The sequence below is a fragment of the Arvicola amphibius genome, chromosome 3, assembly GCF_903992535.2.
Source record: "Arvicola amphibius chromosome 3, mArvAmp1.2, whole genome shotgun sequence".
Lineage (NCBI taxonomy): Eukaryota > Metazoa > Chordata > Mammalia > Rodentia > Cricetidae > Arvicola > Arvicola amphibius.
Genome location: NC_052049.1, coordinates 13,612,164 through 14,188,879, shown reverse-complemented (window position 1 = coordinate 14,188,879; position 576,716 = coordinate 13,612,164). Strand labels below are relative to the sequence as shown.

Genomic DNA, 576,716 nt, shown 5'->3' with positions numbered 1-576,716 from the left:
CTAGTAATTGTTGCCTAAATAAGACCTAAACAATGACAATGTCAATACATATGTAAACAAAGAAGCAGGGGACTATATACAGCCATACCCATAGATAAAGAACTATAGGAAAATAATTACTTTTGAGAGAAAGGTTGGCCTTTCCCAGGGTAAATCAAACCAAAGAAAGGTTACAAAAATTAAGATCCCTTTTTGTTTTCTAAATTTTTAGGCATTTAGTGCCGCATACATAGTAGATTCACTATTTAACCTTGCCAAACTTACAGAAATATCTGTCTCCCATTCATAGCTCTTGGAACTGTCCCCATATTTCTCAAGAAATGTGTGTTTCATCATGTGAAGATTACGATTATTATTTAATATCTTATGTGTATCTACTTAGTGTTGCCCACTAGAGTAGGAGAATCTACAAAGGCACTCAAGTCTGGAGAACACCCTACTGCCACAGCAACTAGCCATTAATGGCTTGAAGCTCATCATCCAGTTGGTCTGGTGAGATTTCCCTCATCCACACTGGCATGGCAACTGGCCTCATCACTAATTACATTTTGTCTAGACAGCTGTATTTTTGAGTTTCCATAGATGCAGCTTTCCTGTCATATATAAAATATATTCTCTCCCAGCAAACATTTTGGTCCCTGGTTTTTTCAATCTTTCTAACCTTTCTTCTTTACTGTTGCTAATTCCTCAGGTATAGAGATTCTGTTGTAGAACTATGAGTTGGAGTTGGGCACAACACAGTCAACTATTTTCTTCACTTGGAATAATCTTAAACACATGCATACTTAAGCAATACTAAATCGATTCAAAAGGCTGTTTTGAAAACACAAATATTTGCCTGTTTTTTGTATAACTGCAATACTTAAAGAAGAGATCAATAATTGGAGAGGGATTAAAGGGGGTGTAGAAGGAATGAAAATGGTGAGAATAACGGTTGGCAATAATATAAATATAATAAAATAATCATATTTTTAAATTAAATATGAATTTGAAATATAACTAGTCTTAGTCTCATTTAATATTAGTCTCACTCTCTTCAACACTGCTAAGTGAGTTAGAACAGTTTTCATGAACATCATTTTCAGAAATCTAGAAAATTGCTGCAAGTTTCTTTATACTTAGCAGGTGCTTTGCAGATGTTGATGACTGCCTCTGCTACTGTTAACATTATATGTTTTCCATTTAAATATTTGCTAAAATGCAGATTTCCTTTGCAAATGCATGCATCCAACATCTCTTTGTAATTACCTCCTACTCACCAGAGTTATATTCCATGTAACTCTCTGTTTAAATTTAAACCATCCCGGCTAGTCCTGGAGCACATGCCAGCTACATGTCTTGTCCATTCTGTTTTTGAGGACAATCAATTTCTTCCTGAAAGATTTCATTAGCACAGAACCATGTCCAAACATAGCCATGGAATTACAAAATTGGCCTAGTCATTTGCCGAAACCCTGGTTGAAATTTTCATTCTGACACTTACTTTGTCTCTGCAATGTATTGTCTCATCTGTGAAGGGTGACGGTGTCTGCTTTGCCAGCCCTCTAGTTATGCTGTGACTCAAATCCATATAGAAATGCTTTGGCAATGGGACTCACAATGCAGAGGAAGGCATTATTATTGCCTGCACACCCTGCTGTTACAAATTTCCCAGGAGCCATTTGCCACCTGCTGTGCAAGCAAAGCAGGACACTTACTACTTTAGAAGAAACTGGAGGTAGTCTATTCACACTAATTATTGAAAAAAGGTTTTGTCTCACACCTGCTCTAGGTATTTAAATGTTTTTTTTTTCTGGCTGCTTTTATTGGAATTTATAAAGACCTAGTTAGTTTATCTGCAATCAGATATTAGAGGAAAGGGAAATAACACCAAGGATACAAGGCATGGAGAATTAGTGTTGACTCTCAGAAACAGATGAAAGAGTCTGGAGAGACTAATTGGGATCTTTTGGTGGTTTGAAAGAAAATCACCGCCAAAAGGGACAGGACTATTAGGAGGTGTGGCTTTGTTGGTATGGATATGATACACTTGTAGGTATGTTTTTGTTGGAGGAAATATGTCAATGTGGAGACAGGCTTTGAAGGTTCATATATGCTCAAGCTACACACAGTGAGATAGTACACTTCCTGTTGCCTGCAAGACATATAGCACTTTCATTTCCAGCACTATGTCTGCCTGCATGCTACCATGTTCCCCACCATGGTAATGGATTGAACATCTGAATTGTAAACTTCCACTCAGTTAAATGTTTTTCCTTTACAAAGTTGCTCTGGTTATGGTGTCCCTTCACAGCAGTAGAAACCCTAGCTAACACAGATGTTTGTGATTCTGCCTGATGAGAAATACCGAGATCTGCTGCTGACAAGTCAGAAGGATGGGAAACCTATAGCATAAATTCCTTTCTGAAATACAGCAGGATTTTAGCCACAGAGAGCTTTGTTTAGGTTTCATGACCAAGGAAAAAAGGGAAATTGCATCTAACTTAACTTTCTGAACTGGGAAAGTTTACTTACTGTAAGAGGTCAGACACTTCACTTCAGTTGTTTCTCCCATTACACTTTTGGAAGTATCTATATAGAGTTTGTGAGAAACTCGTGTATTTTACAGCACCTTTGAATCCCCAAGAAAAATAAGAAAGGAGTATTTTTTAAATAAAAAAGGAATTATCTATAAAATTTCTGTAGTAAAAACAGTACCTAATGACATATTTCTTCCATTAAATTATACTAGCAATTTCTTACTACCAAGAATGACCAAAAGCCGGGTGGTGGTGGTGCACGCCTTTAATCCCAGCACTCGGGAGGCAGAGGCAGGCGGATCTCTGTGAGTTCGAGGCCAGCCTGGTCTACAAGAGCTAGTTCCAGGCCAGGCTCTAAAAAAAAAAAAAAAAAAAAAGCTGCAGAGAAACCCTGTCTCGAAAAACCAAAAAAAAAAAAAAAAAAAGAATACTTTTTATTGTGAATTAGTGACAGAATTCCTTATGCTGCTTTCTGTTAGCCATTCTGCGCAGTGCCACATTGTTTTGTTGTAGCACTGGAGCATATTCTTTCATATTTTTCTTTACTCTTCTCCTATAATATAGCCTTTCTCCTTTTTCTCCTACTACCCTTCCTCTTTTCCTCTTGCATTTTCTTCTCTTCCTCATTCCCCTCTTTCTCTGTTTCTCCATTTTCTCTACCATTTATGTTTCTATTCCTTTAAATTATTATTTCATCCTTCTCATATCATGACCAAATCCATCTCGGGAGTCAGAGGTGTGTGGATCTTGGAGTTCAATGTCAGCCTATTCTATAGAGCAAGTTTCAGGACAGTCACAGATACACAAGGAAACTTTGTCTTGGAAAAAGAGATCATTGTTTAGATGGGAGGAAAAAAATTCACTGCGAACTGAAAGCTTCATGACTTGCAAAATCTTGAAAAGTCTAGTTTGTTTTATTCATGAGGCATGACTATTCCAAAATTTCATCACTAACATACAAAATATATTTGAGCACCTTTCTTAAGTATAAGCTCAGTAATTAAATTCAAAACTCAGATTTCTATTTAACAGTTTTGTTAATTTCTTTTTGTATCATCATCATATGTTCTTTGTTATTTAATAAATAGCGTTACCAATTTTCTAAAGAGATTATTAATTATCTTTAAAATTAACTGTTTATAATTTCTTTAAGACTCGTTTACTGTGTCAACATCTATGATACATAAACAGAATAAATGATTTAACTATATTCCTTTATTTACTGTAAGATTTGTATCCCTCTTGGAACTTGAAACATCTTTGAGTGTACCTTGCTAGATTTTATTTTTAGAATACTTTAAATATTATTTGCAGAACTACTTCTGGAATATTTTATTGTTAGTGTTATTATTTGTTTGCAGATACTCTTATTTAAGAAGAACAGTTTGGAAGACAGGAAAAACAAACTAGATAGTAAACAGAATAACATCCCCACAATGCTAGGAAACAAATCACATTCTTCAAACATAAAATGTAAATGAACTAGTTAAACATTAATATCAAAACTATTGTTAAATAAAGCTATGTGGTGATCCTGAGAAGCAGAACACCGAGAGCCAGCATTTTGTGTTCAGTGGTAAAACTCATCAACCAGCCTGACGATGACTCTGAAATTGGCCATCATGGGAGTTAGTTGAAATTAAAGATGCCAATTATCAAATATGTAGAACAGGATACAGGAAGGTCAACAGCGCTTAATCTGTCCAAGTTTCTGGGTTATGAACCCTGGAGACTCATAAACCAACTTGCACTCCCAAGTCAAAAGCATGAGGAGACTATCAATGAGTTGGGTAGGATAATGAGAAAATATGACAGGAACAGCAGACAGATGTGAACCTCTGAAAGCTGGATCCTACTGTTTTAATGTGGATTAAAACAAACCAACAAAAAAAAAGAGAAAATTCCTGTAAAATGAGTCAGGGAAAGCTACTGTGATTTACCTTTGAAATCATATAAAATAAAGGGTATATAATCTGTAAATTGTAATATCCCCACAGTTGAAGAAGAATATTAGACATCCATATCTACCAAACAATAAAAAAGATGAACTAAAAAATGTTAAAATGAGCTAAAAGAAATAAGGAAAATGACAAAAGACATGTAAAAACATCACAAATCTAAATTACAAAAGTTAAAATTAAATTATTGAAGAAAATTAAAATAAAAAACATTATAAAAATAAATTTCAGATTATGTATAATGTTTAGATAAAGAAAATTATAAAGGTTCTGTAGAATGAATGAACACTGTAATATTAAAATCCAAATGAATTTATGTAAAAAAAAAAACATATCAGGCATACCCTTCAAACCACGTTTGAAAAAAGAACATGTGTGCTCTTCACAAGTGAAGATAGTTTACAATAATTAATTTGCAGTAAAATAAGCTGATTTAAAGTCAATGAAAATTTCTTATAAACCAGCATAATGTATGTATTAGTTCTACATGTAATTTGAACTAAATCTTTTAAACTGTGAGACTAAAGGTGTAGTCATGTTTCCTTCAGAGAAGTAGCACTAAGCAGATGGTGTGTACTGTGAAGTTTTGCAGTGATCCAGGCTCAGCTCAGGGTTACAAAGGCATTTAAAGCACAAATAAATTCCATTTCAAAATAACCTGAAGTTATGTGAAGAATGAATATCTGTAAGTGATCTCCTCAAAGTTAACTCAAGTGGAGATGACCAGAGAGTGGATATGTGAATAAAGTAAGATTTTTCTGGCAATGATTATTAAAGAAGATTAATGATAAATTAAATTTACAGACTTCATTTTTACTTGTGAAACTCTTGTTTCATATTTTTCTTCAAAATGATTTCCATTTTATATAACTTAATTTATTGTCTCCAATGAGTGAATGTATTTTTCCATTTGTCACACTTCTTTTTCTGTCTAAGCAAATTTCTAGGGATAGTCTAACTTTCATTTCTCTTCTCATGGAAAATATTAACACCTTTGCAAACTCTTCAAAACAGTGAAGGCATGAATGCACACAACAACATTTTATTTTGGGGAATATGCGGAATGCTTATTGTTATGTGATTTAAGTTTTAGAAACATGGGGATTGTTGGTGTAAACACAATGTTATGAATTTAGTTATTCTTGTTTTTCCAGACCCTTGTCTGAGTTGATATATGATATATTTTGATCCCATTCCTTCCCCTCTCCCAATTTCTGCAGATCCTCTACCCCTTTCTTCATATTCAACTTCACCCTATCTCTTTCTTTAAAAACAAAACAAAATCAAAAATCAAAACAAATAAACAAGTGAAAACAAATAAGACAAAAATAAAACAAAAAACTAGAAAAAATGTAGATTCTATTTTGTACTGGCAAAATACTCTTGGGCTTGGGGATCTTACCTCATTTAGACCTCACCAAAGAAGCTGCTATTACCCTAGATGGGAATTCACAGTGAGAACCACAACTGGACAGTATATAGAAAGTGAATGTATTTGGAGCACTGAGCCTCAACTCTAACCAAAACACAAACAAGCAAACAAAAACCAACAATAACAAACCCAAAACTGTTTGTACTTGATACCTGCTGGCAAGTGAAAGATCAACTTTCTTCAATTTAATGTAACTGAGTAGAACAACCATAATTCATGGTAGATCTCATTCCCTGAAGTAAGTAGTTGATAGCGCTCTCTCTCTCTCTCTCTCTCTCTCTCTCTCTCTCTCTCTCTCTCTCTCTCTCTCTCTCTCTCTCTCTTTCTCTCTCTCTCTCTCCACCTGTTTCTCTCTGTGTGTCTGTCTCTGTCTCTACCTCTGTCTCTGTCTCTCTCTCTCTCTGTTTCTCTCTCTCTAAGATGAAGTCTCTTCTCTTTTCTAGGAATAAAATATACAAATTTGGTAATGATGGGAAGATCCAGGGACACCCACCTCCTTATTTGCTTGCTTTATGGGCAGAAGTCCTTAAAATCAATCTTCTATAATCTTCATACTACTTGCATCCTCATTACACAGTGTCCTTGTCCTATACTCTAGAACTCTAGCCTCCATTATTCTTGCTTAGCTTTCAACCTTTTTCACATGACAAATCCCACAAGCCTTTCAAAATAAACCCAAGGGTGCTACCAGAACATAAACAAATTGCAACTTTTTGAAAAAAAAAAAAAGGCTTCAGTGCTTAAGCTTAGCAGTAAAAGTTCATCCAAGTAATTCTGAATTAGAGAAAAATCACAAAAATTATTTTATTTATATTCATTAAAATGTCTCTGACTTAATCAAATCTATCATAAGATTAATGAAGGCTTCAGTTGTGAGTTTCTTATACTTTCAGTGTTGTCTGAACTTTCTGTCCCGCCCGGTCCCCTAGCTGTTTAGTCCCAAAGAAATCACACAGAGGTCTACATTAATCATAAACTGATTGGCCCATTAGCTCAGGCTTCTTATTAACTTTTATAACCTAAATTAACCCATAATTCTTATCTATGTTAGCCACATGGCTCAGTACCTTTTTCAGCAAGGCAGTCACATCTTGCTTCTTCTGTGGCTGGTCAGGACTGCCGAGGAATAAGCTTTTTCTTCCCAGAATTCTCCTGTTCTCCTTGACCCACCTCTACTTCCTGTATGGTTGTCTGGCCTATACTTCCTGCCTGACTACTGGCCAATCAGAGTTTATTTAAAATATAATTGAAAGAATATAGACATTTGTCCCACACTATTTCAGGTTGCCATATTTCAGAGAAAAAGGTTAAGAGAAGTGCTGCTTTTTTTTCATCAGAGAATTGCAAATCTAAACAACTCTGAGATTCTGTCTTACACTGGTAAGAATGGCCAAGATCAAAAACACTGATGACAACTTATGCTAGAGAGGTTGTGTGGTAAAGGGAACACTTCTGCATTGCTGGTGGGAGTATAATCTGGTATATCCACTTTAGATATCAGTATGGTGTTTCTCAGAAAATTAAAAAACAACCTCTTAAGGCCCAGCAATACTACTTTTGGGTATATATCCAAAGGATGCTCAATTGTACCACAAGGACAAGTGTTCAACCATGTTTATGGCAGCATTGTTTGTCATATCCAGAACCTGAAACAACCTAAATGCCCCTCCACTGAAGAATAGATAAGGAAAATGTGGTAAATTTATACAATGGAGTACTACACAACAAAGAAAAATAATGACATCTTGAAATTTGCAAACAAATGGATGAAGCTAGAAAAAAAAATTGAGTGAGGTAACCCAGACACAGAAAGACAGTTATCATATATACTCACTCATAAGTGGTTTTTAAATATAAAGCAAAGAAAACCAGCCTACAAATCACAATCTCAGAAAACTTAGAGAACAATAAAGAACACAAGAGAGACACACATTAATCTAATCTACATGGAAGTAGAAATGACAAGATCTCCTGAGTAAATTGGAATCATGGGGACCATAGGAGAGGGTTGAAAAGGAGGTGAGAGGCAGGGATGGGAGCAGAGAAAAAAATGTAGAGCTCAAAATTATCAATTTAAAAAAAGCACTTTTTTCTCTCATTTTTTATTAAAAATTTCCATCTCCTCCCCTACTCCTCCCCCTTCCCTCCTTTCCCTTCCACCCATACCCCAACTCCTTCTCTCTCCAGGTCAAAGAGCCATCAGGGTTCCCTTCACTATGTTAAGTCCAAGGTCCTCCCAACTCCCCCTAAGTCCAGGAAGGTGAGCAACCAAACTGACAAGGCTCACAGTGAGCCCATCCATGCTGTAGAGTCCAAGCCCATTGCCGTTGTCCTTGGTTTCTCAGTCCTCCTCCACCGTCAGCCACATTCAGAGAGTCCGGTTTGGTCGCCTGTTCCATCAGTCCCATTCCAACTGGACTTGGTGGTCTCCCGTTAGATCTGTCCCATCGTCTCAAAGGGTAAACGCACTCCTCATGGTCCTGACTTCCTTGCTCATGATCTCCCTCCTTTTGCTCCTCAACGGGACCTTGGTAGCTCAGTCCGGTGCTCCTATGTGGGGCTCTGTCATTTTCTCCATCCAATGCCAGGTGAAGCTCTCCCATCCTCCACTTCAAACTTTTCTTTCCCCATCCCCCTATCTCCCCATCCCACCCCAGTTATCCTCCTGGATATTGGAAGTAGACAAGATTGCCGGACAAAAATAAAAAGGCACTTTTTATTCTGACTATTCCACCTACCTTTGCTTGACCCTACTCCCTGACAATGACCACATTTTTAAGGGACAATCTTCTTCCTACTCTACTTTGTATGTGACATTTCTTTCTTTTCCTCTGCACCCCTAACAGCATTATTCACCACTGTGGTTACAGGAAAGCAAGAACTGTAATAAGCTCCACTTAAGAGTCAGTCATGTTAATTAAGAAGACTGCAAGACTGTTTAGAAAACAAAACATAGAAACATTGCAATATTGTAACCTACAGACACCATGGTTAAAAATATCCCCTGCTGTCCCAAAGAAGTTTAGCATTTCAGGGAAAAATAAGAATATTGTAGAAGGGAAATGTAAAATAATGTTTACTACAAAGAATGTCAATGAATGCCTCCTAAAATATCAAAGATTTAGAAATGTTAATCTGTGCTGTTTGGATCAAAGTGTTTAGCATAAACTCACTGGTATTTTCCAGAAAGAACACGTCATAGTGTAGTGGTTATCTGTTTTGCTAATATACCGTGGTTAACGAAGACTTCTGCTCTATGGATACAATAAACTCAGTTGATTTTTCTAGAAACAATGTAATAAACGCAAATTTTTCTTGAAAAGCTGAGCTATTCCAAATTCTCAATAATATTCTTGCCAAAAAAGTACCACTAAAATGCAATTTAAGAAAATAATTGAATTTTAATTAATTATTAGAAGCTGACATTATTAGATCCATTTAAAAAGATGATTGATTATAAAGGGACATATGTTAGCATATAATTTAAATTTCAAGTAATATTATAATAATATTGAGAAAAATAAGTAAATTTAATATGAGCACCTCTCCTTCAATGCTTCTCGATTTTAAAATACTGATTTATCTTGTACTCTATGTACTTTCTACAATTAAAAATGTAATAAATCTGAAATTAGTCTTCTTAAGAATAAGGATAGATGGTGTTACCTCACTTGTTTGTATAATATTTAGTATTGCATAAAACTGATTTTGTAAATGCAAGAGGCAAGTAAGTTTTAAGACTATCCAAGATTTAAATTAGTCCAAAATAATTTTCATGCATAAAGTATCACTTAGCTCCATTTTGTTTACATGGTTCAATGTAGAAAGTAGCATCAAGGTGAATCAGAAAGATGGTGATTATCACTGCCACTTGAGAAGCTATTTTATTGATGAAAATGCAGGTTATGTAAATTATGATCAAATACCAGAATATTATCCCAATTAAAGTTTATTTGGGAATATTTACTGGACACCCCAATAGTCTTTCATGTTATTTAATATCTCCATCATTTAAAACTGACATCTAAAACAACTTTCTACTTGTAAATGCTCTAGTAAAATCATGTACCAATGTTAATTATTGAAGTTTAATTGTGCATAAAGTACTGCTTTGCACTTAATTCTAGATCTTATAACTGACTATTTTGCAGATATTTGATTTATTCACTTGGAAGTGTTATTACATCTGCCTCTTACAGAAATGGTACCATGTATATGAAATCATTCTTTACTTAAGTAAATAATTACATCCTGTTAAATTGTGGATTCAGTTTTCAACATCACACACACACACACACACACACACACACACACACCTGCGTGTGTGCTTATTTCATTTCTTCCTTCATTTTAAGCTTTGATCAGAGAGTAAATAGAATATTTATTTTAAAATGTACTAGAGATATTAAAATTAGGCAAGTTGAAGCACTATTGACAGGCCTAATTGGAATAAGTTCCATAATATTTATATGTATGTAAAAACGCATCACTGAGTTCTAATTTTAAGCATCCTAACTTCATTGACAAATACCACTGAAAATAATATCCTTATAGCAATTTAATGGTAACAGTTCTTGGAGAGTGAAGCAATCTAAGGATCATTATTTAAAATGGAATTTGGCTGACTTCACTAGCAAGTAAAAAGAACACACAAGAAAATATATAATGGTTTATATCTATATCTATAGCTATCTATCTATATCTAGATCTATATCTATCTCTCTATCTCTATCTCTATCATCTATATCTATATCTATCTATCTATCTATCTATCTATCTATATATATATATATATATATAGAGAGAGAGAGAGAGAGAGAGATTCTTTTAAGGAGATCTGTTATGAAGCTACTCATTTACTCATCATGCCTTCATTCCTTCTTTTGAAAAATCTTTCTTCAGTCAAGTTTTATTCTTGGTCCTTGCATATTTACACTACACTGTCTTAAATTTAGCAGTCTAATCTACAGAACTAAACTATTTGTACATTATTTCCTTAGTGTGCATTTTTTGGGCTAACACAATTGGTGCTCTGGCCAGAGATAATCTAACAATGCAGTAAAATAAGATCAGTATCTTCTGTAACAGCCTCATGGTTGTCCTTTGATGTGGTGTCCTTTGAAGTGTCCCTTTCTACTCAAAGGAATGTCTTATTATCACTTCCTTATCTTCCATTCTTGGCCATAGCAGTTGTAACAGTTCAATGCTGCTTACCCAGACATACCTGTAACAAAATAAATTTCCTTAGTAAATTCCTTCCTTGTGTTTACTAGATGTAGAATTCCATAGGCACGAATCTCTAGGTATATCTGGAAGGTCTGCCTAGGAAGATTTAACTGAAGAGTAAAGGTAGTCCTTTAATTTGGAATTCCTCATTTCATTGCCTTCAAGAGCATTAAGAGCAAAAAGCAAGTGTAGCATTGTCTGAACCAGTAGCCATCCATCCAGACTTCCTCATTGTTGGAACATATGTCCAGTTCCCTTTTGCTTTTGGTGCCAAGTATTTTCTTGAAGTATACGACAAAATACATATTTCTTCGGGCTTCTACTTGTTGGATATCATGTCATATTTTCTCAATGAGAAAACCAATGAGAAAATTAAATAATACATTTTTTATAATTTCACTATTTTAATTCTTTGATATTTTCCTAATACAATTTCTTCTACTCAAAATTCCTATCTAATTATAGACTTAAACTATCTGAAAAAAACTCCTAATTTTTCAAATTACAATTGATTTACGACCTATAGATCAAGGTAATTTATAAATGAAGTAGTCACTGTGCTAATTTTTCAATAAATGCTCAGTGATGTGTAGAGTGAAGCAGAGTGAGGCCTGTGGATTTTATGTTGTATCCTTGAAGCTAAAAACAAAATTAGATTATGGAAATATTATTCTGATATATTAGTTCAACCTTGAGCAAATCATATTTTTATGAAATAGGTAAATCATTTGAGTTTGTCTGGTTCTGAAATAATTGTTCTTAAATATATTGGAAAATCATGTTAGGAATATAGTGTAAATTTTTGCTGTATTCTTTAAGAATTACTCTGTTATTATTCAAATTACTCAATCAACTCTAATTAGGTTTTTCCACTAGACATGAAGCATACTGAAAGGGAAAATTGTGAAAGTTATGATGTTAGTAAACATTGGAGGAATAGTGTATCATTCAAAAACACATTTTCAAAATCTTACTCTTTTCAACTAAAATGCACATCTTTTCACCTTCTCAAACAATAGACTTCTAAGTCCTGTAGCACCACCAAGTACCTGTACAGCCCATTGAAATTCCTCAATGTTTAAGATCTCAATAGAAATTCAACATATTGGTCTATTGATTTACGTGTGTGAATATCTTCCTTGAATTCAATAAACGATAGCATAGGGCAGGCATGATGACGAATAATTGTAGTCCAACACTGCAGGGCTGGAAGGGATGGTGTCCTTAGTTTAATGTCTAACTAGGGTATCTAGAAATGAATGTATTGTAAATAAATCAATTACAATAAATAAGAACTTGGGACCATGAGTGAATGTACTTTGTATACTGTACACATTTTATAAATAAATTAAAACTAATAGATTGCCACTACTGTTATCTGACAGATACACAGTTTGGTAAGCTTCACACATTAGCATAAAACTTTACATTATAAACTAGATTGATGTCTGATATGGGAAAATACAAGTTCTGGATTTGTGTCTTCTTATTTTTCATATTTGCAAAGTAATATATTTAGAAAATTTCAGACACTGATTTGTTTTTGTTTTCTTAATTTCTTTGTTCTATTTGATAATGTACCTTTCAGTCACGTACTTTGCTTTTTCTCATTCTTTGCTCACTAGTAATTTTTTTCACCAGAATGACATTTCATCATCTCAGGACCACACTAGCAAAGAAGAGAATCATCCAAGGATGGCACTGAATATTCATTTTGTTAGCCTTTATATTAGCTGACATAAACACGAGTAGTTATGCCTAAAATATTTGGACAATAATTGTAAACTTTCCATAGAAAATATCACATATTATTTAACAAGAATATTGACTAAAGCCAGTTTTAGATTAAAATGACTCTAGAGACATAGCATATATTTATATAGATATGGGCACTAATTTGAATAAGCACTGAATTAAAATATCATTTATAGATCCCAAAGAAATTTTTGCATGAATACGATACTATACAATATTAGATACTTTTAATATTTGTAGGAATGGTAAGTCAATTATAGCAATGGAAGACTATCTCCATAGTTTCAATGTTTACAAATGTGTAGTATAAAACAAAGGTGAACTTAGATATTGTTATTTAAATACAAAAATGATGTGATAAAACAATGGAATAAAATATCCTCATAATAATTAGATCTATACTTGGATGGATTATCTGTCTTTAATGTGCTTATAATCATTTAAAAATTGAAAAAAAAATATTTGAGGAACTTCTCAAATGATGAAGTAATCTGTCTGGTTCTAGCATGATGATGAACTATACCGAATTATCAACTTCCTGCTAAAAGCTGCTAAAGTACTTTAAAAATTAGACAAAGAAAACTGTCACTATGATTGCATCAATGACTTCTCATGAAAATAGGGAATTATGAGGAAAAAATAATTTAAGGCCAGAAAGAAGAATAGTAATGGCAGTCAAGCATATCCAGCATTTTGTCTTGTGGGTATTGTAAAGTCTGACATGTGCAAATTGACTTTGATTTTTATAACCTTGCGGTACTTCTTCTAGATGTGAAACCTTATGGTGGAATTTCTAAATACTTTTGATATGCCCAATGACCGTAACTTCAATATAAGAAGACATTAAATGAAAGGCTAATTTCTGTCATCCTGTTCTGGTCTAAGGAAAGTCATCTTACCTAATATAAAGAATTAGATATAAAGGAAAAAAAATCTTTCAAATTAACATGTGAATTGTACTTTAATATATTTTCATCTCTGTGCCCTGATGATGTATTGCTTCAGAATATTCTAAAATTGAGAGCTGAAAGTTCTCTGTACTCTTGGCAGAAGTGAATACAGAGGTAACGATGAAATAACTACATGCTTAAAAAATGCATATGAATATATTCCATAGAAAACTGGTTACCAGAAAATAAATACATAAAAATAGTTCTCACACAAAGAAAACATGTACATAGATAAAAGAGATTAACTAAGACACACAAGACAACTTTAAATTTTTTTAAAACTTAATAAAATTAACTACTTCGTCTTTTTCATTTGTAAGGCAGACAAAGGAATAATTACAACAGAAAACAAATTACTCTGAATGCTGTAAACTCACACACTAGTCCTACTTATCCGCAAACCTGACCCTCTCGTCTCACATCAAAAAAGCATGTCTCTTATATCTGTCCTTTGTCCAGTTTCCTTATGCAGCCTGATATTGTTGTGTGCTCCATATCTGACGACCATGTACAGATGCGTGATTATCCTGCAGGAATGTGGTCTTTGAAAATGAGTTTCTATGTGAAAAATGACTGTGCAAGGCCATGGGATTATGAGAAGTAGCACGCAAAGAATCAATGGAGTGTACACATCATCCTTTCCGACAAGCAGTTACTGGATGCACACACTCAGAAAGTCCACTCAGAAGTGAGTCTAATCAACCCATGGCATCACAGACATTGACAGTGACATTTTAAACAATAATATGATTTTTTAACTGATACTTATTGAGCTCTACATTTTTTCTCTGCTCCCCTCCCTGCTTTCCCCCTCCTCCTCCCGCCTTCAGTCTTCCCCCAAGGTCTCCGTGCTCCCAATTTACTCGGGAGATCTTGTATTTTTCTACTTTCTACTTCCCATGTAGATTAGATCTATGTAAGTCTCTCTTAGTGTCTGCATTGTTGTCTAAATTCTCTGGGATTGTGGTTTGTAGCCTGGCTTTCTTTGCTTTTTGTTTAAAAACCACCTATTAGTTATGTACATGTGATATTTGTGCTTCTGTGTCTGGGTTACCTCACTCAAAATAATGTTTTCAAGCTCCATCAATTTTCCTGCAAAATTCAAGATGTCATTACTTTTTTCTTCTGTGTAGTACTTCATGGTGTAAATGTACCACATTTTCCTTCTCCATTATTTGGTTGAGGAGCATTTAGGTTGTTTCAAGGTTCTGGCTATGACAAACAATGCTGCTATGAACATAGTTGAGCACATGTCCTGGTGGCATGATTGAGCATCCTTTGGATATATACCCAAAAGTGGTATTACTCAGTCTTGAGGATTTTTTTAATAAATATTTATTTTTGTGTTTCAAAAACATTCAAAAGTATTCAATGCTTTAATAAGGTTAAAGTAACCATACTTGTTTCAAAATAGTCAAGATTCTTTCCATAAAAATTATCAATGGAAACTGAAATGTGAACTAAAAAACCAGCTTGCATCACAGAAAATCTTTTTGTTGATAAATATTTAACAACATAGGTGTTACTCCTAGCTGAAAATAATAGCAAAAAGTGTTGTGATGACTAATTTGTCCAACAAGGTGTATATTCTAGTCACTATTGTAAGACATTAAATTTGTATAATGTTGTTACCTTTCAATAAATAAATGAAATAAAAATGTGAATGGGATACTTGTTGTTATTTAAGAGCCCTGTTTTCAAAGACCAGACCATTAATCCTTTCCTTCGTTCTCACTTATATCTGTGCAGTCTTTTCATTTGCCATGTAGTTCATGAATCTATTCTTAAAATAAAAATGTAATGATACTGTGTTCAACAACATTATCAAAGGAACATGATTCCCTATACAATGGTTGTAAGATATACTCCCTTATAAATGTGAATCATTGTATGCATATTTATAGGCTGAGATGTGATATGTTTTTAAGATAATACATAATCTAGTCAGATAAATAAGAAAAAATAAGTAGTTTTGTAATTAGGTATGATGAATTCTGTTACCTTTTTTTTAAGAAATCAGATTGAACCCAATTATTGATCACAGCTGATAAATGTTAACTATTGGTCCAAACATGTTTTAGCTCACTGTAGACCCACGTAAATTGCAGGGTATGAATATTTGAGACGGTATCTAGAGTTAATTTGCCAATGATGTTGATGTATATGTATCATTTTTTTTTCTTTTTTATCACAAAATCAGAAATTGATGCACAGCTTCTATGACCTTTGCTATTGTTTCCAATGCCCGTTGTGTTCAGCTCTCTACAATCTGTGATCAGAAAATCCCAGGCCTAATGGTTAACTACAAGATTAAACTTCACCACTACTTCCTCATCCACTCTGTTATTAGGACTCTTATTGGGAGGTTGGGGATCTGTCATTCCCTAATACCGCATTTACCTAGCTCTAAAGGCACTATGTAGAGTATTCAAATGTACAAAGCAAAACAAATGAAAACAATAAGAACAAAAACAGAAATTAAATTGAGAGAGAGAGAAGAAAGATCCAAAATAGAATATAGTTTTTGAGTTTGGAGGTTTTTGAATAAAGGAGAACACATTTGTCATGTGAAGGAAATCTTTGTGTTATTGGTTTTTTTTTTGTTTTTTTTTTTTTTGACTGACTTAATTTATTTATTTTTTTTTTTTAGTTTTCTTTCCAGAACTCTCCTGTTGGTTATAATTTTTTTCCAGTTTATTTATTTTTTATTAAAAATTGCCATCTCCTCCCCTCCTCCTCCCCCTTCCCTCCCCTCCTCCTCCCCCTTCCCTCTCCTCCCCTCCACCCATACCCCCACTCCCTCCCTCTCCAGGCCAAAGAGCCATCAGGGTTCTCTACACTATGTTGAGTCCAAGGTCCTCCCAACTCCCTCCAGGTCCAGGAAGGTGAGCAATCAAACTGACAAGGCTCACACAGAGCCCGTCCATGTCGTAGAGACCAAGCCCATCGCCATTGTCCTTGGCTCCTTGGTCAGCCTCCACCATCAGCCACTTTTAATTAAAAATTTCCATCTCCTCCCGTCCTCCTCCCCCTTCCCTCCCCTCCCCTCCACCCATACCCCCACTCCACCCCTCTCCAAGACAAAGAGCCATCAGGGTTCCCTTCACTATGTTAAGTCCAAGGTCCTCCCAGCTCCCCCTAAGTCCAGGTGAGCAACCAAACTGACAAGGCTCACAGTGAGCCCGTCCATGCTGTAGAGTTCATGCTCATTGCTGTTGTCCTTGGTTTCTCAGTCCTCCTCCACCTTCAGCCACATTCAGAGAGTCCGGTTTGGTCCCCTGTTCCATCAGTCCCATTCCAACTGGACTTGGATTGCCAGACAAAAAATGGGAATATGGGGGTGGGGTGGGATGGGGGGATGGGGAGAGAAAAGTGTGAAGTGGAGGATGGGAAGAGCTTGGGGGAATAGGATGGTTGGGATATAGGAAGGGTGGATATGGGTACAAGGAATTATATATCTTAGTTAAGGGAACCATTCTAGGGTTGGCAGAGACTTGACTCTAGAGGGGTTCCCAGGTGTCCAGGAAGACGCCCCCAGCTAGTCCTTGGGCAGCTGAGGAGAGGGTGCCAGAAATGTCCAGATCCTATTGCCATACTCATGAATATCTTGCATATCACCATAGAATCTTCACCTGGCATTGGATGAAGAAAATGACAGAGCCCCACATAGGAGCACCAGACTGAGCTCCCAAGGTCCCGATGAGGAGCAAAAGGAGCGAGATCATGAGCAAGGAAGTCAGGACTGTGTTATTGTTTTGTATATTCATCCTCCACTTCAGATGTGTAAGATATTTAACTTAGAAACTTCTTATGTTTTGCAGTTGTCACTGTCCATCAGAGTTACTTGTTCTTAGTCCTGACCATCTCCAATATGTTCTTGATATATTAATCAATATTGATCAATATTGATGGGAAGCCCTTGGGCTACATCTTCTTCAAGTTTCTTAGAGACAAAATTTCAAACTCAGTAGAAAACTCTCCTATTGTGAGCAAGAAAGAGAACTGATATTTTCATAAGAGTTCTTCGTATCACAGAGTGATCCCAGGAGTTATGCACTGAGGTGAACCTTCACAAATCATGATGAGATTGGCAAAAAGTTCATCTATGGCAATGGTTTTCTACTTTTGTGATGATTTGACTGTATTCATCACAATCAGCAGACAACTCTGTAGCTTCTCTCATCTGTTCGATCATGAGAGCTAATGAACTCATTCCTCACTGGAATGCCTTGTTTTCTTCTTATTCTTTTCTTTAAATCTATCTGCATTAATTTAACATGAGTTAAGTTCATGATTGTAAAAAAAATGAAGAAAAAGAATTACTTCTATTTAATTTATAATTGTGTGATAGAAACTTTCAGTAAAGGGGCAGAAACAAGCCTAAGATTGGAGAATTAGAAGTAGGAGAAAGGTTTGCTTTCATAACTAACCTAGCTTTCAACCTAAGATTCTCTTAAATATATATATATATATATATATATATATATATATATATATATATATATATATGATAGTCTTCCTAAGAAACCCAGGGAACGCTTATCAATGTGTAGATGTTCTACTTTTTCTATTTACACATCATCATCTTTTATTAAAACTCATTCAACTGTTAAAGCCCAAAGACCTGAAATAAAATAATTCAAAATGATAATCCACCAGTCTGGATGCCTTTGCCATTGATCTCCAAAAAATGTTTGTGGTTTCTCAGTAGCTCTTCATTTATGTTAGAATTAATAGAAGTGTGCTGTCTCTATAAATGAAAAAAATATATATATATATATAAGAAAAAAGAAAATAAAACCACAAAAATTCACAGGTGATCTAATTATTATTATTATTTTGTAAAATATTAGTTGTTTTTGTAGTTCTCATTGACTACATTTCTCAGAGCACTTTTATTAGAACCTTAAGTAACAAAAAAACCAAAGAAGGAAATTATATATATATATATGTGTGTGTGTGTGTGTGTGTGTGTGTGTGTGTGTGTGTGTGTATGTAATTTTAATTACATAATATGAGTAAATTAGTTATTCAGAGAATCAAAGAATTACAGAACACGTCTTGACATCTAAATCCTGAAATAACTTGAACATACCTGTCTATAAACACCTGTTTAAGACATTTTAACTCCTGTTTTCAATAAAAGACTCATACATAACATGTGCACATAACTGTTGGCTCCTTAGAAGTTGGTGAAAATGAAACTTTTCTCTAAGCAAAATTAATGAGCCCTGAGGGAGCTACAACTGCATACAATCTTAACCTTGAAAGCAGAGATCTTCAACTGAGCTAACAGAGACATCCTTGAGTCCCAGTTCAGTATAATCTACAAAACTGTCTTGTCTGTATTAAGCACATTTTTACATTCGATTTAATTTATAAGAAAATTTCACTGGTGTAATTTTTCAGAGACTAAGAACTATCCTTCTGTGAGGAGATAATGTCTTATCTTCTTTTAACAAGCTTTTTAATTTTTGTGGGAATTGTGATTGGGTAATAGATTATGGGGCTTAACCAGCTGCAAAAGCAATACTCACTCTGTGTCCATGAGAGAGAAATTTAATCTTTATGTCTACAAAGAAAGTGTTTCAAAACTCCAAGCAATTTAATTTATTTCCAATATTAGACTCTGTAAACATATGCAATATAACAGACAATAGAGTGGTCATATGATGCCAATATTGAGAATATGATGTCCAAGTGAGGCTTATCTTATGTCTTCCTAGTGTCCTAATTAGAAACCTTTCTTATGTGTAAGATTTCTTACTTATTCCAGAGTTCTTTTCCATTAAGGTGTATTTGATTCTAATATTCAATAGACAGTAGCATAGTTGTAGTAAGAATTATTTGTATATTTTAATGACATATCATAGCACACTTACTAGGCTGTGTATAGACTGAATTGCTATTAAACAAGTTGCTAATAATTGATACACAGAACTATTAATTATTGACAGTAAGGTTATGTGATCCATTGTATTTAAAGGGGTGTTTCTTTTTGAAGCATTTAACAGTATAATTATTATATTATTATTTGTTACAGAATACTACATTTCAAAAGTTGTGAAAATATATGGAGACATATTTCATACTTACATGCAGAACCTGTTCACTTCAAGTTAGGAAAGGATCACAAAAAAGACAAATTGTAAGGACATAAAACATAGGAAATCATTCCACTATCAAAATTCAAAGCACGACCAAATTAAAATTGCATTTCAGGATTCAATGTAGTTGAAAGTCAGATGCTTGTTAGTTTCTATAGAAATTTTTGATGCTATATGTAAGTGTATTTTTCTTTGTAAAGAAAGATACTTACAACCGTGGTTGAACATATGAATTCTTAGAGGGAAAGGAACTATTTATGTTACTCTTGTGTGCATAATCCAGAAAATGAAAACAACAACAACAGTCTGTATTTCATAATGAGTTTCATCTGCCCAATGATGGCTCCCCTATTCCCTTCTAGCGGAGATATTCATTTGATGGTTTATCCTTTCTTGTGCTTCTTTGAGACCTTCATACTATTTATCATTGTAAAGCTATTTTATTTTTAAGTGGCAAGTTTCCTGTTTTAAGTATATATTACTTTTTATAATAACTTCAAATTAACCTTATTATGATGATGATTTGTTACAATATCAGGTAAGATGCATCCATATTAGTATGCTCCTTTGATGAAGAATATGAAGTAATACAATGACCCTTTTCTATGCACTTTGCATGTAATTACTTTAACCCAGTTCTTATAAAAGTCAGCCAAAATTATATTGAAAACATAGATATAGTCCTGATTAAAAGAGCACACTCAGATTTTAACACGAAACTACCACATTAAAAATTGTGAAATGTTTAGGATAAAACCACCCCATTTATCTAGTTTCTCAAGCAATTATAATTACTTGTCTAAAATTCCATGGGTGTAAAATGTAAGTTTTACATAAACGTAATAGGAATGAAAATAAAATGTGTTTAAACAAAAGCCTGCAGTTTTTTCATCTTATATCTATTTTCTTAATGTTCTTTATTCTTCTCTTCCTTGAATAAATTTTTATTGTATCTGGAGACAAAAATTCCCACAAACCAAAAAATTGTTACTTAAGGAAATGTGGATGATATTCATAGTGTTGTCATGGCCAATGTTGCACAGATTCCTTCTTAAATCCCTCGAAATTTCCCAACCATTGCAGAATAACTAAAAAAAAATGTGTCCTTATGACTGAAAATTAAAAGGAACTGAAGGATGGCATGGGCAAAGCAGTATATGCTGTGTAGACTTGACACTAACCGTCCATCACTTTACATTCATATAAATCATATATCTTATAATGAAAGTGTACAAAAGTTGCCACTCATCATACAATTTCCTCTACCCACTTTCTTATCCTTCATAACATCTCAAGAATGACCAAATAAAATAAAAAGCCAACAGATAATAATGTCAAGCAAGTTCAGCCTTGGAATGTTTATGCCACAAACAGATTTCCAGATGCTCCTGAAAAATCAAGTAAAACAGGGCATTTTAAAAATCACTTAAATGGTGTCATAGTTTTACTCTGTTGTTGAGATACAGCACTCTGCCATAAATAAATTTAGTTGACTTATAACTTCCAAGTTACAGTCCATCATTGGGAGCAGGCTTGGCAGGAAATACAGTATAAATTGGAAGCAGAAAGTGCATGGGGAAATTTGCTATTGTCTTGCTCTCCAGGTCATGATCTTCGTGCTTTCTCATAAAGTTCAGGAACAATTAATAATGCAATGATGTCAGCAACTGTGGGATACAAGCTTCAATTCCCAACTGTCAAGGTAATACAGCATTAAGAATATTTTCCAGATGAATATAGGGTGTATTTAATTGACAGTTAACAACAGCTAGGAAGCTTCCTTTCTTGCCTCACTTCATCCAGCACAGTCCTCCAAAGCATAGAGCTTGTCTTGTAATCTCAGAAAAGTTCCACTTTATATTTATTGCTCTCTCAGACAGAATATCTCCCATATCCTGGGGAGATCCACTGCAAATGAGACTTCATTCTCAATGGCTACTCAAGAATTTTCGTCAGGAAGTCTCTGAGACTGTCACAAAGAGGCCAACCTAAGGGAAACTCCAGAATCCCCTCAATTGTACAAATCAACACCATGTGGATGATTTTTAGATAAGAATAGCCAAGCTTTGTTGAGAGCTTAAAAGGCAAATTTGGCTGCCTTAGGCTACAGCCTTTATGTGCTAGTCCTAAGTAATTACTTATTTATAGTTCCAATGAGGCAATGAAGATATCATCCCCTTAGCTGATCTCTTATTAATCACAGCTGTATCTTCAACCCCATCTAATCAGCACACACAGATCTTTAGCCATCATAATCATAAATACATAAATACAAGTTGTTATTTTATTTACTGGTACTTGTACGTACAGAATTTCAGGGATGTTATTAGATGATCTGTTTTTAGATAGTCAGTTATAGGGATCTTGCTCTATGAAATTCTTCCACTCTCGGCATTTTTTAGTTTTCTATAACTATTTGCCTAGGCAAGGAGACTTGCAAATTTTTTCCTTTCCATTTTACCATGTCTATTGGAGACATTCACGTTCAGGTCATGTTTGGGCAACCATGTTATTGAGGAATCATGGGTGAAGCTTCATTTTCATTTCCAGGAGATACACTATTATAGCAGGGTTACTGGTCTTCTGTCTTACAATCTTTCCACCTGAGCTTTAGGGCCAGGAGTTGCATTGTAAATGTTACACTATAGCTGAGCATCCCACAAAGAGTTAACTATGCTATGAGTCTTTAAGAGTCTCCATATATTTCATGAATAAGATTCTTTCAGAATAAGTGAGAGCATGCAATTGGGAATTATGCTGACTTAGAAAAGTGGATGGACAGACTAAGATTCATGACTTCATTAGCCCTCGTAATTTGGCTAGGTTTCTAGTAAACAACCACTGTTTTTCTTTTATTGCCTTAAGGACTATTAGAGAGCTGTTGCCACTACTGTACTCACAAAGTTACCTCCCAGCGCTGGTCATTGTTGTAGTTAATGAGCATCACAGCTGGGTAAGGCTGTTGGTTGTTTTTCTTTGGAAGAGTGCATAGCAACTTCAAGCTAGTCCTCATGCTTTTGGGTCTGATCCAACCTGGAACCTCTGAGTCCTGTGTGCAAATGTGGACTTTAGTTCTATAGCTGGGAGGTAACCAAGGGCAACAGCAATAGCCAGTATTGTTTTTAGTCTATTGAACTCCCTTAAGTAACAACGTGAAAGTGAGCTTCTGATAGCTAGTAGGATTTTGTTAGAGGTTCTGTTACCAGCCATTCTTAATTAAGGCCTTGCTTCCCCTGTAACCTCACAAGACATGCCTTCAAAGTCTGCATTCCTCTAAGAACTACTGTATTCCGTGTTCTCACAAGAATGGCTCATTAAGCTGCTGATTACTCAGTGACTTTTCTAGCTCAAAGTTTCAAACGAATTCACAATCTTCCCACAAAATAGTTCCAAACCCTACAAAGTCACAGAGTCAGGTTAATCTCAGCAAAACCGCACTTTCTGTTCTAATTTCATCATTGATGTTGTGATAAAGTTCTTTGACTGAAAGTGACTAAGGAGTTTTCTATCATTGAAGCAATCAAGGTAGTACTGCATCCTATTTGACTAACTATTCCCTTACCTCTTCACTACCAAGAAGTAATCATTTGCAGGTTTGAAAGCTCATACTTACATAGTTTCCTTACATATTATAGAGCACCTTCACAGGGAGTGGGGCTCTGTCTTTTATACACTGACAACCTTGGCAATCCCTTATTGCATGGCCATATGCCAAAGGGATCTATGAACTATCATACTTCATTGAGATTGTGTCCACTGGTGCCTGACTCTATGATGTATCTCGTTAACAGTTAAGAATAACAAGGACAAATAGATCCATTAATCATTCCTTATTTCCAGTAGGAAGTGAATGATCTGCATTGAAAAAATTGATATAAGTGCAAGGTGAGTTTATACTGAGAATTTTTAAATTTTATCCAAGTTTGCCTCAAGAAATGAAGGGGTATATATCATTGCAAGACAAGGATGCACATGACCCAGTTATAGTGACTCCTTGGCATATACCCAAAGGACTTGATATCTTAAAATTGACATTCTTGTTTTTTTTTGGGGGGGGGGGGGGGTTGAGATAGGTTTTCTCTGTAGCTTTGGAGCCTGTCCTGGAACTAGCTCTTGTAGACCAGGCTAGCCACAAACTCATATAGATCTGTCTGCCTTTGCCTCCCAAGTGCTGGGATTAAAGGCATGTGCCACCACCGCCTGGCTACATTCTTGAAATTCTTGCATATTCATATTTATGGCTGTTTTATTCACAATAGCAAGGGAATTGAACCAGCATAGATATCCATCAACAGATGAACAATGAAATTGTAGCATACAAGCCCAGTTGAGTTTTATTCAGCTTACAGAGGCAGGAAACCATGAAGTCTTCAGGAAAATGAATGTTTCTGGAGAGTTACACAATAAACAAAGCAAATAAGACTGAGAAAGTCAAAACTCCAAGTGAGAAGATCCAAGTCTTCAGTGTATTTGTTTATAAGCATAAGAGGGGGTTACACATGGGAATGGGCCATCAAAGTAGAAATGAGGCCACCACAGGGGAAAGATATTTTGAGTACAAATATCTTTTATTTATATGGAATAGGAATCAAGAAGTGAAACTATGTTGGAGAGAGGTAGAAAGGCACAAAAAGAGATTCCAAGGATGGTGAAGAATATGGAAGAGGAGAACCATAGAAAGAAATTTTGTTTGGAATATGCATATTGAAGTCAGTAAGTAATGAAACATGGTTAAAAATTGTAGTGCTTTAGTCTCCTCATTGTTAAATTAGCCCAATGAAAAATTTGTATTCCTCTTCAGAGTTTCATAGGTAATATCATATAGAAAAGAGTCTCTGGAGCATATGAGAAACATTAAAATGATAGTGTCTGGGAGGATGAAGAAATGTTTGTTGAAATTGGGATAAAACTGGAAAGAATAAGCAATAATTCAGATAGACATTTGATTTAGGAAGAGAAAATAAACAAATGTTTTTCCCAATTAAGATATAGTTACTATCATTATTATTATTACTTTAAATAACACAGGTGCATGTGTGTGAGTGTGTATATGTATAAGAATGTCTGTTTGTGTGTATGCATGTGATTAAATAATAGAATCATTAGAGAACTTTAAAAATCAAATTGAAGAAATTATGAATTCATAGCTAGAATGGAGGATATCCTTAAATTCCTTATGAGATGCCAGAAGTAGTCAGTTTTCAACTACAGTGCTGATTTCCTGTCTCACTTCATAACTGATGTCTGTCAGTATAGCCACAGTGAGAGAGGTCAATTAGATTCAAAAATTTAGTCTGGGTGATCTAAATATGCTTCCGTGTGTTTGAAACAAATTATTGGGAAAGATGTGAGCTTTGTTTATTTAACAGAGTTGTTTTTTATGATAAACTCATTTTTAAACAGAGCATAAAAACCAACTAGATTATAGGGCAATACTTGGTTTATTGGTTTGAGGAGTAAAATAATTTCTCTTTCAATATCTAAGATATTAGAGTGAGTTACTAAAGGTTTGCTTAAATTCACCAGTTTGGGTGACATATAAAAATGTTAATCATCTCCTTAGAGCAGAGGTCCTCAACCTGCGGGTTGCAATTCCTTTGTGGGGTCAAATGACGTTTTCACAAGGATCACCTAAGATCATCGGAAAACACAGATATTTGTTTTGATTCATAACGGTAGCAAAATTACAGACATGAAGTAGCAACGAAAGTAATTCTGTGGCTGGGGGTCACCACACAGGATGAACTGTATGAATGGGTCGCAGAGTAGGAAGATTGAGAACCATTGGCTCAGAAAGTGAAAGAAGGTAAAGAAGTCTGGAGAGGGAGACAAGAAACTGGGCTACATGCTGCTCAGTGATTTGCAGCTTTCTCTTCCTTTGCACCATAACCTCCGTGTGCTTTTGGATTCTTTGTTCACTTACTGCATTTCCTATAAAAACACAAGAAATTTGATTGGACAACAATGAGAAGATAGGGCTATAATTTACTACGTGATTCTGATCATGTCCATCATGGAGTGGGTGACAAAGACTTCCCAAACCCTTCGGAAGTTATGGTTGCTCTTGGTCACCCACAATAATTTGACAGCGAGATTCTTTTGCTAAAATCACCAAGTATTGCTACATGATACCTATTATGTATTTTTCTTGAATGTATCTTCCTGGTCTTTATCTCATCAGAATACAAATTCTCCTAACAAATTACCGAAACATGTTCGAGGAGCAGCAAGGAGATTCAGTGGATAAGGGTGATATCAACAAAGGTCTGAGGAGCTGAATTAGCTTCCGCCACCCACATGAACACTGAAGGAGGAGGGAATGGACTCTGCAGCATTGTATTCTGACTTCCACACACATGATATGGCACATGTGTGACAGCATTCTCACACCTGAAACACATCACCCACACACTAGAATAAATGAAGTTTTTAGAAAGCAGGTTCTTTTCTGGGACTAGCTTCAAAAAAATACTACATGGATAAATGTTGAAGGAACAAGAAACTAAAAGGCAGAAAGAAGTTTAACAAATGTTCAATTTTTATGTTAAATAAAAATATATATGGTTTTTATTAAGTGAGGGGTATCCTCATAGTCACTATATGATCAATTTTTTTTAAATTTCTGAATTTTAAAATAGCTACAAGTGCATATTAAAAGTCCATATTATACTTGCATCATTGTTTGTATTTTTTTTTTTACTTAGTTTTGTATTTTTTTATTGTTAATAGCAATCTAATCACAATTTTTGAAGAGCTGTAGGGCACAAATGCAATCAGGCGTCTGCTTCAGAACTATGTGAAGCCTTTGTGTAAGTGATAATTTTATTCATTTGTATGCATACACCAAACATTCAAAGCAGAAACTAAGGAACTGCTGTAATACCACATCCCTAAGTATTTTTCAAAAAGACTTTATTAAATATGCAACATATGGAAATTGAACTCACATGATAAATTTTGCAAACATATTGTAACCAGATCTCTTAAAATTGAAAATGAATGAGTAGAATTCGCCCTTTGGCAGTGTTCTCAAAATTATGTTTTTCTTTAGCTAGACAAATCTTAAACATTATCATAAACTCTATTACAATAGTTTTTCAGACATATGTTCCATAAAAATGGATTCATTCTTTTAGAAATTAAAAACATAAACACTAATTTTAATTTTTAGCATTTTCTCAAAAAAGTAATTAAAATAATTGGAAATCTAAGATATAGAAGTGTATCTATATGAAAATCTTGGAAAATATTTTTCTTGACTACATTATTTTCAAAAGGAATATTATTCTCACTCATCTAAAGTATATTATCAAAAGGAAAATATTTGAAGTTAAAATTGTATTATTCAACAATCCCAAGGAATGCTTTAGAAAAAGTTCCAATTAATTATTTATTCGTTGCTTTATATATTCATTTGACTACTATAAACATGCCTAACTAGCTACACTTTGCTCAAAATTGTTATTTGTATTTGTAATCTATTAAGTATTAATAAGTCTTGTTGATGGAGTAAACATTTATTAGAAAAGTTGTCTTCAGGAAGCTTCAGTTTTAGTGGTATGTGTTAAAATGACAGATAGCAAAATAATAAAAAAATATAATAACTTCCAAATGAGCAAGTGTGGAGTGACTGCATTTGGGAACTGGAGTTTTTTTGTCCAGTGAATGACAACAGAAAAGAATCATCATTAAGCAAAATGCTAATGAGAGACACTCAGAAGTCTAGACAATGAGCAATAGCCCTGGGTAAAACGCAGCTTACCATCATCCACATTCCTTAAGCGCCACCTCAGCTGTAAAGTGGTGGCATGCGAGGATCTCTGTGGGTTCGAGGCCAGCAAGGTCTACAAGAGCTAGTTCCAGGACAGGTACCAAAAAGCTACACAAGAAACGAGAAACTTTGTCTCGTAAAACAAACAAACAAGCAAAGAAATCATTTTATATGTGACATTTGAATGAAAAATGGTCACAAAGAATTTGGAAACTCAGTGTGGGACTTCCACCTTGTAACACTCATTTTTTCATCTGGTGTGTCAGATGCCTGTTAGAAATGCAAACAAAGATGTTAGCTAGCATATCAGGTTTGCACATCTAAAGTGTGTAGGACTCAGTTCTAGGAAGAAAGATTTGAGACCATCAGGTTGAGGGGGTTCTCAGGGTGGGGAACTTCTCGGGGATCACCCAAAGAAAATTGCTGGAAGAACTGGCTGAGTCCCGACATGAAAACAAGAACAAAGGCCGGGCGGAGCAGGACAGGCTCCAAAGCTATAGAGAAACCCTGCCTCGGAAAAAAAAAAAAAGAAAGAAAGAAAGAAAAAAAAATGAAAACAAGAACAAAGGAAACTGGTGGGTACAAAGAGGGCGCAGCAGTGAGGTGTTGTAGACTACTGGCCCAAATCAAAATGGAAAGAGGGAAATTACATACGGCAAAACAAAGGAGACTGTTCTCTGGACAGAACTCTGTAGAAAAGAACCTTTAGAAGAAGTGACCAAGATGGCTCCTCAATGCAAAGCCCCAGGGAAGCCTTGTAAGCAGCGGTGGTGAGCAAAGGTTTCATATATGGGCACGTTCCTATCAGTGACCCTTTCATACACCTCATCTTAAAAAATTGTCATTGGCTTCTTCAAGCAGCTGTAATATTAAAAGTCAGAACGAGTCTAAAATAGACACAGTCAACATTGACACATTTCTTCCTTTTTAAAAGAACTAGAGAGAAATGTGGAGTAAAGAATCATAAGATCTTTTATATTAAAGAGCATTGCATTAACTTACTTTGACTGTTTCACTTTATAAAAATCGTCTGCTGCTTGACAGTTTACATCTCCTTTTATAGGTATGACTAAGGGGAAGCTTAGTTTTCCTTTCTGTTGAGTACATAGTAGAAAAATGCCATAATATTGTAAAAAGTCAGTAACAGGGGGTCACTACCTACGACAATGACTTCATACAAGAGTGAGGGAAAACCCACATACGAATGTTGAGATAACATCATCACAGTTGTGGAGTGGGGACAAAACAATTCCTTTACAACCTTAAAATAAAACGAGAGAAGTATTTTAGGGTTTGATCAATCTCAACTTTGTGTAAATTTAATATCAATGATTTCACAGAAGTCATATGGAATTATTTTTCAATTTATTTTAAAAAACAATTTATTTGGAACTACAAGAGCTCTGACTCTGATTGACAGTTGAAGTTTACTCAGAGATGTATGTCCTTTGGTTTTTTTTTTTACCATTTATTTTACATACAAAGGTAAAATCATGCATGGGAAGGAGATCTAATCAGTAATCCAACTGATGCAGACAGTGTAGTTAATCCTGGGATAAGAGAGAGATTAGGTACTCAGAGAAGGTACTCAGAAAGTGAGGGGAGAAGAAAAGCCGGGAACAAATATGTCCTTCTGGATGAAAGGGAAGAAATGAAATGACTCTATATGAGAACTGTAGGAACCGAGCAATCCAGTTTAAAGAGAGTAAGAAACTCAGCCTGTAAGCATCAGCGTATGTTGAGCTTGGGCCTGGTGAGATTTTATTATTCACTGAATAAGCGGTGCATTTAGCCAAAATCTAATGCATCTTTTGAGGCAGATGTGATTGAAACCTGGTGTCCAATGTCCTCCCAGCTTACAATTTCCAGGGGCGTCACTGGGTCTCTATTTGTTTGATTTTAATTTTCCTGCAATAACAATCGATTCTCTTTCAGAAGACATATGTAAACATCAGGTGTATGCCAACGAATAAAATCCTATTTTGGTATTCAATTTACTGATCTCCTTTGTGGTATTATTTTATTTCAATTCTAGTAGTACTGCCGAATCAATTTAATCAGCTGTCACTGGCAATTATTAAAATGTCTGTTGGATACACAGATATGATTTTCTGTTTTCAAGGAGCAAGTCCTATTTAGGAGACTTGTGCATAAAAATAGGTCTAATGTTACTCACGAGCGCTGAACACTATGCACATCGAGATTAGCTTTCACGCAATTCAATATTTCTTCCCGGAAATTCAGAGTAAATTGCACGGTGCAGCTGCAAATGGAAGCTGAGTGGGAGTTTGGCTGCAAGAGAAAACGTGGCAAGCGCAGAAAAATGTCTGGTGACACTGATCTGTGGCATCCAAGTACATGGAAATTCAGCGAGTGGCAGGAAGTTGTCACGGCTCAAAAGGGAAAAGAAAGCCTGCATTAGATAAGATCTCCAGCTTTCTGAAAGTTTGGTAGAAAGGCATTTTAGAACTCCGAGCCACGAGCAGACTGAACACTGAAGGTAATATAGTTAACTTAATGCATTCCCACAAGGTTATTTTCGGTTTCAACTCTGACACGCCAAGAAGTTGCAAGCCATCAGTCATATATACACAGCAGAAATAGCTGAACACACTGAAAATTAATAACTGGGCAGATCCGTCAGGAAATTGAGGTCAGAGAACATTTATGTTCAGAGATGCACAGCTGAAAGCTGCTTCTGTGGAAATGGCTCTGACGCAGCCTTACACTCGCAGAACTACGTCAGTGCTGCAGTAGTATCTTGGATTGCTGGTGTCTATATCTAGCGAGGCATACTCATGATAGTACCCTAGGGCTAAAGATAAAAGGATCACATTATTCCTGAGTTTTATTCTAAGGAACTTCATGTTTTCTTAGTCTAGATAGAGGATAAATCCCTGGTGCATTCGGTGGGGAAGGAAATACTATCATTCCGAATTGTACAAAAAAATGTTCTGTATCCAAAGCACACTTACTATCTAATCAGAACAAAATCCGTGTAAGGGTGCAATTTTTGTGTTTGTATGCTTAAATTATTACCATTCTATTTCAACATATTACCTACACATGGGTGAATGCAAGCCCAGTTAACTGGGTTGAAAGGAAAGAGACCACTGATGTCAGCAGGCAAAGAAAGGGACACAAGACATGGGAGAACATTGGTCCAGTAGTGCAAGGCACAGCCCTAAAGCGTATCTCCACTAATAGACTGAAAACGCTCTGGGAGATAATAAACACATTTGCATAGATCTAGTACACATGAATTGTGTATGAGTTTTGCAAGACACAGATTCTCTACAGAGGAGCATATCAGAAATCATGAAATAAAATAGGGAATAAAAACTACAAGGGAAAAAGGTTACAAAGCTCCTAGTGTCAAGTTCTAAAAGAGTAGTGTAAAAGTTTTCAGACAGTTATATAAAATATCCATGATTAACACGCCGAATTGTGACAAAGAGACTTATTTTTAGTTATGAATGCCTGGACTTAGTTTATGCTTGTTTCTGGCTAGCTATTTTTCCTTAATATAATTATTTTTCTTCATCTACATTTTGCCTCATAGCTTTTTACCTTTTTGTCATTCTGTATGTCCTACTCCAAATCTGTCTGTCTGGCAGCTGCCTTCCTAGCCCTGGGTGACTCCCTCTATCTTCCTAGTATTCTCCTCTTATTCTCTCCACTCCTCATAAGACTACTTTCCTCCTCCAATTTATTCTTTCTGCTTGCCAGCCCTTCCTATCTCTCTATTGCCTATCTATTGGGCATTCAACATTTTATTGGACCAATCGGGTGCCTTAGGTAGGCCGGATGAAACAGCAACACATATTTACATAATTATACAAATGCAGCATAAACAAATGTAACACACCTTTATATAGTTAAAGTGATATTTTGCGACATAAACAAATGTAGCACAACTTCAAACGATTAAAGTAATATTTCACAACAACATTGAATGGTGGTAAACACAGATACGTCTTAAGAAGAATGCATAGATTGAGAGAAAGAATCTTATAGAACGGGTGAAAGGGATGATTAGTGCAGGCTTGTTTTCAGACAAGAGTGAAGTTCACAAACACTTAAACTGAAATACCCATGGCAATAACAAATAATTCTTTGTGTCGTGAAAATGTCCTCTGAAAAAGCAATGTCAAAAAGGAAAGGAATTGTGATTCAGTATAATAATATATTAACAGAAATAGAAAATTCACAAGATAGGAAATAACACAGATATAAGAAGTGAATGTAGGGAATGTAAATATTAAAAAGAAAAACAAAAATAAGGAAGGGAATGCAACATTTTAATCCTAAATCTGAATTTTGTAGCAATGTGGGCATATGTTTGCATGGAATAAAGCAGCAGGCAGCAACATCATGAGAGAAGCAGATAGCAGAGTAGTGGTTATGGACAGAACAACTTAGAGGAAGGAAGAATAAAGAGGAGGCTAGCAGGTGGATTTCCCAGCCATAGGGTAGGAACTAGTGGTCTCACCCCAAAAGCAAACACTGTTGAGAGTGTCTGATGGCGTAGTTCAACACACTTAATGAGCGGTTTTCAAAAACTATCTTCAACAAAGAATGATTTATGTTTGAGATATTTCAAATATGAGGGGAATTTGAAACTGTTATGGATTTTATTAATGATAGAATTTCAGCTCTAACTGATGGTGGCAGGAGATCTGTGATAGTTATAAAAATAATGCCCATGGTAGGAGAAAGCGGTGCCTGTGGGCACTGCCCGTACTCTTTCATAATTTCATAGCGAGTTAAATATAGTGTGAGATAAAACTATTAAGAAATATGAAAATGCAAGGTGTGCAATAGTAATGGTTATAAAAGAAAATTGAATTTTTGTAAATTTTATCACCTTACTTGAATACAGATATTAATCAACACTGTGCTTGCTATGCTTTTGCCCTCAACCTAGGCATTTGGAATTAAGTTTTTCCTGAAACTTATAATCACATAAACAGTATATCTCTCTCCATTTCCTTCTTTTTTCCTTTCCTTCACTCATTCCTGTTTCTCACCTTTATCTCTACCCCATAAGATCTACTATAAAGTCTTCTGATTCATAAGTCACATAATAAAAATGCTTGAAACAATCCTTGTTACATATACCTTCAGCTCTACAGACTTTGTCAAACTTGAGGACTGAAATATTATTATTTAAGCTTTTCTCAAGAGTCTACTTACAGCTAATGAACTTGGGGTAGGTGTCTGTTGTTATAGTCATAATCGACCAGAGAAGATAGAGTGAAGATTTAATGATTTAGATATCCTGGAAATTTTCCATCATATTTTTATTGACATGTGGACTGGGAACAAAGCTCTCATGTAGCAAATAGATCTTTTAAGTAGCCACAACATCTATTTTTCTAAGATGCGATATTTCCTCAAAATGCCTTGATGTGACTCTATTAATATAAGAACAATTACTAATAAGCTTAGTAATAGAATTTCTGATTAATCATCTTTTTTTTCTCCTGATATTTTGGTCTTACAAGTTAGTAAAATGTTAAGCTGAAAACTGACCTATTCCCGGAAGGAAAATATTTGGATTTGTGTTGGACATGTAGACAAGTGTGGGTGATGAAATTAAGTATGTGAAGGATCTGAATCATCAGTATGTGGTGATTGGTCAACTTACTCATACCACGGAACTCATGAGAATACTTCTGCACCGTACAAACAAGCCTGGTCACTGTGCACCAAGTCTGGTTGCCTGTTGGTGGCTGACAGCAGGGCATTTTACATACCGCCGTCAATCTAGACTTAAGTTTCTGCAATTGTTCTTTCTTGATGCAATTCCTTTATCGTTTAGAAGTATTTTAGCCAATTTTACCTAAGAGCAATTGTATCATGTGTTTGTATAATATTTCAAAGATATTGTTCCATATCACCTTTTATTTGTACTCTTAGAATATGTTTATGTGATGGAAAAGAGGGTTTTTTGTCACTAAGAATTGAAGAATATTGAGGCAAAGATTAATGATACAGTCTAAAGGCACAGATTGAGGAGCGCCTTGTCTCAAAAGTGACCTTTTCAGTAGTAGATGGAATGTTGTTGGATTTTCCTTCTTGGAATTTGCTTTAAAGAAAAAAAAATTACACTGATATGATCAAGTAGTGGCTGAAGGGGACAGTGATGGACCGAGTGAGGGAAAAGCAATACTTCTTCCCAGGGAGAGGTTAAACTTCCATAAATCACTGCTCTTTAGCTCGTGTCAAGGTTCTTTTTATCCAGGTAGTACACACACTTGTTTAAAAAAAAAGAGTTCTATGATGAATGCTGCTTATTCTTTGATAATGAAGCATATAAACATCCATACAATGTGACAAGTGGCTTCCTGAACATTTCAAGCGCATAATGGAGCAGCTTCATAATTTTCATACCAACTTTTCTCTAGGGTATTAGCAACTACTATATTTGTGTCCCTGTGGTTGTACTGCTTTAGATACCCCATACAGCTGTTGGCTTTAGCCAGTCTTTTCTCACTGATATATAGCCTACAATCTAATAAATCTAAATATATCTATAGGAAAACTCCATAGTTATTAAGTTTTTAATTGTTAGTAATTCTGTCTAAATCCCAAGACATCATGCATCAGTCCTAGGACTCCAATATTATTTTGCACATTACAGCCATGATGCCCCCCCTTTCTCATTCACTAGTCAGTTCCAGTTCCAGTTTTGACAGATCCATTGTGTGATCACAATTCTTGTGTTGAAGTGGATGTCATGTGATCCCTATAACACACCACTGCATCATTCCCTGAACCTCATCATGATGAAGCTGTATCACATAATGTCATTACAAGCAGAGGAAGTAAGTATAGCTCAATTAGAGACAGGACTTACAGACTGACAAATTCATATCCATATTCATAGATGTTTAACGTCCCCTGACACCATTTATTAATGAGTCTAGCCTTTAATTTCTTCACAGAATGAACATATTGTCAAAAATAAGATGACAATTTAAGTTCCTGAGAAGTCTTTCACTTATTTTATGAAATTTTGCCATTGCATCAATAACATACTTCTTAATTACTGAAACTTTATAGGTTGTCCTAATATCAGAAAGAGAGGTATGTTTTGTGTATTTCTTGTCTTCATTTTCAAGAACACTTTGCTTATTTGGAGTGTGTATGGCTCTACATTAAGTTTGGAAATCCCTTTTTTGTTTCCATAGAGTGTCCAAAGAGACTTTAAAGGACTTTGGGAGAACTTTGAAGGCATCTGGGGGGTGTGGTTACTTCAAAAGGCATTCTCTAGATGTAGAAGCATGGTGTGACTAGGACACGAAGAGTGAGCTCTGAGAACCTCGAGATGCAAAGAAAATCATCAGTGAGAATCATTTTTCTTCAGTGAAATATATAAGTGGCAAAAGTTTCTACCAAGTGAAAATGAAATAAATTTTCAATAGCTGATTAAACATTCATATATACATATTCATATATATTCATATATACATATTCATATATGTGTGTGTGTGATCATATATAAATGATTGAGATGTACAGCAGCCTCTGTCACTTAAAACCTTTAAAGTGGACATTTTGAATGAAAACTCTTTAAATAGAGAATGAGAAATAGACACCATAGAATATGATTTTCTTTAGGATGATTTATTTTTCAAAGTTTAACAACTTATTTATTTTCCCTAACGAAATACAAACATTTAAATTGCATATTCTGGAAAAACTAACTAAATCCATGCTTGTAGATTTACAGATTGTAGAATACAGATTGTAGAATACAGAGAAGATGAAAATATTACAGAATAGGAAATTTTGTCATTATTGCAAACATAATGAAGAACTTGCAAAATAACACAGAAAATTTCTTTCCTCTGTAATTCACAACAACACACACCAGAGAGAGAGAGAGAGAGAGGAGGTGATTATCCACATTTTTATTTATTTTCAGAGTTTTCTTGAGTCACAATTGCCCCCTTTGTTTTAAGTACACTTGTGTGGTAGGGAGAACACTTATTTATTTACATCATTTTCAAATTTAATATGATTTTCATTAACTGAATTTCTGACAACTTTTTAAAGGGGCCACAATTAGAAAAACCAGCATTGAAGTACACATCATTGTTTTTTGTGTGACAATTTAGTCTCTAACAAAAATTTTATGTTGCAAAAGTAAGCAGGGCACAACTATGAACACTGGACAGGAGAAATTTACCCGGGGACCACTACACATCAAACCCTTTGCTTAGTGTTTTATTTCAACATAATCTAATTTCTTCCCAGTGTTCTCTACCAGATATTACTAGGAAAAATTAATTCATTAATCAATATATTTTTTGCCCTGAAGACATCTTGTTGTTTATTTGTTTGTTCATTTTCTTTCCCCAAATTCAACACACAGGCATCAAACACCTTCTCAGATAGGACTTTTCTTAGTTTACATAAAAAATAATAAACAATGTGAACAGTGCCACAGATTCCTCTCGAACATTCATTCCAATAGACTTTCACTGCAAAGAAATTGAATTTGTTTCTTCTTTTCCCTGAAGGACCTACTTTCTACAATCTCCTCGTAAAGCTTGGTTGGGCAAAAGCTACTTCAGTAAAGAAAACAGTATATTAATCTATCTAGATATTTAAACATCCTGATGGTTTAAATTTTTTCCTGCATCTGATCCTTTTTAATCCTCACAGCATCATGTTTCTCGGTGAGGAGATTGGTACTCACGGTGATTGCACAGCTTGCTCTTGATGTAATGGAGACACAACCTCCGTTTTTTTCTTTTTAAATCTACCTTTCTCCGATGGAAAGTCATGCTGTGTATGTTTGTAGCACAATTATTTTCTTTAGAACACAAATAAGCCCCTTAAAGATATTGATCTACTTTTGGGCAGCATTGTAAAACACTCTGTCTTCTACATTACCTCTGGGAAATGTAACAAAATCATAAACATCACAGTGCTTCCTCCCCAAGAATAAAAATTCCTCATCTTGACTTGTTTCTTCCCCTCAGTTCATGTTTTCTTTCCTTTCTTGCTGTAGATCAGTTTAGGTTTTCTCTAGCGGTCTCTTTACTGCAAAACCTCAATGTCTCATGTCAGCAGAGGTGTAACATCCATGTTTTAAGACTCACATAAAAACTCAGTAAATTAGAGTGTGTTATATTCACATTTCTGTCTCATTTAATAGTTACTACTAACATATTATTAAAGGTGATATGGTGTTTGTATTCACCATTGATTTGTAATTGATTCTCACTTGCATACATCTGTGTTTGTGGGATTTCAGAACATGGGAAAGTCACCAGTCTAGAAATGACACTAAAATTTAATTGAAGAAAAAGAGTCCTTAGGCTATCAATGGCTAAATTGTATCTCTACTTGGAGTTCTGAGTGGTGCATGCTTAGACTGACATAGGATCAACAACATAACTTCTTTTCCTTTTTACTGCCACAAGTCTACTCTATGTTTAACAACTTTTTAATAATATATTAGCCTGGTACGTCTATATATGTTGTAAAATAAAAAAATTAAAATTGTATAAGTACATAATATTGGCTTTATATTCTATAAAATACTGTTTATGTACTTAAGTACATAAATATCGATACAGATTTTACAAACATTAACTGGGTTTAAATTTCAGGGATTGTGGCAAAGAAGAGCACAAAATATTCATTATGATGAGTATATAATACAAGCAATGTGTTTCGTAATTAAGTGCCACGTGAAAATGTATTTCTTTCAGACAGATTAGAGTAAACAAACACCTTCTATTTATATAAGATTATGAATTTGAAATAGCCAACACTGGCAGGCAGTGCTCATCCTCACAGCTACCATTTGCTTTTTCATTGGCGTCCTCTAGGGCAGCAGAAACAGAATAACCACAAAGTCTCAATAGCTGCTAATTAAAGAAAAATTTACGTAACTGCTATTTATAAAATGCAAATTCAGTATTAATCACCCATAGATAGGAAAAGAAATATGTGACAGTCCTGTACTTTTCAACTCAAAACTTCTCAAAATGTTCAGATTTTTCTAAAAGATTTGATATTTTGTTGATGCTTTATTGTCCATTAAGAAGAAATAACGATCGTCATAAAGTGGCGTTCACATATTATCCACCAAAATTTTGCAAAAGGCCACATAGAAACGAGTAGATAGGCCAAATAAAAATGGTTTCTTTTTTTTTTGATTTTTCGAGACAGGGTTTCTCTGTGGCTTTGCCCAGCCTGTCCTGGAACTAGCTCTTGTAGTCCAGGCTGGCCTCGAACTCACAGAGATCCGCCTGCCTCTGCCTCCCGAGTGCTGGGATTAAAGGCGTGTGCCACCACCGCCCGGCTTAAAAATGGTTTCTTTCACACACACAGGTAGGCGCGCACAGTCTAAGGTTGCAGAGTATAGGTGTAGAATATGACAGAGACAGCTCTGTGTATTTATGGACTGTGTCAATGAAGCTATAAACCAGGAGCATGCGAAGCAAAGAACTGCGGGCTTCTTACAGCAATATACACAGAAGTGCTAAGCCTTACTTTTCCACTTTATCCTTCCATTTTTTTTCTAATAAAATCTATTTTCTAGGTGTTTCTATGAGAGAAGGGAAGAGGCTGAGCTGTGCTGTTAGTAAGTGGTAAGATCTGCAATCAGGGAAGCTCCAGCAATGACTATGATGCTTGCTTGGTGTAGACAGAGGGTCTGTAAAATACACTTTACAGTACAATAATACGATATTAGCAAAGCATATTTGATTCTTCATTCTTATTGTCTTATCTCTGATGGTTAAGCCCATATCACTTTCTAGAGAGCATTTGGCTTCAGCTTGTGAGCAAGATACTGCGGGAAATTTGGCCTCCTTTTCAGCACAGACACAGTAATGCTCCTGTTTTCTGTAAGATCGTCAGAGTTTGTCTTGCAGAGCAGCAGACCTGCTGAGATGTGAATGGAAGTGCGGGAGTACATTATCAGGCTTGTGGATCGGGAAGAGAAAGCTGTGCCATTTCATGTTTACAAAGCCTTTGCTTCTATGGCACTGATTGCCAGCTCCCAGGTAGGAAGAGCCATCTGCTGGTATTTGCACCTTCTCGAGGCTCCTACTTTCCCTGTTCCTCTTAGAAGTGGTTATGATCTACTCCGATTAATAACACAAATAGTAACAAACAGCGTAGAAACACCTATTTTTCAACAAAACCAAGTTTTAATTAAATGCAGCCGAAGCCGTGAATCTATGTCTTTTTCTCTGAAATACAAAACAAATATGAAGAATGCAGAGATTTAAATTTACTTAATTCTTCCAGAAACATCAGTGAATGGGGACCTCTTGAAATTTATTTTTTATAAAAAACTTAGAAATTGTATCAGTTGTGATAAAAAGTTCTTGCAAATCACTGCCTTTGGAAGTATTATAGAAATATGGGAGGAAATCATAAAGCATTCTGATGAAAAGTAGTGTTTCCTTCTGTGCACTCAGTGTTATTGGTAAAAGTAAAAGATAAAAATAAATATAATTGACATCAGATTTTTGACTTCTTCAAAAGATTAATATAGTAAAAAAGGATTTTGAGATATTAACCAATGAGACACTTCAATAATCTGTAATGCATCTCAACTGACTTCTTTACTTACAAGAAATGATTGAAATCTGAGCCGGGCGGTGGTGGCGCATGCCTTTAATCCCAGCACTCGGGAGGCAGAGGCAGATGGATCTCTGAGTTCGAGACCAGCCTGGTCTACAAGAGCTAGTTCCAGGACAGGCTCTGGAAACTACAGGGAAACCCTGTCTCGAAAAACAAAACAAAACAAAACAACAACAAAAAAAAAGAAATGATTCAAATCTGATTAACACATGTGTCATTTTATGGATAACATTCTAATAACAGGCAATGAATTGCAATTCTGTAACATACCCAAAACAGTGGGTAGCTTCTAGACTAGATTAAAGTTGAAATCTATTGAGTTGAAGTCAGTATTGGGATGAATTTCATTAACTGAAAGGTGTTATGTATAAATGAATCCAACTCAAAAGATTTAGGAAGATAATTAAAGACTCACAGCATAAGCACCCAAGTTAAGATAGCATTCAAGCAACAGCCCAGGATGTTAGCTTTTGCCTGCAATTCCAGTGCTTGGGAGGTGGCAACAGCAGGACACCTATCTTCTTTGTTAGTAAGCTAGTTAGCCCAATTAAAAAAATAAGTTTAAGAATTGTTTATGGATGAGAGTGATCCCTGGTCCTCATATGCATGCACACACATTTACTGCCACATACATGTCAACACATTCGGAAATATTTAAACTCACAGAAATATAGTCACATGAATGAAGAAAATGTGTGTAATTCAATTTCATTATATTTTCTCTATCTATAAAATAAAAGTCATACTATGTTTTCAATAGTTTTTCTTCTTAAGTGTTTTCATTCATCTAAATTTCTTAAAACTGAGCCTGGTAAATAAAGATTTAGTCTCTCACTGTTATGTATTTTTGGGGAGGAGCTGATATCACGGTTAACCGTTGACACTATAGGCCGAAATAATTCTCTTCACCAGTCAACCTGTCGTAATCAATTCCTATTCACAGCCAATAATTTAGCACATAATCACATTACTACTTGTTTTTCTCTATCTAATTCAATTCTACGTTAAGAAGAAAAAAGAACAGTACATGTAGGGAATGTGAGATGTTTCTTGTCCCTCTCGGTTCATATCATGTGTACTGATCCCTGTATATTAACACTAATAATCATTTATCTTAAGTAAACTGTGGTACAGTGTTGAAGACCAGAAACACATCATTGAAGAAATTTTGCTGTTCATGGTGATGAAATTTAGATTTATTTGTATTTTAATACTTTCTACATAAAATATATCTCTTAATATAAGTTTTAATAAAATATTATGATTACTTGGTGTGTTACTGTGATGAAATGAAAACTAAAATAAAACTCATATGTACAATGAAAAATATAAAACTCAATATATTCTTGGAGCATGCATCATTTGACTCAGATTCATTTTCTCCCTTTACATGAGCTTCTGACTCTGCATGGTCTCCAGCACTGATTGGTATGAGATAGAGTAGTACCCACAGAGTGTATAACGGCAAAGTGTCGTGTGTGTGTTTAAAGTGAACATTGCTGGTGATAATAAATTAACCTGACTTCATAGATAAATTTTATATTGAAGGATAGACCATTGGGTTGTATGAGCCACAGACCTAATAGAATGGGGAAAGTGTATTTCTGGGAGGGTGAATGAGTGCTTACAGAGTGGCACAGGAATGTTTCTGGTTTAGCATTTTAAACCGCACTTAGTAAATGTTGCCATACTAGTTGTATCACATAGGTTATGTGACTTTTCTTAAAGAGATCTACAGTGTCATCCACGGGCACCAGATAGATCACAAAGAGACCTAAGAGAAGATTGCGTGTCTTGCTGAAGAACCTCTTAGTTTATTGGGATTATCTACGGTTGTCTGTGTGATTCTGACTACTGTCCTACTAAAAATTCATATTTCAAACTAACTTTTGAAATTATATATAGCCTATTGACCCCTCATACACACACACACACACGCACACACACACACATGCACACACACAGCTACTAGCTATTGATGAAGCAAGAAGTAGTGACTTTATCTCATATGTTGATCTTTTAAACTCCCCTGACTACAAAAGGGATGCAGAGTTTCACTGTCATGTCTAAATTTAGCTCCCGTGTCTTTCTAGTTTTGTTGATTGACTGCTGGGCTGGGTCCTCTGTGTGTCAGCTTAAGAACTCTACTTCCTGAAGTAGTGATAAAGTCATGCTCACAGGAAATTTAAATAACACAGATACAAGCCTAGAGAAACACAGACAGATTAACAGACATGTTATTTCTGCATACAATAATTAACATGGAGTAACTTTAGCTTTCCAAATATTGTTATATTATTATAAGATGCACACATAGTAAATACTTCTAATACATTGCTTTTACGACTATTGTAATGATTAATTGTAATCTGCAAATATTTTGCTTGATTTAATAATTGATGAGACATTCAGATAAGTTTATTGAAAAGTAATGACTACAAACAGACCCTTGCATAAACTGGATTTAAACAGTTAATATTTTAATGTACTTGAAGAAAATATTATCCGTATGATACATAGACTGTTAGGAACTCACCATTTTCCAAAAATTAGTTAAAATAAAAAACCATTTATGAAGTTTTTCTATGAGTCGGCCTTTAGCATAGAAAATATTTTTCACTTTTATTACACAATACCTCACTCCAAAGGAGTTCACCTTTAAAGAGTTGATCCTTCCTGGTATTATTTGTTTGTGAATTCCGAAAGAGTTAGCAGCTATTTCATTATCATATTGCAATCCTTCTTGGCCCTCATATGCCACAGGTCCTGTGCCCTAACAGTAAGCATCAAAGTAATTTATTTCCTTCATTAGCTCTGACAGCAAATTAGTAACCAAAAGAAACAGGGAAAGTGTGATATATCCAACTATTCCTTCAAGAAATTGGAATACCTTGATTTCTATGTTCTTCATTATTGGTCTATAATTATTTACACATTATATGAAGTGCAGTAAAATTATCCTTGAATTACTGCTGCAAAGCACAGTCACTATTCATTGTAAAGAAATGAGAAATATTTAGAAAATCTTAACGACATGACACATTGGGATAAAGATGACTGATGAATTACTAAAATCTCCGTTATTTCAATTTGCAGTTACTTCTAGGTCAACTTGTTTTTATATTGAGGTAAATGTTGTCTGTAACCCAGAGGTGACTGTAAATACATTGTACTTATTACTTAATAGATCTTCAGTTTAAAATCAGTGCACTCAATTTATCTCAGTGAGATTTAAACAAATACTGTATTAGAAAGGGCAGATTTGATTGCCACATATAAACAAGTAATCCCAGTAAAATCTCATTAAGGCCAAGTGTGTTTTGCTCCTTCTGTTTCTACGACAAGTTGCATTTTAAAAATAATTGCTGAGAAATTAGTCAGAATTCATTGGACTACACGTACTTTATCAGAACAAACTATAGTTTAGAATAAGGTTGAATTAAATTACTGTGTTTTCCTTGATGTACAGTATACAAACACAGTTTTTGTACTTCTAACTTGCAAGGCTTTTCTGAAAAATTATTAAATGATGGCCTTAAATATTTATATAAAATTGTAACTACTTGTGCTTAAGTTTAATGGATACAAAATTTAATATGAAACATATTTTATGAATGATAAAGTTGAAAATATTCTAAGCTTTCTTAAACCTACAAAACAAAAAATTAACTACTAAAAATTAATTACTATAAATAGGTGTAGTGTATACAATGTATAAATGCCAATATATGTATATAATGTGTGAGATATGAACCTAATAAAATCTAGATTTTATTTTTAAGTGTGATGTAAGGGAGTAATATGTCCTCATAGTTTTATTTCTATGATATTTTGCCCTTTCATTGCCTAGCATATGTGTGTGTATTTGTACATTTGTGTGCATATTTGTATATATATATGTGTGTGTGTACAAATATTTGCATAGATAATATATATTAGAATTTTCTAGCCTATGTTTATCATTTCCTCTGGTTACTTTGATTTTACAATTGCAATGCTTGTTAAACAAGAGGCATCATTTTGCCCTCTTCTTTATGCATCATGAGATGCTGATTGAATACTTTGTAGTTCTATACCCAGTGCTAAATATCTTGCAATAATGAATTTCATAGGATAAAAAACAATTTTAGTAAAAATAAAAAGGACAAAACATTTAATTAAACATATATTAGCAAAATATAACATGGTTTTGATACTTTAAATTTTATAATAAAAATTCCATTTAAGTTAGGCATTTTTTTTTTTTCTGGAAAAAAGCGTAGATGAGGCTGTTGACCTCAGCAGCCCCAGGGCAATAAAATCAATTGGGAAATTTGATGCACAAATTAGAAACAGTAGATTTTACCACAATACTAAGACCCACTGCAAAGTTAAAATAAGCCTGTAGGTGTCTTTGAAGCATATACAATATGAATTATAGTGGGGGAAATAAGGGAGGAAGACTGATTGCATTTTGCAAGACTTGCGGGCTTGGGGAGTGTGCTGTTAATAGTCTCATAGTAAATCTACAGGGATTCTCAGTCATGATTGGAACAGTTTTCTATTTATTATGCACGAAAACATTTTTCTTCCTTGGTCCAAAACGATAATCAGCAAAGCTTTCTAAGAATGAAGTTGGGTGGATATATTTGCATATTGCACAGAATGTGTCAGAAGGACATATTGGCTCTTTACTTTTTCCAGCATTCCTGTGAACTAATGCCTTTCTGAAATTTCCACTGGGAAAATTTGTCCCTCATTGTGGAGATGGTATAACAGCTCTATGAGGAGTCATTAGTTGCAGATGATGTCATGGGAAGTTAGAGTCCAGGATGACATTTGTGTCCTTGTAAGTTTAGAAAGCAATTAGAGATCTCTCCCTCACTCTATATCAAGTGAATATTCATTCAAAAGGCAAGAATCTAAAAAACCAGGAGGTAACCTCTGGCCTGGATCTTTGTTACTAGTAATTTGATCTGGCATAGTCCTGCCTAGAACTATATACAGAAAATTACTCTTGTTTAGAATACCTGGGCTCAGGGACAGCTGCAAAACAAACAACAAACAAACAAACAAACATTCCTTGCCATCCTCATGCTGTAATAGTAAAACTGAGTAGGACCCACTCACAGTATTTTTCTCTCAATAGACAAGACACAAACTCCTTTCTCTTCTAAGAATTTGTTTCTCAAAACACACACAAAAAATTAAATTATCTTACTCCTAGTTTCCTTTACAAGTTAAGATTAAAAAAAAAAACTAATGTTCTCTACAATGAGAGTGTACCAGAGATAACTGTGGAAGAGTGTGAGTTCTGTTCTCATTTTCAGTTATGACTATTGCTTTCCTCCTGAAATATATCCAAGATGACACAGCTTGCCATCTGGAATGAGAATCTGCCTTTGATAATCTTAGAATGTACTTGCATATGAGAGAGTATATTCCACTTGCTAGCATCTTTTCTCTACCCTTAGCAAATTTATCCATGGCCCTAAGTGTCTTTATATTCCTGAAAAGGTATATTAGTTGCTTGCTTCTTCTCAGGTGTCGCTGTGCTTCCACAAAACAACTGCCTTTTTCTCTCCCTGTTTCACAAGTCTCAATCAACTTTGTGGTAATTTTTTAGTACTTTTGATGAGTGCTTTGAGTATTTCACAAAAGAACATTTAGTCATAATCACCTCCATTTCCAGCTCCTTCCAGATCTTCCCCATTATCCTGATATCCCAACTTTTTGTCATCTATTGTTTTTATTCTATTGAGTACAATTTGTGCTCCTCATATAGTACTGGATATGTAGCCTTCCATGGAGCATGAGCAGCTTGCCAATGACCACACCCTTAAAAGTAATCCCTGTCCCACTTTCTTTTCCTGTCTTCCCACATTGTCTCTCTTCCTCCCCCTCCTACTCCCTTCCCTTCCCTCTCAGTGCAGAGATAACTTCTAGAACACAGCCATGGCTTTTTTTTTTCCTAATGATCATTAAAAACAATCTGAGGCTGGATTCATGATCCTGAGATCAGAGGATTTTCTTCCGGTACTCAGTTTTACCAAGGTCTCCCATATGTACCCTCTGCTTCGACCTCCCTGCTGTGTGTCCTTACATCAAATGAAGCCCTTGCTGTCATTTCTCTGTTTGATAACACTAGAATATAACGCTTTCTTCATCTCAGTGCCTGTGTTCCATGTCACACAAATCATCCTTTACACCCTCAGCATTGTCTAGTCAATGTGCTTTCTTCTGTGCACTTACTCGAAACTAGAAGAAACGTTCCATGGGTAAATCAATTTCTCAGATTTGTCCTCTGCTCAGATGCACACAGACTCTGGGGAGAGAGAAAGAGATTGGAGGGACTGCGAGGAGTGAAGGAAAGAAAAGCTATGGTCAAAGTCGTGATGTAATATGAAAGAATAATAAATAAATAAATAAATACAATAAAACAGCAGGCAGTGGTGGGTCATACTTTTAAACCAAGAACTCAGGAGGCAGAGTTAAGCGAATCAATTCCAGGTGAGCCTTGTCTACAGACAGAGTTCCAGGACGGCCAGGGCTACACAGAGATAGGGCTACACAGAGATAGGGCTACACAGAGATAGGGCTACACAGAGATAGAGCTACACAGAGATAGGGCTACACAGAGATAGGGCTACACAGAGATAGGGCTACACAGAGATAGGGCTACACAGAGATAGGGCTACACAGAGATAGGGCTACACAGAGATAGGGCTACACAGAGAAGCGGTGTCTCACAAACAAGACAAAATCACAACAACAACAAAAAAAATCTTTAAGAAACGTATCTACTTGATTAATGTTAAATCTATAGACCATTTTGAATTTATGGTTCATTTTGAGTGAAGAACTTCTCTGCATAAACACAAACAAATAAAACAAATGCCTCTAAATGAAATTAGCAACAACAATTTTCCAAGAATAACAGAGATACAGAAAATATTGTCATAATGTCAATATTTAAACTGATTATTGAGAGAAATGAAGCTGGATTGAATACATACCAAAGAGCACAGAGTCTATTTTTTATGGTTCTTTTCCTCAGTCCAGTACCAAAGGCTACCTCCCAGTCAGCCCATCACTGTGTATGGTCACAACTTCTCTCTGGATTTGCTAAGTTAACCTCTTCTTCCATCAATATTTTCATTGGAAATTATAGTTAGTGAACTTGGACTTTCTATCTTGAACGTATAATTGAGCTCTTTTACTGACAAACTATTATGTTTTCCACTTTTGATTTTCTAGTTGACTCATGAGGCTGCCTTTGTTAATAAGGATTTTGAAATATTTGATATTGGAATACCTTGGCAATAAGTTACATAAGAACTAAGTTTTTCATGGCTCTATTGTCATTCCTTATGTGTCATTTCTAAATCAGTTCCCTGGCATTAGAACATAATCAATATGTAAGAAGCAGAAATAATAGTGACTTGCTAATTTTTATTTTTTAGGAGTTAAATATTACACAAATTAAGTATGGTGTTGAGTAAAATTTACATTAAAAGAGTCCCTTTCTAAACAGAGCACAACAAAGACTTAAGTCTAATTTACTATCTGATGATTATTGAGGCCAAGTTTGGAAAGGTTGTTTATGATTATTTTTCTGATAAATTAGAAGGCAGTGGTGTGAAATAGCTGGGAATCACGTATCAGCAGTTTATCAGGTGAAAACTACAATATGGAAAATTAAAAAGAAATAAAATGTTTAAAAATATTACAATTTAGAACGTAAAATCAAGAACTCCTTAAGATATCATTAGCTTGTTTGAAACATTTGACTTTACTTCTTTTACCAGAAAAAAAAAATAAAAACTGTTTGCCGTGGAGAGAGAAGGAAGTATCAAACTGCTTGATGCTGGATTTTTGAAAGGCCACCTTCTTATTTATATTTTTATGTGAATTTTATACCAAATTGAGCTTTCAGTTTTGGAGTATAATTTCAAATTTTTCAAAAAATATTTTTAGTGCCTATTCAAAAATTCAGTGTGAAGTTTTTCCACAACTGCAATTTAAAAATCAAAACTTCAGCCAAAAAGGGAGAAACTATGAATGTATATTGAGAAATATAGAATATGAATAATTTATGAAGAACCACTATGTTGGTCTCTTAATATTCACTGATAACAATGTAAATTGGATGCACTTATTTAACAATTTACCATGGTTGTACTTGGCAGTTAGATAACAATCTCTAATTGTATAGTCATTTAATTCTATAGCAATATTTGGAAATATTGAATCTGACAATCTTTTTAAAGTAGTTTACATTTTAATAAAAGGTCATACAAAATTCATGGTAAAAATGATTTTCTATATATCTCATAGTTTTGATCATGTTTTATGCAAATCTTCTTTGTTGGCTCACAAAAGAGGCTTTGGTGGATACATTACTCCCTAACTATTTTACAATGATTTCTTTAGCAGTTCATGGTGGTACATGCTTTTAACTCAAGACACAGTCTGCAGTGGATGGAAGAGCTCTGTGAGTTCAAGACCTGCCAGGTCTTCGTAGTGAAATCAGATTAAAATGATAAAGTCAGCTTTTGAATTTTTTTCAATGCAATTGTACCCATTATGAATATTAGCATAAGATATTCATGTATGTGAAATTCTTAGATCCTTTCAGAAAGGATTTAATGGCAGTGAGTCATACAAAGCTGGAAGTAAAGACAGTGGACCAGCTACCTGAATTGTAATCATGGGCATTTGGACTGAATATTTTAATTTCCTTAATGTCATAAAAAGTGGAGTTATCCTATTTGGTTTCATGGTCAGTTTTAGAAAAGCCAATTGGAAAAGCTTTCCATGATAGGTAACTTCCTTAGTCCATAGAAGGAGGCCAGGAACATTTCGTCACCTTTCCTGAATCACTCTGCTCCAGCTGTTTTCTCGCTGGTTGTCCTGTCTCTGTCTCCCTCCCCATGCTAGCAGTGCACACACAAGCTACAAGCTAGCCTACCTTGTGGACAGAAGCCACACGTTAGAAATCAATAGGAACAATGGCTTTTTCCCACGTTGCAAGCAGTAAAAAATAAAAATACAGTATGCCTGTGTTCTCTGTAAAAATAAGACTCGTTTTCTCAGAATGATCTAGCCAAAATGTCCCTGATGACTTTGAACTAGAACTATATTATTCTGTGAGCATTCCAGAAACAATTGTTTTTATGGACAGAATGTAAATAAAACCACCAGACCTGTCTCTCCATTGCTCAACCAAACAATAAGTAACTAAATATCTACTGATACATATATCTATAGCGGATGATCGTCTCATTAATTTAGGCTTAGGTAAAATAACGTTTGTAAACTGTCAAGTGTAATGCGTGTCACAATAGGAAATTCATGCACATGGTGTGTGGCAAGAAGTGGGACTCAGAATTATGGGGATGGCCTAGTTTAGTCCCATGCAGGTTCCCCCGCTGTCAGTACAGAGTCAGTGAGCACCCACTAATCTCAGGTCAGCTGTCTCTGTGGGTTTCCCCATCATGATCCTGATCCCTTTGCTAATAATATTATCACTCCTTTGTCTTTTCAACTGGACTCTGGGAGTTCAGCCCACTGCCAAGTGCATGAACTGGCTTTCTTGAGCCCAGTCCCAATGAAGAAATATCTTGCTCAGTCTAGATACAGGGGGCAAGCGTTGGTCCTGCTTCAACCTGATCTGTCAGACTTTGTTGACTCTCCAAGGGAGGCCTCACTCTCTCTGAGCTATGGATGTGGGGTGGGCTGGGGTGGAATGGGGAGAAGGGAGGGGACAGGAAGAAGGGGAAGGATGGGGAATTGGGGGTGTTATATAAAATTTTAAAAGATTTTTTAAAATAGAAAGTAAATTAATAAAAATATTTTGCTGTTATGCACGCCTTTAATCCCAGCACTTGGGAGGCAGAGGCAGGCAGATCTCTGCGAGTTTGAGGCCAGCCTGGTCTACAAGAGCTAGTTCCAGGACAGGCTCTAAAGCTGCAGAGAAACCCTGTCTCGAAAAACCAAAAAAAAAAAAAATTGCTATTAATACCCTCTTCTTTCATCTGTAATTTTATCATCAGTTTGTTAGTAAACCTTCCTATATTTTAGCTATACATATCCATGTCCTTAGCAATATGCTATTAGAACAAGCTGACTTTGATGATCAGTAACCTTGCCAAATGCACAAAATCCATTGAATTCTTATGTCAGATTTTGGACTTTTTCTCTCTTTATAATTCTGTTCATGATATTTTGACTCTGAGGTTTAGTGAAGTGAATCACTATCTACTAATTGGAGACCATTCTTGATTCTAAGGTATCCACTTCTTAGACAGCCTCTGCTTCTAATTTGACTATAATTCTCCTGTCAATTTTCGTTTAGCCACTTTAAAAATCTATTCCTTATGTTAAAACTGTTTTCACAACCAAGAAACTCTATATCCAAATGAAAACATATTCTGTGGAATTGGAAATAGATTTTAACATATTTTTTTTTTAAAGAAACAAAACCCTGCTTCTGAAGATAACCCCACGTACATGACTATATGAGAAATACTAATTGAACTCAGTGGATTTTTTTTCTAAAGCTCAGAAAATGGAGTAAAATTGGGAGGTATACACACGGGAAGAGATAATCAGAGAGAGAGATGGGTAATGGATATAACTGAGACCACAATGCATAGACGCATTTCCAAATTTCAAATTAAAATTTCCAAAATAAAAATTCAATGCAATATAGCTTAAGACTCATTCAAAGTGTCAATATTTATTATAAAAGTGCACACAATAATAAAAAAACTAAATGTAATGAAATAATCCCTCACTATCTTCTGTTTTGAGAGATGAACTCCCATTGACTCCTACTGAATATATAGTTTACATTTTGTGCTAGGCTGACTGGACACTGGAATTCAGGGCTAAGCCTCTCTCTGCCTCCCAGTCCCTTGGATTACAAGTGTGGGCAACCATACAGGCTTCTTGCATGTTTGCTAAGCATCTGCACTCAGCTGGCTTCCTTGTGTGGAGAGTACTTTACTAAATGAGTCATATCAACCGGCTCCTATTCTTTTTAAGATTATTTATTTTTGTTTTATGCCTGTGTGTGATTAGCCTACAAGTAAAGTTTGGGAAAATGTACATTCAGCATTACAGAGGCAGGAAGAGAATATTTGATCCCCTGTAATTGAAGTCAAAGATAATTATGAGTCACCATGTGTTGGGAGAGTCATAAGTACTCTTAACTGTTTTGAGTCATTAACCTAGTTCTTCTCTTTATTCTTTTGAATTCTTATTTATCTTGCACTATCTAGTCTCCTGTCTTTTCTTACTATTCTTTTAAATATGCATAATATTAAAAAGTTTTATTTCAAAGTTCAAAAAAAAATACTGATGAAGTAGTCAAAGATGCACCTAAAATAATTAGATATGTATTATTCTTTATCACATCGAAACTCTGTTTCAACACTATATGGCTCCCATACCAGTTTAAGGATACTGTGATCTACATTCTTGCCTCTACAGAGGATTCCTATATATTGCTGTTCTACTCTTCAGCTCAGTTGTCAGCTTTTTCCTTTGCCAAAGGCTACGCTAGTGCTTAATTCCTAATGAGTTATCTTAATTGGATCCTATACACTACACTAAATTATAATGTCTTTATTAATCAAAGGGTGCTTTCATTGCTCAACGGGGAAAAAAAAAGATTTTAATGTAGACTTGGGACTTAACTGTTTTAAGAAAATTCAAAGTCATAACAGCATAAAAATGTTGTCTAATATGAAAAAAAACATTGGTTTTCTTAGCTTTAAAGAAATAAAAATTGCAGGCCTTGATTTATGATTCAATTAAAGGTGATATATGTACATATATATGATTATCTTATTCATATATATATCATTTGTTCCTCCAATGTGTGTGTCTTTCCAAAATTTACAAAGTTAAGACTAACTCCCCAGTGTGATGGATTTTAGGAATTACTGTCTGGGGTCATTAGTCGCAAGGTGTTGACATGTAAAATTGGATTAGTTCTTTCATGTGGACAGGTACAGTGGTAGTCTATTCTCAATGTCCTCCAACCAATGGAAAAAGAAAAACAAGACGCATGGCTAGACATAAAAGGATGATGGTCTAGAGAAATATTTCAGTGGTTAAGAACATGTCTGTTTTTAGAGAGGACCAGAGTGCTATTCCCAGCACCCTCATCAAGCAGTTTGAAACTGCTTGTAGCTCCAGCTCCAAGGGATGCCCCTAACCTCAGATACATGCATATATACGGTATGGGAGGTCCTTCTGTCTATGTGTTGTTTTATTGGTTAATGAATAAAGAAACTGGCTTGGCCTATAGCAAGGTATAACTTAGTTAGGTGGGGAAAGCTAGGCTGAACACTGGGAGAAACAGGGCAGAGTCAGTGAGAAGCCATGGAGCCGCTGCTGGAGACAGACATGCTGGAACCTTGCCCGTAGGTCATGAGCCTCATGATAAAATATAAAATAATGGAAATGTGTTAAATTAAGATGTAAAAACTATCCAATAAGGAGTTAGAACTTCTAGGTCAAGCAGTGATTTAATTAATACAGTTTCTGTGTGGTTATTTTGGGAGTTTGGGTGGCTGGGAAATGATCAAGCGGCTTCTTCCAAGACATATACTGACAGGTATTCAAATATTTTTTTTTAAAAAGAAATGAGAAGTGTGCCTTCATCAATAAAATAATTTCTTGTACCTTCATCATGGACTTTGCAGTCCCCCAAACCATGGAAAATCAAGAAGTGTTATTTAAGTAGTTCAGGATTATGGTAATCAGCTAGCTATAACACTCAAAATTAAGGTAGTGTTCTTAACTGCTTGTTGGACTAGAACATTAAAAGCAGTGAATGCTCCCTTTTCCACCACGACAAGCTCATTTCTGCTGGTAGGTTCTTCATATGGAAATATATGCAGGAAGAGGAGACTGCATTCTGACCATATTATGTTTCAAATATGCAATAAAACTTGTCGATGCCTCCCTGCTTCATGACCTGCATTCACATCTTCCTCAGCAAAGAAGTGAAGATGATTGGGAAGCAGTAAGAACAGACTATGTCAGTTATTTTTGGCTCTTAAATGTCTGACCAAACACAAAGTGGCAGCTTTTAAACTTTATATCCCTAGCAACAACAACCACCACCACAACAAATCAATGTAACATTTTCTTAATGTGTGATAGCCTGGCCATGATGGTGAATGTAACTAAAACATAAGGAAAACATTCTCTCAGACAAAGTAGATGCCAACACACTTAAAATCAATTTAAAAATCAGGCAGTTGTAAGAGAATTACATAGTGGATGTTTTGTAGAATAATTTGAAAGAACCATTTTTTTCTTCCTAAAAGATAACCGAATGTCACGACCGCTGGGGTGATAAGATGCCATATTCTCAAACTCGATATTTTTAATCACATCAAAACCTAGGAAAACACAGTAAAACCATGTCCATTTAGCATATTTTGTACATATATGTGTGCAGAGCTGCCTACGTAAGCTTGGAAAACCTGTGGAAGTTAATTCCCGGCAGAAATAGATTTTTTTTTCTCTCTTTACAGCCATCCACCGCCATTTGGGGGTGGTACCATGTGAAATTTTCCATGACCACATTGGCATGTCAATGTGTGCCAGTTTTGTTTAGGCAGATGTACTGTTTATATTTGATGGATTTTTCCCCGTCTAAGGAACACTATCTACTAACAGATGTCTTGAGCCTCTAATTCTTACAACTGGTGATTTTTTTCCTACTTCTTCTGAGCTGTACACATACATGCATGCATATAGATGCATGCACACACACACACACTCACACACACACACACACACACACATGGAAAATAATAAAAGGTGAGGGATTTGGGAGGGTGACTGAGTAAATGACAAGAGTTGAATGAGGAAGGAAGGGATGTGAGTGAGGTAAATACCATGGTTGTGTATGCAGTTAGCAAAAAGAATTATTAAATAAATTAAAATGTTCTGGAGAGGGGAATTTGCAGTTAAGAAGTACATTGAATGCTCTTGAAAAGGATATGGGTTTGACTCCACAAACCTAAGCTTGCAACAATCTATATTTCCAATTCCAGGTGATCTGATGTAATTCCTCATTGTCTATGAGCACAGAGCATGTACTTGGTGTGCAGATACACATTCAGATAAATGCACAACACACACACATATTACTTAAAATGTCTTAGTACATTTCCATTTAAGTAGAGCACTTTTGATTATTATTTATCTTTTCCTTACTGAGCAAGCATCCCTGTTCCTTATTTTTCTTCTGATTTTCATTTTATGTGTAGGAGTGCCTTGCATGCTTGTATGCATGTGTACTATATGCGTTGCTCATGTTCATCGGGGACAGAAAGAAGAAGAGGGCATCTGGTCACCTGGATCTATGCCACTCTTTGTGCTGGAATCTGAATTTAGGTCTTCTGAAATAATGGCGTGTTCTTTAGTGACTTTGCCATCCCTCCAACCCCTTCTCCTGGAGGATTTTTCTAAATAGAAACAGTCTATTATGTACTTTTGGTTTGTTCATGGGTGTAGGGCCATGTACAGGGAGGGTAGCCTCCCAGAGGGCTGCATTCCCCAAAGAAATCTGACTCTTCCTCCAGAACTACCCTTAATTGCCAATCTCCCCTCGAAAATTTGTACCCATCTCTGTTCCTACCAACACACAGCCTCATGAACTATATTCAGAAGAAAAGGTTTATTGCTCCATTTCCTAAAGATACTCTTTCATGTTGGAGTTGTATTTTTGGCATTTCACAGCCTGTAAATCAACATCCTTCAGGGACTTCTGCCATCCCAACCCACGGTCGTGATTTGGAGCGCTGAGGAGTTCACCGCAGGGGTGTACTCTCTTAAGCTTTGCAGCTGCAGTTTGCTGTGTCATCAATCTTGTTCAGCTGCGCGGCACGACAATTTATCTGGACAACACTACAGAAGGGATAGCAAAAGGTTATTGTTAGGTTATGAAGTTTTCTGACAATGACAATATGCCTAGGCTTAGATGAGTGGAAAACACACTTAAACAGGGGAACAGCTGTGTAAAGGAGTCAGAGAATTTTGACTCCTGAGTTTGGACATCTCTATTCTTGGGATACATTCTGACGTATAACCAGTCCATATATAAGTGATTTTATAAAAGCCTCCACACATAATTATTTGGCAGTGTGTGTTGCAAAGACAAGATAATGCTCATCCTCATGCCAAATCTATAGGAGCATTGCCTCGCTATTCTTAGAAATAAATACTTAGCAAAACTCAGTCCAGTTGGAAGTAGATATATTGGGCATTCTTTCCACAGTGTAGGAAATTAACTTTTAAAAGAATGCATAACCCAATATTTGTGAATTAATGGAATCACTTTTAAAAAGGAAATGGTAATCATGGTAGTTGCATCTGGTGGCTGTATGTAAAATCATTTTCTCATTTCTTGTACAACAACAGCAACCTGAGTTTAAAGCACAAATTTCAAGGGAGAAAAAGAAGAGTACATTCAAGAATTGTTCTCTATCGTCACATTCATGTGGACAATTATACTAATATACAGTCATCTCTCTCCTCTTTCTCTCTCTCCCAGTTCCACCAAATAAATAGAAATAAATCAATAAAAACAAAAACACATACCTATGATACCCTCCCTTATTATTTTTATTACCTCATGTTATTGTCTGGGAAATATTGATAATTACAAAATAAATTGATATCATATGCTTGATAAATTATTCTCTTCTACCTTATATTAGCTTCAATTATAGCTCTTTCTTCAATAGTGTATCTCTTTCATAAAGTTCGTGTAGAATGAAATGGACTGTTTGTAAATTTCAGTAGACAATAAAATACTTGTGCTTGAAATTGCAGAAGCCTTAACCCTCTCAAAAATGTCCTTATGACTGTCCTGTCTTTCTTCGTGATGTTTGCTGTACTTGAATTGAGAAATTGGTCTTGTTCATTTCTTTTGGAACACATTTTAATAACTCATTTGTCTGATGCCCATTGATAAATTTTATTACAAATTAAAGATAAAGGATATAAGAGTGTTTCTTCTCATGATATTTCTATTTATTTTTGTTTAATTTATCATTATCTCAGCTATTCATACATACTCATAAAAACTTCTATCATATTTTTTTCTAGTTTCTGATTTTAACAACTCAAAACAATATCAATTTCTGAAAAATATAATAAGTTAGCTATATCTGCTCATACAAATTAGAAATTCTTTAGTAAGTTCTGACATGAAAAAACAAATGTATGTATTATATAATATGGTGTATATAAATTTTCTTTGTTAATAACATTTATATAAAATTTAATATTTATCAAAAGATGAATAAGATACTGAGTCTCTGGTAACAGAGCCTGTTTTATTTTGTTTTATTTTATTTATTTTTTAACTTTGAGACACACAGAGAGATTGAGAGAGAGCATATGTGTGTGTGTGTGTGTTGACTATACATGTCTATAGCAACATCACCTTTGCATGTATACATGCAAACTTGTGTTCATTCTTAAATAGAATTGATAGGCTCATGTTGACTGTCTTCCATATCTCTCTGCCACAATTTCTGAGACACCCTTTCTCTTTTTGAACCTGGGGCTTACTGATATACTAAGCCAGCTCCATTTATGTGTCTATCTCTGCTTCCCCAGCAATGTGAGTACAAATGACAAGAAATCACATTTTTGCAGAAACACAAGCTTCTTCATGCTTGCTTAGCAAGGCACTTTGCCATCCAAACTTAGTTATTATTATATTTATCTGTTATTTGTACAATATAATGTTTTCTGCCATATTTTCTCACATTTATTTAATGTATTTGTACTTTGGTTATAATAATTCCTCCTTTCTATTTTGCCTTTTTTCCTCCTACCTTCTCTACAGAATGCTTATTATTTCACTAGGGAACAAGGAACAAATAGTTTCTGATTGTGGTTGTACATATTTTTAATTCTACTGCTGCATGGGCTGAGAAACAAAGGTAATGTTTTCAAGGATGGAAATAGGTTCATAACATGATCTTTCTCAAAACAAAAAGACATAACAGGGGCTGGAGAGATGGCTCAGAGGTTAAAAGCATTGCCTGCTCTTCCAAAGGTCCTGAGTTCAATTCCCAGCAACCACATGGTGGCTCACAACCATCTGTAATGGGATGTGGTGCCCTCTTCTGGCCTGCAGCCATACATGGAAGGAATGCTGTATACATAATAAATAAATAAATATTTTTTTAAAAAAAGACATAACATACTCTAAAAACACAGAAAAATATAAAAACCAATAAAATACAAATACACTGTTTTAAAAAGTCTTTTATCATTTTCATCTTTTCTAGTGGCATAATGAAATCTCAAAAATTTAAATACAAATCTTGTAAATACTAAAGATATGATTCAGTGGTTAGTTCCATGTATTGTTTGCTGTTCTTTCAGAGGACCCAGGTTTGGTTCCTAGTACCTCACATTGTGGGTCATCACTACATATAAGCCCAGTTCAAAGGAATCGGATGCCTTTTTCTGGCCTCTCTCTGAACTATGTGTGCATGAACATGACAACATGTCCATTTAGAAAATACTAAAACATAACAAAATAAAATAAATACTTTTTAAAACCATCTCGATAAACAGTTTTCCTGCTGAGTGCCCTACTAAGTTGCTATTTAAACAAAAGTGCTTCACTGAACAATGGACTTGAAACTCAGAATCAGGGCTGTTATGTTTCTTAGCAGCTGCCAAGAATATCGATGAGCTCATTCACTCTTCATATATGACTTACAGAGGATTTAGAACTCTACAGTTCCTTGTATTATCTTTATTGACCTAAAGTTCCCGAAGTCTCCCTTTGTTGTCATAAAGCTCTCCATGATCAGCACATCCATTCAGGGTCAAGGGAAGTCTGCACACAAGAACTGACTTCCCTCTGACCACAAGGCTTGATCAAGAAAGGCCAACAGAAGCCGGGCGGTGGTGGCGCACGCCTTTAATCCCAGCACTCGGGAGGCAGAGGCAGGCGGATCTCTGAGTTCGAGACCAGCCTGGTCTACAAGAGCAAGTTCCAGGACAGGCTCCAAAGCTACAGAGAAACCCTGTCTCGAAAAACAAACAAAACAAAACAAAACAAAAAAAAAGAAAGGCCAAAAGATCTTGAAAGCTTAGGCAGGTACTGATGAATTTTTCCTCCCATACTACGTCCCATGCATGTGTGACTGTATAAACTGCTTCACTAACAATGTAAATAAATAGATGATGACATGTGCTCTTCATTTTACCTAAGATAGCTGATTTATATAGTAAATTACATGAAGTAATACTGTTCTAAGTAAGGAATTTGCCTTTACACTGGGAATGGCACTTCAGTTACAAGTGTTCACCACATTTGCCTTTAGGGTTTTACACTGTAGAATTTACATATAAACGTATCAAGCTGCTAATGGAAAATTGTTGTATCAAAGTCTTCATGTGTACCCATATGTTGGTTTATATTGCCTCTTATGACTGTATGGTCATTGCCATTTCTATGTAATCGTAAAAGTAGAAAAGTGTGGATAATGATGATATTCTCAAAGTCGTGAATGAAGGTCAGCACTTTTACGGTATTTCTTCTGCTGTGTTCTCCTGTCATTTAAGGTCCATTGGAAATGCTAATATGCCACTTTGTACTTTTTAATTTAGGAAGACACTTCAGCATCTGACTTACTTCAGTTACTGTTCAGACATTTCATTTAGCTACTTTGTATCAAAAGCCCAAAGCGATTATTACTAAATCTGTATGCAAGGCATTTTCTTTCAAGAAGTTGTCAATAGTGGGTCAATCATCAGTTTTATAACTGTACTGTGGATATGTGTCACATATGAGCTATTTCCAAACAAGTAAGAGTGCTCAAAGTTAATCATAAGAGGCAAGATATGGTCATCATCTGCATACAGGAATTTAAGGTATAGCACAAAATATTGAAATGTGTGGCCATGGCCCCAGTTGTAGATATGTGAATGTCTGACAGTTTTATTTCTCTATTTTATCCATGATGAAAGGAGCTGATCCGATAGACCTACAGTTAGGATAAATGACCATCTTAACATAATTTCTTGGAATCAGTAAAAATCACCTCTATTATATGAAGCGTGGTTCATTTGACATTTCTAATTTTTAAAAGTCATGTCAACCCAACATCAATAATCACTTCAGAAAATAGGACCCTCAGAATGATGTGTCAGCTATGGAGTGAGAATGGAGTGGTGCCGTCAGAATCTGAGGGCCCTTAGTTTTGACTTTTAGACAAGCTGAGATGTTGGAATGTTCAGAGCGCTGTCCCTTCTCTCTGACAGTTTTTTCTGTTGCCTCCCCTCCCCATTTTCCTGTAAACCTTTGGAGTTTTTCTAACTGGTGGCTCATATGATTGCAAGAGATATTCTATTCAAGAAGGGAAGCTAGCCTGGTGTCCTATTTCTTTTTGTATTGATGTCATAGAATGCCAAAGACTGAATAATTTCAAATGAACAGCATTTTTTTTCTCACTTAACTGCTTTTTGGGAAGTTGAAGATTGAGGTCTTGTTATATGTTACTGTTTTCCTTGCTTCTTCATCAGTGATAAAACCCGAGATCAGGAAGAGGTTGACACACTCTCTGTGTTGTATGAAAAATTACTATTGTTAACGAATATAAGTAGATAAAGAAATATGGCTGAATATGCATTAGAGGCAGAGGTTGAGACCTTTTTATTATCTCATGGGGAACATTTATACTAAACTGCAATCTTAAATAGCAGCTTTGAGATTTTGTCATTTAAATTCCAGCCTAATCCTGGGCGAAGGTATAACTGTTCAAGAACAGAGAATCCCTCTCCCATGCAACTCCTAATTAGAGACTCCACTTTCTAATGCAGCCATTATGTCCAGAGGCGGTTCTTATATTTGTTCCCTTAAGGAAGTTTAATCACTGTGAGGTCATTATTGTGCATTATTACATAAATTAAGGTGATATCAGATGGTAAAACAATCTTATGGGATTTCTATCATATGTATAATCCAGTTCTGACAGATCTGCCAAGTAGGAGTATCCAAACTGTTGCTATGACAGCCAATTACACCAGAAATCTTAAAAGTTTGCACTTGAAACAGTGTGTGGCACGATACTCATAATTTTGTGCTAAAAAAGTAGCTTCTCTAAGAGTCTAAAGAAGTGGCTCTCAGTTTCAGATGGTGCCTGCAAACACATTCTGCTAATGCCAGATTTATTTCTTCATGAACATTCTTTTCATATGTGGTCCATCATTTTGATGAATTTATTTTCTGAATTGATTATTGATGTAGGTTTGTCTTCACCTTTGAAAATTCAGAAGTATCATATATACACACACCCTGATTCAAATAATACAGTCATTTTCTTCTGATTTCAGGAATTTATAAGCTAACAAAGGATTATATATTAATTTTATCATCTTCTTCTGGATTTCCCCATTACATTTTATAAAGGAAAATCAAACACTCCATTGCCAAGCAAAAATTTATTAGCCCAACAATAATAAATCTCATGTACATCTCAAAATACACTATATTACAGAAAACTATAGAACAACTTTGCATGTGGCTTCCTGAAGCATAATTTCCAGTGGGGGGAAACAGTCTACTATAAGGCTGGCTGTAACTTCATGACTATAGAGAACTAGAATCTTGCAGATACAGAGCCAAATGGTCTAGAACTATCCTTAGTTTCCTTAGTAACTACCCATTGTCCAGCAGAACTTGCATCGCTTCAACTACCAGATAAAGCCCTGGGCATGTATTAACATGCCAGCAGCTTCCATAAATACAAAAGCTGAAAAAGTTAGCACAGACAGCATTTGAAATCTGTGGCCGTTTCCATTTTTTTCCATAAACAACCAACCTAATGTGTTTGCTTAAGACTTCAGTAAATGCCTTATGACTTATGACTTGTGTGTTACCATGAAAATTTCATGTTTAAGCTTCCAAAATGGAGCCTTTATATTTGGACAACAAGAAGTCATATTCTGGGGACACAACAATATGTATAAGACTGAAATTAAACCCTCACTTTCCTCTGGAAAGAGCTGTGTTTTACAAATGGTTTGGATAATTCTCAGAAGAGATGAACGTAAAGCAAAACGTAATTTGGGGGAGGTTGTTTTACATGCTTAGCAAGATAAGATGTACCACTGCACTCTCCTTAGAAACAAACAAGGCCAATGAGAAGTAAGTAACAATTTTTCAGAGAAACAAAAAATAGCAAACAGCATATCCAGCAAACACACACACACACACACACACACACACACACACACACACACACACACACCACACCATTTTGTGCAATTAGCAAAATTTGAAAAGGATACTCGATCCTGAATGTTTCCAGCATTATTGCTTATGAACACACAAGCTGTGTTCCTCTGGAACTACACAGACACATATGACAACCAAAGACCATGTACCTCAGCATTCCGGAAACCCTCTTTAAAGGGTTGCTGATAGCTCTGAATGGCCCTAGGCTTTTGCCCATGTCTGTTCACTGATTAAGTTTCTTTTTATTCTTTCTGTGTGTGTTTGTGTGTGTGCGCGCGTCCTTGTCAGGAGGGTACAGGGACCAGAATGCAGGTGCATGAGGAGGTCATAGGGTTCAGATCATTCGGAGCTGAAGCTGCAGGTGATTCTGTGAGCCTGCTCCACGATCTTACCTCCCTAATCTTGCTAGCCATTGTAATCCCCTCCGGACCACTTGTTGCTGGGAACTGGTCTCGGGTCCTCTGCAAGAGTAATAAGCAGCTATCAGCTATCTCTCTTTCTGCAGCCCCTTATCTTGATCTAAACAAATCACAAACTTAACAGTTGTTCTTCTTGTAGATTATTGCTGAGATAGACGACTACTGATTGTACAGTACATTTTCTAATCTAATTTACTCAACGATGTGGAAACCCTGAACTATATGCTCTACAGTAATGATTTCACTCCTGTCATTTTCATGCAAACAAAATATAAATATATTTGCAACATGTAAAACCTACAGCTAGAGCATTCCTAACCGGTATTTCATCATATCACTATAGTAAAAGCATATTAAATCTGTCCACTAATATTTCACACAAGTGTTCGCTCAAACACTAAATCAAATGAAGTCACAGTCGTTGGAGATTAATTTGTTAAAATACTTGCAGCACAATGTGAGGCCACTGACGTGTGAAAAGCAAAGGGACAACAGGCACTTGACCTCTGTGGTCCTTCAGGTCTCTCTGCCACTTTTGTGGACAGTTAGAACAAATTCCAAGTAGAATTTATGGGGAGACATACTTGTCTAATGGTGACTAACGTGGTGAGTGCATATACCCCTGTGCTGGGCCTTTTCTCAAGAAGCTCCTCAGTTTTCTGTATTCTTGGTAACTACAGTTCAGTTGTCACTAGCATTGAAGTTGAGTCTCTCTTTAGGATTGTTTCATGGATGTGACCATTCTTCTACTTAAAGTTTTTTTGCAGTTATTTCTTCCAGCACCTTCAATGCAGCTAGATTTATGGAATAACTTTACTCTCAAAAACACAATATAGTGGAAACCTGTCCCTTATTTGAGCAGTAAAAGCTCAGGGACAGAGATTCTTGGCATTGGTTCCTTAGCATAGCTGGAACTTATGCTGATGTTTTTGGTTTTGGATTGGGAGAATTTGTTAGTTTGTTTTTTTGTTCATGTAGCTGAGGATGAACCATTAATTCCTTAGCCTCTCAATGTCACTTCAAGAGTGCTTTGTTTAAAGAAAATGTGTGTCACAACCCATGGCTTAACAGTTCCTTTTCTTCAAATATTACATTCTGAATAAAGTTTTGATTACTGCATTTCCATCAACTATAGTCTCTTTACTTCCTAGATCTGGTAATTCATTTTGGGAGTTGTGGTGGAACATAGCACTTGTAGATGTCAGAGAAAATAAACCCTGTCTCAGAAAACATGTATATGTATGTATGTATGTGTGTGTGTGTGTGTGTGTGTGTGTGTGTGTAGTATAAAAAAACAGAGAGAATATTTTAAGCTATTTTTAAATTAAGTATATTCTTTTCATCAGAAATAACAAATTTATGAAGAAAGATCAAATTATCCAGGAATTTACTTTAAGATATCATCAACAAAATATCAATCTTCAAGTGAGGAAATGACAATTCTTTAGATTATAATGAAAAAATATATAAACATCAATAGAAAGTAAATTATAGACATGAGTTATTATGGAATGTTGTCTCCATATTTGTAAAGGAAGCATGTAATTGCCAATGTTAATATCTATATAAAAATTTTCAAAATTCTGGATATGATTTGTAAAATCAGTTAGCATATCTAAAACTTGGCTGTAATCAATTATAGATAACTGAAACTCCCAAGTACCAGTGATAACAGGTTTCTTTTTTCTTGTGTTATTATTTTTTTTATTTGTGTCACTGGCATCTTGTTCTCTTTATAACTTGCAGTGACAGTGACAGTCCTATTCCCAGCTCATCTCTTGTAAGGAAGAACCTAGCATCGCATTTCTCATAATTTTTTGTGGGGGTGTTTATGACATGACTTCACTGGCATAACAACAGCAAAAAGTGTAAACACAGTTCTGAAATGTGCAATTGTGATATTGAATTGTCTTCTTCTTCTTCTTCTTTTTCTTCTTGTTGTTGTTGTTGTTCTTCTTCTTCCTCTTCTTCTTCTTCCCCTCCTCCCCCTCCTCCTCCTCCTCTTCCCCCTCTTTCCTTTCTTTCACTGGAGAATGTTCTATAAATGTGTGTATTCACTTTTTCTCAATTACCTTGTTTTTTCTTTGCTTTGTTTTTTATTATTCTATCTGTTTTATACTTTAAACAAAATAAAAACATATGTAATTTATTAATCCTTCATTTTAGTAGGTTTCTATCAAGGATCATTTAATTGCTTTTTAAAATTTACAGTTTGAAAATTACATGCATGTATACAATGTATTATGAACATATCATCCCCCATAACTTCCCATATCCCTCCTACTACTGAGAACCCACTTTTATACCCAAGCATTCTCCCTCCTAATCTCATATCTTATTTTGTGTGCATGTCTTGCACAAGAAACCATAGCTTTGTGTGTTGAAGTCTACATCACCCATGCTATTTCTAGAACACAGTATGTCACAGGACTACTGTCCGTACACTAGCTTTGGTATTTGTTGGGTCTTGGAGGAGGTGGTGTAGATTCTATTTTAGAACTATGCTCAAACAACATGTATTTAACCTACATAAACCTAAGCAACATAAAACATGATACACAGAAGTCAATTATTTAGTAAGAAAGAGCTATATGAAGTTGCTAATGATATTGAGAAACTTTTGCTTTATATTATATTTATATAGTATAAAGGAAAGGGACAGTGTGAAATAAGGATCAATGACATACATGATAGTAAGCTAGAGAAAATGTAGACACTCTGCCACTTCAGTATTAATGTGTTACCTAAACATTCATTACCACAGTGTTGGCCAGAGACTCTCTGTGCAGTAAGTGATAAAGTACAGAAATCTTTCTTGATATTTGTTTTGTTCTGTTTGTTTCTTAGCAGATCTCTTCATTGGCTGTGGGCATCCCATTAACTAGGCTCATTATCTCCAAACCCCAGGGTTCTCCTGTCAAAGAAAACAAAACTGCTGCTCTCACTGCTTTGCCACCATCTACTGTTATTATAATGTGTTGATTCTCTCTCTCTCTCTCTCTCGCTCTCGCTCTCTCGCTCTCATCTATCATCTATCTATCACCTATCTATCTATCTATCTATCTATCTATCTATCTATCTATCTATCATCTATCTCTTTCTCCTTATTTTCTTGATTGATTTCTTGTTTTCTATCTATCTTTCTGTCTTTTAAGAAAAGAGTTGTGGAACTTGAACTCAGGGTTTTGTGACTGAACAGCTAGAACTCTGCTGATTCAGCTATTTCCTAGTTCCCATTTTCATTCCCAAAGGTTTAGCCTCATCTGCTATATTCAGATATATGAGATAAGTATTTTGTATGTTAACATCAAATATCAGTTGCACTTCAGATGTACTAACTTTACCTGGATAAATTGTTGTGTCTTTGTTTCCTATGCTTATCAGTTTGACCACATTCATTAAATTTACCTGAAAATTTAGAGTAGAGAGAAATCATGAGATAGTATGTGAGATTTTTATTAGAAAACACTATTTCTTTTTCTTTTTCTTTTTTTGGTTTTTCGAGACAGGGTTTCTCTGTGGCTTTGGAGCCTGTCCTGGAACTAGCTCTGTAGACCAGGCTGGTCTCGAACTCACAGAGATCCGCCTGTCTCTGCCTCCCGAGTGCTGGGATTAAAGGCGTGCGCCACCATCGCCCGGCCACTAATTCTTTCTAAACTGATGACAGAAGAATATTTTCAGTTAAGATGTAATTGGTTCTTATCATAAATTGTCATTTTAATCTCATCTTCAATATGGAATATTATAGTATCCTTATTTAAAGTAAATCAAAGCATAATACTCAGATAGCCCTATCTTTTAATATTTGCATGCTTTCATGTTTATTCTACAAAGTATTTATTCTTTTAAATTACTGCATATTTTGCTTGGTTGATAGCTTTATTTTAACTGAATATCAAAGATATGGTCTCTGGTGTGCTAAGCATGTGCTGGACCCCTGAGCTTTGCCCTGACTCCCTTTGTTATCTTTGTTCCCAGAATATTTAAACACCTGGCATCAAACTTTGGGATCATATCTGGTGTTTCCTCTCCTTTAGTTTGAATTAACTGAAGATCACACCTTGACAATTGCTTACTGTGTCCTCAGCCGTCATTTCTGGCTGTGTGCATAATGGAATAAAGGCTTCTCTGCTGTTGAATGTGAACCATGTCAAGATGATTGTTTGCATAACCTCTAGAATCAGAAAATTTCAAAATCATTAAACCTGTTCTGACTGAAAGAATAAAGATTCCCTTTTATGCTGGCACACAGCATTTGTCAAGTGTGTGAGTTCAGGAGATTCAAGTTTAAATGAGCTTCAACAGACACTTTAATCAGTTTGATAAAATTATTTCAGTGAATTTGGATATATTTCCTCACTACTGTAATGAAGCAGTAAGCTATCAATCAAATCAGTGAACTACTATTCTTAAAGGCTTATTAAAATGACAAAAACAATCCATTTGTGCCTGGATATTTTGACTGTTTTAATTATGATCTCTATCAAATCTTCACTGATTTAAAAAATTATTTGGCATGTTACAACTTGATGAAGACAACACGGTGATTTCTGCAGCAAACATCACCTTTCGCAGTTGGTACATGCAGTTTGTTGAGTCTCTTTTTCCATGTGTGTTTGTTTCTTATGTATAAATTATACTAATTATATGTCAATAATATAATCACTGACTCTAACTATATGGCAATAATATAATCAATGACCAACTATCAATTCTTAGAAAATGAAGGTATTAGGAATTTTCCATTTTCCTCTTAAACTTAGCTGTTGTTTTGGGTGGATCACCAGTATCCTAAGGTGTTACTGATTTTTCATAAACACAATGACTTCTACTACATACCCATATCTACTCACTTCTCTCACACACTCCTCATTTCTTATTTCTTCTTTCATATCACCTGTATACTGGTATTTTTTTCCCCACCATCCCTCCCATGATCCCTTGTTATGGTCTTGATTTCTACAATTACTTTACGTTTCATAATCACAGAAAAATTGGAGCTTGGTAAATAGAATGAGAGAAAATGTGGGTCACTTGCTTTTTCTGAGCCTTGATTACCTCATTCAATTTAATACTTTCTAGTTCCATCAATTTACCTTCATTTATTTATCAGTATAGTTGAATAGTATTCTGTTTTGTTCACACCATATACCATATGTGTGTTTGTATGTGTATGTGTGTGTGTGAAGTTTGCTATTTCATCTTTTTTTCTCCAACAGAATCTTCAAAGAATCTTTTATTTAAAATCTGCATTCTTGTTTATAAAAGTTATAATCCAAGGCTCAGTCTTTCAGAAAAATTGACAATGTCTCTAAAAGCAACGTTTAATGGCACTGAGAATCACCCATACAATATCACAAATACTTTCTTATTTTGCTTTGATTTATTAAGAAATTTACAATTAGATGAGACTTTGTGCAGCAGAGATATGAATATGATAATAAAAGTTAGTTAAAACAGATAAGACAAAGAGAAGATAAAACTTCTGTTCTTTCAATAAAAATTTATTTCTAGATAAAACCTACAGTATTTGTGTGAGGAGTGGCGCTGTGTTGGTAAGAAGACATAACAAATTATGCAATTACCAAAAAGGTAAAAGACTTACCAGAATAATGTCTAACATGCTATTTCAACTTTTTTATTTCCTTTTGAGAAAAGAAATGATGCATAAGTATCTATCTGAACATATATTCACATATAGAATAATGAATTGCATAATATTCATCATTAATGAATAACCTTTCCTTAATTTATTGCTCAGTTAAAAATTAATTAGCCGTTAATCACTAGAAGACTTTCACTTAATTACAATGAACCAAAGGCCTGAGTAGCTGTAGTATAGCAAAATATTGTACATGGATGAAATTAGATAACTCACACTTTCATTACGAATTTTTTTATTTATACTGGTAATATTTTATAATATTTATTTCTTTATGTGTGGAGTGGTGTGGAGAGCACAAGGTTGAGGTCAGAAGGTGATATTTTGGAACCATTTCCTCACCATGAGCGTTTCCAGGATCTAGCAAAGTTCATCAGACATAGTAGCTGTTTTCTTTATGCATCTAGCCATTCCTATTACTATTTTATTTTTAATGAATTAAAATCATACTTTACTTCCTTCTCATTACTTACCCCAAACATATCTATGCCTCCCCCCTACAACAGTGACCTGTAATTCTTTGCACATAGGGCCCCATGAGATTTCCTTCTTCCATGTCAGCATGTTGTCATCATTGTTGCTACACTGTTGAAGTATCATGGGTGTATCTTCCCTGTCATTTCTTGAAGAAAAAAATCTCAAAAGACTTCCCAATCATCGGTCTCTTGCACTCTTTCTGCTCCATCTCCCATGATGTTCCATAAACTTTTTGTGTCATAGATATACGTACTGCAAAACAAGATCAGTTCATCTCTGCATTTTGTACATTTATGGTTTTCAGTGGTGCTCGGTTAGCTTCACAAAGACACTTCCTGGTGAGACACAGAAGTAGATCTTATCTCTAGATGTAAGAATATGTTATAGAGTGCAGTTAGGATTCATGGTGTTCTAGTGTATTATTGATTCTAGCGTATCCTCTATACTCCATGACCTCACAAACACTCAATGGTTGATTAGATTTTTAGTATCAGGTATGATTTTTCTCATATTGAGTGGGCCTTCAATTCATGTAAACAGCTGTTAGTTAACACCAGATGTGCATGCCACCGTATGTCGTTAGGTATGTCTTACCAAACTAGTATTTATTGTTCTTTATAAGCATCGCAGTTGAGTAGGATTATTGATTTCTTCCCTCTCCTGGCCACATTCATTGATCTATTATTATGAAAGTCACACCCCACAAAAGAGGCTTTCAGTTTAATTTCATCCCTAACGTGTAAGTCCTGTGTCTGAAATTTATGACAATTTAGTCAAAGGAACTTAACTTCAATCTTTTTTTTTTTTTTTTTTTTTTTTTTGGTTTTTCGAGACAGGGTTTCCCTGTAGTTTCTAGAGCCTATCCTGGAACTAGCTCTTGTAGACCAGGCTGGCCTCGAACTCAGAGATCCGACTGCCTCTGCCTCCCGAGTGCTGGGATTAAAGGCGTGTGCCACCACCGCCCGGCTCTTAACTTCAATCTTTGAGAGGCAACCATGGGTAACAATAGCCTATACCATTTCGGGAGTCACTTTGAAGATCTTGATTAAAGGTTTGAAATGTTGTTTCTTATACCTCTAACTGGGATTTTTTTTTTCCTCATTTTTTTTATTAAAGATTTCTATCTCCTTCCCTCCTCCTTCCCCTTCCCTCCCCTCCCTTCCACCCATACCCCCACTCCACCCCTCTCCAAGACAAAGAGCCATCAGGGTTCCCTTCACTATGTTAAGTCCAAGGTCCTCCCAGCTCCCCCTAAGTCCAGGAAGGTGAGCAACCAAACTGACAAGGCTCACAGTGAGCCCGTCCACGCTGTAGAGTTCATGTTCATTGCCGTTGTCCTTGGTTTCTCAGTCCTCCTCCACCGTCAGCCACATTCAGAGAGTCCGGTTTGGTCCCCTGTTCCATCAGTCCCATTCCAACTGGACTTGGTGTTCTCCCGTTAGATCTGTCCCACCGTCTCAATGGGTAAACGTACTCCTCACGGACTGGGATTTTTGTCATGTAGTCTATGGATCCTGACAGATCAAATGGAATAATTTCATTTAGGGTAATTACATACTTTTATGTATGTTATTCCTAAATTGTTATTTATTCCTTCTCCTCCTCCTTATCTACTCACTTCTCTCACACACTCCCCATTTCTTATTTCTCCTTTCATATCACCTGCATTCTGGTATTTTGTTCTCCAGCATCCCTCCCATGATCCCTTGTTATGGTCTTGATTTCTACAATTACTTTAGGTTTCATAATCACAGAAAAATTGGAGCTTGGTAAATAGAATGAGAGAAAATGTGGGTCACTTGCTTTTTCTGAGTCTTGATTACCTCATTCAATTTAATACTTTCCAGTTCAATCAATTTACCTTCATTTATTTATCAGTATAGTTGAATAGTATTCTGTTTTTGTACACACCATATACCATTATCTGTTCATAACTTAAAAATCATTCAGGTTGTTTCCAATGTGAGGAGAGTGTCTGTGAATATGGCTGAGCAAAATCTGTAGAGTAGGATGCCAAGTCCTTTGGGCATAAACCAAGGTGGTATAACCTGGTCACATAGTAGAATTATTTTTGTCCACTTGAAAAGTTTTCAACATTAATATTCATTATTGTTAATAAATTTTCATAAGCTTATATCCTGCAGGTGTAGGCTTCAAAAATTCCAATACCTATGGAATCCAGATTGCCTACAAGCGTGTAGTAGTCAATGAGATATTACAGTAATATCACAGAGCTCTCAGAAGTTACATAATTATTTATTTTGCTGCTGGAATTTCAATGCAAGTTTCAAAATACATAAAAAAACAAAAACTTGAATATACTAATACAAAAGCATATAATTTTTTTCTGGCCAATATGGGTATAGCTTATTATTTAAAATCATATTTATTATTGAGAATGTCAGAATAATGCTAGTATCTTATGGACCTGGAAAAATCAAGCCCTTTTGTTTAGCATCTGAAATTTTGCTGTTCAGTTAACATTTTTTAATTTTTTTAAATTTTCTAATAAAATGTGAGGATATAATTTTATCATCAAGCATGGCTCACTGTACAAACTTTCCATAAAAAGAAATAATTCATGTTAATTTAAGTTTAAATACTACAAAGGATTCTTTTTTGTTGCTTATTTTTTTAATGTATACTGTTTTTCTCAAATTTCACAATAAGAATTCCTAAGAGTAGCCTCAGATAATTAGATGTATTTGTTTTTGGTTTGTTCCTCCTCAAGTTCATAACGAGAGAGCAATTCTAAGGGAGGAGTGAAAATTCAGCTTTTTACAAAGTAAGTAAAAACAGTTGAAGTCACGTGTAAATGATATTTAACCAGGCGAAGGGTAATGATTTCTCAAGTAATATATTAAGTAATGCAGTGCACAGTAGATGAGAGAGAGGGAGAGAGAGAGATCAGCTAACGAAATCACATCCTCTGCTTCATTGGAGCCTTTTCATATACTATTGAGTACTCATAGTAGACTTATCTTAACTTTCATTGTGGTAACTTTCCTAAATAAAATCATTACTATTGTATGCTTATGATAAAAATCTGTGAATCTATTTTGAAAGTATTTATTAAAAAATTATATCTTAAAATTGGCTCTCTTGCTATTTGTTATAAAATATACATATTGAAAAGTAAATAAGGGATGTTTATGGTACTATATAGACAGATATTAATCTATAAAGTTTCAGGAAAATTGTTATGGTATTCTAATCAGTTTCTCACACACTTTATTTTTTAGTCTACCAAATGTGTAAACTACTGTGCAAACATTTGAATAATCATGGCATATTTTAAGGAAATTATTGGAAGAAACTTCTTAATTTTATAATTAAATCAATTACAGTCTTAACAATTCTCTTTGCTTTCAAATTCTATTCAAGAGTAACTTTCCTTCTTGCACATAAATTGCATGTCATAATATAGGTGACACACTTAATGAATAACAAAATAAAGTTAAATACAAACATCTCAAACTCAACACATAATTAGTACTAAACAAATATATCAATTAAAACTGTGAAAGCATGATCTTAATTTTGTACAGTACCCTTATAAAATTTATGGACCGAGAAGAATAGTTAACTCATAACTGCTACCTATGTCACTGCCTTGGCACTCCTTAGGGGCAGAAAAAAGGTATGGAAATTTGAAGAGGGACATAATGAAGAAAAGTGGGTTCATATAGGAGAGCAAAGTATGTCCCTAGTTTAGTGGGAATTAACATTTCAAGCCTTTAGGGAACACCAAGGATAAATAAAGAACATATTAAAAAATTACAAAAATTGTGTCTGTGTATAGATTATATATTCCACCCTACCTACTTAAGTATGTAATATAAAATATTACTTTTTTTCATAAGTTTGAGGATGTTAATTGAGTTTTAGGTATTAATATTAAGATATATTTCATGAGAAATACTTAAGTTTACTTTCGTTACAGAATACTCAATGTCTCAATTCATGTAGAATTTCTGCAAAAACTAGGGATCAGAATTTAATTAATTAACAGCATGCCACTTGTTCGTTAGCCTTCATGTCATCAGAGGAATCAAGGCTGTCAGTCAATCACTCTGTGACTTATAATATATGACAAGTTAAGCAATATGACACATAAATGTAAAACATCTCAATCAAGTAAATTCTGTAAATTTATACATGAAATAACCCAGACTTTAAAAGGACTCTAATATTTATTTCTTTGTCATACTTGATGAAAGTGTTTCTTGTCATCCTAAGCAATGCATAGGTCATAAACACCTTCTGAACAACAGCTCTCTATTAATTTCAAGAAGCAAGAATCCGGGTATATAGATGTGGATAGATGTTTTATTTGTCAGTATTTCTTGATAAAGGGATTTCATCTAAGGCTCTTCAGCCTGTTCATGAAATCGTAAGAAATGTCATCAAGCTTTTATGTGACATTGTATATTCAATTGGTAAGTTCTAAATATGCTGATTCCAAATCCAGAGTCTCATATTTGTCGCTACCAGCCGTGCAGCGTGGCTGCGGAGATTTCACACAATATTGTCTCTGTTGACAAATAGTGTTGGCTTTCAAGAGAACACATTGAAAACTTGTTTAAGTTGTAAATGTTGAGTATATAAATGTTATAAATATTAATACCTTCTGACATTTGATATGGTTTTGAAATGTGATATTTTTTATAACTTAAGAAGTGACTTAAAATACATCTGTTTTTTAAAGAAACTTCTAAATCACGATTCTCTGTCTTAGAATTTGAGCATGACACTTTAAAATTTTATTATTCATGAGGACCATGCAGTTTGATTATAAAATGGATACAAGTTTGTAGTCAATATGTCTTCAGTGTTTCTTAAGAAACAGCACCCTTCCTAGTAGTGATATATTTATAACTGAAGATACTAGGGGATCGAATGCAGGTGCTTTAAAAATGCAGATTTAGTATTTTGGTTTGATATATATAGTATCAAAACAAGAATTCACACAATGAGTTCAATCAATGGAATTTAGTTATTATTAAAAAACCTTGCAGCTGGGCGGTGGTGGCACACGCCTTTAATCCCAGCACTCGGGAGGCACAGGCAGGCGGATCTCTGAGTTCCAGGCCAGCCTGGTCTACAAGAGTTAGATACAGGACAGGCTCTAGAAACTACAGGGAAACCCTGTCTCGAAAAACAAAACAAAACAAACAAACAAACAAAAAACCTTTGCCTTACATAGAAAGAACAACCAGAGTGACTACACTATGCTGTTGATTAAACTTTCCGTGGTTGATGGTTCATTAGCAAAATGTGGATTTGTCAATGCCCTATGGTTCCATCAAGATTCTTTGTGAAAGTACATTAGATTTTTGATTATTTATGATACCTATAATCATGTGTTGTTTGGGCGAGTCAATGCAGATACAGTCAATTGACACGTGCCCGGGGAAGGTCTGTTTCAGCTTTCCCAGCTCCGCCTGTAGAATTTAATGGTTTCTCGAGCGATAAAAATTTTTAAACAAATATTTTTTTAACTGTTTTTGAAATTAAAAAAATCCTATATATTATGAAGCATGGAGACTTCTGATTTTATTTTATTGGTGCTCGATTATGAAAATAGTATTGATTCTGATACAACTGGGTGAAGTCTTCATCCAAAAATTCACATAGAGTGAGGGTACTTTACAGAAAAATTTACAAATGAAAAGGTGGTTTAAAGGAAAATAACAATACAAGCAACATTTGCTAAATACATCAACTACTAATTTAAAGCTTTTAATGAAACACAATATTTTCTTACTGTGAAAATTTGAACCAAATTCTATGTATATAATGCAAAGCAAATATAAATTATTTGTCATATTATAGCATCCAGAAATTCAGAGGTCCAAGCAAGAAACGCTCCAAGCAGCAACGCAGTTTGAAGAGCCCCACCTGGGGATTTTGTCTGTTTTTCGCTGTGTTTGATTTTGTCAAAAATCAGGGACCTTTATCTGTGTGGAGTTATATCTAGGCCTTCATTTCTATCCTGTTGTCAGACATGTTTGTTTTTATGCCAAGGCCATGCATGCTGTTTTTAACTATGTTTTGGCAGTTCCACTTAAAATCTGGGATAGTGATACCTCCTGTAGTTTTTTTATTATTCCAAATTGTATAAGCTACCCTGGAGGATTCCTGCTTGCATAGTAAGTTGATAATTCTTCTCTCTTTTTTTCAACTTTTGCAAAGAATTACGTTGGAATTTTGATGAAGATTGCATTGAATTTATAGAGTGATTTTTGGCAGAATAATTATTTTTACAATATTAATCTCACAGTTATGAACATGGGAGATCATTCTATTTTCTAATGTTTGCTTCAATTTCTTTCTTCTGTGTCTTAAAATTTGTTTTATACAGATCATTCACTTGCTTGAATAGAATTATCCCAAAATATTTTTGACTCTGTTTTAAAAGGCATTGCTCCCAAGGCTTCTTTTTCAGTAATCGAATGTTATTCGGTGTGTTTGCCATTTGTATGGGAAGAAAACTGTTTCCTTTGTTGTTTGTTTTGCTCTTTGTGTGTGTGTGTGTGTGTGTGTCTGTGTGTGTTATTCACATCCTATACTTGCTGAAAATGTTTATCAGCTGTGGAAATTTCTTGGTGCAGTCTTGAGGGTCTTTTATTTCTAACCAATTCTGTACAGATGTAGCAACTTTGATTACATCCTTTCCTGTTAGTATCACCTGAATCTCTTTCACTTGTCTTATTGGTTCAGGGACGACATCAAGTACTGAATTAAACAGGTACACACAGAGTGGCCATTTCTGAGTTTAGCGAAAATGCACTGAGTTTCTTTTCATGTATAATTATATTATGCTTGGTTCCATGTTGAGGTATATTTCTATATTTCCAGTCTCTGTGGTACTTTTATCATGAAGGAATGTTGGATTTTGTCAATAAACTGGAAATTCATCTGCAAAAAAAATCCAGCTATACCACTCTTGGACATAAGTATTGCTAGACTGAAAGAGCCTAGATGTCCGCCATCTGGTAAGAGGATACTGAGAATGTGGGTACATTTACACAGTGGAATATTATTCAATTGCTATAAAATTAAATTCAAGCTTTTCAGGTAAATGGATGAAGCTATAAAAATCATCCCAATGAAGTAGCGCAGAACCCCAAAGACAAATATTTCAAGTTTCCTTTTACATGTGGATATTAACTGTTAGGGTTTAGGTGTGTGTGCTTCAAAACAAGTATCTACAGAGATCTGGTAGAGAAAGAGTCAAGGGAAGAAGAACATCTTCCAAAGAAGGGGATGTAGAATATAGTGTTATAAGGAGATACTAGAATAAGAGGATTAAGTAGGGTAAGATGGGAGTGTAGTGTAGAGGGAATATGGAAACACAGACACCTAATACTAAAGGCTTTTGAAAAGTACATATGGAAACCTAATACTGTAGAAACTTCCCAAAATATATAAATATAAAAAATGAAATTAAATAGAGTTACCATATAATAGGGGAAACAATACCCCATCTGGGTTGCATTTTGGTTAGATGTTGGCTAAAGTCTTCTGATAGACCCCATTAAATACCACAGCTTAGTATCAAAGCTAGTAGTTACTCTCTCTAACCTGAAAGTCAGGCCATATTTCTGAAAACACAACTTACTTATATTATCAAAGTGAGGGAATAGAGCTGGTTACCTGCTAGAAGCTTCACCACTAGTGATCATGGTGTTAGAAGACACTTTGCACTCTGCTGGAGGATAAAGGTAGCTATTAAATTCACCCAGATATAAGTCCTATGGCCCTAAAGCAGCAATGCATTTGGAAGAGTGATTGTAATTCATACACATGTAGAAGGGTTTACTTCATTATTGCCTTTTTACCTAATCAAGGTACCTCCCACATGTTTTTTTTTTTTTTTTTTTTTTTTTTTTTTTTTTTTGTAGCTCACAGCAAATACAGGAAGGAATGAAGGTATGCTGTATTTGACAATGTGCCTTCATGAACTGCATATTCACTACAGACATTTTATGGATATCTGTGAACCATAAACTGCTATAACTCATGTCCTAACCACCTCCATATAATAACTCATATCCTGAAAGAGCTGACAGAAAAGCATAGGAATAAACTTTATCTTACAGGCACAAGTAAGGACTTTCTGAACAAGATCCTGGTAGCACACAGATTAAGACCAGAGATTGACAAATGAGACCCTGAAACTAAAAACCTTCTGCATAGCAATGGAAACTGTCCGTCTACCGAATAAACAGTCTATAAAGTGAGGCAAAATATTAGCTAGTTATCTTACTGAGAAAAAAAATGTCTAAAATGTGTAATGAATGGAAAACAGTAACTTAAATATCAAAAATAAAATGTCTAGGTAGAATGTGACCAATGGAAACAATCAGAAGAAACACAAAAGTTTAGAAAACACTTTTTAAAAAGTGCTAGCATGAGTATGGAGAAAAGCTAACTTTATACCCGATTGCAGAGATGACAAACTAATACAGAGACTGTCATAAAAAGCCTGAAGTTCTCACAAAACATAAAGAATAGACTTCTCATTGGCTCATCTATACAACTACCAGGGAAACACCCTAAAGACTATATGTCCTACTATCTAGACACATGTACAACCATGATCACTAGTGTTCCAATCACATGTCAGGGACCAGCCTCGACAAAAATACCTCTTGCCGAGGTAGGGGTGTGGGGATCAGAAAAGTAAATAAAGAGTATGAAGATGCGAATAAAATGATAAGACAGAAACAGGATGGTATCGGGAGGAAGTTCCGGTGAATACTGAAAATCCTCTCATTTAACTTTCCATGAGCTTTTATATCCCAGTACAAAAGGCAACAAAAGACTTCTTTACCATGAAACAAAGGACAACTCAAAGAGTTAATTGCTTCAAGACTGTGAGACATCACAGCATTAGCATTCTGTTGTTTAGGCATCAAACTCACACTGGACCAAGAACTCTGAAAGCAGTCACTCACCAGGTCACTTCCTATTACAAAAGAAGTATGCTTGTACATCCTGACCATTTGTCAGGATGGAGTGGATCTACCTGTATGAGCCATCTTAATGTCAAAAGAACCAAGTGACCACATCCTGGATCAGAATGTGTAGCCCTGGTTGTTGTCAACAATTTTTAGCAACCTCCAAATGCACCATCAGACAAGGTGGATATAGGCTCATATTTTTGGGCCTCCACAACAATAACTACAAAATAGAATAAACCAAATGTGCATTAACCAAAAAATGGTTAGGTAATTCATGATATATAAGCAGTATAATATTCTTTAACTGTAATAAGAAGTGAAATAAAAAATATGGTTAAGCATATATTCCTGCAATGTATTAGTTTTAAAGTTTAATAATTATAGGGCTGAGTTCATAGCTGTCATCAAACTAGCCCGACCACTGTGGTAGATGTGTCAGGAAAGTCCTTGAAGCTGCCAGGAGGAAGCAATCACCCACATAGTAAATATCACCAGAGATCCTAGATATCAGAGGACTTATACAAAATATGCAAGGCTTATTTTCATAAGTTATGAAACTTTTACAAATGTGATCTTATTTTCCATTTCAAAGCAGCTTTTTTACATTGCAATTCTAGAACAAATTTATCTTTAGAAAAATGAATCTCACTCACACAAAAAAAAGAAGCACAAATCTTTAAAGTGCTGAACTGTTTTCTTTCAAAACCAGTTGTCATGCATTTCAAAATAAGCACTGAGTAAATCTTGGATTGCTTGCTCTAAAGAAAACTGATCAAACTAAATGCCCTCCTCTGAGTGATTCACGTTTAATTAATCAGATTAAGCAGATTAACGTGTTTTTCCTTTACACCAAAAAGATACCTTTTTTTTTTGTTAGAGGTATGCTGTTTTCATTTTTAAACAATTTTATTTTAATAAATGATGACATTTATCGCATGAATATTTATATTTTCATAAATTCACAGTATGAAAAACACACGATATGCCAGATTGGTGCATGTAAGTGGTTACTTAAATGAGAACTGATGTCATTGTTTACATAATTTTCTGTGTGATTTTCACGTCTTGAGTCATAACTTACTAACTCACAGTTAGTAGTCAACTTAGCAGTCACGGCATCTATAGGTGCTATTTCAGGCCATGCTTGGTAATGGAAATGGAAACCAACTATGTACTTTTCATTTAATGTAAATAGTGTTGGCACACTGATAAAAGCTTGCAAGATTAAAAACTTCAAATAATTAATATTTACATGCCTAAGATTTATTTTTTCAATTCCTTATAATCTATACTTAATAACTATGTTTTAATTTTTCTTATTTTTTGTTTGTTATTTAGTGGATTATTTGATTGAACTGTACAGTCTGAATGTGCAACTAGGGAATGACGCTACTGTGCAGGAAATAAACCACCTCTTCAATGTATATAGCCCAAGTGTCTAAATTATACCAAATAAGCCACAACAATATCTTTACCTAAGAGGAAAATGAACTTTTCTTTATCATAAAAGACTCATGTAAATCTACATACTGAAGATATTTATTTCATGCTGATAGAAATAAAATTTAATAATGGTAAGCATTAATATTTGAAAAATATCCTTTTAGTTTCTGTCAACTTTAGAGAAGTATAGACATTTAGGAAAAGAGAAGCCCAATGGAGTAAAGGCCTCAGTCATATTGGCCTATAGGCATGCTTGTGAGGCATTTTATTTCATATACATATAAAATGTTCTCTATATAATGTTTCATATACATAAAACAAAACTATATACACTGTGGTATGTGTGTGTGTGTGTGTGTGTGTGTGTGAAGGATATCAAAAGAGTTTGAGGGGAGAGAGTAAGTCCAATTTATTTAAAACACAGTGTATATGAAATTCTTAAATAAAATATATGCTACCAAAAAGAAATAAATGCAATGCAAGATTTGAAAAGTAGTATTGATAATAAAAATCTTGTCAATTACTTATTATACCTTAAATAGACCTTTTTCTAATCAAATGTGTGTTTGTTAAGACAATGATATTCTAAAAGTACTTTACATGTTGGCATATCCTACCATATTAAAAAGAGAGAGAGAAGTCTTTTTCTCTTCTCTGAAGGACAGAGATCAATTAGCTTGATCTGTTGAGGAGTGTCTGGTAAAGGGACCAGGACTTATCCCATGTGTATGACCTGGTTTTTTGGAGTCTATTCCGCATGGTGGGATAAATTGCTTAGCCTTGATACAGGGTGGAGGGGTTTGGTCCTGCCTCAGCTTGGTATGCCAGACTTTGTTGACTTTCCAAGAAAGGCCTTTACCTCCTCTGTGAGTGGGTGGGAGTGGTGTGAGGGAGAGGAGGGTGTGGGAGCAGGACAAGGAGGGAGGGGGAACTGAGGTTGTTATATAAAAAGAAAAAAAAATAATAAAAAAAGAATTATAGAAATCATTTGAGAAGTACACCTACCTTTCTTTTTGCTTTGAATATATGGACTTCCACATTTCTTTCCATTCTCCTAATTTGTCTCAGCAGTTCTGAGTTGAAGGATTTTTCCTTGCTATCTTCAGATAGTAGTGAGGACAAGTTGATATATGTTCTTAAAATCTGGTGCCATCTTTACTTGAACAAAATGAGCTGGGGCATACCTCCCTCCACTTGAAAATTTGTATTGAAGGCTGAGAAAATTTACTCTAAATAAGTATCTTGCCCACTCTTACATATGAAAATGCATTTTGTAAATTTACAACATATCATATATTTTAGACTCTAACTTAGAAATGAAATAAAACTTTTAAGAGGCATTCCCTATTTAATACTGAAGGGGGAAACGCCATTTTTTTTCTTCCATAGAAAGAAAGAGTTGTTTCTCATACAGATCTCAGGAGCAGGTGCTTATGTATTCCTGTCATCTATATAAAGGACCTTCCATTTCAGGCCAGGTAACAAAATGAAAGTGTAAATGTCTACTTCAGTGCCTCTGGCATGCTTCAAAAAGAAGAACCTGTGTGTTAACTCAGTGGGGGGTGCTTCTCTCCAACACTTCCGTTTCTTTCATTCAGAAGAAGCACCTTTTGGAATCAATGGCTGCTGAGAGAAAGCGGGCTCTCCTGAAAACCTATTGTGAGCTGAGTTTATTTACTTACTTTATAAATCCACATTTAGCCTGGCTCTCTGAGCATGGGTGCAGAATACAAATACAGAAGCTATATTTACCGCCTGCTTTCCCGCAATGGATACAGTCCAAGTATCTTTGAAGAACTTATCTCACTGGCTTATGAAAAACAACAAGAAAAGCATCCTTCCTGGACACACGCTCGACTTGGCTTGCAGATATAAGATGACTCCACAATTTAAAAATATGTATTCAATTCAAAGAAAAGGTGGTTTAGAATTCAGGATTTGAGAACTGAGAGCTTGTCTTGTTTGACTGCCAAATTTGAACATGAGAACACTTCACAACTAAAGAGGCTTACTTTTTTTTTTTCAATGCTTAAACTATTGTGATAAGAATTATACAATCCCATTCATTAATAATAAGTCAGAAGTGCTTCTTAGTGGTAATCAGATGTATCTAAAATGATTACTCCTTAACATGTTTTTCACAATCGAAAATATAATAAAAATAATACTTTGTTAAAATTCCCAGGAACAACAAAAATTGATTTTCTTTTGTTGACCGCCATTCCTAGAAGCAGGAAGAGTTGTGTTGACGGGGGCGGGCATCGTTATCCATCCCTGCTGCCAGGACTTCTGCATCTTCATCCTTCCACCAGGAATCTAACTCTACCTTGTGCCATGACAGAGACTGTAAAACCTTCAAAGTCATAGACGGTCAAATTTTAACAGGAGTTAGCTCCTCCTGGTAGCAGTTGAAGAGCTGGCATTTTGTTCCTCTAGGATAACTAATAACATATTGAAACTTAAGAATGTATATTTATTTTCCCATATGGCTTGAGTAACTTGGGAGTCTGGAAGCTCCTAACCATTCTTCATACCAGCTGCTATTTCCGAGAGGAGACATAGGAGTCTGGGCACATGGTAAGATAACATAGAGCTAGATAAAGTAAAGCAGAGGTATGGGAACAAAAACATGGGTTGGCAAAGGGGATGATGGACAAGGGAGAGAAGGGATAATCAAACTGAAGAAGGAAGGAACTAAATCTAGAGATCTATAACCTCCAATGCTGAAAATTGTTCACAAAGGGATAGAATTTTTCAGATCTCAGGAACTTCCACGCTGTGCAGCCTTCTTTAGCATCTTACCGATGTGATTATCGTATTTTTAATGTAAATAAGCACTAAAAGTTATGGGGAAATAGAGCATTGCTGTAGTACAATTCTGTTCACTATCATTTTCAATCAAATACCTAAATCCTTATGTATACAATCCTTTTGGCAAACTTGCTCATCCTTCCCTTTGCCACATAATTCATGCATTCTCGCCTCACATAATAGTTTTAAGCACTACACATTTTTATGCATTACACATTTTGTAATGTAATATGTCACTTTTATGAAATAGATTTCTAAAGGAAAACAATGTCACTAAGAAATTTATGAGGAAATATATATTGTGGTTTCCATTTTCAGTGAAGGAGACAATATAAAAAAGTCATTATGTTGCAATAGGGGAATTAGCAATTTTGCTCTAAGAACTGTTTTAGTAATGATTTAAATGTAATTTTGACAATTCCATAGAAGTATATGCTGCGTCCTCACTACATTTATACATCCTCTCCTCCTTTCTCCCCATATGTACCCTTCCCACCCATCTCTGGTTACACCCATTCTGCTCTGAGCAATAGAAGCACATTTCCCTCTCATTTTCACTTATTTGTTTTCATTTTGTTTTTGTTCTCTTTCCTACTGAGTGCAACCAGTGCTGCCAGCATGAACATGGGTGTGTGGCTATCTGTTGAAGCATGGGGAAGTCATGATGGATACAGGGCTGAAGACAACGACTCTAGTTTTACAAGATGCCATCAGCTTCCACAGTGTGTTGCAGTTTTAATGCAGGTCTCAACAAGACTTGATTGCAATGTCCCCTATGCCATGATGCAAGGTTATAAGGTTTTGCTGCCCTCTGATGTAACCAATCCATAGATCATGTATTTCTTCTACCTGGAGAGCTTGTCACAAATATGAACATCTGTCTCAACCTAAAAACTATCCCCAATGAGGTCTCAGAAAATGAATATTAACACCCACATTCCATGAGCTGGAAGAAGGAATCTAGCAGCCAGACATAGATACTACATCCTAGAGTCCTTTTTTCTGTCTTGCGTTATGTCACAAACTATGGAAAATAGATGATTAAGGTGAGGCAAATGTGATATTCAGAGACTGCTTGGAATCTACCTGTATAAAACAAAAGAGATGATATTTAGGCAAAGCACTGAGGGAGATCATTAGGTGAATAGTTGATAAAAGGTCTCAGAGTTGTTGAAAATTGTGTGTGGCATCCAAAAAAGTATTAGTTTCAGATTGAACTATTTACATTTATTTGGGATTTGTTTATATTTATGTATAATGTTGTTTAATTATTTTATAGTGTGTATGAGAAAAAATTAGGGAGTCCTTAAGTTCCATAACCAATTAGGCAGATGGCCTCAGCTTTAGAAACATGTTTTTATCATGCCTAAAACAATCAGACAGACTTTTATTTTATTTTTTTAAGAGAAAACAATCTTTTTTCTTTTACATAGCAATCCCAGTTCCCATTCCTTCCCCTTCCTTCATTGCCTCCACCTGGCCTCCAATCTCACTCCCATCCACTCCTCAGCTAGGGGAAGTCACATTGCTTTGGGGAAGGTCCAAGGCTCTCCCTACTTTATCTAGGCTGGGCAAGGTATCCATCCAAAGAGAATAGGTTTCAAAAAAGCCAGTACAGACAGTAGGGATAAATCCTGGTGCCACTGACAGTGGCCCCGCAGTCTGTCCCAGCCATGCAACTGTCACTCACATCCAGAGGGACTAGTTTGGTCCTATGCTGTTTCCTTCCCTGTTCGGCTGGAGTTGGTGAGCTCCCATTAGCTCAGGTAAACTATTTCAGTGGGTGTACCCATCATGATCTTGATTTTGCTTATATTCTCACTCCTCCCACTCTTTCAACTGGGCTTTAGAAGCTCAGTCCACTGCTCTGATTCAGGTCTCTGCCTCTGTTTCCATCAGTTGCTGGATGATGTTTCTATGGAGATATTTAAGACATTCATCAGTCTGACTACAGGGCAAGGCCAGTTCTGGCCCCCTCTCCTCTATTGCTTAGGGCCTTAACTGAAGTCATCCTTGTGGATTCCTTGGAATTTCTCTAGTGCCAGGTTTCATGCCAGGCCCATAATGACTTCCTCAAGCAAAATACCAGTTTCCTTGCTCTGTCTCTGTCCTTTCTCCATCTTGACTATCCTATTCCCTCAAGTTCTCCTACACCCTCCCCTTCTTCCCTCCTCTGCCCCTTTCACCCTCTCTACTACCGCCACCCCCATGCTCCCAATTTTGTCAGGCGATTTTGTCTATTTCCCCTTTCCAGGTGGATCTATATATGTTTTTCTTAGGGTTCACCTTGTTACTTAACTTCTCTAGGATCATGAACTATCAACTCACAATCCCTTTCTTTACAGCTAGTACCTCTTATGACTGAGTACATACCATGTTCATCTTTCTGAGTCTGGGTTACCTCACTCAGGATGTTTTTTCTAGGTCAATCCACTTGAATGCAAATTTCAAGATGTCATTGTTTATTTTTACCACTGAGTACTCTAATGTGAAATGTGTCACATTTTCTTTATCCATTCTTCAGTTAGAGGGCATCTAGGTTGTTCCCAGCTTCTAGCTATTACAAATAATGCTGCTATGAACATAGTTGAACAATTGTCCTTGATATATGATTGAGCATCTTTTGGGTAAATGCCCAAGAGTGGTATTTCTGGGTCCTGAGGTAGGTTGATACTCAATTTTCTGAGAAACTGCAATACTGATTTCCAAAGTGGTTATACAAGTTTGCATTCCCACCCCAATGGGGACTTGTTCCCTTACTCCGCATCCTCTCCACCACAAGCTATCATTGGCGCTTTTGATTTTAGTCATTCTTAAAGTGTAAGATTAGGTATCTCAGAGTAATTTTGATTTGCGTTACCCTGATGGCTAAGGGTGTTGAACATTTCCTTAGGTGTCTTTTAGCCATTTGAGATTCTTCTGTTGAGAATTCTATTTAGTTCTTTACCCCATTTTTAATGGGGTTATTTGGAATTTTGATACCTAATTTCTTGAGTTCTTTATATAGTTTAGAGATCAGTTCTCTATCTGATGTGGGGTTGGTGAAGATCTTTTCCCATTCAGTAGGTTGCCTTTTTGTCTTGTTGACTGTGTCCTTTACTTTACAGAAGCGTTCAGTTTCAGGAGATCCCATTTATTTATTGTTGCTCTCAGTGTCTGCGCTACTGGCATTATATTTAGGACGTGTTCTCCTGTGCCCATTCACTGAAGACTACTTCCCACTTTCTCTTCGATCAGGTTCAGTGTGTTCAAGTTTATATTGAACTGTTGGGAGCAGTGAGACCCCAGATCCTGACTTTCTTGTTTTCCCCTGATCTGAGTGCCTACAGCTGCTCTGAGCACGAGACCTTCAGGAGTTCCTGATGGCAGAGTGGTTTCTGGTGGGTTTGGCTGGGGCATGGCTATGTCTATATAACCTGCCCCTGAACACAATAAAGGGGGCATTCTTGGGGAATTCAAGGATGGCCCGTGTCGCTGTCTCTCTGTGTGTGTCTCTGTATTTTAACCTCCAGCCCCCTTGCCCGAAGCTCGGTAACTGGGTAATAGCGCACAGAGTGCAGACACGGGGACGCCGTGCCGTGGCATTGAACAGTCTGGATTTTAAAACAAAACTAATATATGTTAAATAGAGATTAATAAAATCTTATTTAAAAGAATAGATTATTTATCTTACTTTGATGAAGAACAAAATTGCTAGTATTATGGTTGTCCATCTTGGGATTGGAAAAAGATAAATTCATATCTAATAATAGCAGATTATGAGTATTTTAAAAATTGATGCATTTATCTGTCTACTGTCTAGTAATTTTATATGTCTTAAATGAGTTTATGTGCACCACACATGTACAGCATCCAGCAAAGGCCAGAAAAGGGTGTTAGAGCCCCTGGATCTATAGTTACAAGTAATTGTGAGCATTCCTGTGGGTGCTGCAAACTGAACAGGGTTTTTACAAAAGCATTAAGTATGCTGACCTCTGACCATCTTACCAGTACCCACCTGACACTCTCACCAACTGAGGCTTTCCCACTATTTATTAGATTTCTGCTATTGAAATAAGAATTTACCATATACTCTCTCTTTAATAGTTCTTGTCATATTTTTAATCATTATCCTTACTTCTTACTTTTCTCATCATAGTTCCATCTCTAGTAAGCATAATTAAGTTTTTCTTATTTCTAGTTTGTTGAAGCTCTGCTTACTTTCCTCTTGTAATCTGAGCATGTCAGTACTTACGGCGTTCTGTTGGGATTGCTTGCCTGCTAATTTTTAGTAATCTTGCAAGATTTGCTTTTCTTTTTCAGGGTTGATTCTCTCCTTACCTAGAATATCATGCATGCATTATAGAGGTATAACTAAATTCATGGCAAAACTTTTATGACTCTGAGTACATCATTGTCCTGCAAATGAGTATATTTAAAAATATATCCATATGTATGTATGTATATATATACACATATATGTATATATGCCAGTAAACAACCATTGAAAAATAAAAAGGCCATGAATTTGAAAAAGATCAAGAAGGGTGACATAGGATGACTTGGAGGAAGTAATTGGGAAGGATATGTAATCTAATTATATAAATATAGCTTAATTGTTGTTAAATTTTTCCAGCCTGAGAGGCCTCTCTGCTGACACAGTAATCCAGAATAAACCAAATCAAACCAAATTAGAAAAGGTTTAGGTTTAATGGATCCCAGAACTCCTGGGAGACCCTCCAGGAAACCACAGAGAAGGAAAAAACTGGAGAGATCACGTTTGTTCTCTGGTGGGAAGTTTAAATAGCTCGTGGGAGCGGTCTTCCCCTCTATGCAGAGGGGTCACCATTTGATGGGCTTTCTTGGAGGTGGAGTCTGGACTGTAGTAACTCCCAGGGGAGGGGTCTTGAAATGGACCTTTCCACTCAACATTTCTAAATGGATGCCAGGAGCTGGGGTGAAGCCCCATCCCAAAATTCCAGACTCTTTCGATAAGGATGTTAGGGGCTGAGGTGATGCTTCCAACCAAACATTCTAGACTTCTTGTATAAAGGGGTGCCAGGGAGCTGAGGTGACACTTCCAACCAGATAATTATATTAACCAAAAATAAAGTAAATTAAAAATAATATATTTATGTTCAGCATGGTCTACATTCTGTAATTCTTCTCTCGGCATACATTCACAGTATATATTGTGTATAAATCATTTATTCGCGTGCATTATTTTTGTAATTTTCACAAAATCTTATAATCTCTATAGAATTATTTAATTCTAGACAATTTCAAATATCTATTTGCTCTCCAAGGCTTTGAGCTCCAGAATCTCCTCCTGGATTTTTTTTCTCCATTGTCTTTGTAAATTCCTATCAGAAGCATCTCTTGTTTATTTTTGTTTTATTAATAAAATAAATAATATACCACATCTGCTTCTGACCCTTTACTTGTCACTCAAACTATAGATGCTTGTGGATCACTATTAGATTATATTGCTACAAACAATACAGTAAATATTTGGTGTAATACCGTAAGTATTGCATGGCTTAGAAGGTTTGAAACAATTCACATTCGACATTCTTTAAGCCAATATAAATTTACTGCTTTGAGAAAAGGCACATTTATTGAAAACATTATGTAATAACCAGTTCAATTATAAAATCTTCTATTGGCATCCATACTATATTTTTAAAAAGTTGGAAATAGAGGAATCAAAATGTATAAAACAATAATATAATAATGTTCCAGATAGAAAATGCCTAATGTATAGAAGAGTTACTAAGCATTTTATGATAGGTTAGGATTGTTTAATTTTTATAGGAAAAAACAACAGGTCCGGTGAATTTTATAAATGGTGTATCCACTATAGAAAATTTGCCATGGAATACCTACAGAGAAATGAGCCATTGATTTTTAAACCATATGATATCATTTAATTTGGCTAGGTTATTCTTCCAGATTTACTTAAATAACTCTTTGAGACTCTAGTTTCATTCCCTAGAAGAGGGTATCAATGCCTCTCTCCTTTGTTTGTTAAGATCTTCATAGGTCACAGGTGTATACAGTTAAAGAGAAGGGACATATTAGCAGCAACTCAACCTGGGTAATTGATAGAGAGGAGAGTGCTGATTTTAATTCACCAAATGTTTTTCCCAAGCAGTCCCTTTCTATAAAGCTTTATTCCTCTGGCTGGTTAATAATACATTAAGTCATTTGAAGGTACTTGGAGCACATTAGGAAGGAGGCACTAGTTAATGTGATTGGCTCATTCTATGCAAGCATGGAGTAAGAATACAGTGCAGCTACAAAAAAAATGAAGTAATAGATAGGGTTTTCCAAGTTCTGATTTTCATTCACCATTTTTAGCTTCTTCACTCAATTAAAAAAATCAAGAAAACATTTAATAAAATTTAGATTAGGGTTGATTGGTAATGATAGGGAAGACAATACAATGGTGGCACAAATGGAGTTATGCAACTCTAAATCCAAAGCATCCACCTTTTGGGAATGTTCCTTTAATAATGCATTGAAATCACTTACTACTTTGAAAGGGACCCCAAACAACACCTCACTATACATTCTGTTAATTTTAGACAATTACTGCATTCCAATGAGTTCAATGATTTTTAAAGTTTTCCAAGATAATCTGATGTTGGCATTTGTAGAAAAGAATCCAAGATTCACAAGAATACTTAGAAAGCAGTTTAAATCCAATTATAACTATATAGAAATGGGAGTTCTCACATCTGTAAGGTGGACAGTAAATATTTATTTCTGAGTTATACTTGCTAATACTCAGTTTCCTAATTGTTTCTCTGTATTGGGTAACAGCCTAAAAATCATTTTGATGTGATTGCATGTTTCAAACTTTAATAATAGATTATCTGAAAGCAAATGTTTGCTCTATTAAGTGTTCCAGATCCTTGTAAATTGCTTTGAATTTTTTTTTCAATAAGACTGCAAGCTTTGCTTCTAGTTAACTGGTATTCATGATACTTCTTTATATATCAATCAGCTTACATTGCCAACATGTATCTTATGTGAACAGGTATCTTGAACATTTCCATCCTAATTATGTGTTAAAATTTTACCATTTAATAAAGAAGATGGAGGTCTATAGCTTACAGGTTATTTATTGTTACTCTTCTCCTGTCTGATCTTAGGGATGAAACCCATAATTCCCAGGGAGGGACATGATGGGTCATCAATGAGAAGTAGTGAATAGCTCAAGAATCATAACTGGATGTTCTATAACATTCTTGACATCCCTAAAGTTCAACCCTTTAATAAAGTTTCTCATTTTGTAATGAACAACAACCATAAAATTATCTCATTGCTACTTCATAAGTCTAAGTTTGCTACTGCTATCAATTGCCATATAAATATCTCATCTGCAGGATATTTCATATGTGACCCCAAATGGGTCATAACCAACAGCTTAAGAATCACTGTTCTATAAAACCTGTAGTGCCTACACTTTATGACAGACATATCTGAGCACTCTTGAGTTTCAGAAAAAAATTATTTTAAGCCTTTCTTAAAATTTTGGCTGCATTATATCACATGAACATTACTTAACTAGAAAAATATCACATTGAAAAAAGATGGGGATAAAATGGACAATCCTCACTGCAGCGATCTTCTAGCAGCTGCTATGCATTTATGTCACAATGCCCAAATAAAATGCACTTTGAGTAAGGGAAAGAATAATTATGCCCATTATAATTAAGCAAATACTATACAGACCATATTATAATTAGAATGGAGGCCATTAGTAAGATGAATGATGTGGAGAAGGAGGAAGAGAGCGAAGAGGAAAGAGAACTGAAGACTGAAATTATAAGGATCACAGGATGCCATGGTTGGCTTCATAAGTGCCTCTGCTTTATAGCTGCTAAAATTGTTTCCATTTTCAAAAACAATTTTTCTTCTAAAAAACATGTATTCCCAGAAATAGTGGCACAATTCTTTAATCCCAGCATTCTGGAGGAAGAGGCAGGCGGATCTCTGAGTTTGGGACAAGGCTGGGCTACACAACAAACCGTGTCTAGAGAACACAAACACACAAAGAGTAAGTATAATAACTTTTTCCAATTGTTATTGTAGCACGGATGAATTACAAAATAGTAATGATAGCAGAGGGAAAGGTGAAGCAAACTGATGAGGATTTTGTAGCATCATTCTAAAGTGCCTACTAAAACACATGACCATTTATCTTAAAGGCAAAGATTGGTTTGCTTGTGTTGAAGGATCTATGAGTAAAAGAACTGAGTTATCTAGCTCAGAAACTTTTTAATTGGTATGTATTATTAACTGGTATGCTTGAAGAGTTTGATAATTTTAAGAGTATATTTAAGATCAACTCCCTGAGTTAATGAACAGGGATATCCTTATATCATTCAGAGCTTGCCCTGTCATCAGTCCGCTTCCTCTCTCTGTGGCTGTCTTCATGGTCTTAAGCTAAAGATAAGTCCTAGAATTTGCTTTGCAGAACCCATATTTCTACCTAAAAAAAAAAAAAATAATAACAAGACTTGCTCAGTCTAGATAAGGAAGGAGGGTTTTGGTCCTGCATTGAGCGATTTAACAGTCTTTGTTGACTCCCCATGGGAGGTCTCACCCTCTCTGAGGAGTGGATAGGGAGTAAGGTGGAAGAAGTTGGGGAGAGTGGTAGGAGGGGACAGAGAAGGAACTGGGATTGAAATTTAAAATAAAGATTGTTTTAAAAAATAAAATTAAAAAAATGTCCGGAGCTGTAGAGGAAGTAAAAAAATAGAAATCAGTTAACAGCAGCAAAAGCTCATATCGAATGAAGGGCAACTTCAAGCTTTAGAAAACATCTAATCTCTCATGCATGCAATGTTTATGAATCTGAGAAAAGTGTTTTGTATATTTATGGTGGAAGCTTTAACAAGCTAAGGGTATTAACTTTTGGGCTGTCTGGGCATTTACATGTACTGCTAATATACTACAATTTTGAAATTATGTGCACATGAATTAATAAAAAATACTTCCTGTTAAAAATAACAAGAACAGTACTTATTCTAAATATACCTGTACATGTACAGCAACCTATACAATGAACTGTAATACATTTTTCACATTGAACTGGTTAGTGTTCTTCAGCATGGAACTTGTATGGCAGGACCAGGTACACCGTAGGACTATGTTTCTATTTTCAGAACATGACTTCTGAACATGGGCCAAATCAAAGTAATGGACGAATAGCAATTATTTGTGTTCTAGCACTTATGTCTGCACAAGTAGTTTAGGTCAGGGCTGCTCTTACTGTTAAGAACATGCAAAAATGGCCTATATTAATGTATTAACATATGAAGAAAGGTAGGAGGCAAAGAAGTATTAGAAGAAGGGAAATAATGAGAAAATGAAATAAAAGGAAAGGCAAATTAAAAAGAAAATGGAAGGACAGAAGACATACCAAAGATGCTGAGGAAAACTCAGCAACCTCACAGTCTTTACCATGCCCATCATTTTTTAATGAGAAAATAAACCTAGCAGCATGAATGGTGTTTCTTTGGGAAACTAAAATCCAACGATTGGTTGAGTTAAACCTGCTTCTAAATTTGTGAGAGTAGAATGACTTTAGTCCTATTACAATTACCCTCTGTCAAAATGTGTGGAAAGAAGAGAGAGACATTATTCTTTTCCTGAGCTACTGTGGTGGAACTGTAACCCTCAACACAGTATTCTCTTCAGCCTGTCATAAGAACTTCCAGGAAAGATATAATAGTACATCTTCACCACAATAATTCTAAGAATTTTGTTTTATGTAAATGGCTAACATGTAAATGTAATACCTTCTTTATTTCTTTTTCATTAAATTAATCTCAGTACATTTGTAGAGCTATGAGGGGATGGGAGGGAAGGGGGAGGAGGAGGGGAGGAGATGGCAATTTTTAATAAAAAATAAATAAACTGGAAAAAAAGATAGAGGTAAATGCATGAGAGAACAGACCATAATTAGGTAGTGACAGTTAGCATCCCTATGGGAGGGAAAATATGTATAGCTTCTTTAGGGTGTGCCATGAGAAGCCTACCCAATAACCTTACCTCATTACTATAGCTAATATTTCCCTAAATTTCAAAGGTTCTTTTTCCCCTCAAGTCATGAAACATTTCTCCATTACCATGTAGCGTTAGAATAACTGAATGATTGGCATGTTTTGAAAAGACAGTTAATATCTGTTTTTTAAATCAAAAACATGGAGGTGAAATTGAGAGTTACAGAAAATACTTCTAAAAGAAAATGGTGGTGAAAAGACTCAAAATTGAAATGTACTTATTGTTGTATTTGGTAAACACCTTAGGCAGTGACTGTATTCCACCTCTTTACTCTGTACTAGAAGGTTATCTCACAGCATTTCTCAAGAAAAATGGTTTCCTTATGTTAAAAATGACAATGATATAATTTGTATGTATGTGTGCATGTGTGTATGTGTGATTCATGCACTGATTAATGAAGGTATTCATACATTTTTGCGCAGGTGCCAGAAGTAGACATCGGGTGTCAGTCCTCAAAGCCCCATTCCCTTTATCCTTTGAGACAAAGACTCACAGTTAAGCAGAAGTTAATCATGTTTGATAGGCGGAATGGCTAATAAACTTAGGATGTGGCCTGTCTCTCTAGCACTTTCAACCAGTGCTTGAATTATGGGCACATGTGTGGGAATGTTTACTTGATTGCTGGGGTTATGAACTCAAGTACTCATGCTTGACACAAGGAATTTTGCAGACTGAACCATCTCCCAAGCTTCAGTTACATAAGTTAGAATTATCTGAAAAAAAGTTTTGGGGATAAAATTTATATGATGAATAATGATATGAAATCATTTTGGCTTAATTTATTTGCCGAGGGGAATCAAGAAAGAAAGAAAGAAAGAAAGAAAGAAAGAAAGAAAGAAAGAAAGAAAGAAAGAAGAAAGGAAGGAAGGAAGAAGAAAGGAAGGAAGGAGGGAGGGAAGGAAGGAAGGTAGAAGGAAGGAAGGAAGGAAGGAAGGAAGGAAGGAAGGAAGGAAGGAAGAAAGAAAGGAAGGATAATGAAAATTCAGGTATCTTCTTTGCTCTATTTCTTTTAAAGTGGAACTCCTATTACCAGACTTCAAAACCCAAGGGATTACAATTATAGACTTGAACTGATTAAATAGGTCAATGGACTTTTGAAGACTAGTCTGGGAATACTCCCTATTATCATGTCACTATGGTTACATTAATTTCCAAGTACAAGACATCCAATTACTTGGGTCAGTTTTCAATAGTATAAAGAGAACACCTTAGAAAGCATGAAAGCTCTCATACTTCATGAGATTGGCTTGAAAGGGATGATCCATTGAAGATATCCAGACCCTATTATGATTCTCAGCTTTTATACCCTGATATAAGACCACAGCAGCAAAATGCAGAGGAGTTAACCTTTAAAACCATGAATAGATAATCACATTAAGCAATATCAACAAAGGCATGTGCTTAGCTTATTACCGAGGCAAATGTTCTAACAGCAAATGCTAACAGAAATATAGTCGGAAGATAATCCTGTCATGAGAAAAGCAGATAAAGATTGTAGCCCATTTATGTGAGTTATTCCTAGGTATGAACTTTCATCAAACAAATTTTCTATTCAAAATATGAGCTTGAAAAGTCATAGCCCAAATGGTACAGTGGTTAATGAGGTAGACTGGCAGAAAAGAATGATTTGGTAACAAAGGTTGTCACTCAGATCAAACATCATGCCTGCTGAGGATATTTCTTGGTAAATATTCTGCTAATTTAGACACCTTTATACAGTACTGAACAAAATGAAAGTTAAACATCTTTCTGCACAATAAAGAAATTCTATATTCCCAGAATTTCTCCCATTCCAAATCCCTTTTAATTTTTTTCTTTTTTTTTTTTATTAAAGATTTCCATCTCCTCCCCCTTCCCTCCCCTCCCTTCCACCCATACCCCCACCACTCCACCCCTCTCCAAGACAAAGAGCCATCAGGGTTCCCTTCACTATGTTAAGTCCAAGGTCCTCCCAGCTCCCCCTAAGTCCAGGAAGGTGAGCAACCAAACTGACAAGGCTCACAGTGAGCCCGTCCATGCTGTAGAGGTCATATTCATTGCTGTTGTCCTTGGTTTCTCAGTCCTCCTCCGCCGTCAGCCACATTCAGAGAGTCCGGTTTGGTCCCCTGTTCCATCAGTCCCATTCCAACTGGACTTGGTGGTCTCCCGTTAGATCTGTCCTACCGTCTCAATGGGTAAACGCACTCCTCACGGTCCTGACTTCCTTGCTCATGATCTCCCTCCTTTTGCTCCTCATGGGGACCTTGGGAGCTCAGTCCAGTGCTCCTATGTGGGGCTCTGTCATTTTCTCCATCCAATGCCAGGTGAAGGCTCTATGGTGATATGCAAGATATTCATGAGTATGGCAATAGGATCTGTATATTTCTGGCACCCTCTCATCAGCTGCCCAAGGACCTAGCTGGGGGCGTCTTCCTGGACACCTGGGAACCCCTCTAGAGTCAAGTCTCTGCCAATCCTAGAATGGCTCCCTTAATTAAGATATATAATTCCTTGTTCCCATATCCACTTTTCCTATATCCCAACCATCCTATTCCCCCAAGATCTTCCCATCCTCCACTTCACACTTTTCTCTCCCTATTCCCCCCTCCCCCATCCCACCTCACCCCCATGTTCCCATTTTTTGTCCGGCAATCTTGTCTACTTCCAGTATCCAGGAGGATAACTATATGTTTTTCTTTGGGTTCACCTTCTTATATAGCTTCTCCAGGATTTTTACGAATTATAGGCTCGATGTCCTTTATTTATGGCTAGAAACCAATTATGAGTGAGTACATCCCATGTTCATCTTTTTGGGCCTGGGTTACCTCACTCAGGATGGTGTTTTCTATTTGCATCCATTTGCATGCAAAATTCAAGATGTCATTGTTTTTTACCGCCGAGTAGTACTCTAATATGTATATATTCCACACTTTCTTCATCCATTCTTCCACTGAAGGGCATCTAGGTTGTTTCCAGGTTCTGGCTATTACAAATAATGCTGATATAAACATAGTTGAACAAATGCTTTTGTAATATGATTGGGCATCTCTTGGGTAAATTCCCAAGAGTGGGATTGCTGGGTCCTGGGGTAGGTTGATCCCAAATTTCCTGAGAAACCTCCACACTGCTTTCCAAAGCGGTTGCACAAGTTTGCATTCCCACCAGCAATGGATGAGTGTACCCCTTACTCCACATCCTCTCCAGCAAAGGCTATCATTGGTGTTTTTGATTTTAGCCATTCTGACAGGTATAAGATGGTATCTCAACGTTGTTTTGATTTGCATTTCCCTGATTGCTAAGGAGGTTGAGCATGCCCTTAAGTGTCTTTTGGCCATTCGAACTTCGTCTGTTGAGAGGCAATCTATAGATTTAATGCAATCCCCTTAAAGATCCCATCAAAATTCTTTACAGATCTTGAGAGGACAGTAATCAACTTTACATGGAAGAACAAGAAACCCAGGATAGCCAAAACAATCTTATACAATAAAGGAACTTCTGGAGGCATTACCATCCCTGACTTCAAACTCTATTACAGAGCTACAGTATTGAAAACAGCTTGGTATTGGCATAAAAATAGAGAAGTCGACCAATGGAATCGAATAGAAAACCCAGATCTTAACCCACAAACCTATGAACACCTGATTTTTGATAAAGGAGCTAAAAGCACACAATGGAAGAAAGAAAGCATCTTCAACAAATGGTGCTGGCATAACTGGATGTCAACCTGTAGAAGAATGAAAGTAGATCCGTGTCTATCACCATGCACAAAACTCAAGTCCAAATGGATTAAAGACCTCAATATCATTCTGAACACACTGAACCTGTTAGAGGAGAAAGTGGGAAGTACTCTACAACATTTGGGCGCAGGAGACTGCTTCCTACGTATAGCCCCAGCAGCACAGACATTAAGGGAATCATTGAATAAATGGGACCTCCTGAAGCTGAGCAGCTTCTGTAAAGCAAAGGACACTGTGACTAAGACAAAAAGGCAGCCTACTGACTGGGAAAAGATCTTCACCAACCCTGCAACAGACAAAGGTCTGATCTCTAAAATATATAAGGAACTCAAGAGACTAGACTTTAAAATGTTAATGAACCCTTTTAATTTTTCAAAACCCTACAGATACTGTTTGATTTGAGTTAAAAACATATACCAAAAGCCTGAAGGTAAAATCAGGGAAACCAAAAGAGTACAATGTAAAGAACGTTCCATTGATGTTGCTGGTTTTCTTTTGTTTTGTTGTTCATTTAACTCATAGAGACATGATCTGGCTTCAATGCCCAGGCAGGACTTGAACTTGTGCTCAATCTTCATTACCCTCTTGAGAGCTATGACCACAAGTGCGTAATATGTCCATTTTGTAATCTCAATTACTTATCCAAATTAGTCACTGAAAGACGTATGTGAAAAATACATTTAATTGTTTCAACTTTTTCCAAAAATTTTTTTATCTATACTATGAGGATATTTCTCATTCCCTATCATTGGACTGAAATGATAAGATTGTCTTCAAAATGACACTTAATTTTAGTACCCAGAGATATGAGAACTACCATGCCTAGAGCTATGACAATATGACTCATATCTGTGGTCACATGTTACAGAAGATGTTGTATTTATATGTATTCCTATTACTTATAAATAGTATGAGCAATTTTCTTACAAAAGTAATATTGCTTTCTTAGTTCTATGCAACACTACAATTATCCTTTTATTTTTCTTCTTAAAAGTAATGTTTAATGTTCTGTCATGACAATGCTGACTCACCAGAAAAACATGACAGCGTTATGAGAGCATGAGAAAAAAAATTGCTCTTTAAAACAAAATAATGGATTTTCCTAAATTTAAACAATAGAAAAATGAACAAGAAAATCACACAAGCTGTTTATTTAGTCACCACCTTCATTGTCCCATCCCCTTCTGTGTAACCATTGTCTATATTGTTTCATGACATTAGTCAGTAGACGGAATTTTCTCAGGAAGAAGCTAGAAAATCACCTACTGAAGTGCACAGTCATTTCAAAAATAAAATTCTATAATACTGACTCATCTCCCCGGGCAGTTATCATGAGATGTTAACAATCTGCTAATGACAACATTTAAAATGCCGTGTTCTAAACCCTATTGGGTTTGTAAATGCAGCTTTGGATCTTCATCTCAGAAGGCAAAAGAAATGACAAACAATGATTTAAACTCAACAAACCCGATGGAGGAGGGTCATCTGTCTGTGTGTTACATTCATTGGTTAATAAAGAAACTGCCTTGGCCCTTTAATAGGACAGAAAATTAGGTAGGCGGAGTAGACAGAACAGAATGCTGGGTAGAAGGCAGTGAGGCAGACGCTTCAGGCAGTGGCCATAGTCAGATGCCATGCCTCTCCTCTCCCAGACAGATGCATGTTAAGATCTATCCTTGTAAGCGACCACCTCGTGGTGCTACACAGATTACTAAATATGGGTTAAAGCAAGATGTGAGAATTTGCCAATAAGAGGCTGAAACTAATGGGCCAAGCAGTGTTTAAAAGAATACAGTTTCTGTGTAATTATTTCAGGTGTAAAGCTAGCTGGGTGGCAGGACACAGCCCTGCTGCTCTACTTCTACACTGACACCTAGAAAGCAGCCCAGAGATAGAATGGAAAACTGAAAAGATTGTGTTTTTAAACTAAAGAGGGAACATAATTGAGAGTCGCAATCCTAGAGTTAATTTGTGAGCATCCGTGCAACATTTTTACCATTTTACTATATGTATCCGTTGTCATGCTGTTTAACTTATTCTTAATTACATAAAACAACACAATATATTTCTTGTCATTCAAGATCGATATATAATCTCATTCAAAGAGCCTTGATTATAGATACTGGATAGATTTATGAGTAGATTTAAATGGAGAAATATATATTATTCCATGCTTTGAAGGGAATATAAAAAGTAACTAGACTCAAAACACACATTTCTATTGAGTAACTCTCCTCTCCTCACCACCCTTGTGGTGCTGCAAGAGGGCAGAGAGTCACTTGAACTGGCATCTATGAGGAAGGTTTTATGGTAAGAATATATTTTTCATGGGGACTCTTTCAGAGAATCTATTTAGAGATTGTGGACAGATAAACAGTGTTTTCTGGGAAGTAAGGCTCTTGTTACTCTCCAGTTTTATGTGCCTTGTAATGTATTCTACAAAATTCTTTAAGAAAATAAAAGAAAAAACTTTTCCTTTCAATAAGGAATAAACACTGATCCATGAGGAGGTTTAGCTTGTTGCAAGTAGGAACAGAAGCTTCCTCATGAGGCAGCCTGCAAATGGAGCACACGTTCACATCCAATCAGCAGCCTCTTTTTTACTTGCAATAAATCATCTCTGGTTTATGTACAGTTCATTAAATGTTAGTTTCATTCCAGTTCTAAGCCCTCTGAAAGTCTTGTTCCTCCTACTTAACACAATATTCTATTTGTTTTCTCAGAAGCCCTGTGGTGGAGCTTGGCCCATCCCTTAGCTGGAAAGGTCTATCTGTAAATCAGAAGCCTAACACCAATACAATACTTCTGTTTCTCCATTTCTTTTTTGCCAGCTTCTTTTTGGGAACATATCTCTAGATTGATACCCAATATTCATTTCTAAAGAAATACAAAAGAAAATACTGCTTATAAATATATTTATATATCATCCAAAAATAAGGCCAGACACCTTTAAATTCTAATCTTGCCATTTAATAGCTTAAATTATGGCAAGGTTCAGATGCAGAACTGCAGCTAATATTACTTCTTGTTCTTTCCTTCTGTCTTTTTTTCTCTACATGCTGTCATGCTTATTTTCTCTTCTATATATCTACCATATCTGTTTATGTTGGGGACACATCAGGCTAAGTAATGTAACTATGCCACCCTAATGAGTATCAGTAGGAAAGACAGTCATAATTTCTCTGTTGTAAATAGAGAAACTGATGAACTGAGCACTGGCCACTAGCCCATGTCTAAGCCTGCTTACCAGATACTAAAGCTGGTCAACTCTTCTGGTTGAGTGTGGTGGGTAAGCCATCCTGCAGTGTGTCTTTTATAAATATCCATAATCCCTTTTTAATACTTTGGTACATATATCTTACTAAACTTAAAATGATTTTATGAATAGCTATCAATTGTGCATCTATTTCCAAACAGTATGTTTGAAGAAACAAGCTTATGTAAATATTGTTTGCCTCTCAAAATTCCAAAAAGAACCTTGAAATTCCAAGAATGAAAAAAATATATAAAACCATCAATCTCTGTTATGTAAAATGGAATAATAAAATGAAATCAGAGTCAAAAGTAAAATCACCAAATGTAAATGGTAGAAGGGCATTGGAATGACTCTTGGCTTCCTGCTTTGGAAGGTTTCTTAATGTGTTCAAGACATAGTTTCTATTTTGATATATTTATTTTAATATCTGCAACATTTCTAGAAATTCACTATCTGGCCCAATACTATTCTCACAAACAATAGTAAAATCCAGGAATTATCCCACTGCATGAGAAGTCAGTGCTGAAACAATTAATACTGGCTACACTATAAAGTGGAAAACCTCCAAATGTTAGAAGTTCATGTCTGACCAATTTAAATACTTAATAATGTGACAAGCTACTGGGTATAAACACTGAAGTGCCCAGAATGGCATAGGTTCTTCCAAGGGCCTCAGTATTGCTTCCTGAAAATAAAAGTGGGGCACGTGTTTAATTATATAATAGACCTTTATACTTTAATGCAGAAGCAATCAGCATGTGATAATTAGTGCCTGTGATAATTAGTGCCAAGTGTACATTGCTTACCCTTACCACAAAGTCCTCTGAAAGAAGAGCACATGCAAGATGATTCGCTGGAGCCTCCCCTTTGGTTTTCAGAATTGAAGTGATTGAGAGTGTGTGTGCCTGTGTGTACACCAACATATATATATATATTATATATATATATATATATATATATATATATATATATAGAGAGAGAGAGAGAGAGAGAGAGAGAGAGAGAGAGAGAGAGAAAAGAAGGAAAGATACATGGAGATTTATTTTGGGGATATGATTCTCACAGCTGTCGAGACTAGAAAACTGAGACCCAGAAAACCAAATGAAGCAGATGTTATATTTTCAATAAATGAAAATCTAAAAGAACAAGTAATCAGATTATACAGTTTAAGATAAAGGATGAATCTTGGAGCAAATGTAGAAGAATTCTGAAGACACAAAACAGTGAAAATCAAGTAGGGAAGGAAATGAACATAGCTAAGCAAGTGTCTTTGTTATAGGATGGAGTGACCATGGAGTATGTGCCCAAGAGTGGTAAGCTGTGAGGTAGATAGATTCCCAGTGTTTTGATAAACCACCATGTTGATTTACATCGTGGCTGTATAAGTTAGTACTCCCATCAGCAACGAAAGAGTTTTTGTCTTGTTGCACATCTTCACCATCATGAACTGTCATGTGTATTGTTGACCTTAACCATTTTGACAAGTATAAGATGAAATATCAGTTGAATTTTGATGTGCATTTCCATGATGGCTAAAGATGTCGAACATTTCTTTAAACATTTCTCAGTCATTTGAGATTCCTCTCTTCAGAATTTGCTGTTTAAATCGGTACCCTGCTTTCAAAGTGGATTATTTGATTTTTTACCATATAATTCTTAAATTCTCTATGTTTATTAATCCTCTATCAGATATGGAGTTGCTAAAAATATTTTCCCACTCTGTAAGTTGCTGCTTTGTCTGGTTGATGGTGTCCTTCACCTAGAAGAGATTTTCAGCTTCATGGGGTTCCATTTATTAATATTTGTTTTTATTGACTCCACTTCCATTGTTCTGTTGAGAAAGTTGTCTCCTGTGACAATTGAATTCAAGGCTATTCCCTGCTTTCTCTTCTATCAAGTTTAAGGAAGAATTCAAATTGTCATTACTTGCAGATGATATTGTAGAATAAATTAGTGACCCTAAAAATTACACCAGGGAACTCCTACTACTAGTTAACACTTTCATCAAAGTGGCTGGATATAAGATTAACTAAAAAACAAAGAAAAGATCATTATTCTTATAAACAATAACAAAGGGACTGAGACAGAGATAAAAAATATCCTTCATGATAGTCTCAAATAATGCAACATATCTTAGAATAATTCTAAGTAAGCAAGTACAAGTCTGTATGAGAAAAATTTCAAATTTTTGAAGAAAAAATTAAAGAAAAACATCAGAAGATAGAAGGATTACCCATGTTCATAGATAAGTTGGATTAATATAGTAAAAAAAAAATCTACAGATTCAATGCAATCCCCAGGAAAATTCCAAAATAATTCTTTACAGAGCTTGAAAAGACAATAACAACTTCATATGGGAACTAGAATAGCTCAAACAAACCTGGACAATCAAAGAACTTCCAGAGTAGTTCTCTTTTTCTCTGATTCTAAGTTGTAGTACAGAACTAAAGCAATAGAAACTAGCTGGAATTGGCATAAAAACAGAGACTGATCAATGGAATAGAATTGATGAACCAGACATAAATGCACACACTTACAAACCTCAAATTTAAAATAAAGAATCCAGAAACAAATACTGGAAAAAAAGAAAGCATCTTTAACAAATGGTTTTGGTCAAACTGTATATCTCTATACAGAGGCATATAAATAGATTCATATCACCATGCACAAAACTCAAGTCTAAGTGGATCGAAGACATCAACATATAACCAGACAAACTGAACCTCATAGAACAGAAATTAGTGAACAGTCTAGAATTTATCGGCACAGGAGACAACTTTCTGAACTGATCACTGATAGTGCAGGCACTAAGAAAATCATTTTTTCAAACTTTTATTCTGTTTATATATCCAATGTTATTATGTGACCTACCATCTATAGAAAAGGATGGCTTCTATACTAATTCCAGAAGCATCTTCTAAGAAATATGCTTCTAAAAGCATATTAATGCTTGCACATAAATATGATATTTAATAATATAAAATATAAATATTTGAAATATGTATACATATATAATGTAATATATAATATTCTAGGATATTCAAGTGCACAAATAACACTTTAAAAACCAACACTCTAAAATTTAATAAATTTGGTGATATTAAAAAGTAAATCTAATCATGAAATGATGTCTAATAAGCAAGAAAAAAATGAGTAGAGTTGGTTCTTTCATCTGTCTTTGGACCACAGCTCCTTCATTTGATTGATGGGAAATTACATGACAGATAATACATGTCTGTCCTTCATGTGTAGCTTCATGACCCAAAATCTGAAGCTCTATCAGTTTCTCACTTTTATGAATAATTGGATTTTTCTGCCTTCCACACGCCATATTCCCATGCACATGTGTGTATGTGTATGGCACTGCAGCAGGGATGGTGTGCAGCTGCTTCCAGTACCATCAGTTTTTTTTCTAAGTCAATCCTCTTTCAGTTTCTTGATTTCTTGATTCCTGAGAACTGTTCCATTCTTATGTGATGTGCTTCTTCTCTGTAAGCTGTGCTATGTCAGGATCAGTGATTGTCATAAAAATATAAATTTAAAATATAGCACAAGTCTATATTCTATTTTCATAACATTAATGTTTATCATCCAGAAGATATAGGAATTACATGAAAGTTCACTAATGGAAATGCATAAAAATATACTCGGACATTGAGGTACTATGAATGTACCTCATTGTATAATTATTTAATGTGAATGGAATATATTGCTGTACACCTTAAAGAGTATGTGTGTATATTGTCTGCTAAAAGCACACCAGAATATAAAAGAATTTGTTGCCATGGGAAACAGACAGATTGTTTTGTGATGTAAGATTTGGTTCCACCATTTCAAAAATCAAGACTTTACATTTTAAAACTAGCCAGACAGAAGAAAGATTACAGCCTCGTTAAGCATGCATAAGTCTAGTGTTTAGTTTTCTGGCCTTATGGGTTTAGAAGTGTGGAACACAGACTCCAGCTTCCAGATGTTCTGTTCCCTTATGGTGAGCTATTCATTTCATTTAATGTGCTATCCTACATCTGTTTGCAGTGATCTGAGTGCTTTCATATAGCAGCAGACAAAGGCTGGGGACCAGTCTGTCTGACAAGAGACATGCCTTAGTTTTATTATCTTTGATATTTTGATCCAGAGTACAAGGGTGTTTATTTTGTTGTCTTTTTTTTTTCTTTTAATAGTAAAGAGGTATTAGGGATTGTCTCTCTAAGCCTTTTTATTTTGTAGAGGATTTTTTTTAAAGAGCAGATTAGGTCCAAATTCACTCTTTAATATAATGCCCATTGTGATGGGGTAAGATGCTGTATACCTCATTGTAATTTTAATACTCACTTGTTCCATTGGGTAATAATATATAAGGTCTTCATACGTCATCATTTATGCCCTGGCAACACTTAGGCATGCATGGGTTGCTCATTTTTGGCTGTTTTCCATTAGTTTCTATCATGGGTAGTCATAAATGTTTGAGCTACATTCATTCCCAAGGTTCCACAGTCTTCCTTAATGGCCTCTACCAAGTGTTTTTCGGACCTTCGCGTTGACTATGCTGTCTTCGAGCATCTGCTGTCATTTATTCTCATGGCAGAAGTATGTCAAGTGCTGTCATAGTATCTTGTAGCTTACTTCCTCCTGTGGATGGCGATGCTTCCTAATGTCACTGTTGCAAGCCTATCTTTTTATATGATGGCTAGAATCCTACTGAGACATGCCATCTCCAACACATTCAGCTGCTGTTCTGATGAACATTTATTGTCCAGTTTTCGTAGTTGCAAAGAAAGCAGCTTGAGAAATGTGTCTCATATATTGTAATTTTCTTTTGTTATTGTATCACTTGCTGGCCAAAACTTTCTAGTGCCTGGAATGCAGCCGCTGCTGTTCCCATCCACCCTCTTGACATTTGAAATATTTCCCTCCTTTGATCTGAGGTTTCTTCCCAGATAGACAAAGTTATACATACTGACTGGCATTTAACCCTTTATTCCTTCATTCTTTCCTGCTTCTCTCTCTCTCTCTCTCTCTCTCTCTCTCTCTCTCTCTCTCTCTCTCTCTCTCTCTCTCTCTCTGTCTTTGTCATCTTTTTGTCTGTCTGTCTGTCTATCTGTCTGCCTGCCTGCCTTCCCTTTTCCTTCCTTCCTCCCTTCCTTTTTTCTTCCTTCCTTCCTTCTTCTTCTTCTTCTTCTTCTTCTTCTTCTTCTTCTTCTTCTTCTTCTTTCTTTCTTTCTTTCTTTTTTTCTTTCTCTACCCTTATATTTCTTCATATAGGAAGCACATGGCAATTAGATTATTAAAATCAATATTTGCCTGTATTTTCATACTTATCTGGATACTAGGAAGGGAAAAGGTTTTGGTTAGTGCTGACAAGAATGTAAATTAGTAGAGGTGTTATAGGAAACAGCATGGAATCTCCTCAATTAAACTAAAATTAGATCAATCATATTATCCAACTGTCCCAATTATGGATTTATATTTAAATACATGAAATTAACATATCAAAGAGATGACTAACTCCCCATATTTCTTGCAGTAATGTTTATTTCATTATTCTAGATATGGAATCATGTTAGATACCCATATATAGGTAAGTAGATAAAGAAAATGTGATATGATGGGAGATTATTTAACCTAAAATTATATTAAGTACATAAAATCAATGGAAATACAGGCACCGTATTTATTTTAAAAGTGAGTTACATAAACAAGTCATGTGTTCTCTGTCAGATCCGAAGGATAGAAGGATGTTGGTGTACATATAGTGGTGTTTTTCTTAGGGTATAATAGAAGTCATAGGATAGAAAAAGGTTAGGTTACTGTCTTAGACAGGGCTACTATTGCTACGCTAAAGCACAGTAACAAAAGGCCAGTGTGGGAGAAGATTTATTTGGCTTACATTCCTCATTGTAGTCCATCCTCAAAGGAAATCAAGGCAGAAACTCAAAGAGCACAAGAACTGGATGCAGGACCTGATGCAGAGGCCATGGAGGGTTGGTTTGTCTTGTCTATATTGATTGCCCAGCCTTCTTTCTTTTAGAATCTGGAGCTGTCAACCCAGGGTTAGTACCACTCATAATAGGCTGGTCCCTCCCACTTCAATTACTAATTAAGAGAATGCCTTACAGGCTTGTACAGTAGGAGACAGCTTGTTTGTTTTCCGGCAGCCCAGACTCCCAAAATAATCACACAGAAACCATATTATTTAAATCACTGCTTGACACATTAGCTCTAACTTCTTATTGGCTAGCTCTGACATATTAATTTAACCCATTTCCATTGTTTTATACTTTACAATGAAGCTCGTGGACTACCAACAACCTTCCAGCATGTCTTTTTCTGGCAGCGGCTCCATGGCTTCTCCCCTGACTCTGCCTTCTTTCTCCCAGTTTAGTTTTCTCCACCTAGTTCTGATCTACTCTCTCAGGCCAAACCAGTTTTTTATTACCTAATGGTATTCACAGCATGCAGAGGGACATTCCATGGGGCTTGCCTATGACCTGATCTTGTAGTGACACTTCCTGAGTAGTTGCTTCCTCTTCTTAGTGACTCCAACTGACATAAAGTTGACAAAAATTTAACCATCACAGTCACACAAAACAAAACATTATGTCATGGTTCTCATGTTCTGTTCACAGCATAGCGTATTATAGTTCAAAATAACACACCTTAAATATTAGTTGAAAAAAGTGAGATAAATGTCTCCAAGCATACATAAATGATAGGAATATAGAAACACAAATTAGCCTGTTTTAACTTTATATATTGTATTCATGTATTGAAAACCACAATGTTCCTCCTGAATTATGTACAATTATTACACATTAATCAAAATTCTAAAAATGTTTAAGCAGAATGTATTGAAAGTACATTGACTTGGTTATTGTGTATTTTACTCATACCAAAAAACTCATAATTTTGGCACATGTTTTATTCAAAGAAAACAATAATTATAGAAAGGGAAGACAGCTCAGTGAGCAAAGTGCTTCTCATGCAAGTGTGAGGATGCTCATTTCCTGCAACGCACGTAAACCTGGACATGGTGAAATGTAATCCCAGGATAACTCCTCTAAGAAGGGTGATAAGGTCAGAAGAATCTATGGAAGCTCAGATTCCAGCTTACCTGGTGCGCCTAGTAACAAGCAACAAAGAGACTCTATCTCAAACAAGATCGACAGCAACAAACAACACATAGAATTGTCTTCTTACTGTTACACATGTTCCATGGCCTGTGTGCACTTGCAGTCATACGTATATACAAAGAGGCTTCATGATCAAACAATACAGGTTAATGAAATACTAGTGGGTTTTTATAAGAAAAAAATCACTTATTGTCACTACCTAGAAAAGTGTTAATTCTTCCTTTTTCTAGTCTACTTATATATGTATTATATGCTTTATGACGATATTTCAAAGCATCAGCACCAGATTTGTTCTCTACAGTAGTAAATAAGGTAAATACAGGGGCGGTACTGCACATTACTCTCTCCAAGATCTCAGAGTATTGACCCTCACAGAACAAAGGGACAGCCAAAATACTTTATAATGCCCTGGATTCAACAGGCATATTACCTGGAGAAGGGGTTCTCAACCTGTGGGTCAATACCCCTTCGCAAACCACTCTCTCCAAGGATATATATATATATATATATATATATATATATATATATATTCATAACATTAGCAAAATTGGTGCTACGAAGTAGTTATGAAATATTTTTAGGGTGGAGGGTCACCACAACCTAAAGAACTGTATGAAAGGGTTACAGGATTAGGGATGTTGAGAACCTCTACTAAGAGGATAATTTTCCCCTAGGCGGGGGTAGAGTTATCAGTACTCAACTAAGAACAGAATCTGGCTTGCCTTGTTCTGGATTTATTTTTATAGTAGATACTGGCGATTTCATCGTCTGTGAAAACTGAGAAATCTTTCCTATCAGCAGACATTTGGGGAAACGGTGTTTCATGAGGTCTGCAGCAAAGCCACTGTTGAGTCAGCCTCTCAGTACTTCTTTCCCTTCAAATTTATTTCATCACATATAAACCCATTTTCAGTTATAAGATGATTAATTGTAGCTATCATTATTATTCTTATTTTATTACTAATACCACAACTAGTTTGGCAATGACGTGAACAGAGTACGGACCTCATGCATGCTAAGCAGTCTTTTATCAATGCACTATATCATAGATCTGATCATATTATTTATTTCAGGAAAGAATTATATTTTTTCCTGAAAGATCCAAACAGTATTCTATAAAATAATCCTGGGAAAAAAATTTGTATTTCTCAGTTCCCATTCAGAGAAATGTTTGGGGAAGTGTGATCAGAAGGCGAGCATTCCCCGCTACTCTGGCTCCCGGTCTCTGCAGCCAGTCTCCAGGCTGTACTCTTCCTTTTCCCACACATTGGGCACTGCGCAGTCTTCATCACAATAACCGTAACTTTCTACTTTTATCAAAGTATTATCTACTCCATTTCCCACTGAAAGTTTCCAATACTGCATTCTCAAAATTGACCTTGGCTACTGTGCAGAGATGTGCACGAATCGTGAATTCTGAGATATTTTCTGCCTTGATCACCTCACTATTACTTCTATGGAGATATTGAGTAAGGATTAAAGACCACTGTAGAATTTCCTTTTAAGCTTTCTATTTACTTGTTGTTTGCTTGTTTGAACACAGAGTACTTTAGTAACAAGTATCTCAAATTCTATCGACAATCAATTTCACTATCCAATTCTCCTCTTAAAGAATAAACAGATACCTGGACACCAGCATGCATGGAATTAAGGTCTCAATATATGAGGTACAAGAGAAGCAGTTATGTAGTTCCCACATGCTCTCAGAAATTGAAAGCTCACACTAAGGGAAGTTTGGACACTTGTAGGCAGAGACTGTTCATTTGTTATCCAGCTGTGCACACCTGAAATAATGATACAGAAACTACATTTAATCACAACACAGATCTGCCTATTAGCTTAGGATTCTTACTAACTAATTTTTACATCTTAAATTAACCCATTTCTATTATTTTATATTTTACCACATGTAGTGAGGAGCTGTGGGCCGTATTCCCGGCCGCCCTACTCCCAAATGCTTAGCTTTACACCCGAAATAACATCACACAACCTGTATTCTTTTAAACACTGCCTGGCCCATTATTTTCAGCCTCTTACTCACATCTTGATTAACCCATATCTAATAATCTGTGTAGCACCACGATTGGTGTCTTACCAGGAAAGATTCAGCACGTCTGACCTGGCTTCTAGCTTCATCGCGTCTGGTTGTAGAGGCAGGGCAATTGTCTGAGCCATCTACCTCACTTCCTTCTTCCTGTTCTGTCTACTCCACCCACCTATTTTCTAACCTACTAGGCCAAGCAGTTTTCTTTATTAATTAACCAATGAAATCAACAGATTGATAGAAGACCCGCCTCCACCAACCACAAGGCCCGTGGTTTACCGATAAGTTTCCAGTGTCTGTCTCCTTCAGAATCTACAAGGCATCTCCCTGACTCCACCTTCTTTCCTCCTCTATCTTCTTGATATTCTCACCTTACTATATTCTTCTCTGCCATAGGTCAAAGCAGCTTTATTCATTAACCAATAAAAGCAAAACATATATAGAAGGACTTCCTTCTTCCATTTCCCTTTTTATGTCCAAATAAAAGAAAAGGTTTTTACTTTAACATAATAAAATTACATAAAACAAAACAGTTATTGAGCAAGAATTACGGTTACAATATTTATATCTACTTTATCTTTTGTAATAACTAAGGAAAACTGTAATTACAATTATCTATTCTTCAACTCCATGAAAGACTCCAGAAGGATATAATATTACCTAAGTTAACAGGAAGTAGTTGTAAGCAACTTCTAAAAGTCTAGAATCACAGAGACATCTTGCTACCTCAGCAGTCACCCAAAGTTCTTCTGTAACCGTGGGTCATCCTCTTCAGCCAACAGGCCCGTAGTATCAGGCAGACTTTTCCATGAAGCAAAAAATTTCGGAGAGAGTTGTGCCTGTAGTGGCAGTTTGTCAGTCACTTTCTTCTGAGTCCTGGGAATGTCTGGTAGACTCTTGCATGAAGCTGAAGCAGGAGCCCTGAAAGGCTGTCTCACCTTCTTTAGGCAGTTTCAGTAGTCATCTTTCTCTGGGTCCTGCACGTGCAGTTCACACAGCACACCATCAAACAGTCCAGGCAAGCGCAGTTTCTTGCCCAGTTGGTTAACAAACTCCATAAGAAGCCACTTCGATACCCATCATCCTCATGAGTAGATTGGTGCTGCCAGGAGCAAATGTGTCTCATTGTCATGAAAAATCCTAAGTTCTTAAAACATTTTGAATGCCATATTCTGTGTGTGTGTGTGTGTGTGTGTGTGTGTGTGTATACGCGCCTGTGTGCGTGCACTTGCACGCACATGAACGGTGTGTTTAAGTAACAAAATAATATCCCCATAAGGCTTATTAATGATATCTGTGTTTTTAGTTCTCCCTCCCACTTCCTCAACATTCCATCCTTATCCCAAAACCATATTTTCTGAATTTTCTTTTTTCATTGTACCTGTGTCCTACTATTCTATCCATTTAACTCCAAATTTGGGGGTTTAATTTTTCTATATGACTGAATACTATCCTACCTACATCTTAATATCCATTCATTGTTTGATTGGATATTTGGGATCAAAATAATCTTCTCATAGTACTTCAAAGTGTTCAGTTTGCCATTGTCATCCAGATAAATTAGAGTTGAATAAAACAATCTAAGTTTTTTCATATCTAAGCAGTACTTGGCATATGCTGGCCAATATATCCCTGGGCTTAAATTTCTCTCTCTTTGTGCAGCTTCTGTTTGGCACATTTCTATATTCTGTTTCTAGACAATAGATTGCACCTGAGTTACAAAACACAACATTTATCTATATGCTTGGTTTGTCTAACTGATCAAGAAGTTTTTGAACACCCATAATACTGCTAAAAACAGGATCCCTGTCTGACTAATAATCTATATTTTGATACACTTCTTTATACACTTAATAGCTGCTTGATATTTAGATTGATTCTGCATCTTGGTTCTGTGACCATTGCTACAATAAATACAGAATTGTAGAAATCTAACCGCAGGCAGAATGAAGCTGACTGCAAACTTTTACCCAAACATTCATATGAGATCTGAGAATAACAGAAGCCTTAGGTTCTACTTTATGAGCAGAAATCTCAGATGCTCTGACTTCTTTTTATTACATAGCTGCATTGACATGCTTAAGTTGGTGTATTTGCTAGACAGCAATTTAAACTAATGCTGTTATAATCATTCATGTCTAGACGTAATATGATTAAAATAACATACCCTTTTTGAAAACACCCAAAAATAAACAGTTTAAATTCACTACTGTGTTTTATATGAAACTCATTTTAAAAATTAGTCATTAATCTTTTTTCAATAAATAATGCTTGCAAATAATCTTATAAAAACAAGGAGATATTAAAGTAAGCATCAAGTAGAACTTCAATAATTTTAAAATAAATGTAAGCTTTAAAGGTTGAACATACCTTAAATTTACAAATAGAATAACTCGTTCAGAGAGTCCGGTTTGATCCCATGCTTTTTCAGTCCCAGTCCAGCTGACCTTGGTGAGCTTCCATTAGATCAGCCCCACCGTCTCAGTGGGTGGGCGCACCCCTCGCAGTCCTGACTTCCTTGTTCATGTTCTCCCTCCTTCTGATCCTCATTTGGACCTTAGGAGCTCAGTCCAGTGCTCCAGTGTGGGTCTCTGTCTCTATCTTCATCCATCGCCAGATGAAGCTTCTACAGTGATATGCAAGATATTCATCAGTATGGCTATAGGAAAGGGCCATTTCAGGCTCCCTCTCCTCAGATGCCCAAGGAACTAGCTGGGGACATCTCCATGGATACCTGGGAACCCCTCTAGAGTGAAGTCTCTTGCTAACCCTAAAATGGCTCCCTCAATTAAGATATCTTCTTCCCTGCTCCTCTATCCATCCTTCCTCCATCCCAACCATCCCATTCCCCTAGGGTCTGCCCATCTTCCCCTCCTCACATTTCTCTCCCCATCTCCCCATCTCTCCTTACCCCCACCCTACCCCCACTCCCAAGATCCCAATTTTTGCCTGGCAATCTAGTCTACTTCCAATATCCAGGAGGATAACTATATGTTTTTCTTTGGGTTCACCTTCTTATTTAGCTTCTTTAGGATCATGAATAATATAGGCTCACTGACCTTTATTTATGTCTAAAATCCACTTCTGAGTGAATATAGAGCAAATTCATCTTTTTGGGTCTGGTTTACCTCACTCAGGATAGTGTTTTCTATTTCCATCCATTTGCATGCAAAGTTCAAGATGTCATTTTTTTACCGCTGAGTAGTACTCTAATGTGTATATATATATTCCACACTTTCTTTATCCATTCTTCCATTGAAGGGCATCTAGGTTATTTCCAGGTTCTGGCTATTACAAATAATGCTGCTATGAACATAGCTGAACAAATGCTTTTGTAGTATGATAGGGCATCTCTTGGGTATATTCCCAAGAATGGTATTGCTGTATCAATCAACCTGGGGTAGGTTGATTCCAAATTTCCTGAGATACCACCACACTGATTTCCAAAGTGGTTGCACAAGTTTGCATTCCCACCAACAATGGATGTGAGGGCTGACTGAGAAGCCAAGGACAATGGCACTGGGTTTTGATCTGACTGCATGTACTGGCTTTGGGGGAGCCTAGTCTGTTTAGATGCACATTTTCCTGGACCTGGATGAAGCTGGGAGAACCTTGGACTTCCCGCAGGGCAGGGAAGCCTGACTGCTCTTTGGACTAGAGAGGGAGAGGGAGGTGAGTGGGGGGAGGGGGAAGGAAATGGGAAGTGGGGAGGAGGCAGAAATTTTAAATAATAAAAAAGAAAAAAAAAACAAATAGAATTGATGTGGGAGAGTCTTCTGTTTGAGTTGATTTCATTGGCTAATAAAGAAACTGCCTGGCCCATTTGATAGACCGCCCCTTAGGTGGGTGGAGTAGACAGAACAGGAAGAGGAAGTGAGGTAGAAGGATCAGTAAGATGCCACGCCTCTCCTAAGTTAGGCAGACTCCCGTGCCTCTCCTCAGAGAGATGCCAGATGCGATGAAGCTCCAGCCCAAGATGGATGCACACTAGAATCTACCTGGTAAGGCACCACTTTGTGGTGCTACACAGATTATTAGATATGGGTTAGTCAAGATGTGAGTAAGAGGCAGAAAATAATGGGCCAGGCAGTATTTAAAAGAATACAATTTGTGTGTCATTATTTTGGGGCACAAGCTAGCCCGGCGATCAGGAGCAGGGCTGCAGGAAAACCGCCCGCAGCCCCTCACTACATAGAATAACTCTGCTGGGAAGGCCAGGCATTTTATATGGCTTAATGAACATATGAGGAAGAAAGGATATTTATCTGTTGAGATATAAATGATATCTCAGTATTCAACCCATCATAGGGTATTGGTACAGCAACTGTGGTCCTGTTCAGTCTGCCCCTGAGCAGCTCTTTGAGCATCCTAACACGTTTCCTACCAGTTCTATTACTTACTGATAGTGCTGTCAAACATATACATGTTTGTGTGGGGGTGGGGTGGGGTGGAGTATTTTCCATAGACAACACACACTATAGTAACAAAATATTTAAACATTGAAGATAAGAGGTTTGGAATTTCCATCTTACTTTTACAATAATATGTTACTAACACAAAAGAACAATTCCTTTGGTTTCAAAGAAGATATTTAATTGGCTGTAACAGAAATCAGAGCTTCATTTTATTTGGACCTTGTATTGTTTCCTCACTTTCAGATTCAAAGAAATTAGCATTTCTCCACCCTGAAGCGGCCACTGAGACACTAAGTGTAAAGATGTTGGATTCTGTCTTGTTGTTAGGCAACAGATATGTATTTCATCCCCCCCCCCCCCGGGTAGGATTCAAGGTGAAGTACACTCTCTCCACTAGCTCATGTGCATTAGAAAACAGGAAGGAGTTAGAAACAAGTCAGCAGAACATTTAACAGACAGAGGGAATTAATGCCCCTAATTAAGAGACAAATAATATTTTTGGGGAATTTTATGATTAATGTTTAACAAGTAAAGTTTACAGATTTATATATACAAAGTATGTCATTGAAGTGAAGAAATTATACAATATCTTAGAATATCTTTAAATATGTCAGTAAATCATTTATGTTTATAATGGGTACTCATTAACTATGCGTCTATTTGATATAATATGTCCTATAATTTATTGTTAAAAAACAGCCATATGAATAAAATATGCCAGAAACAGAGGTTATCAGTGAATTATATTAGTTTACTCTTTGGTAATGGTCAATGTTTTGCCTTTTGATGTCAGACTATAAAAGATACAAAGAAAATTTTAAGTAATGGATATAAAACTGCACCTGTACCTCAGGACTAAGTGAGCTCTATGAGGACTTGAGATGGAGGATCATCACTCCCCACACCTTAACAGAGACAAATCAGTTTGCACAGGTGCCTTTCTCTCATGGACAAGTCAAGTTTTGCTTTCCTCATTGGTATGGCAAGGATTAAATATATTGGTGCAGATGAAACCCCATGCAGGGCATTCTGTATTATACAATCCTGGTGTTCTAGAGCATCCCTCCTTACCTTCATAAGATGGACTCTTTTTATGATATGATAAGTATATATAATAGTTATCAAATTGGAAAAACATCTTACCTAGCATATGTCTGTCTGTTATATTTTATGTAAACTTATTAATCATACCCTATCTCTCACTAGTCTAAATATAAACACATATATGGTAGGTACATTTTAGAGTACCCATGTATATGTGTTATACATACTTAATATATATGTATGTATACATACATTATATTATATAATATAATTATAATATAATAAATGCTTTTATTACACATAAAATGTTGAGATATTTATTAAACATACTTGAGGTGTCTAACATTGTTTTATAAAAGGATATTTTGTCTAATGTATTTTAATTGTAATGTACAACTTTTAAATCTTCCTGCTTTCCAATAGATTACAATAGTCTTATTACTATAGTGCTAAAGTACTATGTAACACTATAAAGTAATTGTAATCATGTATAACATGGATAAATATCAGAAATTTTCCAAGCACTAAAGTTAATATTTGTTTTATATTTTTTTCCTGTGGTAGAAATTTTAATACCATTATACTATTGCTTCCATAGACATATATAAGAAGGTAATCTAAGTTTTATGTTCAATCAATAACCTCGGGTTAATTAAACTTTGTATTCTTATATAGGTTGTTACTTAACTTTACAAATTTTCAATGAGAATCATATAATCTGTTTTTCTCCATTTCAGAAAATATGAAAGACAAAGAGAATTTCTTCAGTGTCTATATATTAACCAATTCATGATTTCCCTGCACAGTCTACCCAACCACATACTCCTCACATTTCTCATCCAACAGGTCATTCATTGTGTTCTTCTGAGAAAGAAAAGCAGGCTGTTCTTACTGTATTTTCTAAGAAAACTCTCAAGTTAATTTTCTAACATCAAAATACAAATATTACTTTTGAATGAACAATATCACATACATTTATGTGAAAGTCTATAAGGGATAAGCTGTCATATTTTAGAAGATGGATTGTTAGGTTTTTAAGGGTAGTTGCAGAGTCAATAAAAATATATAATATTAAAATTTCTAACCACAAAAAGAAGAAAACGTGACAAATATGTAGAGACAAAAGGAGTTGTTGAAATAGGGCTGTAAAGAACTAGCTGGGTAGCTAGCCCGGGAAACAGGCTGGGGCTGTGTTGTTTTGAATTGGTCCTGACAATGGGGGAAAGTCTGAACTGATTGAAAGAGAATGAGGCTGCAAACAAGAGCCCTGATTATGAGCAAATGACAGCAGTTAAATGTGACCCGGGCCTTCACTACACATTATCTTATTGAAAGGAGCGAAAAGCATATTTTACAACACAAACTGGTAAAATTTGAAATGAAAATAATTTGAATAAGAACACCGATTTTCACATGTTAATTAACCCAATGATTAACTTGTGGATATTTTCACATTAACTTCTGTAAAAAGTATATGAATTGAGTTTGTAGTTTTCAGGCAATGTTCCATACTTTGACAGAAATATGATGAATTACATATCAGAGATCGAAACACTGGGAATGTTCTAACTTAGCCTCACATTTCCTGAAGCCTCTCTTGCATCTGAGTAAAAATGTTTGGCTTAACTCATATTTATAAGACTTTCTACATATTCAGAGCTAAAATAAAGTCTCTATCTTTTAACAAATCACAGTCACACATAAAATTATTTTTTACAGTACTTAAAGGTTTGTATTTTACTTAGAAAGGAAAGGTGAATAGTTCACATAGTAAGAGAGGTTGTCTATCTTGCTTCAGAGAGCAAAGATGCATAAAGCAGAGGCTTTCTGAATGTATGTGGTGGAGAAACTGAGACAAACTCTCAGTGGCTGGTATTTACAGAGAGAACAGAAAGTGAGAAGTCATGAAGGAAATGGCATGACCTGAGCAAGAATTCTAACTCAGTCACCAGGGTGCACTGGGGGACATTTCTGAAGGTTCAGGCACCTTTGCAAAGACCATGTAAGTCAGATCGTGAAACAATTACACCTTCATTCACTACAACATGTTTGCTCCTTTTAAAGCTTCCATCCAACTCCAGAAAGGAGATCCAATTTTAGGGTAGTTGTTTCCATGTGTCCTGTATGGTATGAGAGCCATCATTTTGCTGCTCAACAATCCCCTCGGAAAAACAGATGTTTTTGTCTTTATTTAAAAATCTGACAATAATTCTTAAGTATTTGTAGACTTCAGTTGGGACACTTGATAAAGCAAATGGCAATTTTCATTGTCCCATAAATTCATAAAATGAACATTAAATAGAAAAGCATTTCAAATGATATACTATTTATTTACAAACTTATACTAGTGGCTGGCTGCTTTTTATTAAGACCAAATAGAATTTGTGTTACACATATATTGATGCTTATATATGATTACACAGAATGTGGTGCTGGCATTACTGAATATCAACATGTAGAAGAATGCAAATAGATCCACATCTACATTTTCATAATTAAAATATATTTTACTTTTTGAATATCATGCATAAATTGCAGGTCATTCTTGGAGAAACAAAGGATAAAAACATGCCAATGAAGGTTAGCATTTTTTACCTTACACAATGATTAAGACATTTTGACAGAAGAATAGTTGTTGCATTGTGTTTTTTATAAAAATGACTTTAATTCAAATATGTGATACTTGTGAATTTATTTTTGCAAAACTCATTCTAAAAAAATAGCTTCTTTAATTGCGTTGGTTGGAAACCCAAAGAGTGAGCTTCTGATTCTCTACAAAAGCATGAGTTGTAGATGGAATATAAGCTTCTCTAATTAATGCACAAAGTGTGAACAACTGAGTGTTTTTTCAGGTGACATTTTGTTTGTAATAGCTCTCAGATAATGTGATTTCCGAGCACCACTTGGGATTGTGATTGAAGTATCTCATGCAGTGGCCCTAATCCTCTGGTATAAATTCCTCTAATGTTATGGTGCCATTGAAGATTCTGTGATTCATATGTGTCATGTAATAATTCCTTTCTTAACTACTCTAATTGGATGTGTTTCTTCTCTAAGTGAGCTAACACAAAGTTCAAACAGTGAAATGATAGGAGAAGCGAAATCAGACATCAGACATACATGTAATTTGAGATAATTTCTGGCTGCAGGTCCCCTAGCTTGCTTTCTTTTGCTGTGATAAACTCCAGGACAAGAATAACTTGGGATGAAAGGGTTTATTGCATCTTGCACTGTTTAGTCATAATGCATTCTGGAAATGGCTCTAGACAGAAATTCAAGGCAGGAGTTTAAGGCAAAAACCATAGAGGAATTCTCCTTGTTTCCTAGAGTTGCCTGGCTCATGCTCAGTTAGAATTCCTGTATGTATACTGTCCCTCTGCTTCCATGTGGTGCCTTTTGCAGCGGGCCAAGTCATCACACAATATTTTTTTCGTGGACATGAACTCTGGACAACTTGATAGACAGCATTTTTCAATTGTGTTTCATTCTTCCCAAGTGACTCCAGTCTGTGTCAAGCTGGTAATGGAAACTGACAAAAAGAATAAGAAAAGCTGCAAAACTGAAAAATTCAAACACGGACATTGATTTGAAAGGTAGAATCCGAACAATGGTAGAGTTTGAATTTTAATATGAAAGAGGAGATATAAAAATGTAATATTAAAAGTCATCACTTTAGAGGAAAAACACACAATTCAGCTTTGTATGCTTTAGTACAATGAATTCAGAGAGTCATCAAGAAGACATGTCATGCAAATGAACACGTAGGCATTTCTACAGAGTTTGAAATGCATTCTTCAATGACTAGTTGCATAGTTATCAACTATAATTATTCCAGCCATGTATTTTATAGGAAAGTTGATGGTGAACTGACTTACATTAATTAATAAAAGGCTACTTATTCATTTAGCACATATATTCCCATAACTCATCTTACATGATGGGAGACTTCTGAACACAGGCCATAAGCATTGTAGAGACTAATAACCCTGATCAGTATGGTTTCTATTAAAAAAATTTGATGTTTCAGAATTCTGTTCTATTGCAGTGTTCTATTTTGATATATCCTTCAGGTGAAACTCACTTCTTTTCTTGTCTCAGGTACCAATAAAGACGTGACCATAATCTCCTGCCTGCAATCATCCACTCACTAAATATATCACTCTATGCGATAAAGTAATTTTTATTGAGGGAATAATTTATTTATTTTTTATATGACTTTTGCCAATTTTTTTTTTGTTTTTGTGACTATTATTTCCTTCTAATCAATGAAGTTTTAATGATTTGAAGTGATTTGCTCACACTTGGTTAGAACATTATATATGAAAATAACATTTTTAACCTCAATAGTAAAAGGACCTAAGAGAATAGATTCATCCAAAAATAATGAACCTGATATTTCTGTTTGAAGGGAAAAGTCATTAGAAGTTGAATTTGAATGTTCCTCTATTTTCCCATCATATTGACAACAGAACTTGACTTTAAGAAAATGAAAATCTCTTCTATCTATTCTGTGCCAAAGTTTTAAAGCAAGTACTTCTTTAAATATTTGAGCATTTTTCAATATGTATTCAGTCCTTCACAACTAAAGGTATTGGCTGAAACATATATTGAATGTTTTGAAATAATTTTACATTAACATGAAAAATGCATATATGAGTTTCTCTAAGACATTTTAAAAATATATCTGGAAAATTCTTATATAATCTCACATTGATAGTTATATTTATTTGAATTTTAAAAGAACTATGAAACATATGAAAATTAGATGGAGTTAAAGTATTATTTAAATGTTTGTTTATAATAGTTATACCAATTAATTGCTGCTTTCTTTATTATTTGGCAATGCTAATGACTTGAAAACTTCAAATAATTGACCTATGAGCCAATGTTTTAGGTAAAAACCATAAAGAGGCAACATGAGACCTTATAATTTAAAATTGAAGCCTAAAACCAATATTAAATTGTGTTTTCAAAGTTGAAGGTAAGAAAAATTCTCGAATTCTTTAAAAAACAATTGAACAATAATACAAAATACAGATGGTTGTCATGCCCCCTTACATGGCACAATATTTGCCAGTACTCAGAAAGCTGATTTCTTCTTCCTTCTCATAGGCATGTGTCTATTCACACATACGCACAAACACATGCACATGTGCACACACACTCAGATAACTCACCCTGGGGCTTCCTTCATAATTGGACAATTCAAATTCTGCCCTACTGTTTTTCTCTTTGGTTAGTCTCATAACACCCACACCATGACCATATCATGTTGAAACTTTCTTGAGGAGATGAACTGTGTCTTCCCAACACTTTCTGCTGACATGACAGGTCCTTTTCAGTTTCTCCTCCAAACACTATTAGATTTACCACTGTATCTTCCTTCTCATAAGTCTAAATCACTTGTTTAGAAAATTTTATCTACACTTCAGTTCTATAAAAAAATTCACTCTTCCCCCCACTTACTTAGTTTACTTTTTTTGCTGACTTTTACATTATCAAAGCCAAAGTCAACCAACCAAACAAACAGAAACCTGCTCAAAGAAGCTATTCATTTTTACTCAAACTGTCCCTAATTTCTGCTAGTTCAAATACAAGTGTCTTATCAGTCCACCATTCTAGAAATGGCCAGTAATCTCTAGGAACCTTTGGTGATTAAATCTTTCAATTATCTCATTACCAGAATTTTCTTTACCCTGTTCACTATAACTAAGTAGTAGCTGGTGTGTCCGGACCCTCAAATTTAACTGTGCAACAATGAATATTCATATATTAGTTAAAATCATAGTAATATCTTTAAGCCAAAACCGTGTTTTTCTTATTCATGAATATATCCATATTGATGTTTACTTCTTGTCTTTTATCCAATGTCATTATAAATCAAGCTTTCTCTCTTGGTTTTGTGATGTTCCAAAATATTGCTGTTCTATATTCACTCATGTCTGTCAGACTTTTGATGTGTAGTCTGGGCTCACTCACTCAGAATTTGGGAAATATTCCAGATCTGTTTCTCTTACTTGTCTAGTTATAGGTACATAATAAATATTTTATCACTTTCAAATAAATTTAGACCTATAAGAAACTTTATCTAGACATGCTAGTTCATTTTTTTCAGAGCTAAAATTGTCCCATCATTATTTCTGACCAAGAATTTGTATTAACATGACATGTAAATTAATCTTGCACAAAAATATGTGACAGACCCATTATAACTTGGTTCATTCCATTTTTTATTTCAGCTTTTCTAATTTTTCTCGGGTATTGTCATTTTCATGGTTGTCTTTTGTTGTTGACTTTGATCAATGTAAATTCTTTCTTTACTTCAACAGTATTAGAAAGTTCAGAAGATGTTCATCTCATTCTAGAGCAGTGGTTCTCAACCTTCTTGATGCTGTGATCCTTTAATACAGTTTCTCATGTTGGGATAATCCGAATATAAAATTATTTTTGTTGCTTCTACATGACTGTAATTTTGCTACGGGTATATATAGTAATGTAAGTCGTATCTATATGTTCTAATGATCTGAAGTGACCCTTGCCGAAAGGTCATTCAGCAAACCCGAAGGGTAATGCAGCCCACAGGTTGAGAACCACTGCTCTAGAGGATTGTGTATCTTCTGAGCTGTTGAGGTAGAGACTTTGGGTGGAAAGACACCACCAATATTTGGAAGATAATTTGTAGGTCAGCCAAATGATATATTTGTTTGTTTAGTAGTGAATGAACATTTCTCCAGTTGGAGATAATAAACCAGAAAATGTAACTGCTTAAACCTCTCCTCCAGGTTCTTTAAAACTGCTTTTGAAAGGTGCTTTCTCAAACAAGTTCACTCTTCGGATTTATACTATTTCTGTTCTACATCCCTGCTCATAATATTTGATACTTCTGATATAAGGATAAAATAATTTTATAAGATGATAGTTGAAGCCGGGCGGTGGTGGCGCACGCCTTTAATCCCAGCACTCGGGAGGCAGAGGCAGGCGGATCTCTGTGAGTTCGAGACCAGCCTGGTCTACAAGAGCTAGATCCAGGACAGGCTCCAAAGCCGCAGGCGCACGCCTTTAATCCCAGCACTCGGGAGGCAGAGGCAGGCAGATCTCTGAGTTCGAGACCAGCCTGGTCTACAAGAGCTAGTTCCAGGACAGGCTCTAGAAACTACAGGGAAACCCTGTCTCGAAAAAAAAAAAAAGATGATAGTTGAATCTTATGATATGTATGTATGTGCATATATATATATATATATGTGTGTGTGTGTATATATATATGTACATACTCATTTATATACACATATATATTTCCATTACAAAGATGGAAACTTGGCTATGTTCCCTTGCTTCAGTCAGTCCTGGTCTTCCATTTGTGATCACGTCATATCATTGTTTGCAATCACATTTGTACATTTTCCTTGAAAAATTCCAGCTTCTTTGATTAGATTATATAGAATTTTGGGAAAGTTCTCATTTGTGTATTACTTGACCATAACAGTGTTCTTTACATTATGGATTTTAAACTTCTGTTTTTCTTTCTTGTCCATTAAAATTTTGTCTATTACTTTGAAGACACATCAAAACCATTTATTTGGAGGTTGGCTTACAATTTGGGAGGGTTTTCTGTGATCATCATGGTGGAAATTATTGTGGCAGACATGCATGCACAGTGTTGGAGAATTTGCCCAAAACTTACATCCTATTTATAAGAAGGGCACAGAAAGAGTGAGAATGGGCCTGATATTGACTTTTGAAACCTTAAACCCAAGCCCAGTAATAAACCTTCTCCAAGGTCAAACATCATAATCCTTTCTAAACCACCAGCAGCTGGGAACCAGCCATTCAAATGTAAGTGCCTCTGGGGGCCTGTCTCATTCAAACCACCACAACAGAGAATATTTTACAAGCAATGACTGGAATAGTTTCTCTGGATTCTAAAAGTGTGAACAGTAACCATCACAGAACCATCTATTGGGAAGTGCTTTGACATGCAGGTCAGTGTTCCCCCCTGGCCTTGGCTAACACAGCATCTGAAGGACAGTACCTGCATGCCCCTGTGGCATACCTAGTGAGCCCCTAACTCACTTTATATAAGTTCAGAGAAATGTAATTATTTTGCCATTGGTATTTTTGTATAACCACAGTGGTGTAGATTCTTTGCAATGGTATATTAAGCAGCAGGGTATCTATTAACTTACATAACCAATCTTAAAATGTTTTAGATCTCACCATAAACAATTTTCCTTGCTGCTAATAGCATTTGGAAAAGCATATAAAAATACAGTTGACTCTGTAAAACAAAGTGGTATTCTAATTTTGGTTCTGCAAAAACAGTTAAAACACCGAATTTACAAAGGTGCTGTTTGTCTCCCCTGAGGTTTGCTACCTAAAAATCATTTGGCAGATTTGAAATTGAGATTTATGTGTTATTTTATGCATATGAGTGTTTCCTGCATCTATTTATGTCCATCACATGCATGGCTGGTACCTATAGTGTTAGAAGAAGCTGTTGTGTATCCCCGGAACAGAAGTTACAGAAGTTCATGAGCTATTAGGTAGATGTTGAGAGCTGAATTCTGGTTCTCTTAAAAAAAAAAAAAAAAGTATTTGTAACCACTGAGCAATCTCTTCAGCCCCACTAGCCAAAGGCAGCTTGGGGCAGGAAAGGGTTTATTTGGCTTACAAATTACAATCCATCAACAAAGAAAGGCATGTTAGGAATTGAAGTGAAGATAGGGGAGAAAGGCAGTGGTTCGATGGATGCCAGGCTTAAGATCAGTTACTCCCATCAGCATCACTTGCCTGGGGATGATACCACCTACATACCTGCCTGCCTGAATGCACAGTTCAGAAAATCCCTCAGACGTGGTCACATAACAACCTGGTGGAAGCAGTTTAATTGATTTCTTCCCAGGTGTTTCAGGTTGAAGACAAAACTGATCAGGGCACCGGGCAGTCCCGTAACTGAAAAATAAAATAAAAACAACAATGATAATTATGATATTTGATTAGGGAAACCACACCGTAGCATCTCAACATGAAAAAAAAAAAAAAAAAAACAAAGACAAAATAAAGCATGACTCGAGTAAAGCTGAAAATCTATGTTGAAGTAGCTTTTAGTTTTTCTAAATAATTGTGACCGACTGCTCAAAAATCAAATTACAACAGATATACTTAAATAAAAACCACTAAAACTTTCAAAGTTTTAGAAGTAACAGCCTATAACTTGAGTTATTTCTTCATTAACATAGATAATATGCGTACAGTGGTTTTACATAATATATGTTCTTCGAATGGGAGACTATTTCTTAAACTTACCTAAACTTTAGGCATTTGACATTCTGTCCAGCATTTATACTAGTACCTCATCCATTTTAATGAGCATTGGTAGATATTCTTACATGTCCACACATGTATTGGAACTCCAAAATCAATTTTACTCTCAGCAGGATGCCACTTGATATGTCTTCCAAGGATGAAAGTAAAGTGAACTCTCTTTTCATTTTACCCCTTCCTTGAGGGTCTAAATCGTGGGCCTCGGAGGTGTTTGTAATATCATTATAGAACGGTAAGAAAATTGCTCTGAGCAAATACTCTGGTGGCAAGCACAAACACTACAAATGTGGCTCTTCCAGCTTCATGCCCAGTGCTGTCCTCTCTCCCACTCAACATAAAACCATGACATAGTGTGAACTGTGCACTCTCTGCATATTTCTCTCTTTTGGAGAAGGATAGTCTTCTATTTCTCTTCATGATAACTCCTCATTTATCCTTCCCATGTCAACTTTTGCTTGAAGCAATTTTGGATTCCATGATGCTGCACTAACTACCTCTTTCTATGTAGCGGCAGAGATACTGCTGAAGAGCTCATCCACTCAGACATATTTTAATGTTCACTGAACAATGATAAATATTTATGAAACTCTTAACCATCTTAAGCCCAGGCTAGATATTTAGAAAAGAAGAACTAAATACAGATTTTTCACTTGTGTGTCAAAATAACAACTCCCCTCTGTCCTATAAAATAAATAGAGTCATTTTCACAATGCTAATGAGGCAGCAAGGAAGGATCCATTCTGTGTTTAAAGACAGCTCTGGTGTGATGTGTGGAATGATTGGATAGAGATATCAACGTATGTAGAGAGACTAAGAAATGCGTTCTTGTGTGTTAAGAGAAAGATGATAATAAACTGGATAAGAATATGTCAATTGAAGTAGGAGGAAGTAGATGGAATTGAAAAGGCTATTTGGGTTGTCAAACGACAGTGTAATGAACACTAGATGAGAGTGTGGGAGGTGTAAGCCTGGAGAGATCCCTGATGCCTGAACTGGGTGACTGCATTGGTATTTCTATTGGTCATTAAGACAGGACTAATGGATAAAGATCTGTATTTGGGGAATACATAATGATAATTTCTATTTTTCTAATGCTAGATTTATGATGTGGAAAAGAAATGGGGATATTTAAATAGGCAGTTAGATATATAGTCATAGGAGAGTTAATTGATGAATGATGTAGATGTGGGAGACAGGACACATGGAATTTCTTGAAGCATCTGAAAATATTGCCTGTGTTTGACTACTGTAACACATACTATAAGAGAGGGGATGGTATTGGAAAGACATGACCAGAGAAACGGTGATAAAAGTCAAACTTTTCTGTGTATTTAAACTTAAAATATGCCTAAGATGGATTAATGAAGGAATTTTAATAAAACCTCCTGTTAAAATGAAAGATATAAAGTCAAGTTAGAAAGGACAAAATAATAGAAAGTTAAATGTCTATGCACAAATCTGCCAATATCTGGTGTTGTAAAGAAAGAGATACAGTCGTATTTGTGTAAACATTCTGTTTCTGCTAGTTAAGATACCAACAAAAAGAAAAAAAAGTTCTACTTCCATAGTTAAAAAAATAACCAGCATAACCAAAATTTAGGAGAACAAACTAAATAGAATAACTCTATAAAACAAAATATAATTGTGAGTATATTATATTTATTAAAGATCTACCTTTAACATTTAAAAAATGTGTGAGTGTGTGTGAGAGTGTGTGGGTCTGTGTGTGTGTGTGTGTGTGTGTGTGTGTGTGTGTGTGGTATACATCCACAAGAGTGCAGTGCTTTTGGAACAAACATACCTGAATTCCAGAGAGCAGAAATTTTAGCCATTTGTGAACTGCTGAGAACCAAACTGAGGTTCTCTCTAGTATGATGCACTGACTAAATTTCTAAGGAATCCAGTCTTTCCAGAAAGGTTGGAACAGTTATTGTAGGAAACAAGAAGCAATGTTAGACATTTTATTTTCCAAATGGTTGGCCTTGAAGATGTTATTAACAAATCTTCAAGAAAGAAGAATTACATTTTCTTAACTTGATAGCATAATTTCTTGTCTGTTCTCACCAAACTATTTCCTTATAGTGAATTGGTTTATATACAGGACACACTTGAAAGAGAGCATGTTATTTATGTACTTCAGTGGTAAATTCCCCAATGTGTATTAGCATATAAGTATGTTGACTCATATGTCAGTTTTATAATCTTGATAAATATATTTTTAGTTTTTTCCAAAGAAATATGATGATTTCTGATTGTTACTAGATTCTGATTTTTGAACAGACATAAGAACGGAACCCAGAATCCTATAAATTCTGAACCATGACCCTTTGGTTTTTTTTTTTGTTTTTTTTTTTTTTTTTTTTTTTTTTTTTTGGTTTTTCGAGACAGGGTTTCCCTGTAGTTTCTAGAGCCTGTCCTGGATCTAGCTCTTGTAGACCAGGCTGGCCTCGAACTCAGAGATCCGCCTGCCTCTGCCTCCCGAGTGCTGGGATTAAAGGTGTGCACCACCGCCGCCCGGCTACCATGACCCTTTAAGAACTCTGCTAGGAGGGAAAAATAAGTAAAGAGGAAACTCCATGTGTCCCTGTTCTTTACTTTGTTCTTTACTTCTTATGCCCTCTCACGTTTATTAGCCTTCCTTCTAGCATCATTATAATCACTTTGTGTGCTGATACCATTTAGATTTCACAGTGCCCAGCAAATTGCTGTAGACATATTGGCACTGAAAATAAAATAAAAAGTCTAACTGTTCACAGGATTTTATTGATGTGAATTTGAACATAGGCAGTGCATATTCTGCTTCCCAGCAAACTTATACTTGATATGCAAAGTGCTTCCACTTACTCAATTCCCTTGTGCTGAAAATTAAAACCCTGAGGGGCAAAGGTATGATTATAAATATGGCATGTACTTTCAAAAGCTGGGCTTCCACTGGTCGATCTTAGCTAAGAATATAAAAGTTCTATATTGTAGTTGAATGCTGCAACAAAATTAACATTCATGGGAAACACGGCTGCTATGTACCCTCCAAGAACAGATTGCCCATAACATGCTCTGTTTGTGACGGGATATTAAAGACCAGCTCTCATAATTTTTCACTCCACATTTATAGATTCGTTTCTGCTGACAGAGTAGTGGAAATGTAATTAAATGTTTAGTTTAATTAAAATGGAAAATAAATGCTTGTTCTCAGAAATTCACTCTAGTCCTCCAAATAGAAAACATAAGAGATTATGTGTCTCAAAAGCATGTACCACTGGCTCTCAGTGTGTATTCATTTTTATAACACTCAGATATAATTATACACATATATTAAGCAATTCATAAAACTACATTATCAGGACATTCTTGCTGAATATATATATTCATATGCTATATGAATCTTAGAAACACTTTATACAAATTGACGTGATGTTGTAACTATTGGGAAGGTTGATATTGTACTAGTGGTCAGCCACTTCTGCTCATAAATAGAGTGATATTTTACCCTGGTGGGCCATATGGTGCTGTTAAAACTATTCAAGCCTTCCACCATAGTATTGGAAAACCAAGGCTTTAACAAAATGAACAGGATTATGCTCAAATGAATTTTCATTGTAGATACTGAAATGTAAATATTATACACTCTTTTCAGTCCACAACTACCTTACTGTTTAAACACTATATACATACATACATACATACATACATACATGCATACATACATGAGTATACACACACATGTATATTCTTAGTTCATGTACCATACAAAAGTGTGTTTGTCTCAGTATATACTGAAACCTTTACATATACCTCTTATTTTATGAGTTTATAAAAACACAAACACACATACACTTTCCAATTATGTGTAAAACTTCAGTCTTTCTAGTAAGTATTCCAGATCAGGTGCTCTCTCTTTTGCAGGTGTGGCTAATCTACTCTCCATTGTGCTTTTGCTCTTTTGTGAACATTTGCCTCATTGCTCTGCTTTGATCAGCCTTGCTCCAGTATCTCTCAACACTTAGCAATTTCATGGATATTTAACTCATATTTCTGAACACACATGAATGTATAATTTTCACTAAAATCATTTTAGAAGTAGCTCAAGAACAGATCTCCTCATGACTCTAGTTTCATAACTTTTCTTTCGCAGCTAAGACTTCAACTTGAAGTCTTTATGTCTTTGATTTGAGTACATTTCTAATCAGATTCTTGGTTTCCTCACCCAAATTATGAGCCAAATAGCTTTCCACCATTAATTCAGTAAGTCAATATTTTTATCTATAAATTGAAACAGGATATTGACATGTATTAAATGTTTATTTCCATTTGTATCTTTAACTCTTTTGATTGCTTTGCATATTTCTGTATAGCCTGTATTTATTTTTAAAAAATACTTTTTATAATTTTCTTGGTGCATGTAATTCACCAGTGTTAATCGATAGCGACATGATTCACAACTTATGTTTTGTTAGAGTTCATAATAAAATACCTAAGAAGTGGTGTGATTGTTTTTCATGTTTGAAATGGTCATATAGATACATTTTATATCTTTTAGTTTTTCTCATAAATTAAATACATTTAATTTCAAGATAATTCGAAGTCCAAAATTTTCTGGTTATTTATTTATTTATTTATTTATTTATTTTTGGTTTTTCAAGACAGGGTTTCCCTGTAGTTTCTAGAGCCTGTCCTGGAACTAGCTCTTGTAGACCAGGCTGGCCTCGAACTCAGAGATCCCCCTGCTCTAAATATTCACTGTCTTTTATATTTTGTTATATTTCACAGAATTATTCATTTACCCAACAAATTCATTAGGCACAATTTGATCAATCATCATGTGTTTAGTGTTCTTTCTTTCCAAGTGTTGGTGGCACACACCCTTAATCCAAACACTCTGAAGGAATAGGCAGGCATACTTCTGTGGGTTTGAGTCCAACCTGGTATCTTTGGATTACAGAGAAAGTTTTAGGACAGCCAGGGCTTCACAGAGAATTCCTTTCCTGAAACCCACTGCCCCTCTCCCCAAATAACAAAAATATTTCCTCAAAGCTACCCTCCTTAGAATCATCAGCTGGCCTTACCTTTTTTTTTTCACCTCAGCTAACTATAGAACCATGTTTGATAGTATGTGTGTCTGTAGATATGTGCATAATTACATTTATACACATAATTTCAATATGAATTGAAATTGTTGGCAAAGGACATAGAGTTCAGTGATGGTTCTCTTCAACCTTTCCCCATCCCCTCTTCCTCTATTCCTCCCCTCCCCTCTACCCCTCATGGTAGCAGGAACAAATGCTAAGAGCTCACATTTGCAACTGCAAACACAAGATCAATGTAGATTTGGAGTTGTGTCTCGGAAATCCTGACTTCTAGGACATACTTCTTCAAGAAGGCAATATCACTAAATTTCTCTCAAACACACCAGCTTGGGACCAAGTACACAAAGAATTCCCCGTATTATTCATTATTCTATATTAAACATCTTTACTTTTGCCTAGTTATCCATGGCTATAGAAATATAATTGTGTAATGAAGTCATAAAATATTAGACTGTTACGGAATTGTACAAAGTTTTATATCTCTGATTTAACTGTCTCTTTAGTGGAGGAAGACGTCTTTGGATGAAGGGCATGAAAAGTTATTTAGAACTTTTGTTGATGTTCATGTTGTGAGAGCGAGGCAGGCTGTGGGTGTATACAATTGCTAAAATAATGAGGATTTCACATCATTATAATAATCCAACTTAAAGAGGTGATAAGGTTAGTGGATAAATGAGTAAAGTAGAAGCTGACCCATGGGCCTCGTATTGATGCTGAGATAGAAAGTAAAATGTCAAGGTAACGCATACCAGATGAACTGCAGTGTAAAAGTGAAGAGGAGGTGTTATGGCAAAAGTGTGCCTATCACAATACCTGGCAAAGACTTACGACTCATGGTGCATCAACACATAATTCTCCCTCTAAACTGGTGTGGAAACCATACACACTTTGTGGAAAGAGAACATTGAGTTTTGATGATTTTCTTGTAGCATCTAGAATCACAGGAATATGAGTCACAAGAACAACACAGAAAACGACTGAAGCTCTAGAATTGCTATCTTGCTTAGTAACGACGTTTAGGTGTGTAAATGGATTCTAAACCCACCATTTCCAATTTATGGTGAACTTATTTCAGAAGTGACCTTGTCATTAGTTGGAGATCATCTGCATAAAAGCATAGACGCAAGTATTTTTTTTTTGCTAGAATCCGTTTCTTGTTTTGTTACATTATCAGTGCTTTATCAATGAAATTAATATCAATTCAAACATGTAGCGTCAAAGGAGAGAAAATAGAAGGTTTTCTCATTTTACGAAAGAAGCACTGATGCTGGAAAGTGGAGTTCAATTACTAAAAAGAGCCAGTTGTCAACTTGGCATCTCTTTGAATCTGAAGGCAGAAGGATTTGAGGAATAGCATATCCTCAAGTAACGTAAACTCTATTGAACAGCGCTGCATCCGTCTTCAACCTACAACCTTCCAAAGATCACGCTCACATGTACTCACTCTTCATGCACAGTGAGGAAAATAAACTCCAATTTGCATAAACATGATCCATGCTACGTCTCTCTCTTTTTTTTTAATTTTAGTGTGGGAAGCATCACTTCAGTTTTTAAACTGATTACTCTTCACACTCCTGTCATTGTCCAGCCTCACATATCTAGTCTAACAGATTTTTAACACACTCAGTTCATTTGGGACAGGCTATACAGACAGTGGTTCAAAAGGTCTGAATGAGTTAACAGTATAAATAATTAATATGCTAGTAGTAAGTAATTACTGGAAAATACACTCAAGAGGAGATTTGCTGGGTTCTGTTGGGTTGAATTTTCCCCTTCTTCTGTTTCTCATATGCACTCTGTGGTTTATAGTCCTGTGACTGGCAGGCCAATCCTTTTTATCTCTGGTGTCTTAAGTGTTTGCTCTGGAACTCTCACAGAGAGGAAAATCTGTATCTTTCTTGAGAAGATTGTGAATAAAAGCTGATCCTTCTTTAATCTTGGTTTTCACTTTTCAGACAAGGAGGTGATCTCAATAGCAAGCTATCTTAACACATAGACCACATTGCTATTGACACAAATCACACAGTGTTTTGGTTTTGCTATCTCTGCTTTAATGCAGTCATAACTTAGCTGTGTCTAGCAAAATGCTTTTTACTTACACACATATACACACAAACACACACATACATATATCACAGTCATCGGTTTACATTTTAGATATAATATACAAAATGTATTATGGATATGTGTGTGTGTGTGATTATTACCTTATAATGGCTACTTCCTTATGTATACTATGTAGTAGGTACAGTAATATGTAAATTTCACCTCATCTTTCTGTGTCATCACTATGAATTCTCTGTTGGAAATGTACTAGTACACCCTTTAAAAGAAGCAAACTGAGAGCAAGAATTTATGAAAGGCAACATATGAAATACATAGTTTCGTATAAATTTGCCCAAATTCTTCACACTTGATTAAAAGTTCACACAATATTCTTTGATTAATATTTTCCAATTAAAAAATCTGACTAGAGATTGACTGAACATTAAGCAACAACAAGACATCTTACTACACATTCCATATTGTTTAAGGAAAAGGTCATAATGGGTCAATTAAGTAGAAACAATACAAATGGTGCAGCAATGGGAGAGCTGTAATGAGGAAAGTCAAATTTGAAGCCTGGTGGATATGTTCCTGATAGGTTTAAAAGGTTTTGGAAGAAGGTATTCTGGCTTGAAGAATGTGAAGTGGAAATAATCCATGCCTTAATTACTAGTTAGGAGTAATGGGAAGAGCATATGGTTAGGGACAATATGTTTGAAGCTGCCAGCTCTAACAAATGAATATTGGTGGCTTGAGGAAACTTTAGATCGACACTGAATTACAATGATAATTTCACTTAGTCTGTGACTTAAAGCCTAAATAAATGTAAGCTTCAGTATGACTATAGCATTATGGGAATAATGTAATCCCGCCCTTACTTGAATATGGACACTTTGAAAGCCAAATGCGGAGTAGGCTATTCAATGCCTGTATTTCAGGATTCCCCTGATCCGTACATGTGACTCTTAGCCATTTTATGATCTGAGAGGATAGAAATCAGTTGAGTTGGTAATTACAGGACTCCGTGGGATAGTTATTTCAACACAGTATATAGACTTTAAGTATACGATGGAAGAAAGAAGAAATGCTAATGGTCCTAAAGAAGAGGCAAATATAGTACATTTTTCTAAACAAATTTCTTAGAATCTCAAGTTACTAATAGAAATATGTAATTTATTTTTAACAGAATTTCGATTTTGTTAAATCCTCTTCCATTATTAACTTAGTCTATTCTTTCTGAGATTTCCCTGAGTTGAAAATAATAAGACTTGATGATATATGTTCCAATTTTTCCTCTAAGGTATATACACATTTCCTCTCGTGTTTTGTTTCTGTAGATAAAAGTATATTTTAACATATAGCTGCTCCTACTTCATCATGAGCCTCAGGAACTCATTTAACTTTTATGTCAAAGTAAGGCAATGTGGTACAGTTCACATTACAACCTCTTGCTTTCCATACAACGTTAATTTCCTCTATGAATAATTACACATGCTCACTCCTTGGCAACTCTCTCATAAAGCAACATTGAATGAGGAAGGCAATGGTAACGCACAGCTAATCATATGCTCCTGAATGCAGATCAAGTTTCTCATGCATTAAAATAAAAGGAAATTATGAGACTTCATTTGACAATTTTGCATGCTGTAGAATATGTAAATTCACCATACACTAAGAGCTAATTTGATCTATTTTTAGCCATCCTCCAGTACTGACCAAACCTTCAAAAGGAGTTCATATATTTCTACTTTACTCTGCGTCTGAAGCATGAGGAATTTGTTCACTAATCAGTAATGCACATGGCTTCAAACGAGTAAAATGACCTGTAAAATTTTTAAGTGTAAGATTTCTTTTTCTGATCATGTAATCTAGCTTCTTCATAAGTGCTGCCTTAATCTTTCTCATCCTCTCCCCTCCCATTCTCACTGCTTCCCTCTGTCTCAGCTCTCTTTATCTCTTCTGTATTCAGCTACTTTCTGTTCCATCCAATAGAAATTTTTCTCTTGCTCATTATTATCTATGTGGGCATCTAGTAATACATATTATTACTATCCATTACCATGAATCCCCAAACTCTTAATACAATATAAAATTTTGGCATCCATTTAGAGCTGTATCGCAGACTTCAGCCTTGCACTCATTCTCCTGATTCTTAAAGGTATCTTGAATATGGAGCTAATACAACATCCATATATTCCCATCTAACCACATTGTGCTCACTCATGGGGTTTACAGTTTTCTTTCCTCTACTCTGAAGATCGTATCACCTGCTTCTTTTCTTTCCAGTAACAAAAAGACCTTGTAAATGTTGTCTCATTAACTTTTAATCTTTTTAGTTACAATATAAATACATTATTTGCTCCCTTCAACTTTTTTCTTCCCATCTCTACTATGTTCCACCATTTTAAATCTTCTGAAACTCACGGCTTCTTCTTTACAAACAGATCTGTTTCTGAATAAACGAAAGCAACCTGTTCAGTCTGTATGCATATCAACTGAATATTGACTTCTTGGTACTGGATTACAAAGTGTGGACACTTCCCTACAGATGCATTCTTCTGGGTTTTGCCCAAAGCTTTCAGTAAAAATAGACACGTTCTTTACTTCTTCTGTTTGTGTTTATGTACCATGAGGAAGTTATAAATTACCTTGTTCGACATTATATCCCTAATTCACCACTTTTTAAATCATATGTTATAGAAAAAATTCATCTGCTTAATACAGAGCAATAACCAACACCATATATTCAGTCAAAATAAGTTGAATATGTTCTCCTCTAAAGTATAGAACTAGTTCTCCTGTTGCTATGTTCATTCTTTCTTTCCAAACTTGCCTGGATTTTATTAGCAAACAGAAAAATAATTGGTTTTCATTTTATTTTTTATACAATATATTTTGATCATACTCTTTTCTTTTCTCCAACTTCTCTCAGCTCCAAACCCCATCCAGGCCTATACAATTCCTCTCTTTCACCCCAAGATAAATAAAAGATAATTATTAAAAGTCAGTAAGACTAAAAATACAAAAACAAAACAAAATACAACAAAAAAATCCAAAAACAAATAAAAAGCATGAAGTCTTTTTTCCCTTATAAACTTCCCTGGGGTGTGATTGACAGAAACAGTGGCAGTTCCTTTGGAGAAAACAGATATTACTTTCATAGCAGGTGCCCAGTAGTTTTATACTATGCATCTTTATGTCTTTAGTATATTATAACTTTAAAAATTATAACATTTTTGATCAAATCAACCCCAAATGTCTCTGGTCCAGTTATTCCTTTCCACAGCCACTTTTATCTTCCAAATTCATGTGCTCTTTTATTTTAATCCAATAAATTAACTTAGAGTGGCCTGTGTGTTCATGCCTGGAAGACAAATCAACAGAGCATGGGGAGTGGTAACTGTAAAGAAAATTTAATCAACAATCACAGTGACTATGAATTTCCAAAATATTCTCAACTAGCGATAAACCCTATCTTATCATGAGCCTTTTACCCCCACCCACATATATGTTGGACTTTTGGCTAGCTTGGTCTTGTGCATATCTTGTTTATCTATGCGAATATTCTGTGAGATCATGTGTTCAATGCTGATGTCATGTCCAGCAAGTGATGCTGTCCTGCAGATGTCATCTACGCTGGCTCTTACAACCTTTTGCCATTTAGATTCCTAGCTTTGAGGTGAGGGGATTTTAAAAAGTGTCCTATTTTGAGCTGAGCCCTTCACAGTTCCACATTCTTTGACAATTGATCAGTTTTTCTTGTCTTTATTAATTACAAACAACTTTTAAAAAATGTTCCTTTAAATTTGGAGCACATTATCACATCTGCTTTACAATAGAATAGTAAATTCTTCCTTAAGAACTAAGAACTCATGAGTGATGAGTTTTGTGACCAGTTACCAATATTAGGAATGAATTCCACATTAAGTTCAATAGGCAAATAGTTGGATAACCTGATAACAGTTATAGCACTATCTTAAGTGAGAATATCTGTGAGGCAGTCATTGTTATATATCACAGTGTTCTCATCTGCATAAGACTACTGCATGCTTTTCTTTTTTCTCCCAGCAGTGACTATAGAATCTTCCAACACTATGTGGTCAGGACATTTAGTTTTGTACTAGTTTTATTTATCTATGGTCTGTTTCACATAATTATGGCATTTTCGGGAATAGAATCTCTCTCCACTGTCATCTTGAGGGTACTCCAGAGCAATGGCAACAGTCTTTAATATCTCAGAGTTCTAGGAGATCACAATGACAACTCAGGCTTATTCATTCATCAATATTTGATGATGTATAGGGAAAGGAACTGGCCACTTATTACAGGATACCATCATTTAAATTCCTTTTATGTATACATACGTGTATATTTTAGGAAATGTCAACAGTAATAATTATTCATATATCTTTTTAAATTTTCTCTATATACCTATTCCCGACTATAATTTCTTCTCTTTTTAATACCATTTAATCTTTGTTTTGCCTTAAACATTTTTGTTTTCATTTCTCTTTGTTCTTTTCTATTCCCTAGAAATATCACTATGGCCTCATACTACTTTTCTGAACTTAATGAAACTCAATTCACCACAATTATTTAAAGACTGAAAGGAAGCTTTAAAATGTGACATAGAACATGTTTATAATCAATACCCAACAAAATTGAAATTCAGTGGACAGAAAATGAAAAACTGATCTCAAAATTCAAATATAAACATGACTGAGATAGCTAGAATATACCTTAGCAGTGAAACCTTCTGAAGTATCTATGATGGATGTAGAAGGAAGCAGCGGGGCTGTGTCCTGCCACCCGGCCGCAGGCTAGCTTTACACCCGAAACAATTACATGGAAACTGTATTCATTTAAATACTGCCTGGCCCATTATTTTCAGCCTCTTACTCACATCTTGATTAACCCATATCTAATAATCTGTGTAGCACCACGAAGTGGTGCCTTACCATTTAGTTTTTAGCATATGTCCATCTTGGGCTGGAGCTTCATTGCATCCGGTTGCAGAGGCAGGGCAATTGTCTGAGCCATCTACCTTACTTCCTTCTTCCTGTTCTGTCTACTCCACCCACCTAATTTTCTGTTCTCTTAAAGGGTCAAGGCAGTTTTCTTTATTAATTAATCAATAAAAGTAACATAGACAGATAACTCTCCTCCATCAGATGGAAATTCTAAGTTGTCTACTTGAAGTAACAGGGAAGAGAGGACCACAATTATAAAATATTCTTATTCTAGTTGGCTCATTGGAATGTTTTCTCAGTGTTTTACAGATTCATAGAGGATGGATTAACTCAAGAATAATGCTACCCTAGGCAAGTGTCCCTAGATTATCTAAGGAGACAAGCTGTGCAGGGCATCACTCCTCTATATTCTCTTCTTCAGCTCCTTAATCCAGGTTCTCCTCTTGAGTTCCCTCAGTAGTAGACTGTAACATGTAGGCCAAGTTAAATAAACCACTTCTTTGCTAATTTTATTGGACAGTGTTGTATTTTTAAAAAAAAGCAAAAACAAGCAAATAAATAAAGGCAAGTAAGGACATGTATCATCAACAAACAAACAAACTGCTGAACAACAGGGATAGGACATGAAATGAATGGAATTAGATCTTCAACTGTTATGTTGTACAAAACTGACCCCCACATAGATGTAGGACCTAAACCTGTTAACGAATGCTATAACGTAGTCCCACGCTAGCTCAGAATTGAGTATAATAAAGGGTTCCTTATTTAGGGGTAGACTGACAGATCATAGTCCTCTGCACTAACAGTAAACAGGAACCAAATCCAGCTGCTGAGAGCGCAAACTTTACAGCTGCATTTACAGTATAAGAGAACATGCCCAAGTGGGCTAGTATCTTAAAAACTATTGGCTGAAGGAGTTCCCACAGTATAAACCTAAGATCCAATACCCTTAATCTCTTCTTGGAGAAAGAGGGTAATATATTTAATCTTAATAGCATATGCAAAGACACTCCATGTAGTAAAACAGTAGGCCAGGCTTTAAGATCAACAATTGACAAATAATAGGATCTCAAGAAACTCTAAAGCTTCTGCACAGCATAGAAAATTATCAACCAAATAAAGAGGTAGCTTATAGAATTGGAAGCCATCTTTGCCTCCTACATATTGGACAGAAAAATAACGTGTACCATGTACAAATGACTAAAAGTACCTAAGGATTAATGAAACAAACTATTCAAAAATAAAGTAAGAAACTAATAAAGCATTTTCAAAAAAGAGTATATGTGGAAGATAATGCTTTTTAATGTTTTAAAACATTTTTGTACTTTTTAAATTATTAAACAGATTCTATTTAACTATCAAGAAAAATAAAATTATGAAATTTGCAATAGCAAAAATCCAATTATATCATTTCCACAGTCCCTTTCATCCTTTGAACTCTTTCCAAGAATTTTCTCTTGCTCTCACTCAAATTCATAATATATATAATATATACATATGTATGTGTGTGTTTGTGTGTCTTTAATCAACAAGTACTAGTAAGCATGTGAGTAAAAGAGAATACTCCTCCATTGTTTATGGACAGTAAACCGGTGCAGTCATTTTGGATATCAGTGGGGAGGTTGTTCAAAAGATAGAAATAGATATTCCATATAATCCAACTGTTCTACTCTTGGACAAATTCCCAAAGGTTTTTGTATTACATTGTTCATCTATAATCAGTGCTGCTCTAGTCACAATAGCCAGGATTTAAGCAATTTAGATGTTTATCAGCTGATGAAATGAATTGTATATATGGTACATATATAAAGATAAACGTTATTTATCTATATGGAAAATGAATAGTATTCCTATTGTTTACCCAGTGCCAAATGTTCAACAATCACTAGCAGAAACATACAAGTAACTATATATAAATTAAGCAAGTTGTTTTTCATTATATATGTGTGTCTGTGTTATTATACTAATACACAATGTGTTTATAACAGACACCCCCATATATATATATATATATACATATATATATATATAATGTGTGTATAATTATATATAATAATAATTAATGAAAAAAGGCTATATGGGAGAGTTTGTTGGGAGTAAAGGGATGAGGGAATTGATAAAATAAAATGATAAAATTCACAGGTAAATGGGTGGATCTGGAAGCTGTAAATAACCATTGTGAGGGAAGTAACTCATATGTATGACTGTGCTCATATGTGTTAACACTTGAAAAGTAAGCATATGTGTGTGCATGTGTGTATGTGTGTGCATGGTATGTGCTTGTGTGCATTTGTCTTCCACTGCTTGAGTCCTTTTGCTGACATAAGAAACCCTGTAAAGCGCAAAGGAAATAGATTGAACATATTCTTGAGTGTCTTTTTATGTTTCTGGGGAATTTATACAAACTACAGTTTACTTCTCTTTGCATTTTCTATTATTTTATATTTTAGATATCCGTATCCACTGATGAGAATAAGTAGGACAGTCTTACATTTTCCATTACCTATCAAATCTTTTTTTTCAGTTTCATCCCATTTTCTTTCTATTTATTAAAAATGGGTTTCAATTTCATACTTCTGGCTGGTGAAACATTTTAAGTAACTAAACTCTTAATATTTATCTACAGTTGTCAGACCCTGCACACAATTATTAATTGACCATTTTGTTATTGGATGAAAAATCCCACTGTCAAATCAAGTGATGACATCTCATCATCTCCTCGCCTTTTCTTTAATCATGGTCACATTTTAACAAGATCATAATTTTGACACAGTAAACGTAGGCCTCTTTCTAGTCCTTTTCTGCCTTCCCCTGCTCTCTGAAATTCTTTCCTTTACTGGATTTTTATAAACATGTGGGCTCACCCTGATTCCTGTTCTTCTTATTATTTCTGGGCAATTTATTTCCATCATCCAACTCACACTTCCCCAAAAGTTGTTCTCACATGCTCAGGAAGATTGGAAAGCATCCCTGTGGTTTCGTAGCCCTCTGCATTTGTCTCTGGTATGGTATCACATTACGATGAAATGTTGATTTTTAAGAGTCCTTCATTCTATGATAAAATTAAGTTGTGAATTATAATTTTCCATGGTTTTATTTGATAGATAGCTACTTGACTGCCCTGTGCAAAACTGAACCAGAAAACTTACATATATTGTTGTATTTGTGTGCCATGTATTTTAAATTTTTATTTGCATAATTATATAGTCACTAATATAGTGTACTGTTACATACTAAACATGTTAATGCAGGTTTATGAAAGAGTGATGCTAGAAGTCTAGAAATAAGGGTGTTAAATACTGTTCAATGTGATATATTCTGAAAATAGCCTATACATTTTGCTTATCTTCTCAGAAATGTCAGAATTCAGTAGTTAATTCTGCCCTTGAGAACAGAAAAGGGAATATACACACAAACCACAACAAATATGAGACATTCTGTAATAGTATTTGCCTACTATATATTCTATGGAAGTGTTTAAAAATTCACATAACTGTAAACCACATAACTGTAATTTGATTTTTATACAGTATATTTACTGTATTTAATTGGCATTTATAGATTCTGTTTAAAATATTTTTCTACCCACCAATATATATATTTTATGATTTCTTCAAGGTCTACCTTTCTAATATGCCTGATAATAGCTCATTGGACATAATTTATATTTATTTTTTATGTAAAGGTATTTGCAATTAATTTCCATTTTATTAATTTTCAATTTGTTAATTTACATTAATAAATTTCTTCCTTCTGTTGATCTTGCTCAATGAACTTCCCTCAGCACTTTCTATTTGGATATTACCTGCCTTTCAGGTACATAAGTGTACATATATTTGCTTACACATATGCAGTCTCATTCACACACATAAACATTCATTTTTTTCTAAGTACAAGAAGGAAAAGCTGCAGAAATTTCAGATGAGCATCTAATGTTCCTATTTGACTAAGTACTAATATAATTTAAGTCCATTATAGTTCTCAATTAACAATAATATGATAGGAAAATGGATGTGGAGAGAAATTTTGAGAAAAAAACAAGAAATGGTCAATAATTATTATAATAATCACATTAATAGAAATGGAAACAATGAAATATTAATCTTCAGCTATTACATAAGCAAATTGAAAAAAGTTATTGCTCAGGCATAGCAAAGATACAATTAATATTTTACTTAGTCCTCTTTAATGGTGTTTGGAAGCAAGCGAGTAATCATTGTTCTAAAAACTGTTCATAGATTTTAACTGTAGTTACAATTCTACATAATCCCTCCAAATACAGTAGGTAGAGATCTGGGTATGGAATCATTACGAGGTTTGTTTACTTTTTTGTTTGTTTGTTGTTTATTTTCTCTCATTCAGCAGATCCTAACCTCAGTCTCCACTCCGTCTTCTCCTCTCAGTTCCTCCTTTGCACCTCTTTTCTCTTACAGACCCGTTCCTCCTCTTTCCCTTCAGAAAATAGCAGGCCTCCCAGGAATGCCAAGGCTTGATGAGGCAAACCTACTAGAGGAAAGGGATCTCAACAGATGGCCAAAGAGCTAGAGACAGCCCCCTTTCAACTATTAAGAGTCTCACAAAAACAACATGTTACAAAACCATACCATATATTCAGAAGACATAATACAAACCTATACAGGGTCCGTGATTATCAGTTCATCCTGTGTGAGATCCTATGAACACTGCTCAGTTGATTCTGTTGTCTGTGTTCTTGTAGTGTCCTTAAACTTTCTGTCTCCTACAGTCCTTCCTCCTCCTCTTCCATGGAGTTACCTGAACTCTGTCTATAATAGGTCTATGGTTCTCTGCATCTGCAGAGCTGTTCATTAAAGCAGGCAATAGCAAAACCTTGTCAGTAACGATAGGATTCAGTTAGATGAAAAAGATTAAAGAAATTATATCACACAAACATTACAGAAAACAATAATGAAAATTTACTAAAAGCGTTGAACATAATATTTATTCAGATAGAAATTCAGACAAATAAATCCTCGAAGTTAAAGAAATATGGAGAGTTTTATCAAGTTCTTGTAGAAAACTATACATTTAAGAGTCACTGTATGCTATGGACCATCTTTATATATCACAATTCACAATAACTATTTTAATGAAATGTCAAGGATTTAGTTACTAGAAGTTATGATTAATTAAATATTAGTAAAATAAACCTAGCACTTTTTAAATATCAAATAGATTTTGAGAGTTTCTTATTTTTATAATAATTCATCCTGAGTTCAATAGAATATATCGTAGAGGGTCAAGCATTTAGAGTGCCTCAAGATCACCCATCCATCAGTTTTCATTATATTGCATCAAAGAGGTAAATACAGAAATGGAAGGATGAACAGAGTGAATACTATCTCCAGGATATTACACAGAGACCATAGTTTCTCTTTTAATATTAAATTCTCCACTAAGTTTTTTTTTGTTTGTTTGTGATTGGCTTCTTCTCTGCTGAGCATAGAAAGCAAATCTGACATAATATTACTAACCAACTTTTACTGAGTTTCAACCTGAACATCCTCCAAATCCTTTTTATGAGTTGAGAACTATGTCTGAGACTTTTGGCCTGTATAAAATTGTGTAAGTCTTGAAAAAGCTCACCTGTGTGGGGATAGCAACCTAATTACTATAAAGTAATATATTGAAACTAAAGTTTCATACTTAAACATGTCTGTAAATAAAAAGATATTAAGATATGACTTTATCTATCTTTCAGTTTTAACTTAGAACATCCCACATCACACTGGGGCCTCCAAAATCCTACTATACATTGGATGGATATTATTAGTGTGACTCAAATGGGTTACACACATATAACAATAAAATCAACACATTTACATAAATTTTACTATATGCCTAGTATGTTTCTAATTAATTGCAGACAGAAATTTCTGTCCCACAAGATACCATAGCCTTTTGGTTCCAATAACCACCCAGAGGTTTATATTAATTATAAATCAGTTGGCCTGCTGCTCTGGCTTATTACTAACTAACTCTTACAACTTACATTAACACATAATTTTTATTTGTGTTTAGCCATGTGGCTTGGGACCTTTTGTCAATAAGGCATTTTTACTTTGCTTCCTCTGTTTCTGGCTTTCAGCTAAATCTCTTCTTTCTTCTTCCCACAATTCTGCTAGTCTAATTTCCCCACCTATACTTCCTGCTTAGCTATTGGCCAATTAGTGTTTTATAAAATGAGTATGAGTGACAAATCTTTAGAATGTACAAAAGCATTATCCCACAGCAATGCATACTTATGATCCTAGAATATTTTAAAGAATAAATTTTATTAACCCAAAATATTAGAATCAAAGAATATCCTAAAAAATAAATATTTTGACTTATGAATAAATGGGCCAGATTAGATGATGCACAGATAGAAGGCAAAACATTGCTACTTGTGTGTCTTTTAAATTACCTATGAAAGAAATTGAACAGTATGTCCATGCATGGAGTGAGTAAAGCAAATGATTATCATCATCAACAATGGTTTTCTTTTATTCATCCATGGGTCTGCATAGAATGAGGCACAAGGACTGATGAACTTGCCCTCTGTTTTACAGGCAACGTCCATCTTATCATGGCTTCTGTAATCAGTGGTCTTAATCTAAATTTCTTTGAATGGAGACTAAGGTGTTTTCATTACCTTGTCATACTTCATGGTTGTTCATTACAAGATTTATTGCATATCTAGATTATAGATGGAGATCATGAGGTTTCACCAGGTTTATCAATAAGTTGTTTCTTCCTAAATCTTACATCTTATCTATCTATCTATCTATCTATCTATCTATCTATCTATCTATCTATCTATCTATGATATGTATATATATATATATATATATATTCTATACAGACATAGGTATAGACATATATGACCTCTCCATCAATTGATCAATCAATCAATACATCCATCTATCCATCCATCCATCTATGCATCCATCTATCTATCCATTCTATCACATTTTTTCTCTCACTCTGGATAACCCTAACTAATATAAGAGATAATTTTTATAGTCATTTTACTGCTAAAGACATCTAACATATAAGTCAACTATAATTTTGACTCTTGACTTGTTCTTAGATTTTTGTTTTCCAAACTACTGTACAACGCTTCCTCTAATTATAAAACTTTTTTTAATTGATACATTGACATGCTTTAAAATTTGTTTTATTTAATCAAATAAGTGTGTGCCTATAAATAGCTTTAAGGAAGGCCTCAACTAACCAGGAGTATATTTTGTATTGACTATTAAAATTTGAATAAGACAGGTGTTGTTGCAGAAACTAAAAGTTAAAAGTAGCGAGCATCTGTTATTCCAGGATAAAACAGAGAACTTTGGGATGTTATTTTTTGTTTTGTTTTGTTTTACATAAAGAAATCAAATATCATGGTTCTAACAAATAGTTTAATTAGAATAAAAAGACAAACATGATGACTCTTCATAAAATAAAATATTGTAACTAAACTGTCATATCTTAGATCTAGAATTCATTGAGATGACTGAGAACTATTAGTTTACTAATGATACCTAATTGCAATTTGTGTTTTGAGAATTTAGTATATTGGTCTTTGATCAAGTCCATTTTTACTTAGCTCCTCCCAGAACCACTCCCTGAGCTAAATATATATTCTCATTACCAAGTAGTTGATTATTTTAGTAGATTCTCTTGTAATATAAATATACAAATCTTGTTCATAAATATAAACTTAGAATGTCTCTAATACCCTATACTTAACCCATTCTACTCTTGCATCCAGCTATGGAATGTCTATTTTGCTGCATTGAGATTTGACTTAAAGTTTTCAAAATACATCTCTGATGATGTAAAGATGGCCCTGCTTCATGATTACTCTTTCACATTTGGCATATCTGTAATGGGAAGCCACAGCTCATTCTCAGATGGTTGATTTCACAGAATGATTAGACTGAGGAGGTCCCACTATTTCCACTTCAAAGCATTCACACTAATCTTTAACAAATTACTTTAAAATTTTGCCAAACCAACTCATGGTTTAATAATTTCAAATTTATAGAATCCATACTCATTCTGGTTTTCAAAACTGCAAATCATTTGCTTGCCCTTACTCTTTACATTTGACTATGCTGTCTTTAAATTCTCCCTTTAATTAAAGAATTTTAAAAGCCTGCCCTATAAATCATTACATATATATATACATACATATAATATTGCTAATCCAATCAATAAAATATGATTTAAATTTTGATGTATTTTAAATTTCCTAAAATCAATGTCCTCAGTCTATCTGAAATCATCATTAATTTTGCTAGAATAAAATGCTAGCAAGAGATGATAGAAAAATATATGGATTATAGATAGATACTTGACAGATTATAGGAAATGATGGGTAGGTTGATAGAGAGATGATAGATAGATAGATAGATAGATAGATATCAATAGAAGCTGAATTTTATGTTTTGCTTTACCAGTTATCAATACTATGCCATTCATTAAAAACCCTCAACAGTGATTTAGAATTTATATACAATAAATTAAAGTAATATGAATTCATTGATTGATTTTTTTATGTAAAAAGTATTCTTACTTGTAAGTTTCTACATAGATACCTTTCTTTTTGATTTCATGCATTATTATTAACCTATTACCCCATATTTTAATCTGAAGTCCCAAAATGAGTCAAGATTAACTTTATTAGGTACACTGTAATAAGAAAAGTGAAGGTCCCATTTTATTTATTCTTTGATTATTTCACATACGAATACCATGAATTTGATAATATTCTCTCCTTACTACCCATGCCTTCTCCCTGTCCTTCCCAATGCCTCCCAGTTGATTTCCTTTGTTGAGAAGAGTTATCCCGCTGACTGCACATCCTGCCTCATTAGGATGTGTATGACTATAGAGGCGTATTCTCGATTGTCACAGTCCAGCAGCTATCAACTACCAGTAGCTCCTCAGCTCCGGATAGGGTCAGTTTCTCAAAAGTTCTTTACCCATCCATGTTGTAATGCTGGCTGGCTTGATGGTGAGCAGGACTCTGCTCTCGAGACCAGCTATTCTGAGATTGGGGGTCAACAAACCAACCCTGTCACTTCTGCAGGAAACCATCTCAAAGCAGTCCGATTCATTCGCACACATTCTGTCACTCTTCCATGATGCTTCCTGCTCTTACCATAAGATAGTGTGATATATTTCCACTTGTACAGGCTTTCTCTCACATTGTTTTAACCAAAGGTATTAAAAATTACATTTTTGCTAACTGAAGCAATAATGTTTCTGATTTTTCGCACATAAAATCAAATAATTAATTGCATATTATTATTTGGAAATTATTTGAGGTGATTAATATGCTAATCAGATGAAATGTGAAGGCCTTTTCACAACACATATCAATACAAAAACTGTATACCTTAACCATATGCATTGGTTCACGAGACATCTCAATAAAGACATTCAATGATGAACTAGTTTTCTATCCTTGTTCCCTTGACTCTTCCCACTTTTGAATTACAAGAAGATGTAGGAGTATCTACATACATTTTTACAATCTTGTTTCATTTGTATTTGAAAATATAATATTCCTAAATTTTCACAGTAAAACTAAGCATGTGACGGCATCAAAAGTGACAATTTTCTGAGTTTCTCTCTCAAAAGCTTCAGAGTTTAGCACTAAATTTTGCCTTTCTAGTTTCTGTAGTCTGACCAGCATCAATCTCGTGTTGGATGCTTCTCTGCCACCAGCTAAAATGATTCTTATAACTCTCCCAAGGTAACAAAGGAAGGGCTCAGGATGAGAAATGCCCATGCTTTCAGGTTCAGAGATTAGCTCCATAATAAATTTTGTTGACTAAAATACATGTCTAGTCCTTTAAACTAATCTTCGAAATAAAAAGAAAATGATCAACTGTTTACCACCTGGCCTTCCCCAGGGAACCTTGACCAAATTAGTCCATTTATTGTCTTCTTTGATGCCTGAGAACACACCCCACGTACTAGGTGCCCAACAGACTCACTTTCCTATTGCTGGAGAAAGTTGGCACCTGTTCAGAACATCAAACTTTTAAAGCCACTTATGTACACTGCACATTTTATCGTGGGCTTTGGAGAGTGCCTTAGACTGAGTGCAGTCATTGATACAAATCATTCCTCGATGAATAGATTTGTTTCAGAGCAACGGAGAGTCTGTTTGGCAGTTCTGAGCAAGTCCATGCAGACTCATAGGAAGTGTCTCCATTCTATTCAGTTGCTGTGGTCTTAGCAATGGAAAACCACAAGGGTGATAATAAAACCTTGTTTTGTTTTTAACAAACATTTTCATTTCAATATACTAGAAGCAAAGTTGGTCTTTTCCTAAAAATGCTATGGTGTGAAATGTTAAAATAAAGCTACATGTCTTTTCTGAAATCAAATGCTCCTCAAGGCAACCACTTCCCTTATTCGTCAGTGCCTTAGTAGCAGAGCAAGACATGATCTTAACTCTGTTTTTATATCATTTTAAGGAATCAAAAATGTATTAGTCTGTATAATTCTACTTGTATGTATATTTTCAGGGCTTACCATACATTGAAGTAACATTATACAGACTGAGCAGGTTATAATTATACATTTGATTATATAGAGAGAGATCTGGAGAAATGGCTCAGAGTTTTAGAGCACTGTCTGTTCTTCCAAAGGTCCTGAGTTCAATTCCCAGCAACCACAAGGTAGCTTACAACCATCTGTTATAAGAGCTGGTGCCCTCTTGAGGAAGGGACCTGACCAGTTGTCCTCATCAACTTAGACGATGAAACCCAATACGGACAAGTTCAGCAGAGCCATCATACAAGGGCTGCCCATGCGTACTTAAGCATTGCCAGGGCATAAAATTCAGTTTCAAAAATTCTTATATAAATATATGTGATTATAACCTGCTATATATACATCACATATATAAGTGCATTGTGTGTGTGTGTGTGTGTAAAATGTCTGTGTGTTCATCAAAACTTAGTGGAAAAGAAAAAGAGGCCATGGACTTGAAAGAGAGCACAAATTATATAAGAGATTGTGGGTCAAAAGGTATGGGTAAAACAATGTAACTACATTACAATCTCAAAATTTTAAGAAATATTTTTCAATAATAAATTAGGACACAATGTAAAGAAAAACCTCCATGTCTACTGGGAGACACAAGGGAGAGAATAACCAAAGCCGGAGAGACCACTGAGTCATTATTCTGACACAGTTGGTGATTCGCTACTTCCCCCCAACAACTTTAAATGTTGGTAATTTCCATATTTTAATTGACTTCTTACATCTGTCTTAGGAGCAACTAAGCATCTCAGTGTGCCATGCTTTCACAATAAGGAATAACTGAATGACAGCATTTCCATCACTGTTTGTTGGTTTGTTTGTTTGTTTGTTTGTTTCAACATACCAACCTCCAAATGAACGGAAATGGCTCTACTAGCCACATACTCTAGTGAGATAAAGACAGTCAAATATAAAGAAGTGGATGCTAAGCATTCCCTCTTCCGCACTTTACAAGTAATATCACTTCCCTTATCTTCTCAAATGACCTTTCTCAATGCAGAAAAAAAAAAAGACCAAAAAAAAAGGGACTGCTCCAAGTTAAGTAACCCTTGTCAAGCACTTACCATGATTTAGTAAGAATTGCCGGGATATTTTTACCGACTCTTCACAAAGAAGGTTTGTGAAAAGGCCTACTTTCTCGATATTGAAGAAGTCGCTTGAGAGGGAGGGATGCCATATTTATTCCATATGGACATCAGGAGGAAAAGACCAACCTTACTGCACACCCAGGTGTTTTGCACATTAGCAAACCTGAATGCTTTTCACACTCCCTCTGTTAAGCCTGAGTGATCTTTCCTCCTCTAAAGCACAAAGGTGGTCGCTTGTAGGTTTAACAAATATGTATCCAAAGGAATGCTAGTCTCTTGGTATTTGTAATGATCGAGAATATTATGTCAGTTTTAATATCCCTGCCAGGAAACTCTTGGAATAGTCATTCAATTTAGAAATTAAAACAAAATAAAACAAACCAACCAACAAAAAACCCAAACCCATACTTGTTTACTATGATGCCTCAAATAAGATGCAAGGTGCTATTGGTGGGTGAGTGTGGGCGACTTCCTGCTGGGAAAAAGTACCTAAGCTGCCTCAGCTGTTCTCAGCAATTTAGAAAACAGCCAATCAGGCCTGAAATCCCTGTTATCATAAGCTGTGTACCTTACAAATCGTTGTAATTTATTCAGGAGTCAGAAGGGGTGAGAAGTTCATGCTTGGCTTAGTTCTTCTGGCACTAGGAAGAGGTAAGGAAGGCACTGCAGTCCTATCCATCTTCACAAATAAAACGCTGACCTCCAAGAGGAAGCTCCATCTAATATAAACCGTACATGCTTTGAGTACTTGGGGTAAGGCATAAAAGGACATCTCTCAGGCTAAACCGCTGGACTTCCTCAGTACTACGAGTCGCTGATGGATGAGCTAGCACTTGAATGTTTAGTAGGCTGTGACGACTTTGCACGGAAATATGAAAATTTATTATCAGCTTGCCACATCAGCGCTTACCCTGGCTGCTTCTGTTCTTTCCCTTCTGATGTATACTCCCACTCCCTCTGACAGCCACCCCCTGCCTCTGCCCCTACTTTCCCATCCCCCCACCCCCCCGCAGAGAACTGCTGGTCTAAACTGTCACAGTCCTGGCCGTCAATTTTAAAGAACACAGGATTTTTTGTTTTGTTTGTGTGTTGAAATGGTACTTATTAACCTTCCTGCTTTCCGTGTGACCTTGTCTATGGGACAGAAAGGGTAGTAGTGCAGCCCTAAAAGTATGCACGCTGGGGTGTGGGAGAAGGAGGCAAAAAGGGGAAGGGAGTAGAGGGAGAGTCAGAGAGCAGAGGAAGGAGGAGAGACTGCGAGAGCCGAGCATCAGGCCGACAAGCGCTGCCAGCCAATCAGAGGCACGCTCAGGAGCTGCAGAGACCCAGCCTGGGAGCCTGGGGCTGGAGGTGCGCGCAGCCCAGCCTGGGCTCTCCGAGGACCGCGAGCAGCCGTGCCCAGAGCTCTGAGAACGTCCCCCTCTGCTTCTCATAAATTAAGTTTCTTTCCACCAGTTAGGGCAAGTCAGCCAAGGTAAGGTTTCAATACATCACACTTTACTCTGTCGTGACATTCATATTTTTATACAATGGGACCGCTTACCCAGTTCGGAGTGAAACAGTCTTGGTGAAAATCTTCCTCCTGGATGCTTTTCACAGGGTGCTGTGCTAATGGGAAAGTTGCAGCCCGCAGCCTTGCCGCTTGTATAAATTTGTGTTTATTATGCCGGAATGCTGCTCTAGAGCCTCTGGAATGTGAAGCTTCTGATATAGCTGGTTTTATGGAGATGTTGGTCTGTGGATGTGCTGTTATCTGCCTTGCCCCTGAAGAAGTTGGAAGGGGACTCTGCCAGGCGCATTGGAATACTGAGGGCATGCGATTAAGCAGCATTTATGTCTATCTATAAAAGTGCGATCCGCGTGATCAGAATCAAACAGGGATGTTGCAGTCAGATTTTCCACAGAGCTTTTTAATTATTGTCTTTCCAGTATCTTTAAAATTACATGGCATCTCCGCACTGGAATTGCTGCAAGATGAGCCTTTCTGTTTTGTTTTGTTTTTTTAATTTTTATTTTTTTTAATTTTTAGAAATTTGTTTGCTTTTCCTTTTTTTTTTTTTTTTACTTTAAAACATGTCTTTCATACCTGTTTATGGAAGCCTAAGTTGAAACTTTTATGTTTTATAAAAGGCACAGTAATGATGCCGGGAGAGAAAGAAGCCTGCTGGCTCCTGTGATCACTAGCTAGTTCATTTAGTGTCTGCCTCTGTTTCTTAACTCTCAGGCATTGCCTTAACTTCCTACACTTGCTTTGTTCTGAGTGTGGAAATCCTCTAATTTTGTCTTTGTTTCCACATCTGAACATCAAGGGAGATCACGTCCGTACTTGTATGTGAGTGTGCTGTGCATGCAAATGTTGAATCAGGCAAATCTTTTCTATGTAACAGGTGAAAACAGAATTTTACTAGTTAGGGATATGGAAATGTCCTTAACTCTGTTATCTGTTACATTAAATAAACATTACGCTTGATCAAGCTAATTGTTCCTTGTGTTTTCTAGACTGGAAACTGAGAAAAATAAGAGTATTAGGAAAATAGTCTGTTTTTTGGTGTGCTCAGGTGATGGCAAGTCTGCTTTGAGACCAGAGAGAGATCAGATCAGAGAAAGATCTTGTTATGCAGCCAAAAACCTAACTATACTCTCTGCTTGCGTTTTCCAACCTTTATCTTTCATTCTGGTATCACCCACAGATGCTAGACGCAGGGTACTGCCCGTCTTCAATAAGTGTTCTCTGTCTCAGTGTATAGTCTCCTCAAAGACTGTATTCAGTCCTGAATCAAGAGTGTGAATTGCAGAGCAGATCTTGTACATACCTGGTAAGATGTGGGAGGAGGAAGCAGAACGTGATACTAGAAGAGAGTCCGTTCTGTAGCATTCTGGTCTAAGCTCCAATTATTATTACAGTTTCTTTCAAGCTTCCTGTTCTATATTTGATTCTATATTTACAGCTAATGAATTAACCTAGAGTCAGGACCCAATTCATTCACTCTAGATGGTATTCACTTAATGGGTTCTGGTCAATAATTACTTTATGCATTATAGTTTCAGTGTTTTTCAACACAGAGTGCTAACTTAAGGAAACAAACACACAATGATGCTAATGGCCCGTATTGATTGGCTACCTGAAAACAAGGATTGGTACAAAATGAAGAAAAGCTATTTCAAATGCAGCAGAAACGCTCAGCAGAAATAAGCCAATAGCAGAGGAGAACAAGGCAGTCGAGGAAATGTGGTGGGAACTCCACTTCAAGCTATGACTGGTACACTCTGAATATAATTCTCTATAGTAGTTGCAAGCTTAGGCAACAGCTTCTCTGGTATTTAGATTTCATATTGTGCAAACTGGTGATTATTATTACTCCTATGACCTTTGCTAAAATGGATATGGTGAAATGATTGGAGATTTAATTGTACAACATTATGAAATTTTAAACAAAGTGTGTTTCATAAACTAAATACAAAGTGTTTGTTTTTATTTGCTCCTAGGAATATGATTGTCCAAATTAAAAAAAAATCAAAACCAAAAGAGAATATATACATGTTGACTACTAAGAGCCCTGTGTTCCTTTACAATTGGCATTATATATTACTACTTTATTGAGCAATTTCTTCCCTTTAAGTTTATATTTTCCTTCCCTTTCCTCTTTCCAAGTAATCTCACATATTGCACCCAACTCCCCTATAAATACATGACTTCTTGATGCATTGTATATGCATATATAGACTACTTGTATATAACCCATATAATGTAAATTGTAAGTATGTTTCAAGATTAATCATTTAGTACTGATAAACACTTAGTGTGGTCTTCCCTGGGGATAAAAACAATCTGTCTCTGTGGCCCAATTTATATAAACTGCATTTTTAGAAAATTTGTGGTTTTTCTCCTCTGAATTTGACTTATGGGTGGTTAGGAGTTGAAACCATCCCTTATGTACTCTTAAACTAAACGTGGTGACATCTAAATACACATGTACTCTGCAGGACATTGAAAATACTGAGGATAAACCTTCAGTTATCCTGAATAAGTTGATTGAAGTAGTATAGTCCATAGAGGAGTACAGACATTGAAAGCTAAAACTATTGTGTACGATGCTCTTTATACTTTAGAAAATTACAGTGAGTATACAAGTGAGCTAGACAAACTGTTCATGTGTTTCACTTTGGGTGCTCTGCCTATTAATCTTCTTATCACTTTAAAGATGAACAGATGTCAGGTTGTGCATTTCCAGTGAGCCCTTAGCGCATTACTCTTCTTATCACTTTAAAGATGAACAGATGTCAAGTTGTGCATTTCCAGTGAGCCCTTAGCGCATGACTCTTGGACACTGTCATGACACCACCCTCATTTTTTCTATGAATTAAAAGACTGACATTATAATGTCCTACGCTAAAATAGAGTAGGGGAGAGGATGAACACTGAAGAAACACTTTACATGTTGGGATTACAATAAATGTCCCTTCAATTTGTATTTTTTGATGACCCATTAAAAATTAATATTCTCATAGCAGACTGTTTCTGTTCTCCATTTTCATTGCTTGGGGTGTAATGTTTGGTATGTATACATTTGGAGGTGATGTTCAGTCTAGTAGTTCTGGATGCTTGGTATACTTTTGAGCATTCAAACCACTGTACATGATAGGATAAAACTTTTATTTTAAAGTAAGTTTTCATTGGTAGTTACAAGTAGCATACTAGGAAAGTACTGAGTACCATAATTTAAAGATGGGACAGAGGTTGGGTAATCCAGGAAGCACTGTACCACATGTGAACTCTCTGTCATATATTTTTCCCCAATTTTCAACAGGAGCAATGGTAGGTGTAAAAATCAAACATACTAATTGATATGCTTGGTTGTTATCTGTAAGAATTCAAAGCACTGTTGTTATATTATCATAGAATCAGTGTCCTTAAAGTCTTGTTTGCTTAAGAGTATTTTGGAATGCTGCCTTCAAACTAGATGGTTGATAAAACTCATCTACTAGAAAGGTTAGTATTTTCTTTTCAAATAGTGTTCATTCATGGAGCACAACTTTAATATGAAATGTGCAATTTAAAGTTAGATACGAATTTTCACTTGTTTCATGTTTCTACTCTCATATATGCAATAGTAAAATTTCCTGTTCAGAATTAAAAATTCATAGATATGTGATCTGGTATTTATTTTTCAAACGTAAAGTGTTGAGAGCTTTCAAGATGACTCACAGTGCAAGAATGAATGCTGGGATTTGGGTCCCGATAATTCTTAGGCAAAAGTATAGCAGATGTAGTGGTTGTTTGTAACACTTGCTCTTTTATGCAGAGAAGGATCCAGTTAAACTAACCAAAATTTGCAAGATACTGGTCTAGTGAGATGTCCTTCCTCAGTATATAGAGTGGAGATCAACTGAGAAAACATCTAGCATCAACTTGGGTTATTCTCATTCATGAGTATTCATATACATGTGAACCATCATACATGTATGTAAACACACACACACACACACACAAACTTACACACACATAAAAAGAAACTGCCGTCATTAATTCTGGAATACTTAGAATTGATTGTGAAATGATAAATTAATATAGATATTACATGCAACATTATAAATTTAATGTAAATGTAAAGAAAGCCTGTCCCGAAAAACCAAAAAAGTATATATATATATAAATGTTGACTACTAAGAGCCCTGTGTTCCTTTACAATTGGGCATTATATATTATTACTTTATTGAGCAATTTCTTCCCTTTAAGTTTATATTTTCCTTCCCTTTGCTCTTTCCAAGTAATCTCACATATTGCACCCAACTCCCCTTTTTATACACTGTATATGCATATATAGACTACCTGTATATAACTCATATAATGTAAATTGTAAGCATGTTTCAAGATTAATCATTTGGTACTGATAAATAATTAGTGTGGTCTTCCCTGGGGATAAACACCTTCCTTGCTCCCACATTTTTCAGTGGTCTATGGTTTTTATATGTTGTTGAGGTTCAGGGCCTTTTCCCCTTCTACTTTGGCATGACCATTGGCATCATTTTTATTTAGCGCATGTGTGGGCATCATACTGATAGGGCTTTACAGGCATAGCTTATACTATTACTTGGAGATATAAACTCACAGGAAAATCATGATCTACTGACTTTTAGAATGTATCAGTTCCCTCTTAGGCAATAATGTTTTGTAGATGTATCTACCAGTTCAGAGTTCCACAGTTTTGATTGGTGTTGTTCTCTGTAGTGATCTCAGTCTGATGCAAAGAAAAATTTCCTTGATGAGAGATTAAGGGTTCATTTACCTGTGGATACAAGGACAAATATTTATGGTTAAGGTATACACTGGTTTAGTACATTGGTAGTTATAGATTCTCCAACAATGCCCATGACTTTACCATACACTGAGTAGTTAGTTAGCCATATTTCCAGTACCAGGACTCATTTCCCTCTCATGTCTTATGTCCATTTACATAGATACTGTTTACTGACAAGATATACATGCCACTACTGCACCCTAATGATATCCTGTCATGCATATTTTTAATATAGTCCGTGGGCATCATACCAGGGCAGAACTGTTAGTGGCCTAACTTTTTGGAAGCTTTTGTGGTACTTTCTGTTTTCATGAAGGCTAGTTCTCATGTGAGTTCTAGAACAGAGGTCTCTGGTCCTATTTCTAAAGTACATGCAGCAATGAAGATATACCGTTCACCTCTGAGGGGTAACCAAAGGCAACAGCAATCCACTATACATTTTGAGAGTATTGGGACAGCCCTAGTCTAGAATTCAAAGCAGAACAAGGACCCAGTATGTTTGACTGTGGTTCATCATTGGAGATAGTTGCTAATACCTTTGTATTATTATTATTAGAATAGTTTTAGGTTGGTATATATCTCTATGTTGATTCTTCCATATTATTTCATAGTTATGCTACCATTCTTTACCCAGTTACATATTAAAATACTTTATTGGAGATTAAAAGGAAGGCCAGTACAAAATAAATAATGTAATGTATCAGTGCTGAAATTGTTTTGATTAGGTTTAGTCGTGAAATAGCAAGATACGTGCAGGAAATTGAACAGATGGGTGTCCAAGTAAAGCTTATAGACAATTAACAGTTGCTCCTCCCTCTGACAGTACGTGCAGACGTTGCTTTTGTGTATAAGGTTTTTATGTGTAGATTTTCTTTTATGAAAGGCTAAAAGAATTTATAAAAAATCTTTATAAACAAAGCTAATTGGATAATGGATAATACCCAAGTATATTCAATCAAGCTTGTTTACTACAGTGTATAGAAGAGTATGATCAATAATAATAAGACTGGCAATTCAAGATTGTACCTACACCATGTAAAGGATGTGAAACTATGTTTAAAAAATAAAGCCAGCTCAAGTTTTCCGGTTTCAACCACTAGAGGGGATTTAAACAATCATTACATTGTAAATGGGAGAATTTTCACATCAATTTTGATATTTTGAACTAATCTATGATTATTTGTGTCTCACATGAAACATAATTAGAAGACATTGGAAGTTTACTGTATGATTGTTTCAATTTACCTGAAATCAGCATTCTTGTAGATCAATATGCCTATCAAGGTTTAAACACAGAGTCATCGATTTCCTATACATATTTGTGGTGGTATTTAACTATTTAAGCCATTATCATAATGAACACTGAACTCAGTTTGGTATGGGTATGATGAAATTATAATTTACATTTAAAATGTGTAGAAGTAAATTTTTTTACAAGTGTTTTTTAAAAAATAAAGCACAATGTCTTTCTAGAAAAAGAAAGGTAACTTCTTTTTTTTTTTTTTTTTTTTTTAACTTCTGGAACTAGTACTGGTGCCTCAGGGCTGTAATTAAAACATGCTGGAGTCCGACATGGGTGGATTGCTATGAAGTCATGGCAAACCTGGACAATAGAGACACTTCCTAAAACACAAAACAAAACAAACAAACAAAAATAACAAACAACCAAAGTCAAAAACAAAGGAAAAACACGCCCCTAAAAATTATGAAGAATGGAAAATATGAAAGGGGACAAAATGAACAAAACTAATTTAAGTGTTTTAATAAATATCACTAATTATATATATATATGTAAAATTGAAAATAGCATCATAAACCTTATACATATTCTTATGTACTGAGATTTAAAATTCTTTTTAACAAAAATCTATTGCGCTAACAGATGAATTGAAACAATTACATGTTTCTGTTCCTCTTGTTGTTTACTAGTTTTGCTTTCTAAACTAATGCAGCTAAATGTGTCTGTCTTTAATAAACATGACACAATTTGAATGAACAATGACAATATGCAGAATGACATTTTAGTCATCTCTGTTTTTCTGATTTTATGGAATATTTTGTTTTCAGGGGGTGGCTTCTTTTGAACTCAAGATACCTGACAAAACCTATGTGATTGAGTTTGGAAGGGAAGCCCAATTCCCAATGCTGTTACAATTTTCTCTTTTGGTGGCTAATTCTTCTCTGAGAAGAATCATGTTCCCAAAAACAAAAGCAAAGCCTACTAAATGTTTACTTATATTTTCCTATACTATGCAGTAAGTTATAAATCTGTATCTTTAATTAAACAAGTTAGAGTCTGATGAGAGTTGTAGTAAAGAAGACTATAATGAGCATTTTATGTTCCTAGAAAAATTATATGAAGAAATAAAAGTAATATGGGAACACATGTTTAAAGAGGTGGATAGTGGCTAGGCATTTTATCTACTATGGCTATGAAGCCCTCACTAAAAATAATACTTTTAATAAAATCTTTGAAAAATTGTGACTATGAACAAGAGTAATTTGTGTGGAGTCACATTCCATGGACAGTGAGAAATGCAAAAGTCCTGGGGCAAAAGAATTCCTGCCCTGTTTAAAGATCAGCCTGGTCAGCAGAGGCTGAATAAACAGCTATGGAGAGAAAGTCTGGGGGCATCTTCAAAATTCAGGTATTATCGTCTAAATTCCTAAGAAAAGATGCCGAGAAAGGAGATGAAATATAAGAATTTTAGGCCACACTTATGAATGGATTAAGGTTCTAATTTGAAGCTTAATTGGCATGGTGATTCTTGAAATTTCAGAGATTCTTGAAAATTTAGGAGGGTGAGGTAGGAGGCCTGCATGTTTGAGGCCAGTCTATAAAGTGAAGTCGTGTCTCAAACAGAATATATAAAACAAATAAATCTAAACAACAAAAATCAAATCACAGACAAACAAGCATTCAGGAATTGGTTTTCTCCGTTTTCTTTGAGCTGTATTTTAGATTCTCACATTCCTTATCTGAAAGGAAATGTGTTTATTCTTTTCCCCATCTGAGACATTTGATGTAGATGAATAAAAGAACCACAAATCACAGAAGGAAACAGAGTGAAACAACAGTCGAAGCCACACATGCTGGTCTGGAAGATTAGTGTTAGGAATTTGGAGTCTTCCTAGGGGAGTTGGGACAGCAGTCGAAAGTTCTGAGCAGAAAAGTGACATTATCTGTCATACATGTCTACAAGAAACACCACAGACTCTGTTGAAGTTACACTGTAGAGGAACAAGGACAAAAACAAGAAGCCAGTGACATATGTATTCTGATTTCTGAGAAGGTATGTGGTGCCTACCAGCCAAGTGACAGAGAAGAAACAGGGAAGGGTTTGATTCTATATTTACATTAATATAAAGCTTGAAAGATTTGATGTTGAAAAATTGATATACAAATGTATTGGAGAGAACACTAAAAATAACAAATATTGTGTCCTCAAGAAGAAAAATATAATTAATATAGCTTTTATAATAAGCAAGTTTTACAATAAGAGGAGAAAGGAGAGAGAAAGCTAAAACAGTACTTTATAATCTAAAGCATGTCCAAGATGGACATGGAGGTGTCCAAGATGGGCATCTATGTCTTCTCTGAATGTAAAATCACAGAAGATTTGTGTTGTGCAGACTCCAGAGTAGAAATTATGGTTAGTGGAATGTAGTTAAAAGGAAAACAGGAATGTTGAAGAAAAAATGTAAACACAAGGCTATCGCCCTGCAGAAATGAGGACTCAGGTTAGGAAGACTGATGGGAACTAAACTGAGTAGGAGGATGTGTCTGCAGGGAGTAGAGAGTCTTGAAAACCTGGAGAAGATAGATCTCTTTAAAAGATTATTGTTTTATTTCTCATTTTTATATGGAGACACATTTCACTAAAAAGTAATCTTTAATTATCAGTTTAGATGCTACAACATTATAGGTTATAAAGCAAATAAAAAGTCTACTTGTGAGAAAAAATTCAACATTAATCCAATAGATCTCACTCACCTTGACAAAAGCATACTTTTTACAGAAACAGTGGAAGCAGCAGGGAAGCATAGCCATATGCTCCTCATTACTTCTGGCTTTAGGATCAACTGCAAAACAAACAGCTAAACCTTGTGGCCTCAAGCCCTGCAATTATATTCTGAGTAGCAACGATGGCTTTCAGGAAAAGACTATCAAACAAAATCTTGCATTGTTGAAAAAGGTATGTCCATATAAATAAGACATATATTCTGCTGTGCAATGGTGGCACACACCTTTAATCCCAGAACTCGGGAGGCAGAGGCAGGTGGATCTCTGTGAGTTTGAGGCCAGCCTGGTCTACAAGAACTAGTACCAGGACAGGCACCAAAGCTACAGAAATTCTTGTCTCAAAAACAAAGATATATATTTAACATTTATCACTATGGTTTTGTTTTGTTATTATCTTTTTCAGTATCCTATACTAGAATTTAACCATCAATGGACACTGTTGAGAGGTGGAATCTACATTCAGCAAAGTGCTTAACTTTTAATGTTAGGACCTAATTTTGATTTCCAGATCCATCACACACACACACACACACACACACACACACACACACACCACACACACACACGTGACCATGTGCATGCATCTGTCTTAAAACTGTGAGGGGCTGGCGAGACATGAAGCTGGTGCTTGACAGCTAGGCGACTTTACAGTATACTGTAGTTCAGACCAGCTAGAAATCATCCAAAAAAAAAAAAAAAAAAAAAAAAAACGGGTGTAGTGAATTATGCCTGAGAAACGATACTCAAGGTTGTTCTCGGACCTCTGTAATACGTCTACATACAAACAAAAGTTAGGTCTAATGAGAAGCTGTTTACAAACAAGGGAGGTTTCCTAGTCACATGAATAAATTGAATATACTCCCAAATGAACTCAGGAGAGTAGATTCAGAATTCTAATCCTCTGCCATGTGGTTCAGAGCCAGGAAACCCTTATGAAAATCCAGCACCTTGCTCTTGGATTTGCTGGTGTCCAGAGCAGGGATAACAAAACTCTCTGGCCAGTGCAGATTTCTCATTCTAATGAGCCCTATTATAATAGCACATAGCAGAAAGCCGATAATAATATTTTACTTTGAATGAAGAACTTGCTTTAATTTAAAAAAACTCAAATAACACTACAGTTTTTTAATTCAATTAGTTATATTGGTAGTATTGAAAAATACATAAATATTTTTATTAATCAGAAATGAACGTGAGAAAATCAAACTGTCTATGCCTCCTGAGTGCTGAAATTAAAAGCATGTGCCACCATACTGGCACAGAAATGAATCTTTTTGAAACACTTTTCCAATTTATTTAATAGGTTGGCCTCAAATTCTTGATTCTATTTTTTCAGCCTCTGAAGCAATAGGATGGCAAACATGTGACATCACACCCAGCTCTGGAATGTTTTTTGAATGTCAAAAAAAATCACAGAAAGCCAGAAAAATCTATAACTATCCATGTGGTTTTTTTTGTATAATGAATTGTTTGTCTTCTAATATACAGTTATGTTGTTTAATATTTTCATTTTGGATATGACTAGGTTATACCATGAAATTAATCTCATTATGTGTTAACTACTGGAAAATTTTAACTCAACAATAAATATAATGAGAACATTATATGTGTTATGAAAACTTTTTCCTTTTATATTCTGATTAAGTGGCTAAACATTTAACTTTGCAATTCCACCTATGATTTATGCCCAGACACTGAAAAGCCTGAAAAACCTTTAGATGCTTAAATATAAATCTGTACTTTTAGCAACATGGGGAAAATTACTGTAGTTGTAAATGTAATATTTATTCAAATATACAAGATAACAAAAGTAAACAAGTATTTCAAAGACTAATAGAAATTAAAATATTCTTTCACAAAGTATTACATGATACACATACCACCAGCACTTGTCAAACATAGTTGGACTTCATTATATCCCCTGCCGTTTTCATTTTATTCTTCTTTCTGAGGATATATCCTTTAAAATAAAAATTATAAATATCATAGAAGAAATTGTCATCTCAGACCTGCCTAGTGGCATGAATATGCTGACGTTGATGTAAACTGAGTTGTGCCTCATGTTAACAGCCAAAAAATATCATCACTTGCATATCTAAACAGAAATTATCACTGAATCTGTAATGGATTTTCCACTGACCTGTAATTGTTTACATCATGGCAGGATAAACTGAGGAAAATTCAGTGCACAAACGTGAAAGGTATTTGCAGCTTGATAGATTTCAGCTTCTCATAGAAAATAAAATTAGAATTTCCTCATAAAAAGAAATAGGGTATTCTGTCTAGTGTAAATGTACCTGTCTAATATTTATATGGAATATTTATATTTTTAAAGCAGTAGTATGGCTGCCTACACTGGACACTAGCGAATTCCAGAAATTATAGGAAAAACAAATGATAGGGGAATACGCCAGTCTTCCCCAATCTGATTTTAGGAGATCTTGGAAGGAGTGTGAATAACTATAAGTCTGGAGCTCTGTGGACTTATCAGGGTGCTGACTCAAAAGCTTAAATACTTATCACAGAAGATGTGGCAGTGACCCAAGATGTTGGGGAGTAACTTCTGCCGCATGCAGAACCCATGGAAGCAGCAGGTAATAGTGGTTATGCTAGCACATACCTTCTCTCGCAAAGCCCTTGCTTATCATGTCTCCACATATTAATCATTAGTTTTTCCATCTAAAATTTGTGATACAGTGTATATATGGGGGAGAGGCATGTGTGCATATGAGAGAGAATGATAGATATAAAGACTGTATCTATGTATATATATATATATATATACATATCATATACACATATGTGTGAACATCTATGCATACAGAGTCAGATTGATAGAAATACTTACATAAGCTTTGTTCAATTTTTGTTTACTATTTTTTTCAATTCTATAGAACATACATTTGTATAATATTTATTAGATAATTGACATCTCACAAAAATATATCAATACGGGCCTTTATTTTTTTACCCTTAGCTCATTTTAACATTATTTCTGTCTCTATGTAAGCACCATTTCTAACCAGTACCCCTGTATATATGTGTGTGTATGTGTGTGTGTGTGTGTGTGTGTGTGTGTGTGTGTGTGTGTGTGTGTGTGTGTGTGTGTGTGTGTGTGTGTGTATATATTTCCTGTTTTCTGTGAACCATGGTTATTTCCTACCATTTTTATTTCTTCACTCTGGCATTCTTCATTCTACCAAGCTTTCCAACCTTTGCAGTTCTCTCTGATCTTAATTTCTTCCTCTAAAGTCCTTCCAACTTATACAATTGACAGACAATATACGTAGAGGTTATAGGCAGCTCCTTTTTTGAAACTTCTCAGTAGTAAGAAAGTCTACACTTACTTCCTAAATCTTGTAGACAATTATCATTGATTAATCATCCTTCAAAGTGGTTTAAAAATCCTCATTACTACTGATTATAACTAAATTACTGGTTTATAAGCTAAAATACCAAAAACCTTACATTTTGCATGTCTATGTGCACAGTGACTGGCAAATACCTGTCACTCAGAACGCATCAGAATGTCAAAAGATAATTTGTCTTTTCTCTTTACGTATTTTTGCCGTGATCATGCTGATGGTCAAAGTCTAGGAGAATTTTATGGTTTCCATACTATCTAAAGACATTTTCCAGGAGGTGTTCATTTAAATTTATCATATAAATTGCAATGCAAAATCATTTGCTTCAACGTATTTTAGAAGAAATTATGAAAGTTGCATCAAGAAAAATTAACTTTGAACCACTGAGTGCTGACACACAAAAACCAAAAAGGATGCAGTTTTGGAACTCTAAGACTCAGTTTTCTATGGATATCCATGATTTGCCAGGGCAGAGACAAGAACCAGCTTTTAGACCATCTAAGCGCAGTAGCTTCAAAAGCAGCTCTGGAATGGCTGTGACTAGAAAAGTGTATGGGGAATAGCTTGTTCCTCTGAGGAGGCATTGCAGGCAGATTTCATGTGCATGCAGAAAGGTATTTTTAACACGTAAATGTGGTATTATCATCCTGGAAGTGCTGACTCTTCGGAGTGCAAAATTGTGGCTTTCAGACAGAAGTAAACTAGGACACCCTGTCAGCATCCTGGAAATGATGCCCATTCTTTCACTATAGGAAAACGCCAAACATTCAGAGTCAAAAAGAAACACATTAACTCAATGAAAAAGCTGGATTGTACCAATCAATAAGCTTTGTAAGAATAGGTAATTTTTAGATAATAGGATTTATCTACTATATTTATTACCAACCATGAGAAAATAATCTTTGCAAAAATTTGATTTTCAAGTATACCTAAAATAAGAATTGCTACAAATAATGTTGTCTTTAATTGGTATTGATCCTTCTGCTCTGCCTGAGTGCTCGGCCCAGAACTCATACTGTAGAGAATCTAGATGCCTGTCCTGAAGTACAGCTCTCTGACATATTCTATAATCTGATCTCCATCAATAAATGGTCACTTTTCCTATTAAAATTCATTCTTACTTAGTCCATGAAAGTGGAAGTTATAAAAATATGATACTCTCTAAGATAGTAAATTAACATATTTGGACAATAGATCAATATCATATAAGGGTTCACTGTTCTATTATGGTACTACAGTATACTGATATTTGGGAGAAACAATTATGTTTGTAAGTACACATTATATAGCTATATAGAGAGATAAATAATGCCCACTCAGATTTAAATGTACCAATTTTCCAATTTTGTTCTTATTTATCACAATTGATCACTTATTATTCACTTGAAGAAACATTCAGCCTTGTTCATGTCAGAGTTTTTTAAACAGAAGCTATAGCACTGGACTGAGCTCCCAAAGTCCAAATGAGGAGCAGAAGGAGGGAGAACATGAGCAAGGAAGTCAGGACTGCGAGGGGTGCACCCACCCACTGAGATGGTGGGGCTGATCTAATGGGAGTTTACCAAGGCCAGCTGGACTGGGACTAAAAATGCACAGGATAAAACCGGACTCCCTGAACATGGCATACAATGAGGGCTGCTGAGAAGCCAAGGACAATGGCACTGGATTTTGATCCTACTGCATGTACTGGCTTTGGGGGGGCCTAGCCTGTATAGATGCTCACCTTCCTGGACCTGGATGGAGGGGGGAGGACCTTGGACTTCCCACAGGGAAGGGAACCTTTACTGCTCTTAGGACCTGAGAGGGAGGGGGAGGGGAGTGGGCAGAGGGGGAGGAAAATGGGAGGCGTGGAGGAGGCGGAAATTTTTAATAAAAAAATAATAATTTGACAGAGAGTAACAGAGAGAGTCTGGTGGATGATTGGGAAAGTACCAATATTGTAATCTCAAAAGTATAGGAAAAAATAAACAAATAAAATAACTTTTAAATTTTTTAAAAAAAACTTTAGGATTTTTTAAATTGTTTTTTGTTGAGCTCTACATGTTTCTCTGCTCACTCCCTGCCTCTCCCCACCCGTTCAACCCTCTCCCAAGGTTCCCCAGGCTCCCAGTTTACTCAGGAGATCTTGTCTTTTTCTTCTACCCATGTAGATTAGATCTATATATGTCTCTCTTAGCGTCCTCATTGTTATCGAGGTTTTCTTGGATTGTGATTTGTGGGCTGGTTTTCTTTGCTTTATGTTTCAAAACCACTTATGAGTAAGTACATGTGATATCGCCTTTCTGGGTCTGGGTTACCTCACTCAAAGTGATATTTTTTAGCTCCATCCATTTGTTTGCAAAATTCAAGAAGTCATTATTTTTTTTTCTGCTGTGTAGTACCCCATTGTATAAATATACCATATTTCCCTTATCCATTTTTCAGTCGAAGGGCATTTAGGTTGTTTCCAGGTTCTGGCTATGACAAACAAAACTGCTATGAACATAGTTGAGCACATGTCCTTGTGGCACGATTGAGCATCCTTTGGAAAGGGAACCTCTAGGTACAGAATGTTTTTCTTCTTGGAGGAGGTATCTGGAGGTCACACAAGTATTAATAACTTCTATTTCCCATGTTTCTTCCCCCACAGTACCTATTGCCTGCTACTCTGTTTGTACCTAGGTCTGTGTGAGCCATCAGTGTTTTCGTTTTCTCTTGCTGAACCTTGTCCAAGCCATGAGCCTGCAGGCATAAGCGCTGAGCTTTACCCTGCCACATCTGGAAAACACTGTGTTGCAGCGGACCTTCAAAATCTCTGTGTTTAAAGTTTTGCTTCTCTCATCTGAAGAATGATTTCTGAGCCTTGGGGACTGGAGAGGTGATATTAGATGTTTCATTTATTATTGGATGTCACACAGATTCTGATTTTCCGCTCTTTGATATTCTGTGTCTATATTAGTCTCTGTCTACTTTAAAGGAAGTAGTCTGAGAACTTTACTACTCCACGCGTATAAAAATGAGCATGTAGAGGTAACTTATTTCTACTTCCGTTAAGAGAATATTGGTAGTGAGTTCTCCTTCAGGGCCCATCAGTCCATGGTCTTTTGGTTCAGTTAATACTAACAGATATGAATGCCACCCAGTTTAGTGAGCCAAACTTAAAAGGCTATAGTTGCCCCCACAACATCCATGCCTGTCTAACACCATTGGGCACTTGTCAGGGTGGTCATTTTATTTCATGGGGTTCAAATATGGCAAAACGTTTAATGCCATATTTCTCCAAATGTTGTCCATCACACCTTTCGGCTGTAAGGAGACTAGCCAATAGGCATAAATTGGCAGGTTAGTTACAGGTTTATTCTTCCATGTGTGCTACGACTCAAGCATGTTGTGTTTTGGAATCAGGATATTACTGACACATTTGGAAGGTAATCAAGAGTGGTGACCATGACCTGCATAGATTCGGGGAAGGGGACCTGCAGGGTCAGCAATGCAAAAGAAGGCAATTAGTAAAATATACTTGAAATAGATAGAGATGATTAAAAGTTTGTATTGTTAAGTATAAAACCCAATTTAAAATGAAAAAATAAAGACACAGAGTGAAAAAACCCAATTGTAGTGTTGTGCTTCGGGCTGCGTTCCCAGCTGCCCAGCTCCCGGCCACTGGCTAGCTTATACCCCGAAATAACATCGCACAAACTGTATTCTATTAAATACTGCCTGGCCCATTAGTATCAGCCTCTTACTCACATCTTGACTAACCCATATCTAATTATCTGTGTAACACCACGAGCGCTATCTTACCGGGAAATATTCAGCATCTCTGACCTGGCGGCTGGCTTCATCGCATCTGGCTCACTGAGGAGAGTCATGGCGATTGTCCCAGAGAGGAGAGGCGGGGCAATTGTCTGAGCCATCTACCTCACTTCCTTTTTTCTGTTCTCTCTCTCTCTCTCTCTCTCTCTCTCTCTCTCTCTCTCTCTCTCTCTCTCTCTCTCTCTACTCCACCTATCTAAATCTTGCCCTATCAAAAAGCCAAGGCAGTTTGTTTATTAGCCAATGAGAATCCTCCATCACACAATCCTATCTTGTCTATTCTAGACAACAGATTTAATTGGATTTAGATATTAATCAATAATATCAAGACCAGTGTGATTCCTTCAGTATTGAAATGTTTAAACAATATTTAATTCTCTATTCTGACTCTTTTATAAATCAATCAGTCTGTCCTTTAAATATTTTGTAGCTATAAATCTTCTGTATACTAATAACTCTTCATTGAATAAACAACCATTCCTAGTTGGTTTATGACTTCTATTGCATGTATTCTCACATTTGTCTATTATTATTATTTCTTGCACACATTTTTCAGACTCATGTTTGCTACACTGCTATACTCCATCTTAGGAGTTTATACAATTTTTAATTATGAGAGGTAGATGCTCTCCCCATAGTGAAATTATTATGAGGGCAGTATTCATTTTAGGCAATTATTTTCCTATTAGAGCAATTTTTCACCATGGTGTGATACCTACTCAATGAAGTTTTAAATTTGGGCAACGTATGATTTTTATTTACTGTGTTTCATTTTAAAATCAACTTTCTCAAAGAATATTCTAAGACAAAATCTTTACATTTGCTCATGAGAATAAATAATTAGATACATTAAATTATTTATTCACTGTATATTATATGTAACTTTGTAAAATTTTTTTAGATTTTATAACTTTTTCGTTGTTGTTGTTGTTGTTGTTGTTGTTGTTTGTTTGTTTTTCGAGGCAGGGTTTCTCTGTAACTTTGGAGCCTGTCCTGGAACTAGCTTTTGTAGACCAGGCTGGCCTCAAACTCACAGAGATCTGCCTACCTCTGTCTCCCGAGTGCTGGGATTAAAGGTGTGCGCCACCACCACCTGGCTAGATTTTATAACTTTAAGTTTACTAGTGGAAAGAAATAAAAAAGAACTGAAATATATTTTCAACTCATTTCCAATGGTCAGATTTTAATGGGAATCCTTTTGCTAAGAGCAGCACTTTTTATTTTTGTAATATAGATATTTTATTACTTTTCATTGATATGAAAAATTATCCAATGCATCATTACTCATGCTTTAGTTTTAATATAAAGGACTTTACAGACTATAAAATTATACCGTTAATAAGATTAAAATATGATTAATATTTTAAATTTTATCCAGATACACATTCCCTTTATCTCCTGTCAGGTTTCCATAATTTTAGTTATTAAAAATAAGAAGCTAGCTACTACCTATGAAATCATGAGATTTTTAGTGTGGAGCATAGGCATTGTTGGATGTATTATGAACAAAACTGCATAAATAACATCCTCTGAAACACTGTACAAAATAAACCATACAGTATGTTTAAAGATTAGTAACCTTAACTAATGTACTAAATTTCTAAAAGAGGTTTCTTTCTATTGCTTTTTGCATCATCTAACTAACATATTCTTTCTTCATATACAAATGAATTTAGATTCTGGGATAGATCGTTTAAAGTCACACAGTAGAGGCAGAAGAGACGACTCAGTTTTTCAGAACAGTTACTGCTCTTAGAGAGGACCTAAATTTGACTCCCAACACCCATGTCAGAATTCACATCTTTATGTGTCTCCTGTTTCAGGAGGAACTAAACACTCTGAGCTCTACAAGCACTAATATATGTCCAATGCTGCACATAGACCATACATGTATGCATGAAAAAGAGTAAATATAAATATTTAACACTCACAATATTACTTGATTAATTTCTTTTGGAAGCAATTATTCACTGTTTTATGTGTACAACATACCTGACCTGCTGTATGTTTACTTCTTGTTTTCAGGGTAGATCAACAATCCAAAATTGGACATATACTTTCTTTGAGCCCTGGCTTCCTTTCTAAAACATAGAGAGCTATTTATTGACAAAGAGGGACAATAACTTATGACAGTGGTTCCCAAACTGTGGGCAACATCCCTCCCCCACAGGAATCACATATCAGGTGTTTTCATTAAGATTTTCTTTTCTGATTGCTTGATAAAAATAAGTATAAGTAAATTTCAAATTTTGAGATAAACAATTTTAAGAATTATGCATCAAAGAAGCACAGGGACCTTTTAGAACTTCAGTTTCAAATATGAATTTATCACTTACATATATTAATGTTTCTTCTCACCTTAATCTGTTATATATGTTAATAGTAACTCATGTGACCAAACCCGTCTCTCTGAGTGTGGCCAACAGCGGGGGCTGACTGAGAAGCAAAGGACAATGGCTCTGGGCTCTGATTGTTCTTCATGGACGGGCTCTGTGGGAGCCTTCTCAGCTTGGTCGATCACCTTCCTGGACCTGGGGGGAGTTGGGAGGACCTTGGTCTTAGCATAGAGTGGGGAACCCTGATGGCTCCTTGGCCTTGAGAGGGAGGGAGGGGAGGTATGGATGGAGGGGAGGGGAGGGAAGGGGGAGAAGGAGGGGAGGGAAGGGGGAGAAGGAGGGGAGGGAGGGGGGAGGAGGAGGGAAGGAGATGGAAATTTTTAAATATAAAAAAATAAACCATGAGAAAAAAAAATAGTAACTCTAAGTTACAATAATACATTTTATCCTTTCAGAATTAAAATTTGACACATGTCTAGGACAATTTAAAATATTTTATATTGGTTTCAAGCATCATTATTTTATTTATAATCAATAAATATCCCCCACTTAATTTAAAGAAAAAGCTAAAGATCCTATAGAAGTTAGGAAAAGTACTTTGAAATCATTATTCTTCAAGGAAAATAAAAATACATGAAAAATGAATTATAAATATAAGAACATAGAAAAACAGAGGATTGTAATAATTCCTATTCTTAATAATTGTAATAATTAAGATCTCCAAGGAAACATATTTTTAATAAATCAATCCAGAAGAAATGTTTTAGATAGGTGAACATAGAAAATCAGAGTAATTATAATAATTCCTATTCTTAATAATTTTAGTAATTAAGATGCTCTGTGAAAACATGTTTTTATATTCATAATAAATTATTCCAGAAGAAATTTTTGAATTAGAGAAATGTAAACAAGAAAAATGATTTGGAAAGCCTTGTGAGTGGACTATAAAGCAACATCGTTATATAAGAAATATGTGGAAGATTTCAAAATTAAGTAATTGTGGCATGGGGCCACAGACAAAAAATACAATGGCTATGATCTCTTGTGGTATATTACCTTATGTTGTACATGTATTTTTCACTTTATTTTATATTATATTATAGTTTGATAGCCTTATATATGTATATACTGTTTTTGATTAATTTCAAGTGCTCTTCCATACCAGCAGTTTCTCCTATCTTCCCCACTGCTTTTCCCTCCCTACCTGAATGATCTTATTTTAAACTTAGAGTTATCTTAATTCTGCCTGTATGACTGTGGGTGTAAGACTGAAGCATGAGATCACATTCATTATAAAAAATGGATACTCCATCCCTGGGCATCTGAAGTTACCAATATAGCACAGCTTGCGTTGAACCTCATAAGCCCTTCTTTGTCCTTGTAGGAGTTTTGGCGCACTGATCTTGTATAGGTCTTGAGCAAGCAGTTACAGGCTTGTGAGTTCACATGGTCAATGCTGTGTACCGCCGTAGACATCCACAATCACAGACCAATACAATCATTTTACCCTCATGTTCATGGTGCTCCCTAACGTTATGAGGAGGGGTTGTGATATAGCTTCTCTGTTTATAGATGAGCACTCCACAGCCTCTTATTCTCAACACCCCAACATGCTGTGAATCAATAAAAACTCCATAAAGTGGGCAATCCGATGAAGCTTGAGAGATGGATCAGAATATTAGAAGTCAGTGGACAAATTATTATTATTTTCTTTAGCAGCACAATAGTATTAGATTTTTTCCCTTAAACTCAGGACTAGTCAACCTTGGGATATGGGGTCCTGTTAATAACCCAATTGCAAAGTGGTTGGTTTCTTTATAATATTTCTACCAAGATTAATATCATTGGTCATTACATACAAGGTCAATTGCAATCTTATCTCAAAGAGTTATTAACTGGCTAAGATTGGTGACTCTTTGCACACTGGGTGCCTGCCATAATATCTTCATCCCTATGAACAGTAGTCAGTAGGAAATAAAGTTTCTAGGTTTCTACCTGCTTGATTTCTCCATTTTCCCATGACTCAAAAATGTGATACCTTCTAAAGTAGGGGCATTCTATAACATTCTGATGGATAATCGAGAGCAGGAGCAATATCTCCCAACATTTAAGGAAAGGGTTTATAAAAACCCACGGACCCAGTTCTAAAGGAAGTAACGCATACCTGGCCTTAGAATTTGTAATTCAATAACCCTATAATATCAGGCAGAGGAAGTTTCTTTTTTTCAATAGGGCTAAGTTATTTAATATCCTTTAGTGTATAACCAATATGTGTGTATATTTTTTATGACCGTTCTAGAGTAGTAGGTTGTCAGGAGTGTCCAGTTTTCAGAAAAAAGAAAGAAAAAAAGCAATAGTTTTTACAATAAACCCTAATTGCGTCATGGCTGCCAATAAGCTCATGATGCACGCTTCTGAGAGTAGGTTTCCATTACTTTTTTCAAATGTTTTTAAAGTTTAGATATATTCACACACAACCCCTTATATACGGGCCCTCGATCTCTCACCTCCATAAACCCTTCCTGTTTTGTTATTCCATTTCTACCTCCATAAAAATCTGTATCTTGTTCTCATCTCTTGCCATCAACTTTCAGGCCCTTTACCAGTCTCCTGCCTCCTGGGAGCACCCCAGTTTAAACACGCATGTATAGGACTCAGGCTAGCATCAATCTATGAAAGGGAATATGCAACATTTTGTGTTTACAGTTCTGATTTTCCTTAGAATGATTATATCCATCTCCATACATGTCCTTGAAACTTCATAATTCCATTTTTCTTTAAAACTCAGTATTTTCATTGTAATTATGTGTTAGATGTTCATTATCCACCCCATCAGTTGATGGAAAATGGGATGTCTTTATTTCTCTGCTCTTGTGGAGACAGAAGTAATGAACATAGATGAGGATGAGCAAGTATCTCTGAAATAGCGAAAGGACTCCTTTGGAAATCTTTCTTTTATAAATCTATTTTGGGTTCCTTAGGCCTCTTGTAACTGGATAGCCATCTCTTAGTCTAGGTTTTGGAAATATTATTCTACTAAACTTCATTGAAAGTATTTTTAGGACTTGGTTAGTGTGTTCTTCTATGTATATAATTTTAAGGCCAGGTATTTTCTTTCTGTTCCAAAATCTCACATTTTATTCATACCTGTGCGTGTGCTTGAATGAGTATGTGTACACAAACACATGCATATATTAATTTTTCATTGATATTTACAAAATGATCCAAGTCCTCGATTTCTTTTTGTTTTGACTCCCTCTTTTCCAAGTGATGCATTCTATTGGACATGTTTCCACTGACATTTGACATAATGAGTTGTTCATTCACCACATTATTTTAGGCTGAGTTATCTTCAACAATTCTAAGTCTTTATTTCTTTTTTTAATTTTAAATTTTAGACAAATAGAAATTTGAATCCTGATCGTATCGTGAAATAATCTTCTGAATTTTACAGTTATAATCTCAGCTGAATGAGTTAATAAATTTTGAAGATTTCATTCAAAACTCATAGGCTTTTTTCTTGTTTCTATCTAGTAAAAATACATTTAAAATTTTATAAATATAAAAAGTAAGTGCTTAAATTGACCATATATTATGAGGACAGTGATGGACAAAAATCCACACTGTTGAATTAATTGTTAGACAAAAATGTCACCATTACAAATTAAAGAATAGCACTTCTTAGAAAGCATGAAGAATAGAGATATTAAGTAGTAATATATTTACATGACAAACAGAATTGTATCAGATATATATATATATATATATATATACATTCACAAAACCACTTTACAATGGTGTCCATTGTATTCATATCTTTGAAAATTTTCATAAGTAAAAATTATAAGTTTATGTCAAAAGTTCCTTAATTAAAGAATAAAATGCAAATTATTCATAGTTTTCACACATTCACTTAATACATGCAAATTCATATTTGCATACAACCTTGTGTTCAACAAAACACACAGGAATCAGTACAAAATTGGTGAAAATGTATTCCCAGGAAGACATTGTCTTTTGAATCTGTTCCTCTGCCCCCCCCTTTTCTCTGTTCATTTCTAGTCCTTTTCCTAATTCTACTTAGAGTCTACATTGGTTTCCTTTTTCCTTTTTCTTACACCTATTGCTGCTCCCTCCACACCACTATCTTTAAAAGTGATAATTTAAGATATTAAAACAAAACCAATCACAGTCACTACTGGTATAATTCAAGAAAAATGAAAATTGTGGTAATTGAGAAGTATGATACGAAGGGAAGAATATTCACTTCCTTTTTAAAGGGCACCATTGCCCATGACCTTAGGGAGTGTGACTGAACAACACTGTATTTGAAGGGTCAATGTTCATCTAAAAAATGTCAAATACTATGGCATCATACACAGCATCATGCACTGTCATATTTGCTGCTTACAACCATCCATAATTCTAGATACTGATTTAGTATATTATAAAATTTGTTGTTTCAAGCACAACATTCCAGTACAGGGAGTCTTAAGTTTCACATTGATAGGTTTTACAGGTTGCAATGCCTTCTGACTGCTTTGCAAGTTGTGTCTATTTTTACATTTATATTTTATATTTACTCTCTCTGAAATCATTCTTTCATATGACAAAATTCTTGGTGTGAACTTGGCACTAAAGTCTGGTAGCCTGACCACTGCACTGGGACATTTGTGAGGCAGATATTAACCTTGCCTGGGGCATGTTATATTTCCATTGTATTTCATATTCACTGCAATGGTGACTAGATGTGATATGCTATCAGGACACCTCTCTATATGCCTGGCACAACTTAATTTGAGGCTTACTTGTCATTAAATATCACAGAGTTTTATAACCTCAACAAAGAGGATAAATATGATGTAAACTAAGAATCTGATGCCAACTTTATCCCTAGACCTACTCATGGGTGTTAATCCGTCTCAGAGACTTTCACACTTCAACTCGTCTTGTTTTCACTTGTCCATACATAATTCATATAAAAATTGCAAGAGCAGAAATCTGTGAGGCAAGCATCCCAGTAAAATCTCGAGCAAGAGAGAAATAAACAAAACTATCTAACTTATTTATGAATTTATACCTCATATAGTTTTCTATTTTTAGATTTATCATCCCTTTTATTTAGCTCATTTCTCTGCTCAATAGGTGTTAGAAATATTTTGGGAGAAAATAAAATCTGTCCCAAAATTTTGAATAAATGTGAAATTTCTATTTATGGTTTTTTTTCTGTTATGGAACATAGTACCTTTGAGGTCTTTCACTCTCCGTTTAAAAATAGTATCAGCTTAGTATATTGAAAAGACACATTTAATTTGAAAAGAAGTGAACAAACAGAGATTGAGAATTATTTCATATTGATACAGTGAATTGAAAACACTTAGGTTTAATAGCAGTTTTCATATTGTATACAGATATATATGACTGTATATATGGACAATTATATATTAATTATCTGTCTTTGTAGAACTAGAGTTTTATATTTTATTACATTTATGTGTCTTGCATGTACATATATGTGTATATTAGGATTATAGTATATTTACATGATGAAACATATCATGAAGCAAATATAATCATTGACTTTTTTGGTTGATACAGAGGGTGACCTGGGAAAAGTTGGGGGAAGAGACAATCAAAGTACATCATATGCAAATTTAATAGTTAAACTATGTAAAAGTATATCACTGTAATATTTGTTTCTATTATTTTAAGTCTTAAGTAGTAGTGCACATTGAAACAAGACATGGGCAACATATATATATATATATATGTATATATATATATATGTTGCTTATCAAAATTTGTGTCTTAGACACCTATGGTTGTGATGAAAATCCATAACCACAGGCAACATAGGCAATGAAAGGTTTATTTCACTTGAAGTTATACATCACAACCCATCACTGAAGGAAGTCAGGGTAATGATAAAGGTATCACCTATAATGACCTGGGCTCCCTTATACCAATCACTAATCAATAAAATGCGAGAAGTATTGGCTATAGGCCAATGTGGTGGAGAGTTTCTCAGCAAATTTCTTCATTCCAAAAGTTACAACTTGTGTCAAGTTGATATATAAAACCATAACACCTACTAATAAGCACATTTGATATGGTAATGAGAACCTTTGGGGTTCAGCCCCAGGACTCTCTTCAGGATATAGATTGGACACACCAGTAAGTGAAAAGGGAGTTTTCTTTGGGTATCTGAGAGTGAATGAACAAACTCTCTTACGACATGTTTTTCCCAATCAGTCTCTTTATTGTTCTGTTTCTATTGAAATCCTCCTGTTCTGCTTCTAATTTCTCTTAGCTTTTCCTCTTCTCTTCCGGTCTCAGTACTCTCCTTCTAACAGGAGCCCTGGTGCTATAAACAAATTACAAGAGTTATTGCTTGTTGGTTAAAAGCATATTCCTAGGTAAATGATAAGGAGCTGAGCTTTTCAATGACCACACATGGCTCCGAGGTTACAGAAGTAAGACTATAATCAGACTGGGAAGGGGCAGCAGTGCTCAGTGACAAACTCTGAGACGTAGGTTAATTGTTAACAGACTTGGCAAGTGAAAAATTGGCATGCTTTTCTTAGGGTGCTTTGGACTAGACACCTGTGTCTCTGACCTTGTGCATATCTCTCGAGTTTGAAACTTACAATCTATTTACAAAAAGCCTTTAGTCTAGTTTGAACTTGCTGTGAGGTGAAAGTGAGCTAATTTTGTTGCTCTGCTAGCCTTATTCTTAGCAAAAGGAACAAGGCAGACTTTTTACAGTTGTCACGAGACAAATAGATCTAGTTATAAAACATGTCCTTGTTGGCGGAAGCTGTGGAGGCTGTTCATTCGTTCCCGGCCCTGAGACCAGAAAGAATTACTCAGAAACTTTATTATTTGAATCACCTCTTGGCCAAGCACTTAAGTGTATTGTTAGCTGGTTTTTATATCTTTGGTTAACCAATTTCTATTAATCTGTGTATCGCTACCTGACTGTGGTTTACTGGGTAAAATTCCATTTCCTCCATCTGTCTCCAGCAGACTACATAGCTTCTCACTGACTCTACCTTCTTTCTCCCACCATTCAGTTTAGGTTTTTCTACCGAGCTCTATTCTGCCTTGTCACAGACCAAAGCAGCTTCTTTTTTCATTAACAAATAAAAGCAGCACATATACAGAAGGACTTCCCACATCGTTTCCCCTTTTCTGTTTAAATTAAAAAGGAAGGTTTTGATTTTAACATAGTAAAATTACATATGACAAACAGGTATCAAGCAAGAATTTCAGTTACAACATTTATATCTACTGTATATTTTTTCATAACTAAATAAAACTACAATTATAACTATCTATTCTTCAACTCCATTGAAGACTCCAGAAGAATATTACCTAAGTTAACAGGAAGTTCAATGTAGCAACTCCTAAAACTTTAAAATTGACTGAGACATCTCACTGAAGGACAGTCACTCAAACTTCTTGTGTACCATTGAGACATCCACCTTTACCCTACAGGCCCATAGTATCCAGCAGACTTTTACATGAAGCAGGAAATTTGAAGATCTCTTTTACCTTTTAAAGGCAAAGTCTATCATTTGCTTTCTTCTGTGTCCTACATAATGTCTGGCAGTTTCTTTCATGAAGCAGGAACCCCAAACGATCATCTCACCTTTAGGCAAGTTCAACAATCATTTTTCTGTAGGTGCTGCATGTCCAGTTAATATAGCATAACATCAAGCAGTCCAGGCAAGAGCAGCTTCTTGTTCAAATGGTTGGCAAACTCCATAAAGAGCCCCTTTGGTGCCCATCTTCCTCTTGAAGTTATTGGTGCTGCCATGATTAGATGTGTCTCGTCATGAAAAATCTAAGTTATTAAAACATTTTAAATGCCATATTCTGAAGGTCTCTGAAAGATATGAAGAATGCTTGTCTAACTGAAATGTATCTCTATATATCTAGAAAAACCTAACTTACATGACTACAAGCTTGACTATAGATGACTTTCTAATAACCTATATTTTTAAATTATACATTGCATTTTTAAATGAGCTTCACAAACATATTACTTTAATCAAGAGCAGAAATATACATATAACAAAATTGACTTTAAATTTGTATTAATAAATCAAGATCCATACCAATGTAAAATATAAACATTTAAGAAATTAAGCATAGTTCTGTGTAAACTGCTTCTTTGTTTTGGGCAAAGTATTTTTGGATGTGTTCACAGCAACTTTCAGAAGATCTTGATCCATCAAAACACATTAGTCTGGAATAAATCCACAGGTTCTCATACTCTGTGGAATCAAAAGAAGAACTTCTTTGCAAAGCAACAAATCTTTAGACCCAAATTTTCAAATCAAGATACTTTTAATATATACATATTGATTAGCTTAGCAGCTCATACAATGAAATTTCTCTCTGTACTTACCTCTTTCACAGTTAAAAAATTTAATTAAAACACAATAATATACATCAACCAGACTCTGTGTATATTCCTTCTTTTTGCGGCTTATTTTTCTTACTCTATTACTTTTTCTACAAGTTTAATATTTATTTTATTATGTTTACTCATTTAATATATGACTGCCTTACTCTCTTATTTTTTATTTCATTTTATTATTATTATTATTATTAAAAATTTCTGCCTCCTCCCCACCTCCCATTGCCCTTCCCCTGCCCCCCTCCACTACCCCTCCCTTTCCAGTCCAATGAGCAGTCAGGGCTCCCTGCCCTGTGGGAAGTCCAAGGTCCAATCCACTCTATCTAGGTCCAGGAAGGTGCACATCAAAACAGACTAGGCTCCCCAAAAAGCCAGTACATGCAGTAGGATCAAAACCCAGTGCCATTGTTCTTGCCTTCTCAGTCAGCCTTCATTGTCCGCCACATTCAGAGAATCCGGTTTGATCCCATGTTTTTTCAGTCCTGGTCGAACTGGTTTTGGTGAGCTCCCATTAGACAAGCCCCGCAGTCTCAGTAGGTGGGTGGACCCCTCTTGGTCCTGACTTCCTTGCTCATTCATGTTCTCCTTCCTTCAGCTCCTCATTTGGGCCTTGGGAGTTCAGTCCTGCAATCCAGTGTGGGTCTCTGTCTCTATCTCCATCCATCGCCAGATGAAGCTTCTATGGTGATATGCAAGATATTCATCAGTATGGCTATAGGAAAGGTCCATTTCAGGCTCTCTCTCCTCAGCTGCCCAAGGAACTAGCTGGGGACATCTCCATGGATAGAGGGTGCGCTCATCCACTGCTGGTGGGAATGCAAACTTGTGCAACCACTTTGGAAATCAGTGTGGCGGTATCTCAGGAAATTTGGAATCAACCTACCCCAGGTTGATTGATACAACAATACCACTCTTGGGAATATACCCAAGAGATGTCCTATCATACTACAAAAGCATTTGTTCAACTATGTTCATAGCAGCATTATTTGTAATAGCCAGAACCTGGAAATAACCTAGATGTCCTTCAATGGGAAAATAGATACAGAAAGTGTGGAATATATACACATTAGAGTACTACTCAGCGGTAAAAAACAATGACATCTTGACCTTTGCATGCAAGTGGATGGAAATAGAAAACACTATTCTGAGTGAGGTAACCCAGACCCAAAAGCATGAATTTGGTATGTACTCACTCATCAGTGGATTCTAGACATAAATAAAGGTCAGTGAGCCTATAATTCCTGATCCTAGAGAAGCTAAATAAGAAGGTGAACCCAAAGGAAAACATATAGTTATCCTCCTGGATATTGGAAGTAGACTAGATTGTCGGCAAAAATTGGGATCTTGGGGGTAAGGGTAGGGTGGCAGTAAGTGGTGATGGGGAGATGTGGATAGAAAAGTGAGGAGGGGAGGATGGGGAGACCCTGGGATGGTTGGGATCGAGGAAGGGTGGATAGGGTTGCAGGGACGAAGATATCTTAATTAAGGGAGCTATTTTAGGGTTAGCAAGAGACTTCACTCTAGAGGGGGTCCCAGGTAGCCTGTACTCTATTATATTACACTTACTGTCTCTTACTCTTTCTTCTCTTCTCCAAGCCTAGATACATTTTTAAACACAGTGTGACCCGTTTAGAGGTCTTTTATGTCTGAATCTGTCCTATTGTGTATCTGTAATCCTTTTCTGTCCAGGAGCCCTTATTAAAATGCTAATCTATGTTAAAACTTGGACTAAAGCTGTTTTGTCTTTTGACTCTATGCAGTCCAACATGGTGGAGGCATGTTCACTGCCTGTGGATGCCCTATAGACATGGGAAGGGAAAGATGTGAATTGCCACCTTGAACTTTTCCATGAGCCTCATGATAAAATATAAAATAATAGAAATGGGTTAATTTAAGATATGAGTTAGCCAAAAAAGATGCTTAAGCTATTGGCCAAACAATATTGAAAATAACATAGTTTCTGAGTGATTATTTTGGGAGGTTGGGTGGCAGCAAATGAACAATTGGCCTCCTACACCATGTCCTAGTATTTTTTTAATATATATCAAAATTACACAGCTAAATGAAAAGTTATCTTTGTGACTACCCTCAAATACATGAGTCCATAAGAATGAGATATAATTATGAGATTACATACATACATTACAGGAAAATGCATCACAACAGGGAGATATCATCGCTGTTATTGCACAAGTGAAATTGCAGATGAAAGCAACAGTTTTCAGAGTCAGAGGCCCTGAAGGTCTACCCAGCAGGATTCCTCCATCTGAAAATAATTTTACTGATGGGTTGACATCTGAATATTCAATTGCTATAAGCTGCAATTGGATTATGGCTCAAATAGCTCGTGGTAAATGCTTCTGACTGCATAGACTCCTGAATGATTTTAAACATGATCTGTTCCTACAGTTTGTTTTGTTTCGTTTTCTTTTGTTTTGTTTCAAGTGGGGTCTTACATACATGTCCTGGGTGCCTTGTACTAGTAGTAATTTTGCTTCCCTGTTCTCCTAAGCAATATGAGCAAATAACACCACTTCAGTTTCCAAGTATTATACCAATGAAAAACCAAGTGCTTGGTGATATCAGCTTTAAATATAGTGGTTTGCTTTAATTTTCTCTCCTGATTCTTATTTTTATTTTATGTATATTTTTCTTTTCTATTTTTAGCCTAATGGTCTTTTGTGTATATGTTAAAGCATATAATTTGATGGTTTTTTGTGAGGTTCCTCTGTGAAAATGAGTATGCCTTTGTTTATTGTGTTTTCTTTTGGTTGTGGGACTAAATGAGGAAGAAACTTCAGTCTACAATTTGTGGTACCTCTGTTGATTGTCATCTGTTGCAAATAAAACATCTCTGATGAGGGTTGCAGGATGCACCAATCAATGGATATAAAATTAAATCATTAGGAATTAATTTAAACCTGAATTTATTTATCTTAGTAATAGTTGTAGATTTTTTCCCTAGGGTCTATGGACTAGCTAGACTCTGGTTCTTGGTTCCAAAAAAAGTTCCAATTCATAGATTCTATCTTGTGTAATAGGCTTTAAATCCAATTAGTATATAACTATTCACACTCATAAAATTATCCTATGAAGTGTGGAATAGAGTACATTTATTTGAGGGCAGTATAAAGGAAGAAAGGAATGAATAACCAACTCTAAAGACACTTGAAGTTTAATTTTGAAACATTCAAACTTAGAAGCCTTCTAAAACATATAAATGCACACACACACACACACACACACACACACACACACACACGTAAAATAGGTTTAATTGGAGTTATGTTATGACCAGAGACAATGTTCATTCTAGACACTACAGACAAGCAAACAAAAGCCCAGGAATTTGTTACATCTTTAAAACCTCATTAGTCAATGAGGTTCTATAGGATATCCGCCTCCCCTCCAACATTACAGGCTCTTTCTTTCCTTTTATTTAACCTCTAGAAACTGATGGTTAAACTGTGTTGTTTATTTTATCAAGTACATGCAAACCATAGAAAATGAAAATCCAACTTGTACTGGCCTGGCAGTTTTACCTCTACTCATTAGCTTTCTCAATGATACAAATTTAAGAAGATTTCTTTATATTTTATTTTTCAGAGTTAATTCAAATCATTTGAAGAACCATATTATTATATGCTTCACTGGTGTGAAGTTGTTTTGTCTGTCTGTTGTTTTATTGACACAGGATCTCTGTATGAAACTCTAGCTCATAGATATTACTATGTTGACTAGTACCCTCTGAAACCTATAGATATTTGCCTGTAACTGCAAAGTGAGTGGAGAGATTAAAGAGATGTAATACTATGCCTGGCCTTTGGCTAGCTTTCTTAATGCTGAAATATGCTATGAACACTGCCAGAACAAAATCATCATAATCATCAACTTTCCTAGCTTTCATAGTGCGCTACAATAACAAATGTCCAGGAAAGATTTGGATGCAATATTGTTCAATTTTTATTTGGATGAAACTTTCCTGCCAACCATTAATGTCTATCAAAGAACTATTATTTCAACATACAATCATAATTAGAAAACCCAAGAATTTCTAAAGATTACTCATTGCTATTATCTACTCTTTCTGCCAAAATATTACAAGCCTGTAGAATATAAACAAAACTTCAACATATTAATTGAGAAATGTATCCTTCTTTCCCTGACAGCTAATCTAATTTTGTCTTTGTCTCAAACATATTCAGTATTATGCACACTTTGTGTATTTGAGATAAATTTTACTATGCTCTCATTCTAAGTAATTGAAGTCATCCATGAATTTTGCTGTTAATATAGGTATTCTATTAGTCCTAAGAAAATAGGTGAGATTTCATACTATTTCCATGTGACTTTTGAGACTGGTGTGTGCCCTAAAGGAACTCAACAAAAAGGTCTCTCAGCCAGTCAATTGTCTTTCAAGTTTACTTAGAATAGGGAAAAGAGAGCAAGAGATGAGGGCTGTATGTGAGAGGTTTTAGAGGGAGAAAAAGAAGAAATAGCATACGTTTGCATTAAAAAAAATAACCCCAAATAATGACAACAAGAATTCTTTCCAATAAGAATAGATAGATATGTGTTTGTCAATAAATTATGTTGCTTAGTCAGATGATTGAATTGGATAAAAATTGCTAAATTACCACATAGATATAATAAATATTTTGGCAGATTTAATTTATTTTCTGTTTCACAGAGATAATTTGAATTTAGTAGAAGTACCAAATCATTATAAACTTCACTATAGTGAAGTCTTTATTATTTTACTTCACATATTACCTACAAATCCTTCCATGTTGATTAATATTCAAAGAGTTTGACTACACATTTAATTTTTTGAGCTAACACTTTGGATTTCCTATATAACAGTCAACTCTGTTTACTATAGAGAATTCTGGCCTATTACTAAAAACATGAAGAGTATGTTTTTCAGATGGTCTTAGGAAATGTTTCCATTCTGCTATGCAGATGTCTCCTTTCTTGTGGGCTAAATCCAAAAAGTTGTGTATGATATTAATGGATATAGAGTGCTATGCAGGGAGTGACTAGGTGTAGAGATATGTGTGATTTGTGCATATTGAGTGTTTTGGACTCAAGTGTAGTGAAAGCAAGCAAAAATATCCATTAATCAGTTTTGAAATATGTGAACTTAGGAGGTATATTTGCTAGGTTATAGCTCTGTCTGCCTTATAACATGCAATTGTTATATGATATTCAAGGCAGCTGTATGGGAGAATAAGTAATTCTTTGAATTTACTTTCTTTTCATGCTTCTCTGGTTCTAGATTTGCAAATCAGTGAGTTGAAAATTAGTATGTTGCTTTCTTATTTGCAATGTAACAGATTTGATAATTTTCAAATGCCTTCAGATTACTAAATATTTATAACCATCTGGCTACCACTGAATGGTGAGAAGACAAAAGCAAAATAGAGTAATCATAACAAACAGCTGGACATCCCCACCATTCACACAGTTGAAAAACTGAATTGCCTAAAATGAGAATGTGCATTGTTTTGCAAAGCATCCAGATTTTAAAAATCATCTTCTCATTTCCAAGAGTTAAAAGTATTGCTTTCAGAATTACATACACTATAAAGTAAGGTATTATAACTACTTCAGCTGAATTAGAAAAGCCCACTTAAGCAAGCACAAAATGACAGACTTGATCCAACAATTTCTAAATTCTGATTATAATGTTGAATATTCTCATTTAAAGTTAATAGTGTTAAAGGCTAATTTACATTATTAGAAGACAAAAAATCCATATGCGGGAATGTATAAAGATGTAGCCTTGTAGAGTAATAGAACTTTAAAGAATATTGCATGCTTTCAGCTACATGATAACTAATTTTTATATGGGTAAAATGTCATTGACATACAAGGTGTCATTTTCACATATCTTTACAGAATATAGGAAAAGAGAAAATAAATTTGATGCCTCATCACATTCTAGGTTTCAATAGTTACAGACCTCTCTAGTCTTTCCCCCTAGCTATGACTTTCTCTTTGCTCACATCTGTTCAAGGGTACTTCAGATAGCTGATGAGAGCAGATGCTGGAAATGAGCCTATAATATCTTTGTTTTAATCAAATACACTTGACCTGCAAGAATATGACACCTTGGGTGTTCTCCACCTTCCATACGTCTTACATGGAATCCTTATGGCCTGACTCCACACACATCAAAAATATTAAATAAATATTAGAGAAAATCCCATTAAGCCAGGTTTAGCTAGGGATTTTTTTCATCTTCTTTTACTATGAAAAATAATGAAAATCATGAACTCAATTATAAAAAGAAAGTCATATCGTCTAAACAACGTGTACTGAGAAACCAAATTTAATTACTGACTAAAACAGAGTTATAAATAACAAATGACTATATTTACATTATTTTGTAAATCAAAATTTATTATTTGTCAAATCTTAAGTTTGTATGTGACATCCAATTGTTAAAGAAGGAATTTCAGGGTTTCAAGTCTAATGAATATATTATTAGGATCTTTAAAATTGAAGGAAAAAAAGCTTAGATGTTAAACAAACTTAACTGGCCTGGAATTGGTGGAATACATTTTTACTTCGTTATTAAAAGCAATTAATTCATACATTTTAGGATCCAGTTTTAAAATACTTTGTTCATTGTTAATGTTCCTAATAGGTATAGTTCTATAGTTTTGTTGATTTTTACTGTGTTACAGTCAAGCTAATACCATACATATATATTTGAAAGTATTTCATTATTTCCTGAGAAACTACACAAAATTAGATTTAAATATTGTTTACCTTGGCTTGCAACCTTTCCTAATGTAATCAGCCCTCAAACACAAAACACTTTCATTGTGTTTCAACTTCTTTGCTGTTTATAAGATTATTATAACTGTCTGTCTTATCTTGAATGAGTTTTGGTGTTGTAGACTCAATTTTTTAATTTAATTTTTATTATTAGACTATAAGAACATCATTTCAACCTTCTATTCTAACCCTCCAACCTTTAGTGTACAACCTCTTGCTTGCTTTCCAATCTATGACCTCTTTTTCTTACCTGTTGATACAAATATATACATATATTGTAATATGAATATTTGTATATTTGTGTGTATTCCCAAATGCATAATTACAATGTGTACAATCCATATATTGTTGCTTACATGGAGTATATATTCAGCACTAATTTTTCAAGCAGTCTCTCACTTAAAAACACCTCATCAAACAGCATAATTATTTTGATCCTACAAGGAAAGATTATTATATACATTCTTAATTTTTAATCACTTCTTTTAATTTTCTTTTATTTATTTATTATCAGATTATTTTTCTTCAGCAATCTTCTTGTGCCTACAATTAGTGGGAAGTCAGCTGAGAATTCTCCTCATGTATTTCCTTAGAAGCTTGTGGTTTTCTGTTTCACTTTAGAAGTGTAATTTCTCAGCATATTGAATTCACAGTTGACAGTCCTTTTATGTTATCACTTGCAAAGTGTTATAGGATTTCCTTCATGTCTCTGTAGCTACGAAGAAGGTATCAGGTCTTGTTCACATTGCTTTCTTCACAGAAAGCAAGTCATCTTTCTCTGCTTTTATAGTTTTTTTTTTTTTTTTTGTTCTGTTATTTGTTTTACATTTTGGTTATTTCACATTAATGAGACTTTGCCTTTGTGCACTTTTTTTATTAAAAAATTTCCGCCTCCTCCCTGCCTCCCATTTCTCTCTCCCTCCCCCACTCCACTCCCCCTCCCTCTCCAGTCCAAAGAGCAGTCAGGGTTCCCTGCCCTGTTGGGAGTCCAAGGTCCTCCCCCCTCCATCCAGGTCTAGGAGGATGAGCATCCAAACAGGCTAATCTCCCACAAAGCCAGTGCATGCAGTAGAAAAAAAAAAAACCAGTGCCATTGTCCGTGGCTTCTCAGCAGCCCTCATTGTCCGCCATGTTCAGGGAGTCCGGTATTATCCCATGCTTTCTCAGACCCAGTCCAGCTGGCCTTGGTGAGCTCCCATTAGATCAGCCCCACCATCTCAGTGGGTGGGCGCACTCCTCGTGGTCCTGACTTCCTTGCTCATGTTCTCCCCCGTTCTGCTCCTCATTTGGACCTTGGGAGCTCAGTCCAGTGCTCCAATATGGGTCTCTGTCTCTATCTCCATCCATCGCCAGATGAAGGTTCTTTGCTGATATGCAAGATATTCATCAGTATGGCTATAGGAAAGGGCCATTTCAGGTTCCCTCTCCTCAGCTGTCCAAGGAACTAGCTGGGGACATCTCCCTGGATACATGGGAATCCCTCTAGAGTCAAGTTTCTTGCCAACCCTAAAATGGATCCCTTAATTAAGATATAAACTTCCCTGCTCCCATATCTACCCTTCCTTTATTCCAACCATCCCACTCCCCCAAGCTCTCCCTATCCTCCCCTTCTCACTTTTCTCTCCTCATCTCCCCTTACCCACATCCCACCCCGCCCCCAAGTTCCCAATTTTTGCCTGGCAATCTTTTCTACTGCCAATATCCAGGAGGATAACTATATGTTTTTCTTTGGATTCACCTTCTTAATTAGCCTCTCTAGGATCACGAATTATAGGCTCGATGTCCTTTATTTATGGCTAGAAACCAATTAAGAGTGAGTACATCGCCGGGCGATGGTGGGGCACGCCTTTAATCCCAGCACTCGGAGGCAGAGGCAGGCGGATCTCTGTGAGTTCGAGACCAGCCTGGTCTACCAGAGCTAGTTCCAGGACAGGCTCCAAAGCCACAGAGAAACCTTGTCTCGAAAAACAAAAAACAAAACAAACAAACAAAAAAAAGAGTGAATACATCCCATGCTCATCTTTTTGGGTCTGGGTTACCTCACTCAGGATAGTGCTTTCTATTTCTATCCATTTGCATGCAAAATTCAAGATATCATTGTTCTTTACCACTGAGTAGTACTCTAATATGTATATATTCTACACTTTCTTCATCCTTTCTTCCATTGAAGGGCATCTAGGTTGTTTCCAGGTTCTGGCTATTACAAATAATGCTTCTATGAATATAGTTGAACAAATGCTTTTGTAATATGATATGGTGTCTCTTGGGTATATTCCCAAGAGTGGTATTTCTGGGTCCTGGGGTAGGTTGGTGCACTTTTAAGTGCACAAAGTATGTTTAGTATAGTATGTTGCAAGAGTTGCAGAAGTGTGACAATCACAGCTTCTGTTCTCTGATTTGAGTTCCAGCTAGGTGAATGATAAGTGGGATCTGTAGAATCAATCCAGAAAACCTGAGGCCAAAGAAAAGGTTGATTTTGTGGGTGGGTGGGTCCTGTATTTATTACAGGTCAAATGGTTTTGACCTCATTGCTAAGAAAGCCTTCTGAGTTCTCTTCTGTTTTCACTTTTTTTGTTTAGCCACTAACCATTAAAATTATTAATTTCTTCTTGTCATTTTACCTGTAAGTTGGTTCCAATGTAGTTCTTTAAATAATTAATTAAGTATATTCTGAACATCAGAAATAATTTTATTTCCTTTGATAGTACTTGTACTTGGTTTTTTGAGAACTGTTATATACTACTAAAACTAAATTTTAATCTACATTAATTTCCATTCTATCACATTATAAAGGGCTTTATATTTAGTGTTTCACTGTCTTTTGGAGTTCTGGATACTTGAATATCATGTTAAGAGACTGCACTTCATCCTTCTATATAAGCAGTGAGTTGTCTTCTAAAAGGCTGCATGTATATTGGGCTGCCTTCATTTTTAAATTAGGTTAAATGTTCAGTTTTCTTAGGTTGTTTACTGGTCTGCTTCACTTTTCTAGCATTCTTGTGTGTCTTTCTACAGACCTAGTTTCAGCTTGTTCCTACCGGTGCCAGCTGTTGGGTACTCATTATCTTGGGATGACCACCTGCATGAGAGCTACACGGAGAAGCAACTAGGCTTGGTTCACACTCCACAGTGCAAAGATCTTTAGTTTTAACATCCAAATTCTTTGAAATGAGAGCATGTAACCCCAAGCTCCCCCAAGATAATGGAAAACCTTAGATGTAGAACTGAGATTGGGGCTCTCTTCTTACTGTCTCATGGCTTCTACATACTTAGCTAGTAGCTAAAACCAGTAGTGTGCTTATATTGATATTGATCTTTCCAGGACGTAGTCCTTTCTGTTGGGAAGGATTTTGTTAATTTTAAATAATACCCCAATAATAATTACAACAATTTGCCTTGAGTCCTGAAGTCTCCATCCAGATAAAGTTTATATAAGTTTTTATAATCCTTTGATGATTGTCTATGGGTAAAAAACAACAGGATATCAGTGGCATCTCATCTTAGTATTTCTAATGGGTCTACAGAAATGTACATGGCATGGATACATATATACACACATATGTGTGTATATATGTACATATACACACATCAACATTTCAAACTGACCGCTTCTATGTAAGCTTTATTAAGATAAAGAGCTCGTTTCCAACATCAAAACTTATATATGAAAAAGCCTGCTAATTACTAGATCCATGAATACTATTAGAATATATATTTTCTTTTTCCAAGCCAATCGGATATTCAATAATAAAGCAACATATTAGTAACAGGAATGTTTAAACTAGAACTTTTATTAAGCCACAGAGACTCTTTAGGATTAACAATTGTATTGAGATTCATGTTAACTGTTTTTTTTCCATGTCTTCAATCCATTAATGTTAGATTGAAATGGGATAGATCTACATCAGATCTAAGTAGGATAGAACAAAAGACTTATTTTATATCTTTCTTTTTATACTATTATGTCAAATGATGAATTAATTCTGTATATTAAAAAAAACAAAATCTCGATTAAAATTTATATGGTGAAAACTGTATTCTTTGTTGGGAATGGTATTATAAAAACCAGAATAATTGTTTGGAGAAATATAGTAAATAAAATAAACAGATAAAAAGTAAAAACTAAATGTACACAAGTGCTTTCTTCACTTCACTCAGGACTTTAAAAGTGAATAGCATTACACTGTATTTTATTGGTTGAATTAGTTACCTGACTTTTAACTAAGTGCTTGTTGTCTGAGTGAATTTGAACAACTCTACTTGTTAGTTTTATAGAGTGACAATTGGGGAAATTCTCCCTGGTTTACATTTCTTACAGAGCCTGCTGCTGTAAACTTGGAAGTAATGAGATGCTCACATCTCTAGCAGCCTTCGGTATGATTACTAAGAAAAATAACAAATATTTATTCTCTCTAATGTTGAAATGAAATTATAAACAGAATTTTACAATGTTCTAAAGCTCAAATATCATAATATGAAAAAGGTTTGAAATGTATTTAGTCAAGAAACCAGTATAGTTAAAATTATGACTTAAAGATTCATAGCATATTATGTGATTTTTTTTATATGTTGGTATAAAAGAAACAATTTATTTGTTTTAATTTCCTCTAAAATTAGATCTTAAATTTATGGGCAGGTGATGGATCAGAGGACAGTTATTCAAATATGACATTTAAATCACATCTCAGTTTATAGCTTGGAATGGCTTTCATATCTTGACAAGCTTGGTTATTTACGACGTGAGCTCTATCTCAGGATTCATATGTTTGGACTCATTCTCTATCTCCTTGAAATATTACATTTAGTTTCATGTTTCCTCCCAATTCACTTTGAGAACTGAATTACTTAGATTGATATGGTAGAGTGGAATGAAAATGTCATTTCATTTCAGGAGACCACATTTGAATTCTAACTTCCCCATATAACAATTCTATATGCTTGTCAAATCTTTGAACTTCTCTGATTCTTACTTTCCTTGCAAGCAAAAAAAAAAAAAGCTGTTGAAGTTATTTTATTCTGTGAGCACTGCATTTGGTTTGAGGATATCAAGATATGATGCTATGACTCAAAACAGTTTGCAAATCGTTCTTTGTGGTGTTGTTTCTAGTATTGTCTCTTGACAAAAAAGTGTTTTAGATAATAGTAAACTTAAAAGAGATATGGTATCAAGAAGCATGAGGGTCACCTGCTCAGAGTATTCTTGACTAATCTTGTCTGTAACATTGTGCTGGATTTGCTGTTGGCTAATACACTGTCAGTGTCAAGCTTCCCAGCCCACCTCCCTTTGTGGATAGTTCTGATGGAAAGCCAGAGCATATCTTGACATAAGTTATGCACCTGAGGTTTTCCTAAAGCTTCTTTTTTACCCCTTCATTGTGTTGACATTGCCCTGCTTTTCACACTTAGGTCAAATCATTTTCTTTCCCTAATGTCTCTCTAGGATGCATCTATAGAAACAGGTTTAAAAAAAGACTAGATGGATAACATCTGTCAGCCTGCAGAATCTGTTCAGAAGAAATCAGCCTGACAGTTTTTTTTTCCATGAAAGAAAAGTTAGTGGAATAAATTAAACCCAAAATATGAAGAGGTCAATGCTGTAATCTACAAAATTTTATTAAACATATTTTCTTTGGAACATCTGAATATTTCTTATCATGTAGCATTGAGATAAAACAAAAGACCATATTTTATTTGTTCATGAACTTGGGGTCAGAGAGTCAACTCACAGTGGCAGCATCATTTTTTAAAATGTCAGCCATCCAGTACCTGAAATAGATTATACATTTTAAGGACCATGACTTGATCCAGTTTGATGCTAATATGTCATATTCCAAGAGGTAAAGAAAACCTGTAGAAATGTAATTACATCTTTTCCATTCAAAGGAAGTCATCTGAAATATGTGTGTAAATTCTTCTTCTGAATGGCTGTCTCCAATGTATTGAAAATATTCTTACATTCAATATATTCCTCTGATGTATTCTCATGACATCAGCACAGAATGGGAATAGAAACTCTGCCCATGAAAAGGGAGTTAATGATTTGGGTCCAAGATTTAATGGGCTTTTTGATTCTGAATGTTTATCTAATTGCATTCTATGTCATATTTCCTATTTGAGATCCAATTTCCAGATCACAACATCCTGCCCTGGAACTAAACATAACTGAAAACTTTAGACATCTATGGAACACTCAGAATTTAAACAGAAGGAAAACAGCAACGGAAAATAAAATGAGCATGTGTGGAGTTGATGAGGCATTTATATTAATCTCAAATTCTTATGAAGTTTGATAGATGAATTCCAGATAATGTGTCTGTTTATGACTCAATTTTTTTCTTTTCTTGTATAACAAACCAAAATCTATACAAGCCCAATCCAGACCAAATTCCAACAAGAGAAAGAACCAGCACAAAATCCCACCGTTAACCATGGAGCTAACCATAGAGTTAAACGCTGAATTAGGAAGGGAGTGGATGCCAAAAACCCATCTAAGGTAACATCCAGAGCATGTGTGAGGTTTGTTGGTTGTAAAAAGTAAAATTAGATTACCTATATTAAATGCTTTCTCAGACACTTGTCACATGTTTTATTAAATTATTAAGTTTAGCCATGTAAGCTGTTGTGATATCCCATGACAAATCAGACAGCTTGTTCTTCATCACAGATTACAGCTAGGATGCTAAAATCAGATTGTCTGTAGATTTCTTGTCTGATGAGGACTTTATTCTGGGTCATAGGTCTCTCAATGTTTTCATAATAAAAGTAGGAGTGATCATAGGCTCTCTGGAGGCTCCTCGATAAGATTATTGATCCCATTAATGAGGTGCTATCTCATGCCTGGCTTCCCAGAGCTCTCACCTCCATGTATTATGTTGGGAAGAGTGTTTAAGTTTAGTGTTTGGAAATATGTTTAATTTATACCTCTTATACCTCAATAAAACTAATATTTCATGTTGGTTGCACACTTGTGCATAAGTATATGTATGTGTGTGTTCATGTGTGTACTGTGATGCTCTTGTACACATCAGAGGATTCCTTGTTGGAGTTTCTTCTTTCTTTCTGTTCCATGGTTGCCTGAGGCCTAAATTCAATATCTTAGCCCAATTCTCAGCTTGTAACTTCTTTAAATATTGTCCACATCCCCTTTTTTATATTGGATAATATGTAGATAACAATATGATTGACCATGAATAATCCAGAGAGATGTGAAGTATGAAATAAATGGCATATTTTTAGGGCAGAGAACCATTGATTTTAGGTATCTATTAACCCTTACCAGGGAACCTACCAGATTTAAAGAAACAGTTCTATCAGATGACTACTCAGTGGCTCTCTAAAGAAAATAAAAAATATATGAATCTTTGAAAAAGACTTTTTATAAAAATTTTTAAAAAGACTTTATGGAGGAATGTAGTAGTTTGGCGATGATTAAGATAGGCAATAAATAAAAATGGTAGGTAGGCACAGAAAGCTGATTAAATTAATGGATGAATATATGAAAATGTCCAAAAACAAGCTTAATTGTTAAAGGAAAAAAAAATTGGTACATTGCCAATTGGTCATTCCTGGAAACATGCACATAAATAACAATGTACAGTGTGAACAAGTAATATTTAGGAATGTATATGTGTATGTGGACACGTACATGAATACCATATCAATTAGTGAACAGAGGGGCCATGAATTTAAAAGAAGGTAAGAAAAGGTATATGAGAGGATTTAAGGAAAAAAGTAAAGGGGAATTATTGTAATTATAAACTCAAAAATAAAATTTTAATAAAGAAAAGTATATTTTCTCAAGATTTGAAATAATATCATGGGGAAAGAACCTACATCATCTCAAGAAAGTTAAAACTACTTTTGGTAAGTGTTACACAGTAACTTTTAAAGAAAGGTTATATCTTTGAGAGTTTCATTCAGTGTGATTGCATTAAATTCACACCCATTCCAAACTGTTTCTCCTTTCCTTCCCTAGCCACCCAACTTTGCATCCTTTCTTTCTGACTTAAGCCACCCAAATATTCCAGTATTTATGGCTTTTACTGGAGTATGGTGGACTTACCAGTGGCTACATTCCTAAAGAAAGCTGACCTTTGTTCCTCAAAGAACACTTATGTATACTTTCCTGTTGTGAACACCAGTCCAGTGGGGCAGGAGGGAGAAGATTCAGTTACTCTTGAACAGGATAGATTTCTTATCTCAGCATCCATATAAGGCAACACAAAACTACCTGATAACTCCAGCTTGTTTCTAGGCAGCTTTCTATATCTTAAATTATCCCAACTACTTTTGCTTCTGGCTTTTCCTTTACCTTATTTCCATATATCTTCCTTTCACTTCTACTCCATGGCTGAGTAACTGAGTAACTGGACCCTAGTGTTCCCCTCCTCCTTGTTTTCTTCTTCATCTTTCTCATTCTCCTTCAATTTATACTCTCTCGACAGCCCCATCTATCTAGCTCCTCCCTTGCTATTGGCCATCAGTTCTTTATTAAACCAGCAGATGTTTTAGAAAGGCAAGAATCACTGCTATACAGAGTAAAAAAATACAGCATAAACAAAAAGCAGCACAACTTAAAGTAATATTCCCAAACAACTGCCACCTTCTTTCAGCCTCTGTTAAAGAATTTTATTACCTATAAAATTACTGTTAAACTGAAATATATCCACAGTAGCAATAGTATCTCTATGTAAATTATTACACATATATGAATTAGTGGATTATTGTATCTAATATATTTGGCGGTTTTAAAAACTCATTTTTTAATTGTTTTAACATCAAGGGAATTTTATATTTGAGTATTCAGTAAATCAATTGGATACAGGTTTCTAGAGAAATATGCAGAGAGTCATCAAAGAATGTATTAACATTGTTTTATTTAAGCTTCAAAGAAAACAGTAAAAACCTTAAAACTTTACCAAAATTCAAAATTTGACTTCAAGTTAAAGGAAGTTTTGTTCTCAGATTCTAAAAGAAAATACTCTCACATCAAAATTATCACGTTTGTTATATTAGTTTGAATGTAAACATTACTGTAAATGATTGAAAGTGGCTTTCAGAAGAATGTCATCTATTTTATTTGTCATTGTGGTGTTATCAAACAGAATATTTGGAGTTAAAAAGCATAAAATTCAGGGTGATTTGTATTAAAGATTTGCTGTGTGAACTTTTACATTATTTTGTATTCTTCAATCATTGTTCAGAAATCAAAATGTTGAAATCCATTGTAAAGAGGAGAGTGTACAGGAAGGAGAAGAATGAAGAGGTGGTAACATGTCTGGAAAAGGGAGAAAAGAGAAAAGTGGAGGATAAAGGAGAAGAAAGAGACTCAGAGGGAGATACAGAGAGACAACGACACAGAATGAGAGACACACACAGTGACAGTGGCATAGAATGAGAGACAGACACACACGCGCAAGCACACTCACTCACAGAGAGAGAGAGAGAGAGAGAGGGGGGGGGGGGAGGGAGGGAGGGAGGGAGGGAGAGAGAGAGAGAGAGAGAGAGAGCAGGAGCGGGGGGGGGGGAGAAAGAGAGGGGGGGGGGGGGGGCACTGTTTCCTGGCATTAAATACAATAAGGTATTTACTTTTCTCAGTAGCTTAACCTTACTACAAATGAAATAGAGGAAATTGGAAAGCAAGGCAGAGTCTGCCAACTCTTACTAGGTCTTGCAGATAGGATCCAATAAATGTAGAGCTGCCCTTAAGAGATAAAACCTGGCCCTTCTCAATCAACCATTGGTGAAATGTTAGGAAATTTAAAGGGTTTTGAAGGACTTTTCCTTCCAAAAGTACATTATACAGAACAAACACAATGTAATACCAATTTAATTTCGTTCTCTCTCAAAACTAAATATCTTGGAGATAAAAACATAATCACAAGCGAAGGAAACAAATTATAATACTTTAAGTTTTTATGCATGCTAAACTATGATGGATAAAATGTTTTTGTGGAATTCATTCTGCACCTTACAGATGTGGGCTTCTGGTGCAATATCGTAGAAAATACCTGAGCTAATGCTTCTTTGATGAAAACAGCTTTCCAACCTCATTTATTATTTTGTACCAAATTAAGGCTATAGTAATGCAATAAAAACCTAATCTAAGCATTTTCACAAATAAGATACCAATAAATAAAAGGAATCATGGATTTAGTCACAGAGTATTATGAAGGTTGTGCTCACATTAAAGGTACATTTTATCTAATTCCAGTGACTATATCCATCTCCCAACGGGGAAGCAATTCTGTATTTATCTATGAGTTCAGTTTCCTCCCTCTGCTGTGCTTGTAATTCTTTATAAAAGGGAGACTGCTCTTTTGTTCTTGGACACCCAGGCCCAAATAATCACATAGAAGCAATAATAAATACAAAACTTTTTGGTCAGTGACTCAGGCTTATTTCTAGCTAGCTCTTATATCTTAAATTAATCAATTTCTATTAATCTATGTAGCATATTCAGGCTGTAGTATTTGCTTCCTATGGCAACTACAAGATGTCCCCTTGACTCTGCCTACTCTCTCAATATATCTCTGTTTAGACTTCCCACCTGAATTTACTCTGCTAAGTTATTAGCCAAAAGAATTTTTATTTATCAACCAAGTAAAGCAACACATATACTGAAGGATATCCCATATCATTTCTGCCTTCTAGTTTAGAACAAGGGTTTTTAACACTTGTTTGAAATTTAAGTTTGAGGCATGAATGTGTAAGAAACTTTTATGGACAGAGGAACTGGAGACTATTTTATCGATATTTCACCTAGAGGATGGGTTGAGTCTAGGAATTTGAAGTAGGACGAAATAGCTGCCATGAAGAATCAGGAATTTCCTTTTCTGTCACTGTGTTTTCACTGGCAGGACCCTGATGTGTTTCTCCACTCTAAGTACCTGTTCATTGTTGTTCAAAAAAAAAAAAAAAAAACTAAGAGCTCCAAATGCAGAATCTATAGTCTTACCGGCTCTAAACCTGAATGTCTTTCCTTCCCTTTCTGCACTTAATTTTAAACTATTGTATCAACTTCCAAAAGTAGGATATTAGACATTATGGCTAAAAATAAGAGACACAGGACTTTAGGATGTCTATGTAAGTGATAATATTCCCATAAATTTAAGCCATCATTACCCTCACATGAGAAAAAAAAAACAGATAAGGTACCAAGGTTTTCACTGGCATCCAGATTTAACTACAAAACACATTTATGAGAAAATCATTCATTCCAAATTTTAAAAATCACATTAATTCAAGAAAATGAGATTTCATTGTTGGAATCTCAAATGATATCTCTGTTTGAGAACAGTAAAACAGAGAAAATGGGCCATAATTAATAGGATTTTAGCTAAGATGATGATATTTTGACAAATTAAATCACAACTGAGATTAGATTGAAAAGGCATAAAATTACCATTGATGAATGTGGAATTTTAACCCAAAGGAGCAATTTTGCTAATTAAATATAAGAGCTATGATGGTGCTAAGTAATCTTTAGCTATGAAAAAAAATGTGAAATATATATATATATATATATATATATATACATATATTAAATGTTATAGGTGATGTGATCTGGCATTGAACAATAACAGTAGATTTTTATCTCATCATTTTCTAATTTGAGTTCACTATTAACTGCTACACCTACATAACTTGTGTCTAAATTATACCTCCTAAGATCTGATGCACAACTAAAACTAAATCCATTTTCCATTCTTGGATTCATCAAGTAACAAGTACATGAATTTAGTCATAGTGTATTATAAAAGAAATTTTTGTATGTATGTGTGTTTTCATATATGTGTTCCTGTTTGCCTGTGTGTGAGCATTTGTTTGTGTGCAGGGATGCTCATGTACAATGGTGCTGGTGTTGTTGGAGGAGAACCCCTTTGAAACAAGGTCTATTTGATATATATTGCTGTGTACACCAAGTCGACATAGCAATCTTACACATTGTTTAGCAATTCTACAGCACTGTGTTTAGATGGGCTTAGGGAGTTCAAACTCACAACTTAATGTTTATGGCAAGTGCGTTAGTTGTTGAACTGTTTCTCCAGCCACTAATCTTATGTATGGTTGATGACCTGTGTGTGTGTGTGTGTGTGTGCACATGTGTGCATGTGTGGTTTCTGTGTACATGCACACAGGGTATGTACACTAATGCTTTCGTCTGTGAAGATCAGAGATTGATATATCTTCTGCTTTTACCCTTTACTGGAGTTTTTGTTTGTTTGTTTGTTTGTTTGTGTTTGTTTTTGTTTTTTGTTGTTGTTGTTGTTGTTTTAGGAAGAGTCTCACCAAAGATGGAACTCACTGATTTTGCTAGATTGATAGATAGCCACTCAGATTCATTTGTCTCTGCCTCATGTTTGCAGAGCAGATGGTCCATACTGAGCCATCTCCTCAGGCCTGTATCATGTTTGATTTACGTTTCTATTGTTTAGGTGTGAAAGCAGCTGTGGCCATTGGTTTTTATGGCATAAAATGTGAAACTCATGATCTTCTGGAATTAACACATCTACATAATGCAAGCAAGTGTGTGGTATACACTTAAAGGTGACCTAGTTTCATTTGGCATTCTATGCCTCTTGACTGAGCTGATCTGAAGTTTTTTCAGTTCCAATTTCATTCCTACTTACCTTTTCATGGAGAACTATTCCTGAGAGATTTATGTGTCCTCTCAGTTATTAGCCATCTGATCAATGATCTCAGTCTGAATTAAATCATTGTGGAACACAAAATGCTGTTGTTTAAAATGTTGAGAGCACCTCTTTATCATTGTCCCCATTTCATGAGCTGGAGGTTATTCTGATTTGTTTTTTACATAGTGGTGTTCTTTACCTGATTTAAAAAGAACAGCTATTTCTTCTTTTTTAATAGTTCTTTACTCTGTTTTTTCAATTGTCTAGTGTCTATATATGATCTTTTCAATACCCATCTTGCTATATTCTAATGGCAGCATGTTATATTAATAAATGTGTTAAAAAGGTTGCTATCACATTATCTGATTTGGAATATAATCCATTGCAATTTTCAGGGTCATGAACATGTGGCCATAGTATACCATCTAAATTATCTATGTTTTTTTGTTTGTTTGTTTTTTTTTCAAGACAGGGTTTCTCTGCAGCTTTTTTAGAGCCTGTCCTGGAACTAGCTCTTGTAGACCAGGCTGGTCTCGAACTCACAGAGATCCGCCTGCCTCTGCCTCCCGAGTGCTGGGATTAAAGGCGTGCGCCACCACCGCCCGGCTCTAAATTATCTATGTTTATATTTCCCCAATCTTGTGTTGTAGATGAATTTAAGGTGTGAAGTGATTATTTTAAAATGGAAAGAGCTCACACTTGGTAGGGTTTTTAATAGAATATAAAGTAGCTTAGATTAAATCTTTTACTGGGTGATAGAAGTCTATACTTGAATGTAAATTCTTCAGTACTGACATATCAGTAGTAAATTTATTAAAACAGTCTGATAGAAATCAATGTAAGTCTTGTTTCACTTCACATTTTTATGAATTACATAGAATTTTGAATAATTGCACTAGAACTCAGCAATTTGTCTCCTTAAGAATGGTTTACAAAATATTTCCATAATGAAAGTAAGTATAAATAAAGCCAATTATATATATATATATACCTTTTAATTTCCATTTATAGGCATCATATTCTGATTACTTAACTAAAGTTATTCTGAAAGAAAGAAAAAACAAATTTAAAACTGAACCAGAGACTTCCACTCTACAGTAGAATAAAACGTTGTGCCTTACCTCATCATTTAGATTCAACACATAGAAATTAATTTATTCAAAATTTATGAATGCTCTAAATTCATTCTTGATAAACAGAATAGCTATTCATATTTTATATAAAGTTAACTATGTTGTATTTCCATTGACATAAAAACTGAGTACTAGAAATTGCAATGCATAGTATACTTATATTACATCCTTTCTAGTTTTTTATTGCTTTATTTTCACTTACAAAGATTTGTAAAATTTTATTTTTTTAAAAACTTGTGTCTTGGAGTTCCTGTTGCTTCGATGAAACACCATGACAACAGAAACATGCAGAAGAAAGAATTTTTTCAGCTTCCATTTCTACTTCACAGTTCATCATCAAAGAAAGGCAGGACAAGAACTAAACAGGTCAGGAACCTGGTGGCAGGAGCTGATGCCATGGAGTAGTGCTGCTTACTGGATTTCTCCCCATGGCTTGTTCACTCTACTTTCCTTTAGAACTCAGAACCACTAACTGAAGGGTGGCCCTACCTACATTACACTTCATTCTCCTGTATCAATCACTAATTTAAAAAACACCACATAATCCTGTCTATAGCCTATCTTACTGAGGCATTTTCTTAACTGGAAATTTCTTTTCTCTAATGACTCTAGCTTGTGTCAAGTTGACATAAAGTTACCCAGCACAGATGAGCAGTGGCATATAGTCAGAGTTTTCAGATGTCACTGAAAGTTTCACAGTATTTTTAATTAAAATATTGATGGCATAGATAGCTTTACGCTGAAGACAGTAAAATGTGAGTTATCTGGGTAATATTAGGAATTGATAATTGCCCATCTATTAAATCTCAAATTGTAATATCAGCACAAGTGATATAAATTCTTAGTAAGTTGAAATGTATTTAAATTACATTATAGATAAAATTAAATTGATAATGTTTTAAGACTCATAGTCTTTAACAAGTTCAAAATGTACTTTGCAGAACAGAGGCAGAAGCAAGAGTGTATTCCATTTATTATAGGAAGACATGCTTTTAGATGCTTTATGAATTTCATGAGATGCAAATTTAAGCAACTCTGAGATTCCATGTTATACCTGTAAAATGGCCAAGATCAAAAACACTGATGACATCCTATGCTGGAGAAGTTATGGGGTAAAGAAAACATTCCTACAAGGTGGGAGTTCAAGCTGGTACATCCCCTTTGGATATCAGTATGGTGATTTCTCAGAAAATTAGGAAATATCCATCCTCAGGACCCAGTAATACCACTTTTGGGTGTATATCTAAAGGGTGCTCAATCATGCCACAAGGACATGGGCTCAACTATGTTCAAAGCAGCTTTGTTTGTCATAGCCAGAACCTGGAAACAACCTAAATGCTGCTCTACCAAAGAATGGATAAAAAAAAAAATCTGGTACACTTACACAATGGAGTACTACACAGAAGAAAAATAACGACATTGAATTTTGTAGGAAAATGGATGGAGCTACAAAACATTATTTTGAGTGAGGTAACCCAGACACAGAAAGGCAATTATCACATTCACTCACTCATAGGTGGTTTTTAAACATAAAACAAAGAAAACCAGCCTACCAACCACAATCCCAGAGAACTTAGACAACAATGAGAACACTAAGAGAGACTTACATCAAGCTAATCTACATGGGAAGTCGAAAAAGACAAAATGTCCTGAGTAAATTGGGAGCATGGGGTTATTGAGGAAGGGCTGAAGCAGGAGGGGAGAGGCAGGGAGGAAAGAAGAGAAAAACGTAGAGCTCAATGAAAATCAATAAAAAAGCAAAAAAGAGAAAAAATGTGTTATCTGGGTATTTTTAGGAATTGATGATTGCCCATTTATTAAATTTATTATTTAATCTATTATTAAATTGTAATATTAGCAAAATGATATAAATTCTTGGTAAGTTTAAATATATTAAAATTACATTATAGATAAAATTAAATTGATATTTTTTTAAGACTTATTGTCTTCAAGAAGTTCAAAATGTACTTTGCAGAACAGAGGCAGAAACAAAAATGTATTCTATTTATTATATTAAGACATGCTTTTAAATGCTTCATGAACTTGATTCTTTGTTCTGACATCACCACTGGGTTCCATTGCATGTACCCCATTGTCAAAAATTAAATTACATGACTACTTTTGATAATAAATATTTTTTCAAATTTTTAGTAATTTTATTTGACAGTTGCACATATGTATATAATACATTTCATTTATACAACCCTTTATGTTTCTACCTCCCCTTCAACCACTCTCTGATTGATCTCAAGCATTGGCCTTTTCTAGATATATAAAACTTTGGCTCATTTAGTTCAAACAAGGCTTTGAGTTCTCTTATGCTAAAGCTACTCCCACTGTTACAGTCCACTTCCTGTTGCCTTCTCAAGATGTAGCCAGCAGTATGTTTTCCTACATGCTACCTGTTCCCCACTATAATGAGAATGGACTAAACCTCTGAAACTGTAAGCTGTCACCTCAATTAAAAACTTTCCTTTATCAGAGTTGCTGTAGTCTACAACATATGGGCACAGGAGACCACTTCCTACGTATAACCAAAGTGGTTGCACAAGTTTGCATTCCCACCAGCAATGGATGAGTGTTCCCCTTACTCCACATCCTCTCCAGCAAAGGCTATCATTGGTGTTTTTTATTTTAGCCATTCTGACATGTGTATGATGGTATCTCAAAGTTGTTTTGATTTTCATTTCCCTGATCGCTAAGGAGGTTGAGCATGACCTTAAGTGTCTTTTGGCCATTTGAACTTCTTTAGTTGAGAATTCTCTGTTCAGATCAGTGCCCCATTTTTAATTGATTCAATTAGCATCAATTAAATAGCACAGACAATAAGGGCAACATTAAATAAATGGGACCTCCTAAAACTGAGAAGTTTCTGTAAAGCAAAGGACACCCTCATTAAAACAAAAAGGCAACCTACTGATTGGGAGAAGATCTTCACCAACCCCACAAGAGATAAAGGTCTGATCTCCAAAATATATAAAGAACTCAAGAAACTAGACTTTAAAATGCTAATTAAATCAATTAAAAATGGGGCACTGATCTGAACAGAGAATTCTCAACTAAAGAAGTTCAAATGGCCAAAAGACACTTAAGGTCATGCTCAACCTCCTTAGCGATCAGGGAAATGAAAATCAAAACAACTTTGAGATACCATCATACACATGTCAGAATGGCTAAAATAAAAAACACCAATGACAGCCTTTGCTGGAGAGGATGTGGAGTAAGGAGTACACTCATCCATTGCTGGTGGGAATGCAAACTTGTGCAACCACTTTGGAAATCAGTGTGGCGGTTTCTCAGGAAATTTGGGATCAACCTACCCCAGGATCCTGCAATACCACTTCTGGTATATATACCCAAGAGATACCCTATCATATTACAAAAGTATTTGTTCAACTATGTTCATAGCAGCATTATTTGTAATAGCCAGAACCTGGAAACAACCTAGATGCCCCTCAATGGAAGAATGGATAAAGAAAGTGTGGAATATATACGCATTCGAGTACTACTCTGCAGTAAAAAAACAATGACATTTTGAATTTTGCATGCAAATGGATGAAAATAGAGAACACTATCCTGAGTGAGGTAACCCAGACCCAAAAAGATGAATATGGTATGTACTCACTCATCAGTGGATTCTAGCCATAAATGAAGGACATTGAGCCTATAATTCATGATCCTAGAGAAGCTAAATAGGAAGGTGAACCCCCCCCCCAAAAAAAAACCATATAGTTATCCTCCTGAATATTAGAAGTAGACAAGATTTCCAGGCAAAAATGGAGAGCTTGGGGGTGGGGTGGGATAGGGGTAAGGGGAGATGGGGAGAGAGAAGTGAGAAGGGAAGGATGGGAGAACTTGGAAGAATGGGATAGTTGGAATGGAGGAGTGGATATGGGAACAGGGAAGTATATATCTTAATTAAGGGAGCCATTTGAAGGTTGGCAAGAGACTGGACTCTAGAGGAGTTCCCAGGTGTCCAAGGAGATGTCCCAGCTTGTTTCTTGATCAGCTGAGGAGAAGATGCCTGAACTGGCCCTAAACTATAGCCACACTGATGAATATCATGCACACCATCATAGAACATTCATCTGTCGATGGATGGAGATAGAGACAGAGACTTACATTGGAGCACTGGACTGAGCTCCCAAGGTCCAATGAGGAGCATAAGGAGGGAGAACATGAGCAAGGAAGTCAGGACTGTGAGAGGTGCACCCACCCACTGTGACATTGGAGCTGATCTAATGGGAACTCACCAAGGCCAGCTGGACTGGTTCTGATGGAGCATGTGATCAAACCAGACTCTCTGAACATGGCTTACATGGAGGGCTGACTGAGAAGCCAGGACATGGCACTGGGTTTTGATTCTACTCCATGTACTGGCTTTTTGGGAACCTAGTATGTTTGGATGCTCACCTTCCTAGACCTAGATGGAGGGGGAGGACCTTGGACTTCCCACAGGGCAGGGAACTCTGACTGCTCTTTGGACTGGAAAAGGAGAGGAAGGGGGAATGGGAGAGGGCAGGGAAATGGGCGGAGGGCAGGAGGTGAAAATTTGTAGTAATAATAATAATAATAATAATAATAATAAAGAGTTGCTGTGATCATGGTTTCTCTTCACAGCAATAAAACCCTAAGACATGTATCCATTGGACCACTCTTGTAACTCATAGTACAGGTATTTCACCTACTACCGAGAGTTTATAATTCAAATAGCTGTTGCTCTCAAAGCATTATTTACATATATTTTTCTTAATTTCTGTCTTTCAAGTTCTTTTCCTCCTTTTCTACCAAGTTCACTGAGACTTACAAAGGATGGCATGAATAATTGATTTAGGGTTGAGCACTCATTTGTGCACTTGTTCTAAACTACTTATGCAGCAACAAATCTCTGATTTTGACACCAATAACATAATGAGGATTTTCGCTTATGTATGTCTGTTTATGTAAATACATATATAAAGAGTCAAACACAAATCAACATGTTGTGAAATAATTTCTTCTGGAAGAGGGGATAGAATTTTTGTTGGTCTGAAGCATGGTCAAAGGAACATATGTTTCAAAACTTCGATCTTCTGTAATGTTTTTCTTCATCAAGTGAATATTAATAATGTTCAATATTAATAAGTTATAAATTTATGATTGGAGACCATTATGTTTTATGCTTTTCACTGTAGGAAAGTTATGTTAAACGATATTAAATGTAAGCCATAAGTGACAGCATAGAAACAAAGTATTTATATACATATTTTATTGCAGAGCACAATTTTCTTGCCTCTTTTGTTCACAGCACAGTTCCTGTAAGTACTGTTTCTCACTGAATGATGGCATAGCACTTGGCCTGCAACTTTCTTTTTTAACTAGAGGTGAACAACAGCTTTGGGCAGTTGTCAGAATCTACAGCTTAAATATGAGTCTTCAAATGCTATCCTCTTCAGAAGATTACACGGTGATATAATAGGAATGCCTTTAAGTATGGCTGCAGATGTTTTAAAGACCTTTGAGCTGATATTTAGGATTTTATAAATAACTGCACTGTCAGTTTATATATTATCCAGTTCAGTTCTTGGCTTGAGTTGTCAGACAGCGATAAGACATAGGGAGTAAAGCCTTTCTCGCTATTTTATAACTTTCTCTATAAGGTTATATTCTTAAGTGCTCAAAAGATCTGATATCTAGAATTACATTTTCCTTTGTATTTCTGTTATAAATGTGAACTTAGAGAAATACCAGGGAAAAGAAATGGACATGCCTAATATAAAAGTCTAGTTAGAGAAATTAATTAGTTATAGAAATTAACCTCTCAGGCTGTTAACTTTGTCTTAGAAATCTTGTAGCACACAGAAGGATAAATTCCGTTTTGTTGTCCAGAACCCCATGATGAAGGTAAGGAAGCTTTATGTCTGTCTACCTGGCTGAACACTAAAACGATCTTGGGATTTCTTTATTCACATGATTTTGAGGTTGCAATTGAAATCATTTGAAATCTGGTTCAGCAGTACTTTTTTTTGTTTTTTTGTTTTTTGAGACAGGGTTTCACTGTAGTTTTAGAGCCTGTCCTGGAACTAGCTCTTGTAGACCAGGCTGGCCTCGAACTCACAGAGATCCGCCTGCCTCTGCCTCCCAAATGCTGGGATTAAAGGTGTGCGCCACCACCGCCCAGCTGAGCAGTACTTTTTAAAAACATCTATTTACTTATCTATTTACTTATTTATTTTACAGCTCAGCTATAGTTTCCCTTCCCTCTTCCCAGTCCATTCCTCCTACCCCTCCTGCTCACTACCTTCCACACCTCCTGCATGTCTATTTAGAAACTGTAGGCCTCCCATAGATATCTACAAATAAGGCATGTCAATTTGCAGTGGACTAGGCACCCTCCATTGTATTAAGGCTGATCAAGGCAACCCAATATTAAGAATAGGGTCCCAAAAGACAACAAAAGACTCATAGATAGTCCATACTTCCACTATTAGGAGTCTCACAAAAGGACCAAGCTACACATCTGTCACATATATGCAGAGGGTTTAAGTCAGTCCCGTGCAGGCTTTCTGGTTGTCATTTCAGTCTCTCTGAGCCCATATGAGGCCAAGTTAGCTGATTCTGAGAATTTTATTGTGAGGTTCTTGACCCCTCAAGCTCCTCCAATCCATCCTCCATCTCTTCTACAGGATTCCCTGTGCTCAGGCTAATGTTTGGCTATGGGTCTCTGCATCTGCTTCTACCAGTTATTGGATGAAGCTTCTCTGAGGACAATCTGAGTTTAGCATCACTGCATTGACATTTTTTCTCCAGTCATGTTTGGTTCTAGTCTAAATCTCTGGACCATCAAATCTGTGGGTTTTGGCATTCCAGACAGTGTCATGGGAGGGCTCACTCTCATGGCATGGGTCTTAGACTGGATTAGTCATTAGTTGGTCACTTCCACAATCTCTGTACCATCTTACCCTAGCACAATCCATAGGCAGTACATACTGTAGATCGATGATGTGTATGAGGCTGTGTTGAAGTCTTGCCTGCTGATGGAGATGCCCAGTTCAGGCTATGTATCACAGATTGCTAGGAAACTTAGCTGGGCTCATTCTTGTAGATTCCTGACCCCGAAATGACCCCTTTTTACTGTCATCTCTTTCAGTCCTCTCTCCCACACCCCTCCAGCCTATAGCTCATGTTCCTATCTCTGCCAGTCTCCAGTCCACCCACAATGTCTTCTGTTTCCCCACCGAGGGAGATCCATGTATTCCCCCTACCTTGGGCTCTTCTTGTTATCTACTCTTTCTGGGGCTGGGGCTTGAAGCCTCTTTATCCTTTACTTTACACCTAATATCCATTCCTAAGTGAGTACATTTCACATTTTTCTTTCTAGGTCTGGATTAGTGAACTCAGGATGTTTATTTCTAGTTCTCTCCATTTGCCTGTGAATTTCATGATGTCATTTGTTTTTGACAGATGATTAAAACTCCATTGTGTAAATGTGTCACAATTTTCATTATCCATTGTTCAGGTAAGGGACATCTAGGTTATTTACAGATTCTGGCTATTACAAATAAATTAGCAGTACTTTCAATTGAAAGCTTAAATGACCTTCAACTGTTACTTGGATCTCCATTTACCCTGATAGTTCCTGGATGTAGAAGGAGCGGCGGATCTGTGTCTTGCCACCCGGCTAGCTTTACATCCGAAATAATTACATGGAAACTGTATTCTTTTAAACACTGCCTGGCCCATTAGTTTCAGCCTCTTATTAGTTAATTCTCACATCTTCCTTTAACCCATATTTAGTTATCTGTGTAGCACCATGAGGTGGTGGCTTACCAGAAGAGATCTTAACCTGCATCTGTCTTGGAGAGGAGAAGCATGGCGACTGACTATGGCAACTGCCTAAAGCGTCTTCCTTCTCTCTCCCAGATTTCTGTTCTGTCTACTCTGCCTACCTAATTTTCTGTCCTATCAAAGGGGCCAAGGCAATTTCTTTATTAATCAATGAAAGTAACACATAGACACTCCTCCATCACCTGGATTTGCCATGGTTTCACAGAGCTCAAAGACTAGAAAGAAGTAACTTCTTGGATTTATGGATAAGATCAAACACAGAAGCAAAGTTGCATAGACTTATGTGTTTTAGTTCTGCAAGATAGAATCATTTCTATTGGACACAATTTTTCCACAAGATTGGCCATATCTAAGTAGAAGGTGGTAGGAAACCATGGAAAGTTGGCATTTTTTGTTTGTTTTTTTTTGTTGTTGTTTAGGATTTTTTGGCAGTGGTGTGTTTTCTTATATGTGAGTTCCATGCAGCAGATGTGAAAGTCAGGGGAGGTCAAATATAGTAATCAGTTTACTGATTTCACAATGTGAATCTTGAGAAATCAACTGAGGTTATACTGTTTTACTGGAAGTCTCATCTAAATGAACCATATCACAGGACAACAAATAAAATAAAATAAAAGAAGATGTTTTGTGTGTGTGTGTGTGTGTGTGTGTGTGTGTATACATATGATTTGACATGTTTATTTCTGAAAGAAGTGCTCAGTATTCAGTAACACCTCAAGCATTCTCAAACATACTAAGATGTATCATTAATTCTTTGATACTTCGTAAGTTTTCTCTTATTCACCCAGATTACAATGGAACAATTAATATCTCGAAGGCTGACATGATAAAACACAGAATTAAAACAAATTTACAAAGATGAAAGCACAACTCCCAAGTAGAAGAGATTATAAGATAAATTCAGTGAGGTACCCATCAGCTGAGTGATTTTAAATCTTTTTGTCACAGCAACAAGGGTCTTGTTAACATCAGATATTGGAGGTTGGAGATGATTTTCATGTCAAAATCACAGATCTGACAGGATCAAAGATATACTGTTAAGTCATATGCTAGCATTTGATGCTTATATGACATTTGATCTCCTGTAATGTCTATAAAATTCTGTTCACTGAAAAAGAATCATGTTCTAAATTTGACAGTTGTGAACATCTTGATCATTTTACAGACTCCATTTTGCAATAAATTCAAGTTCTTATAACTGTATCACAAACTGCTGGAAAGAAATGTAAGCATGCTTCATCGCACCTTGCTATACCAGTGTATATGTACAACATTCAGAGAACAAAAGATGCTTTTATGTTTATATCCCCTTCTTAAATTATTTCTCCTGAAGACCTATTCTATATCAGACAGAAAGGATTAATTGCTTTGACAGAAAACAACACTCTCTTTACAATGACTTGATCTCACAATTTACTGGAAGAAAAATGATTCTAAAATGGTTAATTTTTCAAAATTAACCTGAGAAATAACCTGACCTGAGGATGATTTATTTCGTTAAGACCCAAGGAAATATTACAGACTTTCAGTATATAATATGTTTAAACATAACTAAGTGTTTAAAATCTATTGATTTTCCTAAAAGTTAAGAAGGTAAATAAAAAAGCCATTATTTAATGTCATTGTGTATATGTAAATTTAGTACTTAAGGAAAATTTATATAAAATACTCATTATACATTCTTGTATACATATCTTAAAGGAAGTAATTGCTTGTAAGTTAAATATAATTTATTTTTATTTCTAATCACCTTGTAACTTCATAAAATTTTCTGTGCCGAAAGTTTAATTATTCATATTATTCTCTTGACTTTATTCTTCCTTGATTTTATGGGTTTTCTATAATATGAAGTATTAACTGGTATTTGTATGTGCAGGATATCTTCATCTCCTTTTGGCTTTTGATTTTTACTTCGTTTTGTTAATATTATTTCTGATGTAAACGTTTTTAATGTAATATAATGGGATATATCATTTTTTTGTACTTCATTCCAAGTTGATAATTATAATGCTCTTTCTGGTATGTCACAAAGTATTTATTCTTGGTTTTTTGTTTTTTTTTGTTTTGTTTCCTATATGCACTATTATATTTATTTAATTTTGATCTCCTCTGAATTCATTTTTGTATTGAGCTTCAAGAAATAATCATTTCTTAGTGTTCTATGTTACATTATTTGAGTGATAATTTTCTTTCTTCATTGATTAATGTAACTAATTTTATATTAACACCTTCTGGTGTTATCTCTCTCTCTCTCTCTCTCTCTCTCTCTCTCTCTCTCTCGTGTGTGTGTGTGTGTGTGTGTGTGTGTGTTTGTGTGTGAGTGTGACAGATATGCTGGTGTTCACTATATTTTCTATCCCTTAATCTACACAAAATGAAAAAATAAGGTGGCCCTTCTTAAATAATCTGCCTTAATTTTCTGACAAATGGCTGGTTTTAGAGAATATGTCACCTGTGACAACGATGAACTTAAATTACAGCTCGCTCCAGAAGTAGGGTCTTTTCAACTGCAGACATTGTTCATGTCATTTCAAGTTACTCTGACTGCCTCCAAGGGAGAAAAGCAAACACCTCCCCAGTTTCCATTTCTTCAGTCCACAAAGATGCCCTGCCTGCAAGGCACCATCGTGTAACGGTGGCACAAAGCTTGGACGAGTAACCAACCAAAATCAGATTGGATTCAAAGCCCACTCTATGAGTTGGAATCCATCACCAACACTGTTCCAGTGGCCAAGAGTCTGCCTGAGACAACATAATATAAGGACCCCGGGGAAGTTCAAATACTATTATTACGCTAAAGGAACATAATAAAATGACTCCTAAGAGAACTCTGCTATAGTCATAAATCAGTGATTCGCTAGGCCATTATGAGAGAGGATTCCTCCTGCACCAGATGGAGAAAGAGACCCCCAGGCAGAAAACATGCAGAGGGTGAAAGCATTTGGAACAGTCATTACTGAATCGGGTATCTCCATCAAATCCCTCCCCTTAGGTCTCAGGGATTCCTGAAGCAAAGGAGGCAGGGGCAAAAAAGTAAGAGGCAGAGGTGATAGATGATAGCAAGATAACAAGGACCTCTAATACAACAGGAACAGCGTGCATACAACCTCAAGAGACTGTGCCTTGCATGCAGGAACTGCGTGAGTCTGTGTCAGACGCAGCCCAGCACTGAGAGCGGAAGTGGGCACGGGCCCCCATTCCTAACTCAGACGCTATCTCCAACCGATAGTCATTCACAGATGAAAATTAGTTCTCACCAACTGAATATCCATGGAGATTTAAAACCTTTTTTCTGTTATTGAAAATAGAGTATTTTTTCATTTAGTATATTCTGATTATTGTTTCCCCTCCCACAATAGCTCCTAGTTTCTTTCTTTTCTCCCTTCTCTCCACACAGCTTCTGTCTCTCTCATTAGCAAACAAACAAGCATCTAAAGAATAATAATAAAATAGCATTAAAGAAGAACAACATAATAGGTCAAATCTAATAAAAGAAAAAGCCATTGAAAAAAAACATTATAAACACATAGACTAGGAGACATACACACATTTTCTCACACACAAATCCTTTACCTCAAGCTGGAAATCATAATATACATTCAAAGAACCTGCAAAGCAAAAGCAAAAATAACAAACAAACAAACAAAAAATAAGGAAATGAAACAAAATAGACAACCAAACAATAAACCTCTGACATTACAAGAAAAGTCCTCCAAGGGTGCTATTGAATTCATTTTGTGTTGAGCATTTTTGGTTCCACATGAGACCAACCACTGAGGTTGGGTGTATCACCAGTGAGATAGATGCCCATGGGAAAACTAATTTTGCATTTGAGGTTGGTTATCAATTGAGCCTAATTTCTGAGGTAGGCATAAGGACATGTTCCATTTCTCTTAGTTCTAAGGACCCCATGTGGTTCTGACCGATGTAGGCCCTGTACATGCTGTGAGTTCATAGTATATTGGAAGTGCTGTGTTGTTAAGGCCTTGGTTCCTTGATGTTTTTTATCTGCTTTGGCCCCTGCACTTTCTGCTTCTCTTCCATACAGTTCTGTGAACCCTGAGAGAAAGAATTTGATGGATACGTGCCATTTAGGCCTGCATGTGATAAGCTGTCACTCTGCACTTTGTCCAGATGTGGGTCTCTGTACATGTTTCTCAACAGGAGAAGGAACTTTCTCTGACGGCGGCTGAACAAGGCATTGACCTTTAAGTATAGCAAAATGTCATTAGGCATCATTGTATGGCTATGTTTCTGTAGCAGGGCAGTGGCATTTGGTTCTATCTTGGGTCCCTGGCCAGTGTCAGATTTGTGGTTACCTAAGCAGAGTTGGAGATGGGTTCAACTTCATGTGGTGGTCCTCAAATTCAAACAGATATTGGTTGTTAATCACAAAAGTTTGTGACATTTTTGCCCCAGAGTTACATTCAGGCAGATTACCACTGTAGATCAGAAGGCTTGTAGCTGGGTTGGGGATACTTTTTGTTTCTTCTGCCAGTGTTCAGAGCACCTTCCAGTAGTACCACTAGTTCACAGGGCTGAACGTTCTAGGTAGGCACCAGTTTCATGTTCAGTGAATTGGGCAGGTGTTGTCTTCAGCAATGGGGCCTTACCATTATTTTATAGAGAGCAATCAATTGCCTTGGAAATAGCCTAGGTTGTTTTGAGTTTACTCTGGAATCCACTTTGCAAGAACCCCTTCAGTTGCTGAAGTATTTCTAGTGTAGGAAGCCTCACTTGGTTACCAGAGACATCCAGTTAAGGCTCCACTATTTGGTGATTTTATTTATATTCAAAGCATATATGTACATATTTTCAAAAATGTCTACTGTACGAAGTTTCCATTTGGTCTTTATTTTTAGCTATCACTCCCCATATTCCTTTCCTCAACTTTTTTTTCTTTCTCCTTCTCTGGTCCCCAATTCCAATACATTCCCCTACCCTGTCTATCCATCTGTAACTACTTATTCCATTTCTCCTTCTTGGCTGATCCATCCCTACTTCTAGTCCTTTCTCTCTATGTGAATTATATGGGTATATGAATTGTAGCTTGGTTATAAATAACTTAAAAGCTAGCATCCACATATAAGTGAATTCATACCAAATCTGTCTTTCTGTGTCTAAATTACCTCACTCAAGATGATTTTTTTCTAGATCCATCCAGTTATCTGTGAATTTGTTGATTTTAGTTTTTATCCATTTAGTTAAATTCCACCATGCAAATATACCACAATTTTTATCCATATATCTGTTCATTGATATATAATTTCTTTCTAATTTATGAGTATTGTGAATAAAACATCTCCAAAGCTATAGCAATAAAAGGAGCATGGTACTGGGATAAGAACAGATATTTTGAATTTATCTGTGGAATAGAATTGAAAAACCGAAAATAATTTCACACACAGGGCCACCTAATAGTTGATAAAGAACCAGAAACTCACACTGGTGAAAAAGTAAATGTTATTATTTTGAAATACATATTTAACGTTTTTATTGGCACAGTTAATTTTTATGTACAAAATTTTGTGTGATATTTTCAAACATATATATTGCTTGCATTGATCTAATATAGTCCTTTTTTCCCAAAATAATTTCCATGCTTGTCAGTCCCTAATGGCCACTATTTTACTTTCAAGTTGACATGATGTTTGTGACTACTGCCTTATTTATGACTTTGCTTTTTATCCATTCATCTTGTAAAAAATACCTAGGCTGCCCGCTGTATTTTAATGTTGTTAGTAGGGCTTGGGTGAAAAAAAAAAAAAGATGCAGGTGTCTTGGTGATATACTGAGTTCATTAATTTTGGTATAATAGGAAGAATAAATGGTAGAACTGTTTTAGATATTTGCTTAACTATATCAGGTTAGTTTATAAACCTCCATATTTTTCTCCATAATGTCTGTACTAAAATTTCTCACCTTAAAAATTAAAGAAATATATTTTGTGGAATAGGTTCTTCTAGGCAAATTGGTTGCATTTAAAATATCTGTCTTCCTTGCAGATACTCTGAAGGCTGAGAACTACCTGCATGTGTTACCATGCACAAATCATAATTTTAATGTAAATTACGTAAAAATAATCAAAGAAGAAATAAATATCCTGTAGGATATCATTATCTATGTTTAAATGAAGGACTATTTTAACTAAAGTGTTTCAGAAAGTAAGTTTTTTTTTTGTTTTTTGAGACAGGGTTTCTCTGTAGTTTTGGAGCCTGTCCTGGAACTAGCTCTTGCAGACCAGGCTGGCCTTGAACTCACAGAGATCCGCCTGCCTCTGCCTCCCAAGTGCTGGGATTAAAGGTGTGTGCCACCACTGCCCGGCCATCAGAAACTAATTTTATGGTACTAAATGTCAGTCTGTTTATATGGAAATCAACAACTTCTATGATTGAATTCTTTTCATCCTGACATAAGAGCTACTATTTCACTTTAAAAAACAAAGGAAATTAACATAGAGCCACTGTAACTTTGTCGTTATTTATATTCTTATTTCTTTTTTCATACTTATTATCTCTTTCCAGTCCTATAAGGAAAGACATAACTGAGAAGTTTTCAGGTATTTCTCAAAGGATAAAACTTTGATGACTATTTTCTGTTCACATTGAATCAGAATTTCAATCATATCTTCAAATAAGAATTGAACTATATAAGTTACTGTACATAAACTGACATTGGTAAAAGATCTGGTCTGTCCCTGTAAGAACCAATTGTTATGTAATTTTGCTATGAGCTGTTTCTAGTCACAATGTATGTGATATAAAATGTGGATTTTCCATTCCAAGCATTTATGTAACTATTTATGCATATCAACAAAGTCTCCTGTAACTTATTTTAATACAGAAAATAATTATCCAAAGTTAGAATAGACCCCATAATTCAAAATGCTTATTTTGTCTATTGAGGACTCTCTGTTTATATCTGTACCCATTTTCTGTTCTCTTAATAGGAGACAGAAAGAAAGTATGTACAGAAGAGGAGAGGTGGGAAACTCAGGATATATTATATGAGAAAATAATATTTACAATAAATGGGAAAATGAAAAAAGAAATGCTTATTTTCCCCCAAATTAATCTTCACTAAGGTATCTACTTCAAATTTGGAATAACCTGAGTATCCATGTGTCTCTTTCATTCAGCTACAAATGAAAATTTTTGACAATCTCGTTTTCCAGTTCAATAACTTGCTTTAAGGTTCACAGAAGTCACATAAGATTTTATTTGTTCATTGTAAAAGATATGACAAGGGATGCAAAGGTGCAACCATTTGAAGACTTAGAGATGGTGAATTTGGAAGACTATGAAGTTCAGGAACTCCTCTGACCTTATATTTAAGGAAATTTACATCCTTCTGCCATACTGCTGCAGTCACCAACCAGAACGTTCTACCTAATTCTTTGTTTGAAACTACATCTGCTATACAGATGTATTAGATTAAGCCATTAATCACCGATAATAAACTTTGCTTCAGCATGTAGCATTTATTTAGAATTTTGTGGTTGGTGATCGAAGTCTGGGTTATATGAAAATAATGAGAAAGAGAAAAATCTCTCATGTTATGACTTGCTCCCCATGAACCATCTGCAACCTGAGATTATTGCAGAGTTTGGTTGTTTTAATGACAATTGTTGTCATGTGCTCTTACGCTTGAATATTTGGTCACTATAAGTTAGAACTCTTGGAAAGCATTAGAAGATGTGGCCTTATTGGAGGAGGCTTCACTAGGAGTTGGGCTATGAGGATTCAAAGGCTCCCACTATTTTAGTTTGCTCTTTTGGGGTTTCTCAATAAGCAAGCTCTCAGACACTGCTCTAGCACTATGCCTGCCTGCCTGCCTGCCTGCAAGCTGCCATGATCCCCACAGTGATCATCATGGTCGTTCTCTGAAACTGTAAGTCCTAAGGAAACTTTCTTCTGAGTGGTGTCTTACTACAGCAATAGAGAAGTAACTAAGCTACAGTACTTCCATCTGCCAGTCATTTAATTCTCTCGGATTCAGGTGTGTCCGAAGAGTTTGTCGTGAGTAGCAAGAAATAGTAGTAGATCCTTTATTTCTCAGGAAATTTTAAGGGTTATAGTAACTCGAGCCATGAACCACAAATGAAGACCAAATATATATTGTTGTCAGATTGCAGTTGTCATGGCTACCTTTGCTGTGGTTTTATTTACTCTATGCTTTTGAGAAGCTGATACTTTCTAAGGGAATTTTCTAATTCTGATTAAGCGCTTGTAAATGTTATTAAAGGACAATAACATGTGCATAAGAAATTTTTTAAAATATCTAACTTTATTTTTATCTGTAGGAATTAAAAAGCACAGCTATTATGTGTGGTTCAGTAAATGTAATCACTGCATTTGTCTGTGCCTGTTAGCCTTGATAAATCACATGTGACCTTAAGCATGCTATGTCACAATGTCATAGGAGATTCTCTTCAATGTTTTTCAGAGAAAGTATTGCAGCATATTATATATTACCAATTTCCCCCCAAACCTATGTGATATAGCCCATATTTATTTAAACTCTAAAGTCTTCTATATAAAAACAAAATTAATGATAATGACAAAGTACAATAAAATCTGCTTGGATATTATCCTTTAAAGAACAATAGTATTCATACTATTCTAGAGAACATTAGTCTGCAATGACAAAATGGCAGTCATACTGGGAGTTAATTCATTTTCATAAAAGCCTCATTTAAAGTCAGAGATTAAGGGTAATGCTGACCAAACATGACAGAGTACAGCTCTGCCTTCAAACATGTAAAAATTTTCACCATCACGTAAAATGGAAATGACTTGAAAAATGATAGGAGAACATGAACAACACACATCATTTTAGAATATTATAACATTGCTCACTTTCCTTGAGAACTGTGGGCTTCTGAAGACAGGGGCTGCCTTATGAATCTTTTCTCCACATTTAAACTTTCCCTTTCAACTGTCTAGAAAATTGATGTTACTTGTCCGTTAGAATGAGCCCATTTTAGAGGCTTAATTTAAAATAGTTGAATTGCCTCAAAGGGCTAGATAATATAGTAAAATAACATCACGGATAATATAAATGGAAGTTTGGACTACATTATGTGGTAAAAACCAATTAAGCATGTATTTCCAGAGTATTAACTGGTAAAACCCTGTCTTAGTTACTTAGGAAATATAGAAATAAATTATATAGTATTCTTCCTTTCAAAGGCTTGCAATAATGCCATGCCTGGACACGGTGTGCATTAACGTGGCTGTGCATTCATCCATTAGCTCTTGTGACCCAGGAGATGTTAACTGAATAGATATCATTTGCTGCCTTTATAGAGTTCAAACTCAAACATAGGAAGCGGTATTCACCAAGATACAGGGCTATTAAATGAGGGCACAAGAATGCACAATCAGGAATTTTTATTGTTAAGCTAAAGCCTGTTTATAAATCTATGGTCTCGGGAAATTTTGGCCTTGAGATGCTAAAATGTAACACTAGTCTTTAGGCTCCTGATTTTAAAATAATTCACAAGTATAATTTAAAAATTTTTGACCAATAGAAAAAAACTAGAATATTGGACAATGTGGAAATGTACAGAATTACATTCTAAAATAATACTCTAAACAAAATTTAAATTGTGCAATGTTATGGATATTATTAATATGTAACAAAAGCTTCAATCTCCAATTTGTGGATTCCTGCAAAGGAACAGCGTGCTTTACACTCCATCATGAATCAATTGTCTCATACTGAGCTTATTTTTAAATATGAAGGTTGTAGAGTAGAGGAAACTCATGGTGAATGAAATGGAACCTCTCAACAGGTGGAGACAATACTTCAATCACGATGGTTAAGGACTACGATGGGCAGGTGGGTTTTCATAGCCCAAGTGAAAATGACAGCTAGAATTACTAGTTGTTTAAAAACACACTGTAGCTTTTGTTCTTGTTTTATTTTGCTTTGCTTTGTTTTCTCCCCCTGGCGGGAGTGAAAACAGAACCCACAACATATGCAGATGACAAAGCTCACACAAGCATGCAAAGGCTTATGTAGCTGTGTCATCAGCAGGTGATGCCACCATGCCACATGTAGGTCATGCAGGGCCTTTTAAGTTCCCAGGGCAGCTAAGTATTTTGCCTGAGCACTTGTCTGCACATACATGGCTCTGGAACCCAGAAACGCCTGCAAGTGCTGTGTGGCTGGAACCATAACACCCCCTACATCCATGTCCCTAGACCACAGCAAAGCTGAGTTTAAATCTGACCTTTTATTTTCTTTGAATTATTAAAAAAGTTTTTATTTCTAACTCTTTTCTATGCATACTTTCCTTAAAACTTCAGACATTTCTCCAAAATCTTTGCTGTTCCTTCCTCTTATATGAAAGCTTCTATTTCCTCCATGTGCCTGAGTATTAACTGTCATCTCTATCCATCCTGCCACCTGAAAATGACTTGGCTCTGTGCCTTCTTTCTTCCATTTGTCTCATGATTTTATCTGTATAAAGAAACTAGTAAAATAAAGGGGAAAATTCTTTCGGTGTTTGGTATACATGTATTAAACAAATATTTGATAGATTTTGTGTGTGTGTGTGTGTGTGTGTGTGAGAGAGAGAGAGAGAGAGAGAGAGAGAGAGAGAGAGAGAGAGAGAGAGAGAGAGAGAGAGATTTTACGATAGTGTCTTAGGGTTTCGTTTCTATTGTTGTGATGAGGTACCATGACAAACAACAACAATATATATATATATATAATTGAAGCTGACTTACACCTCAGAGGTTTAGTGAATTATCATCATGTGGTGGGGAGCATGACAGCTTGCAGGCAAACATGGTGCTTGAGAGTTCTACATCCAGATCTGTAGATCTGTAGGAAACAGAGTGAGCCAATGGGCCTGGATTGAGTTTCCTAAACTTCAGTGCTCACTCCCAAGGAAGCATTTCTCTAACAAGGCCACACCTATTCCAGCAAGGTCAAACCTCCTACTGCCACTCCCTCAGCATTCAAATATGAGTATGGGGCCATCCTTATTCAAAGCACCACAGTTAATAGAAGAATGCCTAGAAGATGAACTTGACCAACAATTGGATGTCACTAGGCTTTAGGGGGCTTGCCTATGAGAAACTGTTTTCTCATCTTCAGAACTGTTGGAACCTGTCAGAAGCTAGGCCCACACAGACTCACTAACTTTATTGTGGAAACATTAGCTGAGCAAGGACAAGAACAATAACATTCCACAGAGGATTTTAGAAAGACAAAGAGGCGTAAATCCTATGCAAAGAACTGCAGGGAAATGAGGAATGCTAAGAGCAGGAGAGAGACGTGACTTCTGGGGGTAGGGAGGAACACATCAAATGGTCCTTCAAAAGCCAACTGGGACATACAAGTCTTATATAGACTAAGTAGGTTATATTTAGGGATATAATTGCAGATAGATAGATAGATAGATAGATAGATAGATAGATAGATAGATAGATAGATCTAAAGCTAATCAATGGAAACAGTAGTCATGAATTTGAAAGAGAGGGAAATGTGTTTAGCATTTCTCAATAATTTCTCTCCTTCCTTATTTATTCTTTGTATCTTTCCATTTTCATCCCATTCATTTCACTGGTCCCTTCATCTCCACCCCCTGCCCTTGCAACCTTCCCACCCCCATCAAAAAAAAAAATGAGATACAATTTAAGAGAAACACAAAAAAAAGAAAAAAATCAGTATCATCATGGAAGCTGTAGTGTGACACAATGAGTCAAACAGTACTCTTTTATCCATATACCATCTTTAATTAAAAAACAACATCTTTTTCGTTTATTTTGCATACCAACCTGTTTACCCTCCCTCCTCTCCTTCTGTCCCCCCCTTTCCCATCTACCATCTCCCCATTCAGTCTTCTTCCATCTCCATTCAAATATGGTCAGGCCTCCCATGGACTCGTGCAAAGCATGGCACATTTCCATAGGATGTGCAGTCTTACCACAAGGATACTTGCTCAATTATGTTTATAGCAGTATTATTCATAATATTCTAGAAACAACCGAGATGCTTCAGTGGTCACTCCCAAGGAAACATTCATCTGAAAAATGGATAAGGAAAATGTCATACATTTACACAATGGAATGTTAATCTCTTGTAAAAAAAAAAAAAAAGATAACCTCATGAAATTTGCAAAAAAATGGATGAAACTAATAAAATCATTCTGAGTGAGATTATCCATATATCCTTACTTGCAAGAGATTATTGCAGAGAGTCATTGGTCTGATTTGAGGTTTCTGGATTCTGCTACACTATCTATGCTGGACCCTCACTGGAACGCCTTATTGGTTATCCTGCAGTTGTCCTGTGTTGTGGAAATCTCACAGTTTTGGGTCTTCAGGATCATTCTCAGGGCAGTATTTTGGGGGATTATTGGTTGGGAGAAGAATGAAGGAAAAAGGATCTAATTACTGAAATTACCTGGCGTGGCGTGAGTGAGAAGGAAACATGGAATATGCAACATACACGCTTAGGAGTTTATTAGAGGGGGTATGTACAGGTCAGGGAAGTCCGTGTGCAGAAAGAGAAAAAGAGAGAGGGAGGGAGGGAGGGAGGGAGGGAGGGAGGGAGAGAGAGAGAGAGAGAGAGAGAGAGAGAGAGAGAGAGAGAGAGAGAGAGAGGGAGAGGAGAGGGTGCATCTAGCTTTTAAAAGCTGCCTAGCACATGAGTACAACGGGTTAAGGTGGCTATGCCATATGCAGATGAGACGGGGCTCACACATGCTTACCAGGGCTTAGCTGAGTCATACTTGATGATGTAATCCATGCTGCATGTGGGTCACATGGGACCCGTTAACATCCCGGGGACCATTAGACTTCTGACTGAGGGCTTGTCTGCACATGCATTGCCCCTCAAACCCAGAAGTATCAACCTTATACTTGTGGCAGAAGTCATTACAATTATATTATAATATCAAAAATAAATAAACACCAAAAATGTTACCCAGTCACTAGATTGATTTTATAGGTTAGATGACAATCTTAAAAGATAAAGGTCTTTTACAAACTTGTGACAATTGGTATAATTCAACCAAAAATGCCTCAAATCAATAATCATTTAAACAGTAAAATATTGTGATTAGAACTGATTTACGAACTTGCACAATATCACAGACATTGGGGTTAACAATCTTGAGTTGTAGTCTCCTTTCCTGACAAGAGCAACCTAAAAAAGAATGAGGTAACTTTAGCTCACATTTCAAGTCCGTCTGGTGGGGAAGTGGCATCAAGGCACCAGGACCTTGAAGGAGAATCCAGCACACTGCATTCATGATCAGAACCTGAACTGCATGGCTCCTGATGCTGTCCCACTCCCACTCTCTCCCTTTCCCTTCTCTTTTTCTCCCTCCACTTATGCATCTGTTTACAAGTAAAGAGGTTGCCTGGTCCTGTAAAAATTAACAGTGGTTTAATGTGTTTTACAGTGTGGTATTTTTCTCACCAGCAGTATTTGTTATAAAAGATCATATCATGGAGAGACGTCCCAAGAGAAGGATCATGCCTTCATTTCCAAGTGCGAACAAAAACCTGTCGCTCCATAAGGTCTACTCTCAGGAGTGTTACAGGTGATTTTCTTTGAAAAGAAGTTATGGTTTTTAATTTTTTTTTTACTTTATCTGTAAGATTATTTCTACCATGATATTAAATGACTTATATGGTGTCTCAAGATGAAATCATCTATAAGTCCAGAGTCTCCAACAAGTGTAGGTGCCTCAGTAAGATAAGGACTTTAAAAGCACTTGGTTTGGGTATATTTTTATGAAGAATGAGCTCAGAATTGTATTCTCTGCTCCTCTTTGTGTCTTCCACTGTTTTCTGTCTATTGTATGAGTCTGAATTTGTGCTTGCCTGATTGCTGTCTTTTGAGTCTGTCTGTACCTGTGTTTATGTCCATGTGTGTACCTAACATATATCTTTCATTGAAAAGAGAGCTGTAACTGACATTTATAAAGAATTAAGCCACTAAACCCAACTGATAAATATAACAATAGTATCACCAAGATTATTTTTAAGTAATACTTACATGTGTCAAACATTTGTGGTGGATAAGCATTTCATAGGCCTCTTCCATGCTATATTCACTGCAATGAGCAAGTGATTATCATAACCCATGTACAAACTCACATGCATTACTCTTGAGTTAGGGCAATGGAAGTGAACAAAATTAGATTATAGCTATGCATTAGCTTAGGCTGTAAAAGTTGATCACATGGGAAATCCAATACAAGTTAGGTTTGTTATTACATTATTCCCTTACTATCAGGTTAAACAAACAGGTTTGAGTACATAGTAGGATGTAATTTTGAGTCTTAAGTGACTTCAAGGTGTATGATTAACTCTGGCTGGGAGGCACAGTAAACACTGCAGTCTTTTAGAATTTAAAAAGATTTTTCATAATAAGGCTTTCTCACTCTGTGTCCTTAAGGGTTTGGCAAACGAAGTGGCAATACTATTTTTAAAATAAAGTTTTACTGTATACAGCCCATCTCAAAATTTTTGCCTTCTCCTTCTACATTTGGTGTAACTGAACAATGTGATTTCTGTGTGCAATGCCAGGTCAGAACTGCCATATGCCCAACGTGCATGCAGTTCACCCGTGATAACCAGCATCACATGTGTGAAATGTTGTTTTTTTCATATCTGTAATAAATAGAGAACAAAATTTTGGATTTTAATTTGGATATATAATTTTTTAAGTTACAATGACTGAGTGGTTTTCCTTTCGCAATACTCGGGAGCAATTTGTGGAAGTTAGGGGGAATGACATCAAAACAATACTTCAGACCTTCAAGTTTCCGAAATGTCTGAGTTGTTGATCGATAAAAAGAAAAGTGGGCAGCTGGATTGATCACAAGTCCAGAATGCTAAAAGAAAGATATGAGATCTCAAAACTGCAAGCTGATGATGAACAGAATATACTGATGAGAAAAAGATGTTAAGAAAAGATAACTGATAAATGACTCAGGTAAATCATCTCAAGACATGATATGTTGAGAAAAGCAAATCACCAGAGGAGTTTGTAAAAGGGACAGGGAATCAAAAGCAAACTCAGACAAAAATGCCACTTTCATATGCCCCTTAAAAGGAAACGGTGTGCTTTTGTACATGAAAGATGGCTCACACCCTTGTTTTCAAAAGGCATTCACTGTTTGTCTACTAAGGACAAATGCGTCTTTTTCTTATAGGATGCTATCACACTGAGGTTTTCCTCATTTCCTCCAGGTAGAAAAATAGTAGTAGTATTTATGTTTTGTTTGTTTGTTTGTTTTCTAGTGATGGGGCTTAAAGTTAAGACCTTGAGAATCGTAGGTAATCTCTCCAACAAGGACTTGTTAGGGCAAAGGTGACGCATCAATGTGAAATACAGGCTGGCGACAAACTGGATTCTTACAGATACGACCATGAAAAATTGTCACATAAATTTCTATTGCTGCCACTGTAACTCATAGGTGGTAGGGGAATTATTATATGTATGTATATGTATATACACATGTATGTATGATTCTTTGCATGTCTAAAACACCTGATGGTCTAATAAAGAGTTGAAAGGCCAATAACAAAGCAGGAGAGAGAAATACGTGGGACTAGCAGGGAGAGAGAAATCTGTGAAGGGAGGAAGGAAGAGAGGAGAAGAGAAGGAGGACATCATGGGCAAGCCAACCAACCACACAGCAAGTAGCAGAGTAAGAAACAATGAAAGTTACACAGAAATAGAGAAAGGTAAAAGCCTGAAGACAAAAGATAGATAGGAATAATTTAAGAAAAGCTGGCAAGAATCAAGCCAAGCTAAGGTCAGGTATTTTTAAGTAAGCCTCTATGTGTGATTTATATGGGAGCCGAGTGGCAGGCTCCCCAAAGCATACAGAGCAAAAATGAACAACAACATGAAACACAATGTATATTATAACTATATGCAAACAACTGTCAAGCATGGATATGTATATGCAGAATTAATATTCAGTCATGTATATGTATTTATATCTTCCTGTATCTATATATGTATGTAGGTCAGTCTTCTTAACAAAATCAACAGACATTTGGTTAAATTGCCTATTAATGTTATGATAGTTGCAATGTTTATCTTATGGGATTACATGCATTTCAAGAAAGTATAGAATGTTATATAAATAATCTATGTCCAGGTATTTTATGTTACTATAAAACAGATATAATGACATCGTTTCATTTTTCTTTTAGTTTTGTTTTTGCATGGGCAGTAAAAGATGTTGAAAATTGTGATCCTTTTTCCTTGCTGTATATAAACACAGGCAGAGTTTGTATGTAACAAAACAAACTTATATGACCTTCTTGTCCCATCATGATTTTGCAAGTCCAGGTCATTTTTTGTTTTTATAGACTGATCTAGCTTATATGTTTGTTTGACTTGCTGGCTGATGGATTATATAAAATTTAGGCACAGGTTAGCTATCAATTACAGAATATTAGTATTCTCAGTATTTTGAAAGTTGTATTTGATAGTACAAAAAAGTGAAGAAATTGTCTTGTAATTTTCTGTCATTAAACATGAAGGTACTCTGTGCTTGCGGTAATACACACACATTCGCATGTGTGTGGATGTGTGTGTGTGTTTTTTCAGCAATGCTCTGATCTTTCTTCATTCTCTAAGCCTACAAGCTCTTCTTACTGATCATGGAGAGATGGGGCACCAGCGAAGGCATGAAAGCTTTGTAGTCTAAGTAGGGAATTTCTGTTTGGGATGCCTCAGGAGCATCTCTGCAGTATCTGTTCTTGAGATTTTTCCATGTTTTCTAAGCATTTCCCATTCATCTGGCTCATCCAAGTAGAAATGCCCTTGAGGAATCTATCTTCTCTTACTGAGGCTTGATTGTAAGAGTCTGGATATATCTGTGCATGACCATTGCTTTCAGCTGTCTGATTTCAGCCTTGCATTATAACTGTGGTAGTTAATAGATTTTGTTTCAAATGGATTCATAAAATAGAAAGGCACAGAAAATTCTGATTCTTGGTAATCCATCACTCATTGTAATAAAATGATGAGTTTGAATGTTTCTAATTCTTTTTTACTAATGCATTTTATATCTTTTTCTCCTCCTTCTACCTTCCTGGAAATTCTCAAAAGCCCAAATACAGTGATTCACCCCACAGATACATTTTTTCTGTGTATCTTTTTGTTTCTTGAACTTGAAATGTTATTAAAAAGCTGACTAAATTTAATATCTCAATTAAGTCATTTACATTTGTAAGCACCACATTTATGGGGACACAATATTTTTATTACTATGTAAAAAAATAAAAATATAGTTTCTTATAACTTTCTTGTTTGTCATAGTGCATGATTAAAGGTCCTGGATATCCTTATTTTTCCCATGTGACTAACTACCTCAAAGACCATCATACTCTCCAGAGATGTTAACTTCCCTAGTTGGCTATCAAGACCCCAAGGAATCTTCTAGAGCTTGCTGCCTGCTAATATAAATATGCTGAATCTTCCTATGTTTCCTTATGTTTCGGGATCTTCTTGCCTGTGACTTCCACCCAGCCTTATTGGCACCTAATGGGTACTTTTAGCTTTCCCACAGGGGTGCATTTGATCTTCACACTGACCACTGATGCTTCTTGCCTTGGCAGTTTCTCCTTCTCCACACATGTCATTTCTCTCATGGCGTTTGCTGCCAACCAATTCATAGCCCATAATTGATTAGTAGTAAAATAATCCCCCCTCTTCTTAACTTGCGTGCAGGTCAGGTAACATTTATGGAGTAAAAGGACAGATTCATCATGGAGAGAATGACTAGTTTCTGTCCCAATAATTACTTTGTTTCAAAAAAAATTGTTCAATTTCAAGTATGACAATGTTCCCCTCTCTAGTCTGATGTTTGGCCACATTTGATGAAACACAACTATTTATTTGAGATGGCAATGTTTCCAGGATCATCAAATCCAGAGCTCTTTATAGCCATCTCCCTGCCTCTCAGAGCCTGGAGCACTGGGTAATTCATACACTCTCTTCTAGAAAGCCAGCCCTGGTGTATGTGAAACTCACTCTCCACCTCCTTCCCTCCTCACGCTGCTCTGTTGCAATTCCCATTGTTTCAGAAAAGCTTGTTAAATTGCAAGCTGCTAGCGAGTCAAAGCTAGAGAATCTTGGGCTTTTTTTCCTCCTCCTGCTCTGCGTTCTTCGTCTGTGCTCCCACGCGTGTTTAATTATTCTCCAGAATCGATCACTCTCAAGGAACAGCCTTAGCTCAGGTGCCTGCTCTAATTTCCAGAGCTGTAAATCCAGCCACCTTGCTGACATCCTTACTTAAAATCTCTCCCGCGGCGGCTCCAGTTCCACTTGACCACGCATGGATATGTGATTAGACTTCCCACCCACCAGACCTACTGCAGGCTCTTCATGGCTGTCTCCATTTCCCAGTGACATCCATGGCTCAGGAAAGATCTTCAACATAATGTTTGGCAGCTCCCTCCCTACACCTGTATTCACTTCCCCTCAACTGTTAATATAACCGAGTCAGCTCTCTCGCTTAGACAGGGCTCAGACATTTATTTCTCTGTAGTCCTTCCTGGCTGGAAACTATGTAAACATGCTAACAGATCTGGTTCCTGTTAAGGACTCCTGTCTCTATAAATCTCTTATTTCCAGAAGGGGGTGGACAGCTCCTATAGGACTAATACCATAAGCTAACCCCATCAAGACTCAGCCTTCTAATGGCCTCAACCCCAAATGTCATGAATGAAATATATATGGCTTTAAAATCTATATTAGGGAGTAGATAGCATGAAAAGTCATTCCACATCAGTACTTCAAGCAAATTCCTATGTCATAAATGGTCCCCTCTCTGTCTACATCCAGCATCAACAATCTCTTTCAATCACTTATTTTTCATCTGCATTTATCAAACCTCCCCTCTGGCTCATTACACCGGAACAACGGTGAGTTTTATTTAGACCAGGGGTCTAAATAATGACATTACACCCCACACACCACCAGTTTTTACTCTTTAAAAATTAAAAACTCAATGCAAATAAGGTTCCTGTGCTGGCAGGCACCAAGATCTTCAACTTATGTTTAAGTGACCCTCTGCCTCTATCTTGCTACTTTGGTAACAGTGCTGTGAGCTGTTATGCCCAGGTATTTCAGGGTGCTTTGCCTTCTGTGTGGAATTTCACCAGGCGCCACACTGTGATGTACTTTTCATTCCCATTTCAGTTCTGACATCAGTTTGGGTTGGAGGTCTCCTCATAGGGAGAGCACCTCCTCTTTTTCAAAGGTCACATCTTTTTATACATTTTGGACTATTTCAAATAGTTAAATGGTGATCTCCCATTAGTTCTGTCCCACCGTCTCCATGAGTGAACGCACCCCTCTCGTTCCTGACTTTCTCCCTCATGTTCTCGCTCCTTCTGCTCCTCATCAGGACCTTGGGAGCTCAGTCCAGTGCTCCAATGTGGGGCTCAGTCACCTTCCCCATCTGTCGCCAGCTGGACGTTCCCTCACGGTCCTGACTTTCTTTCTCATGTTCTCTCTCCTTCTGCTCCTCATCAGGACCTTGGGAGCTCAGTCCGGTGCTCCAATGTGGGGCTCTGTCATTTTCTTCATCTATCGTCAGGTGGAGGTTCTTCTTATTATCTTCTCAAGGATCCCAAATTTATAGGCTCGATGTCCTTTCCATTGGAATGGGACTGATGGATCATGCGACCAAACCCGTCTCTCTGAATGTGGCCAACAGCGGGGGCTGACTGAGAAGCAAAGGACAATGGCTCTGGGCTCTGATTCTTCTGCATGGACGGGCTCTGTGGGAGCCTTCTCAGCTTGGTCGATCACCTTCCTGGACCAGGGGGGAGTTGGGAGGACCCTGGTCTTAGCATAGAATGGGGAACCCTGATGGCTCCTTGGCCTTGAGAGGGAGGGAGGGGAGGTATGGAGGGGAGGGGAGGGAAGGGGGAGAAGGAGGGCAGGGAAGGGAGAGGAGGAGGGGAGGGAGGGGGGAGGAGGAGGGAAGGAGATGGAAATTTTTAAATATAAAAAAAAATAAAATAAACCATGAGGAAAAAAAAAAAAGAAATCAAATAGTTAAATGGGTACTCAAATGCTATCTATCCTTGCCATAGGTTTAGATCATAAGATGCAAGGGAGTCAGGTCTTTACCTAGAAGGCACCACATCTGTCATCACCAGTACCTAGGAGACTACTCAGCCTTGGCAAAATGATTATGAATATCTGCTTATGTCACACATTACTTTTAGATATCATTGTATCTGTGTTTGCCTTCTCCACTACAATATTTTCTTGGAGTACTCATTTTGTTTCTCAGTTACTCTCACATCGTGCCTATAAACTTCATTCATTATTAATATGAGAAAGAAATATTGATTTGATTGCCTAGAAATATCTCTGACCATGTCCATTTGTGAATCCATCAAAAGGAAACCCATATAAAGGGTGTAACTGAAGAATCAAGTCCTGAAGATAGAAAGCATACAATCCCCACAGGAATTTATAATGCAGGGCTTAATGGTATACAGGCCACTACTCCCGTGTTATTAAGGACAATGCACTCCATCTGCCCTGGGGTGACCTAAAATTGTATAGTGCTGTATTTATTTAGGTAGCAGAGGCACTTAAGAAGAAGGATTGTGGCATTGCCGACTAATTTGTGTTTCAGTTCACTAGGGTAGGTTTCATAGCATGTCATAATTCTTTAATAGTCATAAATAACATCCATTTTCAAGCAATTCTTTTCACGTTTCCCCCTTTACATCCTATTTGGGCCACAGCTATTGAATGATACTGGGGCTGATATTTCCTGAGTAGAAAATAAACTATCCATTTTATGAAGGTTAACTGATACATTAGCAGAGGAAAACCTACTTAGTTGGACCATGAAGGATGCTTCTCATGACAAAACAAGAAGAAACTCACAGGAAAAAACAAAATCACCTCATGCTCATATGTCAAGCAGGAAAAGGGGCATGAAACTCAGCATGCATACTTTGAAGTTTAAACTACAAATGGTACTTACATTTATAATTTATTTCACTTATCAAATTGAATTATATATTTACTTACCATTAATGTGTAATAAAGGGTATGTATTCAATATAATTTTAGCTGAATGTAAAGTAAAAACATTAGGCTAAATAACACTATAAATCTTTTCCTTTAGTATTATGATTTTTCCTGCACTGAATGTGAGTGAATAAAAACATGTTATCACAGACAGACATCGACACATACATGTTCCTAGTGCTTCACCTATCAGACATCTCTCAAAGTACTCATACAATTGTGCTTAGGAACATACTCTAAATAAGTGACTATAGTAGCAAAGCCTTTGATCCCAGCACTGGGGAGTGAGAGCCATGTGGATCTCTGTAAGTTCAAGGCCGGCCTGCTCTACATAGTGAGTTCCAGGACAGAGAAAAACCCTGTCTCCAAGATAACCAACATATCAAACAGACTAACAAACAAAAATTTGAAGAATGAAGGAAACAAATACAAATATATTATTTGCTAGAAGATTCTTGTGAAACAGAAGTGTAGGAAACCCATATACTAGCCATACATTGCTTCAGTTTTTACTATACAGAGGTTTTTTTTTTTTTTCTTTTTCACAGATGAGATATTTAGAAGCCAAGATTTTAGAACCTGTGTTTCATTTGAGTTTAAGTTCAAAAGGAAAGATTTTGTCATAATGTACTTCCTTCTTCAAAGAATGTAGAAAAAGTCCTCTTCTTTACTCATTTTTATTTTGCTGATAAAGTTGCTGCATCTGAGGATGGCAGATATTCTGCAAATCATGGGGCAATGTACACCTAGTATGAGACTAAACCAAGTTACAGTGTATGCCAGACAACCTGACCCTGATACTTGGCTCCCATCTATGTGCTGGAGTGATGCCCTGTGCAAACAGTCAAGCTCTTCATCAGACAATATTTTTAATGAATTTGGATTTAGGGGAATATGAACTTTCACAACCAGATTCCAATATTTTGTGTTAGGATTAATGCTTGGTAAAACAGAGTTAAAAATCACCACTACAAATGATCATGCTTTGACCACTGTGTATTTGGAAGAAACAGAAACCAGGGCTACGATAAAAACAAGCCATATGGATGAAATGGCTAGGCAATACCTCCTGTATTTGTGGACAGTACCCTCTGTAAAAAAAGAGCTATCAAAACAGGAAATATGATTCAGCTCTCAAAACTCTCTTAAGCATTCCAACATCTTACAACTTACTGAAGTCAAGTTAGTAAATATATAGAAATTATGCACATAATATTGATGATAGATTGCCATTTTCTACACATTTTTAATCCTAGTTTTTGTTTTCTTTTATTCATAGCATATAGCAAACAAATTTGCTAAAATATTTGCTTCCTCAAATAATTTTAATTAAATGAGAATTTTCAAATCTATGGACCAAAATATTCAAATTGTCATTGTCAGTGGCATAGTTTTATCAAAGTAATAGTGTTAGAAATCTCCAAAAATCACTTTCATTACCTATTCAAGTTTCTTAGTTCTATTGTCCTTTCCTGTATGTCACATATTTTCAGTGAGTGGTCAGACAATCAGAACATTTTTATAGTGGGAATAAGTAAGCTTTCTGAAATAGACATTTTTTTTTCGTTTCAAAGAAAAGTAGAATGCAATTTTAGAAACTTAATGTTGATAAGAGACATTACTAAGATAGTATAACTTACATATTGTTTATTAGTACTACATTAGTGGTCAATTAATAACTATAGTAGTCTTCAATTTATTCAATTTTGAAATTACTAAATTAACAAAGTAAATACACCATCATGTAATAACAATATAATATTTATACTAAATTAATGAATACACTTTTCCTACATTTGTTTTCTTATTGTGATTTAGAAATGGAAAAAGAAGCATACATTTAATCCTAATCCTTTAGAGGCAGAGGCAGGCAAAATTTTTGAAGTTTCAAGGACAGTCTTGGGCCTAGAGTGAGTAGACTGCAGGAAAAACAGGGCTCAATGTACAGAACCTGTCTCAAAACCAGAATCAAAACGTAAGAAAAACAAACCAGGAAAATGACTGAAAACTAAGATAAAAAATAATATATATATTTATATAAATATACAAGAATGATGATTTTCTTAATTTCAATATATTACTTAAACATTTGATATTCTGTTTTAGATGCAAATTTAAAAATATATCACTCTATAGGTGTGGACATCATTGGGTCCGGTGCTGTATTTCTTCATCTCTCCAGAAACTCTAAGCTGCTGATGGTGAAATCTTTGACAGAAAGAGTGTTATTCAGAACTGGTCTCTTTGATTTGTAGTGGACAGGGTTTTTTTTTATTATCTATATCTATTTCTAGATATATTATGCTTCAAATAATATTACTAACAAGTCATCTAGAAAAATGGTTTCATTTTTTAAGGACGTCCCATGATGTCTTAAAAAGGGGATAAACTGATTTATTTTATAAACATTTCTAAGAATGATATGTTTCACATGAAAACCTGGAATCGTATACACTGTGGCTGCCTCACTGTGGTGATGATGTGTGTAACTGACAAACCCTTAAAATGAAAGGGCTGGATGATTATTCCATTGTGGTCTCATTTCTGACAGTTTGGACCTCTTCGGGTTAATGAAACAAATGTTTAGCATCATATTATTCTTTGCATTTGAAGAAATTATAAGTCTTGATGCAAATGTATTTACTATAATAAATTATAAACTGAAATTAATTTTGACATGGAACTTTTTAAAGCATATTATACATTTCAAATTAGTATTAATGGAATGATCAAAGGATTGAAAATATTTATTTAAAAGCTTTAAAAATATGCCGTTAATGCCTACAAATTACATTTACAAATCCCATGATCGCCTTGCTCTCGGCAAGTTTGCAGCATTCTTCATGAATTTTTATAAGGCTTGTCACTAAATACAGGAATTACCAACATCTAGTTTTCATGTATTTAACTGATCATTAATGGATATTTTCTCTCTCACATGACCTCTAAGGATAGCACACTTAGAATTTAGTTTGTTTAGATACACATGGTTGAAGAGTATTTTAGTGCGCAGAAGATATGGATCACTAACTCTTAAGGAGTAGTATCAGGAGAATGTAATTATCTGAAGGAGTCTGAACGCTTACAGCAGATGATTTACATTTACCAAACATTTCTGACTATTCTCAGTTACAATGATATTGTGAAAATACAGCTGTAGTTTTTCCTTTATTCCCCACTAGTTATTGTTTTAGGAAATTCTCTGGCATGTGGAATTGAAACAGTTGTGTCATGGTCGGTGACTCAAGAGTTCCATGCTATTATTCCCAACTGATGTTCCCTTTCCCTACAAACGTTAGGACAAATGGTAAGAGTTAGTATAACATTCCAGGCACAATCACCTTTTATTCTACCTGCAGCTACTGTTCATCCATTCTTTGTCATGAATGAACATACAAAGAAGATAAGTGCAAAAACTGTAACTGCAAATCATAAATGGGCTTATAAAATTATTTGTACTTTGTACAAGTCTGGTTAATTCTAAAGATATTATAACTCATTAATCTCTCTTTTTGATACTGTACTACAATATCCATGAAAATAAAAAAAACGAGGGAATCCCTGATTTAAAATCAGGTTGTGTTTTGCAAATTCATTTGCAAGCCTCTCTTAGAGTCTGCAACTTATTTCTTTGTACAACCTTTGTAATTAATATGTTTAGGAAACAAAACCAACCTGTGCAATTCTGCCCAGAATAAATGGAATTAAAATGAACCTTCAGGATCATTCTAGAACCAGGCTATTATTTACCTAACTACATCTTTATACAACAGCTTCTGGTTTCAAATTTGCAAATTGGAATGCTTGAATGTATTTTTGTTTGTATAATTTAGGCTTTTTTTCCTTCCACATCTCAAATTCTTCAGAGTTCTGCAGGCTTTACATTTGGAAACTCATTCTTTAATAATGTGAACTGAGGACCTTAATCAATATTTAAAAACATCTCTCAAGATACAACAAATAGAAAGCTTTCCCAGAAATATAGATATCTCAAAATGTAATGACTTCCCTCAGACAAGTTTTTATAGTGAACCAAATCATGTGATTATTTTGCTATATCTGCATTTCTTCAAGAAATAAATCCACAGTTTTCTCTAATTTCTCAATATAGTTGGAGCATTGTTCTCCCTTCTCCAAAACGTTAATATTATAGTTTTATCATATTCAAAAATATTATCATTATCAAGATAAATATAATAAATACTTGATTATGTGAAGTTACTTAATACTGAAAATCAAATGTATGTATTTTGTCAGATATAGAAAGCAGTATCTCAAGCTAGTATTTATCCAAGCTACCTATATAACTAATTCATAGCACAGGTTTAAAAGCAGAGTAGTGGGTTCTTTCATATGTTTGAAAAGTTACATCGAAAGAAATTCATGAGGTCCTGATTTTTCTAAGATCCTTTTCTAGTGTAACAGAATATACTATACTTATTGTGCATTATGGTGCTCAATAATCTATGCAGATTCCTAGCCCTTATGGATTTTACAATTTATGTTTCTCATAATATATATACATATATATATATATATATATACTTTCTTATACTGTTATGTCCCATGCTTTTCTTGGCCCTGTCTTCTGATAAGGTAGACCCATTAAATCATTAAGCACAAGCAGAATTCCAGTGTCATCAGTTTCAATTGTCTTATTCAGCAGAGACTCAAAAAAGATGTTTCGGGAGATGGGAACTATTTAAGGCGTAGTCTATTTTGTCAGCACAGACTCCAGCAGGCACCCACTGTGTCCTTGACACTGAGAAGGATGAGGGTTATTGCATTTGTCTCTTCAGATGCTGGATAAAGTTCTGTCTGCATACTGTAAAATGGGATTCAAAGGACACTTTGAGTTTAGAGATAGAGACTAAAAAGGCTAGAGAATGGGGTGCTCAGAAATATTTCTATTGGATGATATTATTAGAGTGTAAGAAGCCAAAAGTGTTGCATGATGCTTTATAAACAGTGAAACACATCTCCTTTTATACATTTTTAAAAATTTTCATAGAATGGAGAGAATAATAAAATGAAAATCCTTCAAAGCGTTACTTGGAAGAAATGTAGAAAAACAGCGCTATATCTTTTACTGAAGGAGAAGTTACCCTCATGTACATCATGATTTTAACCTGTTATTAGGAGTTCTGAATCTAAGTATATCATAATCTAAGAGCATCATGACCTAGAACTGCCTCCTTTAACTTTCAAGATAGAAATGTTTTATACCTGCTTTTTGTTTGTTTGTTTGTATTACTTATTAAATGAAATTATTTATTTTTGTGCATTTGTGAGTTTGGGAGTGGGTGCATTCCAGATGTGGAGAGGAGACAAAGATTTCATTTTGGGAATCTGGTCTTTTTCCTTTTTTCTGGCCACCCAGACAAATAATCACACAGAAGCAATATTCATTACAATACTACTTGGCCTATTAACTCAGGCTTCTTATTAACTAAGTCTTACATCTTAAATTAACTCATTTCTATTAATATGTTTGTTACCAAGAGACTGTGGCTTACCAGGTAAGGTTCTGACTTCTTTCTCCTTTGGCAGCTACATGGCATCTCCCTGAGTCTGCCTATTCTCTCTATAATCTTTTCCATCCTGGCTATATTCTGCTAAATCATTGGACCAAACAGTTTATTCATCAATCAATAAAAGCAACACATATACAGAAGGACATTCCACTGCCATTTTGTAAATAGAGACTGCACTTTTGTTTCCCAGCTGGCAAGACCCGAATAATCACACAGAAACATTAATTACAACACTGTTTTGCTTTTTAGCTCAGGCTTTTTTTATTAATTAGTTAATTAGTGTTTACACATTAAATTAACCCTTTTTTTTTTTTTTTTTTTTTTTTTTTTTTTTTTTTTTTTTTTTTTTTTTTTTTGGTTTTTCGAGACAGGGTTTCTCTGTGGCTTTGGAGCCTGTCCTGGAACTAGCTCTGTAGACCAGGCTGGTCTCGAACTCACAGAGATCCGCCTGCCTCTGCCTCCCGAGTGCTGGGATTAAAGGCGTTCGCCACCATCGCCCGGTAACCCATTTCTTTTATTATTTTTATCACCACGAGGCTGTGGATTCTGGTGTCTGTCCCCTTTGGCAGTTACATGGCAACTCTCTGACTCTGCCTACTCTCTCTATGTATCTCTTCCAACCTGGCTACATGCTGCTAAGCCACTGGCCCAAACAGCTTTATTCATCAACCAATAAAAGCAACACATATACAGAAGGACATCCCACATCACTCTACTTATAAAACATCAATAATGATATTGTGTAGTATTTATGTACTGTTCTGAAAAAGAACACTATTGAAGCCGGGCGGTGGTGGCGCACGCCTTTAATCCCAGCACTCGGGAGGCAGAGGCAGGCGGATCTCTGTGAGTTCGAGACCAGCCTGGTCTACAAGAGCTAGTTCCAGGACAGGCTCCAAAGCTACAGAGAAACCCTGTCTCGAAAAACCAAAAAAAAAAAAAAAAAGAACAGTATTGATTTTCAGTATGTATGTAATGGCTTGCATACTCTCACTAAAATTTCAAGAGAACAGACACAAGAAAAGAATAAAGCAAACCACAGATAAAACATGAAAGTTTGAGAACTGCTAAAAATTAACATGTGTATTAATATTTTTCAATCATGTGTAATGGTCTCAGATCATTAGAAGATGTTTGAAGAATGGCTCTATCTGATTTATCATGTATTTTTCAAGAAATTGAAAGAGTGTTTAGGTAAGATCTGTCTAATCCTTACAAGATTATAATTGTGATATTGTATTGTATCACTGACCTGAAAGTTAATTCTACACATAACTGACACTTCATTCTCATTAACCAGTAACCTTGTATTCTTTTTACAGATCTTTGAACTACCATTTGTATTTTCATGCATTTTATTTTAATAGCCATATGTATATATAGTATTTAAAATCATATATGTATATATATGCATATATATAAGCATGCTGCACATGTCTTTGCATTATTGTCTTATTTTGCTTACCATAACATTCTCATTTTTATGCTGTTATGTACAGCAAAAATTCTTTTTGGGGGCCAGATTATTTTATGATACTATGTATATGCCTCACTTTAAACATTCTGATCTAAAAGCCAGTATCCTTCCCAATCATGGTCTGGTAAATTGGAACTGTAAAGCATAATATAAAATATTCTTATGATTCAAAATTATATTTATTTACAATTGTGTGGATGGGGCTATAGCACACATATGATGTCAGAAGACATATTGGGGAGTTATTTACTCTTTCTACTATGCAGAGTTCTGGATTTGAACACAAGTCATCAGAATTAGCAGGAAGTGCTCAGATGCACTCACCTTTCTTTTCTTTTTTTATTAAATTATATAATTTTACAAATTTTCACCTCCTCCCCTCCTTCCATTTCCATTCCCCTCCCCCTCCCCCTCTTCAGTCCAAGGAGCAGTCAGGGTTCCCTGCCCTGTGGGAAGTCCAAGTTCCTCCCCCATCCATCCAGGTCTAGGAAGGTGAGGATCCAAACAGACTAGGTTCCCACAAAGCCAGTATACAGTAGACTCAAAACCCAGTGCCGTTGTCCTTGGCTTCTCAGTCAGCCCTCCTTGTCAGCCATGTTCAGAGAGTCCGGTTTGATCACATGCTAAATCAGTCCCAGTCCAGCTGGCCTTGGTGAGCTCCCCTGGACTGAGCTCCCAAGGTCCAAATGAGGAGCAGAAGGAGGGAGAACATGAGCAAGGAAGTCAGGACCATGAGGGGTGAGTCCAAAATTCACCTTTCTTTTAAAAATGTATATTAGAGATTTCTTTATTGTGAGTGAGAGCTAACTTATCCACTATAATAAGTGGCATCACATGGATCTGCTGTTATTCTCACTAATGATTAGTAGACAGAAATATATTCTTATATCAGTTGCCATAGTATATATTCTTTGAAAAGGTCATATTCAGAATCATATTCAATATTTATATATAGTGGATAACACATTGTCCATATTAATATGGGCTGCAGTGATTGGTTTCAGTGGGGGAAAGAATAAACAATATTAAGAAAGAAAAAATACCAGATGACATGAGTCTAGAAGGGAAATATATTTGGGAGGGCCCCAGAGGGACTGCAGGGAGTAAAGAGTTGTATAAATGTGACGCTGTAATGAACTTATCAGTGACATTTTTAAGGAAAGAAGGTTATCTAAAAGTGCATATTCAAGTTCTTGGCCCCTTGCTTTATTTCAAGAAATTTGTGAATGTGCTACTGAATTATAAGAGTTTCTAGCCAAGCAATGATGCTAGAGTCCTTTAATCCCAGAACTCAGGAGGCAGAGGCAGTTGGATCTCTGTGAGTTTGAGGGCAGCCTGGTCTACAAGAGCTTGTTCCAAGACAGGTACCAAAGCTACACAGAAAAACCCTATTTCAAAAAACAAAAACAAAAACAAAAAAAGAGTTTTTAACATACTTTGGGAAGTAATCCTTATGATATTTATGTTTTTGAGTATTTTCTTCATGTCCACAGGGTCTGTTTCACTCTGTGAGTCATCCCTTCATATGCAGATCTTCCATTGGCTATGTTTCTACATGTCTAATTCTGGTTTTCTTGTTTTGATATTGGTGGCATATCCAGAAAATCTTTGCCAAAATAATAGTTGAACTTTTCCCTTGACATTTTTTTTTCTAGTTTACTTATAACATGTCATTTCAAGTGCAATGTGTTATCTTCATTTTCTATTTAGTTGAATGGTAATTAACTTTTTTATTTACTCTATATGATTTCTTTACTTGACTACAGCCTTGTTTTCTAATCGAGTTTTAGTAACAGTTTGATACATTTTCAGAAGGCAGAACAAGCTTAATCCCTATAGAGCTATGTATTTGTGTATATCCAGTATTATCTGACTAGAATGTATTCTGAAACTGAACATTGATTCTCTACTTATAAATTAATTAGAAAATGTGATGTTTCTCTTTACATGATAAGAGTGGCTCAAATTAAGCTATGCATAAATCTTTTATGAACTATTAAAATTCTATTTTATGCTGTTTTTGAAATATTTTTAAATATTTCTAATATTTTAATTACATATATTTACATGTGGCTATGTGCATATGAGTTCTGGAGCATTTGGAGCCTCGAGGTGTTGGATCCTCTGACCATGTAATTACAGACTGTTTCGTGAGGCCCCTGACATGGTTGCTGAGAATCAAACTCAGAGCCTCTGGAAGTGCATCAAGTCCTGAGCCACTTCTCTTGCCTACCTTTTATGAACAATTAAAAAAGAAGAAAATACTATAATTTTCTCATATGTGAGTAAATATAAAGATGAAGAATTCCTGGTTATTGAGATGAAAATTAGCAAGTGTAACATAATTCCCGAGTCGAGAAGCTGAGTAAAATTCCTATTTGATTTCTGTCGATATAAATTATGCACCCAAAGCATAATTTAACTGATGTGTGCCACACATGAAGAACACAAATGTTAAGTATGAAACTGATGAAATTTTAATTTTTCACTCATATTCTCTTCCCCTAGATGAACAAACAGAATTACACCAGAATATTGTGTAATGGCTCTAGATGTCTGTGTTTAAAATCCAACATAGTAAGCAGGCTCTACCGCCACAGACTGATTAAGCAATATTTTTACTGGAAAAAAAACTGAATTTTCACTGTGAACTATTCTTTACATCTTTTAATTTCACATTACTTTTGAGTGAGTTGTGTGTTATAGTAAATATGATTACTTCATTGTTACTGCTCCAGATACTACTCCCTTATTTTTTTTTATTGCTGGATTTTTTTTATTAATTTTATTTTTTTATTAAAGATTTCCATCTCCTCCCCTCCTCCTCACCCTTCCCTCCCCTCCCTTCCACCCATACCCCCACTCCACCCCTCTCTAAGACAAAGAGCCATCAGATCAGGGTTCCCTTCACTATGTTGAGTCCAAGGTCCTCCCAGCTCCCCCTAAGTCCAGGAAGGTGAGCAACCAAACTGACAAGGCTCACAGTGAGTCCATCCATGCTGTAGAGTTCATGTTCATTGCCGTTGTCCTTGGTTTCTCAGTCCTCCTCCACCGTCAGCCACATTCAGAGAGTCCGGTTTGGTCCCCTGTTCCATCAGTCCCATTCCAACTGGACTTGGTGGTCTCCCGTTAGATCTGTGTCACTGTCTCAATGGGTAAATGCACTCCTCACAGTCCTGACTTCCTTGCTCATGATCTCCCTCCTTTTGATCCTCATCAGGACCTTGGGAGCTCAGTCCGGTGCTCCTATGTGGGGCTCTGTCATTTTCTCCATCCAATGCCAGGTGAAGGTTCTATGGTGATATGCAAGATATTCATGAGTATGGCAATAGGATCTGGACATTTCTGGCACCCTCTCCTCAGCTGCCCAAGGACCTAGCTGGGGGCGTCTTCCTGGACACCTGGGAACCCCTCTAGAGTCAAGTCTCTGCCAACCCTAGAATGGCTCCCTTAACTAAGATATATAATTCCTTGTTCCCATATCCACCCTTCCTATATCCCAACCATCCTAATCCCCCAAGCTCTTCCCATCCTCCATTTCACACTTATTTAAAATTATAAATATTGAGGTCCCAAACATATGCATAGAATATGTCTCTGTATATAGAAATTTGAATATAATAATGTAATCATAAGTCATGTGAATAACTGTAATTGTTACATATGACAAAATAATTTTCAAATGCAAACTTTTTTTCCAAAATCAATAAGCTGAACTTGAAAGATATGCAGAAAATTTAGGTTGCAGATTTCCTAATCCGGCATTTTTATTTTGGTACCCTTCCACTCACCAATAACCCAGATTCCCATACTGAGCAGCATTCTGTGGTGTGAGCAAACCACCGTTTGTTAACTATACCTGGGAAAGGACACATGATCTATGTCCACATCCAGGCTATAACTAATAACTCTGTCATCAACAGTTGTGTACAGGTATTGGTGGAAACATAAGTTTTCATTTCTCTGGAATCAGTGCCCAGCAGTGCAATTGCTGGGTCATTTGGGAGGGCTGGAAGGTTTAGAACTCTGTCATTTTGAAGTCCAGAGCACCTTGCTCTTTACGTCTCGGGATTTTGGAACAAAGACAAATTATAGTATGTCTGATGCTTTACTGAGGAAAGCTACTCTTTAAAAAAAAAAAAATATGGTTCAACACAAGATCCAGCTTAGCTTCTGGCCTCTTTCCAAACACTGAAATCAGACTTCATAGAAGCCTTCTAGGTTTTGAGATATCTCATAAAAAAAAAATCTATCCATTGCAGTTCCAGTTCCTTCACACACACACACACACACACACACACACACACACACGCACGCACGCACATGCACGCACACACATGAAAAAATTGCTTCCACCAGCACCACTACAGTAGCAGGTTTCCATTGTATATAGCCCACAATTCAGGGCCACATAATCCTACCTAGCAGTGATAGTAATCTAGGTTTATGCAGAAATATTTTCTCTTTACAGAAGAAAATTACATACATGACTCAGGTACAGAGTACACTCTCAGAAATGACAAAATGATCTCAGAGAAAAAGCAGAAAATTCATCTTCAGGAATCTGAGGACTTACAGACTAACCTCATCATTCTTCCCAAACCCTTAAGAAATTCTCCAGGCAAGTATGACACAGTGATAGATGACCTTTGTTGTTCACTAATATTGGACAAGTCTGAGAGAAGATAGAAATGTTCCAGGGTCAAATGTTGCTAACGTTCAAGCCTCCAAATGCTATAAAAACAGTTGTGAAGATAAATGAGGATTAGCTTGGGAAAAAAGTGGTAGGGCAACAAAAACAATGCCAATCACGGTTTTCTTCAGCTCACAATGCATACATAATTCTTAAGGTTTCTTGAAAGCAAATGACATCTTCATAGAGAGTAACAATATTTGAACATTATGGAATCATGAGAACATGTGCATATTCTTCAATGAAAGCAGGTTTCAAATTTCAAAATTTTTCAGTCATGTGTAAAAATCACATGTCTTACACATTGTCATTCATCATGACCTAATTTTAAATGTGTACTTATTATTCTACATATCATGAAATAATTATAATCCTTAGTGAATATCATTAGAAATACTTTTATCATAAGAGATAAGGTATAGCATATCCACATCCAGAAATACAATCAATAAAATTATTTATTTAGAATATATTTATACTTTTAAAATTGGAAGCTAAACAAAATGATAGTATATAAAGCTATCACAATAAGGTCAAGACTGTTAAATTTACAGCTGGAAAATACAGTGAAATATATTTGCTTGTTACCATTTTTCCTTGGCTTTTGCAATGCAAGGTCCTCAAAATAAAGGAATGAGCATAAAGTGTGGCATACAAAGAGGCTAACTTTATTAACACTAGAGTCACCTCTATCTCTTTTAACAGTATTATCACAGGCTGCAGAGAATTGATCTGAGCCAGGCAAGCACCAACATGCATTAAAAATGGCAGTAGCTTCAATAAGTCTTCCTTATACCAATAATTTGCCTTAGGGTCTACTGCTCAGTGAAAACAAATGAAGAATGTGCCATTGCAGCTGTTTCTTTTCATGTTTTCCACATGCCTGCAATGCTATAAGTTTCATGTTTTATTAAGGATTATTTTAAACTGCTTAATTTTAGGGGTTGGAATATATACATACACACACATATATAGATATATGTGTGTGTGTAGTATTATGTATTATATAAAAATAGAAGTATACAATATATTTATAGTTCTATGTATAGTTCTATATTTATATGCTCTGACTGTACCCTATATGTGTATTCCTATACACATATATTACTTCAGCCGCCAGATCTCATTTGACAGTTATCTAACTTGTGGATGTTACTGAAACTTATATGTGTTGAAGTACAGAGACTAAGCATCTGTAGATTGTCGTCTACATGTGGGACACTTGTACTACATCCTTCCTCACCTAAGCTTAAGGACAGGACCACTCTGGAAGTGTGAGGAAAGATTGTAAGAGGAAGTGGCCAGGGTGGACTGGGAGGAAACAGAACCTTTTGAATAGTACCTGGTAGTTGTACTCTTGAGCATTAGTATCTGTGGTTGCTTGCAGAAGACTTTCATAGGGGAAGCCAGTGAAAATCCCAGGATTAGTGGGAAGTACTCAAGAGACCCGCCCCTGACATGGGATTTGTTGATAGCTAATGGTTGCTGTGAGGAAAAGAAGCACTTTCCTTTAAGAACGAAAGCTCTGACAGGCTGAGTGTGCTCCCACAGCTGGCCACACACATGTGATCCCAAATTGGAATCTGGATTTAGTGCGTCATAAAATCAAAGAAGATATGAAACGACAAGACAACAGATTTGTGAATCCAGAAGGAACTGGGATGGAGCGCGGTATGAATATGATCAAATTGCATTGTATACATATATAAAAGTCTCAAGAAACTAATAAAAAATACCATGTTAAATAAAAAAAAAAATCATGAAAAAAGAAACCATAGACTTGATGGGTATGTACTGTCTTGTCATGCAAATATTTAAATATGTAATAATAATACTTTTAAAGAAATATCTAATGAATATGAACAGGGGAAAAATAGTTAACTAAGTGATATAATATAAATTTATATAATAAATGTATGATGTGGTATAACTAAATACTATAAGAAAGCGGTGGGAAGGTAGAGAGAAAAGTAGATAGATAGATAGATAGATAGATAGATAGATAGATAGATAGATAGATAGATGGATGGATAGATAGATAGATAGATAGATGGATGACAAAGAAGGGAAGGATCCATTGTTGTCTTCACCATAAATTCAAAAAAATTGGCATGCTTTCAGAACAATATGGTTGTTTGTAGTAATAACATAAAAATAAAAATTGTGTGTTTTTTCAAAAAATGAAAATATTATAAAAAGTAACATATTAATAGTATTTGTAGCCAAATATATATGTAACAGTAATTTACAAATAAAGAATAGTCAAATAAGATATTTGATGAAATAAATACAGTATTTCCTTAGAAATAAAGATGTTAAATCTGCAGACTTAAAATAATCCTTGGAATTTTTCTAGTACAAAATAAATGAAACTGAATTTAAAGACTACCAAAGAAAAATATTATTGAAGTTACTGTTGAATATTCACATAAACAATTCAAAAGAACCCACTCATAAGAACAAAGATTGATTATTAAATTTTATACTATCTGTACAGCATGCTTATTGATTTTTGCAGCAGACTAGCTCAAAAATAAAAATTTAAAGTTAAAAATATCGCTGATGTCTATATCAGAAAACATTAGCTACATATATAGAAACATAAAGAGTTAGCTTTTTATAGGAAGCTTCTCTTATTGCTCCTGGATAGAAAAAAGTATATGAGTAGCAAATGGTTTATTTTTATTAATTTCATAAACAGCTGAAATAAGTTTGCAGATACATGATGCCAACATGCTAACTTTATTTTATAATAAATATGTAAACAACAAATACTAATTCATTTCTGAACCAAGATTTTTATTCTTTCACAGAATAAATTTGATACTCTTAAAAAGATATGATGTTACATGACAGATTCACCACCTTGTATAAAGGAATCATGATCTATGCAAATCTGATTTTCTTTATAAAAACTCTTATCGGTACATCATTAACTTCTTGGAGTGAGCTTTTCTTGCAGTAAGTGTTCTCAACAACCTTCCAAACACAAGGTTTTCAATACACCTGTCTCTATCAAGGTGAAGGAAACACAGAACAACCCACTTTTCCAGATCCAGAGAAGCTGGATGGAGAAGGTCTGGTTCAGAATCTAGGACTGAGATGTATTTCCTTCACCAGAAAGGCACAATTCTGAAATATTCTGTGGTTATATGTAATACATTAGAGAACAAAAATTGGATCTGGCTGCATTAATTTATAGCTCTAAAGCGATATTTTGCTATTTTATTTAATCTCCTATTTCATCTCTGCCAAAATAGCATAAAATGCATCATGTCTTGATATCCTTAAATATTATTCATCATTAGTTAATAAATTATAATGTGTGATTTCTTTTATCAATAGTCACTTAATTTTCAGAATTTTTTAAAGGCTAACATGGAAAACTTTGATCATATGGATTTGAATTTTTACAAACCTTTAGAAAAGTGATATGGTCAAAAAAGTCTTAGAATGTTAAAAAGTTATTAGGAAAAGCAACCTCCTTTTTTAGGGTAAGAAGGGTCCTGGGGACCATAAGACAAGAATCTACTGCTTTTCTTCTGTAAGTTACTTTTGTTCATGTTGCCTTATTATAGCAACAAAGATGAACTGAAACACACTCAAAATATTATGAAACATTTTTATTGCTCCCACTAAAACTATATAGATGGATTTGCATATAGATTTTTGATTTTTTTTTTTTCATTTTTATAATTTATATACTAAGAGTAATGAGGCAAAGTATCATTTTTCTCTTTTGATGATGGTTTTAAATATTGTAACTGTTTTTATAGAACTTTTATTAGTATGAAACTAAATGATCTGTTTCAAGTCAACATGAGAACTTACCCCCAGAGGAATATTTTGTCATGTTTGGCAGGATTCCTCGATTTCTTCACAGATCTAACCTCCTTGAGGATTGTCTAGCTTTCCATTTAGTGTTCTCATCCCTTTGCATTAAGCAAGCTTAAGCTTACCTCAGAGATCCAACTGCCCGAATTTTCAAAGCTTGAGTGAGTATAATTCTGTTAACAGCCCTTTCCAGCAGTGGGTGATTTCAAGCCAAGTAGCTTGATGAGGAATTGACTTTCAGATGTCTTAGCAGAATACAGGTTCCCAAAGTAGCGGTGATTTCAGCTTCCCTTAGCCTGTCAGCTGAAAGTATGTAGGAAACGATGTGCTATTTGTGGAGCTCTCCATAAAAGGTATAAAGATTATACATTTAGGCATATTGACTTGACAACCCCTGCTTTACCTCGCATAAAAATAATCACACATTGAGAGGAAATAAACACTTTAGGGACCAGAAAACACATAGAACAAATGTTATTCCTTAAGTCATGTTTCAAAAAGCCAAATAAAATTTAAACTAAAATGCCACATATAGTAGCTAAAAATTATATAATAATGTGACATAACATGAAGCATTGACGTTAGTTTAATATTTAAAAAATAAATATTTTCTCCAGTAAACCCCATTCTATTCGTATGTACTTATAAGCTGAAATATATTTTTGTATTTAAGAAACAGCTCAACAAGAATATATATTTGACGCTAAAACAGAAGAGTAAACCTTTTCTATTTTTTTCGGGTCACAAGCTTACAAGAAATTTTAAACCAAAGTTAATGTCAAAAATACAATTGTCATATTTAAGATATAGTACTGAATACACAAAACATAATCTTTCAATCACTGAAAATTCTGAAAGACACAAAATAACCAGTTCCAAAGCCATACTAAATAATAAATGGATTTTCTCACAAACTCTGACCCCAGTTCTCATTGTAGTTATTACATTTATATGACTATGGAATAAGAAACAACCTTGAAATTTTTGTATTAGATAGAAAGAAGTAGAGTTCTTTCTCATATTAATCATTTGAAATGATACAAACCTATAATCAGTAGCCAAAACAGAAATGTTTAGATGAAATCCTGTAAGACAGCATCATTTGGTAGTCTTCTGTTGGTGTTGTACACCTGTGATTTATTTTTAGGGTATCAGCTACTTGTTTTCTGTGTTTTTTAAGGTGCCTTTAACTTCATGTTAATGGGTAGTGGGGCTTTCACAGTTTCTCGCCAAACTTATTTTCATGACTCTAGTCCACCAATTTAATATAAGTTTCCAGTTCTTAGAACACAGCCCTGAAAATCATGCAAACAGTTTTAAGTATATTTTTCAAACCACGTCAAGTTCTTATCTGTGCGCGCGCTGGAGGCGGGGGGGGGGGGGGGTGGGGGGGTTGATTGCTGTTTAATTTTATCTTATGTCTTCTGTAGTTCGGTAACCGAGAGTGTCTTTGACAGTTTATTATTTTATTAAAAGGTTACATGTTCCTAAAAAGTCAAAGCAGTGTTTCTATTAAAAGGGCTAAATGCAGAAAATATTAATACTACTATTAGTACAAAAGGACTATGGCTACACGAATAATTAAGATTTACATGAGACGGTGGGACAGATCTAACTGGAGACCACCAAGTCCAGTTGGAATGGGACTGATGGAACAGGGGACCAAACCGGACTCTCTGAATGTGGCTGACTGTGGAGGAGGACTGAGAAACCAAGGACAACGGCGATGAGCATGAACTCTACAGCATGGACAGGCTCACTGTGAGCCTTGTCAGTTTGGTTGCTCACCTTCCTGGACTTAGGGGGAGTTGGGAGGACCTTGGACTTAACATAGTGAAGGGAACCCTGATGGCTCTTTGGCTTGGAGAGGGGCGGAGTGGGGGTATGGGTGGGAGGGAGGGGAGGAAAGTGGGAGGAGGAGGGGAGGAGATGGAAATTTTTAATAAAAAAAATGAGGAAAAAAAGATTTACATATATATACATATACATATATATATATATATATATATATATGTAAAGTTTATCCTCTAACTTCGCACCAATAAGAACTTAAAGCAACAATATCCCTCTGCTTAGAATATTTTGTTGTAAAAATAATGAGATACAGTTTCAAAAAGAACAAAAATAATAGAAAATTGTTAGGAACATTATGCTTTTATGCATGAAATATTTTTCTCAAAGCTAAATAAATGAATTGATATTTTAAGACTTATATACTGTGACGTGGCACACAAGTGTTTTTGATCACATAGGTTTTTACACACCTATCTCTGCTTGCTAGGGAGAAATCTGTTGTGACTTTAATATCACAGAGAATAAGTGTGTATGAAATGTAGCATTCATCAGGAAGAGCATGGGAGAGGAAGAAAAGCGATTCAGAGGGCATGTGAAGAAAAGTCAGATTTGATTTTTTGTATGACTACTGGGTCTAACCAGACTAATGTGATCAGAAGATCTGATGCCATTTTTGTTCAGATTAGAACTCTTCGTAGTTGGCCTGACCTTTAAAAAAGCATTAGACTACAACTTGTATATTGACCTTTAATCAATAATAAATAAGGCATAAAATGATGTGGTATTTCTCTACATATTTAGATAACCTTCAGCTAGTGTATGAAGAAAAGGCATTAAGTGAACATTCTGTTTCCCCTTCAGAGTATTTTTAAAGGATATCCATGCTGCCTTCATCCATACACAGCCCTACTACAATATAACTGTCTATTTTATGGCACCATTTAAAAAACTCTTTCCCCTCTCCTTCTGCCAGAGTTAACACTTCCCTAGAGAGATGTAAGTAATTAAGTGTGTGAATTCAAAGGGGCTCCCTGCAGGGCTATAGGCGTCATGCTAAGCAAGAGTAAATAGAAATTGTTTGAGATGTCAACAATTAGAGCAGACAGAGTCAATAAGAGCTCAGAGTAGGATTATCAATAGGTAAGCCACTAACACCCACCCCAGATTCTTTTTGAGAGTAAATGGCATCTTATCTTTATAAGGAAGATTTTTTATGATTCTCTGTGAGCATGCAAATGTTTCCAACATATTCTTCAACCTAATTTTAGATATTTTGGGTGTTACATTAAAATCCCTTCATGTTTTGAACAGATATAATTAAATGCTATTTAATGTGACCTTCAAAATGAGACACTTCAGTAATTTACTGTAGCTCATTGCGCAATGCCAAGTCCAGAGCAGTGATTACACCAAATTGATCTCTTGACATTATTCCCTGCACTTCATTTTCAAAGTAGTTGGTCTTGTACACATGCATATCAACCAAAAATATTGCAAATCAAGGGAGCTCTTTACAAAACTGTCAGATAAATCCATCCTTCTTTAATGCTTAATTCACTTGAAATTTGAATCCTATAGATTTGATGGTAATCTAAATGAGTATAATTACTCCTCATTTTAGGTCTTCTAAAAATGATTCTTCTTGTTTTAAATTACTCAATTTGCATTCACCTCAGTATGTGTGAATGACATTTGTTGTTCAGAAGCCCAATTTAAACAGAATCCAATTTAATAAACTTTAGTGTCTGATACAGCCAAGACTCCTAGGTGAAACTTTAACATTTCTTGTATCTTCAGAGTTATTTCATTTCTTTTTTCCACTTAATTGTATTTAAATATGTTCTTCATGGGTTCGCTTGGAAGATGCAAAAGAAAATAGAAAAAAATATAAGGGTTAACTTTAAAATGAAAATTTGCGAGATCAAATTCATACAACAGTGCCTTAGCCCATGCTACATTGGGAAAATACAGTTGGCTATTTAAATATTTGAACTCTTAGTCATTTAATGTGTCTCCAAAACCATGCAAGAGAGCTCAGTATAATATAAATTCTATTCTTTCACTCATCCAGTTGAAACATATGTCTCCAGAAAACACTTCACTAGCACTTCTGAAAGATATTATTCATTTTGTAAGCTATAAGTAGGCAGGCATGAAATGAAACACTGAAAGAAGCCATGGTGTAATAATTTAAAATCATTAGATCCAACCTGGGGAAAAAAAAAAAAAACATGTCTGACTTTAAAAGTAACCTGATCAAACATATCAAATGTATGCATTAATAGCTTTAAATCTTCTCAATTTCTCTGTATTGCAGTTTAGTGCTTTACTATTTCCATGTTTTCCTAATGATGCCCATGTTTACTAAAACTAAAACATCATTTGCTGCATTTCAATGACTGTTTTATATATGTTCTTTTCATTAGCCCCATAATAACCCCAGTTACATATTTAGGTTTACTTCATATCCATGAAAGTAATTAAGAGCACATTTCTGGAAATTTAACCAGTACTATATGTAATAAATGTCACAATCAAGTGTTAAACAGCGTATTGAATGTTTGCTCCACTTCCCAGTCATTTTCACATTGCCTCACAAATAGAAAAAAAATTAGTAAGCTCAGTTGATGTTCAAAGTGTCAACTCTGGCTTTAAAAACAATCAGCAGTTACTTTGTAGGCAGTTATGTCCCTTGCTATATCCTTAGATTTTAACAAAAATTTTCTATTCACTTAGAGTATTCTTATCACCCTTTCGATCTCATTTTCACAACATCACACTTCCTTCTGCTTCTTAATCCTTCTTCGATTAAATCATCGACTGTATTGAGAAAATTACTTTTAATTAAAAAATGGAGCAGTATAGCATCTGTCTTTGCAAGTGTTCTATTGTGAAGAGAAATCATGACCATGGCAATTCTTATAAAGGAAAACATTTAACTGGGGCTTGCTTACAGTTTCAGAGGTTTAGTCCATTGTCCTTAAAGAGGGGGGCATAGCAGAGCACAGGAAGACAGGGGAGCTGAGAGTTCAGTGCCAGGATATTTGGGTAGAAACAAGAGAGAGACATTAGGCCTGGTTTGAGCTTTTGATACCTCCATAAGTCCACCCCCACTGACTCACTTCCTCCAGCAAGGGCACATTTTCTCCAACAAGGCTCTGCCTGGTAGTGCCACACCCTGGAGAATAATCATTCAAATGGGCTTATGGATGCCCATTCTTATTGAAACCACCACACCATGGTCTTTTGTGAATATGTAAAATGTTAAAACTTTGTTTAAGTGAACTGAGAAAAAAAAAAAAAAAAAAAAAAAAAAAACAGAGAAACTACAGATAGTGGAAGGGGATTCTAAAAAAGAAGAAAAAAACCACTGAAATGCCTTGTCTAGAGATTTATAGGGTTGTGATAGATGTGGGACAGAGGTTAATATAATTTCATTGAGAACAGTTGGTTCCCTGAGTATCAAATGCTGAGCCAAAGGAAAGCATACATGCCCTATGGTTTTTCCCTGTCCAAATCAGAGCGCTAATTACTGTTCATATACTGCCTACCCATTTAGGTAACTGAAGCTCCCTTCATTCTATCACTGACTCTGTCATTGGTACTTACTGTTCTTGCCTCTTAATCACTGGGTCAGAATTACCACTCTACCACCTTGTAGGCATCTCTAGTGCTATTAATTATAATGAGTTGCATTACTTTCCAGAGCTACCAAGAAGCTACATTTGACCCTAGTTAACACCTTTCCCATGGGATGGTCTGGAGTCTCTTTCCTGAAATAGATGCAGAAATATTCTTACTGGAAGCCATTTTCACTTACAGTCTAGTCCTAAAAGATAAAACAAAAACAAAAACGGAAAAGAGAAATCAAAAAACAAACTTCATAAAAAATAATAAAATACAAAAAAATATAATAACAGTCCTGCCTTCTGTATGTTCTTTAAGACAGTGGTTCTCATCATTTCTAAGGCTGAAAATCTTTAATAAAGTTTCTCATGACCCCCACCTTAATATTATTTCATTGCTACTTCATAACTGCAATTTTGTGAATATTATTATTAATGCAATATAGCTGATATGTGACCCCCCCAAAAAAAAATGGGATTGCATCCCACAGGTTGAGAAACACGGCTTTAAAACTTCAGAGAGGTGCGGTATTTCGCCTGCTGTTACCGTCCCAGCACCCTGTCCCTCCTTTAATCTGGTCAGCTGGTTATCTCACTCCCCACTAAAAGCCTCTAATTTACCTTCTTCATTGTTCCAGCCTTTACATTTTAGCTTCTGATTTTCCTTTGACCCATGTCTAATTTTCATTATAAAATATGTGAGAAACTTGAAGTTTTCATCATATACTCTTTCCCCTCAAAACCTACTGAGAATCAACTACTGTACTTTCTACATAACCATGCATTATGGTGCTGATTGAGACATGAATCACAAAATTTTCAACAGATTCTTAGTTTGAAATCATTGTTTCTTTGTTCATAACATTTCTTCAAACAAGGCTTTGTTGTTTCTTTTTGAGATTTTAATTTTATTAAAAATTTCCCCTTCCTTTTCCTCCCTCCAGACTCTCTAATATCTCCCTCCTACTCTCCTACAAATTCATGACCTCACTTTTCATTAAATATTATTGCATGTATATATGTAATACATACATATAATGATATATATATATATTCCTAAATATAATCATAATCTGCTGTGTGCTTATAGTGTTACTTGTATGTATATTTCAGGGTTGATTGTTTATGTTGGCCAGTCAGTTGGTGTGCACTTTTCCCATGATGACCCTCTCTCACATTCCAAGTTCTACTCATTTGACTATAGTTTTCTATGTCGGGTTAAGGCCTCATGATCTTTTCCCATCCACTTTGGCATGTTCTCTGGTTCCATTCTTGTTCATTTAAGTTTTGAGAAGCCATGCTGGTGAAACTTTATGGGTATAGCTTCTAACACTATGAGGAGACACAGTCTCAACACAAACTCCCCAAACCTCTGGCTCTTACAGTCTACCTGTCCACTCTTCTGCAATGTCCACTGAGCCATAGGTGCACGAGTGTTTTGTAGATGTGCCTACTGGAATGGGCTCCACAGCCCTGCAAATTGATCTTGTTTTTCTGTAGCAATCTCTATCTGTGGCAAGTAGAAGTTTTTATGAAGAGTAATGAAAGCTCTTCTCATTATTAAGTTGGAGCCTGGAGGAGGAAATGAGAAGTCTGGGTATGGACTTAGGTTATGGGGTGTTGCTGAAGGTCCTGCCTATGAGTGCATGAAAATAAGGCAGGACCTAGCCCAAGCCAAAAGATTCTTATTTACTTTCAAAAATTAAATTGGCTGTGTTTTTTTACTGCATTCATGCATCATAAACTTTTGAAAATTATGAAACTATTAAAAGTGCAATATATAATCATAAACAATTTAATTGGCATCAATGTTACCTAGCCTTCCCATAGAGATGGAGTCTATCTTATTTATATTCTTATATGTTATCTCTATGTTCCTTTTAATTCTCTGATAAACACTGCCTGCTGAGCTGTTCTAGATCTAGACTTTAGTGCCAATGCACAATACCCTTTAAAAATGTGTATTGACGTTTTACCTGATGGGCGTTTATACAGGCTCTAAGAGGGCAATGCTTTCCACAGTACTGCACTTACAGATGGTTCTGCGATGCCATGTGGGCTTTGAAAATTTCACCAAGGTCCTCCTTCAGAGCGACCAGTGCTTTTAACCCTCCAGCCATCTCTACAATTCTAAAATACTTATTTTTGATTGTTTTTGTAGACAATCCATTTTTTGACATATTGTAAGACTTCTTTTTTAAATTTCAGTAAAATCTGTTTTCCTTTCTCTTGTTGGACTTCACAATACAGTTTGTGTTTATAAGCAAAATTCACAGGCTCCGTTATTTTGATCTCTAGGTAAACATCGACAGACAATCACAGAGAAAACTCATTATTGTTGTGAAGGCAGCACAAACAGCCACTGCTTCCAGAAGACTCTGTGATTAAGGGCTTCTGATCATCAGTGTCAGTCAGCAGGTCATCTACCTTATATATCTTCTAAATGACTACGAGCTATGACTACTTCTACAAGATTTAAGAGCCTAGAATATGACGAAAGGGTTCCCTTTCAAGGTTCTGACAGACTTGAGTTGGAAGGAAACTGGAAGGCATACTTGACAAACAGCACAGTTTTAGTTTACTTAAAATTAGAGATTACTTGGAAGCCATAGGAATTTTGATTACTGTCCTTCCTCGAAAGTAAGTCTATAATTCTCTTGTATGTTAGTCCGGAGAGATCAAAGGCTCAAATGTCTTCAGCAAAGTACCAGCAAATGGGAAAATTAGAGGCAAAAAGTTTGGGAGTCTTTTATATATAACACATGAAAGTCATATTTTTCCTTTTCAGCCATGTATATTCATTAAGACCTCTGTGGTTACAGTCAAATCTACGCGAAGGAGAAAGTCTTATAACAGTTGAATCATTGTGATGGAAAGGAGAAATTCTAAGAGATACTGCCCCTGTGTTGCTATATTTATGGAAGAAAAATAAGCTTGGCATAAAGGTTTAGATTTTGATGAAATTTGCCAGCCTACACAAAGAATATTAGTTCAGGTGAGAGAAAAGGTTCTCACTCTAACAATATGAAAAATATCTAATTGCATGTAGGCTATACATAGTTTACAAAGAAAGAGTCATGTGTTTATCTGTGTTAATGTAAGTAAATAAAAACCTCTCTCCATGTAGTGAAAGGAATACTTTTTATGGATAATTTGGGTTCCCCAATTATATAAAGGCCAAAATTGAAAGTAAAACTTTTTTTCTAGACCTTTTCATTAATTTGGACCTCGTTAAAGAGTTCATTAAACACTGGTGTGTGAAAATGTGAATCCCTTGATTGACCTCTCAATAGTTATGTATTAAGCATCTGTCCTTTGTGAGTCAGTGAAATTTAATGAGGATTCAAAAGTAAATAAAGCAGATTAAAGTTGGTTAGAATGAGACATAAATGCTGTTTCAAATGGACAGAATTACTATCACCTTTGAACTCATTAAACACGCAAGAATTCAAGAGATGTGTTTCTAAAACCCTTCATATTTTTGGGCAAGCAAAGCTGATGATCACATGAATAAGGATAATGTCTAGGAGCAGGTACAAGTGCCCCTATGATTACCCTACCATGTGCATTGTTTATACTACAATAACAATATTTTAAAATATTAGAAATTTACCACCGCAATTTTTATTTTGTTTACTTCCACTGTCGCTGTGCGACAATGGTTTTTATATTCTATAAAGTATTGTCAGTTGTACTGGTTTCATACAATGCCGATTGGTCAGGAGCCAGGCAGGGAGTATAGGTGAAGCAACCAGAACAGGTGAATTTGGGGAAGAGAAAAGGCTCTGTTTGCAGTCCTCATAGAGGAAGCCAGACACAGAAGAAGCAAGATGAGAATACTTTACTTATAAAAGGTCCCAAGCCATGTGGCCTACACAGACAAGAATTATGGGTTAATGTAAGTTGTAAGAGTTAATAAGAAGCCTGAGCTAATAGGTCAACCAGTTTATTATTAATGTAGATAATTAATGTGTGTTTCTTTGGGACTGCATGGCTGCGGGACTGGGTGGGACAAAAACCTCTGTCAGTATATTTTATCCAATAATTTTTGCAAGTTCCATTATCCTTCCCATGAATAAGTCACAGTTAAGTAGGTCTTGTGGATATTTAATTAAAAAATTAATAAATTAAAAATATAATAAAGAATGAATGAGTTAAACAATATTTTCCTTCTTTTTATGTATATTATATATTTATTTTAGCCCAAAGTGAATTAGATACATATTATGTAAGATTTTACAATATTTATTAATTAATAACTTTCAAGTAGAAGTACATTAAAAGATAGAAAAGAACCTCATTATGTATCATAAAAATGCACATATGATAGATAGTTTTCTTTGAGTAAAGTCCAAAAGAGATGCATGCTTAGTGATGTTGAAATGGTTGCTATAGAAACATGTGTAATGTTTTGCTCTATTGTCATAAATGTGTTGTGCAAGACACTATTTAAAATAGTTGCAGATTTTATGGGGGTGGTGTGGTGTTTTGAAAGAAAAACTGTTCAAAGTTCTCAAATTCACACACTTGGAAGATACTGATAAATTACTTCAACACTGAGGCCTGGGTTAATAAAGTGTGGAGGGCTGACTGTGGCTAGGAGAAGGCCACAAGAAAATGGCTTTGGAAATCCCAGTACTTGGAACCATTGCCAAACATTAGAGTACAACATGGCAGAAATATATTCTGGCTCAGGTTAGAGATTCTGTCCTAACCAAATCCAAATTTCATTTAATATACTTCTAAATGCAAATTTAGTGATTAAGTTAATCAAACACTTTAAGACAATACAATTCAAAGAATATACATTTTGAGAAATAATGGCCTGAAAACATGAAAAAATTTCGTTTTGTAATTATAACATTAAGTTTGTAAGAATAGAAAGTGTTGCATGCCCAGCAATAACTCTTAGGATTCTTAGTGCAAAATTGAATTGTTGGATCGAAGTTGAGTTGTTTCAGGAAGCATTCATTGCTTTTACATCTTATGTGGCATTAGCAAGGCAGAGTAGGAAGTGGTAGTGTTCTGTACCAAAGCTACAGTGAAGTTCAATAAAGCAACTATAGAAACCAGCTGCCAATGCAGCTTCAGATACATCAATCACTTGTTTTTTTTTAAATATTTGTTTAGTCCATGTATATTCCAATATCCCTTATTATTGCCAAGTTTTCCACAAGCCCCAAATTTAACTACATGACTCCATATGGCGTCGAGACTCACAGTGTAAAATGTTTTGGGTTATCCCATTTCTAATGCTCAAATTCTTGTTGCCTCATCATTTTTGTGTTATCAAAAACTATGTCTTTGTTGCCCCCCCACATCTGCTTCTTTCTAGATCCTATAAAACACAGGCACAAGACTCAATTTTAATACTGAAAAGCTTTAAACTCCAGGCTTCAGGTATTTTTTTCTTTTATTTATTAGATTTTTAAAAAATACCAATTCAAATTCTCACTTCCTCCCCTCCTCTCATTCCCTCTTCACATCCTCCCACCCCACCCCCTTCCAATCCTCAGAGAGGGTAAGGCACATTGCTTTGGGGAAGGTCCAAGGCCCTCCCTACTATATCTAGGCTGAACGAAAGAGAATAGGTTCCCAAAATGCCAGTACAAGCAGTAGGAATAAATCCTGGTGTCATTGCCAGTGGCCCCTCAATCTGCCCCAGCCATGGAACTGTCAACCACATTCAGAGAGACTGACTAGTTTTGTCCTTCCCAATACTACTGGAGTTGGTGAGCTGCCATTAGCTCAGGTAGACTCTTTCAAATGGTCTTGACCTCTTTGCCCATATTCTCATTCCTTCTACTCTTCAGTTAGAGTTTGGGAGCTCAGTCCAGTGCTCTGATGCAGGTCTCTGCCTCTGTTTCCATCAGTTGCTGGATGAAGGTTCTACGGTGATATTTAAGATATTCATCAGCCTGACTACAGGGCAAGTCAAGATCGGGCCATCTCTCTACATTTTAGTGTCTTAGCTGGGAGCTTCAAGTTTTGGTCAACAATGGAAGGATACATTAGCCATCAAGAATTTAATTTCATGTGACCATTGCTTTTCAATCTCTTATTTATCTTTTCTACACTTACTTTCCTAAATCATTGCCTTTTAATTTTTAACAAATCACTATGTCATATTTAGAACAAACATACCTCTGTCATCTAAAATTATGTGTAAAATTAGTTTATGGAAACAATTATAAAACCTCAATCCATACCTTGAAAATCAGTTTTAAAATTTAGAGAGAATGATATTATAAATATTTTGTGGACTCCTCCATATTTCTGTGTTCCACAAGAAGAGAAATGAACAGAATTTTCTGTAAGGTTTATCATAGTCAGGACTAACAGAGCTGCATTTAAGTAAAGTTGAAAAACTTTAGAGTCACAATAAGGTAACCTTTGTTCCTAGGTGCTATATAGAAATTCTTCATTCTCCCAAAAGACTATGTTCTTATCAATTATATTTTCCTTAAAACTATAATACATTTGTTACTTTGCTTTCAGATGTATAGGCTTAACGTAGACTGAGCCATTTACTCAGACATGCTTAAACATTTGCATGCAATTTTCTCCTGAGAATACTAAATGGTTTGAATGATAACTAGATGGGATCATCAAGTATTTATGATCTGTTAAGCATGATAATCACTCCTTTAAACCAGTGTGTGTGTGTGTGTGTGTGTGTGTGTGTGTGTGTGTGTGTGTGTGTGTGTGTGTGTGTGTGTACGCGCACGCTCCCATGCACATGTTCTGATTTTAATTCCCAGGGAAAATGATCTTCTCAATTTTTTGTTTGTTCTTAGAAACTCTGTAAACAATATTTAAGCAAAGTTCTATATTTACTTAAAATACATTGGTTTCTCAGTTCTCGTGCAGCAGAAGGTAACAGTGGCTTATCTGAGTCTGTACTCTAGGTCTCCAAAGGCTAGGTTCAAGTTCCCAGCCTGTCTTTTCTCCTTCCTCTTCAGGGAGTGTCAGAAAAAATGATTTTGAAGCTCATTGGGTTTACTGACCAAATGGTCTTCTGGACGTAGGACTCATCCTGATATGTTTTTGTATGAAACAAAGAGAAATTTTATCTGATAAATGAAGTCTGTGAAGGATAATTTAATGTCTTATAATTTGAACTTGCAAATTTTTATTATTACTACATAAATCAATATTTCTCATAATCTTGGATATGATTACAAACAAGCTACACAGTCTGTTGTTATTCAAGGGGATTAAAACATAAAGTATGAAAAGATGATTGAAGTTCCTAAGATTATGAAATTAGGAAAATTGCATTTCTCTTACATAAATACATGTATTAGTTTTTAAAAGTGCCATGTGACAAGAAAATGTACATTTAAACAATGGTGTATTGCTCAATGGTAAAAAAATGATATTTTGAAATTTGCAGTCGTATGTGTGGGACTAGAAAAAAAATATTTGAATTATTCGAATGAGGTAACCCAGACCCAGGAAGACAAACACAGTATGTACTCACTCATAAGTGGATATTAGACATAAAGCAAAAGATAACCAGACTACAATCCACACTCCCAGAGAAGCTATTTATAAAGGAGGATCCTAAGAGAGACACAGATAGAAGTCCCCAGCGAAGGAAAGTAATGAAATTCTCCTTGATTAACTGGAAAGGGGAATAGAAGGAAGGGATGGTAGCTGGAACATGAGGGCTTGAAATAGCCAAATTGGGGGATATAGCAAGGAAAGACGTATATTGGTAGAGGGATCCATTATGGACTCAGGGAGAAATCAGTTGTTAGGAAAAATCCCAAGAATTCACAAGAATGACCCCAGCTAAAACTCCTATAAATAGTTGAGAGGGTGCCTGAACTGACCTCGCCTTAAAATCAGATAAGTGACTACCCTAGTTGTCATCATAGAACCTACATCCAATAACTGATGGAAGCAGATTTAGTGATTCATAGCCAAAAACTGGGCTAACTAAGCTCTTGGAACATAGTGGAAGAGAGGGAGGAGAATCATACAAATAAAGAGGATCAAGATCATGATTGGGAAAACCACAGAGACAGCTGACCCAAACCAGTGGGAGCTAACAGGCTCTGGACCCACACCTGGGGATCCTGCATGAAACTGAACTAAGCCCTCTGAATGAATGTGGTTGATGGTTATGTGGCTTGTTCTGATGTATGTGTGTGTGTGTGTGTGTGTGTGTGTGTGTGTGTGTGTGTGTGTGTGTGTGTGTGTAGGGGAATGGCAGTATGACCAGGACTTATCCTGGGTTCATGACTTTGTGGAGCCCATTCCCTATGGTGGGATACCTTGCTCAGTCATAATACAGGGGGAGAGGCTTGGTCCTGCCTAAACTTGGTATTCAAGGCTTTGTTGATTCCTTAAGGGAGGCATTACCTTCTCTTAGGAGTGGATGGGGGTGGGATGGGGGATGTGGAGGAGCAGGGAAAAGGGGAGGGAGGAGGAACTGGAGCTAGTATATAAAATTAAAAACCTTTTAAATAAAATGGAAGTTAAATATTATTTTTCTCATGATATCAAGATTCACATCTTTTGTAATTACTTTAAATATTTATTTACTCATATAGTCTCTGTAGGAGTTTTTCTTGCATTTATTTATGTATATCATGTGCATGCCTGGTGCCTAAGGAGGCCAGGAAAGGGAACCAGATCCTCTGAAACTGGGGTTGTGATATACCATGTGAATGTAAAGAACCAACTTACATCTGCAAAAATGGCAATTGCTCTGAGCCACTGAGGTATGTCTCAAACCCCATTTTTATAATTATTAGATGTTAATACAATATTGTCAAAATATTGCCACTGGGGGGATGAGTAGGTATTCCATAAAATTTAATAGTTTCACACCCTAAGAACTTATGTGGGTTGACTTTGTGTAGAAACTTATTGACCAAACCTACATTGTTTTCAAGGTAAAAAAGATATAAAATAATCATAATCTCCTGCCATGGTAAATGAGAAAACTGGAAACTAGTTTATTAGTTCTCTCCAGTGAAATCCTGCCTCCAGTTCAGCACCTTTTAGTCATTACTGGTCCTGCATTTGTGGGCCACAGAATGCCACCTTCCTTTCTTTCTTACCCCCAATAATAAATGATTTCTATTCCTTCCTTAAATCTTCCCTTTCCTATGTCCAAGTCTATAAACCTATCATTCTCTGCTGATGCTAAGTGGAGCCGTCACTAGGAGCCTGCTGGTTATCCTAGATGCTGGGTTTTGTAAGGACACATTTCTTTCTTGACAGGATAATAATTTGATTATACTGATTATGTGTTCTCCAGGCACAATCTCCATTCCTGGCTGATTGCTCTCCGTTTTATTATAGAAACGCCTCAAGGCATGGTTAGTTTTGTAGAGAGAAATGCTTTATATGTTTTAAGAGACTTGGTTTCTGTGTTCAAATGCAGAACTAAAGACCTGTAATCCAAAAGTCTATGCTTTAAATAATAAGAAATATTTTTATTTGTATGAATCTTTTTGCATGATTTTTTGTTTTGTTTTCCTTCTGTATTTTCAATGAAGTGTAGATTTGACAAATATGTCATTAACTAAAACAGAAAACAGAAGGGGAAACATAAAGTATGAAATCAGAAGAACTTCTGAAATCATGTTTCTTATCTCTGTCCTGCACATAATCTTTGAAAATGAATCTGAAATAAATGATACATGCAGAGAATCATAAACAGAGAGACTCAGTGAACTTTCTAGCCATACCCTGGGTAAACAAGAAGCTCAATCCATGAAGTCCTATTACCCCATGGTGGCAGGAGAATGATGATAGTCACATTACCTGAAGAGTCACAAAGCTGAAGTCAAATTGCTCTGCCCTTAAATTTCTAATAGGTGTGAGTAGGCAGGTATGTAGAAAACAACTCCATCCCCTGAAAGAGGTCAAGATGAATCTTAATAATGAATACAGACACATAAGCATACAACATCTCCAACAAAACTTACACAACAAAGTACTGGGGATGGGGGATTTACAGAGGAAATAAACAGGAATGTTCTGCTCTGCACTGGGAAAAAAATGAATGCCTGTGTGTGGGATATCCAGTATTGTTCCATCCCTCTGCACATCACTGTGCAAAGGTGACTATTATCATTTTCAGGTGGAAAATACCTGGATTTGGTTAGGCTCAGTATTGAAAATAGAATTGACTTCCTTAGTTCATGCATTCTTCCATATGACAAACTCAGAGCAGTATTTGATGTGCATGGAAAGGGGGTAGGTTTATTCATATTCATGTGAAAAATCTTTTTTCTGTGAAATGATCCTAAAGATTGACAAAGGGTAATAATTGGAAAGATCCCAGATGCAGAGGAGAGACAATCTGTGGCATCATGTGAATGATCCTGGTTGAAAGCCGTTGCTTTATTTAGTAGTAGTTATGATTGATGGTGGAGAAACGCTACACACTCATCTCTCCTGGATCCCTAAGAAGGGATTTCTTTCCAGCAGCTAACAGGTCTTAATTTTCCATTGGTTGCCTCTTCCATTCCAATTCTTAACTCATGCTTGGTTCAGAATGTCTGAACTGATTCCCACTGGATTACAAGTATGCGTGGTAAAAAAATTGTAAGGAACAAAATTAGAATGTTCTGGTCATCTGAGCAATGTGCTGCATAGGTTACACTAGAGCACAGCTGATTAGAATGCAAGGGTTTTCCAATTTAGACTTGGAGATTGTCAGATATGGGGTGAAACTTGCCCCATGTGTCAAGGCCTGGCTTCAGTTGCATAGGACACTGCTCTGTAAAGTCTGTGCCAAGAAATTAACTAATGTAAGGCTTAATGATGGCGGAGCTAACCAATTCCCTTGTTTGAGGGGCGTGTCCCCTCCGGCGGGGGGGGGGGGCAAATAGCTTTAAAACATCTGTGTGCATTTGTTTTCGCTCTCTTTGTTTCCTGTGCTTTGCTGGAACTCTGGGTTTGTAAGTTTTTTTTTCCCCTTTTCCTCCTTTTATTAAAGCTGAGTATTTTATAATAAGCTAGTTTGGTTAATTCCAATTGCCGACCGACCACGCCCCTTCAGCTTAATTTTAATGTACATTAGCAACATTTCTGATGAATGAAAATTGATGTGTTGTACATGTGAGTTTGTGAAGACCTACAGGGGATACATACACAATGGCAAAGAATCTTCGTGTTTTTCTGGAACTTTTGGTAAGACTGGGTCCAATACTGTTAGTTTTTTTCAGGATCTTTTTTCAGGATCATGGAGTAATGATTTCATTTATTATTTTAGTTTTTTTACACACCTTGTTATGACATCTGACATAATGTAATTTTCATTTCTTCAAGACTAGCTAATTTCCGAAATTTTACAAACATGATATAACTAATACAATACTTTGTTAATTCCCTAAAATATTGAGTACATTTTGATAATATTCCCACAACTCCACCGAGATTCACTCTCTACTCTCTTTCCCTTCTGCTTCCTGCTTGTTCTCATTTTTCCATTCTTCATTCTCCTTTAGGAGAAACTATCTTGCAGCAGATATCCTGTTCTTCTGATTCTTAAACTCTTTTGTTTTGGAACATACATTTATTAATTGCATATATGACACCCCAATGACATTTGGTCCGTACGTGTTGAAGTGTTGTTGTCTTCTTCCGTGATTTCCATTTCTTGCCAAAAAAACAAAGCTTCTTTGATGAGGGGTAAAGGTTACATCTGTCTGTAGGCATCAGGATAAGTTTTTAGAAGCAGTGATAAATAATATATGTTGGGAGGAGGCTGCTGTTAGTTCCCAACCACTTAGCCCTGAAATAATCACACAGAAACCATATTATTTAAATCACTGCTTGGACCATTAGCTCTAGCTTCTTATTTGCTAACTCTTACATCTTAATTTAACTCATTACTAGTAATCTGTGTAATCACCACGTGGATCTGGCTTACCCGGTAAAGTTCTGTCCTGCATCTGTCTCCAGAGGGGGCTACACAGTTTCTCTTTGACTCTGCCTTCCTTCTACCTTGCTGTAAGCCAAGACAGTTTCTTTATTTATTAACCAATAAAATCAACACATAGACAGAAAGACCTCCCATACCAAATAAAGGTTGGAAAAATAGCAGTATTAGTCTCTCCTATAGATTCTATGGCACAACCTGCCACAAGAATTTGGCAACATTTATAGTTCCAATCAAGAATTCACTCCTGTTGTATAGGCCCAAAGTTCAAGCAAGTGATGTTGGGTACTTCCAGAATATAAGCATCACCATTGTACCTTCCAATACATCTTACTGATTTTGGTATATTGGTGGTTTGCAGACATTCTAATTGAATAGAAATATTGATTGCTTTTCTTCCTTGGGAGCTTGCACAGCTCTATCAGAGACTCTGAGATGTAGGCCCCATGAAGAAGGGTGCCAGGTCAGTTCCAGGTTGATTCATGCACATCTTTTGTTCAAAGAATATAATACCTTCAACAAAGGCATCTGGGATTTTCATCTAAAATGAGCTTCAGTTGAAGCTGAAGCACTGGGTTTCCAGTACATGTTAAGTAGCTGAGTTCAAAACCCTTCACACCAATGTTCCCTGTGCTTTATGGCCTTTTTTTCTGCAAAATATAATAATTTGACTTAAAATTCTCAGAGATAAAAAGGAGGCTTCAACAATTGTTCAGAAAAGACTTGCTACAAATATACACTTGACTTTAAATGAATGCAATTCCTCTCTATAAAGAACAAAATGTTTCTTGTTCTGCCATTACACAATACATTTTTTTCTAAAAACCAGCTTAAAAATATAAAAAATGCATTGTCAATTCAAAAGATATGTTTATAATTTTTTTCTTCAAGCAGAACTCTTCAAATACAGAACCATCTCAATCTACATAATGGATAATATGAACTTATTTGTTTTAGTAATGTTAAGTTTCCACTCAGGTTTATCTGTTTTAACTAAAGGATTGTAATTATTAAAACATGATGACTGAAAAACATATTGTGTTTGAGGATGAAGCACAGCTGGAAGAGGCAGACTACCTCAAGCACCAGATGCTCAGTTTTTGTCATTTGTTTAGAATTATTTAAACATATGCATGAATGAGCAGAAAGATGAAGAGGCGCCAGTCTTTTTATTGCAAAGTTGTTCCCTTTATCTTTTATTAAACACTTTTTATCAACTGTTTTCTCATTTCTTTTATTTTTATATATTAATATAATTGCATCATTTCTCCCTTCAAATTCCTTACTCTTTTATACTCCTACTTACTTTCTTTCAAATTCATGGTTTCTTTTTTTCACTAATTGTTGTATATCCATATATCTATAATATATTATGGATATAATATATATATATATATATATATATATATATATATATATATATATACATATCTCAAAATTACACCTGTTTAGTATGTATGTTATTTGTATGTATGTTTTCAGGTCTTTCCATTTAGTACTGAATAAGCATTTGGCATGCTCTTCCTGAGAAAGACTGTTTCTTCTACTCTCAGAATTCCTTACATGCCCATAGTTCTGTGTGTAGGGTTGAGACCTCATGATACTTCTCTTGGCATGACTCTTGTTGTTGACCAAGTCCAGGTCATATGTAGAGAGTCATGCTGGTGAGACTTTGCAGATCAACTCCTGATAATATTAGGTGATACAATCTCACAACATACTTTCTGATCCTATAATTCTTACCTCCTCTTCTTCCATATCCACTGAGCCTTTAAGACAGGGGTTGATTTTTAGATATATTCACTGGGACTGATCTCCACATCTATTCATTTTGATTGGTGGTGGTCTTCTGGGGTCTCCATCTGTTGCAAGGAGAAATCCCTTGAGGACTTCACTTATAAAGTGAAGAAGAAATATTTAGATTGTAGTTCAGGACTGTGCTTGTTTAGTAAGTATAACAGTGTATGGTGGCAGAACAGAGGTTTGTAACAAGCAGCAGGCTTAATCCAAAAACAGAGAGCTAAGTGCTTTCATCTTAAATAATAATAATTAAACAGAGAACAAACTAGAAGCAGGTGAGGCTTTTTATTCTCAGTGGAAGCCCACTGCCATTAAGAAATCCCTTGTGCAAGTCATACCTACTAAATCTCCCCAAACAGCACCACAGTTGGGGACTATGCTTTCAAATAACTGAGACTGCAGGAGACACTTTTTTCTTGAGCCACATTTCTCTGAAAGTTTTCTAATTTTCTAATTTTATATAGAGATAGCATAACGTTCTCAATCATTCTATAAAAAGTATATATAACAAAACATTGTTATGTAAACATTTGCTCCTTTCATCACTTTTTAAAATATCTTGATAGTGACTCTTTGCAGTATTCGGAAACATGTTAATTTCTTTTAATGATGGACCTCAGAGATCATACCTTTCCTGCATCTACTGCATCTGCATAGGCATGGCATAACACTTCCACACAGTTACCTAGAGTCCAACCTCAGCATATAAACTTGTGCTTATCAGAATGTTTCCAGTGAGCACAACATTAGTCTGGTGTCTGTTCTTACACATACCGTGACCAGAAGCAACTTAGCAGGAAAAGGTTTACTTAATCTTACAGTTTAAAATCCTCTTTGATGAGAAGTCCTTATGTCAGGAACCTGAAGGCAGGAACTGAAGTAGAGGTCATGGAGGAGGAACAATGCTTACTGAATTGTTTCCCATGGCTAGTTCAGTCTACTTCCTTACCCCAGCCAAGAAAATCTGCCTTGTCCTTTATACATGCACAGAAAAATTTTCAAGGAATTTTTTTCTTATCCAATTCATTCCCATTTTTGTTGGTATATTTGCTAATTTCCCCACTTATAGTAGACAAATCAATCGTAAGATCAAATAACAGAAGCATAAAATCAAATATTTCCATGATAACAATTAATACATGCAAAATGTAGTCATAATTACGGGGAGGAATTTTAGAGTTATAAAAGGTTCTGAAATATTTCCCATAAAGACATCACCTTAAAAGCCTTTATTTTATAAGACTACATCTTAGCAATTGTGTTTAAAATGTTACAAATTCCCCAGGAAACCCTATCTGCAGTATATCTAGTAATACATCAGAGGATTGTACAGGAATCCGTTGCAGTTTTATTTTCATGGTGCAAATGGTTTTTCTTCAAGGCTCCAAAAAATTTCAATTCAGTAGCCAAGAGCAGTTAATGACACTCTCCACAGGGACATTAATTCAACCAGGAAATGCTTCCTTACATTCAGTCTTTTGGATGGTTGTGTTATGCAGCATTTCCCCTGCTTTATTTCCTAATTGCCATGAGCTATAAAGCTATATAAACAGGATAATACACAAGCTGGAGATACGTACACCGAATTGCTAATAAAATCTCAATGAGTTTTCAGATAGTAAAAGCCAAAATCTTAGACTTTCAGTGCTTATTCTAAAAAATGAGGTGTTTAATGGATATTGTATTACTAGTAACTCAAAGTTTAGCAACTCCACTAATAGGTCTGACTGACTGTGTCAAAGAGGTGCAGTTTCAGCAGTCTTCCTGTGCATCCTCTACCACTAATCCACAGTCAAGCCATCTCTGCCACTTGATGTAACACAACCTATGTGGAGATTGTTTATGAGACTAAGTTCGTTTTCTCAGAGACAGTGAATTTTTTCCCATTTATAATGTGTAAGATCTTTATCTCATTTAAATTCTTTATTAAGTATGCATGGCTGGCTTCTCTAAACTTGTACGGAGAAAATAATTTGAGGAAAAATCACATGTCCCTTCCACACGATTTGTAGTTTATTACCATGACACATTAGTTTTTTTTTTTTTAAATTATGATAGGATAGACCACATAATAACAGAAGCGGGTATGCAATCCTTAAACTATGTGTGTAGGTTAAAAAATATAGGCTGCAGAGATGGTTCAGTTCCTGAAGCTCACACAGTGCTGTGATGGAGAAGACCTAAGTTTGGAACACAGCACTCACATGACACAACTCCCCACCACCTGGAAGTGTCACACCCAAAATCGAGTACTCTCTCCAGGATTACGAGGGAACCTGCCCTCATTCATGCACATGCCCACATACACATAAATACACAATTTAATCACAACAGTTTTTAAAAATAATTTGGTAAATGATAAGGATGTGGTACCTTGCAGACTGGTCATTCTGCAACATTTTCCATGCAAACATGACGCCCGGAGGCAGTCTGACTCACCCATCTGTAATCCTTTGTGGTGGCACACACCTGCAAACGCAGGGCTGATGAACCAAGTAGCCTAGTCTAATTGGCAAGGCCTGATCCTCATGAAAGTTGCATTTTATATAGCAAAACAACCACTGCTAAATGAATCCTGAAAAAAAAAAAAACAGTAAGGCTTGCTTTCTTGCCTACACACGTTCATAGAGATACAGACACAAATATGTACACATGCTCCTATACCCACACACATGAGCAAATGCAAAATGTAAAACAATAAATCTTAAATAAGAAAGAAAATTTTAAGTTCAGTTCGGGAAGCTGTTTTTAAATATATTTTATTGAAAATAGATTCTTCTCTCGTACAGAACATTCAGACCACAACCACAATTCCCTCTGCCTTCACTCCTCCAGCTCCCTCTCCCCACACCTCCCCTTCCTCCCAAATCCATTCCCTCTTTCTTAATCTTTTCCTTTTATTGTGTTTTTTTGTCCATCTCCAATATGAGAATTTTTGCCTTGTCTTAGTGTACCTAATTTTGACAAGTTTGTTGTTGGTTCTTGGATGCCTGCTCTTTTTTGAAGACTTAATTAACTTTGCTCACTAGTATTCTTACCATGGAACAGGAAGAATTCCTATTTATACTATTTTCAATTAGTTCACATGATAATAAGTACAACCAACACTGGAGCATGTGCTTCCAAGCTCCTGAGCTCTGAAACCATTTGGTGTTAGCAACTGATAGCTCAAAGACAAAAGGTAAGCAAACAGAAGCCTTAAGAATCAAATTCATGTTTATTTAATCCATACTGCCTTAAAAATAAAATGTAAATGTGACTTAATGAATTAAAATTACCGAAAAAATGTGTCCAGGAAGCTCAAAAAATAATACCTGAAATATTATTAATTTCAGGTATTATTAATTATAAAACCTGAACTGGGTTTTAAAGTTCATAGATCTCAGAAATGAGCAGTACAATTGTTGAACTGGGACTTATTCACTACAAGAGTTCTCCACTGGGTTTTGTCAAGCTGAAAGCGAACCAGGGACAGTTCAGTGGATATTGTCTCTGAAACAGAGAATAAAGGTCTAAGGAATTTATAGGCACCATCAAACAAACCAATATATCCATTATTTGATCCCAGAAGGGAAAGAGATTAAAAAGAGGAGAAGGAGTTTGCTTAAAGAACCATACACAACCCTATTTCTATTAATCCTTGCGATTGAGCATCTTATGTGAGGGAGGAGTTTCCTAGTTTTGGTATATCTTCCCAAAGCAGGATATCCTTAGAAGCTTTACATACTGGTCCTGTGGCTCCTTAGGCACATAACCAATGCCGGGTACCTTCTGGGGTGTGTCTGCTGCAGTACAGCAGGAATGCATGCCATAAAGCCTTCACTAACCAAACCCTTGGAGAGGATCAGAGCTTTGGACATTAAGACATCATGAATACAAGACTGATTTTCTATCGCTCTTTGAATTACTTAATTTTTTTCTATATAAAAGAACTTATTAAAAGCAAGATTTTATTATTAAAATGGAAATTTATTTCTGGTAACTTGAAAGTTGATTGTAACACAACTTAAAGTCAAAGGCAGGGTGTCTTAACTGCATCAACGCATGTTTTAAATTACTTTGATTCTACAGTACAGTTTTAAAAGACACAAATTAAAGCTAACTATCTTAAAAATGGAAGTACTGCCAGAGTCAAGATTAATTTGTTCACGTTTTTATTTATTTTCTTCCTCACTCTACAAATGTTTACTCACTGGCTACAATAATGAAATAAACTAAACCAGTTAGTATAGGAGGAAAAAATCCATTAACTGTGAAGAGACTAATACAACTCGGATACAGAGGTGTGACGGCACATCAGTGTTCACTTCACAAGATCTAGAATTACCAAAGAGATAAGGTTCTATAAAATCCTAAAAGAGATTTTAGAGATGATGTCATTTGAGTTAGAAAGATTTACCTTAATCATGACACTGTGCACGATTTGGAGTTCAACAATAAATTAAAGAGATAAAGTGAGCTCAGTATAATCATGGGTCACTTTCTGCTTTGTGAGTGACTATAAAATGGGGTCATTCCCACAAATCTTCCTTCCCTGAGGAAGACTATAACCCCAAAGTGTGAGCCAAATGCACCCTTACTCCTTTAAACTACTTTTGTCAATGATTTTGACAAAACAAGACAAATAGCAGACTTCTCTAGAATAAATCAGATCAGAGTAGAGAAGCTTAGAGACAAGGGCTACCAAAATGAACTTTGATGTCTGAATTTTCAAGTGACTGGTAAGGGAATTATAATAAATTTTTCCTTTTCATTTGTTAGTTTTCAGAGAAGGTCTTTTATGTAATGCAAGCTTGCCTAAATCTTACTGTGCAGCCCAAGCACGCTTCCTTCCAGCCTCATTTTGCTTTAGTTTTTCAGATGCTGTGATTGCATGCACGGGCCACTGTGTGAAGGAGGAGAATGGTATTTTACCCTTCCTGCAAGCACACAGCTTGACCTGGCACAGTTGTGTTAATTATGGCAGGAGGCAAGATACTCTGAGTCAGAGACAAAGGATTGAGGAAGGCTCTTGATGATTCTATGTGGTGTACACAAATTTGCATTTGGAGTTTAAGCAAAAACTATTTATACTAATTGGCAGATGGATGGGGTGAATTTAATTATTCAACTCACAAATTGTATGTTGTGAAATAAAAGCTTCCACAAGGTACAGAGAAAAAGAGTTAAAATGGGGTGTTAAGGAATGAAATAATATAATTAAAAGCTAAGATGCAGATACCATCATATACTGAAGAAAGAGATTTGAAGTAAGAATTATACACACATAATTGTGAGTAGATACAGAAGTCTGTGAAAGTTGTGACTCCAGGATCAACTAAGTATCTGAAGACATTGTTAGCTCATAAAGAAAGCTGCATCTATGTATAACAGGCCAGTGAATAATAACCTTGGGCTCTGTGACAAAAGCTAAATACTAAAATATTTATTTATTTTATAATTTTATATATTAAATACTAAAATCCTCTAGGTGCCATGAGTCTTAGTTTGGGATATTACCATGTAGCACACATAAAGAATCACAACTAAGGAAAAGATAATGATCTTTTATTCCAGATCTGTAATTTTCATAGCTAATGACTGCAATTAAGATATCCAGATACAACCATTTCATATTTAGTATGCCTGGCAGTCTCAGGATTGCTAAACAACCTGTCACGGGAAGAGTAAGGTTGCTCTCTTTTCAGAATGAGTCATTCTCAAAAAGGAAGTCTGTTCATCAGACAGACTGAACTGTAGAATGCTGATTCAAGTGTCCATTGCAGTCTAGGTCTGATATCTGCATTGAAATTTCATTTTAATGGTTCCAAGATAGCTTTATGTCCTCAAGATTTGATAACATTGTTTATTATAAAATATACTTGCTCAGAGTGGATTCATATTTACATATATTCACTTAGTAAATACATTGAAACTTTTCCTATGGGTGTTTTTTCTAAGTATGTAAAACTCTGAATATTAATAACAATGTTCTTGCTGTTTATTCATAAAAATGGTTATTGTTTATCACCAAATAAAACTAATTCCTAAGTAAATTACACCCAATATGGTCTATATGATCTCATATATTTAAGGTTTAGATAAGATGAATATGTTCTACCAATAATACATAATGCAAGACTTAAAGTTTGAGGTGATTATGTGTTATGAATATGTGCAATACTATTTGTCCTGCCATTCATACAAATAGTTGAAAGGTTATTTAGAAAAAAAAATCATCGAACTTTTATGAAGATAATTTTCAAAACATGAAATAGAAAGGGAAACGTAGTATATTATTTACTAATTATCTGAGAATTTTAAATGTACATATAATAAAAACATTTTGATCATATTTATTCCACACTTTTATTTGTAGCTCTTCTAGATTCACCCCATCTTCTTTTCAACTTTATGTCCTCTTTAAAAAATATATCCACAGAGTCCAATATGTGCTGCTCATACACATGGATATGTGCCCACTCACCATGGAATCATTAACTAAGCAGGGACCACGTCTTAACAAAAAATTGACTCTCGCTCATCCAATAGATATTACCTGCCTATAACTTGTCAGTTCAGATGGTTGGGATCTTTCTCTCACTCTTCAGTCTGGATTGTAGCATGGCTAGACATAGTGTGAATCCTTGCTGCTAACTTGAGCTGCTGTGAGTTTATAACAGTTAAATCATGGTCAGAAGAAATCATTTTGCTCTGTTCTCCCTGACCTTTATGTTGGAGGGAGAACCCACTCTTTGTCCCGGCTGCCCAGCTGGGTTAGCCCTGAAATAACTGTGCAGAAACTGTATTAATTAAATCACTGCTTGTCCCATTAGCTCTAGATTCTTATTGGTTAACTCTTACATCTTAATTTAACCCATTTTATTAATCTGCATATCACTCTGAGGTCGTGGCCTACCAGCAATGTTCCAGTATGTTTGACTCCCTGAATCTGCCTTTTTTCCCCCAGCATTCAGTCCAGTTCTCTCTGCCTACCTATGTTCTGCCCTATCAACAGGCCAAGGCACTTTTTTCATTCATCACAACACACAGAGGGGACTCTCACATCACCTTTAACTACTATAATGTTCCCTGCGTGTTCCTTTCCTTCAATATTCTATAATCCTAAACCTCTCAGAGAGGGAGTGTAATATAAATGCCTCATTTAAATTGCGCAATGCATAACCATTTACTCTCTGAACCTTAACCATTTGGGATTATCTGTGTCCACTACACAAATAAACTTTTGATACAGATGAAAAAGCAATTTGATAGTTTATCCATTTGACAAAATAATAACAGGAGGGTCTAGCCTGTAGTATATGAATTACCGAGCTATGGCTTCCCGGATAGATTTAGAGTACTGGGCACTTGTTTCCTCCTGTAGATCATTTCTTAAATCCAATCAGAAAGAAGGTAATTACCCTCATAACATTTATATTCTGTATGCACCCATGACTGCAACTTGCCAAACAAATTGTTATGATATGCAATGTCTCAAACACTTTTCACCCTTAGCAACCTGGTAGCACCTTCCAGTATGAACTTGCTTTCTGTATTTTCTGTTACCAAGATGTTGTTGTCTTTAGCAGTAGTCTTTGGAATGCACCTGGCCAACAACCCAGTAGAAGTATCTGATACCTGGCACTGATTTTTTTAATTGACAGCCTATGATTTCTGGGAAGAGCGTTGTTACCTCCTTGTATAGTATATAATAGTTCCTTTTTTAACACATCGACAGAATTTCGACCCCCCCCCATCCTACACCTCCTGTGTCCTACAGTCTCATCCCACTTCTCCCCATTTTAAAAACACCCTCTTTTTATCCCCACTTTCCTCCTTCATATCACTTGTTCTCTATGATCCCTCCCCTGTCAAGTCCCCCCCACATTAGCCTCTTACTTGTTTCTTGGCTCCTTTCACCATAAAGTCTAAGGTAAACACACAATCTAAACTTTCTTAATCCATATGCGAGCTCAAACATTTGCCATTTTTATATCTGAATCCAGGTTACCTCACACAGCACAATTTCTCTGCTTCTGTATATTGACTTGCAAATTTATTTTTTCAGTTAAATAAAATTGCATGGTATATGGGTTCATGGTATATATTAGCTAATGAAAATAGAAACTGTTACTATGCACAGATATTGGGAATAGATAAGACGATTAAGAAAGGGCATGTGTATCTGTAGTGGGAAATGAAGTGGCATAGTAGGTCAAATGATAAATCTTAAGAGAATTTTTGGTGAAAACGCCAAACTGATTTGACAATAGCTGGAGCAGTTTGCAACCCAACAACAGTGCATGGGCCCTTTTTCCACATCATTACCAGAATTTGCTGTCATTTGTTTTCATAATTTCAGGATTTTTCTGTTGGGGAAGATGCTTTCAATTTTTATTTTCTAATAGCTAAGGATGCTGAACACTTCTTAAAGTACTTTTATTTTATTATTTGTATTTTTTTCTTTTGAGAAATATCCATTCAATGCCACATCCCATTTTTAATTCCCATTTGTGAAGATGTACATTGGTAGTATATACTGAAGAAACAGAATCAGAAGGACCATGAATTCATGACCAACCTGGTTTCTATCTTGGTGCTTTAGGATTTTTTTTAAATAAAAGAGTCTCCCCAGACTCTTTTTTAAATCTAAGATCCATAAATTTAAATTAAAAAGTGGTTCAAGTCAAAGGTCTTATTTACAAGAAATGATATTTGGAGTGTAAGAAAGAAATATGAATCTCAGAAAAAATACCAATATAAATTGCATATTACTCTTTAAAATGAACATTCCAGGCCAGGTCTCCTGATGGTACTGGTTTATTAACTCTTTTTCTGAAAAGTGGTTTTTTTTTTTTTTTTTCCATGTGCCAATGATGAAAGTCTGCAAGCATTGTCAGACAACTCAGGCAGAACATAGAACACAAGGGAGAGAAATCTCCTTTATGCTGTTCATATATTCTCTTCTTCAGATATTACATTTTGGGGCATTATTGCAATCACACTCATACTAGAAATTCTATTTTTTTAGTACAAACCTAGATTTTCTTTGGGAAGTTACAAACGCAATTTTTGAAGGAATATTTTATTACCATCTGAAGTGAGGAAACTCTTTAAGATCTGTGTTTAGAGAGAAGTAGAAAACAAAGTGGGTAAGACAGAAACAATCATGTATTTGCCACTGGAGGTGGCTTCAACACTTACAGTCACTGTTGGACTGTGACATATCGGTTGAGTTAGGAAATTAAGTTAAAAAACTCAACAGTTATGCTTATTTCTCTCATTTCTTCAATATATTTATTACTTTTTATAACCGTCACAAGAGCTTAACACTTTTAACAGGCAGGCAGTTGTAAATGCTCTTACATATTTTTACAATGATACACAGGATCAACATTGTAAAGAAGATCACTCATTCATCGTATGTGTAATGTATTTCAAAAGTAACTTTTATCACATTGCACTCTTGACTTATGCTTTGTTAAGTTATTTATAAAGAGCAATGATATTAATTTCATTTGAAAAATCACACCAAATGGTGAGAAAGCATTAAGGTAATATTGCCTTCTATATATTTCTCACCTTGGAGTCTAAGAAGTGTTACTAAAACATCTTTCTTTGAAATTCATTAGTTGACAAAAGTCCATGAGAAATTAAAAATATATCACCAAAATAATTTGGTATTAAGTAAAGTGGAATGAATATTGAAGGGAATTACTTCAGTCAAAAGTTTAAGTAGATGTGATTATTGAGACTTGAAGTACTTGGGTCATGCAAATAGGAATACTGGGGAATTATTTTTTAAAAAATTTAAAAATTGCCGGGCAGTGGTGGCGCACGCCTTTAATCCCAGCACTCGGGAGGCAGAGGCAGGCGGATCTCTGTGAGTTCGAGGTCAGCCTGGTCTACAAGAGCTAGTTCCAGGACAGGCTCTAAAAAAGCTGCAGAGAAACCCTGTCTCGAAAAACCAAAAAAAAAAAAAAAAAAAGAAAAAAAAATTTAAAAATTATTTTTAAATTTGGTGAGTTTTGACTCTCTTTCCAGTGCCTGTACAACTTGGACCTAGAATAATACTCTTTATCTTATAAACTACAGGAAATTTTGAATCATTTTAAATAAAATCAGTGAAACATGTATATATCTCTGCTTTCACAAAGTAGTGTAAAATGTGAATAGCACATTTGTCAGATGATTGAAATATGACCCCAGTTTTACTTCTACACAAATCTTATACCAGAAGTAAAATGCCATAAACATTAAATCTAATTTGTTAGAAAAGTTCCTTATAGATAAGGAAGGACTATGGATAGTCTGAAACATTGTCATCAAGAACCACATAATGTCATTTTTCCAACTATACATAAAAAGGCTGTGAATGATGATTTAGTTTTTTTAAAAAATAATAATTAAGCATAACGCTATGCCTACCTCAATGTAATTCATTTATCTATACATAATAGTTTATCTTTAAATGTGGAGTAGAACTTTAATACAGAAGTACATAAAACATTTCATGTTCCTTATCAAGTAAACAAGTCACACTGTCTTGAAATATAACAAAATCTAAGTTGAGATCCTGGATTTTTTTATATATGAACCAATAAAAACTTTTTACTGTTGGAAATGTTATCACTGTTTTTCCTGAAAGCTTTTCTTGATACAGCAGCAAAAAAAAAAAAAATGTGTAGTAAAATCAAATCTTTAGTGAAGTCGTTACTCAGCTTGGATATTTGACTTTTGCCTGGATATAAAGTCCACACTTTAGAGAAACATGAAAAGTACCCAAGAAAATGCCTGAGGCCACAGATGAGCCCAGATGGCGTTCTCATTTATACTTTACTCTGTCAACCTGTTTCTCAAGCCTGGAATGATTTTCAGCTGCGTATAATGTCCCAATGAGCTTCATCTGTTCTACAACATTTTATTTTCTTAATGACTAAGCACTTTATGTGCCATTTGACTTTTGTGATGGAACTGATAGAAAATGTAGTGTGTGTGTGTGTGCGTGTGCATGTGTGTGTGTGTGTGTGTGTGTGCGTGTACGTGTGTGTGTGTGTATACACACACACACGTACACGCACGCACACATATAGAAAAAACAGTCTTTTCTCAGTTAACATACCAACCCAGTTCTCATGCTCTCCTCTTATCCCTTTCTTTCCACCTTAACCCCAAGACCCCACCCTCCCATCCATTCTTCAGAAAGGATGAGGCTTCCCATGGGAGTCAAGAAAGTATAGCACATTGATTTGAGGCAGAACCAAGGACCTCCCCATTATATCTAGGCTGAACAAATTATCCTTCCTAAGAGATTGGGTTCCAAAATGCCAGTAGAAGCAGTAGGGATAAATCCTACTATCACTGTCAGTGGCCCCACAGTCTGCCCTAGCCATACAACTGTTACTCACATTCAGAGGGCCCAGTTTGGTCCTATGATGGTTTCTTTGCCATCAGGCAAGAGTTGGTGAGCTCCTGTTAGCTCAGGTAAGCTGTTTTAGTGGGCATCTGCATCATGGTCTTGATCTCTTTGCTCATATTCTCACTCCTCCCTCTTTTAGTATAGACTTTGAAAGCTCAGCCTTGTGCTCTGGTGTGGATCTCTGCTTCTGATTTCTTTAGTTACTGTTTTAAGGTTTATGGTGGCATTTAAGTCATCAATTTGAATACAGGGAAAGACTAGGTCAGGCACCCTCTCCACTATTGCTTAGGGTCTTAACTGGGGTCATCCTTGTAGATTTCTGGGAATTTCTCTAGTGCCAGGTTTGTTGCTAGGCCCATATGACTCACTCAATCAAGATACATCTTTCCTTGCTCTCCATCCCTGTCCTTCTGCCTTCTCATCTGTGCCTTTCCCTCAAGTTCTCCTCCCCCTCGACTTCTCCCTTCCTGCTTCCATTCAGCCCTCCCTTCACCCAACCCCACGCTACCAAATTTCTCAGGAGATTTTTCTATTTCCCTTTCCCAGGGGTATATATGTTTCTTTTATGATTCTCCTTGTTATTTAGCTTCTCTGGGGTCATGGACTATACGCTCGTTATCCTTTGCTTTACAGCTAGTATCCACTCATGGGTGAATACATACCATGCTCATCTTTCTGGATCTAGGTTACCTCACTATAGATGATTTTCTAGTTCCATCTATTTACATGCAAATTTCAAGATGTCATTGCTTTTTATCACTGAGTAGTACTCCATTGTTTCTTTATCCATTATTTGGTTGAGGGCCATTTGGGATGTTTTGACATTCTGGCTATTACAAATAATGCTACTATGAACATAGTTGAACAAATGTCCTTGCAGTATGATTGTGCATCCTTTGGGTATATGCTCAATAGTGCATTTCCTGCGTCTTGAGGTAGGTTGATTCCCAATTTTCTAAGAAACTGTCATACTGATATCCAAAGTGGATGTAAGAGTTTACATTTACACAGCTTTGGAGCTGTTTCCAGGGCTTTCCATTTTTCACTGGACAGCAATTTGGTATGCTCTTTCCTAAGAAGGCCCTCTTTCCTTTCTCAGATTTTCCAAGTTGCTTTTAGTCTTTGTGTAAGGTTGATGCCTCACAAACTCTAATTCCACATTCCAGTATGGTATGTTTGTTCATTGCTATCACCCTTGTTCAGCTCAGTTTTTGGTGGTCATGGAGGTGAGAATTTATGGCCATAGCTTCTTTTGTTACTAGGAGACATTATGTATTTCTCAGCAAACTCACTGTTTCTCTGGGTCTTACAATCTTTCCATCCTGTCTTCTACACTAATATCTGAATGTTAGGGGAGTGTTTTGTAAATGTATCCATTAGGACTGTCCTTAATAATTCTGTAGTTTGAATGGCTATGGTTTTCTGTAGCATTCTCAGTCTGTTGTAAGAACTTTTGTTGATGGGAGTGAAGACCACACTTCTCTGTATATAATAACCAGTGCTTATAGATTGTTTGTAGTAAATTAGTGGTTGTAGATTTTCCTCCAGTACTAATTTGTAATATGCACATTCATTTTTCTTATATCTACCAAAAAGTATATGTATAGAATTACATATATAAGTACATGTGTAATTAAGGATGACTATTAAAGGTAGGAAATTACATGTAGAATACATTCAAGCACATGTGTTTATGTGCATTTTTGAAAACACTTGCATATTATCATTTTATAGTTTGATTGGTTACTTTTCTCATTGCTGGAACCAAATACCATAGAAGATGTAACTTAAGGGAGGAAAGATATATTTTGACTTAAGGTTTGCATTGGTGTAGTCTTTCATGGCAACGAAGGATAGCTATGGGAGTGTGAGGTCCGTGATTGCATTGTATCCTCAGTCAGGGAGCAACGAGAGATACAAGTGAGCTCAGCTTTCTATTTTGATCCTCTTCCTTCTTTCACTCTGTCCAGAATCCTGCTCCACGGAGTGTGCAGGTCCACACTCAGCATTGTTCTGGCCTCAGTCAAATCTCTCAGAAATACCTCAACAACAAAGCTCAGAAGCGTGTCTTCTAGGCAAATTCACGCCCATCATCTACATGCCTTAGTGAAAAATCATTTGTCTTCAGAACATGTATTAAATTCAGGTGTTTAATAACATGTACAAATTCTCTCTTCCCATTAGGTAGAAAATGATGAGCTGTGTTCACCTACAGAGACAACTTGGGATCTAATGGCTGCCCCTGAGATTCCAGCCATGAATAAGGATGTAAATATGGTCTGACCTCTGCTAATGGGAAGCTAAAACATGGACAGACTAAATGATCTACTTTGGACTGTCCTTCCAAAAGATGCTTCGGCTTTCCCCTTGAATGCACGCTGAGCCTTTGTAGTTCACAAAGACAAGAAGGAGTGTGAACGGGAAGTGATCTTTACAATGAAAGTTACGAGCACATCTTGCATCTGCCCAGTCCTCGTGTGTCTCTGTTTCGTGCAGAGGTGTTATGGAACTGCTCACCACAGCTCCATCAAGGTGACCAGAAACCAAACCAAACACATTGAAGGGGAGACGGAAGTCCACCATCGTCCCAAGAGGGGATGGGTATGGAACCAGTTCTTTGTTTTAGAAGAACATATGGGACCAGATCCACAGTATGTTGGAAAAGTAAGTTTGTTTTCATTCCTTTGGAATTACTTGTTATTTTTTTCTTCTTTTGAGAAATTCTGGTGAAATGAAGGTGGACCTGGAAAATGAAGGGAAAATATCATGTGGCACGAATTATAGAAAGCCATTCCTCATACTGGAAAAATCAAAATTATTGTGAAAAACGGTAATATCTCAGGTTATATCTGTTAAAAAAGTGATTTATGCATACTGAATTATGCTTCTGCATTAATGCTGTCTTTTCCCTATACAGGAAGTTTTTATTGGGCATGCAATCAAATATCTTTGCCTTTGTTACCATAAAATTGTATCAAAATTCACAATTGTTCTGATTGGTCTATTGCTATTGATTGCTACTTTATTTGATTTTTCTTCTGGCTCATGGACATGATCTTAAATAATACTTTACCTCTTAACATTCAATAATTATTTCACTTGTTAAGATGTATTCTTAAATTAGCTGGCTAAATTACATGAACATATTGCATAATATCCATGAATAATTTACATGTTGCTATATATTATATGGAGATTAAAAGTGATTGAGATGTTGATAAAAAATCACAAAACAATGTAGTTAGCAAATTATTAGTAATGGCAGATCAACTTCCTTTTTCTTAAAAACAGAGTGTCATGTCAACATTTTGAGGAAACCATGTATTCATTATATGAGCCAGATTAGCCATGCACCACCTCAATTTTAGAACAAAAAAATGCAGTGGGAAAGCTTAATTCTGATTAATTGCTGATTTGTGGAAGCAGCTGCACTTTCTTTTGTTTAACACCCTTCAGACCAACAGCTAGCACAGAATTCAGAGCACTGACTGCAGGCTCAGCTCCTTCCTTTTCCCTGAGTGGCTATTTACTCTTGTTTTATCGCTACTGGTTAAAAGAAAAATAGTTCTTGATCCAAACCATGGTACTTACTTTATATGCAGACTGTGCAGGATCACAAGCAATCAATAATGTGTCCCATTAGAGATTGGGATGCAGCTGTTCTATCTGTAGTATGTAGAAGTTGAGGGGGGTCTGTATACAGAACACTGAGAAAGATCTGAAACAATTCCGTGATATTCACATTCACATATCAAAACGAAACAAATGATTCATCTTCACACACCGTGTGTTTTTACCCTTCATTGTGTTCTAAAGAATAAGTGCATGAACATTAAAACATATCATAGTGCATTGCAAATAATTTATTCATTATAAACTTCTATATCCTTTAAATAATCCTTTAGTTTTTGAAATAGATATAAAACAAGAGAAACAGAAAAAATGATTCTTTGATGATAAAACAATATAAAGATACATAATTAACATATATTTTACTATATGTTCAATGAACATTTGATGTTGATTTAAATAAATGCAAAATCAATAAAATTTTCCAGAAAAGGTGAGCAAAGAGTAGGGCAATTTTTCACTTTCTCTCGTGCATAATAAGGCTGAACAAAGATGATGCCTTAATGAAAGGATTAGTTCTAAGCTACTTTCTCTAATATGGTGCCCCTGACTTAAGGGTGAAATCCTCTTACTGTTAAGGGGGGTTGAAGGATCATGGTGCTACCCATTAATTTTTGGTGTATTAATGAAAAAATACCCCCAGAAAAAGGATGAACCCAAAAGATGAGTCTATTTAGACACTCAACAACATTTATTTAGTTGCATACTATCTATGGCTACTTGGCTACAATTATGGCAGAATTGAGTAGCTGTAGAACAAAAAGGAACAAATTTGAAAATATTCTGTATTACCATTTATGGAAAATCTTTCTGTGCTGAGTCAGGTTTTAGGTGCATGCAACACACAGAAGAGAGTTCTTAGATATTAAGCCTTACATGAGGAATATATCTCAGGACTTTGTAACAATGCTATTAGGTAGGATAACTAATACAATAGATAAAAACAACAATATCTTTAGCGAATAGCTGTGTTTTTCAATAATGGAGACTTTGAAAGGTCATTGCCTTTTTCAGTGCTGTCCCTAAAATTGCCATATTAATTTATTAAGTACTAAGTAACTGGAGCTGTCTACTTTACTACTATTGCATGCAATTATGGAATAAATATTGTATGTAGATACAATTCAATATTTGTACACACAAATATCTTTCTGAAGTAGGATTCTGATTCATGAATATACCAAAATTTGTATAACTGTGGATCTTCTCACTTAGGGATAAAGTATGTTAACATTAAATAGTAATAAATAAAAGTGACTGTCTGAATAGGTATGCCACAGATAAAGTTACAGGGTGTGAAATTTTGAAAATGCATTAGTAATTTTAGAGGGGAACTTCTGTGTTATTTTTAATTTCCCATGCTGTGTTTGGATGATAGTATCATTTTTAGTGACTTGATTTCTTAACTTAGTATTTCTTTTCCTATTTTGATGTTCCTTCCCATTTTTTGAAATAGATTATTTAGCATAATGTATTCTATTTTTGTTTTACCTTTCCTTTACTACATTCAGTTCCTCCTTTCTTTTCCCATCCTGATCCATCCACTTTCTGTCTCTCGTTAGAAAACAATCAGAATTCTAAGAAATAATAAAAAATTAAAATATGAGATAAAATAAAAGTTAATTCATTAATCTCATTTATATATGTTATCATCTATATAATACATATATCGAGGCCTTATATTCTAAAATACTTTAAAATTTCATATATATATATATATATATATATAAAAGAATATATAAATATTCTTTTCTTTTTGGTTTTTCGAGACAGGGTTTCCCTGTAGTTTCTAGAGCCTATCCTGGAACTAGCTCTTGTAGACCAGGCTGGACTCGAACTCAGAGATCCGCCTGGCTCTGCCTCCCGAGTGCTGGGATTAAAGGCGATCACCACCACTGCCCGGCTATGAAATATTCTTGTATCTACCTCCGTTTTTGCCTCATTCACCTATCCTATATCACTGTCAAAAAAAAATCCTCCTACCAACTTAATTTTTCCTCTTCCTCCTTCTCATATACTTCTTCTTCCATCATGATCCTCTGAATCCAACTACTGCTTCCCCCATCTCAAATTAGCAGTGGTAATATTTGGTTTAATTATAGTTGCTATATAAATTGATATGGGGGCCACCCACATGATCATGGGGAAGCTAGCTAATTCTTTAAAAATAAGAATGATTCTTCCTTCATGAGCAGCAATTACCTGCCAGTATAGCCTTTTTCGATTTAAGTTAGGGATTGGGACTGGCAAATATTCTAGATGGAATTTAGTTGTCTTTATCTTGGATAGGTCTTATTCAGTTAACCACAGAAGGTATGAGTTTATGACTGTGGTAGCCATGCCATGTCCTGGGATAGCATTTCACACCGTTCCTTGTTCATGTTGCTCTTGTGTTCCTAATTGTCCCTGAGTCTTTCAGGTATGGCGAAGATATACAGTTTAATGCTGTGCATTCAGTCTTTCATTCTTAGAATGTAGAACAGTTAAACATCTCTCCATTGACACCCTGCCTGCTGCAAAGAAAAAGAAGCTTATCTGACTGAAGTACAGAGAGTCCCAGGTCAATGGTATATGTACAATATTTAAAAGAAAACTTGAAAATATCACTACTTAGCAAAATAATATTAGCAAATACTATACTAGAGATTATGGCATCTTGTCTAGGGGTTTAACCATTATTGGAGTACCAGGATTGAAATTTTGTCTTCAAATATAGTTGAAACCTGTTAGCTTCCCCATAACAATCCTTTCATTATTGCACGAATGACCATATCTTGCCAGACTGCTCAGTTTTGTAACATGGGCAGTCTAGTTTGGAATCAGATCATTGTTCTCTTTTCTTTTCTTTTCTTTTCTTTTCTTTTCTTTTCTTTTCTTTTCTTTTCTTTTCTTTTCTTTTCTTTTCTCTTCTTAGCCTGTACATCAGCTTGAGAGCTAGCTCTAAAAGAAGGATTTTTCTTATCAATTGAAGTTAATATCTCTAAGACATATATCCAAAGACACGGTATCTTGAGCATTAAGGTCTTACAATAATGTTATTGTTGGTAACCAAGGTCAAATAGCCTGTGTTGTTTGGAGACTTATGAGGTATACCCAGCCAGGAACTCAAGAGAATTTATCTCATGCCTTGCACTGTAGTTTAATGATCCATGTCTTCTGGGATGAAAATTGTCTGCCTTTGGAGGGTCATTTTGTGCAAACTTTTTTTGAGGTATATTTTGAAGTTATCTTACTAACTAGTAAGTTTCCACAAGACTCCTACGTAAACTCTTACTTTTGGTTAAGACCCAATACTCATTCTTCTTTTCCACCTTGCCTTTTCAATACATGAACTCCCAGTATTCTCTCCTCTTCTTTGATGTCATATGTACTCTACTTTATATCCCACAGTATGTTTTGATTATGTTTGACAACGGGAGGATTCAGCATAAATTTTTATGCACCCATCCTTTAAGTTAGCCTTATACCCTTATTTACCCCAATTTTTAAACAACACTTCCTGCTTAAACCTTACCACCTACAAGGTCCCATATTCCTACTTTTATTTTTATTATACTCTATTATCCCTATTTTTAATGTCACAACTGCCTTTGTCCACTTGTGGGCCAAGTTAAATACACCAAAGATTTGAAGCTAGTATGGGAATATGAAAGAGAATATATGGTGTTTCTATTTGTTTTATATTTTGCTTTAATGAGAGCAAGTGTAGAAGAATGTGAATAAAATAGTCTTGCACTAGCTCAGAATTGCTGAGTCAGGAAAACCTCTCTTAAAGGAGCCAGGGTGCTGGAAAAAAAAATGCGGCTACCAAGAAGCTGTGCTAAACTCTGCTTCTTTGTGTGTCTAGAATTCCTTTTTAAAACTCTTTCAGGTGTTATATGGATGCAGTCAGCCCACGTTGGGTGCCAGATATAGGAGAACATGAATAAAGTAGTCCCACGCTAGCTCAGATTGGATAAAAAGAAGGGTTCTTTATTTAGGGGGTACTCACTGATCACAGGCCTCTGCAGGAGCGGCCAACAGTAACCAAATCCAGCAATTAGGTGAGAGAGGAGAGAGAGAGGGGGGTCATGTGAGCACGTATGTTTTGTACCCAAGGCTAAGGCCAGCCTGGTCCAGTGTCTCAAACGCCATTGGCTGAAGGAGGTTCCCCAGCAGAAAGGAAAACATATTTATTTCAGAATATTTGTATATATGTTGTCTATATTGCACATAATAAAATGAAAAAGAGGAAAATGTTTTATATATTTAAGACAAGAATAATAGATCCATTTTTCTAAAATTTATCTTCACTTTTGGCTATGTTTACAATGAAATAGATATGATAATAAAAGTTAATAAATGCTTGAATTTTACTGATGAAATGAATAAACTAACTTTTTTGTAACTGTGCAGTATTTTATATTACTGCCATAATTTTCACTAGATTTAAATCATAATACTTTGAAGATGTCACATATATCTACTATGAACTTTATTAGTAAGTCTTTCCCACTGTTACTCTCCCCTTTCAAATAATGTTCTAAATTTAAGAGAATCACTCTTACATTGATTTATTAAACATGTAAATGATAAAAGATAATTCTAAGTTATAATGGAAATAAAATCACCATTTTTTGCATATCAGAAATCATGGGAAACAAGCTCAAGACAACTAAGAGACTTCTTGCTGTTTTTAGGATTTGTTATGACAGTGTCAGAACAATTAATATATCAAATACTTTAATTAAAATGCTTTCTGGTTTGTATAGTGTGAAATTATTGAGAGCTTTTCAAGACAACTTCCATTTTTCTACACCTTTGTTTGTAGAGAAAAGAACAGCTAAGTATCTTTTATTGTCTAATGCCAAATTTTCTTATCAAATATTTGAGTTTAAGACTTTAAAAAGAATAAATCATATAACACTGGGATGTTCAGATTTTCAGAAAAAGAATTTAGTAGTAATAATGTCAAAAAAACTCTGAATTAAAATATATATGAATAGCCGTAAAACATAACCCAGTAACTATTTCATATTATTAAATTGATAATTTTTGAAATTGAAAAGTTAATGTATGAAAATATGACAAAGGAAATTCATATAAATGACAGTTTGAATTCACAGTATCTTGTGAATTCAGAGGAATGGATCACATTTTATGTAAGTATTTAACATTTTAGCAACTTACCTGTATAGCATTAGATTTAGAAGAAACTAAGAGCAAAAGGGAAATTTGATTTAATGGTTGCATGGTGCTGGAGAAGTAGCTGAGAACTCTAAATCTTTCAGGCAACAGAAAGTTGACTGGGACACTGGATCATATCCTGAGCATAGAAAACCTCAAAGCACTCCCCGCTAGTGGAACACATTCTCCAACAATGAAGATATACACACTTCAAAAAAGCCCTGCCTTTTAATAATGTCACTCCCTATGAGATTATGGGGACCAATAACATTCCCACTACCACATTCCACTTCCTGGCCCCCATCAACTTGTAACAGTATCATAATGTAAAATACACTCACTCCATTTTTACAAGTCCCAATTGTCTATCACAGTCTCAACAATGTTTTGAAGTTCAAAGTACAAAGTCTTTTCTGAGAGTCATGTAATCTTTTAACTGTAGTCTCCTACAAAATCCAAAGTCCGATTACATACTTCCAATGTATCATGAAACAGGACATACATTGCCATTCCAAAATTCAGGAAGGAAACAGTGTGAGGAAATACTGGACCAAAGCAAAACTGCAAACTAGCTGGGCAAACTCTAGACTCTGTTTCTCCATGCTTGATGTCAAAACGTTCTTCAGTTCTTCAAAACCATTCATCTTTGTTGACTTCAGCATGCTTCGTTTCTCTTGGGCTAGTTCCAATGTCTTTCAGCAGCTTCCCTCAGCAGTTATCTCATGATCGACTCTGTCATTTCTAACATTTTGGGTTCTCTAAGGCTATCCTTTCTTCAGTTTCACAGCTTCACACAATGGCCTTTTTCCTAGGCTTTCATTAGGCTGACTCATAGCTGTCCTCAGCAACTTTCCTTAATCTCACAGACAAATTCCTTAGGTCCTTTCTTGTTTCTGCAACTCCATAACCACGTGACTTAATCTGCCAAGTTTTGCAGCTTACTAGGGCTAGAACATGACCCCACTGTTCAATTATGTCTTTACCAGCTTTCTGTCCTTAACTGCCTAAGCTTGATTATCCTGAAATTGAATCTCTAGACAATGCTGTCTTCACCTCAGAGATCTGTCAGTCTCTGCCTTTCAGTACTAGGATTAATCTTGTGAATTACCACACCTGGCTCTAAACTTTTCTTTAGTTTCTTCACACAAATTTGAAATTTAACTCGCTGGGATCTTGTCCTGATGTAATACCTTCCTTTATTCCATATCTTCTTGAATACTGGACTTAGTTCCATTCCTCTCTTTTTGTGTTCCTCTTCTCCTACATTTTGTAATTTACACTGCTCAGTTTGCTGTTTTTATTATACATCTTCATTAGAGCTAACACTATTAACAACAGAGTCTATACTAGGCCTTTTTGGGGGGATTTCCTCTACCAAAGAAATTAATCCAAAGCTATTCACTTTAGGCTCAGACAAACTTTTCAGACAAGGGCAGAAAGCAGACACATTCTTCACATCAAAAACAATCTCTAAGCAATGTAATGAAATTTTTCTCCTCTGAAACTTCTTAAACCAGCCAATCACAGTTCAAATAATTCTTAGATAACTGCTTCGATGACTAAAACTCCCCCAAAGTCCCCCATAAAGGTCCCATATTACTCAAAATAAAAGCATATTCACACCTATCACAATAGTATCCTATTTCCTGGTACCAACATCTATCTTAGTTAGGGCTTTTACTTCTGTGAAACACCATGATCATGGGGATTTTTATGAAGGAAAAAATATTTAATTGGTGTGACTTGCTTACAGTTTCAGAGGTTCTATCCATTATTCACCATGCCATGGTGGTGTGTAGGCTGGAGAGGTAGCTCAGATTTCTACATTGCACAGGCAATGTACAATGAATTAACTGAGACAATGGGTGGTATCCTCAGCATAGGAAATCTCAAAGTTACCCCGCAGTGACACAATTCATCCAAAAAATCATGTACACTCCAAAAAAGCCATACCTTCTAATAGTACTACTCCATACAACATTATGGGGCCATTGTATCTAAGCTATCACAATGACTTGGGCTTATTTTTTAAATAAATCATATTTAGAAGATCTCTTAGTTAGGGTTTCTATTGCTGTGAAGAGACACCATGATCACTCTTATGAAAGAAAATATTTAAATGGGGTGACAGCTTACAATTTCAGATGTTTAGATCCCAATGATCTTGGTGGGACATAATGATTTGAAGGGTGGTGGCATGCAGAGGGTCATAGTTCTTGAGAGGGAGATGAGTTTTCTAGAATTGATCCAAAAGCAACAGGAAGTGAACTGAGACCCTGGGTGTGGCTTGAACATATTTGAGACTTCAAGCCCACAATGCACAGTGGCACAATTCCTCCAAGAAGTCCACTCTAACAAACTTATACCTCCTAATCCTGTCACTCCACGTGGAGGCCATTTTCTTTCAAACGACCACAGAAGATTAATTACATTTTTAAAGAATAATTTATATTTTATTTGAATGACTCAATGATGCAAAAACTAACACATTATTTCCAATTTTTATAGATGAAAATTTTTTTTCAAAAACATTTTCAAATTTATTAAAAAGTTTACAGGACAATATCTAGCCCCACTCTGGAAAGTAGTACAGAACACAAGGAATGGGAGGATTTCCTAAGATGTCCTCACCAGGGTTTATTTACAATGCCTGTCAAAGCACATCACTATTAAGATAGCACAGAAGTAGAGTTAATACAGAACCAAACTGAGGGCTGAAATCAACAAAATAGAAACACAGAAAACAATCCAAAGAATCAATGAAACAAAGAGCTGGTTCTTGGAGAAAATCAACAAGATTGACAAACCTCTAGCCAAACTAATCAAACGGCAGAGAGAGAACACACAAATTAATAAGGGGGAGAAGGAGGGGAGGGAAGGGGGAGGAGGAGCGGAGGGAGGGGGGAGGAGGAGGGAAGGAGATGGAAATTTTTAAATATAAAAAAAAATAAACCATGAGAAAAAAAATTAAAAAAAAAAGAAATGAAAAGGGGGACATAACCACAGACACAGAGGAAATTCAGAGAATCATTAGATCTTACTACAAAAGCCTTTATAGATAAAATTTATTTTAGAAATTCCTCATACAAAAATGTAAGATATTAGTATAACTAACATTTCATGAAATGATATCTTCATATATAAAACAATAGTAACATGTGTGTGTGTATGTGCGTGTATATGTTTGTATGTGCGAATATACATGCATGTGTAGGCCACTGCTCTTATCCTCTGGATGGCTTGACCTCAGGGACCATTAATAATGACTAAGAGTTTTTTTTTTTTCTTCAGAGTCACATACATTTATATTGGCACAGTGAGCAGAATTCTTGGCTAAATAAACCAAAAGGGAGAATAATGGCTTTTACAACAGGAAATAAAATGAAATTGCACACACAAGTTGTATTTTTCTAATTATTGTATTAAATTATAATCACTGTCAATGGTCTAACATTGACTGATTCAGTACTGTGAGGACTTCCTCTGAAGAAGAAAGTTGAGAAGTCCTGGAACAAAATCATGTGCACACCGATGCACATTAACATTGTCACTTTTGGGAATTACTGACTTTTGTATAATGAGGCTTATGTGACTATTATTTGCAATATGAAACCTAGCATTTACATAAATATAGTGTCACTTGTTGCTGCATTCAGTTTGTGTAATTTGCTTACTTCTTCATTCTGAAAGTTCTTTTTCCACACTTTGGTTTTTCAAGACAACTAGCTTATGCTTCCCAAATGCAGGGAATAAAGGTGTGTGCTACCACATCTGCTGAAAGTTCCTTTCAACATAATTTGCATGATTTATTTCTAGTTTCATGATGAGAACTAGAGTTAATTTGTTTCTTTTATTTTCCAGATTAAACACAAAAGAATACATTTTTAAAATTCCATCTGCTTTTTGTTTCCCTTTTCTCTTATCCATGCTCACTCATCATCTCATCATGGAATTTGTACTACTTTTGATTGATTTTTTACTGAATTATTGTAAATCATGCATTTGATCGTCAAGTTTGATTTTTCAAATTTATTTATTTTTCTTGTCAGTTTCACTGTCATATTTATTATGTATCTTCCCTCTCTTTTTCTAGATATGATAGCTGTATAACTTTAAAGTTTTGGTTTTCTGAGAAATGCAAAGAACGACTGATCTTTTTATCTCAACAAACACATTTTTTGATACATGTAATCAAACATTTTTAATATGTTCTGTTTTTCAAAGTTTAATATAAAAAGCAACCCTACTGAGAAAATAAATAAATATTCATCAGAGAAGAAAATTTAGGTTGTTGATGTGATATTAACTTACCACCAATATTAACAAATACGTCACAAACAATTTAATTCTTATTTAAACTATAGCAAAATTCACTAAATCATATTTGTTTGATATGGAAGTCAGGTTGTCTTCCTTAGGATTTCATTGCTGTGAGAGACACCATGACCAAGGAAACTGTTTCAAGGGAGAAAACCTTAATTGGGGCTGGCTTACATTTCACAGGATTTGTCCATTATCATCATGGCAGGTGGCACGCAAGCTCACATGGTGCTGACAAGAAGCTGGGAGCTGTAAATCTTGATCCCTTGCCAGTGGCAGGAACCTGTGACACTGTACATAGGCCTCAAAGCCCAACCCCACAGTAACATCCTTCTTCTGACAAGGCCACACCTCTTAATAGTACCACTCCCAATGGGGACCATTTTCTTTTAAACCACCACATAGGTGCTCTGAAATTTAGCCAAATATTGAAATATTCTCAGATCATATACCATCTTTAATATCTATGGTAAAAGTATTATTTTCTGTATTTATTAACATTATTTGCTATTTTAATGATCACATCTGGCATTAATGTTTTCTTTGAACAATATATATGTTGAAGTACATCTTCTAAGGATAAATAGTAGAATTTTTTACTGGAATTTAATACTTTCACAGTTATATGAAGAATGCAATTTGGGTACATTATTTTAATGTTTGGCATTCAGAAAGAGAATGGTGGTACTTAGATTTAAATCAAACACTTGGATTGTAATGATAGGAAGTTAGGTGTTCTACATATTGAATTTAATAACCATGGGCTTCATTTGATGTTGTCTCAAAAGTTGGGAACACAAAGATCCTTGTACCCACAGATCACCAGGGAATCCTGAAATGTTAATCGTGAAGGATTGTCTGCTGAGAGGCATCCCAGAAGTATGGGAATGGATGTTTTCAATGGTGTAGTAACCTCCTTTATCTGTACTGCCAGTCTTCACCAATTTCCCTGCAATGTTTTATCCGAGACTCTCTCCTTCAACATTTATTTTTAGCTTCGATTTTCTCAGCAAATATAACCCATCCTTAGGGGTGAAGTCACATGTACTTTATAGACTGCTGACCCCCGTACTATCTTGGTCAAAGACCACACAAGATCCTAGGCCCTTATGCTATAGAAACAATCTTCATGAGCATATGTACTTTCAGTTTTTATGTAATTATGGCTTCTCCTACATCAAGGATTGTATTACACAAAGCAGTTCTTTTTATGATTTTCTTTTCTGCAAAATTCTACTTATTTAAATATGCTTACAATAACTTGCCTGATGTCAAACTTCTCTAGAAGTGTGAACCAGCACCAACTAATTTTGGCTGAAACAAATGTTTCTTTTTTTTATGTCTTGTGGTATGCTTCCCAGTAGGTCATGATCCTTGCAGGGACCTCCACATCAGACAAACACACAGTATTTTTGCATAGAAATAATATCTTTCCAGAAGGTCTAATCATTCTTTTCACCAATTCTAATTTTTGTTTGTTTGTGTTTTAGGCAGAATCTCATGTAGCTCAGACTAGCTTCAAACTTCCCATTTTGTTGAATAAGGCCTTCAAACCTTATATCTAATGCCTGTATTGACCAAAAGCTGGTATAAAGAAATATAAACTCACACCTACCTTATTTTATTCTTAGTGATGAAGTGAATATTTGAATAAATACACTGGACTTCTTGTAATAAAGATAGTTAACTAACAACTTAATTTTTCAAGAGTAGTATTTTATAAACTGTGTGGTATAATGTGGCCTGGGATAACAAATTCAGATGTTTTTGTAATACATGTTTATTTATCTGTTATAAGTTGGAAAAGACTAGGGAGCAAACATAAATTGGCATTCTTAATTTCTCTACTACTTAAGAGGTTGGTCTTTGTGACTCTATTGAACAGAATTGATTGTACACAATAATAAAGGTATATTAAAAAGGCAATTGCTAGGACTATTTTTAATAGTTATTATTAAAAATGATGGATAAATCATTGAGTTCAAAGACTCATGAGTTCATAGAAATCAAGACTGGCAAGTTGCATTTGTGGGAAGGGGAGTTGTTGGCTCCAGTAGAATTTTGGGAATTGAATATCAAATATTATTATTCAAGTACTCTGCAAGTGAAACCTGAAACTAGCCATTGCCACAGAATGACAAGCAACAACTTGGCAATTCTGAATTAATTACTGGCAAGGTAACTCAGTTCCTTCCATGAGTTATGGCCATTGCAGTAAAAAAAAAAAACACTTTATGTATTTGTTTGCACATTATATTTTAGGCTGGAGAAATGTCTTAGCAGTTAAGAACACTTTCTGTTTGTAGTTCCAAGTACCCGTGTCAAGATAATCATGATTGCTTATAACTCCAGCATCATGTGATCTGACACCATATTCTATTCTCTTTGTATATCCACATGCATACACATCACACAGATAATTGTGTTTATTGCCCTGTATCATATTTACTAAGTATATAAATACTGAAAATTTGGAAAATGTTTAGTGCTCAGTGCAAATAAGAAATAGATACATATATGCACACACATAAAAATTCCTTACCAAGCTATATATTCTAAAATCTTCCACTTTCATGAATTATATGCTAATTTTATTTGCCTAGTAATTTCTAATTGACCATTAAAAGAACTACATCAATCAGATAATTTGTTACTTTCCATACCAAAAGAAAATTACATCTGTGTAATTTGAAATTTATATAGTTGCTGCTTATTGTCACCTACCATATTGGATAGTGTACAGTCTAACTAAGCAAAGGGTAAACATAATGACATTTATAAACTATTTATTTGAAATATCATAAGTCAATGATAGTCATATATTCTCAGACACATGTTGAATAAGTTAAACCTGAGACTTACTTGAAACATGTAATTGAGTTATAAAGAAAAATAAAATCATAAGAAAACATATATATTTTTTTCTTTCTTTTCTTTTTTTTTCTTTTATTAAAAATTTCCATCTCCTCCCTTCTTCCTCCCCCTTCCCTCCCCCTCCTTCTGCCCATACCCCCACTCCCTCCCTCTCCAGGCCAAAGAGCCATCAGGGTTCCTTTCACTATGTTAAGTCCAAAGTCCTCCCAACTCCCCCCAGGTCCAGGAAGGTGAGCTACCAGACTGACAAGGCTCACACAGAGCCCATCCATGCCACAGAGTCCAAGCCCATCACCATTGTCCTTGGTTTCTCAGTCAGCCTCCACCGTCAGCCACATTCAGAGAGTCCGGTTTGGTCGCATGATCCATCAGTCCCATTCCAGCTGGGCTTGGTGATCTCCCGTTAGTTCTGTCCCATCATCTCAGTGGTGAAAACATTTATGTTTTGTTTATCTCATTTGTATACATCGACATAAATGTGTGAGGGCTTACATTATAAGGCATGCAGTAGAAGCTACTATTGATGATAATACAATTTGAGCTTATGAATATAGGGATAACAAACAAATTTCAAAAATAAAACCAAGGTGGAAACATAAATGGCATCGATTTTACAATCAGTAGATCAAGCAGTGAGGGTCAAAATAAGGGAGAAAGAAGAGCAGACTGGGTAACTGCAAGGTTCTACCAATCTGATATCCCAGAGACAAAAATTCAAACTGTTGTTAATGGCACTTTGTTCTCTGTAACGTAGTAAACTACACAGACACACCCACACACACACACACACACAGACACACACAGACACACACACACACACACACACACACACAGACACACACACACACACACGAACACACACACACACATTTTCGACATAATTGCTTGGGAATTGATTGTTCAGTTCATTAGTTACTTTGTATTCATCACTTCTTTCTACTTTTATTTCAAAATTATGAAAAGTAGCAAGCACATTTATAGTAGTCTGGGGAGTGTAAGATACTTTATTTAAAATAAAAAAAAAATCATAAGCAGAAAAGAAGTCCTTTAGGAAAGGCATCTATTTCCCCTACAATCACATCACATTTCCTTCTTAGGTGAGACTTCCTTTAAGTGTTGATGCTATTTTGCTTCTTCTTAACCTAGGGTTGCCAGTATTATTCCTGTTATTTGAGCATCATTATTGTTCCTTGGAATTAAGATGCTCAGAAAGACTTTTACATTTTATAATTATTTTAATTTTTTATAATTATTCATCTTTATGGAGAATGATAACATTATATATTGTTACATATTACTTATTCCAAGTCAAGTAAATATTTATGTCTCTGGGGAAAGGATTGTCAACATGCAAGTCAGCTGTGGAAAATCAAAGACTTTCTAGAATACATCGAACTGAATATAAATTATCTTCTATTCTATTCTTTACAGCTGTGGTTTCCTTAGTTTCTATAAGAAATATTAGAGTTAGAATTCAGAGATGTGCTGAAGTAGCAGTGGTATGTTGCAACTAAACTTTAGCTATGTATGCTGCTAGTAGACAAAGTTCATGTAAAACAAATCAAGAGAACATAGTTTTCACCTTTTTAGATTGCCTAGACTACATAACATATTATAATAGGAAATGTGAAAATGTAACTTTACATAAATTTTAATTGCATAAGAATTATAGAATATAGTGGCGATCATTGTCATTTGAGTCCATGTATACTATATATTTTTGATCATCTCCTCAAACATATTGTCCACCCTTACCCTCTTCCTGTTTACCTGTTTAATTCTGTTATCTTTCCTCTGGAACATTCCTTCTCCTCTCTCTCTCTCTCTCTCTCTCTCTCTCTCTCTCTCTCTCTCTCTCTCTCTCTCTCTCTCTCTCTCTGTCTCTCTTTCCCTAGTTTTCACAAGAGAGAAAACATGAATGTTTGTTAGAGTCTAGATTAATTGTCTACTTTGATGATCTCTAAATTCATTTTTTACTCAAAACTAATCAACTTTGTTTTATATATGTTCTCTAGCTCTTTCTGTAACCTTGAAATAGAATGTAGGAAACCAAGCATGGTAGGTAAGTGTGCTTCTCCTGCAACACAGTAGGTTGACTTTTACAGTTTTATGCTGAAGCTGAAAGGCTTCTTGAGTAATATGGTAATATGAAATAAAACACATCAATATCACCTTCATGGTCTCATTATAAATAATTCTCTTATCTATCCATGCCACATTTTTCTTATATTTGTCTCTTGACAAGCAGTACACTGATTTCGTGGTCTGGCTAATGTGAGAAGTGCTACATTATAGTAATGCAGCTTCTCCTCTACCTGCTCTTTTATATTCATTTATCTGAGTACACAACTAACAACCGCAGATCTGAAGTACGCAATATTATTTTCAATTGAAAATAGATTTTTTTCATACAATATATTTTCTGATATTTTTATTGAAAATTGAATCTTTCCTCATAGAGTACACCCCAGCTGCATTTTATTCTTCCTCCACTTTTCCCAGACCCCTGCCACCCACCTCGCCTCTCACCCAGAGCCAACGTTCTCCTCTGCTTCCCTTCAGAAAGCAGCATGCTTCCAGGTGATAAAAATCAAATCTGACAAAGCAAGATACAATAAGACAAAGCAAAAGCTTTTGTATCAAGGCTAGTCAAGACAGCCCAGTGGGAGGAATGAGTTCCAAGAGCAGGCTAGAGTCAAAGACTCTAGGTAGATTTTTGTGCCCCACCAGCCAGCTCCCAAATAACCATATGGAAACTTATTATTAATTATGAAAGTTTGACTGATAGCTTAGACTTTGTACTAGCTGGGTTTTATAACTTAAATTAACCTCTTTCAGTTAATGTATGTGGTACCCACTGAACTTTCTGTTTTCCTCAGCAGCTGACTCATGACTTCTTCCCAGTATTTTCTTTTTTTTTTTTTTTTTTTTTTTTTTTTTTTTTTTTATATTTAAAAATTTCCATCTCCTTCCCTCCTCCTCCCCCCTCCCTCCCCTCCTTCTCCCCTTTCTCTCCCCTCCTTCTCCCCCTTCCCTCCCCTCCCCTCCACCCATACCTCCCCTCCCTCCCTCTCAAGGCCAAGGAGCCATCAGGGTTCCCCACTCTATGCTAAGACCAAGGTCCTCCCAACTCCCCCAGGTCCAGGAAGGTGATCGACCAAGCTGAGAAGGCTCCCCACAGAGCCCGTCCATGAAGAAGAATCAGAGCCCAGAGCCATTGTCCTTTGCTTCTCAGTCAGCCCCCGCTGTTGGCCACACTCAGAGAGACGGGTTTGGTCGCATGATCCATCAGTCCCATTCCAACTGGAGTTGGTGATCTCCCATTAGTTCTGTCCCACCGTCTCCATGAGTGAACGCACCCCTCTCGTTCCTGACTTTCTCCCTCATGTTCTCGCTCCTTCTGCTCCTCATCGGGACCTTGGGAGCTCAGTCCAGTGCTCCAATGTGGGGCTCAGTCACCTTCCCCATCTGTCGCCAGCTGGAGGTTCCCTCACGGTCCTGACTTTCTTTCTCATGTTCTCTCTCCTTCTGCTCCTCATCAGGACCTTGGGAGCTCAGTCCGGTGCTCCAAGGTGGGGCTCTGTCATTTTCTTCATCTATCGTCAGGTGGAGGTTCTATGGTGATATGCAAGAAATTCATCAGTATGGTATTTTCATATGCTCTGAAAATCCCGCCTTTCTATTGGCTGTTTAGCTTTTCATTAAACCAATCACAATTACGTATCTTCACACAGTATAAAGTGATATTCCACTACAAGAGGCACCCCCTCTCCTACTGTTAGGAGTCCCCAAAAACTCAAGCAAATAGCCATAGCACATTCAGGAAGACGCAGGCATGCCTCTTTCTCAGGAGTCTCTGTACCTGCTTCCATCTGATAATGTATGGAGAAGGTACAGGTCTATGTGTATAGCAAGAATGTATAGCAAGAATATCAAACATTTCCTCTCTCTCTCTCTCTCTCTCTCTCTCTTTCTCTCTCTCTCTCTCTCTCTCTCTTTCTCTCCCTCCCCTTTGGCTTTGCCTATTTTATTTGGTTCTATTCAAAGATGCTTGGACTATCCAGTCTCAGGTTCCTGACTATCCAGGAAGAGTAGGGCATGGGCTTTCTTTCATTCTGTTGGTCTCAAGTAAAATCTGACCATTATTGGTCACTCCCACAAGTGTCATGCCATTGCTGCCCAGGATATCATGTAGGCAGGAAAGACTGTAGATGGAGGATTCTGTGGCTGCATTGATGTCCAGGCTTTTCTTTCTGTAACCTGAAGATTGTCTTCCAATACCAAAGTGAATAGAATGTTTGGTGATGGCTCCATGGAGGTACCAGGTTCTTTTTTCTATGTTCAATGAGCTGTGGGGATCTTGATTTCCCCTTGTTCAATGCCTCCCAGGTCCTCTCTACTTCCATACCCAGGCAAATCCATACCCTTTCTTTCTCTCAGAGAACAAACAAACATGTGAAAATTAGAACAAAATGGAATAACAAACAAACAAATCAGAATAGGACAAAAAAAGAAAGAGAGAGAAACAGAGAGAGAGAGAGAGAGAGAGAGAGAGAGAGAGAGAGAGAGCAGGCATAAGAAACATATAGAGATGCACATACACACACATTCACACACATATAAGTCTCATTGAACACAAAATTGAAAACATAATATAACATTTTATTTTTATTTCTAGTTTATATGGAAAGTTTACAGTTATTTCAGCAATTACTATGCTAATGAATACTCTAATCAAGAGTGTGTAGTAATTATCTTTCTTTTTATCATCCTTAACACATTCTGTTTTTGTAAATTTTATCTCTTTAACATATTTCTTCTTCATTCTAGTAAGTTTAAACTGTTCCCCTTATTTCTTTGATGGCCTGCTCTTCTTCAACATCTTTGTTCTGTATGGATTTCTAAATGATTCGGTGCTGGGTTCTTTCTCATCCTCTCCAGTTTTATTCCATTACAGTCTGATAAGATAGAAGAGATAGTTTCTATTCATTGCGTTTTACTTGGAAATTTTAATGAACTAAAATATGATAGAGGTAAAGTATAATAAAATTATCTTTCCTTTAGAAAAATACTTGTATTCTCTAACTGTTGGGTGGAATAATATATAATTGTTTGTTATATCAATATGCTCCATAGAGCAATTAGCCTCTGGACCTACTTCTTTGATTATGTTTGTTTAAGTGACCTCTCTACTGTTGAGAATAACTGGTTAGAGGGGCCACTTATTGTCTGCGGATCCAACTCATCTTTTAAAAGCTGTGGGTTTTGCTTCATGAAGCTGTGCTGTTTCACATATGATAGCCAACAAATAGGTGATTGGTTGGCTTTCCATGCCTTGAGGAAAGTCTGAGCTATGTGAGTGTGTACCAGAAAAATCTCTCCTACTTTTGATCAGTTTTCTCATAAAGTGCAATATGTCAGACATTGATGAAACTATGCCCCTTTCCTTTTAGATTTTATTAGCTTGAAAATATTATTTTCTATTCTTCCAACTTCTGTCTGTGCATGTCTTTACCACAGCAGTAAGTTTCCTATAGGTAGCTGTTATTTCTAATTTCTTAGTCATTTGTCTACCCATAGTCTTCTCATTGGAGAATTAAAAGCATTTTTAAATTCAGGCATGTCTTCAAATCATATATAGTAGTTCACACCATAACATAGAATTTCTACTGTTTAGTTCTTCCCTCATTATATTCTACTTGCCCAACATTCTCTTAGATTTATGATTTACTATACTATTCTAAGGTCCTTAATTTTCCAGCAAGTATTAAAAATAACTCTGGGTGATATACTAATATTCATTTACTTACTTATTTATTTTGTATTGACATTCCATGGCAATAAGATTTTTGTTGAAAACCTGGTTTTATTATGTTGAGTTTCCTTTTTGTATTTGTTTTGGAAATTTTTTGCAGGTTTATTTATTTATGTATTTTGTATGTATATATGTGAGTTATATATGTGGGGAATGTATGTAATACATGTGAATGTGCAGGTATATGCATCTGTGTTCAGGAATGGGGAGGCCAGGGAAGGACAAGTGCATTCGTGTGATGTTCTCAGTCTTATTGCTTTGAAGGAGGGTCTCTTGCTAACTGCATACTGTGTTGAGAACCATGGCATGTACAATGTAAATCATATTTGTTTTGTCTTGTCTACTGTTGCCTGGGGGACAAGCCGCCAGCAGCACAGGGCTCAAAAGGAATCCATGGTGTGGGCATGTACTAGGACTTCTCTACCTGAGGGGTAGGGAAAAGACGCTCGCACATTCTCTTGATGGTTTCTGTCTTTATTCTATGTTCTGGATTTTTTCTACCGTATACTTTCTTTCTATAGGCTATGTACTCAAACAATTTTTTTTCAGGCAATATAGGCGTTGCAGTGTGGTTGTATTTTGATTTTCAAGTGAATGAGTACAATGAATACAAAACAAACAGTTTTTGCATAGCCCTTACATAATTAAGCATATTACACATGACAGGTAAAAAAACTATCCGAGGAGCACACATACATAACATACCCCTAGATGCCTGTTATAGATAAACCATGTAAACAAGCAAGATTTTTTTTTTTCAGTCAGGTTTTTTACTGGCTGGCTGCATTTTGGAGTTACACAGAAAAGGCTAATCACTTTACTACTTACCTTGAAAGGTAATCTTATAAGGAATCTTAAAGGAATCCCAAACCAAACCTTTTATATATGAAAAGGAATTAAATGGCTCTACTTTAAATCTTTACAGTACATACCCACTCACGAATAGTTTTTATATCAGGAGATCGATGGGTACCAGTAAGTAATCATCACTTTGGTCATCAACTAATCCTAGCAAGAAAAGTGCCTCAACTAATAATAATGGGGCTGCTTTGTTTTTTTTTTTTTTTTTTTTTTTTTTTTTTTTTTTTTTTTTTTTTTTTTTTTTTTTTTTTTTTTTTTTTTTTTTTTTTCCTGACCTTAACAAGTTCTGCATTCAACTATTTGCCCTTCTAAGACTGTAGATGGTCTCCTTGGGTTTTCTTTTTTCCTCAAAGCTATTTGACAAAAATATCTTAGTCAAAGTTATTTTCAAAGCTTTGTTTCAGTAGTGATGCACCCTAACACCTGTGAACACATCCTCCAAAATTAAGGTTAAAAGAACCTGAGCTAGTTGGTCTATCAGGGACTCTATTGTTCCTCTTAATCATCAGCCTAAGCCACAGTCTCTATAGCTCTTCAATAGAAAGTCAAGTGTTGCAGCAGTGTGACACTTCCTTGTTTTAATTTTAATCATCAAAACTCTACTTACAACTAACATTATTATTATCAATTAGACAGTAAAGCATGAGAAAAAATCATCTTTATAGTAATCCACAGGTAAAAATGCCCAGTAGAATGGGATGTTTTTATGAGATAAACACACTCCATTACAGACAGTGGGGATCTCCCCACACTCATTCACACCATGCCAGATACCAGAGAAAGCTAGCAGCAACAAATATGTAAAGGCACAGCCGAAACAAAAGACATTCCAGGGTCTGAGGTCTAGAGCTCTTAGCTTTCTGAGACTTGCCCATCAGTTTCTTCCAGGTGGGCTGACACCTTGAAATTCAGTTGCCACCTGCTGCTCCTCTGACACAGCCGGAATCACTTGTTTTTCTGTGGGGCTTGCTATTGAGTGAAGTACGCAAATGGGAACCTCAGTCATACCTGTGGGGGCTAAGCTACCATACAGAAGGTCTTTTCTTCTCATCTGTTTGTTAATTGTTGATCAGGGTTTAGATAGAGTTAAATCCAGGTGAGACTGAGGCACATTTTTCTAGCTGTAAATTATACAGCGTAGAAGACATACATTCAGCTAAAGAGATTACAGGCAGGACTGGGATCAATCCATGCTCTTATTTATAAAGAATAAATTTAATAGTTTCAACAATGCAAAATGTAAACAGACAAGAAAAAAAAACTACAGCACTAACCAGCTGACAGTAATTATTATAGCACCAATAGCAAAGAGGAGAGAAATTAAAAAATGAAAATACAGAACAAGCTAAAACAACACTAATTAACAAGGAAATCAATAGAAATAGAAAAGAGTGTGGTATACATGTCTGTTATACCAGTATTCTGGAGACAGAAACAGGAGGATAGAGTTGAAGCCTACTACTTGAAATAGATTGAATACTTTCCTGTATAATATGGAAGACAAAATTGGAAAGAGAGGGAGGGAAGAAGGAAGGGAGAGAGGGAGGGAGGGAGGGAGAGACAGAGAGAGAGAGAGAGAGAGAGAGACAGAGAGAGACAGAGACAGAGAGAGACACACAGAGAGAGAGAGAGACAGAGAGAGAGAGAGTTGTGACTCCCCATAAGCTCTTAGAGTCACACGGACCGTCAACATTTCATTTTCTTCTTTTATTCCTGCCACTGTGCCATGATACGCTATGTCCTGGGTTTTGTTTCCTGTTTCATGATTCCTCTATGGAAAACTTCACACCTGTATGGCTTTATAATGTTCTTTTGGTGGTAACATTTGATAACTCTGAGTGAAATGGTTATAGTTTGCCAAACATTTTCCTTTTCAAATGTTCAAATATGTTGGTTTTAGATCTTGTACACTGTTACATTTTTTGGTTCATTTTATATTCATTTTTCTATATATCACAAATGAAATGATGGCTCTATACAACCTTCATAGCATATCCCTTTCTTTCTCTTCATTTGTATTCTTATAAACCATTGCTATTCCTTTATATGAATAGTAAGGCTTGTCAGTCTCCATTAAGAATGTATTTTTAAATTATTACATTTTACCTACTAACCACAATTCCCTCTTCATCCACTCCCCCCCCCCCCGCACCTCCCACTTCTCATTTACTCCTCAGAGAGGATAATGCCTCCCAATGGGAGTCAACAAAGTCTAGCATATGAAGTTGATGAAGGGCCAAGCCTGCTCCCCTGCATGGAGGCTGACTATGGTATCCCACCTTAAACTACAAAATGGGCTCCAAAAGGTCAATTCATGCACCAGGGACAAATCCTGGTCCCACTGCCAGGGCCCCACAAAAAGACAAAGCCACACAACTGCCAACAACATTCAGTCCCTAGCAGGCTCCTCAGCTGTCAGTCCAGAGTCTATGAACTATCACTAGCTCTGATCTGCTGTCTTTGTGGGTTACCCCATAATTATCTTGATCCTAGTAGTTCATAAAATCCCTCCTCACTCTCTTCAACTGAACTCCAGGAGCTAAACTGCGTGGTTGGCTGTGGATCTCTGCATTTGCTTCCATCAGTTACTGGATGAAGGTTGTGTAAAGTTTTTCCAGCCCGGCAAGCCTCTCCACCAACGCAATAATCCAAATCAAACTGAATTAAAATCAGCCCAGCTTTATTGGATGCCAGAGTCCCTGGGAGGCCCCCCAGAAAAATATGGAGAAGGGAAAGGAGAAAAGGAGAGATCTTGTATTCATTCTCTGGGGGGCAGTTTAAATAGCCTTTGGGAGCAGTCTTGACTCTTTCTGGGTAGGAGTCACCTTTAGGCAAGCTTTCTCAGAGGTGGAATCTGGACTGAGGCATCTCCCAGGGGAGTGGACTTGAAATGGAATTTTCCACTCAGATCTACAAAATGAATATCAGGGGCTAAGGTGACACTTCCAACCCAACATTCCAGACTTTTTTGGATAAGGATGTTAGAGGCTGAGGTGATGCTTCCAACCAAACAGGTTCTATGTTGACAAGTAAGGTAGTCATCAATCTAATTACAGGAGAAGACCAATCAGGCACCTGTTGCACTATTGCTCAGAATCTTATCTGGAGTCATTCTTGTAGATTTCTGGGTGTTTCCCTAGCCTCAGATTTCTCCTTAACCCCAGAATGGTTCAATCTATCATGGTATTTCTTTCATTGATCTCCCTCTCTTCCATCCCTCCCCCAACTTGACCATCCTGTTTCTTCATGTTCTATCCCCCTTTCCCTCTTTTCTTCCCCTATCATCTCCAGTTTACCCAGGAGATCTAATCTATTTCCCCTTCCTAGGGAGATCAATACAGTTCCCTCTTAGGGTCATCCTTGTTATCTAGCTTCTCTGGGGTTGTGGATTATAGCCTGGTTATCCTTTGCTTTTACATTTAATATTCACTTATGAGTGATTGCATACCAGTTTGTCTTTCTGAGTCTGGGTTACCTCACTCAGTATTATTTTTTTCTTGTTCTATCCATTGGCCTGCAAATTTTATGATGTCATTATTTTTTTACCACTGAGTAAGACTCCATTGTATAAAGGTACTACAGGTTTTTTTTTTATCCATATTTGGTTGATGAACATCTAGATTGTTTCCATGTTCAGACTAGTACAAATAAAGCTGCTATGAACATAGCTCAGCAAATGTCATTGTGGTATGATTGTGCATCCTTAGGGTATATGTCCAAGAGTAGTATCTCTGGGTCTTGAAGTAGGTTGATTCCCAATTTTCTGAGAAACTGCCACACTTATTTCCAAAGAGGCTGTACAATTCCACCAGAAGAGAAGCAGTGTTCCCTTACTCTACATTTTCTACAATATGAGCATTTTTGATCTTAGCTATTCTGACAGTTGTAAGATAGTATCACAGTATCGTTTTGATTTGAATTTTCCTTATGACTAAGCATTTTGAGCAAGTCCTTAAATGTCTTTTAGTCATTTGAGATTCTTCTGTTGAAAATTCTGTGTTTAGATTTGTATCCCATATTTCAATGGAATTATTTGGTATTTTGATGTCTAGTTTCTTGAGTTCCTTACAGACTTTGGAGAACAGCACTCCCTCAGATGTGGGGTTCGTGAAGTTTTTTTTTTCCTATTTTGTAAATGGCCATTTTGTATTATTTGCAGTGTCCTTTGCCTTACAGAAGTTTCACATTTATTTATTGTGACTCTCAGTGTTTGTCCTACTGATGATATATTTAGGAAATGGTCACCTGTGCCAATGTGTTCAAGGCTACTTCCTGGATTTATGTTGCAGTCTTTGATCCACTTAGACTTGAGTTTTATGCGATGGAATAAATATGGATCTATATGGGATCTACTTGCAGTTTTCTACATTATCTTCCAGTTATCAGCACCATTTGTTGAAGATGCTTTCTTTTCCCATTGTACCAATTTGAGTTATTTGTCAAATTCAGATGTTCATACATGTATGGATTAATGTCAGGGTCTTCATTTCAATTCAATTGATTCACATGTCTGTTTTTTATGTCAGTTTTTATTACTGTATCTCTATAATGGAGCTTGAGGTCAGAGATGGTAATGCCTCTGGGAGATCCTTTATTGTACAGGATTGTTTTATCTAGCCTGAGCTTTTATTTTTCCATATAATAATGAGTTTTTTCTTTTGAAGTCTGTAAGAATTGTGTGGGGATTTTTATGGGGATTGCACTGAATCTGTAGATTGCTTTGTTACAATTGCCATATTTATTACATTAATCCTTCCTGCCTAAGAGCATGGGGGATCTTTTCATTTTCTGGTATCTTCTTCAATTTCTTTCTTCAAAGACTTAAAGTTCTTGTTCATGTCTTTCACTTGTGTAGTTAGAGTTACCCAAATATCCAAAGATATTTATTATTTGTGGCTATTGTAAAGGGTGATGTTTCTCTGGTTTCTTTCTCAGTTCATTTATCATTTGTATATAGGTGGGCTACTCATTTTTTTTAGATAACTTTGTATTTTGCCACATTACTGAAAATGTTTATCAGCTGTAAGAGTTCCCTGGTATAATTGTTGTGATCACTTATGTATACTATCATATCATCTGCAAATGGCAAAATTTGACTCTCCAATTTGTGTTTCCTTGATACCCATTTCTTGTCTTATTGTTCTAGCAAGAATTTGAGTACTATATTGGATAGATATGGAGAGAACAGGCAGACCTGCGTTATTTCTCATTTTAGATGAATTACATTAAGTTTCTCTCCATTTAGTTTGATGTTGGCTGTCGACTTGCTGCCTATCACCATTATTATGTTTACATATGTTCCTTGTATCCCTGATCTCTCCAAGACCTTTATCATGAAGAGGTATTGATTTTTCGTTGAAGACTTTTTCAGCATCTAGTGAGATGATTATGTGTTTTTCTTCTTCAGTTTACTTATATGGTGATTATATTGACATATTTTTCTTATGCTGAACCATCACTGCATTTTTGGGTTGAAGTCTACTTGAGCCAATTGGGTGATTTTTTTCATGTGCTCTTGGAATCAATTTGTCAGTATTTTACTGAGTATTTTTGCATCAATGTTCACAAGGGAGATGGTTTACAATTACCTTTCTTTGCTGCTTCTTTGTGTGATTTTGGTATCAGCGTTACTATTGTCTCATAAAAAGAGTTTGGCAATGTTCCTTCTGTTTATAGTGTGTGAAACAATTTGAGAAGTATTAGTATTAGCTCTTTTTTGAAATTCTGGTAGAATTCTTAGCTGAAATCACCTGGCTCTGGGCTTGGTTTGGTTGGGAGACTTTTAACAACTGCTTCTTTTTCCTTGAGGTTTATAGGTCTATTTAAGTTGGTTTTCTTTTCTTGATTTAATTTTTGTATGTAGTACCTATCCAGAAAGTTGTCTATTTCTTTTAAGTTCTCCAATTTTATTGAGTACAGGTTTTTGAAGTATCTATTGTTATATCATCCTTTCTTTTCTGATTTTGTCAATTTGGATATTCTCTCTCCATCTTTTGGTTAGTTTGGATAATGGTTTGCCTATCTTGCTAATTTTCTGGAAGAACAAGCTCTTTATTTCATTGATTCTTTGTATTGTTCTCTTTGCCTCTGTTTTATTGATTTCAGTCCTCAATTTGATTATTTCCTGGAATCTAGTCCTCCAGGGTTAGTTTGCTTTTCTTTATTCTAGAGATTTCAGGTGTGCTGTTAGTTCATTGTGTGAGGTTTTTTTTCATTTCTTCATTTATGCTCCTAGTGCTATTAACTTTCCTTTTGACACTGCTTTCACAGCTTCTATAACTTTGGGCACATTGTGCATTCATTTCCATTGAATTCTAGGAAGTCTTTAATTTCTTCCTTTATTTCTTCTTTACGGAGTGGTGATTCAGTTGAGCATTATTCAGTGTCCACGAGTTTCTAGGAATTCTGCAATTTGCGTGCTGTTGTATTTTAACTTTAACCCAATATGATCTGATAAGATACAAAGAGATATTTTAATTTTATTATATCTATTGGCATTTAATTTGTGACTGAGTATGTGGCAAATTTTAGAGAAAGTTCCATGAGGTTCTGAGAAGAAGGTATATTCTTTTGTGTTTGGGTGAAATGTTCTATAGATGTCTCAAATTCATTTATGTCTTAACACCTGTTATTTCCCTTATTTCTCTGCTAATTTTCTGTCTGGGGGACCTATTCATGGGTGAGAGTGGGGAACTGAAGTGTGACTATTATTCTGTGGGGTTATATGTATGATTTAAACTTTAGTAATGTTTAAACTTTAGTAATGCCATTTTATTCGGGGCATAAATGTTCTAAATTGAGACTTCATCTTGATAGATTTACCTTTCATGAATATGAAATGTCTTTCTCCATCTATTTTGATTAATTTTAGTTTGGAATCTTTTTTATCAGATACTAGTACAAATGCTCCAGCTTGTTTTTAGGTCAATTTGATTGGAACTTCTATCCCAACCCTTTACTTTCAGGTAATATCTGTCTTTGAAGTTAAGTTTGTTTTTTGTATGCAGCAGAAGGACAGATCCTGTTTTTGTATCCATTATGTTAGCCTGTGCCTTTTTATAGGTGAATTGATATCATTGATATTAAGGGGTATTAATGATCAGTGATTATAAATCTCTGGGTTTTTCTTTTTTTTTTTGGTTTTGTTGGTGGCGGTGATAGTGTTTTGGGATTTCCTATGTAGGATTTTCTATTTCCTGTGTTTCCCTGGGAGCAACTAACTTCCTTGGTTTGCTCTTTTTCTTCTAGTACTTTCTTCAGGGCTGGATTTGTGAGTAGGTATTGTTTAAATGTAGTTTTGTCATTGAATATTTTGTTTTCTCCTTTAATGGTGATTGAAAGTTTTGCTGATTATAGCAGTCTGAGTTGACATCTATAGTTTTTTAGTGTTTATAAAACATCTGTCCAGGACTTTCTGGCTTTTATTGTCTCCATTGAGAACTTGGGTATTTTTTCGAATAGGTCTGTCTTTATATTTTAGTTTGCCTTTTTCCTTTGCAGTTCTTAATATTCTTTATTCTATATGTTTAGTGTTTTGATTATGTTATGGCAGCTGGATTTTTTTTTTATTTTGATCCAATCTATTTTTTTGTTCTGTAAGATTCTTGTATCTTCTTAGGCATGTCCTTATTTAGACTTGGAAAATTTTCTTTTATTATTTTGAGTCTTTTGTAATTTCTGTGCCCTTGAGCTAGTACTCTTCATCTTTTTCTATTTATATCATTCTTAGGTTTGGTATTTTCATGCTGTCCCGCATTTCCTGAATGTTTTGCGTGAAGACTTTATTTAATTTAATTTTTTCTTTGACCAATGGATCCACTTCCTCTAGCATGTCTTCAGTGCCTGAGATTCTTTCTTGCATTTCTTGCATTCTGTTGTTATGCTTGCATCTGTAGTTACTGTTTCTTCACAGATTTTCCATTTTCAGAATTCCCTCAGTTTGTGTTTTCATTATTGCTGCTAATTAAATTTTCAAGTCTTCAACTGTTTCCTTGCCTGTTTAGTATTTTTTTTGATTTTTTTATGGAAATTTTTTATTTCCTTTTTAAGGGCCTCTCTCATTTTTATAAAGTTGTTTAAGACCGTTTCCTCCTGCTTCATCTGTGTTGGGATGTTCAGGCCTTGCTGTTGTATTATCACTATGATGTCAGTTTGCCTTTTGTCATTGAATGTGTTCTTAAACTGCCATCCACCCATCTAGGTTTGGGGAAATTATAGGTTCAGGTGTTGATTTGTCAAGTGGTGTCTGTGCCTCTGGGGACCTTCTGCTGTGACTTATCTTCCGAAGGGAACAGGTGGACACTGTGTCTTATGGGACTCTGATGCCTCAGGGGTGGCTGACCTGGGGAACAGGTGGAGGGGGTAGTGGATGGGTCTGCCTGCCGATCTCTACATTTTGGCCACGACTGGGGCTGGAATGGGTGGAGAGGCACAATCTGTCCCATTGTCTATAGCCTAGAGATGAGGGCGGTCTAAGCAAAAGGCCAGTCATGTACCTCTTCCTCTAACTGGTGCAGGTGGAGCTTTTTAAATTATTTCTTTATAATATCTTTACAGAATTTCTTCTTTCTTCTCCCCTCCAAATGATTTCTTACCTCTCTTGGCTTTCTTTCAAATTCATGTTCTCTCTCTTTTATTAACTGTTGTTACGTAATATATGTATATATAAGTATATATACACACACATATAGATAGATGATAGATAGATGATAGATAGATGATAGATAGATAATAGATGATAGATAGATAGATGATAGATAGATAGATGATAGATGATAGATAGATAGATGATAGATAGATAGATAGATAGATAGATAGATAGATAGATAGATAGTTAGATAGATAGATAGATGATAGATTTACCATGCGGTGGTTGTACATGCCTTTAATTCCAGCACTCAGGAGGCAGAGGCAGGTAGATCTTTGTAAGTTCAATGCTACCTTGGTCTATAAGAGTTAGTTCCAGAACAGTCAGGGTTGTTACACAGAGAAACCCTGTCTTAAAAAAATTAATATGTGTGTGTGTGTTTTCTTAAATATATGTCTGTATAATTTTGTTTGTATGTGTGTTTTTATGGTTGATCATTTATTATTGGATAACCAATTAGTGTGCTTTTCCCTGGGGAAAGATATTTCTCAAAATCTTAGCATTCCTTAGTTGCCCGTGGTGCTTTACACAAGGTTGAGGTCTTATGGAATCCAGCCCCCGCACATTTTAGCATGTCTTTAGTTGTTTTTCTTGATTGTTTCATATTTAGGCACTCACATTGATGAGACTTTCTGGGTATAGCTTCTCACATTGCTAAAAAACACAGTTTCACAACAAATTTGCTGATCCTCTTGATTTAACAGTTTGTCTACTTCCTCTTCCACAACTTTCCCTGAGCCAAGGGTGAGAGAGGGCTTTATAGATCTATCCCTATAATTTGGCTCCACAACTTTGAATTTTGATTGATTATAGTTTTCCATAATGATCTTTGTCTGCTGCAAAGAGAAGTTACCTTGAAGAACACCGAGAGTTACATTTACATGTGGGTATACTGACACATATTTAGAGTGTAATTCCTCTGGTTTAGTCAGATGGTTGAATGTTCTCCAAACCCATGATTTCACTTGCCCTGGGTGGTTGTCAAGGTTTCCAGCACCAGGCATGACTTTGTTTGTGTTATATGGGTTTTAGGTTCAAACAGAGAGTTATTGTTTACCTCCAAGGAACATGCACTGCTATTTTGCCCTTAAGTTTACTGAGGCAAACTGGTAGTTTTTGTCATTTATAGCTGTCACAGATAGGACTGTTGGTTATTTCAGTCTTTGGAAAGATTGTGTGCACATCTGGTACCATGAAAGTTAATGCCCAGGAAGGAAGTTTTCAGGTCAGTGCAAATGCAGAGGCCTCTAGCACTGTGTTTGAAGTGCCTGATAATTTCAGCAATTAGAGGTGTTGTCTTCCACATTATAAAGGTGAAGAATCTGACTTCATACTGGCATGCCACAATAATAAGAGTCAGTTCAGCAAAGAAAACATCAGGTCTTGAGAATGTTCATACAGGAACCAAGAAAGCTGCTGACAACCACAGAAGAAGAGACATCTACAACAAACCAGAATAATAGGGATGTTTCTTGAAGGCTAAATCATGTGCCCTAAATTACTCATCTTATAAAGACTAAGGTTTATTTAAAGTAAGAAAGCCCAAGATCCTGAGGTCTCCATTGCCTCCAAAAAAGCAGAAAGGGAATTGTTTCTCCTCAGTTAACCAAGCAGCTGATGATAGAAGTGATGTCTGTGGGCCAGGCTCCATCTGAAACTGGTAGCATTTTGTAAGTGATATCCACACAGTGAAAAAAATCAGTACCAAATATATATGACTGAATGGTAATGGAGAACAGTGAGAACAGTTGAAGTATATACAGCAAACATATACCTATATGTATATATGTACAGCAAGGTGGGAGTCCTCAGTAAAGTCTTTTAAGGAGCCACTGTACAACATAATAAAACTATGAAATCCTCCCTGAAAAATATTTAGTATACTGATAGCTACAGAGGTAGGCAGAAGTCATTTGTAGACATTTACATTCTGAGTTTTTCAAGTCTTACTTGTAATTTTGTATCAAGAAGTCTAGATTTTTACTTTTATGTCTTTAGGAAATGACATTGGCTTTGATCATTCATTGTTCTGAAAATGCTGTCGATGCGATGCATTTGTTTATAAAAGACTGTTTTACAAAAACGTTAACTATAAGATTATGGCAAGTGATTCTAGTTAAAGACTTACAAAGAAACAGAAATAACAGAACATTGATAAGCTGATAGATTAATTATAATTAAAAGTACACACAGACACACATCTCACAGTGATTTACTTACATTTATATAAAACAAAGGTTCAGCAGCCATTCTATCTGAGATTGTTAATCCAAAAGACTAATAAAACTGAGTATGTTACTCAAATCTTGACTTAAAGTCTGAGACCAGTGCTCCTGTTATTATGGGGAAGATCTGACAGCTGAGGCCAGAGGAAGCTGGACCTCTCATCTCTAGACCATAATCCCACTCTCCATGGGCTGTAGAATTCTCACTGGGCTGACAGAGGACAGGATGGCACCCTCATATATGATCCAGAGTGATATTCCTAACTCAGATCTCTAATGCAACACTAGCCTCTTCAGGAATCACTTACAAACATGCCACAAAATATTAGTTTTTCAGTTGTCTGGGCATTCATAGAGTCAGACACGTTGACACGAAACATTTTGCACACACTGACTAAAACGCAGGATCCAGATATGTTATGGCATATTCATCATTTAGAGTGAAAGCAAATAAATAATCTTCACACAATTTACCACTGTTCAAAAAGATTGTGGAACAGCACAAAATAAGTGAGAATGGAGTGTCAGCTGTTGAAGAGTGAATGGTACCCTTCAGAAGGTTTTAGAGTTCTCGTGGGCTTCGGCTAAGGTAAATAAATTAGTACATCTATTTCTTTCTATGCTTTTCACATTTCTTGTGTGAATTTCCTGTGAGATTCACATTTGAAGTCAGAAATGGAAAAATAAAAGCAGAGTGATGGCGTAAATCACAAACAATCCCACACCAGTTTGGAATTATGATTAATAGAATGGTTATTTATTTAAAGGGGAAAAAACTTACAGATCAGATCACCGTCCCAGACAACAGCCCTCTGCGCAATCAGGAAGGGAGCCTAGTCGTCAGAAGCAGAGCCGGAAGCCAGAGAGCAAGCGGAGGGAAGTGGCCGCATTTTTAAAAAGAGAGACCACGCCCCAATGGGCTGGTATCTCAGCGGCTATTGGCTGAAGGAGCAAAAGGAGCTCCCGCAACAGCAGAGTATTGTTAGGCTTCTGCTGTGTCAGATAATTACTTTCAGAATTCTGCAACTGAAAGCCAGATGGGATAGGAGCTGTTTCTGTTGCTGGTAAACAGAAAAGCTGATATATGCTGCTACAGGATGCTGATGAAAGTTACCTTTCCATCTAGTGAGAAGGAGTAACTACCTCCACTACCTCCTATGGTTAGACATGATGAAGAATGTCAAAATAAGGATGATTCCAGAAAGTTAAAATATCCTAACGTAAGATAGATCTAAATACATTTTTATTTTGCATACAAAGTATAATTATTCAATGCTTATTAAAAGAAATACATTTCAGGAAATCCTTGGTTAGATAGCAGTCCTGTGTATGTGTGTGTGGGTGGGTGTGTGGAGAGAGAGAGAGAGAGAGAGAGAGAGAGAGAGAGAGAGAGAGAGAGAGAGAGAGGAGAGTAGGTGTGTATTTGGAAGCTTTGGAACATTGCTGGCTCCCTGCATAGCTTACACATTGTACTGTAGAAACCTGTTCAATGTTTTGTGCCCAGAATTCCTCACATTTTAAAAAATTACATGCAGTATTTCCTACATTTTCAAATAAGCAAAATGACTCTTTAGTCATATTCTATCTGGTGGAAATTTATATATTTATATTCATAAGACAAAACTTTTTTGAGCTTCAGTCACTTCTAGGTAATATGATGTTAATATGAAATCTTGAATTATTTGGTGCCGTCTCAAAATTAAGCACAGAAAGAAATGTGGAATCTGAGCCTTTTTATATTTTTAATGCATATTAATTTTATTTGCAAGTGGGTCACATACTTGAATTTTTTATGCATGTTTACATGCATTTAATTATTTTTGCAAAGTTATTATGAAACCCAGGCTTGGAGGTGTAGATCTAGAACCTAGCTATTTGTGACGCTGAGCTTTAGGGATCACTAATCTAAGTATAGTCGGGCAATTTAAAAAGTGGTAGTCTTCTAATGGAACTTAGTGGCTACATAGCACTCAGAAGGCTCTACATTGAATCTAACTCAGTACCAACACAGTGTTTAAGATAGATCTTTTTCTCTACAACCTGGTGTTTTTCAGCTTCTTTTCAGTAGTCACACCGCCATTCATATAGTTGCCCAACTCTATATTTTATTCTCTTTGTGGCTATTGTGAAGGGTGATGTTTCTCTTATTTCTTTCTCAGCCCATTTATCATCTGTGTAAAGGAAGGCTGCTGTGGGAGCTTCTTTGACTAATAGCCTTTAAGATACCAGCACACTTAGGCATGGTACCTTAATCCACGTTGGTGCCATTTGTTGACTTAGGTTTCTGTCCCACCAGGTCCCACAACCATTCAGTCCTAATGAAATACAAAAAGGTCTATATTAATTATAAACTGATTGACCTATTATCTCAGGCTTCTTATTAATTAATTCTTACATCTTAAATTAGCCCATAATTCTTGTCTGTGTTAGCCACATGGCTTGGTACCTTTTAAAAGTGAGGTGTTCTCGAGTTGCTTTCTCTCTGTCTGAGTGACTGCACACTGCACCTTTCCTCTTCCCAGAATTCTCCTGTTCTTATTGCCCTGCCTCTACTTCCTGCCTGGTTATCGTGCTTATACTTCCTACCTGGCTACTAGCCAATCAGCATTTTATTAAAACAATATGAGACCATTGTCCCACAGCAGAGGGCCACTGATTTTTTGAGTTACTTTTGTATCCTGTTACATTACTGAAGGTGTTTATGAGTTGTAGAAGTTCCTTGGTAGAACTTTTGGGATCACTTATGTAAACTATCATATCATGAGCAAATACTGAGACTTTGACTTCTTTTCTGATTTATATCCCCTTCATCTCCTTTTGTTGTCTTATTGTTCTAGCTAGAACCTGAAAAACTGTATTGAATAGATAATGGAGAGAGTAGAAAGCCTTGTCTAGAAGCAAAAAAATATAAAATGGAAAAGAGATAACATCTTCAACAAATGATGCTGGCATAACTGGATACCAACATGTAGAAGAATGAAAATAGATCCATATCTATCACCATGCACAAAACTCAAGTCCAAATGGATCAAAGACCTCAACATAAAGCCCACCACACTGAACCTCATGAAAGAAAAAGTCTGATGTACACTTGAACACATTGGCACAGGAGACCACTGCCTAAATATAACCAAATAGCACAGACACTGAGAGAAAAATAATAATAAATGGGACCTCCTGAAACAGAGAAGCTTCTGTAAAGCAAAGGACACAGTAAGTAAGACAAAATGGCAGTTATGGAATGGGAAAAGCTCTTCATCAACCCCACATTTGACAGAGGGCTGATCTCCAAAATATACAAAGGATTAAAGAAATTGGTAATCAAAAGAACAAATAATCCAATTAAAAAATGAGGTACAGACTTAAACAGAGAACTCTTCACAGAGGAATCTAAAATGGCTGAAAGACACTTAAGGAAATGCTCAACATCCTTAGCCATCAGAGAAACGCAAATCAAAGCAACTTTGAGACTTCATCTTACAAATGTAAGAATGGCCAAGATCAATAACACAGATAACAACCTATGTTAGAGAGGTTGTGGGGTAAAGGGAACACTCCTGAGTTGCTGGTGGGAGTGCAAATTGGCACAGCCCTTTTGATTATTAATATGGCAGTTTCTTAGAAAATTAGGAAACAACCTACCTCAATCCCCAAAGGATGCTCAATTGTTCCACAAGGACATGTGTTCAACTATACTCATAGCAGCCTTGCTTGTCATAGCCAGAACCTGGAAACAACCTAAATGCCCCTCAACCAATTAACGGATAAGAAAAATGATGTGGTATATTTACACAATGGAATACTATACAGAAGAAAAAATAGTGGCATCTTGAAATTTACAGGAGAGTGGATAGATCATATTGAGTGAGATACCCAAACCGAGAAAGATAAATTTCATATGTACTCACTCATTAGTGACTTATTTATATAGTTCAATAAAAAACAATAAATTATTAGTAACATGTTACCATGGGCTTTAATTATGTATTTTTAACTTGGTATCACATATATGCTTGGTTAACAATAAACTCATTTTTTCTCACAAAATCCTTTTACTTATTTTATCTGTCACCAGGCAGTGTTGGCATTTTTCTGTCACCTGGGAAAATCGTTGCTTTAAATTATAGCCTCATGATTAAACAGAAACATATGGAATGTTCCGAAATGGAGAGTAGTGTTTGTATATAATGTAACTGTTTATAATGATTAAATGTTAATGATGTTTCAAATATCAAGTTTGTATCAATATTTTTACTCACGAATATATTGCTTAGCCTTCGATTGAAATAAAATAATGGCAAATAAACATATCACCATAGAACCTTCATCTGGCGAGGGATGGAGATAGAGACAGAGACCCACATTGGAGCACTGGACTGAGTTCCCAAAGCCCAGATGAAGAGCAGAGGGAGGGAGAACATGAGCAAGGAACTCAGGACCGCGAAGGGTGTGTCCATCCAAAGAGACGGTGGGACTGATCTAATGGGAGCTCACCAAGGCCAGCTGGACTAGGTCTGAACGAGCATGGGATAAAACTGGACTCTGAATGTGGCTGACAATGAGAAGCCACTGATAATGACACTGGGATTTGATTCTACTGCATGGACTGGCTTTTTGGAAGCCTAGTCTGTTGGATGCACACCTTCCTAGACCTGGATGGAGGGGGGGTCTTGGACTTCCCACAAGGCAAGGCACCCTGACTTCTCTTAGGACTGAAGAGCGAGGGGAGGGGGTTTGGGGGTAGTGGGAGGGAAATGGGAGGATGGGAGGAGATGGAAATTTTAAATAAAAAAAGAAAATAAACATTATTTGTTTAAATGTAGGAAGTCATTTGGAGCTAAGCTTATGTTTTTAATGCCTAAATCAAGCTGAAATCATTTTGAACTGAAAATATGTATTGTATTTTAATTATATAATAATACATGTAATAAAATTATAATATTTTACACATAATATTTGAGTAATTTTTACAGTTTTGAATCATTCTAAATACCGACATTATAAACTTTAAAATAATGCATAATTATTGTACTAAAATTAAAAAGTAATATGGTAAGATTAAAAATTAAAATGGCAAAGAACAAACATATTGTATGCAAAGACCAAAGGATTTTTGATGTGATTCTAGAATCCCTCAGGAACTTTCCTGTGTGTCAGAAGTTTCTCTACACAAAATTAAGCTTTTAAATTGAACAGACAGGCACACGCAGACACACACACACACATACACACACACACACACACACACACCACACATCTTCCATAATACTACTTACTGTGTGAGCCTGTTTCATATTAATTTTTACTTCTCAGTGTATAATTGAGAAGAAAATATTATTAGTCTACTGTTTTTTTGAGAGTATCAAAGATCAAAAGATATTGGTCCAACTATAGAGAAAAGACATTCACTCTCTACAATTCTGTTGTATGAGAAGTAGAAAGGAGCAAAGCAAGGTGCATGCTTTCAGGGGAAGATATGGTTCTATTCAGAGAATAAAGTAACCCCTTCCATAAGGAGAATAAGAGATAGCGATAGAAAGTATGCTGACAAGTAGATCCCTGTAGCTCATTCGCTAGCCAATTTATCTGAACTTTTGATATCAACCTGTTGAGAGAGAGATCATATAGTAGTATGAAGAACTATCAGAGAAAACACTTAATATTGATTGCTGGTCTCCACATTCACACACAAACACAGATATATATTTGTGTGCATATATGCATATATGTACACATCAATGCACACATATGCAGAAACATGTACACACCTACACACAAATTTAATAGTAAAGACCTTTTGGATTTGCTGGTCTATGATGTTATACATTGAATTTTTTTTTAACTATTTTGCTCATGCATAAAGTCTTTATTCTGTCCTATGCACTGTTTAAGATACCCACTAACATTTTAATTCTCATATTTTACTGTTCCAGATGGTATTTTTTCAATTGATTCCTCATTCTTGATAGCTTCTTATTGTTTGAGCATCTTTGTAATTGCATCCTTTATTCTGCTTTCATTTTGTGTGCAGTATAGTGATTTCTTAATCTTTTTTTTTTTTTTTTTTTTTTTTTTTTTTTTTTTTCCTCATGGTTTATTTTTTTTTATATTTAAAAATTTCCATCTCCTTCCCTCCTCCTCCCCCCTCCCTCCCCTCCTTCTCCCCTTTCTCTCCCCTCCTTCTCCCCCTTCCCTCTCCTCCCTTCCACCCATACCTCCCCTCCCTTAATGTGTGTCTGCTGATCTCAATTGTGAAGCCACACTTTTTCATGTTTCATAATGTTTTATTGTGAACATATGCTTATTTTTCATATGTAAGCCTCATATTCATCCATTGTGGATGTTAATATGCCTCAGCTGGAAACAGGATAAGATCTTATTTCTGATCCACTTTAGCTCTAGTCTGTATTATTCTGGAGGAAAATGAATACAGACAGTCGCTGCTCATCTTCACAGGGGCCTGTCACAGTGATGGAGTAGACATTGTCTCCTCGTCTTCACTGGGACTCGTCATGGTGAGGGAGCACTTATTTCAATTTGGCTCTTTCTTTTCAACTGTTATTTTTCTCTGCACTTCTGTCCCTGCCCTGACTCTCTCGTAAGCTGCATCATTACATTTGTTTTGTCTTGGCAATAGATGACCACAGACAGGGAGGTCTATAAACAAGTAATTTGTGTCTATTCTTAGAGCCTAGAAGTTTTAGATGGTTTTGCCAACATAATCTAATTCGCTGTAGATCCCTTCTATTCCCTCATGGAAAGGAGACGTGGTGTCATGCTGGGGTCACTTTAACAGTCGTGTTTGGTCCATCCCCGCAGTCTCTAGCTTCATGTCTTGTTTCTCAAGATTCAGCCTTTAGTACAATCACACTGGATTTTAGTATTTAAACATGAATTTGATGGAGACACAAATATTTCGACTTCTACATTGTAATTCAGACACTTGGATCTTTCTGTCCCGACAAAGGTGATAGAAACCTAGGTATTAAGCTCTGAAATTCGAAAATGGAGACAGGGATGGGTGACATTTGAACTTCTAGATTCTTTCACCTTATTCCAAAAAGCATGCAGTATTTGCCTTTCCACATGTGCCAAAAAAAAAAAAACAAAAAAAAACAAAAAAACAACAACAACAACAACAAAAAAAACTGACATGATGAATTCCACTTCAGGCAAATTTCCTGCAAATTCCATTATTTCATTTTTCTTTATGGTTGAATAGTGGATTTGTTGCATATTCTTTCTGCCCTCATCAATTGATGAATGTCTATGTTGGCTTAATTTCCTATAGTGAATAGAGCAGCAATAGTCAGCAATTGCCTCTGTACTACACTGACTTCCTTTCTGTCCTTCAGATACATACTGGGAGTTTTATAGATGGGTGATATAGTACTCTATTTCTATAATATTTTTTTCTTTTCTATAGTTGCTATGAAAGTTTACATTCCCATAAATTATAACTAGCGGTTTGTGTTTTGCTATACCCTTTGCCAGTCTTGTTATTTGTTTCCTTGCATATAGCCATTCTATAGGTAATGAACTAGAACCAAAGGCAATTTTAATTTTTATGTTTTTTCTGACTATAAAAGAAGTCAAGTCATTTTTCAGCCATTCGTTGGTTACTTGTTTTCTTGTGAATGTTGTCTCTTTCGTTTACTAAGAGATTGATTGATAAGATAATTTGTTTTTCAGCCATGATCATATGCTCTCTCTCTATCTATATATGTATAACTTGTCTGATACTGTCTTAGTATTCTTTGTGGTCGTGACGAAACAATTAGCTAAAAGGAAATTAAGCCAAGAGAGAGTTTATTTGACTTGTGCTTCCTGTTCATAGTCCATTTATGAGGGAAAGTGTGGCAGACATATAGAGGAACCATGAAAGAATGCCAGGGGCTGGCTTCCTCACAGGATCATGCTTAGCTAGACTTACTGGATAGTTCATTACCACCCACACAGGTAATGTGCTGCCCATCTGGGGCTAGACTTTCTATATCAGTGAATAGCCAACACAATCACATTCACACAGGCATGGACACAGGCCAATCTGTTCTGCATAATTTCTCATTTGAATTTCCTTTCTCAGGTGACTCTAGATTTTATCAAGTTAATCATCAAAATTAAGGAGACTATGTGTGTACTGGACAGAATTTCTTTTTCCTTTCTGAAAGGCATTTATTTACTCTTAAGGATTGTTTAATTTGTTACACTGTAGTAAAATTTCATGGAACTCTGTTTGTTAGTTACTAGTTTTATGAATTGTGCTTTCATAATCCTTTTAAGACCTTGCCTATTCATGTATCTTAAAGTGTTTTCTCAGGATTTCTTGGTAATTTGCAAAGATTCTGCTTATAGTAAATGCTGCAATTGCCGGGTGGTGGTGGCAAACACCTTTAATCCCAGCACACCAGAGGCAGAGTCAGGTGGATCTCTGTGAGTTTGAGGCCAGGCTGGTCTACGAGAGCTAGTTCTAGGATAGGCTCCCAAACTACAGAGAAACGCTATCTCATAAAGCAAGCAAACAAACAAACAAAAAAACCTATGACAAATTTTGATTTATTTTCTGTATAGAATATGGTAATTGGATTTTTTTATCTGTCTACATGGAGAAATCAAACTTTCCCATCACCATTAGTTAAATATGCCATCTTTTTTTTTTTTTTCCAATGCGTATGTTTGACTTCTTTTGTCTAATATTAGGTTAGGGTTCTGTGGATTTACATCTCAGTTCTATGCTTCATTGCATCCATCGATTTCTTTCATTTTGTTCTAGAACCATGCTACTTATGTCACTAGGGTCCCCCAACGTAATTTGAGATAGGTTTCTTTGAAAATTCCGCTGAGTATTATCTTTGTGACTCATGCTCTTTAGAATTTAAAGAAGAAATTTAGCATGTTTGTTTTCAAGTTCTGTACAGAACTAAATTATAAATGAGGACCTTGGGAAATAAATGTGTTCCAGTATTTAATGAAAACTTCTATGGTTCATTATAGAATAAAAGAAAAATTGTATTTTTTCAGTAACCCACACAATTATCATGAATCTCTAATGTAGTGGTAAGGCCCAAATTAATAGATTCACTCCTTGAGTGCTTTATACTATACACACACAGACACACACACACAAACACACACACATACATAAACACACACTCACACACACACATACACACTCACACACACACACATCAGATTTGAAGATATTTGAAACTACCTATTTGTTTTGTGTCCTTTAATAGTGACTCTGTTTTATTCATTCCTTTCATGCATTTAAAGGCAATTTACAAATGTTTTGTATGTACTGGCTTCCTTGTTATATACATTAATTTTCTTAACACATCTGTTTGTGTTAAAGATCAAATCCTCATCCTCTCTTCCCCAAAGTATCAGTTGTTTAAAACAAATACTTTATAAAATAATGAAAAATGGATTTAAAACTAAGATAGATCCTTTGGTCTTTCCACGGAGGGAAAAGTTCTAACCACAACATGCAGAAGCAACCAGCTGAATAAATTACACACAGCACCAAAACTTCCAATTATGTTGAGATGAGGGTTTAACTTAGTTCAGACATTAAAGGCATTAGGCAAATCCATCAAATTTGTACAAGTAACCCAAAAAACAAAAAGCCTCCACGCCTCATTTTCCACATGCAGTGTTTGTCATCCTAGTTACTGAGAATCAGAGATTTAGGCGTGACTTTGCTGGGTTTCTGTGATAGCAAGTCTCTCACAACACAGGGATCAAGGTGGCGGCTGGAACTGCTGTTATCTCAGGGCTCAATTTTACAGAAAATCCTCTTTCACGCTCACTCACGAGTCTACTTTCAGGCTTGCAATTTGTACTGGCTGTTGGTGACTGCATTGCTCTCTGGTATCAGCCTCTCTCTCCTTAGGGCTACGACACACAGATCCCTTTCTTTAGATTGGAGTCAGTAGGATGCAGTGAGATCAAGGATGACAGGGATAGCGAATGGAGGGAAGCAATACAGACAGCAGCATTTTAAAAACAAATTGTCAAAATGTAGTAACACCATGTTCACCTTATTACACAGTCTCCATGAGTCTCGCCCAACAAAAGGAAAGAAACACAACATCATCAGAGTTGGTACATCAGTTTCGGTCAAAGCAGACATTGCCGACGACTTCCACTTAAAATCCTCATGTCCCCAGCTAGGTCCTTGGGCAGCAGAGGAGAGGGTGCCTGAACTGTCCTTGCCCCACTATCACATTGATGGTTATCTCGAATATCACCATAGTATCTTCGTCCGGCGACTGATGGAGATAGAGACAGAGACCCTCATCAGAGGAACGGACTGAGCCACCAAGGTGGAGTTGAAAGGCAGAAGGAGGGAAAAGACCAGCAAAGAAGTCAGGACTGCGAGGGGTTGGTCCACCAACTTAAGCAGTGTGCCTGTTCTAAAGGGAGCTCACCAAATCCAGCTGGACCGGTTCTGAATGAGCATGTGATCAAACCGGACTCTGATTGTGGCTGACAATGGGGGCTGACTGAGAAGACATTGATAAAGGCACTGGGACTTGTTTTTACGGCATGTTCTGGCTTTTTGGAACCCTAGTCTATATGGATGCACAGCTTCCTAGGCCTGGATGTATGTGGGAGGACCTTGGACTTCCCACAGGGCAGGGTTCCCTGCTCTCTCTCAAGCAGGGAGTGAGAGGGAGGAGGGGACCTGGGGGAGCCGGAGGGGATTGGGAGGAGAAAAAAGGAAGTGTAAATATTTGAAGGGAAAAATAAAATGAAAAAATAAAATCCTTATGATTCATTTCTTTCCTCAGAGTAAAATAATTTTCACCCAAATCTCTTAAAGAATTCAGTTCATTATCTTGTTTAAATTGTGTAATTTAAATATATTATCTAATTTAAATTATCTAATAAACCATATAATTTATTATCTAACAAATTAATAAATTTATCTAATAAATTATTTGATTTAAATCCAGATATATATGATGTCCATGGTTTATGCAGATAGAAAGCAATCTTCTCTTGGCTGGTAGTATGGCAAAATAGAAAAATTATTTGCTTTTCATACACAAAGCATGCCGCATGAAACAAGCATAGGAAAACTAACAAGTTTTTATTTCAGAAGGTTTAAAGGGTCACACAATAAAGTTCTTGTTCCGCAACAATTCTGTAATTCATACATACACATATAAATTTGATTTAACAATGTATACAATTTTTTTCCTGGATTCTATGCTCTGGGTGGCAGCAAATGAATCTGTTATATTTTATTAGATATTACCTGAAATTCTTATGTGCCTTGGTGCTTTATTTTGATCTCTACTCTCTCTACCTAATCTATTCATTTCCAGTTCCACTAACAGAGTTTTCTCATGAGACCTACGTGGAGAAATATAAAGGCTGATGTTCAGTGACTCCCCAAATTATTTTGGGCTATTTGTGTTACAGTTATTATTAGACACCTTTTGTCCATGAATTCTTTCACTTTGAAAGTTTAGCTAGCTAGAACTTCATGTGCGTTGTGTACACACTTTTTAAAAAGTACATGGTGATATTTAATTGTTTCTTCAAAAGGAGAAATCTTGATTTTTTCTTGTCTGTCTATCCTGACTGTGACATCGCTTTCTGGGAATTTCTTTTTCAGTCTCACTAAATGTGTATGGCATTTGATCCAATGTTGAATAATAACAAGTTATGTTTTCCTCATGATCTCCACAAATAATTTTTCATGAGAAAGCTTGAGTCAAGCTTTGGAATTTTTCTGGATATGGCTTAGAAGACTCAGAGCTTTATGGTTTTTTCCTATTCTCTTTATGTTTCATACTGTTTAGAATATGATTTATATTCAAAACTGTACTTTTTATTTTTAAAGGAGATATTTATTTCTCTATGTTTTCTGCACTAGTTTGGACCCTCATACTCTCCTTCTGAAGCCATTGAGTTGCTAGCATTGTACAAGTGTACCCTCATCCCGAGCACAAACCATGCCTGACAATGCTTATGGCAAGGGTCCCAGGTCATCTTCGTCCTTCAAATTTCTCATATAAATTAGTGTATAGGACATGAACACAGACAATATGTATATTTCTTTTTAACAAAGCCTAAAAGCTTCTGCCTTTATTTCATATTATTAATACATTTACAGTTTCATAAAATATAAACATATATAAAATATTATACAACTTAAATATAACATAATATAATATTAAAATATAGCATTTACATTTGCACACTTATAATTTATTAGTTTTCAATATACTCAAAATGTGATGTCATAAAACTCTCTAGATATAGAATAATTCTACATCCCTTCTTATAAATAAAGCTTTCTCCTCATTAGCAGTCAATCCCATTTATCTTCCAATTCACCTACTTCTGCATATTGATTCTATGTGTTTCTGAGGTACGAGATTCCTTTTTCTTTGAGAACTGAAGCTAGAACTGTAGCTTCATACAGTAATTATTTATGTTACAAATTAAAGAATTATCAAAGTTTAAAATGACTACAATCATTCCAATTGCATCTGCATTGTCTAGCGATCAAATTTGTTCACAACCTTGCCAGCATTTGTTCATTTTCTGATTTGAAGCTTTAGCTCTAAGTGTGTGTTAAATGGTAACTCTTTGTGGTTTGAATTTTCATTTTCCTAATGACTAATGGAGATAAACATTTTTTCATGTGTTTACAATTATTTTTAAACATTCTTCTGAAAAGTATCCATAAAATATTTTTTTGATTTTAAATTAGTTCCTCTCATTTCTTTTCCATATTGAGTGTTGTTATATATAAACTGTATAACCTGAATCCTTATCAAAAAATGGCCTATTGCTATTTATCCAATCTGTGATTAATTTTTCAATTTATTTGTAAGGATTCCAGCGCAAAATATTTAATGGTTAAAATTGCCGTTTGTTATCTATTTATCTTACACATACCATGAATATTTAATTATTCATCTTTTTCTGTTTTAATTTTTGCTGTATAGCTTTATAAATGCTCAAAGTTTTATTATATGTTTATATTTTGTGAAATTTGTGATAATTTCTGAATACTTCAAGATTTCTCTTTAACTCATTAATTATTTAAGAGCGCTTTATTTTTTGTTCATTTGTATACTTCTTTTATTTCTTGTTTTCTAAGCTCATTCCTGTTTGGTCAAAGACTATATTACATATGTTGCATATGCACATTAATCCCTGCTATTACTACCTAAAATATGTCTTATACTGGAGAATGTATATTAAAAGCAATAGTCTTATGCAGGGCTTTTTCTAAACATTGTTGAGATCTATTTAACTTAGTTGTTATCAAGTCTTCTATTTTATGTGTCTCCTCTAACTAACTGAATGAATCTACAACTGCAAAAAGGACCTAAGTTTCAACTGCTCATGTCTAATTGACAATTCCCCCGCACAGTCTCCTTTTCTCACAGGTTCATTACCACTGGTGTTGGGCTCCCACCTGTAACTGTGTACTCTTTCTTGGTTAACTCTTTTGTTTTCAAATATTCATATTGGTTTTACACTGGCAATTTTCATTTTGAAATAAAATAATTTCTGATCTCTGACACTACCATTTTTCCTTTGTGAAGGTTAGGTGATAGATGTTTTTCTTATATATGTTCAATTTGGTTTTTGTCTTTGAAATTGATATTTTTGTTTATGACAATCAGCATTGGTTGAGTTTTTGGAAAACTTACTTATTTCAGTCTCAATCTTTAATAGCAAGTATGCCAATCTTTTAAGGGGAATTACTTGATTTACTATCATGGAATCTCAGATAAATATATATAAGCAAATACATGCAATTCAGATCTACATTCATCTTATTTTTCTCATAATATTTAAATGCTGTTTTTATACCAAATATTTTCTAGAATTCACATATATTTATAATGTTTATAAATTTTATGTATTTTTTAAATTTTTATGATGCTGAGTACAATTTTGCAACTTTGGGCCTTTTTGTACTATATTTATAGATGGTAAGCCTACTACCCCAATTTGTACTACACACAGTATATATATATATATATATATATATATATATATATATATATATATACACAGTATATATATATGTGTGTGTGTGTATACATGTATATATGTATGTATATATGTATGTATATATAATAGAATTTCATGAATTGTACAAGTTAGTGCTATGTAAACCTATTCTTTATCTCCATCTTTATTATCATGAATCAAACCAGTATCTATTAAACCCCCTGTTATATATTTGTGCTTTGATTAATAATTATCTACTTATCTGAATGCTGTCATTTATCAAACTATCTTTTGTATACCTGGCTATCTATCTACCTACCTACATACTTACCCATCATTTGGTTTTATCATTAGTCATGTGTCTATAGACATTAGTAATACTTAACGGGAACAGCTGAGACTTTTGTGATGTGTTGTCAGTAATGAATGGTTATCTTCCAGGAATACTTTTGGATTCTTTTATTCCTTCCTATTTCCTCCTAGTTTTGTTTGTTCGTTTGCTACTGTTTTGGTTTAACTTTCTTGACTCATTTTGCATGATATATGTTTTTGTTTATTTGTTTTCAAGATAGGGTTTTTCTATAGCTTTGGAGCCTGCCTTGGAACTAGTTCTTGTAGACCAGGCTGGTCTTGAACTCACAGTGATCTGCCTGCCTCTGCCTCCCGAGGGCTAGAATTAAAGGTATGTGTTGTCATTGCCTGGTGGTATACACATTTTTAGATTTTTTATTTTGTTTTGAAATTATAATGTAAGTAACAATTTATTTCTTTTCTTTGTGTTCTCCAAATACTTTCATGTTATTGGACTAATCTATGACCCTTTTGTTTAATTAATTGTTGTTACATGCATGCATATATATATATGCATATATATATATGCCTTCTCATTCTGTATGATGATACTTTTTTGTACCATTTCAGGGGTGACCCTTTGGCAATGGGTCACCAGTCAGCATAATTGTTACTGGAGAAGACTCTTTCTGCCCCTCTTGGCATCCCTCAGGCACTGATATATCTAGGTGCAGGTTAGAGGCCTTGTGAACGTTATCTTTCCAGTTTGTCATTTCTATTGTTGATTGCCTTGTTCAGCTCATGTTTAGGCAGTCATGTGTATAGGGCTTTATTGGTATTCTGACATCACTGGGAAATACAATATCTCAGCAAACTTTTGATCCTCTTGCTGTTATAATCTTTTCTCCCTCTCTACCACAATCCCCTGAGTCTTAAATATAGGAGTGATTTTTAGATCTACCCACTAAAACTGGTCTCCACATTCTGTGTTTTGATTGATTGTGATATTTCATATAGTCTTTGTCTGTTGAAAAGTAAAATTTCATCAAAGATGAGCTAGGACTGCAGTTACTTGTGGGTATTAAGGACCAGTTTTTATAATATAGTTTGACATTACATTGTTCTACTAAAGTGTTGTTTATATATTCTCCTATTCTATTGCTGACATGCTGAGTAGCTGACTAGCTCTCCAGTGCCAAGCATGGTTTCCAACTATAAGATCAGGTTAGGTCCATTAGAGAACTATTGGTTGCCACCATTGTATTCATGCCAGTACTGCAGCCTTGGGAGATTTGTGCCATGCTGGTTATTGATATGGTTCATAGGCATCATAGGCCTGTTGGTTGCTTCCGTCTTTTGAAGTTTCCATGGGTCTTTCTGGTACCAGGAAACATAGCCTGAAGCAATGCGGCATTTAGGTCGGTTTCAACTCAAAGTTCCCTCGGCTCTCTTTCTGAAGTACATGTACTTTCAGCAATAGACACTTTCAATCTCTGTGGCCCACCAAGAGGAATAACAATAGACTGAATCATTGGGGAATTTTGTGGACCACAGCACTGCATGTCTGTAAAAATTTTAGATTAATCCTTAATAGTGGTAAAAGAATTAGCTATGAAAATTTGAATCATGTTATTTTAAAATGGTACTTATTAGCAATCAGAATTTTTCATGATATGGAACAAAGTGGAATGGAGTTTTGGTTCTGTTCTCAGAGAGAGTAAAGTAACTGTGGAGAGATGGGACAAGCTATCGGTGATGCTCTACTATGTGCACCGTGATGAGTGATATGCTGATATCACCGTGAATACATCGTGGACCAGCAGACTTTTTACTGATCTGTTGTGCAGTCTCTTTGTCTCCTGGGTTGATTCTAAATTTTGTCAATTTGACCATATTAAACAACAAAATGCAATATTTAAAATAAACTAAAATTGAAAGGTATTCACTTAAATCCAGGCAGACAAATAGACACTACTTGTTTGAAATAATTAGTTTTAAATTATTACCAATTAAGGAACAAATTTATTCTGTTCTTATTTTAATTTAGCTTGAATGATGAGCATCCACAAGATGAAAGCATAAGCAGAGATAACAAATAATAAGGCATTATTCAATCGTAGATACTGGGAACATTTCCATGTGTTTCCCCTGCATAATAATCAGATTCAAAGTTTTGGAACTCACAAAGATTTAAAGTGAATGTCTTGGCATTCTACAGGTGAGGGAACACTACATAATCTAAGGGTCACTTTGCTTGGATGTTACAGCACAGGCATCTGAAAACCCCAATCTTTTCCCCCCTATTTCAAGTTCACCAAAAACATCATATAGATTTATTTCTGTAATTATTGCCTTTTTGATGATACTTTTGTGTTCATAAAGCAAAATTAACCAAATTTTTATCATGAACTCAAGATTCTACATTGAAATATCGTCTTTCTTTCTCTCTGAGAACTTATTTGGGATATCTCAATGATAATGCCCAAGTAGAGTGTCTCAGAATCCCTCTAATATTTCTGTAACTTATGTAATTCTTCAACAGATCAATATAAAATTTATCTTTTTTTCAGAAACTGTTGCAAAATGTTATGTTTTATTTGATCTTTCTTTCAAATTAAAATACAGATCAATTATTTTATAGAAACTTCACTTCCAGGACATATAAATGGTAGGAACATGTCTCACTGCTTCATGTCACTTTAATCTCCTGTTTGTCTCTTCTAGTTTGAAACCACAATGGTTTCAAAACTCTCCTCTCTCCCCATCTCATACAATTTTCATCTGTGAGCTCACATTCATAAATTCTCTGCAAGCCTTCCCTTTCCCAATGCTCCTCTGAACACATTGGCATTTTATTTTTGAAATCTGCTAGTAATATTACTAAAGTGATTCTTTTATTCTGTCAACACTGTCTCTCAAGATATTCACTTGTTAAGCATTGTCGATCTGAAATGTATTTTTTATGTGTTTATCAGAATGATAAGTTAGATCCTTCCAAGTTCTACAACAAATCCTCCAAACTTGATTACTTGAAACATGAATATGTTTTTCAGTAACATTAACTGACCTTAGATAGCTCTCCCCAGATTAGAATAAGAACTGAGCAGATCTTCAGTAATTTTCATAGTATCAAGAAAAAAAATCCATTGGGGCTTCTTTTTCAGTTTCAAGAGACCTCTCTTTGAATCTTCGTTTCTATGAACTATCTTTGTAAGATAAAGATCTGTGTGCAGAGTGTTGAGCATAACAGAGCCCGTGTTTAAAACTGCAGTGTTCCTACAATACTCCAATATCTGATATTCATTCTTTATTCCAACCCTTCTCTTTCTCTCTTTCTTTACTGAATTGGTTGTGACCTCTCAGCAAAGTGCATATCTGTTATGCTTTTCTGGCAACTGTCCTGTTCCCATCCTTGATATACTTGTAGACTAGTCAGAATGTCATTCTGATGGCTTTCTCAGAGTTGTAACCAAGTTATTGATAAAAAGAACAATACAAGCAATAAACACTGTTGGTACCCAAACCCAGACGGTGAAAAGAACTGAAAGTGTTGATCATATTAAATAGCTTTTTTTTTTTACTTTGCTTTCACATGGATTTTTGAGAATACGTCTAATTCCTGTCTCTTTCCTCTCCTGTATGTCAGCACCGCTTTCCTTTGAAAACAAAACAAGCTAGCATGAACAGCATTTCTTCATTTGAATCAGATAAATCACTAACTCTCCTGAACCCTAATGTTTGGTCAGTGAATATGGGTCAATATTTTCAGGGATTTGAAATCAAGTTTAATGTTCTCTGCTATTATTATTCTTTTTTACTGCTACTTGCCACTTCCTTCTTCCATCGGTAGACTCTGATGGAGTCAAAAGAAAGACACTGTGTCATAGGTAGATATGTCATAGGTATGCTATGAATTTTATTCAATTCCAACTTTTTGATCAGTTTTTGAGTTTTCCCAACAATTAAAAAAGAAATTCTTAACTACTGTTCGTGTTCTATAGTCCTCAAAGACTGAGAACAACTAGATGAGACATTTCAAAATTCCAGTGAGAGGTATTTCACTATGACCACTTCAAATGATAGAGACATGGGACTTTTCATATTGTATATTAAGATCCCCAAACTTGTATTTAGATTTCTGTTGACAGAGGTTTCTCTACTGCCCAGGTCTGCAGCCATTTAGTTCCAAAGAAACATACAGAGGCTTTCATTGATTGTAATCTGTTTGGTCTGTTAGCACATGTTTTCTTATTGATTCTTAAACTTACTTTAAGTATAATTCTTGTCTGTGTTAGCCATATGGCTTGGTAACTTTTATCAGTGAGGCATTCTAATCTTGCTTCCTCTGCATCTGGGTGATGACAGCAGACCAAGCCTTTCCTCTTTCTAGAATTCTTCTGTTCTGGTTTCCCCACCTATACTTTCTGCTTGGCTACTGGAAATCAGCATTTTATTAAAGTCATACAAGTAACAAATCTTTACAGGGTACAAAACCATTGTCCTACAAGGTTAATAGTCTATATAATTTCCCTTTGCTTTCTTTGCCCTTCTCTTCCTTATTTATTAGTTTACTGCAACAGGAATAAATGTAAATTTGATGAAATTTAAATGATAAATTTTTACTCAAAATATATTTGCATATTGATATTATCAAGCTAATTGTTTATCCTCCAATCTTTTTAAAAATATTGTTCAGTTTTTGACTTACTATGTTACTTAATTTTTTATTAAATAAATATATTCTATAATAAAATTTGAAAATTAATTTTAAGATATAATTGTATCTTTTTTTTCACAGAGAAACTGGTATAGAGGTAGCAAGATATTGCTAGTATTTGGAGTGTTTGGGACAACATAAACTCATTAATATATTAATGATATATTACTTTACATGCTAAAATTCTAATTAAAAATATAACAATTTAAAGCTATATTTAGTAATTGTCAAGGACTCAAATTACTGTGATTTTTATATCCTATATTGTTTCACCAGGACTTTTTATAAAAACAGTGTTGGGTTGATAATGATGGATTGTTAACATTGGATGTTTGCCCTTCTTTTCTTCTTCTCTGAAATATAGACAAGCATTTCCTCTATACAACATACTATATTGCACTTTTAACTAGGTGGCCCACATTTGTAATACAGCTTGAAGTTCTAACTCAAAGCAACTTTCAAAATTAATGACTCTGCCACCATGTCCTTAACCTTTTAAAATTATTCATCCCTAAGGAATCACATATTATCCCAGAGAGCAACTGTGCATTGGAGTGAAAACGATAAATTTTTAGGTCGTGATCCTAATGTGGTCTAGTGTGCATAAATAGTTTTCTGGGGTGAATTCATGTGTGTCACATTAGCTTTGGGAGGGCCATATGTTTCTATTTAACACCAAGAAAAAGACACTCTATGAAGGTAATGCAGGAAAACTGTTCATGCTATTTTCTGGGTGACTACCTTCCTGTTTTTTTTTTCTTTGCCCTTTGTTCTCTTTTGTCTGCTAAAGAAGAACTGATTACCATTGTTTATTATGCAATCAGACATACAAGAAGCTTCTGCACTCCTAGTAGACTAGAAGAATGACAATATAACCTCCTTCACAAAATTTCAGAAGTCTAATCATTTATTTCTCATCCTGTGTAACACCTTCTTATTATTACTTTAATAAATATGTTGGTTAACGTAATAAAGAAAACTTAGAGAAGGCACTAAAATGTTTCAGTGCCATATTAAAAAATTAGAGAGAAATATTCTCTTGGATTAACATGAACAAGCCTGAACCCAATTTTGATTCCACCACTTTTTAACTTATATTTCCTGTTAGTCTATAGTTTGTGGTTAATGATGTCTCTGGCCTATCAATTATGTATCTGTTCTGTCTTTACATGTTGCCTGTGTGTTGTGCTCTGTATAAGTCTGTATCTGTATAATATGTATCTGTGATCTATATTTGTTAAATGACATATAAAACAGGGTCTGAGAAAGGAATGACAGAATTCTTTACTGAGTTATACAAAGAAAAATGTTTCTTTCCTAAACCCAAATGTACTGGCTGTTTTTGTGTGTCAACTTGAAACAGGCTATAGTCACCACAGAAGGAGCCTCAGTTGAGGAAATGCTTCCATGAGATCCAGCTGTAAGGCATTTTCTCGATTAGTGATCAATGGGGGAGAGCACAGCCTATTGTGGGTGGTTCATTCCCAGGCTGGTATCCTGGGCTTTTTAAGAAAGTAGGCTGATAAGTGGTTTTTAAACATAAAGCAAAGAAAACCAGCCTACAATTCACAATCCCAGAGAATCTAGACAGCAATGAGGACACCAAAAGAGACATACATAGATCTAATCTACATGGGTAGTAGAAAAAGACAAGATCTCCTGAGTAAGGTTGGAGCATGGGGACCTTGAGAAAGGGTTGAAGGGCAGGGGACACACACACACACACACACACACACACACACACAAATTTGGGGTTAAGAGCATGGGAGAGTACTTAGTCATTTAAGAATTAAGCTTTTAGCTGAAGTTTTAAAAGATAATTGCATGAAACATCCAAGGATAGCAAGGATGATTATATTGTTATTTTTCTTAATGGCATATTAAACATTATCATGCTAATTACACATTGGCTAGCAGGTCACTACAATATTCTCTCTTTTTTTTTTTTTTTTTTTTTTTTTGGTTTTTCAAGACAGGGTTTCTCTGCAGCTTTGTTAGAGCCTGTCCTGGACCTAGCTCTTGTAGACCAGGCTGGCCTCGAACTCACAGAGATCCGCCTGCCTCTGCCTCCCGAGTGCTGGGATTAAAAGCATGCACCACCACCGCCCGGCTTTTTTTTTTTCTTTTTTCTTTTTTTGGGTTACAATATTCTCAAAGCATAGTTTTAATCTGGCTGCAGGGCCCAGAGAGAGTTAAGTCATTGTGGAGTCAAGAGATATTTTCAGAAAAATAAGTCAGTATAAGTTGAAATTTTTTTCTACAAAACATTTTGCTATTTTCCAAATAGTTTTTTCTAACATACTTTGAAAATTTCAAGCAAATGAATAGCATTTTAGTATCTATAAAATCAGTGTTCTATGTATTGAATATTTATAATTTTCATGTTCTATTCCTAACTCTTTTCAGTTAAGTCTGATTGTGAACCGTAGACAAACTAAAACATTTCTGTTACCATTGCCTAGACCTAGGTAATAAAACATATATTTATTTGTTTCCAAAAATTTCTGTGTTCAGTTTTATGTCTCATCCTTCAAAGCAACACACACCCCATGTGTGTGTATCCTTCCTTTTCTTTTAATTCTAATACTCTCATACATCCTCCCCCTGTATCCTCAATCCTTGTTTCTTACATCTTAATATACATATCGTGATTCCTCTGGGTACTTACAAATCTCTTATTAAACAAAAATCCACAGAAGAACAAGTATAGTTTTCTCAGGCTCAAACTTTATTGCAGAATAAACCTGGAAAGTAGAAACAGATACCTGAGAAAGGGTAGAACAGGGAAGGAAAACCCTCAATGAATCACTTTGCTCCTTCAGTTGTCATCAAAATTATATAATGATTAATCAGTGAACTAAATCCTAATAAAATTGTTTCCATCGTTGCTACATTGAAATAATGATTTCAAAAGTTAATCAAGCTCGCTAAAAGATTAAAAATTTCTCTAGTGAGATAATCACCTTCGTTACTTAAATACTAAAGCTATGTTTTATGAACAACTGATATGTTATTCCCATTGTCTTTTATAGTATTTTGGTGTAACTATTAGTAATGTTTTCCAGTTTTATAAATATTTCTAAATTATCAGTGATAAACTGTTTAATTTAAACATAACTTCTAGCATGTCTATGTACAGTGCTTTACAAATGGTGAAGATACATTTGTTGGACTAAATTTGTGCTTAAAAAAGCCAAATTCATAAAAACACATAAAAAAATTCTGACTAGTTTACAAAAATCTATAGAAAATACATAGTGTGAAAATGTAAACATGTGCTTCATGTTGAAAATGTTAATTCTATTTCTAATATATATACAAGAATCCCTTTTATCTATTATATAGTATATATATAGACCATAATCAATTGGTATAATGATTAAATACAAAAATAAGTTTTCACAGTAATTTCACTGATTTTATACGTGATCAGCGCTTATCTTCTAAAGATTATTTTAATCATTGTTATATTTTTCTAAAATTATTTCTAAAATAAAATTTAACATTTTGCCAAGTTTTAAGTTATAATAGCTAATAGTATAAATATGTATTTTTATTTTAAATTAACAAAATATTGCCAAACTACTTATTTAATAATGGTACTAACAAGTATTCTAGAAAATCTGTTAGAAGTGGTTAGATAGCAACTTTGGTGCTTTGCTAGTGTTAGTCACAAATTGTTGTAAAGACGAAGAAAGGCTTAAGTGGTTGTTAGGGCAGATTGTCAGTGTCTGTTTCATAAATGATAAGCATTTTCACATGATGCATTTACATGCATGCAAGCAAAACTTTCTTAAACATAAAATAAATTATTCTTTAAAAGTTGGGCACAGTGCTAAATGCTCATATTCCCAGTGTTGGGGAGGAAGATACAGTTGGGTTCCTGGGGTTCACTGGCCACACTATTCCACACTATTCCACACTAGACTCTTAAGTAAGCTCCAGGCCAGTATATTTTCATCGTTATTAATATCAGAAGTAAGTTAAGGGTGAGTAGTTGAGGTTGTGCAAACCAAAAGATTCCATGAAGAGGAAACCACTCAGATTTCTTCAGGAGAGACAGTTTTTCAAAAAATAGACATCTGTGGTTTCACAAAATTCCTTGTCTTCTCCTGACAGTGAATCTTATTCATTTTGTTGTCACAAATTAAAGTGGAATCTTAATTGTGAGTTACCTGCACATTAAGCTATGCCATGTAAATTTCATTCACTTAGATTTAAATGAAATATAGAAGCTATTTTATCTTTACATGTTAGTCAGATTTATGTATTTATACCCTAAAATCATCTTTCTTACAGAAGCTATTTTCTACTGAGATAGTATTTGTAAATTAACATTATATATTTTATCATTTGAAGAACTGAAAAACATAATCATTTGTAAACATTACAAATTGATTAATATTTCACCACTAACTAAATTTGTCATAATATTTTCAAGTCCCTTAAGTAAACAAAAATAACAACAAAATGTACAATTTCTAAATAGAAACATTTATTGTAAATGATATTACACTTTTTATTCTACAATTTATGAAATTAGTACTTTGGTGATATATGTTTTGGCTTTTGAAAAATTGATAAGTTTGAGTTTCAGTTGCTCCTACACTTTCAAGATCTAATGTCAACAATCCATGTTGATTAGATTTTATATGAATTTTCTCATGAAAAATTTCCCAGACATGGAAAGTAATGATGGAGTGGTGGAAATATCTTTTCCTAACTTCATATTACACAGTATAATCTTGATTTAGAAAAAAGACAACAGTGATTATGAAAAATACTGAAATTAAAATGCATACTATTTATCAGTTTCTAAACACAGTTATTGAAACTTGGAGGAATCAAGACGGAGTATCCATTTAATACCAAGTAAAGAAATATATAAGGAAGGAAATGGCTGTTGTAGCGTAAAGTTCACAGTGTAAAAGAAAACTGGTCTTAATCTCTTGATAATCTTCAGAAAACATATGTCATCAGCATATAAATCAAGCTGATTTTGTGCATGTCTGTTTTTCAGCTGCACTCCAACTCCGACAAAGGTGACGGGTCTGTCAAGTACATCCTTACTGGGGAAGGCGCTGGGACTATATTTATCATTGACGACACGACAGGGGACATCCACTCAACCAAAAGCCTGGACAGAGAGCAGAAAACACACTATGTTCTTCATGCCCAGGCCATCGACAGAAGGACAAACAAGCCCCTTGAGCCTGAATCCGAGTTCATCATCAAAGTGCAAGATATCAACGACAATGCGCCCAAGTTCACAGATGGCCCATACATCGTTACTGTGCCTGAAATGTCAGATATGGGTAAGGAAGTTATTTTTTTTATAACGTAGAAATTAATGTATGTTATTGATAACATAAAAGATTATTTTCTGAAGAACATTTTCAAAATGTATATGTGTATATTTGTAGAATTTCAAGAAACTTCTAAAATGTTAGGCTATTTTTATTGCATAAAGACTGATTATTTAATTATGAAAAATACTGAAATTAAAATGCATACTATTTATCAGTTTCTAAAAACAGTTATTGAAACTTGGAGGAATCAAGACGGAGTATCTATTTAATACCAAGTAAAGAAATAAGGAAGGAAATAGCTTATTATTAATTGAAATAAAATTTAAAGCATGTATGTCTAGATAATGGTTTGGACATGTTAAGGAAAAATTCCTAAGTTGAGTAACATATGTAATTCTTTCTTAATTGGCATTATTTTTGATTCTGTAATTTTTTTTCATATTATTGAGTAATATGAAATGCCAACACATTTGATAGTAACTGCTTTGAAGACAGAGTGCATGACATCTTAAACTTCAGACTATGTATTTATAGGATTACAGGTCCTTCTTAACTATAATAACATTAGTATTAGAAGTTATTGCTTCAATAACCAACAAAATTATTCATGTTAGTCCATTACATATATATTTCAAGATATAAATATTATGTTATTCATTTTTAGATTATTTTAAATGTACAGATAGCATGGAGTACACATGCTGATTTGTAGAAAATAAGCAACTAGTAATTAATTTAGGATTCATCTCAATGCATGGCTATACTGAAATTGAAATATCTTCATACAGTTCTCAAGGTCTACGAATTAGTGAGATACTTTCTCTACTCATTGATTTTTGTTGCTAGCCTATTTCTTTTTTATTCCATCAATAAATTTCCTGGAAGTAATTATAATGAACTTAAATAGTTGCATTAATTTTTTGGCAACTTTGTAAGTTTCCACTTGCTTTCAGGAAACATGTTTTAATACTAATTTTTGTATTTTACTTAAATATCTATGTCACTCTTTTTCTGAATAATGATATTATAGATGCTGATAATATCCTTTAACCAGCCTGTGAATGTTCACATAAAGCTTCCTTGCTAGCAGTCAACCTCTGTTTCCTTTTAGAATTGCAGCCCATTTTAGTTCTCCTGAGAGCCAGGTGGCTTTTTAGCTGATGGAGAAAGGGTAGAAATCAAGAGAGAGATGCTCTCAGCCAGAACCTCTGGGGAAAAACAATTTCCCAACATTTTTCCATCTGCAGCAGAATTCAGGGACTAGCCATAGCAGTCCTTGGCATACTCTCAGACTATATTCAAGCTTATTGGTCTCCAAGGACATTTAAGGGGAAAAATGGTGGACTAGGCACTGTTATTCAAGATGGGCAAGAGCTTATGAGCAAAGCCCGAAAATAAACCCCGTGCCTGTCTAGGACAGGCAGGGCAACATCATGTTGTCTAAGCCCCTTCTAATTTATAAATGCAACAAGTTTTAATATACCATCACTTATAAAAATATGCTGGTAGGCTCCCATTGTGTGATACAGGGCAAGGGGAACCATGAAACCACTAGTGTCAGAAAGAAATAACAGCAGAGACAATAAATAGGAAGACTCATCATTAGCCAAAGGCAGTTTCTAATTGACAAATTATAGAAGAGAACTGGAGAATTTTAGCAAATACAACAGAGAGATTGAGGGGGTGTAGGGTTATAATGTTTTATATTAAAAGTAAATCACAAGAAAAGTATACATAATGTCCTGAAATAATGAATGGTCACTAATTCGGCTTGACTGGTATCCTGATATAAGAGAACATTTCTTAAGAAATGAGCAACCTGTAGAAATCTTATTCTTTAAGCATCATGGAAACAAGGTATATCCCCAAGAGCAGAAAAAATATACATATAGGAAGAGATAAATTGTATTTTGCCAACTCATAGGAGGACTTCCCTGATTTACAAGCATCATGGAGATGCTAATTTTGAGGTTAACATTGGTAGACTGGGTATAGGCAAATATTGGCAATGCTCCGAAAGCTGAATACAAAAAGCAAGCTCTAATGACTAATAGGGAGGATGAGAAATTGAAAATTTTTGAAGGTGAACAGAGGTCTAAGTCAAATCAGTAAAGAGATGGCAAAGATAACATAGCAAACTCTGAGCAGACGTGCATATAGACAAACAGAAATGTATGTGCAAATTGGTACCTTTTTAAAGCACTAATATGATCTTTGCTAATCCTAACCAAAGCCAAAATGAAAGGTGGAATTATCATAGTAAAGGCTGTGGATTCAATAAAAAAACTTCCAAGACATTTCCTAAAATGTGAAGCATTTAGGGAATAAGGAATAGCTAACACTCTTTTATTCTCAGAGTGACAAGAATGTGGTTTTAGAATACAACTTTAATTCATAAAAATAGGAAAATAATTAAGAGAGTTAAGTGCTATCTTTATACCGCTGTGATTCCAGGCAAGAACATGTTTACGATAGCAATTTATTAGAGAACAGATGCCAAATTTTGGGTATTATACATTATTATTGGTTTTAAGTGAATGGGAGCTCATTATTGTGGCAAAATGTGTATTTTGTGTATGTTTGTGTAATCATAACAAATAATTCAGGTTGTACTTTGATTGTATGGAAGCTGATGTTAAAATCACAGTACATGCAACTTCTTTTATATATTGAGCTTGAAAACAGAAAATGTTGTCCCGACTATGAATGTAGAAATAAAATGTTAATATACTGAAGATAAGGGACCATCAAGCAATTGCAGGAGAGACAATCTCCCTGCTGGCTGACTCTACAGATCATTTCTTGAAGCACAATCAATTACTCACATGAGAAACATTTTACATAGTTTAAACATGAAATAAGAAGAGTTGCGCAGTTGCTTAAAATTTAATTATTTTTAGAAAAGAAAGTTTGTCAGTTGCATTACAAGAGATTTCAGGGACCAAGACCTGAGGCAGAACTAGAGAGTTGTGCTGTGGTCCTGAGGAACAAGGTGTCTGCTGATTGAGCCAGGAAGTTTTCTGCAAGTCTTTCCTCAGTACTTGACACTTCATAGAAGGACAGCCTGTGGCATAAACAAAAGGCTCCCTTCCTTTATAAAACATGCTGCCATCTAGCTAACCAGTGGGCAGCTTTTTTTTTTTTCCTTTCAAATTTGCCAAAGCATTATTCACATGTTAACTTGAGTCCAGGTCTCTAACTAACCTGATGCTTGCCAATTATACCGCGGTGGCTGGCCGGCAAGGCCCTACTATCTGCCTGTTTCTGATTTTCCAGCATTGTGCCATTTTCATGTGGCTGCCACAGATAGAACTCATATCTTCATCCATCCATAATGAGCACTTTACTTTAAGGTTTTATTGGGGAAATACCCATAAAGAAACAAATCTAACAATAAATCCAAAGGAAAGTGATGCTCACTACTGTTTAGAAGCAGCGATCCTGCTTTCTTTTAGGGAAGTTGATTTGGGGCTGAATCATGAAATTCTCACTTCCCTTTTCTTTCACTGACCTACAAAGTAATTATGATGTCAGATGACTCGTTGTGATAGAAAACGTCCTTTCTGCTTGAGTGCAGCTAACAGCTATTTTAAATATTCAAATCATGCTTGCCATCAAAACAATTTGTGCCCATAGAAGTACTAATTAATAGATTAATGAGATTTGCTCCTTTGAATGCATGCTCTCTGTTCTGAAAAAAAAATAGCGGGAGACTTTTTTTCATCAAAAATTGTACAAAAAATTGCGTGAGTCTGTGACTACTGGTCACCATAGCAACTGTGAAAATGATCCAACAGACAACTACAAGGAACACTTGTTAAACACTTGCTAAGTGTCAGGAATCTCATGTATTTACAATAATGTCATGTATTTGTCAAAATTGTCATCACAGTGTCAACATGAAGATTATATTTGTGTTCTGAGGATAAAAATGAAATATGGAATTGTATTATTTGTCTAAAATACCATGGTTATTAAAAATTCCTTTCACAAATAAAACCCCTCGCACCATCCAGGAGAAACCTTTCTTTAAATTATTGGTCAGGGGGGTCCAGAAGACTTTCTCAACAATATAGACTATTGATTTATTACTTGCACTCTATTTTTTAATTGGATTAGTTAGTTTGTTGATATATAGGTTCTTGAATTCTTTATACATATTTTGGATGTTAACTTTCTGTTGAATGTGGTGAAAATCTTTTTCCCATTGAGATTTGATTTTACACCTGTCAGAATGGCTAAGATCAAAGCCACAAATGACAGCTCATGCTGGCCAGGATGTGGTGCAAGCGGAAAACTCCTTCTTGCTGGTGGAAGTGCAAACTTGTGCCGCCACTTTGGAAATAATAAGACAGTTTCTCAGAAAATAGGGATTTGATCTACCTCAAGATTCAGCCACACCAATCCCTGTTGTTTTTCAGTCTTAGGACTCTTTACTTTTGTGGGGGGCCTGCTACCCAGATCCCAAATCCATGACACGGAACCTTATTATTTCTTATCAATGCCCAGCCTTAGCTCGGCTTGTTCCTCGCTAGCTTTCCTTTACTTAAATTATGCCATCTACCTTTTGCCTTGGGCTTTTTCCTCTCCTTACTGCTGTAATCTTTCACCCTTACTCTGCAGCGTAGGTACATGGCTAGCCCCAGCATCTGTAGTGAGGAGCTGTGGGCCAGCTTCCCGCGGCCCAGCTCCCAGCCACCGGCTAGCTTTATCCGAAATAATTACACGGAAACTGTATTCTTTTAAACACTGCCTGGCCCATTAATTTCAGCCTCTTACTCACATCTTGACTAACCCATATCTAATAATCTTTGTAACACCACAAATGGTGTCTTACCGGGAAAGATTCAGCATGTCTGAATTGGCGGCTGGCTCCATCGCATCTCTCTCTGAGAAGAGGCAAGGCAGTCTGCCTAATTTAAGAGAGGCGTGGCATCTGACTGAGCCATCTACCTCACTTCCTTCTTCCTGTTCTGTCTACTCCACTCACCTAAGGGCCGGTCTATCAGATGGGCCAGGCAATTTCTTTATTAATTATCCAATGAAATCATCAGATAGATAGAAGACACACCTACATCAAGCATCCTCCATCTCACGGTCCCCTGCTCCTGCAAGATTTCTCCTTCTATTTTTTATTAAATCAAATATTTTATTAAAATAAATAAATATCGTTATTAAATCAAAATATTCATTTTATTCTCTCTGCCAGCCTTGCCTATCTTTTGTCCCTTCTAGCTACTGGGCATTCAGCTCCTTATTAGAACTTCAGATGTTTTAGACAGGAAAGTAACATGGGTTCACAGAGTTAAATAAATGCAACATACAACAATGCAACACATGTTCTCATCATTAAACCACTGTTCAACCACATAAAAAAGTAACACATCTTAAGATAATATTCTACAACAATTCCAGGGCATACACCCAAAGAATGTTCCATTATACTCCAAGAGCACTTGCTCAACTATGTTTATAGCAACATTATTTGTAATAGCCAGAAACTTGGAAACAACCTAGATTCACCCTCACCAAAGAATGGACAAAGTGTGGTGCACTTAAACAATGGAATATTATTTAACTGTTTAAAAGATGGCATTATAAAAATTGCTGGCAAAAGGATGAGACTGGCAAAAGGCAGTCTGAGTGTGATAACCCCAACCAAAAAAGATAAACATGCTATAGCACTCGCTTGTAAATGGATACCAGCTATAAGTAAAAGATAATCATGCTATAATACACAGATTTAGGATAAGTAAAAATAAGGGCTAGTGGGGGCACATGAATCTCCCTGGGAAGGAAATATAAACGATACCTTGCGTGGACTCGGGCTGGGTAGGGATGGGAACAGGAGGAATAAAATGGGGAGGTGGATGGAAAGAATATTGGGAGAGATGACTGGAATTGTGGTCGTATGAGGATTGAAGTAAAAACCTAGTGCACTGGAAATGCCATGACACCTGCAAGAGTGACCCTATCTAACACTCCTTGTAAAGGGGACATGGAGCCTAAACTGACCATCTTCAGGAATCAGGCAAGGCCTCAAGTGCAGGAACTGAGCACTAACCCGTCCACAAAACCTTCGATTCACATTTCCCTTCCTGCAAGAAAGGCTGTGATTGGAGCCTAGCATCATCGTCATTAGAGAGATAAGAGAGATTTCATTCAATAAACGATGGTAGCGGATACAGAGTCTCACAGCCACATATTAGGTGGAGCTCGGGGAGTCCTGTCTGTGGAGGAAGGGGAAGAAGGACTGTGGAGCAGGAAGGATCAAGGACAGCACGAGAACAAGGCCCACGGAATCACTGACTCAAGTGCGCTCACAGGAGCATCCTCTGTGTATCTGACCAAAGTAGTCCTTTGCATATATATTATAGTTGTGTAGCTTGGTGCTCTTGTGGGATTCCTAACAGTGGTAGTGAGGAGCAGTGTCATTTCAAGTAGAAAAGTAGTGAGAAATATTCTTTTTTCCTCTACTGGACTGGATATTAATTGACTTTGTACTGTGTGTGTGTGTGTGTGTGAGTGTGTGCATTGCGATGTTATAGAATCATTGTGCTAATATTGTCTTTATGTCTTTGTAAAATATGCAATGAGAAAACAAAGGATAGGATCTAAAACTAGTTTCACATGTATTATTTTGTTAGGTTATTTTTACAACTACATATTCACAGTAGGAGAAGTCTAGTGTATTTGTAGGTTTCTTAACAATGGGTAAGAAATAATCAACATAAAAAACGTGGTATTATGGATGGTTTAATACAGATGTAGAAATAAATCAAGATATTCTAGGAAAACGTTCTTATATAATGTTTCTTCTCATTTTTTTACACAGTGCAATTTAACCTGTTATCACATTTGAGATCAGTAGAGTTCCCGGCCTTGACCTTTTACAGTTGCTTTGCTCATAGGAGATGGTTAGCATCTTTCCTGGCCACTAATCCACAGTATCAGTACCATCTCTCTTGCTACACTCACACCTGGTCTTTCCGCATATTAATAAATGATTTTGAGGGAAAATTTGAGTTATTCTCAATTATTACTTGAGAATTACTAGCATAGGAGACATGCATGAAAATGGAATGAAAAAATAGAGGCATGAATAAAATAATATATTGTATAATTTACAATTTCATACAAAGTGAAATTCATAGTGCTAGAATGCTTATCGTCTATTTTATGACCCAAATTATTCTACATGCAATTCTGCATTAAAATATGAATTATATTAAATTTCATAAAAATATATAATAAAAGTAACCTTACAGATGAGATTAGTGTATTTTGGCTATAGAACAAAGAGCAGTGGTTTGGGTAGTTGAGATTTAGAAATCACAGTCTTCAAAAACATTAGTTTTATAACCTTCATTTAGATTATTTGCAGTAAATCAATATAGTGATAGCCATACACTTGCATATACATCAGTGCATATGGTACATTTATATTTATATACATATTTAATAATTTTCTGTAGAGTAAGAGTATTTGAAAATGAACATATTTTAACACTATTGAAGTCAACTATTTCCTGTATATACCCAAAATAAACTTTTATGAATTACATCAATTCAAATTTAGAATTCTTTCCTTTTGTTTATCATTGCAATGCATCATCATACTGATGGTAATAACCATCTTGGTCCATTTATGTTGTCTCATTAAATTACTGAGCCTTCGTAACAAGTAAAGGAATGATCTTACAATTTTGAGGTTGAACGTACAAGATTATGTGGGTCTGACATATAATGCTCTGCTAAGCACTACCTGTAAATTGTTGTACAATGATGGAGAGGTTATGGGGTTGAGGATGAGCATATTTTTAAATATCAAGTCTCTCAGGGAACAGACTATGGCCCCACAAGAGCCACTTTGGTTCCTTAAAGACAGTGACTACCCCAGTGACTTAATGTCATCACACTATATATTCCTGAAAGTCAACTCATGTCTCAGCATCACCTCATGGGGACCAAGCTTCCAGAACATGAACCTCCGGAGGATATCCTCTAATTAAGGAGGCATCATGGCAACCATATCTTCTTCCTTCTAATACTGTTTCTAATTTTTTCACCAAGTAAAATGGTAAGCTTTTATAATGTTCCAAATTATTTTGATAATTGTATAAACTGTCAAGTCATTTTGCAAATAACACAAAATGTGATATAATTCAGTACTATGCTTTATCATAGTCTAATTAAGTATACATCATTACACAGAATACTATATGTCTCCCGAGTCAGAGGATAGTAAAATATGACAGAAGAGAAATTAAAAAAGGATGAATAGAGCAGTATTTGTAAATGATGTTACTGTTCTCACTGGAAGAGTGTCTCTGAAATGATTAAGATATTTAGACATTAGAACACGTAACAGAAATACTAATTATTAGTCTGTTATATACAATGTAAATAATCGCAAGTATATAATTTACAAATTTTAGGTTCAGTGGAACACCGAAAACTTTTCAGGTATTAAACTGCCATTTGCTTTGCTTCCAATCCTTAATCTACTAGGCTCCTTGTTCTGTGTGATATACTTAAGCATTCTTATTCCTCTTCTTATTTCCCCTATAGTCTTCAAAGCCAAAGGGCCTCTTTGTGTGTGTTCCCTGTTGCACAGCAACAAAAGGCATCAGATGGGTGATGGTTTTACGGCACAGCTTGCTGGGTCCTTGATTTAGATCCGACCAAACATCTTGGGAGCTTCATTCTGGACACCTGCCAGGATTCAAGATTCCATATTCCAACATTCACCCTGGAGACATAAGCTTGTCAATGATATGGTTTTTTTTTTGTTTGTTTGTTTTTTTTTTGTTTGTTTGTTTTTTTGTTTTGTTTTTTTGTTTTTTTTTTTTTGTTTTTTCGAGACAGGGTTTCTCTGCTCCTTTTTTAGAGCCTGTCCTGGACCTAGCTATTGTAGACCAGGCTGGCCTCGAACTCACAGAGATCCGCCTGCCTCTGCCTCCCGAGTGCTGGGATTAAAGGCGTGCGCCACCACCGCCCGGCAATGATATGGTTTTAATAACACATGGGTGGTATTACAATTCACTTGATAGCTGCTTTGTACGTGAGGTTTTACCTGGTGGATGTGAGGAATTTTTGTTCATTGAACAAAAATCGCCAAGTTATGAAACTTCCTTCTTTTCTTTGTTTCTTTGTTTTGACAACTTTTCTTAAATGTTAGTTAGCTTTCATCTTATACAAAATGCCATTCAGGAATTAGTAACTGAGTTAGTTGCTTTTCCTGTCACCAAAACGAGGGATTTTTTTTTTTTTTTTTTTTTTTTTTTTTTTTTTTTTTTTTTTTTTTTTTTTTTTTTTTTTTTTTTTTTTGCCTCAGAGTTTGAGGCTATACAGTCCTTTATGGAAAAGAGGGCATGTTGTCAGTGCCAGACGAGAGCTGCGAACACCATGATCAAAATCAAAAAGTATTGTCTATTGCCCTGGCATAGTTGGGATGTGAGTCTAAATGCAATTCTTCAAGGCTGGTTTTCAGTGGTCTGCTCTGTCCAGGATAACTTTATAGTTTCCCAAAGTTTCGACAACTTCTTTAGCACCACCAACAGTAAAGGATCAAGTCTCTAAACACACAAGCCTAGAAGATAATATTTCAAATTCAAAAAAAGGAAAAGAAAAGAAATAGAAGACTGAAGACCAATGCAGTATCCATTGCATTTAAGTTTTTTCTCAGTAGCTAGAACATTATTATGTGGGGTCGCAGACAATTGGCTTGCAACTTCTCAAAGCTCAAACTGATGCTTTGTTTGTGAATGCCGCCTTGTGACTCTTGTGTTAGGTTTCAGCAGGTGTCTTGACAATAACTCCCACATTTTTCTCAGCTCAATTAGGTTGTGTAGGTCCTCATTAACTTGTACATGCTGGGCAGTGTTTCCAGAGCCTGAGAGAGAAGCTTTGGAGATTCTGATTTTAATTATAAAGTGTTAGCGTTAGAAAGACATTTGACAGAAAGAATAGGCTGAAGCCCAGAATGAAAAGAAATATTTGAATAGGAGCCTTGGGAGTTCTACCATTATTTCATTTTAGTCTGATAATTTTGGCAGCCTCCTTACTTGAGGCAAATATTCTCTCAATGTATGTTGTATTAATGCGTGGCCACCCATTCCACAAATACTTCCATTCAGGGAGAATTTTGTAGGCATACAGACCCATATTAAGTGCAACACATTGCTTGGACATCTGAGCAAAGTGTGTGGTAAATACTTGAGCACTAGTATATTCTATCTTTTCCTATTTATGATTACATTTTTAAATTCTAAATTTAAGATGTCTCAAATAATTAAAACTAGCTTCTCACTTTTATTTAAAGGCAGAGGTAAGTCAGTGGTTTGAATTTTATGATACAGATGAATTTTCAGTTTTCTGTTTGCCTTTTGTACAGGAAATATATTGTGTAGAGATTTCCACTGCCATCAAATTAATATGTAGCTTGCCTTGGATTATTTAATACTTTTTTATTTATACTCTTATTGTAATTTTTGTGTGTATGCAAATTTCAGAAACAGACAAGCCTTAGAATTCCTGTATGGAACTGAAAAGCTCATGATAACAAAGGATAAGGCTTATGCACATCCGGGTAGAAATTCAATTTCCTATGTTTGTGTGGCATTTGGTGACATACTCATTATCAAAGTGTTCTGTTTCTCTTATGTCTTGAACTATTTGTTCAAGAAACCTGAAACAAAATTCCTCTGTTGATGTGGACTAGCCCAGGGTCTCAAGATGCAATAGACCAGCTAAAGGGTCCCAGTCAGATAAGTGACAGGTGTTGAAGATTGGATATTGGGTGATGACTTCTATAGGATCCCTGGTGGTGATCAAGCTGAAATCTGGTGAGTCCCAGAGGGAAGAAGACAAGTCATGAGAAGGCAATGGTCATTGGAAACCAGTAGAAGGACTTTGGTGGTAGTGATAGTTGACTAATAATATAGTTCTATGGCAAGTGTTTAAGTCACTCTCTGCTGGAAGACAATGAAATACACTGCTATTCAGTCTCCTTTTGTAACTGTGTTAACTCTAGTGGTTATATTGAATAATTTCATGAAAGTAGAAAGAACAAGGAAGATAAACACAAATTGAGTGTCATATCTTTTCACAGAAGCAAACCTAATAACATCCTATCTACCTTAAAATAAGGGAGCCTTGTCAGCTTGGTTGATCACCTTCCTGGACCTGGGGGGAGTTGGAAGGACCTTGGACTTAACATAGAGTAGGGAATCCTGATGGCTCCTTGGCCTGGAGAGGGAGGGAGGGGGTATAGGTGGAGGGGAGGGGAGGGAAGGGGAAGGAGGAAGGGAGGAGATGGAAATTTTTAAATATAAAAAAATAAACCATGAAAAAAAATCTATGTTCATTCAAAGCTCTATAATTGCTCTGGTTTTAGTGACACAGGCTTTTAATCCCAACACTCTGCATGCTGAGACAGGCAGTTGTCTATGAGTTCAAGACCAGTGTGGTCTCCACTGAGTTACAGACTAACAAAAGCTGTGTAATGAAACTCTTTATCAAAACAACAACAAAAAGTTCTACTCTTAGGAAGGACCTAAAGTGTTACAGTGTGATCGAGCACCTTCCATAAACAAATATGCACTTTTGTATACATTTAATAATCTGCTGTAAATATCTCTATGCCAATTATGCAAATGTATCATATTAATTATAATTTTCTGTTTTAAAAGACTGTATTAATGCAAAACATTATATACACACACAAATATATTAGATGACATATATACATAGGAGACAGAAATATATTACACTAGACAGAAATATATATATATATATATATAGAGAGAGAGAGAGAGAGAGAGAAAGACAAAAAGATTTGTAAGTTTTATAAACTTTGACTTATAGAAACTTTTTTTATAAACTTTTGACTTATATTTATCAGGGTGTTAATTCTGATCTTAATGTAAGCAAAATTTTGAGTTATTTGAATGTTTTTTACATTGGTGCAAAATGTAGAAAAATTGGCATGTGTATCATTTTAAGTTTATTGGCAACATTAGTTGATTTGAGAAAATAGATTTTGTATTCCCTAATATTAGTTATGTTTTTTGTTAAAATCTAGCAAATAAAAACAATATACTAAATTCTTAAGCAAGCCTGGGAATCAGCCACTATCTTGTCCTCTTCTGCATAGGCACAAATACATGGAGATGTTTCAGATTTAATTACCATGCAAAAGCCAAGCCCTACTAATACATTTCTTTTAGAAGCTCTTGGCATGAGGAACACGCAGGAACAATTATATGAAACTTTATCTTCCTGTAAGACTTATTAGAGATTAATTTTAGACTTTCTTAGCTTAGTCTAAATTGGAAACTGAGATTAAAAACAAGCAAAATTTTATTAACCAATTATTGATCATTTCTTGGCCATTGGCAGGAGGGTAATGATTCATTGTTTCTCAGAACAAAGCTAATAATGATTATCCAAATTCTCCTGAGTCTGTTTTACAGGTGGATTTTGTTCATGGTTTTGCTCCTGTAGATAATGGGAGATAATGAATTGGTTATCTTTGCTAATTACTGCCCATTATGATTTTGTATTTTATATGTACCTATTGTCTGGCCATTGTCCTTTGTGTATTCAGTCTCTCAAATTTAACCTTAGACAAAGTACATTTGTTACTCTATAGAAGGCTAACAATGTAGTATACCTTACGATGTGATATGTGTTTATATAAATAGTTATAAAGGAGAAAAATAAATTATGATCGCTGGTACAGCAGAAGCAAACGCTCTGACTAGGGCTAAGGGCAGAACTAACCAATAAGTATAAATCTAAGTATTTTTCAAGGAGTTTGAAAACATGCTAATTTAGCAAGACTGCAGTAGAAGGCTCACCACTAGAAATATAGATATTGATGAATGTTTACTACAAAGTCTGACTGGAGGAGGCCTAAGAGCCTATCAGAAAGCCGTAGTTTGATGGGATTACTGCATTCCTGATGCATCAGTGGACAGTAACACTGAGGGCCTCTCTCCCACACTGACCTACAGAGCACCTAATTTGTTCTTTTAATACTGTTTTGTCATAATATACTGAAATCATGATACATTATTCTTGACAGTGAAGTTATTAAATTATAGCTTTATTAAATTACTAAAATATTCTCTCAAAGGGAATTTCTAAAGCACTGCAGATTTCCTGAAAATGGAAATACTTGATGGACAATTTTATGTATTTTTTAACTTCAAATATATTTTCTTGATACCATCAAATATCCTTTCATAAAGGTTCGTTATTTTTCTTACATATACTGATAAGTTCTCCAGAATAAAACATCAGCCAGAACCTAATACACTGAATAAATCAATTTTTAAATATGAAAAAAATCAGATTTATATTTTAAATCTCTCAGCATATCAACCTGGAGTGTAGAACAAAACTTTTATGTTGGTTTTATTATTCACTTTATAAATAATATATAAATAATTTATACATTTTATTATTTATATACTTATGAGTATACAATTGGCAGAGCAGTCATTCACACAAAAAAGTAACTGAAGAATTAGGGATATATATGCTAAAAATTTCTGCACCAATCAATGTTCAATAGAAAACATAAACTTGTCATCAGTTAGAGTGATGGAATACAGAGCTTGAGACACAAATATGGAAAATGTAGAGTATTAAAGTCCAAATAGACTGTGAGCATACAGTGAAGATAATCTCTCCGTGGACACTTCTGTTTCTAGATGATGTACTATAATATGACCTCAAGAGATGAGCCCCAGAGAGTAGAAATTTGAAAAATATCACTAATAAGTAGATAGAACCATTAAAAACCTATTATTTCTAGAAAAGTCTTTCATAAGGAAAGGGGGAGAAGGGATTAGAGAGAGAGATAGACTTACAGAGTATGTGTGTGGACATTCTCTTACATTATAATTTTCCTTTCTTCAGTTGGTCAGGAATGCCAATGAACACCAGTAATAAAAGTTACGTTCTTGGGAAGAAAGTCTGACTTATCTGAAAGCCCCCTGAAAATGTTATTTATAGAATCAATAAGACTGACAAGCATATGATTAGTCTACCTATTTTTATTACAGTCACTTACCCGTTAGGAAGAAGGAAATCATACACATTGTCCAAAGCTGCAGGGAAAATCAATGTTGCCAGTGCTTTGTTCTGCAATGTCATCTACCTGATTTTAAGATGAATTTTTATTATTTTAAAGCATGCATATGTGTATATGTGTTTGTTTGTACATGTGATTGCAGATATTCTGAAAGGCCACAGTTATTAGATTCCTCAGTAGTCAGAGGTAAAAAAGCTTGTGAATTGCCTGACATGGGTACTGAAAATTGAACCCAAGGCCATTGGAAGAACAAGAAGTACCAAGCCATATCTACAGTCAATACTTCCTCTTGATATTCAATTCCAGAGATTCGTTTTTAAAAATCTATTTATAAAATTGTCTTTTGTCTATAGATTTAGATAATGAGTGTGCCTTTTTTCATAGAGATGAATCTGAATTGGGATTGTGTTCTATCAAGAGATTCTATAAGAGAAAATCATATGAAAAGAGCAGAGGCAGGAAGTTATGACTGGGCAGAGAAACTGAATATATAGATTTTTCAGAATAGACAGATGTATTTGAATTGTATAACTTTATAACTCTCAATATCATATGTTTATAAATATAATTAAATATAACCTTTTTCATATTGATTTTATCATTAAATTAAGTAGCTTATAGGAATGGCTTTTCGACATCCTTTTAAAGAAATGTATATCATGCCATTGATATATTTTTCATTTAAAGAAGATGCTATAAAACTTCCACACTGGATAATTAAATAAGTATGTAAATGAAATTTAAAAATAAACAGTAGCCATAATTTACATACAGGGTAGAATAAAATGAAACAGAGATTGAATGTGTGTGTGTGTGCATGCACATATGTGTGTTTCACATGCATGTGAACATGGAGCATCGTAAAAAATTTATAAGACCATGTATGGGATTTAATTCTTACTTTCTACCATGTGAGTTAGGAGAATAGATGTCAAGTCATTAAACTTGGCAGTGAGAAAGATGGCATCTGAGCCATCTGCCAGATCCTAAAATAGTGATGTTTCTGTTGTTACTCAGTAGAGATGCTGTGTAAGGTTTATCTCAGACATAATTTTTGAAAATATTACAACTTTTGGGTGAATAAAGTATGAGAAAATCCCACAACAACTAAAGTCCACTGTTATTCGTCTGTTAGTGAAAGTCTCGTCTCCCTGTGTAGCACAAAATTCACACAGAGTGTTGATGAGTCTTGTTTTATCCCGAAATCCTGAGGATGCCTTTTGAGAAGTATGCCTCAAGAGCTTCCTTCAGTAAAGCCTTTCAGCCTGCAGAAATCTTTAGCTTATTTTTATCCAAATGTTTTGCTTAGCCTGGATTCTCATGGGACTTTAACACAATTGTGAACTCTGACAAGTCACGTGCAGTAATTGGCAACCTCAGAGTATTTGCTTGGTATTAAAAAAGTCTTGTTAAATATTTCAAATTGGCCTTTAGGGACTTTCAAAGAAATCCACTCATATGCTTCTTGTTGATATGCAACTTGACAAAATGTGAGCTATTTAAAAAGCATCAGAACAGAGAAAAACCAAGTGAAGGGAATGACAAGGTGGATTCTCCAGAGGGGGAAATAGACTTAAGTTACATTGTAAAGATATTTGGAAAGCTTTTTTCCATGCATTTAAATCTTTTCAGATTTGTAGAAAACATCAGCTGAGAGGAACTAATCCCTAGACTTTGAACAGCAAGTGTGTGTCACGGGAAACACTCGGAATAAAACACTGCATGGGAAATGGCTTATGTACTTCAGACTCCAGCATCTCTGGGATTGCTGCTTTCAATAGAAATGCTTCTGCAGTCAGACAATGTTTCCATCCATGAAGCCAGGGTTTCTCACAAGAGAGGCCAGTTAGGCAGGGGATGTGATGTATTCTTGATAAGTGTTAATCACAAAGCAAAATAATTCCCAGCTAATGCTATATTCCACATTAAACATTCTGACAGATTAGTGAAAGTATAAACCTTATTCTATGTAACTTTCTTCGGAAATTTACTTTTTTATTTTTTACCAAGGACACTATTTTACCACATACTATGAGGGAAAGAATTGCGCACGCCACTGTGAGAGGATCTTTATTGACAAAGTTATGTTGAGGGAAAAACCTATCACACACTCTTCTCACCTCCAGTCACTCTGTGCAGCATGCACATATAGCAATACATAAAACAAATTAATGTTGATTTTTTCATATAAACTTTTAAAGGAAAATAAGATTAACTATTAAAATGACTAATATAACTCAGCCATTGATTTAATTTTAAATGGCAACAAGTGGAAAACTGGAAATATATGAGTCTCCAAAAATATTAACCTGTATGAAATTCAATCAACGTATGAGCATGTTGTTTCTTTACTTCACTCAGCAATGTATCTGGGACCAAACACCATGCAGGATTTGTCACCGTTTGCTTGTTGGCTTCGACTTTTTAGAATATTGGTAGGATTTAACAGTTAGTATTGAGGACAGGTACCATTTATTTCTTTTCTGTGTTTCACACGTATGGAAAGAAGGTAATTCACTCAACAACAGCATTCTGTCTCACAGCCACAGGAAGTACAGTTAGGAGAACTGTGTTTTCCTGGCCACGTTCTCCCTCAGTACACTAAGGGTATCCAGTGTTCTTATGTATTTTCAGCTGCTTCATCAAGGATTCTCCCTGTCATTCTATTGCCCCCTGAGTGTTGTTGGGGGGCTACAAGTCCATCATGCAATGAATCATCTTTCTAAAGAATACTTAACCTTTTCATCAGTGTTAAGACTGCCCTTCTTAGAGGTTTAAATCAAACTTGCTTTCCAATGTTTCAATCTTCAGACCATAGGATCCTAATATACATTTCAATATCCTATCACTGGAATGATACAAAGTAAAAGTATGAAAGATTTGGTTAACAGAGGAGAGTATTTACCCACTTATCATAAATTTTAACAACCCTCAATAGTTGGCTGTTATATTGGGGACTAATTTTAACATAAGAATAATTCCCATGTGAAGTAGATGTATGTAATGAAATAAGCAATTCACAAAGTATAAGGAAAAAATCAGGATGATACCTCTCCAATTTTAGCACTCCAAATATGCATGTTAATGTTTACTAATTACTTTAAAGTTTATCCTATTCAAAAACTTATTGTTAATATTTGTTTTAAAAGACAATTATGTCCATATTGTAAAGAAGCCTCAGAGTAAATGATGTTTGAATCAAGCATAGTAGTTTGAGACTCAGTAATCCAGGCAAATTATACAAAGCAAATAGATAAATGTACGATGTAATATAGATGGAGTGGTTGAATGTCACTGGTAATATCATTTGTCCATCTTCTCCCTTTAATCACACATTATCTCATCTTTGGTACTAAGGATGTTCTTAATACATGAACTGTATAGCCTCATTGTACTCTTGATTTATCAAAACATGCAATATTACTTTTTATATGGGCAATAATAAAAGCCCATTCCTGTTAACATATCAGCAAGAACATTTCTATGTTGTCATATAAGAAATTATAATACAAGCAGATCCACACTACAACAACATCTAGCATGTGTTGTATTTGAGCTTATATGTTACTAATAGTAAGGAGATAAAGACTTGTGGTCAGTTCCCAATGCCCATGTTGGGTAATTCAAATCTGCCTGTGACTCCAGTGCTGGCATATCCCATGGCATTTTCTGGCTTTCTGGGCACCTCTGCTTACACATGAATATACTCACGTACACATAAATACAAATAAATGCTGAAATAAATCTTAAGAGAATTAAATTTAATAGATCATAGTCATTTTAGTAATGCTTTGAAACTGAAACAAACACTTTTACTGTGTTCAAATGAGTCATGCGCTAAATGACATCACACTAAAATTTGTTTTCTGAATGCACAGGTACCTCTGTTCTACAGGTGACAGCTACAGATGCAGATGACCCCACCTATGGAAACAGTGCTCGTGTTGTTTACAGCATCCTTCAAGGACAACCTTATTTCTCTGTGGATCCTAAAACAGGTTAGCAAATTTATGTATGTTATTATGCAAGTACTTCCATAAATAATACAAATGATGCTGTTTTATTTTTACTGTTTCTCATGGACTATAAGAAACACATTTCTCTATTTAACCCTTTTCTAAATTAAAATATAATTACATCATTTCCCCCTTACCTTACCTCCTTCCAGACACTCCCGGGTATCATCCAGGAACCCTCCCATGCTTGTTGCTTCAATCTCAAACTGATAGCCTCTCTTTTTATTCTTATTGCTACAAACATATATACATATGTACATGTATATGGATAATGTATGCACAAATATATTAATACATTTTGCTGAATTGATTGCATGCTCTCGTGCTCTCTCTTTCTCTCTCTCTCAGGTGGGTATATCTATATGCTTTTATGTCTGAAAATGTTGCATTGGTTAACTAGTTAAGGGGGCTCATTCCCAAGAAAGGCTAATTACCCCCTCTCCCAGCAGTCATTAATTGTCTATGGATTTTGGTCTAAATGTAGGAATCCATGAAAGATCCCTGTTCAACCATAGCGTGCTTATTGTTTATGCAGTCACTTCCGGGAGAGACTTTCACAGCACACTTTCTGATATTTTGTCGCTGATAGTCTTTTACCCTGTCTAATGAGATGTTTCCTGAGTCATTGACAAAGGAGCTAGGATATTTGGATGCATTCATTGGGGCTGGGATCTCTAAGATCATGTGATCTATGCATTTGTGTTCACTTATGATTTTTGTGATTGTCCCTATTTTCTGTAGAGGGAAGCTTCTTTGTACTGGTGAGGGGAGTTTCACTTTTCTGTGACTATAAAGATAAATGCAAGAATGCAATAAAGAGCTATGTTAGTCTAGCAAATTGTTGTTAGCAGAACTTTTCTAAAGTCCTTGACCTTATTAGCCCTGGGAAACAGTTTATTTCTAGCACTAGGTACAGTTTCCTTCCTGTTGGAAGGGAAAAAGTCCAAAAAACTTCTACTAGTCATCATCAACAAGAAAGTGTCACTTAGATATCTTGCCATGCTGGTTGTAAATATGGTTCATGACTTTAACAGCTGGAAGGCAGCTTTTGACAGCTTGCATAGTGTTTTTTGGCACCTTGGAAGGTACACTGAAGAAAGGAGGTGTTCATCTCTGATAGAGTTGGGATCAACAGAGTCCTGCATCTTTTGTAAGCAGTGTGTTTAGGAACTGGGGTCTCCTTCAACCTTTGGAACCTAGGCAAGCACTACATCAATAGTCTATATTGTTTAGAGAGTCTATTGGACTGCCCTGACCAATCATGCAAAGGAAGTTTTCTCTTGGCTGGTGCTAGGTATTTTATTTGTGTAAGGAGTTCTACATTAGTCCTATGGTTTCAAATCTGTCCTAGTTTCAAATCGTCTTATACTACGACGTACAAAACAGTAAGAAGTTTGAGTCTTAAGCACACTTTGGAACCTAATGGGACTAGATTACTGTTAGTGGTGTTTTATTATCTTGTTTTAAAGAGGATTTGACTTTTCTCTCCCCACCCCCCCATCCCCCCATCCCACCCTACCCCCAAGTTCCCATTTTTTGTCCGGCAATCTTGTCTACTTCCAATATCCAGGACGATAACTATATGTTTTTCTTTGGATTCACCTTCTTATTTAGCTTCTCTAGGATTTTTTACGAATTATAGGCTCAATGTCCTTTATTTATGGCTAGAAACCAATTATGAGTGAGTACATCCCATGTTCATCTTTTTGGGTCTGGGTTACCTCACTCAGGATGGTGTTTTCTATTTGCATCCATTTGCATGCAAAATTGAAGATGTCATTGTTTTTTACCGCCGAGTAGTACTCTAATATGTATATATTCCACACTTTCTTCATCCATTCTTCCACTGAAGGGCATCTAGGTTGTTTCCAGGTTCTGGCTATTACAAATAATGCTGATATAACATAGTTGAACAAATGCTTTTGTAATATGATTGGGCATCTCTTGGGTAAATTCCCAACAGTGGGATTGCTGGGTCCTGGGGTAGGTTGATCCCAAATTTCCTGAGAAACCTCCACACTGCTTTCCAAAGCAGAACGGGAGACCACCAAGTCCAGTTGGAATGGGACTGATTTGGAACAGGGGACCAAACCGGACTCTCTGAATGTGGCTGACGGTGGAGGAGGACTGAGAAACCAAGGACAACGGCGATGAGCTTGAACTCTACAGCATGGACGGGCTCACTGTGAGCCTTGTCAGTTTGGTTGCTCACCTTCCTGGACTTAGGGGGAGCTGGGAGGACCTTGGACTTAACATAGTGAAGGGAACCCTGATGGCTCTTTGGCTTGGAGAGGGAGAGAGTGGGGTTATGGGTGGAAGGGAGGGGAGGGAAAGGGGAGGAGGAGGGGAGGAGATGGAAATTTTTTATAAAAAAAATAAAGAATTAAAAAAAATAAAGAGGATTTGACTAAGTAATCTTCCTTACTTTGATAAGAGGTTCCAGCATTCAAGTTCACTGCCAGAAAGAGACCTGTATTTCTGTTTTTCTAGATGATACAATGTAGAGCCAATACGCAAAGAAGGAGTTATAAGTGGAGGATAAACTCATAGAAAAGCATTCATGTATCCGCACATTTTATACATATTAATTGTAATATAGACTGAAGTATTTCATTGATGATGTAAAAATAAATATTGTAAAATTATAGTCAGTAGTGTGTTATACATTATTATGTGACACTCCAGTCAATTTAGTTTTGAGGTATTTATAGAGGGAAAAATTCTTATGAACCTGATAATCAAAATGCCTATAAATTGTTATCTCTGTTAGTGCTCAACTGAAAATTTATTAACAACTGAATTACTTCACTATTTGATATAAGTGATCTTCTTTTTATTCTTGCCTTTAAATCAAGTTTGCATTAAACAAAATAGAAGTAGATATCTGTTTTGCACTAGTGTATTATGAAAGAAATAAGCAGAAATAATGTAGCATTGCTATTTTTACTATGAACACACATATACCCATTTATAAACATACATGTATCCAAATAAATCTGTTGTCCATTAATACTCTGTATATTAGTCAAATGTTTTCATATAAGAAAATGTCGTATTTACTTAACAATAAGTTAAAATAAAGGCATCCTGCATGAAATATGTTTTAAACTTTAGTGTTCTAATTATGCCTCATATCAGTTAAAAAAATCAATTTTCTATATATATATATATCATAGTATCTGAATTGGTGCCTATGTTTTGAATATAAATGTAAGCAGGTGTGAGAAGGAGTTTGTGTGAGCTAAACAGATTTTTGAGGATAATTGTCTGCCTCTGTATGCTGTTATCGTTTGTGTTTTATATCTGTTCTTATCAGCATGCTATTGGTGGCATACCATTTAAATGCAATTAGCATTTGGGGATAGTTATAAATCTTACAGGTAGATCAAGTAATGATTAACACAGAATTTTATCTCAGGTATAAAGAGACTCTCCCACAGTTTCTAATGCATTAAACTCTATTAGTTCTTGGGCCTCTTTTTTTCTTCTCTTCCAAATACATAGTGTATTAAAAGAAATACACGCTTCCACAGAATCTGTGTTAATATCAGCATTTCATTGGCTAAAGCATCATGGGACCTGTGCTTCTATTTCCTATTTATCATGCCAGTAATGAAATAAAATATTTTTAAAGTTGCATTAAGCCAGTAATGTGCTAAACAGTTATTGAAGAAAGTGCTAAGATGAGTTCTAAGACAAACACTCATTATTTTCTGCAAGGCTTCCACATTTTGGCTACTTGTGCTTAAAAACCTTATTACCATGCAATTAAACATGCTTAAAACTAATTAATCTAGTTGCAACTGTGCTTCCAAATGCCCAGAATATAATCTAAAGAGACATAGTGAAAAGAAGAGAATCGGCTGCTCTGATAGGGTGTTATATAGGAAGCATGGGAACACTAGCTATTTGCAAAGGTGCATTTTTATAGTATAACTTAATTCCATTCTCCTAATTGAATGATCCAGCCTAACACATTTCCAATTACTTTTTATTGAAGACCTATTATTATAATGTATAACTTAATGCTTCTCCCAAAATAACAATGAGATTTCAATGCTTATCATTAAAAATTTGTACTTGTATTACCTTATTTCCATTATGGTAAAAGTACATTTTCTTATTCACCTTGATTTTATAATAATGAGTTCCTAAAGAGACTGTGTTTTTCTGTTGTATAAACCATATGTTAAAACCAGTATCCAAAGATAGCAATGATGAGATTATTGGTTCAGCATATTAAATAGATATCATTTAATAACATGTGGGGTTTTAAACTGCAATTCTTTAATTAGTACTGTGAACCAAATAGTTTATAAATTGTGCAATCTTTGTTATAGTCAATGTGATGTTCCTTAGTATATAAGACAACCAAAGAGTACCCACTAAAATATTATTTTAAAATTAACACTTGGTAAGTAGAAAAAATTATAGGAATGAATATTAAAAACACACTTTTTATGGCAGATTATGAATGAAGCATAGGTATAGAATATGCAAATAACAATGTTTACTAATATCTAAAACAGAAACACTTAGCTATTTGAGGAAGGCTGTAGACCAGGTTGGCCTAGAACTCAGAGAGATCTACCTGCCTCTGCATCCCGATGCTGAGATTAAAGGTGTGCCCCATCACTGCCTGGCTGAGGATCATTATTTTTAACATAACACAGCTCATTCCAATCCTGTCATTTTACTGTAAACATCATTAGAAGTAAGTGATTATATTGAAAACTTCTGTGCTTCTATGAGGGTCGAAAGCAGTAGCTGAATAATCCATTGGTTTTTCATAGAACCTAGTTTTCTTATCTATGTCGAAGGAGAAGAGTTCAAGGAGATGCCTTCCCAGTGTCTTGGGAGCAGAAAATACATATTATATACAAAACAAGCAAGCAGTCTTGAATTAGGAACGGCAACTGGTTAATGGTCCTGCCTCTGATAGTTACTTGATAGCTCCTTTAAAAGAAGGCACTCCGTATTTCTTCTGCTAAGGCACACAGGAATGTCTGTGCCATGAATGTGTTCAATTCTTCTGATGATCACTTCAGGAAATTTGAAACTCTAGATAAAAGCAGAAGCCAGGGATTAATTATGAAGTAAGTCTTCTATACTGACTTACCACAAGCAGGGTCAGATCTACTCATACTGTGTTAAAATGTGGTATCTTCTATGTCATTCTCCAATGATGTCAGTGATGCTACATGTCATAGAGTTAGCTTTTGATACACACTTAATAAAAAGTTGAGTCTTCTTTTCAATTTTGTATTTATTTTATGAAACTGAATTTTAGTTGTTTGTAATACATGCAATTTATATGTATATGTATTCATTTCTGTAATAATACAGTGTGTTATAAACAAATATATTAATGCTGTAAATAAACATGTAAGCATCTGGAAATATTGCACGCATAAATAGCATGCTTAATTTTCAGGTATATAAAAGTAATAGAGTTTAAATGATTGACTTTAGTTTTATATACACCACCACTTACACTTGCATTCAGCACTCCTAGTATGGTTTAGCACTTCAACATTGTTTGCTGTTTAATATTAAAAAACAGAAACTGAACACCAAATTTCTTGTTAATCATTCAAATATGTTGGAATTACATCTATTTCTCAGTACAGGAATCTCGTCACATACAATATAGAACTTTCTACTTAATGGTAACATATAGTTCCAAAGGTTTGAATCATATCACTAATCATTTATGTATGGAATATTATACATGTGCCTTCTTATAACAACAATTGACAGGTAATAGACTCATAATTACTTCATTTAAAGTTTATTAACACATCTATATAGAGCTAGTTATTTTACAAAATTACATTCTTTATTGAAAATCACTTTGTAGATACTTTATGCTTCGATACAAATATGCAACGTAATATTTACTAAATAGGTTAGATTCCAGAAAATTTGCATTCCAATTCCAGTGTATCTAAATTTGTAATGAAGGTGCCTATCTAGTTATCTTGGCAAATTAGCGAGATTCTCTTAGCCATGTATCAGGAAAAATGCAAGTGTCCAGCAATGTTCTGTGTCCTCTTTATTCTATCCTGTAAAATAAAAAGTTTTTATTACCATTGAAGTAGTGTTATCTAAAATAAACAAAAAATGATTTCATTGTATAAAAGAAGTATTTGGCATAGATTAATACATATTTTTCTCCTAAGTAAGGAAGGTGCCAGTTGAATTGAATGTTGAGCAGTGTGGGAGATTTGAATATGATTTCATTCTTCTGGAGGTAGATATCCACATTTCATAGCATTATTTATTAAAATGTTTACCCACTTTTCTTTTTGTCCTTTTTTGCTTTATTTTATTTTTTTAAAAGAAAAAAATAATTTTTCATTATACATACGAAACTAAGTTTCCCCTTCCTTCCCTCCTCTTATTCTCTCCACTTACCCTCACACACACACATTCAAACCCCCCCCCCACTCCTCAGAGAGGGGATGGCACATTGCTTTGGGGAAGGTTCTATGGCGATATTTAAGATATTCATCAGTCTGACTACTGGGCAAGGCCATTTTGGGCACTCTCTCCTTTATTACTTAGGGTCTTAGCTGGGGCCATTCTTGAGGATTCCTGGGAATTTCTCTAGAGCCAAGTCCTTTGCTTGCCCCATAATGGCTCCCTCAATGAAGATATCGATTTCCTTGCTCCCACTTTTCTAATACATGTTTTTGATGATTTGGTCAAATGTTAAGTGTGTATAGCTGTGTGCATTTACCTGTGGCTCTTTAGAACTCACAATGGTTTACAGGTATGTTTCTGTGTGTCACTTTTTATCACTGTGGTAAGAATATTTTATAATTAAATGATATATTGGCTTGTTCTACATTATTCTTGTTTCCTTAAGAATTCTAGATTTTTTTTTTTTTTTTTTTGCAATTCTGTAAAGAATGTCCTTGGAAGTTTGAGAGGGATTGCTTTGAATCTCTGCAGCTTTCAATGCAGCCCTTGCTGTGATATAAATCCTGCCAATTCAAAAAGCATAGGAGGGAATTTCACCATCTGGTGGCTTCTTCAATTTATTTTTCATCATCATAAAGTTTCCCTTACAGAGAAGGTCTTCCAACCCTTTGTTTAGATTTATTCTAACACATGTTGAGGCATCTGTGAGTAGCATATTTTTTCCTGATCTTTTTTTTTTAAATCAGAAATGTGATTTTCAGTGCCTATAGAAACTACTGATTTCTATACATTAATATTGTACCCTCCTAGTTTACTGAAAGTCTTTATCAGATTCAGAGAATTTTATGTGTAGCATATGTTGTATATTGAGAATAGAATAACTTTGAGTAGATCAAAAACATACATTTAAACTGTAAACACTGCAACTGCTAACGGAGTATAGGAAAATCAATTCATGGTATAGACAGAGGCAACAAATTTCTTAATAGAACCACAATAGCACAGACGGTAGAGACAGATGGAATTATAAGAACTTAAAAGCTTAAGCACAGAAAAATAAATGATCAAATGAATGAACAGATAGGCTACTAAACGGCAGAAAATCTTTTCCTGCTATATTTCAGCCAAGGATTTTATGTTCAGAATCTATAAAGTACTACAAATAATAAAAATAACAAATAAAATTAGCAGGCAGACTAATAAACACACGCATAGACACACACACAAAACTGTACTAGTCTGTGAATTTGCCAATGACGTAAACACATGGTTTTATATATAAAAAAAAAAAAAAAAAAAAAAAAAAGAGGAGTCCAGAAATATGGCTCAGCAGTTAGGAACAGAGAACAAACTGTTCTTCCAAACAACCTGAGTTTAGTATAAAGTGCCCATGTGAAGTGACTCACAATCACCTCTAACTTCAGCTTCTAGGCTGTCTGTCACCTCTGGCTTAAAGAACACTTTAATCCATATGCACATACTCACAGAAGGGTACCTACACATACAAATAATTGAAAATAATAAAATGAGTCTTTTACAAAGAAATAACATTGGCCGATGAATATTTTATGTTAACTATCCATAACCATTAGAGGAATTTGTTATAACTTACTTTGAGGATCCATCCCACCCCAGTCAGAATGGCAACCATCAAGAAAACAAACACACACTGGTGAATATGAGCAAAGAAGAACCCTATAGAGTGCTGGATGAAGTGGAAAGTAGAAGAGGCACTCAGGAAATTGATGTGAATATTTTTGAAACAACAGAAAGCATAGCACCATCTAACCAAGCAGTATAATTTCTGGGCAATGTGACGTGCGATCTTTTACAGGGACCTGACACACTTCTACTTGTATCAGGTTTTCTCTAGTAGGAAGACAATACAACCAGTCTGGCTGATCAGCAACACATGGAAGGAAAGTAAACATATGATGTGTTCATTCAATGGAATTTTGTTCAGCCACAAACAAAAGTGAATTGGTTGGAAAATAGATGGAACTGAAAAAAAAAAAAAAAAACAAAAACAAAAAACAAACAACAACAACAAAAAAACTTATCCACCAAGTTAATTCTTTGCGTTAAAAAAAAAAAAAAAACAAGTAACTTATTCACTCTCAATATCCCAGATGAATCTATCTTTTAACTCTGCAGTCAGATGGGAGTAAACATGGATAATGACAAAAAAAAACTAGAAAGGTGACCTTAAGACTAGATAGCACAGGCTTAGAGTGGAAGAAAATAGAACAAAACAGAGGTGAAAACCTGGGGATGGCGAAAACCGGGGCTAACGAGATGAAAATAAAATATGTATGAACATCCCATATGGAAAGCTAATACTCTATAACTTAATTTAACAAAGATTAAGGAGGATTTGGGAATCAAAATAATCTTGCCAGCATATTTTCTTATTAATTTTAAGAAATCCTTTACATGAATCATAAACACAAGAAATACACAATTATAAGAACTAATGTTAGTTTCAACATTCTTGCTTGTTCACCCAGAGTAGTTCATCAGTATTTTCTGTTGGGTTTAATCAATAAAAGCTTATTTCCTTTCAGCAATTGCTAAAAATATGAAGAATTCTGATATGAATGTTTAGAAAATATGTAATGTATTCATAAAAGCCCTGTAGATTCTATTACTAACTTTATACGATTCCATAAAAATATTTATGATAATTCATAAAATAGTAAGAGTAATGCTTGCTTGATTTAATAATTATCATTACATTTATTAAAATAGTAATAGCAGATACATAATAAACATAATACATAATTTGCTAATTTAGTTACTTCTCAGCCCACAAAGTTAAAGGTCATTCTTCTCTCGTAGGTAAATGCAGTGCAGTATCTCAGAATGGGTTTACCAAAAGAACATTTTCTTACCTTTTCATATTCAAAAAAGATTTGAAGGAAAGTTGTTCCCAAGAGACACTACAGGACAAATCAAGACAAAAAGAGATACAGTTTGTTAAGTATTTAAAACATGAAAGAGTAAAGAGACATTAGCACGTATTACTCCTTGTTGTCTACTTTCTGTTAGTGACTCGCTTTGCAGATTCCATTGCTGTTCTGATATTACTCTGTAAGGCTCCATTCGACAGATCTAGCTTCCATGTTGTGCCAGTAGTAGCATTCAACAAACACTATCAAAGTTAGAGCATCATTGTTTAGATGGCACTGTTGAATCCTGTCTTAGAGTTTCTATTGCTACGATAAAACACCATGACCAATAACAACTTGTGAAGGAAAAGATTTATATGAACTTATATTACAGATTATCTCTGAAGAAAGTCAGTGTAAGAACTTAAGCAGGGAAGGAACATGGAGACAGGAGCTGGTGCTGAGGTCACCGAGAAGAGCTGCTTATTGGATTGCTTCTCTTTGTTTGCTCAGTCTGCTTTTTTTATTTTATTTTATTTTTTAAATATAGAAAGTGAGCTATCTTTTTTCCATTATACATACCAATCCAAGTTCCCATTCTCTGCTTTACACCCATTTCCTTCATTTACCCTCTTAGACCAACCCCCATCCACTCCAAAGTGAGGGTAAGGCACATCGCTTTGAGGAAGGTCCAAAGCCCTCCCTTCTAAATCTATGCTGAGCATAGTATCTATCCAAAAGGAGTAAATTCCCCAAAAGCCAGAACAAGCAGTAGGGATAATCCTGGTTTCACTGCCACTGGCCCCACTTTCTGCCCAATAATGCAACTGTCATCCTCATTCAGAGGAACTAGTTTGGACCTATGCTTGTTCTTTTCTGAATCTAGCTGGAGTTGGTGAGCTCCCCATAGCTCAGGTAGCCTGTTTCACTGGGTGTCCCCATCATTCTCTTGACCTCTTTGTTCATATTCTCACTCCTCCCACTCTTCAGTCCAGTACTCTGATGCAGGTCCATCAGTTGCTGGATGAAGGTTCTATGGTGATATTTAAGATATTTATCAGTCTGACTACAGGGCAAGGGCAGCTCAGGCACCCTCTCCTCTATTGTTTAGGGTCTTAGCTGGGGTCATCCTTGTGCATTCCTGGGACTTTCTCTAGAGTCAAGTTTCTTGCTAGCCCCATAATGGCTCCCTCAATCACTATTGAGCCTATAGTTCATGATCCTAGAAAAAGCTAAGTAACAAGGTGAGCCTTAAGATAAACACGTATAGATCCACCTGGAAAGTCGAAATAGACAAGATCGCCTGACAAAATTGAGCATGGGGGTAGGGGTAGACCGAGGATGAAAGGAGTAGAGGAGGGGAGAAGGTAGGGGGAAAGAGAACATGAGGGAAAGGGATAGTCAAGATGGAGGAAAGACAGATAAGAGACCAAGGAAAGAGATATCTTTATTGAGGCAGTCTGATTTTCTATAACAGACAGAACCAACTTCCCAGGTTGACAACATTCACTGTCAACTCCTTCTTCCACCCACACCAACCATAAATCAAGAAAATGGATCATAGGATTGCCAACAGTCTAATATGGCAGGGTGGGGGTTATAGACTCAAGTGTGATTTGCTTTTCAAAAATGACTCTAGCTTTTGTCAACTGACATAGAATAAGACAGCACAGCTTCCTTTACCTTAATGTCTGTGATTAAGCACAGATTCAGTCATTGGAAGAGTAGCAGTCACGATACAGTCCTATGACAATATATACTATTCAAATATAGTAAACAAATAGATTTCAATTAATTTACATTGTACTAGTTTTCTTTGTTGATATAACCAAATGTGACTAAAGCCAAAGACAATGCTGAAACCTGTGTAATCTGATAACTCACTTTTCATGTGAAATTCACGGTCCTGGGTAGATGTAAGGCAGATATCATAAATCTGAACGCATCCTCTCAAGGCTATGCCTATGAAAAGATAAAGAGCGGTGTTCTCTATTTCCGAGGACTCAATGAACATTTTCAAGACTGCTGCTGTACAAAACAAAGATTCTTATTTTCACATTGTTTGCTTAAAATGCTGAAGCTATATATAGTTCTGCAGAAAAATGCACTGATTTTCTTTGAAATTTTCTTTAAAAATTATTTTATATCACCGGTATATTATAATATCTTCCATTTCTCTAGTCTTCCATAACCACCTGTTTTTAATTGGTATTTTTAACTACATAAGTTTAAAATATAGGATCTAATGATTGCCAAAAATTAGTACCGAAAAGCTGTTAAAAAAACAAATGAACTAAATTGTTGTGAGTCATAGATCACTATGTAAACTGTTACTGATAGAACCGTATGTCTTGTACATTCTTAATTAAACAATAAATTCCTAGGTTACAAACTCCCCAAGAGCTGTCCTTGCTCATTTCCATACCGCATAAGATGATTAATGCATTGCTACCATATGAAAGATGGCAGTACCACTGTGAATATAGTATATTATTCATCTTTTTTAGTGACCACATTGAGTTTCTATTGAAATTACATCATGTTTCAAAATGTTTCTTCAGATCTTTCACATAGCTAAGCAAAGAACAAATAGTGAATACATCCTTTTTTTTCCTGTTTCTTAAACTTCATCTCCCTTTTCTCTTATAAGAACAATTCTATTGATCTGGGCAGTGGTGGCACACGCGTTTAATCCCATCACTTGGGAGGCAGAGGCAGGAGGATCTCTGTGAGTACAAGGCTAGCCTGGTCTACAAGAGCGAATACTAGGACAGGCTCCAAAGCTACAGAGAAACCCAGTCTCGAACCCCCTCCCCCCCCAAAAAAAGAAAAAAAAAGAACAACTCTACCATTTTGTATAAAATAAAAACTCCCCTTTAACATTAGAAGAATGTTAAAATGCTCAGATTCCCACTGCAAGCCATATGGGGAGAGAAAGATAAAATTCTCTGTGGGTCTGAATATTTGGGGTCTAGAAAGAATTTTTGTCCTGGTGTTAAGCTGTCAACATTAAGCTTAGCTTTAAGGGCTATTGTTTCACCTCCTGCTGGACAAAAGTCACTTTTGTTTAATATCCCTTTGCACTGATAACAACACAGGCAATAGGGAGCTTGTTTATTTGCTTCACTGGAAGTTGAAACAATGCCGGATATAATGTTGTGTACACAAAACAGAATCATCTTGGAATAGAAGTTAAATTCCTCAGTGTGACTTTTTTCGTAGTGTTACAGAACTGAGCTGTTTGCTTCCACTTCACAAAGGTTTCTTCTCCCTCACTCTGTGGGCTGCATTTTATTTTCTTTATATTGTAAATTTATTCCATGGACTCCACGGAAACTCTGGTGTGAGTACATAGAGACAAAGCAGTTTTCTTGGACGTCAGAATTTTTCATTGATAAATCTAGGAATCATTAGCCTAATATTGAAAACATAATAAAGATGATTATTCTCAGAACAGCTGTCATTCTCCTTGCACAGAGCTACCCCAGAGAAAATGCAAGCAATTGCTTCAAGCAGTGTATTTCCCACTTTTCTAACTAAAGATTTCCACTACCCTATTGCATGTACCGTTCATGTTACAAAAGCCTTCTGTATTCCCATCATGACCATTTCTTACTTCATAGTATTGCTTATTTGAGAATTTCATACAACAGACTTTGATCAAATTCATCCCTCCTACTTTTCCCTGACCCAGCACTACCTCCATGCCCATGCAACCTGCAAATCCCTCTCCTTCATTCTATCTTCTTCTCTCCTCCTTCTCTCCCACCCTCCATATCTGTCTCTTAACACAATAAGCTTTATCCGTGTGGCCCAAATTCATTAAAATCCTTCCGGCTGTGGGGTCTGTTTTGAACCATGGTTCCCCTCCCAGAGCACACACCCTTAGAGAAAACGGATTCTCCTTTCTCCAGTAGCAATCAATTACCAGTAACTCCTGTGCTAGCGATAGAACTTCATGATCCCACCCAACTCCCAATTCTATGCTGGGATTTTTACAACTTGACCTTGTACATACTGCCACAGTATCTTTGAGTTCATAAATATATCTAAAAAACACATTTTCTTTGTAGTAATCTAATACCCCCATGTCTTTTCTTAGGAATTGATAGGGTCCGGGGCTGTGTTATTTGGCTTACATACCTGGAGTCAGGTCCACTGAGGAAAGTCAAGGCAGAAACTCAGCATAGTAGGATCCTGGAGGCAGGAGCTAATGCACAGGTCTTGGTTGAGGACTGCTTACTTTCTGGATCCTCATGGCTTGCTCAGCCCAGGACCACTAGCCCAGGGGTGCCACCTCCCATAACAATCTGGGCCCTCCCTGATTAAATTGCTAATTCAGAAAACGGCCTACAGGGCTGCCTACAGCCTTATCTTATCTTTCTTTAATTGAAAATAGATTTTTTTCATATAGTATATTTATTAGTTTTCCAACTCTTCCCAGATCCTCATTTTTCCACCCACCCAAATGTACATATTTTTTTCTCATTAGAATACAAGAAGTCATATAAAATAAGATAATCATAATAGATATGAAAATTAGATAAAATTTACTCCAAATTTATTTAGGAGATCTTGTCTTTTTCTACTTCCCATGTATTAGATCCATGTATGTCTCTCTTAGGGTCCTCTTTGTTATCTAGGATCTCTAGGGTTGTGAACTGTAGGCTGGTTTTTCCTTTGTTTTATGTCTAAAAGTCACTTATGAATTATATATTATATTTGTCTTTCTGAGTCTGAGTTACCTCACTCAATAGGATATTTTCTAGATCCATCCATTTGCCTGCAAATTTCAAGTTGTCATCATTTTTTTCCCACTGTCTATTACTCCATTTTGTAAATTCCCACATTTTATTTAACCATTCTTCAGCTGAGGGTTATTTAGGTTGTTTCCAGGTTCTGGCTATTATAAATAATGCTGCTATCAAAATGGTTGAGAACATGTCCTCTGCACAGTTTTCTAGCCCTAAGGGGAGGCATTTTATGAAGACATCTCAATTAGTATTGAATGTTCAAAGGTTTCTTATTTCTCTGAACATTGTCCAGCTGTAGGTCTCTGTATTTGTTCCCAACTACTGCCAGAGGATGAAGCATCTCTGATAATTACAGAGGATATCTCCAACCTTTGAACATAGCAAAGGATGAGTATGAGTCAATTTATGGCTCATTCTCTAGCAAAATTATAGTATTTGATTTTCCCATAGGTCCCTAGCCTTTTGTTCTCAGGTTATCAGTCATTAAATAGTTTTGGAAATGGATTCCAACTAAAATGGGTTAGACCTTAAATACAACCAGATTTTTTTTTTTACTGTCTTAGTTATGGTTATTAATCCTAGGTTGAAACACCATGACCAAAACTAAGTTGGGCAAGAAAGGGTTTACTTGGCTTATACTTCCAAACTGTAGGCAATCATTGAAGGAAGTCAAGACAGGAACTCAAATAAGACTGGTTCCTGGAGGCCAGAACTGAAACTATAAGAACTGAGGCTATAGTGCCGAGCTATTACTTGATTTCTCTTCAAATCCTATAAAGTCTGCTTTCTTAGAGAACTCAGGATAACCTGCCCAGGGATGACAAAATCCACCATAAGTTGGGACCTTCCTTATCAATTACTTATTTATAAAATGTTATACACACTTACCTACTGCCTGATCTTAATAGAGACATTTTACCAATAAGTATTTCTCTCTTTCTGATTACTATAGCTTGTGTCAAGTTGACTAAAACCCACCAGCATGATTGGTGCATAAATGTTGTACCATCATCGTAGAACTTCTTGAAAGCTGACACCATTATAGATTGAAGGGTTTTGTTACTGGGTTTGTGTTTACTCTTCTCTTTTCAACTCTTTTGGTACCTTGAGCACCAGTCAATGGGCGTGAAGGTTCTATGAAGGCACCTGGTCAACTTTTTCATGTTCAATGAATTTTTTAAGTTTTTAGCGTTACAACCCTACTCTTCATTTGTGGAGAGCAATATTAGTCCTGGCTATAGCCTTGAATGATAATGGTTCCAATGGGACCTTACTCAATTAGCTAAAATCCATTGCCAGAGCTGGTGGCTTCATTTGGTGACTCTAAATGTCTAGGTAGGGTTAGGTCTCCCACATTAATTTGTGATTCCATTTATATCACTTTCATACATGTATAGATTTTAGAAAGCTTCTACTGTGTTAGGTTTCCATATGATCCCTCAAATGACCTTTATTCTAGCTAACCTTTCACATATTCCCCATGCACCTCCATTTCCTCTCCCCTTCCACATTTGATCCACCATTTTCAGTCCTCTTATCCTGTCAACTCATAACTAACTATTCTACTGCTCCTACCTGAAGAGATCCAATCTCTCCATCTAGACCCTTACTCTGTGGGTATATTGTTTGTGGCCTGCTTCTCAAAAACTTCTAACCTTTATATAGAAGCAAATATACACTGTATTTCTCTTCTTGAATCTAGATTACCTTACCCTGGATGATTTTTCCCTAGCTTCATCCATTTCTGTGTGAATTTTATTACTTCATTTAAAAAACAGATGGCATTGGTCAATATCTCTGTTTTTATGCCAATACCAAGCTGTTTTCATTACTGTAGCTCTGTAATAGAATTTGAAGACAGGTATGGTAATGCTTCAGGAAGTACTTTTATTATATAGAACTGTTTTGGCTATCCTGGGCTTTTTGTTTTTCCACATAAAGTTGATTATTGTTCTATCAAGGTCTGTGAAGAATTTTGTTGGAATTTTGATGGGGATTGCACTGAGCTCCCAAGGTCCAGATGAAGAGCAGACAGAGGGAGAACATGAGCAGAGCAAGGAAGTCAGGACCCTGAAGGGTGCGTCCACCCACTGAAACAGTGTGACTAATCTAATGGGAGCTCACCAAGGCCAGCTGGACTGGAACTGATCGAGCATGTGATCAGACTGGACTCTCTGAATGTGGCTGACAATGAGGGCTGACGAGAAGCCAGTGATAATGGCAGTGGGTTTTGATTCTACTGCATGTACTGGCTTTTTTGGAGCCTAGTCTGTTTGGATGTATACCTTCCTAGACATGGATGGATGTGGGAGGGTCTTGGACTTCCCACATGACAGGGCACCCTGACTTCTCTTAGGATAGGAGAGGGAGGGGGAGGGAGAGAGGAAGCGAAATGGGAGGAGGGGAGCAGGTGGACATTTTTAATAAATGAAAAAAAGACTTCATTTCACTTAAAAAAAAACAGCAGATGACGCCTATACTCATTCTGAATCCTCTTTTACAATGATGCTTGAACTTTGGGCAGAGGCACATGATATATATGACCTAGTTATTGCTCAACATTGAAAGTACCTTTCCATGCAAATTGAACAGTTGTGAGTTTCTTTGTTATTCCATCTTTTGCAGGAGATGTACTGTCCCAGGGCTATGACAATGAGACATTAAGGCTCATCTTTATACTCTGTCTGTTTATTAGAATAATAGTAGTAGACTCCCCTCCAGGGGCTCTGACCTATCTATCTACAGATTCTGATAGCTTTGCCTGGTAGAGGCTCCATTAGGTCCTTAATTTAATCATAAACGATTTGGTTATACCCATGTCTTTTGAGTCATTATTGTACCAATAGACATCTCTCAAAAGGGCAGCGGTTAATGTTGCTCATAAGATTTGCAGCTAGGAAAGATTGTTGAGTACCTTTCTCCTCAATAGCATGCATAGAACCTTCTAGGAGAATTAAAGCTCACCAGACACCACAAAGAAACATGTTCTTATTTTAAATCATTTACTCATTATAATCACTATATGTGTCCATAAGATTGTTTGCATATTTTAATTTTTCTCCTTGCCTATTTTGGTCAATTGATATCATTATTAATATAGATCACACACACACACACAAACACACACACACATGTTCATACATAATCAGACCAGCATATAGAAATATCGAATATCTGCCTAGCAAAGGCAAAACCCTCCCTACAGCCTATCCTGTGACCTGAATACAACTTTTTCATAGCTGCTTTATGCTTTCTCTGCTTATGACTACAATCTTCACTAGATACCAGTTGTAGGGAAAATTTTCGCATAGCTACAAAGGCCCATGGCATAGTCTTTTGAGAAAATAAAACCCCATCCTTAACACACACCATCATGCTCAGCACTGGGAGTTCCTGAAATTTAACGACAGGCAAGCTTTTCTTTTGGTATTCTCATGCTTTCAAAACACCCGCAGGAGACTGTCACTCTTAGTTTGTGGAGCATTCATCCGAGGCAGGAATAACTTATGTATTAAGAGATGAGGGCTTTGTGGTCCCAAAGATTCTCTGTATAGACAGTGTACCTGCAAACAAAAAACAGAGAAAAAAAAGAAAGAAAATGAAGAAAAGTGAGTTAAACCTTAAAATAGCTCCTGAAATTTTGGTTTATAAGTATCAAATATCTAGATACATGTTTCTTTAGATGTAGATATACATTGTATAGAAGTTTTATAACATGGTTATTGACTGTACTTGGCTTTTGGTCTACATTCTTAAGGCATTTATTCATGCATTTATTCCTTGACCACATATTTATGATACTTTGTAAGTGGCATTACCTCTGTAAGCTGAAGGTTTATGGTGCTGTTTTACTGATGCCGCCTCTACACATCCACAGTGCTCCATGCGTTCTGATACTATCCTTCGAAAACAAATTGAGCAGCGGTCTTACAACTGTCAGCATGGCTCATTGCTGCTCACATCCCTCTCAGGCCTGCCAAACAGTTCAGTGCCGCTCTCCAGGTGACTGCTTGATTGACTACCAGGAGTAGGTGATTGATAGGGATTTCAAACCCAAACAGGCTTTTCGTTTTGTTTTTCCTTGCTGGCTGGCTACGTGAAAACAGTCAAGGATCTTAACTATTTGACTCTTCCATGCTCAGTTAAATCCAAGGAAGCAGAAAGTGATATTGGTCAGATGTTTAACTTTTACAGCGAATTATTTTCTTTTTGTTAATTCTTGAATACATAGTATTTTATGTCTTTAACTATCAATCTCCAATTTGCCTGAAGTTACTTTAATATCCTCACTAGCAATTCACTCTTCTCAGAAACGCTGCAATTGTTGGTTCTCTATGGACAAGAGAGATCACGTTGGAAACTGAACATAGGGGGCCAGGAGGCGTGTCCTGAAATGTGCAGTGAGGACATCATCTTTTCATCTTTATCTCGATCAACTATTTTGTTATATCAGTTATGTCTCTTGTCTCAAACAATAGCCCTGTTAACTAATTTATATAAACATGGCTTACATAAAAATACATGTTCATTACATAAGACATGTCATTCTTTTTGTGTGTCATCTCCTATAAAACGAGAGAAAAATAAACTTCTTATATGATTACTTTAGAGATTAAACATAATATTTCAAAAATGTTCAGGATAGTGTCTGACATTTGCTTTACAATCATTATTTACATACTCATGCGGACTGACATTTATATCTTTAAACTCTCAACAGGAATAAATTGAATTTTTCTGAAGGCTGAACATAAATATTTTACCTTCGTTTATCCTTAACTTTTAGTCTACTGTGCTAGCTGAGGATAAGTAGAGTGAAAGGCACTATTGTTGTTCTGTGTGTTTTCCTCAACATAAAAACTATGAATGGAAATAAGTTTGTTGCTTTACATTTAAATTTCTCACCTCCACAAACCCTTCAACTTTGGAATGATTCTCCAAATATGTGTGTACATCCTTCTGAACATAGTGGTGCTCTTTGTTCCACATAGACACAGCCACAGGATCCAGAGTAAATAAGCCCGGGTTGACTTGGAAGTTTCTGTCTTTGGCATCTTATTTAGACAAGCTGCAGTTTCACAAGACAAGACTACAATGCACAGACATTCAGAGGAGCCTCTAACAAGATAACTGAACAGAAGCTCAAATATTCTGAGTATATTTATTTAATTGCACACTTGAGAAATCAGTGAGCATTTTTTTGTTTATCTGTTTCTTTGTTTACTTATATGATCTGCCCCAAACCACCAAGACATGATTTCTGAGTTTAGTCTCGGCTGTCCTGTAACTCACTCTTTAGACCATCCTGGTCTCTAACTTAGATATTCTCCTGTCTCTGTCTCCTGAGTGCTTGAATCAAAGGCCTGGCTAAAGAGCACATTGTGGTTTGAAGAAAAACTGTTTTGTGACATCTCAGCTCGCTCTGTGTCCTGGATGCCCTGGAGTGAAGAGCTTTGCTTTGTCTCATTCCCATTATGACATCTGTCTTTCCAAAGACTGTGATGATGATTCTGTTGCCCACAGATTTAACCTTTGAAACTAAAAAAGCAAAATAAAAATTGTAATCTTGTAAGTTGATGGTGTCGGGTATTTTATCAGAATAAGGGAAAATTCACTGACAAATGCTTTTTAAACAGGAAGTTATACAGATTTATGTGCAATTTAGAGGAAAATAATTTTGATGAGCCATAGGAATAGGAAAAGGTCTGTAAAATGGTTGTATGTTTCTTCTTTAGATAGTGAAACAGGGCAGAAAACAATTTAAACAAGGAACTGTGGTGCTATAGAGATAATTGTGTCACCACAGTGTTTGATTGAGGCTTGAGTTCAGATTCCTAAGACCCATGTAAAGAGTAACTCACTGTGATGTGATGGTGACATGCATATCTCTGGAACTTGGTGGATATCCAGACTTACTGAATTAATTAGCTCTAGTTCCAGTAAATGTATTTCCCAATAAGAGAAGATAGAAAGTACACAAACAAGGCAGCCAACATTGGCCTCTCGCCTCCACACATGCACATATACCTGCACACATGTATGCAGTTTTTAAAAGTAAATTGAATTCTACCTCAACTTAATTAAAAGAACAAAACACTTTTGATAGTTTCTTAGTTTGCACATCTACATTAGACAGTAGGCTATATAGATAAAGCAACAAACATGTATTTTCAGAGTTAAGGAGACAAAGTATTTCTAATCAAGGTACTAAGATGGTTGGATCCTCTAGCATTCTCCTGTGGAGCTACATTTAGCTACACTCCACACACCCCCACCCCCACCAGTAGATCTCAGTACCATAGGAAAGACATTTCATTTGTATTTTTCTTAGAAATTGCCTGCAATCCTCTTCTAGCCACTACGGAACTTCTACAGGACTCTTTATCAATGGGATCAATATGACAATTAAATTTCTAGAGGACATAGACATGCATTTAATAACAATAAAGACCATATTCAGCCTATTAACTTTGTGCTGTAAAGAATTCATATATGTAGTCTACACACTTTCTAGATTCTGAGTTGTTTCATTACATTTAGTTTGAAAAGTGGTTCAATTGCAGTGAGCACTATAGAAACAACATACATGAGAACATAGACCCCAATATGAATATAAGTAGTGATAAAAAATTGGCATATATTCAGTTTGCAAGCTTATATTAATTTGTATGGAGTAAGTGTTGGAAAATCTTTTTAAATAAACACATTTATTAGTATAAAACTTTCAGAAAACATGCAATATGACATATAATACTTGAGTTTAGAAAATGTTCTGGTAGGTTTTCTAACGGGAGACCACCAAGTCCAGTTGGAATGGGACTGATGGAACAGGGGACCAAACCGGACTCTCTGAATGTGGCTGACGGTGGAGGAGGACTGAGAAACCAAGGACAACGGCGATGGGCTTGGACTCTACAGCATGGACGGGCTCACTGTGAGCCTTGTCAGTTTGGTTGCTCACCTTCCTGGACTTAGGGGGAGCTGGGAGGACCTTGGACTTAACATAGTGAAGGGAACCCTGATGGCTCTTTGTCTTGGAGAGGGAGGGAGTGGGAGTATGGGTGGAAGGGAGGGAAGGGAAGGGGGAGGAGGAGGGGAGGAGATGGAAATTTTTTATAAAAAAAATTAACAAAAGATAGTTTTTCATCCTTCTACTCTTAAAAAATAAGAAGAGTTCAGAATTATGTTTGAGGCTCTGTAGAGAAGTGAAACATAAATAAATGGGAATTCTGAGGAATATTGATAAAGAAGTTTCCCTATTAATTTGTGCTGACAGCTTATAGTTCCCAGCCCAATGTGAAATAAAGGAAGAATGTTAATCATCCCTGAAGTAAAAATGCAATCATCCATCAAGACCCTTCAAGACATGTCAGCTGAGATTAGAGTGAACAATCTCTTTACTTCTTCAACCTCTATACAATTTTTAATTTCTGTAGATGTGCTATTAAATTTTATTTTATGTATAGAAATTTAAACTTCGATTTTTGATTAATAGAAATTATGCCTCTTTTTATTTTTGTTATGAACAGGAACTGGCATTTACTTTATGTTTCTTCTCAAATGAGTATAATGGAACTACCTTAAAACAATGAGAAAATAAAAATAAGGTGAATGAAAATGAATTATCCTGTAACTTTCTCATTTTATTAGAATATTTTCCAATTTACAACATTCTACCTATGTACATCATGACTTTGAATATATTGCATGTTTTAACTTTCTGTTATCATCCAGGCAAAGTTATTTTACAGATCCTTATACATTTGTGAGCATATGTTGTTGCTTTATTGGGTCAACTTAGCCTCCCATTAATTTAAAATCTATGTAAAATGAAAAAAGTAGACCTATAGATTAGAAGGACTACAACAATAGAGCACATTTTTCTTTTCTTTTATTGTACATATGCTAAACATATTTATTGTGGCATATAGTCTTGGCAAAATACCACATATTTGATCACAATGTTGAAATTATAAAACAATAAGAATGTCATGGTGAAGACTGTAACACAAAATACCATTTCTGATTCCCCAAATGAATATGGCTGTGTGTAGAGATGGAAAAAAATGACCCACTCTTCTCAAAATATACATAAAACTCAGTGTAGCATGTATGGTATGTAAATGGAATTTTACCTTCCAGGAGCAGAAAGTAGATTACATATGTACATATATAATACATATATGACAAAGATACTGGAGTCAGTCAATAAAAACAGTTCTGCCAACAGAAGGCAGTGCTCATCTTTGGATACAGAGGAGTGTTACTGAGATGGCACAGTGATCACACAGGCAGGAAGACACACAATAAATTTTTTCTATGTGATCCCATTCTGTATAATTAAGGTTGTCTACCTGACTTCTGATTCTCTTCCTCCTATACTGAGAATGTACCTGGGGTCTCCTACATGCCAAACACACGATCTGTCTCTGAACTATTTTACCACATATCTTTATTTTTTGCTTTCATTTTTATAAGTTTGAGACAGGATTTCACTAAATTGCTCAGACTGACTAAGAACTTGAGCTTCTCTTTCCTTAATCCCCCATAATAGCTAAAATTCTAGGCTTATCCTAGTGTTTTGGTTGTCAACATGATCTTGATCAAGTCTTCTTATTCCCATGGCTTGGTGAAAGGCTTACAAATTACCCTAATGCTATCTGAAACGAACAGAAAATGAACTTTTATTCTTAGATCATCTTCCTTGTATTAAAACCATGACTCCTGTTGCTAGAGAACTGAACAAAGCTACAGAGTAAAATATTTTTCTAATGACAAGATACTAATCAGATAATGAGTAAATCTTGCATAAAAATGCACTATTTACAGTTTTGATAGTGCCTCGGATAATATAATGGAATTCTTTGAATCACACATTGAGTGTTCAAACACAAACTTACAATAATCAATATGCCTACAATAAAAAGGAATGCATATTTAATACACAATTCTGAATCTGAAGTACTATTTAAATAATTCATTTGTTTTATGTAAGGCTACTAGCATTAATTATGTGAAATATGGTGCATAAATTGATCTATAGATAATTGTTATCATTAAAAATAGATGAGGAGATTTAGCTTCATTTTGCATTGAAGAATCAGTATGCCACTTGTAGGAATTGCTAAGTACAATGGACATAAATGAGATGCATGGAAGTTATAATCATAAGAGAGGACACGGTCCATCACTCTAAACATTTTCTGATTTTATTTAGAAAAAGAAGCATGTTATCAGATAGTGAAGCTGTTGTGTCAGTTTTTATTCAACCGTGTATAAGCATATAAGTCAGGTCATTTATATAAGACTCATGTCATCTGATTTATTCACTCAAACCATATTTGGTGCTTGCCCAGTATGTCCACTATTCTAATTAAATATTAAAATCATCCAGTTAATAGGATTGATGTAGGAGGTCCTTCTGTATATGTGTTGCTTTTATTGGTTAATCAATAAAGTTTCTTTGGTCTATGGCAGGACAAAATAGAGCAACACTGGAATTTCAAACAGAGTAAGAGGAGAAAGTAGGTGGAGCCAGAGAGACACCATGTAGCTGCTGCAGGAGATAAACACTAGATAGTACTTTACTGATAGGCCACACCATGTGGTGATACATAGATTAATAGAAATGTGTTAATTTAAGATGTAAGAGTTAGCTAGGAATACTCTAGAGTCATTGGCAAAACAAGTTTTGCATTCATACAATTTCTGTTTGGTTTTTTCAGGTCTGGATGACTGGGAACATACTAGCAGCCTCTGACTATGTAGGATAAAACAAGGAATTGCATTCCTGATAGTATGCTCCTACTTAGAACTTTTAAATTTTCCAAATAACAAATACTGAACAGGAAAACTTGTGATCTAATTGCTGAAACTAAGAGGGACTAGGTTTCTTGAATATGAAAGAAGATATGCTGATTCTCATAGAAATGAGTTTTATAAATGACAAGTCTATCCAGTTTTATTGATAACAACAGGGCAATAGCAATGATATCTATATGGATGATATGCCATGCTCACAATGGGATTCAGTGAAAAATAGTTTTAGTAAGGACTGCCTAAAGGCAACCAGCCTTCTCTGTCACTAAAGTAAATGTTGATTACACAAAATCCCCATCAACTCTGCAGCATGTCCTTGAGAAAAAGGCAACTTGACACGATTTTTTCAAGATTTACCATGGCAATATTTTTTACATCCATTCAGAACACAAGATGTTAATAGTGTTGTTTAGAAAATTTATCTACATGAAAAATTTAATCTATTGGAAATATTTATATGTAAGCCAATGGTTCAATTAAAAATTAATTAAATCCTGTGAAGCTATAATCATGATAGGCTAATATAACATTTTTATATCATAACAATAAAATGAAGAGCCGAGAATTCCTATTCCCTCCAAATGTGTTCCTGCTATGAGGAATGTAGTTACCACTGGCATAAACAGTTACAGCAATGAGCTCTAATAGACAATCTATGAAAATACAACATTGAATTGTTCAGTAATAAATATCCCTTTCTATGAGACCTTGGTTAAAAATGTACTGGTTAGGAGCACTTTCCAAATTCCAAACGAAAACGCTATCTTTAAATTTGTTCCTAGGTTTCAATTTGAAAAGTATAGTTGCTTAAATCATACAATAAGAGCATTCATGTGAAATTCAGATCAGAGCTACAGAGAGAGACAGGAAAGAGGGAAGTGAACAGTGAGCAGGAAAGAGATAGGGAAGGGGAAGGGGTAAGAGTGAGGGAAAGAACAGAGAAAGGCAACAGAAGGAATGAGATAGCTTGTGTGTCCTGAGAAGCAGAAACTCAGAATAAACTAATTCAGAAATATTATTGGGTGGACCCATTGTATTCCTTCTGGTCTTGAATGCAAAATAATTAGCACAGTCCAACTAAATTAACTCACTCAGTTCTGACCCAAATAAAATGAAAATGAAAAACTCTTTCCTGGTACTTAGCAGAAGCACACGGGAAAGGCAATAGGTACATTCCTTAAAACCAAATAATAAACAAACAGTACATAAATGTCCTAATTCGAAATGAAGTTGACAAGAATGATTTTACAAACTTATATATTAGAACAGAAAACATACAAACATATTAACAAAAGAACATATATAAAGCTGTATATGAAGTAATGAATTAACATATAACAAATTACAACAAGGAGATGTTATAGTATAAAGTATATGTAAGTGAATTACTATGGAAATCTGTTATAGTTTTAGACACTTGTCCAGTAGAGCAGAGTAATACACCCTATTATGGAAGCAAAGGTGGCTGTGCACTTAGGAAGCAATACATTCTGATTGGTCTGTGAGAGCTAAAGATAACGATGAGAGTGAGCTCACATTCTGCCTGGTTCCTGATTACATCCCTCTATACACTGATTGCACAGGAGAAACCTGTGAGAGGAGCAGGTCCCACGGTTATTGTCAGGGAATTCTAAAACAATATTTTTGGGTTTAAAACTATGAGGAATTAAAAAATAATAAATACTTATCAGGCTGTTACTATCTTCTAAATTCTGAGTCTTTTAGAAGAGTTTTTTCTGTTGTATAAGGAAGACAATCATCAATGAGGTATTCTCTAATAAGTAAATTGATATTTCGCATTCAAGAATTCTGAGTCCTTATGGGAAAGATTTCTTACAGTGCCATTTTAAAAAGTTATTATTTTCAGAAGAGCAAATAGAATTACAAATTTTTATTCTTAATACATATGTGTTCAACAAGCAAAGCTTCAGTTTTGAGACAGTTCTGTACTGAACTAAAAAGAAGCAGCAGAAGAGGCCATGCCTGTATCCTCTCAGCAAGCTGGCAAACTGTGAGATTTCTGTCTGTGCATACAGAGATGCCCACAGCTGTAACTGCGTTTTTCCTTCTCATTTTCACACAGAATCACTCACTTACCCACTGTCCTAATCTTGCTCCAGGAAAGGAGTTTTATGTTTTATTCCAAACAAACAAGTGAAATAAAAAAAAAAAATTGCTGCTGGAGAGACGGCTCAAGAGTTAAGAGCATTCACTGCTCTTGCCCAGAACACAGTTTAACTTCCTAGCAGGCATAGCCCTTGACTCACAACTGCCTGTGACTCTAGTTCCAGAGAATCTGATGCCTAATGCCTCGGGGGTACCTGCACTCAAATGCACATAATCACACTGAAACAGATATGTGCACATAATGACAAATAAAATCATCTTAAAAAATAGTAAATTCCTGCATCTTTCACACTAATTACTGTAATTCATTGCTTTGGGCAGTATCTTTATTATTATCATTCATAGCTCTCCAGCTATTCTTAGACCTCCTTTTCTTTCAATGCCAATTAACTTTCGAAAGCTTTCCTGTGGTATCTTTCCTTCATGAAATAAGTGACCCATTAGAGTTTTACTTTTCATTCACCTAGTCACCAATATTTATAAAGTGTTTTTTCATATGCGTGTATGATATTTGCACATGTATATATCTGCTCACATGTGTGTGGGTTTCATGTGTACATGTGGGTGCACGTTTTGGTGGTTAAAACTCCAGCCCCATGCTTGCACTTCAAGTCCTTAGCTAGCTAAGCCAGCTCCTTAGCCCCTACTTTTTCCGCAATGTATTTTTCCTATTCAGCAAATTTTGATTAACATTAAAGAAACATTTCATCTACCATAGAAAGCAAAATGTCTCCATTACTGGAGACTGTATCTGTCTTCGCTGCAAACGTGGCCGCACGGACTTGATACATAAAAAGACAAATGAGAGCAGGACCCGACTGTGTGATAGAGCAGAAATACTGTGCAACATCGTTCAGATTTAAGATTCTTCCTATCGTTTCCTGGAAGCATCCTATCGCTCCCTCATTGCTCACAGAGTTTTTTTTTGTTTGTTTATTTGTTTGTTTTTCTCATTTTTTTTATTAAAGATTTCCATCTCCTCCCCCTTCCCTCCCCTCCCTTCCACCCATATCCCCACTCCCTCCCTCTCCAAGACAAAGAGCCATCAGGGTTCCCTTCACTATGTTAAGTTCAAGGTCCTCCCAGCTCCCCCTAAGTCCAGGAAGGTGAGCAACCAAACTGACAAGGCTCACAGTGAGCCCGTCCATGCTGTAGAGTCCAAGCCCATCGCCGTTGTCCTTGGTTTCTCAGTCCTCCTCCACCGTCAGCCACATTCAGAGAGTCCGGTTTGGTCCCCTGTTCCATCAGTCCCATTCCAACTGGACTTGGTGGTCTCCCGTTAGATCTGTCCCTCCGTCTCAATGGGTAAACGCACTCCTCACGGTCCTGACTTCCTTGCTCATGATCTCCCTCCTTTTGCTCCTGTACATGTAATTTGGAAAAGATTAATATAAGTAAGATCAAAACTACCACTGGCATTGCATGGCTGTCACTGCTGCTTCATAGGATGCTATGGAAAGGGAGCTAAGTTTCTAGACAGCCTGCGCCACAGAGTGAGTTCAAAGCCTGTCTGGACAACTTTGTGAGACTTAGCCTCAAAGTGACAAGTAAGCAGATGAGTGAAGTTCAATGGTACAGTTTTTCTCTAATGTGTATGTTGCCTGGTGTCAAGATCCGTAACTCTGTATAGAATTGTCACACAGTGATATGCACAAAAGCACAGATTTGTGATTTTACAGAAACAATAAAGTCTTCACTTGATTGCTATGTTCCGTAGATGCTCTTTAGTAAACTGTGTTAGCAATGACAACATTTAACATCACAATGATTTATATTTTTTCACACAATTTCTAAATTAATTTTGTGCCATAAATTCAAATATATCTGTTTTTAGTAATTGTATATTAGCCCATTCAAAAATCAAAACCTTATAGCACGGATTTTCAGAATCATATTTCAAAGTTCAGTTTTGATTAACTCTTTAAAATTTTATGCATTTCTTTACCTTTATTTTAAAGATGTTTTATCATGCATGTAAATATGTTTGTTGCATTTTATTCTATGAATGTTTTGCCTTCAAGTATGTCTGTTAGCCATGTGTCTGCATGGTCTCTGTGGAGGTCAGAAGAAGTTTACTTCTGTTCCAGGAATTTTACCTGGAACAGAAGTAAACTAATGTGTGAGTACTAGGAATCAAACACAGGTCCTCTGCAAGAACAGCCATTACTCATAACCACAGAGTTCTCTGTTCAACCCCTACCCCTCATTCTTCATGTGTTAAATCTTGTTTATGTAAGGAGAATTCTGATATGTAAAGAAAACCCAAATGTTTAAAAAAAGCACTGGTTTTGACTAAAAGTCCTTCATATTTTCAAATACTAGGAATCTTGTCCAGAAACAAAAAAATGACAGCTATCTGTATGATCTGTAATCTAAAATGTAATCTTTATGATCATATAATCAAATTTCTCTTCGACTTTCGGGTCACAGCATCTCACCTTCAACCACTTGTCTTTAAAAAGTTTATAAAATCTCTTGGACATACTTAGCTGTTTATATTTTTCAGGGATATACCTAATTTAAGTTAAAACTGACATTTTCTTTTTACAAATAATTTCATTTGTTAATTTATGATTGTAAATAAAAGTACCATACTAATTTCACATAAATAAGTCACATATTCAAGAGAGTAAAACTATAACATTTTCTCCTTTATACTCTTCAGACTCTGTTTTAAAGTTTTATTCCAAATTCTCATTCTTAATCTGAGAAATATCTCTGGTTTCTCTTGTAACAGGAGAATCAGATTATAGTATATCTCACTATAGTTAAAAGTACTTTATTTCACTGGATATGTGAGAATTATTAATTCATCCATGAAAAAAAGCACAATGCACTTTGATGCGGATGTCTGAAACAAAATGTATTTCAACATGATTGATGTAAGGGTGAAATCAGAGATAATTGCACTTCAAACAATTAATGGGGTGTCCCATTGTTTGTCAAAATATGCTATATGCCTAGGATACTATTTTCTTCTTTCTAGTATGTGTAAAAATGTCCTATTGTCTTTTCCTGTCACTTTTATCTGTGTTATAAATAGAGAGTATAAAAATGATATATTTATCTTCTACCAAAATGACTTCAAAATTCCCTGTGTGATTTTGAAGACAACTCTTCCTGCACTGTGATTTGTCAGTGTCCAGACAGTGAATATCTTTTTCTGAGAACTAGGAAATTGATTTCAAAGATGATGTAACAGCATAAAAACCAACCATGTAGCATTGATACAAGAGAGAGAAATGAACCTCAGAGAGAGGCAGAAGAGTTCTTGGAACCTATATGCAGAGATGTTGAAAGTGTGCTGGTTGGAGACCTGTAAAACCACTGTAAAACTGAACGGTTCCACTGAGAAAGAGAACAATGGAAAACAAATTTTGAGAAGTCAGGATTATATGAACAATATCCAGAAGTCGTATGAAAAGAGGGGCATAATGGGAAATTCTCTTTACATAAGGTATTACCGGGTTCTTTAGCAGATGGGGCTGATGCAGAGCTGATCCTGCTGGTTTTTCCCTGGGGTTGAATAGTATGGTGAGTGTGTACAACCTAGACCTCCCCTCTGGCCACTTGGAGAGAAACACACACTGAGTCAGGAGTCTGTTGAAGTCTGTCGAAGCAGGATCTCTCTTTATTGCATCAGGCTGAAACTTATATAGGGCTGAGGTATGAGGCAGGAGTCTTGGGATGGGATGAGGTGGAGCAAGGAATAAGGGCCAATAATATTCTGCTACATCAGCATTGGCTGGGCAGATGCAGGCTTAGGTTGGATTGTGCTGAGTCACTTTCTATGTGGAACCTATAACCAGAGATAGGTCACCAAACCCGAGTTAGGCTCAGGAAGTTACACTGGGCCTCATGCTTCAGTCTCATGAAGCCCAACAAGGTAAAGCAGAAAAAAAATAGGATATGGAGAAAAAAAAGCAAGAAATTGATCTGCACAAGTTAACACTGGACAGACTATCCAGGATGACACAGTAAATAAAGGAATATAGCGGCCCTGAAAAACTGGAAAGGTTTGGTCTCCAGAACAAAACTATACTATGAACAGACACAGAGCCACAACTATTGTTAATTATTGAAATACTTTTTTTTTTCTTTTAAAACACTGCCTGGCCCATAGTTTCAGCCTCTTATCGGCTAATTCTCACATCTTCCTTTAACCCATATTTAGTAGGCCCTTTACTATGAAATACTTTTAAAAATGTTTGTTTTGCCTCCTTGTAAAAGATCTCCTTCAGATATGATACTAATATCAATTCAGCTATATAAATAAAACCTCAGAGGTAGTGCCATTCACAGAAGTCTATTTAAATGAATCAGTGGTAACTGAAAAAACCTTTAAAATTAAGGGAGATGGAGATACCTTCAGAAGTTTATTATTTATTATTATTATTGTCATTTTCATTACTCAGCGATTGCTTTAGGAATCATGTTTTTTGTTGTTTTTGTTTCCATATGAAGGTGAAGGTTCGTTTTTCAATTTCTGTGAACAGGTGAACTGGGATTTTGATAAGCATTTTATTGAATCTATAGTTGCTTTCAGAAAGATGGACATCTTCCCAATATTAATCCTACCAATTAATGATGTTTTACTGGGTATTGGGTACATCAATGACTATCCAAGGAAAATGCATTCCCTAGGGTAGCTGGTCAAAAAAAGAAGACTCAATGTTTTATTTTTGATGTGTGTGTGTGTGTAAATATGTGTGTGTGAATGTGTATGTATGAAATTCAATACATCGCCAGTCTTCAGGTAATATTTCTTCTTCCTTTAGTTCATCCTTTATTTCTTATCACAATGTTCATATTTAAAACATGTAATCTTTGCAAAACTACTCTTAAATTTGCATTAAGAATTTAGTAATCTAAACCTGGAAAGAACAGTATTCTCTTCATATAAAGCTACATACTCATCAGGAAAACTGTTAATATAATTAGAGTATTTATTATTCATTTGGATACTTGAGTATATATCAATAATATTAATTATATAAAGAAACAATTTATTTTGCTAGGATGTATAGATTTATTCTGTTAGGTTGTATAAATTACTCATTTAATGACATTCGCCTTTTCTCCTCAATGTGACTTTAAGTAACATGCTGGTCAAACCACTAATACTGAATATTACTTATTAAATTGAAATATGAAGCATGTTTCTGAACAAACCTCTTTCTCTAATAAGCACATGTTTTTGCAACAAAATTGCTGTTTTAAAACATAGTCATACATTTCATAGTTTTGCAGATGGTAAACTGGTGTCTGTGTACATGCTGGTCGCTTCTAGAATGATATCTGCTAAACTCTAGGAAATGTAGGATACCAGTCACAACCGCATGAATGTGAAGTGTTTCTTACCTGCAAAAAAAAAAGATAGTACAAATTAAAGGATAGAAATCCAAATACACTGTGGTTGGCCCATAGGGGAGAGAGAGAGAGAGAGAGAGAGAGAGAGAGAGAGAGAGAGAGAGAGAGAGAGAGAGAGAGAGAGAGAGAGAGAGAGAGAGGTGGGGAGAAAATCTCTATGGAGATAAGATGCTCAGAGTAGCTTAGCAACCTTTCCCCACATGCTGACTCTTGCAAGACCTAATGCTCTCACAGACATATGTTTTTTTATGCAGTCAATGTGGTCACTCATTACCAAGCACAGAGTGTAGTAAGAGACTGCTTGTTTGTTCTCGGCTACCCAGACCACAAAATAATCACTCAGAAACTATATTATTTACAACACTCTTTGGCCAATAGTTAGAGAGTATTTCTGGCTAACTCTTATATCCTAAGCAATACATCTCCATTAATCTGTGTATTGTCATGTGGCTGTGGGTAGAAACCTTCTAGTTCCTTCTAGCATCTGTCTTGGGCAGGGCTACATGGCTTCTCTCTGACTTTATCTTCTTTCTCCCAGCATTTAGTTTAGTTTTCCAACACCTAGCTCTATTCTGCTGAGTCAAAACAGATTTATTCATTAACCAAATAAAAGCAACACATAGACAGAAGGACTTCCCACACCATTTCCCCTTTTCTGATTAAATAAAAAGGAATTTTTAACTTTAGCATAGTAAAATTACTTATAACAAGATAGGTATCAAGCAAGAATTACAGTTAAAACATTTATATCTACTTTATCTTTTATTATAACTATCCATTCTTCAACTCCAAAAAGACCCTGGAAGAATATAATATTATCTAAGTAAACAGGAAGTACATTATAGGCAACTTCCAAAAATTTAGAATTGACAGGGACATCTTGCTGCCTGGACAGTCACCCAAAGTTCTTCTGTATTATTGGAGCATCCATCCATCTTCAGCCCAGAGGTCCACAGTATCCAGCAGACTTTTCCATGAAGCAGGAAATTTCAAGGACAGTTCCACCTATATTAGAAGTTTGTCAGTCACTTTTTTCTGTGTCCTGCAGAATGACTGGCAGACTCTTTCATGAAGCAGAAACCCTGAAGGACCCTCTTACCTTTAGGCAATTATGGCAGTCATTTCTCTGTAGTTCTGCATGTCCAGTTCATCAAGCAGTCCAAATGGTCCAGTTTCTTGCCCAAATGGCTAACAAAGTTTACAAGGAGTCTCTTTGATGCCCATTATCCTCTTGAAGTAGGTTGGTGCTGCCAGGACCAAATATGTTTAATTGTTGAAAAAAGTCCTAATTTCCTAAAATATTTTAAATGTCATATTTTGAATGTCTTCATAAGGTTTAAAAAATAACTAGCCTTCTGAAATATATCTCTGTATATCTAGAAAACCTAACATAACTACAATCTTGACTACTCTAGATGACAATTTATTAACCTGTATTTCCTAATTGTACATTACATTTTTAAATGAGTTGCACAAACATAATACCTTAATCAAGAGCAGAAATATACACATAACAAAAATGATGTAAAATTTGTATAAACCAAGATTCATACCAATGCAAACGATTCATCTCTATGCATATCCCCCTTTAAATGTACACTAAAATTTATAAGCAATTTGTAAAATTATTTGGGAAATGTAAGTGTAGTTCCAAACTGCTTCCTGGTTCTTGTTGGGTGAATTATTGCGGGGGGGGGGGGGTCACAGATATTCTTCTGGTGGTCTTGGTCCATCAAACCACATTAGTATGGAAACAAAAGAAGAACCTTTTTTCCAAAGCAACAAATCCATAGACCCAAATTTTAATAACAAGATACTTTTAAAATATACATGCCGGTTTAGCTTAGCAGCCCATACTTGCTAGCTAGAACAGGATGCAAAGAGGCAAAGAACTTCCACTCCTTCAAAGAAGCTTGGGATATTTATTTAAGCATATTTTTAAAATGCTTTAATAACTACGGACCAGGAAACTTCTCAAATATGACATTCAAATGCAAATCTCAGGGTGAGATGAAATGAAAATGAATGAGTTCAAGCTGTCTAAACCAACAAATTATTTTAACAAGTAAACTCATGTCTGGCATTAATACATATCCACTTTAGCACTAAATATAAATATTCATTAAATCTCCTTGAAATAATGTTAATCAAAATAATGCTGTTAGGTACACTAAGATGTGTGTGGGGGGTGGGGGGGTTGATTGACCCTTCTATGAATTGTAGATTTTTCTTTAAAATTTCAAAGCTATCAATTAATCTTGTATTTCTACAAATGATATAGATGAAAATGGCAATCAGATATCCACAAAGAGTTGGAAAATAATACACCATGAAAACTTTCCAACATCACAGTACAACATTTGATCATATAAAATACTGATGTAACTGGTCAGAAGAAAGTTTCTGGAACAACAAGGTGAGAATGGACTCTGCTACCTCTTATCAGTTGGGAATTTACTGATCAGTTATATAGTATAAACATCAGGACATCTAAGGGCAAGGTCAGTCTGAACAGAATTCTATAAAAATAAGGTAATAATTTGATATAGCACAAATATCTAAAAGATAAATGGCTTTCTAAGTGGTAGAGTGCTGCATGGAATGGCAAACATTAAATATACAAAATGTTCTGGTTTTTCCTAATGTTAACAGTGTTAGAAAGGCATTTTTCTACTTGGTGACAGTTTTTCACCTTAGCAATTATGATCATTTCCTGTGTCAACATAGTTAACAGGTCACTACTCATGGTGGCTTGGGAAAATTCTCACTTCATGTTCTGCTTTCTTAAAGAGTTCAGTAGGATCAATCAACACCTTGTCAGAAAAAATGTGGTCCTTTTACTTATCTTATTGCAGAGTAAATAAGATGAGAAATTTGTCACAGGTGTCTTAGGCAATGGTAAGGATTAAGACTATAAACACTGTTTAAAAAAAAGAGAAGTAGCAGACAGCAATTCCCTTTCTTGCACTGGGTTCTTCTCGAGGCTTTCAAGCAAATTAGAAGAAAAGCCATTACGAATAAAAGTTTAGAGAAGCAGTGTGAACCTAGCGACTATGATAGAATTTCCTGAGGATATGTACTGGTCAGCTTGTTCTTTTGGGGAAAGTGTTCAGAATATTGTACCCATGAACTCATGGAGTGGTAATGTGTACTCTAAGGCCCTGCAATGCAGTGCTGCATGATGTCTCTGAGAGAAAAAGAAGCTGGTTCTCGTCATGGAAAATAAAGATAAAAATAGAGATAGGAAACAGAGTCTTACAGCCAGCAAAACAGTCCAAGCATAGTCTTCTCTCTTACTCTCTACCCTTCTGGGTTTTCATGCACAGAAAGGATGGGGGTACATTGTGAGAGAAGAATTTTTGGCCGAATCCAAATCTTAAAATCAAGAATGAAAATTTAAATAAGGTAGTAATTGTTTACATGTATTTATTTTATTTTATGCCTATGTGTGTTTTTGTCTTCTTGTATGTATATGAACCACTTGTGTGCCTGTTGCTATGGTGGTCAGAAAAAAAAATTGAATAGCCTGGAAGTGGAATTAAGAATCATTATGATCTGGGCAGTGGTGGTGCATGCCTTTAATCCCAGCACTCAGAAGGCAGAGGCAGGCAGATCTCTGTGAGATCGAGGATTGCCTGGTCTACAAGAGCTAGTTCCAGGACAGACTCCAAAGCTACAGAGAAAGTCTTTATCAAATAATCAAAAACAAAAAACAAAGAAGAAGAAGAAGAAGAAGAAGAAGAAGAAGAAGAAGAAGAAGAAGAAGAAGAAGAAGAAGAAGAAGAAGAAGAAGAAGAAAGTTTTTATGTTTATGAACCACTATATGGGGGTTGGGAGCTAAACCTGGGTCACCTTCAAGAACAGTAAGTGTTCTTACTCACTAAGACATCTCCCTAGTCAAGATTTATGTACTTGCTTATTTACTTACTTATTTTATGGGAAATAAAATGGTAAATGAAGAACAGTTTGAAACTAAGAAATTTCATTTTTTGGTCTGTATTTCAGATGTTGGCAACTGACTGATGTCAACATTTTGGAAAAGAAACTAGCCTTTAAATTGCTTTTAAAATTGCACCCTCATCCAGAAGGTGGCTCATGAATTTACTCCCAGCATGCTGGCAGTCAGCAGTAGGAGCATGAGAAGTGCAATGTGATGCTGGGCTGAAAGGATCTTCATGGACAACCTGGGATACATGAGTCCTTGTCTTACAAACAACACAAACAAATAAAGACAAAGAATGAATATAAGGAAGTGAGTTACAAAGCTGAAGATAAATGGTAACGATACAGGATATCACTTTGGCGAAACTCACCAGCTCACTGGTGTTTTTCACAAGTAATTTGTGTACCAAATTGCCTGGCGTCGAGAAGGTTGTATATTCTAAATTTGTGTCTTTGCTGATAAATACACTATTAAGTGAGGGGAGCAGGGAAAAATGTAGAATTCAATGAAAAACAATTTTAAAAAAGAAAGCTTTATGCACTTTGCATATTAATAGTAACATTTTTTCTTACCATTTCTAACCCATGACACATAAGCACACACACACACACACACACACACACACACACACACACACATGTGGGGGGGATTTATATCTGCATCTACATCTATGCGTGCAGATATAGATAACAGATACACAATTCAGACTGAGCTGGTAGACAACATGTGGCTTTTACACTTTTATAGTTAACAAACAAGAACTGGCAACTCATAAAGTCAATGTATTTAAAACTGAAAAATTCAAGTATATATAATGACCTAAGTCTCTAGCCAACATTTTGCAAGGAAATCTAAACAGTTTTGAAAAAATAACAGCGAGAAGCCAAACAGTTTCTTTCAGAAACCAGATTTTAGACATAATTTGGATAAGCACCAAATAGTTTTATTTCCCTCTTTCCATTTTGTTTTTGTGGCGACTTCTAATTTGTTCTTCACTAAATTCTTAATTGGCAATCAGTTTTAATATAGTCCCTTTATTTTTCAGCCAGGCTTAAATTTTTTGAGCTCAGACTTGCATATCACTGAACAAACCCTTTTTATTTCTCTTTGATTAAATGTAGTTCTGTGTTCCATTCCAAATTCACATGATGTTAAGTGATCATCTTTTCAATAGAATATTGTCTCTCCTTTAACCTCAGGAAAATAAGATTAAATTTAAAATGGAAGTAGGAGAATTTTCTGTCTGGTCCTTATTCATTTTCTTTCAGCTTATAAAGATCTGTAAAGTTTGTTCAGTTTAATTGTGCATCTACATAAAGATGCAAGTGGTATAATATTTGTCAGGTCAGGCTTGGGGCCTTGGCTGGCTTCATACTTTCTGGCTTGTAATATTGGGATGACATTATCCAGCCTGCCAAAACAATAAAGCACTTTAAAAAAAAAGAGAGAGCAGCAACAGGTTTATAATGTTGTGAAAATGGTGTATGTGTACCGAGGTAGAGAGTTTGAGTTTATGGCATGGTAAGAGAGCTACATATTTTTATCATCATTCTGGTTGTAGAAATAAAACATATTTGTAGAATTTAAGCATAAAACGGTTGTAAAAACCTGAAACTTCTTTGAGTCCATTAAAATATTCAACTATTATATTTTATAGAGATGTGTGAATTCCGTACCTTAAAGAAATACAATATGATTCAACTGATAATATATAATTATATTAAAATTCCTATTCACCCAGATATAGACATGCGTTAAGAAAGTTACAATTTATTAAAACTGAATATAGATCAAATGTATAGCAACATTTATACCTACAAACACCTAGGCTTACAAATGAAGAAGAGCTCATTATTAAGATATCTAAAATTATGAAAAACCTTGGTTTGTGGTCTTTTATGGCTTCTAAATATTTCATAAGCTAAAAAACATAAGTTGGTATTAAATAATGTTTTTTCCAGGTCACATTCTACCAGATGACACTTAACTTGACTGTCAGCGGTAATTCCTGACAATTCTAATAAGAAACTAAACAGGACCCAGGAAACTAAATGAAAAACTTCCCCAGAACTATCTCTCATCTCAACAGTACCACAAATGACTAACAACTGATTCATTTGTGGCAAGATACTGTCTGCTGTTGAATGAAACAAACTCTGACCCACAGGTAAACAAAAGTTAGGAAATGAGCTAAAGATATGTCTGATTCAAACATACTCTGAAATATTTAAATTAGGAAACAGTTTGGAAATCACTTTGATGGGAAACCTTTATTATTGTTCAAAAGAAGAAGCTATATAGAGCAAAATTCAGCACTTAGATATCTTTTACCCATGCATGAAAACTGACATCAGACTTTACCATGAACAGAAGTCTCATTGTTATTAATATCATTGCATTATTTTTAATACAGGTATGAAGGAATTTTCTTAGAACTTCTCATAGTTCTGTCAGTTAATGTCTTTATTATTGCTATATTGCCCCTGAAATCACTGTTTCTTTGGAATTCATCTTTTATCTTTTTTTTTTCAGTGTTTCTAAACAGGGTTTCTTTGTGTAACAGCCCCAACTGTCCTAAAACTAGTTCTTGCTGACAAGGCTGGCTTTGAACTCACAGAGATCCCCCTGCCTAAGCCTCCCAAGTGTTGGGATTAAAGGTGTGAACCACTACCACCTGGCCCTGGAATCCATCTTTTTAAAACATTCCTGTGTTTGCAAAGAATTCTTAGGTCAAAACCAATGATCAATTTAAAAATTATATGAAATTGTTCAGTCTTCCAGTATAGTTTCAGAATATTCAACTGCTTCCAGAGTCACATAAAAAAAGTAAAACCAGATTGGTTTGTTTTAGAAAAAGTGAGAAGTGGGATGAATTGAAAGGATGACACTTCTCAGTTCAAAAGGCAGCAATGGGAGTCTTTGAGAGAAGTTAGCACTCTCTTTAATAAAAAGCTAATTATCGCTTATTTAATAAGTGCCTTTCCATGAAATTAAACTCTCAAGATGGCTATGATGCAATTATCTTGATTTTATGGTTAACTAATGTAAAGGAGTGAAAATCGTCTTTAAACATTACTTGCCTCAGTGAGAGTGGATGCGAAGTTCAAAAGGGACTGAAGAGCTTCAAGGCTTGCCCAGCGAGCTACTCTATACAAGACCCCACCTGAGTGATGTTCTTCCTCCTACACAGTGCTGAATGCAGATTTTGTACCACAGCACTGCAAACAATGCTCCTAGCGAAGAAGACTGGCTCAGTGCATAAAGCTTCTCAAGCCTGAAAAGATCCTTCTATAAGATACGTGGAGTTTAGGTTAGGAATGGCTAGAGTTGTCAGCTGCATGAAATCTCGAATGACCTGGAAATGGGACCTTGGTGTGCCTGCACATCTCTGGGCTACATTAACTGATGTTAGAAGTTCCATTCTAACTTTGGGTTAGGATACTTCCTGGTCAGGAATTTCCAACAATATAAAATGAAGAAAGTCAGTAGAGAACTTGTAAGCATGTATTCACCCATCTATTTCTTAATTGTGGAAGTCATATGACCATTTGCTTCAGGCTCATCCTTTCTTTAATTCCCCACCATGGCCCTGAACTGTGAAGTAAAATAAATCCTTTATTCTTTCATAGCATTCATCTGAGTATTTTATCACAGCAACCAGAAGAGAAACTAGGACAGAATGAATCCATGAGACAAAAAGGAGACAAACAAACCATCGCCATGTACTTGATTACAAATATCTATTAACTCTTTCTACATGTCATTAATGAAGTTCAGCTGATAGCCATGCACAGAAGTCATTATGCAAAACATGTGACTGTTATTTCAAAAGATGTTCTTCACCTGTATTTTGAACCGAGCTCTATGGATACACCATTCTTCCTAAAGACATTCGGCCTTATACGTTGATAATCTATGTTTCTCCTGTATGTTTTATATTTGTTGGTGGTTTGGTTTTTTGGAACAATGTATCATATATCCCTGGAATGTATATGTAGTAGAAGATGGTCTTCACCTTCTGATCCTGTATCCTCTACTCCTTAATACTAGGATTATATGTATATAAATACTGGGGATTGAAACAGAAACATCAAATCTAGAATTAATCTTATAGGGTTTTCTTTTCTTTTCTTTCTTGTTCTCGCTTCCTCCCTCTCTCCCTCTCTCTGTCCTATTCTGCTTCTCTCCCTCCATCCCTCTCTATCTCCTATACTCCTTCTCTCCCCTTCCTCCCTCCCACCCTCCCTCCCTCCCTCCCTCCCTCCCTCCCTACCTCATTTTCTCTGTCCATCTGTCCGTCCGTCCGTCCGTCCCTTGCTCCCTCCCTCCCTCCCTCCCTCCCTCCCTCATTTTCTCCGTCCATCCATCCGTCCGTCCATACGTCCCTCCGTCCCTCCCTCCCTCCCTCCCTCCCTTCTTTCCTTCTGTCCTTCATTCCATACCCACTTTTTCATTTACTCCCTTTGCCCCCCACCTTTGGAGATGATATTTGACCCAGTTTTTTACTTGGTATGCTAGTTCTGCATCCTTGTGTTTAATCCCAGACCTTAAATTGATACATTTAGAAATTATATTTCGTATATGCTCACATCAAATTTCATAATATAACCTTGAGCAATCAGCCCTCACTACATTATCTTTTTGCAATTTCACAATTTTTAATGGGGCATGAGAGGATAAAAATGAAGAAAGTACAAATAAATGGATGTAGAACTAGAATAATGCAAGTTATAATAAGACATTAAACCTTTTTATAAGAAATTAGATTTGATAACCTAGATATAAATGGTATATATATATATATATATATATATTCAATTCTTTTATCATTACAATTACTTACATTGATTTTTATTTCTATAAAAACACTAAATTAGATGACATAATATATATGTAAAAGAACTATAGAGTAAAAAGATAAAATAAATAAATGAATTATATATATAACGTATATATAACATAAAATAAAAATTAAAAAGATAAAAAATAAAATAAATGTCATGACATTATGAGAAACACTCAAAGATGCCATTGAGTATGTTTTTCACTGGCTGTCCACTGCTGGGCATGTAGCCTATGCTAAGAAGTAGTTTCTTTCTCCAGTGAGACTCTCTTGAAGAAAACTAAATTTTCATTTGCCTGTTTTTATCCTTTGATGATAGCTCCTGAATTAGGGATGGGGCATATCTAATTCTCCTGTCAACTCTAGGACCACATTTGGAGCAGACCTATGTTTGCCCCGTGTTTGATGCCTCAGTCTATGTGAGCTCATTAGTTATTTATTGTTTGGTTATCCCACAAGGTTTGTGCCAATAATTCTTGCAGGCAGGACACCGTCGTAGATCAAAGGAGTTGTGAATCTATTGGGTTTTGCATTTCTCTTTTGGTAATATGCAAAGTAATGTCCTGTACTAAAGCAGGCGGCACAACTTCTCCATGTTCAGTAAGTTGTGTGATGTCGTGTTTAGCAAGAGCACATTGCGAACAGTTTGTGAAAACTAATCTACAGTTTTGACAACAGCCTATAGTGTTCCCAAGGTAACTCTTGACTTCATAATATCTAACACATTCCTGTTACTGGAAGTTTCATTTGGCAACAAGACCTGTCCAGCTGGGGGTCTGTCCCCTCATTATTTGAGTATTTCATTTAGATTAACTTTGCTTATGTTTTTATTTTAAGAACCTTGTACTGGATTAGGTTACCATATTACCCTTCAAATGCCTCTCCCTGTATTCTCACGCTCAACCCCCTTTTTGCTCCCATTCCCACTTGATCTTTGGATTGTATTCTCCACCCATCAACCCCATCTATCTGTAACTATCTATTGTATTTCTCTTTCCTAGGAAAATTTATCTGCCTGCCCTTGTACTTTATATGTATTTTCTGTGGTTCTTCAGATAGTAATTTGGTTATCCCTGATTTAACAGCTCATATTGACATATAAGTTAATAATGCCCGATTTGTCTTTCTGGGCCTGAACCACTTCAGTCAGGATGATTATTCTTTTGTGTATTCATTTACCTACAAGCTTCATTTTTAAAATCTTGATAATACTTAATCCACTGTGTAAATACGTCACATTTTCTTTATTCATTATTCTTTTTTTTCTCTCTCATGGTTTATTTTTTTATATTTAAAAATTTCCATCTCCTTCCCTCCTCCTCCCCCTCCCTCCGCTCCTTTGAGGGACTTTAGGTTATTTTTAACTTCAGGTTATTATTGGTAGCACAGCAACAAACATAGCTGAGCAAGTGTCTCTGTGGCAGGATGAGGCACTTTTTGGGAATATACCAAAGAATGGAATAGCTGGATATTGAGGTAGATCAGTTCCCATCTTTCTGAGGGAAATAGCCCAACACATTGATTTCCATAGTGACTTTACAGGTTTGCACTCGCTACCAACAGGGGGTAAATGTTTCCCTTATACAACATCCTTTCCAGGGTGAGCTGCCTCTTGAGTTATTGATCTTAGCTATTATGTGTTAATGGGTGTAAGATGAAGCCCATTTAATACTCTCCAGCCATTACAAATTAAAGTAAAATTGATTCCGTGTGGCAAAAACCCTTATTTACAGTCCATTCAACCCCTCAGAGCACTCTCACAAACTATTATTTCTATGTTGCTTAAACTCTTGAGTGTTGCTCATAATCTCCACAAATACAGTGCTTATCTTAACATATATTTCCGTTGCTTAACCCAGAGACTGCAGTGGTTTACTATTCTTTGTGAAAACCTCATTTGTATCCTTTACTCAATTACATAAAGAAAATGGATCCTTTCTATCTTTCATCTAAAAAAGAACAAAATTAATTAGTTAATTTCTTCATGAACTTTACCAAGAGGACCTTCTTTCAGTTCTTATCTAAAATGTCTTTATGTAGAATAAACTCTATAGAGTCTTATCCCTCAGATCTAGTTGACAACGTGGCCTGCTTTTATTTCTACCTTTTCATGGCCATTAGTTCTATACATCATAGTTCATTGCTTTCTGTGAGTGCAAATATGTGTGTGTGTGTGTGTGTGTGTGTGTGTGTGTGTGTGTGTGTGTGAAAGGGGTCATTATATACTTGTAGAGGTCAAAGTCCAGCTTGCTGGAGTATATTTCTTTTCACTGTGTGGGTATCAGGAATGAAACTCTGGTCATAAGGCTTAGCAACAAGCACTTTTAGCCACTGAACCATCTTTCTGTTTGTATAGGCCACATTCTAATGTGAATACAAAATGTGCTAGGGTTTGACTCTCAATCCTTGATAAGGTATTTGGATAAAAATGATGGATATTCCTCACAAAGCAGTGGATATGTAAGATAAACCTTTAGGTTCTGTTTTTTTTTTTCACTTATTATTGTTATCGTTAATTACGTTATTTAATGGACTTGTGTAAGACTTGTTATAGGAAGGTGACTCAGAAAACCGTTATTTAGTAATAAGTAGGCAGAGGAAGTCACTATGTTTTGGCTCAAATTCTTCTCTATATAGATCATAGATCTTTCAAGAAATAGATAGACAGATCTATAGATCTGCTACTAAATCAGTGAATTTTGAGTAACAAAAATATATTCTTTCTATTTATTAGCTAGTAATCCTCAACATAAGTGGGATTGTGAAACAAGGCTCTTAAATGCACAACTATAATGTTCTATACATTCATTTGATTTATGGCACAAATTCTGTAGACAGAGAGTATAGATTAAAGTCATAGAATGGAATGAAAATATGGCAAAGGAAGTAAAAACCAAAAATATTTAGGATTTAGGTCTACCTTATTCTTCCACTATTTATCTAAATATTGCAACACAAAAAATGGAGTTTATATAACTGAACTAGGTTTATATGGAATGACATTATCAGCCTGTTCAGTTAATATTCATGAAACTCACCTAAACAGATTCTGAAAGAAATAAATGCTGGCACGGAATATTTCTTCACTGCTGGCATGCCATCTAGGCAGTGATAGCACACTTTGCAGTCACCTTCATTTCTTATTTTTGGCAATTAATTAAGAAACACCATTCATTATGGGACTATGTTAAATTGTCAAAGAAAAATCCTTCCATAAATCCTTGATGCCATGCTGAGAGTCTTTAACTGCCACTTAGAAGGAATAAGCTATGATCTTTTTATTAACCTACAGCAAACTGACTCTGAAATCTTTGGCACTCCTTCTTAAGATTCTTTTATATGATTTTTATGTATTGAACAGAATTACATTTTAAATTACAATAATAATTTTTTGGTGTATTGATCACATGCCCTAAAAGAATAGAGAGGCATGTTTTATGGATGAATAAAATCTTATGTGTTTTATTTACAATACTAATTAATGATAGATCTGGAAACTATTTGATCATTAGTAATAACTTTATATTAATCTGAAGTCCAGGTAAAAGAAGATGATTAATAGATTTCACAAAACCTTTTGAATACTACACATGGGCAGAAAAACAGAGAACATCTGAACACTGTCTTACAAAATTTAAAGTAAAAACAAATAGAACATCCAAATCAAAGAGATACCTAGTTTTCTGTACCCACATGATCATACAATTTATGTCCTTCTTAAGGGAAACCATTATGTTTTTGCATTTAAAGATGCTTTATACTGTTATCAGATAACTCTAAATATCTACCATTGTTTTAGAAGAAAATAAAGGAAATTATTGTTTCTTATACATTTTATTAATATTTAAAAAATTAAGTATCTATATATATGAGTGAACATTTTTTTGTTGCACATGAATAGAGACTGAGGAGAACCACCAACACATTGTTTAAAATAGTTCACAAATCCCTGTGATTATTTGTGCTCCTATAGACTGTTCATTCCATCAGAAGATGAGATAAAAATAAGACTAGATTTTAACTTAGTAGTAAAGAATTCACATCATGGGAAAATTCTCATATTGGAACTTACATACAGGGAAGCAGTTGTATAGAGACACCGGTCTTTTGCTTTTACAATGTATAAATTCATGCCTTACTTAATTTCTTTATCATCTAGACACAGAGTGGCTGATGCTTAACAGAGTTTTGTAGAAAGTGTAATAAATGATTTCCACTGACCCAGTTATCAAGCAGTATTACAAATATTCTTGTCTGTCAAGCTATATCTGTATGTTGTTCCGTTCAACATTTATGGTGGCCATTTATTTTATAACTTTCTTTTCTACTTGTATTTTCTGTTTTAATAAAATGATTACCATATCATATGACAAACACACATGCATTATTCTGTGTCAGGGGCATGGGAGTATATATCACTTAAGGTTACTACTCTGTATTAATTTAGGCTGTAAACATTGATTACATCGGAAATCCATAATAAGAGCAAGTGATTGTCACAATATTTTCTTCCCAATTTAACGAAACAGTCTGAGTACATAGTAGGAATATAGTCTTAAATAACAACACCATATTTTATTCATTCTGGCTATAAGGCCCAATAAAGTTTACAGTGTAATCTCAGATTGTAAGAGATAGGATCATGGCAATGCATCAGCACAGATTTCCGTCATGTTTTATGGAGAAAAAAATGTATAAATTATTAGAAAAGCAAATATCTAAACCTTGTATTCATTCATTGCTATTAATAGATATTAATTAATACTAATATAATCTGTAGTGTTTGAAAAAATCCTTAACTGCTCTTATTATATGGACATTTGACACAAGTTCTTGCAATAGCTCAGACCAACAATGTGCTCATGATATAGAAAAAGGGGACCCCAAACTTTTGACAGCCTTCCTGAATCTGACACCCAAGTCCTAAGTTTATAGGTAATTTATAGTAAAGATACCTTTAATTTTTATTAAACTTTAAATTAGTATAATAAGATATACTTCTATTAATTTCAAAGAAACAAAATATGGGATGCTTGATTTACATATATATATTATATTTGGATAAATGTATATGTGAATATATATGCTAATATTACATTTTTATATAGCACCTCTTCCTTTTTGTTACTTATCTACTTAGTCTTGGGGAATGGAATGATTTTGTTTTCTGAAATATTTTGAAATAGAAACATATGTTTACTAGAAGACAACAAATAGGTGGTAATGTTATTTTTTTGAAAAAATCATTATTATTGATTTCAATATAAATATAAATCTACATGTAAGTGGCAGCTCCTTAAAATAAAAAGGTAAGACTGTATAGACTTCTTTAAGTTTTTTTCTTTGCTTTTCTCTGCTTAGCTTGTGCTCTCATTCCAAAGAAACTAACACAAGGCCACTAATGAAACATTCATCAAGTGTCTGAGAGCATAATTCCCATACTTTTACATGACCATGAGCTCACTTCTTCCTCTCCACTGACCCTAGTCACAGTTTCTATAACACTGAAATATCCTGTCTCTCCTTGGATAAGAACATTTTGCCAAAAATTAATTTCCTTTGGAAACATTGGCTTGAGAAAGATTCTTTTTAAGACGTGACTGAGAGTTGCTTTCCATCTGATTCACAACTTTCCTGATTTGTAAAAAAAGGACCATAAAGTGAATGTATTCAGAAGCAACAGCAAAACTCTATCTTAAAGAAGTTTTGGTTATATATTCTTTATTTACTAATAGTGTAATATTTTGTTAATTCTCCAAGGGAGACTGATGGGGTTGATATTGTTCTGTTTGCTCATTTTTCAGGAAGGCTGTGTAATATGGAATCTATTTTATATGTAATGGATCCTTGTTTTAGTCTTATTAAAATTTGTTAGTACATTTTACCTGACTTTCTTACTAGACTAAGATCAAACTGAATTCATACCCCTTTGATCATCTAGGTTGCATAGCAAAAAATATATATTTTCAGATAAAATTACTGTTTTCTTTCACAATTTTGCTCATGGAAGACGACACAATTTTGATCATGAAAGATGCAATATATCTATTATTTTATTCAATAAAATATCCTTGTGTTGATAAAAATGTAATGAATGATGGACATTGCTAAATACATCTTTAAATTCAAGGTCATACTTTAAAAATATTTTAGCATATAATGTGATTATGTTACCATGCCATGATATGCTTGAAGTTACTCAACAATGTTTAATGGATATCTACAAAATAATGGCATACAATTTAATGATTTATTCTGCTCTGTATCATAGACACAGTCTTGTTCTTATTTTATTATAATCTGTTTTGAAACAGTTCCAGAATTACATGCTTAATTTGTTACAAGTGTACTTAGTAATTTTTATGATTTTATTTTGAATTCCTGCTAAACAGTAAAATAATATTCCAGTAAAGAACTGCACGCAGTTAGTTTATTATCAATATATATTTCATACTGAATGCTAATAAATTTATGAAAAGCAAGTGTGTTAATTGAACAAATAAGTTTTAAATTTAGGGTTGTAAGAAAAGAGGCCGGGCGGTGGTGGCGCACGCCTTTAATCCCAGGACTCGGGAGGCAGAGGCAGGCGGATCTCTGAGTTCGAGGCCAGCCTGGTCTACAAGAGCTAGCTCCAGGACAAGCTCTAGAAACTACAGGGAAACCCTGTCTCGAAAAACCAAAAAAAAAAAAAAAAAAAAAAGAAAAAAAGAAAAGAAAGAATTTACTTGTCTGCAGAGTCCTTCACAGTATGTATGGACATTTCACTATTTCCAGTAGAAAATATTTTTTTTTTATTTTCTAAATCTAGGAATAATTCTTCTTTAGTCCAGAGAATATTTCTCATGGTATTGTGATATTACACTTCCCCCGTTTCCTTCAAGAAATTCAGGCTTAACAGTGTTTTAACTTTAAAATGTTCACAAACCTTCGTCATCATGTCTGAACTCTACAATATATGTGTAGCAGAAATCAAAAGCAACCAATTAAAACATCAATCATCTATCATTGAAAGCACTAGACTAATTATGACAAAATATAAATGAAGTATTATGATTCACAGAAAGCTTAAAGATATTAGAGACAATTTCGTGAAAAAAGGCAAACACACAAGTAGCTTGAGTTTTCATGCTTTAATTATGAAAGCTGATCTCAGAGGATTACAGAATACCAGCAAGATTATAGCAAAGGATTGTATTATAGTTCTCAAAATATTTTTAATTAGAAGGGATCACACCAAATTATATAACATTATAGGTAGAGCAACTCTATTGCAATATTTTATATTTATATAGTACCAAACTAGAGTTCATATGTATATATCATAAATTATAACAAATCTTATCACCACACATTCTAAACATGCAGGGATTTATAATGCTGTGCATATAATTATGAGCAGTTGAATCGTTAAACAGCAGGAGCTGGGACTGTCACTATAGCACAGTGGTGAAGAACACTCGCTGCTCTTGCGGAGAACTGAGATTGAGTAGATCATCAGTACCTTTAGTGCCACAGTTTCCAACACCCTCTCTGGCTTCAAAGGGCACCATGTAAGCACATGGGTTGATATTCTCATACACTTAAACTTTTTTTTTTAAGCAAGAACAAGTAAATTTGAAAGCATTAGGTTTGAGTATTTTCTGAAACAGTTGTAAATAGCATGTATGTAGCACCAGCATTTATATTTTATGTTTTATGAAAATGCATTATAATATTTTTAAATTATACCTTTTAAAAGAAGATTTAAACAGTTCTGTTTTCACTTAGACACAGTCCTCTGAGCATATTCTGCCATTAATTCAAAACAGTACCCAACACTCAAATGGCCATTTGCAATATAAAGAAACACTATGAAAGCTTTACTTTGCTGACTTTAAATAATGCTTGCATTACTGCAACAGTTAAATAGAAAATTTCCAACTATTTCATATGGGTTTTGTATAATCTCAAGCTACTCCATTTGATGTGACTTATTCCCTCGGCTCCAACAAAATAGGAAACACAATGATACATGCTAAACATTTTATAACACTTGAGCATGCCTTACTCACTTGGGATCATCTCTAAAAATAAACCAGAAACTTAGACCTACCTTCTTATGACTTTCTATGCCGCTCACAGCGCCCCCGTGTCTGCACTCTGTGCGCTATTACCCAGTTACAGAGCTTCGGGCAAGGGGCAGGAGGTCAAAAAACACAAACACATACAGACAGAGAGACGACGACACGGGTCATCTTTGAATTACCCAAGGATGCCCCTTTTATTGTGTTCAGGGGCAGATTATATAGAGATAGCCACGCCCCAGCCAAACCCACCAGAAACCACTCTCCTGCCATCAGAAACTCCTGAGGGTCTCGTGCTCAGAGCAGCTGTAGGCACTCAGATCAGGGGATTACAAGAAATTCAGGATCTGGGGTCTCACTGCTCCCAGCATTTCTATACTATACTTCTGTAGTACTTTATCTTTGCAGATTTCCATAATGTGCAATCCAGCTCTTCTTTATTTTATGTTTTTATAACTTCACATACAACACAGGTGACATATAAAAAACCCTCATAATTAATACATTCGTCAAGAAAATAAGACAGAGTATGACACGTGCCTTCCTTCAACTGTATTGTTCATCTCATTGTTATGAGTGATATAGTACAGCTACAAAAGGTAGTTACAAGACGTTGTTCACTAACAGCTAAAGTGAACAGGCTTTAGGCTTCCTAAACCTAGCAGACCTAAAAGTTGGCTGTGATAACAAATTGTCCAATTTCCTTCTTGTTAGGTTCAGGTGTGTGTCACTGAAGTATTTTGTCCCAGCAAGGGTTCCCACAGGATAAGAGTTGTCACTATTTAAACAGCAAGAAATAGCAAGTCTGGGGACTAGATGATCCATTTGCTCTTTTTCTCCCTGAAAATATCTATGTGCTATTACATCAACCTCACGGTTACCATGGAGTGCATGCTCACTTAAAATAAATGTAAATGTATTAAAATAGACCTTAAGGATAAGATAATCAAATCCTGTTCTTTCAGAATGAGTTCCTGTCCCTCAGTTGGGAGAGAATGGTGATCAAATGTGAGATGTGCATGCATCTTTCTATGATATTGATAATATATATAAGAGAACAGAAGATCTAGTTCATTGGGAGGGCAGGAGTACAGTGTGCATGAGGCCCTGGCATTGGTTTCCAGCTCCCTTCCTCCACCCCAAATTTGTATATATAGTGAATATTCTGAAAGTGGCTGACGGTGGAGGAGGACTGAGAAACCAAGGACAACGGCAATGAACATGAACTCTACAGCATGGACGGGCTCACTGTGAGCCTTGTCAGTTTGGTTGCTCACCTTCCTGGACTTAGGGGGAGCTGGGAGGACCTTGGACTTAACATAGTGAAGGGAACCCTGATGGCTCTTTGTCTTGGAGAGGGGTGGAGAGGGGGTATGGGTGGAAGGGAGGGGAGGGAAGGGAGAGAAGGAGGGAAGGAGATGGAAATCTTTAAAAAAAAAAAGAACACACACACACAAAATTTCAAAGATTTCAGAAACAGCAAAAGGAAGGGAATGAGTAGTTCCGACTAATGAGTTTGATATTAAATTCCATGTATTGTCTTGAGAAAACCCAATGGGTACTATCTCTCAAGAGTGATGAATCTGGATTTGAGTTTAGATGTGATTGTTGGGTTGCAGTTTTTTTACCAAGAAGTCAATAGAAAAAATAGTCCTCGCCCATTCCTCTCAATGGTATCTCTTTTGGGAAGCTGAAGCCTACTAAGATCAGTCCCTAAACTTGTAATAAAGAATCATATGGACACCAAATTCAGACAGACCTCTGAAAAGACCTCTGAAGGAATTAAGTCACTGTTCACTCTTTCTTCTGAATAATAAGGATTGAACAATGAGGTCCCTTTGAGGAGGGTCCCCTGTCATTGTGGCACAATTGGGCCTCCTATACATCTTCACATTTTATTAGATTACGTTTTTGGTTATTTATGTGTGTTTGTCAGAGTATATAAATGGAAGGCAGAAGACAAATTTTCTGAGTCAGTTTTTTTCTTTTATGTGGGTTGCAGGGATTTAACTGGGGTTACCAGGTCACCTTTACCTGGGGATCAATTTTGTTGACACAGTGCACACCTAGTATTAACTAGTAATAATATGAGATTGATGTGATTTCCAATGTTTCATAAAAGTTAATAACTAAGAGAAAGTAACTGTGCACATCAGAAATTAAGTACTCATTTAATTAACTATGTGCTAACACCTCTCCTTCTAACCCTAGAGGATAATTACATATTAAATATACTTCTTGAAAATACTGTCGTTGATTTACCTGTGTATGTGTGTATTGTGCATAATCCCTCTTACTGGAAATTATTTTATTAATCCATAATTTTTCTTTGCCCCACATATCCCCATTTCTTTTGTCACCAACACTGTATTATATTAGCAGCTTGTTTGTATTTTTGTCCTTTATCGCTTGTTTGTCTCTTTATGTTGAGCAGGCTGCACCTGTTTAGCGTAGATAGGACATGAATGCATCAGCTCACGTCTACCTCCATATGGCTGGGATTTCAGGCAGGCTATATCACACATTTCTTGGTGTTCCTATCTCAATGATGTCTAGTCTGGTAGATTTCTTCAAATTTGGAGGTTATTGGAGCAATAACAATATCACCCAGTGTAGACAGATGTTCAGAAGGTCATGAAATGCATCCTGAATTTGCTATGTAGGTTTTCACACAGATGAAGTTCATGTGTTATTCTGGCTAGGTTTTTGCAGGGAAGTTCTGGGAGCTGTAAAGTCAGCACATACAGTTACAAACCTCTCCTGTCAAGTTCATGTGTTATTCTGGCTAGGTTTTTGCAGGGAAGCTCAGGGAGCCATAAATTCAGCAGCATACAGTTACAGACCTCTGGTGACAAAGACGCTTGCTGGAACTGAGCATGGAGAATTGGCTCTTCTGGAAAGCTCCTCGCAGGTTCCTCTCTCTGGCAAGGACTCCCTCTTTTTCAAAACAACAGCAGAAAGCCTCTCTGTGGTTTATGCTTCCTGCATTTGAAATCTTTTTGAATTCACCTGCAGCTACCAGAAGAAAACTCAGCGTTTAAAGTGATCTCTGGAAAGGTTAGATTAACCTAGGTAATTGCCCCATCTGAAGGTCAAATGATTACAGGTCTCAATTATGGCTGCAGAGACTCTGCAAATCTCCTGTCCAATCCTAAAATCACAGAAGCACAGTGGTTACCTTCAGTTCCCCACTTCAATATCTTTTGTCTCTTTCATGTATCTGTCTTGTATTATCTTTTTGCTCCTTTAACCCATACTAAATAAACACTTGCTTTATTGAAAAGAAAGTACATAGAAAATATGTAAAATTGTATATGTAGACTCTTAGTAAAGATAATTTTTTAAAAGGACTGTTGGTCTTTATACTTTAGCTAAATTGATAGTTTTTTTTTTTTGTTTTTTCTTTCTTTTTTTTTTTTTTTTAAAAAGCACTTTGCAAAGGATTGCCACAATTGAACCAGTCTTGGAAGCAGTAGTTAAGCCGGGGTACAGTACCCCACTTCCAAATACAGCTGCTTGTTGACATCCCATTTCCCTTAAGGACCTGCATTCAAACAGAGATGGATATTCGGTTTTGCCTCTGAAACTCAGTCACTATGTACTGTTATGAAGAAGGACTGGTGTTTACCATTTGGTTTATTAATTAAGGACAGTTTTTAAATTTTTAGTGATTTAATTACTTTCTTTTGGTTTTTATCTTTGGCAATTTCATACGTTCATATGGCAATTATGGTCTTGCTTTTACCATCCCCACTTTCTTGTCTGATGCCAAATATTATTGGTTTTGTTGTTGCTGTTTATCCAGCCCTTTTTCTTAACTTTATTTGTTGTGTTGGTAACAACTATATCCTTCTTAACATAGTAACCCTAAATGGAAGCCAGGAAACTCTAGCATCATTATTAGTGGGAATATTTTCAGGAATTGAAAGCAATCAGAAAATGCCTCAAATGTTTGAAAAAACATTATTTATGTTGGTTTTTTCATATATATAAAAATATAACATTGCAAGTTATAGTTTGTTTAGACACACTAGTGTATCTATAACTATACTACAGCAGCATCAACAAATTGAGAAGGAATTTGAGGGAAATAAGTGTAGTGCACAGCTTAATTCATGTGTATTGCTATTACAAATTTTCTGGAACTGAATAGAAGAAAATAATTTAACAAAATTACTAAATTTTCTCACAGTTTCAGGAAGTCCAAAATCAAGTTGATGGTGGTATTGGTGTCTGATGAGAGACTGTACTCTCTAGTCTCCAGGCCTGTGTGCTCACATGATAAGAGGCAAAAATGTAATGAGAAAAATGTGGTGTGAAAGTATCACTTCATACCTTTTTGAAGGCATCCTTTTATATTTAAAAGTAATAGTAATTAACATACTTCATGCCTCAGGTATGCTGTAATTTCAAAGTTACTTTCCTACATAATTAAATATTAGAAAGGTATATGAAAAGAACTCTTAGTTCACTTTTCCTTGCACTTAAAGTTTATTAGAGAACTTGCTCAGAAACACAAAGATGATGAGTTCAGTAGAGTTTTCAAGGAGCTTAGATCAGCAGTCAGTGGTTCATCAAGTCACCTTCTTTGCTAATAAAGGAGAATGAACATAGTTCATCACAAATGTGAATCAGCTCTCTACTGCTGAGTCCCATCCCACCCTGCTACTCATCCTATTAACAGTGAGTGCAAATGATAACTTTCCTACACATTGGTGTAAGATGGGCAGGGTCCATTGACTTGCAAGGGCAAATGTATTTCATACTTCTAATATATATATTCACAAATACCAATGAAAACTCAAGTACTAAATTGTTGAGTTTCATAACCAAATATTGATAAAGCAATAGAAAGAAATCCTTTTAAGGTACAATTCTGAGCACATACTAACTAAGCAAGGTTTGAAGAATCAGTAGCTATTTTAAAGATAAAACTTATTTAGAGATCTCACAGATGAAATTCCAGCTAAAACGTTCTATTCAGTGTCATTTATCAGATTGGATTCACACTGATGACAAGAGCAGTATGTTCCCAGCAAGCGCCGTTCCTGTTCAAAATCTCAGCTGCCTTGCACACATTTCTTTTGGATGCTTTTCAGAATCTCAAAATGAGGTGAGGCAAACACCTCCAGGGAAAATCACGGTTCCTCACCAAGTCCAAAGACTGGACTAGTCCAAAAACATCTCAGAGTGGTGAAAATAGTTAATCATTTTCATGTTTCGAGGCTGTTGTCCTGAAGGAAAAATGTTCGGTTGAAATAAATGCTATTGGGTTATTCACTTGAGAAGATACATTTAAAGTTGTATTGGCAAACTTAAGAAAATCTTTTAGATTTATATGAGGATATTAGGAGCAATTTGTCATATGTAGGGTTTAGTGACTATATTCTGTTTTACCATGTTCAAATTTATAACCATTAAAACAAATTTAAAAACTTATTTTTTCAAATTAATATTTTCCAGAAACAGCACATATTTAAACTTATCAATTAAAAGTCAATTAGTAAATTACATTATAAAGTTAACAGTTTATTCAAATTCTACTTTAAAACAGAAGTCCTTCTAATATATGAATATCTCATGATGTTTTATGAAAACATTTATCCTGCTCAATTTTGATAGCAGGATTCATTTTTAAGTGTAATTTGGAAATCTTTGATGTTATTAGAAATCTTATATCTTCTTTCTTCCATAATATCTAACTCAGAATAATTTAAGATGATTACTTACTTACAGTGACAAATTCTATACCATACTTTGAAATAGCTAGATTTCAATCATCTTATTGACTCTTTGAATAGACATTGGATTAATCTAGATTCTGACTAGCTTGCATGAATCTCACAAAAATTTTAAAAGCATTAATAAATATTTAATTCATTTTGGAGCTGAAGAAATCATCATTGCTCTCTTCCCTAAAATTCTAATATTTAGTTTCAAAATTACAATTAAACAAGCAAACAACAATCAAACAAGGTTTAGTGCTGCCCTCATATTCACAAATAAAATGTTACACATTATGTGAAGACCTAAGAATAATACATTTTCTCTTTCCCATGCTGGGTTGTCTCACCCAGTCTTGATGTAGGGAGAGGAACTTGGTTCTTCCTCAATTTGATGTGCAGTGCTTTGTTGACACCCATGGGAGGCCTGCCCTTTCTATAAGTGAGGAGGAGTGGATAGAAAAGGATCTAGATGGGCAGGAGGGAGGAAACCAGAGGAAAGGAGGGAGGGGAAAATGTGGTTGGTGTGTAAAATACATGAAAAAAATAATTAATAAACTAGAATGCCAATTTATTAAAAGATAAATGTAAAAAAGGAAGAATAATAGATTTTCCCACCAACATCAGAATATATTTAATTATAAATATTTTCAACTTCATAACATGCTCTTTGTATTTAGGTATCAGCTCTCCTTGTTAGAGAACTGTAGTGTCCCATGTCCCAAAATGGTCCTTCTTTGACTTCCTCCACCCCAACAAACACAGACTCTCTCTCTTTCTCTCAAAGGTACCTAGACATTGTATATAAAATTTACTGGGGACTGTATAATATCTCACTAAAGTATGTTAACTTTGTATAAATGACAAAATGCTTATAATCACCTAATATGTATTTATCAATGATAACAAGACTTGTAAAAACTAATATTTATCTGGTTCTACTTTCCTTGTAGTTTTACCTTCTTTAGAAATATTTCACTTCTCTGCCTGATAGTTCTATACATCAAAAATGCTAATTACTTGTAATAACTGTCTTAAAAGTATCTATCTATTAAAGGTATTTTTTAAAAAATTGAAAACTATTGTGAATTTCATACATTCTGTTAATGTGTTATCTTGGGTAAGAAGATAACACATTGGTTTGGTTATCTTGGGTTACACTTTTGGATGTGAGTGCCACCCTTTCCTTACTGTCCAGGTATCGGTTTGAATTTTAAAGCATTATCTGTGCCTCTTTTTTTTTTTCATGTTTGATAGCTTTATTTATTTTTTTATATTATTAAAAATTCCTGCCTCCTCCCTGCCTCCCATTTACTCCCCTCTCCCTCAACTCCCCCTCCTTCTCCTGTCCGAAGAGCAGTAAGGGTTCCCTGCCCTGTGGGAAGTCCAAGGTCCTCCCCCCTCCATCCAGGTCTAGGAAGGTGAGCATCCAATCAGGCTAGCCCCGCCCCCCAAAGCCAAAATGTGTAGTTGGAGCCAAATTCAGTGCCATTGTCCTTGGTTTCTCAGCAGCCCTCATTGTCTGCCATGTTCAGGGAGTCAGGTTTTATCCCGTGCCTTTGCAGTCCCAGTCCAGCTGGCCTTGGTAAGCTCCCATTGATCAGCCCCACCATCTCGGTGGGTGGGAGCACTCCTCGCAGTCCTAACTTCCTTGCTCGTGTTCTCCCTCCTTCTGCTCCTCATTTGGACCTTGCTCTGTCCGGTACACCAATGTGTGGCTCTGTCTCTATTTCCATCCATCGCCAGATGAAGGTTCTACGTTGATATGCAAGATATTCATAGTATGACTATAGGATCTGGCCTAGAGTTTACAAAAAGATTTATGAAGAAATTTTTAAACTAATTAAGGATTTTCTCAATTCCAGTAAAATGAACACAAATTACTATTATCACTGGTGTTTGGGAAAAAAATGGCAAAACTATGACTGTCTCAGTAACCTAGCTGACATGTCAGTTAAACACTGCAAAGAATTACCTTATTCGTTTTTTAATGTGCCCAGAATAATTTGCTCATAAATAAATTCCTGATTTACTATCGTGGAAGGTAGCAAGAATGGAAATTGCATTCCTGTTGGTTATGCCTAAGTATATGTTATAGCAAGAATTTCAATTACTGAGGACTTTACATTAGGAAGGCAAGAGAAATCTGTCAGTGGGGGGAAAGCCACGAGGAGACTGAAACCATATCTTCTCTCGTGCTCCCTTTATGTATGAGAAGAATCAATTTGCTTTTATCTTAATCCCGAATAGAAGAATCAATTGACTTTGGGGATATCCTGTAGAATTTACTGCTAACAGCATGTTAGAGAGTTCTTTCTAAGAGTGACAGAGCACATGAATTGATTTTGCTGCCAGAGACACCGGGATAACTGATTCTCTCAAACACTAAGCATTGCTTTGGGGTTTGTTGTCACTTTCCCTGCCATCTGAAGGTTTGTTTCAAATATGCAGGAGGGAAGCCGGGAAGAGATAGCCAAGGTGGCGCTTCATTAGCAGAATGTGTTCGATTTTCAGAGCCTGTATATAGGCGATATGCAGAAAGTTGGTTTCCTAAATGCTTGCAGAAAGAAATACTGACGTAGAGAATAGGATTTTTTTTGTATTTTGTTTGTTTGTTTGTTTGTTTGTTTTGTTTTGGCCTTGAACCAAGTGGAAGAAACTCTAAGGTTATTCTCAATCTTATCAATCAGCATATGTTCCCATTTTACAATTTTTAATGCTCACCTGAGTCAGATGCTTGTGGTCTTCCATGGTCCTTTTTAATGAATCATTTTCCTAAGTAATAAAAATTCTATAATATAGGTTCTACAATTGCTGCTTTTGATGATATGGGAATCCAGAATTTTTCTTCATAAATGCTAAGTTTTAGTGTAGTGTTTAAATATAGTTGCTTTTGTGGGTGTGTTGGTGTGTGCATGTGTGCATGTGTTTGTGACTGTGAGATTAATCTTTGAGTTGGGATTTGCTGATGTGTACTAGGCTAGGCTCATATTTATAGTCCTCCTGCCTCAGACTCTCCAGTAATTTGGTTACTCATAAGTTACCACATGTCTGGTAAACAGTTGAGCTACATTGCAAAGGATTATAAATTAGTATGCTTTTATAACTCTTTACAATCATAAGTCATCATCATGTATCAGCCTTCCAGGGTTTGGAATTCCATTAAAATTTTAACATTTCTCACACCTCTCTTTTCTTCCCAGCCAGATGTAACCATAGTGTTATGAACCGAATATGAGCTCCTCCTTTGCTTAGAGGGCAACCATGATGTTGACCTTGTGGTAATCGTATTGGTAACTTTGTAAAGAAATTTGTGTGTTCTTGTAATCAAATTTCACAAAAACAAAATCAAAACCCAAACCTACCTTATTTTGTATGTGTCTAGAGACATTGCTGTCCTGTGTGGTTGGTTAAGTGAATTCAGAAACATAGTAAAAACGAATGAGACTGATAACTTACAGGGCTTGGCCTTATTTAGAAATTCTTTAGCTAACTTCTAAGTATTCGGAAATGATGCTGTTACCATGGGGTTTTGATCTGCTCTATATGGTTCTTAAACATTTTTTTTTTATTCTTTCATATAAAGCAGAAATGGAGCAGAGAACATTATCTTCTTTCCTGGGTGTGTTCCTGGGCTCCTCAATGTAAACTAGAAAAGGCATAAAGTCTTTACACTTATAGCTTTAATACTTTTGTTTACTCTGTCTTATTTTCTTTCACTGAGTATGTGATTTTGGACATTTTAGGTTTGTAGAGGGGGGTTGCGGTGAAGTTAACTGTAGAAAAATCTCCAGCCCAAGGCTGAACAGTGCCATCTGGCCTCCATTGTCAAGAAGTACCTTGCATATAAATGAGTAATTTTGCATGTTGGTTGATATTGGGCAAATCAAACTTTGTATCTGTATTAAATTGTTGAAATTTTATTAATCTATAATGAAATTGTACAATGGAGTTAATAACAGCATCGCAATTGACTTGTTTTATAGCTGAGTTTCATAAAGAACTGTTCCCAAATGTTTGTTTCTAAATCTGTGCATCTAAGGGCTGACCGCTAGGGCCTTCTGCAAAAGACTGCCTGCGGCGCACCATGCCCCCGTGTCTGCGTTCGGTGCTCTGGCACCCAGTTCGCGAGATTGGGGCAAGGAGCTGGAGGTTAAAAAACACAGACACACACAGACAGAAAGACAGCGACACGGGTCATCCTTGAATTCCCCAAGAATGACCCGCTTTATTGTGTTCAGGGGCAGATTATATAGAGATAGCCACGCCCCAGCAAAACCCACCAGAAACCACTCTCCTGCCATCAGGAACTCCTGAAGGTCTCGTGCTCAGAGCAGCTGTAGGCACTCAGATCAGGGGATTACAAGAAATTCAGGATCTGGGGTCTCACTGCTCCCAGTAACTGCCCTAATCACAGGAGCCTGTGGCATATATTGAATTTTATGCTTAAATTAGGCAAGTCTATCTCACTCGCCATCAACCCAGTAAGAAGATAAGCATTATGAAGCCTTATTGCTTCCATGAGATGTTGCTCTTCAATGTGCTTTACTTTGATAGGTTTTTCAAAAGCCTTTTTTTAACATATTAAATATTATTTTTTCTTTTACTTCTGTCCCATACTAGGAAGGTTTTTAATATAAAATTCATTGTGATTTAATAATAATTACCTCTGTAACAATTTATCATAATCCATTTTTTGTTTTCCTCTTTCATCCTTGATTTTTTCAACATTGCCTATGTTGGAGTTTGGTTTGGGAAAAAACTCGATTGGCATTCATAAGATAACCAAGCATACTTTTTATTGCATTCTTGCTTCCATTATTTATTTTGACTCTTTTCTATGAGAAAGCTTTAACATCTGTTTTCTCAGCTGACACGTTATTTGGTTTCTTAATGCTGATTTTTATTAATGTAATATTATCCATTTATTATTTAAATACACATTGTTTCATATTCTTGAAAAGGTATATTTTTCTCAAATAAGATTTTAGGTGCACTATACTATATACATCTGGGCTCTTTTAATGGTCTTACCCTCACATCATTGTTTTCTCATTATGTATTCACCCAGTTAACACAAAGAATATTGTTCTACTTACACATGCCAAAAGGAAATAATGTGGAACCAAAAAATATTCGTCATACTTCCTTTCAGTAGCACCTTCCGGGCCATGCTGCCTCTTTCTTCAATATATATTCTCACTTCACATGAAGGTTAATTTAAAGTAAACATTAAGTATAGTAAGTAAGAGTATAATACGTATAATAAGTAATAAGTTCCTTCTTCAGGACAATTGAATATCCATGTGATTCGTATGCACTGTAGTTCCTTGCTTTCTTTACAGGGCTACTACTGATACAATTCAAGTGATAAATGTCCATTTCACAAGACTTTTCTGAGCTAACATGCTCCATTTTGCTTTTCCATTCCTGTAGAGTGGAGCGGCGGGCTGTGTCCCACCACCCGGCTAGCTTTACCCAAAATAATTACACAGAAACTGTATTCATTTAAATACTGCCTGGCCCCTGGCCCGTTATCTGTAGCTTCTTATTGGTTGATTCTCATATCTTGCTTTAACCCATATTTAGTAATTTATATAGCACCACGAGGTGTGGCTTACCAGGAGAGATCTTAACCTACGTCCATCTCAGAGAGGAGAAGCATGAAGCGTCTCCCCACTCCTGCTACCCAGCATTCTGTTCTGTCTACTCCGCCTACCTAATTTTCTGTTCTCTTAAAGGGCCAAGACAGTATCTTTATTAATAATGAAAGTAACACATAGACACTCCTCCATCACATTCCATCTTGGGAGATAATCACGACGTATGAATACAGCAGAATAAAATAACTCACAGGCAGGTGTTACGAAGATCTATGACCATGGACTTGAAATGTGAACAGGAATCAAATCCCAACCATTTAGAATAGCTAAACTAGATGGATGCTAGGACCTCTTCTGCCAGTAGGAGGTCAAAGATTTTAAGGTCACCCTTAACTACACGGCAAGATCAAATCCAGCAAGCCCTACCAGCGTCCTGTTTACCAGACATTCTGCATGATGTGAATGAAGAGAGAAAGTTTCTTGGGGGAAAAAGCTACACTTTCCATGGAAGCTTCTGTGTCGTTGATTCATTGATTGATGATTGATTGATTAGAACTTCAATGACTTTGGAGATATTGGAATATTGCAGGTCTAGACTTCAATAATAATTTATCTTGGGCTATCGTTAGCCCTCTAAATATTCATTCCTTTCTCACCTCTAATTATAACCTAAAATTTTAAGACTAATTAATAAAGTCTTTTGATCTAAATTTAGTAAAACACTAGTTTCCACCAGCTAGGAAGCTAAGAGTTTCATCGGGTAGTGTCCGAGTTTTAACAGAGATTGTTTAATTACCTTTAAGCTACATAATGTTTCTAACAGTGTATCTTGATTTATACTTTTCTTTGTTCTGTTACTATAAAAAAACTTCACAGAACTGCTTCCACATTCAAACACAAAGTTCAGAGTAAACTCAATTTATTTCTGAGTCATGAATACTCATATTCGCCTTAGAAATAAATGACCTCTTTTCCTTTTAAAAAGCAAAACAAAACAAAAACAAACATAAAAATAACACTTATTGATTCCTACAGAGGAAGGCAGAGCCGTAGCCCACAGTGACTTCTAGAGTTTGCCTGCTTCTTCTTAAGAACACAACTTTTTTTTTTTTCTCCTTCCTTTTATTTACTTGTGGTGTCTTTCACACCGTGGATTTCTTTCCCATTGATTTCCCCATCCTTTCATATCTACCCTCTGCCCTTGCAACGCCCCCCCCCCAAAAAAAGAATAAAGAATAAAATAAAATTTAAGAGAAAAAAGAAAAAAATGACAAAGATAAGGAAAACAAATTAATCTCAACTTGGAAACTGTAGTGTGACACGGCGAAGCATAAAGTAAAACTTTTATCCATATATCTTTACTTGCGAGTGTTCGTTGCAGAGAGCCATTGGTCTGATTCGAAGCCTCTGGTTTCTGCTACCCTATCTCTGCTGGGCCCTCACTGGAACTCCTCTTGGTTATCCTGCTTTGGGTCTGCACGTCCCTTCTCATGCTCCAGCAGATGACAGATAGGATGGTTACTCAATACCCTGGTTCTGGGCCTGGGTAGTTGCAGGGTTACTCCTTCATTGCCATGTTCACCCTTTGCAGTGATGAGCAAGGGCCAGGGCCAGTTCCGCTTTCATTTCCTCAGAGTCTGATCTCCCACACCTGCACCCTCAGGGTCTGCCCAACTGTGCTGTCCAGGAAAGACATAGGGTCCACTATCTTGAGTGCTGCAGCTGACAGGGGACAGGAGCATTCCGTCTCTCTTATGACCTCAGGGCCAGGTCTCACGCCACTCATGTCACCACAGGACAGATTAGTAATAGGGACAGCTTTCCCTTGCTCTGAAATTCAGGTCTTGCTCAGCCACATCTCTGCCAATGAATTGGCTCTTTGTGCTGCCCATAGAGTGGTGCAGGGCCTTAACTCTTGAGTGTTGCAGCTTGTGGTTGCCAGAGGCAGTTCTCCCACCCTATGATCTCGGGTCTCCCACCTGCCTCAGGCATTGATGAGCAAGAAGACAGGGTGTCTCCCTCCCATCCCTGCAGCCACATGACAGGTAAATAATGGGGACAGTTCTCCCTTACTCAAAACATCAGGACCGTCTCACACATACCTCTGCTGATGGGGTTGGCTCTAATATGTTGCCCAGGTGAGGGACAGGGCCTGCTCTCCTGAGAATTTCAGCTGGTGGTGGGCAGGGGCAGCTCCTCTGTCCTTATGACCTCATGGTCAGCTCTCTTATCTGCCTCAGGATGAATAAAAGTTTCTAAAATCTCTTTAATTAACATATACAGCTGTATGAAATAAAGACTTTAATTGGAGCATTTTCATTCACACCTGTAATGTTTACACCATTTTCACATCTGTAAATCTATTGCCTTCTCTGTCTGACTCCTCTGGTCTCCCTCACCTGATTAAATAATCTCCATTCTATTTTATATGCTTCTGTTTATTCTATAACCCACATGTGATAGGATATACATGATATATAAACCCTAATCTGGATTATATTGACTCTGTTTCCTCTGCTTCCACACATTCTATTCAAATCGCATTTTCTTTTCTTTCTATCCCTCCATTTTATAATCAAATATTATAAAAGTACACAATGCCTTCATTTAATGTTCAACTAAGTTCAACTTTTATGTCTCAGGTTATGCTGGTCTTCAAATGACTTATCACTTAAACGATCAAAACAGTTTGTAAAGTCATTGTCTTCTGCCTTCTCTTCCAGTAATTATTGCCACTCAGCTACATGGGTGAACTTGTGAACTAACTCTAGAGAAATTTAATCACCTTGGCTCCTTTGGTTAGGATGATCCCAGGGACTCTGAGCAGAGAGAATGAATGCCATGGACTGTGAGATTTAAGGCCCAAGGTACCAACATTTTAGAGTTAAGGATGGGATGTTGTAGTCTGTTGTTGTTCAAGAAAGAGCTATACACCTTCCTGGACCTGGGGGGAGTTGGAAGGACCTTGGACTTAACATAGTGTAGGGAGCCCTGATGGCTTTTTGGCCTGGAGAGGGAGGGAGTGGAGGTATGGGTGGAGGGGAGGGGAGGGAAAAGGTAGGAGGGGAAGAGATGAAAATTTTTAATAAAAAAATGAGAAAAAAATAAACACACAAAAAGAAAGAGCTATATCACTTAGGAGTAGAGACAGTACTCATTGATTAGCAGTGGCTAGTGCAAAAGCTTCTGTGCCATGGTGTCAGGATCTTTACCTCCTTTACCTTATGGCTCTCTCTCCAGCTACTTTAGTGATCAGGTCTTGCCTTCTTTGTATGTAAGCTACCTTAAGTTCTTTTCAATCTCTTGTTTCTTTAGCCTCAGTTTCAATATTAGTGTTTTTGGATGCTGCCTTCAGCTGTTCTTTGAAATTCTTTAGCCATCTCTAGTGTTACAGTTCAGGGCTTGTAGTGTTTCAATTTAGTTCTCTGCTTGCTGTGTTACCACTCATCACCCCTCTGAGATATGGATATCAGTGTCCTTGCTATCTGTGGAACTCCCAAACGCTGTTGTCTCTTTATGTGACTACTCAGAACTTTAGGTTTTAGGGTCCTCAGCTTCTCTCCAGGAATCTTCAGCCATCTCTTCAGAAGCTCTCAAGCCTGTAGCAAACAACTCTTATAGGTAATTTAGTTGGCCTTACATGTAATAAAAAACATAATTAGGCAAACGTTCTCAAAGGACACTCTTTTTTGATAAAGCATAAACATTGGATGACAGCACATAACAGAGGACTGCAGGACTAGCCTGGAAAGAATGGAAAGTAGTTTGGTGATGTAACTAAAAAAAAGCTTAACATGCAGGTAATTAGCTTGCATTGCTACCAGCTTCCAATTCCCCTGATCACTGTCGTCACATCTAGACCAGTCATAGTCTTCACATACTGAGAAATTATAGGCTGTGCATGATACCCGTCAGAAGCCTTTGTCTCATCACAGAAGAAAACAACCCCTCCCAGCAGACTAAGAGTAGATATAGGTGACCAGGAATATCTGGTGGGTCAAAGAGTTGGGGTGTCCCATAGAGAGATGTTCCAAAGCTAGCAGCAAGTTGGCTGGTACTCTCCTTTGCAAAGCCACCTGATACAGAATTTGTAGCTCTGGCACTGGAAGTTGTAGTGCTTCTCAAGTGTCCACTGTGTTTCCTCAAGGCATTAGGGCAAGCCATAGCCTGACTATCACCAAAAGCAGGGCTGTTTAATGGACAGGCCCTGCTCAAAGCAGCCCGAGAACAGGAAAGGATCTGAGAGCTGTGACCCAAAGATTCAAGTTGGCTTGGTCCCCAACTGCTTAATTTATTTAAAAGATAATCCTTCATGAAACTGTGTTTTAATGAAGACCTATCATTTACATTAACACCCTCTTTTTCTTTTAATTTAGTTTTTTTTTTTAAATTTCATTTTACATTCCATCCACAGTTCTCACTTCCACCCCTCCTCCCATCCCACCCCCTGCCTCCACCCACAATCTCCCATCCATTCCTCTCAACAGGTAAGGGCTCTGATGGGAAGTTAACAAAGTCTGGAAAATTAAGTTGGGGCAGGGCCAAGCCCCTCCCCCATGCATTAAGGCTGAGCGTGGCATCCCACTATAGAGAATGAGCTCCATTAAGTTAACTCACAAAACAGGGATAGATCCTGGTCCTACTGCCATGGCTCCTCAACTAGACCAAGCTACACAACTGCCTCCCACAAGCAGAAGGCCTAGTTTTTTCCCTTAGAGGCTCCCCAGTTGTCAGCTAGAGTCCCTGAGTTTCAACAAACTTGGTTCAGCTGTCCCAGGAGATTTTTCCATGTCATCCTTAATAGTGTTTATTGAAGACCAATACCTATGTGAGTGGCCTAAAGAAGAGCTGGCCTGTTCTTCCAGTCTCATGTTATTTTGTCAGTAATAAAAAATAAAAGATGCCACTGTTATATTCATGAGTATTCATGGTTTCAGCTCAGGAAGGAGGTGAAGGGATTCAGCCATTTTTCTTCAGTAAGGATTAAGTGAACGAACCCAATATAAATCTGAGTATTCGAATTTTAAGGAATGTATTGTTAGCCACTACCATAAACAAATAAAATTTTCTCAAGTGCATTGAATAGCTGTTACTTGAACACACATGGTTCATATGAAATTTGTCGAATTCTTCCACATGGGAAGTTGAAAGCTAGTTTGATGGAAACTAGTATTACCATTTCAGAGACCCATAAACTCTAAAGGGGCTACAGCAATCAAAGAAAAAAAAAACATTGTGTTCTTTTTCTTATTAATTTATTTAATCCACTCTTGATAATCTTCATTTCAATATATAGTTTAGCCACAAATTCTTTCACACAATCTCATCAAAACTCCATCCTAGCCTTGAACTAGATACTAGAAGCGTTTCTCTGTAGAAGTGAGGACTAAGCAAAACTCTTTGCATGTTCTGCCTCCTTTCCAGTTCCTTGGCTTGTTCTGGGCTTCCAGGCCATTTGCTACAGAATGTTTTAGACAGGCTTTGGCATTTTGCTTTCCTCTGGGCTGCAGTCTTTACTTATTGAAGTACGTTGCTAACGTATAATTATATAGGAAACTTGTTGCCTCCTGTGGCGTTTACAAAGCTGAGGAATATGGTCACTTCAGACCTCAGATGGTTTTGTCTTTTTTTTTTTATTTTCTATTTTTTATCAAAGCTACAAATACTGGGGGTTTCTCTTTCTTGGAAAGCAAATTTAGAGTGTAGAGCATGTTTCTTTTATTAGAGTGTGTCATTAAATTCTAAGTGAATGGTTCGCTAAATATATATTTTTTCTCTTAATGCCAATAGCTTTTGTTCTGAATGTTATTCTCTAAAAAAATGGCGTTCCTCATTGTTGTCGAGGTTCTCTGGCAATGTGATTTGTAGGCTGGTTTTCATTGCTTTATGTCTAAGAGAGACATACATGGAGCTAATCTACATGGTAAGTAGAAACAGACAAGATCTCCTGAATAAATTTGGAGCATGGGGACCGTGGGAGAGGATTGAAGGGGAGAGGAGAGGAAGGGAGGGGAGCAGAGAAAAATGGATAGCTCAATGAAATCAATAAAAAATGGCCAGTGTCCCAAGCAGGGCAGGAGCTGTTGGGAGACCATGGTGGCAGATGACCCAGAGGCCACAGTGGGTTACCCCAGGGGCAGCTGTTCCTTGAGGGCCAGCAGAGGGCCACAAAGATCAGCTGGTCCCACGACCCTAGGTTTTGGCAAGTGCCAGGTGGGAGACCCAGACAGATAAGGCATGCAGAGAGAGTTTGGGTATAGAGATTATTTAGTGGGTTTTGGAAGAAAAGGGAAAGGAGGGAAAGGGGGAGACAGGAAGGGTGGGATGGATGGAGGGAGGGAGGGAGGGAGAGAGAGGGAGAGAGAGAGAGAGAGGGGGGGGGGCTGCAGGCACCTTTTCCAAAGAAGTACAGGAAGAGAGTGTGCACAAGCTGGAAGAAGTTGAAGATCTGTTTGCTTTGGAGGAAGGGGCAGGAATGGATGGGTCTTGTCTCTTAAAGGGGCAGTATACCCAGGTGACAGGACAAGCCAGCAGTAGATCATAACACTAAATACGATATTTGTATAGATACGTTGTCACTTTTTCTTTAAATTACAAGTGAACACTGTGTCATTTCCTTCCTTACAACATCACTAGAGTGTATGTGCAAATCAATTTTTTATTATATTTAAATGATGTAATAAAAATGCTTAAAAATATATATCCACATAAAATTATGAGTCTATGTCTACCTTGTTTGAAAGTCAGAGAGTTTCAGCGTGCTTGAAGTTCTGAACAAGTTTCACCCCCTGACCTGGGGTGTGGTTACTTGGTATTTTTGGCATTAAGATGGCCTATACAGGTAGATCCTCTTTATCCTGACCAAAGGTCAGAAAATGCAAGCATACTTCTTTCTACTCATTCTTTTGAATTAAGAAGTTTGATCTAGGAAGTGACTGCCTTCAGGATACTTGGTCTAGGGTAGCTTCTGCCTAAACAACAGAATGCTTTTCTCATGATAATAGTTTGATATTCCAAGTATTGAAGAAAGTAACTGTTCTAGCTGTTCTTTGTATCTTGTTAAAGCAGTCTTTTCCTTCTCCCCCCGTTGTATTGGAGTAGAAAGTGTATGGAAAATTAAACTCAGGGATTTCAGTACTCATTAGAATTCCCTACAGGTACTATCCAAAATTTCTGTTTCGTTATTTTTGCTTGTATTTTTATTCTCTTTACTTGTTTTTCTAATCCCCATGCTCCTAACCTGGTAAGTGGTATCCTTACAGAGGCTGGTCTCCAACATAAAATATTCACTGTCAATACAACTAATATATCTGTAATCTCACATATTTGGTAATAGTTTTATTTTGTGGGAGAACTATTAGAGGGATATGGCATCTTAATTTTTTCATTGTAGAAACTATTTTATCAGATGTCATATTGTTAAACAGTATAATTCCACAAGTTTGGGTGATGGCTAGCATTTCCCTTATACTGCTCTCTGTATACTCCTGGGAAACATTATTCTACTTGTACATGATCTAGAAGTTTTGGATTACACATGTAAGCAGGTATATTTAGTATTGTATTTTCTAAATTTGGCTAATTACACACAACACAATGTCTCCAGGTTCTTAATGCAAAAGGCAGAATTTCCGTCTTGTAAAGTTTAAATGGCATCGCAGTGTGGTGTGAAGTCAACGCAGAAAATAACTTTATTTGCAAACTGAAATCTGAGAAAGAAATAAAGAGGATAAACTTGAAAGGAAAACAAGGAAACAAATCTCTACCTGCAGTCTGGGGACTTCTGAAGCTCTTTGATTTTTTCCCCCACGGAACAAAATCTCATTAGAGAAAAAGGACAGATGGCATAGACTCATGTCTTTTCTCTCAGTTTGCTTGAGAGAAGACAGAATGTATGCTGTCATGTCTGAGTCATAGTACTTACATTGCCGAAGTGGCTTATCATGTGAATATGATAGCACTGTGAGTTTCTAACTACAAAAGGCCCATGCGATACAGAAGAGTGAGGAAAATAGATCAGTGCACTTCAGGTTCCCTCTCTCCTTACTTTTACTATTTAATGACAAAATTATTATTAATTTATAATATCATTCTTAATTTGTACATTAAAGCATGTTGGGAGAAAATGTCAGCCATTTTTGCAAATGGACTATCAAGTATAGCTATTTAAAGTCACTATAAAATGCTGTCCAACTTTATATAAATAATTTGGTTTATAGACTGAAATATTTTAAAATTTATCTTTACTGATTTCATACCCTTGAGATTACTGGTGGCAGTGTCAATGAAACTTGATTGTCAAAGCTTTAAAGGTGAACAACTAGAATTTAAATGCCGAGTACATTTCAAAACACACTTGACACAAAGAATACGCATATAAAATGTATAATGCAGGTACAAATACAATAAAAATAGCATTTGAGTAGAATCATTCTATGTATTTTTATGTGGAAAAACCATGCTAAATACTCAAGGTTTTTATAAATGCATTACATACATACATATGTATGTATGTGAACACACACATACACACAAACACACACACACACACACACACACACACAAACACACACATATAGTGAACATTTCCTGATGAATTAGGATCATTAGATCCCTCCAAATGGAGCATCAATTCCTGACTAAAGTAGTGATCTCATGCAACTCCAGCCTGTTGAACCTGAGTTTGATGAACACCATATCCCACAAGTCCAAATCTCAGGACTTTAACCAGGGTCTAGAAATAATGCCTTCAAAACAGTAGGGCTTAGGAAAATTTTTTCTTAGGGTTTTAGGGATAAATTTCTATCTTTCTGAGGGGGAAAGACACACATACATTCTTTCCTTATTTCCTGCTCTTATTCTCCGGTTCCAATTCTCTCTAGCTTCTCTGTTCACCTAGCTTACATTTATACATTCAACAACAAAGTTCTTTCATTGAAAAAGGTTACAAAAGCTACATCTGAGGGGAGTGGGTAGCTGTCAATGCCTGGCTTCAAGGTTCTTGGTGTTCTGACTGTTCGAGAGGCAAGGGGAATAGTGCACGGCGAGACAAGTGGTTGAGAAATTTGCACAGAGTTGGTCTTTGTCAGCCAGACTCAGAGAAACTCCCATTGTATTTTCAATTGCTTTGTGCTAATAACCCTGGTTTAAACACCTGAACTCTGTCCTTGTGCATATCTGTAAAGTGTTAATTTAGGATCCATTTACAGAGACAGTCAAGTTGGGAATTGTTCTGAGGTTTTAAGTCAGCTAAATGTATGTAGCTTGTTAGACTTAGAGACTTGTGATTTTCTTACATTAGTCTGGGTAAAGAAATAAAACAGGCATCTAAATGTCTTACAATCCTTGTGAAACAATAGATCTAGTTAAAAGGCATATTCTAGTATATTTCTGTTCATCAAAATTATACAGATTAATGAGAAGTCGTTTTCCTGACTATCCACAGATATGTGTGCCCATAACATTAATATGGAATCATGAGATTATATGTACAAATTACACGAAAATGCACAGTATTTGGGAGATTCTACGGCTAATTTTAGTACATGTGAATTTAAAGACAGAAGCAGCTGGCTTCCAGAGTCTGTGGTCCAGTAAACCTTGCTTGAACAAGGTTCTTCTCCATCAGAGAATTATCCATCTGGAGGCTAGACATCTGAACTATCAATTGCCATCTGCTGTGTTTGCATCATGGTCCAGAACAGCTGGTGACATTCGGGCCTCCGCACAGAGCATGGAAGAGGCTTCTTACAGGAGAGTGTGTAAAAACAGAGGAACTGCATCCCAGACTAGCCTCATCCCTTCATGGATGATGATGGTTTCCCCTTTAGGTACATTAACGTACCTTTCACACTCTAAGTGCTCCAACACCTGAGAAGGTTAGGAGACCATGAACAGCGTGAAGAGAATCACATACTGCTGGGAGGAATGTGTAAGAATGTGTCACTGGAATCTCAAGCAAAGGTCAAAAGTTTCTTCTTTCTTGAAGAAATGACAATAGTGTTTATATTTAAAGTATATTGCAAATCTATTGCAAATACTCACAGCTTCTCAAAGGGAGTAGATATGATGCTCAGAGGACGTTTTCTGCAACATATATGTTCCTGAAACTCTCAGACGGAATGCAAAACAGTTTGTGGCAATTTTTACAAAGCAGTAATAAAAAGAGATAATTAATTTTCAGTAATTAAACTTTAAAACTTGGTATCCTTATAAACCCAGTGTTCATAATGTTTTGCTGTAGAATTTATTGTCTTAACTGAATCCAGCTATATTAAAGTCAAGAGTGGACATTGTAAGTTAGTAATTGAAAATCGATTGAGTCAAGCCTGCTTCAGCAAAGATAGGTTTTGTAGGTAATATTTCACAATTTATTGGCACTTTACTAAGCAAAAAATCCTTCTCTATTTTCATGAAACTTTTTCATCATTTCTATTACCTATAATAAACATACATTTTCACTAAAATAAATGGCAATGCCTTAGTTTTTCTCCCCAAAAGCCTATAAAGTGTTCTGCCTTTTGAGGCAATCACTTCAAGAATTATACTCTATACAACTCTATAGAACTTGGTAATGCCGCTTGCTTCTCCTTTCAAAAATATGTTCAGAGGTAATTTGCCAGGTGGAGCAAAAAGAAAAAAAGCGAAACAATTGTGGACTAGGCAGATGATGAGGCTGACCAATGGCAGGGAGGAGGTAAGACGAGTGATTAGAGCATCCCTTTCTCAGGATAGTGATTCTTGCTTCGTTGATAGTTTGATACAAATGTGGGATACTCATCTGGCTCAATCTTATAATCGTCATCTTTGGTTTAAAATATCTACCTATATTTCTAAGCACTTAATATAACTTCCAGAGATGAAAGCTCTTGTGTATAAGAGGTTGTAAAGATGTAATCTCTTCAGATTTTTTTCTTTCAGGTGCGATTATGATATCAACAGTAGAACAGTTTGACTGCTATTCCGAGAATCCACCAATGGGAATACAATATTTGGAATTATTATAAATATTTCCGGGGCTGGAGAGATGGCTCAGTGGTTAAGAACATTGCCTGCTCTTCCAAAGGTCCTGAGTTCAATTCCCAGCAACCACATGGTGGCTCACAACCATCTGTAATGAGATCTGGTGCCCTCTTCTGGCCTGCCTGTATAAATAATAAATAAATAAATATTTAAAAAAAATATTTCCATGGGGTTCCACCCTCCATGATTTTAGAAGAGTTACCTAAATATAAAATGTTGTTTGGCATATCAAATAATTGTGTTTCAAAGAGGCAGTCAGTACTGCCTAAGCAAATATGAAGAGGGAAAATTATTTATTGGAATGTGAATGTTGCCTTGTACTCCTCCAAATGGAAAGGTGAAACTGGCATTAATGATCATTGGAAAATCATCAAACACATTTCTGGTCTTCTAATATATACATGCCTCTACTCTTCATTTCATAGACTACTTTGAATTGAAAATTAAAATTTTAATTTATAAAATGTGCTGCATTTAAATATTGTGGAACTGTCAGTGCAATATTCATTCACATTAATTCTTTAGGATTACTTCTCCCTCTTATATGTTAAACAACTCTCAAGAAAATAGAATTTCCCCCATACAACATAATCTAACTGTGGTTCCCTTCCCCTACCTTTTCAATTTTTTTCCCATCTATTCTTATGTCTGGATCCAGACCCTCTCTGTCTTTCATTAGGAAAATAACAGACATTTATGGAATGATAATTACATAAATCAAGACAAGTTAATGTGATTATAACTAAACAACCAAATAAGAAAAAGCCAGAAGGAAAAGCACATGAAGAGTATATAGATACAGAGACCAACATACTTGCAGACTAAGGAATCTTCCATAAACAAGAAACTTGGGAGCTGTAATATACCAAGAAAGGACCTCTAACACAGAAAAACAAACGAAGGTATAACAATAACAAAGTGCCTGATATCATGACAAATACCTCCCAACGATGCTTCTGAGTTTGTTTTCTGTTGTCCTTCTATTGTGGGGCATGTGATTTACCCTATGAGTTTTGTTTCCCCAGTGATACTCTGATGGTGAAAAATAATTTTTTGCTTGAAAAGAGTTGTCTATCCGAGACAGTTTCTGGATTAGGGATGTGGACTTATCTCTGCTCTTCCTCTCATGGGAGAAGCTGGGACCCATGTGGTGCTGATCCCTGTAGGTCTTGTATGTGCTGTCAGTCTTGAGAGAATGTGGTCCAGAAGTTCCTTGATGTTATCCAAAGCAGGAATACTTTTAACTCTTATTTTTGTTTGTGTGACCATTTTTTTCTGTAGATTTTTCAGCATGATCTGTTATTTGATGTAGTATCCTTACAACCAAATGATAATTCATGAGCTATGTTTCTTTAAATAAGAAATCTACCTATAGAACAATAACTTTATTAAAATGCAAAACCAACCAGCCAATGAGATTAGCCTTCAGATCCTGTAAGTCTACTTGGCAAGTCAATGTCTTAAATTGTTACACTGCATTCACTATTGTAGACATATTTAATGCACAACAGAAAGAAAATACAATGTCTACACATTAAGTTGCAAATCATAAATATGATAAATGATAATTTGAAATTATTATATTTCATATATTGTAAATAACTTAAAGAAAATAAAGCAATGTAATAATATGTTAGAGAAAAAGATAAAATCTGCTCTTAGCTTACAGTTTTGAAAGCCAATGCCTGCTTTTCTGAGGGAAAGGGGATAGATACAGCTTAAAACTGATCATTCACACCTCTTATTGTTCAGATATTTGATAGACAAATTCCCAAAGTACACATGAAAAACAATGATATTTGCAGTCACACAAAGTGTTTTATAATGGCTTACTCTGGGAAGCACATCATGTGATTAAATGTCTGTGAAACAATTTAAGCATATGTGTAAATGGGCAATTACTCCCCCAACTGTTAAATCTTGCTCTATTTTACAAAGAATGGAAAGAAAAGGAGAAAAAGAAGATGTGAAAGTTTTGCTACTTTTAATAATCCACTTTGGAGTAATTTGATTTTAAAATATAAGATCATCATACTCTAGTCTATGAGCACATTGAATTGAATAAAAATGTTTTCTGAGGTGATTTCTATTCTGAGCACCTCATACCTCATAATGCAATCAATGTCAACTGAATTAATGACATCATTAGGTTGCCGCTGAATCATTTGATGATTTCCAATTTGATAGAATTTTGTAGTTTTAACATACAAAATGCAATTGGGGAAAGCAGTTTATGTTTAACATTCGTTGGCATATTAGGCTGATATATTTGCTTCATTTTAAAATTCTGTTTGAAAGCACAAAGGAAACACAAACCTTGAGGTAGAAAAATACATCAAAGAGACCGGGACCTGTGAGGATTTTCATATTTCCTTCATACTCAACAAGAAACGAGCAAACACATTGGAGGCCAATTGATGCACTGTGAGTGAGTACAGCACACTAGCCTACAGAGGACAGCACACTGTGTTTTGTGCTTAGAGGACTCCAACAGTCTGAGAACAATCTTTGTAATCAGCTATAAGTCTGAGATACCAGCCACATGCAGACTCTCCACAAAGGAGTCTGTGTGATGTTTCAATAAAGGGTATGTGTCCACAGGACACAAGAAATAAGAGTGTTTTCATCTCGGCCATAGCACCAAAGTTAAAAAAAAAATGTAGGAAACCACTGGGCTTTTAAATAGTCTATACTTACGAGTATTAGTAAGGAGTAGCTCCATTTAGGAATTTAATTTAGGATAAATTAAATAGTTGCAAGAATTATATTGATCACAGCATATGGTATGTTAAATGCATCCTAGCTAGGCTTCTAGTCACAGATCTTGGGGTAATAAGCTGACTCATGAGTCCAGCATCATGGCTTAGATTTTGGGATCACTGTTGCTATCCAAGGACAGTAAGAGCTCCTAGTCTAATACCAGGTAGCTCACAATTTCCTTGTAATTGCAGTTCCATGGATGCTGTGCTCTCTCATGGCTTCAACGTGTGCACATAACTGTGGCAAATACTCATTCCGACATAAAAATAAATAAAAAACCCTAAAGACTAAGTCATTAACATTTACTGTTTTCAAAAATTATGTTCATTATTTAACAAAAGTTGCTGGAATAACTGGATATCAACATGTAGAAGAATGAAAATAGATCCATAGCTATTACCATGCACAAAACTCAAGTTGAAATGTATTAAAGAACTTAACATAAGGACAGCCACACTGAACCTCATAGAAGAGAAAGTGGGAAGTACACTTGAACACATTGGCAAAGGAAGCCATTGCCTAAATATAACCACAGAAGCACAGACATTGAGAAAACAATTAATAAATGGGACCTCTTGAAACTGAAATTCTTCTGTAAAGCAAAGGACACGGTCAACAAGACAAAATGGCAGTCCGCAGGATGGTAAAAGATCTTCACTAACTCCACATTAGACAGAGGTCTGATCTCCAAAATATACAAAGAACTCAAGAAGTTTGTCATCAAAAGAACAAATAATCCAATAAAAAATGGAGTATAGACCTAAACAAAGAACTCTCAACAGAGGAATCTAAAATGACTAAAAGACACTTAAGGAAAAGCTCAGCATCCTTAGTCATCAGAGAAATGCAAATCAAAACAACTCTGAGATGCAATCTTCACCTGTAAGAATGGCCAAGATCAAAAACACTGATGACAACTAATGCTGGAGAGGTTGTGGGGTGTGGAGTGTGGAAACACTCATACATTGCTGGTGGGAGTGCAAGCTGTTACAGCCCTTTGGATATAGATATGTCAATTTCTCAGAAAATTATAAAACAACCTTCCTCAAGACCCAGCAATACCACTTTTGGGTATTTACCCAAAGAATGCTCAATCATACCACAAGGACATGAGCTCAACTTAGTTAATAGCAGCATTGTTTGTCATAACCAGAACCTGGAAACAACCTAAATGCCTCTCCACCAAAGAATAGATAAGGAAAATGTGGTACATTTACACAATGGAGTGCTACAAAGCATAAAAAAATGACAATTTGAAATTTGCAAGAAAATGGATGGATCTAGAAAACATCATACTGAGTGAGGTAAGCCAACCCCCAAAAGACAATTATCAATGCACTCACTCGTAAGTGATTTTTAAACACAAAGCAAAGAAAACCAGCCTACAATTCACAATCTCAGAGAACCTAGACATCAATGAGGACTCTAAGAGAGACATTCATAGATCTAATCTACATGGAAAGTAGAAAAAGCAAGATCTCCTGAGTAAATTGAGAGCATGGGGGCCATGGGAGAGATTTGAAGGGAAAAGGAGAGAAAGAGAGGGGAACGGAGAAAAGTATATAGCTCAATAAAATCAAAAAAAGGAAAGAAAAGGAGAAAGATGACAGAGGAAATCCATTAATATAAATGAAGATATAGAAAATTTGTCAGAAAATAAATACAACAGAATAAGTGATAACTGTATATCTAACCTCTGGGAAAGACCATATATGTATATCGTTTCATTTGCACGCACTACACAGAAGCATGATTTTAATCTAAATTTGATGTTAAAGAGGTGGTTTTCTGATGTGTCATTTCATGCATATTTTTGATCTTTTTGAAGAAATGCGTTTAAGTACCTAAGCCTTCCTGACTTTCCTGAAAAGATTCAAATATCTGAAATTTTCCATGTTGCTTAAGTCATGTTCTTTAAAAAGTATAATTACTGTAATTTACTCTATACTTGTCATTCTCTTTACTTTGTGCACATCATTCCTCAAGGCCCTTATATAGATTTTTATATGATCCCTTGAGTAGCTGAGTATCTGCTATTCAATTTAATTTTGAACTTTAAATTTTAAGACTTTTAGTTGGTCTAGATAAGGAAAAATGATATACTCTACCCCCTACTTTCTCTCCGGATCTGTCATGACAGTCAAAACATTGCTGTCATCACAATAAAAGTGTAGGGAAGCTAAAGGCTCAAATCTCTAAATCGTACAAGTAATTCTGCTTTCCTTTCTAGCTAATATTGAGTATTTTGGTAAATAGTAATTGTTTACTCATTCAATGTGGTATTTTTTGGGGGGGAATGCCTCCTGTTTGGAAGGCGCTGAAGAACACAAGGCATTCCTAAATCTTTCTCTATCTTCAAACCTTTACTGACATTTAATTGTGATGTATTTTTAGTTCTGTTTCTAAACAAAGAAATTTAATTGCCATTTTAAAAATAACATGCTCAGCCGGGCGGTGGTGGCACACGCCTTTAATCCCAGCACTCGGGAGGCAGAGGCAGGAGGATCTCTGTGAGTTCGAGGCCAGCCTGGTCTACAAGAGCTAGTTCCAGGACAGGCTCTAGAAACTACAGGGAAACCCTGTCTCGAAAAACCAAAAAAAAATTAATAATAATAATAACATGCTCATTTTTGAACAAAATTGTAACAAAGTCTCTTATGAGTGTACTATAACTCAATGGAGAGTTTGTCATGTGCTCTTCAGTTCTCTGAAAGTGTCTATGAACTGATCAATATCACCTTGTATTAACCAAATAAACCCACATTATGGATGTTTCTGCTTATGGTTGAGGAGAAAACATGCGAGGCAACAGAGGCAGAAAAGTTAAAATGTGGTTCCTTAACATCTTAATAGGTTTTTCCATATTGGCGAGTGTGATGCATAGTCAAATAACTACATGACCAAGGGATCCCCCAGCTGCTAAAACAGGCAACTGATGATGAAAACAGAATTACAAGAGTCAAAAATATTTCAAAAAGCTTGAATAAAGGTAACACATAATTTTAAATGGTTTATAAAAAACACAAATTTTGAGTCTGGGAATATAGCTGAATGGTAGAATGCAAGGTCTTGGTTTTTACCTGCAAGGCCACACACACACACACACACACACACACACACACACACACACACACACACACACAAGATTTGGAAGATACTATATCTGAATAATTTTTTAAAATTATTAGATTGTCGTTACTTTTATCTTGTTATATACATTGCTTCCAATTCTTATGAACTAATTTTAGTTTGCCTTATCTTTCATGATGCAAGAGCTCAAACCCATGCTATCCAGTGCTCACTCGTACTTGTCAAGCTGAGGTATACTCCGACACAATGGTCTCAGTCTCAATATACGTTCTTTACAGTACACAACACTCTGAATACTGGTGTGGTATATAGAGATTCTTATCGTGGTCCATATATTTTTGAAAGTAGTTTTAGAATTTTAGAAATAACTTGTCCCATGACTTTATCATGAACACACAAAAAGATACTAAGAAGCGAAAATTAGAATTCTTAAATTGCAGTCTTTACTGAATAGAATGCTCTTACCCAGAAAGAAGATGTGATAGTCGGAGATTCTGTTAAATCTCAAATGGTATGAAGTATAAACCTGAAAAAAAAAAAAAAAAACATGTGACAGGATATTGTGGTGTTCCTTCTGATTGACAGTGGAAAATGTAATAGCGTTCCTCAGTTATAAGTCATCATAATAATCCATATGGTGAAGCATCCTGGATTTCTGGCTCCTGTCTATTTGCATTTGATGTTATCTCTTTAGCTAACTCCTTTTAGAAATATTTGTGAAGGGAAAGATTGCAAAAGCTCAGGCCAAAGCACTGTCTTGGTAAGACCTTAGTCAGTAACCCTGAGAAATGGCACTTGATCATTAGAAAGATATTTATAGGTACTTTGGAACCTCAAGAATGAATAGTACTAAAATAAACATGAAATGTGCTAAATTGACAAAAAATATTGTGACTTTTAGGTGTATGTTAATAGAAAAACAAGAGTCACAGAAACCGAAATCAATGCCTCATTTACTTTTCTCTCAGTCATTGCTGCGTTAATATTTTCTTTCTATTTCTGGCTTTGTTTCATAGTCCTTTTTAGTTATTTATTTTCTTGTTTTCTAATACAGATCATTCTTCAAACCTTAAATAATTCTCTGCAAAGAATTCTCGGGTATGCCCAGGGAATCAGGACCTGCAAACATTTGTGGTACATTGTTTCATTCGTGCAGTGTTTGTTCTGCTTGATGTATAGGGCTGCTGGAAATGCCTGATTCAGTTCCTGTCAATTCTGCATAGGAAAGGACAAAACAGCTGGTATGAGAGGGACAAAATTCCTTGGAATGTGCATGAGGGGGCGAGCGGCCACTCTCACTCTGCAGCACTTAGGGACACCTCAAAAACTATCAACCTTCTAGTTGCAAAATCAAAGTGCCATATGCACACAGAGATAATATAAAAAAATTAATCTTTATTACTGGAATATACTGTATGTCTTTCCAAATGTATAAAAACAAACTCTAAAACGCTATGGATCCTCCAAATTTACTTGATGGAAATTAAGGATAGTGACTTCTTGCATATTCTGAATTGATTTGCCTTCCTAGAGATGGTTAAGCTAATTTATAAGTTCAGTACTTATATTAATAAATAAATGCATATGTTTAATTTAGTGAAAATAAAAATTTCCTTTCATATTTATTTAGATCAGACAGACGAATTTTTTTTATCTCATGCACTTTTCTTAAAAATCTAACTTTTGTAGCCTTTTATACATATAATTCAAGGGATGAAATTTCAATCAAGAGCAATTTTGATCATTTATTGTCATAATTGGCATATTCTTCAGTGTTACAGGAATGAAAGCCACTTCCTCTTTTTCTTTGAAATTGTAATTATTATCTTCATTTTCAGTCCAGGACCTTTCTAGAGAGTGCCTTGGGTTCAAATACTCTTCATTCTTTTTCACAGATAACCCTCAAGTACATCGAGGTCAACGTAGTCAGGAGCTAGCGCTCTTCAGTGATCCTCAGCTGGTACTCCTCATTCTCTCAAGAGACTCCCCACTGATGTGGGCCCTTAAGCTTGTCCTGGAGGGCCATTAGTATCATGGCCCTTTTCACAATCCACTTATAATCAGACATCTTGCCCTGTCTACTTGTCCTTAAAGATGCACTTCAAAATACCCCATGTAACATTTCTTTCACCTCATATTCACTGTTAAAATTTAGGTCAGGCTGCCACACTTCCCATTATTATGCCTGTGCCATCTATTCATCCCACAGCCTGCTCGGGCTGGCTCATACTTGACTTAGCAGCAGCATTTGACGCACTTGAACAGTTGCTATTCTCTGCAAACTTCTTTGCTTCCAGCATGCCACACCTCCATGCTTTTCATCTTTTGTCCCTGTTCTTTGGTGTGCATTTTTGTCTCTGTCTCCTGGGCCAGGATTCAATATTTGAACATCTTTATATACTTCTTCCTTTGTGAATGTCATCAGGTTAAAGGCTTTAAATCTTTTATTTATGATAGGTTTAAAGTGTGGTTTAACTGATCCTCTGATATACTATGAGCTTACAGAATATCTCTTGTGAATTACTAAGATGTCTGATACAGAATATGTTCAAACCTAGTTTTGCAGCATCACACAAACACACATACACACATACACACACATACAATGCAACCCACAAGCACTGGTATATAAAATGTCCCCACAAATATCACTTACAATCTTTTCTAAGGTAAAATATTTTAAATCATCCTTTATCCCATTCCTTTCCTTTTATGCCACATAGCACTTCCATCAGCAAAGGTTCAACACCTGATACTGCCCTGCAGTCTATTTTATTTCCCTTCATTGTAATCATCTGTGAACTTGTTTCCTGAGAGCCCAGATAATGTAAAATCACAGTAATGCACTAGGTAAAGACAAAAATCACACGTAAGTTCTTAAGACATAATAATTTCCCATATGTTCTTATAATTTGCCTATAAACAGTGCCTAAGTTCCTGCAGGTTTTAGAAGCATAACATGTAAGTCAACAGATAAGTGCACCACTCTAAATAGGCTGCCTCTTAACCGTCCTTACAACTGTGCACAAAGCCAATGCTTTTATTTCTCCTTAGTGTTTGATACCACTCCATTCACTTTGTACAGTGTCCTTAATTATCTTTCTTAATGTTTTTCCCTATCCATGAGTGTAAACTTCATGTGAAGAGTGCTGTTTGTAAGACTCAAGTAGAGCATGGAGTGTCTATTGAATGCTATAATCAATAAAGTGCTGGACCAGAGGAACACAAGCCTACTCAGAACCACTGTACTCTTAACAGTATTTAGTCTTAAAGAGTACACACAAACAAATGTTATTTTCCGTTGCCATCTTTTCTCAGTCACTGTTTCCTTTTCCAAACTGGATTGTTTATGTGGTATCATTTTTTTTGAGCACCTCTTCTCTCTGTTTTGAAAAGCATTCCTTCTTTTTTGTAAGATTGTAATATGTAATTACATCATTTTCCTTTTTCCCTATCTCTGTCTAAATTTTTCATACACCCATTTGTTTTTCTTTCAAAGTAATAAGTACTGTTCTATCATTAATTGTTGTTACACACATCTGTGCACACGTGTGTATAGGATGTAGTTATAATCGAAAAAATAAAATAAATAAAAGCACATCTATCTCATCAGTATGCAAAAATGTGAAAATAAAACTAAGGTGATTTGATAGTACAATCCTTAAGTATATATCTAAGATAACCTGCCTTGATTTGTTTAGAAAATCTATCAGACTGCTGGATATGTGAATGAGTTTTATATCACCAGGTATTATAATTATGCATTTTAACATCAGAAGTTAAAATACTATCTTTATATCTCATCAGCATGCAGCAAATAAAAGGGAAACAAAGATGCATTGAGGCCCTAAAACACAATATGGTTCAGTACTTCATATTTTGGTATGAGCACAGATAATCTTCAGGGATTTCCATGGTTAACTGACAATGAATAGGAAGCCTTGAGGTGGAAACTGAGGCCAGATGCTAAATTTATCCACTTCTTATGAAATTAGTTATGAGAGCTAACACGACTTTTAATCGAACCTATCTTTGGACAATTTTCTCATTTCCAGGTTTGGCATTCTCTTTCTTTTAAAACAGGTGGTAATTTGAGTCCTTACTGTTCTGGGATATAAAAGTAATTTTATTGCAAAATTACCATGAGCAATTCTGTCACCATCACTCTCAAACCGAAGGGTGAGTCCTGTCATCCTGCTTTCAGAAGGCAAGGTTCAATTTCTTTTCAACTGACTACATCATTGTCAATACATCTTTGCTCAATGAATAATAGCTTTAAGTGAAAACATGGTTTCCTTTTAAGTGTACAATATCAATGTCTTATGTGATTTTTTTTTGCTTTTTCTATATCAATTAAAATGATAATACAGCAGAAAAATAACAAGCCAAAGTACTACCAATTATCCTCTGGGAATTTTGGCTATCACATCTGCTAATGTCACTTTAGACACACCTGTGTCCCAGTGCAGCACTGCTATGGAAAATGACTAGTAGTTTGTAGATTAGACAACCTTGACATTCACTTGAGCAACAACAATGTGTACGTGCAAGAGTGTGCACGCATGTGTGTGTACACAAACATTCACTTATACTTTCTCACTTGCCTGCTTGATCTGCTCCAACCACACTCCCAAGTCCTTAGTTCCTGACACTCATTTCCCCAAGAAGGTACTGCTTTATTGATCTCAGCATACATCTTTCATTGGAGACAAGAACTTATGCAAGCCCAAATGACTTGTTAGAAAATCCAAATATACAGAAATATCTACACTTACATAGCAATGAAATAACCAGTGCAAACAATTTTCAATACTACTACATCACAATTATATTCAAAAATCAAGCTGTGCAGTGAGTATTAAATGGAACTTCAAAATATAGCAAAGCCTCCGAGAGTTCATATTAATGTAAAGAAGTTCTAGAGTGAAATATATCTAAGTATATATACCTATCTCCTTAATTCTGAATATGTTGCCTAATTTTGTCCATCTATGATAATCCCTGGATTATCTTATCAGCAAAATTTATGTCCATAGTGTATATCCCAGCATACTAATAGTAGAAGTTTGAAAATAAGGCTATTTAATATCTTTATTATTAAAGCTTGTCATTGTAGTTTGTTTATATTGTGTTTGAGTTGAGAGCTGCCTAGGATATAGTAAAGCACACCCTGGGCTACATTGTTTTAGGGAAGTTTAGAGAATTCATTGCAAGAGGAAAATCCATCCTGAAGGTGAATGGCACCTAGATGTCATCTTCGGACTCAGAGAGATTAAGGGAGACCAAAGAAAACCCCATTTTAGGGATTTTTTTGTTTGTATTTTAGTTGGCTGAATTTTGTTTTGTTTTCTTTTGCTTTGCTTTTAGTGTTTGTATATTTGTGTTGGAATGAGAAAGTGAAAGGAAACAGAAAGGGAGAGGGGGAGGGAAGGATGGGGGGGAGGGACCAAAAGGGGAGGGAGGGCAGAAAGAAAAAGAGAATTTCTCACACATGGGAAGGGGCATGTATACCGATATTTGATCATATGAAGAACAGTGCAGGACACCACACAGCAGTGAAATACACGAGATTAATTAACAGTACCTTCTTGTGGAATATCGTGCCTTGTACTCAAGATTAGGAAGTGTAGTTAGAGGAGAGTAAGTAGGCAAGTACACTTATTTCTCTCCACCTTTTTATTTGAGACAATGTCTCCCTGAAGCTGATGCTCCTGTGATGTGGGGTTCCCCTTGTATGCTGTGAATGTGTTTTATTATCACTGGTTTGTAAAGAAGCTGCTTTGGCCTATGGCAGAGCATAATAGAGCTAGGCAGAAAAGCTAAACTGAATGCAGGGAGAAAGAAAGCAGAGTCAGTGAGACACCATGCAGCTGCCGAAGGGGAAAGTTGCAGGAACCTTACTGATAGGCACAGACTTATGGTGATACACAGATTAACAAAAATGGGTTGATTTAAGATGTACGAGCTATTTTCTCCATCCAATGCCAGGTGAAGGTTCTATGGTGATATGCAAGATATTCATGAGTATGGCAATAGGATCTGGACATTTCTGGCACCCTCTCCTCAGCTGCCCAAGGACCTAGCTGGGGGCGTCTTCCTGGACACCTGGGAACCCCTCTAGAGTCAAGCCTCTGCCAACCCTAGAATGGCTCCCTTAAGTAAGATATATAATTCCTTGTTCCCATATCCACCCTTCCTATATCCCAACCATCCTATTCCCCCAAGCTCTTCCCATCCTCCACTTCACACTTTTCTCGCCCCATCCCCCCTCCCCCCATCCCACCCCACCCCTATGTTCCCATTTTTGTCTGGCAATCTTGTCTACTTCCAGTATCCAGGAGGATAACTATATGTTGGATGGAGAAAATGACAGAGCCCCACATAGGAGCACCGGACTGAGCTCCCAAGGTCCCGATGAGGAGCAAAAGGAGGGAGATCATGAGCAAGGAAATCAGGACCGTGAGGAGAGCGTTTACCCATTGAGACTGTGGGACAGATCTAACGGGAGACCACCAAGTCCAGTTGGAATGGAACTGATGGAACAGGGGACCAAACCGGGCTCTCTGAATGTGGCTGACGGTGGAGGAGGACTGAGAAACCAAGGACAACGGCAATGAATGTGAACTCTACAGCATGGATGGGCTCACTGTGAGCCTTAACCTTCACCTGGTGATGGATGGAGATAGAGACAGAGCCCCACATTGGAGCACCGGACTGAGCTCCCAAAATTCTGATGAGGAGCGGATGGAGAGAGATCATGAGAAAGAAAGTCAGAACCATGAGGGATGCGTTCACCCACTGAGACGGCAGGACAGAACTAATGGGAGACCACCAAGTCCACTTGGAATGGGACTGATGGAACATGCGACCAAATCGGACTCTCTGAGGGTGGCTGATGGTGGAGGCTGACCGAGGAGCCAAGGACAATGGTGATGGGCTTGGTCTCTATGACATGGATGGGCTCTGTGTGAGCCTTGTCAGTTTGGTTGCTCACCTTCCTGGACCTGGGGGGAGTTGGGAGGACCTTGGACTCAACATAGTGTAGAGAACCCTGATGGCTGTTTGGCCTCAAGAGGGAGGGAGTGGGGGTGTGGGTGGAGGGGAGGGGAGGGAAGGGGGAGGAGGAGGGGAGGAGATGGCAATTTTTAATAAAAAATAAATAAACTGGAAAAAAATGAAAAAAAAAGATGTACGAGCTAGCTTGCTAGGAACACACCTAAGCTATTGACCAAACAATGTTGTAATTAATGTTGTTTCTGTGTGATTATTCAGGTCTGGGAAGCTGGAAAATGAATGAGCAGTCTCTACTTATACTCCTGTTTTAGCTAGGAATGCTGTCCAGAAAGATGTGCCCATCTCCATTTATCAACAGTTTTCTTACAATCATGTATAGCTATGCTAGGTTCTTGATGTGTAGTACAGAAAATTTATCTTATATGTTCCTTCTTTGAAAGCAATCACTGACAACCAGAGCGACATCTCCCAAACCGTAATTTGTAACTTCTAATATTGATTTTACTCTTTGTTCAAATACATTAGTATAAGATTTATACATATTGATACGGTTCCATGTTTTATTACCACACATGCATACTATATGATAATTAGATTGGATAATGCAGTTTTGTTACGCGAAATATCTATCATTTTGGTGATGAGGAAATTCTTTGCCCTTTCTCCTGGATTATTCAAATTGAAATTCACGCCTTTAATCCCAGCACTCGGGAGGCAGAGGCAGGCAGATCTCTGAGTTCGAGGCCAGCCTGGTCTACAAGAGCTAGCTCCAGGACTGGCTCTAGAAACTACAGGGAAACCCTGTCTCGAAAAAACAAAAACAAAACAAAACAAAAAAAAAAAAACATATTAGGGGAATTGAAATATTATTGTGCCTTTGACTTACAATCCTATGTTGATCCGCAATATTGATCATTTCTTGTATCTTTCTAAGTCTTATTTTAGAACATGCTAAGAGGTATTTTTACTTTAATATAATATAGTTATTTTTTAACCCTGAAAATGCTTATTTTCATATTTGTCATATATTGTCTTTGAGACATATAATTTATAAATATTTACTCCATGTGTATATAATTTTATGCTCTGTAGTCTAAATTAATGGATATGTTTTGTAAGGATTTGCTTTTGTTTTCTGTGATGTGAGGTTTTTTCAAAATTATTGTGTCATATTCTAATCTGCCAAAGTATTCCCTCTCTATTTTTCTAGAACAATTAAATGTCAAGCCACATTTTTAAGTTTTTAGTCCTATAAAAATGCTTAAGTTTCACACATGCTCAAATGCTAATTTTTATTCTTTTGTCAATAGCTGATTATTTCTTTCAATGTCTAATGTGTTGGAGGAAATGTGTTAGACTCGCAGAAATTGATCAAAAGGAAACATACATACATGAAGAAAAATATACAAGGTCTTGCTATAAATGCTTCATGAACCTGAAAAGCTTCAATAGCAACTTGATTATGTTTGTGTGTTTCTTATCTATTTGGCATATTTATTTTGAAATCATCTATGGTGATATCTATTGAGTCAAATTTTTGTTATATTTTTCTCTTGTTTTTTTTTTAATTTATGTTTTAAATATGCAAGGAAACACTTTGGAAAAATGTTTTTATATGAATACCATTTTCCATGGAGCTTTAGCTCAAAGACATTCAATGAACAAAATTCAAGAAAAAATGTTAATAACTACCTATGAAGCTTCAACATTGAGAACTTATAGTCAATAGAGAATAATTTTGCCTGAGGCTAAATTAAAAGAGTTTAGAACAATTTAGTTGGTAGTGAAGATTTCAAGATTGTCTAATATTAACTCTTTTATGTATTTTTTAGTCAGCAATCTCAAGCAGGTCCACAATGAAAACAAATAAATGGGGCAAAAGGAATTACAAAATGTAATGTATCATTTGAGGAGGAAAAAGAGTACTGGGGAATTTAGTTTGTGCAGAAATAGATAAAAAGAAATAAAATAAAGGAAGTGGTGCCCTCATGGTGAGATCCCTACCTAGCTAGTCCTGAAACTTGAGAGAGGAAAAATATGAATTGTGTTCTGAAAATGAAGCAACGAAGGAAAGCTTGTAGAAATATAATCAGGGAGAGCCAAGTTATACCCCAGGCAGGTAGTTTAATACACTAACATGAGACATGTGTCTCTGGCTTAAGAGTCATGAAGGATACAATAGTATAAAGGCTATGGGATCTTGCTCCATGGCTAAGAAAAGCTGCTGGATCTGGACTCATGGCTGGGATTCCCTGCATGAAGGCCTGGAAAGGCCAATGAATGAAAGAGTAAAAGTGAATCCTGTATTGTGTTGGAGAATGTAGGATGCTGGAGATGCCAAAGGCTTGAGATGCTGCAAGGAAAGGTGCATGCAGGAAATAAATTCAGCCCAAAATAGTAGAACATGAACTTTTAAAATAACCACATGTCCAACTCAAGCTCATAAATTTAAATAATCATTTTCTCAGTTGGTGAAACTATTTAGAAGAATTAGGAGGTCTGGTCTTGTTGGACGAAGTGTGTCATTGAGGCTTTCCCAACAACCTTTTTCTTCTATGCATGCTTTTAGTTACAGTGTCTTAATCACAACAATTGAATATTAGCTAAGGTGGTTTTTTTTTGCCTTCTAACAATCATTTGAAATTAAAAAGAAAGAGAAGACGACATGCCAGACAGTGGGAAAATATTTGCAAAATCTAAGGAAAGTGCAATCAACTTGATTGAGTAATAAAATGGTGTGATGTTTGTGTAAATGTTATTCCACAATGTTTCTGGGAGGGAGTGTTTCCAGAAAAGATAAGTATTTGAATTGGTGGATTTGATCAAACAAAATTCCTATGTGAATACAAGAGCCAGTCACCCAGTCATTAGAAACTTGCATGCTGTAGGACAATGGTCTTATACTCTGTAAAGATTTGTTATTTGTACTGGTTTAATAAAATGCTGATTGGCCAGTATTCAGACAGAAAGTAGAGGTGGTGCAACCAGAACATGAGAATTCTGGGAAGAGGAAAGACTCAGTCTACAGTCATCACCCAGACACAGAGGAATCAAGATAAGAATGCCTCATTGATAAAGGTACCATGCCACATGGCTAACACATAGAAAAATTATGCATTAATGTAAGATGTAAGGTTTGGTTAATAAGAAAGCCTGAGCTAATAGGCCAACCAGTTTATAATAAATGTAGGCTTGTGAGTTTCCTTGGGCCTGAATGGTTGTGGGACCTGGTGGGACAAAAACCTCTGTTAACACTTGTAGAGTGTAATAAGTGAAGGATGGAGAGATGCATCATCACCCTAGCTGAGGACTTGAGCTGAAACATTGCTGCTCTAACTGAATTGGTTCCCATTAATTCTCTTCATGGATATTAATTCAGAATAGGCCTAAATTACACCAATAGTTCATTTGTTTTTTTTTCTAGTGAGCATATGTAGATTATAGAACATCTATTTCCCACAAATGTGAAGCAGTTTCCCAAATTATCTTTCATCTTTGTATGTATTTGCATAATTAATACATATATATATGCATGCACCTATTTGTCTATCTTTCTACCTATCCATCCATCATCTATCTATCTATCTGTCTGTCTGTCTGTCTGTCTATCATCTATCTACCCTTCTATTATCTATTCTTATCTAGCAATTCTATTTGCTGTGTTTTCAACAGAATTTTGACTAATACTGTTATCAAATTAATAAAAAACATAACAGTGAAAAACAATGGAAAACCTTAGCTAAAAATCTGACAAAAGTCCTGAATAGGATTCTCATCCAAAGCATTATACATGTGGCAAATTGACAAATAAAAATGCTTAGCATTATATGCCAATAAGGAAATGTAAATTAGAACAAATATTGTATTATAATGCTTACCCAAATAGTAGTTGGAATAAAGAGCACTGATATCAACAATGCTGCTAAATTGTGAGAATGTAATTAACAAGATGCTTATTACTGGTAGGAATCTCAAAAACTATAATCACCTTTTTAAAAAATTTACAATTTTTAATAAAACATATGCTTGTACCTTATGATATAGTAATCACTTCTTTAGTTTTTTACACGTGACTTTAAAAAGTTGAAGCATAAAAAAATCTGTGCATGGATGTTTGTAGAAGTTTCATATATAATCACCAACACCTAGCAGTAAGCAAGATATGTTTTGATATGTAATTAATATGTGCTATATCCAGATAGTAAAGTATTTATATGCTATTGATATACAATATGTGCTACATATAGGTAATAAATATTAAAAGCAAAGGAACTTAAAGGTATAAAAAATAAGGAAAAATCTTGAGTATAAAGAAGACAATCAAAATTAGAAACTACCATATATTTCAATTATGTTACATTTGTAAATGTGAAACTGTTAACAAAGAAAAAACTACAATGTTGTCAGAAGGGAAGAATGACCAAGTAGAGGAAAAAAAAGAGATTTGGGGTAAGAAAAATTCTTTTTCAAATAGAAACCTGTGTTTATGCTTCCAGAACTCATAGAAACTAGAAAACCAAAAGTTATCCTTGCTATAATCCTGGAAGTAAAATGGTAATGAGCTGCCCATAAGGCTTGTAATAAAGATCCTACCCTGGGAGATAGGGACTGCATGGAGAGCTGTGGAGGTGTAGAAGTGAGGAATACATGTGATTCAACTGCACTTTGCTCTCTAGTTTTTATTGTAAGGAACATAGAATTTGACCCCAAAGTAATCCTGTACAAAAGTAAAAGAAAAGCTATTAGCCACCTTTAGGTCCTCCAGGTCAGATGCATCTAAGTTTGCTGATAGTGGTCAGTTTGTAATGAGATCACACTTGCCATAGGCTGAGGCAGCTTCTTTATTAACCAATGATAATAAAACATATTCACAGCATACAGAGGGGAATCCCACATCAATTTATATTATGTTTTTTCTTCTTAATGTGGTCATATTACCCTATTTATTATTCTTAACTTATGTCTTATGTTCCATATATATATATATATATATATATATAATTTACCAATTTGTTCTCTACATCCTATGAATGTTAATTCCTACATTCCTATATGATTTAATTTCCTACTTTTGTAATTTACATATGTGATGAAACACTGTTCTTTGTAAGAGAAATGAAAGGGGATTTTGCATATGCACGAATTAGGTATATCATTTACTATTGTAGTGTCAGATTTATTTTGATAGTGATTATTTCTTCTCTGTTTACTTTCCAGAAAGCCTCTATCAAATGTCCTTAATTATTTGTAAGATGTATATGAAATTGTGATATCTATCATTTTTCCTGGTGCCTAAGGCTTTCCAATATAAGTCACTATAAATTCAATCAATTCAGTTGCAAAAAACAAATTAGACCAAAGGCAAAAAGAAGCATCATAATATCTTATATTGTAAACCCTGGATAGATTCAATAATTCTTTCTACTATTATAACTTATCTTCTTTTTACTTGAAACCTGGATATAAAAATTAATTCTCTCATATCAAGATATTGTATATAAATGTTTAGTAATTCTAGAGCCAGGGAGTCTTATTGGGAAACTTCTAATCGAATACAATGAAAACTATTTTAAGGTAAATTAGATAGACATTGCTAGTATTTGTCAGAAAGGTCAGAGGGTTAAGATATGGTTGTTAGGATGTTTTTATAAATGCCTGGAACATCAGTGAAATCAGTCAATTAGTAAATATGGCTGCCACAATCCTAAAGGCCTGATTTTATTCCCCATATCCAAAATAGTAGGAAGAGTGAACATATATTCACAAGTTGTCCTGTGACGTCAATGTGTGTGTCTTGTGAAGGCTGCTTTGGGGAGCCACCTAACCCAGGCAGCACATGGTCAATGATTTCTTTTTTTGAGAAAAATGACTGCTTTAAAATATGTGTATACAAAAAATGTGTAAATGACTCACTTTTTCAATATTAGTAACTTTTTTTTCTAAAAAAATGCTCTCATTTAAAATTGTGCTCTTTCAAAGTCAATATTGAGAACACTGTTCATGTTTCTCAAAAATATTACTTGTTCAGTGTAAAATTTGTACTGATTGATTTTTAAACTTTATATTCCAGGAGTCATTAGAACAGCTTTACATAACATGGACAGAGAAGCCAGAGAGCATTACTCAGTGGTCATTCAAGCCAAAGACATGGCTGGGCAAGTTGGCGGACTTTCAGGATCCACAACTGTCAATATAACCTTGACTGATGTTAATGACAACCCACCACGGTTCCCACAGAGTACGTACCTTTTTTCTACATCTTGCATTGATCAATTATTATTCATTTATGCAAAGCAAATGGAATGATTGAATATAGAATGTACTGTTTTATGAAGGGAGAATATTAAAATATTCCCATGTTTGCCTTTGTGCTTGTGTCTTTTCACGAGTGATGTGTAAATATATCACTTGACCCAAGGCTTTGTAATTCTGAGACACATCTAGTATAGTGTTAAAGGCATAAGTCATAGTAAAAATTATGTGGTCTTAAAAGTAATGATATCTTACTTATTAAAAAGGAGGTATGTAATAGTAAAACATTCATGAAAATATTTATTGTGTATTTTAATAGAGGAGTTTCACCCATGAAAAAAATTTATATTAAGCCTCTACATTTTAAAAATAATTCATGTTATAAAATGTACATTTCCTTGTGTGTGTCCGTGCATTCGCGCACAAACACACGCAAATGTAAATGTGGTTAAACTGGTTTAATAAGGTTTTATTTCAGAATAAAATATAAATGATTGAAAAATAATTCATAATGCAAAAGGCAGTACAGAGGTAGGCAGATGTTAATTCTGTGAAGTTGAAAGGAGTTAGGCTTGTGCAAAACTCAGAGTGCCATTGATGCGAATAAAATACAGTAGAGGGATTCTGAAATGGCAGCTACTACAGTCAGATTTTAATCATATAACCATCAGTCTGCATACCAACTTTGCTTGTGAGTGGTCACAGACATCCATCCTGCAAGGGCTATTTAAAATGGTGATCAAAATACACAATATAGTGGACCAACAGGGACTCTTTGCAAGTCAGTAAGAGATGCCCATCCCATACGTGGTAGAACACTGAGACAATGCCTATTCTTAATATAAAACAATGCAACACCAATTTTACTTTATCTGGATATTTTATGTGCTTACACAATTTTATAATTCTCCTGCTCCAAGTTGTCTAAAATCTACTCCAGGATTAGGAAATTGTAAATAGTTAATTCTTGGTGGATTTCAACACACTTGTCCATCTCAGGATTATTCCCACAGGCATATATTTTCTCTACTACATGGAAGTCTCTAGTTTAAATTGTGTTTTCCACAGTAAATGTTCGTTCTAGTTTCCATGTTTAAATTGTTGTTGAGTGAAAGAATTAGTTGAATTTCAATACTCTTTCCCACAACCAATGTTTAAAATGTCATTATTTTAAATCTTATAAATAAACTACATGCTGAAAATAAAAAAAAAAACTCTTGAAATACTGTCCCAGAGATCAGATTGCAGCAGGATCGATTACATGACTTTTACACTATGGAGAAATATGTTCAAAAGCAAGCCATAGTGCACAGTGGATCCACATTAAAACAAAGTATGCATACAATTAAACTTCAATAAAGAATTTTAAAAATACAATATATTCAAGTATCTATTATATTATTTTTCCCACATAATGCATATTGCTTGTAATATTGAATACTCAGCTGTTACTTTATCAGTTTTTTGTGTATTGGCTGATAAGTGCCATTATTCTCTTGTTTTAGCATTGTCTTTGGTTTAATAATATATTGAATGTTTTAGGTTAGCATAAAGGACTTTAGATATTCTGAAAATAAAAATGCAATGGCAGATTTTTAAGGTGATAGACATATTAATTCTCTTACTTGAATATTATGCAAGGTGTAAATGTATTGAAACCTCATATTGCACTGATATGGATAAACATTATGTCATTTAACACAATAAAATTTTAAGTAATGGAAGATCATGACAGAGTAACTGAATATAAACTTTTTCAGCTTGTAACATGAAAGTTTCTGTCCTTTGTATTACATTAGAGCACTTTTATAGGAATATATTCATTAGTTCTCTGAGGATTTCACTTACTGTATTTTAAACATACCCAGTTTCATTTCCCCTACTATCACCCTCCCTATCATCTCATACATTTCAGTATCTTTTTGTCAAAAATATTTTAACATTGAAGTTCTAAATAGCCCCTAAACTCAGGGTATATATGATAGGGGCTGAATGAACATCTACTTAAAATAAAATTGCGTTTTCTATCCTTATTTCTATATCTAAAAACTACTGCATTTATAAGTCAGTTAAGATTCTAAAAGATGTTTAAATAATGATGAAATTTTGTCACATGTGGATAATATGGTTTATATAGATGAATCTAGATATGAGACATATGCAGTTTTAATTTATTTTGTCAGATAACAATGTTGGTGTGAGATCATTAGTTCATAAAAAGGGGGTAATTTCTCTCTCTGACAAGCAAGCATTAGATTTTTACTCTATCTGAATATACTGTGGCTTTCGTCCACTTCAGCATTTTGAACAGATTAAAATGATTTAGACCCTGTCAAACTCAGAAATGTACTTAGAGGTTTCAGATGAAGGCAGTATGTAAGCAGAATCTTTTATTCTGTCTTGCCTAGAAAATTGTTTTGACTTTGATGAAAACTGAAGGTTAAGCTGAATGTTGAATAACTTTGTATCGCCAAGACTCTGTTGATATATAGATACATAATGATCAAATAGCTATTTACATAGTGGAATATCATCATAGCCTACTTGGGAAAAAAGATCAATAATAAAGCTACATTTTCACAGAGCACTAGGTTGTCCAAGAATCTCTCAATAATTGAAAGTCATGCAGATGCGTACCTAGTTGTGAGATAGATCCAACATGTAAGAGCTTTCCAGATTTTTAGTCTATACACTTGTAATTTTCATCTTTCTTCACAGAACTCAAAGATATTTCCTACCAGACCATTGCAAATGACTTTAATGTAAATGCTTTCTTTACATCACTCTAAATTAGGACCTCAAGTAATTTCTTTTTCATTAATCTGTGTGGAAAGAAAATAAAACTTTTGTAATCATTCTATTTTATAGTAAATAAACCCTGTCTTTACTTGAAACATCCGATTGCAATATTATCCTATACACGCTTTTCTTTTAATTTAGATTTAACAGAATTTTCTTTTATAATGTATTCTCTTATATTTTATGTAGTTAAATTGTGATGCACATAGGCACTTTCCCATGTAATCTCTTTTAAAGTTATGTATTGTTCAGTGAGAAAATGTTGTCACAATCTATTCAAGTTTCTTACTTATGTGCCAGTCATTATAATACTATACTTGTATGTGCATCATCAGTCTATTGCCCTTTATTTTGTAAATATATTTTTATCAGTGTTATTTAAGCTAGATATTTTATGCTATCTGTATTCTCAATAGATGAATCTACTTCTCTGCTTTTTAAATTCTCCAGTGAACTTAGCAGCCACATTATCTATACACAGATTTCAGTAATGGAATACTCTGCTGTGTTCATAGTTTCTAATGCAGGGCTTTGGCTCAAGATAAAGATCTCCTCCCTTTTATTTAAATGTAATGAGCAGACATAATTTATAACCTTTTCCTAATACTTCCAATTTAAAAGTCATTGTGTTGAACTTTTTCTCTTCTTTCTAGTTCTTGACAACATAAAAGCAATTAGAGTTATCACTGCCTGGGGAAGGGACATATATATTAAAGTGGTCAGGGGCTAGTGAGCTAAATACCTTTTCATTACGCATCAGGACTGTATTTCTGAAGTGTGCTTTAGAAAAGTATTACCAGTTCACTGTGGAGTCAAAGAAATCATGAGAAAAGATCTCATATGGTGCATGAAATTATAGCCCATTCAGAAACAAAAATGGGGAATAATGAGGTTGGTTTGGCTATCGTGCTAAAATTCTGGAAGCATTTGAAGACATCAAAAGAAAAAATGTGCTAATATGGTACAATATAACAAATGAATTCCAAAATGGGAAAGAGTTTTGTTAATGTATATATATATATACATTATATATATATATATATATATATATATATATATATATATATATATATATACATATTGCTTGAAACTCCCATGTAGTTGCCTCACAACATGTCTCCGAAGGTCTAAGCTTCATTCACAGCAAAACAAATATTTTAGTACAAATAGTTATATTACTTCCACTTTAGGAATTTAATCCTTATCATCTGAATCCCTTGTTTTTGTAGCTTTTATCCTTATTTTTTAATTAATTTTTACTGAGCTGTACATTTTTCTCTGCTCCGCTCTTTGCCTCTCCCCTCCCTTTGAACCCTTTCCCAACGTCTCCATTATCCTAATTTACTCAGGAAATCGTTTCTTTTTCTACTTCCCATGTAGATTATATCCATGTATGTTTCTTTTAGAGTCCTCATTGTTGACTTGGTTCTCTGGGATTGTGAATTGTGGGTTGTTTTTTTTTTTTTTTTTTTTTTTTTTTTTTTTTTTTTTTTTTTTTTTTTTTTTTTTTTTTTTTTTTTTTTTTTTTTTTTTTTTTTTTTTTTTTTGCTTTATGTTTACCACCTAAATGCCCCTTGACCAAAGAACGGATAAGGAAAATGTGATACATTAACACAATAAAGTAATACACAGCAGAAAAAAAAAACAATGACATCTTGAATTTTACAGGCAAATGGATGGAGCTAGAAAACATTGTTTTGAGTGAGTTAACCCAGACCCAGAAAGACAATTATCACATGTACTCACTCATAAATTGTTTTTTATCCTTATTTGTTTTCCATTTGGAAGAAACTTTAGTATTTCTAATGGATATTGTATTTAGTTTAATTTTATTTTATAAGTATGACTCATCATAATGTTTTGTTATGTTCATTGCATATACATATACACACATGAACACATACAAACACACATATATATGTATGAACAAATGTATATATTTGTATACAGACATTTATGTGTATATATGTTTGCACATGTATATTTTTCAGCAATTTTTAGGAAAGGATGTTAAATACCAGGCTTCCTTGTATTCTTTCACTTCTAGTCTTTCTTTCCATCTTCTCTGATGTTTCCTGACCCATAGATGAAATATCTGTGAAGTAAGGCTGTGCCTTCCCTGATTAAGTGATACGGGCATCATTCACAGTTATAGCTTCCTGTTTGATGTAAATAAAAGCAACAAATTACCAATGAGAATAAGTATAATATTTGGAATGTAAAAAGGTAATATTCTGGTGTAGCAAATTAATAAGAATAGATTCTTTTCTATAGTTCACGAACATGCTAGTCAAAAGAAACTGACTAGGTTCCAATACAGGCATAGTCTAATTAGATGGCTGTTGGTTGCCACTGATCTTTGGAAGCTATTATACACTCACATGTGGAAGATATTATTCATATCCTTAATATATTCCACCATAAAACTTTTAGAAAGATTGACAGTTTTGGCCAAGTGGCAAGGCACAAAATCAACTTATGAATCAGTATTTTTTTCTGTACACCAGCATGACACACCCTGAGAAAAGATCATGAATAAACTCCCATCTACAGTAAATCAACAATAATAGAATGTCTTTGAATAAATCTAATCAAGGAGAGGAAAACTTCTGCAATGAAAATATCAAAAATCTAAAGAAATAAATTAAGTATACCATTCCTCACTGAAATAGAAAAATATCTAAAATTTATATTAAAACAGAAAAGACCCTACAGAAACAAAGCAAACTTGATCTTAAAGGAATATATTGGAGGGATGGTTTTTCCAGATTTAAAAATAAAGAATGTTTGAACCAATATATACTTGTATATTCAACAGATTATACAATACCATAAAAATAACTTTTGTGTGATAGAAGGAATGTATGGCTTACTTTATTAATAAGTCCACCTAAATGTGGTATTCAGACATGGAATAAGTCATTTCCTAAGGTATGCAGTAGTTCATGTCTTTGGATGGGACCATAGGGAAATGTTCACCTCAGAGAACTGATTACAGACACTTATTTCCCTTTAAAATCCTTGGAAAGTCTTCCAAAATTATTAGAATATCATGTATTTTTTAGCAATTATAATTTTAATTTAGGAGGTTAAAAATATTGTTTTTCTGATCCCTGATGAGAGAAGATGTGACAGTGTAATCTTACTCAATAGGACCGATGCCTTGCTGCATGTATTTACATAAATTAAGGTTTATGATTTCTATTTTCTTTAGAGATGAATAGTATTTCATAGTGTACATATTCCACATTTCATTGGCAATTCATTGACTGAATTACACTTAGGTGTTTTCTATTTTCTACCTATTTTGAGCAGTGCAGCAATAAACATGACAGAGAAAATATGGAACTGGGTTTCAAGTTCTTAGGACATATGACAATGAGTGATGTATTTTGGGCCATGTGGTAGATTAATTTTCAGCTCTCTCAGAATTCTCCACACAGTCCTAAGAACTCATCCTTACTCATGGATCTCTCTCTAGGTACATTACAATTTGAAGTGTAACCAGTTTAGTTTTGGTGTCATGTGTCCGACCCTTGTGTTGGGACGAATGAGTCCTGGTTTTCAGCTGGATGTTGAGACTAGTAAGTCCTGGCCTTCAGCTGCTCTTCCCTGCTAGAACTTTCTAATTGAAGTTACCAAAAGCTGTGCCTAGCTTAGAGGATCAGAGGATGGGATGTTCACCTGTTGGCCACTGACTGCAGTGTTTTTAAGCCTACATGGTGCTAATCAAGGGGGGCTTTGGTATCAGTGTTTAAAGGTCTGTGTGTCAGTCTGTCTCTGCGTGTGTATTTTCAACCTCCAGCCCCTTGCCCGAAGCTCGCGAACTGGGTTCTAGCGCACAGAGCGCAGATACGGGGGCTCGGTGCGCGGCACCTTGGGTGGTAATTATCCATTGGAGCCAGGTGTGGTTACCATTGGGAGAACAAAAGTGAAGGCAGTTTTCCCCTTGCTTTAATCTATCAGCAAAAAATAGTTTCTCAGTAATGGCTAGAGCTAGCTAAGTCCCTCAGGGCTTCATGCTTGATTATTGATAGACCATTCTTATCCAAGCCATTACTGGCATCTGAATGAAGATGCTAGGAATCTGTGATTGGTTGAAGTGGTTGTGTACTGCCCTGAAGATGGGTATTTCACAGTCCTTTTACCTATATTCTGACTCCTAATTTTTCTAACCCTCTCTGACATAATGTTCACTGTGCCTAGGTGAACATGGTATAATTGTCTTGTTTGAGATTGAGCACTTAATTTACTCTTTCTCAACACCAATTGAGTACAACCATAAGCCTCTATCAGGCACCACTTTTCACTGGAAAGCGAGGTTTCTATGACTAAGGCTAAGAATAGTAATTGACTATGACTTTTTATATGCAGAATGTGATTAGAAAATACATCAATTTGGATAAATGATAAAATTCAGTTGCTCCCTCTAGGTGTCCTCCCTGTTATAGGCTTTTAATTGAGTTTGCAGTGCCACGTGTGGATGCCGTCCCATGGAGACTCATATTTAGGGAAAACTCAACTTCTCCCTTAGTAGGCACACTCCCATTTCACAGCAGACACGTATTATATGGCTGGTTAGCATTCTACTTAGTGGGATTGTAACTGGGTTATATGTGCAGTGCCTTTCTTCTCTAGGAAACTGTATGTTATCCTAATCTCCACAAAACCTGGACAGTGGGGACTACTCATGGGTCCTGGGTGTGAAATTTCCTGCTTGATTCCAATCTCATTTTTCTATATGATACCAACAGCATGCGTCTTCAACAATAGGTTCTCATTGTCTATGTTCTGGTGGGTAACCAATAGAAACGGCAGGAACCTAACTAAGCTGAGCAGCATCTGTGGTCTCCATGATCCACAAGTCAAAAGAAAGTTTCTTCCCCTCCTTGAAAAAATGCCTTCTAGATGAAGCTGTATCTTCATTCCAAACCTTATATGTAATAAATTATGTTGTTTGGTTATCATTATTCATATGATTATTAAATAATTATAGGAACATCAACTCAATTTTTATATCAGCAAAGCATCAGTTCACTTAAAGTATTATTTCCAAATCCTGAGCAATGATAATTATAGGTGCACTTTGGATAATCAGTCAAAATTGAAGTCACCACACAACTTCTACATCACCATGTGTATGGACTTCCATTCTTGAACTGGCTTACTAGCTATGTTTTTAGTTGTGAAAATAAAATTTTCCTTTCACCATTATACAGTGCCAACAAATTTACAGATAAAATTAGAAATATTTGAAAATTTCTAATTATATTTCATAATTTTCATTGCTATTGCTTATGCATTTTAGTAAGTAAATTATTCATAAATTGATAGCCTATGCTTTCTGGTATCATTTTTTTCCTTTTCCTTGTTAAATTTAAAGCATATACTCTCTCACACACATGCACAAATAAATCCATATACTTGTATTCATATCAATGCATATTTGAACTCCACACCAATGGGAAGAGAAAGTGGGATTAAACTTATGATTGACTAATTCAAAACTTATTCCATATAATAAATTACATATTATTTTTTCTTTAGTTTTGTAGGAATAATGAAATAATTTATATTCTAAAAGTCAAATTATTTTAAATATACTGTCACATTGAAAAAACCTAATATTTTAACAGATTAAGAGAAGCCCATAAGTTTATTTTATACAATGCCATTTGATGAAGTTGATGAGATACTAGTCATTGTTTTCTTATGAGATATCTACTCTATAAAAACTATTGTAAGTGACTTTAATATGAAATCTTTTCCAGAACACTATCAGCTGTATGTTCCTGAGTCTGCTCAAGTTGGTTCAGCTGTTGGAAAAATAAAGGCAAATGATGCTGACACAGGCTCAAATGCAGATATGACTTATTCTATCACTAATGGAGATGGGATGGGGATATTCTCTATCTCCACAGACAAAGACACCAGAGAAGGAATACTCTCCTTAAAGAAGGTAAGCAAACAAAAAATAATGTTGATTCAAATCACCCATCAGTATTTCAAACTATCAAAATTGGGCAGAAATATGAATAACCCTGTTTTCTAGTGACTAAAAGGAAAGGTATTGAGGTAAGATTATTTAAGAAGGAGTATCGAAAGAGATGTAAAATCAGTGGCTTGCTGTGAGATTGCATCTTCTAGCCATGTCAGAAGCTCACACATATGGTCTGACCAACATAACTGCCTAAACATGAGCAGAGCAATACCAACATCAATAGCCATGCTTAAGTTAATTGGAGAAAGCTCGTGATTCCTTACTTAACCCTATGAAAAAAAAAATCTACAGGCAACTAAGGCATGCAGAAAAGTGCAAATAGAATTCGTGGGGGAGAAACACAGCAATTGATTCTCAAATATCAAATGGTCCATGCTGAGAACATTCATAGATGTAACATTATACTGATTAAGTACATTATACTTAGGAATATATTTGTGTATAAATATATATATATATATATATGTATATATATGCAAATAATAACAATTAATGAAGAAATAAAGAAGCCATGAATTTGGAAGAGAGTGAGGAGGGCTATATAGGAGGGCTTGACAGAAGAAAGTGAAAGGAGAAATTTTGGAGTTATAATCTCTTAGAGAAAAAATGATAAAAATTTAAAGAAATATCTTAATGATATTAAATCTTATTGTATAAAATGTTAATGTGTTTTCTGATGCAACTGCTAAGCAACAGAAAAATACCTGAGAACCTGAATCTCTAAAAGCAGATGTAAGTCTCAGCTTTCAACTGCTCTTGCCATTCTATGCTGTGATCTCCTCCTTGCTGGAGATCAGACTTCTCTCCTCAGCCGTGTGCATTAATCCCTTATCTTCCGCTCATCCATGTTGCTCTCCTTGTGTTCAGGTTCATTTTATTCTTCAGTTTTGCCCTTTGCCTCACCTTTTTTCATATGTCCAGCATTTTTAGAATATAGCTCATTGAATTTTGTTTGCTTTCATGTGATGAATACCATTTCTTTCATTTTTTTCTCCGAATGCATATAAAATATATCCTGAAAGTTTAAAATATCTGTTTTCAAAATACTCACATTTGTGCAAAAGGATTTTGGATCTTGGGATGATAGATTTATAATGAATGCAAGTTTAGTTACTGCCATTAGCTTTATTATACTAATTTATATAACATCCATACACTTCCAATACAGCTGTTTTGTTTTACACTTATTAGGAAGTAAAAATAATTTTATAGCAATAGAGCCTTTAGATCAGGTTTGTGAAACCATTTATTACTCACATGTTCTTTATTTTTTAAATTTCTTAACTACAAAACAGCCTTGTGATATGAATTTAACTATTACATTTTGTTCTTAAGATCAAAACACACTCAATTTTATAATTCAATAAGAACACAGACAATTATCATGGAAAGATTCCAAATCTTTAAATAGGTTCAGATTTCCTCTTGGAAAGATGGCAAGTTCAGATTCCTAGTGTCTGAGCTAACGCGTATTTTCAAGATAAACAACAGTGGCATTGGGTATTTGCCATTTCAGCAATCACTCAGGTAATACTTCAGCAGGGAAATAAATGCCCTGAAGTGAGTTGAGATAAAATGTATTCTAAGTTAAAGATGTTGAAGTGAATTTGTCCATCTGACTGCTTATCTGACAATGTATGTCACAGATACTTTTTATCTGAAAAGTATACTATCTCTTTTATCCTTCTCCTAATGATTTATATTGATATAAAATGAATAGTGAGTTGCTGTCTTGAAATAACAGGAATAAAGAAGAATTGTGAAAAAAATTAGGGAAGCATGTCACCTTGTTTGGTAGGCTATATAGGAAAGCTTATAAAGCAAGAGAATATTAGCATGATGGTATGCGGTAATTTTAAGGAGAAATGTGTTCCCTTACAGAAGTACCAAAGCTCAGTATGGAATAAGTGCAAGCGATAATTCAAGAGGATTGATTTTAAGAGAGGTATTGGAGGAAAAGACTGTCTTGAAAGGAATCAAGAGAATAGAATATAATATTTTATGACAGAGTGCATCGTACATCCTCCATTGAGAAATATGAAGGGCAGGGATTAAGTAATGTTACTGATCCCTTTACAACAATCTAGTTACAGCATTCTTGTATTGAGGTCACCCCAGTACTGAACCTTATTAAGTTCATACAATTGGAGACAATATTAGATTTTCAGGAAGAAAAGCTTATAGGGGCCAGTTTTTCTGTATCAGTAAATACAAGAACTTTTCATGACATCGAGGACAATGAAGCGGTCTTACCGTCTGCAGGACCATAGCTAATTTTCCACAATAAGAAAACTGATGAATATGTGTTTATGCATTTGATTGATTTCATTTTATTTTCTATGAATAGAGTGGATGTTTTGAAAGAAATATTTCTCATGGCTAAATGTGAGAGTATACTGAAAATAGTCTTGATAATTAGTTCTAATTGGCTCCAATTAGAAGTGCTAACTCACTTTCCTAGGTATACTTCCTCAGAGTTGAATTAATGTTGGCACTTAAAAAATTGTTATATCTTCAGATTAATACTATCAATTTCACAATTATTTATAAGGAATTGTAATTTGAAAATGAACTCTGTTCCTTAGTGTATTTTAACCTTCCGAAGATACTGGCTCAAGTGGCAAGACACGGATAAAACAGTCCTTGAAAACTTGTTTCTCATTTAATCCGTAAGGCAGCTCACCTTAGTCAGCAGGGCAGAAAAGCCAATCTCCTCGGAGATCAAAGTCAGTGCTGCTCTGCAAATCACCTGCAGACACAGCTGCTCATCCCAGTCCCTATCATCGCTCCATCAGGAAATTGCCAGGTTGAATTCACTGATGCATTGCATGGTACATTGTAAATACACTTTGATAAGTTTCATTCATAGCTTAATGGAGCCTGACTAGAAGGAAAGGTGAAAAAGATAAGGACGAATGTAAGTTCCATCATTCCTCTGAAAAAGAAAAAAAAAAAAAAACAAAAAAACAAAACTTCTGAAGCTTGAGAATGGACTTCTGTCTAGGAATCTCTCTTAGAACCTCTTCTTATGGTCACTGTGTAAAGAGGTACCTTTACAGAAGTTGTTCTGGTTATTATTGCTGTTAATGTATTTAGATTTACTTATTTTATTTATTTACGTGACTGTTTTGCTTGAATGTAGTTATATATTCTACTTATGTTTCTGGTGTCTGTAGAGGTGATTGAAAGACCTAGGATCCCTTGGAAATAGACTTATGCATGGTTTTAGAGTAGCATCTGAGATCTGGGCATCAAATCCATGTCTTTTGCAAAACAACTGCTCTTCACAATGATGTCATTTCTCCAGCATCTATCATTTTAAGTTTAAGATTCCAATTTTAGTTGTTATCTTAATTCTTTTATCAACTACTATTTTATACCTATTTATCATTTTCTATCTTATTTTACTTTCTATAAATCTATTAGCTGAAGACATAAGCTATTTTTTAAATAATTCATGGCATTTTATTCATTCTTTGTCTTCACATAAATAAAAGAAAGTTCAATTTAGTTTGTGCTTATTATTCATCAGACAAATATTTGGTATGAATGCATCTTATCTATTTGAGCTTTATACTCCTTCCTATGGAAACTTCTATACTATCATGAATAAATATTATCAGTTCATCATCTGGGTCGTGTTAGACTTATTGTTGTAGGTTACTGTGTATAGCTTTTTTTGTATGCATATGAAGGCTTTCAAATAAGAATTTGTACAATATATTTTTATTACATTCCTTCCCATCCTCTCTAATAATTGCCCCTGACTCTCAACCCACCCAACTTTATAATCAAAGAAAACAGTTAAAAACAATAAAATAATAAACATTAACAAAATGAAATTAAAATCTCACAAAAATAAGTATCATATTTTGTGTTAGACAACGACTTCTAGACATAAAGCCTGCCCTTGACGATGATTGACACACCCACTGTCACTCCCCTGGAGGAACTGATTTTCCCTCTCACATTAGATACAAATTTCACATAACCTCTTTGTTATCACTGGGATTTTTTTTTCTCCCTGTTAAAATTTTGTTTGTCTTGACCATGTAAGCCTTCCATGTGCTGTCTGTTTCTGTGAGCTCTATTTCCTTCAGTCCTGTCATGTCTAGAAGGCACAGGTTCCTCAGAGCCATCCAACACCTCTGGCTTTTATAATCTTTTCATCTCCTTTTCTGAAAAGATCCCTGAATCTTCACGAGGGCAGTTATGAGTATGGTTAATACATCCAAGTAATACTGAGTACTCCAATGTCTTTTACTGTAGAGTATCCAGTTATAAGTCTGTGTTCATTACCACCACTCCAAAAAGAAGCATCTCAAATAGGGGTCAATCAGTGCAATGTCCTTTGGAATCATTTTATTGTTATACTCCCCTAAAAGAATGATAGAGTAAGGTTTCCGCCTGGAGCCCATGACCTGTCTAGTCTCAGGTGTTTGGCCTGATTAACAGTGTCTCATATGCTTCCACTGAAGTGAGTCAACCTTAAATCTATTTTTTTTTTTTTTGGTTTTCCAGCGCACGCCTTTAAATCTATTTTTAAGTGGTTGGTTAGAACGTAACATTTTTGTGCTAGTATATCACACTGGTGTGAGTCAGAGTGTTTGTATCTAGTTGATACTAATAGCTACTTTTTTGTCTGGTGTAATGCGTGGTACCTTCTAGCTTGTCAGCAGTGGTAAAGCTTCCAGTTGGCCACCAACTTTATTTCTCTGTATTCAACTACACACGTGACATCTTTAGCCAAAGGGCCTAACGGTCAGGTCATGTAGCATAACCAATAACATTGGTAACAGTATGTCATGTTTAGGAGAAGAGGTCTATGGAATGCAATAGGCAAACAAATCAATATTTGTTCTGTTAGTACTCATTTTTTAAAAAAATATTTATTATTATTTTATTTATATGTATATACAGCCTTCATATAACACTGTGCACTATATGTGTACAGTACCCATAAGAGACACTGCAGACAATTCTAAGAAAAATTTTATGTTATATTTTCTATGATAATCATATTAGTATTATGCCAGATAACATATTTTTGGTGTTTAGTAAATTATACTTATTGAGACTCATATGGTTATCCTTTTGCTTTTACTAGGAGAGTAAATGCAATGCTATTCTTCTCTACTTTTCCATGGAACTATAATGCTTGCTGAACCACAAAGAAAAACAAATAAGACAAAACAAGTATCTTTGAATACATGCACAAACACAAATATTAATCACCTTTCTACACTGTAATTCTAATACACTATTCATTTTGAACAATTGTTTGCTATTCTATTTTTAAAAATTAAACAAGTATATTTGATTCTTGAAAGCTCTATTATCTGGGAATTTATTTTGGCCTCCTAGAAACAATAAAAAGAAGAGTCAGGATTTTAATTTAACCAACCAGATTGCTGCATTTTTAATATATTAGATAGAGGACTGCTATCGGACAGATTTTATTCTAGATCTTTAGATTTAGGTATTATCAAGAGCATTAAATAACGATCATTTGAAATTTCATGAAATGTTTACTATAGTCTCAATCACATATAATAATTCATAGTTTAACACTGTAAACTATTGGGAAACAGCTTTTCTGAAAGATATTGTGATTAGCTAAGCTCTATTCATTTATGAATACTGATAAATTTTGATATTTTTGGTTCTTTATTCATGTCCTATATACAGATACCATATAATTACACATCCAATATATATGGACACATATACTTACATTCATATACATATAAAGTGTCTAATTATGTGGTTGAGATAAAATATATTTCCATTTGTTTCCTATGTAGAGGTGACAATAGTAAAACACCTAATTATTTTATTGATATTGGAATTATAAATAAATGAATGGTCGGTCACTCTTCTGCCGAGCAAAATCAAGCAAGAAAGCTCATACGTGAATTCTACTCCCCATCGAATGTCCAACACTTGGGAAAACCACAAAAAGGATTACAAAGTAGGCTTAGAAGAAAGTTTAGAGAGGGCCATTAGGTAAATAAATCCTATCTTTCCTATGTTTGTTTCCTATAATTTAAATTGTACACTTTTAAGAAAATTATGCATAATGATGATATTGTATACTACTTATAATTTAGCAGTTTTCCAGAATTAAAATCAAATTTTAATGTATGGAAATATGAATGAAGCACAGTCGTTATCTACTCACTGTGAAGACTGAAGTTAAATGAAAGAACAATATGTGAATTCTATAAAGGAAAAGTTCTGATGAGTTTTTCTCCTGTTCCCAGTACTGTTAGTCCTCCTGTATTCACTGAAAATTTACTTAACAAGGCTTGTTGGCTAGATGTAGTTTCAGTATCTACATATTCTTCATGGTAATATACTTACAGCGGAGAAACACACAAGGGTGACTGAAGGGACAGTAGAAGAGATAAATGAGAAACTTAAAATATTCTAAATATGTATAACTGGATGGAACTAGATTGATGTGATAGATGACAACTATCTAGATTAATATGAAATAGATTAATATTAAAGAGCACATTGCTGCATTATATGTGAGAAAGAGCAATGATGTGTAAAGACAATTACTGAGAAAAATAAGATAAAATTAAGAAACTAAAATCTTCTATGAAAATCACACTTAGCTCATTGATAATGAGGTGCTAATTTAGAGAGTTGAGCAGTAACTAAAAAGAAGTAAGAGAAATCCAATTGCCCAAGGAAATTAAAATTGTCCCTGGGTAAGCACTGCTTGTAGAGACCAAGGAGATAAAGAAATTTGCCCAAATAAAGTTAGTTTCCTGGCTATAGGAATATTTTAAGTAAAAAAATTACAAAAACACTTGGTCATCTTGAAGTTAGAATTGGAAAATTATTGACTCATTTTAAATTTACCTCTAAATACTTAGAAAACTAAAAAAGATAATGGATGAGTTCTTTTATTTCTTTATACAATATATGCAGAGATCAATATTTAAAAAAATTTATTTACTTTAAAATTTCACTTTACATTGCAACCTCAGTTTTTCCTCCCATCCTTCCTCCCATGTCCCTTGCCTCACAACTCAGTCCGCCCCCCCATTCACTCTTCTCAACAGGTAAGGGCTACCATGCAGAGTCCAGAAAGTTCGACACATTAAGTTGGGGCAGTACCAAGCATCTCCCCTCTGCATTAAGGGTGAGCATATCATCCCCACATAGGAAATGGGGTCCAACAAGCTGGCTCATGTACCAGAGATAGATCCTGCTCCTATTTCCAGAAGCCTCTCAGTCCAAGCTTCCTCACTGTCTCTCACATGTGGAGGACCTAATTCAGCCCCATGGAGACTCCACAGTTGTCGATCTAGAGCTAATTGTTTTCCACAAGCTTTGTTAAGCTCTGTAGTTTTCTCCATCATGATCTTGACCTCCCTTCTCATATATGTCTCCCTCCCTTGCTTCAGTTGGGTTCCCCAAGTTCGGCTGTTGCTGGCCTTCTCCTGCAATCAGATTGATAAATACACAAATACCATCATAGAGCCTTTATCCAGTAACCAATGGAACCAGATACAGGGACTAATTCTTTGTACTCATTCAACTATGTTTGCCATAGTATTTATTTTTCCTGTTAGGTTACCAACAATATGGCATCACACTTTTAAAAACACATCCACATCAATTATAGCTAGATTCCACTGGGGAATTATCAGGTTTTCTGACTTCTAGCTCCTCATTTGAAGAGAGGAAAAATGAGCAATTAATTATATGTCAGTGTTAAGTGAATCAGTTTATCAGTCTATAGTAAATATTTGTGGACATGCAGCTGTTGACAATTCAGATTTCTGAATTAATATGGAATTTGGCATGTTTCAGTGAAGTACCATATCAAACACAGGTATACTTGAGTGTGATGCAAGACTCAGTCACTTTCCATGAACTAAAACATACTTTAGATACATGAAATATGAACATGACTGATACAATATGGTTTTTCTTGAGGAAAACTGCATTGATATGAAGTATCATCAAAGCACAGGGGTACTTAAGTAACATGCATTTGTCTTTGAATTGTTTTGATCTCCTTTTATTAAGGAAGGCTACGTTTTCAGAAGTGGGAGAGTATCAGGGAAATTTGCTGAAAAGATTGTTTAAATATCTTTGGAGCAGTATCTGTCATATTCCCTGAATGGACTATGAGCAAATGCTTTATATCTGGTAATCTTCAAGTAGGAAGATCACGGGAAAAGGATGCAAGTTAGAGACGTGGCTTAGTGAGTAAAAAACTTTCTAATCAAAAAAGGTGACTTGAGTTTCGGGGGCCAGAATCCCTATAAATTCAACACAGTAATGCATGAATATAATGATAGAATTCCTATGGTGGAAAGGGAGGTAAAAACAAGATAATTCTTTAAATAGTGAGATTCAGTCATACTAATTTATGCTACCTGGAGAACTAGAAATATTTTTGTATTCACACAGAGACATACACAGTAATATACACAAATTTAAGAGGTATGGGTGGAGGGGAGGGGAGGGAAGGGGGAGGAGGAGGGGAGAAGATGGAAATTTTTAAATATAAAAAAAATAAACCATGAAGGAAAAAAATAAAAATGTGGTACATCATCTTTGTAACTCATTATCTTCGAGAGCCCTACTTGTCAGCTGAAACAAAATGGCATTCAGAGTACTAATGACAGTTAGACTCAGGGTTGGGGAAGATGAGAATGGTAAGCGTGTTCATTCTAAAATATACAAATAATAATCTTTGTAATGCAGAAATTGAATTGGGAGAGAGTGAAAAATTCACCAATTGTTCTAATGGCAATAGTTAAAAATAAAGGAACATAAGTCGGAGCCAGTAAACAAATTTTACTTTTATAATAATAGTCAACTGTAAAGGGGATGAATTAGTAAATCTAATAATAAATAAAGGAAGAAGGGTAAAACAAGTTCTTTATATTATTTACTACATTATGCCATTAATATTTGCTGTTGAAGAACTTTAGTTGGGTATGATAATATATACACTAGAAGCAGTCAACACAACAAAAATATGAAACTTTTCAAATATCAAAAGCCTTTCATCCTACAAGAACTAAAGGTTTTTAAAACATAGTGGTTAAAGCTATCTAAGTGATAACAGAAGGAAAAGACCAAATAAAACCTGCCTATCATTACAGATACAAAACTGAAGGAGGAAAGAAAGAAAGTTGTAATCCTAAAGTCAACAATTAATTACGAGTATGTGTATATTTATATGTAATCTCATGAATGAATCTCACACTTATGGGCACATTTATCTGTGGTTGGTAAGGAAGGTATCTTCTCATGAAGCTGTATAATTTTGATGTATAGAAAATATTCTAGGATATACTTAATGACTACCTCTATTATCCCATGAAGACTGTAGGATACTTAAAATCCTGCTTTGTTCCTTTTACTAATACTAACACAAGAAAACATCAATTTTTCCCCAGTCTAAAACAAGCTACATACAATTAGCTCATTTTCACCTCACATCAAGTTTAAACTAGACTGAATGTTTCTGTGAATGAATCATAAATCAAAAAATTTACAGGCTGGGTGATTGTGGTGCACCCCTTTAATCCTATTACTTGGGAGGCAGAGACAGGCAAATTTCTGTGAGTTTGAGGACAGTCTGTAAACAAAATTAATTCTAGAACAGACTCCAAAAGCTACACAGAACTCTTGTGGAGGAGAGAGAGAGAGAGAGAGAGAGAGAGAGAGAGAGAGAGAGAGAGAGAGAGAGGCACAGAGGGAGGGAGGGAGGGAGGGAGGGAGGAAAGGACGGAGGGAGGGAGGGAGGGAGGGAGGGAGGAAAGGACGGAGGGAGGGAGGGAGGGAGGGAGGGAGGGAGGGAGGGAGGAAAGGACGGAGGGAGGGAGGGAAGGACGGAGGGAGGGAGGGAGGGAGGGAGGGAGGGAGGGAGGAAAAAATCACAAAACAAAGCAAAAGCAACAACAAAAAGCAAAACAAACTTTACAGATATGCCCAAGGTCAGAGTTGCAGAAAGAAGCCTAAGGAATCATTACAATTCTTCGCTTGCCTTGTCAAACCTAACTGATAAAAAACTGTTTTATAGTGTCTTACTGGGTACTGTGCCCCTGCCTCTGATCACAGTCTTACACCAGAATCCTTAAAACCTTGCATTGCCGTGGTATAGTTCAGGTCCTTATCATTTACCTGTGGAATGTGCTATGATCAATGAGATGTAATTATTGTAATTTTTTCCTATTTCCCCTAGCCTCCTGGGGGGAAAATGTATTTAAGCTAGGTAAACAAAAAGTAGAAGAGAATTTAAAAAGGGAATTGAAACAAAGGAAAACTAGAAAGGATTAAAAATTTAGAAGAAAATTAGGGGACAGAAGAATAAACAGAACAATAAACAACATGACCAGAGCAGCACATATGTGAGTTTATTCCATACCCATCAGATTAAAAACAAACAAACCTTAAGTTAAGCAAACACTGTTCTAGAAGTTCTCAGAATATCTTTGCTTATAGCAAGATCTGTGTATGTGATGGCAATATTTGACAATATTTATATCTCTCAACTTTAAGGATTATTATAATTTATTTTCGCACCCACTTGCACATCCAAGCCTACCTACATATCTATTACATATTCTCTCTCTCTCTCTCTCTCTCTCTCTCTCTCTCTCTCTCTCTCTCTCTCTCTCTTTACAATTTGGTTTCTATTATCTACTTCTGGTCTTCCAAAATTTATGTCTGCCTGATGCATGGAAAACCCTACCTGGAAACATTCATAAACCTCAGTGCTAAACAAAATCAGTACAAAGCCCCAAATCCTTCTATCTTAACCTAATAATGGTAAAATTCTGTGTATGTTTGATCCTATAGCAAGCAACTTTATCTGTGGACGTATGAGCTTAGAAAATAAACCATTTGTTGCCAAATGCGAGTGTTAGGAGCGGCAAGAAGATAGTTAGCACGCCTGACATCCTGACACGGAGAAAATGGAAGGCTAAGAAGTTTCTAGTCTAAAACAAGTTTAAAATCCAGAAAGGCACATTTCATTTGATTCCAAGTCCTGAGGATAATGCTTTGTGGTTCAAGTTTGTTTTCTAAGCCTACTGCTCTGCAGCCCACTGTCTCAACTCAGTGCTTACATCGTCTAAAATCTGTTTGCCTTGAAAGGGATCTTTATTAACCGTAGCAGCAAAGCTGAGATTTTTGAACAAAATCCTGGGCGCCTCTAGCTGGTTGTTGAATTTCAGTGCAATTGGAATTCCTAGACATCAAGTGGTGGTTTACATCCCAACAGCGCCTGAGCATTCATATAACTTAAAAAAGCCAGGAAATACAGTTTCTATTAAGATCCCCAGAATGAGTAGAGAATCCTTTGACTTAATAGGTGCCTGTGGTTTTCTTTCCAATGTGTATGTGTGTGTGTGTGTGTGTGTGTGTGTGTGTGTGTGTGTGTGTGTGTGCTTGCATTTGCATGTCAAGGTGTGTGTTGGATGTCAGAGGACATCTTTCTGGAGTCAATTGATGCCTTCTACCTTGTTGGTCACAAGGATCAAAAGGAGACCATCAGGCATGGCAGCAACAGCTTCGCTAGTTGAGCCATCTCACTCCACTGGTCCTAATATTTTGTAATCTAGTTTAGAGTAGTTGTTCATAAAATTGTAATTATTTTGAAATATTCTCATACAATATAATTTGATCATATTCTTTCTCCTCTCCCAATTCATCTTCCTCATTATTATCTGAGTCCTGATGGGAGGAGTTTGATAATATCATCCAATTTTTAAGGAAGAGTGCCCCAAAGTCTCCAACTCTTTACCCACTCTCCAGTTCTGAGGCTTTATATTGGGAAGAGAAGGAAGGGGAGGCTAAAGTAGGGAAAATATTGAGTAATAACAACCAGAATTTTTGAAACATATGCATGCACACACATAGGATAAAGACACCTTTTATTATGTCACTGTACATGTAGACATTCTATGGTACCCAATAAGAAGCTTCATTGCTACTAGTAACACTCCTGTTAAAAGATAGTATACACGTTATTAGAATTGGAATTTATCATCAATCTTACCTAGCAATGAACCCTGCCACATACCTGCCACAGAGATAACTGAACCTGCCTCTAAAATATTCTAAAACACTTATCCAAATGTTATGGGATTAAACAACCACATTGTGGTTGGATCTGAGGCCACTCAATTAAAGGAAACCATATCTGTTAATTTAAATGAGGCCAACAATTTGAGGTCATGAACCATAGGGGAAAACCTATTATTGCTATACTGCTAAATAAACATACCAAAAGAATGACCTATGTTAACATAACATATTGCTATACTCATAGATCAGTACCTTAATAATCACTCATCAGTAAAGATGCTTCTTCAAGAAATGGTTTTTAGTGCAGCTATTTAATTCATAATTCATTCATTTTAACTATATCAAATAGATCAGTGATTAAGTAGTTCCTTGATTTGTGCAGTTCAATACCCATTATCACAATAAATATACAAACAAAGTCAATGGAGTTTGGACTGCTATAAAATTTTATCCTAAGAATTAAACATAATAAAGCAAATCCTATTAAACCAAAAACTAAGCAAAGCAAAAAGCTCAAAACAAAACTGAGCGATGATTTGCTCTTATTCCTGTAATTGGTTTCCCCAAGTGTTGACTTATGTTCATGATTTTCCATGCAGAACCGTCATGAACTTTGCTGTCTCTCATTATAAATACAAACTCATTATGTAGACTATGGTGATCCACCCTGAAGATTTATCCCAGCTCTACACTTTTGTAAACTAAAATTTATTTGATTCAAATAATAGATCAATCCACCAACACGCATATGAATGAAACAATCTGTCAATAATAGTAAACAGACTGCCAAGGACTAGAACCCATCATTTTCGTACAGATTCCTATCATTTAAGGAGAAACATTCTTTAGATAATTCCTATTTTAGTTTGAGCACTACATAGATACTCAATTTTAATGATCATCAGGATTCACCTAGAAACATCTATGAACCTAAGTATTTGACATTACAAAACAGAGTTACGATAAAGCTCTAATTTACCGTGAACAATCAGTGGTTTTACAATACGCTGATTTGTATTTATCATGTTACCCTTGTCCAGTGATGCTTCTTTTGTTTAAGCAGAAAATGCTATGTTTTCAGTTTATGAATTCCTACAGATTTCATGCTATTTCCTTCTCATGATACTTCAGTAGTCATGGTGAATTTTCTCTGTTCTTTCTTTTCAATATGACTTTTGACTTATGTGATTTTGTAAATAGATTTTATTGTTTCTAACAAACTGTATTTGTTGGATTATATTTAGGCTAAAATTTGCTTGCATCTAAGGAATATTAAGCCCCACAGACAGAATTTAATACAAATTACAAAGTCTAAAGATTTGTAGAATTATTTTTTGATTTATAAATGATAAGTAGTTGTACATGTTTGCCACAGTTACAGTATAGGAAATTAATATATTGCCCAATTTATATACTACTGTGATTATAATACAAAAACTAATATGCTTGGTATTGAACACATAGTTCTGAAATATAAAGAATAAATGAATGATTATATTTCCTCCCAATTTTTCTATATGTGTAACTCAATATCACAAATTTTTGTTCAGAAATGACACTACTAAAATGTTCCTATTTATGGTAGCAAATTTTTCTTCAAATTTCTGACCCAACCTGAAATTATTCTCTCCTTCCTTTGTGGCTACAGATGGTCCCTATCCATCCATCTGCCAGTCTTGGCAAACAAGTTTCCCAGGATGATTATCTCTGCTTGGAGGTAGTTAAACTTATATTAGATGATCATCATCATGAAACCATGTGTCCACACAAACAGCCTGCACCTTAGCATTAGGTGGGCGGCATTAAGACATGTGACATCTTTTTTGCCAAAGGGACCTGCTAGAAAATGTGTGGTCTATCCTCTCTGTTGCACAGCCTGATAATAACATCAAAATAAATTTAATATGGCCAAAATTTCCTTCACTGATTTTTCTGAATCGAAGGGAGTGAAATTCTGTAAAAGTGAATGAATGAAGATGGATATTTTATAATCCAGTGCTGTGAGAAAAGGTGTGCTAATCACTATATCAAAGCAAATATGACCCACACTTTAGAATGATTAGAACATTGGTCAGGAACTTTTACACCAAAGTAAGTTTAATAACTAATATTATAAACATTGATCTTAAGCAATATGAGACTTCTTGTCTTCTGCTTCCTATCAGTGACATATACGGTTATGAATAGCCTGGCCTAGATATAGAGGACAGTGTTGTTGTGGAACACATACCAAAATATATAATAAGATAAAATTTAAAATAGCAGGTATGTAAACCATGTAAAAGCCTCGTGATCCTGGTGGGAGGGAGAGTGAGTGTCAGGTCCTCTGCAACTGGAGTTACAGACAGCTGTGAATTTCCATGTGGGTGCTAGGAAGCAGCTGGTGGTATTCTGAAAGCAGTGTTCGTACACAATAAGCATCTATCCAGCACCCTCTGGTCCCTGAGAGGCAACAAGTGTTCACAAACTTTAGAATATCTTATTCAAACAAGATGGATGTTTTTAAAGCAAAGAGAGACAGATTCTTTCTGTAAAGCATAGTGGGATCTAGTAATTTAAGGTTTCAATGTGTATGTACATCATGACAGAACTTAGATCTTCTTAGGTTTTGGGGTTTTTTTTTTGTATTGGGTTTTGAGACAGGGTTTCACTGTTGCTTTGGAGCCTGTCCTGGAACTAACTCTGGTAGACCAGGCTGGCCTCAAACTCACAGAGATCCATCTGCCTCTGCCTCCCGAGTACTGGGATTAAAGGCGTGTGTCACCACAGTCTGGCTCAGAACTTAAATTTTCTTGAAGAGAGTTATTAATTATTTTCAATTTCAGTTCTTTTGCAAGAAAACAACTTCTAATTAGTAGGTTTTATACTGCAGATTTAATTAACTCACCACTAAAAATGTGTAAATCTAAACGATTTACATTATTCAAACTTTCTTACAATTATAAATAAATCTGAGATCAGTTTGGTTCTGAAACCCAAATGCAAGCATAAATGTGGAGCATGGTTAGTATTTTTCAAGCTTTCGGTTCTTCTCAGTCAATTTGCCTATTGACATGCATACTTATATCAGTTTGCATCACTGCTAATGTTCATAATATGCAATATTACATGCAAAGTTATCATAAAATACTTGTTTGCTATATTTTCCTATAATAATAGAATGTTTTTGGTTTTTTTGAGACAGATCATCAGATGATATCATTGCATGTAAAGTCAATTCGTGATGCCCAACATATACTTTTAATGGAAAGCAGATATTAGCTGAAGGACTGGTTGTGCTATTAAGTTATAGAATGATTACCTAATGCATTAGGCTCAATAAACAATAAAAGCTGCAATTGGAAAATTGAAGTAAGGAAGAAACTGAAGGAAATATAATGACCAATTATTACAGGGTCAAAGCTAGAAGTTTTAAGCAAGCAAAGAAAAAAAGGCAGCTTTTAAAACTCTGATCTAAATATCATAATATAATAGAAAATATGAGAAAGAAAGTAGATTAAATAGAACAAGAAGTAAAACAAAGAACAAACATAAACTACATAATTTTTATGTGGCAAATAACACAAATATTAGATTGAGATAAATTACACAAAAAGAACCTTGGGGGAAGGTTTTAGGAGGAAGGGAAGAGGCAGAGAGGGGAGCAGATAAAAATGTAGAGCTCAATAAAAATCCATAAAAAATTTCTAAGAAAAAGAAAGGAGAAAATTTTGTCAAATGATGTATTTGATAAGGAGTGAGGAGCACAATTCTAGAAGAAACTGAAGTCAAAAGAAAAATCACCAAAAATCCTATTTAAAAGAAGGAAAATATTATGAAATAATGTTAGGTAAATTACATAAATGTTAAAAGTTATGTTTTTCAAATTTCAGACAAGTTAGCAGCATATATTTTTAGATTATCCGTCTGATAATTCCTGGTTCATGGGGATGGGGAGAACTAGAAAGTGTCTCTGAGAATGAATATTGTTTTCCTGGGGAAATTTACTTCTGCATGTGGTTATAAACACATTCTAAGGCTGTATAAAATACCTGTGGATTGAGTCTGGAGTTGCCATGAGTTCCCTTTTGATATCATAATTCAGAAAAACATTATAGGTTTTTTTTAAATAAAAGTAATTTGACTTCTTTCTACTCTGGTTTGTAGAAAAATAACTGCATTTTTGAAAATGTGGAAGTTCTAATGATGGCTATCACATTGTTCTTCTGCAGCCACTGAACTATGAAAAAAAGAAGTCTTACACACTCAACATTGAAGGAGCAAATACACACCTGGACTTCCGCTTTTCACACCTTGGCCCATTTAAAGATGCCACAATGCTGAAGATCATCGTTGGGGATGTGGATGAACCACCACTCTTTTCTATGCCTTCTTACATCATGGAAGTCTATGAAAATGCCAAGATTGGAACAATTGTTGGCACCGTCTTGGCACAAGATCCAGACAGTGCTAACAGCTTAGTAAGGTATGGTATACTTTTGATCCCACATGTACTTGAAGATGTGGTTTATGTCTCGAGGTAAATTAATGTGATTCAGTTTAGTTAAACACATATCCCCAAGCCTCACATGCTTAAAAAGGAACTAGCTTGTTTTTGTCCTCTACCATTGGGAGAGTTCCACATTTATAGCCTTACACTGCTCAAAGCCCTACCTATGTGTTTTGTTGATAAGTATGCCTAGGATATAAGCAGTAGGGGGTTGCTAACTGAAAGAGACACAGAAAAGAACTCAGGACACCCAATCTCTAGTCAATAAAGCACTTCGCATGATGAAGAATTCTCTGTCCCCAAATACTCATATGGCTAAAGGTGAGAAACTCTGATCCATCAGAAGACAAAAGAACTGTTATAGGAACTATACTCATATAAACAAATTTATAAGATCTTTCTGGAATATTTTGTTATTACATGGAAGCCGTGAGTTATGTGGCCATGTGAGTGTTCCCATGTTTATCTATTAATGAGAAAATTTGCTTAATTATGTGACTAATTTATCATCCTGTGATAATTCTAGTTGATTCAGTACTTTCCTCATGTATTCGAAAGGGAGCTGAACATTCATAACATTAGATGTTGCTGGAGAGGGATGATTGACACATAGTCTTCACATGCTAATAGGTTTATTAGCATAGCCATTATTTTATGCTTTGCTTTGATTCAAAAAATAAAATTTACTTCAGTTTCCTTGAAATAATTAGAAACTCAAAAGCTGTTATTAGTATATAATTTACATAACATTCATTCTTGATTTTAATAAAAATGTGTCATTCACATAAGATTCAAGGTACAAACAATGAGAAAAAAAAGAGGAAAAGAAAGTATAACAAAAATACAAACATGCTCCATGTCTTCCTTTTATGGGGGTCCAATGTTTAGTAACTAAAGAACATTCCTCATGAGAGATGCACCTTACACTGTGCAAGGAAATGCAATTAATTTCTTACTTGTAGAACTGATAATAAAAGTAATGAGTTGTAGTTTTACAGACATTTGTGAAAATCTGCCAGACTTTATTCTTATTTTACATTTTAGTTTTCTAAACTACTATGTTCTGTGTTTTCTGTTTGTTTGTTTAATTCAAAATAACATATAATTTTCTGAAATATAATTACCTTTGTTTACAAAAAGTAAAATTAGTGGGTAGCACCTACAGGCACTAAAAGCTCATTAGTTTAAGGAATCTGGATTTACTCTCTGGCTTAATAGAGGTAAAACTTCACATAGAAGGTACTGAGAAACACAAAATCCTACTTCTGATATGAGATCACAGAAATATGAACCTTTTACTACCAGTTGAACAGACACCTCCCCCTGCCAAACCTTGGGAAATTTGTGAAATAGTCTGCTAATGATTGGAGTTTAGATTTAAATGGGTATAATTTTAATACATTTAGTATAACACTGTATTCTAGGATCTATCCCAGGTTTATGAACTGGCTTTTTGGAGCCCATTCTCTGTGACAGAACACCTTGTTCAACCTTGGTGAAGTGGGGAGAGGCATGATTCTGCCTCAACTTAATGTGCCATACTTTATTGACCCCCTGCCCCCATGGGATGCCTTGTGCTCTAGAAGGAATAGAGAGGGGTGAGTTAAGGGGGAGGAAGGGTAGGGAGCAGGAGGAAGGGTGGTAGAATGCACTGTGGTTGGTATTTAAAATGAATAAAATTTTTTTAAAAATGTAAAATTTTAGATTTGGAACAGAAATTGAGAATACCTTTCAGGCACCACATGATGCCTCTCAGGTACTTTGATTAAGAGAGAATAAAATGTCTACTTTTTTATTCTTTATATAAAAGTCCATTTTTTTTCCATCTCCTTCCCTCCTCCTCCCCCCTCCCTCCCCTCCTTCTCCCCCTTCTCTCCCCTCCTTCTCCCCCTTCCCTCCCCTCCCCTCCACCCATACCTCCCCTCCCTCCCTCTCAAGGCCAAGGAGCCATCAGGGTTCCCCACTCTATGCTAAGACCAAGGTCCTCCCAACTCCCCCCAGGTCCAGGAAGGTGATCGACCAAGCTGAGAAGGCTCCCACAGAGCCCGTCCATGAAGAACAATCAGAGCCCAGAGCCATTGTCCTTTGCTTCTCAGTCAGCCCCCGCTGTTGGCCACACTCAGAGAGACGGGTTTGGTCGCATGATCCATCAATCCCATTCCAACTGGAGTTGGTGATCTCCCATTAGTTCTGTCCCACCGTTTCCATGAGTGAACGCACCCCTCTCGTTCCTGACTTTCTCCCTCATGTTCTCGACTGTTTCAAATGATCAAAAAGCCAATGATTGATGATTGTAACTGGGATCTATTGATTGTACAGATGGATATAGTCACTGAGAAGAGGTTACAGTGACAACAGTGTCTGAAGGGTGAAATTGGTCCCATATATAAGAGACTTTCCATATAGGAAAACTAATAGCATCCATTAAATATTTAGTACAAAAAAGGAAAATTAATGCAAATTCAATGTAATGAACAACTTTAGAGCTAAATTTACAAATTTCGCCTGTAACTTTGCTTCCTTCACTGTGATTTGAAGCACGATTTTACTTTTCATTGAGATTGTAACATCTGAGATGTATTAGAATCTGGGAAGTTAAATGCTGCTACCATGCTCACTGTGTCTTTTCTGGTATACTGACGTTCTTATGTTCCCCAGAAATATTCATATTGTCTATAAAGGAATACAAAGTGCTGAGTGTTCCACTATCTGTGGATGTTACAATCTCATGGAAAAGTAAAATTAAAAAATAATGAAATGGTTACATTGGCAGCATTGAAAAAGATAAATGTGGAGAAAAACAAAATTGAAATTGAATATTTGTCTCTTAATTTTTAAAGGAAAGATGAAATACCATCAAATATATTTTTAAAAAAATGTGTAATTTTAATGCTTTATATTTTAAGTAGACAAATTAATATAAAATTTACCTTATTGACTAATTTATACTGTTTTCAATTCAATCATAAGTATGCCTTAATCAAGAGTACCAAAGACACCAAATCTAATGGTAATGATTCCCCAGACTCATTTAATAAGAAATGAATAGAGATAGAGAAAGTAGGGTCTTGTTTAAAACTAGGTGCCTCTGGCTTTGACTTGTGTTTCATTAGTATCAATTACATACTGCTAATAAAAACACACAGATTAAGACTGTACAACACAATGCACATATGACAGATTAGATGAAAGGGGCCCGCAGATGACTAGAGCAGTCATGATTTTTTTCACTGTTGATGATCTTTGGATAGAAGTTCTGAATGATGGAATGTCAAACAACAAACTGTAGTAGTTAAACACTCTAGACACATACCTGCTATTCAGCTAACAATACAAAAATTCTCTCAAGATAATACAGGCATCTGATATATAACATGTATTCTGGTTAATATAGTTTATGCTTTGCCTCCATTGTATTTTTATTAGACACTGAAGTATAACATCAGATTTACCAAATGACAAATGGTACTTTTGGTTTATTTACTTAGAATGATTGCTTCCCAGATATTTATATGGTTCATGCATTTCTTACCTTAACCTTTTGAAAGGAAGTTTTAAAATATGAAATACAGCCATACTTCAGATCGGTGACCTTTAGTTAAGCTGCAGAGAAAGCCAAGCTTCCATGATATGCCACATCTTGTGAGATAATTAAAGATTATTAAACTTTATTCAAACTATTATTCATAATCTTACAAAACTGCTACGTAGCGAAGAAATCTCTGTGAATTTCCTTTTCCACCCACATACTGAATTTGAAAGTATATAAAGGATAATAACAGAAAAATAATCTATACTTTAATCTAATACTATTAGAGCCAAACAATATAGAAATGTATTTTTGATACAAGCTTGAAATTAAGTTTTGGAAAAGAGAGAAAGAATAACATGGATAGAGCAAACCCTTATAATTAATGAGATTATGAGAGTATAGAAATGAAAAACAACTCTTGCAACATACTTTAAAATGAAAATTATCTTTGCCCTATGCCTACACGATCATAGAGAAACTAGAGTACGAAGTGAAGAACTAAGTGAATTGTTTATCATAGCATTTGTTGAAAGGAAATATTTGATTCGAAGCAGTCACTTTTGATATTGATGCATATACAAACAGATATATGGAACAATTAAAGACAAAAAAAGGCCATGAATTTGGAAGAGAGCACATGGGAGCTCATGGGAGATTAAGAGGGAACAAAGGGAAGAGGGAAATGATGTAATAATACAATAAGTAGATTAATTAAAAATAATTTCTCAAATTGCTCATACATATCTCATTTATAAAAAAAGATGTTCATTATCCCATTTATCAGTTGAATTGATTACCCTTGGCATTTACTTTCTGAGGTGTGTGTTAATTTTTTTTTTTCTGATTGGAGTGTTCAGTTGATTGAGAGATTGACAAGACTGAACTCTATCTCCAGCCTGAATTTTTAATATAGTCTAAATATAATCTTCTCCACAATGGATAATTAACAAACATTTTCTCCCATTCTATAGTCTACATATGTACTTAATTGATGTTTTATTGCTCCATAGAGACTTCTAAATTGTTCTGAGGTATTTGTACACTGTGTGAAGATGTATTGCTTGGACCGATGCAATAAAAGCTGAATGGCCAATAGATAGCCAAGAGTTCATAGCTTTCTGCCTGTTTCTTGGTCAGTAAAGTACTAATTTGAATAATAAATTTCAGCTTATTTTGATAAATTGAAGTTCTTTCATTTTTCACACTGTTTGAAAAATACATACTAGATTAACAGATGCAAATGTTTTATGTCATAGTAGGAAGTGGTAAAATAGATAATCATATTGTGATATAATAATTATAATATTATAACATATAAAATAGATAATAATATTGTGATATAATAATTATAATATTATAATATTATAATTCTGTATAAAAATAGAAACTTACAAAAATGTTTTACTAGATAAGGTGCAAATGAAGCATTACATGCTGGTGTTAAATTATTAATGATAACACTGGAGACAGTTCCAATTAGAGGGTTTTTAGGGAGAACTGGGCAAATAGCAATTAGCAACAAGTCAATTGGACTTCCTGTAGTCTAAGTCTACAACACTATGAATATCTCACTTGATTAATGGTCATATATTATAAGTAGCTTTCAGTGGATTTTATTAGTTATTTTCATTGGTTAACAAGCATCTGCCTGACAGAAAAGAAATACAAAGAAAAACTATGTATTTTGTTTAACAGTTATAGAAACGTTTACTCACTTGCTCTTTGGCCCAGTGTTCTGAACACATGGAGGTAGAGAAACATGGTGAGAACATGTATTAGGGGAACACCATGGTGAGCATGAGCAGACAAATTGCTACAGGAGAAGCCAGGGGATACAAAGCTTCAAATTCATGTGCGTGGGACCTACTTCCCCTACTTTAACCATACTTTCCAACTTTCACTACTTCCCACTAATTACTTCGTACTATGAGCCCATCTAAAAATTAATCCATTGATTGCATCCAAAGCTTTGATGCCTAACTTTCTCACGAGAATCCTCAGATGTGGACCCAAAGTTATGTTCCACTATTTAATAGGTATTTCTGCCCATAGACATTGAAGATTTACATCATGTATAGATGCTATTGCGATGGCTATTTCACATGTAATATAGGGGTTATATAACTGTGTGTGACAAAGCTATAATTTTGTACAAGCTTCTTTTGTGCATAATTATTACTGACATATATTAATTATATACAGTGATAAGAATATAAGTGCATTTCTATTCAAGAATTTCATATACTTTGACAGTATTCACCTCCTACACTCTCTCCATTCTCTCCACCTTCCATTAGCTCAATATCATTTCTCAGGTATATATATTTCCTTATGTCCCCCACTCCTCTCAATTTCCCATATGCATGTGCATGTGTGTGTCTATAAAATAAAGTATACCAAAATGTGTGCAATATCTAGTTATAACTATTTTCATATAAGCAGCATAGTTTTATTCAGTATGATTAGATGAAATTCTATATCTGGCTATGGTGTTTTTTCCTATCTATTTATTATTGACAGACCCCTAAGCTGATTCTCTAATATGGTTCCGGTAAATAGTGCTGCACTGCATCTTCTGTGCAAACACTTCTGTGCTGTGCTGAGCATCCAATGCCCTAGTATAAACCCAGAAGTGACACAGTTGTTTCACATGACAGCAATCATACTACATGTTCACAATGAATGGGCTATTTTATAGTCACAGTGTCAGTGTCTAAGGGTGTTACTGGGCCCTAATGTCTTCCTTGGGGGAGGGGGTGAAAAGGTGCAACGTCAGGAAACACAGACGCTTGGATTCAGGTAGAAGGCTTACGGCAGACTTATTTATTTAACAACGGGGAAACACTTATAACTGTCCAGTACCCAGGTGTTCTGATCTTTGACAGTTGCAATCTCACGCTCATCTTTCACAGCCTAGGCACGATCAGGACCTTTGCCAGCTCCAGTCAGACACAAGATTGGACCCTTTTGGCCTGATAGGCCTGAACTTCCTACATAAGGCTTCCTTGATTTTCTGAATCCTTAGCAGCATTTCTTTTAACTTTTTTTTTTTTTTTGTTACACCCAGGGTGATCTTTATTTTTTTTCCCCATTTTTTTTATTAAAGATTTCCATCTTCTTCCCTCCTCCTCCCCCTTCCCTCCCCTCCCTTCCACCCATACCCCCTCTCCACCACTCTCCAAGACAAAGAGCCATCAGGGTTCCCTTCACTATGTTAAGTCCAAGGTCCTCCCAGCTCCCCCTATGTCCAGGAAGGTGAGCAACCAAACTGACAAGGCTCACAGTGAGCCCGTCCATGCTGTGGTTAACTTTTGAATGGTTGTCATCTGTCTTAAATCTGAAAATAGCTTGACTTTACATCTCACTGTTGGCTAAGAGGATGAAATTCTATTGTTTTTCGAGACAGGGTTTCTCTGGGAGATTAAATTCTTACTCATGTAATTATTGGCTATTTCTGTTCATTTCTTCCTACATTTCCAAACCTTGCTTGAGATACTGTATTCTTGGTTCTTATTCCTCCATGTTCATACTTTATCCACATTGGGCTTGTTCTACCACCTATTCCCATAAAAAGATCGTACTGCTTTTGGTCTCTAAAGGCTTTTTTAATATTATCTCCATACTTCCTTATTTCTTTTTCTCTCTTAATTGGATGCCACTATCCCAGTGAGAGACTTTATGCTGATTTATTGTGAATCCACATGTTTAGATAGCATATTAGAAATCCACACGTTTCATCCTTCCTTCCATTGTTTACTCTGAGTGTGAAATTATTGCTACATTATGGCAATCCCTCATCTTTGAACCATCTCAATCAGTGGGTTTCTCACTTGTGTAGCACAGCACAACAGACACAGAACAGATGCACAGGTGACAAGAAACCATCAGCACCTTGGTCACTCTTACAGGTGTAAGATGGAATCTCAGAGTTGTTTTGAGTTGCATTTCTCTGATGACTAAAGATGTTGCATATTTCCTTCAGTGTCTTTCAGCCACTTTAGATTCCTCTGTTGTGAGTTCTCTGTTTAGGTCTGTACTCCATTTTATCATTGGATTGTTTGGTCTTTTGATGACCAATTTCTTTAGTTCTTTGTATATTTTGGAGATCAGACCTCTGTCTGATGTGGGGTTAGTGAAGATATTTTTCCATTTTGTAGGCTGTCATTTTGTCTTATTGACCATGTCCTTTGCTTTACAGAAGCTTTTCAGTTTCAGGAGGTCCCATTTATTAATTCTTTCTCTCAGTGTCTATGCTACAGTGTTATATTTAGGAAGTGGTCTCCTGTGCCAATTCGTTCAAGTGTACTTCCCACTTTCTCTTCTATAAGGTTCAGTATGCCTGGCTTAATGTTGAAGTCTTTGATCCATTTGGACTTGAGTTTTGTGCATGGTGATAGATATGGGTTTATTTTCATTCTTCTACATGTTGATATGCCACCACCATTTGTTAAATATGCTTTTTTTTCCATTTGAAGTTTTTTGTTTCATTGTCAAAAATCAAGTGTTCGAAGGTGTGTGGATTAATATCTGGGTCTTTAATTTGGTTTCATTGGTCCTGCTGTTTGTTTTTATGCCAATACCAGGCTGTTTTCAGTACTATAGCTCTGTGTATGGCCAAGATCACTGATGACAACTTATGCTGGAGAGGTTGTGGGTAAAAGGAACACTCCTGCACGGCTGGTGAGAATGCAGGCTGGTACAGTCCCTTTTGGATGTCAGTGTGGCGATTTTTCAGAAAATTAGGAAACAACTTTCCTCAAGACCCAGTGATACAACTTTTGGTTATATTTCCAAGGGATGCTCAATTGTGCCACAGGGACATGTGCTCAACTATGAACGCAGCATTATTTGTCATAGCCAGCACCTGGAAAGAACCTAAATGCCCTTAGACCAAAGAACGGATAAGGAAAATATAGTGAGTTTATACAATGGAGTACTACACACCAGAAAAAATAACTACATCTTAAATATTTCAGGCAAATGGATAGAGCTAGAAAACATTATTTTAAGTGATGTAACCCAGACCCTGAAAGAAAATTATCACATATACTCACTCATAAGTGGTTTTTAAACATAAAGCAAAGAAAACCAGCCCATAAATCACAATCCCAGAGAACCTAGATAACAATGAGGACCCTAAGAGAGACATACTTAGATTTAATCTACATGGGTAACAGTAAAATAAAAGATCTCCTGAGGAAATTGGGAGTATGAGGATCTTGGGAGAGGGTTGAAGGGGAAGGGAGAAGCAGGGAGAAGAGAGGCGAGAAGGGGAGCCGAGAAAAATGTAGAGCTCAATAAAACATCAATAAATAGAAAAGAAATAATCAGCATCTTCCCTCATGTACTAATGCGTCCCTTAATTTATATAAAGTTCTTCTCATTGTCTGAATGAAAATAAAACTTTTTAAAATCAATACTTATTGCTAATTAGTTGAGAACGTCATATATATGTATAGTATATTTTGAAAATTGCCACCCTCCAATTTCCTTACAACTCTTTCCAGATCCACAACCCATCTATTCCAGCTCTCTCTCTCTCTCTCTCTCTCTCTCTCTCTTTGTGTGTGTCTCTCTGTCTCTCTGTCTCATATGTGTGTACATGTATATGTGTATATATGTAGGTATACTTGTACATATTCACTCGTATGCATATATATATATATATATATATATAGAGAGAGAGAGAGAGAGAGAGAGAGAGAGAGAGAGAGAGAGAGATATGGCACATATAGACTTGGTCTGGGGTCATCTAGTGGAACATGGTTCTTCTATCCTGAAATGTTGACTGGTTGGATCCAGATGAGAGCAACATGATACAGGTGTTTAGAATTGACTTGGGTTACCTATAAGAGAAGTATTTTATCTTCACTACTGAGGCACCTCGCCAGACTAAAATCTACTGCTTATTTTTATTCATGGAATTCATTAGTTTTTCTCCAATATTTTAACATATGATTTAAGTATTAAAAACAACTGTTAGAGATTATATAAAATGTAATTCTTAAGTCAAATATAGACATTAAAATTTAATGCACTTTATTCAATAACTCCATTATTATGTGATATTGTTCTTATTTACCATTCCTTACATGAAAAACATTCATCTTCTTTCTTTCAGGTATTTCATCAACCACAATGCGGAAGAGGACAGATTTTTCAATATTGATGCCAATACTGGAACCATTAAGACTTCAAAAGTACTTGATAGAGAAGAAACGCCATGGTACAATATCACAGTGACTGCATCGGAGAACGGTAAGTTGCTTTATGTATCTCAGGGAACAATGTCATTGTACATGGGATCAGAGACAGAGATTTTCTAGCCAGCAAGGCGTGACCCATTTCCCTTTTGTCTACAGGATTTTGCAGAATGTATACATGAAGCCATTCTCATATCCATAATGTAATGAGTATTATTGTTTTTCCTTCAATTTCATCCAGCATGATGTTAGAAATTGATATGACGGATGATCAGCCCTCATCCTTGAGTCAAGGGTGTCTGATTTTCCTCTTACTTGTGCTAATTTCCTGTTTCATATCTTTATACTTCACTTATGCTACCAAGTCTTATCAGCAAGGGTACTTATTATCAGGCCATTCAGGCCCTAGATATCATTAAACTACCCTTACTTGAATTAGCACTTATAGCATTAACTGAAACACTGAAAGAATTTGTTGGGAAATCTCAACTGTGTGTCTAATGTCTCTTTGAGCAAATCTTACAAGAAAAATCTGAGAAACTGGACACATATCCAGGGCAGTGCATAAACACCCAAGTGTACAGAAACCAACAAAACCAACAAAAAGAACACAAATACACACACTTTCTCACGCACACAAAATATCATTTTGGTGTTGAAAAAAGCAAATAATACTATAAATAAAAACAAGATATTCATAAAAAATCTGTTTTCTTGATAATGGTGTCTTAATATTTTAGGAAATATTAAAAGCACCTAAGTTTAGAATTTTAGACAAAATAACATAAATATATAAGAAATATTTCAGTACACATGACAAAAATAAATATAATTAAATGTATATTTCAGAGTGAAAAATATTGCTATGTAAACAGGAATCATGTTCTTTATTTTTTGTAGATGAAACAGGATATAAAAATATTTAATGACATTCATTTAGATAATATTGGCATGGTATATGTCTTTCCTTCTAAAGTTTTCTCTCCGTTTTCACAAATGGATGTTGAAACATTGTCATTTTTCCTGAAAGGTAAGGAAAACCACAGATATGCATCCTATCTCTCTAGAATAGATTCTTCTGGTAAATCTTCCAGAACAATTAAAGAGTATGTGATAACTTCTAACTAAACTATTTCACTTAGTATATTCTTATTTTGTACTAGCAGATCCATGTGAAAAATAAAGCTTCCTATATTGTGTGAATCCAGCATCTTTTATTTAACTCTCCTTACTGTAATATTTCAGTGTTGTCTTACATTTAGGTTATTAATAATGTTTTCGTTCATATTTGCCTGGAAATGCAAGGGTAAGAATGTTTCCATACCATTTGAGTGTTTTCTCAAATGTAGAATTGCTGTTTTACATACCAATTCAAATTACACACACTGAGAAATATGGGGACATTCACTAGAGCATGGTCAGCCTCCCAGAAGGCACCTCTATAAAGATGCCATTAACTCTCTATAACATTCCAGCCATGGGTGGGATCACCATGAGCTCCTCCATCCGTTTTGAAATCTTGCCAGGCTTAATCTTGTTCTGGCAGTTACTACTGTGAGTTCATGAATTTTTTGTGTCACAAGCCACCTTTTGGGGTGACTTCTGCCATGGTCTTGCAAAGGTGGTTTTATACATTTTAGGGTAGGAGCTTGAGGATTAGAAATGTTGGGTAGGAGGAACAGAGGTAAAGAAGATACAGAGAGACATAGGATAGGATAATACCTTCAAGGCAACTCAGTGGATGATGTACACTGAATTTGCCCGCGTTTATCTTCTATACTTCTATGCTTCTATACAAAGTGGGGGAGAAGGCAGAAAACTGCTTTAACATGACACAAAGGACAACCAGAACAGTTACTTGCTTCAATATTTGACATTTAACCATTATTTCCTGAGTAAAGTATTCGATAGTTTGGCAGGAATGTGCAGAGAACACCCTAGACCTAGTTTCCTGTAGCAGCAACTCCCTGTGTCAAACCTCCTATTTTAAATGAATGAGCACAAGAATATGCTTGAATTTTCTAACCTCTGGTCAGGGGTGAGCAGATTGACCTCTACTGGATATCTTAAAGACCAAAGCACCAAGCAACCACACCCTAGGAGGATATCTTATTTTGTAGCCACACCTGTTGTTAACGACTATGAAAGACCAAAAATATCTTCATCTATTGCCAGGTGGAGGTTCTATGGTCCTGATGAGGAGCAGAAGGAGAGAGAACATGAGAAAGAAAGTCAGGACCATGAGGGAACCTCCACCTGGAGATAGATGAAGAAAATGACTGAGCCCCACATTGGAGCACTGGACTGAGCTCCCAAGGTCCTGATGAGGAACAGAAGGAGAGAGAACATGAGAAAGAAAGTCAGGAACGTGAGGGGTGCGTTCACTCATGGAGACAGTGGGACAGAACTAATGGGAGATCACCAACTCCAGTTGGAATGGGACTGATGGATAATGCGACCAAACCCATCTCTCTGAATGTGGCCAACAGTGGGGGCTGACTGAGAAGCAAAGGACAATGGCACTGGGCTCTGATTCTTCTGCATGGACGGGCTCTGTGGGAGCCTTCTCAGCTTGGTCGATCACCTTCCTGGACCTGGGGGGACTTGGGAGGACCTTGGTCTTAACATAGAGTAGGGAACCCTGATGGCTCCTTGGCCTGGAGAGGGAGGGAGGGGAGGTATGGCTGGAGGGGAGGGGAGGGAAGGGGGAGGAGGAGGGGAGGGAAGGGGGAGGAGGAGGGGAGGGAAGGGGAAGGAGGAGGGGAGGAGATGGAAATTTTTAAATATAAAAAAATAAACCATGAAAAAAAAAAACAAATTTCAACAGAGAAAAAAAAAAAAAAAAAAAAAGAAAGACCAAAAATAAAGTCAAACTCTCTGACCTTCAGACAAGGTGGAACAGGCTCACATCTGTGTGCGTCCTGACACTTTGTCCTGTCTTTTCCAGAAGACACTGTATCACTATGTTCCTTACAACTTATAAGTTTTATAATGTTAATGCCTCTAGAATTATTTAAATTTTATTTTCATCATATTATTAGAAAATAGATAAAGCATACATAAATAGGTTAATTTCATACCATTCTGGTTAGTTTTCATTTTCTAAATCCCCAGAATTTAAATTAATTATAAATAATATTAAGAATTGCCTGAAAAACTGGAATTAATATTTAAAAATATTTACAAACAAATGCTGAAAATATTAGGAGATCTTGTAGAAGGAGAAACAATTCTCAGGATTTATCTAAGAAGGTGTTGCCAGGCGGTGGTGGTACATGCCTGTAATTCCAGCACTTGGGAGGTAGAGGTAAGATTTCTGTGAGTTTGAGGCTAGCCTAGTCTAAAAGAGCTAGTTCCAAAACAGGCTCCAAAACTGCCTGTTTCAAAACCCTGTCTCAAAAAAACCTAAAAAAGAAAAAAAAAGAAAGGGTTATTTAATTAATTCTGAACCATCACTTAAGCCTCAATAATATTTGCATCAAGTAGAAACCAACTAACAAATAGAAGTAAATACTTGCATATAAAATAAAGTATCACTTGCAGTCATTGCCAAAGGAAAGTCTTGTTTTTACAAGAGCAAAATTTTAATTATTTACTTGAGTTTTCTTTTCTATTTAATATTTTTTCTTGTGGGAAAAGAGTTAATACATATCTACTAAGTAAAACAGTATACTAAATTGTAATTTCCTGGATTTTATAGTTGGTAATAAGAAAGCCATAGAGACCCATTCAATGAACATTACTGAAATATAATTTAATCCCAATCATAAACAGGTGTACAGAACGAATAAACAATAGTTAAGATTTTATAACCATGCCGGGAGATTGCTTTTAGAGAAGTACATCTCCAGCACCTAATGCCTAGCCTAACTGTCCCTTAGTAGAGACAGAAGCTTTCCCATAATTGTAGCCTCAGCTTCACCATTAGCCACATGGGAAAAACATGGTCTGCTTAGGAAAGCAGTTGCTATTTTATCAAATGCTCTTTAAAGTTCTTCTTAATGTAGTAGTTTCTACAGAGTAGATTGTCCCATGCAATTGCTTTTCCTGGTTAATATTTAAAGCACTTTAATTTTTCTACTGTGGGAATTATGCAAATAAGAGAAGAGCCCTGTCTGTGCAGAAAAGGAAATGTATCAGGATTTAGGAGACTAAGAATACTCGGGCACAGGATATACAGCGCACATGGAATCTTATGCCTTCAAATGTAAGTAGGGAGCCTAGGGCTAGCCTGGGCCTTATATGTGGTACATGCCTAGGGAATACGAAAGCTGGGCATTCTCTCCACGGAACATCCTTATTTCTACGATACAGCATGACAATAAAAAAAAAAAAAAATTCAACCAGGGTGCCTGTGCACATTCAGCGAGAGCTCAAAGGTAATAACAAAGACATTAACTGCATAGAATGTGAATCTGAGTTCCCTCTTCCATTCTTTTACCCTAGTTGTCTGTGAGATTTCCACCACACAAGCACATAGTAAAAGCAACAGCAATGTGCCTGGACTATGATGTCATTTTCTGCTGTGGTCAAAATTAAGTATTGTAAAAACGTCTCTTGATCACCATGGCCTGCAGAGTAATGCTCTGTAGGAGCTAGGAAGGTAGTTTTATTTAGGATGACTAAGTAGCAGCCGTTGGCTCAACTTAGAAATTCTGAGCCCAAGTAGTTTATTTTAGGCAAATTTAAGTACAGAACAATTTGTTGAAAAAATAATCTTGGTGATAATTAACTTGATTCCATGTACACAACAAAGCTTAAAACATGATGAGATCCACTCTCTTTTTTATAATATGGCTCTATAGATTCAGTGAGAAAAATGGGCTCATCATAAGGATATCAAGAAAAAAATAAGTGTGGTCTCAGCTACTCGAACAGCACAAAGGTCACTGGTCTATAAACCGTGTCTACTCCCAGCATTCCAGGGTAGAAAACAGGCTATGCATCTCTTTCCTTGAGGAGACAACTCTCTGTTTAACATTTCTGGTTCCCCTAGAGCTTATCTCCGAGCATAAGGACCGCCATACCTCCCAGATTATTGAACATCTGGATTTTACCCAATATAGGTATACTTTACCAAATATGTTATTTTAATAAAAAAAATTCTGTGAGACACAGATAAAAGCTATTACCATCACACAGACAAAGGAATGGAAGCACAACAAAATATATATTTGAATATTCAATGACTCTGTATTTAATCCTGGGCATTAGCTAAGTCAGTACTATTGACAACAATCATTTTAACTTACTTGACTTAAAGTTTGTGAACCACATTTATTTAAATTGTGGAATAGTCTAATTTTTCAATTTATATTTTAAAAATTCCCCCTGAGTTGAGACTGAAATTTTTATTACATCATTTTTCAAAGTTCTTAGGGACCTACTATTTTGTAAGAAGCCATCTGTGGAAATATTCCACTGTAGGTAGCAGTGTGTGTGTGTGTGTGTGTGTGTGTGTGTGTGTGTATGATGTGAGTGTGTGTTATGTGTGTGTACATATTCTATTGCTAGTTCTTTGAATGTTTCATACAACACACTTTAGTCATATTTACTCAAGATCCTTCCAGATCTTGCTCATTTTTATCACTGCTACATTTTATGTTCATTTCCCCTAAGAGTTTAACACCTATCATTTATAGTATCCAAATTTTTTTAGATGTGTTATTATTCACTAGAGAGAGTTCAACTTAACTATGTGCCATGATCCAGATACACCTCTCTCCACTTGTCATAGAGACTGAAAATTTCTTATGGTATTTAGCACGTGCATAGTTGTCTTATTATCGGCTTTAGCTATTTGTGTATAGGTATTTAATCTTGTAGGATTTATAGGTCTTCCTCAAAACAACTGTAGTGTGATTTGCCATACTCTTTTACCCTACCTTTAGTTTTCTCACCTAGCTATACCCTGCCTGTTGCAGTATTTACTTTTAATTCTTTATAGCCAGTGTGTTCCCCGTCACTTCCCTTGAAAGTACTTACCAATTCAGTCAATTTCTGACTATGCTTGAATTCTCTTTTTTTTTTTTTTTTTTTTGGTTTTTCGAGACAGGGTTTCTCTGTGGCTTTGGAGCCTGTCCTGGAACTAGCTCTTGTAGACCAGGCTGGTCTCGAACTCACAGAGATCCGCCTGCCTCTGCCTCCCGAGTGTCAGGGGTGAGCAGATTGACCTCTACTGGCCATCTTAAAGACTAAAACGCCAAGCAACCACACCCAAGAGAATATGCTGTGACTACGTGCATTGGAAACCCATAATGCAATCAAAGAGAGTCAAAAATTCACTTCAGAGTTGTATAAGATTTCTCATTCATACTGTTTGAATTTTGCAGTTTCTGAATCTAATTCAAGACTACTTGTGTTATTTGTATGGATTGTGTTCTTTGACATTTTCATACAGAAACATTATATTCTGAGTGCTGTCATACATACAATCATTTCTCTTCTTTCATCTCACCAAACCTTACCCTTATCTTACGACTAGAACTTTTCTCCGATTCGGGACTTCAGGTTTGGTTCTGTGACCCTTTTGGGTTATCCAAGGCCATCTGATTGTTTATTGGAATAGCACGATTCACACGAGTCAGGTAAAGTCAGCAGCATGTAAACAGGTGAAGACAATGACTTTCCTATCCCAGAAACTATGCATAGCAAATAGGTATTAAAGAAATCCTTGCCTTCTCCATCCATTTTTGACTGTTGTTACTATTTTGTGCATACAACGTGACAATTACACTTTCAGTGTGATCCTGATTACAATGGCTAATTTTCGCCATGGAAATTGTATTTCAAAACCACTCTCCTAGTGTGTGGCTCCTATGTATTCTGTGTTTGAGTCACCTTGTAAGTGATATACTATCACTTGTCATTCCAATATATTGAGATTTTAATGTGCTTTTATTTCTATATAAATGAGTCTCAATTTCTGTTGTATTCTGAAATACAGTAATGCAGAGTAAATAATTAGGAATTTATATGGATGTTCACCCTTGACTGTGCTTTCATTCTAGTTTTGTATGTATAAGTCAAATAGTCAACTGTAAATGAGATTATATCTGAACTTAAAAAAGAGTCTTTTCCAGTTATAACTCAGTTAAAATCACTGAACTGTTACTTATCTCAGAAAGAGACACATGCACACCCACATACATATACTCACATCCACACACATGCATGTACAACATGAACACACACATACAGCCATAAGCACACACATCGACAGCCTACCAAAGAAAGTCCATATAGAAAGGTAAAGATTTTCTTAACATGACTCACATGAGAAAATTGTCAGGTTAGTGTGAAATATATGCATCATGGTTTTATTCAAAGCATCCAACTATGCCATGCTTTTATACTAATTGTTGCTATTTTCATTTTTTAGTTCTATGTTTTGCTTTGCAGCTTTCATTTTTATCTTTATAACTCTTCAAATGAAGTAACATCTAGGAATTTCTTCTCAACTTGTTAGAAATTTTTACAACTTCTGCCTCCACAGTCTAAGATTCTGTACTGGTAAAGTATAGGCAAATCTTATCATATTTCATTTTGCTATATGTTATCAGTTCTACTATATTGCTACCATTTCAAATGTAAGATCCACCTCTATTTTAATCTTGTTAACCAAGTTATTTTAAAATAATTAGTAAAATAATTGTCACAGGTAATTGTTTAGTAAAATTTTATTAAATATATGAATATTGTCTATTTCTCATTTTTTCCTCTACCAAATATGCTGCTCACAAGATTATTCACACCTATACTTCCCTCCACCTCTCCCTCTTTCTCGCCTTTCTTTGTTACTTCTTGATTCCTCTTTCCCTATACCTTGTAAATGTTAGACATTGTTCTACCACCAACTTCATTTGTCTCTGTACCTCAGTCAGCCAAGTTACAATTATCCCACTTGATTTTCATAGTCTGTTCTTCCTTCTTGCTTGTGTTAAATATTAGAATTTATTTTACCTCATCAATTTACCAAATTGAGAGTCTTTTTTTTATTGCTTCTACCAAATCAAGATGAGCTTATAATGTGCAAAAATTTTGTGACTCAGAATATTCAAATCCAAAGTAATGCTTCTCACATTGTAGTGTTTCAAACCATAACAATACAGGTCCTTTGTTTCCAACGTGAATTAAAAAATCAGAAACTCTATGGTACTGGACAAACATATCCAGTTGTTTTTGTGCCTTACCTGTGAATCTCTTGCCTACATAAGTAAGTGGTTATTACAAATATGATTCTAGTGATTTAGGGAATCAGAGAGGTTTAGTTTTTCCTGAATCAAATGACAGTAAAACAATGGGATGTGACTTGCAGTGATGGGGATACATAATTTCAGTTCACTATTTAACATGTTTTCTCTTATTGCATGCCTAACTCATTTGAAAAGTCATTTTTATATCTTCTCTATTCATTGACTCTTTTTTTCTCATTTATATTTAAAGAACAAAGCCACCTTTTAAAAATTTAATTCAACTGGTAATTTCAGGTGGTACAAATTAAATTTAGGTGTAATGAATATAGTCCCCGTTGATTTTAACCTGAAATTATTTTTTAGGCAGGTGCATCTAATAATTCAAAAATCTATTAGTGGAGAACAAGTGGTTTCAAGTCCCCAAAGCTTCTGCACATCATTTTGTTACTGTCACTATGATATTTTGATATATGTCATCTGTCTTCCACAAATGTGTTCATATTATCAATTTTACTTAGCACACATCTCCATTCTAATTGGCACAGTTTCTTCCCTTGGCACACAAAGGGAATAACAGCAATGAAAGTGGTATTACTTTCACTGATAGTCAAGAGAAATAAATTGCTCATCTGGAATTCTCTCTATGTATAAAAATGTCAGTGTCTAGCCTGAGGAGTGACAGGAAAAATCTGTACTCCAAATACTGATTTTAAATCTAGTTAAAGAATATTATTCATACCTGATGTTAGATGACTAAAATAGGAACAGTTTTAGTGAATGGTTCAGATTAAAGGCAGTCCATGAAGGTTTGACTATGACACTTTATTCAGCAGAGGATTACAGGCCTTGGGAGTGTAGAATCTAAAATTCAAGGCAATGTTTTTCTGTCTTACTGTTAAGTTAACCCTTTCTATAATGCTCTCTCTCATATACCTATCAGTGTGTTCTTAATGATTCCAAATCCTGTGAAGGGGACTATGAAGATTAACTTCCACAGGGAGAAAAGCATTTTATAGTAATCAAAGTATTTGGGTGAGAATGTTCTTAACATCTTGGAGATATTTAACAAAAATCCTTAGAATGTTTTCAGTTATTCTTTTTCTTTTTCTTTATTATTATTATTATTATTTCTTCTCATTTTTTTAATTAAAGATTTCCATCTCCCCCCTCTTCCCTCCCCTCCCTTCCACCCATACCCCCACTCCACCCCTCTCCAAGACAAAGAGCCATATGTTAAGTCCAAGGTCCTCCCAGCTCCCCCTAAGTCCAGGAAAGTGAGCAACCAAACTGACAAGGTTCACAGTGAGCCCGTCCATGCTGTAGAGTTCATGTTTATTGCCGTTGTCCTTGATTTCTCAGTCCTCCTCCACCGTCAGCCACATTCAGAGAGTCCGGTTTGGTCCCCTGTTCCATCAGTCCCATTCCAACTGGACTTGGTGGTCTCCCGTTAGATCTGTCCCACCGTCTCAATGGGTAAACGCACTCCTCACGGTCCTGACTTCCTTGCTCATGATCTCCCTCCTTTTGCTCCTCATCGGGACCTTGGGAGCTCAGTCCGGTGCTCCTATGTGGGGCTCTGTCATTTTCTCCATCCAATTTTATTATTTGAGACCAGCCTGGTCTACAAGAGCTAGTTCCAGGACAGGCTTCAAAGCCACAGAGAAACCCTGTCTCGAAAAACCAAAAAAAAAAAAAAAAAAAAAAAAAAAAAAAAAAAAAAAAATTTCCGCCTCCTCCCCACCTCCCATTTCCCTCCCCCTCCCTCTCCACTTCAAGGAGCAGTCAGGGTTCCCTGCCCTGCAGGAAGTCCAAGGTCCTCCCCGCTCCATCCAGGTCCAGGAAGGTGCACATCTAAACAGACTAGGCTCCCCCAAAGCCAGTACATGTGGTAGGATCAAAACCCAGTGCCATTGTCCTTGGCTTCTCAGTCAGCCCTCATTGTCCGCCATGTTCAGGGAGTCCGGTTTTATCCCATGCTTTTTCAGTCCCAGTCCAGCTGGCCTTGGTGAGCTCCCATTAGATCAGCCCCACCGTCTCAGTGGGTGGGCGCACTCCTCGCGGTCCTGACATCCTTGCTCGTGTTCTCCCTCCTTCAGCTCCTCATTTGGGCCTTGTGAGCTCACTCCTGTGCTCCAATGTAGGTCTCTGTCTCTATCTCCATCCATCACCAGATGAAGCTTCTATGGTGATATGCAAGATATTCATCAGTATGGCTATAGGAAAGGGCCATTTAAAAAGAAAAAAACAGAACATATCTTTTTAGCTTACTGTTGATTTAGAAGATATCTATTGATTTATAAAATTTTTATGGGAATAAATTTCAAATTTTATTTGATCTAATCTATGTCCCAATTTTTAATGAATTCTCTAGTTTGTATCTATGTTGTTCAATGTTTTAGTGCTTACTGGCTTATAGTAAATGCTCTGTAACAATTTCTATGTCACATGTGTGCACAGTAACATGATAGTGCCATTATAGGCTGGAGTACAGTCATCCTCATTAACAACCTAGAAGGACAGATCACTTTCTGTAGTAGTGGGAAATCCCACTACTCTGAGATATTTTGTAGGATAGTTCATATTTGCTGCCATTATATCTTATTTAATAATAAATGTATGTCCATAATTGCAGAAACTATTGCAATTAATGATTTTCAGCTTAACTTGATGACTACTAAATATTAGTGTCCATATAGTCATTCTTATTTATTGGTTAAATATACTATATATTTTTATGTTTAATTAATATATTGATGATCTTGAGGTTTTATGGTGATGTCTATAAGAAATTAGAACAAGTTTGTAGATTTAAATAAAAAGCTATGAATTTACTCAATTCCTTTGAAGTTTTGATAACTTCTCATTAGTTTATATATGCAACCAACAATGATGTTTATGTTGTTTTCAATATTGTATGGTCTTAGTATTAGAGACAGTAGCAATATCCTGTTTTGAATATACTTAACTGTGCTTTGAATATCTATGAATATTGTAGAAAGTGTATCTTGTCATATGTTCTGAGTCTGTATTACAGAGCCGGCAGCATATTGTTGGAAACATCCTAGATTGTTTTACCAAATATTATTATTCACTTAAGTTTCAATAAATGTGTATTTATATTAAATTTAGCTAAATATCAATTTATATTAATGTTAATTAAATCTCTTAACATGGTTCATAAAAAGTTGTACTTTAAAAGACCTGTTGTATTTAGTTCCAAATTGGTTTTGAAAACAATCTGATGTAACTTAAAATTTTAGAAAAATTAAGGATTATAAAACTATTTTCCATTTTCTGTCGGAGTCATTAAGGAGTTTAGGAGTTGTGAGGTGATAACTGTATGGGTTTCTTTTATTTAATCATATATAATCTTCAATCTTTATTGTAACAAGTCTACATATTTTATATATTAGCTATTATTTTCTTGTGAATGAAGTCTTTAAATTACCTTAGCAGGAAATTATGCATAATATTCAAGGTTACAGAATCTGGAATAATACTGCTTCAATGTAAGTTGTACTTCTAGTCATTGCAAGCTTTTGGAAATTGGAGAGATTTTTTTTAACAAAAATATATTGTATTTCCTTGTCTGTAAGAGTGTATTGTAGTGAGAATCACCAAAGAATTTCCACTTGATACCTTGCATGTAATGAAATAATAAATGCAAGTGCTTATTATTGCCATAACTTTTTGAAAATCATGTTAAATAATACAAATGATTACAAAATATAAGAATACCATTGTGCTTTGCAAAAATTTTTATGAAAAATGAAACAACTTTTCTCGATCATTGTTTATAAAAAAAAGTGAAGCTTATATAGGGCCATCTAGAAAATAATGTTATAATTGAAGCATGACACATGAAAAGTGAATTAATTGATCTCACTCTTTGCCATTTATTTCCCTAACAGTCAATCCTTGAACTAATTTATAGGGTGACTAGTGGGGTCTTAGTCAGAATTCATGTGGATTTGATTTGCTTTTCCTGTGCTTTCTCTTTGATCAGATAATTTTGACATAAATGAAATGGACAGATGTTGCTGTGTTTTAGTGAGATAAAAATGCACAGCCATTTAAAATCACCACTGACTTCTTCCCTAGATACAAAGTGAACTTCATTTGAATTCTCTGACATTTCCGTTGAGCATTGATTCTCACTCCTTCCTGCCCACCTATCATTTGTTTCATTTCAATCTCTGCCACTTCCAGAAATAAACAGAAAGGAAGTTTGTAAGAAATTCTAGGTGTTGTTTATATACTCTGTATTGCTGTAAAACTGCATAGTATGTATATATTTATCCATGTTTCAGATGGCATGCATTTTAATTCTTATCTGTTATCAATATAAAATAATTTGCTTTTGTACATCAAAAATACTGAACTATTTTCCTGTTAATTAATATTTGATACATTAGCAATTGATACTTTTATTTCAAAGTTGACATATTTGGGCCCAACTTTTAGTATTCTGTACATGACTGTTTCTATAATAAAATAAATGCATGTCTGTCTACATTTAAGAGAAATAAACTTAGTTTTAAATTTATTGTAAAATTTATAAAACTGAAGATCCTTATTTTGTTTATCATTTAGAAATGATACTTCACTTAGTTTTATATGTCTGATTAGACTTAGAATTCCAGTCTAATTTTGATATAATATGGTAAATATAAAATATTTTGAAGGTATTTCTATGTTCTCATAGTTGTATGCACAAAATCTTTTGTGAACAAATTTACTCATTTTTCAAAATTTATGTTATCCTTTATCTATATGCCATCTTCTGTCTAGTGTAGTTCACACAAAAGTGTGCTAGAGTCACCTTTATAACTAAACAATATTGTCAAATTATACTGTTCAGTCACATCTTTCTTATAGTTGTATTTCATCTCAAGGCTCTTTTATTAATATTTAACAATTTTTATATTACTCACAAGAGATTGATTAATTGGCAGTGGAAGTACTTGGCAGACTCTGTGTGGAGGTCAGAAAATCCTTTGTACTATAGTTACTCTTATAGGTGAGAACAAATCACAGGGACTTATATATAGGAAAAAGAAGGTTTCTTCTCTGCCAGAATCCTGGAAGAAAAAATATATGAATTTTACAGAATTGAAGGTAAAACACTTGTAAAAGTTTTCCCAGAGAGGAATCTGAAGACAAAGAGGTAGAATGGGAAGCTAAGCACTAACTCAGAATAACAACAGTTCTTCAGCACTGAGATTCAGATGATTGGGAAGACAAGAAAGGCTGTAAACTATTTTTTTTCAAGGCAGGGTTTCTCTGTGAAACAGTCCTAGATGTCCTGGAGCTCACTTTGTAGACCATACTACCCTCAAGTTCACAGAGACCCACCTGCCTTATGCGAGTTCTTGCCACACTGATGGTCTGTAAGAAAGGAATCATTTGCATATTAAAAGTACATATTAAAAAATTGGGGAACTGACATCACATACCTTTTGTTCTTTTATAAATTTCTTTTTGACATGATTAAACTTTCCATTCAACTTTCTCCCATGGTCACTGTTACAATGTATGTATGATGTTCTAATTGTGTTTTAGAAGAAACGGACAGCTAAATAGTGCACTAATTAAGGCCTAAATATAGCTAATTTTCAAGTTTCCCAGTTTGCAGAGTGCTTGAAGTAGTATTTAAGTGTCTCTGATGATAATGCACTTTGTTTAAAATATTATAAGAAGTATCCAAAGTCTTATTTCTAGAAATAAGGTATAAAAAGAAGAAAGAGCAAGAACAAATATTGCATTAGTGGTTTTTAAAAAAATCTCAAAATTGGTCTTACAAACACGTTACAGCATCTACAAACAAACTTGCAGCTAAGACGTTTGTCAATCAAAATGTGGCACTAGCTTAGGGACCAATGAAAAAAGAATCAGAAGAGTCCAGTTCACAAATACATTGTTAATTAAAATTATGTTTAGTTAAAATAATATGGAACTCTGAATAATTTGAATTTGGAAGTAAATTAAACTTTTCCTATCATTCAGGGTTCTCTTCTAAATCATTCTCACTCTGTCTCACACAGTGTTGTCACGTAAGCACTGTGCTCATATAGTTTCTCACGGTGCTTAGCTTGGCCTCCCAGCTTATTTTCCCACTCAGTACAGGATGGCAGTAGGAGTTAATAAAAACTTGTTTGTCTGATCCTAAATGATTATATTTTAGTGATTATAATGTGGCCTAGTTATTCAGCATTGGGAATGTAAGAGCAGCACCGCACGTGGACAGTGTCAGGTCTCAATCTTGAGTGGTTGAGTTTACATGGAATGGATTCAAGTGCATGCCAATTGGCAAACAAAATACAAACAGGACTGTCAGGCAAGAAAGCACAGAGCGTTTTGTATTCAAGACTTGCTCTCTCTTTTCTGTAAGTTCTTACCAGAGATGTCATCTCTGAAGAATCCTTTTATAAAAAGCTCATTTTTTTTGTTTTTGCTTTCATTGGTGCTGCTTTCACCCCTGACTGCCAAGCATAGGAGAAGATGAATCTACCCATCTACCCAGGATATATTAAGGCCATGATACCATGATATGCTTAATGGTTTCTGGGATAGTTTCCTTTGCACAAAATGTGAGATAAAGAAACATGAATAGGTAATTCTAGGATAGTACATGTATGCAAATGGGGATACTAACAAATGCTAAAAAACTGGCTTTGCCAAGGTGTTTTGTGAAAGCTAGATCATTCCAATTATTATTATGTATAATTCAAAACAAAAACTTAAAATACTAATTAAAAGAAGGGAGGGAGTGGGGGTATGGGTGGAAGGGAGGGGAGGGAAGCGGGAGGAGGAGGGGAGGAGATGGAAATTTTTAATAAAAAATGAGAAAAAAAGAATTAGCAAAGATTCACATGCCAAATATATTTCAAACAAAGGCCATAACATTATTTACGCTGACTATAAGGGTTTATTATAGGAAGTGAGCAGAGCACATGACTGTAATATTCTTGGAAGGCAGAGGAATAAACACTGAAGACCACCAAACTAGCTTCCATTGCAAATATAAGTGTAGCCTGACTACAGGACAGCATTTTGACTCCACTTTCCCTCCTGAAACACACACACACACACACACACACACACACACATACATACACACATGAAAAATATACAAAATTAAGTCAGTATTTAAATAGCATGAGCAGTTATGTATTTATTTTATCTGTATAAGATACTTAGAAAAATCTACAGGTATCATATTATCTTTTTCTATGCATAGAGGATAAAATAATAGTTTTTGGTAATTATATGGTGAATTATAGGAAACTATTATTTGTATTACTTTTGACGTATTTAATAACTGAAAAAAAGCCATTCATGGGATAATAATAGGTAGATTTTAAATAACTGTCTTCATCTAAGAATTAGTATTGGCAGAGCCAATCAGATGGCTAAGCCAGTACAGGTGCCTGCTTTCAGGACTGATAACTTGAGTTAGATCTCCAGTTCGATAAGGCGGAAGGACAGAACTGATGCCTGTAAATTTTAGTTTGACCTCCTCATATATGCTGTTGCACACAAGCAGCACACACGTGCAAACATGCATACCCACAAACATGTATACCTACACACAAACAAATATTGTCTTTAATTTTTTAAAGTAATAACTAGTGTTGCTGCTAAGAACGTTATCCTAGAGGAAACGGCCTTTAACACTGTTACTTAATTTTGTATTATTTGGCTTTCCTATATTACATAATTTATTATAGTTAGAGATGCTCTTCTGACATTATTGAGAAAATGATTCAGGCTATGCTATAAATTTACTATCCATAAATCTATAAAAGTGGCTGGATATTTGTCATAAACATACAGAACCAAATATTATATGTTGGCCAATCTTATTCTTGTGTTAATTTTATCAACAGTATAATGTTATGTCAATCTATTTGGCATAGAATGGCAACTTAGTTGACCAACTTTCATTTCTTTAAAGATATTGGATTTTTCATACTTTAATTTTTCAGTCTAACTTTGCATGGTGCTTGTATTTTGCTCCTTTGCATGTAATATTTCTTATTGTTTATTCTAGAGAAAAATCTGTTGTCAGTTTCTTGTGGTGTTAATGTCACTTCCATAGTGGAATTCTGACAAACAGCTCTTTTGTCACATATGGGAACAACTCAGAGGGTGCTAAAATCCCAGACTTCAAACTTGTCACTGTTACATTTATGTCTATGATATTCTGGCTTTTAGAAATTTTCCTCCTAGTCATATGTTAATGTTAATATCTTTTCAAAATTTATGTGTAGTTTGGGAAATACATTTTTGTCCCTCAACATACACTTTAGGTACAGTGTAAACATTGTCAGTATAAAATAATAACTAATTTATTACTGTGATACTTATCAGCCTTAACACTTTATTTCTCCTTGCTCTGTGGACACCGAGTAGAGTGAAAATCTTGCCTTGATATAATGATCGCCCTCAACGTATCTTCATTTCCTGGATTATTGCAGAGCACTTCCAGGGTCCTCAGTCATCCCAAATTCTGTTTCTGTTTCTCTTTGGCTGTCTCCTGAAGCTGTCACCGTACTTTTAATATGATAAAGAACCTTCAATGAAGCATGGATGCAGTCTCTTTCCCTGTGTATTTCCCCTGAAAGTCCAAATAACCTTTGTGTTTATAAAACTTAGAATCAAATTTCAGTTTTTATGAGAAGTTTCCAGGGGTTAGTATTTAATTATATTGAAGCCACACATCGATCTGCAGAAAGCAGTCTTGCTTATGTTACTTTGTCTCCTTAACCACAGACATAATACAGATCTTAATTGTGTTAGCTCTTCTTTAATACAATTCAATAAAACCTTCTGGATTTAGATCTCATGCATAATTTATTAGACTTATTCTTAAGTTCTTTTATCTTTGGTTAATAAGACTTGTTAGTTTTCATAATTAAAAACATTTTATGTTCAATATTTTTCTGGTTTTTTTTCATTAGAATGAGTAGGTGCTGCGCTTTATTTCTTGTTTTCTGTTTCTATGTTCAGTGGTTCCCTGCGTTCTGTAATTAATTTGCTATATTGACAGCTTCTACGTATTTAAGAATATTCATCTTTGTTCTGGCTACTTTTTACCAACTTGACACAAGTTACGGTTATCTTGGAAGAAATGCCTTAACCAGCAAAAATGCTTCCATCAGACTGGTGTGGAAGCAAATTGGTAGAATATTTTTCCCTGATTGATTTGGAAGGCGTCAGTCATCTGTGGCAGATCTGTCTATGTGCAGATGTTCCTGGGTTGAATGTAGAGCAAACTGAGAACACATGGGGATATGATAAGGAGCAGCATCCCTCCATGGGCTCTGCTTTAGTCCCTGCTTTCATTTCTTGCCCTGACTCCCTTTGATGTAGGACTTGGATGTGGAAGTCTAAGCCAATTAAACTCCTCTTCCACAAGTGTTTCTGATCATGTGTTTATAGAACACCAATAGAAATCTACTAAGGCACGCTCCCTTCCCTCTCTACTTCTTCCTCTCCCTTCCCTCCCTATGTTGCTCTCTACACAGGTCTCATTTATGTATGTGTACACATACACATACACACATGTAGGCATGTTTGTATGTATGTATGCAGTATGTGTATGTGTGTATGTGTGTATGTATGTATGCATGGGTATATATTTATGTTCACCACATCAGATTTCATTTCAGTGAGGTAGGGGAGTGGTTCACTATAGTTTTAGTTATTCCACTGATGTGTAATGTCTGTTATTAGGAAGATTGTGTTGTATTAGTTAAAAGATTTTAAATGATAGGAAATAATATGGAACACTTTTTATTTTGTTCTGTTTTTATTTATTTATTTATTGGTTTATTGAGATAGGATTTTACTGTGTAGCCGTGGCTGCTCTGGAATCCACCTGTCTCTGTGTTCCAAGTTCTAGTTTTAAAGGTGTTCATAATTAAAGGTGGGACATAATTTTTCGTGGACAAATATTTCTAGAGTAAATTACACTTGTGTGAATTTATGTGTTTTATTAAATATCAACAATAATATTCCAAATATATTCTTTCTGAAATTTCTCCCCAAATATACTTAGTTTATAATATAGTTTTATACAAGTTGTCCATTTTCTTGTTGATGTGTTGCCTCCTTATCTTGTGAGCTGCATGTGGCCATGTAGACCTATAATTACAACCCAAAACAACACTGCAAGTTGACTGAGTGCTTAATATAAACTTTGGGTGATTACTTTTATAGAATAGCATTGCTTTTCATTTTTTTTATTGATTTTATTGAGCTCTACATTATTCTCTGCTCCCCTCTCTGCCTTTCCCCTTCCCCATTCAGTCATCTCCCAAGGTTCCCATGCTCCTAATTTACTCAGAAGATCTTGTCTTTTTCTACTTCCAATGTAGATTGGATCTATGTAAGTCTCTTAGTGTCCTCATTGTGGTCTAAGTTCTCTGGGTTTGTGATTTGTAGGCTGGTTTTCTTTGCTTTATGTGTAAAAACCACCTATGAGTGAATTCATGTGATAATTGTCTTTCTGGGTCTGAGTTACCTCACTCAAAATAATGTTTTCTAGCTCCATCCATTTTCCTGCAAGTGTTGTTATTTTTTTCTGCTGTGTAGTACTCCATTTTGTAAATGTATCACATTTTTCTTATTCATTATTTGGTTGAGGGGCATTTAGGTTGTTTCCAGGTTCTGGCTATGACAAACAATGCTTCTATGAACATAATTGAGCACTTGTCCTTGTGGTACGATTGAGCATCCTTTGATTATATACCCAAAAGTGGTATTACTGCGTCTTGAGGAAAGTTGTTTCCTAATTTTCTGAGAAATTGCCACACTGACATCCAACGGGACTGTACCAGCTTGCTTTCCCACCAGCAATGCAAAAGTGTTCCCTTTACCCAACAACCTATCCAGCATAAGTTGTCATCAGTGTTTTTGATCTTGGCCATTCTTACAGGTGTAAGATGGAATCTCAGAGTTGTTTTGATTTGCATTTCTCTGATGACTAAGGATGTTGAACATTTCCTTTAGTGTCTTTCAGCCATTTTAGATTCCTGTGTTGAGAGTTCTCTGATTAGGTCTGTACTCCATTTTTCTTTATTGGATTATATGTTCTTTTGATGACCAATTTCTTGTGTTCTTTGTATAATTTGGGGATCAGAGAGCTGTTGTTGTGAATCTTGTAATCTTTGTTCAATAACAAAGAAAATGACAAATAAAGGTAAATCAAAACCAAGGCAGCTAGCAAGAGTTGAAGATTTAGTTTTCCTGCAATGATTTTTAAGTTTTATGCTTTGAAACAAAAGAGGGAAAAAAAAAACCAAATAAGTATTTTTTTAATCCTGAATCTTAGAGTTAATAAACTTTCTGGAAAATGTAGAGACCATGTTTAATATTAAATATAATATAATATGATTTAATTTTATATTATAATATAAAATAACATAATTTTATAACAACATAATATTTATAATATTGAATAAAATATAATATTTTCAAACAAATTTGGTATATGTAAATTCCTTACTAAATTTTTATTGAAATAAAACATTATTATTACAAACTGCATACAGTCTTACATAAGATGATAGTAAACATATGTGTTATAAAAACCTCACCTATTTTCTCCGAGTTTATTTACAAACCTTGAATGTTACAGATTGTCTATTTTTGGTTTGGTTTTGTTTTGCTTTTTAGCAGCTTCTGTGCTCTTCTTGGGGTTTTCCACATTAAATTGTTCATCTCTTAGGTTCTGACAGCTTACCATGAATTCTGATAGCTTTCTTTCACTCTGGTCCCTTAATAATATGCAATTCCTTGATGGGAAGAGAGCTGTGGTTTTGGTATTCATGTCAAGACATGGCTTGCATTTTTCTTTCTTCTCTGTGAGCTAATGAGTTCTAGCAGAGAGAGACTTCATGCAGTTGTCTTTTGCCAAAAGTCACACGACAACATACTGAGCTAGAGGCAAGCCACAGCGTTAAGGAGATTTGCTGTAAGCCAAGCCTTTAAAGTGTGTGTTGAAATACTAAATACATCCCTGTGTGTTTTGCAGACAATCCTGATTTGCTGAGCCATGTCTCTGTGGGCATTAGAGTTCTCGATGTCAATGACAACCCACCCGAACTTGCCAGGGAATATGATATTGTTGTCTGTGAGAATTCTAAGCCTGGTCAGGTAAGTTAATTCTTTTCTTCCTACCCTCTGAATGGAAGAAAAATAAGCAGCTTTATTTCTATTATTCTTAGGTTTGATCCCCCAAATCCCTCTGTGTCATTTTTATGCTCAGTGATGATAATTTTATAAGGTTTTAAGTACAAATAGATTTCTGAACATCATAGAAAATGAATTTTCCATGAATCCCAATGCAATTCAGAACAATGAGCTCATTTAGGTATAATCTATTCATCATGACAATTAAAGTGCATTGAGTGGTCTAGGTCCAGCCCTGTATTCAGTGAGTAGCAGACTCTTCTCATGACCTGATAAAGCCTAGATGCTGTATCTGTGTGGAGAGTCTGGATTTTATACTTCTGGGACTAAACACATGATGGTGAAATATTGATTATGAAAGGGGTGTATGTATGCACACATTTGAGTTTGCATACACTGTTAAGAGAACCTATGCATTATGAGATGGGGAAAGTAAAGTAAACATAGACAGGAAAGGAGGTTGGATCCACTGTGCCACCCATTAGAATTAACACCCATGACGGAAAGCTGGAGTAGTCGTTGAAGCCAAAAAAATTAAGTGGGGAATATAATTTAATATTATGTGCTGCCTGACAAAATAAATGAAAACTACTGCCAAAATAAAAGTGCACGCATTATCTCACTTCCTGTAACTCACCCTCACTAATGTATGGCTAGAAGTCCAGTATAGCCTAGACTATATAAACACATAAGAAAATAAAAATATCATTTTATTACTTAATGTAGCCTCTGTTATATCACATACATATTATTGATTACATAACTTCATATGAAAATATAACAAGTTTTATAGAGAATTATAGTTTATTATACTTCAATCCATTTAACCTACAAAAGTTCATATAATTATAAAATAAGTTTATGTGATCTCATATAGTGATCTCATATAGTATTTGACATTGAACAAAATCATGGATTAACTTAAACAACATGTTAAGTGTTTCTTAGGACTTCATATCTAATGGGAAGGCTCAGGGTTTTACATTTAGAAAATGCTATGCCATCAAGCAATGCAGCTCCGTGGTGGATGGCTTTCTTATCACACCAAGGGCCAGATTCAAAGTTCTGTTCCCAGAGCTGCTTAAATATAAAAATAAAATGAAGTAACTAAAGAAAATATAAAAGTGTTTTTCTAAGTAGAAATATAGTAATAACTTGAACATGTTAGAGTTAGTTTTTACCAGTAATGTATTCTCATATCAATACATTATGGTCAATAACATTTTAAAAGCAGTAGCATTTATTTTCAGATACTGTCAAAATTTTCTCAGTGTTTATTTATTTGTAGTTTGTGAATAGCAAGTTGATTCTTCCTTTACTTTTAAAAGGTGAAGCATTTTCATGTCTTTCTGTCTGTCAGATCTGACAAAATAAGTAAATATATTAGGCATTAATCAGAACTTGGTTTCTTGACTGAGAACACTTGTGTGAAACCAGGAACCATCAGAATCATTGTTGGACATTACATATTACCCAACAGTTACAAAAATAGAGATTGTTCATAACAGTAAATCAAATGCCAATTCTGATGTATAAACATGTGCTAGACTTTTAAATCATCTAAAATATCTAGCATGGATTATTCATATAGTCTTAATAAAGGCGTAATGAAGTAATACTTACACAGAAGAATGAGTGAAAAGAAGCAATGCATACAAAGGAGAAGAATGATGGCTATAAAATTAAGCAAATACAAGTGGAAATGAAATTGTCCTTGAGCATCAAAATTGCAAGAGTATCGGGAGCACAGGATACTTTGCATCACAATGTAATATTCCGTTTGTCCTGTGGATAAGACTGGAGGTTGTTTCAAGCAAACAGATGCCATCAATGAACTCTTTGTTAATTCAAATCTGAAATTATTTGTGCAAAAATAGAAAGGATGCTTTAGAAAGATTAAAAAACCACAACAGATAACAAAATATAAGACTAGATACCTCAGAATTACTGCATATAATCTCATGATTCTATGACTTAGAAAGTATTATATTTATTTATAAGTTCACTATGAAATGAGAAGCAAAGAAAATGATACTGTAAACTTAAGATAAAGTCTCAGTGTATCCAGCTAAATTGTTCTTTTCCTATCCTAATTCTATACTGTATGAATAACTGAATTTCAAATACATCATAATGATATAAAGTATTTCAGGGAAAGTAGTATTAAAACTAATGAATCCATAATAAATTAACATTATGGATTCATTATTAGTTTTAAACCATTTTAAAATAAATATTTTTTGTATAATGTCCATGTGTGTACATAAATGTGTTGGTGTATGTAAGACTGCATGAGTGTGTCTGTGTGTCTGTGTCTGTGTGTAGTGTGTCTGTGTGTGTGTCAGTGAGTGTGTGACTGTATGAGTGCCTGTTGTTGCCTGTGTGTACGTTGGGCACTGATACATGGGGTGTGATGTCTGAGTGCTTTTAAACTTGAAAAAAAATTTTAAAATAAAATATGATTTTTACTTGGATTATACTAAGAACTGGCGCATAGAAAATGCAAATATATTACTCAGTTGACACAACATTTTGAACTCTATTTGAAGCTTTCTGTGCAGTTGAGAAAAACACTTAGATTGCTTTTGATTCCTCGTCAGTGCCTTCATCTGTTTGGAATCAAAAGTCAAATGAGAAAAACATGGATGTGGAGATGTCGTTGTACTTAAAATAGAAGAGGAAAGCATCAGGGAGAACTATCATCTCTAAAGTAAATACTCTTGAGAGCAAGAAATTACAAAGGCACAACAGAGATGTCTTTCTCTACAAATCAAGATGGGGGCTGAGGAATATTTTCCCAGAGAGATCTCAAAGGTTAAAGACAGATGGCAGGGGTGTACAGAGAAACCTGCGAATGCGTGGAAGACAACTACCACTTCAATTCTATAAACATTGCCTGTGTCTCATGATACAAGGGCATGCTGTTCCTATTGTGATATATATTTCTGGTTTCTCTTATTTATCTCATTTATCAACCAATACTCTCAGTACAAAGTGAGAGATTTAAAGTTTTCTCTGTGCTAGTCTTTCTTTTTTATTAAATTACTGCTTGGCTCTTTGCTCTAGCTTCTTATTGACTAACTCTTATATATTAATTTAACCCATTTATGTGAATCTTTGCATCACCACGTGGCAGTGGTTTACCGGGTAAAGTTTTCAGCGTCTATCTCCAGCGGCTCCATGGTTTCTCCCTAACTCTGTCTTCCTCCTCCCATGCTATAAGCCAAGCCAGTTTTCTTTATTCATTAAACAATAAAATCAACCGTGCTATTCTTTATAGGTGTTGTTTTCCTTGTAAACATTAACATCGGGTATTCCTAGAAACTATTACTTTTTCACTTTGCATGCTCTATATCATCAATTAAAGCTAGATTAGTGTTTCCTTTTCCTTGTTTAAAAAGTAAAAGGAGATAATCAGCATATTTAGAACAACAGTTTTTAAAATAGGATACACGCTACATGGCTATTTGTTTGGGGACCAATTTTAAAGGCAGTTTTGAGCAAGGTAATTAGAATTTGCATTCTCTCTTTTGCCACCAGAATTCTTCTTCCCTATATTTTACCTCATTCTGCTTCTGAGTATTCATTAATATAAATTGAGAATCTTGTGTCTGAGCCACCAAAAAGATCAAAACTTATCAGAAAGACCCTGAGAGTTCTGTGGTTGCTTGCATCACTGTTTAGAGAATGGACATATCGCAGTTCGTGGAACCCAGTCTCTCCTATGAAATTTAGGGCCTGCAATGCCATTTCTTCCTTCTTTGAATCCTTAAGAAGGGAACTCTATTGTTCTTACATAAATGGACAGAGACAATTCTAGATAATAACATTTTCTACCTGGACACTGGAGTGTTATATTTATGCAAAAGTGCTTCCTGATTAAAAAAAATCTTGACCATAATTTGATGACCACTTAGCCCCAGGTATTGTGAGTCCCAAGACAATAAGTGCCAAGGTATTGTGGTTCACAAAGAAAATTAATTCAAAATGTTTGTATATCCTTACGTAAAATACAGGGTGGGTATTTAAAACTAAAACTCTTTTCCTAAAATCTTGGATGGTAAGCAAGTTAATTGGTTCTTTGATGTGTTTAATTTTAAACACTTGAGTAGCAAAATAGATCTTTAAAATTCATTAATTACAGCAACTAAAATGACAGTGTAATTAAAGTCAAAGGGATAAAGAAATCAACTTGCTGTTAGTGTCTGTCTTTTCTTTAGGTTATTCACACCATCGCTGCCACTGATAAAGATGACTCTGCCAATGGACCAAGGTTTAGTTTCTTCCTTGATGAACGCCTGCCCATGAACCCAAACTTCACACTCAAGGACAATGAAGGTGAACATAAATAAGTTTTGTTGACCTGTGTGTTTTCTATTTTGATCGGCAAGGTACCGGCATTACTAGTTTGGCCTCATTCTTCTATGCCCAGGAACAGCTGGCGAATTGACATTCAAACTCAATCTGATGTTAGGGTGTTATGATCTGAGACGAGCTTGTATTTAAAATTGGGCCATATGTACAAATACCATTCATTGATTTTGCTCAGAAGTATTTCTTTGAAGAGGAAATGTACATAGAGCTTTCTTTGGGGCAAATTTTAAGAGAAATCTCTGCTGATGAATGTGTTTATGTGAATTGCTGCAACTGCTACCAGGCAATATATATTAAATTAGGAAAAATAAAAAAAAAACATGTCCCTAAGAGAGTCCCGAGATCCGATGCAATATTTGAAATCATCCTGCACTAGGAAAACTATCATGAAATGCTGCACAAATTTTAATTCCTCTTGTTATTGGAAATGTATTCTAAAAAGAAAAGTATGCGTAAATATAGGATACTATGTTTTTTTAAAAAAATAATTTAATCATTACATTTTTAAATTACCTTTCTTTAATCTTCTGTCTTATATCGAGAAAAGGAACCCACCCTAATTTGTAATTATGGGAAATGCACCGTTATTTAGATGCTCTGTCTATCTATTCCTCATAGTTGTATGTAAGACCCTTTTTTTGATTGGTGGGGCAGGACAATTAAGATAAATAGTATATGTAATGTACTCGTTAGCACCAACATCCCGTCCAAAAGTTTATGTTGTTTATTTGAATGTGCTGTGGTCTAAGATTTACCACTTGACATAGAATACTAATGGGAGACAATAGTATTCTCTGCATACTTGGAGTAAAGACAAAATGCATAGTTAACTCTGTGAAGAATTGAGATATAGGATCATTATCATAGTAAAGTGTGTACATATTCTGTTTACTTAAAGCAAAACATATATTTATACAGAATGGTATAGCAATATTCCAAAAGATCAGCAGTGACATTTTCTTTTAACTCCCACACAAATGAAATTGTTCACCAAAATAAGTGATAATTTTTAGAGTGTAGATATAAAATTATCTAACGTATTTAGTAGGTACAGATTGGAAACTCTCCATGTCAATTTCTGTGATAGGTGAGCATTTTATTAGGAGAACATCCATAATCTCAATACCCCTACCTATCACCACTAGTTGAATGGCAGCAATAATAAACACAGTGAGTGTTTGGCATATGACACTTCTTGTCCTGTAGTAAAGAGTTAGAATCAAGCCGGGTAATAGTGGTGTCATTTGACTTCAATCACAGCACTCATTAGGCAGAGTAGGGGTATCTCTGTAAGTTCTAGGTCAAGCAGGTATACAGAGCTAGTCCCAAGACGTATAGGCCTGTTCATGAAAAAGAAAAAGATTTAGAATCAACTCTTCATTAGATTTAAATCAACTTAAAAATGATAAAAATTTAGCATCAGAAAAGGAGATTTGTTCAAAGATTTAGGCAGGAAGTTGAATGTGTCTTAAATGCCTTAGGGTGCTAATGCACCAGAATGAGAACAACAAAGCGGATAATTTCCTTATGATGTCAGCGTCTATGGAAGGTGAAAGTCATTAAGAATAGGCAGTAAAGCTATATTGTAGTAATCTGAATTTCATAGCTTATGGTAAACAGACTTTCATTTCTTTTCTTAAAAGGAAGATATAGAAATGAACAATTTTAGACAATTAGTGTATTGAGATTTATGAATAGTTGCTTCCATTTTTCATAGAAAATGTTTTTGTGGGAAGGAAATGATCATTTTGATTTATAATAATTATGTAATAACCTTAAGATTCTGGAATAGTATATCTTCTTTTAATCGGTAATACCAGGCCTTTCCTTTTAAAATACTCCCTCCTGCCCAAGATGTTTGCCTGAGAAGGCCATCTTCCAAGGATGCTTTGCACTGAATTTTTCTCACACATCTACTCTGTTGAACACCATCCCTAGTCAACCCTTAATAACAGGAAAAGCTGTCAGAATGGGTGCTGCTCAGTGGAACATCCTAGTTCAGGAGCGCTGTGCTATCTTTGAGTATTTATACATAATGGCATGTTAACAGGTTAAAAGATTATGAAGACAAAATCCCCATCAATAATGAATTCATCATTGAACTAAATCTTGTAAGAACCTATATGGCACTTGAATTAATCCTGTAAGAATGCCATAATGCACTTGTAAAGTACCTCTTTATTAAGAAGAATTAATGTGTATGCATGAAATTCATCTTAGATGGACACTACAGTAGTGCTTTGGCTTAGATTAATTAATAAGAATTAACTAGGTTCCTTATATCAGTTAAAAGTATGTTCCTTCATCTGCAATGTAATAACTCCATTCTGTTATCAACTCCATTCTGAATAACATGATTTAATACAATACTCATGTTATCTTTCTTCTTTGTGTGTTTTCTTACTCATTGTATTTCCTCATTAATGAAGAATCTACTAACTGTCAGGAAATTGAAGAACATATATCATCAAGAATGTTTCATTTAATTACTAAGGGTTATTTGCATTTATTTAGTTCTCACTCCTCTCTGTGACATATGCTGGGAATGCTGGGAATATACTGAAAGGAAACACCAGCATGGGACACATGACCTACTGGGGAGGCGGGAGGTCTGTCAAAGGAGATATGTGCCAGGCACTCACTGCTTTGGTTTGTGGCCATTTATTGTTATGGTAGATGTGAAAGACACTGATGTGTCTGTTAATTTTTCATGTATTTTCATGAGCATGTCTGTCTTAAGAGCCATATTAGATATCAACCTAATCTAATTACGTGAGCAGACTCCAGTTGTGTTCTTTGTTAACATGCTTTTGATTTGTTTTCTTAATGAGAATTGAACATAATTCCTCATGTGTCTACTGACATATTTGTGAGCACTTACTCTGTAAACTACACAGCTCTTTTTCTTGCAAGTTTCTTTAATAACACATTCGAGGGTGTAAGCTTAAAAAATAGTAAAAATAGTAGTTTTTTCTCACAATTCCCAATGTCACAAACCCAAAGATCCTTTGAAAGGCTGAGAGAATTATTTCTGGTTTTTAGATGAAGTGTTGTTTTGTATAGAATGGAGGGACACTGTGTTTCACATGATAGAGAAACAGAAGAAAGAATTCACAAAAAAAGAGCCTTTTGCAGTGTCATAAATCCACTCAAGACAAAAATATCTATAAACTGATGAGTAGTACCAAACCCTCAACAATAATGTAGCTTTGATTAAATTACCAACCCATATTGTGGAAGCGATTGAAAATTTCAAACTGCAACACTAGAAAATACTTCTGTGTTAACGCACTCCAATAGACAATATTTCCTCCAAAAGTCATCGAAACTGCCTCACATGTATCCAATGAGAAGGTGAATTGAGTAGATCCGGTATATCTGGGGCATCTTAGAGAGGATTTGCATGTGCTTGACTGTTCTAGAATCCTGGCATACTCAATACGAAGATAGGCCTACTGAGCTCCTCTTGGTCTTTCTCTGACTTTCAAGGCTTTAGTGTAGGGATTCAGATCTCTGCTAGACTTCTAAAAGTAATTTCCAACTGGACCTTCCATGTTTGCAAAATTCTTCAGGGGAGAACAGTTACATCCATTTGAGGTCATACCAATCCTGACAACTTCCAAGGGCTCTCAGAGTTGCTCTGCCTACAATATGTAATCAGGAATGCTTAGAGGTTCCTACAAAAAGCAAGTGGAGGTAGAACAAATTGCTCCTTGCTGTTTGTCATCTGTCTCCCCACAATCTTCCTTTCTTTGTTTCTATGGCTCCTATTACTATTCTCACCTTTATAAACCTGCCATAATTTCCCCCTCATCAGAGTACAGTGTGCTCAATTGGTTTACTGTAACTTAAGGTACCCATGGGCAGACTATACTAGAAAACTAGCCCCCAGGAGCTGAGTAGACACCTAAACATGCTGAGATATGACTGCAATAATATTACTCTCTCAGTTCATCTCTCATAAGTTTACTTGAAAACATGGATAACTAAATAAAAATGTCATGTGGATATATCCAAACAGCAACATTGAATTTTGCAGGAAGATATTTTAGGTGTTGGTTCAAGTCCAGGATCTCTGGGAATCTATTCTCTGTTTAAGCAGGAAGTAACACAACATACAAGTTTGCACTTAGAGTGAGACGTGATCCTCCATAGTATTCGAACTCATGGTGCTTGGTTGGTGGTGCCCATTAGTGTGTTATAGAACCTTTGGGAAGCAGTATCTCATTAGAGATGGATCTGAGAGTTTAAAGACGTGTCCAACTTCAAGTTCTTTAAATCTGTTCTTCTGTGGATAAAAATGTGATCATCCAGCTTCTAGCTACTGCTTCCATTGCTTCCTTGTCTTTCCTCCGTACCCATGATGAGCTTTATCCTTCTAGATATGCAATCTAAAATAAACTATCTCTTCTTTATACTTCTGTTGATATTTTGTCTCAGGAACAGAAAAGTAATCAAAGTAGTAGGGGTTAAATAAATTGAAACCCTGAAGTTCATTGCTTATACCAGAGAGCATTTAATAAAGTACTCAGAAAAAAATAATCTATCAACATTTTTTAAAAAGAAAAAATCTTAAACAAGGAAAACAACAATAGACATACAAATGTGGGCAGGGGAAAGTCAGGAGTCCTCAATGCTCCATAAAGAAGCACAAGTACCAAAAAGAAGTGCTTGAGAACAGAAAGTCATCTTAATCAGGGAAAGACCACACTAATTGGTTTTCCCACACCAGATGGTCAGCCCTAAAAACATACATACATGTAGCATTATACACATTGAGCAAGTTGTACTTTATATATTTAGAAATAAGTAAGAGGCCATAAATTTGAAAACCAAGACTGAGGGAGGGGAATAGTGGAAAGGAAGGGTTTGGATGGAGAAAAGGAAAGTGGGAAATGTTGTAATCACATTCTAAATCAAAAATATAAAAGAGACTCTTGAAAAAAGATGTGAATATATACTTTACAGATAAGAAACTTATCAGTAAGGTACAGATAAGAAAATAGTTTATAATTTACAGATAATAAAATCAAATTAACAAGTTAATGGAGTTAAAATAGTCTTTTGAAAATTAGAAGCAAATAATTATTAGTAGTCTTAGAGGTGGGACTTGAATAAAAACAAATCATTTTGCTACCTAAATTATCAGGTTCTTACCACTGGGGAGAGGCCACAATTCCCCAAGTGAATGTTCAGAGAATCTAAAAACTATGTATGTTCTCTCATAAAATTCCATTATGAAGATATATGGAGACATCAAGACCCACTTAAAAATATGATAAAGATCTCACATGTTAAAAGACAAACTAAGAAATACCCAATATGTAATTATCCTGCTCCCAGAAACAATGGATTGGGTATGGAATATACCTATCAATCAAGAATAGCAGAGATGAAAATAAAAGAATTGTTAAATATCGAATATGCTTTAGAAATTTTCAGTATGTTTATTTATGACAAAATGAAAAAACACTCTTCTCTAAAAATAATGCAGTGTGCACACTCCTGTTCTCCTCCCTCCAAATGACAGTTCAGGTGGTCCTTCAGCAAGCACCATTCAAGTTCACACTGTGCCGCTATGCAGTACCTCTCTTTCCTTCCCTTCTTGGAACACTTTCTTTCCTTCGGAGAAATTCTATTGTCAGTTCTTAGACCAATCCTGTTTCAATCCTGCGCCTTAGTCTTTAAAGTGGTATGTAGTCTGCAGTGTGTCAGACAGTGGTGTAAGCTGTCTGAGATCCAAAGGACTAAATCACCTGCCAGTCCTGCTCCCAAGGTCCTTGCTGTGTGGTTCAAGAAGCAAGATCTGCCTTAGATGTGATTTGCAATACAAGGCAGTAAGGTGAGTGTAGAGAGAGCATTCATGTTGCACTTAGAAAGTATTAGGAATGTGACTTGACCAGAGAGGGTGACACAGAAATATTTGAATGAGGTTTATACAGGTGACAGATAAACTATGTTTTGTTTAGACTCATCTAGCAAGCAGAAAACTACAAAGACTTGCTCTCATTCTAGTTCTTGAAATATAATTCATGAATATAATGAAATTGTTTTTCCTCAAAAATCACTGAATGAATCTACCATCCATTTCCTGGGCAGATTCAAATTTCTTTTATCAAAAAACTTATGCTGTGCTAAGCAAAAATTATCAATATTCATTTGAACAGTTGTTTTCCCTTGACCATTAAATAATCATATATATTGAGATAAATAAACAAGGTATATATATATATAAGATATAGTATGGAAAATAATATGAATGCTTAATTTAGTTTAGTGAGCTTTATTAGCTTTAAATAATATGCTTTTAGTAGTGTAATCTTATTGTAAACTTGGATCACAGTTAAGAGGATGGAGAAATGTTTTGAGAAGGAGAGCACTTAAAATTCTTTCAGAGACGGTAGATATGGTCATTGGCAAATCACATTTAGTTGGTTCACAATCATCCATAGCTTCAAAAACATGAAATTTTATACGCTTTTTTACATCTATGGATGTAGTTGTAGTATACACACACACACACATATATATGCATGTATATATGCAGCAAAAAACTCACATAAAATGAAATAAATAAACCCAGTATAATTTAAAACATGGTAAAGAAATTAATTGTAAAATTGTAGCAAGAAATGTGTGAAACATTTGTTATTGATATCCAGTTTTGTCTTTGGTGACCTTCCCTTGTAACTTGTAAAATTTTAAATTTAGCACCAAAATTCTCCATTAAATAAGTTTAGCTTCTTACTTTGCTAGCTATAGTAATTGAGCTGCCGTCATAATATCAGTCAACAAATAAGTAACGGAATTTGTCAGGGATCTGTTTTTAGGACAGCTTTGTCCATGTCTTGACTAATGTGTAATAGCGGCCTAATATTCTAATGTAAAATCATCCTTAGTCAGCTGTGTGGATCTGACTTATTTCATAAACCGCCTGTTGGGTCTTTAGGGACTAGACATTATTTAATGTAAAGAGATTTTCCAGACTAAGTCATAGGCTTAATTCTGACTGTAAAGTGTATTCCTAAATCCTACAGATTTTAGCAGTGAAAGAGATCTCCAGTACCTTTGTATGGCGATATCTATGCTGTTTGCAGGGTGCTAGAACACACTGTGTCTTTAAAATTTAAATAGTATTCTATTTCGTGGATATGTTTATGAATATATATTTTATATCACATTTTATAAATTCCTATTGTTGTGTATTTACTGTACTTTCAGTTTCATTGCTGTAGGTCATGCTGCGGTAAAAATGTTTTTGTTTAGAACATGTAAGTTTCTCAGTCCATTTATATTTCCTGGTTGTAAATGCTGCATCAAATAAGAATTGCAATGTTATTATTCTTATGAGTAATAATGATAATTCATTTACATAAATACCTTATCCATCTATACTATATTCCTTATTTAATATGAATTTTCCAGGTAAATTTTTAATTATATTTTTTAAAAATATAAATGTCTTCCCCAAGAAAGCATATTCTGATTTGTTTTTCAATGCCAAATGGTGAGCTCTGAAAATACATCTAGGCAAGTAGCATTTGCACAGATTAAATGTACTTAGGAAGATATGCAAATATAGATATTTGTTAGTAATATAGATCACAAAATAATATATATATATAAGATTTTATTACACTTACACACACACACACACACACACACACACACACACACAAAGCAAATGAAAGAAAAAGAAACCAATCATTTAAAAGGAAACAGAGCTGGTACATAGTGAATGCGTTGAAGAGAAAAATGATGTGATTATATTGTAATGTCAAAAAATTAAAACGAATACAAAATATTTTATATTTATAAAACATGTATTGAATTTATTTTACATATTATTTTGCCTTCATTTTTACCTTTAATTATTTCTTTATAATACTAATTTCCCTTCAGAAAATATACAATGAATTGCATATGATAAAAAAATTTTAATCATATAAATGAAAAGGAGCATGATGTTTTGTGCAGACGTATTAAAGTGTATTAAATCAAAACTCTAAGCAGACATTGCAGGTGGAATGATTTCTGTATGACTCTGATGCTCTGATGCTTCTGATGCTCTTTCTTTCAAATTTCAGAGCGCACTGGTATTGCAATAAAGTCACTTTGAGACACATTAGAAACCTGGGGAGCTTTCGGTGCTTATTTTATATTTCTTTAGCATCGTCAGCTGCATAGCAGTCAATCTCCCCATAGTTTTATTTTTGGCCTTCGAATAAGAACTCGCAGCTGGTGCTGTAATGCGCTTAATTTCTCCATCGAGCATAAACATTTAAAATTCTGTTTTTATCCACAGGGTTTCAAGAAAACATTTAGCGATTTCTCCCATTCCTAAACAAAATAGTGCACACATAATCGCCCCTAAGTTACAAAGCGAGCGTCAGACATCCTCTAATGGATGTGGCAGCCACTGTGCCCTGCTGAGTCACTTAACTCCTGTCAACAAGGAGCTGGGACATGTTTTTATTCTGCTGTAGTTCTCCTTGCCCTAGCAGTCAAGTCTCAGGGTCACCAGCTCCTAACATTTATCTGGCTTCACCTGAGAGAGCTGCGATGTCCTCTCGCTGGAGACTTTCAGAGCACGGATGCTGCAAAGTTAAACAACTGTGTGCACCGTCTGACCCCAAAGTAGGAATGTGCGAATTTCTACTGGAGCAAGGAGTTTTAGTAGACACTTCAGTATAGATATAAAAATGTGCTTTTGGTCTCTCTGAATGTTTCAAGCCTTGCTGATTTCTTATGTTGTTTTTATGCAGTCATTTTAACCCATTTCCCCACTCCTTGGTTTACTAACCCACGCTGTCTCTCACCATGTTTCCTCCCACACACACTGAGAACAAAAGGAAAGCTGACTCATATGCTCTATAAAAACAAAATTTTAAAAATTACCAAAAAATAAAAATTCTGTTTTTTCCATTCCAGACATATTGCTTTGTTTTCTTCTGATGACATAGTCAGCCCCATTTTTACCTCATTATACTCATTGCACAGGGCCATGACACTGTAGGAGTAATGGGATCCAACATCTATGTAAACGGCAGTGAGCGTTTCAACAACTATAAAGAGTAGAAATATGTATTCATCAAAGCTGACTAAAGACTTTATTCGGGGATTAAACATCCAGGGACTAAACAAGTTTTTATTCTATAATATCTCTTCTTAATCATCATTTTAATGCTAAAAATATTTTAGCAGGTATGTATATAATAAACAGATAATAATAATACTAATAAGCAGAGGTGTTCCTTAGAGTTCATATTCCTTTACCACTTACCTTTACCCTTAATTTTACCAGTTTATTATTATGTCATATTTGTGGGTTATTTAGTATTCAGAGTTTGGGATTTAAGTTTGAACACCCAACAGCCCTGTACTTAACCACCACCTTTTCTTTCTCCTCTTTTTTTTTTTTTTTTTTTGAGACATTTCTGTCAATATAATTCAGGGAGATTATGACCTGGTCATGACCCAAGCTGGCGATTAACCTCCACATTTCTCTCTCTGCCTCCTGAGTGCCAATATAAACCGACATTCACTCACCTGCCTGCTAATGTTTTCTTATTTTACCTGCCTCCTAAATTAACACTTATGTTTTTTGTGAGCAGATTTCTTGAAGACATGATATCCATCTTTGATTCATATCTACTTAATTTTTTATTCATCTTTTGTATTCCACATGGTATATCCATATAACCCTTCTGTATAAATAATTGTGAAAATGAACTAAAGAGTATTCAAAGACCATTATCAAAGTGTTGATAAAATCTTCCACCTTCTTTTCAAGACAGTTGTTTTCTTCATGAGAGTGATAAATCAGTCAGACAAAAATAGAGGAAACAAATACAGAAGTGTTACTTGACTACATTTTATAATTATAAATTTTAATTATTTCTAGTTCCCTCTGAAAGCTTTGTCTATCTATAAAACACATGAGTAAATATCGTGATTACCACATAATTTTCAACAATTATTCATGAATCTAAACCCAGAATTGTCAGATTGTTTTATTTATTTGTGATATAAAGGTGTATGCAGAAGAAGGGTAGCAGATGGTCTAAAAGGTGGCATTACGGGGTGAGAACATATTGGGATGCTGGATGGTAGCTCAGGGTTTTGGCTGCCAGACAAGTGGGGCCAAGGATGTTTGCAAATCTAAATGAGCAGATAGAATCCAGAGTTGAAACACCGAGAGTTGAAACACCGAGGTTGGAGACTTTCTAGGGGTGTTTTGAAGGCGAAGGCAAGAGAAAATGGAGGAGTGAATCTTCACTAGGTCGTCTAGCAGATTTTGCTGTAGAAGGAGTGTGTCTTAGCTTAGTCCATTTTGGGTTGTTTTGTAATCCAGACATTGCAGTAAGAAACTAGCAGAAGACAAGCTCCTGCTGAGTAAAGTTCATATCAGAACATATTATGTAAGGGAAGCTTTACAGGAAACCCAGACAAAACTGTTTCATGTGTGGGCTCTAGGAGTTAAATTATGAATGACTCCTACAGTTGCCCGAGAACAGGTGAATACCAAAGAAGGAAAAACCCCGCCTGTTTGACTGTCTGGATGAAGGAATGCTTCTCAGCTGTCTCCAGATAATTACAAAGAAAGCCTAAACACTTGCTCTTGTTAGAGGCACACAGCCAAGTATCTCAAATATTTCTGCTGCTGGTGGAGTGAAAAGGATTGTTTCCATTATCTGTTTTACTGTCCTATGTATATAATATGTCTTCCAAACATCATTACAAATCAAATCATCCATTGAAATGGCTAGGAATCTGTATGTGTTGCTTTTCACCTTCTGAAACATAAGACTTACATACTTTCTAAGATATGATAGACTGGAAAATGGATTTTTATTAGGCACTGAAAATATTTTAAAACATGTCTTATTTTAACTGTAAGTCAAATTAATTCTCAGGAAGTAGTCAAGTGATAGGATTCACTATGTGGGATTCTTTTTAGACGTATAGAAACATGCTATTCGTAAGATTAATTCAGGAAATTACGTCAAAACTCTATGACCAATGGCAAGCTGCATTGTACTACACCTATTCTGCTGTCTTCTATCATTACTGAAACAGTCTTCAATCCACCAATACATTTTACTATAAATGTATTTAAGAAAATCCCACAAAATTATCCATTAAAATATTCCTGGCATTACAAAGTTTAAATAAATAAACTACTATATTTGATATTGTTACATTTCAAGGACTGATTTTCACTATTTCTATGTCATCACAATATTATTTTAAACTTTACACATTAAATATGACATCTTGGCTTATTCCTTCGATAGGCTTCCATATTTGTTTCTGAACAAGAAATTGGTTTGTAGAATGAATAAGGACTATACTATTTTGAAGAAGTAAAGCAGATGTGTTGGTATTTCTGCACTGAACTAATAGTGCAGGTACTGCAAACACAATTGCCTTAATTATGTGCTGAAAGAAATTTACTAGTTTCTGGAATTACTTAGAAACCCTCTGCTTATCTAACTCTGTACCTGACATGTTGCCTCCTTGTTACCTCAAAATTCTTTGTCATATTGTTTCCTAATTTTATCATTATATTGGGTGGGTTACTCTACACTCATGCTGTTGGGTTGAAATGCCATTTTAAATAGTAGGCAAAAATTTGTGTGACTATTTTAATGTTTTAAATGAAGAGATTGGTCAAAATTATATATACTGTGAATGCTTTTAAATTATTTTACGTTATTTGAGAGCTCTATAGTTTTTTATGTATATCACTTTATCCATCTATCTGTCCACCTATGTCTGTCTGTCTATATATTATCCATCTATGTATGCATTTATTACCACCATTTTTTTATATGTGAGGTTGCATGTTTTTTTTCCAACTTTGATGTTTGTTCCTGATGTTCAGCGTTTCTTGTTCAAGTTCAGTGAGTGTTCCACCAAGTATCTTTTGTGGTTCCAGTGAAATATAGAATACCTTTTGTCAGGAGATTTTTATTCTTCTCTGCTAAGCCTGTCTAGGTGAGAGACTACGGCTTCATAAATTCTCGTTTCTTTTCAAAAGTCAGACCCTTAGCTGAAAAAAAATATGTTTTATGTTACCATTTCATAAAACTTCTATTAAAAATTGAAAATGCAATAGAAAAAATATACTTTTTATTACTAATCACATTTAAATGCAAACCTAGTGTTTATCTTCATCAAAAGTGAAAACTACAAGGCCCTCAGTGTTGTGGCACACAGGGTCCAGTGCTAGAGAAAATCATTAACATACTGGCTACAGTGTGCACAATGTCTTCCATCTAGACAACAGAGCAGAAGGTGTTCAGAGTTTAATTTCACCTTGGTTTCTTTGTGTTCTCTAAAAGATGTGGTACTTCACCAAGAACCTTACTGTCTTGTTTCCATGTGTATTCAAGATCAATGGAAATAAAGTGACCAGAATCATTTGCTGAAAGAATAGAAACATTCTGCTACAGTCTTTCTGTTTTGGAAGTTTCCTATGGCTCTCTACTGGCTTCATGCCATTTTCAACTTTTAAATGTTTCAGAGACTCTGTCCAAAATGTTTACTGTTTTACCTTCTTCTCTGTTATGCCACTCTATTCCTTTCCATGAAGTTAAGTCTGTTATCTTTCGTGTATGCTTCTCAATTGGAGAACCAATATTTGCTATTCCTTTGATAACTGCCCCTTCATGCTGCAGTGCCAATTTTATAAGCTTAGAAAATTGCATATAATTATTGTATCCATTGAAGGAAATGTGACTCTTTCATGGCAGATTTACTAAGTATATTTTGTTTTGCTTATGTCTGTCATAGATAACACAGCCAGCATTCTGACAAGGCGGAGGAGATTTAGTCGAACTATGCAGGATGTGTATTATCTGCCCATTATGATCTCTGATGGTGGAATCCCCTCTCTCAGCAGCAGCAGCACCCTCACCATCAGGGTTTGTGCATGCGAGAGAGACGGGCGTGTGCGGACCTGCCATGCAGAAGCCTTCCTGTCCTCCGCTGGTTTGAGCACAGGAGCTCTAATCGCTATTCTTCTCTGTGTTGTCATTCTCCTTGGTAAGTGGCTACAGTTCAGACAAGCATGGCAGCTCAGTGAAGGAGATTGAGGAGTAAAGAATGCATACTTGGCGATGCAAAAAAAACTCACAGATTTTCTTGTGATGAACCTTTATCATGCTAATACTAGAAGTTTGATATGGAATTTATCAGCATAATTTGAGTCAAGCAAAAGAAAAATCCACAACAGAATACTTTGGATAAAAGTCAAATAACCTTTGATACTTAGATATTTGCATGAGTTTAAATGGTCTCAAGGAAGACTGCATCTTGGGGAGGATATCCTGAGTCTTTGTGAGCTTTGCACACGAGGGAAATACTTTGTGCAAGGGACATAGCAAAAGAATGTGCTCAGGTAGGTGATGCCTTAACTGACCTGGGTAAAGGTAAATTGAGACTGGAACAGAAAGAAATGTATGAGCCGAGAAAAGTAAAGAAGTCAGGAGAAAGAATGAAAGAGGGGGAGTGGGAGATAAAGGAAATCAGTAACACATAGTGTCACGAAAGTCAAAAGCAAAAATGGCAGTAGAGAAAACAGACAAATGTATTATACAGCAGGTCTACTGATAATGTCAGGAGCAACTTAGTGCATAATTACTTCATTAAAAATTATTGATCAGATTCAGCCACCTGGCACCTGGAGTTTTAGTGCGTTATAGCAAAACAGGATTCAGTATAGCTGGAGAGCAATATCTACTACATTCATTGTAACAACACCTGCTGCATTGCGCTTTTCCATTTAGCCTTTGATAGTAAAACATAGAGGAGAAGCGAGACGGAAACTCAGGCCGTTAGCACTGTGTTCCTGAGTACATCATACAATTGCTCATTTCTTTAGGATGGGACTTGTCTTTTAATTTTTGTTAAAAGAAGCACACAGTCACAAAGAGAAAATAGGAGAAAACATCATGGCATAAATAGAGGCTGTGAACCCACTGTAGCGCTTGTAAGATAATCAAATTTGAAATAGTAAGATAAATTCTTCTGGGAGAGTCATGTGTTCTTCACTTTAATTTTTACATATTGTCATACAATTATGAGCACATCTTAAGACAAACATTTTTATAATGTTATGAGTATTTTGATGTTCTTGTAATTTTGAAGTAAATTGTTTTTACTTTTTTATTTTAAATAATCTTTTATTTCATAATAATATTTTTAATTACAATCTATTAACATATTTTAGTCTCTAAGATAACTAATTGTACATTTGCAAAATTTGCACTATGTTCAAGAAAGTGAGACAAACTATTTGAAATGTTTATATCTATAATAAAATACTATCAAACTTTTGGGTAAATATTAAAGAATTTGTGCTTTTCTTAAATAATCATCAGTTTTAAATTATATCTTTTACTGAGTTATTGCTATTCAGAAAATATAGGTCACTGGACAGACTTTAGTCATCTATAAGTTAAATTAATTTCTAATTACTCTCAATTTTCATAGAAATGAGTAACACCTTTGTAAAGTGAAGCTTTAGTCTATATTCCAAAATGCTAATGGTCAAACTTGAAAGTCAATTTAGCTGTGAAATTAATATCCAAATACTGAAATGCTTATGGAAATGTAAGCAGCTATATAAGCCCAGTCCCCGTCTGATCAATAATTATGAGTTTACGGTTTCTTTCCTTTCAGGCTTTCTACTCTCTATGAGTGAACACAAGAAAATGAAATGTCAGTTCAAAGGATGTTAATGTGACCTGCTAAATGTCATGCTACATGCATCTATGGTGTTATAAACTAACAGGCTTCAACAACTGATTATATTCTATTTACATACGTATTGATTAGCAGAAAAAGGTGTTTGTCACCAACAGAGCCCAGTTTTAAGTGATGCAATACAGGTTTTGTGGTCCTGTCTCTCTCTGTTGCAATCAAATTTTAAAATTTTAATTATTTTTAAATGAATAACTTTAGTCATTTTTCATATAATCTTACTGGATCATTATCTTTCCCATCCCTAAATTTCTCTTATGTCCTCTCCTCCTCCTATACATCCAACTTCATGATTTGTCTCAGTCTCGGTTGCTCTGCCTCTCTCTCTCATACACATACACACACACACACACAAAATGGGCACAGTCATTAAAGACATATTTTATGTAATACATGGAAGAGCATGTGGAGTTGGACCTTAATTAGATTTCAACACTTAAGTTTTGGATTCCCAGTCCCACTCAGGTGCCTGACATTAAATTTTCAATCTCATCTTCTCATTTGCCAGACACAACAAGAAAAACATGTGTTGCTAGCACACCTCTTATCACAAATAGTGACCCATTCAGGACCTGGCAAAAAAACTTTTGACATTATCAGTGTCCCCAAGATCACATAACAGCAAAAAACTTTGGTGTGAGTACTATTCAGATTGCTCCATTATCTCGAATATGAATAAACTGAGATTAGGAGAGATTAAGAGATGTGAGAAGTACGATGAACAGAGAAAGACAGAGCGGCAATTGCAGAAGTGGAGGGAGAGAGAAAAGAAGAAAGTGAGAAAGAGAGGAAGGCTGAGCAGTACTGCCAATCTGTTCTCAATTAAACAATCTCCAGAGATTCTCAGTATCCAGGTTGGAAATTTTTCAGTGAAAACTGCCATGACCAGAGGATGCCAATAGCATTTGTGTGGCTAATCAAAATAATCAGTATGATCGTGTTACTTCATTTAATACCAAGATATTTGGCATATGAAAGAATCAACAGATATTTGAGGTAAACACATCTGTGATGAGGCTTATTTGCAGGCAGTGTATTGTGATTCAATAGACAATGAAAGCAAACACAAGCCACACAAAGGGTGTGTATGAATATGGAAACCCCTGAGTAGTCCAAATATGGGGATGATAAACAATTGACAGGAAAATAATCTGAAAAACCAGTGCAAAATGTAGCTACATTAACTTACATTCCCTGGGGAGTAAAATTAACAAATGAAGCAGAGCAATTTGTTTGAATCTTTGTCTATGACAATATAGTGTCAGAGAGGAGGGAAACTGTCTTAGCAGTCTCTAGATCTGGAAGATCTAACACCTTCTTATGGCCTCTTAGAGCACTGCATATAAGTAGTGTACATATATACTTTCTTTTAAAAGTTCTGTACTCGTGAAATGATATTAAATAGATAATTTAAACGTTATAAACTAGGGTTTAAATGCAGCAGCATATGTATAGAGGATGTCTGGTATCCACAACGTACTGAGTTCAGCTTCTAGTACCATATAAAGCAGGCATGGAAGAACATGTCTGGAATCTCATTAGTCCTGAGAGGGAGTTAAGAGGATTAGAATTCACCATAAGTTTGAGAAGGCTTGAGCACCATCCAAACCTGTCTCAAAATTACTTAAGTAATAACAACAATAATAATAATCTCCAATTCTTTGTTACTTTGAAACTAAGAGAGACCAAAAGAAATTCACTAAGAGAAAAAAAAAAAAGAAATCTACCAGGAAAGAATGAAATACTAAAAAATGATAACATGTCAAAACTACATTAATTGTTGAAATTACATGCTAGGTTGTATAACTAAAATATGCTTTCAAATATTCTGGGATGATTCATAATTTTAAACAAAGAAGGCAAATATATACAATTTATAATAATATATAAAATTATATAATTTATTTTATATTATCATGGCTCTTTGATTTTGTATTTCTCAAATGGCTTATTATAAAATGGCATTGCCATAGTATATACAAGATTTCAAAGACTGGGTGAAATTTTTAATATTTTAATTTGATTTCCAAGTTTGTAACAAGCTATTTGTGTCTTGGATATTATATATAATTATCATTTTCACTAATGGTCTTAAAATGATGTGCTTTCTTTTTCAAAGGATTTGGTGAAATTTTTAGTTAGTTTCAAGAACCCTGAGAAATGACCAAAACCAAGTGGGAAGACCTCTTTCTATGACTTTATCCAGTGCTAGCAACATTAGTAACAGCTTTTGGTGTGAGGCCTTAAAACACAGTCTAGTTGTTCACTTGCTTGAATACCTGTGCCTATACATTAATACATGTGTGCACAATGTATCATCGAGTGGGAAATTTTGCTACAAATACTATTATGTTTAAGGGTTGACATCATTACCCAGTCTCTCAGTTCTTCTATTTAGTATCCTCCTCAGTAATTCTCTTGGTTGTTGAATTATTTTCCTCTTTTCTTATTCTCTACTTCTTCATTTTATACTTGTGTAGAACCAAGGCTCTGCTATGAGGAATACTTAAGTTATAAGAAGAATATTGCACTGTGAACAATTCCTACATAGCACAAATTGTGCATAAATAAAGTAAAAATATATTGCAGGGTTTTGGGGAAAATATCAGGTTTGATAATTTTATAAAATACTTCCTGCCTTCTGCATATCTATATGAAATGATTATTTATGAATTATAAACACAAATATTTTCCAGTCATAAAATTTCTTTCCGTCATACAAACTTGGTAAAAGATAACATCACAATGTCACACAGATTAGCAAATCTCCAATGGTTCATTTAGGTTACCAGTTTAGACATTCTCTGAAGCATTCAAATGTCTGCAACCTCACTCAGTAGTCTGCGGATCAAGGTTGCGTTGCAGTGAAATCCTAACTCAAGAAGGTGTAGAAAATATAGGCTGGAAAAAATGATACCTAATATCCAAGAATTGTCTTCTCTCTTCTAACTTCATCTGTTTCCATTTTTTCTTCAGCCATTGTAGTCCTTTTCATCACTCTGAGGCGCAGCAAAAAAGAGCCCTTGATCATTTCAGAGGAGGATGTGCGGGAGAATGTGGTCACCTACGATGATGAGGGAGGTGGGGAAGAAGACACTGAGGCCTTTGACATCACAGCTTTGAGGAATCCTTCCGCTGCAGAGGAGTTCAAATACCGCAGAGACATTCGGCCTGAAGTGAAGCTCAATCCTAGACACCAGACATTGTCCACTCTGGAGAGTATAGATGTTCAGGAGTTTATTAAGCAAAGACTGGCAGAGGCAGACCTCGATCCCAGTGTGCCCCCTTATGACTCTCTTCAGACTTATGCCTATGAGGGTCAGAGGTCAGAAGCTGGGTCTATCAGCTCTCTGGACTCGGCTACCACGCAATCAGACCAGGATTATCACTACCTTGGTGACTGGGGGCCGGAGTTTAAAAAGTTAGCGGAACTCTATGGAGAGATGGAAACTGAAAGAACAACTTAGGCAGTCGATTTTTTTTGGAGCTTTGTAGTATTCGTTTCCTGACCAAGTGGAGATATGATCTCAATATGACAAGGAAGTCGAGCGGAAACAGTACTTGGAACTGAGCAAGCTGTACACAGCTCCCGTAGAAACAAGTGCCCTTTTTATGATCAAATGTGGGTTATTGGATTGGAAGAAAGTCAAATATAAAAAATACAGAGAGAAAAAAAACTATTGTTCCTTGTGTATATTTTCAAATGCTCAATAAAGTCTATCGTACTGTTTAATTAAGAATATCTGAACGAAGCCAAACAATGAATATTTATTTCACTGTTTTGTGATTTCCTTTTCCTAAAGCAAAATTTAGAAAGGGGACTTAATATCACTGTCAGATCCCTACAGTGTAATACGCTGCCCATGGACGCATACGGAGGTAGTCACAGCCTCCCTTGCTACTTTTCCGGGTAGACCTTTGAGACCAATAGTCTGTCAGTGTGAGGAATCTCATTGTCCTTTCCTTAAATTACACAGGATATTCCCCCACAAACCAGGCAACTCTGTCGTGGAGTTGACTATTTCACTTCCCTCTGCCCTCCCCACTCGTTTTCTCCATACAAAGCTGATGGAGCCCGGGGATTTGCTGCCTGCACTCTGACATATGCAACTTCAGCGCACTGATTACGCACTGTTCTCAGCAAGGAGACCGAGGTCTCTGTCCTGTCAATCATTCTCTGTGTTAACAGGGGACGCTCTGTTTTTAAATCGATGGAATGAATAGACTCCAGTAATCAGATACATCAGGGAAGTTTTACTTAATAATTAATTGCAAACCTTGTCCTCTATAAAACACTGAACATGTCCCATTGCTTTTCTCTCACTCTGTTGATCCCCGTTCATTGCACTACATTGATATCTGAAATCGGTTGTCATAATTTTTGTAGACCGGTTTACACCTCCCCACAGTTCCCATAATTCCATCATAGGTATTCATCAATGTTAGTCACATGGTTTGTCTGACCATTTTGTGGTTTATCCTATTGTTAGCCACCTGCGTCCTTCATGTGGGTTCGGATTTTCTCATGTCCCCTGCATAGTCCTTGCACATGTGGTATTTACAGGAAAATATGTAGGAACAGGCCAAAGAAATCGAGGAATCATGCAGATGACCCCTGAACAGATCACCCAGAGTCTCTGAATGTCGGGATCCCCAAGTGCAGTGTAGACATGACAACGACGTTCCTGCCTACCTCACAGGGCTGTTGTGAGGACCAATTAGGCACTGGAGAGCCACTTCACCAAGTGCAACGTAACCTGCTATCTGAAAACTTCCGCACAGCTAATTTATCAATACCATTAGTTTCCAAATACATATTTGCGTACATTTTACTAGATAATGATCTTATGATGAGAAAATTTTATGAAACCTTCAAGAGTCAAGCTTTTGTTAGCATAAATATGTAATAGCAAATCTAATAATTTTAATATTTTACAAATAATCTCATTTTCTTTATAACTTCTTGGGGCTTTTTAAATTTTTTAAAAGAATATTCCTTTCTCTTGTTTTGGGGGCTTTATGTAAAAAATCTAGAACATTAAGGTACTACTCTTCAAAATTACCTCATCTATGTATTCCTAGTAAATCAGAATTTTTAAATATGAGATATAAAGTATTTGAAGGCATAGATGTTTTTCATTTAACCTTTAAATTTATTAGAGTAAAATGTCCCCAAAAGTTATATGACATTTTCTGATTCCACCCTTGTGCAAACTTTGGGACCGTGCCTCTGTTTGAATCTGCCTTGTGCTGTCATGTTCCAGTTTTGAGGTTTGGGAACTGAGTTTAATTTGAATAATTTTCAGTTTGTGTTCTAAGCCTGAGGAATAAATGAAATGTAAGCTTTTTACAACCTCCCAGCTTCCCAGATGCTGCTTTATCAGTTCTTTAAACATCATAATGGGGTGTGTTCCAGTGTAAGGATAAATCAAACAAAAAAGGGCTGGGGAAACCACAGCTTCAGGATACCCAACGTCTGGTTATGCTAGTAAGGAAGCATCTCTACTGAGAAGAGTGTACTTCTTGGGGAATGCAATGTATCTACAGGTTACCTCTCCTGACTCTGCTAGGACCACGGGGGTCCAGTTATGACATTCCATTCAGTTTTTGATTATGATTGTAAAATTACCAATATTTTGAATATATTCATATATTCAGCAGGTTATTTCACAGATGAGGATCTGATGGATGAAAGGGTGTCTATCCTTTCAACTCTGTAAAAAAACCGATGACTTCTAAATAGCTGCAACCACTAAAATATTTACCTGATATTTTAGAATGAAATGATGCACTGCTACTTAATATTAATTATAAAGATATGTTGCATGTAAGTCCCTGATGTTAATCTAAATATGAAGATACATATGGTTCTATTATATTTGGAAGTACTTTTATTTGCCGTAAAAATAATAATAATAGTTAATGGTCATTCTAGGTCCTTCATTGGATATAGACTCTGAAAGTAAAGACTTGTTTAGTTATTGTAAGTAGAAAGCAGGTCTCATAGTTCTATTTTCATAAATTCTATTATTTAAATGAAAATAGCAATGGGAAACCATGTTCTGTAAATTGGCTACTCACCCTCAATAGGTTATATTTAAAATCTACAGTTTAACCTATAGCAAAGAAAGATGTTGAAGACCATCTTCAACAAAATTTGTGAATTCCAGGGTAGGTGTGTGAGGAATAGAATTATTAAGCAAAAAGAACAGAGAAATAGGAGAAATAAGAGACAGAAACACAGAACAGCATAGGGAAGAACATTCAGTAAATACTGAATCCTGAATTTGCCCATTTTTATTTCCATACATTTTTATACCCTAATACAAAAGGTGGGGGTGGGACAATAGACTGCTTTAACATGACACAAAAGACAGCAGAACAGGTACTTTCAATACTTGAGACATTAAACCATTATTTCCTGAGTACATCAGCTGATGGTTTGGGCAAGAGTGTGTGCAGTGACTAAGTATCCTGTAGGCAGCCACTCCCTATGTCAAACTTTCTATTTTAAATGAAGGAGTACAGGAGGATTGCATCTGTGTGCGTCTCCAGAAAAAATTTTCCAAGAATTCAGAGAACTGTTTACTTTCTTTCACAGCAAGAAATAGCCATGGATTCTCACACCAACGATGCCTCGCTGCACGGTTTGCAGATCAGTTAATGCTTCTTTACATAAAATACAGTGTACGTTCAATAACTATGGACCACTTATTTTTTAGACAGACGCTATCAGAAATTTCTACAATTGAAGTAAATATTAAGTCACGAAAATTTAAAAAAAAATATCTTAGGTGTTTTGTAGCATTGAATTTGTCACAGTATTTATTAATATTCCTCAAAGTCTGAAAAATTAACATGTTTGTAGAAAAACAAGAGTTATGTCACAAATGAATTCTATTGCAAATCTCTTCAAGTAATGTGTCTTGAATGAATTAAAGAGGAAATTGTGCCTCAGGCAAAACTCCATATAGAAGTAAATTTCAAATACCTATGATATAGCACAGAAAAGAGATGGCCATGAAATCAGTTGCCAAAACTTAACCACATGGGTACACACACATATGCTAATATCTTTTTGAAGAGTAGTTTGAGGTGAAGATATAATTCAGAACAAAGACTTGAATGCTAATGTCGACATGTATTCCCAAAATAAAACCATAGTGGAGGATTCACTATGAGTATTAGATTGAAAATGGAATTGTTTGACTTTATCTAGCCTAATGTACGGCTTTCATTGCTGTCAGTTTGAAGATGTATCACAGGTATTGTAAAGAAAACGTATGAATGTTCAAAAGTGGCTAAATTATCACATAGGTACTAATCGGAATTTTAGAACTGGTGCTGTAATGGACACAGCACACATACTACGTCCTGAAGAGGGCTTTGTTACTCAGTACTCTGACATTTAACTAGATATATACGTCCACATCAGTTAAATCCTAATGAGGGCTTTGATACTCAGTACTCTGACATTTAACTAGATATATACGTCCACATCAGTTAAATCCTAATTCCTAATGAGGGCTTTGATACTCAGTACTCTGACATTTAACTGTGTGTATATATATATATATATATATATATATATATATATATATATATGCCCACGACAGTTTCAGCCTAAGTCAACCATTTATAAGATAAGAGAAAATCCGAAGTATCCTCGCTCTAAAATGTTTGTGGCTGCTTTCTTATAGACCTGTACCCGGTAGGCTGATTTGGAATCTGGTTTTCAGTTCAGCTGAAACCAACTTCCAGGCAGACTTATATCAGATCCAAGAAAAACCACTTGTTTAATAATCAAGGGAAAGGACCATGCTGGATCCAGCACACACTCAGTAGGCTATTATCTGTGAGTGAGAATAGGCTTTGCCAGATGCTTCAGCCTCTGTTTGAACAGCTTTAGAACTCTAGTGCTTATGTTCTCGAAAAGTTAAGAGATCCATGATCTAGGATCAACTGTGCTTAACTTCAAGCTGTGATATTCTATTCTTACTTCTATCTGAATTTCAAGAACAGAATAAATTTACCAAAATATGACTTGGGAACTTTATGGCTTATTTTAAAATTAAATCTCCCTCTCTAAAAGCAAACATCATCTTAATATTTATTTTACCTTATCCCCCCAAAATTACCTAAATCTTGTCTTCAACATAAGATTAGAAATTTCATAAACAAAAGGACCAGCAGCTCTTCAAAACAACTAGAGCCAAAGACAGTAAGTATATCAAACATTCTGAATATATAATTTTAAAATGAAAGCATTAAATAAGGTGTGTTCTATTATCTCAAAACAGCTCCCACTGTGAACTATGGAAAGGTAAACGGTGTGAGGCAGTTATTTCTGATTGTGAAAGAAATCAGAGAAGAAGGGGATTTTTATGACTAATGAAGGTAAATTATTTTAAAAAATTTGCATTGTACTGAAGGTTGGCTACTACTTCTCTATGTTCAGAGAAATGAGGGAATTTTGCTTTTCTGCATGATAGAAACATCATGATTTAATTTTTTTAACCTTTGCATTTAAAAATTTAAGCATTGTATGTGCAACTACTGTTGTTAAATCATTTCTACCTGTTCTCTCCCTACTCAAAGTCTCCAAGGCACCTATCCTCCAGCTCACTCTCAAGTTTATTATTTCTTCCTTTAACTACTATTTGTGTGTGTGTGTGTGTGTGTGTGTGTGTGTGTGTTTGTGCATGTTTGCATGCATGTAACTTACTGAGTACTTCTAAGTTTGTTCACATGTGCATGTTTGGAGATCAATGTGGGATTGGATAACATACCACAGGTCTTCTCTGAGAAGACTGATTCTCCCTATTTAATAGGTCATTGGCTCCATGTAGCTCTTCATTTACTGGTTCAGTTTTCTAAAATTCTAACAAAAATCCTTTGCTTTTAAAAACCTGTGAGCTGTAAGACAAGGAAGAAAATTTACATTCAGAATCTCATAATATCATATCTTCTTAGGAATGCAAACCATAATACATGTTACAGGTTTTATCAGGTGTTTTCATCCAATGGAAGAAAGCACAAACATTGGTGTTTGAGAGATGACCATGCTTGTGAAATGCTTACACATGAGCACAAAGACCTGAGGATGGGACCATTGCATCTAAGTAAAAACTCTGCTTTCCCTTCTGGCCATGCATTTAATTCCAGGACTGAGAGCACAGGAGAATTAGGCAAAATCCTGAAGCTCACTGGCTAGCCTATCAAGCCAAGTGGTTAAGTATCATCATCTGTTTGAGATGCTGCCTCATAAATCAAGGCAGAGAGCAATTAAAGTAGACACTAGTAGTTGATCTAGGACCTCCACATTCATATGTACAAATAAACACACACACACATATAACAATTGCACACAAGGATATACACATGCACTTGGACTTGTGCACACACACTTGCACAAACATTTACACAAACTCAGTCTCTAGAAAAAAACGACTCTAATAATCTTGTCCAGTAAATTTATCAAGAAAATATTTTCCTTTCTAATATTTTTGTGCATGTGTGTGGCATGCGTGTGTATGCGTGCTCGCTCATACATACGCACATTAAGAATCATCAGTATTGTTGGGAACAGCCCTCAGTTGCTCTTCTGTCTTGTTCATTGGGTCAGGGATCATGTGTGTCTGCCATGAGGACTGGAATTAGTGCAGACTGTTATACATACCCTACCCTTAAATGTATCTTCAGTGTCCTAACTTTGGCCTTCACATTTGTGTAGCGAGCTTTGAACCACTAAGTCATCTCTTTAGCCCTAAGTAATTTTTGTGTACCAGAAGACATCGATGAGTGTGGTGGTGACTCATTTTATTTTTATATGGTTAAAATGTCATGTTAATAATCACTTACTAACATAGACACCTAAATCAAGAATAAATTAACAAAATTGAAGGAGAGGGAGATAAACTCTGAGACAAAGATATCTTTGTCAGTTCTCCCTGTAGAAGTGGAACAGTTAGTAAGGACACAAGTTAAATCCTGGGTTAATAAGTACAACAGGACAATATCCCCAACCATTGCTTTATATATTATTCTTTTTTTTAGTATAGATTAATTTACATAACACGCTTTGTTGCAAACTACTAAAAACTGTAGGAAAATATGGTGATACAAAGTCGTCTCACAGAAAAAGAAATAAAATTATAAACATATTCAAACCACTTGAGAAACCTTAAATATAGAAAGCAAACATTGACAATCTAAAAAAAGAAGTTAATATGGATGCAGTTTTTAAAAAAGACTTCAATATTCTAGTTTAGCTCATAGAGAACCCAAAGAAAACCCATAAACTAGATTAAATAAAACTACAGACTAAGTAAATGCTATAGACATGTACAAACTTTCCAACCAATATCAGGATGAATATACATCTTCAAATACATACAGAACATTAAGTATAAGCAAATCTGAGGTTCCAAAACAATCCTTAACAAATTCAAGACAAAAAGAATTTCAGATACCTTTTCCAAGAACAAAGTAATAAATTTGAAGGTCAACAATGTTAAGAACGCAGAACTAAAACATTACAAAGAAACTAGGAGCATAATCCTGAACCTCTGGTTTCTAAAAGAAATTTAAAAAGTATCTCAGGGCTGGGTAGATGGCTCAGTGGATAAGAACTTTTGCTCTAAAACATTACAAAGAAACTAGGAGCATAATCCTGAACCTCTGGTTTCTAAAAGAAATTTTAAAAGTATCTCAGGGCTGGGTAGATGGCTCAGTGGATAAGAACTTTTGCTCTGTGAACACAATGACCTGAGACATCTCTTAAGACGTTGTTTGTTGTACCTATTTTTGTGTTAAAAAGTTTGAAATTTCTTGTTCTCTTTCTCTGCCCCCTCTCCCCCCACCTCTCTCTCTCTCTCTCTCCCTCTACCTCTCTCTTCTTCTCTCCCTCCCTCCCTCTCTCTTTGCTACATATTTATATGGATGGGCAGTTGAATGTGCACAGGTGAAAGCTTTTAGAAGCAAGAGCTTGACCTCAGAGTCGTTCTCTACTGCTCTTTGCTCTATTAACCTGAGATGTAATAAATATTTGCTTCAATCAGAAGCTTGCTGTTCCATCCCTTCAGCTGGCTCTCATGATCCATCTGTCTTGGCCTACATTGCTGCGGTTAAAAGCACATACAGCCATGCCCAGCGTTTTACACATTGTTCAAGGCCTGCATTATTTCTCTAAACCCTCACAATACTGGTGAGGACAATTGTCTATATTCTGTCTATAATGTTTTAAATAAACTCTGATTGGCCAGTAGCCAGGAAGGAAGTATAGGTGGGACAACCAGGCAGGAAGTAGAGATAGGTCAGTGAGAACAGGAGAATTCTGGGAAGAGGGAAGCTCTTTCTGGAGTCCTGTCCAGACACAGAAGAAGCAAGATGTGACTATGCCACTGAAAAAGGTACTGAGCCATTTGGCTAACACAGATAAGAATAATGGGCTAATGTAAGTTATGAGTTAATAAGTAGCCTGAGCTAATGGGCCAATCAGTTTATGACTAATGTAGACCTCTGTGTGATTTCTTTGGGACTTAATGACTGCAAGGACTGGGCAGGACAGAAAACCCCAGACAACATAATACTTCCTATAATTTGACCATGGACTATGCTACATAGCAAAGTTAAATGATTTTAAATTAATAAAATAAATTATGAATGCAATAAATAACTAACAAAAGATGCATGTAAAAGTCATATAAAATAAATATAGAAAAATAAATATTTAGAAATTAGGCAGTGTGTTTTTAAAAAACCCAATAATAAAAAATACAACAAAAATTAGAAAATATTTACAATAAATAATAATGAAAATAAGAATGATTAAAAGTTCTATTTGGAGAAAATTAAACACATAAACACATATTTGATAATGTTGCCTGATTCTTACAATCTCAGCACCAAAAAGGCTCAAGGATGAGACTGTGGTTTTAATGTCAACTTACTCTGGAAGTAATTTAGAGGCCTTCCTGGGTATTAAGAAGAAACTGTGTCAAGTGAAAACAAACAAAAATGATCAACTTCTAACCTTAATGAATCTATTGTAATTTTAAAGTGTCAAGTCAAATGAATAAGTTTCCAAGAGAAATTCATATATCTGAAGATATATTAATTGGCAAAAACTGTATCAACTGAGATGGTTCCATTATATATTACACATAATTTATAACATGTATTATATGTAATAACTCATAAATTATAATATTTATCATATATGATTACATATGCATCAACAACTAAAAGTAAAAAGGCAATGAAATTAGCTGAGAGCAATAGGGAGCATGGGAGGATTTAAAGAAAGAAAAGGGAAATGAAGGAAATTAGGCAATTATATTAAAAATTAAAAGAAAGTTAAATTCCTTATAATTAGCTCCCAACTTGTTAAAAAAAAGTCACATTCTGAGCTCCGAAAGATGCTAACAAATGCATCCTGGTGACATTAGTTAGCACCAGTGTTATCAGAGTGTCTTTTAAGAATTTGGAACTCTCTATAAAAAAAAAAAGCACTTAGCAGCTATATATTATAAAAGCACTGTCAAAGGAAAATCAAAGCAGAGCTTCAGAGGTGCTTCTGGGGAGTTAGAAGCTGGGTTAGGAAGCATCTTTGGAAGAAAGGAAAACTGCATCTCACTTTTGACATTAAGATTGTGGGACAGGAGATTGACTCGGGATAAGGAGCAGAAGAGGGAGACAGTGAGAAGAGAGACAGTTATTCCGTGTGAGTTAGAGGAGGAAGACAGAGCAATAATGATCAAGCAAAATTTAAGGAGGACCAAGCAAACTTCAGGTTAACGGAGGATTCTCATTAGCTAATAAACAGGCTACTGAATGACTTACTCTACAACAGTGTGGGTTTTACTCTTCCCCAGAGAATATACACAGGTAGACTGTTTTTGGAAAGCTGCATCTTTCCTAATAAGCTATCAACTAATCTGTACCTAGGAGAAATACAGGTGTATGTACCTACACAGAAATTATTAGACAATTTTGAATGTTTCCAAAATCAAAATACCTACATTATGAATAAAAATTCTAGAATTTATAAAATATTATCAAACATTTCAATATGACTATTAAGATAGTCATATCCATTTATTATTGTCAGTATAGTGATAAAAATATAAAGATAACTTTAAGAGCACAACCAGTCACATATTATTTCTTCACTAGGTGAGAATAATTCAACAATGGTTGTTCTGAACAAAAACATAATTTTAATTAAAAACATAATAAACCAAAGACTAAACTGATGCTTTGTTATAACTTCTTCTGCTACTTTATAGACATGTTTGTAAATGCATGTGTTCAAGTGTGTGGGTGGAAACAATTCTTTAGGAACCATACAGTTTGTTTATGAAGGTGGAGTTGTTCACTGACCTGGATCTCACTAAGTATATTAGTGATAATGTGTTTTGGTTCTGTGCACTTGCTACTGTTTATATATTCAGTATTTTGGAAGGCATTTTTTTTAATTCCTCAAAATATAACTACACGAATGCCCAAGATGATCAATTTCACAAACTGTTAAAATTGAATATAAAATTAAAGAGAACTTTACTGTGTTTGCTTTCTCCCCTGGGAGACCTGCTTGACTCTGCTGTAGGAATGCCTTCTGTTTGTGTGTTTCTTTCATTGGTTAATGAATAAAAAAACTGCCTTGGCCTAGTTGATCGGGCAGAACTTAGGAAGGCAGGGAAGGCAGAACTGAATGCTGGAAGGAAGAAAGGTGGAGAAAGGGAGATACACCATGGATCTGTCAGAGACAGATGCTGTTTTTGTCCAGTAAGCCACTGCCACGTGGCGATACACAGATTAATAGAAATGGGTTAAATTAAAATGTAAGAATTAGCCAATAAGAAACTAGAGATAATGGGCCAAGCAATGATTTAATTAATACAATTTCCATTTCGGTGTGGTTTTTCAGGGCTAAGCTAGCTGGGCAGCTGGGACAAACAAGCGGCCCCCTTCCTTACAACATTGCTCTGCAGAGATTTTTTTTCAATACTATATTTTAAAAGCTAATGATATAATTTTTAAAAGCCTAATTTTATGTATATCCTTCTTCATATTGAGAATATAACCTGGAAGATAGATTTTTCTTAGGATAATATGATAAAATAAACAAATACTACAAGATTATAAAAGTTTATAGTTTTATTCTTTTCAATTGAACATAAATTTTACACATTTGAAAGCACAATTAAAATAAATGTCTACTAGTCTAATAAAATACCAGAGTTTAAAAGTTGTACTAATCACAGCTTCTAATTTAAGATGAAGTATGTGATAGATCTTTTTTAAATTGTGTTCTCAGTTTTGAAGAATTCTGCTCAGCCCATGGATTGCCGAGGGAAGTAAAGAAATAGTAATTCCACCTTGCCTCTTGAGTGACTGTACATCATGCTTTTCTTCCAAATGGCTTAACTGAATTCAGCCAAGTGTGTCTGAGCTTCGGTGTGAGACAACATATAAATGCAGGGAAGCGTGATGTGCTTATCTAAGTCATTCTTTTATCAATAAAAACTCGGGAGGCAGATATTGGGATGTGAACCTGATATATCAAGAAAGCAGTGAAGAAATGATGGGCTGACTCTGTCTCTCCACCTTCCCAGATTGTAAAAAAATCAGGGTCTCTCCGTAAGCCCCTTCTTATCTCGTCCTGTACCTTTCTTATATTTCTCTATGGCTCGTCCCTGTCAACAAGCCAAGCATTCCACCTCTTGGTTCAAGTCTTACCTTTATTATCCGCCTCAGACTGACAGTGTGAGTGAAATTTCTTTACTGTGGCAAATTTTTGTAAAATGCTACCTAAAGCCAAAGCTTTATTACTTCTCAATTAGTGTCTTGAATAGAAACATGAATCTGGAACAAAATTAATAGAAAACATTTACGTCTGAATTATTAGACTGGAAGGTTTTAGTCTGTGCTTTAGAGCATGAATTCTCAAGTCATGTTGATGATATAATTTGTCTGTTTACATAACAATTTAAAGCTCATTTAAATATCCTGTTATTTTAATGTAAAAACACTATATCCCCTTTGTCTTTCATTAATACAGATAGAACATACACTTTTCCTTTGCAAAACAGCATATATCCCTTGATACTGTATAGTTTTATTAGTATAACTTCTTTATTTTCCCCTTAGCCTTTCTAATTTCTGAAATGAGAAAATTGTATCCTGAGTTCTATATAAGTAGCAAAAGCTTTAAACAATTTCTACATCAAACTAAGTATTTTCTGTTATAACATGCAAAGACAAAAATCCATTCCATTGAGCTTATTTAATCCATTTCTTTCATCAACCTGAGATAGTAATCAAAAAAAAAACATATTTTCTGAGTTTCTTTCAATTTCTTTAGTATACAGACTGAGCATGATTTTACTAATACAGAGCTGCATTATAAACTTTCTTTCCTGTCATATATTACCTCTCTTTTAAGAACTGTATTTATAAAAATCAGCCTACAAATGGCTATTTTATTTTGGATTTTCCTTGTGGAGAAGAGACTCCATGGACACAACAACTCTTTTTTTGTTTGTTTTGTTTTATTAAAAATTTCTGCCTCCTTCCCTTCTCCCATTTACCTCCGCCTCCCCCATTTATCTCCCCCTCCCCCCTCTACTTCCCCTCCCTCTCCTGTCCGAAGAGCAGTAAGGGTTCCCTGCCCTGTGGGAAGTCCAAGGTCCTCCCCCTCCATCCAGGTCTAGCAAGGTGAGCATCCAAACAGGCTAGGCCCCCCAAAGCCAGTATATGTAGTAGGATCAAAACCCAGTGCCATTGTCCTTGTCTTCTCAGCAGCCCTCATTGTCCGCCATGTTCAGGGAGTCCGGTTTTATCCCGTGCTTTTTCAGTCCCAGTCCAGCTGGCCTTGGTAAGCTCTGATTAGAAGCCCCACCATCTCGGTAGGTGGGTGTACTTCTCAGGGACCTGACTTCCTTGCTCATGTTTTCCCGTCTTCTGCTTCTCAAACAACTCTTATCAAATACAAATTTAACTGAGGTGGCTTGCTTACAGTTTCAGAGGTTCAGTCCACTTTAAAGAGGTTCTATCTTTATTGTAGAGTTTTACCCTGATATACACACATTTGTAAACGATACATACATACATACATGTATACATAAGTTAACCAATAAAATTTACTAGTATATTCTGTGTAGCAACAACTTGAATTAGATTTATTGGTAATGGCACACTCACTCATAATGTGAATATATCACAACAAGTGTTATGTTCATAAACTCAAACATTTGTACATATAGATCTTAAAAATATTAGAGAATATTAGTCTAAATTTCAAATAATTTTATAGCTTGTTCAGCAATACCATCTATTATTTTTTGTTGTGCCATATTGTGTTAGTTATAAACTTTTCATTTATTTTAAACTAAAAATGTGATCCGATATAATTGATTTTCATTGGTTTTAAAGCTTTGTATTCCACCAATGTGGAACAAAATGTTTTTACTGTATCTCTGATAAAAATAAAACTGCATGTTATTTGATTTTAGATAAAAGAAATCAATAAGAAACAAAACCTCTCACTTGGATGATGAGGAGATTTGAATGAATGATTTTGAGCAGCTGCATGAATGCTTGATGAAGAACAGAAACTGATATCAAGGACTTGATTTGTAAACTTGGCGTTTGCTTTTTCTAAGAATCTATTTCTGAAAGCCCTCATTTCATTTTGAAGAATGAACACGTATCCCATGGAAAAGTTTCTATTTCAATTCATGACCTTTGTGCAAGGTACACATAACTCTCAGTAATGCACTTTGCTCTATTTTTGCAACAAGAATATAGGGCATGCTGGACAATCAGCAGATGTCCAATTTACTACTTGCTACAGTGAACATTTTATAATTGTATAAACAGGATAAATGAAACATCTATATTTTCAAGAGAAGAGAAAAGCAATATGTATCCTTATTAGCAAAGCTTCCAATTGCTTCGTTTACCTTTGAAGGAATATGGAACATTAGTTGATTGGCATCTGAAATGTCAGTTTCACAGTCTATAGGAAAGAATATGAATCATCTGTTTTAATATTATTTTTGTTTGTTTATGTTACATAGCTATGATCACTAGCAAAGAAAAACATTAGGGTCCTATATCATTTGTACATTAATGCTTCTGCACTTTGTTCTATTTTTTAGTAACATTGCAAAGTTTTTTTACTTTGTTTTGCATCATAATTTTCAATAGATATTCATTTTCCTTCTGTTCTTCCTTGTGCTAGATTCTTAGAGCTATTCAAATTATTATGATTAGTTCCTGCATCTTGCTCATATCTTAATTAGGAAAAATTATGGAAGTAATTATTTAATTGATATTTTCAAAGCAGTTTGATGCTCACTAGAGTTATACATTTTAATCCATAGAGAATCAAACTCATCTTGTTTTGTTTCCTATCTAACTAAGACTGACCTCAACATTTTCAGTTTCCATCAGAATTAAAAGGGGTTTTGAGAGTGTACAAAGGCAAGAAAATACTTTGGCAGTGAAATGCAGTGTATACAGAATAAAGAACTATCCACCTTTATATTGTTAAACATAATTATCTCTTTCACTCCAAAGGTCTATTTTATGAGCATCACATGTGAGCATATAGAAGTTCATAATTAATGAGTCCAGCTAATGTTTTGTTGATGGCAGTGACTTCAGTAGAGTAACAACTGCAGCTGTCTATTGAAGGTGCGTGGTTGATCGGCAGTTATGATTCACCAGACAAGCTTTAATATATATAATTCAGTTTTAATAAAGGAAAGGAAAGGGAACTTACAAATCCAAGGTTCCAGCGAGGAGGGCAGGAAAACAAAGAGCAGGCAGGCCGCAGGCCCGCAAGATTTTATAAGTCAATATTAGCCTAAGGGGGACACGCCTAAGAGGGACACGCCTAAGAGGGACACGCCTTTAGACCAAGGGGGACACGCCTTTAAACCAAGGGGGACACGCCTTACAAAACAAGGTTTTGGGCTAGGCTTCCCCTTCATCTCCCCCTTTTGTCTAAATAAGACAGAACCAAACCAAATACAACTATATTCAATAGGAACAAATAATAAATATAAAATTACAAACAATATTAAGAAGAAACATATAACAAAAGTTTTACTAAGCATTCTATTTCAAGGAGTCTAAATAATGTAGAGGGTAACTACAATTATCTAATCTTCAACCCCATCAAAGATCTGAGAAGGGAAGTAATATTACTTAAGCAACCAGGAAGTACAAACAAGAAACTTCCAAAATGTGCAACAAATGACAGAGACAACTAACTACCTGGGCAGTCACCCAAAGTTTCGTTTTGCAATGTTGAGGCAACCAACTTTGGCTAAGGCCTAACACAACTGACATAACATTTTTCAAAGGCAAGGAACTTTTTGTAGAACTGTCCAACCCTGTCTTGGCAAGATAAGACAATCCTGTTTTTATCCATTTACGGATACTCTGAAACTCTGTCAGTGGTCGAGGTATGGGCTTTTTCTTTGCCTAAAGGCCACTTCTGCCAAGAAGAAGACAAGCTCCCAGTGGAGTGTCTTTGGTGCTCAACATTCTCTCGGGAGTAGAGTGGTGTTGCCAGGAGTGATTGTGTCTCATAAGTACCAAACTCTAGGTTAGATTAAAGGCCATGTTCTACAGCTCTTCAAAGAGGTCGAAGATTATACTATCTATACTAAATATAATTTCTATGTATCTAAAAAACCTGAAAAACAACTGTGCAATAAATGAGGACAATATCCCCAAACGTAAACAATGTCATTATACAAATAATATCAGAGGTAGAAATGTACATTGCAATATGATAAATATCTCAATATAACAATTGTTTTAAACAGAGGTAGAAGCATACTCTCATACAATAGAGGTAGAAGCATACTCACATACAATGTTCAATATACAAGAATCAACACCAATGCAATTTTCTAATAACAATAATTCACAAATACTAATCATCCCATCAAACCAGGTAATCTCCCCCCCCCTTTTTTTTTTTCATAAACACCCCTGAGTCCATATAATACCTCCCCCATCCCCTCAACCCTATACCATCTACTAAATGATGTCCCTAAACCAGAGGGCAAACTCTGTTGGGAGAGGGGGCGTCGTCCTCTAAGATTGCTTCTAGCTGACATGGGGGCGACGTTCTTCTCAGGGGGTTCCATGAAAGCAAATGATGGTAAAATTCCCAGAATAACATTTGGTCGAGGAAATTGTAACTAGCCTCTGAGTGTTTTGAGGAGGTCCAGCCAGAGTGTTGTCAAAATTGTACACCATTTGAAACTGTCTTGTGTAGTTGGTACCAAAAAAAAAAAAAACCAAAAAAAGGTCTAATTTTAGCGCTATTAAAAACATGACGTCATAGTAACCAGGTGAAATTAATGTTGTGGGGCCCCATCTTCATCCTGGAAACTTCAAAGATTACTGAAGGAAAATTTGTTGTTTGTTACAGGAAAGGTAAACATTATCTACAAAGACATATACAGACATATATATTCGATGAAAGGTATAATAAAGACAGACAGATATGAGGAAAGGCAAAGAAAGTTTATCAAGTATCATCATCATCATCATCATCATTATCATTATCATTATTATTATTATTATTACTATTATTATTCTGTCCCATTTCATGGCTCCTGACCTGAGACAGAAACTCTGAGATATCCCTTATAAACAGGCTTGGAATTGAAGAAGGACTGAGCCATAGTCCAACTCCAAAACCAGCTCTATATACATATAAATAAAGGCACAGTATATATGTAAAAAAAATGTTTTATACTTACTAAACATATTCGGGTTCTGTGTTGATCCATATTAGGTTGTAACTAGTGTCCATGTATCAGTATTTAAATATCCAGGGTCCCTTAAGTTCTTTGAAGATGAGTGGTTTCCTGTGGAGATAAGAAAAGAACCCTGCCCCCAACCTATATGCTTTTCTTACCATCAGTATGATCATCATCCTTGTGAATGAATTATTTTTCTTTTCCAAGGGGCTTCTTCTCTTCAAACCGAACCTTTATTAATTTTGACGGTATCCACAATTTTTCCTCTCCTGTGGAGACAAGAGCAAAACCCCTTCCCCAACGCAGCACATCTCCTGGCTTCCACTGCGAGGTCAGCACATCCTTGAAATAAACTGGTTGATTTAATTCAGCAGACTTTTCCATTATCCAATGTCTTTCTGCAGCCGTTGTCCCCTTCTCATTAGCGTTGAGAAAATTCAAGGTTAGTAAAGCACTATGTAACCTATTTCTAGGGGTATTTTCCACCCCTTTCTGTTTGTTTAACATATCCTTTATAGTTCTACTTGATCTTTCTATGACTGCTTGACCTGTAGGATTGTATGGTATACCTGTAACATGCTTAATATTGTAATAAGCAAAAAAACTGTTTCATTTTCCTAGAGACATAAGCTGGACCATTATCTGTCTTTATTTGTGTAGGTATACCCATGATGGCCATAACTTCTAATAAATGAGTGATTACTGAATCAGCTTTTTCTGAGCTTAAAGCAGTTGCCCATTGAAAACCTGAATAAGTGTCAATGGTGTGGTGTACATATTTTAATTTGCCAAATTCTGCAAAGTGAAACACATCCATCTGCCAGATTTCATTCCTTTGAGTGCCCTTTGGATTAGCCCCTGCAGGCAGTGGTGTTTGGTTATAAAAAGAGCAAGTAGGGCATTTCTTTACAATTTCCTTAGCTTGTTGCCATGTAATAGAAAATTCTTTCTTCAAGCCTTTGCTATTGACATGATGTTTTTTATGAAATTCAGAGGCCTGCAGCACACTACCAATCAACAATTGATCAATTTCTGCATTACCTTTTGCTAGAGGACCTGGCAGACCCATATGAGATCGGATGTGTGTTATATACATAGGGCAAAGCCTGTTCCTGATCATGTCTTGTACCTGGATAAACAATGAGGTTAGTTCTGTATCATCAGGTATAAATTCAGCAGTTTCAATATGTAAGATTACTCTTTCTGCATATTGTGAATCAGTAACTATATTAAGCGGTTCTTTAAAATCCCTTACCACCATAAGAATGGCATATAATTCTGCCTTCTGGACAGAATCATAAGGGCTTTGTTCCACCTTACTCAAATCTTCTGATTTGTAACCTGCTTTCCCTGATTTATTAGCATCAGTATAAAATGTACGTGCTCCAGTTATTGGAGCATCACGGATGATTCGGGGGAGAATCCAAGAAGTTCTCTTTATAAAGTTAAGCCTCTTGCTTTTCGGATAGTTGTTATTGATTTCTCCCAAAAAATTAGCGCAAGCTCTTTGCCATGGTTCGTTATCTTCCCACATTTTTTTTAGTTCATCAGCAGTGAAAGGAACTATAATTTCTGCTGGGTCTATGCCTGCTAGTTGACGAAGTCTCAATTTGCCTTTTATAATTAATTCAGAGACTTTTTCCACATACGTTTTTATTTTCTTACTTGGTTATGTGGTAAAAAGATCCATTCTAAGATAATATCATCTCTCTGCATTAAAATTCCTGTAGGAGAAATTTTGGAAGGCAATATGACGAGAATACAACTGAGCTCTGGATTCACCCTGTCCACATGTGTCTCTTGTAATTTCTCTTCAATCATTCTCAGCTCCTTTTCTGCTTCAGCTGTTAATTCTCTGGGACTGTTTAAGTCTTTTTCACCATCCAAGGTTTTATTTAAATGAATTATCATATCAGGTGTTATGCCAACAGCTGGTCGTAAGCTGGAAATGTCTCCTAACAACCTTTGAAAGTCATTGAGAGTCCGTAACCGATCTCTCCTAATTTGTGCTTTTTGTGTCTTAATTTTTTGTAAACCTATTTTATAACCTAGATAATTAACAGAATCTCCTCTCTGAATTTTTTCAGGAGCAATCTGCAATCCCCATTTAGGTAAAAGTATTTTTACTTCTTCAAACAGTCTTTCTAAAGTAGCCATGTTTGAATCAGATAACAGAATATCATCCATGTAATGATAAATTATAGACTTGGGAAATTGCTTGCGTATTATTTGCAATGGTTGATTTACAAAATATTGGCACAGGGTGGGAGAGTTCAACATGCCCTGTGGGAGGACGGTCCACTGGTATCTCCTTGTAGGTTGAGAGTTATTATAAGTAGGCACTGTGAAGGCAAACTTTTCTCTGTCTTTTTCTTGTAAAGGTATAGTGAAGAAACAATCCTTTAAATCAATTACTATGAGAGGCCATCCTTTTGGTAATAAAGATGGCAGAGGAATTCCAGATTGCAGAGAGCCCATAGGTTGAATAACCTTATTGATAGCCCTGAGATCTGTCACCATTCTCCACTTACCAGATTTTTTCTTAACAACAAATACAGGAGAATTCCAAGGGCTGGTAGATTCTTCTATATGTCAGGCATCTAATTGCTCTTGTACCAGCTGTTCTAAAGCCTGCAACTTTTCCTCAGCTAATGGCCATTGCTTTGTCCATATTGGTTTCTCAGTCAACCATTTTAGAGGCAGTGCTGTTCGTATCTCTGAAGGGCCATCAATTGCTTTGCATTCTTGTACAGCCCGAACAGCCGGTTTCAGCCTTCTGTAATATCTTTTAATATTTCCCTCGGTGATAGAGGCTCTAGAAGCAGCAGGAATGTTAATTTGGGTATTCCATTGCTGCAACAGGTCACGGCCCCATAAATTCACTGCAATATTGGCTACATATGGCCTTAATTTTCCTATTTGTCCTTCTGGCCCTATGCATTCAACCCATCTCGTGCTCTGCCTTACTTGAGATAGGGTTCCAATTCCCAGGAACTGAACATTTACATCCTGAAGAGGCCAATACGGATGCCAAGATTCTGGAGTAATGATACTTACATCCGCACCTGTGTCCAGTAGGCCAGTAATAAAAATGCCATTTACACACACTCTTAACTTTGGTCTTTGTTCATTTATAAAAGTCTGCCAAAATACACGTAACTCATCTTTCAGGCCATTTTTGCTTTTAACAGCAGGCATGGGGCTTTCTAATTTTCTTGACGAGGCATGTTCTCGGCAGTAACTGGAAATGACTGGACCACATTCGCCATGGGGGCCTGCGAGAGGCCCCCCATTGAGTTTCCCAGTGGCAACAGGTTGCCTTGTCTATCTCTTGTTGACCTGCACTCATTTGTCCAGTGTCTGCCTTTTCCACATCTCCTACATATACCTGAAGGCTGAGTCCTCCTACGTCTGTTATTTCTAGAAGAGGCATTATTATTATTATTGTTATTATTATTGTTGTTGTTATTATTATTATTATTTCTGAAAATCCGTTGTCTGCAATTCCTTTTAATATGTCCCATCTTGCCACAATTAAAACATTTGGTAACTTGATGCCTCCTTTTTGCATTAGAAATTGCTTCTTCGACCCATGCTTCAGTGCCATAGTCAAATGATTCAACATTCATTGTATGTAAGACCCATTCGTCCAAGGGCGCTGATCTCATCTTTAAAGGCCCCAGGATCCTTTTACACTCCACATTGGCATTCTCATAAGCCAAAGATTCAATTATTATACGTCTTGCTTCTGGGTCAGATATCCCTATCTGTACAGCTTTAGTTAGCCTTTGTAAAAAATCACTAAAGGGTTCTCTCTGACCCTGTTTAACTCTGATATATGATTCCAGTCTCTGTCCTGGGTCTTGAACCCTGTCCCAAGCCTTTAAAGCTGCTGTAGTACATATGGATAAGGTGTGTTCATCATAATTCGCTTGTTCCAGAGGATCGGAGAAAAGTCCTTCACCTAGAATTTGATCTAGGGAGATCTCAATTCCCTTTGCTCTTTCCTGCTGTTCTAAAAGTTTAGCCTCTTGTCTGAACATGCATTTCCAATTTAATTGTGACCCACTCTCTATAACAGCTGATACTAATTGTACCCAATCATGGGGCGTTGCCTTATTGCTTATAGACCAAGTTTTGAGCATCTCTCTAACAAAGGACGAATGTAGCCCAAAGTTCATAATAGCTTGTTTAATTTCTTTGAGATCATTCATACGGACAGGTTCCCATGTATATTCCTTGATGACTTTAGGGTTTTTGGAACCAGTCACCTTTTCTGACGTTACTATTGGAAAGGCAGGTAGAACTTTATGGAAATTATCCCGGAGAGTTTTACTCATTGACGGAGTTAAATTTCGCCTTTGTACCGTTTGCTCCTGTTCTATAATTTCCTCAATCTTTTCTAATCTGCTTACTATTGCCTTCTGTAAGGCCTGGATCTCCTGTCCAGAATTATGCTCCAAGGCCTTCATGGAGGATTCCAAAACATGAAGTTTGTCCAGTAGAGTTAGTATCTCATCCTTGGATAGAATTTTCATGGCATGAATTGTGCCTTCTTGTATTGACAATCTGTCAGCCAATCTGTCATATCCTTTAGACAAAATCCGATTTTCACATTCAACAGTTTTAATTCTCTCTGATAATGTTTCAGACAGGGACTGAAGTTTACGATCCAAATCAGCTGTTCTCTCCTCCGCAGCAATGAGTCTCTCCTTAATATCAGACTGTAGTTTTTCTAAATTTTGCTCATTTGACCGAGTCATATCAGACAAAGCCCTATTCCCTTCCTTGAGACCTTCAATCTCTTTCTTGGTGTCAGTCTGAATTGTTTTTGCAAATACCTCGACCGACTTAAAGTTGTCACTCAAAACAGTTGTGCCCTTTCTTAAGCATTCAACCTCTGTCCTAAGAATCCTGGTTTCATTCTGTAAGGACTTTATCATTTTTCTATTTTCAAACCATGTAAGGGAGAAACCAAATACGAGAAAAATTGCAAGCCCTATAAACATCCAAGTTATGGGAATATCATATGTATCCTGTAATATTTCTACCATAGTATAATTAAATAGATTGCAGAAGCTTTCAACGGTGATATGGTCAGACATTTTTTTTTTTTTTTTAATCAAAAGAAATTTTACCTGAAATGACCGTTCCCTGCCAGTAGGTCGCTAGGGCAATAACCGCTCGGCCAAACCAAGTCTGCAGTACCAGCGGAGCTCGAATGTTGGGACTCCGGCAGTAACCGCTAGTCTCCGGCAGGTCAGGGCCCAGGCCGAACTCAGCCGGGACTGGTGCTGCCTGAGGGGTTAGCGAGCTTGGACTGAGTCACCCGCGCACACACACACACGTCCTTTGCTCCGTACAAGCGGGGCTGGGACAGGCTAGTCTGGGAAACTGCTCTGAAGCAATCAAGAGCCCAAGGCCGAATCCCTGCCACGCAGTGTGGGAACTGGAGCTGAAGGCTCCCAAATGCCCTAGTTGGACGCCAAATGAAGGTGCGTGGTTGATCGGCAGTTATGATTCACCAGACAAGCTTTAATATATATAATTCAGTTTTAATAAAGGAAAGGAAAGGGAACTTACAAATCCAAGGTTCCAGCGAGGAGGGCAGGAAAACAAAGAGCAGGCAGGCCGCAGGCCCGCAAGATTTTATAAGTCAATATTAGCCTAAGGGGGACACGCCTAAGAGGGACACGCCTAAGAGGGACACGCCTTTAGACCAAGGGGGACACGCCTTTAAACCAAGGGGGACACGCCTTACAAAACAAGGTTTTGGGCTAGGCTTCCCCTTCAGTCTATTGAGTTACAAGACATCAGTATTTGGGATTCTGTTGCAAGAATTTGGCTAAAGGGGTTTTCCATGAAGCCTGATAACTTATGTTCAATACCTGGAACCAACATGGTAGAACAAGATAACCAACTCCCATGAGTTGTTTTTTTAACTTCTACACAATGCTATGGAACATTCAAGCCATATATATATATGCAAAATAATAAATAAAATATTTTTTCAAAACAAGCATAAAATTTTATAATATTCTAATATCTAAGAATAAACTTGTATAGGCAACTTGTTTGAAACAAATTTTCACAAGTTAATGTGAGAAGAATTCTCAAAATATCATAAATGGTTCTTACAGTGTTGAGTTCTAATTGTATCACCAAAAGAATTTTGAATTTGGAAACATTTTTCAGCAAATCTGCTGAATTTAGTGGTTAGGATCTACAGACTACAGTTGCTACAAAATAACATCTCCTCTAATGAATTTGGTAAGAAAATGAGCAAACCAGATAATGTTTATAGGAACTTTATTTAATATCTAAAGATGGAGTGAGTCTCTCTCTGTGTGTGTAATGACTGTGAATGTGTGTATCTTGTATAGAGCCTAGAGCAAGATGCAAGACATCACTTGCTTTATTTATTTGAAACAAGGTCTATTGTGTTGGGAGCAGTGAGACCCCAGATCCTGAATTTCTTGTAATCCCCTGATCTGAGTGCCTACAGCGGCTCTGAGCACGAGACCTTCAGGAGTTCCTGATGGCAGGAGAATGATTTTGGATGGGTTTGGCTGGGGCGTGGCTATCTCTATATAATCTGCCCCTGAACACAATAAAGGGGCCATTCTTGGGGAATTCAAGGATGACCCGTGTTGTTGTCTCTCTGTGTGAGTCTTTGTGTATTTTAACCTCCTGAACCTTGCCTGAAACTCAGTAACTGGGTTCAAGCACACCAAGCGCAGACAGGGGGGTGTGGTGTGCGGCAATTGGAGATTCCACTGAGGTTGCAGAAATTGGAGGTCTCCACCAAGATTTCGGCAATTGGAGGTCCCCACCGAGATATCAGGAACTAGGGAATGCTGAGAGGTCGCCCACAGAAGGTGAGGGTAGATTGGGGTGTATGTGTTAATCCTGACGTCCTTGGCTCGGTTTGGCAGCAAGTGGAACTCCAACCGAGAAAGAGGGGTAAACGAACAGGGTTGTCCCCGGCTGGAGGGGACGTATATATTGGGAAAAGATAGAATGTATATAGCTTTTTTTTTAAAAAAGATAAATATGTACAGATGTATGATATGTTGATTGTATTGCCTTTTGTGTTCTGGGCTGGAGAAAGACATTTGATTCTAGGAACTGCTAAGAAAGGTATCTTGACTTTAAAATACGGCCTTACGAATTTGTTGTTTTGGAAAGGAGGTTCTGTTTTTGTCTCCACAGACGATGAGAACCTGAGGATTTATTCGAGATTCATGTGGTTTGAATCACCGAGACCTCCTGAAACATTGCAGTAAATACCCCCAAGAATGCAGCGTCCCCGCTCAGCAGGAAGTAGCCAGACAGATTGACAATGCCCAAATTCCCTAAAAAATTGTTTAATTGTGGCCCCTTCAGTGGTTTCAGAGCAGCAAGCCTGCTTTCCTGAGTTCCACTCCACTCCATGCACCAGTTTGGACCCAGAACGAATGCAGCTGGGGCTAGAAGGCAGCTGGAGCAGAGCTTTGCTAGGTGGCTGTAGTGGAAGGCACATTGCCTCAGTCCAGTCAGTGCCTAGCCTGGCAGATGCCACAGCAGTGCCAGAAGTATCAGCAAATGCAACAAGTGCTGGAGCTGAGACAAGCTGGAGCACAGACCCCACAGGGCTGCCCGAGAACGCAGCAGCGGGAAAAGGAAAAGGCAGTGGCAGTTCTAGGCTTTGCACACCGAAGAGTCAGTGGCAGAGCAAATTTAAATCAAGAGACTACCCTATTGTAGGAGCAGGTGGACTAATGGCTAGTACAACAAATGTCTTGTTCATTATTCCATTTGTATGACATCTGTTAATATTGCTAATGCCTCTTATGTGGTAAACAACTTAATGGTTACTTGAATAACCGTTGAAATGTTACAATTGGCACACCAGATTGTACCATTTAGCCAAAGGGATGGTTGAAGACCATAGCTCAAATGGGAGGTTGGGTCCAGTGGTGACTGGGGACCCTACTGCTGGCAATCTTAATGCCTGTTGCCATGGGCATTCATCTTTAAATCCTGTGTAAGAACAGACAACCCATGAGAATGCAGCATATCGTCACTTAGCAGAAGCAGGATCAGCTGGGCTGCTAGGGAAGCCAAAGAGGTGCACGAGCGAGAAGGTGTCTTCCATGCACCCAGCTGACAAGAATGAATGTGCCACGGGGGTATGGCAGCTGGGGTGTGTTATTTAGGGGACTGCCTTGTGTTCCCTAAAAGCCAGTATTCTCCTGAGGAGATGCTGTCATTCTCTCCTGAGTACAGGTTCAATCAAAGTGACCAAAAGGCTGTGTGGTCAGGAAGGTCTTCTGTTTTATAAAAAATTTAGGGGAAAGATGTTGGGAGCAGTGAGACCCCAGATCCTGAATTTCTTGTAATCCCCTAATCCGAGTGCCTACAGCTGCTCTGAGCACAAGACCTTCAGGAGTTCCTGATGGCAGGAGAGTGGTTTTGGGTGGGTTTGGCTGGGGTGTGGCTATCTCTATATAATCTGCCCCTGAACACAATTAAAGGGGGCATTCTTGGGGAATTCAAGGATGACCCGTGTCGTTGTGGTTGTTTCTTTGTCTGTGTGTGTTTGTGTATTTTAACCTCCTGCCCCTTGCCCGAAACTCGGTAACTGGGTTCAAGCACACCAAGTACAGACACGGGGGCATGGTACGGGGCATCTTGTGCAAATTTGGGGTTCTGTTATAAGTCAAGGAAATCTTGAGATCCCATCTCCACTATCTCTCCATTGATATGTTTACAGGCGCACACATTTCTTTCTGGCCCTTTAATATGAGTCTGGCTTTTTAACATGAGTCCTTATGCTTTCATAGTAAATGTGCTAACGTGTTGAGCCACAAGACCTCCTGAATTTAGCACAAATCTGTCATTGCAAAAATAACAGAAAACTCAGAACTTGCACCTCTAATAGGAGAGGAATGTTTATAAGTTGATGAAGTAAATTTTGACAAGTTTTTAATTAGCAATGACACAGATGGTTGTATAGTAAGTAGACTTGGTTTTGTCTGGTCAATGGAAACTCCTTATACTACATAAATTAGCTGCAGGCTACTTATGTTTCTATTTAGATGAATAAACCATTTTAAAAGTTAACTTGTTTTATACTCAGTAATGGCCATTTATTTTCATAACTTCTTGCATAGGAAAACTCTAATCCACAGGGATAATGATGATGGCAGCCAAAGTCAGGATCATGAGTAGAAAATGTTCTACATAAGTCAGTAATGCTATTCTCCCTTGTCATCAACTCTACAGTCCTTTCCTTGTTCTACAGAACTTGATTCGTAGAAGCTCACATATTCTCTGCTATATCTGTCTGGAGCTCTTCTGACAATAGCTACACACGTATTGCTCTAGAATTTGTTTCCTGTAGCACAAATAATAAAAACCCAGAGACGGACATTGGGGTTCAAACTGAAGATCAGAAAAGCAAAGCAGTCAACCACTAGAGAGACCTTTTACCTCTACCAAATGTTCAGGCCAAAAGGCTATGATCCCATCTCCACGAATCCTCAGACTCCACACCCCACTGAATTCATCTTTTTCCCTTTATACTCCTCTTTCTGTCTAGCCATATCACTCCTGTATCCATCTTTATAATGCTTGGATTAAAGGTGTGTGACTGCTAAACACTGGAATTAAAGGTGTGAACCACCACCATCTGGATCTGTTTCTGGAGAGATCTTGTGTAAGCCTTGAACTAACAGAAATCTGTCTTCCGAGTTCTGGGATCAAAGGTGCATGCCACCATTCTCTGTCTTGACCGGCTGGATATTATGGTTACTTTGCCCTCTGATCTTCAGGCAAACTTTACTAAAAACAGAAACAATACACCATTAGAGATTCCATTGGTCTGACTGCAACTCAGAGCCCATGGTTTAGACAACAATAGCTTGCTTGTGATTGCACCTTTATTTCTAACGGTTAGTCATTTTTAAAAGTACTGTCCTTTTAGAACATGTTTTCTTGATGCTGGTGAAACCCGTGTACATTATATCAGAAGATCAGTTATTGCTTAGGTTGTGGAACACTGATGAAAAAATTTATATTAGAGATTAATGTGCTTTCTTTTCATTTTAAAACCCAGTACAGGCTAATAAAGCACAGGTTTTCTCCTGTTAGGATGTTGGCAACACTTTGCTTGTCTGCAGGATTATAGAAGAGGAAGAGGTGGCAGGACCAGAACTGTTCTTTTCAAATACCTACAGAGAAACCTCTCGCAAGCACTTATTTGGGGATTTAGGATGTATTAAGAGTTCATTCATTACCGTTACTCTAGGCCTGGTACTGGGATTTAGTTAAATTTCTTGGCTACCTAATTTGAAAGAAAATCAATCCATAATTCATTCAAAAACTATTTTTCTGATGCTGTAAATATGACAGGTGTGTGAGGATTAAAATATAGGCCTTTGGAACATTGGGGATTTTCTCTCCTGCTCTGGGAGCTGGAATCTTAACAAAAGTATTTCATGAGTTACAACTCTGTACAGGATTTATCATTATGTTTCACCCCTGATAAATGTTCAGGAATTGTGTATAAAGTAAAGTAGCGAAGATGATTCATATTGACAAAAATAGATACTGAAAAATAAAAGATAATCATTTTGATGATTAATGCATGTACGTGCAAGAACACACACATACACTCAAAAACATATACGCATACACTCAGAAACACACACACATATACACTCAAAAACACGCACACACAAAACTAGTTACAAATTAGTCATATGAAAATTGTTTCATCTTAGTTTTTCAGCCCTTATGTAGAGATTTAGAAAAAAATCATTCTATAATCCTCAACCAGATATGAATCCATGAGGATTTTCTTTTTTCTTTCTTTTTCTCTGCTTTTGGTCATTGATCAGCTTGTGGCTCGAATATTCTTCACCAGTTGTGATCTCCTGTTGAAAGGACACTTCAATTGAATGTCAGGATCACAGGCTCCACTCACCGAAGAATTCCAATCCTTACGTGCATAACCACTGCATTTTTATTAGCACTTTCTATATATTGAAGCCCTGGCATTTAAGACACCCTGTTCTGCAAAATAGACAGCTCTTTTCTGGAAAAAAAAAAAAAAGGAAAGTAAAATAGAAGTTTTATTTCTCTGGTGGCTCTTGTTGAATGTCATTCCTCATTCTCTTTTCAATTCAATGTCCTCTCTAAACTTTACTGAATTACAGAACAGGTTAGTTCTTTCTTTTGCAGAAATAAATACATTGTTTTGATACACCTGACCTAATTAAAAGCAAGGCTAAAGAAAAAAATAGAAACAGAGATGAAATTTTTAACTCCTATTTTGACATGAGATCCCCTCCTCAACAATCCTTATTCAAAGGACACATTTCTAAATTCAGAATTTTAATGTGTCAGAATTTTAATGTGTAGCTTTCCCACAAGATCATTAGGCTACAACAGCAATATAAGCTGATAATTTATTAGTTATAAAAGAGCCAAATTTTATTACAGATAGCATCTACAGATTCACTAACCAGGAGGAAACTGCTTGTGGACATGGTCATGATTTATTGATTCACGATTGAGCCTCTGCTTTACTCCAGTAAAACTGGTAAGATGCAGTCAATATCATAGAATAGCTACTGCATTGACATATGAAGCTTTTGCTGTGATGCTCCCCAGCTTTCCTTCCTCTCAATCAGAAAGGAACTTTGAGTGAAAATACATGAAGGGAAAAGGGGACTACATCCAAGGGCATCCACAGTCTGCTTGCAAGCTCTGCTTTAAAACCTAACTTCAATTTGAGCTCGTGGAAACTTTCTTGAAAATATGAACCAAGAGAGATAACAATGTGGCTGTTTTCATGATTTACTTCCTCAAGTAGTTCTGTCTACAGGTGTAGTCCCACTGAGTTTTCACACCTTGAATAGAGGTGTTTCAATTGGTCCTTTACATGTTAACTTGTTATTACATGGATATCTGGGTAGCTGTAAGAATTTTCTCGCCGGGCGGTGGTGGCGCACGCCTTTAATCCCAGCACTCAGGAGGCAGAGGCAGGCGGATCTCTGTGAGTTCAAGACCAGCCTGGTCTATAAGAGCTAGCTCCAGGACAGGCTCTAAAGCTGCAGAGAAACCCTGTCTCGAAAAAACCAAAACCAAAAAAAAAAAAAAAAAAAAAAGAATTTTCTCAAAACTTTCGCTTCTGAGAAAATTACTGTTGCCACTGGGAGCCATGAGAGAACATCCTTCACAGGTGGTCTTTGCTCTACGCAATAGATGGAAGATCAATGATTGCTTGAAACAGTATTATATGACCTTGGGGAGGTGAGTGTTATAATGAATAACATTTTTTCTACAAAGGGGATAAATGTGTTGCCAGTCCCCTGTGTGAGTTGGTGATAGTTGTTGAATAGTTCGGAACATCCGTTCTTCATATCTGAAAATAGAGTAACTGATCATCTTGGGTTAGGTTCAGTGTGTATAAAATAGACTTGAATACAGGCAGGTAATTTTTCCAATAACTCAGAGTACACATGTGCTTTTACCTGAAATCTGTAGAGACTTATCTTTCTAACCAGCTATGGAACTGGGGGAGAAGTGGAAGAGAAAAAAAAAACTGGTATGGATTAGACCCACCTATTGTCTATAGTCTCTCATTTTTGTTCAGTTTTGTCTGAATGTCTTAGCAATTTGCTGTGCAAGCATATTGAGCCATGTTTCAGTCTGAGCTGCATGCTCTATTAATTCACATGGATAGTTTCCTTACTTTTATTCAATGTATTTATTTCAAAAGGTTGTCCTTTCAATTTTAAGGAAAAACAGCCCATGGAGATATCATGATTGAGAAGGGGAAGAAAACATATTTTAAATGAGGCATGCAGACTGGCACCTGAGTCAGAGAAAATATATATGGAAAACCGTAATTGACATAATAACAAATCAGGAAAAGATAAGAAAAGAACAGAAAAATCAATAGAAAAGGAAAAAGAAAAAATAACTTCTAATTAGTAAAGATTTTAATTAAAGCTAAGTATTCATTGAAAGGTAAGGATTAACTAAGAAGAAGCAAGGCAGATTAAAAAATAATCTCAGTTTAAAAATACAATACATAATAATTCTACCTAAACATATAAGAATGTAAATTGGCCTTTAATCCCAGCACTTGGGAGGCAGAGGCAGGCTGATCCCTGTGAGTTCGAGACCAGCCTGGTTTACAAGAGCTAGTTCCAGGACAGGCTCTAAAGCTGCAGAGAAACCCTGTCTTGAAAAACAAAAAAAAAAAAAAAGGAATGTAAATTGGAAAAAAAGAAATAATAGTTGCTGAAGACCTTGCCTTGAAAGGCATGGCTAGGAAATGACATTTGATTACAATATATTGAAAGCTATCTACATTTAAAAATAGATAAAAATGTGAAATTGTTTAACTTATGTGATATATTAAGGGCATAAATAAAACAGGGTAGTAACTGCAATAAATGTATATTATGTAGGAGTCATGCAATAAATATAAATTTTGAAAATTCTTGGGGGAGAGAGACAAATGATACTGATAATGGACCTTCAGTTTCCTTGAACGACAAAGCACACCAAGGAAACAGAATAAAGTTAAAAGCTATTTAATCAGGAAAGATGACACAGGGAGTAACGTTCTTCCATTCAGATGTACGGCACTCGCATGAAAAGCTAAGGAAGTTGGTACTGTGTCTGCAACATCAGTGCCGGTGGGCAAAGAAGCAGGCGGATCCCAAGGGCTTGCGGTTCAGTGAGTCTAGCTGACCTGTGAGTTCCAGGGTCAGTGAGAGACACCGAAAAGACTAAAATTAAGAGCAATAAGGAAATATAATCGACTGAACGTTACCACTGACATTCATATTTAAATACAGTGATGAGTGCACATGCGTAGAAAAATACACACATGCAACACATAGGCAGTGATACATATGCACACAATAGGTTTTGTTTCAATAAAACCATGTTAAATAAAAAAGACCGTGAGGGAAGACAGCAGTGGAATGATGAATGCAAGTATTTTTAACGAAGTAAGACTACTTAACTATTTGAAAAAAACAATTAGTTGATATACAGTATGGACATTATTCATAAACGTTTGAATAGAATTTCTGACATATGAACTTAAATAACAGTTTAAACATTAATTTTATCAAGAAATACAAAGGCAAAAGCTACATATCCTCAGTTACAGAAATTTACATGGGCAATGCAAGGGATTAGTTTTACTTTAGATGTATTTACATCACTTTAATACACAAATCAAATATGCATAGAGATGTCACATTTTTACATTTTAGAGATTTTTTTTAGGACCTCTATATTATTGGGATCTTACAAGTATCTAAGAAGAAGAGTTGCTCTGTCTGTGAGGATGTCATTTCAGGTTTGTCTGATATAATCTTAAGTCAGAAATAGAATGTAAGTAGAAGGCCTCTGTGCCGTTTCAGCTACTTCCTGATACTTGATGAATTATCTCCCATCATGTACTTAAACCCTTCTCAGTACAGTTTTACACGCGTGTCCAGTCTTTGCATGGACAATCATTGCAGTTGCTTGGTTCCAGATGAACCAAATACAGTGAAGACTATTAGACAAAGCTCTACTAGGCAGATTTCATAGACTCTTTCAAACACGTTTTCTCCTTAACCTTGTTGAGTTACACTTACTATATGCAAATGTTTGAGTTGTGCCATGAACACTTTTAGACTTCTGTGGGAACATTTTTGCCACAGGAGAATAAACACTTAAAAGAGAAAATATATGCTTTAGAATAAAATAGTCACACGATTTTGACTGTTGGCATAATTTCCAAATGTACAATAAGGTAATGTTTACTGTAATAAAATAAACTGTGTTCTTATATAATACAAATTTAGTCATTCTATATGAACTGCTTATTGATCTATTTATAAACTCCATCTGTTTCTAAATAGTGCCTAAGACATGTTAAATAAATATACTTGATCCTTAGTTTTTAAAGGTAGTAATTAAGTCAGGCGGTGGTAGTGCATACCTTTAATTCCAGCACTAGGAAGCAGAGGTGGGCAGATCTCTGTGAGTTCGAGGCCAGCTTGATTTACAAGAGTTAGTTTCAGGACAGCTAAGACTATATAATGAAGAAATCCTGTCTCAAAAAGCAAAACCAAAAAAGGTGGTAATTAGATTTCAATCTAAGATAATATGGAAAAAACAGAAATGTAAGTGTACACTTACTATAACTTTATGAGTATTAATTATCTAGTTTATTATATAAATATACTTCCCAAAAGACAAAATAAATTAATATTATTGGTGACTATATAAATAATATTTTTAGAGTGAAAATGTGAATTGGTCACCCAATTTAAGTCCATAAGATTCTTTACACTAAGACTTTAAATTTTTTCTTGATTAGACACTTAATAAATACCATTGTATAATTAATAGTTGATGAGTAATTTATTGCATTAATGAGACAAAATTTATAGAATGTTTTATAGCCCAATGTATCACAGTGCTACAAATTAGAAATGTTTTCTAGAAAATATTCTCTGTGATTACAGCTAAAAAGACTGAAAGTGACAATTTATGAGGTTCGTACACACTGACCTGACCTGTTGTCATGATGCTCTTCCTATTACAGCAAATTTTAGAAGCTTTGTGACAGGTTCATTTGGGACCTTCCACATTCATATATTGATACCCTAATCTTCAGCTCCACAAAATGTGGATGTCATCCCAAACAGCAAGTCATTGCTGATGTATTCTAGTTAAAATAGCATTAAGGTTTGCAATAGTCGAATATCATTGGTTTTAATATGGTTAGAAGAGGAAGAGGATGAAACAAGACATAGGAAAATACCACGTGAGGGTGAAGGTAGCTAAGTACTGCACCCTGGAAGAACATTAATGAAGCCTCCAGATCAGTGAGACAATAAATGCTTTCGTTTACAGCACCTTTGTTGTGGTACTTTGTGCAAGCAGCCAGCACAAATCAAAGCAAACATGATTTCTCCTTGCCATTCTTTTGATAAATGTGTCGCCGAGCTTCTGAGGATATAGGCTTTCGGGAGTGCTTGAAGATGATTACTCTGGCTTGGAAGACAATTGCAAGCCTAGTGGTTTTTTATTGTTGTTTTGTTTTGTTTTTTAGCTTTCTGCCCATACTGATCTGCTGCACAAGGGCAAATATTTTTTATTTATTTTTTATTCACAATCCAAGTGACCTGAACAGTGCTTTTGGCATATGGCTGGCACTCAATAAAAATTTGTTGCCTGAACGATTGAATCCTCTGCTGAGAGTTGAAGGAGCTAACCATTACTTCTTCCTGAGTAGATGGCTGTTCAACCATATCCCAGAAGTGGGCCAAGGGACTACTTATCAGCACATACAAAAGGGTTCCTCAGCAAATAATTGTGGGTCAGCTCCACAAGGAAAAACACTAAATTATACCTCTGATTTCCTCCATTAAGGAGAATAACTCAACCATGTGTTAGTTCTACTTGTAATTCGTGGTAATTGAACTGTGACATAAAAAAGAATTCTGAAAAATAAATGCCACTACAGAAGGTAGATTGGAAAGCTTCTACAATCACCATTTTTAAATATTTTAGAAGAGGCCAAAAGACACACTTCATGACATGTGCTTCTAAAGAATATACAAAATCACCATTTTGCACAACCTGGCAATTATGAAATGGTTATTTTTCCCCCAAGAGAAATGCATTCCCTTTACAGCACAATTTAGATAGGGCAGGAGAAAAGCAATCTGTATATTTGATTTCTACATTTTCAGCTTGGCTATAGTAAGCAGTGTTCAGGAGTAGGGTTAATTAGTCTGATGTACGGCTGCAGTGTTGGAAGAACCCCTAGAAGGCTGGTAAGTCAGTGTGCACTTGTGACTCTGACCATGTCAGAGAGAAGGGAAACAATTTCTCTTTATCATATGATGTCATCACATTTCACAATTTGTTGAGGGAACTGTTTCTGCTGGCCTGGTGAACTACTTTCCTTTACAAAATCTCAAAACTTCTGTGAGTATATATTATTAGCAACCAGGAGCATAATTAAGTAGATAGTTAATAGTATAATTCCTTTTAATGTTTTCAGACATTCTTACTTTTATTTTACCTTCTTAATCTATACTTATCTCCCCCTGACGACTGGCTAATTTGATATCCTCCTCTTGTTTTTTTTTTCTTTTCCAGATATAAACTTACACTTTATATTCTGATCTATATCAACCCAACCTTCAGCTGAGCTATAATCTCCATTTATTTTCCTGGTTTCTGCAGTTACTTCAGGTTTTTGTTTACTAATACTGTTGTTAAAATTGCATGGATACATTTATAATGATAATTGGTGTCAAATGGCCTAAGTTATATAGACATAACTCAGTTTAACCAGTTCATCGATTGAATAGTACAGCGGCAGCAGAGAGATGTCTGTTTGTAATTGTGTATACTGGCTGGTTTTGCATCCTCTTGACCCAAGCTAGAGTCATCAGAGAGAAAGGCAACCATCAATTAAGGAAATACCTCATTGAGATCCAGATGTAAGGCATTTTCTCAATTAGTGCTCAGTGAGGGAGGTTCCAATCTATTGTGGATGGTGCTAGTAGTCCTGGGCTGGTAGATTGTAGGCTCTATAAGAAAGCAGGATGAGCAAGCCAGTAAGCAACATCCCTCCATGGCTTCTGCATCAGCTCCTGCATACAGGATTCTGCCCTGTTTGAGTTTCTATTCTGATTTCCTTCAATGGTGAAAAATGTTGTGAAAGTGTAAGCTGAATAAACGCTTTCCTTCCAACTTGCTGTTTTGGTCCTGGTGTTTCATTCAACAATAGAAATCCAAAAGTGCACTTTCTAAAAAACACGAGGACCTGAGTTGTTGAGTACTCTATCTGCATAATTTCTACCCCCTCCAATGTTTCCGATGTCCTCCACTCCATCTCAAATTCATAACTTCCTTCTGTTTACTCACCATTATTTAACACACAAAGAGACACACACTACATTGTCTGAGTACATATGTACGTAACCTACTGAGTTCATATAGTGCTGCTTGTATGTAAATGTTTACAGCTGACCTATCATAAGTCTCATCCCTGGGAAGGAATGAATCTCTCTCTCCCTTCCTTTCTTCCTCCTTCTCTTCCTCCCTCCCTCCTTCCCCCTCTCCCTCCCTCCGTGTTTCTTTCTTGTGAGAACATGCTCCATTAATTGCTTATAGTTTTTCATTTACTAATTTGACGTTGTGAGATTTCACTGAATAATGTTGGCATATGTGTTGTTATTTTTGGCAACAAGTAAATATCCTTGACTTTACTTAGTGAACTTGACTAGATTAAAAATTGTAAGGTAAAATAAATATTTTATCCCTAAATTTTATTTATTGTTATTTAATATAATTTATATTTTAGTGTAATCTACTTTTACTTCTACAAATTTTTAAATCTTGCATATTTGCAGGAGAGTACTCCTGATGAATTGTAATGATAATAAATAAATATAAAATTTCCTGTAATAAACATTTAGACTTTCAAAGGACGTTTGTAGGGCTAATCAGATAATATTCTGTTTTTTAAAATGTAGACAATAAAGATTTGCAAAAAAGCATTGGTTATGGGATTCAAAGTGTCAGTGTGAGAAGATACTATTTTTAATGGCATGTACTGGTTGTTATTACAGTTTTGAGCCTCATGGTTTCTTTCTGAGAACTTATGTGTACTTGTGTTCTTAATGGCTTTTGAGAATATTAAGCTGGAAGATTTAGGATAAATGATTTTTCTAGCTGAAAAGCATTATGCAAATTTTTCTGTAAGAAATTGGCGCTTCAGAAATGAGAAAGGTTAAACTCTTAGTGATTCCAAGGGTCTACTGGTGGCCGTGGGACTCTTGGCATCATGGTAAAAATGGAAAGCTGTACTAAGTGCTCTTCCCTGAGATATATCGACATGCATATTGAGACTCAAAGGAAATCCTACCAGTCTTTTTTTTTATTAAAAATTTCCACCTCCTCCCCTCCTCTCATTTCCATCTCCCTCCTCCCTCTCCCCTCCTTCTCCAGTCCAAAGAGCAGTCAAGGTTCCCTGCCCTGTGGTAAGTCCAAGGTCCTCCCCTCTCCATCCAGGTCTAGGAAGGTGAGCATCCAAACAGACTAGGCTCCCCAAAAGCCAGTACATGGAGTAGAATCAAAACCCAGTGCCATTGTCCTTGGCTTCTCAGTCAGCCCTCATTGTCAGCCACATTCAGAGAGTCCGGTTTGATCACATGCTCCATCAGTCTGAGTCCAGCTGGCCTTGGTGAGCTCCCATTAGATCAGCCCCACCTTCTCAGTGTGTGGGCGCACCTCTCGCCGTCCTGACTTCCTTGCTCATGTTTCTCCCTCCTTCTGCTCCTCATTTGGACCTTGAGATCTCAGTCCAGTGCTCCATTGTGGGTCTCTGTATCTATCTCCATCCATCACCAGATAAAGGTTCTATGGCAATATGCAAGATACTCATCAGTGTGGCTATAAATCCTACCAGTCTTCAAAGGAGGAATAAATAAGTTTGGAGTCATTCTCTACTTGTAAGCTAATAAACCAACTTTCCAGGGTTTCACAAGAAACAAAAGAAAGCACAGGAGACCTAGGTCAAAGTTCCTACTTTCTACTGCTCACAAGAGTTAGTGTCATCTTTGTGAACTCCTCATTGCCTCTCACCCCCAGGCTCAATATTCTTGGGTGCAGTCAGCTGAATAGTGGGCATATAGTGACATCATGTCTTAGATGAGGCATTCTGAAATGAGAGGGATATAAGTTGTTTAAGAGGTTATGGCAAATTCCACCTATTTTCCTGGAGGAAAGGTAACTCTGTCGTTATTAACCTGACCACTCTCTGTAAAACATAAAAATTTAGTATGGATTGTATAATGCAAATTTTGTAAACAATATTTTGATATTGATTTATGCTTTCCAAAAGTGTGAGAACCTTCCATGTGAATTAAATGTTTCCAGAGTGTAGCAATAATCCCATGGTTCACAACAAAGGATGACATTTATCTATAATTTCTAAATAAAATGGCCTTCACCATTTCCCTCTTGCTTTTTATCTTCAAATAAGATTTTATCATCTGACATTTCACCTCTTAAAGATGAAATAAAAACAGACTAATGGATTTCTCATACTTGTAAAGTCTCAAAAGAAGTAGCAGATAATACGCATTACACATTCAAAACTTGGTTGATAGCTTAATAAGATCATTTTGGACATTTTGGTTATAAATGCTTAATTCGTGTTAAAGTCTAAATCACTGATTAACGCATATCCCCAGTCAGCATAATGTTACTAATTGCCCATTTCAAGGAGAGATCCAAGTTTAAGTATTTCCCTGACATTTTCTTCAGGCAGAGCAATTGAGTAAAATCTATCTAGTCTTTCCCCCTCTTTCTTTTTAAGTAAATGAACTCATTTACACCATCTCTGCTTTGCATCTAACTCACTGATTCACAAGCTAGCCCTCTTTTTGGATGCAGTTAAAGCTTAACTTTCTCAGAATACTACATAGTGATTATGAGTTCTTATTATGCCTCTTACTGTTTCCACAAGCAGTAACTCTTATGTGCTTCTGGGTAAATTGTGTTCATGTGTGTGTGTGTGTGAGAGAGAGAGAGTGTGTGTGTGTGTCTGTGTGTGTTATTTCTATTTATGCTTATTTTAAATTATTTCAGAGGCATACACAGAAAAAAGTGAAATAGATCATTCAAACTTGAATGTGCCACAGATGAAATGAATAGCAAAAGCAATGACAATTCTGATTTCCAATGACGAATATGCCACAAAATACAGTAACTTATGCTTTTAATGATGATGTATGTAGATCATCATAATATGTATTTCACTGGACACAAGGAATGGACTTTGAAAAAATCCAACATCCACTTGTGATTAAAAAAAAAAAGTCCTGGAGAATCTAGGAATACAGAGAACATAGCTCAACACAAGGCAATCTTCAACAAAGCCACAGGGGAGAAAAAACAATCAATATCTCAGCCACCAAACAAAGCAGTCCTCTCCGGGATAATATATACACTTGCTCTGAAAGAGAAAAGGCTATTTGAAAAACTAAGAAAGAGAAATGAAACCAAGAAAGGCTGCAGACCCCCAAGTCAAAGAGTAGAAACAAAAGGAACAGAAAAAAACATAGCAACATGTCCCCACACAAGCTACTACGTCGCTAGTCACAGCCTCAAGGGCAAATCACTTGGAAAAACAAGATATAAAATAGAGTTCAATCGCCAACTCCAGTTGGAATGGGACTGATGGAACATGAGACCAGGCCGGACTCTCTGAGTGTGGCCGACGTAGAGGCAAGGGACAATGGTGCTGGGCTCTGATTCTTCTGCATAGACGAGCTCTGTGGGAGCCTTCTCGGCTTGGTCGATCGCCTTCCTGGACCTGGGGAGAGTTGGGAGGACCTTGGTCTTGGCATGGAGTGGGGAACCCTGGTGGCTCCTTGGCCTGAAGAGGGAGGGAGGGGAGGTATGGGTGGAGGGGAGGGGAGGGAGGGAGGAGGGGAGGAGATGGAAATTTTTAGATATAAGGAAATGAACCATGAAAAGAAAAACCAAAAAAAAAAAAAAAAAAAAGAGTTCAATACACAGATAAAATTACCTAAAAAGAAAATCCATGAGCCTCCTTCCCTAAATGCTCACGGATCATTATAGAAGAGGGAGTGGAAAGATATTAAAATCTGGAGGACCAGGACATTGGCTCAGAGAATGTATCTGCCAGTAATGTCAGAAGCTACACCCACAAAGTGTCATCAACATGACGGCCTAAGCATGAGCTGGACAAGGACAGCAGCAATAGATGTGCAAAAATAGGCTCACCTGTTGTCTATCAATTTTTGCTGTCAGCACACAAAGTTACATATGGGGCAAATCTTTAATATGATACACTTTTTTCTAAATATTTGTAGGAATTGGCAGGTCAGAAATCATATTGATGTCAAATTTGAGGTCTGTTGATGTCCATTTACTGAGCATGTGGATGTTTTCAGAAAACCACTTGCCTACCTTCATCTTAACTAGTATTTATGAGATCATTGATCCCAGTTACTATCTCAGTGTTCCACCTGTCTTACAGAGGGGTTTATGCTAGAACAGGAGACAGAGTAGAGGGTTTGTAGTGAAAACTCAGACATTCAAAGCATTTACTGCTTTTTAAGGATCTCAGTTCAGTTCATAGCCCCAAGGTGGAGCACCTCACTTTTATACTTTTATAGCCCTAGCTTTAGAGATCCTGCAGCTACTCTGGGATTCTAAGACGTGTCCACAGCCATCTCCACCCCTTTTCAAACAAATACAAAAACAATAAATCTGAATAAAAAGAAAATTTGCTGGAAAACTTTCAGATTTACACATCTAAATTTTATATCAGATATAATAAAATGTAAAACCTCTCCTGCTTTCATGACCTGTTTGTGGTCTACTGCATCCTGCCAGCATGAACACTCGCAGGACCTTATTTGCCTGAGCAAGTTTGTTGGCTCAATTAAGAAGGGGGCGGTGCTTAGTGTTCCAGCAGCTCCATAAGTTTGTTTTGTGGAAACCCACGGGAGACCCGCCCCTTTCTGAACAGATACAGAGGACGAGTGGATTGGAGATGCGTGGGGAAGGTACCTGTTGGGATGGAATGGGATGTGAAAGTGAAGGAGAAACTGTGGTAAGGATGTATAATAAATTAATTTAATTTAAGAAAAGAGAGAGAGGAGAAAAGAAAGAAAAATCAATCAAACAAAAAGGATTTGAGAAATAAAGGTCTTCCTGCCAGAGCCACCACTCACTATTCTTCCTTTTGGGAGGTAGTAATAAAGATGTTCCTTTAAGGGCCAGACATTCAGAAGTAACTTGTTTGAAGTTATGAGTTGTAAAGTAAATTTTCTTAAGGGAGAAAAAGGTAACTTTACTTCTTAAGTATACATTTAATCTCCCCAAATTATTACATTTTAACATAAAAGTTGCATAAATAATGATACAATTTACTGCTAGCATTACCATTGAGCTCTTCAAACTCTTAGTATTTATTCTCTTGAGCCAGAAGCCAAAGCTGCTAACATATTTATTTGTGAGTTAAGAACCGTGAAGGTCAAAAGGAGTTAGGATCATGAAAGAGTTCAGTCTCTTTAGTGTTCGGTCAATGTCCTTCCTTCAGTCTCTTTGAGATTTAATACTTGAGCTGATACAGAGGCAAAATTTGATAGGATGTCCTTTTTGTAATATTCCTTCATTCAAACCTGTGTTAATATGACAGAATCAAAAAGGATTAAGTTATTCATAAAATCCAATTTACAGACTCGCTGAAACACCAATTCAGAGACTTCAATGTCAGTTAAGAGGCTGTATAATTTGCATTCAACTACAGTTGAATAACCTTGAAGAAAGTAGTAAGATATTCTGGAAAAATTTATCTGTGTGTCTAATGAAGCCATCAGAGCTAGCCATTCCAGGCTCCCCTCTCTGCTGTGAGTTCTGCTTTCTTGAAACCCACTCTAGTTTTCTCGTTGTGCCCTTTCAGCCCTTTCCCATCTCCTTTCCTCCTAGCTGTCCTTTATTCTTGCCATATTACACACACTAACTGATACACTGGAAATAAATAATGAGTACGATTCCAGGCAACCTCATCTTTGTGGCTGTCTTTTACCACATTATACAGATAACATGCTCAATATCATAACGTACCTGTCTGTACATACACAGTCATATGTCTACCTGTGAGGAAACTAACATAGAGAAAGTGGGGAGATTTGGGGATAAGAGATTATTGACTTTTGACTTTGATTTTCTTTTTGTATGCTATCACACATATTGTAAAAAGTAATTTCAGCAAGCCCTTATCTCTGAATAAAAGCAGGCTGCATTGGATGAAGGTATTATTTTTTCTACTATAGAACATGAATCTTCACGAGTTATTCTATGTGTGAGTCTACCTAGTTTAATAAAGCCATGTTCCCCCCTTCCATTTCCTGTGAGCATATAAAATATGATTATGATATGTTTATAGCCTATATTTTGCATTGTAAACTAAGACATACTTCAGTGTACATTCATTAAAAGAAATGTTTGTGGTGAAAAGTGTGCATGAAATATGACATTGTTTACAGCCAAGTAATTCACTATCTTATGATTAAAGGTAAAATAATTTTGTATCTGGAATTTGTAGGATAAATCTATTTTATTTTTTTACAATTTTGGGGGTTTGGATTTTGTAGACAGGGTTTCTCTGTGTAACAGCCTTATCTGTACTGGAACTTGCCTTGTAAAACAGGCTGGCCTAGACTCACCAAGATCTGCCCTTCTCTGCCTCCTAAATGTTGGGATTAAAAAGCATGTGCCACCAGGCTTGGTCAGATAAAGCTATTTTAATATATAGTTTAAATAGGTTAATTTTATTTGCTGTAGTAAATATTCTTAGGATCACACTAGATTATTATGTACATGTAGATATATATGTACATGTTAATATATGTATATATGTATGTTTCTCTGTGTTTATTTTTTCTTTATTAACATGTACCCATATATAATCTGTGGCTGCCCTATTAAATCCATTTGACCATATATACCTCCAAGTAGCTTGGATTTTTTACATACATGTTTTCAATGTTATATTGGAAAACAGAAATATGAAAATAAATCAGTCACATGGAGAGTGGCTACATAGAAAACACAATAGTCATCTCTCACAACTCATTACATAAAGGGCAACTCACACTATCATACCAAGCTTTAAAAGAGAAATGGAAACAATTCACAGGAAAACTGTAGAATCAAAAAGGCGCTGAAGATACTAAGGAATTTGTGGGGTAATGATTATTGAATCATTTAACTATCTAAACATACATGTATATGTGAGGCACACTTTGTTAAGAGTGTAAAACCTAACCACTGGGAGACATTGATGTCTTTTGGTTGTGTATAGGTTGTTATGGTGAAATTTCATGGCCATGTGTTCTCATTGCTGTCACAGCTGTCGCCCGTCTCTGTTAACCTGTGTAACCTGAGTTCTCCCTTGGATTCACCTGTATCTGAGTTTCTTAATCAACACACCACACCTTTGGATAAAAATTCAGTGAGATAAACTCTTAAATGGGAAGCCCTATATGTACTTATTTTTGTAACTTAAAACATAGAGTTGAAAAACTCTTAGATCAGGCACACTGTCACAGTTGGTGGACCTCATGGTCCTGACTTCCTTGGTCATATTCTCCCTCCTTCAGCATTTCAACTGGACCTGGGGAGCTCAGTCCAGTGCTCCAATGTGGGTCTCTGTCTCTATCGCCATCCTTCGCCAGATGAAGGTTCTATGGTTATATTCAGGATATTCATCAGTGTGACTATGGATCAAGGCCAGTTGAGGCACCCTCTCCTCTACTGCCCAAGGACCTAGCTGGAGACATCCCCTAGGACACCTGAGAATCCCTCTAGAGCTAAGTCTCTTGCCAACCCTAAAATGGTCCCCTTAATTAAGATATTTTCTTCCCTGCTCCCCTATCTGCCCTTCCTCCATCTCAACCATCCCACTCCCCCAAGCTGTCCCCAATCCTCCCCTTCTCCCCTTTTTCTACCCCTCTCCCTGCCTCATCCCCAACCCCATGCTCCCAACTTTTGCCAGGCGATCTTGTCTGCTTCCAATAATGGGAGCTCACCAAAGCCAGTTGGACCGGGACTGAACGAGCATGTGATGAAACCGGACTCTGAATGTGGCTGACAATGGCGGTTGACTGAGAAGCCAATGATAATGGCAATGGGATTTGTCTCTACTGCATGTACTGGCTTTTTAGGATCCTAGTATGTTTGAATGCACACCTTACTAGGCCTGGATGGAGGAGGGAGAGCCTTGGACTTCCCGCAGGGAAGGGTACCCTACCCTCTCTTAGGACTGGAGGGGGAGGGGGGATCTCCGTGGGGGAGTGGGGGGAAATGGGAGGAGAGGAGGAAGTGGAAATTTTGAATGGTATTATTTATAAAGCAATAAAAATTAAAAAAACAAAACAAGAGAAAAACTCTCAATACTATGCTTTTTCTGAGAAGGCTCTTTTGTAACTTAGTATTTCTGTTATGCCTACAAGCTTGGGGCACAGAGTCACCCCAGCTGTCCTAGTCTGGACCTGTGGTCTTAGATATCTGAGAAGCACTAGTAGATTTCTTTCTATAAGTCATTGTCCTCCATCTTGAGACTTGGCATCATGCTTGGGAGTCAGACAGAGCCACACATTGGTGCACCGGACTGAGCGCCCAAGGTCCAAATGAGGAGCAGAAGGAGGGAAAACATGAGCAAGGAAGTCTGGACTGCGAGGAGTGCTCCCACCCACTGAGATGGCGGGGCTGATCTATTCGGAGTTTACCAAGCCCAGCTGGACTGGGACTGAAAAAGCATGAGATAAAACTGGACTCCCTGATCATGGCAGACAACGAGGGCTGCTGAGAAACCAAGGACAATGACACTGGATTTGAATCCTACTATGCATACTGGCTTTGGCGGGACCTGGCCTGTTTGGATGCTCACCTTCCTGGACCTGGATGGAGGGGGGAGGAACTTGGACTTCCCACAGGGCAGGGAACCCTTACTGCTCTCTGGACAAGAGAGGGAGGGGGAGTGGAGGGGGGAGGGGGGTAAATGGGAGACGGGGAGGAGGCAGAAAATTTAATAAAAACAAAAAAATTATGTCAAATCAAATTATTATATTAATAAGTTGTCTTCCCTTTTACAAATTTGAAATTAAATTTGAAATTAAACTCTTTGCAACCAGTGAGATGTATTCAACTACTAAGTTGATGTTAGCAACATTGAACTTATAATTGTAATTTTACCTGACTATTACTGTTTTGCCATGAAATATGTTTTTCAGAGTCTATTTTCCTTTCAGAGTTTCCCACCATCTTCGCTGTCACATAGAATATTGTAGCTTTTTCTGGTTGATTAAATCAGTGACCGTAACCTTGACATTTTAAAAGTGCAGAAATTTCTTTTCTCACAGCTTCACGGGTTCACTGAGTAGAATTCAAGGTGTTGGAAACAGAAGAGCAGACTCTCAAAAGACACAGGAAAGCATGTGGCTTCTTAGTTCCAATAGTGAAATTACCTTTATGTATTCTTTGACTATCTATTACTTTTTTCTGCTTTCAAAGTCAATGTGTATAAGTCAGCTACAGATGCTGTAACAAATGTCTACATGGTGAGTTCATGAAACAGCACACAACAGTTGTTTTAGGACTGTTATCAGTTAAGGCAAAATTAATGAAATGGCAAAAGTGGTTACCTCTGAGAGAGATGTCCTTTCTTCATGAGCCTTTAGATGACTTCTTGCATTTTTTCACATTGCTTAAAAATTGAGCATTCATCTATTAGTGTTTCTTTCCTTGTATGTTAAACCCTGTTCTTCTAAGTGTACCACTTACTTTAGGATTCACCATAATTTCCCCCTTAATGTAACTGCTGTTCTTGAAATTCTCTCTCTAAAAGGAGATCAAATTCAAAGTAACAGAGAGTTCTGGACTCAGTAAATAATTTCAAAAATAAGGCTTGCATATTTTATCAAGCCCCAAAGGAAGGCTGTGTTGTTGTCAATCTCCTTCTGCTCTTATAGATGACTTTCTCTTCTATTCTTTGTAAATATGAATCTATCTCATGTACACAGGGTTTCAGATAAGGCTTTCCTGGGTGATGAATTATAACCTCCGCATCACAAAATTTGATGCAGCCTGATCTACAAATTACTTTATTCATTCCGTGGGGAGTGAAATGAAGAGGTCCTAGGATTTTATTGTAATTTTAAGAAACTTTTAATTTTTCATATATGCAGCAGTTCCCTCCTCTACTGACACAGACATCCCGTTTCCAAACTAGAGCAACATATTCTGAGAAAACCATAGAATAGTGGAAAATGAAGATAAATTACCCCTGGATTTGATATTATACTATGAATCATGGGTCATGAGAAAAAATGTACAGTGAGAGGTAAACATTGGATATTTTTCAAGAAATGACTGAGAACAGATGGACAGAAATTAAAGAGCCAATGGCTCCATATTAGGATTCAAATGCTCCTTAACATTACACTGTATGACTCTTATATTATACCTGCAGGTGACTAAGCTCTTTCAAAGGAAGAATGGCTGCTGAAATGTCAGCAATCAAATCAAAGATATACTGATGCATGACATTTTTTCTAACTATAATGACTCTCATTTAGGTTCTAAGAGTCCATAAATATTCTCATCCCAAACAGAAGCTCACTTATACTAAGTACTCCAATCTATATTCTCTTTTACCATCTAAGGTACACATTAAACCACCACAGCTAACATTGGAGGATTCTATATACAATGTTTGTGTTCTTCATTATATAGTACAGGTTTATTTACAAGACCTTTCTTGAAAATAAAAAGAAGAAAAAAAAAGAACATATGCCATACTATCAAAAACACCAATAAAGTAAGATGTCTGTGTTTTACAGATAGTAAAATTATTCTTTCACTGTCAGGATATGGCCAAAAGGATGATTCATGGTGAACAATATTTTGAGGAACTGTGAGAGAAGCTCCAGGAAAAAAAAATGTACCTTTTATTTCAGGTACATTTTGTTCACTGGATTGTTCTTGGGTTTGATTTTGTGTCCCCTGTAATATACATTTACTTTCAATTTTAAGACATGCTTATTCGTGTTAGATGTCAGGACATAATAATAGAACTAAATCTGGTCAATGTACCAAAAATATGGGTATGGCCTTCTGCTTTGCCTTCATGCTTTCCCAAATACAGTCTATACAATATGTCAGGCAATTGTGTTTCAATTACTCTATCCTGAGAAAATTCCGAGAAAATGTTGATCTGTTAACATACTGTATGAGCTAACAGAAGTTTACTTACATGTTTATTTTTTGTATGTTTTTCTGACCGTGTTTCTCAGAACTCAAACAATCTCCTTTAGATCATTGCTTTTTTTGTTAGATTGATGTATGAAAGTACACTGAAATTGAAGTTAGATTGTCTATAGCATTATCCTATAGTCTGCTCCATCCCTTCCAGTTCTCAGAGTCCAGGTCCAACAGTCAAGATCTGCAAAAGTTAGCTGGAAATTTGACATTTAACCGACAAAATTCACGTGATTTCCAGAACACAAATATTCAAAGAAGTTTAACCAGCATGATCCCTAATGTGAGAATATGATATCTTTAAAACATCACATCTCAGCTTTATCAGGACCATATGCTTGTGGGAGATAAAGAAATATTTCCATTTGAGCCAAACAAAAATTGCTCTCCTCTCACAGAACCAGAAATGTGCTGTTGAATGGCTAAACAAGGAGGAAAGGGCATCTAACAGAGAACAGCTGCCAAGATTTTCATAGACATCAAAAGGAAGACTTAAGAATAAGAAACTCACTGATTTCAGAACTTCTGACTCTTGATATTTCCGTATAAGTACTTATAAATTTGGTGGAGACAGTTTCAAATCATGTACAGGATGCCTGGACAGCATCTTCTGTGCTGTGAGTAGCTTGTTACTATGCTAACTACTAAGAGAAGTTGGAGCTTTTTGAAAGAACAGCCATGTCTATCACATTATTTTTGTCTTGTGGGAGATAGTCAACTTACAGGAATGTGTTTTCGAAAGCTGTACGTTCAGCTTAACCTTAGTCATTCAATAAACATTTCCCCCACCTTCTTCACAAAGAAAACAGGTAAGATCATAATTCTACCTTGTCAACAGTGGGCTATTTTGCATGAATTTTTGAGTAAACTAGTCAATGGCGGTTCAGTTCTATGCCATTTATGCACTTTTCAAAAAAGAGATCCAACTGAATTATTTTCCAGTTTAAAAATGTATGTATTGCTCATAAAAATGTCAAGAAAAGAAATCAAGTTGATTTAAGAATTTTATGACATTTGGTCCCACTAGGAAGAAAACATGTCATGAAATTACAGAAAAGCACAGAAACTAATCACATTCTTAGAAAATTCTACTTTTAATATGGCAAGTTATTTGCTTATATTGTTTGCTTTACTTTTTCAATCATTCCTTATTAAAAGTAAAGACTCAGAAAATGTTTGTAAAATTCTTGTTTTCCCAGTATTGACATTCTTGTCAATATGACATCTGTAAAAGGACAAGATATTAGATTTTTTTCCATTCTTGGGGATTGAACAAAACTCATCAGTTATTCCATTACCTAATGTGTCTGTATGAATATACCTCCAACTTTGTAGTGTGTGTTTATTTTTTCTAGAGTACAAAAATAACTATTACTTTTGGTTTAATTTGGATTGACAGCAGGACACAGAAGCAGGCACAACCCATAGGATTACACTACAATAGATTGCTACTATCATTTTCTTTTTTTTTTAATTTTTTTTATTTTTTTTATATTTAAAAATTTCCATCTCCTTCCCTCCTCCTCCCCCCTCCCTCCCCTCCTTCTCCCCCTTCTCTCCCCTCCTTCTCCCCCTTCCCTCCCCTCCCCTCCACCCATACCTCCCCTCCCTCCCTCCCTCTCAAGGCCAAGGAGCCATCAGGGTTCCCCACTCTATGCTAAGACCAAGGTCCTCCCAACTCCCCCCAGGTCCAGGAAGGTGATCGACCAAGCTGAGAAGGCTCCCACAGAGCCCGTCCATGAAGAACAATCAGAGCCCAGAGCCATTGTCCTTTGCTTCTCAGTCAGCCCCCGCTGTTGGCCACACTCAGAGAGACGGGTTTGGTCGCATGATCCATCAGTCCCATTCCAACTGGAGTTGGTGATCTCCCATTAGTTCTGTCCCACCGTTTCCATGAGTGAACGCACCCCTCTCGTTCCTGACTTTCTCCCTCATGTTCTCGCTCCTTCTGCTCCTATCATTTTCAATAAGTTATAGCACTATCCGGGTTGTCAGTGAATATTTTGTAAATGTTATTTATTCTTTTATGTTTAGTTTTCTGAAAATTCTTGTGACTGCGGATGGTCATGTGACAGGGACCTAGATGATGGCTAGAAGGAAGATTATATAAAGTTCATGTTTCTGTACATAATTGAGTCTCTAGATGGAATTATGGACAGCAATTGTCAAAAAGGGAAGGAATTTCAGGCTATATTCTTCTTCACTGATTCTTGCGTCATCAAGTTGAAGATCAGAGCATAAAGAAACACTGTATGTCATGCAAACTGGTACTTATGAACGAGTAACTAACGATGTTGCAAAGAGAAACAAAAGACAAAGAAGTCTTGATATTTCTTTGGTATTATAGATAATAATTTCTTTTAATATATCTCAGACATACATTCAAGCAACACTGTGTGGATTGAGTAGATTATATTTATAATATGTATATATACACAAATATATATGCATCACATGCAATAAAAATAGTAATAAAGGAAGCTGATAATTTTAAAGAGAGTGCCAAATGGTAAATTGTTGGATTTGGGTGGAGAAAAGAGAAGGGAAAATGTTGCAATGCCAAAATATTTCTATAAAAGAAATTCATAAAATAATGAATAGCATCAAAATAAATCAATAATTTCAAAATATTAAAAATAATTAGGTCTATTATCATTAATTAATAAATATTTTTCTAACTAAATTTGGGATCTTTTGTTCCCATATAATAAACTACTAACTTTCTACATCTTGTGTAAATGAAATCAATTGAACCACTTACTTGGCATGTTATTAAAATGAATCATATTTAAGGCAAAGTAAAATGGGCAGTAAATGTCAGAACTTAATTTAACTTGCATCCAAGTGCCAAGTAACAGATTCTAGAATATTAAGCCAATTGTAAGGACTCCGCAGTATCATTAGCTACAAATAAGTGCTTAACACCGCCTGGAAATAGGAACTAGAAAGGAACCTCAATGGGCCCTGAGAGATTACTCATTAAACACTAATTCTAGGAGTTCAATTTTGTAACCATCTTAATGCTAATACAGAGGCACACTGAGACTTCAGTTTGGAGGATCAAGAGATTATAGCCTGTGGTCATTAATCATGAGTCTCTTTGTTCTGGTGAGACAGGAAAATCAGTACACAGTGTCATTACAGATCTCAGTTCCTATGTATTTCCCATAGCCATTACCTAGAAGTCAGAAAGATGATATTATTTAAGGAGGAATAGTTGGGACTACTGTCACCTATATTCAAATTAATGAATATACGACCTAGAAGAGTCATTTGCAATGGTCCCCATTCTTTGCACATGAGCTCCAACTCAACAATACCCATGAATTCATTCAAAACAATATGCAAAAGGGGACCATGCATAGTAAATTTTTATAACAAAACCACACTTATTTAATCAAGTACAGAATGATAATTTATCTTAATTATATAATGATAAAAATAGAATACCTTTTACTTTTGGTTACTGCTATATTTATCATATCATATAATCTCTATCTTTTCTTGTCTTCTTTACAAAAATCCCTATTTATTTCACTTTAGTTTTTATCACTGAGTCAGTGGGTGTGCTTGTGTTTGCATACTTACAGGTGCATGCACTGGTGTGAGCACCGGTTTGTGCCTATGACACAGTGTGAATATGGAACTCAGAGGAAACCTATACTCTGTCTATGTTGTGACTATGGATTGAAGTCAGGTTGTCAAGCTTTACAGCAAGTATCTTTACACCTGAGGAAACTCACCAACTTCATTCTTTGACTTTACAATTCGATTATTTCCTTTTTTGCTTTTCTCTCATGGAAAGAAAACTTAATATACAGAAAATACCATTTCTTTAAAAAAGATTTAAATTTGTCTTCCTCGTATCCAATATTGAATAATGGTTTGCTTTTCTACCACCGATAATAAAGTAGCAGGGTGCTTAGGTCAAACACATGGTTGTTTTTTCTGCTTTGTGAAAATGGAGCTATCGGAAAGTTTACTCTGGAGAGCACATGTGGGGAAGGTTGCCACCCTCTATTCCTCAGATCTAATGCCTACCTGCTCCGCCCTATCCTGCTGTGGTTCCTCCAATCAACACTCAGAGCTCTTGTGACTTTTTCTCCTGTAACAATTGCTCTAAAGGAACTGCAATTGGAAGAGGGGAAAGAACTAATTTTCACCATGGACATTTGCATAGCTTCCAAAGAACCTGGATATCCAAAGTAGAAGTTAAAATACAGATTAAAAATGGCACAAGATTGGAGGTATTAAACTATGACAAGTACTTGCCTCTACCCAACAAACTCAATTAAGTCGTTTTTTTATTTTTATTGCCACATTTAGCTTCCATTCTGTCTCACTTTATTTTTATATTTTAAAGGGCAATGGTTTCTATGTAAGTCTTTTATACCACATATATATACAAAGTCCCACTGATTTTTCAGGACACTATAGAGCTACTGGGTTCAAGTCATCACCGCAGCTTAGATGCTCTATTGTGTGAAACAACCTTTAAGTTTCCTTTGAATTAGCATATATGTGCTTTATATAAAATCTTGAAACCATCAAAATATGTGACCTTATGTTACTTGGAAAAATTGAAACAAACAAGAGAAGACAATAAAGTTGTCCTGAGTTTAAATCATCAGTTCCAAGCAGATATTATCAATACATAATGTTTTTTTTTATTTTATTATTACTTTTTATTTTGAGATTATAATATAGTCATAACTTCTGCCATTCATTTACTAACTCTAAACCCTCCCATACATCCCTTCTTTCTCTTACAAATTGGTGGCCTCTTTTATCATGTGTCATTATATGCATATACAAATAGTTATTTGTATTTATTTATGTGTATATATACACATATGTTCCTAAGTCAACCTGACTACTCAGTACAGTGTTAATCACATGCATGTTTCCAGGGCTGACCACTTAGTACTGAATAACCAACTGGTTGGTCTTATGTAAGGAAGAATGTTTCTCCCACCGTCAACATTGTTCAGACCTCTTGGACTTTTCCTTATTTATTTGAGTGTGTCTGCTGCTTTTGTCCTTGTTCAGATCATGGGTTGTTAATGATGTTGGTGAGAATTTTTGACTACATTGTCTGTTATAGGTCAGCACTGACTTTCCTTTTTCTTTTTGTCAAAAGTTTTTAGTGTCATTTCAGGTAAAAAAAAAAAAAAAAAAAAGAGAGAAAAGTAAATTTGAGCATGAAAGAATGACTTAGGTGATTTCAACAAAGGTTAGCCCAGGCTAAGTAAATCCTGGAAATGTAATAAAGCATAATAGATAAAACAGATTCAAGTTCTCCCGTCCTGGATGTCTTCAAGCAGGTGTTGTGTTTAAACATCAAGCTTTGACAGTTTTGAAGTGTAGAAATATGACATTATTTCAACTTCTTCAAAATTAAACTTTTATAGCTCTGTCCAAAAATGATCTTACTTTTTGGAGTTAAAAATGACTCGGCGAAGGGTATAACTCATCTTATTAGAGTGTATAATAATTTAAGATATTTTACAATTTCTGCACCATGAGAATTGTGGCAAGTGGATGCTGTGTCCTTCACATTTATGAATCTATAAATAGTCTTATAAATTTCTCCAGTAACACTCACTCAGTGGGAGTGTTTGAAAAAGTTGCAAATATTATGCATAAGTTTTGATAAACAGAACCAGGAGATGAACCAAAAGAGAAATCAAATTCCCCTGGAAAGTATTAAATGAGAGTAAAGAACTTAATAAACTACATCTAATCTCTATTTGAAGTCTGTCATTTCTCTAAAGCCCAACCATAAACCAAATTAACTGAAGCTGATGCTGTAAATGAGAAGTTGTGCGTATGTGCTTCTGACTAATAATATTTCAACTCTGACAGACAGCGCCCACCTGAGCAAACTCATTTCCAGTCCTGCATTCTCTGTAAGTTAATTATGTAAGTAGGGTAAAAATCCATACAAGAGGGTCTGAGAATGTTTGCTGAAGTAAACACCACATCTTTAAGAAGCCTGCAATCTTCTAATCTCCTGTTACAGATGTGCAAATATAAATCTAATTATGGCTTTCAATTACTGCTATTTAAAAATGTTTATGAGTAGAGTGTGAAAAATGCAACCAACTTTGCAAATTACCTTTTTTATCTGATTAAATCCCACAACATTTGGAACTGAAATCTCAATGGACTCGTAGAGAAATTGTAAATTTCGGCCACCAGGAAAGATCTTGAGTATTTTCTTGACTATCTATTGAACTCTATAGTGATTGTATTCATAAATAACAATGCTCACTCGCACTGGTTTTCTCAGTTTTCTCCTTTATGTATTACTTCTTGGTTTCACTTCAGAACAATTGGAAAAAATTTAATACCAAAATTATTTTTACATCTATCTTTCTGTCTTTTTCCCTTTGTGCTTCCTCTCTCATGAGTCCCTCTTCTACTATTATGCTGTACATAAACACACACAAATAATTTTGAAGAACAATAAGAATTTTCATTTGTTATTTGGGGTATACCAAGATATTTTAATATGTTATAATTTTTGTAATTTATGCATATATATTTTAAATATGATTGTACCATTTTACCTTTCCTTTTTTAACTTCTTTCAAGTTTTCTTTCCCAGCTACTTCTATTCCCCCAGTGTCAAGTTAATAGAATATACAAAAAATATAAATATATATAAACATATATAGAGAATAGAATATAAAAAATATAAATTATTTTTACATACTTATCCTTATAAGTTTGCATTAATTTTAAATTACTTTAAATTAAAATAACTTTAAGACTGATTGTTGGTGTTTCTGTATATATGACTTTAGCCTTACAGCTTTGCTTTGATAACCAATTTTTCTGGGAAAGACTCATTCTACTTCTTTCAGCAGTCATTAATTATCTACAACTGCTTGTTGATAATTTTTTCTTTTATTGAAAATATTATTTCTCACATAGTATATAGTGATTATGGCTTTTCCTCCCTCTACTGCTTCCATACGCCCCAACTTACCCATCCATCTGAAGCCACCCTCTTTATGTGAAAAAAAAAAAACAGAAATATCTTACTAGAAAAAAAAAAAACAGGTTCCTAAGATTAATAATAATAATAGTAATAATAAAGCAGGATAAATCTAAAAGGATTGAATTGGTAAAAAACAAACAAACAAATATACAAACAAGCAGAAAAGAGCCCAAGCAAAGGTGCAAAACTCGGATGAAGACTCAGAGACCCACTCTTTCAAACACTCAGGATTCCACCAAAATAGTATAATAGACATTATGGAATATATGCAAGGACCTGTAGGGTAAAAAGATATATATGAATGAAAATTAAAATTAAAAATTAGATAATATTAAAATAAAGAAAGGATGAAAGAAAAAAGGAGAGAGGGAAGGAGAAAGAGAAGGAAGAAGGGAAAGGAGAATACAGGGAAGGAGGGAGGAAAGAAATAAAGAAGGAAAGGAAAGAAGGGTGGAAGGGAGGGAGGAAGGAAAGCCCTGACATTATTTATGAGGCAAGAACCATTCAAAGGTGCCTTTGAGTACATTTTTCTGTTGAACGTCTACCGCTGGGCGTGCAGCCTACACTTAAGAAGTAGTTTCTTTCCCCAGGGTGACTCCCTAAAAGAAAACTAAATTTCATTTTCAAGCAGTCATCAACTGGTGATAACTTCTGGGTTAGGAGTTGCAGGCATGGGACCACTTCTACTTTCACTCAGGACCCCTTCTGATGCAAACCCACAGGGCCCTCCTGTGCCTGCTGCCTCAGTCTCTGTGATTCATGTGCGCATCTGTCCTGATGTTCTCCACCTCCTCCGACTGTTACACTCTTCCCACTTCCTCTTCTGCATGGATCCTTGAACCCTGAGGAGGAGGTTTGATGGAGACATCTAATTTACTGCTGAATGTTCCTAGGTATCTTACTTTGTATGATGGCTGTTAGTAGCTGTATTTGTTCCCATCTGCTGAAGGAGGATGGCTGACCAAAGCACTGATGCATGACTGAATAAGAATACCACTAGGAGTCATTTAATTTTATCATTCTTTTAGAAAAACAACAGGATTTGGGATCACTGTATATCTTTGGGCCATCCAGTCGCTGCTTCTTTCTTGGTCACCCTAGCAAAACAGGGCATTGTTTTCATCTTGTGGACTGGACCTTAATTCAAATCAGACACTAATTGTTTACTCCCACAAGCTTGGTGTCACTATTGACCTAGCATATCTTGAAGGCACTATTGTAGATCAAAGCATTTGCGACTGGGTCGGTTTTTTAAATACTCCTTTAGTAGTTTGCAGAGTACTTTCCCATACCAATGGCACTAAAAATAGCTGTCTGTAAGCACTAGATATTTTCTTCATGTTCAGTGTGTTATTTAGAAATTATCTTCAACTAGAGGGCCTTGTCATTAATTTGTGGTAAACAACATATAGTCTTGGCATGGCAACAACCTGAGGTGTTTGGAGGTTCCTATTGGGACTCCTTTGGCCAACAACTCAATTATACTTAACCAATTCTTTCTAATGGAAGATTTGTTTGGTGACAAAGATGGCTAGTTGAGGTTCTATTTTTCCCATTACTTCGTAATTTCATTTACACTGCCTTCATAAATGAATATTTTATAGTATGTTCCTATCATCTTAGGTCATCATTCTAATCCTCAAAAGCCCTTAACAGAATGTACTCCAGTGTATATTTTCTACTTATCGTCATGGAGATTATGCTATTTCTATTTATTTTATATATGACAAATATGGTAATATAAATGTGTAAGTCCATTTGCATATATATCAACAAGAGCTTGATGATGGTGGTCTCTTACCAGACACTTTCCACCTTATTATTGCAACAGAGTCTCTCCTTGAAACTTTAGTTAACCAAATCGAATGTACAAGCTGGCCAACAACCCTAGTTAGATTTTTGCCTGAATGCTCTTTCACAGTGCTGAAGTTACAGATGTGAGCCACAAAGTCCAAATTTTTGTATGGATGCACATGATCCAAAGTTATCCTCTCTTCCTTGTGTATCAAGCATTTACCCACTAATCATCTCTCCCCAACACCATTTTCCCTTTTAATCAGTTATACCAATTTAATTCCCTGAAATATTTATTATGTCAATAGAATACTTTCTTTTATTCTGTGCAATTAATGCCTCATTGTCAATTCAATGATGTTGTATACCTGTCCAAGCAAAAGCTTGGATAAAATTTCAGGAGGTTTATAGATACATTAAAATCTAATTAAGGACATTAAATTAAGAACAGAAAATTAATTCAACAAGGTATTTGACAAGTAGCTAAAATAATTCACAATGACTTTCTAAATATACACTTTAACCTCCAACTCAATCCCAGTATAATATATGTCTAACATATTAATGATCTCTTTGGAGTGTCTTATAATTTGTTAATACTATTTTTCTTTTAATTATTTTGAGAATTTTATTACATTGCATTTGCATCATTTACACTGCATGTACATCATTTCTATAATGCTCTAAACTTTCCATATCCTAGTGTCCCACCTACTCCCTTTCATACTCATGGCTTATTCTACAATTATTGTCACTAGTATGCACATACACATGTCACACACAAGAAAAAATACAGACACCCATACACACAAACACACATGCAGCTAATTAGAATTACTGGTGTTTATAAGTGTTTGGGTCTGGATATTTGGTTTTACATTCATATGAGATTATTCATTCTTGTGTAAATCTCCCAAAAGATACTCAATGCCTGTGGCTCCCTAAGTAGAAGTAAGACTTCTACCCTCATTGGTACATTGACTTATGTGGTCATTAAGGTCTTGTTTAGGCATCAGAATTCATAAGATTTATGTAAAATATCTGCTATGTTGGTTCTCAGGCTCTTAAAATCTCTAGCCACTTCTTCTGTGATGTTCCTTGAGCATTAGTTGTAGGAATACTTGCATACGTGAGTCATGAATATATACTGACCAAGTTTTAAGTCTAATTACACAGCTGTCAGTTACCCACAAGATACGATTTCTGTAATTAGAGGCCTGGGAATATCTTAGTTCTCCTGTCATTATTATGGTTCACAATCTTAATAGCTGTTCAAGATTGTTGACTATTTTTCTCTCTTGGCAGCTTGCATAGCACATTATGATATGAGAGCTATCAACTTGTGTAAGTTCAAATTATACCTATGGGCAAATGTGACACTATGCATGAGAAATCCAGAAAATTATACCAAAACTTTTCAGAAATGAGTATTCCTTTCATCAAAATGGCAGCACACAGAATCAACTTAGAAAAAAATAGTATATTTTCTACATACCAATAGCAATTATGTTGACGAAGATATTACAGAAATACATCTATTCACAATAGGCTAGAAAGTATCTATGCATAAGTATATCCAAAAATGTAAAAACATCTTTAACAATGAAAACAATAAAATCCTAGATTGAAAAAGTTACTAGAAGATAAAAAAATTTCCAATGCTCAAGATTTGAGAAAATTAAGCTTGGGGAAACTCCTATCCTACCGAAAATAATATACACATTTGATCATTTGATTCAATCTCAGTCAAAATCCATAGAACAGTATTCATAGATGTAGAAAAAAATTCCCAAAGCACACATGAAAGCACAAAAGACCCTTGGTAGCCAAAGAAATCTTGAATAAATTGAATAGTGCAAGACATATTGGCATACCGGTTTCAAGCTATAGTACAGAGCTATGGTCATGAAAACAGCAGGGCATTAAACAAACACAGACATGTAGATAAGGAGAACAAATAAAACACTCATATACAAATTAATTTTACTAAATCTATCTGATGTTTGACAAAGATACCAAAATGTTACCCTGAGGATAGCTATCATCTTTTCAAAAACAGTTTTTGAAAAACAAGAATTTCACATATATAAATATGAATTTAGATATATATCCATTTATCTACATACACTATAATCTATTCCAAAACATTTTAAAGACCTTAATGTGATATCTGATACTCTAGATTTGCTATATATGTAGGCATTGCCTAACAGGACACATGTAAAAGTAAGCTTGTTTCAATCAGACTATATACACTTAGTAATTACAGCAGACATTGATAAATAGGACCTTATCAAATTTACATCTCCATAGAGCAAAAGAACATTTCATCAGCTGAAAAGGAAGCCTTCGCAGTAGAAAACAATTTTTCTCAGTTATATATCTGACAGAGGATTAATATCTATAATATATAAATATATCATAGAAATCAAAATATCAGGAGAACAAGAAATCTCAAAAGAAGAACCAAATTTCTAGGAAATATCTAATCTTACAAATGTGCTCAACATCTTCAGTTGTCCAGGAAATACAAATTAAAATTAATTTCACTGAAGTCAAAATGTATGTGATCAAGGAAACAAATGACAGCAAATGCTGGTGAGACTATGGGAACGAGGAACCTCTCTTGTTCATTGCTGATGATAAGCAAATTGGTGTGTCCACTGTGGAAATCATTGTGGAGAATTCTCTTCTATTAAATATGGTTAAGCTTAGAGTCTACATTAACATGCCAAAGAAAAATAAGTGTGACTAATACATATTTCTATACTAATAACAAAGATAATTATGTTTAATAAATCTGTGGTAGGATAAGTGTGTAATAGTGTATGTGTGTAATAGTAATTTCTATGTAATAATAGTTACATTAGTCACTTTTGCAATTAGAAATTAGCAGTGATAATACCAAGCTTGTTAATTCCTTCTTTGTTGACATGGCTATTGTCAGAATTCCAGCATAATAAGTAGTATTGCTTGGGAAATTACATTTTCTCAGGTTAAATAAATCACTTAATCACTTCTCATTTCTTTGGTTAACTTGTTCACTTGCTTGTTTGGAGCTGTAGATTTAAAGGAGTTATGCATTACCATTCAACACCAATTTAGGATGATTTTGGAAATTTTTCTTAGTTTTGCTATGAATACATGCTTTTGATTAATGAGTCATGATTCTATTTAAAACTTATAAAAGTTTGATAATTACTTTATTTGAGGAATTTATGGCATTTCAAATTCATAGTTATCTTTTTCTCCACTTACATAGTGATCTTGAAGTAAACAGAATACTCTTGTATATAAATTATGAATAAAATTTTGTTTCTGAATTAAAACTTTAAATAATAAGAATTAGTGAGATTATCTTTTTAAGTCAATACTATCAATCCTTTAAAAAATTATTTCACACTCTTTATTTATAGTTTACAGTTTAAACACATAAAAACATGCTCATATACCTCTAATATATATTTCAGATAATGAACAAATTATTCAATTTGCTTCTTGATTCTATTGTGCATATTGTTCTATCATTGAAACATTCACTTACCAAACTTAGCCTTTGCCTCTTTTTTATGATATTAGTTGCTTTATCCAGCTTCCAACTTCTTTTTTGTTTTCACTGTTCAGATTAAATGTTTTATGTTACATTTCAATAAAGTTTTGTTAAAACATTTTCATGTGATTATACATGTGTATCTTTTCCAAAATTTGTTTTTGTCTTAAATATAGGGGGAATCCTTTATAGGATTTTAAATGTTCTCCTTATCATTCTCCATTCTTAATTCCCATACAAATAACAAAGTATAAAATGAAAGCAACTATATTTGAAATCTAACTCATCATCATTGCTTTGTGATAGTCACTAAGTGTGAGTCAAAGAATTTCCTTCTATACTGAAGCTGTGACTATGACCACAGGGTATGAATTTCAGGAAACCAACACCACTGGAGCCCATTATAAATAAATCCATCACAATAATTAAAGTATGTAATAAATTTAAGTTTCACCAAAATCCATCATCTATCTACAGTTTGTCATGTACAATAAAATGTGTAATGTGCAGACTGTTTCATAAAACTTTCTAGTGTAACGAAAAAAATAGTTTTATGTTTTTCCATCAAACCATTTTACAGTTGTCAAGTAAATACTGCTGTATAATGTATTCCTACCCATACTTGTGGGCCCATATTTCATACAAAATATTTGCAGCCAGGCTCACTAGCCATGCTTAATTGCCATGGCAGATGCAATCCTGCCAAACAAGCTAGGATAAAGACAGGATGTATGGCTCCTTCTCCTTTGTCAAAATGTAGAACACCTGGGGAGAGGTGCTGTTTCCAAAGCTGGTGACTTAAGTTGCAGGTGTTTCAGTAGCCCAGTGTCCCCCAAAAGAGAATATTAATGAGTATCCACCTTAGTTTACCTGGGGGATAAAAGGTGTTTTGTATAAAAAAATGCATGTAGATCTTCAGGATGAAGGAAGCCTGAGCTCCCCTTCCGTGATGACTGTGTACACTGTGTCTTGTTATTTTTCGCGCCTATGTACTGGTCAAGTTAGGGGAGAAATAGTTTCTATGTTGAAGCCTATGGACCCTGACATATACTTATGATTTTTTTTTTTGCCTCTAATCTCCCAAGTTTGAAGGAAATTTATTTTTCTTAACAAACATAAGGTATCTACCGAGGCTTACTTGCACTGCTAAATGTGTTTGATTATGTTCCCATGATACAATGTTTTTCAGTTGTGGTGGAATAATTTATTTAGATATTAATTTAAATTCTGTTTATTAGCTCCCCAGACACATAATCATTCTCACTGAAACACACACACACACACAAACACACACACACACACACACACACACACACACACACACACACAGAGAGATGAAAGATCAAAAGCTAGAGAACTCTGAGGGAAGACTGAGTTTAACAGTGCTGTGTTCTTCTTGCAGAGAATGCAAATAGAACATCCGCAATACATCGGAATAACCAGTCATCTTCAACACTGATCAAAAAACAAAAGCCAACTAAATAAAAGGAGTATAACATTCTTATGAAAGTGAAGGAGAATCCACGACATGAAACATATGACAGAATTCATCAAGGGTCTCAAAGGTAGCCTTTGGGGTTCTCAGCAAAGGTCATGTCTGCCTCAAGATTGTTTATTGTGTTTGCATTTTATGTCTCAGCTCTGATATTTACATAGCACTGAGATGGAAAGAAAACTCCCACATTGAATGAGATTAAATTTCTCCCCAAATCTGCTGGAATACAGGCTTTATATTGGTTTTATAGTTGCTTTATCTTAAGTGCTATATTATTTTTTGCCATGACCTTTAATAATTCTGAATTTCCTTCCAATCAAAGTATTTTATCTCTTACACAATGGAAATTTTTCTAAAAGTACAGAGATTATAATTACAAAAACAGAGGTAAGTGGAGATATTTGGAAGCAAATAGCATGATTTTTATCAATTTAATACAAATAATATTCTAAAATATGTTCTTCTAAGCATGTTTTAATCTTCCTTTTGCACAATTTTATTTCAGATATAACTACAAAGTTTAGAAAATTTTATAAATTCATCATGAACTATACTCCTACTCTCACTGGTCCAGACTTGCAGTGTGTAAAATTACCCTACTTACCTGCTGATAATTAATTAGTGAAAATATGTAAAGAAATGTACACTGCTGCCCTTACTCATAAACATACTTTTCTTGGTGCTCTTACTTTACCCTCAAGCCCTTCCTTCTGCAGTTGTAGAACAAGTGATGAATTACTCATAGGTTCTTCTGAGCTATAACTGGGGGCAGCACTTCTCCGAGTGTAGTCTATCGAGATTAGTTTAATCATCTATTTTCCTTTGAACACACTCCACACTTTGCATGCTGAGGAAGCCAAATACATCTTAAAAGTTCTGCATTATTCGTAAAGCACCAGAAGGACTATGAATCAATGCCAGTTTGATTCTGACTCTGGAGAGATAGCCTGGGACTTGTATTTACTATTTCACTCTGACCGTGCTAAGATGGATCATTTTCTACCAGAAAGTTTCAGGAAACCATTGAAATTTTCTGTGATTCATTGGTCTGCCTCTAACATCTTGTATACTACTTAACTATATTTAAACTCATTTTAATATTATCACTCCTCTGTCTCAGACTGTGGCCCCAATGAAAATCTGTCCCTCTTTTGCACAGCTCTAAAAGTCAGCTTTTTGGTTCAAGAACTGAGAAAGAGAAAAAAAAAATTAAAACATTTGGCAATTTGATGTTGAAAAAAATCTAAATTTTTAGATTTTTATTCCAATTTCTTATGACATGCTTATCTAGAGTTTGAATAACTGTTTTGAAAGATGAATCTGAAAACCATATTAATCCCTCTACTGCAGTTGCTACAGTCTGCTAACTAGTAATTTTTTTCAAAACTGTGTATAATGGTTACATATGTGTATGGATTTTATGTGATTTCATTACACAAGAAGAAATCAGAACTTTGCAAATCATACAAATTTGAAAATTATTATCCATAAGTTAGAATCCTGCTTCTATTCTTCTGGCCGTTCTGTGAAAAATATTGCTGGATTTAAGTAGGAGATTTTGACAAACAGGATTGGCACATGAACAAAATTGTGAAAAGCTGTTATTTTTGTTTTGCTCTTGTTTTTGTTTGCTTGCTTGTTATTGAAAGACACTTGTAATCGAGTTATTTCATACTATTCATCTGTGTGGCACTGTGTGGCATTTACAGGAATGTAAATGAATGAATCAGTCAGTGCTTGTTTTTATCCTATTAGCAAGACCTTGCCCAAGATGGCACAGGCAAGAAGGCAAACCATTGTGAAACTCTGTTCTTCCTTTACTCTGCTCCACAGTCCCAAGCCATCTCTCCTCCCTTCCTGTGTCCTGTGTTCTTCACCCTTAACAAAATAAAGGATTATGTAGGATTGCTCTATTCACCCTTCATACTTTTTAGTTCTGGTGATAATAGCTAATTTCTGTCCAGCATCCTTCCAACCTTCTAATTATTTAGATACATTGGACTATCTAAAAACTTCCATTTGTGTGTGTGTGTGTGTGTGTGTGTGTGTGTGTGTGTGTAATTTATGTTTGAATACTAGAAGATGTTGGATGCTTTGGAACTGGACTTATAAGTATTTATGATCCACTTGATATGGCAGACAGAATTCCATCAAGAATCTTCTTTTTTTTTCCAGTTTATTTATTTTTTATTAAAAATTGCCATCTCCTCCCCTCCTCCTCCCCCCTCCCTCCCCTTCCCTCCACCCACACCCCCACTCCCTCCCTCTTGAGGCCAAACAGCCATCAGGGTTCTCTACACTATGTTGAGTCCAAGGTCCTCCCAACTCCCCCCAGGTCCAGGAAGGTGAGCAACCAAACTGACAAGGCTCACACAGAGCCCGTCCATGTCGTAGAGACCAAGCCCATCGCCATTGTCCTTGGCTCCTCCGTCAGCCTCCACCATCAGCCACCCTCAGAGAGTCCGATTTGGTCGCATGTTCCATCAGTCCCATTCCAAGTGGACTTGATGGTCTCCCATTATCCTCCTGGATACTGGAAGTAGACAAGATTGCCGGACAAAAAAGAATCTTCTTGAGGAACAACAACACTCTTAGCCTCCAAATCATTTTCTTAGTCCCTGAAGTCAACTGATTTTATGAGAGAGGGTTAGGTTTACCATCTATCAAACTAACCCATTTTCAGATCCAGATAAAATTTCAACAGAAACAACGTAGAATATTTAATGTTCTGTAATCTTGAAAACATCTGTCTGTGGGTTTGTTGATTTCTTACTGGTCAAAGCAATTAATTCTAGCTTTCAGAGAGCAGAGATAAAAATTGCAGATCTGGAGTTTTGTACCTTTGAAATACAAAACAGGTGACATATCAGGACCTTAACTTTAGGGCATAGTAAAGCCAGGGAGTTTTTCTTTCCCTGACACCCCATGTCACCTCACACAGGTGTACAGCTGTCACTGTCATGCACTCACAACACAGTGTGTTGCTTTAGCCCTTGTCAATTGTAGGGTAAATGATTATGGAATGAACCTCTAAGAACATGATCAAAAATAAGCAATCCTCCTCTTAAGTTATTTGTTCCAGGTAATTTGTCGTAAGAACAGAAAGATGCTAAATAGCACAGCTGCTCATTCCCCTAAGACCAGCAAAGAATCAGCACAGTCATTCACTTTATGTGTGCATTTGGTCAATCTTCTTTGTCATTAGAAAGAGGCTCAGTGGGTTTTTTTTTTTGTACTATTGGATAAAGAGTTACAGAATACAATAATGAATATTATATGGTGAATTTTCCAGGAAATGAAGGGAGTACACTGGAAATCTTAAGTCTACATTTAGGAAAATTTAATGCCAGGGACATGTTATTCTGAATGGAAACTTTAGTTCCTTAAACAGTTTACATAGAAAGTAGAAAGTGTTTCTTGATATTCTAGGATAGGTCATGGATATAGAAAGCATAAAATCTTACTGCTAGCCAGCTTCACTCCAGAAATCGTGCACAGTATATATTTATAAAGTGACAAATGTCAGGAAATAAATTTCCAAATTGTAGCTTGAGAACTTGAAGGGAAATTCAGCAAGCTGGCACCATTTCATAGAACTAAGACTGCCTTCCATATATGCCAGCTGAAAACGGAACTTTTTTACTCCAGACATGGGATTGTGACATTTATTTGTCTCAGGCTCACTTACTCTATAATACCAATTCAAAATTTATAGAATGCATAGAAACTTTGAATTAATACAAGATTCAGAAGGTTAGATGTCTAGTAGCAAATGGTCTCAGTATACATCTATAAATTAATGTTAAATCTCATGTAAAAATAGCAGTATGGCAAAATTCCCTAATAAGTATGTGCCCATATCAGATAAAGATTATCAAATATGTTTATACCATCTATATTCTAAACCATCATTTCATCTAGGGGCATAAGAGATCCGTTATTTTTAAAATTAAAAAAAGTTTTAAATCATGTTTGGCTATCAATTATTTCCATTTAGTAAGCTAAATTTACTCAAATTTTTTAGAAAAAGAGATAGTACAAAATTAAGAATAAATATTTCTTAGTGCCATTAAGGTAAAATTTTTCCTCTTTACTCAAATATTTGGTTCTTTTTTCTTTTGTTAAATTATAAAACAGAATGTTTAATTATATAAACAAGCTACAATCACATTCTAGAGTCTTATTCCCATATTATATAGGAATAGTGATTAGTATTGATGTAAGTATTAATAATATGAGAAATTGCAATCTTACAGAGCCGTAAGGATGAGAGAATGACCATGCTGAGACCAGAAGAGACTAGAACAAGTACCATGTCGTTGTTTCAGAGTCATATGACGAGGTGGCTAAAATAGACCTCAAATTGAGCCTTAGCCAGGGGCCACCAGCAAGAACAAGGCCCTTTTCCTCCTCAGCATTTTATCACATTGGACCACCACAATCAGATGTCAGAGGAGTGCAGCGTATTTTCTAGACATCTGGCATATGAAAACTACACAAAAGATAAAACTTAACTCTCTTGCAGTTCATTTAATGCCTTCTCATTGATGCTTGCCTTTCTTTTCTCACGTGTGTCACATTATAATCCTCCTTCAGCTAAGAATTTAAATGAGTTCTGTGCCTAAGCTACTTTCTGAGTGGTCTCTTATATTCTGTTTAGGTAAGATGTTGACCTGACTGACCTCACATGGGGTGGTAGGAAGTGGCCAACTGATGTAATTTCTGTCATTGAAAAGAGTTAGCAAAATCCAAAACCTCTGACTGTTGGGAAGAGACGAAAAGAGAGGTGATACTACTCTATTTCATCAGGTCATCAGCGCTGCATTATCTAGAGCTAGTTAGTGAGCCTGGAAATGTGTACATATTTGGCACACTTTAGTGACGAAAATCCAGTCAGAGGAGACTGCATGTGACCAAACCATGCCCTTTGCAAATAGTTGACAGTTTTGTAGCCTTCTCTGTTTGTGAGATCCCTGGCAGTGGGACCAAGATCTATCCTAACCCAGTCCACATAGTCAGATATC

General features: G+C 35.6%; 1 protein-coding gene across 4 annotated transcripts; it reads left to right on the top strand.

Annotated features, from left to right (window-relative positions):
• Window positions 1-271,310: 271,310 nt before the first annotated feature.
• Window positions 271,311-512,634, top strand: Cdh18 (cadherin 18). 4 transcript variants are annotated; one of them, XM_038322753.1, is made up of 11 exons: window positions 271,311-271,538; window positions 326,433-326,727; window positions 344,704-344,823; window positions 434,357-434,524; window positions 443,109-443,296; window positions 459,619-459,872; window positions 469,550-469,686; window positions 489,867-489,988; window positions 494,245-494,362; window positions 507,197-507,448; window positions 512,144-512,634. In XM_038322753.1, exons 1-11 carry the CDS (start codon window positions 271,311-271,313, stop codon window positions 512,632-512,634), a joined length of 2,373 nt encoding a protein of 790 aa, XP_038178681.1. The 4 variants fall into 4 exon arrangements, with proteins under 4 accessions (XP_038178681.1, XP_038178683.1, XP_038178682.1 ...); XM_038322756.1 differs by lacking the exon at window positions 344,704-344,823 and adding an exon at window positions 435,623-435,629 and having other exon boundaries at window positions 271,473-271,538; window positions 434,357-434,528; window positions 443,120-443,296; XM_038322755.1 differs by lacking the exon at window positions 512,144-512,634 and having other exon boundaries at window positions 507,306-507,400.
• The last annotated feature ends 64,082 nt before the right edge of the window (window positions 512,635-576,716 follow it).

Excerpts from the sequence above, each read along its gene's own strand:
- Cdh18 (XM_038322753.1), top strand. The coding sequence starts at position 271,311 with ATGAAAGTTACGAGCACATCTTGCATCTGCCCAGTCCTCGTGTGTCTC. Across the intron at positions 326,728-344,703 it reads GCCTGAAATGTCAGATATGG|GTACCTCTGTTCTACAGGTG; the intron begins GTAAGGAAGTTA and ends CTGAATGCACAG. Across the intron at positions 434,525-443,108 it reads CCCACCACGGTTCCCACAGA|AACACTATCAGCTGTATGTT; the intron begins GTACGTACCTTT and ends AATCTTTTCCAG.